The sequence below is a fragment of the Pinus tabuliformis genome, chromosome 2_2, assembly GCF_031772625.1.
Source record: "Pinus tabuliformis cultivar Carrire ecotype Pingquan chromosome 2_2, CPIR1, whole genome shotgun sequence".
Lineage (NCBI taxonomy): Eukaryota > Viridiplantae > Streptophyta > Pinopsida > Pinales > Pinaceae > Pinus > Pinus tabuliformis.
The window spans coordinates 1,094,975,216-1,095,551,931 of NC_142300.1; the positions used below are offsets into that span (position 1 = coordinate 1,094,975,216).

General features: G+C 39.5%; 1 protein-coding gene and 1 long non-coding RNA gene across 2 annotated transcripts; one reads left to right on the forward strand and one right to left on the reverse strand.

Annotated features, from left to right (window-relative positions):
* The first annotated feature begins 92,230 nt into the window (after nt 1-92,230).
* On the forward strand, nt 92,231-381,157 carry LOC149197214 (WD40 repeat-containing protein HOS15-like). The gene is made up of 12 exons (XM_089408606.1): nt 92,231-92,420; nt 92,746-92,840; nt 92,935-92,981; nt 95,224-95,359; nt 95,468-95,531; nt 199,459-199,617; nt 199,755-199,876; nt 202,284-202,358; nt 202,437-202,490; nt 202,584-202,657; nt 208,195-208,269; nt 380,599-381,157. The coding sequence occupies exons 1-12, from the start codon at nt 92,231-92,233 to the stop codon at nt 380,816-380,818; spliced, it is 1,311 nt and encodes a 436-aa protein (XP_089264732.1). The 3' UTR covers nt 380,819-381,157.
* LOC149197215 (uncharacterized) lies at nt 190,796-191,662 on the reverse strand. The gene is made up of 3 exons (XR_016254173.1): nt 191,598-191,662; nt 191,411-191,468; nt 190,796-191,305 (listed from the first exon to the last, which is right to left on the reverse strand). It is a non-coding gene; the product is annotated as an uncharacterized LOC149197215 (long non-coding RNA).
* Nucleotides 381,158-576,716: the final 195,559 nt, after the last annotated feature.

Here is a 576,716-nt window from a genome sequence, read left to right on the forward strand (position 1 = left end):
GGATATTATATAGACCAGTGGGTCGATGAGGTAGTTTTAGGATTCTTATCAGTGTTTATAGTTGGGCAGAAACCTTCAGTTCTTTTTAATTATAGTGATTTTTTGTGTGATGCCATGCATGATCAATTTATGAAGTTTAAAGATGAAGTTGTATTCAAATATCAGTTAGTTTTAATGTATCTCATGTTATTTCACTAGACAGATAGATTCAAATTTCAATTGCAAAATATGGATGAGAAGGGTAACCCATTGTCAGTTATTCATTGGACTTCTCTAGTCATAAGAAATTCATAGGAGTATACTTATACAAATTTGTTAGACCGCTTCCTTCACACATCTTTGTGTTTATTATGCAATGATATTATACTAAGAATATCTCCAGAAATCAATAAAGTTTTTCACTTCTCAGAATAGTCAAAGGTTGGAGACTAGTATTTATACTAGAACTATACAGAGATCAGAATTTATGGATGTGATCTCCCTCCTTATAGATTACTGATCTTTGTGCCAATAACGATTTTCACCTTGGAGTATGCCAGACAGATGTTGAACATGGATGAATTACACTTTGTGTCAAATAAGAAGAAAGCATAGTTCAAGCTAAAGGCACAAGTAGGCCCTTACATCATAAATACTAGAGCAACAACAAAGGAGGTGGAGGAAACTTTAAAGCAAATGAAGTTCAAACACAGTTTCACATGGTCTTACGATTCTTTAGGGATAATTTTGAAGTCGAGGGTTGAACAGAAGAGCACTCCATATGCACACACACCTAGGCCAGAGATAGAGCAGTATGCTAACCAAGATAAATTGGCAAAAAACACATTATAGGAAGCAGATGATTAGTTGGTCAGTCAATCTTCTTTACAAACCCATATTCCTAAAGACAAAGAAATCAAGAGGCCAAGGGAAAGCATGTCCCCCATAAACTTAGAAACATAGGCTGCAGATTTTGTTGTTTTCAAAAGAAGGAAGAAGGATCCACAGAACACCAAAAATACTGATAGTAAGATTGATCCTCAAGTAATCACCATTCAAGAAGAATCTTCAGAAGAAAGGGATGTACAAGAGCAGACTACTTTGGTTTTGACAAGCACTCCTACCACCTCTCTCCCATATGTAGAAGAGACAACTGAGTCTCATATCTCTTCTACTTCTTAGGTTCCACCAAAGCCAAGTATTTTTACAAGGTACATGGAGATCAAATTGAAGAATGAAGCTCTCAAAGCTTCAACATACTCAGAATTCTGGAAACAAACTGCCACCACTCAACATAGGTTGTTGTCTACTTTTGACTCAAAGAAGGGGCAGTTTCAAATGGCCTTTTTGGAACCCAAAGTGTCAGCCCCCAGAGGTGTTGAAGATTATAAGGCCTCCATATTTTTAGTTGATACTAAACAAGTTCATGCAATTGATCAGATCAATTTTCATAAGCAATCAAGTGAGATGATATACTCGACTCTAACCATCTCAGTTATGGTTACTTCTAAATTGCAGGTTTCTTTAAATAATATGCACTCACAGTTGAAGATTGAAAGAATGTCTTATTTGGCCAAAGACACTAGAATCAAGACTTTGGAAGATTTAGTCATTAAACTAGGATATGATCCTATTGATGTCAAGGCAGCAAAGGAGATAATCAAAAGCAAGAATGTAGAAACTCAAGCTCTCAGGAAACAGTTTAAACTTCCAACTACAGGACACCCTCAGGCTAAGGAAGTCACTAGTTTGGAGATGGAGAAAGAGAAGCTATTCACAATAATAGTGGAACAGAATGCTCAAATCTAGAAAATGGAACAAGACCTAGAAGCACTGCTGAAAGAAAAAGAGCAATGGGAGGCAGCAGGAACATCAACAATAGGTGTTGTAACTCAACTAACGACACAACCATCATTTTCAGATTCCTCAAAAAAACTAGCTTAAGCCTTGGGGGAATAATCATTGACAAATAAAGAAGAAGAGAAATTGACAGAAGCACTTAGCAAGATGGAAGAAGACAAGATTAAGGTAGACAATGCATATTTGGTAGAATTGCAAAAGAATTTCAAATTGGTTCAACATATTCAGAAGTATGAAGATCAATCTATCATTATTCAGATTTTGGTAGAAGCCAAATGGAGCATTTGGCACAATATCAATGTAAATGTTACTGAGTTGTGGCCATCAATTCAAATATTTTTTGAACAAGAGGAACTGGTACAGAGAGTTAAAGCAGCAGTGGAAGAAACCAAAACTGATATTGAGCATAGACCAGAAGAAGCACATAAAATCATAAGAGTGTTAAATTCCAAAAATAGAGATGAGCTTGAGGGGCTGAACATTTAGGACAGGACAAAGGTAGTGATGGAAGTCAAAAGAGTTTTGACTAAGAAAAATCTGATGGTGTAGTTGGAGAGTAAGTGTAAAGAACTGGAGCTACAGGTCAAAATATTTAATAAGAATTTTATTGTATTGCAAGAGAGAGGACTTCCAACTCTCAAAAAATATAATGGAAAATTGATTCCAATAGAAAATTACCAAGAACATTTATGCAACATAGTTGCAGATGCATCTAAGTTTGCAAAGGCAAAGGGAGCTATCAGTGGAGAAGCCTTTTTGGAAGGCCTGTAGTTTGATTTAAACATACAACATGAGATTCATCATTTGTTTTTTAATAAACTAACTTTTCAAACTTACACGGAGGTAGATGAAAGGTTTAGAAACATGGTGAATTTCTATATCCGAGGTGAAGAACGATGGAACCAATTAATGGAATTGGTAGAATAAGGATAAACAAAAGACCTACAATTTTGGCACAAAATAGGAAGAAGGAGCTAGAAAATAGCCATAATCAGCAACAGATTTCCTTTAAATTTTCAACAAACAACCAAATTTGTCCAGAACTTATATTTCCTAGTTTTGTTGCATAAATTGTAATTTTGATAGATATTATTTCGTAATCAATTCCTTTTTGGAATCCAAAGTTAGTTCAATAGCAAGTCTATAGATATTTTGTAATAAGACTTAGAAAATGTTGGAACTTGTATGAAGAAAAGAGTTGTACAATTATGTAAGTCGTGGATTGTACTCAAAGTGATCAATTTACAGAAATACAGAGAGTTTTTTTCCAGGATTCTCGAGTTAAACAATTGGTGATGTGTTTTCTTATGACTTTTTTTTTCTCTTTATCAATTTCCATATGTTTTTCCCTCTTTATTGTTGCAAGAAGATTACAAGCCCAATTTGCTTAAGTGCACTCTGCTCTAGCTTGTTAACAATATCATTATTCTAAGATTTAAGTATAGAATTCATTTATGTATGCTCTATATTTAAATTGATCCTAAATCATGTTCATCTTATTCACACCATAAGTGTCTTAAAGGATCCAAGAGTTTTCCTACCCTGCCCTGTTACAGTTCCTCTGTTATTTTTACAATTGATTACACAAAACTTTATGACTCCATGCCCAACGGATTTTTCCTGCATCTTTCAACCAAACTTTTGAAAAACCAAACTCAAAATTAAATAACTAGCCTAAGATCTTAAAAACATAAATCTAAATTAGACAAAGAGATCCCTCTATGAAGCTAGAAGGTATAGATCCCAACTTTAAAACTGGTTTTATGGTTACCTTTTTAAATTTATTCCTCAACCTAGGAAAATTACGGAGGATAGCAGTCGCATTAATTCGAATACGCTTATATGCATTTTCATGATCACAACACCTTTCTTGTTATAAAACGACACTTTTAGGTCAGAATCGCACAAAATTCACTGTTTGTACTTGGGTCATGTGCATAAAGTGGTGTTTTGATGTATACTCATTGTTGATCAAGCATGTCTAAGTTTTCTTGATAAGTGAGTAAGTGTCACCCATGGCTTTATGTCTAGAACTCATCTTGGCCACCCCTCGATCAATCATCCAAACTTCGACAAATTTCAGTTGCAAAACAACCCCATTAAGACCAAGAGCGCATAGGCACACTTTGAAGCCTTGAATGGTGACCCTTTGATGATCATAAGTGAACCTTTCACCGTCTCACATATCTGGTCATACTCCAAACGCATGAAACTCCTTCCCTATTCCAAATTGTGCCCTCAAAAGTGACAATCTTCCTTGAGCGCACTCCTTCGACTCAAAGAAGTACGCCCTCATCGCCCACACTAGTGCATCCTCGAGATATAAAGCTCAACCTTGAGCCTTCCCCGATGCGCTCTATGCCCTCATGACCTAACTTAAGCACATTGTCGCACCTTAAAGCCATGAAACCTCAACATTCAGCCTTCAATAGTGCACCATGCACCCTTCCTGAGGCCTCGTAGGCGCATATGTGCACCCTGAAGGCATCTAGGTAAAACCTCCAGTCTTCGGAATGCTCCCTGTGCCCTCTCTTTCTCCCTTGGTGTTGTAGGGAAAAGTATCCGACTCGGATGACCCTATCCCACTCTAAGGGTGATAGTTCCTTAGCAACAACTGTAAAACAAACTACTTAAGGTTTACTTCTTTATGAAAGCAAAAGAGAATGGAGAAAAGCACTAACCGTTGCCTTGCGCTTAATGTCGAATCCAAACTCTTCTCTTTGGCCGCTTGCTCCTAGCTCCTTGTTCTTTTGCTTGCCCAGCTACAATGAGATCCTGCAAAATAACAAAGAAGGAAACTACAAGAGGCATGCAATCATAACTGGTTCATGGATTAGTGTAAACCAAACATGCAATCATCACAATATATCATTGAAACAAGAGCACATAGAAGAACCTCAATAGCTTTTATTAATGAAGAAATAAAGGTTCTGAGAGTATTACAACCATTGAAGGCTCCAACCCAGCAACACCTCCCAGCAGAAAGAATTTCTCCTCTTCACCTCTCTCAAACAATCACCCAATAGTTCTATAGTGAAACCAACAGCATATCATTACTTTGCACAAAATTCCAGCCCCCTGAGCTCATAGGAGAGAGCTCAATATATAGATGAATTGAGAAAGGATGAGTCAGCTTGCAACTGATGTGTAGCTGCCTTGTGTCCTTTCTCTCTTCAGTTAATCTTTAGTTGATCTTCAGTTCTTGAGTCCACTTGGAGAACCTTGCTTCCACTTGGAGAAACAGAGCCTCTGACTCATTACAAGGCGAAATACCTGATCCAAGTGTCATTTTTGGAAGATTCCAGAGCAATGACTCAGTGTGCCACTTGTCCCATCTCGCTCAGCGCAGGTGGCCTTTGTTCTACCTGCTTTGCAACGCAGGTACACCATGGAGGAGTTGTGTTTCAGCGCAGAAGCCTAGTGGAGCACCTGCTTTGATTTCAGGATTGCTTGTTTTTGAGTATTTTCAGGTGGAGAACTGATCTGAGAGCTGTTGGTTTGTTGACCTTGTTCCTCTAGGGGTAAGAACATCATGTTTAGGGAACTTTGGATCCCTTGGATTATTGACAATTCATGCCTGTTGCTGTAAGGCACAAAATTGTCTATAACACTTGGGCAGATATCGCACTTGGAAATCCTGAAGCCTTCCCTTTCGCCCTTAGGACTTGCGACATGCGCCCTGCATTGATTTCTTTCTTCCTTGGAGCACATGAGCACATGTCAAAGCCATAAAGCCCCAAAACTCCTCTTCCTCCATCCTTCAGCCTTTCTGAGTGCGCCCTTGCGTCAAGAAGCTCTATTGACCATTTTAAGCATGTTGAAATGACATAAACAATCAAATATGCATAAAGCACAATAGAGTAGGATATTTTCAAATTGATCGTTGCTCATCATCAGTGATTGTAGAAATAGGTACCTTAGGAATTATATAGCGAGAACACACAAGGAAGATAGGGCAAAGAGAATGAACAAAGGAAACACAGGAAGAGCCAAGAACACACCTAAAACTTTATTATTAAAGCACCATGAAGACTCCAAAATTTGAAGACCCTTTGGAGGGTGGAAGAACCATGCGCAGATCATGATAAAAACATACACAGTGGCATCCATGTCACCACAGAATCATATCCATGTCATCAGTCATCGCCATGTCCTGGTCATCCAATATAGGGATGTGTCTAGTTTCATCATATGATGATATGGAAGACAAAGATGTATTATTGTAATCATTGTAAAAGACAAACAAGTAGAAGTCCAAGGGTCATGTGTGAACTCAAGAGTCATGGAAGTCCAAAGGACGTGTAATACCAAAATTCATATGTAATTCCAAAATTCATTTGGAACTTCAAAGGCTGTAGAAGTCCAAAGGTCACTAGAAGTTAGAAAGTCAAGAGTCGTGAGGATATGAAAGGCCACTCCTCAAGTTATAAATAGATCCTCATTTATCATGTAAAGGAATTTTAACATTGGCTTCTCCCATAAGTCATAAGAGATGTAAGTTAGTACTTTTGGGGAGAATGTAGTGGCTCCAACGCTCCACTATTAGGGCAAGTGATGTTCGTTGTATTCATGCATATTGGTACTTTTACTAAATAATTGAAGCCTGATGGCCAACACTTTTTCATATTTGGATTATGAATGTATGTAAGACTATTATGTGAATGTTTGTGATTCATGTTTGCTTTTACCAGTACTAAGATAATTGAACTATTTCAGTTATTTTAGTGCTTATCTAATTGAGAATGTGTCATGATGCTTGGAACGATCATTATGACTTTGTGGACTATTTCATTGGATGTAAACAATAAATTCATGTTCATGTGTGTCTTTATTAGGGTGGTAATATTACCTTTCTCTTAGAGACTCACTTTCTCTCCTCTGTGTGGTAGAAGAACCATGATGCACTTGCAACTAAAAATTTACTAGGCACACTAGCTTTCTTTTAGAAGGCACATATGTGATTCTCTCTCTTCTGCTGACAATTAAATTCAAGGAAAATATTTAAGTAAAGGGAAGCCAATTTGTATTCTAGATGGGGCTCCTATCCCAAATTGTGTGAGGTCAAGTTGGGACCGCATATCAGGTAGACCCCCTTAAATGTTGGCAGGTCCATAACAGTCAATAGGTCCCTATAAATTATTATAGAGAATTGGCAATATGGGTGATAGATTGTTGTTTTTTCTTCTTCACATGTACATCCCATCTTAAATGTTCCATGTTTAAAGAAGGTCATTTATGACAAGATCCTAGCTCAAACTATGGGAAGAATCATACTTGAAACCTAAATTCGTGATTGAAACAAGGATCAAGCAATTAAGGAATAAAATAATTACTAAATATATCACAGAGAGGAAGAACTTGCCAACATAAGATGACTTAGGAAGATGAGTTCTTCATGCATAAACATTCATAGTTGGTTACCATTAATGGAACAACTTGTTTGTGGGGAAGGGGCGTGTTAATCCCACAAGTCTTTCCCTTATCAATTATAATCATGTAGGTTTATTATTTCCTACTAAGCCTCATCTCCTCTCTTGATATACATGAAGTTCTATAGCCCATTTTTCTCGTTCTATGTCATGGACAGAAACCCTAGTCCTTTCCTCTCACTTGTTGGCTTGAGTGCATTCTTATCCCTCTTTGATTGTACATTTTTAACAACCCATTGCTCACATAGTCTTGCCAAGTTGACACACATCACTCTTGTTGAAATAAGGAATTGTTGAGGGGGGGTGAATCATTAATTATGAAACTCTTTTTCTTTTTCTATTCTGCTTACAGTCCCTTCTTATATTCTTTTACTTGTAAGAGCATGTTGGCATTGTGGCACTGATTTAGAGCTATGGCACAGGTGTTGTCCTTGATGGCAACTCACTTTGGTGACAGATCTTAGTACAGGCTCTCAGAATGAAGAAAAAAGATATATACGCAGGTTCACCTAGATTAAGGCGCGTATACACGCGGGATAGACGTTACAAAGGCGCGTATGCGTATACACGCACTTTCACGCAAGGAAAAGCGCGTATATGTTGGAGAACTTACTTTTGGTCTGTGGTATTTAGTCCTTGGTATTTGAACCTATGGTGTTGGACCATGGTATCTCGTCAGAAGTGTTGATCCCAAGTATTGGGTCCATGGTATTGTTTTATTATGGTTTTGGACCGTGGTATTGTGAAAGGCCTAAGACTATAAAAGAGGAAGGAGATCATTTGGAAAACGATCATCTGAATTAATTGAATATCTAATAAGTGCTAGATCTGAAATATTGGTGATTGGGGTTATGGTGCAGATCTGGATCTGAATGAAGGAGGAACCTTAGCGCAAAGAGAAGGATAAGTTCTATTGATGGGTCATAATCTTTAGGCTTGAATGATAGTATCTTTGTATGATTTTGATCTGTTATATGTGGCGCATGCTTGATCTATAAATCTGATAATCTGGGTTAATTAGTGTCTGAATATTTGAAAGAGTGAATTATCCTTTATAGATCTGTACGCAGGTTCAATGAAGCGAAGGTGTGTATACACGCTGGTTCAGTGAATAAAAACAGCGTATACGCAGGTTGGTCCAAACATAGAAGCGTATGCACGCAGGTTTCAGGTTATTGAAGTAGCGTATATCTTTTGAGTTGTGATCTAGCTACTTCTGTTTATTGTTGCAGTGTTCTAGGTTCAGAATTTGGTGTGTGGTTGCTGTTACTGTGTTTTGGGTACAGTTGTCAGAGAAGTATCTACTTGATTCAGTTCTAATTGGTGAAAAGGAGATTTTGATGCAGAAAATTTTTATGATTGATTGATGTTCATGGATACAGTCTGAAAATTTATGAAACATGGTCCCTGGAAGAAAGAGAAGGTTGTAGCCTTCTATAGGCCAGCACCTACGTACTAGTATCTTGGCTAGTGCAAGAGCTAAGGGGGTTGTGGCTCCCTTCCAGGAGAAGCTGGAGAATGAGAGAGGGTTGTAGCTCTCTGCAGGTTGCAACCTGCGTACTGGTAAAGGACTGCACCAGTACATTGTAAAAAGAAGTTTCTAATTAAAAGAAGATAGAGACGAATTACAGAAGGTGGTTTTCACCCACATTGGGTTTCCACCTTATATCTTGTGTTCTTGTGTGTGATTGTCTTCAGATCTGTTTTACTGTTTCTAGTTACTATTTATTTGATTCTAATACACAGATTAATGATCAACATTTGTAAGATAAATTAAATTATAAGTCTGCATTGCATACGCGGGTTTCCTTCTCTATAGTTGCGTATATACGTGGTTTTTTCTAACTGAAGTAGCGTATATGATCTGGGTTTGAAAAAGAAAATAAGTGACTTGATAATACTGATTCACCCCCCCTCAATATTATTTCCAACAATTGGTATCAGAGCAGGTCCTTCTGAAGAAGCTTGATCGCTTGAAGGAAGATCCATCATCATGAGCAACTACGAGAGAGAAGCATCAATCAAGCCACCAATTTTTGATGGGACCAACTTCGTCTATTGGAAGGTAAGAGTTACAGCTTATCTTCAATCTCTTGGTACAGAAGTCTGGGATATCATAGATACAGGGTACACTTTTCCTTCAGCAACTCCTACAGATCCGACTGGTAAGAAGCAATATGAAACAAATGCAAAGGCTGTCAATACTCTATTAGGATGTCTATCTCAATCAGAATTCGTCAAGGTCATGCACTATAAATCCTCAAAAGAAATATGGGACAAGATTGTTTTGAGCTATGAAGGAGATGAACAGGTAAAACGAGCAAAACTTCAAACCCTCAAAATTTAGTATGAAAATCTCAGAATGCACAATGATGAAAGTGTGGCTAACTATTTCCTTCGTGTAGATGAGATTTTTAATTGTATGAAAAACTTGGGTGAAGAAATAAAAGAGGTTGTTGTGGTTGAAAAGGTTCTAAGATCTTTGTCCCCTAGGTTTGAATCTAAAGTTTCTGCAATAGAAGAAAAAGAGAATCTACGAAACCTTACCATGTCACAACTGCACAGAATTCTGACTGCTTATGAAATGAGGAAAGGAGGACCATCAGACAGGAGAGAAGCTGCTTTCAAGGCTTCAGGCAAAGGAGATTACTATGAGTCAGGACATGTGTCAAAAGAAGAGGAAGAACCAAATTTTGTCAAGAACCTTCAACGGGGTGCTGGAAGATTCAGAGGTAAGTTACCTTTCAAATGCTTTGCTTGTGGAAGAGTCGGTCACTATGCTGCAAAATGTCCTCATAAGGATAAGATTGACAAGGGTAAGGAACCTGTTAGATGGAACAAGAAACAGAATGTAAATAAGAAAAGCTATTACACTCATGAAGATAGTGCTGGACTTTCAAATAGTGACGAAGATGAACAAGGTAATAAATATAAACTTTTAATGGCTTTTGAAGATGATGATTTTGTGGATGCTATAGATGAAGAAAGTCTTTATGAAGAGATTTCTAGACTCAAAATTTGTTTAGAAGGGAAGAATATGATCATAGATACTCTACAATTCCAACTTGCTGAAAAGGAAAAACATCATGAAAAGTTAGAATGTGAAATTGTGGGACTGAGAAAAGAGATTGAGAAAACAAAAGCTCTTAATCTTAGATTTGTTAAAGGATCTGACACGTTAGATGAGATTATCAAAGTGCAGTGCTCTCCACTAATCAAGACAGGTCTGGGATATAATGAAGAAACAACTCAAGCGCAGAAACCATCAACCTCCAAGAGTTATCTTGATGATGCAAGAAGAAGTGAACAAAGACCCAATTGAAATCACCAGGTAAATCGGGGGCAATCTACTTTAAGGACAAACAGAAGCTACAACTAGCCACAGGTAAAACCTTCTCAATTTGCCTCAAGAATGGATGTCAATAGGAACTACAATCATTTGGCTAGTAGATTTGATAATCACAGGAGTTTCTTCAATGTCCAATGTTTTTCTTGTCATAACTTTGGTCACAAAGCAGCTCAATGTGTTACCTATAAGACAATCATGACTAGAGAAGCTCATAAACAGAGGAGTATGACTGGGATCATGAAAAGGACTTACAACAACTTCTCTGCTCTTGAAAATGAAATAGATTGTTCTATTTGTAACAATTTCGGTCATGAAGATTCTGAATGCAGGAGCAGGTTTCTGCAGACAACTCAGAAGGAGCAAGCCTCAAGTGCCAAATCATGGAGAATAAAGGAACCCCAACCAGAAAGATGTGGTATAGCCTTATATGCGGAAGGGCAGGAAAATCAATGGTACATCGACAGTGGATGTTCGAAACATATGACAGGTGATAAAGAAAAACTTCAGTCATATAGTGCCTTAGAGAAGGAGAAGAAGGTTTCTTTTGGAAATGACACCCCTGCTCTCATAAAAGGTAAAGGTTCTGTTCAGTTGAAAGAAAGGGTCAAAGTTGGAAATGTCATGTATGTTGATGGCTTAAAGCATAATCTATTAAGTGTCAGCCAGATGTGTGATCAAGGAACTGAGGTAATATTTTGATCAAATGGATGTAGTGTTCGTGATCTTGATACAGGAAAAACAGTGATCAAAGGCGTAAGGACTCCAAATAATTTATACATATTCAAAGAAGGACAACATCAATGCTATCTGAGCAAGAATGATGAACACTGGCTATGGCACAGAAGATTGGGGCATCTTAGTTTCTCACAGATAAGGAAAGCATGCAAATACTAGGCAATTCGTGGTCTTCCAGACATCAGAATCCCAGACAATACAATATGCAAATCATGTCAGTTTGGTAAGCAAACCAGAACTAACTTCCCTGAGAAGGAAGGATCAGCCAGCAGGCCGCTTGAACTTTTCCATATTGATGTATGTGGTCCAACTAGGAAAAGGTCACCTCGAGGAGAAGAATACTTTATATTATTCATTGATGACTATTCCAGGATGTGTTGGATAGGACTTATGAAGCACAAAGACGAAGCCTTTGAAAAGTTCAAATCATTCAAAACCTTGGTGGAGAACGAATCAGATCTCAGAATCAAATGCCTCAGGTCTGATCGAGGAGGAGAATTTACCTCGAATGAATTTTTCGATTTTTGTGAAGAACATGGAATAAGAAGGGAATTCTCTACAGCTAGGACTCCTCAGCAAAATGGAGTAGTGGAAAGGATGAACAGAACGGTTCAACAAATGGCTCGTGCAATGCTTGATGAGTCTGGAACTCCCGCAACTTTCTGGGGTGAAGTCGCATTTGCTGCAGTTGTTATTCTCAACAAGACAAATGTCCAGGTGAACAGCACTCAAACTCCTCATGAGCTCTGGTATGGTGAGACTCCTTCGGTAAAATATTTCAAACTTTTTGGAAGCAAATGCTATATTCAAAATAATGATGAAAATCTTGGCAAGTTTGAACCTAGAGCAGATGAAGGCATTCTCCTTGGTTATTCTCCCCACAGCAAAGCATATAAGTGTTACAACAAAATACTTGGAAGAATTGTTGACAGCATTGATGTAGTGGTTGATGAAGAAGGAAACATTCCTAGGCAAGTGAATTCCGAAGATTTTGAAGATGATGAGGACTATCCTTCAACATAAAATCAAAACTATGATGAAGAAGAAGCTCAAGGGGCACCAGAAGAACAGATAAGGATAGAAGATAAGACTTCATCCAGTTACGTTCAGAAGAATCATCCAGAATCTCAAATTTTGGGGCAAAAAGAGGCAGGTATACAAACAAGAAGAACAATTGCAGAAACCTCAAGCTATTTGGCTTTGATTTCCTCCATTGAACCACAAAATGTAAAAGAGGCATGCAAAGATGAATGTTGGGTCAAGGCAATGGATGAAGAACTTGAGCAGATCGAAAAGAATAACACTTGGGAGTTGGTTCCTAGACCAAAAGATAAGAATGTCATAGGGACAAAATGGATCTTTAAAAACAAGTTGAATGAAAATGGGGAAGTGATTAGAAACAAGGCCAGACTTGTCTGTAAAGGGTATGCTCAACAAGAAGGAATAGACTTTGAAGAAACTTTTGCTCCCGTTGCTAGACTTAAGGCCATCAGAATGTTCCTTGCTCTCTCTAGCTTTCAGAAGTTCAAAGTATTTCAAATGGACGTGAAATCAGCCTTTCTGAATGGAGACTTAGAAGAAGAAGTGTACATTGAGCAACCAGATGGTTCCATTCTTGGGAATGATCCAAATCTTGTATGCAGACTAAAAAAGGCTCTCTATGGTCTGAAACAGGCTCCAAGGGCTTGGTACTACCGTTTGGACAAATATCTTCATCAACAAGGTTTTTCAAAAGGATCAGCAGATAGCAATCTTTATATAAAAATTGAAAATGACAAATTGCTAATACTTGTTGTGTATGTAGATGATATTATCTTTGGCAGCAATGAAGAAGCTATGAGTCAAAGCTTTGCCTTGGTGATGCAGAAAGAATTTGAAATGTCTTTGCTTGGAGAACTGACATATTTTCTTGGATTACAAATCCAACAAAATGAAGGTGGTATCTTTTTGTCTCAAACCAAGTATCTCAAGCAGATCTTGAAGAAATATGGCATGGAAGATGCAAAACCAGTATGTACCCCTATGGTTACAGGATGCAGCCTCAGTGCAAATGATGAATCAGCAGCAGTGCATCAACCAACCTATAGATCCATGATTGGAAGTCTGCTTTATCTGACAGGTACCCAACCAGACATCATGCATGCAGTGGGAATGGTTGGAAGATTTCAGGCAAATCCAAAAGAAACTCATCTTCAGGCAATGAAGAGAATTTTCAAGTATCTTCAAGGAACTCAAAACTATGGCTTATGGTATCCTAGAGATACAGATCTCACTCTTCATGCTTATACAGATGCAGATTGGGTTGGAAGCGTGGATGACAGAAAGAACACAAGTGGTGGTGCATTCTTTATGGGTTCCAGATTAGTATCTTGGTTCAGCAAGAAACAGAGTTCGATTGCTTTATCTACAGCTGAAGCGGAATATGTGGCTGCTGCATCTTGTTGCACTCAACTCCTTTGGATGATGCAAACCTTGCAGGATTTTCAAATCACTTGTACTCCACCTATCTCCATCTTATGTGATAATACAAGTGCAATCAGCATTTCAAAGAACCCAGTCATGCATTCAAAGACCAAGCACATACCTATCAAATATCATTTTCTCAGGGAAAAAGTGTTGGAACAAAAGGTCAAGCTGGAGTATGTTCCCTCTAAGGAACAAGTTGCTGATATACTCACCAGACCACTGCCCAGGGAAACTTTTGAATACCTCAGACAGAAGCTGGGAGTAGTTGATGCATCATCTTGCTGTTAAAACTTGTCTGTTTCAGAGAAAATGGGTGTACACGAGTTGCCTGAGGAGGATCCGCATACATACGTCGTTTGTGTAGAGACAGTCGTGTGTATGGAAGCTTGATGGATATCAGTAGGGACAAGATCTGGTTGAAGATAGTCTGATATGGGTCTGACAGAGACCATCTGGCACAGGTTCTGGGGGAGCAGATAAACTTCTAATGATGCATTGTTGGCATTATCTTAGAAGCTTTTGGTTCAAGTTCACAACTATTGTTGGTTTCAGGTAAAACAAATGTAGAGGGAGAACAGAAGGAAATCATGGTTGCTGATCTGAATGGTGATTGACAGATGTTGCTGATATCAGTTATTGGTGACTTTCATAAGTCTTGCTCTAGATATTTCGTCTCTATGTCATGTATCTCTTTTATGGTGTCAAGGTCATGTAACGGCCTATTTTGGTTTCCCCACTATGCCTGGGATGAAGATGTAATGTACTTGGTTGTCATATGTAAATTTTTTATGTATCCCCACTTGGTTGGGTGATTGGATGTATGTATTGAATCTTTTGGTGATAGGAAGGTCTTTTATGATGTATAAGTCATGGTCCTTCTTGAAGAACATCTTTTTACAGATCTTTCCTATAGTCAGGGGGAGCATGGTCAGCACAGCAGGGCAGAGATTTCAGCATGTACTCAGGGGGAGCACAACCCTTTGCCCTTGATGACAAAGGGGGAGAATGACTTTGAGGATCTTCGGGTTGCCATCAAGTCCAAAGGGGGAGATTGTTGGCATTGTGGCACTAATTTAGAGCTATGGCACAGGTGTTGTCCTTGATGGCAACTCACTTTGGTGACAGATCTCATTACAGGCTCTCAGAATGAAGAAAAAAGATATATACGCAGGTTCACCTAGACTAAGGCGCGTATACACGTGGGATAGACGTTACAAAGGCGCGTATGCGTATACACGCACTTTCACGCAATGAAAAGCGTGTATATGTTGGAGAACTTACTTTTGGTCTGTGGTATTTAGTCCTTGGTATTTGAACCTATGGTGTTGGACCATGGTATCTCGTCAGAAGTGTTGATCCCAAGTATTGGGTCCATGGTATTGTTTTATTATGGTTTTGGACTGTGGTATTGTGAATGGCCTAAGACTATAAAAGAGGAAGGAGATCATTTGGCAAATGATCATCTGAATTAATTGAATACCTAATAAGTGCTAGATCTGAAATATTGGTGATTGGGGTTATGGTGTAGATCTGGATCTGGATCTGGATCTGAATAAGTGCAAAGAGAAGGATAAGTTCTATTGATGGGTCATAATCTTTAGGCTTGAATGATAGTATCTTTGTATGATTTTGATATATTATATGTGGTACATGCTTGATCTATAAATCTGATAATCTGGGTTAATTAGTGTCTGAATATTTGAAAGAGTGAATTATCCTTTATAGATCTGTATGCAGGTTCAGTGAAGCTAAGGCGCGTATACACGCTGGTTCAGTGAATAAAAACAGCGTATACGCAGGTTGGTCCAAACATAGAAGCATATGCACGCAGGTTTCAGGTTATTGAAGTAGCGTATATCTTTTGAGTTGTGATCTAGCTGCTTCTATTTATTGATGCAGTGTTCTGGGTTCAGAATTTGGTGTGTGGTTACTGTTACTGTGTTTTGGGTACAGCCGTCAGAGAAGTATCTACTTGATTCAGTTCTAATTGGTGAAAAGGAGATTGTTTGATGCAAAAAAATTTGATGATTGATTGATGTTCATGGATCCAGTCTGAAAATTTATGAAACGTGGTCCCTGGAAGAAAGAGAAGGTTGTAGCATTCTGTAGGCCAGCACCTACGAACTAGTATCTTGGCTAGTGCAAGAGCTAAGGGGGTTGTAGCTCCCTTCCACGAGAAGCTGGAGAATGAGAGAGGGTTGTAGCTCTCTGCAGGTTGCAGCCTGCGTACTGGTAAAGGACTGCACCAGTACATTGTAAAAAGAAGTTTCTAATTAAAAGAAGATAGAGACGAATTGCAGCAGGTGGTTTTCACCCACATTGGGTTTCCACCTTATATCTTGTGTTCTTGTGTGTGATTGTCTTCAGATCTGTTTTACTGTTTATGGTTACTGTTTATTTGATTCTAATACACAGATTAATGATCTACATCTGTAAGATAAATTAAATTATAAGCCTGCATTGCATATGCAGGTTTCCTTCTCTGTAGTTGCGTATATACGCGGTTTTTTCTAACTGAAGTAGCGTATATGATCTGGGTTTGAAAAAGAAAATAAGTGACTTGATAATACTGATTCACCCCCCCTCTCAGTATTATTTCCAACAGAGCATTCATTCACAAAAGCAGTGAAAAAACAATTTCAAACATACATGTTCAAACAAAAATCACATGAACAATACACACATTTGACACAATGTTTTTCACATGGAAACCCAGAGGGAAAAAACAACTGAATGTGTTGTTTTTTTATGATGTAAATTAAGCACCCACTTAATTAAATTTGTTTGTTTGTGAGAACCCACTCACATGAGGCACCGACCCCCTTTGGTAAGCAAGAAGCAACTTGCCAAGAGGCACCAGCCTCTTCACAGTGCAGGCACCAACCTACCCTTGCCATTGTTCTACTAGTTCATACAATTTTCAAACTGAAAACGGAGGCATACAAAATATAAGTAAAATACCAAAATGGTTGTTTGAAGATTCAACTTCTGCACTCTATCCTTTTTGTTCTCACGCAAAGATTCTTTACTTGTTTCTCACAGCAACATCACCTCAGCACTCTGCCACCTCTATCAAGATCTCTTTGCTAACTTTTCTTTAGAACTACCCTCACTATCCTCCACACAACACTCTCACTACACTTGCTATTGTATCACTCAGTATGCTCCTTGGTGCTTCGACCTCTCTGTCTCAACAGACACTTCTCACTTCTCAACTTCAGAAATATGCACAACTCCCCTATCTCCTCAATTGTAGGCGATGGTTTTGTTCATCGAGGTACTTTGCGTAAGAAAATATCTATTTTTTGTATTCTAACTGCCCAAATGTACTTTGGCATGGCTTCCCTTGTCACGATTGCATATTCTGGTAGTTTCCTTTCATTGTACCAAAGCAAAGATGGACCTTGCATTTCTTTATCGTATGACTGCATAGAGTTCCATGCTGAGAAATTAATTCTCAGGCGACCTGCACACTTCTCTAAGAGCCCCATTCTTATTTATCGCTCCACAGAGCTTAACAATTCACCGAGATGACCACTTTGATTCTCATTTAACATAACCAGTTGCATACGCAAAGCAACTGATTGCTTTCTTCATTCACCCAAATTTGTCTCTGCCAAAAATTTCTTCCTTGATTCCTTGTCACTAGGTCTTTTGTTGGTTTATCCCAATTCAAAGATCAACTACCCTTAGCCTGCATTCAATTCTACAGCTTTCGACCCATACATCCTTTGACTTGTTGTACTGCTTCATCGGAAAAACACCATATCGTAACTTTACAAAGGCAAAACATTACGATATTGTACTCCCCGATATCCTTGGCTCCCTTTCCCTTCAACTCCTTTGGAAACTGCTTTCTCATAGGACCAAGAGCTGTGACCATGGCTTAGTATAGTATCAGAGCTCCTCATTATCGTAGCTTACATAATTGAAACATTACGATATCTCTCAGTCCCGATATCATCACCTCCTTTGCCACTTAGAGCCTTGAGCATTTTCCTTCTCATATGACCAGACATGTGATCAATGTCTTCACCCTTAGGTGCTAAGGCCTTCAGGCTCCTACCAAGGGCCAAGCTTCCTTTGTTAACTACTCTACGCCCTTGGTTCTTTGAACTCTCCTGACCAAGTTCCAACCCAACATCAAAAGCCCCTTCCATCGTAACTTTTCCAAAAACCATTTGCACTGAAGTTCGAGGTCTTCATCCTCCGATATGTTGACCTCCGATATGACGTCATTACTCCACATGGGGACTTCTTAGTGGTGACACGTGTCACTTATATTTGGGCCATCGGGCCACCCAATAATGTTGAATATGCCTACCATGTGTCATGTCATATTGCCATGTCATGCTGACGTCAATTGCCACTACAGCTTCTCGGAGCCAATCTCATGACATCATGTGTCCTACCAGAGGAGAGAGAAGAGGGGCATCAAACCTTGGTTTTGCAACAAGATCCTTCGTTAATTTTCTTCAGCATTCATCGAGGCCTTTTATCACAATCGAAACTATTAGATATCATAACTTCTAAAGGTTCCTCTCTTAAGAAGTTTCGATATTCCGATATGCCACCAACACTGATATCCTGATGTCCACTACTCCAATGTCCCGATGTTTGCTACTCCGATGTCCCGATATTCCGATGCTATGATGTGTTGATCTCTAGGGTTACAATATCGGATGCCTATGGGCTCCTACCTCTGATATTTCATCCTTTTGCAGGCTTCAATTCCCCATACTTCGGCATACCATATCTTTTGATCGAGGAGTCCATTTTTAGACTTCTTTGTACCATTAGAAAGCTCTTCCAAAGAAATTTTCAATGGAGAAGGTCTGATGTAGGATTTACACCAATATTCTACCTATGAGCTGGCTGAAAAATATCTACCACACTTTCCTCCTTGACTCTTCTTCTTATGCTTGGAATGATGACTTCCAAACTACCATAATCATCATTTTATGGCTTCTCTAGTAAGCTTTCTAATGTGATGATTCTCTACAAATCACTCCAACAACCATGGGATTCCTCTCGAACACCCAATCATCATGTTTAACCTTGTTGACATCAATGCCAATACTAACACATCCACTCATACACCATCAATTGTCCAACAATCTCCCCCTTCAGCATTGATGGAAACACCATAAGATCCCCCTCGGGCTATGCATGGTCTACTCTGATGCTAATCTTCTCCCCCTTTTACATCAATGCTAAGAATACTTCTTAAATACTCCCCTTGAGCCAATGCAGCCTACTCTCCCATGAGTTTCACATGTTGAGTAGCTACCACCACCTACCAAAATGAAGTCATTTGGAGGGAGGATTCACGAATCCTATCTGTTGCCTGAGATATTCAAATGGTTCTCTTGATAGTGGCTTGGTGAATATATCTTCCAGTTGCTCTTTAGTGGCCACATATTCAAGTTTGACAATGTTGGCTACAACCTGTTCCCTCAAGCAATGGAACTTGATAGGAATATGCTTAGTCCTTGAATGCATGACTCAATTTTTGGAGATGTTGATGGCACTTGTGTCATCACACATTATTGGAATGTGACCAGTTAGTTCTACTTGAATATCTTTCAAAGTTTTCTTCATCCATAGAATCTATGTAGAACAGGTAGCAGTAGCAATAAACTCTGCTTTAGCAGTTAACAGAGAAATGGAGGCTTGTTTCTTGTTGACCCATGACACCAAGAATTTTCCTAGGAAGAAGTTGCACCAAAAGTGCTCTTCCTGTCATCAAGGCTTCCGTCCCAATCCGCATCCATGTAGGCCGTCAACTTGAATTCTTCGCTCTGAGCATACCACATTCCATACTTTTCTGTTCCTTGAAGATATTTGAAAATCATCTTGACAGCAACAACATGACTATCACGCGGGAAATCCTGAAATTTGGCCACAAGCCCCACTGCTTGCATGATGTATGGCCTTGAAGCAGTTAGATACAATAAGCTTCCTATCATTGATGTGTATTCAGTATGGTTTATCAACTTTGTTCCATCTTCTTTGCACAACTTGCAACTTGTAGTCATAGGCATGCTTACCGATTTGCAATCTTCTAGCCCAAATTTCTTCAAAGTTTCCTTGAGATATTTGGATTGGGATATAAACACTCATTATGGAGACTGAGCAATTTGCAGACCTAGGAATAAGGACAACTCTTTGATCATAGACATTTCAAATTATGTTTGAATACATTTTGTAAATTGATGCCCCAATTGTTTCATATCGTTGCCAAATATTATATTATCCATGCACACAACTACTATCAGTGGATGGTTGCCTTTAAACTTTACCTATAATTTATTGTCAATTGTACCTTTCTTAAATACTTGTTGTTGAAGGTATTTATCCATCCTTTTGTACCAAGCTCTGGGATCCTGTTTTAGTCCATATAGGGCCTTCTTCATTTGAGGTGAGTATAAATCCTTTTGGCTACTCAATGTAAACTTCTTCTTCTAAATCTCCATTGAGAAATGCAGACTTCACATCCATATGATATACCTTGATATTCTTATGGGTGGCAAGAAAAAGAAAGATCCTAATAGCTTCCATTCATGCTACTGGTGCAAAGGTTTCTTCGAAATCTACCCCTTCTATTTGGGCATACCCTTTGCAGACCAATCGAGCTTTGTTCCTTATTACTTGACCCTGTTCATTTAGTTTGTTTTTGAAAACCCATTTGGTTCCAATAACATTTTTCTCTCTAGGCCTTCGAACAAGCTCCCAAGTGTCATTCTTTTCAATCTAATCAAGTTCTTCATTCATAGCTTTCACCTAGAACTTGTCTTCACTTACTTGATAGAGGTTCCTAGGTTGTATCTACAATAACAAAGCCAAAATCACATAACTTTTACTCCCAAAAAGTTTCCTCCAGGTTTGGACACCATGTCTTTGATATCCAATTATCTGACTCTCAGGATGTTCGTTTTGTACATACCTGGATGGTGTCTTTGACATCAAATTTATGCTTGCTTCCTCGCCTTCACTGTCTGAATTTGTTTCCTCCAAATTCACGGACCTCATATCTGAAATTTCTTCATCATGTGAGTTCATATTTCTTTTCTTTTAGAGGGCTTAGGTCATGAACCTACTTCATCTACTATCATGCCAATGCAATCCTCAATATTCTTTGTTTGGTTTTTGTAACACTCAGATCCTTTGCTTCGAGTAGAGTACCTGAGCAATATCCCCACGTCAGCACGTGAATCAAACTTTCCATGATTCTTATCATTTCTTTTGATGAAGCACTTGCTTCCAAATAGATTGAGGTGTTTAACTAATGCAGGTCTTCCCTTCCACAACTCATAGGGGGTTTTATTACTATTAGGCCTGAGTTGAGTTATGTTTGACAAATACATTGCTACCTGTGTTGCTTCTCCCCAAAAGATATGAGACACACCTGCTTCATCCAAAATTTATCTAGACATTTCTAGGATTGTTCAGTTCTTCCTCTCTACTACTACATTTTGTTGTGGAGTTCTATACATTGACTATTGCCTCCTGATGTTGTGCTCTTCACAGCATTCCTAAAATTCCTTTGAGGTGTAATCTCTTCCTTTGTCTAATCTTAAGCATTTTATCTTTAAGTCTTTCTCATTTTCTACTTGAGCTTTAAACTTCTTGAAATGCTTGAATGCTTCCAATTTTTCTTTTAAGAGAACAATCCAAGTGGCCCTAGTGAAATCATCAATGAGCGGCATGAAATACCTTTCTCTTTTTTGTTCGATTGTGTTATATTCTTTCCACAACTAGCCCACATAGTGAACAGGGGAATTAGAGCGGGGGCGGAGCTCCCCCTTCGTTGCACTGATTACGTAGCGGGGGGGTCATAGGAGGGGTGGTAGCCCCCCCTGTCCAGGGGGTTTGAGGGGGGCGGGTATCCCCCCTCTACGGGGTCCAAGGCAGCGCCCCGGGGAAAAAAAATAAAAAATAAAATAAATAAACAAAAATTGGACCCTATATTAGGTTGGGCGGACCTACCTATGGTTTAGTGCATGGTTTTCGCACATGGTTTTGAATGCGATGTTTTTTTGTCCATGGTTTTGAACGCGATGGTTTCTGTCCATCGTTTTAGACATGATGGTTTTCAGTCCATGGTATTGGATGCTTCGGCATGTATAAATATGTATTGTAACATTGAAAGGAAAATAATGAAAAATCAAGCCGGTAGTCCCGGTTTTGGGATCCAAGGGAAAATTTCTATGTATATGTGTTTTATGTGTTATGCTCTCAAATTGTTTATTTTCTATGTTTTAGAATTCGTATGCAAGTAATTTCTATACGGGGTTAAAACCTACATTTGGTATTAGAACAATTTTGGTTTCAAGGGGACGCCTTTGTTGCTGAAGGGTTTCGCTCGGGCCTGTGGTAGACCCTATTTAGTGGGAGATCTGCGGGATTGATTCTGGTGGCGAAAGAAGATGGCGAGCAGTGGAAAGATAGATATTGATAAATTCAATGGTCAAATTTTTGAGTTGTGGAAACTCAAGATGGAGGATCTATTAATGGATAAAGATCAGTGGATCGTGGTAGATCCGAGTACTAAACCAACGGGAGTGTCCGATGAAGAATGGAAGAAGTTGGATTGGAAGGCAAAGAGCACAATATGATTATGTGTCTCAGATTTAGTATAGCTGAATGTATCAGGGAAAGCTACGGCTCTAAGGCTTTGTGGGACAAGTTAGGGACTTTGTACCAATCTAAGTCTCTGGTGAATAAATTGTTCCTACGAAAAAAGTTGTATAACTTGAGGATGAAAGATGGAGACTCGATGACAGAGCATTTAAATGAATTTAATACTGTTTTAAGTCAGTTATTATCTGTTGATATTAAAATTTGAGATGAAGATAAGTGCATTAGTTTGTTGTGTTCTCTACCAGATTCGTGGGATAGTATGGTTATTGCAATAGGTAGCAATGCAACTGCCTTGCAGTTTGATGAAATAGGCTCATCCTTACTGACGAAGGAGATGAGATGGAAAAATATGGAGAGCCAGAATGGTGATGCCTTGTCTGTATGAGGACGGTCCCGGAATAGAAACAAAAATAAGTCATTGAGTGGGAGATCTAAATCTAGAGGGAGATCTAAATCTCCAGAAAAACCTGTAAAGGTGGTGTGCTGGAAATGCGGAAAGGAATGGCACTAAAAAAGGCATTGTAAATCTAAAGCTCCTAACAAAGGAAAGGGATCTGATGATGCTCCTTCTGCAAAGGAGAAAACCACCTCAGATGGTGGGGATGTGTACTTGGCTTCTTCAAGTACACATGTAGATCGTGAGGCATAGTTAATTGACTCAAGTGTGTCCTTTCACTTCACTCCCCATAGAGAGTAGTTCTACAAGTATGAGAAATACGATGGTGGTGATGTCTTCTTAGGGGATGATAGGAAGGCTAGAATCGATGGTCGCCGAAAAGTAAAGTTGAAGTTGCAAGGTGGAAGGGTTAGAGTGTTCTGCATATTCCTGCATTGGCTAGAAATATGATTTCTATAAGCAAGCTGGATGATGCAAGTGTAAAAACAGTGTTTGAGAAGGATACATGCAAGATGGTTTGGGGAGCACTCGTATTGATGCGGGGAGTTCGGATTGGAACTCTGTACAAGCTGCAAGATAGCACTGTTGTTGATGGGTGCAACAGTTCTATGGTTCCTGAAAGTGGAGCAAAAAATCTAGTGGTCTCTGGAGAGAAGACCATGTTGTGGCATCAAAGGCTTGGACATATTGGAGAGAAGGGCCTTCGAATACTTCATGATAAATTTATGGTAGAAGGTATGAGTAATAGCTCTCTGGATTTCGATTTCTATGAAAATTGTGTATATGGGAAGCAGAATCGGGTGAGTTTCCCCTCTAGTTGTAAGAGGGCGAAATAGATATTAGAGATTGTGCACAGTGATGTGCTTGGACCTATGAAGGTTCCATGATTGGGTAAGTCTGTGTAATATGTATCATTTATAGATGACTTCTCAAGGAATACATGGATATATTTCCTTAAGAATAAATCTGAAGTCTTTGACAGGTTTAAAGAATTTAAGGCTCTGGTGGAAAACCAGACAGAAAAGAAGATAAAGGTGTTGAGGACAGATAATGGTGGAGAGTTTTGCAGTAAGGAATTTGAAGAATTCTATAAGAAGTGTGGTATAGCACGACAGAAGACTACTCCATACACACCTGAGAAAAATGGATTTGCAGAAAGAATGAACAAGACGTTGATGGAAAGGGCAAGAAGCATGCTCAATGGTGCCGGGTTAGGACAGGAACTCTGGGTAGAGGCAATGGAGACAGCATGTTACGTGGTCAACAAATCACCTTCATCAGTGTTGGGGGATAAGACTCCATAAGAAGTATGGACTGGTAAGAAACCCTCTCTTTCACATCTGAGGGTATTTGGATGTGATGAATATGTACATGTTCCAAAGGAGAAAAGAACCAAGTTGGATAGTAAATCTGAAAAGTGCATCTTTATTGGGTATAAGGATGGTTTAAAGGGTTATAAGTTATGGAACAAAGTAACAAGGAAGGTTGTGTATAGCCGAGATGTGGTGTTCAGAGAGGCGAAAGATGTTATTAAACATGAATTCCAACCAAAGGAACCTGAGAAGATAGAGTTTGAGCTTAAGGAGGAAGAATCAGACTCTACAGCAGAGGAGGAATCAGAAGATGAAGAGCCACAAAATCCAGGTGTGAGAAGATCAGTTCGAGAAAGAAGGCAGCCAGAAAGGTATAGTCCATCTGCTTTCTGTTCAAATTTTGCTTTATCTATTACTGATGATGATCCTAGAACTGTGAAGGAAGCAGTAGATTCAGAGGATGGCAAACTCTGGAAAGAGGCCATGGTTGATGAAATGGCATCTTTGCACAAAAATAAGGCATGGGATCTGGTGGATTTTCTGGCTGGAAGGAAACCTATTAGCAGCAAATGGGTGTTCAAGAAGAAGACAAATGCAGAAGGAAAGGTGGACAAATACAAATCTCGGTTGGTAGCAAAAGGTTATTCCTAGGTGCCAAGAATTGATTTTGCTAATATTTTTTCTCCTGTTGCCAAGGTAGCTTCTATTAGATTACTTTTATATGTTGTTGCTGCTTTTTATTTTGAGGTAGAACAGATGGATATGAAGGCAACATTTCTTCACAGGGATCTGGAAGAGGAGATCTACATGAAGCAACTTGAAGGCTTTGCGGTGAAGGGTAATAAAGAATTGGTATGCAAGTTAAAGAAGTCTTTGTACGGGTTAAAATAGTCACCAAGAATGTGGTATCAGAAATTTGATACATTTATACGTGGACTTGGCTTTACCAAAAGCAAAGTAGATCACTATTTGTATTTTAAATTAATTAGTGATCGTGTTATTTATCTAGTCTTGTATGTGGATGATATGTTGTTGGTTGGAAATGACAAAGAGATTATCCAGGATTTGAAGACCCAATTGTCCTCCAAATTTGACATGAAAGGTCTTGGTGTTGAAAACTATGTTTTGGGCATGGAAATTAAAAGAGATCGAGCAAAGAGGAAGCTCTAGTTAAACCAGAGGAAGTATGTCGAGACAGTACTGCAGAGGTTTAATATGCAGGATAGTAAACCGGTGAAGGTTCCTATTCCTGTGCGTGTGAAGTTATATGTTGAACAGTGTCCCAAGACACAAGAAGAGGAAGAGGACATGTCTCGTGTTCCATATGCCAGTGTAGTCGGTAGCATGATGTATGCAATGGTCTATACTAGACCAGACATTGCACATGCAATGGGAGTATTAAGCAGGTTTATGTCAAAACCAGGGAAGGAGCACTAGACAGCAGTGATTATGGTTTGTGCTACCAAGGAAGACCAGGATTGGACAGAGTTTTGGATATTCGTGGCTTTGTTGACGCAGACTGGGTTGGACATCTGGATCAGAGAAGATCTACAAGTGGGTATGTGTTTAACCTATTTGGAGGTGCAGCCAGTTGGATGAGTAAGAAGCAATCTGTAGTGGCACTATCAACTACAGAGGCAAAATACATGGTAGACACTCATGCAAGCAAGGAAGCAGTTTGGTTGCAGAGATTGTATTCAAGTATGGGGTTAGTACAGGGAGCTATAAGGATAGACTATGACAGCCAAAGTGCAATTTTCTTGGCAAAGAACCCTGCTTACCATTCAAAGACAAATCACGTTGATGTTCAGTATCACTTTGTGAGGGATATGATAGAAGACAAAAGGTTGTTGTTGGTAAAGGTGGACACTTTGAAGAATACTGCAGATGCATTAACAAAATCTGTGAGCTCTAATAAGTTCTCTTGGTGTAGAGAAACAATGGGTGTTGCAGGGCTAGATAAATGACTAAGCTCTCATGTGGGCTCCTATGGAAAGAAAACAATAAGTGGGAGAATGTTGGGTTGTGTTATATTCTTTCCACGACTAGCCCACGTAGTGAACCAGGGGGTTATAGGGGGGGTGCAGCTCCCCCTTCATTGCACCAATTGCGCAGCGAGGGGGTCACAAGGGGGGCGGCAGGCCCCCTTGTCTGGGGGGTTTGAGGGGGGTCAGTATCCCCCCTCTACGAGGTCCGGGGCAGCGCCTCGGCCACATTTATGTTTTTCCAATATTTTGTTAATTCTAAGCCTTTTAAGCGAATTTGTGGTTAAAAATTAGAAAATAATGAGCATATGCTTATAACTAAAAAATGGGTTGAGATTTTTGACATGTGTAGGTTGAAAGGAAGCTTCTAGAAGACCCTTATGTGGCACTCTGTTGCGCTTTACAACACCCCCCCATTTCATATCATGGTTATTCACAAAAAACTATCATATGAAATGGGTCCCTTTTACATTTGATTGGTATCAACATTGTATTATTCAAAAAGGTCCGAAAAAAAAACGAAGACATTATAAGAAACCTTTCAGACAAACCAATTTTGGTCTTATAATATAAATAATCAATCTTTTATCATTGCGATAAAGCGATCGCAAGATCGCATATCGCAATGACATAGGAGGCATACTTTAAAGGCCCATTGGTTTTCTCCGATGCGATAAAAGTTCCTTTCGCTCCGATGCGATGCGATATCGCTATCGGCGATCGGCGATATACTATGCATGTTTTTAAAGCACCCCAGGTAATACACCCGATGCGATGCGATATCGCTATCGGCGATCGGCGATACACTATCCATGCTTTCTTAAAGTGCCCATACTCCCGATGCGATGCGATATCGCTATCGGCGATCGGGGATTTCAAAAGGTGTCAATATAAGGATTTAAGTTTTCCCCGATGCCCGATTGCGATAAAGCCAGAAGCGCAAACTTCAAAAAAGCCGTTAAAACAGAGGGATATTATGATTAATTCATATTAAAAGCCTTATCTGTCAAACAGTGATTTACCTACGCTCAACCGCCAAAACATCCAAGGCACGCTTAAACAAATCATTCGGCCGATTAATGATATGATGGGCATTTAAAGGATTGGCAGGTTTTAACAGCCATTTATGATCCGAATGGAAAATGGCATCAACCCATGGTACTCATCCACCCATATTATTCATCGACCCATGGAATTTACCCATGGTATTGTAAATGGCATCCGCCCGTGGTATTGTAAAATCCACCCATGGTACTCATCCACCCAACTTATTCATCGACTCATGGAATTTACCCATGGTATTGTAAATGGCATCCGCCCGTGGTATTGTAAAATCCACCCATGGTATTCATTCACCCATGGAATTGACCCGTGGTATTGTAACTGAAAAATACTATAAGTAACAAGTCACATTTTGTAAAAGGACAGATTGTCCACCACAATGTAGCCTTTACAGTTCAGAGGCATGTAGCGACCACATCTCTTCTCAGAGATAATCTACCATCGCCCTGGCTGGTTTATTTCCACTTCTGTTCGCAAACATATTTCAGCATTTTACAGTCATGAAATGAAGTATTATTTCCGCTGCATATCTGTCTCTATGGTTACCTCTATATTTTGTTGCATTCATGTTTAAATCCAGATCAGTCGGTTTTAAATAAAAGTTTGTTTGTGGTTTTTTTTATGGGGCATTTTTTTTTATGTAATAGTAAGTCCTAAAATCTTCTCATAGATTGTATCCGCGGCCACTTTAAAGTTAATCACTCATCATGCATTGATCAATATATCTCGCTCATATTTGGTTTTCACTACCAATTCTCTGTGTTACGCTTATTTTCACTCCTATGCAGAATTCTTCCGAAGCAGAAAACTCAAGCAGAATGGGGAAGAAGTCTAAGAAAACCACAGTCGCTTCCGCTGTACCAGCCACAAGACAAGTTGTCGCTGATCCAACAAATAAAAAGAAAGGATTGATATCTGATACTACATGTTCCGGTCTCGGCAAAACTACTTGGCAAAGTACCTATAATTTGATTGAGGCCGAAGAACCTGAAGTGACAATAGTACAAGCCACTGCAAATGCGACTCAGAAATCTGATGGTACTTTAAAGGAGTTAGCCGACTCCTTCCTTCATCGGATAGCAGCTCGGGAATAAATTCTCCCATATACGGATGTAGTGAGGTGGGCAATTGAGGAAATCCCAATCACAGACAGAACTTTCTGCACCAAAGATGGGAGAATCTTCGGTTCATTCAAGGCTGATGATTTAAGGCAAATGTATCATTTGCCTGAGCCAGAGAAGAAGTACAACAAGGCGTTTTTGGAGAAATTCCGAAAAGAGAACGAAATTGAATCCGAACCCATCCGGGATTGGAGACAAAATCCGGCAAAACACAAGCATGAATCTTCCGGTAAGTACTCTATTGATTCCCTATGTTCTCCTTATTGTTATGCTGGGATAATGATGTGTAGATTGTGGGGGTTGCACGATTCCACTAATTTCACTATAGAAATGGTTCCCTTGATGGAAGCGGCGTGTAACAGTGAAATAATGGATTGGGCAACTATATTGTCAGATAAACTAGCAACAGCTATTCTTGATTTTAGAAATAAGACCTGCGTTACTGAAAGGTTAATTCCCCCATTCTACTACAGTGCCTATATTCTAGATACCCTGTGTTTTAATTCTGAATTTCCTGTGCTCGGCTGGAGGTGGACATCACAAGACCCCATGCCTATTCACATATACCATCAGAAATTGTGGAAAGCTTCCTATAAGCACCATTTATACCAAGTCTGCAATGGCTTTATGTTACCCATTCATTACTCTATTTTTGATAAACCTACTCCCAAGATTTCCTACCAAGCCGGGATTGATTTAACATCAATAGGAAGATGGTTCAGGGAGGAAAAGTTCACTTATATAAGAGTTTTCGGTAGCCAAGCCGAACCTCATGTCCTTCCTTTGTACATACCTGATAAACTGCTGGCGAGGGAAATAGCTTATCAGATCATTGCCGACGGAGTTACACAGACTCTCAAGAAAAATAAGAAGCAGGTCTGGCCCTCTTTTCCTTTGAGATGTGGTGTCTACATGTTGCATGATTTCAAACATGTAGAGAAAGAAGCTACAAAGATAAAATCATTAACTCTAGCAACTCTCCCTAATAGGCGATTTGATCCCAACAAAGTTGCCTATAATGCACTTGAACCGGCCAAATTGACAAAGTTTGATCATAAAGAAGATATGTTCGATGACCTGTTCTCCTCAGCTGAGTCAATATTGCAGGTTAAGGCACTAGCCAAAATGAAATATTAGGATGAAGGGTTGGTTGAATTCAACAGACTTAGAGAATAGAGGTTGCAAACTCTGCCTCTAGATCTGTTAGCAACAACCCCAACAACATCATCAAGCGAGCCTGAACGGCAACATTCAAAGGAACCTCTGGTTACAACAAAAGAACAAGAGAAAGCACAAGAGGAAACTTAGACTAAAGAACAAGAGAAAGTGCGGGAGGAGACCCAGACTAAAGAGCAGAAGCAGAGCAACATAGAAGTACATGTGGATACTCATATTGATCCAAAACTGCTCCAGGAATGGCAACAATTTGATTCTATTATTAGCAGTCTAGAATGTTCAAAGGACACTGAAACTTCGAAAGCAGCAGACACACAGGAAACCACTTCACAACAGGTTCCAAGTGGAACCAGCGGCCTAGCCAGTTCAAAGGAAGTAGAAATAATACCAAAGGACCCCTCGGATCAAATCATTTTGCAGGTAGAAAAGATTCCTCCCTTGGATGTCTTCTATAGCCCAAGGCATAAAGCTGTAGTAAAACGATAGAGGAAGAGAAGAAGGACTGATCAACCTTCCCTTTTACCAGAACAGACGGTCACGGGCAATGTGGTTTGGAAGGAGGAATTTGACCCCTCTGATGACCTAACAAAACTATCACAATATGTTGGAGCCTATTCGGCAGCAACAATAGACAAAGCATCAGAGGTGAGTCTTTTATTGAAAACAAAAGACCAGGAAATCTTTTTATTGCAGGCACAGCTAACAGAAGCACAACAGAAAGCGGAGCAGGCAGAACAGCAATTGTTGACACAACAGCAAGTAAATAATCAATTAACTCAACAATTGCAGGCAGAGAAACAAAGGATTGATCACAGCGCAATCCAGAAGCAGAAAGAGTTGTCTGAAGCCTTGGCACAACCGAGGGCAGCAAATGAACAAATGCTGAAAACAAAAGATGAGCAGATTACTCAACTATCAGCACATCTTAAGAAGACAAAGGGCGTTCCAAAAATAATTGAATTCAGAGTAGAGGCACTACAGATAAATACGCCATTAATAGCCCAAATCAAGCTTTTATGTCAACAAATCGCCCAGGCGGAACCACTATGCGAATTGACGGCATCAATAAGTGAAAAAACAGAAAAGGCTATAGCGGAATTGGATCAAGTTGAATAAACGATAGTTGCATTTATTGACTGGCAAGATACTGATCAGGGACAAGCGGCAAATTTACCAAGAATTTTAGAATCACATAAAGATATATTGTTTACAGAATGGCAGTCCCAGTTAATGAAAGCAGAGAGGGCAATTTTGAAGGTGCAAATCAACTACAAGCAATTTGGTTGAATTGGTTAATAATACTCTCTACTTGTCAAACATGATTTCCCAATGCACTCCAGGAAAATTGACAGCGATGAAAACATTGGAGCAGTCATGTTATCCAGATCTAGAGGAAAAGGGGAGGTTAATTGCTGGAATTAACAGTTTAACATGGGACACCTATTGGTTCTTCTTGGTAAAACCACACACTCAAAGAGTCGCCCTCAAATGCCTTACAGATGCAATCGAGTATATTATCCCCGATATTCAGGATGCCACCTATGCTGCCCAGCTTAGCTCTCGCCTCAACAGACCGCCCGAAGTGGAGCCAATGCTTGCGATAAGTCAGCTCAGGTTTAAAGGTAAACAGCCTACTTGATGATTCATGCCGCTGACTGCCAGGTTGCTGAGAAGAATATGATCAAAATCAATTGATACCAATTAAGTAGGATTTCAGTTTCATAGATAGTTAGCTTAATTAAGTATTTATAGACCCTTTCATTGTTTTGGAAAGGGTCGTAAAGTTTTGTACTTGACTTAAAGAATGAAGTTGCACTACTGTACTTCAGCCATATTCTTTTATAAAACTGGACCAGTTATTCTAATTTTGACAAGGAAGCTTTTATGAAAATGTGCACTACTGTCTTTGTTTGAAAGTATTTCTGCGTTGGAAGAACAATCTCAAATAGCGATTGATATTGGGAGTGACTAGCAACTCATATGGTACTATTATCTATGTCTGAATTTATTCTTTTCATATGAATTGTTATTTGATTGCCTTTGCTATTATCGAATATATGTATGTGTTTTAACAGCATTTCTTTATTCCCTCCACTATTGGATGTTTATGGGATGCTTTTCTTTTGATCATATATGTATCGATGATATATAAGTGTAGCAATATTGCGCTAATCCCTTTGTTTAACGATTTAACCAAAGTAATCCTTGAATGAATAAAAGTCCATGTTTATTAAATAGAGTCATCTACATGCCTATTTATAAACATAGATCATTAAGCGCTACACTTTAAAGTACAATAGTTCCCGGGATTAGTAGTAGTTCTTTTATTTCGCTGATAAATTAAGTTATTCGCCTATCATTAGATTAGTCAACCAATCATTCATTCATCCCGTTTATCCATTACCGGGAAACTGGTCCCATTATCCCCAGTCGGAGCCACCATTCCAAACGGAAAAGGAGCTGTATTAAGGTCCGGACCAGGTGGTTATCCCCCAATGTTGATACAACGATTTTCGGGGCATCAAAATTTTTGGCGCTAGAAGGAGGGCCTCAACTGTGAATGGCAAGCAAACCCAAATCTGCAGGCCATTCTAAGAGTAATTCTCCCTCCGTATCACCTCGTACTTCCCAATTGCATGTTGGTTCTCCAGTATCCAAACAAGAAGAAGAGGAATCAACTACCACTGCTCAAACCCATCATACTCCAGAACAATTAAGTCTTGAATCCCCTGAAGTCCAATCTCTTATCCACAAACTTCAGAGCTTCTCGATTTCACCACAAAAATCTGAGGTATCGCAAAGCAGTGCGACTTCGCAGTTCAATTTACCTCACCCTCTCACCAGACTTCAGAGCGGAAAGCTTGGTATTGAACCCACTGAGTTCCCTTTACCCAAAAGGAAAAAGGCGAAGAAATATACTGAAGGATCTGACAGTGAAGAGCTTTCATCCACATCCTCCATCTCACCTTCCCCTGTGCGAAGTCAACCATCCACTCCCCCATTACATATTGTTGTTCATCAGGGATTAGGAACTTTAACATCCCAACCTGCTCACTCCGCAACATCATTTCCTTTCCAGACATTTGGAATTTCAACAGTAGTATCATCTACTACTATTGTTATAATGGCAGATCCATGGACCAGGCCTGGTGCAGTCAACATGCCTGCACCATTGCATGCATTACCTGATGCTCCTGAAAAATGGCTACCCAAGTTTAACCCAGATGATGGAACGCAAGCTGAGGAACATATTAATAACTTCATGTTGGCAGTCAACTTGAAGGGAGTAACAGAGCAAGATGTTGTTGTTAGACTTTTCCCTTATACTTTGCAAGGATCAGCAGGATCCTGGTATTTTTCTTTACCTTCTGGTTCCATTACCAGTTGGAACACTTGCCAAGAACAGTTTCTTACTAAGTATGGAGATGATAGGTCTTTGGCTACACTAATAAACGATCTCTCCAATCTTAGGATAGAGCATAGGGAACCAATTAAGGAATTTAACGCCCGATTCAATAAACTCTTGAATAAAATCCCAACGGCCTCCAAACCAAGTGAGCAAATCTGAAGCAAATGGTATATAACTGCCCTACCTGCCAATATAGCTATTTTTGTAGACAAGGCTGGGAAACCTACTTTAGCTAAAAACATGAAAGAAGCACTTGTTGTGGAGAAACGCATTAATGCTCTAGAAAAGAAAGCTGCTTTGGAAGACAGAAAAGCCAAAAAGGTTTCTTTTAAAGATGATTCAAAGAAGAAAACCCCAAAAGATCCATATGACATGGAGGGTCTGCAAAAGGTCCTCAAGACTATGTCAAACGAAATGGTTGAAATCAAAAAACAAGTAGTCGAAACCTCGACCAAAAGACCCTTTAGAAATTATAAGAAAACTGAATCAAAACCACCAAATGTTATATCAAATGCAGATTCAGATCTTGAAGAAGGAGAAGAAGAAACAGCTACACCTACTGATGAAGAAGAGGAAGTTGTTGAATGTCATGGAATGTGGGATTTCATACTGCCTAACTCCGATACAGATAATGAAGAAGAAGCGTTTCCTGTCACTACTAGGAGTAAAAGTACCTCCGAACCTGTTCAGGCAACTTCAAAGAAAAGGAGTGCAGGTGCTGCTACAACAAAGGAAAAAGGATCTACAAAGAAGCCACCTGCAGCAGTTCCTCAAAACCAACCTTCAACCTCAAATAATCCTTCAACATCTAAAACTTTGGTAGTATCTGATTCAATGGATTACAATATTGTTGATGATATGAAGAAAACTAAGGCAAAAATTACCATGTTTGAACTTAGCAAATTAAAACATCAGCAGAAATTACTTCTCAAAGAATTAAATGTTGTTCCTACTTCACCTCTTCCCAGTGCTAAAGCTGTAAACGATACAGGTCAACCACCTTCTGGTATGGTCGAAGCTACTGATGCAGTCCTAATAGGAGATAAATCAAACTCTCATACTCCACCTTTCCTTCTAACCTATGAGATCTACAATAGAAACCTGCATAACTGCTTGATTGACTTAGGGGCATCTTCTAACATAATGCCAGCTTCAGTTTGTTCCAAACTGAACATTGAACCCCAGAAGTCTGCTATTCATATTGTACAGTTGGACAGGACTAAAGTACAGGTTTTGGGAGAGATTAATTCCGTAACTATCAGGTTATCTGCTGATCCCAGAATAGTACAAAGGATTGATATCCTAATAGCCGATATACCTGAATTTTATGGTTTAATCTTGAGTAGGGATTGGTCTGAGAAACTACATGGGTATATTTCTACTGATTGGTCACATATGTGGCTTCCCTATAAGGGAAATCCAAATAAAATAAGGATCGATCGGGAAAAGCATATGACCCATACAGTTACTAAATTTGAACAAGAAAACCAACCAATAGCATTTAATAACAACATTTTGGGGAATTATTCATCAGAGTCATTCTTTGGCAACTTCGCTACCCAGCCATCCCCTTTCTCAGTAAACCATTTTACATCTCAGAGTGAAATTTTTTCACAAACAAATAGGTCAAGGTGTTTCAATGGTACTGAGAAAACTGTAAATAAAATTGTTAATACTTCTTTATTTTGGTCGTTATATTTCGATGGGTCCAAATCTAGTGAGGGCTTAGGAGCAAGATGTATTTTGATTAGCCAACAAGGGGAAAAAACAATGATGTCCTGTAGGTTAGAATTTGAATGCACAAATAACACAACAGAGTATGAAGCCTTAGTCCAAGGACTATATAAAGCTATTGGCCTTAAGGTCCAATATTTGAAAGTGTTTGGAGATTCTGAAATTATTATCAAACAGGTAAGGAATACAATTCATTGTCTTTCCACCCATCTCAAGCATTATCAATCGCTGATACAGGAACTCACCTCCCACTTTTTGGCATTCAATATTTCTTCTATTCCCAGGTCTCAAAATTCGGCAGCTGACCTGCTAGCCGATGTTGCTTCCAAGCTCCTACCTTCTTAAGACTACAGCCCAGATAGATTTTCAGTAGAATTGCTTTTTAGGCCATCAATTCCTGACAATGTCACTAATTGGAGAGTATTCAACCATGATGAAGACATTTTACAGTTCTTAACTTCCGAAAAGTCCTATGATGATCAAATCATCGAGGAAAACGAGCATGACCTTCAAATAAGAGGTAAACCTGAGGAAAATTCAATCCCTAAGCCTGTGGTGAAGCTTGAAGATCTTTATGATATTAAAGACAAGTTTAAACCTGTGACTAATGCAAAGCTCCAAAGTTCTACCCTAAGGTTTGAATTGATAAACCTTGGCACTGAGAAAACTCCTCAAAACATTAATTTAGGATTAGGACTTTCTTTGGAAGAAAAGGAAGCATTCATTAGACTGTTCAGGAAAAATAAACAGGTTTTTGCTTGGAAATATGATGATTTAAAGACATATGATACATCCATCATCCAGCATACCATTCCAATGCTTCCCGAACAGAAACCAATTCAGCAGAAGTTGAGGAAAATACATCCGAACTTAGAGAGTCAAATAAAATCTGAACTTAATAAACTCTTGAAAGCTAAGATTATTTTTCCCATTCGGCACTCAAACTGGGTCTCCAATATGGTGCCAGTCAGAAAGAAAAATGGCGACATTAGGATTTGTATTGATTTTAGAAATTTGAACAAGGCAAGCTTCAAAGATAATTTCCCATTACCTACTATGGAGTAGATACTCCAATCAGTAGCAGGCTCTGAGTTAATGTCCTTTCTAGACGGTTTCTCAGGATATAACCAAGTTTTGGTCCATCCTGATGACCAGCTCAAAACCACATTTAGAACAAAATGGGGAACATATGCGTATCAGAAAATGCCTTTCGGACTTATTAATGCAGGAGCGACATTTCAAAGAGCGATGGATATAGCTTTTAAAGGGTTGATTAATAGAACAGTAGTCGTCTACCTAGACGATATTACTGTATTTTCTAAGGAGAATTCCAATCATTTGCATGATTTAAATCAAATCTTTCAACGCTGCAAAAGATACGGTATTTCTCTTAACCCTAAAAAATCTTTCTTCGCTCTTGACCAAGGAAAGCTCTTAGGCTTTATTGTGTCTAAAGATGGCATTTATATTGATCCTGATAGGATCAAAGAAATCTCTTAAATCCCTTTCCCTCATAATAAAAAATCCATGCAGTCATTTTTAGGCCAAATCAATTTTGTCAAAAGATTTGTTCCAGACTTTTCTCAAATCATTTTGCCACTTCAAACTATGATTAAGAAAAATTCAGTCTTTAAGTGGGGATCAGCAGAAAAGGAAGCGTTTGATTTAATCAAACAATCAATAATCAATGCCCCAGCCTTAAATACTCCTAATTTTTCTAATCATTTTACATTGTATACTATTGCATCCACCTTGTCTTATGCAACAGTACTCACACACTTAATGATCACAATTTGGAAGCACCCATTTCATTCTATAGTTCAAATCTTCAGGGTGCTGAATTGAATTACTCCGAAGTAGAAAAACAAGCCTTTGTTGTATATAAAGCTGTCAAACATTACAGACCCTTCCTTTTAAAAGCCCACACAAAAGTTATAGTTCCTTTCCCAGCGGTAAGGCGACTATTGATCCAAAGGGAACTAGGTGAAAAAAGGGCAAACTGGGTTACAGCACTTCAAGAATATGACTTAGAAATTAAACCAGCAAAGATTGTTAGAGGCCAAGGTTTTTGCAGGTTATTGGCAGGAGCATCCAACATTCCAAAATCAGATGATACAGATCAAACCGAAGAAATCAACCAGATAAGTATTACTGATTCTGAATCACAATATGCTGACTTAATCTTTTATTTGAAAAATGGATATGCACCTCCTAACCTGTCTTACAAAAACAAAAGGGCCATTAGATTGAAAGCAAAAAATTTCACAATTATTGATGATGTGCTTTTTAAGCAAAATTATGATTCAATCTTATTAAGATGCCTAGAAAAACCTGAAGCACAAAAGGTTTTGCAGGAATTACATGATGGACCAGCAGGAGGACATTTTGGAGCTGACACAACAACCCACAAAATCATTCATGCTGGATATTATTGGCCCACCCTGTTTCGAGATACTCATGAATATGTAAGGAAATGCCGAAATTGTCAAACTTCTAGTGGAAGACAAAGAAAATCAGCTTTTCCTTTGCAATCGGTCAACATTGAACAGCCATTTGAGCAATGGGGATTGGACATCATTGGGGAAATTACTCCACATTCTTCCAAACAGCATAAGTATATCCTTACTGCTATTGATTATTTTACTAAATGGGTTGAAGCAATTCCTTTGAAGACAACAAATTCTGAGGCAATCATTGAATTCATAGATCAATTCATCATTACCAGGTTTGGTGTCCCAAATGCTCTTGTTTTTGATAATGCATCTTACTTTTCAGGCAATGCTATGTTTGATTTCGCTATTAAAAGAGGATTTAAATTAAAATATTCTGCTAATTACTATCCCCAGGGTAATGGTTTAGCAGAGTCTACAAATAAAAATCTGATTAAAATTATTAAGCGAACTATCGAACAGAACCATAAAACATGGCACAAATCCTTAATATTCGCACTATGGGCTGATAGGATAACACAGAAGGCTTCCATAGGATCTTCTCCGTTCAACCTTGTGTATGGAAAAGAAGCAGTGTTACCAACAAATCTTGTCCTTCCTTCCCTAGCCCTAGTTCAGTTTATTGAGGAAAGCCCTTCTTCTTCTATTCAACTTAGACATGACCAAATTCTAAAATTAGAAGAGAAAAGGGAAAAAGCCAAAGCTATTCATGCAAAACATCAGCAAATCATCAAGTCATCCTTTGATTCAGTCTCATCCGGTTCAAAACAATTTCAAGTCGGTGATTTAGTTCTGAAATGGGACAAAGCCCATGAGGACAAGGGAAAACACACCAAGTTCCAGAAGATGTGGCTTGGGCCATTTCAGATCCGTGAGAAGATAGGCCATTCGACCTTCATATTACAAGATTTATCAGGTTTGAGAGATTCTCTCCCTGTTAATGGCCTTATCTTAAAGAAATTCTTTAATTGAGGAGGTAACCCCTTCTCCTTTTTTAGTTTAATAGGGTTTTGTAGTTTGTAGGACCATTAGAAAATAAAGTTGTAAGGTGTCTTCCATTGACCTTTGCTGTACTTAAAAGTTGCTCAACAGAAGTAGTGAGGATATTTACTTTTAAAATAATAGAAGACTTACACAAGAGGGATAATTTCTAGGAAACTAGGTATAATTTCATTCCAAAACCATACTTCAATTTTTGTGAACCCTTCTCAAAGTTTAGAAGTATTGTAAGTCATTTTATGTTTTCAGATTGGTCACAAAAAGGTTATCAATATCAAAACAGAAACTAATCCAACTTCAGCATCTTTAACTCTTACCTTGTCATCCATTTACTCTTAAGGAGAAAATTGTCCATCCCATTCACCAAAGTTTATGGTTACTCAGAGTGTAATTCTAAAATATCTGATATTAAAGATAAGAGGTCTTATTACAAGCCTGCTTACCATGTTCATAGGGAAATAGTTTAACCGGCATTACCAATATTGCATACCAAAACAGGGTAATGGCTTAGAATTATAAGACAAGGGGTCTCATCACGAGCCAGCTTGTTCGGTTAGATTACTACCAGTGAATGACATTGTCAATAGCTGGTCACCAAACCAGGACAATGGCTTTTTATCTTAGCAATATGAAAAAAAAAAAAAAAAAGGAAATACAAAATATGAAAACATGTTTTGAATTCATTATGTTAATCACACTCTTAAATGGATGGGACAATGGACAATAATATGGTTTAAAGGTATCCCTGTCGAAACTATGAACGTTTGCTGGCAGCAGAGGCTCTACCTATGACAAAGGAGTCAATTCTAAAATCTGATTTGGAAAGGTTCTCTGTTTTATCATTATAAACCAATAAAGGCCAATTTAAAACTTAGAATGTATCTAATTTTAAACAAGAGAGGAAATTAACAAAGATAGATTCATTTTATTTAGAATGCATATATACCTAGTTATATTAGAATTTTCCCCTTTAATGAGAACTCTATTTTGAAAAAAATTTAAATATTTCCATACTTTTCAGAGATAACTGTTTCTTCCAGCGAATCGCCAATTGTTGTGCTCTACAACACCCCCCCATTTCATATCATGGTTATTCACAAAAAACTATCATATGAAATGGGTCCCTTTTAGTTTTGATTGGTATCAACATTGTATTATTCAAAAAGGTCTGAAAACAAAACGAAGACATTATAAAAAACCTTTTGGACAAACCAATTTTGGTCTTATAATATAAATAATCAATCTTTTATCATTGCGATAAAACGATCGCAAGATCGCATATCGCAATGACATAGGAGGCATACTTTAAAGGTCCATTGGTTTTCTCCGATGCGATAAAAGTTCCTTTTGCTCTGATGCGATGCGATATCGCTATCAGCTATCGGCGATATACTATGCATGTTTTTAAAGCACCCCAGGTAATACACCCGATGCGATGCGATATCGCTATCGGCGATCGGCGATACACTATCCATGCTTTCTTAAAGTGCCCATACTCCCGATGCGATGCGATATCACTATCGGCGATCGGGGATTTCAAAAGGTGTCAATATAAGGATTTAAGTTTTCCCCGACGCCCGATTACGATAAGGCCAGAAGCGCAAACTTAAAAAAAGCCGTTAAAATAGAGGGATATTACGATTAATTCATATTAAAAGCCTTATCTGTCGAACAGTGATTTTCCTGCGCTCAACCGCCAAAACATCCAAGGCACGCTTAAACAAATCATTCGGCCGATTAATGATATGATGGGCATTTAAAGGATTGGCAGGTTTTAATGGCCATTTAATGTAATAGTAAGTCCTAAAATCTTCTCATAGATTGTATCCGCGGCCACTTTAAAGTTAATCCCTCATCACGCATTGATCAATATATCTCGCTCATATTTGGTTTTCACTACCAATTCTTTGTGTTACGCTTATTTTCACTCCTGTGCAGAATTCTTCCGAAGCAGAAAACTCAAGCAGAATGGGGAAGAAGTCTAAGAAAACCACAGTCGCTTCCGTTGTGCCAGCCACAGGACAAGTTGTCGCTGATCCAACAAATAAAAAGAAAGGATTGATATCTGATACTACATGTTCTGGTCTCGGCAAAACTACTTGGCAAAGTACCTATAATTTGATTGAGGCCGAAGAACCTGAAGTGACAACAGTACAAGCCACTGCAGATGCGACTCGAAAATATGATGGTACTTTAAAGGACTTAGCCGACTCCTTCCTTCATCGGATAGCAGCTCGGGAACAAATTCTCCCATATACGGATGTAGTGAGGTGGGCAATTGAGGAAATCCCAATCACAGACAGAACTTTCTGCACCAGAGATGGGAGAATCTTCGGTTCATTCAAGGCTGATGATTTAAGGCAAATGTATCATTTGCCTGAGCCAGAGAAGAAGTACAACAAGGCGTTTTTGGAGAAATTCCGAAAAGAGAACGAAATTGAATCCGAACCCATCCGGGATTGGAGACAAAATCCGGCAAAACACAAGCATGAATCTTCCGGTAAGTACTCTGTTGATTCCCTATGTTCTCCTTATTGTTATGCTGGGATAATGATGTGTAGATTGTGGGGGTTGCACGATTCTGCTAATTTCACTATAGAAATGGTTCCCTTGATGGAAGCGGCGTGTAACGGTGAAATAATGTATTGGGCAACTATATTGTTAGATAAACTAGCAACAACTGTTCTTGATTTTAGAAATAAGACCCGCGTTACTGAAAGGTTAATTCCCCCATTCTACTACAGTGCCTATATTCTAGATACCCTGTGTTTTAATTCTGAATTTCCTGTGCTCGGTTGGAGGTGGACATCACAAGACCCCATGCCTATTCACATATACCATCAGAAATTGTGGAAAGCTTCCTATAAGCACCATTTATACCAAGTCTGCAATGGTTTTATATTACCCATTCATTACTTTATTTTTGATAAACCTGCTCCCAAGATTTCATACCAAGCCGGGATTGATTTAACATCAATAGGAAGATGGTTCGGGGAGGAAAAGTTCACCTATATAAGAGTTTTCGGTAGCCAAGCCGAACCTCATGTCCTTCCTTTGTACATACCTGATAAACTGCTGGCGAGGGAAATAGCTTATCAGATCATTGCCGACGGAGTTACACAGACTCTCAAGAAAAATAAGAAGCAGGTCTGGCCCTCTTTTCCTTTGAGATGTGGTGTCTACACGTTGCATGATTTCAAACATGTAGAGAAAGAAGCTACAAAGATAAAATCATTAACTCTAGCAACTCTCCCTAATAGGCGATTTGATCCCAACAAAGTCACCTATAATGCACTTGAACAGGCCAAATTGACAAAGTTTGATCATAAAGAAGATATGTTCGATGACCTGTTCTCCTCAGCTGAGTCAATATTGCAGGTTAAGGCACTAGCCAAAATGAAATATCAGGATGAAGGGTTGGTTGAATTCAACAGACTTAGAGAACAGAGGTTGCAAACTCTACCTCTAGATCTGTTAGCAACAACCCCAACAACATCATCAAGTGAGCCTGAACGGAAACATTCAAAGGAACCTCCGGTGACAACAAAAGAACAAGAGAAAGCACAAGAGGAAACTCAGACTAAAGAACAAGAGAAAGTGCGGGAGGAGACCCAGACTAAAGAGCAGAAGCAGAGCAACATAGAAGTAAATGTGGATACTCATATTGATCCAAAACTGCTCCAGGAATGGCAACAATTTGATTCTATTATCAGCAGTCTAGAATGTTCAAAGGACACCGAAACTTTGAAAGCAGCGGACACACAGGAAACCACTTCACAACAGGTTCCAAGTGGAACCAGCGGCCTAGCCAGTTCAAAGGAAGTAGAAATAATACCAAAGGACCCCTCCAATCAAATCATTTTGCAGGTAGAAGAGATTCCTCCCTTGGATGTCTTCTATAGCCCAAGGCATAAAGCTGTAGTAAAACGACAGAGGAAGAGAAGAAGGACTGATCAACCTTCCCTTTTCCCAGAACAGACGGTCACGGGCAATGTGGTTTGGAAGGAGGAATTTGACCCCTCTGATGACCTAACAAAACTATCACAATATGTTGGAGCCTATTCAGCAGCAACAATAGACAAAGCATCAGAGGTGAGTCTTTTATTGAAAACAAAAGACCAGGAAATCTTTTTATTGCAGGCACAGCTAACAGAAGCACAACAGAAAGCGGAGCAGGCAGAACAGCAATTGTTGACACAACAGCAAGTAAATAATCAATTAACTCAACAATTGCAGGCAGAGAAACAAAGGATTTATCACAGCGCAATCCCGAAGAAGAAAGAGTTGTTTGAAGCCTTGGCACAACTGAGGGCAGCAAATGAACAAATGCTGAAAACAAAAGATGAGCAGATTGCTCAATTATCAGCACAGCTTGAGAAGACAAAGGGCGTTCCACAAATAACTGAATTCAGAGTAGAGGCACTACATATAAATACGGCATTAATAGCCCAAATCAAGCTTTTATGTCAACAAATCGCCCAGGCGGAACCACTATGCGAATTGACGACATCAATAAGTGAAAAAACAGAAAAGGCTAGAGTAGAATTGGATCAAGCTAAAGAAACGATAGCTGCATTTCTTGACTGGCAAGATACTGATCAGGGACATCGGCAAATTTACCAAGAATTTTAGAATCACATAAAGATATATTGTTTACAGAATGGCAGTCCCAGTTAATGAAAGCAGAGAGGGCAATTTTGAAGGTGCAAATCAACTACAAGCAATTTGGTTGAATTGGTTAATAATACTCTCTACTTGTCAAACATGATTTCCCAATGCACTCCAGGAAAATTGACAGCGATGAAAACATTGGAGCAGTCATGTTATCCAGATCTAGAGGAAAAGGGGAGGTTAATTGCTGGAATTAACAGTTTAACATGGGACACCTATTGGTTCTTCTTGGTAAAACCACACACTCAAAGAGCCGCCCTCAAATGCCTTACAGATGCAATCGGGTATATTATCCCCGATATTCAGGATGCCACCTATGCCGCCCAGCTTAGCTCTCGCCTCAACAGACCGCCCGAAGTGGAGCCAATGCTTGTGATAAGTCAGCTCAGGTTTAAAGGCAAACAACCTACTTGATGATTCATGCCGCCGACTGCCAGGTTGCTGAGAAGAATATGATCAAAATCAATTGATACCAATTAAGTAGGATTTCAGTTTCATAGATAGTTAGCTTAATTAAGTATTTATAGACCCTTTCATTGTTTTGGAAAGGGTCGTAAAGTTTTGTACTTGACTTAAAGACTGAAGTTGCACTACTGTACTTCAGCCATATTCTTTTATAAAACTGGACCAGTTATTCTAATTTTGACAAGGAAGCTTTTATGCAAATGTGCACTACTGTCTTTGTTTGAAAGTATTTCTGCGTTGGAAGAAGAATCTCAAATAGCGATTGATATTGGGAGTGACTAGCAGCTCATATGGTACTATTATCTATGTCTGAATTCATTCTTTTCATATGAATTGTTATTTGATTGCCTTTGCTATTATCGAATATATGTATGTGTTTTAACAGCATTTCTTTATTCCCTCCACTATTGGATGTTTATGGGATGCTTTTCTTTTGATCGTATATGTATCGATGATATATAAGTGTAGCAATATATCGCTAATCCATTTGTTTAACGATTTAAGCAAAGTAATCCTTGAATGAATAAAAGTCCATGTTTATTAAATAGAGTCATCTACATGCCTGTTTATAAACATAGATCATTAAGCGCTACACTTTAAAGTACAATAGTTCCTGGGATTAGTAGTAGTTCTTTTATTTCATTAATAAATTAAGTTATTCGCCTATCATTAGATTAGTCAACCAATCATTCATTCATCCCGTTTATCCATTACCGGGAAACTGGTCCCATTATCCCCAGTCGGAGCCACCATTCCAAACGGAAAAGGAGCTGTATTAAGGTCCGGACCAGGTGGTTATCCCCCAATGTTGATACAACGATTTTCGGGGCATCAACACACTCTAAGGCCAAATTCGAATTTGAGTGGAAAGAATCATGGGATCATGAGGATATGTGTCACATCTCCTAATTAGATTGTAACTCTAATAAAACATGTGTCTTATCAGTTCCTATTTTGATTAGGACTCTAGAGGTAGAGGGAGAGATTCATAGACTCTCATTAATGAGATGGCGTATCATCTTTTTGTATAAATAGGAGATCCCTCTCCTTCATTTGTTAGTCTTTTAGCTTGTGAATTCTTAAGCCTTAGCTTGTTAGCTTGTGAGATGGCTTTGGAAAGCTTTGGAGAGCTTTGTTGTACTTTGTAATTTTGAAGAATTTGAATAAAGCTTTGATGTTCTCAACATGGAAGGAGATGTGCAGTAGATGTCATGGAGCATATTAGAATGTAAGGTAGAGTAGATTTCATTTTGTAATTTTGCTTTGATTTCATTATGTTATTTGATTGCTTTCAAGTTTGATAAATTACATTTTCCGTTCATGCAATTTTAATTCATGTAAGTGTGTTCAACCAGTTGATTGTAGATTAGTTTTTCTTTACATGTTTTTGCAGCAAATAGTGACATGAGATTTACCTCTCTTCTGACTTTGTTTTTTTAGCTTTTCAATTTCAGTTATGCTTTGATTTCAGTCTTATTCATTTGCTTTGTTAGTTAGTTTAGATATCAGATTGCTCAAGTTATTGATGATTACCTCCAAAAGCCATAGCGAGACTAACTGGCGAGGGGTCAGACTATGAATTGATGTGATTTGATTTTAAGTTTACTTTTCTACAATTAGATATCAGATTGCTCAAGTTGTTGATGATTACCTCCGAAAGCCATAGCGAGATTAACTAGCGAGGGGTCAGACTATGAATTGATGTGATTTGATTTTAAGTTTAGTTTTCTGCAATTAGATATCAGATTGCTCAAGTTGTTGATGATTACCTCCGAAAGCCATAGCGAGACTAATTGGCGAGGGGTCAGACTATGAATTGATGTAATCTTATTTTAGTTTTACTTTTCTGTAATTAGATATTAAATTGCTCGTATCATTGACGGTTACCTCCAAAAGCCATAGCGGGACTACTGGTGAGGGATCAAATTATGAATGTGTAATTTGATTTTAGTTTTACTTTCCTTGCAATTTTTTATTTCTTTGAGTGCAGTAGCTTAAATCACTTTTCTATATTTAGACAGTAGCAGAGATAATAGTTTCATGATCAGTAGTTCATTATTTACTTGTTTAAATAGTAGCACATTTTCCATTCTTGTTCAAGCATTACTGTCATCACTAGTATATTCTACGACCTTTTGAAGTGTTAAGTTCTGGAAATCATTATAGAGGACATAATTGCCTTAGAATCTATATCCATACTTTCCTTCTAGAGACTTAGGAATAGGATTTCCATTTGCATTAGACACTTTAGGAGATCAACAAGAACAAAACCCCAAAACAAAACAAAAACTATAAAACAACGAAGTAAGAAAAAGGTTAACTAAGCACATATGGTGCACCACACTTCATCAGTTTACGATACCCGGATTGATAATTTATGTAGAGCAATTTAAGACATTAAATTGACTAGACACCAGGTATGGGCATTATGATTTTGTTGCTGTTCCATTCAGTTTAACTAATGCTCCAACTACATTTATGTGTTTGTTGAAATTTCTAAGAGAGAATCAATTGTATGCTAAATTTAGCAAGTGTAGCTTCATTCAGACTGAGGTACATTATTTGGGTCATGTTGTCTCCAAGGATGGCATAACAGTGGATCCAAAAAAGATAAGGGCTATCATGGAGTGGGCAGCTCCTAAGAATCTGGATGAGGTGAGATCATTTATGGGATTGGCAGGTTACTATAAGAGGTTCATCATGAACTTCTCATGCATTGCATATCCTATCACATCAGTTGTTGGTGTCCAGGTATGAACAAATTAGTCAAACCCTTTTCCTACATTAATTCATCAATCCGGGTGTGTATTCTTCTCAAGGTAACGTGCAAGGTATATGTAGGAGCAAAGTTACAATCTTACATCAACCAAGGGTTCGTGATTAAGAAATCAAAGCATCATTGTAACAATAATGGAAATTAAACTGCAGAACTTAAAAAGGCATTCACAACAATCTATGGAAATCCGTAACAACAATAAGGAAATAAAGGCCCAACTCTCTAATCAGGGTTGCGTTCACTCACAACTGAAGATAGAATAGCAAAGCATTTATATTTTATTAATATGAAGAAAAGTTGTTACAATGCATATCTTGGTACGGATAACCCTTCGCACAGGAACGATCCATCTTTTATACAATACAGAGGTGATAACATCTTCCCCCAAAACCTGGCAACTACATGCCCAAAAATATACATCAGTTCAAAATAGCACTAGTACCGAGAGAGAGAGAACAGAAATTTCGTGAGATCAACACCTGTTCTCCGGAATCTGCAAACATAACAAGTTTTAGTGGTTCGCATAGGTAAAACCCTCATGACTTTACTTCATTAATTAAATATTCCAAGAGACAGAGAAAGGAGGGTTACCTCATAGGTTTAGCATAGTAAATACATGTTAATGAGTGCAAAAAGGATGAAAAGATGAGTGGAAATGTAGGGAAAAGGTAAGCAGATTTGGTGCCCAACATCTCCCCCCAACTAGCCTTCTGCATGCCCTCATGCAGCTCGCCACCTCCGTAGGTCTGGATTGGATAGGCTGTGGGCCTCGTGAAGCCGGGTGAGATCATATTCCTCTGCCATGTCTGTTCCTGGAACCTTATACCCTTCTGAAAGAAGAACTTCCTTCCACCAATCATTTGGTACATTATATGTTGGGGTATAGTGCTCTGCTGGCAACCAAATGACAGGGAACTGGAACCGGATTCCCATCCACCGGACCCCACATGTTTGGATGCATGCCACGTATCTTGGCACCCTGCTTAGTGCCCGTGCAAAATTTGGTGCTCCAAACGGTTCCCTATTCCGGACAGACATGGGTGACATCATCCACCTTTTTTGGCAACTGTCAAGGGCCTCATCTTGAAACGTGACTATTTGTTTGACACAAAGATCAATGCACCACTTCTGTGTCCTCAACATACGTTCTCTGTTTCCCACAATTTATAAAAAGGTGTTGTGCTTATTGTACATAGTCACTGACCACTCGTGCTCCCCTCTCATCATAAAAGGCTTCGTGGTTTGATTTGACTCAAATGTATTAGAAGCCTTCTACCAGCTTATCTGATTGAGAGTATAAGAGGTAAGAGCCCTTAAATGAATGTCCCCCACATATGGGACTAGATTAAACTCTTTGTCAACACGCAGAAGATATCCATGCATATAAAGCTCACACATCAAGTGTTGAGTTGCCAAATCATGGGCCCTCAATATCTGGAGGAACTGTACACCATCCTCAATCTCGTGACTAATTTCCTTCTTAATTCTCTCCAAACAGAAGAAAAGAAATTGCTCATGCAAGAACAAAGCATAGCTAGAAGTAGGAGGGTGACATGCCATTACCTCTTGTGCCAGGCTGAACATTTGTTCTTTGTCAGCCTTCAATTCTATCACTTGTTCCTCTAGCCGCTCCACCTTGAGTTGCTGCTTTGTGTGCCTCAATCGCAATATGTCTATGTGCTCCACATATTCGAAGATAGCCTTGGATGCTTGTTCCTGGGCTCTCTTCACTTCATTCCAATATCGAGCCATGGTGGATTTCTAGGTTTGAACTTCAACTGTCAAGGAAAACTCATGGCCTTCAAACAAAATCTCAATAGGGTCCATCTGAATGGCAACAGATGTTGTCGCCACATTATCCACCTGTGTTTCTACTTCGGCCACCATGGATTTGGGCTTCTTAGCCTGCCGCCCATATTTCTTCACATGTTTCTTTAGCTGGTGCACTTGCCTTCTTAGCCTCCTAACCTCTATTTTTAGCCGCATCGCATCCCTCAATTGTAGTTGATATTTCTATTTAACGGGAAGCCTCCTTTGCTCCTACAACTCTATCCATTCCTGCTTGACCACCGCCTCATCTGGTACTGCAGCCGATTCAGCAGGAGGTAGGTCACCTAGGGGAATGTCTACTAGACCTACTATTGGGTTTTCCTCCATTGTTTGCTCTTCCTCAATCACTTCTTGCTTCACGACCACCTCGACCGCCTTGCCGCTGGTTTAGCAGGTGGTGGATTACTCAAGGGAGTATCCACAGGTTCAATTGTCGAGGCCCCTCTGCTTGGTCCCTCTTCCTCAGGAGCAACTGCTTCCTTCTTAACTGCTACCTTGACCCGCTGTAAAGCTGTCTTGGTAGGTGGTGGATCAACTGGATGGATATCCATCGGCGTTTCAACCGGAATCTCCCCTCCTGGTTCCCCTATTTCAAAAACGCCTACCCCTTCCTCTCTTCTGGGTTCCAAGGTACCTGTTGCCCGAATAGTGTTTTCCTCACCCAATTGTTTTGCTTGTGGCTCTACGGGGTGTTCTTCCTCCCTTTGTCCCTCGGGAAGGTCTTGTTGGGAGTCTGCGGCCAACAGACCTACGGCAACTGGTCCTTTGATCAACCCATCAAATTTCAAAATAGGAGGAACCGCAACCTCCTCCTCTGCGTGTCGAGGAGAGCGAGACACCCTCGCTCCTCTCGAGATGGAGAAATAAAAAAGGGGATTTAAAGAGGCTTTCTGCCTGGTCTATCCCGGCCCCGGCTGTGACCTCGAGCTCTTTTCCTCTATCTACAACAGCTCTGCTTTGTGTTGAGACTTCCTCTTGTGTGGTCTCCTATCCTGCAGTCGACACTGGTTCTTGTGGAACAGTGTCAACCTCAAGATTTAATTACTCCACAATTTTTGGAGCAGACGGGTTGGTGGTGGTTCTTGTGTGACACCACCACCCGTATCCAACATTTCTTGAGCGGCTGATGCTGGCACTGTTTCTTCCAGCACGACATTGATGAAAGTGGACTCTTGTATCACTGTGTCGACCCCGTCCATTATGTCCATAGTTTCTCCTCTGTTGGTCCCACGGTTCCTTCAGCCTCGAGCCCCTCTTATCCTAGTCCCTCTTCCTCCATTGGCCCCACAGTCGAGGTTGGTTATTCTGGAGTAGCCTTAGTTGTGGTGCTAACGATTTCTTCAATTCCAACTCATTCCTCACTCGGTTTGTCTTCCTACATTGGCTCCATGGTCGAGGCTGGTTCTTGTGGGACAGCCTTGGCCGTAATGTTGACAATTTCTTCTACCTCAGCCTGCTGCAGTACCTCTTCTCCCATTATGGTGCTGCCGATTTTCTCCCTTGGCTCCACAGTTGAGGCTGGTTCTTGTGGGATAGCCTTGGCCATGGTGCTGACAACTTCAACTATATCAGCTCTCTCTTGTTGCAGCACTTCTTCTTCCATTGGTTCCACAGTCGAGGCTAGTTCTTGTGTAACAGCCTCGACTGTTCTCTCCACTTCAAGCTCCCTGTTTTGTTCCAACTCCTTGGTCTCCATCTCCATTTCCTTCGGTTCTTCTTGATCCATGTATTCATCCTCCGCTACCGGTTCTTCCTCCATTGCTTCTGGCTCTTCCTCTCTAGCGGCTATAATTCCTCTGTAGATTCCCAGAATGTTTCCCACGGGATTTGAAACCGGGCAATTACATGCATAACCAATAGCCGAACCAGCCCATGGTTGGTGATGACTACCGCAACTTTCCGTGAACGTCGAGCAGATTGCGCCATCAGCTGGAGGCTTTTTAACAAGAAGAAAGGCATGTTTAATGAAAAAGCTTCCAACTGTGGAAACCAGAGGTGAGCCAACACTCTGAAGTGATATTTAAATATAGTGGTATACCTCCCTTCACAGGTTATATATCTCATTACAAAACCTGCTACATCACCCCATGGGTGTGGTAATGAATTCTGGTCATACCCTCGGCCTTTTTGGACGATGTTCTCACCAGCTTGCAGAAATGCTTCGGGGAACTCCGGGAGGGAGGTTCTTCGTGAAAACTAGCTCTGTCCTTGCTGGGGTAGCCCACTGACCTCCGCGATGGCTTCCTCTATGACAGGGATTTCTACCCCTCGAACCCGAGAGCTCTCCTCACCTAAATTGAGTGCGAATTCAATTGCAACTACTTCGTTGAACCCCTGCAACCTGTCAAGATAGACGTCCCAACTTGCATTTATGAAAATCTGCCATACTTCCTGGTTGTTTTGGACCACTGTTGTATCCTCTGGCTCATGGCACACAGCCAACCCACCCATCGCTGTAGAAACGGTAACAGCATGGTGGACACAGTTAGTTGGTAGGGGAAGAGTAGCTGCAATCCACACTAACAGTGGCGATGGTAACAACATGATGGCCGCGAGGTAAAATGGTCGTGAGAGTGACAGGTAAGTTCTCGGAACACGTAGCGAATGATGGTGAGTTATGACAGTACAACTAAATGATTACAGTCATTAAATGCAGTGTATTATGGAAAAGACCGATACAGTTTTTGGCGTACGAATTCAAATCCCAATGCGTCAGAATCATAATTACGTAATCACGACTTTTTTTATTCTCGTTCACATTAGATTTGGTAATGATGTGGTATAAATACGATTAAAGTACGTTGTCATTTATTTATGACGGAACCCCCCCGAACTTAAATGCGGCTGTCTGTGGCACGTACTAGTCTCTTTAATGGAATATAATTAAATATGTAAGAGTCAACAGAGGCATCCCTGGCAGTGGAGTAACAACAAAAATAATCGGTGGAGTAACAACAATGGCGGAGTAATAGCACCAACGGAGTAATAGCAATGGCGGAGTAACAACACTGACGGAGTAACAACAACAGTGGAGTAACAGCACTGACGGAGTAACAACAACGGTGGAGTAACAACACCGATGGAGTAACAACAACGGTGGAGTAACAGCACCGACGGAGTAACAACAACTGCGGAGTAATAACAGTGGCGGAGTAACAACATCGATGGAGTAACAGCATGAAATATTCCTTGGAAAAAATTTCTTTCAGCTCCTTCTTGTCATAATTCGATCATTATCTCTGCAAAAGACAAACGAGTAAGTAGTAACAGCATATTCTTATTATCATTATATATATATATAAGGCAGAGAGAGCATTCTTTGCACCAACAACCATCAAACCATATTTATAAGATAGATGTTTGATGAAGGCATCCTTAGAAGCTAAATGGTGGTATAATTTCAGATGGTGTCCATTCACTAGGAAGGAAGTACAAGTTTCATCTATTGTAATCAATCTGACTGTTCCATTGTCAAACACAGCGTCCACTTCATAGGGTCCCATCCAACGAGTGCAAAGCTTTCCCTTAAAATCCTTGAATCGGGAGTCATAGAGCAATGCCCAATCTCCTGTATGAAACACCTTGTTCTTGATAAATTTATCATGCCACTTCATTCTCTGTTGTTGAATAGTAGTAGTTTTCTGGACAGCCACTGAATGGATCTCATCTAACTCATTGAGTTGTTCCAGCCGGTGTTTCTGGGCCTCTAATAAGTCTAATCCCACTTCCAAAGCTGTTTTGAGCGTGTTGATCTCAAATTCTACTGGAAACAAGGGGGATTTCCCATAGACTAACTCAAATGGTGAAAACCCGGTTGTATTCTGCCATGTTGTCCTATACGCCCAAAGAGCTTCTGGAAGTTTCTGAGACCAATCCCGGTGATGACTTGCTACAGTTTTTGTCAAGATATTTTCCAATACCTTGTTTGTACTTTCTACTTGTCCATTCGCCTAGGGGTGGTAAGGAGTTGTCACTCTGTGTTTAACCCGTATTTCTGCATAAGCCTTCTTATCACGTGGGATGTGAACTGTGCTCCCCCATCTAAAACGATCTCCCTTGGAGTACCATATCAAGCAAAAATATCTTCAAAAAAAAAAATATGCAACCACCTGTTCTGTTGCTTTCACAACAGCTCTGGCTTCCACCCACTTAGTCACATAATCAGTGCAGACCAAAATGTGAACCTTTTGGTGAGAAGGTGGGTTGAAGGGTCCAACGAAGTCAATGGCCCACTTCTCAAAAGGTTCAAGGACTATCTGGGGTTGTAGTGGCATCTCATCCGATTTCCCAGGTTGTCCCATCCGTTGACAACTGTCACATCTTCAGACATAATCTCGAGCATCACGAAAGATAGAAGGCTAGTAGTATCCCATTTGCAGCACCTCATGGATTGTTCTTTTATCTGCAAAATGTCCTCCACAAGGGCCATCATGGGCATCCTTCAGTATCTCATAGATGTCATCCTCTGATACACAGCGTCAAATCTGTTGATCAACCCCTGTATGAAAGAGGTACCCTGCCATCCATGAATATCGGGTACTATGATGAATAATTTTCCGCTGATCCCTGTATGACAAATGACGAGGTACCTTCCCTGTAGCAAGATAGTTAGCAATATCTGCATACCACGAAGTGTTAGCAGAAATTAAAAAAGATGCTCATCTGGAAAACTATCTTTGATGGGTGTACCTTCAGCATTATTTTCTAGCCTAGACAGAAAATTAGCAACCACATTATCCTTCCCTGGTTTATCTACTATGGTAATGTCAAACTCTTGAAGTAACAAAAGCCATCTTGTAATACGACTAGGAGTAATGGGTTTATTCATCAAATACCTGATTGTTACGTGATCAATATGTACAAAGGTGGGGTACCCGGTAATATAATGCTGGAACTTGTTGATGGCGTAGATGACAGCGAGGAATTATTTTTCAGTCACTGTGTAGTTCAACTCAACAGGAGCCAAGTTCTTACTAACATAGTAAATTGCATATGGTACCTTAACCACTTGTTGTCCCAAAACTGCCCCAACTGCTATCTGAGAAGCATCAGCATGAATATGGAATGGTAATGTCCAGTCCAGCCCTCGAAGGATCGGAGCACTACAGAAAAGTTCCTTGATCTTCACAAGGGTTGCCTCACAGTCATCTGTCCACAAAAAATCTATATCCTTTGTCAGCAATTGAAAAAGTGGATGGGCTATTTTAGTAAAGTTTTCTATAAAGCGCCTGTAATAACCAGCACAACCAATAAAGCTACGTACCTGTGTGGGTGTTTTAGGTATCGGGAAGTGAAATATTACTTTTATCTTAGCTGGATCCATTCGAATTCCAACAGTTGAAAGTAAATGTCCCAAAACTATTCCTTCCTCCATCATTATGTGGCATTTTACCATACTCAAAGGGACATGCGCCCATTTGCATCTTTCAAGTACTTTTTCTAGATTTTCCAACCCCTCCTCGAATGAATCCCCGTATGGAGTGAAATCGTCCATATAAATCTCAACACTGTCATCTACCAGATCAGAGAAAATCCCCAAAATTTCCCTTTGGAATGTTGCAGGCGCATTACAGAGACCAAATGGAAGGACCCGGTATGCGAAAGTTCCCCAAGGGCATGTGAAAGTGGTTTTATCCTGATCTTTGGGGGCTATCTGGATCTGGCTATACCCACTAAATCCATCCAAGAAGGAGAAGAACTTCTTCCTAACCAAAGTATCCAAGACTTGGTCAATGAATGGTAACGAAAAATGGTCTTTCTGCGTTGCCTTATTTAATTCTCTGTAATCCACACATATCCACCATTTATTGTTTTTCTTAGGAACCATCACTAATGGGGAAACCCATTGGCTGTCTGAAATGGGATAGATAAATCCCACATCCAGTAGCTTTTGAAGTTCTTCCTTGACAATGTTTTTCAGAGCAGGGTTCATCCTTCTCTGGGGTTGTCTCACAGGACGACAATTTTGTTTGATGTATATATGATGGGTACATAAATTGGCAAGAATCCCTTTCATGTCTGTGTAGTCCTAGGCGAACGCTTCTTTGTGTTTTCGAAGAACATCTAAGAGTTGTTTCGTCTGGGATTCTGACAGATCTGGATTAATATTCAGGGTCTTCCCTGGCTCTATTTCCACCGAAATGTTGTCATGGGATGTAGTTGTAGGTAGCTCATCGAATCCATCAGCTGTTCCAATATTTTCCTACATTTCACACCTCAAGGCGAACTCTAAGATTTGCTAATTTGAATCTGAAACAGAACAAGGATCACTAATAAAAGTAGTAATTGTGTCATCTTTTGTTTCTGTTTTCAACTGAAGGGCCTGTCCAATAGTAAGGACTGGTCTTAATTCCTCATTTTCAGATTCAGATTCTTCCTTTGGTAAAGGTTTCTTGCGGCCCGATGGTTTCGCTGATGGACTAGGTTCTGCAGGAGGATATAACACTAAATTTTTAGTAATCTGTCCATTCGAGATAACCATATGTCCAGAACGACACCCAATATAAGCATTTGCAGTTGCTAGCCACGGTCTTCCCAGAATCAGGGGATGGCCACCAGCTGGGGATTGTGTTTGTAGTACTAGGAAATCCACAGGGTAGTGCCATGAATCAACCGAGATTGTGATATCTTCTAACTTCCCTACTGGTTTAACTGTAGATCGATCTGCCAACTCTAACATAGTAGGTGTATGTTTCAGGTTTCGAAGACCCAATGCATGCATGGTTTCAGCAGCAATGACATTTATGGCAGTGCCAAATCTACCAACATGTTTGGAATTTCTACTCCATTAATTTGCACGATTAAAATTGGGTTCCGGGGATCCCCATATTTCACAGGGATGACCTTCCCCATCATAAAATCTGATAGCTTTCCCATCACATTAATGGTGAGTGGGTCCCTTGATTTATTTTTAGGCTTCTTAGCACAATATTCCCTGAGAGTTTTTTCATATATAGGTACATCCCTCATAGCTTGCAGCAGGGGATCTTAACAAACAAATTTTGTAACTCCCCTAACAAATCAAACTCAGCTTGAGGGATCTATTTACTCAAAGCCAATCTTTCTGGATAGGGCGGTTCAGCTTGGTGTTTTTGAGTAATTAGCGGCTGAGGAGGTGTCTAATTTTTACTGACTTGGTTCGATTCCTCTTCAACCATTTCTAGTTCCTTTACCTCACTACCAACTTGTTCAATGATAACAGGTGAGGGTTGAGCATCTACTACCCGCCCAAATCTTAAATTCATCTCATAAAATTCTGCAGTGGAGATGTTGTATGAAGGTAGGTTGAGGGTGTTAGCTTGCTGAGCCCCTTTATTGTTAGGATTTGGATTGGGTTGGATGGGAAGTTGAGGACGAACAGGCTAATTACCAGGAGGCATATTAGAGGGAAAATGGAGTTGTTGTTGTGGCATTGACTGGGGAAACTGCCTAGGAGGAGAAGGTCCATGCCAGTTCGAGGCCCACGAGGAACTCGAACTAGCTTGAGGAGCCCACTGCTGCCAGGGTGGAAGCTGGTATTGGGGCCACATAGGCAGATAAGGCATGGATTGGGGACCCATATTAAAATTACTAAAATATTGAGATGGATCTGGGAACATACCTTGATTTCCCATTGATGGTCGAGGTTGCCATGGCTTTTTAGGTCCCATAAAGTACAGCTGCTCCATCTCTTCGCCTGTCCCTTGAAAAACCGCTTTCAATCCTGGCAAGGAGGGGCATGAACTTGTTGCATGATTCAGCTCACAGATTGCACATTCCTCTATAGAGTTCAATGGGCATTCCCTCTGTGGATGCTTCTTTCTGCACTTTGGGCAAAATATAGCCATAGTTCTTTCCAGTTCCAGTTGTTTCTGTTTTACTTGTAGTGTGTCCATCTGTGCAGACAGGGTACTCAGGATATCAGTTCTCAAATTATCCAGTAGGTTTCCAATTTCTGCCTTTGTGACACCTCCGCCAGATACTTTTGTTGACCGAATCCCTTGTATATTCCTTGCAACTCCCCTTGAGCACTGAATGCACAACTCACAGATGGTATCAAAGTCCTCTTTTGATATATCTCCTTTTCCTACTATGTTTAACAACTTGAAAGAGTCCTCACGAAAGGTCTGGAGAAGGATAATTTTCAGAATATCCTTATCCAAGTCAGAGTGACCTGATCTCTGCAGCATGTATTTAAAATGTTCCACACAGTCTTCCATGTTCTCATCTTCTTTCTGTATAAACTTGAAAAGTTCTTCCTTGATATCCCGAGATTTGCAGTAGTCCTGATACTTCTCCAGGAAGGAGGTTTTCATGTCATCCCATGTGGAAATAGTCTTTCCTCCAAGACCCATAAACCATCGCAGGGCTATCCCCTTTAGTGTGGCAGGGAAGATTTTCAGTTTCTGAGCATCCGTTATATAGTCATACCCCTGACATACAATGTCAAATTCAAACAGGAACGTGTCAGGATCTTCCAAAGTAAGCCCATGAAAGCTAGGTAAGGCTACTAAAGGAATGGGCTTTGTGGGTGCGCCAGCCCCCAGATCTCCAATTGGGAAGTCAATAATAGAGGTTGTCAGTGCCATGAATATCCTCCAATAATCACTGGGGATTTCAGTGAGTTCTGCAGGAGATGATGGAAGGGCTCTTATCACAGGGGTTTGAGTTGCTTTAACAGTACTCCCTCTATCCCTTGGTGATATAGGTACCCCTACAAATTCTTCCTCTCTGTCACAATGTCTTGATCCTTCAAACCTCTTCTCTGCAACTTCTTCTTCCCTACTGGAATGGGCTGGTCCCTCTGATGTTCTGCTTGCAACTTCTTCTCCCTCTCCTACCAGCGACAGTGCCCCTTCATTAGGTATGTTGTTACATGCTCCTTCAGGTGTTGGAAGTGTCTGTTGTGTCAAATCAACAGGGGGTGTTACACAGTAATTTGTCACCATTTTTCACCGTCCCTCTCACCCCTCTCCCGCACTTTGGAGGACTCATTTCGGGACCTGTGAGAAGTGACATAACTTGAAAACACTTGCATTATATTCCTCTAAGTATGGACTTCATATGCCCTGAAGACATCTCCTGCAGAATATCCTTAAAAAGTTCCCTTTTTCCATTAGCGCGGATCCACAGTGCACTACTCAAGCCAATAGGGGAAATCCTCCAAAGAGGACGCGCAAGTTGGCGCTCTGTCTCAGAGATATACTCGCGCCAACCAAGTTTGGGAAAGCTTTTTAACAAACGCACGCGCGAAGGTTCTTTCCTTTCGACTCATGAAGCTTTTTAAGGATAATGCCAATCCCATGGATGTCATGATTAATCTTATCTCCCTTTCCTCTATCCATAATAGATTTTTGAGGATAAACCCAATCCCATAGATGGTGTGATTGATCTTATCTCCTTCTCCTCCATCTATAAAAGCTTGTTCCGTTGCCTTTGACAAGCTAGTTCGAGCATAGGGAGAATTATACTTTCAGAAGTCTAAGAGATTGTTGTAAGAGTCTTCTTTGCATTCATAATCAAAGAGAGAGAGGCTTGTTCCCAATCCCGACAAGCTTTGCAAGACATATGTAGCTGATCACCCAGCCAAAGGAGGATTTGACATCAGAACTATGGTTGTATTCTTCTTTGTTTTTTATCAATAATAGATGACTATCATTATCGTTCCACTCTCGTTGTTCATTGTAATGATGTTTCAGTTATATCTTTTCTGACCGATATATAATTGCATCTATTGGATTTTATGCTTGTATTTGTGTCATTCTTTGCATGTGCAGGTGTCCATTCACGGAGATCGTGAGGATCGTGACAGGCCGGAGCAAAGGAACGAGAGTGTCGACTCTTCTACAACACTAGCGTTGGAATCCAAGTAGGCTCTCATCATTTACCTTTAATTTGTAATTAGGAACCTGCGTGTTAGCATTGTTTGATTGTTGCTAGACCCATTCTGGGCTAGTGGGGATCGCCTCTGTCCGCAGAGGGGATTTACCTCTCCAACAGGGGGTGTTGTGGATAACACTGGCTGATCTATAGATTGTCCTCCAGATCTTGTTTAAACACCTGGACTTACAGCAGCACGAGAGGATGCCTCTAATTCAGCTCTTGCGATGATTTGCTAGATATAAGTATTCCTTCCCAAATCCTATCCTCCCTTCTTTGGGGCTCTTCCTTTGCCCCTTTTATTCCTTTGTTCATGCAAGCTGATGTGATGAAAATGTTGATACCAGATCACAATGCTTAGGACCTGCAGCAGGGTCTCAAAAGACCATTCCCTCCCCGGGACAAGAGATCAAGCGGAAAGGAAAAAAGCTAAAGAAAAAGGAACCTAGGGTTCAGGGCCTGGAGCAGGGTGTCAAAGGACCCTTCCCTCCCCAGTACAAGAAACCAAACAAGACAAGAATACACACAACGAAATCTAAAGCTCGGGACTTGGAGCAGGGCATCAAAGGACCATTCCCTCCCCAGGACGAGAGATTGGGTTTTTCAAAATCAAAACAAACAAAAATGCAGGAAAAATTTAAGCTCAGGACCTGGAGCAGGGTGAGAAAACTCCTTCTCTCCCAAGGACAAGAGCTTGACCCTTTGGTCAATACAGATCATGTCTTACACCTTGTTAGCCTTCCCCGGCAATGATGCCAAAATGTTGGTGTCCAGGTATGAACAAATTAGTCAAACCCTTTTCCTACATTAATTCATCAATTCAGGTGCGTACTCTTTTCAAGGTAACGCACAAGGTATATGCAGGAGCAAAGTTACAATCTTGCATCAACCAAGGGTTCATGATTAAGAAATCAAAGCATCGTTGTAACAGTAATGGAAATTAAACTGCAGAACTTAAAAAGGCATTCACAACAATCTATGGAAATCTATAACAATAATAAGGAAATAAATACAGCAAGTAAAACAACACACATAAAAGGAAACACGCAACACCTGATCAGAAGAGCAGGCCCAACTCTCTGATCAGGGCTGCATTCACTCACAACTGAAGATAGAAAAACAAAGCGTTTATATTTTATTAATCTAAAGAAAAGTTGTTACAATGCATATCCTGGTACGGCTAACCCTTCACACAAGAACGATCCATCTTTTATACAATACAGGGGTGATAACATCTTCCCCCAAAACCTGGCAACTGCATTCCCAAAAATATACATCAGTTCAAAACAACACTAGTGCTGAAAGAGCGAGAACATAAATGATCCAAAACGGATTGGGAACAACTGCAAGTTGATTATGATGTTTCAGCGTTGTTGAATGGCTGTTGTGAATCGCGAAATTGCCGCTATATGTCGTGAGATCAACACCTGTTCTCCACAATCTGCAGACATAACAAGTTTTAGTGGTTCGCATAGGTAGAACCCTCGTGACTTTACTTCATTAACTAAATATTCGAAGAGACAGAGAAAGGAGGGTTACCTCATAGTTTGAGCATAGTAAATACATGTTAATGAGTGCAAAAAGGATGAAAATATGAGTGGAAATGTAGGGAAAAGGTAAGTAGATTTGGTGCCCAACATCAGCAGTGGAAAGTTAAGAAGTTCGAATGGACAGAAGAATGTGAGGCTAGTTTTGAGCAACTTAATTAGTTGTTGACACATGCACTAGTGCTAAAGATTGTGGATCTGGACAAAGAGTTTGTAGTGTGTGCAAATGCTTGCAAGAGATGACTTAGAGGAGTTATCATGCAAGAAGGACGAGTAGTGTTCTATGAGTCATGGAAACTAAATGAGCATGAGCAGAACTATCCAACGCATGATCTTGAGCTAGCAGCGATTATACATGCATTGAAGATGTGGAGACAATATCTTCTTGGCAGGAGGTTTACATTGATGAGCGATCACAATGGGTTGAGGTATTTGTTTGACCAACCGAATCTAAATGCTAGGCAAGATAGTTGGTTGGGAAGGAGAACCGAGTTGTAGATGCTCTTAGTAGGAAGGTGCAGGTAAATCATATAGCAGCTATGAGTGCTTATGGGACAGAGCTACAAGATAGGATCTTGCAAGTAGGATAGAAGGATGACAAATGCATGGAGATTATGCATAGGTTACAACAAAGCATAGGTACAGGTACAGGTGCAGGTGTAGGTATAGGTACAGGTGATCGGGATGCAGACTATCATCTCATGGCATATGGTTTCATGAGGTTTAGAGATAGGATATATGTATTGAATTGCAGTGAGCTCAAGAAGCTTATCTTGAGTAGGTTTATTTGGGGATTTTGTGGAGATTGCAGGGATCTAGATCGATAAGGCCAAAAATTGTAAAACCCTAATCATGGTTGATGAATCTGTAAATGAACCTCGTGATCTTGTAGAGGTGAGGTTTTCGCGGTTGAAACAACAAGTAACGGATATAAACCGCAATGTAAACCTCCTCATGGCGACCCTAAGCAATAAGTTGGGGATATTTGGGGAATATGGGGGTTTGAATGCAAAGGAAAAATCATAAGGGGGATCAGGAGATCGAGAAGAAACAGAGAACTAGCTAAAGAAAGAACCCATAAAAGATCAACCCAGTTCGAGTGTCGTGAATCAATCCCTGTTTAAAGTGGAAGAAAAAGTCGATATTGTAATAGCCCTGTTGAAAATTTTCATGTAATAAAAGTTAATAAAGGTAAAATAATACCACGGTTAAGGGACACTTATTCCAACTTGAATGTTGGGCAAAGATATCCTAATGAGCTTCACTGGATGTGTGTTTTAGATAAGGAAAATTGACAAAGGCTAAGGTAAAGGCATTAAAGGGCAAAAATGTGTTTTTGGCACATTTATCCATTAAAATAAAGTAAAATAGGAGAAAAGTAAGGTGAAAGGTCACAGGTTTCATGTGAGGAGTAAATTGAAGGAAAATAATCGAAATGAAGAAAATGGAGGCCTCATTAATAAAAAGGCTTCTAAGGATCAGTTAGTAACATTTTGTTAGTTCAAGTTTGGAGCTCTCTCGTTATTCTCTCTCTCTCTCACTCTTGGTCACTTAGATTTTTCTTGGAGCACTCTAGCTTTGGATAAAGGAAGGAAAAGCAAGCAAAGGGAAAGGAAGGAGAGCAAGGATCAAGGAAGAAGAGTAGGATCAGGCACTTTAGCAGGAATAAATTAGGTAACCTTTTGCATGTGTGATTTCCTAGCTGGTTTGGACATGCATGGCTTTGCATGTTGGTGTATGGTTCTCTTGTTGTCGCTGGCATGGTTTTGTCAGGTTATGACAATGGTTTTTAGCCTAGCCTTGACTTTTTCCTGATACCATGGTGTTGGGATGTTTATTTTGGTTTTTGAGCTTTTATTTGCCGGATGGATTTCGGAATCCAGGGCAAAGGTGGTTTCAAGTTTCATTCCCAAAGGCTTAGGAATCCCTTGACCGGTTTTGGTAGGATACATGGTAAAGCCTGCGGGAGGAGTCTTGGTTTAGGGCCTAGTGATTCGAGTTTGGATTACATTAAAGTCCGAGAGACTGGTCTTGGTTTAGGGCCTAGTGATATGGGATTAGATTGTCGTAAAACCTGAGAGACAAGGAGAGAGAAATTCCTCAAGGATAGTGATGGAATTGGGATGGCATTCCAAGTTTAGTTCGGTTGTGATTAGAGCACCGGTTTTAGTGTGATCACAGTTTGATGAGGGTGGAGGTGGTTTAACCTTTGGATTCCCTTTCTTCTTCTTGGATTAGTTGTTCTATGAGATCCCACATTCATGCTTGGAATATGGCATGGGGATGAATGGCTGAAAGAGAGATTTGGTTCAACCATGTCTATGGTTGGGTGGTACGTAGAAGTCTCGAACATGGTCAGATTTGCCTATGATTAATAAAAGGCTAATTTATCTTACTTTTTCACTAGTTTATAGGTGGATTTAATGGATGTCATATCTTTGACATTTATATGGCTTTATGTTGGTTATAAGCATGGTTATATAACTAGTTCATGTCATGGTTATTTCATGAATTTACTTGTAATTGTTAAACTTATGGATGCAAGACCTAATTGATGTTATAACAGTTCAATGGAGAAGGAGGTGATCCTTCTCGTTATGTTTCATAAGTTCTTTCAGTCATTCATGCTATGTCTTGTATCCTAGACCTATAAGTTGCATTGATGCCAAGTGTTTGACAGAATGTCAATCCCTGTTGGGGATGCTTAGGCCTAGTCCTGTCGTTGAATTTTGATTTGTTTATAATGGATTATGGAGGTTGTAACAAGTTATGGGCAGAGGCTGGGATTATGAGCTAGAAAAGTGTCTCAAATCTCGGGGACATTGGCACAAGTCTCCTGAAAAGAGTTTAGGGACGCTGGCACATAGGCTTGTGAGAGTGACTTTGGCTTCTGGACATTGTCATGCCTATAACTTGAGAGCAACCAAGGGTTAAAAGGCTTAAATCATCAGTGGGACTTAGGGACAGGATGTCTGAGTGGCTGACATGTCTCCTGATGGTGTCTTTGTTGGCGTGGATGGGTTTGTTTGATATGTTCCATCGATTCCATTTCCTTAAGGTCACCAAGGAAGTTGAATCCTTTATAGTGACCTCTCTTGTCGATGTTGACCTCAGCTGGTCGGTTGCTTGGGTGGACCTGGGAGGAGGGGGTGTTACATATATCAAATCGTACCACAACGAGATTGATGCTCTGAAGTTGAACCTGTGGTTGTAGCAACTGGAAGTTTATTTCAGTGTCCATTAGATCAAGGAAGGAAAGAAGATCTCATTCACGCGGCTGAAGTTAGAGGGCCATGCACTGACTTGGTGGGAGAGCCACACGGAAACCCTGAGGTTGGAGGATGAACCTCCAGTGACTAAGTGGGAGGATTTCAAAACCCTCATTAAGTCACAGTTTTATCCCATTGGGTATGTGGAGGACCAGTGGATCCGATGGCATTACTTCAGGCAAAAGTTGGGCTAAACCGTGCAAGAGTGCACCACATAATTCAGAATGATGGATATAATGTTGGGTATCTCTGCAAAGAACCCATATGTATTCCTCATGTATTTGGGGGCTCTACACTGCAATCTGCATGAGAAAGTGATGTTGTTCAAGCCCAAATTGGTGGACGAGGCTTGCGTAAAGGCATAGTACCTGGAGAACATAGGCCTAAAATGAGTGCAATCAAGTGGATCGAAGCAGAAGGAACAACAGGAAGCTTCTAAGGAGGGGAAGAAGAAGAAAAATGAGGGAAAAGATAAAAAGTTGATAACCACAACACACTAGTGCAAAGTTCCTAGCAACCACTGCAACATTGATGTCCATACAGAGGAGAAGTGTTGGAAGTTGCATCCAGAGTTAAACTCGAAGAACAAGAAGAAAGATAATAAGAAGAATAATCTCATGGCCATTGATTCGAACAACCAAGTTGAAAGCAGCTCGAACGTGGATGACAAGATCGTCTGTATATCAGTGCAAAAGGAGGTGAATATGAGTAGTCTTCAACAACAGGAAGAGACATAAATGACCAAACTCTTCCATATAAAGATATAGGTCAAGAATACAAAGATTGATGCTCTGTTTGACTCAAGATCGCAGGCGAATCTCATGTAGCAGAGTTGGTCAAGAAGTTCATGATCATCCAAACTCGTATCCACTGGGATGGGTAAATAAGGATGCATAGCTGAAGGTAACAAAACAATGCAAAATTAGATTTGCTATCAGTGATGATTTTATTAATGAAGTAGATTTGGATGAGCTTCCCCTTGATGTATGTGGAGTCATGTTTGGGAGTCCATACATGTACATGTGTGATGTAATATTCATGAGGAGAGCTAACTAGTGCCAGCTCATCAAGGATGGAAAATCATTCATCATCAATGCACACAAAAGCAAGTTGAAAATTTCACTGGTAAGTGCCAACCAAGCCAAGAAATTGATTAGTTCCAGCAACAAGTATGTTTCATTGTTTTTAAGAGAAATTCAGTTCGAAGAGGTTTCAATAAGAGTCAAGGCATCCCTAGAGGGGTGTACTAAGAAACAAAAACAACAATTGGAGGAGGTGTTACAAGCATACAAGGATATGTTCTAAGAGCCTAAAGGGTTACCAGCTAAGAGGGAAGTCGAGCATGAGATTTAGCTATTGCCAGACTCCCCATTCCCAAGTATTGGACTGTAGAGGCAATTTGTTATAAAAGAAAGAAAAGTGAAGAAACAGTTGTAACAATTTCTAGAACGAGGTTTCATTCGACCAAGTACATCACCATGTGGGTAACTTATCATCATTGTGCCAAAGCAGGATAGGAATTGGTGGATGTGTATATATTACAGGGCATTGAATAAAATCACGCTCAAGATCAAATACTCCCTGCCTAGGATAAATGATCTGCTAGATCAGTTGCAGCAAGCAAAGTATTTCATCAAGATGGATTTGAAGTCTAGATATCACTAGGTTTGAGTCACACAAGAAGATACATGGAAGACCACCTTCAAAACTAGACAAGGTTTGTATGAGTGGTTAGTTATGCCATTTGGCCTGTGTAATGCACCAGCTACGTTTACGAGATTAATAATTGATATAATGTTCCCTTTTATAGATTCATTTATTGTTGTCTATCTATATGATATACTAGTATATAGGGTTAACTGGGAGGAGCATATTTCACATTTGACGCAGGTGTTGTGATTAGGTGCTTAGTATTTAGCTCAAAAATCAAATTTATTAGATTGGCTCAAAAACTGTATGGATGCGTCCGCTTCGTCAAGACGATCGCAACACAATTCGTTTCATCAAAAACGGAGTCTGGATGAAGGAGAAAAGGCTTATTGTTCGTTTTCCTAAACAACTAAAAAAAATTGCAGAATGGGACAGATTGATGACATGGCAGTCCAGTGAACAAAGGGAATCTTCTTCAGTTTTTGCCTAATGCGGCTGTGACAAGTGTCCCCTCTAGATTCGCCAATGTGGTTGTTTGAAATCGAAATTGCCTAGTTGGCTCCAAGGTGGAAATTATGTTTTGATATATCTATATACATATATATATATATATATATATATATATATATATATATATATATATATATATTATGATTTTTTTAATTACATATTATAATATCATTATTATATATTATATATTAATTAACAAACATTATAATAAATCCACACACACACACACACACACACACACACATATATATATATATATATATTACATAAACTCCAAACTAATTTAACGGCATCAAAATATTTCAAATGGAACATTTAATGTTTTAATTGGCAAAAATAGAACCAACAACATCCCCTGCCCCACTCCAAATCCTTGCCAATCCACCATAGGACAATACATTGAAAGGAGGGTGTGTGCACATTGTGTTAAGCCATTGCTTTATGCCGACAGCGGGGTGGTGGGAGTCAGCCCTACGGGCCAGCCCCCACCCCATATGACCTCATCGACATGACCAAGGGCCAACACTAAGCACGATTAGTGCGTAATCATGTTAGCATTTAATTAAACCATTTATGAAGTTGGCAGAATTTATGGCGGAGCCACCAAATCCGGAACCGCCATCAAACTTAGCGGATTTAACCAATTTTCGACCAAATTGAGATAAAAATGAAGTGTTCTTAGCTAATTTGGACCTTATGAACACATTAGTGTAGGTATCAAGAGCCATAGAGCTTTGTAAATTACATTTTTGCCACATTGAGCTAATACAGAGGCTTAAGCCATGGAAGCTGGACCAAGGAGATGTAGCCCAAGAGGGGTGAACTTCTTCATCAAAACATTGTGTTAATGTGTCTCTTTGATGGTTTGTTGTATTGTACATGTTTGCTATTCATTATTCATTTTGAAGCTATTTTTCTCATGAATGTCTTGTTTAACTTAAGGAAATTTACCTGCTTGTAAGCACCAACCACTAAGGAAACCTCAGCGTAGAACGTAAGAAGCAAGCACATGTTTAAAAATCTGTATTTGTTATTAGCACAAAAAAACTAATCATACAAATACAGATCAAGTTGGTAGTAGAGCTCAAGGTTGAATTTCTTGATTGCTTGAGTTTGTGCAATTAGGATTTTAATGGTTGCAAAATTGTGATGCTTACAAGGTTAAAGTCGCAGAGAGGAGAAGAGAAACTATTGGTTGAAACTCCTAAGGTAATGCCCAGAAGAAGGAGAGCCACAAGGCCACAATCTCCACTACCCATAGTTCCAATTATAGTTGCACTTGAAACTCCTCAAGTTTTGCCTTCAATTGAGATTGAAGAGGTACAATCAGTATAAATTTTTGAGCCTGAAACCATAGCCATTATGCCTGGAGAAAGAGAGCCTAAAGGTCCCCCTTCAGAAGAGTAAGAATTCAAGAAATCTTTCTATACTTTTACTGAGATGGTTAAAATCATCTATGAAGAGAGGAACACCAGAATGGTTGGAGAGAGTTCTAAACATCCACATGGAGAAGGAAGCTCGGAGGAAAAAAAAGATGAGAAGAAGGATTCCAAAGGGAATGCTGGAAATCCACCTCCATCTCAGCCATCCTCATCATCTTCACCATGTCACACAGCATCATCTTCCACTACCACCACTGAAACTACCCATACTCATTCCAAAACCCCAAAGGGAAAAACTCCATTATTGAAATTGGACATAAAATTTGAACTTCCCATGTACAATGGAGAGGTGAATCTAGAAAAGTTGGACAATTGGATTTGACAGTTGGAGGTATACTACAGAATTCAGAACCTTCAAGAAGACGACATAAAGATCCAGTTGGCTTCACTGAGGCTAGAAGGAGCTGCACTAGTTTGGTGGGAAGCAAAGACTCAAGAGGAAATGTGAATCCATGGTAAGATATCCATTTCTTGGGTTGAATTTGTTTCTGCAATTAAAATATAGTTTTATCCTTTAGCCTATATGAAAAAAGCCATTATGAGTTGGCAGAATTTTAGGCAGCTTAAAGGTCAAACAATCCAAGATTATACACAGGAGTTTAGGAAAAGGGCTTTGCTATTAGGAGTGAATTTGAATTCTCAAGATACACTGCTGAAATATATTGGGGGTTTACATTCCTATCTTAAACACACCATTCTTATGTTCAATCCAACTAATTTGGATGAAGTATTTTTGCAAGCCATGCATCTTGAATCTAGAGGAAAAAACACTTATGAAGAGGATAGTAACAAAAATCCACCTAAGGGTAAGGAGAAAGAGAAAGGGGGGAAATGGAAAGGGAAGAAGAATGCAAGTGTGAAGAAAGAAGGGGGGATAAAATCACATGCAAACATTGTTCCAAAGAAGGGCATGATGAAGCCCATTGTTGGAAATTGCATCCAAAAATGAGACCAAATAAGTTAAATAATAAAGGGAAACAGAAAACCATTATTGTCACTCAAGAAGATTTAGGTTTTGAATCTGGTGATGAAAACAAAATCACTATCATGTGATTCAAAGGAAAACAATATATTGCAAGCACTAGTTCACAAAAATGTAGCACTACTACTACTCCAGATGAAAAGAGACGAATTGAGTTATTTCATGTTAGGGTCATATCTAAACACACCAAGATTGACACACTCTTCAATAGTGGGTCACAAGTGAATCTAATCTTTGAAGACTTAGTCAACAGATTGAATCTTGAAACTGTACCTCATTATAAACCATACCCTTTGGGATGGATAACAAGAGACACAAGTTTACAGGTTACAAGAGAATGTTTGTTTAAGTTTGCAATCACTGCAAATTTTGTTGACGAAGTAGAGATGTGGTACCGATTGATATTTCAGGTGTGGTGTTAGGTAGTCCATATTTGTATGATTGGGAAGCAGTCTTTTACCACCATGAAAACAAGTATCACTTGTTCAAGAATGGTGTGGAGTACATAGTGAGAGCCCATCGCAAAAAGCTGAACATTTCTTTGGTTAATGCAGGGGAGGCAAAAATACTAGTGAATTCAAGTAAAAGTTTAGTACTTCTCATGTTCAAGCCAAATGATGATATTGTTTATGGAAATGTTGTTGCATGTAATGCAAGTTTCAATTATGATTTGGTTGGTTCAGTTCATCAGAGTGATGAAGTATTTCAGGTTGTGAAATAATTATCCTTCAAGGAGAAAGAAACTTCACATGAAATATCTTTGCAGCAAGAGGTTTCTCTTTGTGATGTTAGCATGCAAGGGTTGACAAAATTGCAAAGTGTAGAGACACCAATGCAATGCAAAAGTTTTTTGAAAAATGGGCTCATTCAATCATCCCTTATGCCATGTTGTGCACCGATGGTTATGGTGCCAAAGAGGAATGATAATTATTTCAAGAAAGAGGAAAAAATGAGTAGTTTTCGTCAAAGTGAAGTTGTAAAAAGAGGTCAGTGAAAGAATATACAGACCACCAAATAGTAATGGTTTGTATGGATTTTAATGTTGTATGTTCTTTGTAGCACTTCTATTACATACATTTATTTGAATTATTGAAAAGAAGAGTCATTTCTCGAAGAAATTTTCCACTTGGGTGACATAAACATGTTGAGAAGCTTTTCTTATGCACATGTCATCTATGAAGGAAAATTGTTTGATGTTTTGAAGATATCAAAGTACAAGTTGGCTTTCACTTCTTTGATGCATTTGGGCCATGATGTTGGAGGAGGTAAGTTGAAGGACAGCCTCTCCAAGTTGGATGCCATTGTTGATTGTTCAACGCCCAAGATCGTCATTTTGATAAGAGGTTTGTTGGGAGCAGCCTTATGTTGGAGGAGAGTTGTTGTTGACATTTCTTCTTTCGAAGCTCCTTGGCAGGCATTGTCATGTGTGTGCAAAGTCTTCTAGTGGAGAGGCAAATGACAAGAAGCATGTGTTGCTTCAAACCAAAAGATCAGTTCGATTGTTTTTCATGCTCTTTCAAACTTGAAAGGTTCATTTGAGTTTTAGGTACCATCTTATTTCATTCAGAATATTTCCATGGTGTAAAGATTAAGTTGCAGTGATCCATGCACTTTCATTGGATGGACACTTGTTAAAATTTTCACTTGGTTCAAAGGTACAAAAGACGTATAAGCAGCACGTTCGTTGTTATGCCTTTTAGGCCTATTGGTTATGTAACTGTTGTATTCAGGCGTCATTATGTTTTACATGAAAGTTATGGTCAAAAAATTTCATACTTTCAAGATGTATAATCGGGCTTGAGTCATGCAAACCAAGTAGTGAAATTTGTCATCCATTTGCATTATATTTTGTTGAGTCCTCTTGGTAAGAAGGATGTTGCTATTGATGGTGACATGGACAAAACCATGAGTTTCTAGGAACGATTGAAAATGGTGCAGCAAACAGTGCAAGATCAGCGTGAAAAGGGCAAAGAAAAGTACACATATAGAACGGGGTCCTCAACGCAAGTGAATGTTGATTTCCTTAGAGAGGAGCTCAAGGAAACAAATTTGTCAAAATCTAATTGGACCAAGCTTGGAAAGCTGAGGGGGTTGTACCCTCATCTACTTGTCAGATAATAGTATCTTTTGGGGTCCAAAAGGCTTCTAGTGGGGAGGAATGATCAGGTGCTTAATATTTAGCTCAAAAATCAAAGTTCTTATATTGGCTCGAAAACTATATGGCTGCGTCTGTCTCGTCAAGACAATCGCAACGCAATTTGTTTCATCAAAAACGGAGTCCAGATGAAGGAGAAAAGCCCTGCTGTTTGTTTTCCTAAACGATTAAAAAAATTGGAAAATGGGACAGAATGATAACATGGCAATCCAATCAGCAAGGGGAATCTTCTTCAGTTTTCGCCCAATGGGGCTATGACAAGTGTCACCTCCAAATTCGCCAATGTGGTTGTGTGAAAGGGAAATTGCCTAGTTAGATCCAAGGTGGAAATTATGTTTAGTTATATATATATATTATATAATTATTATATATTATATATTATATATTAATTAACAAACATTATAATAAATCCATACATATATATATATAAATTACATAAACTCCAAACTAATTCAACGACATCAAAATATTTCAAATGGAGCATTTAATGTTTATATATAAATAAATTACATAAACTCCAAACTAATTCAACGACATCAAAATATTTCAAATGGCGCATTTAAGGTTTATATATAAATTAAAACAACTCCAAACTAATTCAACGACATAAAAAAATTTCAAATGGCGCATTTAATGTTTATATATAAATTACATAAACTCCAAACTAATTCAACGACATCAAAATATTTCAAATGGCGCATTTAATGTTTTAATTACATAAACTCCAAACTAATTCAACGACATCAAAATATTTCAAATGGTGCATTTAATGTTTTAATTGGAAAAATTAGATGAGGAGCGGAGGAAGGGGGAATGGAAATCACAACCTCCGTTGCCCCACTCCAAAGCCTCTCCAATGCACCATAGGACAATTCGTTGAAAGGATGGGGCGCGCATATTGTGTTAAGCCATTGTTTTATGCCAACGGTGGGGTGGTGGGAGCCAACCCTGTGGGCCAACCCCCACCCCATATGACCTCATCCACATGACCAAGGGCCAACACTAAGCACGGTTAGCGCCTAATCATGATTAGCATTTAATTAAACCATTTATTAAGTTGGCAGAATTTATGGCAGAGCCACCAAATCTGGAACCGCCACCAAACTTGGTAGACTTAGCTGGAGTCTCTCTAGATTTAACAGGGAAAAACTGTTTGAGCCATAACTTACTCAATTTTCGACCAAATTGAGATACAAAAAAAAAAGTACTCTTAGCTAATTTGGACCTTCTGAACACACTGGTGCAGGTATCAAGAGCCATAGTGGTTTGTAAACAACATTTTTCCACATTGAACTAATACAGAGGCCCAAGCCATGGAAGCTGGACCAAGGAGATGTAGCCCAAGAGAGGTGAACTCCTTCATCAAAACACTTTGTTAATGTGTCTCTTTGATGGTTTGTTGTATTGTACATGTTTGTTATTCATTATTAATTTTTGAAGCTATTTTTCTCATGAATGTCTTGTTTAACTTAAGGAAATTTATCTATTTGTAAGCACCAACAGCTAAGGAAACCTCAGCACAAAAAGCAAGAAGCAAGCACATGTTTATAAATATGTAATTATTATTAGCACAACAAAACTAATCATACAAATACAGATCATGCTGGAAACATTGGAGAAGCACCAACGGCTAGCAAATATCAAGAGTGGGAGTTTGCGTAGTAGTCTTTGGTGTATATGGGGTATGTGATAGGTGGAGGAGAATATAAAATAGATCCTTCCAAGTTGGAGGCCATCATGAAATAGTTGGTGCCTATTAATGTTTCTGAGGTCAAGAATTTCATTGGGGTAGCACAGTACCTGAGGAAATTCATAGCCTCGTTTTCAGCAGTAGCAGCACCGCTTCACGCCATAACAACAAGTGGCAATAGTTTCCAGTGGGGAAAAAGTCAGCAGAAGGCTTTCGAGGAGATAAAGAAGAAGATCAGTCAAGCACCAGTTCTAGCATTACCAAACTTGCAACAACCCTTTGAAGTGGAGACAGATGTGAGTGGGTATGTTATGGGAGCTATCTTGATGCAAGGAGGAAGACTTGTTTGCTACCATTATGAAGTATTTCATGGGGCAATTCTTAACTACCCTACCTACGATAAGGATCTATATGCCATGGTGCAAGCTGTGAAGAAGTGGAAGCATTATCTGATGGGAAATGAGACAATAATCCACACAGATCACCAGTCGTTACTGTACTTGCAGACCCAGAGTAAGCTACATAAGACCAGGCATTACAAGTGGATGGAGTTTTTACAACAGTTTCATGTGGTGATCAAGTATAAGAAGGGAAGCACAAACAAGTTGGCTAATATGCTGTTAAGGCCATCCACATCAAAGCTTATAGCTTCAAGGAATCTTATGCACATGGTATCCATTCACCCATGATGCATACAAAGAGGCATATTCAAAAGATGAGGACTTCAAGGAGGTGTATCAACAATTGCAGAGTCAGAGTCATGTGCACAATGGCGACAACACCATTGACTACCATCTCCAGGATGGGTTACTCTATAGGCTAGATAAGACATGTGTTCCTAAAGGTGAGAATTTGTAGTTTATTAGAGATGGTCACACCTCCAAGGTTGGAGGGCGCTTTGGTGTAGGGAAGACCATGGATAACTTACATAGGTATGTGTATTGGCCCAAGATGCAAGAGTAGGTAGCTAGGTTCATTAGAGGATGCATGCTTTGTTGTATCAGTAAGCCTAGCAATAGGAAAAAATGGTATGTATCATCCCTTACCTATACCTACTCATCTTTGGGAAAGCATTTCCATGGACTTTGTGGGAGGTTTACTGACAACCAAGAAGGGGCATGACTACCTATTCATGGTAGTTGACAAGTTCAGCAAGAAGTGTATTCTGATGCCCTGTAAAAAGACCATTAGTGGACAAGAAGCAACAAACTTGTTCTTTGGACAAGTCTGGGTGCACTTTGGGATACCAAGGAGCATCATTTCAGAAAGGGACACAAGATCTCTCAGTGCATTTTGGACGCATTGTGGGACAACATGGACACAAAGTTGAAGAGATCTACAACATTCCATCCACAAACAAATGGGAAGACAAAAGTAGTCAACAGGACATTGGTGCAACTTCTGAGGGGATACAGCCAGAAGCATCTGAAGACTTGGGATGAAAATCTGGTATATATACAACATTCTTATAATATAGCAGTCCACGCTTCTATAGGAAAGTCCCCATTTGAGACTTGTCTTGGATATTTGTCACCTTCACCTTTGGATATTGCATATGGGCAGCAAGGAGGAGTGAGGGAAGATCTTACAAGAGATGCTTTGAGGGCTGAAAATTTTATAGAGAAGACCAGACAAATCCATCTACTGGTACAGGAAACATTGTAGAAGTTGTAGGAGAAGTATAAGGCCAGGCATGATCAACACATAATGGAGAAATCATTCAAGGTGGGAGATAGAGTATGGCTACAGTTGAACAAGGAGAGGCTGTAGGGGCCTGGTAAGAAAATAAAGACTCTAAGGTATGGTCCCTTTGAGATGTTGGAAAAGGTGGGTGATAATGCCTATCAACTCAGTTTACCACCATATATGCACATTTACTTAGTTGTGAATATAGATAATTTGAAACTCTATGAGCCTTCCATGCTAGATCAGGAAGAGGAACATGTCCTACCTTCTATAGAGGATATGGAAAAAACTCTTAGGAAAAGTTGACAGAAGATACAATTTTGCAAAAGAGGTCCAGAACTAGAAGACTAAGGTAGCATGACCTTTGGCAGATTGGGTTGAATGAACAACTTCCAGGCAAAGCTAAATGGTACACTATAGAGAAGGTTTTGGAAAAATTTCCTCACCTCATTCAGTAAAAGATTTTGGGGAAAAATAGCCTCCTAAAATGAGGAGGTGTGATCCGATTTGGATCATTATTTTGTTTTTCATCCATCTCGATGCATTTGGAGTTGAAAAAGTGGAGGAATCAGCTCATGGGACCATTTTTACTGACGGGACCCAGTTTGGCGAAACGGGGTCTGGAACCTTCCAGGGGCGTTTTGAGGCATCAAACAACGGTTTTTGGGGGTAAAACTTTGCTAACTATGAATATTTTCATGATATTCTATACAAAGATACCTTTCCAATGGCACAAGAAGCACATAAATCGGAGTTCGTATGCAAAATTTATGCCACTCAGAAGTTGACCTTCCTATTTTCACACCTATAGTTCGGGAGGATGCCGTGTCAACCCCCATTATTCATGGAAAATGGGCTAGCCACGTGTTTATGATATAAAAGACTCTAGAAGAGTCTATTTTGTAACTCTAGTTAAGAGTCGAAGTAGTCAAACTTAACCACTAGTAGGTTATCGGGTTGTGTTATAACCAGGCCACTATGAGGAAGAGACATTCCATTCTTTCGAGACAATTTTGTTCTATAGTTGAGCAAAGATAGCCAGGAGAGATAGGAGGTAGAGCACATAGAGAGCATATGTGAAATGTAGCAACCCATGGGCCACATGCATTACTTCTTTGTTCTTGCAGCCTTATTTTCAGACAGAGCAAGAGAGCGAAGCGGCCTCATCTTCCAGTTGGGTTTTCTCCAAAAGGGTTTCCAAGAGAACATATCTTATGTCTTATGTGTGTGTGAGCTTTTTTTTTTGTTCTCTACTTTTCTGCTTAATTTCCTTTTACATGCATTCATTAATTACAGTAAAATCTATATATACAGAAATTAAATAAAATTGTAATAGTGTAGAATCTCATATTTTTAATATAATATTATTAGATCTGTTGTGACGAACTGTCTAGTGGAATATCCACAACAGTTTATGGATCAAGTAGATCCAGGTTTTCCTGGAATGGTCATAAATAAATGTGATGAAATATTTGGCCCCACTAAGATCTCTAGTGGACATTGAACCACAAATGTCTGAGTGTATAAGTCCTAACACGCCATCTGCTCTGCCATCACTTCTTAGGAACGCTGCTTTAGAATATTTCCCAAGAACACACCCTTTGCACACATCATCGTGTTCTGTGTCAAGTTCTGGAATCCCTCTTACTGTCCCTGAACATATTGAGTGTTCCATGATGTAAATGTCCCATTCTCCTATGCCATGGCTCATTCATCTCCTTCCCACTGTTGTCGTCACTACCTATTAGTGCCATTGGAGAGTCGAGTTGCAACCTGTACAACCTATTACTTCAAACTCCAATCTGTCTCACCTTCTTCCAGCTAAAGTGTTTGAAAAACACTTTCTTCCCTGCGAAATAAATATCATATCCCTTATCTGGTAACTGGGATACTAAAATCAAGTTCATACCTAATCCTAGCACATGTAGTACATCTGTAGCGTTGGTACTAGCTAATGACTCCCTCTGAAAATCAATGGTACCTCTCCCTACTGGAGTACACTTCATCCTATTTCCCATCATAATCTAGAAGTCCATCTGCTCCTCCTTGTATCTAGAGAAATATTCTCTAACACTTGTTATGTGAGTTGATGCTCCACTATCTATATACTAGACACCCTGTGAAGTTGAGCCTGATAGACAAGAAAATTCATCCTCCAACCTGGAAGATAAATCTGAAGCCCCTTGAATGTCAACTTTATACATGGTCATATTGAAGAATTTACTAAATAAAATCTCGGTGTTATTCCTATTCCACCCAACGCTGATTCTGCTACTTTAAATTGCTGCAAAATCATTTGCGTCAAACCAAGGAATTGGCTTAGCGAAATCTGAATTGTTGCTCCCTCTAACTCATGGAATCACTATCCTAGGAAAATCTACTATTCTGCCAACTTTCAATTGAAAAATTGAAACCTTTCCCAACAATTCGATCTACCTGTCTAGGTACTGCGCAACGTCTGAGAATTTCATCCTGCTGCTCCCTCTGAACAACGAAATTCCCTTCTCTTCTTATGAGCTTCCTAGTTGATCACTCACGCTCTGACACCATGTGAAAATTTCAAATCTGAAATCCTATTGCAGTAACTGGAAATTATTTTTTTAATTGTTAATTAATTTAACAATTTATCTGCTACAACAAATACCAAATAATTCACACTAAAACCGTGACAAATAAACTGCAGAAGAAAATAATGCTGGAAGCTAAGAAATTCTAGCACACACATAAAAATTTACACAGTTATTTTTAGACAAATGTCCCAAGAAAAACCCAACTTGGGAAAAGCAGTGCAATAGTATGAGGGTTTATTTTATTATGCAACAACTAAAATATGAGTAGAATAATTTGGATGCTCTGCTAGTAATCCAATCTGAGAGAAATACTAGCAAAAATTTTGTCAAGATTTTTCCTCACCCCTCAGTTGATTTTTGTCCTCGAAATTGCCTCCCCAACCACACACAATCCCTTCTACATCAAATTCTATGTAGATCCCACCGCAACTAATCTCTAAAACCCTTAGCTCCATCTCTATCTGGCTTTGTAATTAACTCACTTCCTTGATCGACCAAAATCCTGGTCTCCAGCTACTGAATCACTAGCTCCTCTAGTTAGATCAAACTGATTGATGTGTGTTTATGCAATTCTTATGCAAACCCTCTGGGAATTTTGTACTTCCTCTCACTGCCTCTTCTGGAACTGGAAGAATTCCTCTGGAAATGTTGCTGATCTCATCTGCCACCTACTACTCACCCTTTGACTCAATCTTCTTTGTTCAATCTCTGCTACTGAGAAAATTGAATTGCATAGGCAACTAAGTATCTACACTGGTGTGTTCTCCATCTACGCATCGACTTCTTCTTATAATCTTTTGTTGGGCCTCCAAAGACCAATATTAAAATAGAATCGATGTTCTAGATAAATTCATTGTCGATCTGTGTGAGTTTATAGATGATTCATACCTTATCTCAATTAATACCTTTTAAGTAATCATATTCCCTAATTTAGACTTAGGATATATTTAATAAGCTAATAATCTAATTGAGACACTTCTAGGTGGAATTTCCAGAAACGATTTATGGGTTATGGAGATCTCATGTGCTTTAGACTCTCCACAAATTTTCAAGACAAGAATACCTTTTATGTTACAATAACTAATAGTGAATGTGCGAGGTTGGGGTCCAACGCCTCGCCCAAGCCTTGGTATTCCATCATATGCTCAGCTTGTTTCCCCTTGGACAAATTCCCCTCCTCAACCTTCCATGTCGGTAGTAGATAGTCCGCCTGACTGGGCCCTAAAAAACCATTACCCCAAACTTCTCCTCGCTAACCTACAACACATCACCACCAAAATACCACTCGAGCCACAACAACCAAACTGTTATAGACCCACAATGCAGACTTGCAACACAATCCCTATTTGAGCTTCTCAAACTGACCCATTGATCCAAGTGGATATTGGTGGCCACCCATCTATTCCAGTTGGACCCCCACCACTATTTCTTTTAGTTTTTCAATTTCCTTAATTATAGCACAGTTTACTATTTTTAGCAATTTTTCGGGTCCTGAACTTCCGGAGCCATATTGAGGCCCTAAATAACGTTCTTTTGGAAAATGGGCAAACAAGAGTGCTTAACTCATGTTTGCAAGCAAAATTTGTATTCCTCAGATAGATCTTTCTAACAAGGTATCGTGCATGTGAAAGGGAGATTGTAAGCCAAAGTTACGACCCCGAGAAGTTGATGTACCAATTTACCCCAATGGGGCCCATAGTTTTGGCGCTTCATATCCTAGGGTTAGGTTTTTGGATGTTTAGGGTTTCCCATTGTTTCTCAATAATAAATAGGCCTTTGAGCCTCATTGTAACATAGTTCAAAGGCATGCAACTGCCACATCTCTTCTCAAAGATAAAGCTACCATTGTCTAAGCTAGTTTATTTCCATTATGTATGTAAGCATATTTTATTTCTTTGTTATTAATGAAATGATGTCTTATTTCTACTGCACCTATGTGTTTATGTTTATACCTGTATTTTGTTGTGTTCTTGTATAAGTCTGGATCTCCCGTGGCTAGGTCGGCCACCAACAAGGCCTTCCCTATAAAACAACACAATAACCCTAGTCCTTAGGCCACACCCTTCACTATGACTAGACAACAAGCCTCGTAGAACCTCCCAAGCGGCCAAACAATAAAGTGAAGAGCTCAAAGAATATTTTTTTACCAGCCCTATATTTGCAGCAAAGCAATAAAAATTACGAGACTCCCAACCCAACCCAACCCCGGGGGGGTTACCCCTCCACCTAAACAAACACCTAACACAACTTGCAACATTGGGGGCTAGACTCAAATCCCCAAAAATCCTAACCAAACTATCGTTAATCAACCTTAAACCCTTACTCTAAATAAAATACACAAAACAAATACCAACTTCCCCAGAAGAGACATACCCATCACAATTTCTAGAAATTATACAAAAGAGCCATACTGTGGACCACATAAATCTTACCAATAACTTGGACACAGGTTTGCAGTCCCATTCCACCCAACAACCCACCATGCAGATACTCCAAAACATTAAAATTAACTTCGGCCCATGAGAGATACTATGGCTGATGCCCCTTGTCCTCGAATCCCAAATTCGTTGTCTCTGAACCTGCTTGCTAAATTTACCAGTTCGCCAATTGTTTACTGCAGCGTACATGTCCTCCACTTTAGGTTTCCATACCCAGGTTAGGTCGAATAGAATGCAAACCTATGCATCTGTAACAAAAAATACACCCCCTCACTACCGCCCATATTATAACACAAATAATTGCCTTCACAGCAATAAGACCAACTCTTATAAACTGTGCTCTCCCTCTGGATGGTTCTCCCCACGCACAACTACATGGTATTAAGTCACCACACTTCAATTTAATGCTTCAGTTGGGTTGGTGGGGTGGTGGGTCGCCCCACAGATCCCAACACTACCTCAAGCCGACACCCCATTGGGGAGGACCATTATTAAGTATTAATAATATGAACTCAATGTTACTTTCACTCCAATTAGATAATATTTCTTGTTATGTAGTTCATTATTATTATATTATATTTTATTTTTTATATATTTGTTTTAAAATATTAATATTATATTGCTAATAAGTATCAATATTAAATATCAATACTAATTATTATATATTAATATTTTTAACTCGATATTTACGTGCATAAGAGTGTTTATTTGGAATAGGGTTTCCAAATTTTTATTTAACTATTAATAATTAATAGGTGGATGATAGGGATTTAACTTTTACAGAATATCCATGAAATATTTTTAGTACTAGTTATGATAAAGGGTTGAGATTTTTTTGTAGGTAAGACCTACAGGGGATTTGAACTAGTGACCTATCGCAAGGAGTGCCTTAATAATGTACCCATTCACCGTCAATCCAAAGCGTCGATGGCCAATAGAGGGTTGAGATTTATCTCAAAGGTAGTTATGCCTTCGTTGGTTTCCAATTTAATTAAAAAATGTTATTAAATTAAATCAAAATTATATCTATATATATTGTCCTTCAGATATGACTACGTGCTTAGCCTTTAGCTCAAGAAGCCACGACCGACGGGCATCTAAGCCGTCAAAATCATTCGGGGATCAAACTTGGCCTATGCCACACCAACCCTTAACATGACTGTATTTTTTCCCATAGATTTTTGAATCAGTGACCTTCACATCACAGAGTGACTTAATAATACACCCCAACAATGTCTATTCTACGCCCTGTGGGAAAAATATATGAAAAAGATATTGTCTAAACATGTTACGTTTTGGGCTTTTTGGTCAGAATCGACATTTTTTTCTCCGTCAAGTCTTACTTTTTTGTTGTTTAAAATGAGCTTCTCACTGCATGTACGGATTTAACACCTTGAAAAGCCCCTGAGACACTTAGATTATGGAGAATTTCCAACTGAAACTTGTGATTCCTACTGAATTTTGAGCAAATTAGACTAGAAAATATACCAAAAAAACTTCCAAAACGTAGCACAGGTAGATTACGATTATAAAAAATATTTTGACTGTAAAATGGATTATGATTTTTTTTGGACATACAATATTGATAAACCATGGTATTGGCCCATCCTATTATAATAAAGTCTTACATGGTAGGAAAACCTATCATAACTCAGTTGATATTGTTATAAAGTATATAACTCATATATTAATTATTTTTATAACTAATAATAATAATAATAATTTAAAAAAACTTATAATTTAACTAATTTTAATGATTTTTTATAAACAATGTGAAATGTATCTTGAAGTAAGTGTTTTGATGTTTATCCTCTAAAACTTATCCAAATAATTCATAGAACTAGTGATTTTTAAGACCTTTGATGTTAATAAAACACAATCAAAGAAGAGGATGGCGGTTTGCGGTTTGCGGTCAGGGTCTTTGGTTGGGAGGATGACTAGGGCACTAAAGTCTCGCAATTACGCGAGGGTCTACAACTGCCTAGGCATTGTTAGGGTCTAAGGCCTCTGTTTCCTGCTGACAGAGGCAGCACACGACAGGGAAAGCAAAAATCTTATCGGGGGAGGGGAAGGACGGGGCAAATTTTTGGGTCGGTGACTCTGATGGCAGGCGACAACTCCATTTCATCGGAACTCTTTCGCAATCGTTTGCGGAAACCCCATTGAGATGGATGAGGAACTCATTGACTACTCCACATACTCAATGGATCATGTGTTGATCTGGTCTGAGGATCCACCTTAACAACTCTCTGTGCATTCACCGATGATCTCCCAAGTACTGATATGGAAGACGGCGTGACCTCCATTAATACATAGGGTTTTCTCACCCTTCCTCTTCAATCAGCATGGGTATCAACCTCATACTAACCGGACTATCAACTCCAGTCGACAATATCGATCCTGTCACCGTCAGAGCTTAAGATATGGGAGATTAAGAAACTCTCCAATTTGCCCTCAGGGCTAGGTGAGACATCTGCGGTGCCTATTGATTTTCCTAGATCCGAATCGGGAACATTACGAATTAAGAGATTGGGACTCAATATAACAGGGGATGAAAACCCTAGAAACATAACCCCACAACCGTTACATAACATAAAAACCTCGGGGTGTTTTAAAGCCGTCCCTCAACAACATACAAAACAAGAAGTTAGGGTTTTTGACTCTGATGAAGCTCACTCTGAGGAATTAGGGCAAGCATTTTCAGACCACACCAAAAATCTGGAGGGGGGGGGGCGCAATTTAAATGCACAAAGGTCAGGGAACATGGACGATTACTATTATTTGGTGAAGGCATTAGGATCACACAGGTAGCTGACACAAAGAGCTTGGTGTTGGTCAGGAGGGTCAGAGGTTGTAACTATTCCACGACAAGACTTAAGAGATGGGTGTTGGAAATATGGGGCAATACCCTTGATCAATTACCGACAGTCCTCACTATGACAAGAGGGTGGTTTTCCCTCATTTTTGCTTGACTTAAACAAGCGAATTGGATCCTCTCCAAATTCTGGAATATTGAGATGACTCTAGTTCTCCTTAAACATTGGACACCTCTATTTGACCCTAACAAAGAAAAATTGGGGGAGGGTCCTATATGGGTCAGATTTTCAGGTTTGTCTCTCCACTTATGGTTTAAGGATGTGTTCAAATGTATCGGAGACGATCTGGGGGTTTATTTAGACCATGATAAGTCCTTCATGGAAACGGGGAATGTCGCCATTGCTAGAATTCTGGTTCACCTAGACACCAGGGAAGGTCTAGTGGAAAGCTTACGCCTCCAGTACCGTGGACACATTAGATGGAAGATCCTGTATTATGAAGGGGTCCCCTTCCAATGTAGAATATGCCATGAGATGGGACATCTCTATAAGGATTTCCCGTTGAATAATATGGTGAATAGAGAATCACCAAAAAAGACAAGAGAGGACTAGAACACAAACACTAGATGACAGAGGTGCAACCACTCATACATACACAACAACCAATCCACCAAGGAGGCAGAAGAACACAGGCAAGGCTATTCAACAACCGACTGCTCAGGCTCCTTCAGCAAGGGTTAATCGATCATAATCTTCTACATCTAGTCCACTTTTAGGTACTACACTCTCTCCTTCTCCTCCTTTAACATCTCTCGAATTTATTTCTAAATGTGCCAATATAACATTTTCCTTATCCAGATCTGGTTTGTCCACTTCAACTTGAACCCGATCTCTTTTCCAGTGGCCTCGACTCCCCCATGCATCTCTGCCCCTGTCCCATATACCCTGGAATGGATTTCCATGCCGCAAACTCTTGTAGGATATGATTTATCGGACATTAGCTATGGCCATAGATATAATCTTTGATCCCATGTACGCCCTAAACCCCCCCCCCCAATGGAATTGGTGAATACTCTCCCCCAAATCCTCTTAGAACTTCCAGAGGAAGACACTCCAACATATCAAAAGCCATCCATCAGGCTAGAATTGAGATGGCATCTAGAAAACAAATCCCTATTGACCGGGTCCTTAGAGAAAAAGGTGACCCTGACATGGTTACCTCATGAAGTGCCTATCTTTCAAATGCAGGGGTCTGGCTAGCCCTAACAAAAAAATGGCACTCAAGAGGCTGTTTGAAGTTGAAAGGTTGGATGTCATATATCTACAAGAGACTCTAGGAGATGGTGATACTATCAACAACTTCCTGGAATCTATCTTTCCTGGTTGGACCTTTCATTCCCTAGATGTGAGAGGGTGGTCTAGAGGATGTGTAATTGGTTTCAACAACAAAAGAATGAAACTAGAAAATTACTGGGGGAGGGAACGAGTCCTGGGAGAAGATGTCATATTTATAGAACTCGGTATCCCCTTTCATATGATTAGTATATACAGACCTTGCCATAACCGAGAAGTTTTTTGGGAAGACCTGATGTCTACTTCCATTATGAATAATGATAACATTATCATTGGTGGAGATCTGAATTTCTCCCCGGGTCATGTTGAATCCTAGGGAAATCATGCTCAGACTAACCCCCTCATGGAATATTTTGAGAATCTACCGGATCATCACAAATTCTTGAATATAGACATGTCTAGGATTCAACCCACCTGGCGTAATCAACGGATTGGGGAAGACTCATTTGTTAGGAGACTAGATCGCTTTCTCATAAAGGCACAATTGATGGATAGTTTGGACAAAATTAGACAATGGGTTGGCTCTAGGGGTATATCAAACCACTCCCCCATCTATTTAGAAATTATGACTTCCTCTTACAAGCCCAAATCCCCTTTTAAATTCAACTCTACCTAGCTCAAGGAGGATGAATTCCACAAAATTGTTAAGGAGTCATGGATACACTACTGTCAGGATAACAACTCCCCACCTGCCATTATCATTGCAAATAATCTGTCTCGCTTTAAACACAAAACAATGGAGTGGGCCAAGGACAAGAAGAAAAAGGATGAAGCCACGTTGTTAAGGATTGAAGCTGAACTCATTGCACTGATGGAATCAGACAACTTTGGATTCTGATATGTGGAACAAAAAGATCATTTAACAAGACTGGAAACTAAGAAGATCATACTATTAAGACAAAGAGAGGAAGCATGGAGACTAAAAAGCATAGTCATTTGGCTCCAAGCAAGGGATGGAAATGCAAAGTTTTTGTCAATAATGTACGAGGGGGAGAAAGATAACCAATACAATATGGACTTTAAGAGATCAAATAGGAAGGGAGGCCTCATCCTTTAGTCAACTTGCAAACATGGGTATCATACACTTTATTCATCTATTCAGAGCCCCTAGAGAAGCAACTATATCAGAGGTTCTTCACATTGCCATAACAATGCCTTGATTTGTGGAAGATGAGGACTTGGAGAACTTGAAAAAACTTGTCACTATGGGAGAAATAGAAGTTGTGCTGAAATGTTTCAAAAAAGATAAAATCCCTGGACCGGATGGCTGGCCCATTGAATTTTTTCTCAACTTCTTTGAGTTAATTGGAAAGGACCTACTCCTGGTGATTGAAGATTGCAGACTATCTGGAAAAATGTATGAAGGCTTTAACTCCACTTTTATTGCTCTTATTCCCAAATCAGACAACCCACTGACTTTTGATGATTATCAACCTATCTCCTTATGCAAATGTATCTACAAAATCATCTCCAAAATCATTGCTAATCAAATAAAACATGTTTTATCCAATCATATCTACAAAGAACAATTTGCTTTCCTCAACCACAGACAGATACATGAAGCCATAGGTATTGCTCAAGAAGGCCTCCACTCCATCAAACTCAAAAACCTCAAAAGCATCATCCTCAAAATTGACCTCTCCAAAGCTTTTGATTGTACCAGCTAGACCTACCTACAACTTATCCTTACCCACATTGGCTTCCCCCACTCATTCATAAACTAGATCATGTGTTGTATCACATCTGCTTCCTACAACATTCTCATCAATGGAGTTGCTTCAAATTTCTTTCATGCTGAGAGGGGACTCAGACAAGGATGCCCTTTATCTCCCCTGCTCTTTCTTCTGATCATGGAAGGATTAAGTAGGCTTATTTCCTCTATTAGATCAATCGAAGATATTCACGGGGTAAAATTTACAGATGCTATCTATATATCGCATCTATTATTTGTTGACAATGTCCTCATATTTCTTGATGGATCGATCAGAGAAACCACCAAATTCATGCAAATACTAACCCTATTCTGCAAAGCTACCAGGATGACTGTGAATCATAACAAATCCTCCATTATGACATTCAATTGCTCTATCAATGAAAGAAGATATGCTCTGCATCAATTTCAATACAGACATTTGGACCTGGAGGATGGAATCAAATATCTGGGTTACTGATTGAAGCCAAATAATTATCGTATAGCTGATTGGACTTGGCTCATAGCCAAAATCGAACGTTGCATCCAATATATGACAACAATGATGGCTATCTCGAGCAGGAAAATTAGTGCTCATTAAATATGTATTAGAAGCCATACCAATTTATTGGATGGCACTGACTTGGATCCGTAAAGGTATCACTGGCAGAATACAACAAATTTATCGCAGATTATTATGGAGAGGAAATCATGATGGCAGGAATTTTGCCTAGGTCAAATGGGATTGTGTAGCAAAACCCAAAAAGTGGGGTAGCTGGGGATTAAAGGATTTAAATTGTTTCTCAAAAGCAATCACGGCAAAAATGGGTTGGCAAATACTCACCACCACCAGTTTATGGAAAGAGGTGGTATATCACAAGTACATCCATCCCCAATCGATACTTGAATGGATTCGAAGCCAGATCAAGAATAGACTTGGGGTCTCCACCATCTGGAGAGCAATCACACACTCCATATCAGTCATAAAAAAAGGATTGGCATGGCACATCGGCTTAGGTGAACAAGTTTGTATTGGCCAAGATGCTTGGTTAGGATGCGGGAATGCCCACCTTCTATCGATCGAACTCACACAATTCATGGTGCATCGGATCAGGCGAACAAGTTTGTATTGGCCAAGATGTGGGAATGCCCACCTTCTACCGATCGAACTCAAGCAATTCCTCGAATCAGCTGACATAAAATATCTATCCCAAATTGCTGATGAAGGAAATACAACTTGGCTTTCACAGGCTTGGAAATCGACACACGATCTCATGATCCCTGAAAATTGGAGAAATGATTGGAATAGATATATTGGAGCTCTAGAAGAATCCCATGTCAAAATTTCAGATCATGAGGATGAATTAATGTGGGTTGCTTCTCCTTGTGGTCGATACACCCCCAAGGAAGGCTACTCCTTCATTGTATTTGAGCATGAACCAGAGGTAGCCGAGTGGTGGTGGCGACCCCTCTAGAAATTAAAGGCTTCTCCCAAATCAAGGCTTTTCATGTAGTGCATATTAACCAATAAAGCACCTACAGATGATAACCTACACAACAAATCTTTTCATTGCCCTTCTCGTTGTAGCTTTTGCAAGGAACAATCTGAATCTATCAATCATCTCTTCCTATTGTGTCCTATGACCCAACAGGTATGGAATCAACTACACATATCCCTTGATATTACTAATATATGGCAAGGGGAAAACATTATAAATGCATGGCAATTGTGGTGACACTCTTCATAGTCACTGAAAATCCGCAACCTCCCTCTGCTAATCTTTTGGAGCATATGGCTAACTAGGAACAAAATTATTTTTCAGGACTCTATCATCCATTGGAACAACATTCGCTCCAATATATAGGCTCTTTACCATCTAATCCCTGAAGAGGAACCAAAGTCCCGAACCCGGAACATTACACCTGAAGACATTGATAAATCCTTTCCATGTGCATAATTTGATGGATCTGCACAAAAAATGGTTGTGGGGGAGGAGCTATATTATACCTCACAGACAACCATCACTTCAAACTTAATATGGGTTTTGGTCGTGGCACAAACAGCTATGCCAAACTAAACAACCTCATATTACTCCTCATTTTTGCACTTGAGAAGAACTGCAACTGGATACAGATCTTTGGAGACTAAAAAATTGTCATCGATTGGTTCAACTCACTTACTCAATGTCATGTGCACACACTCAGAGTCTTGCTAGAAGATATTACTTCATTAAAAATACATTTTGATTTAATTGTTTGCTCCCACATCTATAGGGAAAGGAACCAGATTTATGACGGTCTTTCCAAGAAAGCCGCGCAGCAGCACAGTGGCCAATGGTTAATACTGGAACAGAGGAACCAAGAAAGCTACCATTATTATCACAGGTCATTCATTGAGCATACAGGGGTAGCAAAGCTGACTGATAAATCATCTTGATCATCGACATATATATTTTTGTTGTTTATTTCTTGCATCAGACAGTCCTATATACTGCTCATATGTGTATATACTTATGTTATTTTTGTTAATTATGGATGATTATGAACTGATATACTGGGATAGATGGCTCGGTCCATCTCTGATATACGCATAATACTTTATGCAGTTGATACAACAAGTAATTTTCAATATTAATATAATGAAAATTACGATTTTTTCCTTGAGGAAAAAAAGTGTTTTGATGTTTATCAACATTTACTAATTATTATTTAGTTTATACACTTAGTTAACTAATAGAGGAAATGACCTTTTTTTCTAACAATTTTTTGCATCAATTTTTCCTAAAATTTGGTAGAGATTTTTAAGAATCTTAAATTGTTTAATCTACAAAGTTGTAGTGTCTCAAAGGTATTTTAAGGTGCTAAATTCATTCATGCATTCAAGAGTACATTTTAAATAACAAGAAAACACAATCTTACTCTAAATTGAATTATTTCATATTAAAAAAAACCATTTCATCTATTAATTAAACTATGCTTAATTTATATAGCAGTGAGCAGCATGGTCAGCAGTGAGAGCAGCGAGCAGTGAGCAGTGAGAGAGCAGGGAGTTTTTATGCAGAATAAGTATCGAGTAGCAAGTAGGGAGCAACCTGTAGCCTAAGCAGGGAGCAACGATAACTTGAACAACAGGGAGTAGTGCGAAGTAATCTTGGCATTTTACAAACCTACATCTTTCTCGAAACATGTTGGACAGAAAATGCATTCAAACATGACAACGGGACAAGAAATTTCAGAACATGTGGAGACAAATGATTTAGGACAAGTGAAAATCGCCTCATCCACCAAAGCTAGGAAGTGGGTTTGGGTCAATAGCAACAATATTGGGGCATTTTAAAATGAAGACTAGCCTGTATAAAATGGGAGCAAACAAGGAAAAATGGTCTAAAAAGGAAATTACTTGAGCCCTTCGCAAGAAGCGCTCAAACAAGTCCCCTCTACAAGCACGTGGCAATAAGAAGTCCAAAAGAAAATTCATTGATGATTCTGCCTTATATAGTCTCACATCCACACCTCTCACCTGGTCATCTGGTCTTTATGTGAAAGAATTGTTAAATGTAAAACAAAGGTTGGAGGTTTTAGAAGTTAAAGAGCAGGAAAGAGATCATAAAACTCATATAATAATAGCCGATAACAAGGCTTTAGCAGAAAGAAATAAAGTTTTAAAAGAACAACTAGCATTGCTGCAGGAAGCTCTCTTGATAGGGAAGACAGAATGGAAACAAAAGAAGGCGGATGTGCAAAACATAAATAAATATGTAGTGGAAAGTACAGAGGTGGTGAATGTGAAATCATCCCAAGATAAAGGGAAAATGATTGCCCAAATAGACAACCATGAAGAGAAAGCAAGAGAAGAAAGGAAAGGAGATTCCACCAAAGTTTCCAAAACTTGGGCTCAAGTTATTAGAAATTATGCTAATAAGGAAGGAGAAACAAACATTCAGGTTGACAACATGCAAGATAGAGAAGGCAAGGAAAGACAAAATAGAGCAACAAACATAATTATTAAAGGGGTGAAAGACTATGGGAAAAATGAATGTACTCTTGACTTTGCAAGAGACTTCTTGAAAGACAAGTTGCTATGGCAAGGACAAATATGCCAAGCATGGAGGGTGGGTAAGTTTAACAGTGAGAGAGTCAGGCCCATAAAAGTCATCATGCCTAGATTGCGTGATAAATATATCATTCTAAGCAAGAAGCATCTCTTGAGGGGTTCTCGCTTTTTCCTAGAAGAAGATTTAACTATAAAACAATAGGAGGAAAGGAGGGAGGAAATGTTTGTTAGGGTCCAACCCTAACCCCCTTATTTATGTAATAGGATCGAGTCATAGTTATAGTTAAGTAAAGAGTCAATAAAGCCCATATTAATAATTGTAAGTGGTTAACCCGCATTTAATGCAGGGACCACAGTTAGTTGCAAATGGGCCATGGTATTAGATAGATGGTATTAATAAGAACCATGGTATTGCCCCATGGTATTGCATGTATGAATCCTATATAAAGGATAGAGACTCCCCTCGAGGAGCATCGTGTCTTATTTTGTACTTGACCTCAGCTCTATTGGAGGTTTCCCCCTCGAAGAGGCAAGTGAACATTGCTTTCTGAATAATAAAATACTTGCTGTTATTTCTCATTATTCTATGTTCTGGGTCTATTTCTTTGCATATTTGGTATTCTGGTATCGTCTTGCAGGTTAAGAGCATAAAAATGTTAAAGGTTAGGGTAGCAAGAGATGAAGGCAAAAGAGCATGGATTTATAAAGGCAAAGTTGTGATAACACGATTTGGACCTCCTTCCAAGAGAAAGCAACAAGATGGTAATAAAGAAGAGGCAACAAACTCTTCAATAGGGTATCAGGAAGCAAGGTGAGCCTGCGAAAGTAGGGACAAAGACTCAAATGTGAGTCTTGCATGTCAAAATAAATAGCAATCAAGTCATACCCAGGTTTCCTTAAGATTAGTTTGTTGGAACTACAGAGGTTACCCATGGAGGCGAGGACTTGGTTTACGACTTATTACGGAAGATAGAGACATAATTTGCCTCATAGAAACACATGAGCATGAAGGGTGCAAGACACCTTTGTTTGAAGGATACTGGAAGATGGCAGCGTGGAACAAGACAGCAGAGAATGGGCAAGGGCATGGGGGTATCATGGTTTTAGTAAGGGAGAAAGAAGGTCGCCTCATTCAGTTAGAAAAAGAAGACTCAAATAAGCAATTCGTTTGGTTTAAAATATCAGAAAATGGAAACCACATCAGAATTGCAGCATGATATTTTGCTTCACAAGTTTAAAAAATTTACAAAGGTAGAGGGTTTGACTACAAAGATCCATTTGCAGCCTTAAAATTGCATATTGTAACATATTCGCAGCTAGGTGAAGTCCTTATAGTGGGTGATTTCAATGTTAGGACTACAAGTGAGAAAACTAGCATTCTCTGCTGTAAAGATGATTGCGACCCTATTTGGCTTACAAAAGAGAGTAATCATTAGTGGGAAAGAATTTCAGAGGACAAGGGATGTAATATCTTTGGTGAACAATTGCTTCATTAATAATGGCTTGACTAGATGAGCAAAGTCCGGTAATTTCACTTGCAATACTTACAATGGAGAAAGTGTAGTAGATTATGCAATTTGTTCGCATGGTTTGTGTGAGAAAAAGGAGGAAGTTTTGATTGGAGATCAACTGTGGGACTTAAAATCAGATCACAAGCCAATTTATTTATGTTTCTCTTGGACTGGAAAGAAACAATTAGAGTAAAAAATTTAGCACGTACTACAAAATCTCCCACAGGGCAGAATTCTTTTGACTCCAGAAAATTGTAATACCTTCAAAATGACGCTAGAGAGGCTCTTCGAGAAGGCGAAAATCACAATTCATGGCCTTCATAGTCATGAATTAAGACATTTAATTCAATGCACACTTGCAAAGTGTAAAAGAGAAAAAATTAAGAAGTCTGAAACAAATTGCTTTCTAGTTAATGCTTGGTTTGACAAAGAATGCGAAAAGGCAAGGAGAATGTGGAAAGAGTCAAACAAAGATAACATAAAGCTGAAAGCTTACAAGCAGTTAATAAGTATGAAAAAGGCCGATTTCATGGTTTCAAGGAGGGAAGAACTAATATTCCTTGGGAAAAATAATCCCAAATTATTTTGGAAGGAGCTCCGACTGAAAAAGATACAAACTGGAAATAGTATTACAGCTTCTAAATGGTTTGACTATGCAAGACAATTCTATGAGCAAGATCCTAAGGTTGACCCTCCCCCCTTGGTCAACACTGATACTGAACTCTTCACGGTGCAAGAGGTAGAGATGGGTATCAAGAAGTTGGGTGTTGAAAAAGCAAAATACTTAGCTGAACTCCAAGCAGAATACCTAATGTGGGGCTCAAAGATCCTTGCATCACAAAAATTTCAACAACATCATACAACAGGGGCTCCCCACAGATTGGACAACTACTCTGGCAATACCTCTTTTCAAGAGCGGTGACGTCAATAATCCCTCCAATTATAGGACCATCATGATAAACCCTTCGTTTGCAAAGCTATTTGGAAGCACGCTAGAAAATAAAATTAGCAACTGGGCAGAAGAAAGAGATAAGCATGCTAAAGGGCAAGAAGGTTTTAGACCTAAACATTCCACAGTTGATCATTGTATAACTTTAAGGCACATCATTGAAAAAGTTTAGGAGAAAAAGGAAGAAGTCTTTTGTTGCTTTGTTGATTTCAGAAAAGCGTTTGACTTGGTTCCTAGGGATAAGCTTTGACACAGAATGAAGGAACTTGGGGTTCCTAAACATTTGAGACCAATTATGCATAGGCTATATGAAGAGGTGAAAGACAAAATTAGGACTTCAATAGGCATTTCTGAAAGTTTTAGAAGCGATATTGGGGTCAAGCAAGGTTGCCCACCGTCTCCTACCCTTTTTGGTTTACATATCAACAAGCTTGAGGAGTGGTTAAATTCGCAAGGGGGTGATGGTATTTATTTGGGAAAGTTTGTTATAAGGCTTCTTTTGTATGCAAATGACCTTATTCTGATTGCTAAATCGGCTCTTGGTTTGCAAGAGCACTTACTATCCCTTGAGCATTTTTGTAGAAGTGTGGGGATGCAAGTCAATCTTAGCAAAACGAAAGTAGTGGTTTTATCTAAGAAAAGAAAACATAAGCAACATAAGTTCTACTTTAAAGGCAATATTCTGGAAGAAGTTGTGAATTACAAATACCTCGGAATTGACTTCAACAAAAATCTAAGCTGGGATGGTTGTAGAAAGTAAAGAACTTTGGGGGGTTGGAAAGCATTTTATGCTTTTCAAAATAGGTGTAGAGAGGCAAAGTTATGGGATTAGAAAACCACTCAAACTCTTTTTGGTCTTCTAGTGATTCCGGTGATTCTGTATGGTTGTGAACTATGGGCTAGCAACACATTCGACATGCAGTGGAGACAAATTGAGAAAATTCAGAAGCATTTGATTACAAACAAATTCAAGATTAAAAGTGTAGTTCCTTATGCTATCCTGTTAAGTGAAACAGGGGCTGCTCCTATTGAAGCAAATGCTGTTGTGTGAGTCATAAGGTATTTACAAAAAATTGAGCAAATGGAAGAGGGTAGATGACCTAAGGTTGTCTTTAATGACAAATTGTGCAAAAAAAAAAAAAAAAACTTGGATGCAGCAAAATAACAAATGGTTTAGTAAATGGGGTATTTGCTTGAATGCGTCCCATAAACAACAAAGAGATAAAAGCTTTTGTTATGGATAAGTTCCACAAGCATACTTGGGATAAGGAGCTAGGAAGAAAGAAAACATAATATATTGAAGTGTTTAATCCCACTCATAGTCATCAACCAAAAGCATACATAGAGGTCAATATCTCTTGGAGAGCCAAAATTCTTATTGCTCAGTTAAAGACTAATTCTCATCAACTCTGTTGTGAAACATGGCGCTGTAAAATGCCAAAAGAAGTGTGGGAGGAAAGAGTATGCATTTTTTGTTCTTCCGAAAAAGTGGAAACAGAAAAACATTTCATTTTAGAATGTGAGGCCTTCAAAGACAACATGGAAAGTTATGCAAATATGTTGACACCTAGCTCTTGGGATAATTTATTTAGCGAGGGGTTTGTCAAGAAGTTGGGAGCATTTATTGTGAAGCTTCACAGAAAAAGGGTCGAATACATCAAAAAGATGAAGAAGCAATCTGCCCCATAGACTATCTTTAGCCTCGTGAACATTAAAATAATTTCTTTTTTTTTTTTCTTCTATACCAACTCTAATTAACAAATAACAAATTATAAAACAAAAATAATCTAACTAATACATAAAATATTCTTTTCCCATACATTTTTCTAATTAATTTTACCCAAATTTCTGTACAATTTTATTATTTAATTATTGTTTTCTATTATTGAAAAACAAAGCCCTAAAGTCATATATTTTAACATTAAATATTCCCTCATGAAATTTTTGAATGAAATAGACTGCATACAACGCTTAGATCGACTTGTAGATTTTGTATGCACAATCTATGGCCAAGCTTTGCATGCAATATATTTCAGTACATTTATTTGTAAGAAGCATTGCACGCAATATTTCTGAGAAGCGCCCGTGGCGTGACTAGTGGATGAAGCAATTCGCAAGATTTTCGAAGGCTTACGTGGGTTGCCTTGTCCGCGAAGCAATTTTCCTTGAGTGGAGTAGTTATGTTTGAATACTAACTGTAAGTTGATATTCATGAAATCCCACAGCACATGGCTGAGTGTTCTAGTACTGTACTGCTGTGATATTGTTTCAAACATTACTGTTTTGTGTTATGTGCATAAGCGGTTAATTACTATCTCTCCTCTAGTGCAGTGTTGTACTGGTTGGAATTTGTTATTTCAATTCCTATACGGGCGTTATTCCAGCATCCTCAAAGTACAAGGTATAAGAAGTTTGAGCTTTGATCCCGCTGTCGCCAAAGTTGGGTGATTTCTGTTTGACTGTAAGTTCCCATTAATATTTTTCTATTTGCTGGTAGAATAAATGATCCCGCATTGGCCAAAAGTTGATTTTCTATTTTCTAATAAATAAATGATCCCACATTGGCCATAAGCTGGGTGATTTCTGTTTGACTGTAAGTTAGGTTCCATCAATACTTATCCGTTTTCTAGTAAATTGAATGATGGGCTAGATGATCTTGAATGGATGATGTATTCTTTCATCTCATTTAGTTTGAGATTCATATTCACTACCTCTGTTTCTTCCAGGCCCGGAACCCATGGGCATTACAATTGCCTCTTCTTCTACATTCTGGGAGTTTCCAAGTTCAGATGTTACCATCCTGGAAGGACACACCTCTGAGGTTTGTAATTCCACAAAAGAATGTTCAGTTATATCCTTTCATGGAAAAAGATATGTTACTTAATATATAAATGCAACTTCTGCATGCCATTTAGGTTTTCAACTGTTCTTGGAGTCCAACAGGTTCACTTCTTGCTTCAGGGTAAGTCTTTTAATACTGTTCTTTTTGTAATTTGGCCTCTCGCTGTATTTAACATAGATAGTTGATACATTTTCCATTATATATTGGTCCATCCCATTTATTCAAAGATGATTATTGTTGATGAGTATCAATGTTTTTAAAACCGGAACCGGTGACCGGACTGGTCCACCTAATGAACCGGTTTATTGACCGGAACCAGTCTAACCGGGACTGGTTTGGTCTAAACGAACCGGTTTTAAAAAAATACATTAAATAATTAATTTTTAATGAAACAAAACTATTTTTAAGATGTAAAACCATGATTCCAAGCCAATAGAGACAAAATATGCAAAGTTTGCTCATTTATATACCATGCAAAGGTGAATATATCAAAATGGCACCGAGTGCAATACATATCATCGACAAAATAGCAAAATACATAAGAAATGAGGCTCTAAATGGCCTATAAAGTCCAAAAACAATGCTGCAAGCTATGAGGCCATTGGCCTACTACAAGTCTACAGTGTACACATGATCAATCATCAAGTCCATCACCACTACTAGACACAGGATCATCATCAAGAGCTACATAGACATCATCTGGTTCAGAGTCTGAAGATGCCTCAGCCTGATCTGCAACATCAGTATCAATGCCACCAATGACAATAGAAGTGGACCTAATGGAAGCACGAGTTTGTCGACCTGCACGACCTGTGCCTTCCATTGGTTCCTTGCCTTTCCTTGATGCCGCTACTGATCCTGGTTCTGATGCCGCCACATAATCTGCCTCATCCCCCGCTAAAGCCATGTCGATATCAAAATCAGCCTCAAACACAGGATCTTCAGTCTCCTCCACCCATTCTGATGTTGGATCAATATCGTCCAACACAATGGGATCTCCCTAGCCTTATCCTCATAAAATTTTTCAAGCTTGGCAATGTATTCTGCCCTAATAGGACCTAACAGTGCATTTGGTGCATCACATGGCTTTACTTGGCCTCTTATCCCAGCCAAGTGTTGTTTCAACCTAAGAATACCTCCACCTCCAATAGATTTATGGCATAATTTGCATATCATTTTTCCATCAATTACATCACAATGAGCCCATGCACTCTCCTTTCCTTTTGGAGCCATGTTTGCTTGAAATAATAACAATTTGCAAAGAAATCTGCCATTTAAAAAAAAAATTGCAGCTAAGCAAAATGGAAAACCAAAGATAAATGTAGGAAAACAAATGCACATGCAAGGCTCAAGCTACAAAATTTGATAGCATAGAGCTAGAGAGTTTATAGCATACATGATAGATCATAGAAGTGAGAAGTTTATAAGTATAACACATTAAAAAAAAATTCATGGACAACAGACTCAAATGAGGAATTATCAAGTGCAAATCCTTACCTGGAAATGCAAACTAGCTCCCTTAGCCTCCTCTTGAAGATGGCAACTCCACTAACAGCTACACACTATCTCCAAAATAGCTCCAACTCCAACTCCAAGATGACTACTTCAGCAAAAACTCCACACTCTCCAAGCTCACAAACAAACTCACAAACACTCACAAACACTCCAAATCAGTTGTGTGAGACAAATGAGAGTGAGAGGGGTCTCTTATAGCTTGGAGAGGGTGTTTTTGGAGGGAAAATACCTTTACCTCCCCCCCAAAACCCCTAAACCACAAACCACCAACGCCTTTTTCCAAGATTCGGTGGGCATGCCATAAACCGGCCGGTTTAGGACGGAACCGGCCGGTTTGATACAAACCGGCCGATTTTCACCGATTAGGGCCAAAAATCGGGCAAATGAAGGGTCTGACCGGGTTTTTAGGCCGGTTCGGACCGGCCAGCTAGCTAACCGGCTGGTTTGACCAGTTACCGGTTTTTCTGAGCGATTTTTAAAACTATGATGAGTATTACATTCTGTAAACATAAACCCTTGAATAATACTTTATGATGAGTTGGAGTGTTGTTTGAACTTTGTATTAGCATAACTTTGGTGAACATGTGAACTGGTGTTATTTTTGGGTAATGTTGCTGGAGAGCATCTATTTGACCAATAGGGGCATATAATCTAAGTTGGGCTAATCAGGTTTCCTTAAAAGAGATGGCCCAAGGCTTCCTAGAACTCCAGGAAGGGACATAGTTTAAGATAAACTACTTATTTTCTTTGTTATATCGGCTAAAACTACCATATTTAAACTGTATGTGGACAGTGGAACCAGTAATCATTAGAAATGTATTAAATACTGTTCCTGAATGTCTCACAGATCTGGAGATTCTACAGCTCGAATTTGGACAATCCCGGATGGGCCACGCACATCTGAAACCCATAGCGGGCCTCCAAAAGCTCTTGTTTTGAAACACAATAAGCAGAGCATGGATGTGACAGTTCTTGATTGGAATGTGAGTTACACAAATCTATATCATGCGGAGGACAATTTATTTGATTGCTAGTCTTCAAAGATACCCTTTTGAATATCCTTGTTTTCCTGTACTTTTGGATTGGTTCAGGGAGAAGGGACACTACTTGCAACTGGTACTTATGATGGACAATTAAGGATTTGGAGCAAGGATGGTAAGGTTGGCTTGGATTTATTTTGTTGTTTGTATGAAAATCTTCAAATAATAAACTATGTTTTCTCAAAGGATACGTCTCAATGATATTTAGAATGCTCTTCTAGGCATGATAGCGATTCTAGTTCTTAATTCTTTGCATATGTACTTTATATTTAGCGTGATGAATCTAAAAATCGTTAGAAGAATGGAGAAAACATAAATAGTCATATATTAATCTAGTTGCTCAGAATAAATTAGAATAACCTATTGGAAAGAAATATGAGAAGAAAAGATGAATGGGAAAGTCAAGCTGGCTGATTCACAAAACTCTTTGAAAGGAGAAAACCATCTCCTGCAAAAACCCAGCAGATTGTTAATGTTGTTTAGTGTAATGAATCCTTTTGGTTTCCTATTCTGATGGAGTAGTTGAGATCCTATCTCTAACAATCTCTATTATTGTTCTTCATTTCTAGTTCTTGGATCTTGTTGGGATTTTCTCGTAATTTGTTGAGTTAGTTCTCTTGATGTAAAGCTATATATATGTTTTTTTTTCCAATGAAAAAAAGCCAGATATTATTATTATATCCAAAAGTGAGTACATCAGTGGAGCGTGTTGTAGGCACTTCCAATAAAATGCCCCAACAATCCTTTGTTTATATCCAATACTATCCATGATTGACCACTATAGCAAGTAGAATTACATATATCAATTGATAATTGTCATAAATATATAGACCATATACATCACAAAATTTCAAAAATTGCCCCAATACAGATAAGAATTATGCAATGTTATTTAGATGAATTAAGGTTCCATCATCTTCCTAGTGATGATGGATGGATTCTTTTTGAAGACTTTCCAGATTCTGTGAGCAACTAGACTGCGGAGGCCAATTCCAGACTTTGCTTTGATAGGGAGTCTACAACTTGGTTTTGATGCTTATAGACATGATCAAAAGTTATGTGAGAAAATAAAGCAACCATGTTCTGAATATTTTTGAAAAGTGGCAAAAGAGCAAAATTAGAAAGCCTATTTCAGCCAATTTATGACCAAAGTAGAGTCCCCATAAACATGTAGTTGACTGAGATTATGTTCAAGAGCAAGCTGGAGAAGGAGTATAACTGCCATCAATTCAGCCCAATTGTTTGTAGTAGGATCCAAAGTTCAAACTGATCCTGAAAGAGATCGAGTGTGTATCTAAGACATATAGTATACCTCTGCCCCACATTTTGGTGGGCTCATCTGGGCCACACCATCTAAGAAAGCCTAGCGGAAATCTGTTTGAATAGGAATATCCACAGACAAGGAGGATGGATGGGAGGCATGGACATGTGCATCATAAGACATGATTACAAGACATTGAGTTTCCACTTTGACATTTAGTGGGAGCTTGTCCTAAAAAATGGCTTGGTTGCGCTCTAGCCAGATGCTCCATGCATAAACAAGGGGGAGAGCCTTATATTTCTTTGGCATATGTCCCAAATACTAGCTTTGTAGACAAGATTCAATATTTTCTCCTTCCTGGATATGATTCAACTACAAAATCCAACTCATTTCCTAGCAAAATGACTTTGAAAAGGGATAATGCACAAAAATGTGGAGAACTGATTCTCCCTCTAGATGGCATAGAGCACATCTGCCTCGGCCCTGGAAAGAACATTTCTGAACAAGAAGAGCACATCAAGGAGTTGTTTTAGCCTAGGGTCTGCCATGATATCTTGGATGAGTAGGAAGCAGAAATCTGTTGCTCTTAGCACGATTGAGGCTAAGTATATTGCTGTAGCATGACTAGCTGTGAGGCGATATGGTTGAGGAAGCTCTTTGGAGAGTTGTTTGAGCAGGTATCGGATATGATTGTGATATACCGTAACAATAAGAGTGGGATCCGACTTTCAGAGAGTCCTGTGTTACACAACAGGTCCAAGCATATTGAGATTAGATATCACTATATCTGGGATATGGTGCAGAGAGGAGCTGTAAGATTCCATCACATTTTGATTGATGAGCAGATAGCTAACATTCTTACCAAGCCTTTGCCGAAAGGGAAGTTCTTGGTCTTCAGAGAGCAACTTGGACTAGTGGATGTGACCCTTCCGGGAAGTGGTCATGGTTGATTGAGAACACTGAGCTATGCTTTTCCCCCTTGTTTGAGCTCCCAGGGTGGGAATGGAGCTGGAGAGCTCTTGGGGTTGAGGAATCTCATGGATAATAGGATGTGTGTGATCCTTACCTCTCATGGTAAGTGGTATCTTGCCTATTGTCACTGTAGCATGTGTGTGATCCTTGCCACTTATGGCAAGTTGGGTATCCTCCCCTGCCGTAAAGTCTGAGACTTGATAGAGTATACCCTAGTATGCATCCTACCCACAAGCTGGGCTTGTAGGGATTGCCACCCATTTGGCCAACGGGTCAGCAAACTTGGGTGTGTGTGATCTTTACCACTGGTAAGTTGGGTATCCTCCCCATGTTAGTGGTTGAAGGTGTTCTACTACTTGATTCTTGAGGATCAAGATGGGAATATAAAAGGACAATATGGTAGTTGTGATCCTTACCTCTCATGGTAAGTAGTATCTTTCCCAATGTTGCACGAAGCGGGGACGAAACTAGGACGCTTTTTGGAAGCGGGGACGCGGAAGCGTCATTTTCCAAAAATCTAGGAAGCGAAGCGTCTCGGAAGCGTCTATTATCTATATATATATATATATATTTGCATTTATATTAAAAAAAACATCCAAAATACCAAATTAGTTGTAGAAGACATGAAAACATGCATATTTTTACATAAATCAAGATAGATATGGCATCCATTGTACATGAATGATTAATTATTCCAACATCAACCATCTACAATCTAGATTCCTCTTCTCTTGTCTAGCCTTTGCCTCTACTTCAATTCTATAGGGATTTTTGTCAACATTGCCTAATTTTGATCAAACAGCTTAATCCAAGCCTTATAATATGGTAGAGAAAGCTTAACATGCCCGATCAATGATTTTGACTTGAGTGAAGGGCACATAATTATTAAGGCCATGACAAAGGAGTTCAACAATCCCAACACTGGGGGGGGGTACATATAGGGCTTGTTGCTCTTGATTAAATGCCAATCACATGCCCTCATACATGATATAATCCAATGAAACGTCACAATCCCATTGATCTTGAAAATTGTTAAGTCTGCTGAATTTTGAATAGGATATGAAATTCTGTTTTCTCCATATGAAGTCCGATGAGGTTGGAACCACTCTCAAACATCCTGAGTCATTTCATGGTAATGTTAAAAATTTAAGTAAAAGGATGGAAATGAAAGATAAAGGAGAATGTCACTTTTACTTTAAGAATTTAACATTACCATTAGGGAGCGCCTTGGGAGTATTCATAAAGTGTAGTTCCTCACAGAATAGTTCGAAAGTTTCAAAAACAAAAAAAGCCCTGTGGAACCGTCCACCTTCTCTTGGATCCGCTTGCGATTCGTGGTGGATACACGCCCGAACCTCCACAGATCCGCACCTGATCCGTTCTGGATCTGCAGATCGGGAAATAGGAACCGCGGATTGGGCAGTAGGAGTCGTGGATCGGGGCCCCCACGAATCCATTTTTGCAGGAATCGCAAAAAAAAAGACGATTCACGGTTCCGCCGAAGGATCGGTGGCAGATCCGTATGGGACGCGGATCTGCCTTTGGATCCTGGGGGGGGGACGGTTCATGCAACACTGATATTTCCTATTATAATTGGATATAGGGTGACAGATTAATCTCCATTATGATGATTCTTTTTCTTTAGATCGAGAGTTTTCAACAAATGAGCTGAAATGAGCAGAGACGAGATATGATATGATACAACGATGATGATGACGAGACATCTGAGATGATGAGACCTATGATGCAGTAGGAAATTCCTCCCTAGTTGAGAGGGAGTGTTGAAAATTGTCAGCTAAGGGAGCAACTCCTTCTTTGGAGAAGCCCAACAAACCCTAAGGAGACCTCACTTGCCTTTGGAAAAATTTAATTTGTACATGGGAAAATATTATTTTTAATGTGGAACCAAGTCAACACAAAAAGTACAAGTCAACCTAAAGGAGAAATTCGACCTCCTCAACCACATATAAATACACCTCACTTGGCATTAGTTAGAGGCATCACATTACACATTCCTTTCTTCTTAATTGGTTTGATCTGGTTCGAAATTGCAGGGTGCGAGCTCACACATGCAAAGAGGAGAGAGAGAGAAATCTGTTGACGAAATTTGACTTTTGTTTTGGCACCTTTGACCAACATTGAGTTTGGGTGATTGGACTAGGTTCGACTTGGTTTTTGGATCTGTTCTTGGAGGCCAAATTCGGGAGAGAGAAGACCAAATTTTTTTGGGCACTTTGACCAGCGTTGACCGCAGATATACAACTAGGGTTTCCATAGGGTTGACTTTGACTTTGACTGATTTTTGAGGTAGATTTGTGGACTGTTTTGACTAGGTTTGACCAAGCAAGGAAGGTCGAGTTTGTTGCTGCTTTGGCCAAACTGTTTGGAGCTGATTAGACCATTGAATTTGGATTGGTTAGGGTTGTGTTGACTGTTGTTAACTTTGATTGCGACAGGGTTGGAAAATTGTAGAGTTATTATTTGACCAGATTTGACTATATTGTTCATATTTGATTAGATATTGGATTAGTTGACTTGAAAATCAAGGCCTTGACCTTTGACTAATTGTTGATGTACTTGGACTATGTATCTCTTTGTTGAGCATTTGATGAACATTTAATAGAATAAGAATCTGGTTAGGGTTTTCCCCCTTGTGGGGTTTTTCCCTGGTCTTTGACCAAAAATATCTGTCTCTATTAATCTTGGCTATCTTCTATTGTGCAAATGGTTTATTGCTCTATTTACAATCACTTACTGTCCTTGGGTGATTGAAATTAATTGGAAAAGTGATTGCTACTGAAAGAATAATTTGTACACGAGTCCCATGACTCTTAATGCTTCACCTGTAAGGTGTCATATGCTCCTCTAGTGGAATTAGGACCCAGTTAAGTTGCCCAACCCATGATGAAATCACCTTCCAATCACACATAATGTCCACTGCTGCATCTTCACCATCAGGTACAATAATTCATTAGTTCATCTAAGTGAACTAAGCTTGTTAATTAAGGGCACATTGAGACTTCATATGGGGGTCCTGGGTACATCCTTCAATTAATAGGTGGCATGTCAATGACGATGAATGGATGGGGATAAAGGGGTCTCAGGGCCAAATGCCATGGGTACAAGGATAACAATGATGAGGGAAGTCCACATATTGGGCATACAGATGTGAAGAGGAAGCAAACGTGGTTACATGAGTTACCCCAACGTTTGTTTTTCCACCCTTCTTTATGTTCCTTTCGCCTTTTCTTGATTTTTCTTTGTATTATTGCTTGGGGCTTCAGGAAATGAAAGCATGATGTGAATAATATATAACAATTATTACCCCCTTAAGGTGGGGTAGTTCATCGCCCACCAAGGGTTGGGATGTGCATGGGTTCCTTTAATGATGTGAGGGGCACTCATGGGCCCTAGGAACCAGGGTGATGGCCATAATGATAAGGGGTAGAGCTCATGTTTGGCTTTTGCCCATGTGCTATATTAAATGTCCCGACCATCTTTTGCATTTTATGATTTTCTTTTTCTTTTGTTTCTTGCTTGTGGCCATGATATGCTTTTAACTTTCTTTTAGCTGCATTAACCTACGAGGCATCATTTCTAGGCCTGACCCAGATATGCGAACAAGGGGAGGGGGTATGCCAGTGTCCTATGGACCCAGTGTTCATGTTGACCCAGAGAAGGAAAATGGTGAAATGGGTCTTGTAATATGTAGAGGGCAGTGAAGAATGTTGAATGGGAAAACGAGACCACGCTACCAAAATAGGTGGTTTCCCAGGTAGTGCCCTTCCTAAAGCCATAGCCCAATAGGGGAGATCCCATGAGACTAGGATTGAAGATTAATCCCCCATTTAAGGTAAGGGAACAAAACCATAGTCAAAGCCTTTCCTTCTTCCAAGTTGCCCAATAATCCATGCCCAAAATGCCCATATGAAAAAGCAACATAAGCACCCAATTGCACAATGAAAAACATACCTTTTGGGTCAGGTTTCCCACCTTCTAACATATGCTCTCGACAGATGGGCGATGAAACATAAAATTGATGCTAGGAGCGGAGATAAAATGACACATCACATCGGCTACGAGGTGGCTCTCAGGGGCTGCCAGCTGTCGTCTGGAAGAAGATGAATAGGAGAAAAGCTCTCCTAGGGGTACCCACTTTTGGTGGGCAACAGGGCCCTGAAGTCACACCAAACTGTGTAAATGGTGTAGAGCCTGGGAACATCTAAGATTTTTTGTTTAGAGTTCTCTCAATTTGATTTTTCTCAATATTTTCATTTTATTTCATTTGTTTCTTCAGGAATTATGCTAGAAACACTTGAAACCTTTGAAAGAGACTATTGGGTTTGTTTCTTTCACCTACTTTCAGGCTGAGGCATTCATACACTTAGGGTTTGACTTTCATATTATGGGTATGGTGGAATTTTGATAAAATAAATGATATGACAAGAATAATAACCTGGAACTCAAGAATCCAGTTATTTAACAGAGACATAAAGTAAATTTGCATTTAAAATTCAAAACCCATGTGATATTTCATAAGAAGAATAAATACTTCATAAAATCCTAATTCATATCACATAAATAAGATGAAAATCATACTGATTTAATTCCTCTCATTATATACAATATAAAATCATACATTAGACAACAAGATGTACCATTAGAAATTTCCATGAACAACTGTATTTGTATTAAATTGAAATTGCAAATTCAAGTTACATCAGAATTACATGATCACAAGAGAAGTACTATGACAACCCTTCATGTACTGTAGAATACCAACTCTAATCCTAGCTCCATATTACAAGCGCAACAGATTTCAAAAATTTTTGACACAGTTTTTGTAAAAAAAATTTCCCTCCCATTTTACATCAAAATAGGAGGCTATTAATAAGGCACAACACCCTAAGACCTAAACCCTAAACTACTAGTGGTAATGGAAAACCACTAGGCAATTTACATTTAACAACTGGAGCTTGGCAATTTATAACTGACTGTTTCTGTGGGTTTCCAGCTGTCAGGGTGGGTCCTACTCCTTCAACTCACTCTTCTTGTTGTTTTGATTTCGTAGGTGAATGGAGGAATGTGTGGATTGCTGAGGTGTGTGTTGCATCCCAGCTGTAGATGTTGATTGTGTGCGCTAGGTGGAGGTAGATGTTGTTGGTGCTGCAGGATTTTGCAACTGATTTTGATACCATTTCTCAGTTATATAATGTGAGATCAGGCTCTAGTCTTTAGTTAAGGGACATCTGTAATCTCAGGCTGCTTTGATAGCGATTGCCATATTAGTAATTGAGTCATATTCCAGAGTCTTGAAGCTTTTGAAGATCTCTTTCAATTTGAACATGATGTAGAAGGATGGTTGCAAGAAGGATGGCTGCAAATGTTTGATGATGTCTTCATGCACCATTGCATCTCCTTCCTTTTCAAACACTATAGGATCATTTCTGGTTGCTTCCAGGCCAATTTGATAGGCTTTCTTTTTTGATACGATCCAATTTGTGTCATGAACTTGGCAAAACCTCTTTTGAATAATGGCTCAAAATCTTCCATGACCTTCATTATCTTGTCAGACATTTCTCTTGCCTTCTTCATTTTCTTTATGAGCTTTATCTTTTGGAAAACCATGCTACATTGTGGAATAAGGAAAGCCCTGTCATGGAGTGATAACTCTTGCCTGGTCCTTGTTGGTATGAATTGAGTCAATAACGGACATTGTTCTGGAGTTGTCTCCAATATTGTTCTTGTGCTTCCTACCTCCTTTTTGGCTTCCACTAATAGTGCCCATTTTTCCTGCAACAGTGTAAGCTGCTCCCAATTTTCATCATTGAGCACATCCTTAGTGATCTTATCCCATATAGTGTGATACGTCACCTTAAGATTGGTTCAAGGGGAATACTTTTTCTTGATGGCATCTAGTTCCTGCTTGACCCGGTCATATGACTTCTCTCGCTCTTCAACTCCTTTGGTTAATTCTTTTACCACAGAATCTAGTAGGGGTCCTAGGAGGTCCTAAGGGACAACTACTAGACCTAATGACAACAATGGGACAAAGACCCACTGTCACCTCAGTCAATGCCCCCTGCTCTTTACGGACTTTCACTGATGGGAGGAGTCTCGGTAGTAAGGAAATCAATAGACTCATGAGGTCAATAACAATGTGATTTGCAAAGGCCATTCAAAGCAAAGACTCAAATAATGGCTTGCTTGCTTTAAAAGAAAGAGAAGGGCTCTGTAAGAAAGGGTTATTGATGGGAGGCCTAGACCTAGGTGAAAGGGTATACAACACAAGGAATGTACCTAGATCAAGGATTCCTAGAATAGGGAAAGGACCTCTCTTAGTGTTTGTGAGATAACAAGCATGCAAAGGTTTGGAACCATAAGAGAGACCTATAGGATCCAGGCAAGGCCTAGGGTTCAGGATGATCATCAACAATATGACTAGGTCAAGAAAGGATGTGTTGATTTTTGTAGCATCGGTTGTGTTCTAGCCACAAAATTTTGTCGAGAGGCTAGAATACATGCATTCTCCAAAACCCAGAAATCGTTTATGGAAATTCCACCTAGAGACGACTTAATTAAAATAATTAACTTTTTAAAATGGTTCCCTAAGTCTAAACTTAGGAATTTGATTAATTAAAGGGTATTAATTAAGTCATGGTGAGAATCTTCTAGAAGAAGACATGGATTGATCTCTAGTTAATCTTATCCATTGATTATGTTTTAATCTTGGCCGTTGGTGCTCCAACAAAAGATTATAAGGAGAAGTCGATGGGTAGATGGAGATAACACCAGAGCAGATACTCAGTTGCTCAAGCAAATCGATTGTCTCAGTGGCTGAAGTTTGGCAAGAGAAAATAGAGTCAAAGAGTGAGTTGTAGGTGGGAGAGAGAGGGCATCAACATAGTCTGACAGTGCATGACAAATTTGGAGGAGGCAACACAGAGGAGTGACACATGTTAGCGCAACAGAAAGGTTGACGTAGGGACTACGTAGTCACTGTGCAAAGAGTGACGTAGAAGGGCCAGCGAAAGAGGCAAGAGCTCCTCTTCGGGGTCAGAAAGCGTTGTGGAGTGTGAGAAATTCACCAGTAAATTTCTCTCAGTGATTCTTCCTCTATTTTGTCTTGTACATAAATTATTGTTGAAGATTAATAAAAGAAACCCTCATCTGTTGCATCGGTTTTCCCACATTGGGTTTTCTCGGGGACAATTGCTCAAAAATAACTGTGTCACTGTGGTTATATATGTGCTAGTATTTTCCTTGTATTTATTTTCCTCAAAGTTTTATTTGTGAAGGCTGCAGTGTTTTTATTTTGATATTTGTCGTAGAAAACTGCAAATAATTTGTTTAAGTAATTTAACAAATAGGAGAAATATCATCAGTTTACTGCAGTAGGAATTGGGACACCGATTTTTGGTATCAGAGCACAGATCGTGAGCCAAAGAGCTCAGTTGCAAAAGGAAGAGGGAATTCGAAATTACTGCAAAGGCAACAATTCAAAACCCCAGAGGCAGTGCAGTCCTTGGGCCAAGGAGGTCGAAGTTTTGAGGAGAAATATATTTCTCTGAGTGAGTTGACAGAGAAATTCAATTTCCAGATCGAAGTTTTTCAGTGGCAGAGGGAGTAGCGCAACAGTTTCCACACAGAGAAACAAATTTAGTGTTGGGAAGGAAATAGCATAGAAAATTATGGATAATCAAGAAGTCTTAGAATTATCTTCCAGATTGGAAGAAGAGTTTGCGTGTCTTTCAGGATTGGCTTCGGCTGGTGTCTGGTATATTGATAGCGGAGCTTCATCTCACATGACTGGAGTAAGGGAATATTTCTCGAGCTATCAAGAGGAGCAAATGGACTTCCAGATCACTATGGGCAACAAAACTAAGTGTACTCCAGTAGGGAGAGGCACCATAGATTTTCAGACGGAAGCAGGAACCAGTACTAGTGCCACGAATGTACTGCATGTGCCAAGATTGGGTATGAACCTAATTTTAGTGTCCCAGTTGCAGGACAAGGGATACGATGTATACTTTGTGGGAAAGAAAGTATATGTCAAGCATCCTACCTGGAAGAAGGTGAGACAAATTGGAGCTCGAAGCAATAGGCTATATAGATTGCAGATCAATTCTCCAATGGCACTGATAGGCAGTGATAACAACAGTAGAAAGGAACTGAATGAACTATGGCACAAGAGGATGGGACACTTGCACCATGGAGCACTCAGGATGCTCAGAGAGACTGTAACAGGAGTTCCAACTCTTAGCACCGAGCATGATGATCTATGCCGAGGATGTGTACTTGGAAAGTATGCAAAAGCAACGTTTCCCAGAAGTGATAGCAGAGCCAATGGCGTGTTGGGATTGATACACTCAGATATTTGTGGCCCTATGTCCACCAGAGCTCTTAGCGGTGGCGAATATTTCATCACCTTCATTGATGACCATTCCAGAAAAACCTGGATCTACTTCTTAAAGACCAAGGATGAGGTCTTTGATCGGTTTCGAGAGTTCAAGGCTCTCGTAGAAAACATGACAGGGAAAAAGATCAAGGTACTACGTTCAGATAATGGTGGAGAATACACAGATAAAGACTTCACAGATTTCTGCGCAAAGGAAGGTATCAAAAGAGAGTGGACAACTCCCTACAATCCGCAGCAGAATGGAGTAGCGGAATGGAAGAACAAAACTATAATTGGGGCAGCAAAGGCCATGTTGTATGATCAGGATTTGCCTAGATTCCTATGGGCAGAAGCATGCAACACAATAGTGTACATTCAGAACAGGACACCTCACAGGGCTTTGGGGAAGAAAACGCCAGAGGCAGTCTTCACCGGGAAGAAACCTGAGGTAAGTCATTCGAGGATATTTGGGAGTGTGGCCTATTGTCACATTCCAAATGAGAAGTGCAGTAAGTTGGATCAAACTGCAGAAAGGGGTATCTCGTAGGATATAGAGAGACCTTAAAGGCATACAAAATCTACGTTCCTGGCAACAAGAAGATTGTAGTGAGGCAAGATGTAAAGTTCATGGAAGACAGAGCTTTCAGAAAATCTCGAGATATGCATGCAGGAGATCAGTCATCAAATGTTCCTTTAGTCCAACAGCTGCAGGGACTGCAGGTAGAACAAGCAGGGGGGCAGTCACAGAATTCGAGTACAATGACCAACACCAGCATCTCCTTAGGAGCAGGAGATCCAGGAAGTTCTCAGCAGATAGAGTTGCAAGTACAGGTAGAGGAACTGATGGAACCTCCCACTACCAGTGGTAGGACCAGGAGGGAAGTACGTCAGACCTTGAAGGACGTAAATGAGTTTGTCGGATCTCCTAGAACCGACAAGAGGTAGTGCAAGCAACCTGGTAGATACCAGGCCTTGGTGGCTCTGGTTGCAGAACCCTCCAGTTTTCAAGAAGCCGCACAACATCAGTTGTGGGTGGATGCTATGGTAGAAGAATACAGTTCTATCATGACAAATGATGTTTGGGAGGTGGTGCCTAGACCAGAGAACAGATCAGTTGTGGGTTCCAGGTGGATCTACAAGATCAAGTATGCTGCAAATGGCAGTGTGGAAAAGTATAAGGCTATATTCGTGGCAAAGGGGTATGCACAAAAAGAAGGAATAGACTACGAGGAGACCTTCGCCCCAGTTGCCAGATATACCTCTATCAGATCCGTCATATCCCTAGCAGTGCAAATGGGATGGGAAATTCACCAAATGGACGTCAAGACAACATTCTTGAATGGGGTGATAGAAGAAGAGGTGTACATAGAGCAGCCTGAAGGCTTCGAAACTCATGAGAAACACACTCATGTATGCATATTGAAGAAAACCCTGTATGGGCTCAAGCAGGCACCCAGGGTGTGGTATGGTTGGATTGAAAGTTACTCGCAGCAGTTGGGATTCATCAAGAGTGATGCAAATCCCAATCTCTACTATCTGTGATGGTGGAGAATGAGCTTCCCATTCTGGTCTTATATGTAGATGATTTGTTTTTGACGAGATCATTGAGGCTCATAAAGGACTGCAAAAGGAACCTTGCAGTAGAATTTGACATGAAGGATATGGGGCTGATGCACTATTTTTTGGGGTTGGAAGTATGTCATAAGAATGGGGAAATATTCCTTGGGCAAGGGAGATATGCTACAGAAATTCTGAAGAGATTTATAATGTAGGATTGCAGACCCATGGCAACACCCATGATTACCAACTGGAAAAAGATAGATGCCTCAGAGGATAGGGAAGTTGACCCCACCTTGTACAGATAGCTAATTGGGTCCTTCATGTATCTGGTCAACACCAGGCCAGACATTTGTTTCGCTGTCAATACCCTTAGTCAGTTCATGGTGGAACTGAAAAGGGTACATTGGGCAACAGCTAGGCACATTCTCATATATGTGCATGGAATAATCAAGCTTGAGTTGAAATATACTCGAGGAGATGATGTCAGGTTGAGCGGATTCACAGATGCAGATTGGGCAGGTAGTTTGGTGGGACAGGAAAAGTACCTTTGGGTACTACTTTAGCATTGGATCAGGGATGATCTCTTGGTGCAGCAGGAAGCAGGAGTCAGTAGCACTGAGCTCAACAGAAGTAGAATATATGGTGGCTAGCACAGCTACATGCGAAGCCATATGGATTAGGAAATCGTTGGTGAGTTTGTTCGGAAAGAAAATGGGAGCGACTAATGTTTGCTGTGATAATCAAAGTTGCATAAAACTCTTTGAGAATCCAGTATTTCATGATAGGTCAAAGCACATTGATATCAGATGTCATTTCATCAGGGATTGTGTTCAACGTGGGGCAGTCCAACTGTAATATGTCCCCATAGGCAATTAGGTAGCAAACATACTCACTAAAGCTCTAGGGAGAGCTAAGTTCATCCAATTCAGAGAACAGATGGGTATGGTGGTGAATCCATTTCAATAGATTCTCAGCAACAACAATTGAGAGGGAGTTGTAGTGCAGATGTAGTAGTTGACAACAGTTCAACAGGGTCAGCAACAGCATAGATGCAACACATATCAGATTTACGTAGTTGTTGGTGGGCAACAACAGCCAGACATCAACAACGTGACAGGAGATGGTGCAGAGATAGAGTGATGCTTCAGTGGGTTGCAGCACTAGAACACATTCCTTGCTAAGAGGGGGCATTGATTTTTGTAGCATTGAATGTGTTCTAGCCACAAAATTTTGTGGAGAGGCTAAAATACATGCATTCTCCAAAACCCAGAAATCGTTTCTAGAAATTCCACCTAGAGACGACTTAATTAAAATAATTAACTTTTTTAAATGGTTCCCTAAGTCTAAACTTAGGAAATCTAGTTAATTAAAGGGTATTAATTAATTCACGGTGAGAATCTTCTAGAAGAAGACATGGATTTATCTCTAGTTAATCTTAGCCATCGATTATGTTTTAATCTTGGCTGTTGGTGCTCCAACAAAAGATTATTAGAAAAAGTCGATGGGTAGATGGAGATAACACCAGAGCAGATACTTAGGTGCTCAAGCAGATCGATTTTCTCAGAGGCTGAAGTTTGGCAAGAGAAAATCGAGTTAGAGAGTGAGTTGCAGGTGGGAGAGAGAGGGCATCAGCATAGTCTGAGAGCGCAGGACAATTTTGGAGGAGGCAACATAGAGGAGTGATGCAGGTCAGCACAACAGAAGGGTTGACGTAGGGCCCACGTAGTCACTGCGCAGAGAGTGACGCAGAAGGGCCAGTGAAAGAGGCAGGAGGTCCTCTTCGGGGTCAGAAAGCATTGTGGAGTGTGAGAAATTCACCAGTAAATTTCTCTCAGTGATTCTTCCTCTATTTTGTCTTGTACATAAATTATTGCTGAAGATTAATAAAAGAAACCCTCATATGCTGCACTGGTTTTCCCACATTGGGTTTTTTCGGGGACAATTGTCCAAAAATAACTGTGTCACTGTGGTTATATTTGTGCTAGTATTTTCCTTGTATTTATTTTCCACAGAATTTTATTTGTGAAGGCTGCAGTGTATGTATTTTGATATTTGCCGTAGAAAACTGCGAATAATTTGTTTAAGTAATTTAACAAATAGGAGAAATATCATCAGTTTGCTGTAGTAGGAATAGGGGCACCGACTCTTCATAGGATGAGAATAAGGGCCAATGAAAGATGAACTTCCTTTGAGTTTTAAAGTGTAAACGACCTTTGAACAACCACTAACCAAGAAACCTAGGGTAAAAGAATGATATGGGAGCTAGGGCTTGGGATATCTCCAAATCTAGCCACGAGAATTGCTTGAAAATTGGAGGAGATTTAGAGAAAACCCCAACACAGTAGCTTGCCAATTTGCACCTCAAGTGTTGATTTGGGGTAGCATCGGATGTGCTCTAGCCATGAAGATTGGTGGAGAGGATATCTCCAAGACCCAAAAATGGTTTGGGCAGATTCTAATGGTTTGGGAGATATTAAAATAAATAATATTTTTAATGGAGTTCCAAAGTCTAAGCTTAGGAAAAATAAAATATTAATGGGTATTAATATAAAACTGGGTTAGAAGGGTCCCAAAGTCATGGATCAAGCCAAATCTAATCTTAGCCGTTGATTATGTTGGAAATAATGAGAGGGGGGTGAATCAGTATTTCTTTTCAATTGTTAATTTTTTCATTTAAATCATTTATATTTAGAACACAAAAATAAATAACAAGAATAAATGCTTTTATTAATATAATCTTTGCAATAAATCAAGTACAATGTATATAGGACTTCAACCAGTTGCCAAGCACCAACTTGGACTTTTTGTGAGGCTCCAACCTCCAGAGCACCAACCCTGTCTTGTCAAGGCACCAACCTTGGATTTAGGAGCACCAACTCCCAAGACACCAATCCTTCCCGTTCTGAGGCACCAACCCCAAAGGCTCCAACCTTCTGCTGTAAATTGTTTGGATCTGTTTGGTAGTAATTCTCTGCTCCCAACCCTGCTGGACCTACAACTTACTTCTGTCCTCCTGCTTCTTCCACGTCTGCCAGACCTTCGGCTTCCTCTGTTTCTTACAGTTCACCCACCTGTAAACTTTCCTTGTTCTCTGTTATATATGCCTGATACCCTTGACCTTTGGCTTCCTTTTCACTCGCTTGATCTTCGGCTTCCTCTGCGCTCACTCTTCGGCTTCCTCTGTCTCTTCGAGTTCACCAATACTCAAAGGACACGTTCATTCAGAAGAGAGGCCAAATTACAAAAGTGTTGCATATTAAAACTATATCAGAGAGGCCCTTTTTAATATTCATACAATAGACATTAATTGTTCACGGAAATCGCATCACAAGAGAGGTTATACCCATATTGGAGATCCCACGTGCCGCGTCATTCCTTTAATCGCAATCGCAACTTCCGAAGGTCTTTTACAAGTCGTGCCCATAACATACTCTGTCCTCCGATATCAACATCATCGATCTTCACATATCAACATAGTTAAAATCCATATAATGGGTGGTCCCACCAGCCACATCATCACCTTAATCGCAATCGCAGTTTTTCGGAGGTTTGCACATAACACAGTGATTCCGCTACTGTCGATGGAGCGGATGCGATGTGATCTTAAGCAGTTGTTAATAAACCCGTCGGGTCCACAACCTTATCGCAATCGGCGGTTTACCATCGTTACATTTCTTCAAGACTTGTGATATGCGACGGATGCGATATTCCAATAAGCTTCTTTTGATAACTCAATCAGGTCCACAACTTATATCGCAATCGGCGGTCGGGTTACAAGACTTATCGCAATTGGCAGTTCGGCGGTGTCAACTCTTTTGAACTTTGCGATTCAACGGATGCGATATTTTAGTTAAACCATGCTATAATGGTGTAGCGGGTCCGCAATGCTATCACAATCGCAGTTTTTCAAGTGGCATTCCTTTAAGACTTGCGATGTGAAGGTTCCGATACACGCGGATGCGATATTACAATAGGGCGGTTTATAATGGAGCGATCGGGTCCACACCTTATATCGCAGTTGGGGGATTCAATGTGACAAGCCTTCATACCTTGCGATGCGATATTAATTAGGGCGTGTTGCCATAACATGTTTCGGGTCCGCAGTACATATCCTCGCTGAATATTGCCGATATTGATTTCTCCGATGCGTTGTGAACTTTTAAAGGGTTTACACAGTTTGTTCCTTCCTTCGATATTTCTCCTTAATTCCTTCGATATGGCTCTTGGGTTCTCGCTCCTGTGACTTCTCTTCACTCTTCTGCTCTTTCGATAGCTCTTCTTTCTATGATGTGTTCCTCTTTTTGGCTCTTTCCTCGCTGCGTGTTCCTCTTTGCTCCTTTCGATATTTCATGCGATATCTCTGATATGGCTCCTCTGATACTCTGCAATACTCCCCTGATATTTCATGTGATATCTCTGATATGGCTCCTCTGATGTTAACTCCTCTGATATTTCTCCGATATTTCATGTTAACTCCTCCGTTAACACTGTTTATGCACCTCCGCCGATGTGTTCCTCTTTGCTTCTCGTGGCTTCCAATGACCTCTTCTGATGGCTTCCCCGATGGCTTTGCTCCTTGGCTTCTTGCTCCTGTTTCTTCACGGATCTACTTTGCTTCTCCTTGGCTTCATATCATCATTTAGTATCCTAGAATATTGACATATTGACATTAATGACAATCTAGATCAACAGATTAGAGATTTAATCTCGGCCGTTGATGGACCAACGAGAAAAGTATAAGAAGAGGCTTGAGGGTCAGTTGAAAAACACACTAAGGGAGACCAGTCAGTTCGATTTCTGGAGCAGGGTTAGTTGAGAAATTCGAACTAGTGGTTTGGAGAGCAGCAGGAGGCAGCAAGTGCGGAGCAAAGAGTCGGAAACAACATCAGGAGACCAATGTAGAGGTTGGAGAGGCAGATGCAGAGCCTCTCAAGCAAACGCAGAGGCAACAACAGACTGCACAGCCATTGGAGGGCCTGCGTGGGTGACACAGAGAGGCCCAGGGCTGACGCAGAGAGGCAGGGTCTAACGCAAAGTGTCTGGGAGCTAAGTAGAGGTTAGCCAGGCTGACGCAGAGTTTGGAGAAGTGCTGGAGATTTTTCTCTCTGTTGGGTAAGCTAGTTTGGCACCCTATTGTATTGAAGAATTGTTGAATAATAAAATCCTCCCTTGCTACACCGAGTTTCCCACTTTGGGTTTTTTTGGGGACTGTTGTCCAAAATATCTATGTCGATTCTTGTGCATGTGTTTGTTTTTGTATTATGGTGTGATATCTGCAACATAATTTATTTTAATGTTTATTGAAGGAATTTCATAAATAACTTATTGGAAAATAAGTAGGTAAAGTAAATCAGTTGTTGCAGTGATAGATTTTTCACATGGTATCAGAGCAAGTAATCAGAGACAGGAAGGGAAAATCAATTATGGGTTGAGACCATGATGCAGAGGCATCTACGTCAGGAGACTCGCACCGATTTTCAGAAAATTGCACAAGAGAAAGAGATTCGATTTCTCTATGTTGGCTTCCAGGCTGGAAGAAGAAATGGCTTGTATGACTAGTTTTGCATCATCAGAGGTATGGTATATAGACAGTGGAGCCTCTTGGCATATGACGGGAATCCAGAAATGTTTCTTAGATTATCGGGAGGAGAAGATGAACTTTCAGATCACCATGGGGAACAAGGCAAAGTGTACTCCAAGAGGGAGGGGTACCATAGCTTTTCAAACAAAATCAGGAGAGCGATTCCGTGCTACCAATGTGCTACATGTACCAAGATTGGGGATGAACTTACTTTCCGTGTCGTAACTTCAAGACAAAGGCTATGACGTCTTCTTCATCAAGGAGAAAGTATATGTCAAACACCCGAGCTGGAAAAAGAAAGTATAGATCGGGATGAAAATTAATAGGTTGTATAGACTACAACTAGAATCACCAATGACATTAATAGGCAATCATGGAGACAAGGATTTGAACGAACTATGCACAAAAGAATGGGACATTTGCACCATGGGGCTCTGAGAATTCTCAGGAGCACTGTAACAGGAGTTCCGAATCATAGTACGGAACGAGATGATGTATGCAGAGGATGTGCTCTAGGAAAGTATGCCAAATCAACATTTCCTAGAAGTAAAAACAGGGCCAAGAGTGTACTAGGATTGATACACTCAGATATCTGCGGACCTATGTCCACTAAAGCTCTTAGTGGTGCTGAGTACTTCCTTACCTTCATTGATGACCACTCAAGGAAAACTTGGATTTATTTTCTGAAAATCAAGGACGAGGTTTTTTGTCGATTAAAAGAGTTCAAGGCTCTGGTGGAGAATCTGACTGGGAAGAAAATAAAATTTTTGCGCTCAGATAATGGTGGAGAGTATGTCAATAAGGACTTCACTGATTTTTGCAATAAGGAGGGCATTAGAAGAGAGTGGACAGCTCCTTATAATCCGGAGCATAATGGAGTAGCAAAAAGGAAGAACAAGACTATTGTAGAAGTAGCTAGGGCCATGATGTATGATCAGGATATGCCAAAATTCCTGTGGGCAGAAGCATGCAACACAACAGTCTATGTTCAGAATAGGACTCCTCATCGGGCATTGGGCAAGATTACTCCAGAGAAAGTTTTCACAGGGAAGACGCCTGAAGTCAGTCATTTTAGGATATTTGGGAGTTTAGCATATTGCCGCGTACCCGAGGAAAAGAGGAAAAAGCTGGATCAAACTACGGAAAAAAGATATCTAGTGGGATATAGCGAGAACACTAAGGCATACAAAATCTATCTTCTAGGGAGCAGGAAGGTAGTGGTTCGACGAGATGTAAAGTTCATGGAGGACAGGGCTTGTTGGAAATATTGGGGGGGGTGAATCAATGTTTCTTACTTTGTTGTTCTTGTTGTTACCAAAAGCACACACACACACATATATATATATATATAGAACACAGAATTAGATAGCTGGAATTAATGCTCTTATTAACACAAAACAATGCAATGAAATAAATACAATATATATACATATATATATATACATATATATATATACATATATATATATATATGTATATATATATATATATATATATATATATATATCTGGTTGCAATTAGTTGCCAAGCTCCAACTTGGACTTCAGTGAGGCTCCAACCTCCAGAGCACCAACTCTGTTTTGCAATAGTTCTGCACTCAGGAGCACAACTCCCAAGGATTTCAATCTTGTTCAGTTCTGAGGCTCTAACCTCTTGAGCTCCAACCCAAATCTGATTTAAACTATTCATTTGTAGTTCTCTGCTCCCAAGCCTGCTGAGCTTCTGCTCTTCTCCTGTTCTCTTGCTTCTCTGGCCTCGCCTGTCTCCAGCCTGTTCTTCAGCTTCCACTCTCACTGATGATTCATATATATCAACAACATATTCTCTGTTTCTGTTGTTATATCTATATATATATACTCCTGATTCCTCCGACTCTCGGTCTTCTCTTTTTTTATTTATTTTTATTTTTATTTTTTATTTTTTATTATTTGCGCTGGCTCTTTGACTTCCACAATACTCGCTTCAGCTCCTTCTGCGTTGGCTTACCCTTCAGCTTCCTGGCTACTCGGTTGCTATGGCTCCCTCTGTCTCTTCGTGCTCATAGGACACGTTCATTCATGAGAGAGGACCAAAACACACAAAGCAAAACAAACTACTGCCTGTTCAAACTGTAACAGAACCCCGTTTTTCCAATGATAACAGGCATACCTAGAGACAAATTTGTTCAACGGACGTGCCATGTCCCAATCGCAATCGCAATTGGCTTGATTCAGCCTACTGGACTATCGTCCAGTCCTCCTGAACTATCGGGAGCATTTTATAGTGCACTTTCGCCTTCAAACCGCGTGGAAGCCAAACATACGCATACACAGGAAATATGAGCAAAAACAGGCGAAACTGTTAGAGAGCGGACTTCAAATATATTTTACCTGCGTCTATTCCTGTATCGGGTCCGGTCTTTATCGCAATCAGGGCTCAAGACTTTCGGGGGTCCTTCATACAACGACCCCATGACATCGCCAATGGCCGACGGGCCGATCCTCCAGCGGATGCGATATAGCATTGAGTTGTGTTACAGTGGGACCATCGGGTCTGTGACTTACATCACAATCGGCGCTTGGGAGAGTGACATTCCTTTGTATATTGTTGCCATGGGCAGATGCGATATAACATTAAACCATAGCACAATGTTGCAGCGGGTCTGCATGTATTGCAGTTATATGATATCCACATATATATATCATAGTTGGGGGTTTCGGGGTGATGGCATGGTAGAAACCGCCGATTTCGCTGTCGCCGATATACATATATATCTACCCGCTCCGATAGTGTATTCCACTATAGCTCAGTCTTCCGCCTCCGATAGTGTAAACTGTGGTATATTTGTAGGAATTCTATGAATTCTGCCTTTTCCACTCCGATAGTGTATATGCATCTATGTATGGTTTTTTCCTTTGATAGTATGAATGCACGTATATATATGTTTTTGCTGCCGATACATGAGTTTGTGGCATATATATGTGCTCCCGATAGTGTAATATGCCCTGTCTGCTCTCGAAACCTCTGTCTGCTTCCTCCATTTCTCCGATGGCTCTGTTTGCTCCTCTTCTTTGGCATATATGTATGGTCTATAAGTATGGCTCTGATAGCTCTGTTTTGGCATGTATTACAGGCATCACTCCTGTAGGTGCTTCTTGGACATGTATTACAAGCAACGCTCCTCCGATATGGCTCTGTTTGCAGCTCCTCTTGGTTCTTCTTATATGGCCATATTCACATCAATGACAATCTATGTCAACAGGGCTTTCAGAAAATCTCGTGAAATGCCTTCCGAGGAGTAGTCAAAAGAGGAGCTGTTGGTTAAACCTCTTCAACCATCGGAAGTAAAGAATTCTTCCTCGGGTCAGGAAGATTCACAGGATGAGGAGGAGCTAACAGAAGCCGCTGCTGGCAGAGGAAGAACTAGCAGGGAACTTCGTCAGATTCTACGAGATGCAAAGGACTTCATTGGTGCGCCAAGAAACAATAAGAGGGAGCTAAAAGCCTAAAACAACCAGATAGATATTAGGCATTAGCAGCTCAGGATGGGGAGCTTGCCAGTTTCCACGAGGCAGCTCAACATTAGGTTTGGCTAGATGCGATGGTAGAGGAGTACAACTCCATAATGGTGAACGATGTCTGGGAGGTAGTGCCAAGGCCTCAAGACAGATCAGTGGTAGGTTTGAGATGGATCTACAAGATCAAATACGATGTAGACGACAGTGTTGAGAAATATAAAGCCAAGTTTGTGGCTAAGGGGTATGCTTAGAAGGAAGGAATTGACTACAAAGAGACCTTCGCCTTGGTAGCCAGGTATACATCTATTAGAACCGTGATATCTCTTGCAGCACAGATGGGGTGGGAGATTCATCAGATAGATGTCAAAACGACATTTTTGAATGGGGTGATAGAAGAAGAGGTATACATTGAACAACCAGAGGGCTTTGAGACACATGAGAACAAGTCTCATGTATGCAGGTTGAAGAAAGCCTTGTATGGGCTGAAATAGGCACTTAGAGCATGGTATGGTCGAATCGATGGCTACTTGTAGAAGATGGGATTTTTCAAGAGTGGCGCAAATCGAAATCTCTACTATCTGGTTGTAGAGAATGAGTCGCTAATCTTGGTATTGTATGTGGATGATTTCTCTCTGACAGGGTCATCGGGGACTGCAAGAAGAATCTAGCCACTGAATTCGATATGAAGGATTTGGGACGGATGCATTATTTCCTAGGGTTGGAAGTTCGGCAGCAAAAGGGAGAGATCTTCCTTGGGCAAGGGAGATATGTTACAGAAATCCTGAAGAGATTTAGGATGGAGGACTGTAGACCCATGGCTACTCCAATGATCACCAACTGGAAGAAGATTGATGCATCAGAAGACAAGGATGTTGATCCCACCTTATACAGGCAGCTTATAGGGTCCTTGATGTATCTGGTCAATACCAGGCCAGACATTTGCTACGCTGCCAACACCCTCAGTGAATTCATGGTGGAACCTAAGAGGGCGCACTGGTTAGCAGCCAAACATGTTCTCAATTATTTACAAGGAACAGTCGAGTATGGACTCTTGTACACCAGGAGTAAGGATATCAAATTGAGTGGATTTATTGACGCAGATTGGGCAGGAAGTTCAGTGAATCGGAAAAGTTCCTCTGGGTACTATTTCAACATTGGATGAGGAATGACCTCCTGGTGCAGTAGGAAACAAAAGTCCGTCACTCTGAGCTCATCTGAGGCATAATATATGGCAGCGAGCACAACTTCGTGTGAGGCCATATGGCTTAGAAAACTGCTTGTGAACCTATTCAGAAGAAAAATGGAGGCGACTAGGATCATGTGTGATAATCAGAGTTGCATTAAGCTCTCTGAGAATCCAGTGTTTCATGATTGTTCAAAGCATATTGATATCCGGTGTCACTTTGTCAGAGACTGTGTCCAACGAGGAGTTGTACTGTCGAGCTACACTCCTACACGGGAATAGGTGGCAGACATCCTCACCAAGGCCCTTGGAAGAACAAAGTTCGATTATTTCAAGGAAAAGATGGGGATGATAAAGAATCCATTTCAGTAGCAGAAATGGGGGTGATGTTGCAGTGCGATAGCAGTCAACAGTAGCACGGTGCAACGTGGCGAGAAGAGATTGCAGTGCAGATACGGTGTTGGGAAGAAGGACCAACAACAGCACGGATGCAGAGGGAGTTGCAGTGCAGATGTAGTGTTGGGAGAAAGGACCAACAACAGCACGGATGCAGAGGGAGCTGTCGTACAGATGCAGTAGTGGCCGTGGCAGGGCCATGGGCAGCAATACAGGATGCAGCAGTGCAGAGGATGTTAGGCAGGGAGGCCTAGTATCAGCACAGGGATTGATGCTGGATGATCAGGGTGATACTCAGTGAGGAGTATTACTAGAGCACAGTCCTCGCTAAGAGGGAGTGTTGATTTGGGGTAGCATCGGATGTGCTCTAGCCATGAAAATTGGTGGAGAGGCTAAAGCGCACGAGATCTCCAAGACCCATAAATGGTTTGGGCAGATTCTAACCGGTTTGGGAGATATTAAAATAATTAATATTTTAATGGAGTTCCAAAGTCTAAACTTAGGAAAAATAAAATATTAATGGGTATTAATATAAAACTGGGTTAGAAGGGTCCAAAAGTCATGGATCAAGCCAAATCTAATCTTAGCCGTTGATTAGAGGTTTAATTTCGGCCGTTGATGGACCAACAAGAAAAGTATAAGAAGAGGCTTGAGGGTCAGTTGAAAAACACACTGAGGGAGATCAGTCAGTTCGATTTCTGGAGCGGGGTTAGTTGAGAAATTCGAACTAGTGGTTTGGAGAGCAGCAGGTGGCATCAAGTACAGAGTAGAGAGTCAGAAACAGCATCAAGAGACCAACGCAGAGGTTGGAGAGGCAGACGCAGAGCCTCTCAGGCAAACACAGAAGCAGCAGCAGACTGCATAGTCACGGGAGGGCTTGCGTGGGTGATGTAGAGAGGCCCAGTGCTGACGCAGAGAGGCAGGGGCTAACGCAGAGTGTCTGGGAGCTACGCAGAGGTCAGCTAAGCTAATGCAGAGACTGGAGAAGTGCTGGAGAATTTTCTCTCTGTTGGGTAAGCCAGTTTGGCACTCTATTGTATTGAAGAATTGATGAATAATAAAATCCTCCCTTGCTGCATTGGTTTTCCCACATTGGGTTTTTCCGGGGACTGTTGTCCAAAATATCTTTGTCGATTCTTGTGCATGTGTTTGTTTCTGTATTATGGTGTGATATCTGCAGCATAATTTATTTTAATGTTTATTGATGGAATTTCATAAATAACTTATGGAAAATAAGTAGGTAAAGTAAATTAGTTGTTGCAGTGATAGATTTTTCACATCAAGATGACCACCATAATGCAATTCGCACTAGGCCCTAGAAGACCCTCTAGGGTTAGGGCTGAAGATGGGAGAGGGGAAGAAAAGAAGAAAATTGGTGTGATCAAACTAGGATTTAAGACCAGTGCATGGCTATTGGGAGGATTGGAGTCAAAATGATCTCGACTTTGTCACCTTTGCTCTTCAAGGAGGCCTAAAGCAACAACTTCACTATCTATGGATGCAGCTACACGACAACTTTAGACATTTATACTTCGATGGCAAATATTATGTATTTTCAAGGATGCAAATGATCCCCTAGGAACATTCATTCATTCATTATATTTATGAGTAAGAGATGCAAAATTTTCCAATACTATCAAGGCATAAAAAAATTTCTCATGAATTAGGGCACAATAATAACCATAAGAAAGAAATTCCATGCATTAGACAATCATTATTTCAGAAATATAGCATTGAAAAGGCACTTACAAGACAATGAAGAATATATCCATCCACAACATTGTAACAAGAAGCTCCAAGAAAAGATAGTGAAGATTTCCAAATGTCAAAATGCATTTATTCCATCTAAATCACTCTACAAATTGTAGGTCAAAATTCTCAAGAAGAGCTAGCAAAAATCCCTAGTGATGATGAGCTACAAATGAGCCTAACTTGTATTTATATGACCCTATAACAATTCGAATTGGTCAAATTTGCCTAACAAATCCATAAAAATGACTCTAAATGTGAAAATAACACCCTAATTGGTGACAAGCCCACCAAATAGCTCCAAAGATAAACAACAACCTCTCAAGAGGGCCAAAATGATAGGCAAATAGAGCAAATGGGCCATTGGAAGGCCTAGACAAGTCCTCCATGTGCCAAATCAAAGAGGAGGGCTCTCATGATGATGACCAAGGGGTTGGCCCCTTGGTTTCCAAGCCAAACACTTGCGGTGCTCCCAAGTGGCTGTGGGGGCAGAATGAATGGTCTCATGGGTCCCCAACTGGATCAACATGTTGATACTCTATCCATGAGGGATAGAATGATGATACAAACCCTCCCATGTCTCCCTAGGTGAGACAAAACCCCATCTGGGCCTTGGATCAAATGCCAAGTGTTTGGTACAAGCATGTGGCCGGCTGGGAAATGTGGTCCAAGTACATCATCATCTCTGCATGAGTGGGGCACGAGCAAGTCAAATGTGGTGCTGAAGGATCCCATGGCGTGGCAATCAATGCTCTATTGTGGAGGAGGCCCATGGCTCTCAATGCTCACCCTACAAGTGCCATCATGACCCTCTGGAGGGCTTGGATCCTGTATAGGGAGGCCAAACCCCAAGACGAAGACCCACCTGCAATCCTGTATAAGATCCAATGCGTCTCCTCACCTTCCAGTACAACAATTCATTAGTGCAATTGAGTAAATGAGCTTACAAATCAGGGAACCAAGTGGACACTTCATAGTGGCATGCCCTTCCATAATGGGCTTTAGAATGTACAGGTGTCCCCAGGCTCAAGAGGGAGGTTAATAAAGGACCCTATTAGGTGGTTTCAACCTCTAAGGGAGTGACAGGTCCATGGTACATCCGTCAAATGGCAGGTGTCATGTGAAATAATAGTGGAACAGAGTGGGGTATCAGGGAAGGTTCCAAGCCACATGCCATGGTACAAGGGTAGCCATAATGAGGGAAGCCCACACATGGGTATATAGATGTAGGAGGGAGCAATCGTGGTACATGAGTTACCCCAACCTTTGTTTTTCCACCTTTCTTCATATGCCTTTTGCCTTTTATTGATTTTTCTTTCTTTTAACTACTCGAGGCTCTAGGGGATGAGAGCATGATGTGAATGACATAGCAGTGGATACCCCCTTAGGGTAGAGCAGTTTATCGCCCACTAGGGGTTGGGACAATCATGGGTTCCTTAATTATGCAGGAGGCTCACATGAGGGGCCCTACGAACGAGGGTGATGACCATAATGATAGGGGTAGAGTTCATGTTTGGCTTTTGCTCACGTGCTAAATTTTATGTCCCGACCATCTTTTGCATTTTATGGTACATTTCCTACTGCAAGTGGCCAAATCATGCTTTTAACTTTATTTTTAGCTGAATCAACCTCCGGAGCATCGTTCTAGGCCCGACCCAAAGTGTGGATAAGGGGAGGGGGAAGCTTACTCCATTGTGGATGGGAAATATGTGAAAAGGGCCTATAATGAGTGGAGGGGAGTGATGTATGTGGTGTCGAGAAGCGAAACCACACAACCAAAATCAGGGTTTCCCATGTAGTGCCACTCCTAAAGCTAGTAGCCAATAAAGGAGATCCCACAAGACTAGGATACAGGATTAATCACCAAGTTGGACAAGGGGACAAGAGTACAAACCAAGCCCATTTATTTTGGCGAATCCCCCCACTAATCCATTTCTAGATGTGTCCATGATAAGTAAGCAAAAATACCCAATTACATAATGAAATCCATACCTTTGGGGTTGGAAGGCCCACCTCCAAATATACGATCATATAGATGGGCTAGGGCACGTAATGACTGGCTTAGGTGGCAGAGAATGGTGGCACATCGAGCTATTTGATGGCTACAAGAGGCTGCTGGCTGCAGATTGAAGACAAATCTAGGAGAAAAGTTTCTCCTATGGGTGTCACCCCCTGGTGGTGGGTAACATCTAGGTCCAACTAGGACATGAGATTTCAGTAGAGTGCACAAATGTACTCAAACGAGGAGGTCATGAGAAAACCAACAACCTCTTGGGATTGTAGACCTATTACCTGCATATCAAAGACTAAGCACATGGGGCAACATGTTTTTACAGTGTCCTATGATCGCCATGCTTTTGTTAGGCCATAAAAATGAATAGGAAAAAAATATAATTCTGAATGCAATTTTAATCTAAATGCACTCTAACTTAGCATGATAACATAATATGATGTTAGTTCTAATGAGAAAATGAATATTCATTGCATCCTACTCTATATTACAATTTGCTATCACTAAGTGTAATCATAGAGCCTGTTATCACAAAACCCAACCCTGATAGGCTGCTGATTAGGAAGACTTTGGGTAACTATTTCAAACCAACTTTTGGCTGAGGCTTAGCCTCCTCAACCTGAGAGGGCTCTCTCACTAGGTTAAAGATTTTTGGTAAAGATTAGATGGCTAACTCTATGAAACAAGTGAAGCAATGTGAATGGTTGAACACAATCAATAAACATCCATTGGGCTTATGGAGTCAAGAAATGCTTCAGTATGACAATAATTTTAACTTTGCATGGAAGTTAGGGCATCTGGAATTCAACATATCAGTAACACATCAGAAATATGTAGGAAAACACAGTCTACAAATACATGAAGGAAGTTAGAGCATTACCAATGAGTTCTAAGTAATCATGCATTCATACTACTGCAAGCAATGAAAAGAGGACAACCATAGGACAATTAAAACATTGAATTCTTTCTGAATCCTAAGAAGCAAAGCCAAATCATTGTATTATATTAAAACATAGTCTTACACAATAGCACATTATGAGTGTTCTTTGAAAAATTTCCAACCCTTAGTCCATTACATCTCTTGTCATATATAGAGTTTCATTACAAGCTTGGATTCCTTCCTCCAGCACGAGGGGAATTCGAATTTCTCTAGACCTGACACCTACTGATCTTTAAACAAACTATTAATTACAACTAGCTGTTAACTAACAGTCCTACAGACCTAATACAACTAGGAGTGTAACTCCTTATTATGATTAAAACAACCTTATCTAGGAATTAAACATTCCTTTTGACACCTATAACTCCATGAATTCGAATTTGATGATGCCCATAACCCTCCAGCTGGCCTTTAATAACTTCTCCTTCATCTGTCCTGAAAACTAGGAGATTGTTCCCTGCTCTGTTCTGGTTGAAAAATAGGTGTTGGGACAGAGCTCGTATCTCCTCATCAAAAATGTATTTTGAAAAACTGAAGGAGGCTTTTGTAGACCACTCGGTGCTGAACAAAAACCTCTCTTGGTTTTTTGCAATACCTTTCCTACTGCCCAGAAACTGTCTTTGAATATCAGGTGTAAACTGGAAAATTCTGATTTGTGAAAAACTGCTCCTACAATAGTTTCGTAGCGCAAGTTGATTCATCAATTTCTCCCAGATCATAATGAATTTGAAGAAACTGAAAGAGGTTTTTGTAGTTCAGTATGTTAGGAATAAAAACCTCTTTCACTTTTCAGAGATGAGTTTTCAATTGCTTAGGAATCCCCTTGGAAGTTGACTGCTAAAAACAAGGAGACAGAGTTCCTCCTTTTTAGAGTTTCATCCTTATGCTTGTCTTCGAATCCTTCTGCTGACCATGTTGTCTCTTTTAATCACATGACATGCATTAAATTAACCATAGACCCTGCTCCTACACATGTGTTAAGACAAAAACTCCTTTAATGCTGCCTGAAGCATCATGAACAGTTCTAGCTACGAAATAATGACCATTATCATAACATAAAGTTTGGAGTTCATAAATATCTTTCCTTTCCTTGTTTTGCCCTTGCTTGATGTTCAAACCCTGTAAGTAATCCTTTGCAGAAGCCCATCTTCAAAAAGAGTTCCTTTTTCTTCTCAAAATTGGCCCACAAAATCATGATGTGCAGCTACAGCAGTTTCGTAGCGCACTATGAAATTGCTGTGCATTAGGTATCACCTACAGTAGTTTCGTAGCACGCTACAAAACTGCTGTGTGATTTCAAAAACACAGTTTTATGCCAAAATTTGACTTCCTTGAGATTTCTTTCTTTTGAAATGGCTTTTCCATATACCATGGGGTTGTTCAAAACTGAATAAACTGATACCATTCTTCAAAGTAAACTTCAAAAAGGTGATCCACATCAAAATTTTAGGATTAGCCTTACTTGCTATGTGGTTCTTCTTAGCTGAGGATGTCCTTCAGGCTGGTTCAGCTGTATCTTCAGATCTTCAATCTGTCTTTTCATCATTCGGATTCCAGTTCTCAATTTTGCATTGACCCTTTTGATATATCTTGCCTCTTTCTGTGCCTCTTGTATCCTTCTTGAATGCCTTGTCACATGACACCTTTGAATCAATGTGGGATTAAGGATAGGTAAAACAAGATTGTTAACCTTATTTGCTAATGGGAACAAGACTCCACTCTATGTTCTAGACTCCTTAAACAAAAGAATAAAAATAACTTTGACCAGGACTAATCATAAAACTTTGGAACCAAACCAGTTGTCCAAATTTTTTTGAAATTTTTTCAGTGATAACAGAGCCAATGCAACCAAGACATCATTAGATCAATATAAAAACAATTTCTGTTAATTTTAAGTATGTTATATGCTTAGAGAAATTTATTTCAATTTTCACAGTTAGCTCCATATCTTTCCCAGATTAGCAATCACATCAACATTAAAGTAAACTGCAGATAGAACATAAACATAAAACGTAGAAGACAAGCCAAAACAAGAGGATACAAGATGTGGTGCTAGCCAGGGAAAAACCCCAATTTGGGGAAACCCTTGATCAATTCTTCTTATATGTTCTTCAATAGTTCAGCAGAGAGAGAGAGATAGTATGTTTACAACAAAAGTCAACACTTTGTCTTATCTAGATAAGAGCATAGATCATCTCTAAGAAGATGATACATGAGATCAGTTAAGACATGCTGCTTCAACTAATTCTCCAAGGTGACTCCTTCACCTATCGTTGAGCTGCATTTCGTCATCATGCCGCACCTCACCACACTGCACTATGTTGCACCCATCATCACTATGCTGCATCTCATCACGCTTCATTAATCATGACTGTACCCATCACTGTATTGCATTATGTGCCATTGCTGCACCATGTTGCCATCCTGAACTATGTGTTGGTTGCACCTTGCTTGCTTGTTGTCCCTAACATGCTTGCTGTTGCATGCTAGTTGTCCCTTGCATGCTAGCTGTAACATTGCATGCTTGGTGTATTTGTTGCTACTCTCCTTCGGAGACAGATGCTCCGGTAGTTCTAGCAGTTCTGGCTGTCCCTGGTAGTTTTGGCTGTTCCCGACAGTTCCGGCAGTTTCGGCTTTTCCGACTTTTCCGGCTTTTCCAGCTTTTCCAGTAGTTTCGGCTTTTTCTGTAGTTCCGACTTTTTTCGGCAGTTCCGGCTTTTCTGGCAGTGCCGGCTTTTCCAGCAGTTCCGGCTTTTTCGGCAGTTCCGGCTTTCTGCCCTCTGGATCAGGGCAATGTTATTCCTTAGGATCTCTCCTCCTACTAAAACCCAAAGACAAGTAGAGAGAGGAAGAGATCCCAAGTGTGTTGAAATGACTTGAAGGCCACCTCTATTTATATTAAAACATTGAGCACATGTGGGGTTTATTTGGTTGCTGGCCGACCTTGACGAATTGTCTTATAACGCAAATAAATTAATAACTCCATGAATACTTATCAGAATCGGATGATCTTTAGATCAATCCTACACCTCTCGATGAGAGGGATCCAATAAAAATATCAATTGCCATAAATAAGATGACCCACATGGAGTTTGGCCCTAGTTGCCAATTATAACACTCCCTCTCAACTAGGGAGAACTCCATCCGTTGAACCATATGTCTGACTGTACTATCTCTGCCATCAGTGCCCTGTACTGCTTTGATCTGCTGAGCTCTGCTCTGCTCTTTTCTGCTTTGATCTGTTGAGCTTTGCTCTGCTCTGCTGAACCATGAAGAAGAAGAATTGATCGAGAATGTCTCATACCATTCTCTACTGACCCGAAGTCAGTTTCATCTGAAGAGAGTGTGTCACATCACTCTTACTGACACGAAGTCAGTTTTATTGATCCCAGATCAATATCACAAGAGAGTGTCTCAAACCACTCATACTGATCCCAGATCAGTTTCATTGATCCCAAATCAATGTCACAAGAGAGTGTCTCAAACCACTCATACTGATCCCAGATCAATGTCACAAGAGAGTGTCTCAAACCACTCATACTGATCCCAGATCAATTTCATTGATCCTAGATCAATGGAGGTCATCCTAGCATAGGGAGTACGATAGATACAACAATGCGTCCATCGATAGTACTACTATGGTCCCTATCCTCATTTCCTTGTTCATTGATCAGATGAGAGGTACTTCCCATGAGTCCCAGACTGCATGGGTAGGATGCCTCGATAGGAGAACTAATCATCCTATCCACAGGAGAACGAATCATCCTGTTAATGGATGCCACAGAGAACAAATTATCCTGGCTCACAGGAGAACTAATCATCCTGTTCCATAGTCGCCACGGAGAACAAATTATCCTGGCCCACAGGAGAACTAATCATCCTGTTCCACAGTTGCCACGGGAGAACTAATCATCCCGGCCCACAGGAGAACTAATCATCCTGTTCCATAGTTGCCACGAGAGAACTAATCATCCTGGCCCACAGAAGAACTAATCATCCTATTCATAGCGCACCACTAGGGGAGGGTGAGGAGGGTGAGTCGCCCTGTGGTCGTATGTTGCTCCAGTAAGTACCCCAAGCCCCCCAGAGCTCCCAGAGATCAATGCATGCAACATGCAGGACCCTTATAAGAAGGTCTCTCAACGACTCCAAGTCATTCGGGAAAGTCACAGATTTGACCTTTCCCTGGGGCTTTGACAAAATGTCTGCGACCTGTACATCAGTCTCAATGCGATGGAGCCTCCTCGCTCATCGACTTACCATATCGCAGATAAGGCAGTGTCTGATGTCTATCTACTGGAGCAATCATTGAATACATGATTCCTCAATAATCGAATCCCCCCTCTGGTTGTCACAGAGAATCAAAATGGTATTCATCATGTGTACAAATAGCTCACTTAGGAGCTTCTGCAACCATGCAACTTCACACAAGATCATACTCGTAGCTATGTACTCGGTCTCGGCAGTGCTTATTGCAACTGACTTTTGCTTCCTGCTCATCCATGATATCGAAGCAGAATCCAAAGAGAACTAGCACCGAGAAGTTCTCTAGTGATTCTCCACATTGCCTGCCCAATCAACGTTCGAATAATCATGCAGTTTCATGTTTCCGGTTGTGTATCTCAATCCATCAGAGATTGTGCCCCGAAGATATCTCAGAAGATTCTTGGCACCAATCTAGTGAGGCTCAACCAAATATGAGCTCACCATGCTAACTGCAAAACATATGTCCGGACGGAAGTTCACTAAGAACATCAACACGAATGAGTTTATGAAACTCAGAGGCATTTCCCAAATCTGGTCTGACATCACTACCATATAACTTCCGAAAGTTAAGATTCTCGAGGTAGTCACAGGCTTGCAGTTAATCATTCCACGTCCGGAATCCAACTCCCTCTTACTTCTACAAATGAGAGGGTCTGCACCTGTCAAAAATAGGTTGTCCTCATACGGTGCTGGTATGAGAGGTCTATCATCCACAACCTTCGGGTAATGGTTTGGATCGGTTTCACTCTTAGTGAATCTCAACTTCATCAGACAGCTATCAATCCTTTCATACTACGCCCGGGGTGTTTTTCTTCAAGCCATAGAGGGCTTTCTTCCACCTGTATACATGAGATTCCCGATCATCAATCTCAAACTCCTTGGGTTGTTCCAAACCTGTGGACCTGCTGCATGAGGGGAATGGTCCCCTTATAAGATTTTCCTTCGGTACATCTCAAACATGTACCTTCATGCTCTACTTGAACTTAGACATCCCTATCACCATTTGACTCACATCAGGTAGGGCCCCATAGGTAGACCTCCGGTTTTATAGATGCGATATGTCAATTGACATGATCCCCAATGGACCATCCTGCAACTTGATACAAATTGCCAACCCTGAACCCATGAGAAAAAGCATCTTTGAAAATTATATTTTTTAACATGTACCTTTCCATTGATGAATGCCACCCTGAAACCTTTGACTTCCATTTCTGAGATGGACACCAGGTTCTTCTTGCGATTAGGTACATAAAAGAGATTTTGTAAATGAATCGAGTTACCCTTATTCAATTGAGAGTTAACATTCCCTACACCCTTTCTGGGATAGGTGGCATCGGCTCCAAGTATAATCCCACGATTGTTTCCATCGATACCAAATTAGAGAGTGCACCCATCTATCTGATGAAGTGCCTTGAAGCACTACAATCTATAACCCAGATTCCCAAAGAATCTGAAGGAGAGGGCTAATATAAGATAACGCTTCTTTATCTTATCAAAAACAACATTTGATTCTTCATACTTGGGGTTCCTTGTTTTCTATGAAGGGTCGGCCATTTCCTTGATGACTTGCATTACCTGTCATTCCTTGATCATTGAAGATGTCCTTGAAATGATTTTATCATCATCAAGTGATGTGTCCTTGCCATTTGGACACTCCTTGGCATAATGGCCGAATTGCAGGTATCGGACGAGGGAGTCGTAACGGTCGAACCGTTACGTATACTGGAACGTAGGGTTCGACAGCTGAGGAACTGCTTGGTGGACCAAGTTAAGGTCCAATGGGACAAGTATAGTCCTGGATCAACAACTTGGGAAAATACAGAGGACATATCTCAAATATACCCTAATCTATGTCAATTTTGAAGAACTTTAAACTATGTTTAGTATATATTTACTTCACTGCAATCAGAGACTCAGAAACATTTTGAATGATTATAGATAAACGTGAAATTTTGTGACATAATATATGTCTAATTTCCGCTGGTACATGGATACCAAAACGATATGTGGTTCGTTTTACTAAATTATAGTTGTCAAGGTAAAGTTAAAAACCGTTAAATGATTTTACTTCTGATAGAAATTAAGATATTATAAATCTGTTTTATTTATGCATGTCAACATGAACAATGGAATAGAAGTCAGGAAGTGAATACATTTTAGATGAAAGTCAAAAGACATGCATGGAATATGGCAAAATATGTTATGCTGTAGTGTCATATGTGAATAATACATGAGTTATTTTGAATATGCTGATGCACATTTTACAAATGCATGGGTAAGTGTATGATTGCAGATAATAAATCCAATTACCGGGATGACCACGTGATGACAGAACCTCAGAACAGTTAAAGCTCAAAGTGATTCTATGATAAGGTATTAGCCCTAATTCTACTGGGAGGGGTGGAGGTGTTACCCACCGTTTATCCTCCGAACCCTGGAGTCATGGGAGGACTGTGCGAGTCACGCTCCCCTAGACGTGTGATGATGACTGCCGGATGCCTACTGGGAATCAGGTCGGTATAGCCGACGCTGTCACCTTAGAGTTTATGAATGGTTAGGTCAGTAAAACTGACGCCATGGCATACTCCAGTAGAGGACGGATAGGATGGGAGCAGAAGAGATTAGGAAGGATAGGATGATTTTAGAATAGCTTGGGAACCTGGATAGGGAAAGTCATGCCCATTAAAACCTTAAACCTAAACTCTAACTTCGGGACGAAGTTTTCTGAAGGGGGAGTGTATGTAACGACCCATCCTTAAATACACATATTATATGCTCCTGTATAAAAAAATATATTATATATATATAATAATAATAATAAAAAATAAATATATATATAAATAATAAATAAATAAAAATGATATTTATAAAATAGAATAAAAATCAAGTATTAATATCAAATATTAATTAACCTAAAATTCTAAAGTTTATATTAAAAGAAAACAAACATAAATGAAGTGATAAGGTACATACTCAATATTATAAAGTTATAAAAAGGGTAAAAGTTATAAGGTAAAATTCTAAAGTTTATAAATCTGAATACTTCCTATAAACACCTGTACGAGAGGATGACTCACGCTTGAGGAAGCTGTCACCGCGGGAGGAAGCGGTGGAGTCGCTGGTGTACAGGGCGGCCACCGCTTAGCCCAGGCTATAAAACCGCAGAGATGGGGCTGAGAACAGGAGGAGAAAACCGAGAGTGGAGGGCAGGAGAACACCAGGAGCAGAAAATCAGGAGTACAAACCAGAGGAATAAGATTGACCATTGGAAGAGCTTTAATCGGTCTGAGGTTCTGGGCACGGGGGCAGTGAACTTCTGCGAGAAGCTTACTGGATTGAGCAGCCAGGCTCTGCTCAGTCAGGCTGGGAGGAATTGGTTTCCCGGTAATTGGATCAGAGTAACCGCGGCGTCATCAACTACATCGGAGCAGGCAGCAGTTCAGGTAGGTGTTCAAAATCCCTTACGGTTACTGTATTTCTGTTCTGGATATTACCGTATTTCAGTTTGGTTACTGTATTTCTGTTCTGGATATTACCGTATTTCAGTTTGGTTACTGTATTTCTGTTCTGGTTATTACCGTATTTAAGTTTATGGTCTTTACATTATCTGCCTTTCCTTCCACCTTGAGATCCAGTGTTCCAGTGAACTGATCTTTAGGTAGGCCATATTCTGCTGCGCCATTCTGATAATATTCTCTGCTTCGACTTCACCCTTGGTGAATTTGAAGAGGGATGAGGATTCCACTGATCCTTTTGTCCTTTCCCAACTGTCTTCGGTGATTGCTCTTTCACTCTTGCTTGGGCATTGTCTTCACCTTAGCACTGATACCATGTTAATTTTAGGTATGTTCTATGCTTAGAGCAATTTATTTCAATTTTCATAGTTAGCTCCATATCTTTTCCAGATTAGCAATTACATCAACATTAAAGTAAACTGCAGATGGAACATAAACATAAATCGTAGAAGACATGCCAAGACAAGAGGACACAAGATGTGGCGCTAGCCAGGGAAAAACCCCAATGTGGGGAAACCCTTGATCAATTCTTCTTATATTTCTTCAATAGTTTAGCAGAGAGAGAGAGAGATAGTATGTTTACAACAGAAGTCAACACTTTGACTTATCTAGATAAGAGCATAGATCATCTCTAAGAAGATGATACATGAGATCAGTTGAAGACATGCTGCTTCAACTAATTCTCCAAGGTGACTCCTTCACCTATCATTGAGCTGCATTTCGTCATCATGTTGCACCCATCATCACTATGCTGCATCTCATCACGCTTCATTAATCATCACTGTACCCATCACTGTACTGCATTATGTGCCATTGCTGCACCATGTTGCCATCCTGACCTATGCGTTGGTTGCACCTTGCTTGCTTGTTGTCCCTTGCTTGCTTGTTGTCCCTAGCATGCTTGTTGTCCTTAGCATGCTTGCTGTTGCATGCTAGTTACTAGCTGTAACATTGCATGCTTGGTGTATTTGCTGCTAAGTACCATACAACTGTTCTAACATTAGTTAGTTGTCCCTTGCATGCTGCTTTCCTTCGGAGACAGATGCTCTGGTTGTTCCAGCAGTTCCTGGCAGTTCTGGTAGTTCTGGCTGTTCTCGGCAGTTCCGGCAGTTCTGGCTGTTCCCGGCAGTTTCGGCAGTTCCCGACAGTTTCGGCAGTTTCGGCTTTTCCGGCTTTTCCAGCAATTCTGGCTTTTTTGGTAGTTCCGGCTTTTCTGGCAGTTTCGGCTTTCTGCCCTCTAGATCAGGGCAATGTTATTCCTTAGGATCTCTCCTCCTACTAAAACTCAAAGATAAGTAGAGAGAGGAAGAGATCCCAAGTGTGTTGAAATGACTTGGAGGCCACCTCTATTTATACTAAAACGTTGAGCACATGTGGGGTTTATTTGGTCACTGGCCGACCTTGACGAATTGTCTTATAACACAAATAAATTCATAACTCCATGAATACGTATCAGAATTAGATGATATTTAGATCAATCCTACACCTCTCAATGAGAGGGATCGAAGAAAAATATCAGCTGCCATAAATAAGATGTCCCACATGGAGTTTGGCCCTAGTTGCCAATTTTAACAATTTCCCTTATGAACCATTATGAGGCAAGGGACCCAGATATCACATTTCCCATTGCAAGATTTGCTTGATGAATGGTAAGGGTGGGGGGTGAGAATATTTGAGGACCATGCATCAAGGGTTACCGAGGAGGAGGGAAAAGAGGAATCCAACTCGTGCAACCTTGCTTGCAATGAGAATATGGAGAACTCGACAACCAAGCTCATAAACTTTTGATGGATAGAAAGCTACAACATAAAGAGATAGATTACTCACACACATCCACAATCACATTATCTTGATTATCGAGGAAGGAACAAGATGGACTACAGTCATCATATTTTGGGAAGAACCACAACCCCCTTTCAGGGCATTGGGGGGGCTCCTCAACTTCATGGTTCCCAAGAGATTCATTAAGAGGGGCATCAAACTCCTCTTGGCTACTAATGACATTAAGATCACTGGATTGAGGATTACCATCTTGAAACATAAAAAATATGGCTTTCCAGTGAGCCATTTATAGCCATTCAAATTTTCATAAGATTCTAGATATGGTGTCGCCAGAGTGAATTTAGAGATCCCTAGAGAGATGCTTGCTTCACCCTACAAGCATTTATCTAAAAGTACAATGAAGAACTAGGGCTTAGTTCTTCCAATGGAGTCGCCAAGAATGATATGTCAATATTGTCATATGGGAAACAAGACACGTCTCGTTTCCCGGAAAATGGCGCCAAAAATGTTACCACAAAATCTAGTAGTGGTCCTAGGAGTTCCTAAGGGACAACTACTAAACAAAATGGTAACAACAACGGGACAATGACCTACTGCCACCTCAGTGAATGTCCCACTGTCACCTCAACTAAAGCTCCTTGCTCTTTACGGACTTTCACTGATGGGAGGAGTCTTGGTATTAAGGAAATCAATAGACTGATGAGGTCAATAACAATGTACAATGTGATTTCCAAAGACCATTCAAAGGAGAGACTCAAGTAATGGTTTGCTTGTTTTAAAAGCAAGAGAAGGGCTCTCCAAGAAAGACTTATCGATGGGAGGCCTAGACCTAGGTGAAAGGGTATTCAACACAAGGAATATACCTAGATCAAGGATTCCTAGAAAAGGGAAAGGACCTCTCTTAGGGTTTGTGAGATAACAAGCATGCAAAGGTTTGGGACCACAAGAGAGACCTAGAGGATCCAAGCAAGGCCTAGGGTTCAGGATGATCATCAACAATATGACTAGGTCAAGCAAGGATGAGAAGAAGGGCCAACGAAAGATGAACTTCCTTTGAGTTTTAAAGTGTAAACGATCCTTGAAAAGCCACCAACCAAGAAACCTAGGGTAAAAAAGTGATATGGGAGCTAGGGCTTGGGATATCTCCAAATCTAGACACGGGAATTGCTTCAAAATTGGAGGGCACTTAAAGAAAACCCCAATGCAGTAGCTTGCCAATTTGCACCTCAAGATGACCACCCTAATGCAATTCGCACTAGTCCCTAGGAGACCCTCTAAGGTTAGGGCTAAAGATGTTAGAGGGGAAGAAAAGAAGAAAATTGATGTGATCAAACTAGGATGTAAGACCAGTGCCTGTCTATTTGGAGGATTGGAGTCAAAATGATCTCGACTTTGTTACCTTCGCTCTTCAAGGAGGCTTAAAGCAACAACTTCACTATCTATGGATGTAGCTACACGACAACCTGAGACATTTATACTTCGATGCCAAATATTATGGATTTTCAAGGATGCAAATGATCCCTTAGGAACATTCATTCATTCATTATCTTTATGAGTAACACATGCAAAATTTTCCTATAGTATCAAGGCCTAAAACAATTTCTCATGAATTAGGGCACAATAATAACCTTAAGAAAGAAATTCCATGCATTAGACAATCATTATTTCAGAAATATAGCATTGAAGAATATATCCATCCACAACATTGCAACAAGAAGCTCCAAGAAAAGATAGCGAAGATTTCCAAATGCCAAAATGTATTTATTCCATCCCAATAACTCCACAAATTGCATGTCAAAATTAAGAAGAGCTAACGAAAATCTCAAGTGATGATGAGTTACAAATGAGGCCTTGTTACCCACCATTTTGTGGGTGATATCCCCAGGTGAAATTTTTCTCCATGATGGTCCTCAGCCAACAACCAACAACCTCTTTATAGCCACCAACTAGCTTGTTGTACCATTCTTCCGCCACCTGAGCTAACCATGTGGTCCCTCACCCATCTGTCATGATCATATGTTTGGAGGTGTGCCTCCCAAACCTGAAGGTATGCCTTGTCATTTGGTAATTGATTATTCTAGTTTATTTATCATGGAAACATTTGGGCATGGATTGGTGGGGGGATTTGGCGGAAAGAGTGGACTAGGTCTGTGCTCTTATCCCCTAGGTCTCTTTTGGATGTTAACCTTGGACCCTTAGTCCCATGGGATCTCTTTTACTAACCTTTGGGCTTTAGGGATGGCACTACATGGAAACCCCGATTTTGGTTGCGTGGTCCTGCTCCTCGATCTGCATATATCACTCCCTTTTTGCTCGTTACTACCCTCTTCATTATTCCTGTTGGAAATACTAAGAGGGGGGTGAATCAATATTTCTTTTCAATTGTTCTTTTTACCATTTATATTCTTCACAATTATAATCAGAATGAAATGAATAATAACAATAACTTTATTAAGAGAGAGGACTGCAATCCTCTTTTCAAATAATTGAGTACAATAATAGTTGAGGGCACCGACCCTTCAATGTTCCATTCACGAACCTATAGCCAAGCACCAACTTGGACTTTTTAATGAGGCTCCGACCTCTAGGGCTTCAACCCTATTCTTCTCAAGGCTCCAACCTTGTGTTTAGGGGCACCAACCCCTAGGACACCAATCCTAATTGCTTCTTTTAATAGAGAATGTGTGATGTACTCACTTGAATGTCCTTGACAAGTTTTGCACTGTTCAATCAACTCCAAAGTTACTTGACATTCACTTAATCTTCACTGTACTTTGTTCACCATGGACTTTCTTTTGAAACTGCATCAATCTTAGTGGAGTGACACCATGATCCAGCTATATCACAAGTTATAAGCCACTGTACTGCACCTCATCATAGTTAATGAATGTTGCTGTAATCCGAGTTAGGTAGTCACTGTTTGAGTTAAGTACTTACACCACTGTCTACTCTTCTTTCCAAGTTCTGAACATGGTGATCCGAGGCACATGAAAGGGAATCCGAGGATTGTAGTCAAGGTGTTATAGTCCTGTAGCACTTGTCCGAAGATGAATCACCAAAACTGTTGCACAGTCTGAGGTCTGAAGATTACAGGAGGACTGCAGTCCGAAGTTTAAAGGTTACAGGAGTTGCTGCAACATGAAGATTACAGGAGCACAGTCATCGGTATTTTTCACCATTGTTCACTGTCCAGAATGAGAGACCAGGCCTTGAAGATATATCAAAAGTGAGTCCGAGTTTCCTGTCTTCAAGCTAGGTGTATAATTCCTGTCCGAGTTTAGAAAAATATTTGTTGTTCAAATTCCGAGCTCCTTTTCTTCAGGTTATACGTTCTCCCTTAAAGTTCACAAGCTATGAACTTATCCTTATTTATTCTGTGCTTGATCACCGATTTAATGAATGAGAAATGAACACCGAAATGTATATATATAGATTGTTTTTGCTAGGGAGATGAAGAGACACCTCTCTGGATTAGGCTGACATGAGTAGGCCAAAGTGTAGGTCGGGTAGATAATTAAATATATATTTTCAACCTAAAAAAAATCAAATTTTCACTAACTACCGGGATTTTGGAGGCAAGTAAGGGCTCGTTAGAAAGAGGGAGAAGTCCTCTTTAAGGTGGTATATGATTCATTGTGATAGGCTGCCTCCAAGGTGCCAAAATTTATTTTCCTTTTGACTGCCCTTGAATTGTTCAGTGCAGAGGATGATTATTACAATATGGCTTCTTTTGGGACAACATGGCTTCGTCATAGGATTCATAGTGTCATCATGTACTAGTGTAGCATTCACGAGGAGAGGTCATCAAGTATATATTTCATCAATGACAATTATTGACCAACAGTCTCCCCCTTTGTCATTGATGGAAATATTTGAACATCCTCTCCCCCTTTGACATCAATGGCAAATTGGGTGCCCAAGTACCCCCCCTATCAAACTGTTTTCTTAGTCATGCTGCTTCTACTCTTGTGAAGATGATTATTTAATGTGATGTAAGGGAAATAACCCTCATCTTTTGGCGAAGATGTTCAAATGCTTCTCGTGGAAGAGGCTTTGTGAAGATATCTGCAATTTGCTTTTTTGTATTGATGTATTCCAACTTGATGTTTTGTTCAGCAACCTGTTCATAGAGAAAGTGATATTTGATTGGAATATGTTTGGTCTTTGAGTGCATCACTGGATTCTTTGAGAGACTGATGGCACTAGTGTTGTCACAGTAGATAGTGATTGGTTGTTTAGTTTCTATGTTGACATCCTTCAAAGCTTCCTTCATCCATAGTATTTGTGTGCAACAATCTGCAACAACTATATATTTGGCTTCAACTGTGGAAAGAGATATAGATGATTTCTTTTTGTTGAGCCAGGATACTAGACAATCTCCCATGAAGAATGCATTTCCGTTGGTACTTTTTGGATCATCCACGCTTCCAACCCAATCGGCATCGGTGTAAGCTGCCACTGTAAGAGTTGTTCTTTTGGGATACTAAAGACCAAAGTCAGGAGTTCCTTTCAAGTATCCGAGGATTCTTTTCACAACCAACAAATGAGGTTGCTTAGGAGCTGATTGAAATCTTCCCACCATTCCTATTGCTTGCATAATGTCGGGTCTTGTAACAGTTAAGTATAGGAGAGCTCCAATTATTGACCTATAAAGCATTGCATCTACTGAGGAGGATTCATCATCTTTGCTCAATTTGCAGTCTGTGGTCACTGGTGTGCCCATAGGTGCACATTCTTCCATCCCATATCTTTTAAGCATGTCCTTAAGATATTTTGCTTGAGATATGAACATGCCTGCAGTGGTTTGAGATACTTGTAGTCCAAGGAAGTAAGATAACTCACCAACCATCGACATTTCGAACTCTTTTGAGCAAACTCATGGCTCATCTCATTATTATTGCTAGCAAAAATTAGATGATCAACATATACAACAGTGACTAGTAATTTATCCTTGTCCAATCTTGCGTACCAAGCTCTAGGAGCTTGTTTCAATCCATATAATGCCTTTTTTTAAGTTACATACAAAGTCTTTTGCCTCTGCTAGATCAAACCCTTCTGGTTGCTCCATGTAGACTTCTTCCTTGAGTTCTCCATTAAGAAATGCTGATTTTACGTTCATTCGATATACTTTGAATCCTTTTGAGCAAGCAAATGCCAAAAACATCCTTATAGCTTCCATACGAGCTACTGGTGCAAAGGTTTCTTCAAAGTCAATTCCTTCAATTTGTGAATAACCTTTGCAAACAAGCCTTGCCTTATTTCTAATGATTTGTCCATCTTCATTCATTTTGTTTTTGAACACACACTTGGTTCCAATTATATTTTTATCTTTTGGACGAGGTACCAGCTCGCATGTACATGTCTCATTCTTCTCGATTTGAGACATTTCTTCTTCCATGGCTTCCACCCAATGAGGATGTTGTCGCGTGGATTGGCACAACAACGCTCAGACCGGGGGCTGTCACTCTGATCCCCGATCCCTCCGTTTAAGCCTGTCTCCCGCGGCTAAGGGGGGTAGTCCCTATGAGATGATGAGACCAACTGGCGACCAGTTGGTTGGGAGACACGAGATACGATATAAAAAGGACTCGATGGATTTGATTAATTGAGCAGACCAGTGCCTTAAGAGATTGATGTAGAAGCGATTACTTTTTAAATGATATAGAAACATGGACCATGAACAGCAACCATCTATCATCAGCTAAATCACATGACCAAAACGATATCCAGCAATTGAAAACTTCGAGAAGATGAATGCTTAAAACCACCACGAGAATCGTAAATTATTAACCAGATATCACATTTCGTATCTCAAACTTGAAAATTTAGCATCTCAGCATAAAACATATAACATGAAAGTTCCTGAGACTGGCAAAAATAATTTCCCACAAATTTTTTTTTTTCAATTTTTTTTTTTTTTTTTTTTTTTTAATATATAAAATGAATCTAAAAATAAAAATCTAAAAAAAACTAAACTAGACTAAAAAAATTAAATTAAAATTAAAAAAATCTATCAAAAAACATTTTTTTTGATTTTTTATAACAAAATTTAAAAAAACTATTTTAAAATCTAAACAAAAATAAATCCTAATAAAAATTAAAATATAAAATAATTACAAACTATAAACTATAACTAAAGGAATTTCTAAAATCTAACCATATTAAAAATAAACTAAGCCTAAAACCCTTTTTTTTTTATAATTTTTTATTTTATTTTTTTATAAATAAAATTTAAAAAAAATTACCAAATAAATCTAAAGAAAAAATGAATTAAAATTAATCTAAATTAAACTAAAATCTAACAATTATGAAAATTAAACTAAAGTCTAAAAAAAAACAAAATAAAATCATTTAATTGTTATTTCCTTTTTTACAAATAAAAAATCTAATCTAAAAGAAACTAAATTATAAAAATCTAAACAAGAACTACAATTTAATACGTGAACCAAAATAAAAATAAAAAATGAAATTATATGTAAAACAAAAGAATTAAAATTTAATTAAACTAACAAAACCCTAAATATAACATACCTAAATTAAAACAAAAGAAACCATTAAATAACATCTAATAAAATATAAAAAAAAATCTAACGAAATACAAACGCTAACCCAAATTACCTGCTACGGACCTGAGCTCATAACATGAAACCAAGCGGCTGAAAGATTAAACCATCGCATAAATCAAAATCGAAATTGTGATATACTTGACCTGGCCCGGCGTGAGTTGTTTGAAATTTGCAGACGGAGGGGCTTTGCAGGTACGCAGGAAGGAAATCTCGATAGGCACAGGTGACAGCGGTGAAAGGAGGAAACTGCCACCGAAATAAGGAGAACGCAGGCTCAGCTACGGGAGACGAGATGTTAAAAAGGATATGCGATGAAAAACCTCACGTTAAACTCCCGATCAACAACTAAGTGCTGAGCGTGCACATGAAATTCGACTGGTATCTGCGTCCTTGACAGTGCTCAATGCAGCGAGGATCAAGAATAGCAAGGTGTGAAGTTGAATGAAGGATGCACGTTTCTGTTTGCAGTTCTTTTCTTTTGACGGCGGACATGTGCATGAAGCCACAGCGTGGAAGGACTCACGCAGATTTTGTAGGCAGCTTGATGCCCTTCACATGGATAACAGGACGAGGATACTGAAGGAAACAACTGAGTATCTTTGCAAAATACTGCTGTCACCTCATGTCAAACAGCTGATCACAAAACTTTCGGTCTTTCTTGCTCAGAAACCCCTAAAAAAAATAAATATGTTCCTGCAATTTCAAGGAAACAAAACCCTAATCCTTAATGAAAACTGAATAGATCAAAAATTTAAAACCCTAGATCAACTGATTAATTTACAGATATGGCCCCTTAACAGCCAGATTTCAGCAATAGGCACAGAAATATTTTCGAAATATCAGAAAACTCGAATTCTGCTGTGAACAGAAAGAAAATCTCTCATGCAAAACAGGAAATAAACTTTGAATGATTAACCCAGGGCCAAAATCAGCTGGGCTCTGCAAAGAAAAGCCTGTGGGAGTCGGCTGGTTCAGCCTAGAACTTCCCCAAACGCCCACCAATATTCTCTACTAAAAGGTTTTCCTGCACATCTCAAGCAACCATCAGCAAAGAGAGAGAGAATGCTGCTAGATCTCAGGAAATAATGGAGATACCTGCCATTATTTCAGAAACCCTAGCAACACTCAAACCCTAGCAAGTGAACAAGATACCTGTGCTCACAATACTCTAAAAACAAGCTATGATTAATGGCTGAAAACTGAAATATGCAGAAAATTAAAGATCTCACAGCAATTCCAGAGAGTAACACCAGCACGATTTGGACCCCAAAGTCTTCTTTTATTAACCAGAAATCAGATTACAAGAGAGCTTTTTCAGTACAGACTCACAGATCCCATTTGAAATGACCCCCTAAGACCCTATATAAAGGAAATGATCCTAACGGCTAGTTCGAGTGATCCATGTAGAAATGATCTCGACCGTTGATGAGGATCAAGACATCTCTTGATCTCATCCGTCGATTTATTCACTTAAAATATTATTATTTTATTAGTTAGGGTTTTATTATTTTTTTAATTTTTTAATTATTTTTTTATTTATTTCATTTTTAAATTTTTATTCATTTTATTATTATTTTTTAATTCATTTTAAAATGGATCATCGAACTAAGCCTTCGGAAACATCCCCTAGGACCTAGGACTTAGGACTCATGAGGGGATTTAAAACATTTTTCGACCCTCAGGACACATTACATCATGACTTTTACAATTTACATCTCAAGGGGACAAACCCACTTAATACAGACCCTCACAAATCACCCAGCTCTGCGACACAACGATAATCTAGCAGATTAACACAGTAGGATTCTCCTAAAGTTCTAATGACAAAATCCATCCCGGCTTTGGGGTCAGGTTTGAAGGAAAACTCTGCCGATCCATGGATCGGTGAGACGAAAAACCTTCCGGGACGTAGATTACCATCAGAAAGTTAGGTCCACCTAGGCAATTTTACATACATGACTCTGATCTGCTTAGATTATTTACAATTCATACATGCAGACTGGGTTTACAACTGAAATGATCAAGCTGCTGATGATGGCAGGATGGCACGGACATTCTGATCAGGTGCTGCTTCTTTCTGTCAAGAAAAACAAGGTGCATTGCATGGGTAGTTGACCAGTAGAGGTCAACAGAGGATCCTTGCTTGAGTAAAAGTTTCTGGTTCTATCATAGATAAGAGAGCAACATCATTGTTCCTTGGTGTACTTGTCATCCTTCTTTGGGTTTGTATTCCGTCATCTACATTGCCAATAATCTGCTCTTCCGGATGATGTTTTTGGAGGAATTTCACTTTTGAAGGAGTTTGAGATGGTTTTTTTTATTATTTTCTTGATCTTTTTCCTCTTTTGCTGACTCTTCTTCTTCAAATTCTTCAGGAATAGGATCTTCTTCATGGACTTGAATTTCTTTTTTTGGAACAACTTCGTCAATTTTTACATCAATGCTTTCTACTATTTTTCGTAGTCTATTATTGTAGCATTTGTAAGCTTTGCTTCTTGTAGAATATCCAAGGAGTATTCCTTCATCGACCTGAGAATCAAATTTTCTTGACGAGTCATCACTGATCTTCATAAAACATTTGCTTCCATATATTCCAAAGTACTTATCGAAGCAGGTCTCCCTTTCCATAGTTTGTATGGTGTCTTGTCGTTATTTGGTCTTAGTTGAGTTTGATTCAAGGTATAAACTGCTGTCTCGACTACTTCTTTCCAAACCTTGCGCTGCAAATCATCTGCTAGTAGAATTGTTCTTGCCATCTCTTGTACAATTTGGTTTCTTCTTTCTACTAGTCCATTTTGCTTTGGAGTTCTAGCAACAGAGAGCTCTCTCTTGATTCCATGCACTTTACAAAATTCATCAAATTCTCTTGAAGTAAATTCTCCTCCTCTATCTATTCCAAGGCATTTAATCTTTGATTCTTTCTCATTTTCTACTAGAGATTTAAGATTTTTGAAGCATTCAAAAGCTTTGGATTTGAATTTTGTAAAGTATACCCAGATCATTTTAGTATAATCATCAACAAATAAAGCAAAATACCTTTCGCCTTGTAGAGTTGGAGTTCTGGTTGGTCCACATAAATCTGCATGTATGATCTCCAAAGGTTTTGATGTAGAAAACTCCTTAGTCTTGAAACTGGTTCTTGTTTGTTTTCCATGTTGATATGGTGCACTTTACAAAATTCATCAAATTCTCTTGAAGTAAATTCTCCTCCTCTATCTATTCCAAGGCATTTAATCTTTGATTCTTTCTCATTTTCTACTAGAGCTTTAAGATTTTTGAAGCATTCAAAAGCTTTGGATTTGAATTTTGTAAAGTATACCCAGATCATTTTAGTATAATCATCAACAAATAAAGCAAAATACCTTTCGCCTTGTAGAGTTGGAGTTCTGGTTGGTCCACATAAATCTGCATGTATGATCTCCAAAGGTTTTGATGTAGAAAACTCCTTAGTCTTGAAACTAATTCTTGTTTGTTTTCCATGTTGATATGGTCCACAGACAACTTGATCCGACTTGATGATTTTTGGAATGTCCCTTACTACATTTGTTTTGCTGATATTGATCAAGTTATCAAAGCTTATATGTCCCAATCGTTTGTGCCATAGCCAACTTTCATCTACTCGACTTACATAACATTTATCTTCTTGAATTTTGTTCAAAATGTATACATTATCTGGTGTTCTTATTCCTTTAGCTATAAGTTCACCTGAGGAGGAGCTCCTTATCTCACAATCTTTCGTACTAAAGACAACCTTGTGTCCTTGATCACAAAGTTGGCTCACACTCAAAAGATTGTGTTTGAGTCCTTCCACCAACAATGCATTTTGGGCTTTTCCTTTTCCATTGATGAGAGCAACAGTTCCTTTTCCAGCTATCTTGGCAGATCCACTTCCAAAAGACACATTTCCATCTTTCTTGATTAAGGAGGTAAATTTCTTTCGGTCACCTGACATGTGTCTTGAACATCCACTGTCTACGAACCATTGATTTTCATCACTATGAGCACATAGGGCTAGGCCACATTTATCGATAGTGGGTTCATCCTTTTGTAGATCTTCCCTTTTGAATGGACAATTTTGTTCATCATGACCATAATCATTACATAATGAGCAAATTGGATCATACTTAGCCAAAGGATCAAAAGAGTTGTAAGTCTTGATTTGTCCTTGTTCTTTGAGGCCAAGTGGCTTGCTTTGTTGATTCTTATTTCTTGAAGCATTGTCCTTACGAGCCTTGCAATGCTTGGCTTGATGACCAAAGTTTTTACAATAAAAACAATAACCAAGAAAGATTGTTTGGTACCTGTTAGAATAGCCTTGACTTGAGGTAGTATTCTTCCTTGGAGTTGTCCTTCCTTCATTCCTTGGATTGATAAAGGTGAACTTTTGTTCTTGGTGAGATGACTTCTCTTCTTTTGGATGACTAGAAAGAATGTCAACATAGCTTCTTTGGATTTCCTTATTCACATTCTCCTTTGTACTTGATGATTCTCCTTTGAAACCAATCCCAAATTTGTCATATTGAGGTCTTTGAGTATTAAGGATGTTATTAAGAGTTTGAGATCTTTGCCAACTCCTTTTAACCTGATCCAATTCTTTTCTTAGCGAAACAATTTCAGTTTCACGTTTTTCACAAAGCTCTTCTTTCTCTTTTAGTTTATTGTACAAGAAATTTTCCCTCCTTTTTGCTTCCTCCTTTTCTTCTTTGAGAGAATAATCTTCTTTCGTAATTTCTCATTTTCTTCAATGGCACTCATTAGTAACTCATCCACATTTCCTTCGCCTTCTTGTTCAGAGTCATCATCATTTGTAAATGCCATGAATAATACTTCTTTGCTTCTAGCATAGTCATTTTCCTCATCTGACTCATCATCATTTATTTTGTGAAAAGTGATATTTTTAGTTGATTTCTTCTTGGTGATTACGAATTCATCTTCATTAGAATCGTCTTGTTTGGAGAAGAAGTTCTTCTTGTTAAATCCTTTCTTTTTTAACATCCCCTTTTTATATTCCTCCTCATCATCACTATCATATTTATGTGGACATTTTGCAACATAGTGACCTATCCTTCCACATTTAAAACAAATGAGAGGATACTTACCTTTTAGCTTGGATCCTTTTCTTAGCTTTCGTACAAACTGTGCAAGTTTAGATTCAATATCGGAGTCATCACTGCTGGTATTCCAATTCTTCCCCTTCTTTTTTGATTTTGAAGCTTTGAATGTTGCTTCTTTGGAATTTGGGATCCCTTTTCTCATTTCATAAGCAATGAGAATTCCATGAATTTCATCCATTTTTAAAATATCGAAATTCTTCATTTCTTCTATGGCACTTACTTTGGAGTCAAATCTATCTGGAAGAGATCTCAAGACCTTTCAAACAATTCTGCTTTCTTCAATATTTTCTTCTAAACCTTTAAGTGAGTTGACGACTTCAACTACTTGGAGAAAGAATTATGCAATGTCTTCTTCGTCATACATTTTAAGACTCAAATTGCCTTCTATGAGTTTGGAGCTTTGCCTTCTTAACTTTGGAGTCCCTGTCATATAAAGCAACAAGCTTGTCCCACATTTGTTTTGTAGAATCATCGCCCATGACTTTTGTGAATTTAGAGTCAGTGATTCCACTAGTTATGGAATTTAATGCTTTGGCATTTGAAATGTAAGCTTTCCTTCCATCTTGATTAGTCGGAAGAGTGGGAGGAGCTTTGTACTCATCCAAAACAGATTGCCATACTTTAGGTCCAAGAGACATTAAATAGTAGGACATCCTATTCTTCCAAAAACCAAAGTTTGTACCATCAAATAGGGGAATCTTTCCTGTCATTTCCAGATTCTTCATTGTGACCTTTGAATCCTTTTTCCAGCTGTTAGGTTAAATATGGAGAAGCTGGCTTTGATTCCAATTGTTGGATATACTGAGGGGGCTGAATCGATATTTCTTTTCAATTGTTCTTTTTACCAGTTAGATTCTTCACAATTATAATCAGAATGAAATGAATAATAACAATAAATTTATTAAGGGAGAGGACTTCAATCCTCTTTTCAAATAATTGAGTACAATAATAGTTGAGGGCACCAACCCTTCAATGTTCCAGGCACCAACCTGTAGCCAAGCACCAACTTGGACTTTTTAATGAGGCTCCAACCTCTAAGACTTCGACCCTATTCTTCTCAAGGCTCCAACCTTGTGTTTAGGGGCACCAACCCCTAGGACACCAATTCTAATTGCTTCTTTTAATAGAGAATGTGTGATGTACTTACTTGAATGTCCTTGACAAGTTCTGCACTGTTCAATCAGCTCCAAAGTTACTTGACTTTCACTTAATCTTCACTGTACAACTCCAAAGTTACTTGACTTTCAATGTTCACCATGGACTTCTCTTTTGAAACTGCATCAATCTTAGTGGAGTGACACCATGATCCAGCTATATCACAAGTTACAAGCCACTGTACTGCACCTCATCATAGTTAATGAATGCTGCTGTAATCTGAGTTAGGTAGTCACTGTCTGAGTTAAGTATTTACACCATTGTCTATACTTCTTTCCAAGTTCTGAACACAGTGATCTGAGGACTGTAGTCAAGGTGTTGTAGTCCTGTAGCACTTGTCCGAAGATGAATCACCAAAACTCTTGCACAGTCCGAGGTCTGAAGATTACAGGAGCACTGCAGTGTGAAGTTTAAAGGTTACAGGAGTTGCTGCAACGTGAAGATTATAGGAGCAAAGTCATTGAGATTTTTCACCACTGTTCACTGTCGAGAATGAGAGACCAGACCTTGAAGATATATCATAAGTGAGTCCGATTTTCCCGTCTTCAAGCTAGGTGTATAACTCTTGTCAGAGTTTAGAAAAATATTTGCTGTTCAAATTCTGAGCTCCTTTCCTGCAGGTTATACGTTCTCCCTTAAAGTTCACGAGCTGTGAACTTATCCTTATCTATTCTGTGCTTGATCACCGATTTAATGAATGAGAAATGAATGCCGAAATGTATATATATAGATTGTTTTCGCTAGGGAGATGAAGAGACACGTCTCTGGAATAGGCTGAAATGAGTAGGCCAAAGTGTAGGTCGGCTAGATAATTAAATATATATTTTCAACTTAAAAAATCAATTTCTCACTAACTACTGGGAGTTTGGAGGCAAGTAAGGGCTCGTTAGAAAGAGGGAGAAGTCCTCTTTAAGGTGGTATAGGATTCATTGTGATAGGCTGCCTCCAAGATGCCATTTTTTTTTTGTGACTGCCCTTGAATTGTTTAGTGCAAAGGATGATTAGGACAACATGGCTTCTTTTGGGACAACATGGCTTCGTCATAGGATTCATAGTGTCATCATGTACTAGTGTAGCATTCATTAGGAGAGCTCATCAAGTATATATGTCATCAATGACAATTATTGACCAACAACTCCTCCCACCTGGGTCCACATTCCTCAACTGGTTCGACAAAGGGTCAGCCACCCCCTCCCCTTTGCCCACACCTTGTGTTGGGCTTGGACTGATACCCGGAGATTGATGCAGCTAAAAGAAAAAAGAAAAAGCATAATTGGCCACATTCATCAAGAAATTGTACCACAAAATGCAAAAGATGGTTGAGACAAAAACATTTAGCGCGTGGGCAAAAGCCATTACATGATCTCTAACCCATTCCATGGCTATCACCCTGGTTCGTACAGGCCCTAGATGAGCCTCCTTTATCACTCAAGAACCCATGATTGTTCCAACCCTTGGTGGGCGATGTACTGCCCCACCTTAAAATGGGGTATCCACTGCTATACTTTACACATCATGTTTTCATTCCTGGAGCCTCGAGTAATTAACCAAATAAAATTATAAAAAGGCAAAAAGCATATGAAGAAGGGTGGAAAAGTCAAGGCCGAGGTAATCCATGTACCACAATTGCTCCCTCCTACACATTATTTACCCAAGTGTGGGCTTCCCTGTTATTAGCTACCCTTGTACCATGGCATGTGATCCAGGTTGCCCCCTTTCATCCCCTATTCCATTCCATCATTATGCCAATGCCACCACCATTTGAAGGATGTACCATGGACATACCACCCCCTTTAGAAGCAGAAACCACTTAATAGGATGCTTGGTTAACGCCATTTGGAGCTTGGAGACATTCGCACATGCCAAAGCCCACTATGGAAGGACATGCCATTATGAAGTGCCCACTTGTTTTCCACAGTTTATAAACTCTTTTACTTGATTTCTTTAATGACTTGGTATGCTGGAAGGCACGGGGACGCATTAGATTTTATGCAGGATTGTAGATGGTCTCCGTTTTGGGTTTGGTATCCCTATACAGGGTCTTGACCCTCCAGATGGCTACATTGGCACATGTAGGGTGTGTGTAGAGAGCCATGGGCCTCCATAGCAGCAGACAACATTCCATGGATCCCCACAGTCATTCAAAGATTGCTCGTGGTTCACCTATTGGACGAGGGGGATGCACCTGGTTCACCATGCCCAACCAACTCCATAGTTGCACCATACACTTGGCAGATGATCCAGGATCTATATGATGATGTGGCATCACTTATACCATCATCCTAACCCTCGTAGACGATCTACATGCATTGTCGATCTGTTGGAGATCCGTGAGGACACTTTTATGCCCCTGCATCCATTTGGGAGCACCACAGGTTTATTACTTGGAAAACAAGGGGCCAACTCCCTGTCCATTGCTTTTGGGAATCCTATTTCATATTAAGGTACCTATGGACTTCTTTAGGCCTCCTCTAAGGCCCAACGACATGTATTATTGATCATTCGACCTCTTGAGAGGCTTACTCTTTTGATTTTGAGCTAGTTTGGTGGGCTTGTCACCAAAAGTATTGTTATTATGCACATTATTTTATTCTAGGGGCATTTTTAGTCCAAATTAGGCCATTCGAATCCCTTAGAGGATTGTATGAATCGAAGAGAGGCATTCTCTCTCATTCATCATCACTTGGATTGATCATTAGCTCTTGTGAGAATTTCACATTTCTTTGGAGGAGGAGATTTTTGGATGAATGGATGAATTTCGATGTTTGGTTATTCTTCTTTGTCTTGGAGCTTCTATGATTGGCATATCTTGGTGATTGGATATATTCTTCTTACATGTAAGTACTATGTTAATGCTATTTTGATTCTTTATGTTGTTGCATTCATGATATTGGGATTTTCGCTATTCTAGGGTTAATTTGCTGCTTTTCTTGGAACGAAATTGTGGAAATTGAATCTCTAAATAGCGTTGTATCATGATTGGGCCATGTTTGAATGAATGAATGAATGAATGTTCCTAGAGACATCCTTGTCTTGATAAGTCACCAAATATTGTTGAATGAAGTATAAATGACCTTGAAGCTACTTCCATTAAGCCCTAATGCCCAATGAAGTTGTCTTTTAGGCCTCCTTGACAAGTAGAAATCAAGCCAAACCATAATTTATCCATGACTCCATCTCTCCCAAAGAGCAAGGCACTGGTCTTCCATTGGTGATCACTTTAAAGAATATTTTTCTTCACCTTCTCTTCTTCTTTCTAGGCCTAGCCTACATAGGTCACCTAGGTTATCACTTATCTCACAATCTAGCCATCCAATTACTTCGATTGTTCGTCCACAACTGCGTTGGAGTTTGCTCTAGAGGCCCTCTAAATTTGAAGCAAATCCGACAGTGGGATCTCGAGATATTGCAAGCCCTAGCTTGAGGACTGTTTCTTGCCCTAGGTTTTCCTTTGGCTAGTGACATCATTGGGATTATTGGATCAAATTCAAAGAAAATTCCTCCTTCAATCCCCTTCTCCCCCTCAATTAGGTCAAGCACACCCTTGGTTGATCAATTCCATTCCCTTGACCTAATTTTGGGTCCACTTGGTCTCGTGTGGCCCCATTTCCTATCGAAGCTAGTTCTTCAAAGATCATTTGGGAAACCCAGTTCCATAAGGGTTTTGAGGATTAGGAAGCTCCATTGCAAGCCATATTCCCTAAGCCTAGCCCTCAAAACCTCATCAACCCCTCCTAGAGAACCCTACACCTTGCTTACAAAGCAAGCAAGCCCTAATTTTGAGTTTCTCCTAGGAAAGGGTTATTGGAATCACTTCCTATCTATTTCATTGATCTACTCTTCATAGGTGATTCCTTACATACCGGGTCTCCTCCCATCGGTGAAAGTCCATAAAGAGTAGGGAGCCTTAGCTGAGGTGACATTGGGCTAAAGCTCCATTGTTGACTTGACCTAGCAGTGGTACCTCTAGGATACCCTTTTAGGACCCCTGCTAATGAGCCTCTAACAATTCGAATAGGTCAAATTTGCCTAACAAATCCCTAAAAATGACTCTAATGTGCAAAATAACACCCTAATTGGTGACAAGCCCACTAAATAGCTCAAATATAAATAACAAGCCTCTTGAGAGGGCCGAAATGATAGACAAGTAGTGCAAATGGGCCTTTGGAAGGCCTAGACAAGTCCTCCATGTGACAAATCAAAGAGGAGGGCTCTCATGGTCGTGATCAAGGGGTTGGCCCCTTGGTTTCCAAGCAAAACACCTATGGTACTCCCAAGTGGCTGCGGGGGTACGATGAATGGTCTCGTGACTCCCAAACTGGATCAACATGTCGATACTCCATCCATGAATGCTAGAATGATGATACAAGCCCTCCCGTGTCTTCCTAGGTGAGACAAAACCCCATTTGGGCCTTGGATCAAATGGTAAGTGTCTGGTACAAGCATGTGGCCGGCTGGGCAATGTGGTCCAAGTGCATCATCATCTCTGCATGAGTGGGGAATCAGCAAGTCAAATGTGGCGTCAAAGGATCCTATGGCATGGCAATCAATGCTTTGCTATGGAGGAGGCCCATCGCTGTCAATGCTCACCATACAAGTGCCATCATGGCCCTCTAAAAGGCTTGGATCTGTATAGGGAGGCCAAACCTCAAGATGAAGACCCACTTGCAATCCTATATAAGATCCAATGCATCTCCTTCTTTGAGTACAACAATTCATTAGTGCCATTGAGAAAATGAGCTTACAAATGAGGGAACCAAGTGGACACTTCATAGTGGCATGCCCTTCCATAATGGGTTTTAGAATGTACAGGTGTCCCCAAGCTCAAGAGGAAGGTTAATAAAGGATCCTATTAAGTGGTTTCAACCTCTAAGGGAGTGACAGGTCCATGGTATATCCATCAATTGGCAGGTGTTAAGTGAAATAATAGTGGAATGGAGTGGGGTAGCAGGGAAAGCTCGAAGCCACATGCCATGCTACAAGGGTAGCTATAATGAGGGAAGCCTAGACATGGGTATAGAGATGTAGGAGGGAGCAATCGTGGTACATGAGTTGCCTTGGCCTTTGTTTTTCCACCTTTCTTCATATGCCCTTTACCTTTTACTGATTTTTCTTTCTTTTAACTTCTCGAGGCTCTAGGGGATGAGAGCATGATGTGAATGATATAATAGTGGATAGCCTCTTAGGGTAGGGCAGTTCATCGCCCACCAGAGGTTGGGACAATCATGGGTTCCTTAATGATGCGAAAGGTTCACATAAGGGGCCCTAGGAACTAGGGTGATGACCGTAATGATGCAGTTAGAGCTCATGTTTGGATTTTTCCCACATGCTAAATTTTATGTCCTAGCCATCTTTTGTATTTTATGGTACATTTCTTGTCGTAAGTGGCCAATTTATGCTTTTAACTTTCGCTTCAGCTGCATCACCCTTCGGGGCATTGTTCCAGGCCCGACCTAAAGTGTGGATAAAGGAAGCTAACTCCATGTGGACCATATGGAAAAATGTGGACCTAGATGGGAAATATGTGAAAAGGGGCTATAATGAGTGGAGGGGAGTGATGTTTGTGGTGTCGGGAAACGGGACCATGTAGCCAAAATCAGGGTTTCCCATGTAGTGCCACTCCTGAAGCTAGTAGCCAATAAAGGAGATCCCACAAGACTAGGATACAAGACTAACCACTAAGTTGGACAAAGGGACAAGAGTACAGACCAAGCCATTCTTTCCTTCTCCACACACAAGTCTAGGGTTGCTCAACTGCTTCTCTGGCTGATCAAAGTTTGAGCTCAACAACTACCACTCTAGCAACCACGTAGGTCCATGAAGATGGTGCGTATTGGGCTCCAACTTGGGCACTATCACGCTGTCCTCCAGTAGACCATAAATGCCCAATCCGTGTCCACACTTGGTCCACTCTTACGCTGCCCTCCAACAGACCACGAGTGACCAATGCTGCTGTAGCATCTCCTCCTAGTTAGGGCATCCAACCGTCTAGGAAACCTTACCCTTGGCTGCCAACATACTTCTCAATATGTCCTCTCCTAGGACACCCATGTTGGAATTTCTAAGTTTAACCCATTAGAAATTCTTCCTGTGCTATCTGATTTATTTCTTCCTACTTATTCAATTGCTTAACAAGTTATTTACCATGTAAATACTGAAAATAAATACAAGCACTGTATCAACACATATAGATCAACAACTGAAAGTAAACAAGCACACAAGTGACATCGTTATTTTTGGACCAATGTCCCTAGAAAAACCCAATGCAGGAAAACCGGTGCAGCTATTTAGAGGGTTTTATTATTATGCAATTTCAGAATACAACCTGGGTGCCAAAAATGGCTCACCCAACAGAGAATGCCCTCGACAGTAGTACCTCTCCTCGGAGACAGATATTCCGGTTGATCAATCACTGGATGAATGATCCCATAGCAACAATTGCAGCTTCCACTGCTCTGCGTCACTCTGATAGGGACTGCGTCACCCTTCCCGGCTCACCAGCACCCAGTCTGCCCCACGAAAATCTTCCCAACGCTGCCTCTTGGCCCTGCATCAGCTTTGCTAGCCTCTGCGCAGCTACTGAAGCCTCTACGTCAGCCCTCAGACCCTGTGCGTCACCCACGCTAAGCTTTCTTGGCTCTGTACAGCTCCCAGCTGCCTCTGCGTCAACCTCTCTGGGCTCTGCGCTCTCTCTGGTACCAACTCTACTTCTCTGTTATGTATTCATTGCCCCTCGCTGCTGATCACTAATTCGGTTTCTCTTAGCAAACTCCACTCTAGAAAATCGAATGACTGATTACTCTGGTGTGTTCTCCAACTGATCCTCAAGCCTCCTCTTATACTTTTCTTGTTGGTCCATCAACGACCGAGATTAAATCTCTAATCAACGGTTAAGATTAGATTTGGCTTGATCCATGACTTTTGGACCCTTCTAACCTAGTTTTATATTAATACCCATTAATATTTTATTTTTCCTAAGTTTAGACTTAGGAACTCCATTAAAAATATTAATTATTTTAATATTTCCAAACCAGTTAGAATCTGCCCAAACCATTTCTGGGTCTTGGAGATCTCATGTGCTTTAGCCTCTCCACCAATTTTCGTGGCTAGAGCACATCTGATGCTACCCCAAATCAACACTCCCCCTTAGCGAGGACTGTGCTCTAGTAATACTCCTCATTGAGTATCGCCTTGATCATCCAGCATCGGTCCCTGTGCTGATGCTAGGCCTCCCCGCCCAACATCCTCTGCACTACTGCATCCTGTACTGCTGCCCATGGCCCTGCCACTGCCATTGCTGCATCTGCAGTGCATCCCCTCATCATGCTGCATCGTGCTGCCCATAGCACTGCCACTGCTGACCGCTGCACTGCAACTCAGTTACTGAGAAGTAAGTGACTGATCCTGCCAACTCTGACATCTCTGTCAGGTTAGAAACACTCTCGATGTTGAAGCTCCCTCTGTCGCTGACAAGTGCTCCCTCTACTAACCTCTGTGCTGCTGCAACAACTCCATGCATCTCGCATTGCTGCCTCACGCTGTCCCAGGACTCCTGCACTGTAGCACTCTGTGTTGTTCCATCCGCATCTGTCTCTACCGACATCTGCCAGTCCTGCTACTCCTCTTCGGGTCTCCCATAGGAATGTATAATCCAAGAGGTTGGGTACCTCTAGGATCTTGCCCCTCATCACCTATAGTCCGTCGACTACAACTCGATGTCTCCCCACTTCCTCTCAATTTGCGCATGAGCACTCATGGCACAGTCGTCATTTGTCTCCACTTCTTTCTCTGCCCTCGTTGGCGCTGCCTTGGTCTCAGAAGCCTCTCCCTTGCTCTTCTTCCTTGGACACTGGTTCGCATAGTGACCAAGTTCCCCATAGTGGAAGCAGTTGACCTTGGAGAGGTCCTTATTCTTCCGTTTCTCCTACTTTCTTGTATATGCTAGAGCAACATCCTCCTCTTCCTCTTTCTTGATTCTGACTCACTTACCACTACTCCCTGCCTTGGTTAGTCGTCTGATCTCTTCTTGATGAAGAGTCGCCCACAGTTCCTCCCAATCTGGAAGGTTCGACTTGCCCAATAAGCTCTGGACAAATACCTTCCAATCCTCTGAGACTACGTTCAGTGCGGTCCTCACCAATATCTCCTCATCCGGCATGGCCCTTATGGAAGTCAGTTGGTCCCGGATCTCTGTCAATCATCCGAGGAAGATGTCTGTCTGCTCTCCCCTCTACATCTGGTGTGACTGCAGTTGATTTTCTAGAAGCATCTTCTTCTAGCACGGAAGTATGCTGATACAACTTCTTCAGGGCATCCCACATCTCATTTGCTGTACCCTTCTTGGCAATATGTGGTACCACATGATCCTTGACCCCGTCAAGGATGATGCACTTAGCCCTGGCCATTCCCTCTTCGTACTTCTCATTTTCAGCCGAGTCAACTGGGATTGCTATCATTTTCAAGGCGAAGTGCTTGATGCGATACCTGTCTAGAATGGAAAAGAACCTGGCCTTCTAGACTACGAAGTTGGAAGCTCTGTCCAGTCTATCCTGATCTCTCAGCGCATTCACTGCCATTTCGCTGCTCCTCTCTTGGCTCTTTCGAGTCTCTCTACTTCCCTCCTGGAAGTCCTCTGATCGACTCCTACTAAGTCTCTCAACTTCCCTTCTAGAAGTTCTCGGTTTGACTCCCTCTGAGCCTCGATTTCCCTTCTGGAAATCCCTCTTCCAATGTCGAGATGCCCCACTCCCATCATTTGTGCAACTGCACCATTGATCCAGATTTCTTGGCTAGAAATCCTCAGCAGCAACTCCCTCCTCCTTGGTCTTGCCCTGTTAGGTATTGTTCTGACCACAGTACCCCACCAGCTTCGCTCTACAACTCACCCACAACTTCATATGCCTTAGTAATCTGAAGGTCTAAGCCTCTAGGCTCTGCGCAATCCCGACATTAGCAAAATCTGCACCTCCTGGCCACAACGTTGATCCTTCCTGACTGAGAAAGATGACCGGGCACTGCGTAGGTCAGGGCTGCTCCTCTCTGCCTCAACGCTGATCCTCCTTTTGGCTCAAACTTGATGCAGGCTCTCTGCGTCACCCCTTACTTGCTGCTTTCTGCTAGGAACAACTTTTGTCACTCGGGACAACTATTTCTCCTGCTATTGCTCTGCTCGGCTGATACCTTTAGTTATCCTGTGATTTGCAACCACTCTGTGATACCATGTTGGAATTTCTAAGTTTAACCCATTAGAAATTCTTCCTGTGCTATCTGATTTATTTCTTCCTACTTGTTCAATTACTTAACAAGTTATTTACCATGTAAATACTGAAAATAAATACAAGCACAATATCAACACGTACAGATCAACAACTGAAAGTAAACAAGCACACAAGTGACACTAATATTTTTGGACTAATGTCCTCGGAAAAACCCAACGCGGGAAAACCGGTGCAACTATTCAGAGGGTTTTATTATTATGCAATTTTAGAATACAACCTAGGTGCTAGAAATGGCTCACCCAACAGAGAATGCCCTCGACAGTAGTACCTCTTCTCGGAGATAGATATTCCAGCTGATCATTCACCGGATGAATGATCCCACAGCGACAATTGCAGCTTCCACTGCTCTGCGTCACTCTATAGGGACTGCGTCACCCTTCCCGGCTCACCAGCACCCAGTATGTCCCACGAAAATCTTCCCAGCGCCACCTCTTAGCCTTGCGTCAGCTCTGCTAGCCTCTGTGCAGCTATTGAAGCCTCTACGTCAGCCCTCAGACCCTCTGCGTCACCCACGCTGGCCTTTCCCGGCTTTGCGCAACACCCAGTTGCCTCTACGTAGCACCCAACTGCTTTTGCGTCAACACCTCCGGGCTCTGCTCTGTCTCTCTGGTACCAACTCTACCTCTCTACTATGTATTCATTGCCCCTCGCTGTTGATCACTGATTCGATTCTCTTAGCAAACCCCGCTCTAGAAAATCGAATGACTGGTCACTCTGGTGTGTTCTCCAACTGACCCTCAAGCCTTCTCTTATACTTTTCTCGTTGGTGCATCAACAACCGAGATTAAATCTCTAATCAACGACTAAAATTAGATTTGGCTTGATCCATGACTTTTGGACCCTTCTAACCTAGTTTTATATGAATACCCATTAATATTTTATTTTTCCTAAGTTTAGACTGAGGAACTCCATAAAAAATATTAATTATTTTTAATATCTCCCAAACCGGTTAGAATCTGCCCAAACCATTTATGGGTCTTGGAGATTTCATGTGCTTTAGCCTTTCCATCAATTTTCGTGGCTAGAGCACATTCGATGCTACCCCAAATCAACAACCCATCCACATAACATCCAATCATCAACAAGGTGACATTTACAACTCACTGTTGCTGCATCCTTGACCTCGATTTTTGTGCATTCTTTGAGCTCTGGTTAGGGGATCACAATAGCTCTAATTCTGCTCCAAGTCACTATACTTCCCCATCCCAATAGGCTTCCCTTGTTTGTTGCCTTCTACCCTTCTCCATGTGTTGTTGCAAGCCTCAAGGCCTATCCTTGATGAATGCTGCTAGGAGAGAGGGGATCAATTAGCCCTCTTGGCCCTTCTACAAGTCCTCCAATAGTGTTGTACCTACAACACTTCTTTGCGGCCCTAAACAGAGACAAATACCCAACAAAAACATGCACAAAACAACTCTAACTCACCTCTGTGATAACGACTCCAATTTGCAAGAAGAACGCACCTAGAACTGGTGACAAGGCACATCAAACAGGTCTCCCAAGCTTCCCCCTACGACATCCTTCACAAGGTAACTTGCACCAAATTACAAAGATATCCTTCACAACTTGTGCTCTTGTCCCTGCATCCTTGCTGCCCTAACTTGCTATCCAATTCAGAGCTATTTCTTTGATGTTGATGCACTTAGGATGTGAGGAATGAGACCTCTCCTCACTCCTTTATATAGCCTTCTCTAGGGTGACGTCCAACCTATCAAGAAGTGCTCCTTGTACTAAGGCCGACTTGAACTTGAGACAAATTCACCCACATAATACATTCAAAAATTCATTTCTCTTCAACCACAAATCGGAATCGAATGATTTTCGATGTGTCGGATTTGTCTCGACGTGCACTATCATTCTCATCCATCACATGTTGAAACGTCTTCATGGTTTTGTCCCCAACATCCATGGGTGCAAAACCCCAAGCTTGGGTGTCAAGCGCACAAGGCCACTTGTGGAACTCCTTCCACCAGACCCTCGATCCTCAAGGCTTGGAGTACTTCCCAAGTTACAAAAATCAACATTGGGACAATCATGTGTTCCTTAATGATGGCGGGGGCTCACAAAAGGGGCCCTAGGAACTAGGGTGATGGCCATAATGATAGGGGTAGTGCTCATGCTTGGCTTTTGCCCACGTGCTAAATTTGTATGTTCTGGCTATCTTTTGCATTTTATGGTGCATTTCTTGTTGTGAGTGGCCAAATTATGCTTTTAAACTTCCTTTTAGCTGCATCAACCTCTAGGGCATTGTTTTAGGCCCGGCCCAAAGTGTTGACAAGGGGAGGGGGATGCTAACTCCTTGTGGACCTGTTACCGCTCAAACTAGCAATGGGTCCTAGGAGGGGTTCCTGTAGAGCAACTACTAGGTCAAGTGGAAACAATGGATCAATAGCCCATTGTCACCTCATCTAAAGCTTTTTGCTCTTTACAGACTTTCACTGATGGGAGTAATCCCAGTAGTTTGGGAAATCACTATGAGAAATATGTCAATGGGTGAAGGTAGTGATTCCAAGAGCCTATTCAAAGGAGAGACTCTAATAATAAGGAATGCTTTCTTTAAAAGCAAGATGAATGGCTCTCCAAGAAGCGTTATAAGGAGACCTAGAGCTAGGGTTGAGGAGTATCTCTTGGTAAGGAGTGCCCTAGACCTAAGAATCCTACAGAATAGTGTTTGCAAGCAATCCTTGTGAAATTGGAGTGACAAGGTTGCGGGACCACAAAGAAGCCCTCGTGGACCTGTTAGCCACCATTTTGTGGGTGATATCCCTAGGAGAAATTTTTTCTCCAAGATGGTCCTCAGCCGACAGCCAACAACACAACTAGCTCGTTGTACCACTTCTCCGCCACTTGAGCCAGCCATGTGGTCCCTCACCCATCTGTCATGATCGTGTGTTTGAAGGTGGGCCTCCCGAACCTAAAGGTATGCTTTGTCATTTGGTAACTGAGTATTGTCGTTTATCATGGACATTTCTGGGCATAGATTAATGAGGGGATTTGGCGGAAAGAATGGGCTAGGTTTGTACTCTTGTCCCCTATATCCCTTTTTGGATATTAACCTTGGATTCTAGTCGCGTGGGATCTCTTTGACTGACCATTTGGCTTTAGGGATGGTATTTCATGGGAAAACCTGATTTTGGTTGCGTGGTCCTGCTCCTTTATCCACATATATTACCCCCTTTCCACTCATTATTACCCCATTCATCATTTCTCCCACCTAGGTCCACATTCCTCCACTAGGTACACACAGGGCTAACTCTCCCCTTCCCCTTGCCCATACCTTGGGTCAGGCCTAGAATGATGCCCCGGAGGTTGATGCAACTAAAAAGAAAAGTAAAAGCACAATTGGCCACATTAAACAGGAAAACGTACCAAAAAATGAAAAATATGGTTGGGACAAACACATTTAGGACGTGGGAAAAAGCCAATACAGGATCTCTACCCCATCATCATGGCCATCACCCTGGTTCCTATAGGTTCTATGAGCCTCCTTCATCATATAGGAACCCATGATTGTCCTAACCCTTGACGGGCAATGAATTGCCCTACCTTAAAAGGGGGTATCCACTGCTATATCTCACACATCATGCTCTTACCACTTGAGCCCCGAGAAGTTAATTGAAGAAAAATCATAAAAGGCAAAATGCATATAAAGAAGGGTGGAAAAATCAAGGCTAGGGCACCTCATGTACCACGATTTCTCCCTCTTATACATTATATACCCAAGTGTGGGCTTCCCTTTTACTAGTTACCCTTGTACCCCAGCATGTGGCCCAGGACTACCCCTTCTCATTCCCTACTGCATTCACCTCTTTATCATATGCCACTACCTTTTAAAGGATGTACCTTGGACATATTATCCTTTTTAAAAGTAGAAACCACCTAATGGGAAACTTGGTTAACCCCATTTGGAGTTTGGAGACATTAGCACATGCCAAAGCCCATTATGGAAGGGCAAGCCATTATGAAGTCCCCTCCCGTGGTCCATGGTTTGTAAGTTTTTTGACTCGATTTCCTTGATGACTTGTTGTATTGGAAGGCTAGGGGACACATTGGATCTTATGTAGAATTGCAGGTGGTCTCCATCTTGGGTTTGGTCTCCCTATACGGGGTCCTAAACCTTCAAAGGGCTACATTGGCACATGTAGAGTGTGTGTTGACTCTTGAGAGCCATGGGCCTCCATAGCAGTAGACAACACTCCATGGATCCTTGGAGATGTTCAAAGACAGCTCGAGATTCACCTATTGGACGAGGAAGATGCACCTGGTTCACCTTTTCCTAGCCAACCCCATATATGTACCATGCACTTGGCAGCTGACTCAAGACGTGTAGGATGATGTCGCATTACCTACACCATCATCTGAGCCCTTCAAGATGGTCTACAAGCATCTTCGACTTACTTGGTGACCCATGAGGTCACTTGTGTACCCTCACAACCATTGGGAGCACCACAAGTTTATTATGTGGAGAACACGGGTCCAACCCCTTGTACATTTCTTTTGGAAGTCCAAATCATCATTTTGGCACTTATGGACTTCATCAGGCCTCTTAGAGAGCCCAACGACATGCATTATTGATCATTCGACCTCTTGGGAGGCTTATTATTTTATTTGTGAGCTAGTTTGGTGGGCTTGTCATCAATAGATAGTTATTTGCACATTATTTTAGTTGATGGGCTAATGTAGGCTCAAATTAGGTAATTCAAACTCCTAATGTGTGTATAAATAGGAGAGACATGAATTCATTTGTATCATCTCTTGGATTGGATCATTCTCTCTCTTGAGAATTTTACATTTCTTTCTTGGAGGATAAAATAGAGCATGGATGAATTTTGATGTTTGCATTGGATTTTCTTATCTTGGAGTTTCTTTATTGGCAAATGTATCGAAGGTTGGATATATTCTCTTACATGTAAGCACAACTTTGATGCTATTTTCTTTTACTTTGCCACATACATTGATCATGGGATTTTCACTATGTTAGGGCTAATTGCTGCATGTCTTTACAGCTTAATTGTGGAATTATGTTGCTATATAGCATATCTCTATGTATGGGTCATGTTTGTTGAACGAATTGTCCTAGAGATCGAAGTTATCTTGATAAGCCATCTTCATCTGCAAGCGAAGTATAAATGCTTTAAGGTCACTTTCTTTTTCTGCTTTAACATTGGACGAAGTTGCCTTTAGAGCCTCCTTGAGCTAGAAACGAGATCCTTCTTCCTAATTCTTCCCGACTCCATATCCCCAAAAGGAATTAGGCACTGGTCCACCATAAGATGATCACCTTAAACCTTTTTCTTTACCTTTTTCCCTTCTTGCTAGGTCTAGCAACGTCGAGCCACCTAGGGCATCACTTTCCCAACAAAGTAACCATAGAAAAAGTTCGTCTCCTAGCGTCTACTGCATTGGTGTCCTCAAGGTTTCGTCCAAATTTGAGGAAATTCCGACTATGGGATTGTGAGATATTGCAAGTCTTAGCTCTGGGATCAAACTTTGCCCTGGTGTTCCCTAGGCTAATACCTCATAGGATCAATTTGACACCTTGAAGTGGAAATTCTTGTTTTGATCCTTTCCCCTTCCTTGTTTAGGTTAAGATCATCATCGGTTTCTAAACCCCCTCCCCTTAACCTAACCTGGGTCCACTTGGTACCTGTGGTCCGATACCTTTGAAAAGTCAATTCTTCAGGAAGCACTTGGGAAATCAAGTTCAATAAGGATTATAGGGATTGGAAAACTCCTTTACAAGGCATATTACTTAAAACTAGTTCGTAAATCCTCACTTCCTTCTCCTAGAAAGCTTTGTACCTTGCTTGAAGAGCAAGCAAGCTCCATTCTTAACATCCTTCTAGGTAAAGGATCATTAAGGTCACTTCACATCCATTCGTTGGTTCATCCTTCACAAGTGACTTGTTGAAGGAAATGTAACTAGGCTAGGTCTTCCTAAATATAATTTTGATATTTGTACTTATTCAAGAAAAGAGAAATTATTTTGATATTATTTGTCAATGAGTTTCTTGCTCATTGAAAATAGGTCAAGCACATTTTGAAGTGCTTCTAGAGAGTCAAAGTCAAAATATAATTATGATGAGATCCTTTGAGGGCATGTTACATCATGTATGTCAATGTATAAGGTCATGGGAACATCTCCAAGCAAAGTCAAATCCTCTCCTAGCCTCAACGGAGTTTCCAAGTAGCAAAATGATAAATAAAAGATGAATGATCAAGTCGGCCTAATGGACAGTCAAGATGGTCTTAAAGAGGAGGGACAAACCTCTATTTATAGTTGTCCACTCCTCATACAACGAATAATTAAGCTCTGAAATTAGCGAAGAAGGATAGCCGAGTAAAGGTGGAGAGAAGACAAGTTTGAGGAGGCTCTAGTGCAGCGAAAGAGAAGAAGTCAAAGCCGCAGTCAAAGGGACTGTTTTTAAGGTAGAAACTAGTCACATGTGCGAGGAACATAGCCATCTCAGCGGTCACAACAACAGTAATATACCAGTCACACATATATCATTGTTTGGGCTTCAAACTATGTTAGGCCCTGGTTTCATAACAAACTAGGCTTACTAGGCTTCCTATCCAAGTGTAAAGAGAAGGACCTCAAGTGAAGCTAGAAAGAGCCCTATATCTACAGCAAGTACCCTCACACGTGCGAAGATTAGGGCTGCAGTGCTGTCACACTTAGCCTACTACCATACATCAAAAGGAACTCGGATGATCTAGAGAAAGAGCGAATATCTTTAGGTAAAGGTAATCACTAAGTAAAGGGTATCTCTCCAAGAAGAGCTACTTTCTATAGAAGGAAGAACGAAGTGTCGGAAGACAGAGGTTCATGTGACGAAAGTTATAGTGCAGAAAGAGGAAGGATTTGACTTGTGCTTGGGGGATATCCTAGTCAAGGGTCTAGGGTTTGGCAGTTGTTCAAATAAGAAGCTTCAATAAGAGAAAACTTACCAAGGGTTTTCCTCTCAAGAGTGGAGAGGTTTTGGCCCTGGCAGAAAGCCAACATCTTGTGTTCTTGTTTTTATGTTTTGATAGCAATTTGATGAAGTACACACATATGCACTAATAATAATAAGAAGAAAAATAAGCTAACAAGAAAAGTAAAAAGACTCCACAAATTAATATCAAGTAACGTAGAATCACACTACACTACTTTGCCCTAGATTCTTCAACATGGCATCGGAGTTAAGGTGACACATCAAGGACAGGGAAACTCAAGAACACTCATCAAGGGGAAGCATCTACAAAGTTGAAGCATCAAACCTAGAAGTCTCAATCACTTCAAGGACAAGAAGGGTGTACAATCTAACATTCATCAAGGAGGTCTACAAAGCTAGAAGAAGAGCCTTATATAAAGGCACCTACAAAGAAGAGCAGATTGAAGCAGGACCTACATCAAGCTACAAGTCTTCAAGCAAACTTCAACACCAAGCAAGTCCACTTGGAGAAGGCAACTTGAAGAACATCAAGATATAGGGAAGACAAGCCATCAAGCCTTCAAGGAGGAAGCAAATCCATTACATCACAAAATCTATCAAGTACATGTCCCCTTTTGAATATATTTCAATGTCCTTTTGCAAGGAAAGCAATAAATTTGTAGGTACCAATAACTTTCTTGCATGGAGGAAGAGGACTGATCTACTAATCAAGGAGAATGAACTCCTACAACATGTCAAAGGGAATATCTATTATCACTATCCCTGCTAAGGAACAAACTCAAGACTTAGCCAAGTACAACGAGGATGAGACAAGATCTTAAAGGATTCTGATAGAATCAATCAAAGACTCTCTCAAGTTTGAGACATCGAAAGAAATTTATGATAAGCTAGTAGAGCTATTCTCGGTATCTACAACTGGGCAAGTTATATCTCTGAGAAATGAATTATACAAGATGAAGATAACAACAGAAGGAATAACTCCCTACTTCATGAAAATCTCTGAAATGGGAGATCAACTTCAAGAGCTTGGGGAAGTTATGTCTGACAGAGAGATGCCAACTATAGTACTCAATGCTCTACTTGAGGAGTGGGGAAACTTCACATCTAGCATATATGCCAAGAAGGAAGCAACCACTCTTAGTGAAATGTGGTCTCTATGCAGAACAGAGAGAAGAAGCTCACTTAACTCAAGAGATGAAAGAAGAAGGAAAGAAGCAAAAGAAGGAAGAGCCTCCAGATCTCTACTATGACTATGTCAAACTCTTTACTTCTAGACTTCTTTCAAAGTTTTGAGTAGGATAGGAGCATGTAGGAATAAATTAAAATTGCATGGATAGAAACATCCTTTAGAATCTAGCAGCATGATGTACATGGAGTTCTAGATACTCATGTAGATGTAGCATTTATGATAAGAACAAAAAAGCATAAGTAGAAATATCTTCTAGAATATAGGAGCATGGCAAATATAGCTCAAGATATTCATGTAGAAGAAGCTTACCTAGTATAGGACCTCATACATGATGAAAGAAAATTGATCATGATAAGAATCTTAGAAGACCTACATCATCAAAAGAAAGCAAACATTTGCAAGGCAAAGATATTTAAGATCCTATGATGGAATCTTCAAAAGAAGGTTCATGGACCAAAGCAAATGTCTCCTTGGGAATCCCATTCATGGGTTTCAAGAAAAGAATGATATGCAAGCAAGCTAAGATGAAGCAAGAATGGCCACAACAAAGGATGATCAAAGGAGAATCAAGATGAGGTATGTGTGCATCAAAGTTTAAGTCATGTTATCATTTGTATATTATTGAGTCATGGATATAGTTCTATAACATGACCAAGCATGAAAGAATCTCTTTCACCAAGAACATGCTCGAAGGCATGTACCACGATGCAATGAAAGTCAACAAAGGAATGTGCTCACATATGGAGCATAAGACTGGTGACTAAGAAGCAAGAAGAAACGCTAACAAGTCCAGAAAGCAAACGATGAAGGAATGCTCTTACAAGAAGAGCATTAGATGGTTGACCTATCTATCTAAGAAGAAGCAAATGAAGAAAGAGATCAAGCATGTGAAGAACACCATGATCACCAAGAATCACTATCTGACAAAATGCCTTGAAAGATATCTCCTGAAAGAAGGCAGGAAAACTCTGATAAAGGAATAAAGGGCCCTTGACACCTATGAAGGCCTTGGAGATATAAAGGTGCAGATAACTGATTCTACTCTATAGAGATGTCGTGATGAAGAGACCATCCAACACAAGAAAAGGCAATGTTGTAGCAATATCAGGATGAAGTCATAATGGGCTACTAGTTCAAAGCATGTAACCTAGCAAGTACTATGAAGCATCCATGAGGAGGGTATTCCGAAGCTTGGACAAGATGACAAAGGAGTAGCCAAGATGACCTAATATTCAATTTCCACGAAACAATGACATGACAAACCAAGAAGGAAAGTGATCGATGGATGGTGCCCTACCTAGAAGAAGTTCGTTTGAAGACTTCATGACATCAAGAAAGGAAGGAGATCAAGCAGCGGAAGGACCCACGAAGAAGAAGCTGCTGACGGAGGAAAGAGTCCCTAGTTAAGAGGGAGCTCTGACAAGTCCATGATCAAGAGGGAGTTTTTGAATCACCCCTGATTACAAAGGAGTGACAATTGTGTTTTCCATTTCATGGGTCATACATTAGACCAGGACTAACAACCGTAAGTCTAGATGAAGGCCGTGAATGGAAATGTAGACATAAGATAGACACAACATTCTTGTCTTCATTTGGGAAGAAAAAATGGGAGGATTAGGTAATCATCTGGCATTCAGTACTCTTTGAGGATGTGTAGGGAATCCAAGACAAGAGTAGGCACAAGGACCAATATTCTTTGAGGGTTGGGAACCCAAGATAAGAATAGTCCTAGAAGGTCACACTTGGAGAACACCCGGGTGGGTATGTGCCTTGAGAGACAATGATGAAGGTGTCTATAAATCATTGATCTCGCCAACATTGTAGCTCATGGTCTCGTAAAGAGATGGAGTTGTTAGTCAAGGCCTTGCACTATGACAATGCTGATGGATGTGATGCTATAACAGATGGATTGCTAATCTAGTTTCTCTTATGTGAATTCTTCAGAATTGAAAATTGCCAAACACCTTGTAATGTTGTATGAATACCTCCCTAGTTAAGAGGGAGTTTTGAAGGAAATGTAACTAGGCTAGGTCTTCATAAATATAATTTTGGTATGTGTACTTATTGAAGAAAAGAGAAGTTATCTTGATATTATTTGTCAATGAGTTTCTTGCTCATTGAAAATAGGTCAAGCACATTTTGAAGTGCTTCTAGAGAGTCAAAGTCAAAATATAACTATGATGAGACCCTTTGCGGGCATGTTACATCATGTATATCAATGTATAAGGTCATGGGAACATCTCCAAGCAAAGTCAAATCCTCTCCTAGCCTCAACGAAGTCTCCAAGCAGCAAAATGATAAATAAAAGATGAATTATCAAGTCAGCCTAATGGACAGTCAAGTCGGCCTAAAAGATGAGGGGAAAAACTCTATTTATAGAAGTTGTCCGCTCCTCATACAACGAATAATTAAGCTCTGAAATCAGTGAAGAAGGATAGCTGAGTAAAGGTGGAGAGAAGACAAGTTTGAGGAGCCTCTAGTGCATCGAAGGAGAAGAAGTGAAGGCCATAGTCAAAGGGATTGTTTTTAAGGTAAAAACTAGTCACATGTGCGAGGAACAGAGCCATCCCTGCGGTCACAACAACAATGATATAACAATCACACATATATCATTGTTTGGGCTTCAAACTAGGCTTACTAGGCCTCCTATCCAAGCGTAGAGAGAAGGACCTCAAGCGAAGCTAGAAGGAGCCCTATATCTACAGCAGGTACCCTCACATGTGCGAATATTAGCGCTGCAGTGCTATCACATTCAGCCTACTACCATACATCAGAAGGAACTCTGATGATCTAGAGAAAGAGTGAATATCCTTAGGTGCAGGATATCATTAAGTAAAGGGTATCTCTCCTATAAGAGTTACTTGTTATAGAAGGAAGAACGAAGTGCTGGAAGAAGTTCAAAGTGTCGGAAGACAGAGATCCATGTGTCGGAAGTTATAGTGTAGAAAGAGGAAGGATTTGACTTTTGCGTGGGGGATATCCTAGTCAAGGGTCTAGGGTTTGGCAGTTGTTCAAATAAGAAGCTTTAATAAGAGAAAAATTACCAAGGGTTTTCCACTCAAGATTGGAGAGGTTTTGGCCCTGGCAGAGATCCAAAATGTTTTGTTCTTGTTTTTATGTTTTGATAGCAGTTTGATGAAGTACACACATATGCACTAATAATAATAAGAAGAAGCATAAGCTAACAAGAAAAGTAAAAAGACTCCACAAATTGTTATCAATTAACGAAGAATCACACTACACTACTTTGCCCTAGATTCTTCAACATGGTATTGGAGCTAAGGTGACACATCAAGGAAAGGGCAACTCAAGAACACTCATCAAGGGGAAGCATCTACAAAGTTGAATCATCAAACCTAGAAGTCTCAATCACTTCAAGGACAAGAAGGGTCTATAATCCAACATTCATCAAGGAGGTCTACAAAGCCAGAAGAAGAGCCTTATATAAAGGCACCTACAAAGAAGAGCAGATTGAAGCAGGACCTACATCAAGCTACAAGTCTTCAAGCAAACCTCATCACCAAGCAAGTCCACTTGGAGAAGGCAACTTGAAGAACATCAAGATCCAGGGAAGACAAGCCATCAAGCCTTCAAGGAGGAAGCAAATCCATTACATCTCAAAATCTATCAAGTAAGTACATGTCCCCTTCTGAATATATTTCAATGTCTTTTTGCAAGGAAAGCAATAAATTGGTAGGTACCAATAACTTTCTTGCATGGAGGAAGAGGACTGATCTACTACTCAAGGAGAATGAACTCCTAGAGCATATCAAAGGTAATATCACTATCCCTGCTAAGGAACAGACTCAAGCCTTAGCCAAGTACAACAAGGACGAGACAAGAGCTCAAAGGATTTTGATAGAATCAATCAAAGACTCTCCCAAGTTTGAGACATCGAAAGAAATTTATGATAAGCTAGTAGAGCTATTCCCGGTTTCCATAACTGGAGAAGTTATATCTATGAGAAATGAATTATACAAGATGAAGATAACAACAGAAGGAATAACTCCCTACTTCATGAAAATCTCTGAAATGAAAGATCAACTTCAAGAGCATTGGGAAGTCATGTCTGACAGAGTGATGCCAACTATAGTACTCAATGCTCTACCTGAGGAGTGGGGAAACTTCACATCTAGCATATATGCCAAGAAGGAAGCAACCACTCTTAGTGAAATGTGGTCTCTATGCAGAACAGAGGGAAGAAGCTCAATTAACTCAAGAGATGAAAGAAGAAGGAAAGAAGCAAAAGAAGGAAGAGCCTCTGAATCTCTACTATGACTAGGTCAAACTCTTTACTTCTAGACTTCTTTTAAAGTTTTGAGCATGATAGGAGCATGTAGGAATAAATTAAAATTGCATGGATAGAAACATCCTCTAGAATCTAGCAGCATGATGTACAAGGAGTTCTAGATACTCATGTAGATGTAGCATTTATGATAAGAACAAAAAAGCATAAGTAGAAATATCTTCTAGAATATAGGAGCATGGCAAATATAGCTCAAGATATTCATGTAGAAGAAGCGTACCTAGTATAGGACCTCATACATGATGAAAGAAAATTGATCATGATAAGAATCTTAGAAGACCTACATCATCAAAAGAAAGGAAACATTTGCAAGGCAAGGATATTTAAGATCCTATGATGGAATCTTCAAAAGAAGGTTCATGGACCAAAGCAGACGTCTCATTGGGAATCCCATTCATGGGTTTCAAGAAAAGAATGATATGCAGGCAAGCTAAGATGAAGCAAGAAGGGCCACACCAAAGGATGATCAAAGGAGAACCAAGATGAGGTATGTATGCATCAAAGTTTAAGTCATGTTATCATTTGTATATTATTAAGTCATGGGTATAGTTCTATAACATGATCAAGCATGAAAGAATATATTTCACCAAGAACATGCTCGAAGGCATGTATCATGATGCAATGAAGGTCAACAAAGGAATGTGCTCACATAAGGAGCATAAGAGTGGTGACTAAGAAGCAAGAAGAAATGCTTACAAGTCCAGAAGGCAAGCAATGAAGGAATACTCTCACAAGAAGCATTAGATGGTTGACCAATCTATTTTAGAAGAAGCAAATGAAGAAAGAGATCAAGCATGTGAAGAACACCATGATCACCAAGAATCACTATTTGACAAAATGCCTTGAAAGATATCTCTCGAAAGAAGACAGGACAACTCTGATAAAGGAAGAAAGGACCCTTGACACCTATGAAGGCCTTGGAGATATAAAGGTGCAGATAACTTATTCTACTCTATAGAGATGTTGTGATGAAGAGACCATCCAACACAAGAAAAGGCAATGTTGAAGCAATATCAGGATGAAGTCATAATGGGCTACTAGGTCAAAGCATGTGACCTAGCAAGTACTATAAAGTATCCATGAGGGGAGTGCTCCGAAGCATGGACAAGATGACAAAGGAGTAGCCAAGATGACAAGAAAAACCTGATAGTCACTTTCCACGAGGCAATGACATGGCAAACCAAGAAGGAAAGTGATCGATGGATGGTGCCCTACTTAGAAGAAGTTCGATCGAAGACTTCATAACATCAATAAAGGAAGAAGATCAAACAGCTGAAAGACCCACGAAGAAGAAGTTGCTGACGAAGGAAAGAATCTCTAGTTAAGAGGGAGCTCTGACAAGTCCTTGATCAAGAGGGAGTCTTTGAATCACCCCTGATTACAAAGGAGTGACAATTGTGTTTTCCATTTCATGTGTCATGCACTAGACTAGGACTAACATCCGTAAGTCTAGATGAAGGCTGTGAATGGAAATGTAGACACAAGATAGACACAACATTCTTGTCTTCATTTGGGAAGAAAGAATGGGAGGATTAGGTAATCATCTGACATCCTATACTCTTTGAAGATGTGTAGGGCATCCAAGACAAGAGTAGGCACGAGGACTGATATTCTTTGAGGGCTGTGAACCCAAGATAAGAATAGTCCTAGAAGGTCATACTCGGAGAACACCCGGGTGGGTATGTACCTTGAGAGACAATAATGAAGGCGTCTATAAATCATTGGTCTTGCCAACATTGTAGCTGATGGTCCCGTAAAGAGATGGAGCTGTTAGTAAAGGCCTTGCACTATGACAATGCTGATGGATATGATGCTATAACAAATGGATTGCTAATCCAATTTCTCTTTTGTGAATTCTTCAAGATTGAAAATTGCTAAACACCTTGTAATGTTGTATGAATACCACCCTAGTTAAGAGGGAGTGTTGAAGGAAATGTAACTAGGCTAGGTCTTGATAAATATAATTTTGATATTTGTACTTAGTCAAAAAAAGAGAGATTATTTTGATATTATTTGTTAATGAGTTTCTTGCTCATTGAAAATAGGTTAAGCACATTTTGAAGTGCTTCTAGAGAGTCAAAATCAAAATATAATTACGATGAGATCCTTTGGGGGCATGTTACATCATGTATGTCAATGTATAAGGTTATGGGAATATCTCCAAGCAAAGTCAAATCCTCTCCTAGCCTCAACGAAGTCTCCAAGCAACAAAATGATAAATAAAAGATGAATTATCAAGTCAGCCTAATGGACAGTCAAGTCGGCCTAAAAGATGAGGAAAAACCCTCTATTTATAGATGTTGTCCACTCCACAGACAATGAATAATTAAGCTCTAAAATCAACAAAGAAGGATCGCCGAGTAAAGGTTGAGAGAAGACAAGTTTGAGGAGGCTCTAGTGCAGCGAAGGAGAAGAAGTCAAAGCTGCAGCCAAAGGGACTGTTTTTAAACCAAAAACCAGTCACACGTTTGAGGAATAGAGCCATCTCTGCAGTCACAACAACGGTAATATCACAGTGACACATATATCATTGTTTGGGCTTCAAATTAGGCTTACTAGGTGTTAAAATTGGCAACTAGGGCCAAACTACATGTGGGTCATCTTATTCATGGTTGATAATATGTTTATTAGATTCCTCTCGTCGAGAGGTGTAGGATTGATCTAAATATCATCCGATTCCGATAAGTATTTATGGAGATATGAATTTATTTTGATTATGGAATTATTATCAAGCCGACCAGTAACTCATGTAGGCTCAGAAGCCTAACAATCTCATCTATTCATCATCAACATTTGTATATAAATACAGGAGGTCTTTTCCTCATTTTCACTCACTCATCTCATCACATCTCTCTCTCTCTCCTGTGCAGAAAAGAGGCTCTTCCCCTACTGTGCAGAAAGGGACTCTTCTCTCACACGTGGAAGGAAGGACGCAGAATTTAGGGCTGCAACTGCAGATCGAAAGTTTGACCAGCGTTGACCATCAGACTCTCTCTTAGAACTGCGCTATAGGTGGAACTGACTCTCCTCAGAAGGCCGCATTTTTTGGTGAAGGAATCAAGCGGATTTGACGGTCGGTTTGCAAGATATTGTCTGCCCTAGTTTAGGGCTGATCTAGGGTTTGCTGCTGCTGAAGTAAATCAGATTTTTGTACTATTTCTCTCTGCTGAATTATTGAAGATAAAACAAGATTTGATCAAAGGGTTTCCCCACATTGGGGTTTGCCCCTGGCTAGCCGCCACATTTTGTGTCTCTTGTCTTAGCTTGTTTTCTATTGATCGTTTAATGTTCTATCTACACTTTACTTTATGTACATGTGATTGCTAATCTGCAGATAATAATAATAAAAGAAGTAAATTGCTTTAAGCATAGAACATACCATAACTTAACATGGTATCAGAGTTGAGGTAAAGACAAAGCCTGAGCAAGAGCAAGAGCAATCACCGAAGAGAAGATTGACAAGGCTATCCTAAAAGAACTATGGGGTCCTCAACACTCTTCCCTGCCAAAGACAAGCTCTGTGAGAAGTCTGACTATCACGGATGGAAGATGTCTCTCGATCTAACCTTAGAAGATCAAGGAGTGTTAGACCATATGAAAGGTAATATTGTTGAGCCTCCATCAAATGCACCCGCTGCTGCTAGGAACAAATGGAAAACCGGTGAAGTCAAAACAAAGAAGATCATCCGGGACTCTATCGACAAGCGCTTGGTGGCCTACATCTCTGACCTAAACACCTCCAAGGAAATCTACGATAGACTGGTGAGTTTACTTAAAGTTAATGATGCAAATCAAGTCTTGTTTCTGAGAAATAAGTTGAAGGAAATTAAGAAGGGCAAAGATGAGAGTATGCAAGCATATTTCTTAAGAATCATCGAGATCAAGAACGATCTCCTATCTATCGGGGAGATCATTACTGATAGGGAAATGACACTCACAACTCTTGGAGGATTACCATCTGAATGATACGTGTTCAGGACTACTCTTCTCAACAATAACATAATTCCTGGATTCAAGGAATTAATGGCAAGATGCATTCAAGAAGAAACAAGGATAGAAGAGCAAGAAATGCCCATGCCTAAAGGTCCTCCTGTTGCCTTTTCTTCTCATGCTAAGAAAAGGAATAATTCCGGGACTAAATCAAAAGGAAACGCTGGACCTAAAGGTGGTAGAAAAGGACGATGTTACATTTCGATAAAGCAGGTCACTATGCAAGGGAGTGCCCTGAGAGAAAGGACTCACACCAGGATGATGATCAAAATCCCTCTCAAGGCAATCAAAGAAATGGCAAATCTAATGGCCGAGGCAAAAGGAGTGCTGGAAATCAAGGAAGAGGACAATCATTCAAGAAGGCAAGAAATTCCAGGTTTGAATCTAACACTGTTGATAATAAGCAGGATGAATATTATCTACCAGCTGCTCTGTCTACCTCTGCTCCTCCAGACTCACTGGGAAATTGGCTTATTGACAGAAGGCACTTCACTGGTTACAAAGAAGTTCTCCATAATCTGATTGAGAAAGAAACCAACCTAGAAATTGTACTTGGAGATAATATGAAATATCCCATGAAAGGTGTAGGCAATGTCTCTCCTAAATTGAATCAAGGTAATACAATCCACCTATAGGATGTATTATATGTACCTGATCTCAAAAAGAACCCGGTGTCCATTTCGGCAATGGAAGACAAAGGCTACAAGGTGGCTCTTAAGATGGCAAGGTACTTGCATGGAAAAACAATATTAAAAATGCCTTCACTCTTGGGTTTCGTGTTGATTCATTATATCAGGTCGGAGGAAGTTTGCTAGGTGTCATGTCCTGTGACACATCTATTTAGTCCGAACTATGGCATCGGAGGTTTGCTCACCTTCATTATAAAGCTCTCCTTGATGTAAGAAAAATGGTGACCGGGATGCCCGAGTTCAGATTAGAGCAAGAAGGTGTATCTCCTGGGTGTGCTAAAGGAAAGCTAAAAAGGGGACCATTCCCCTCAAGCCAAAGCAAGACCTCCAATATATTGCAGTTAGTTCACTCAGACATATCTGTCATGATGCCTATGAACTCCTTGAGAGGATATTTATATTACCTCACTTTTACAGATGACTATTCTCACAAGACTTGGATATACTTCTTGAAAAAGAAGGATGAAGTGTTCTCCTGGTTTTGACACTTCAAAGCCTTGATCGAGAATCAAACCGAATAGAAGATCAAGATCTTTAGGACTGATAATGGGACTGAATATGAATCTAATGAGTTTCATGATTTTTGTAAAGAGGCTGGCATTAAGAGGGAGATTACTACATCATACACTCCTGACCAGAATGGTGTGGCGGAAAGGAAGAATCGTACGATTGTGGAAGCTGTTCGTGCTATGCTATGCTTCATGATCAAAGACTTCCAAAGTTTCTATGGGCTGAAGCAAGCACCCCGAGCATGGTATGAGAGGATCGATAGCTACTTGATGAAGCTGGGATTCACTAGGAGTGAAGCCGATCCTAACCTTTACTTCAAGGTTGAAGATGACAAACCTCTCATACTAGTGTTGTATGTTGACGACCTCTTCCTAACAGGTGCAGACCCTCTCATTCACAAATATAAAAGGGAGTTGGCTTCTGAATTTGAAATGAAGGACCTAGGACTAATGCACTATTTTCTAGGACTTGAAGTTTGGCAGAAGCCAGGGGAAATTTTCCTATCTCAGGGAAAATATGTGGTGAAGATATTGGAAAGATTTGGTATTGTGGACTGCAAGCCCGTAACTACCCCGATGGAGCTTGACATCAAAAAGTTAAGTGGTAGTGCTACTGGACCTGTTTTACGGAATGCCACCGAGTATCGTCAACTCGTCGGAGCATTAATGTTCTTAGTGAACTCCCGTCCAGACATATGTTTTGCAGTCAAAACGTTGAGTCAACATATGGTTGAACCTCACCACATACATTGGATAGGTGCCAAGAATCTGTTGAGATATCTTTGTGGCACAATTACTTATGGGTTAAGATACACTGCCGGAGATGTGAGACTACTTGGATATACTGATGCTGACTGGGCAGGCAGTGTGGTGGACCGTAAGAGCACTTCCAGGTGTTGTTTCTCCTTGGGACCTGCCTCGATATCCTGGATGAGTAGGAAGCAGAAGTCGGTGGCTCTGAGCACCGCCGAGGCAGAGTATATTGCTGCTAGCATGGCCTCCTGTGAGGCAGTCTAGTTGTGAAAGCTCTTCAGTGAGCTGTTTGGATTTACATTGGATACCACCGTGATCCTATGTGACAACCAGAGTGGGATTCGTTTATCAGAGAATCCTGTATTTCATGATCGCTCCAAGCATATCGATATCAGGTATCACTATATTCGAGATATGGTACAGTGAGGAGCAATAAGGCTCCAATATATCGGTACAGATGAACAGGTTGCTAACATTCTGACAAAGCCCCTAGGAAAGGTCAAATTCCCGACTTTCCGAGAATGACTTGGTGTCGTTCAAAGACCCTCTGATGAGGGTCCTATATGATGTATTGAGCTCTGGGAGCTCCGGGGGGGGGTGCGGGGTACTTCTTGGAGCAACATATGACCACAGGGTGACTCACCATCCCCTGGTGGTGCACCTTGTACAGGGTAAAAGGATCAAACTTTCCTTGTGACACCCCGTGGCAACTGTGGAACAGGATGATTAGTTCTCCTGTGGGCCTGGATGATGTGTTCTCCATGGCGATTGTGGACAGGATGATTCGCTCTCCTGTGGACAGGATGATTCGCTCTCCTGTGGACAAGATGATTCGCTCTCTTGTGGGACAAGATGATTCACTCTCTTGTGGGACAGGATGATTCGCTCTCCTGTGGACAGGATTGATTAGTTCTCCTGTCGAGGCATCCTACCCATGCAGTCTGGGACTCATGGGAAGTACCTCTCATCTGATCAATGAGCAGGGAAATGAGGATAGGGACCACAGTAGTACCGATGGACGCATCGCTGTATCTACCGTACTCCCTATGCTAGGATGACCTTCATTGATCTGGGATCAATGATACTGGTCTGGGACTAGTGGTAGGAGTTGTACCCACTATGACACTGACTTCGGGTCGGTTGAGGATTGGTCTGGGACCAGTGGTACACACTCTGACACTGACTTTGAGTCAGTGGAGGATGGTATGATACATCCTCGTGACCTTCATTGATCTAGGATCAATGATACTGGTCTGGGACCAGTGGTAGGAGTTGTACCCACTATGACACTGACTTCGGGTCGGTTGAGGACTGGTCTAGGACCAGTGGTACACACTTTGAGACTGACTTTGAGTCAGTGGAGGATGGTATGATACATCCTCGATCATTTCTTCTTCTTCATAATTCGGACAAAGCAGAGCAGAGCAAAGCAAAACAGAGCAGAGTAGAGCAGATCAGAAAAGGGCAGAACAAAACAGAGCAGACCAAGCAGAATAGAGCAGAGAAGAGCAGGGGTCAAGTTGCATAGGGCAGTGCATTTGATGGATGAATAGTAGCGACCAACAGACAAATTGCTGATGGAGTTCTCCCTAGTTGAGAGGGAGTGTTAAAATTGGCAACTAGGGCCAAACTCCATGTGGGTCATCTTATTCAAGGCTGATAATATGTTTATTAGATTCCTCTCGTCGAGAGGTGTAGGATTGATCTAAATATCATCCGATTCCGATAAGTATTTATGGAGATATGAATTTATTTTGATTATGGAATTATTATCAAGCCGACCAGCAACTCATGTAGGCTCAGAAGCCTAACAATCGCATCTATTCATCATCAACATTTGTATATAAATACAGGAGGTCTTTTCCTCATTTTCACTCACTCATCTCATCACATCTCTCTCCCTCTCCTACACAAAAAAGAGGCTCTTCTCCTACTGTGCAGAAAGGGACTCTTCTCTCACACATGTGGAAGGAAGGACACAAAATTTAGGGCTGCAACTGCATATCGGAAGTTTGACCAATGTTGACCATCAGACTCTCTCTCAGAACTGCGGTGTAGGTGGAACTGACTCTCCTCAGAAGGCCACATTTTTTGGTGAAGGAATCAAGCCGATTTGACGGTCGGTTTGCAAGATATTGTCTGCCCTAGTTTAGGGCTGATCTAGGGTTTGCTGCTACTGAAGTAAATCAGATTTTTGTACTATTTCTCTCTGCTGAATTATTGAATATAAAAGAAGATTTGATCAAAGGGTTTCTCCACATTGGGGTTTGTCCCTGGCTAGCCGCCACATCTTGTGTCTCTTGTCTTGGCTTGTTTTCTGTCGATCGTTTAATGTTCTATCTCCACTTTACTTTATGTACATGTGATTGCTAATCTGTGGATAATAATAATAAAAGAAGTAAACTGCTCTAAGCATAGAACATACCATAACTTAGAGAGAAGGACCTCAAGCGAAGCTAGAAGGAGCCCTATATCTACAACAAGTACCTTCACACATGGAAATATTAGGGCTGTAGTGCTGTCACACTCAGCCTACTACCATACATCAAAAGGAACTCGGATGATTTAGAGAAAAAGTGAATATCCTTAGGCGAAGGATATCACTAAGTAAAGGGTATCTCTCCTAGAAGATCTACTTGCTATAGAAGGAAGAACGAAGTGTCGAAAGACAGAGGTCCATGTGACGGAAGTTATAGTGTAGAAAGAGGAAGGATTTGACTTGTGCTTGGGGTATATCCTAGTCAAGGGTCTAGGGTTTGGCAGTTGTTCAAATAAGAAGCTTCAATAAGAGAAAACTTACCAAGGGTTTTCCTCTCAAGAGTGGAGAGGTTTTGGCCTTGGCAGAGAGCCAACATCTTGTGTTCTTGTTTTTATGTTTTGATAGTAGTTTGATGAAGTACACACATATGCACTAATAATAATAAGAAGAAGAATAAGCTAACAAGAAAAGTAAAAAGACTCCACAAATTGTTATCAAGTAACGAAGAATCGCACTACAATACTTTGCCCTAGATTCTTCAACATGACTTTCTAAATGCCGAGTGTCCCCCCATCAGTGAAAGTCCATAAAGAGTAGGTAGTCTTATTTGAGGTGACAGTGGGCTAAGTCTCCATTGTTTCCCTTGACCTAACAGTTGTCCTTTTAGGAGTCCCTTTTAGGCCCCCTGCTAGTTTGAGCGGTAACAGTCTGGTGCCGTTGCCGGGGCATGAAACGTGTGTTTTGTTTTCCATACGACATATTGACATATCATTATTGGTGACTCCATTGGAAGAACAAAGCCCTAGTTCTTCATTGATCTCTAAAGTCAATCCTTGTAGGGTGAAGCAAGTATTTGTCAAGGCAATTTCGTTCACCCTTACGACTCCCATGTCATGAAGGACCTAACAACATGTTGCAAAGATATATTCCCGCCATAAAAGTGATAGGGATCCCACGATATCCTCATCGGAATTCATGAAGAATATGCCAATGTTCGATGGGGATCCACATTCCGCAGCCAATCACATTGTAAGGTTCATAAGGTATCTTTGAAAGCAAAATATAACTCAACCTTGTGACCAAATGAAATTATTTGTCCTAACCTTTGCCCCAAATACTGATTGGCTCGAGTCATGTGAACCTAAAAGCATTCTCTCTTCCAATGTTGACTACGCACTTCTTGTTACATGAAGGGTCGGATTTCCAATCTCATGAAGATATATGCCAAATGTTGCATGTGGCCCTTCGAGAGGAGGAAATTATTGAATATGTTTTTATGCTTGAGGAAGAGTCTCTTATTGATGCATACTTTAAGGATGATGCCAAAGGAGAGCCTCATGAATTGAAAAGCATGTCCTCTAAGGATAATGAGGAAGATCTCAACCCCGAGAGCCCTCAGATATTGTAAGAATGGATGATGGAATATGAAAAGTCTTGCAGGAAACTGATAGCCACATATAACTCCCAAGAGATTTTCTCCCACTTTTGTGAGCAATCGGAAAGGCTTTGTAACACGAAGAGTGAATATAAAGAGTCCTACCGATGACCTTTTTCTTGAGGCATTTTATCAAAATCATGTAGTAAATACCTTGGAGATCATTCTTTGGGAACGAATGAAGGAGGAAAAGTATTCTCTATCTAAAGAAGAAAATGAATGGCATCCTAACCAACACCAAATATATAGTGAAGAATTTGAGGATTCTGAGGAAGATCATGATAGTCAAATAAACAAAGAATCTATGAGTGACTTTTGGGCTGTTGATTGGGAAATTGGGTATGATTAGAGAAACTATGTTAATTTTAGATAACAATAGTATGTTCTATGCTTTAGCACAATTTACTTCAATGTTCCTTATCAGCCCAATGACAATTTCCAATTATTTCTAGTAGCAATCACATTAACTTAAACACATTGACAGTAAATGCAGATAGAACATAAAAACATGTGCAGACCACAAGCCAAGACAAGAGGACACATGATTTGGCGGATGCCAGGGAAAAACCCTTTGATCAAATCTTCTTATTATTATTCAATAGTTTAGCAGAGAGAGAGAGAGTACATAGATAAAATTAACTTGCCCAATACATAGTCAAACAACCCTGTCAAAATCAATAGTCAACAATAGTCAACTGCAACCCTAACTAGAAAGTCAACGCTGGTCAAATAAACACCAAAATGTCCTCCAAGAAGCTTGGGCAACATGAGTCCAATTTGGCCTTCAAAGAGAGTCAAAGTCAACCTAAAACAGTTCGGTCAAAAATAGTCAAAGGAGAGAAACACTGCTGTAATTTTTGCGGCCAAATCTGAAGTCAACGCAGAAGTCAACATTAGTGAAACTGCCCAAAACATCTCGATTTCTGTGCCCAGCAATTTGGCTGAGGAAAATCGAAATTTTGCCCTAAAAACTGAAGTCAAACTTGGTCAAATGAGCCCTGGTCAACGCTGGTTTGATACTCTGAAATTTCTGCCTGTTCTTGTCTTGAAATTTTCACAAAGAAGAGAGAGAGAGGCTTCCCAAGCTGTACGTACCAATCAAGAGAGGAGAGAGAGATGAATGATGTGTTGAGTGATGTCCAAATAAGGAGAGAGGTCACTCCTATTTATGCAATTTGTTGAGGGTGAGGAGACACATCCATTGGGCTTCTTGAGCCTACATTTGACTGAGGCCGACCATGACAATTTGTGCATGAGAGAGAATAAATTCAAAATTCCACTTTTTCTTGTCATAATGAGATGATATTTATACCAAAATTGGACCTCTCGAAAAGAGGAATCCAATGAAATAATCATCTCCATCATAAGAGCTGCCCTAAGGTGGAATTTGGCCTAGTTGCCAATTTTAACACTCTCTCTCAACTAGAGAGAATTCCACCTGCCAATCCATCTGTCATCATGTACCATCTTTGTCATCACAACTATGCCCTGCAGTGCTCTGCTCTGCTCTGCTAAACCATGAAGTAATAATGAAGAAGTGATCGAGAGTGAATCAAAAGATCATACCACTCTCCACTAACAAAAGTTAGTCCTTGCTCCCAGATCAAGTTGTTGAACACCAAGCATCTTAGTCATAGAGAGTACGGCAGTACACGATGCATCCATCGATAGTGCTATGGTCCCTAACCATCTTTTTCCAACTCATTGGCCAGATGAGAGGTACTTCCCATGAGTCCCATACTCCATGAGTAGGATGTGTGTTGGGGCATCAACAAGAGAAGGTGAATCACGCATCTTGTTCATATGCCACAGGAGAAGGTGAACCACTCATCCTATGCATATGTCAATTGTAGGGGAAGGTGAACCACTCACCCTATGGTTACTTATAGCTCTAAGAAGTATGCCAAGCCCCCAGGAGCTCCTAGAGCTCATTGTCCAACTCATACGGGACCCTCATAGGAGGGTTGTTCCACGACTCCAAGTTTCTTTCAGAAGGTTAAGAATTTGACCTTCCCTAAAGGCTTCGTGAGAATGTCTGCGACCTGCTCATCCATCCTAATGTGTTGGAGCTTTATTGCTCCCCGTTGTACCATATCTTGGATAAAGTGGTACATGATATGAATGTGCTTGGAGCAGTCGTGGAACACAAGATTCTCTGATAGGCGAATCCCACTCTGGTTGTCATAGAAGATCACAGTGGTATTTAGCATGTGCTCAAATAGCTCACTGAAGAGCTTCCTCAACCAAACAACTTCGCAAGATGCCATACTCATAGCAATGTATTCGGCCTCAGTGGTGCTTAAAGCAATCGATTTCTGCTTCCTGCTCATCCAAGATATTGAAGTAGACCCCAAAGAGAAGCAACACCCAGACGTGCTCTTACAATCCACCACACTGCCAACCCAGTCAGCATCTGGATATCCATGTAGCCTCAAGTTCCTGACAATGTATTTCAGTCCATAGTGAATTGTGCCCCGGAGATATCTCAAGAGATTCTTAGCAACAATCCAATGAATGTGATGAGGCTCGACCATAAATTGACTCAATGTGTTCACAGCGAAGCATATGTCAGGACGAGAGTTTACCAAGAACATTAGGGTCCCCAAAAGTTGACGATACTCGGAAGGGTTCGCTAATTTGGGCCCAGTAGCAATTCCACAGAACTTCTTGAAGTTGAGTTCCATCGGAGTAGACACAGACTTGCAATCCAACATCCCACATCTCTTAAGCAACTTCACAATGTATTTTCCTTAAGAAAGGAAATTCTCACCTGGTTTTTGCCAGACCTCCAGCCGTAGAGAGTAGTGCATCAGACCTAGGTCCTTCATCTCGAATTCGGAAGCCAAATCCCTCTTGCATTGATGAATGAGAGGGTCATCACCTATCAGAAAAAGATCATCCACATAAAGGACCAAAATGAGAGGCTTGTCCTTTTCCACCTTGAAGTATAGGTTCGGGTCATCATCGCTTCTTGTAAATCCAAACTTCATAAGATGACTATCAAGCCTATCATACCAAGCCCTGGGGGCTTGTTTCAAACCATATAGGGCTTTCTTTAACTTGCATACATGTGTCTTACGATCTTGAACTTCGAACCCCTTGGATTGTTCTACAAAGACTTCCTCTTTAAGTGAGCCATGCAAGAAAGCAATTTTGACATCCATCCTTGCGAGGCAACAAGGGCTATGATCGAACGGATGGTGGTATATTGGGCAACTGGTGCGAATATCTCGTCATAGTCTACTCCTTCCTTTTGAGAGAAGCCTCGAGTAATGAATCTGGCCTTGAACTTTTTAGCACTTCCATCAACTCCATGTTTGATCTTGTAGAGCCATTTTGAAGTGACCACTGACTTGTCCTTGGGTCTAGGAACCACATTGCATACATCGTTTTTCATGATCGATTCATATTCCTCCTTCATTGCATCCTTCCAAACTTGGTGTTTCATGGCTTCTTCAAATGTACAAGCCTCAGATTGTACAATGGTACTCATGGCAGCTATAAGTACACTTGGTACCGGTTCGGACTCTTGCGTTCACGAAATGTCCCCCTCAGTGAATTATGTTTCTCAACATCTTCAAGAGTATCTTTGGGCCACAAAGGTCTTTTTCTTGAAGTAGAGGGCTCATTAGGAGGTGGATCAATGGGATCCATCAGACCTTCAACATCGGGCATCAGGTCATCAGTCGGAGGTTCATCCTGCTTTCCTGCATCATCATCATTGTCCTTCCTAGGGATAGGAAGATCTCAGACTTTCCTAAGGGAAAAATCTTCATCGAAAGTGACATCATGACTTATTTCCACTTCATTTTAACCAGACACATAGATTCTATATGCCTTCAAAGTTTCACTGTAGCCTACAAATGTTCCTTTCTTCCCAGATACATCTAGCTTGTTTTTTTTCTCTTTCGACACTTGAAAATATACGGGACAGCCAAAAATTCTAAAATGAGAAACATCAGGTTTCTTACCAGAGAATACTTCTTCGGGTGTCTTGAAGTCCAATGCTTGATGTGGGCATCTGTTTTGAACATACACAATGGTGTTGGCAGCTTTTCCCCATAAGAACTTCGGTAGGCCTTGGTCATGAAGCATGGCATGGGTGGCTTCTATGGTAGTTCGATTCTTCCTTTCAGCAACACCATTTTGTTTAGGAGTATATGCAGTGGTGGTCTCCCTCTTAATGCCAGCTTATCTACAATAATCATTGAATTCATTTGATTCATTCGGTCCCATTATCGATCCTCAATATTTTGATCTTCTTCCTTGTTTGATTCTCGACCAAGGCTTTGAAAGAGCGGAACCATTTGAACACTTCGTCCTTCTTCTTTAAGAAATAGATCCATGTTTTGCGAGAGAAGTCATTCACAAAAATTGCATAGTACAAATATCCACCCAAAGGTGTCACGGGTAACATACTTGATAGATCAGAATGGACCAATTGGAGAATATCAGTGGTTTGACTTTGACTTGAGATGAATGGTCCCCTTGTATGTTTTCCAGCTGCGCAACCCTGACACACCTTCATGATCTAAGTTGAATTCGGCATGCCTGTGACCATCTTCCTTACATCAGGTAAGGCTTTGTAATGAAGGTGAGCAAATCTTTGGTGCCATTATTCAGATTGAAGAGAATTATCGCAAATCATTGCTTCCAACGAACTTCCTCCAACCTGATAGAGACCTTGAACCCTGAATCCAAGAGTGAATGCATCTCTTAGGTTCCTTTGCCAAACACGAACCTTCCCATCAATGAATGTCACCTTCAAACCGTTATCTTCCACCGCAGAAATAGAGAGCAGGTTCTTTTTCAGATCAGGTACATACAACACTTCTTGTAAATGAAGGGTTTGACCTTTATTTAAGTGAAGTGTAACAATCCCAATTCCTTTCACCATTTCCAGGACATCTCGTCCAAAATGAGCATCATGGACACTTTGATTCGCCCCACAATGCTTTACGGCTTAGAGATTTGGGGTCCTTCTCTCCTAGAGTTAGATTGGGCTTCAGCAGAGTGGGTCTAAACCCTCCTTTTGTGCTGTTTCATTAGGTGCAAGCAAACAGTTCCTCAGCACTTCATTCTAGCAGAGTTCGGGGCTCAACCTTTCCGCCTAGAGGTGATTTTCAGGTTAGTGTCGCTCCTGCACAGGCTCTGAGGCCTGGCAGACGCGAGGAAGGGTCGTGACAGATACCCATATTTAGCATATTGCTCCTTGGAGAATATCGCTCGCATGCAGATAGGCCGATCCAAATGTTGGTACACCGGTGTGACAGAGCTTCTGGAGGCTTCAGGAATCCAGATTGACCATCTCCCTCCTTTTCAGTACTCTTTGAATGCTCCAGGCCACCTCCTTCCCAATCAGCAAGAGCTGAATAAAATCATTAAGGAGGATATTTACAGACGATACATTCAGATTACATGGACCAATCCTCCCAATGGGTTGCATCCAAAAATGGCCTTCTACGTGGAGCATTGCCTGGAGATCAGGGATGGGCTCATCATCAAACCCCAGTACACGTTCCAGCATTGGATGCATGCCCTTAGAATCCCCCTCAGGCAGCTCAGAGTTGGGTCTCACAGACTCCGGGTGGAGACAGATCACCACATCGATAGGGCAGATAGGATTTGCTAGCTCTGTCACTTACAGGAGATAGAGACAGAGACACACTTCATCTTTGGATGCCCTGCTTACTACGAGATTCGAGGTCGTTTCCATTGTCTCTTCAGGTCTTCTCAGACTTTAACCAGCTTCCTTAGATATGTTGATCTGAGATGCCTTGCACTTTATCTCCATGAGGCCTTCAGATTTTGGGCCCGTTTTCTTCAGCCCCCCACCAGATCAGACACCATGCAGAAGATCATGGACTTCTTTAGGGCGCTACCATCAGTGCGGGGCACCAAAAGAACCATTGACCGACCCACAGACACTGAGACCAAATCAGTGTGGTCCCGAGGGGGTCGACCCACCAGACTGCACCAGCGCTCCAGGATTGGATCCACCCCTGGGAGGCGCCCTAGAACCTCCAGGCGACAGCAGTGACAACGCAGTATGCCCACAGGACAACAAACTTTGACAAGCTTCTCTCAGTTTTCTTCTTTCGACCTCGGATGTTAGGAGTAGGAACAGGACAAGAGACTCCTTCCCCCCTTTTTTCTTCTTCTCCTTCTCTGCTTCATCGCAGTGCTTTGTTTCGAAGCCGAGAGCTTCTAGCTTCTACATTTACATTTACTTAGATTATAGATGTATTTTCTGCCTTTTAAAAGAAATGTTAAAGGGGACTGCTTGGTCCACCGGCTTGGCATGATGTAATCATTGTAACCGACAGTGCCGTTGACCTATTATGGTCATTTGTTGGACATTAATAAAATTATCTTATCTTATCTTTCACGGGATAAGTAGCATTATCCCCAAGTATAATTTCCATATTTGTCTTCTTTTCAATCAAGTTTGAGAGAGCCTCTTTGTACCCAGTGAAGTGCCTTGAGGCACCACTATCAATCAACCAATGATCCAATGTATCTGGAGGAGAGGCAGTGGTGAGGGAAGAAATAAGATAAAATTTCTTTTGTTTAAAACATTAACTTCTTCATACCTAGAGTTTCTCGACTTCTTGGGAGGATGACCATTTCCATTTCGAGTAGCGAGAGCATTCCTATTTCCTTTGTTGTTGAACTTGTTGCTCCTTTGATTGCCATTGCCCTTGTAGTTGTTGTTATGGTTGTCATCATCTCTTGGAGTATCCTTCTTGAGAGGACACTCTCTAGAAAAATGTCCAAACATGTTGCAATTGAAGCATCTCCCTTTTCTTCCTTCTTTGAATCCTGGCTTGAACCCTTGTCCTTGTCTTCTTGGACCAACATTGTTCGTCCTCTTAGCATGAGCGAAGAAGGCAGTAGGATTGTTTCCATTTGAGGGCTTGTCTCTTTCCATCATCATTATTTCTTCTTGAGTGCATGTAGCCAATAATTCATCAAATCCCAGAATCCTGTCATTGTTGAGGATGGTGGTGTTAAACACATCCCATTCTCTTGTAAGGCCTCCAAATGCAAAAAGAGTGAGCTCCCTGTCACCAATGACTTCTCCAATAGATAGGAGATCATTCTTGATTTCGGTAATCCTCATGAAGTAGGATTGAATGGATTCTCCTCTATCCATGTTGATGTCTTTCAACTTGTCCTTGAGAAAGAGAAATTGATTTGCATTATTTAGTTTGAACATCCCAACCAGCTAGTCATACATCTCCTTAGATGTTTCCAAATCAGAAATATAGGCAACCAAAGGCTTGTGAATAGAACCAACAATAATTTTCTTAGCTTTAACCTCACCTTTCATGTGCTTTGTTTGTGTAGCTACGGATGCATTTGAAGGAGGCTCCACTACTCTTCCTTTGACATAATCCATGGCATCATTTTCTTCCAAAGTCAAATCTAGAGACATCTTCCATGCATGATAGTCGGATTCGTCATTAAGCTTGTCCTCGGATTTGAAGTAAGATGTAGTCGTCATTGGGACTAGTTCCAAGTTCTTGTCCAACAACTTCCTTTAGTGATTGCTTTTCCTCACTCTTGCTTGGGCTTTATCTTCACCTAAGCTCTGATTCCATGTTAATTTTAGATAACAATGGTATGTTATGATTTAGCACAATTTACTTCAATTTTCCTTATTAGCCCAATGACAATTTCCAATTATTTCCTGTAGCAACCACATTACCTTAAACATATTGACAGTAAATGCAGATAGAACATAAAAACATGTGCATAAGACAAGCCAAGACAAGAGGACACAAGATTTGGCGGATGCCAGAGAAAAACCCCAATGTGGGAAAACTCTTTGATCAAATCATCTTATTATTATTCAATAGTTTAGCAGAGAGAGAGTACATAGATCAAATTCACTTGCCCAATACATAGTCAAAACAATCTTGTCAAAATCAACAATCAACAACAGTTAACTGCAGCCCTAACCAGAAAGTCAACGTTGGTCAAATCAACGCCAAAACATTCGGGAGTTGGTTGGTTCAGCTGAGAACTTCCCCGAATGCCCGCTAATCTCAAAATCAAGGATATCTTGCACAGCTTAATTCAGCCATTAACAAAGAGGGAGAAAACGATACTAAAATCCAGATCTAATGGAGATACCTGCCATCATATTCAGAAATTTAACTACCATTCAAACCCTAGCCACTAAACAAGATACCTGTGTTTAAATCACTCTTCATAAGGCTATCATCAATGGCTGAAATTAAAATCATGCACAAAAATAAAACATCTTACAGCATTTCCGGAAGAGTAACACCAGTAAGATTCCAACCCCAAAGTCTTTCTTTATTGCACATGAAAAATGACTACAAGAGAGTTTTCTTTAGCACACGACTCTAAGATCGAATGATCTCAAATGCCCCCTGACACTCTATTTAAAGAAAAAAAATCCCAACGGCTAGTTCGAGTGATCCATGTCAAAATGATCTCGACCGTCGATGAGGATCAAAATCTCTTTTAATCTCATCCGTCAAAATTTTAAATGCATTTTAATATTTAAAAAATTAAAATCTTGCATTTATTTCCTCAAAACATTGACTTATTATTATTTTAAAATTATTTTATTTGATTTTTTAATTTTAATTTATTTTTTAATTTTTATTTTTTACTGAACCCTCAAACTTAGCCTTTGGAAAAAACACCTAGGACCTAGGACTTATGAGGGGATAAAACATTTTCTAATCCTCAAGACACTTTACATCATGAATTTTACAATTTTACATCTCAAGGGGGAAAACTCATTTGACAAAGACCCTCATGGACTACCCAGTTCTGCGACACAAACATAATCTAGCAGATCAAGCAATTTGCAATAACCTAACCAAATAGTTAGAATTATCTCCAAATTACTTTTACATAAACTCAACCCAACACACTAGGATTCCCCTAAGATTCTAATGACAAAATGCATTCCGGCTTTGGGGTTAGGCTAAAGGAAAACTTTGCAGATCATGGATCGGTGAGACAAAAAACCTTCTAGAACGTAGATTATCATTAGAAAATTAGGTTTGCCTAGGCAATTTACATACATGACTCATATCTACTAAGATTATTTACAATTTACACATGCAGACTGGGTTTACAACATAACACGATCAGGTTGATGATGGAAGTCGAATGGCACGGATACGATGATCAAGCGCTACCCTTTTGCGAAAAAAGGGAGTGTACTGCTATGGGTAGTTGACACGTAGTGGTCAACAAGGCCTTAGCCTCCTTCCCCTGGACTTCTCTCTACAACTTGCATTCGAGACTAGCTTCAAAAGAATTGAAGAGAAGGAATCACTTAGATTAGGCATCTAATTAAAAGTAACCAAGAGATTGCATCTCGCATAGATTTAGGTCTTGCACTTCATATAGGATAGAATTTGCATATTGTAGAAACTGTTCATCTGGTTACTTGGTAAGCTAATTCAAATTGTGCAAGTAATTAATCTCATAGGCACTAGTCTCTAACTAGTCTCCATTTAATCTAATCAAGTAGTGCTTAATAATCATACTTGCCTGTTAATCTCTACCAAGTTGTTAGGCCATTCAGTTGTGTGTCCTTTACTTGTTGGTTCCCAACGAGTAGTTCATTTCCCCATCCATAGGAACTATCCAACAAGTAGTCATTTCCTCATCAATAGGGACTCTCCCCCTTGTCTGCATTGCTGCAATTAGGAGACAACTTAAACGGAGAGGGTAGGGATCAAGTGACAGACCCTACCCTGAACGTTGTCGCATTCCTTGTACAATTTGAGCGACAACAATGTCGAACCAAACTTTTATGCCACAAATACTAGCACAATCCTCGACCTTTCATGACTAATAGTCCTCCTTTGATGACCACAAGGTTAGAATGGAGTTTGGATCAAGTTTATCACTTTGAACTTTTACTAACAGACCTGGGTCCCTACTATAAGGCTTGGTTTTGAAGTTCCAAGAGTGATGACCTAATCCGCAGGTCTAGAAATGTTTGGGTTGCTGCTTAGGGTGATCACAAGCCTTTTATCATCAATGCGTTCACCTCAGATGGAGAGCCGAGACTCAAGGATTCCATTCGTAGAAACAACTACGTCATTGGTAGAGATAACCCTTGTATTCAGAATTGATGCCCTTAAAAAAGGCCAAAACCACAGAAGGATAGCCACAAAACTTCAGTCTTCCACATGCAATGAAGTTTCTCAACTAATCCCAAAAGAAAAACTTCCAAAAAGCCTCTCCCCCGATTTGGTGATACACCATAGGAGCTGAATTTGATTTCAGAGCTTCACAATAGAAGATGTGCATTCAAATTTCTTGCTTAGGAGGTGGATGAATGTGTCCTTAAATAACTTTTGGAGGCCATGAATTAGGGGAGCCGAACAGATAAATGGAGGGAAAGGAAATTCATAATCAATGAATGTATTGAATTGATTTACATGAGCAAATGAAGCTCAATAAGTAATACAGAGATATTTACAGAAATAGAAACATCAAGTTTCTATTAGGAAATAGAAACAACCAGTTTCTTCTAAGAAACTGCTAAAAAATAAAAATAGAAACAACTAATAAGAATGAGCATTAAACACTAAATAGCATTATTCTAATACCCTCCCTTAATGCTCAATCTATTTACAACATCGATAGACCCTCTGAATTTTACAAACTTATTAGGACCCAGGGGCTTAGTGAAGATGTTAGTGGGCTGCTCCATTGTGGGAACATATCGCAACTGAACGGATCCGTCTTCAACAAGCTGGCGAATGTAGTGACAATGGGTTTCTACATGCTTTGTTCGTTCATGAAAGACTGGATTCTTGGCAAGTTTGAGCACTTCCTGATTATCACAGAATAAGGGAGTAGGACCTGTCTGGAAAACATGCATATCCGCAAGTATACGTCGAAGCCAAACTGCCTCACAAGATGCCTTAACTGATCCCCGATACTCTGCTTCTGTTGAGGAGAGAGACACTGCCTGCTGCTTCTTACTAGTCCAGGTGACAGCACCGAATCCTAGACTAAACACATACCCTGCTGTAGGTTTTCGGTCATCAACTGAACCGGCCCAGTCAGAATCTGTGTAACCACTGAGTATAGGATCGGAACTTCGAGTGTACAGAAGTCCATAATCAGGAGTGCCACGCACATAACGTAGCACATGCTTTGCTGCTATCCAATGATCAACCTTAGGAACTGACATGAAGCGGGAAATGTAGCTTACTGCAAAACTGATGTCAGGTCTAGTGGCAGTAAGGTAGATGAGGCTGCCCATTAATTGCCTGAATAACGTTTCATCCACAAGTGGTGAGGATGACTGAGCTGAAAGATTGAGCCCTGGTTCCATAGGAGTCATGGCAGGTTTGCAATCCTGCATTCTGAATTTGTCCACAAGATTTCTGGCACACTTGGACTGAGAGAGAAAGATGTTGTTCTCAGTTTGCCAGACTTCAACCCCCAAATAGTAATGAAGAAGTCCTAAATCTTTCATATCAAAAGTGCTGCACAAATCCTGTTTGATCCCATGGATCAAATGTGTTGAGCTGTCAGTAATGACAAGTTCATCCACATAGACAACCACAAACAGAATTTCATCACCAGTATGCTTGATATATAGGTTTGCATAAGATGGACTTCGCTGAAAACCATGATATGTGAGGTACTGATTAAATTTCATGTACCAAGCTCGAGGAGCTTGTTTCAGACCATAGAGTGCTTTGACCAATCTACAAACTTTCTGCTCTTGATCGGCAACCTTGAATCCCGGAGGCTGCGTCATGTAGACTTCTTCCTGTAAGTCACCATTCAGAAAAGCACTCTTTACATCCATCTGATGGACTTTCCAATTGCACTGAGCTGCTAAGGCAAGGACAAGCCGTATGGTACTCATCTTGGCTGTAGGAGCAAAGGTCTCCTCGTAGTCAATGCCTTCCTTCTGTGAGAACCCTCGAGCTACAAGGCGAGCTTTATACTTGACTAGGGTTCCGTCTGCTTTGTATTTCACTTTATACATCCATTTGCAACTAATGGGCTTTTTCCCTGCAGGATGATAAAAAGGGTCCAAGTGTGATTCTTTTGAAGACTCTGGAATTCAGCTTCCATAGCCTGTTCCCACTCAGGTGTACCCTGAGCCTCTGAATAGGTTTGAGGCTCAAAAATACTGTGCAGGTTAGCCATAAGAGCAAAATTTAGTGTAGACTGCTGTTATTCTTATGTCTAGAAGTTCTACCTTCAAGGAGCTCATTATCCCGGAGATCACCAATGGTTTTAGCCCACCATTTAGGCCGGAGAGTAGAGGAACCAATATCAGGAGGAGATGAAGAAGGCTCAGGAACAATAGGAGCAACAAGAGGAGGGTTATTTTCCGGAGGAAGCTCAGGTAGTGCATCATCAAATATTGATGCTGCATCATCCCTCCCATCAGGTGGACCTACCAGAAGAAGAACACTGTGAGGCTGATCCTCAGAACACTGCTCAGAAGGAGGAGACTGAAAGAATCCTCTATCTTCATCAAATACTACATCACGACTGAAGCTAAGAAGACCAGAGGCTATATCTATCAACTTATAGGCCTTGTGATGATCACTGTACCCTATCATCATGAGTTTCTGGCTTTTGGAATCCAACTTAGAGCGCTTAGCAGCTGGAATCCAAACGTATGCAACTGAGCCAAATACTTTTAGATGACTGATCTTAGGCTTATGACCAGACCAAACCTCTTCGGGAGTGTTCCCCTTAACAGCCTGAGTAGGTGATCGGTTAAGAAGATAGACAACAGTAAATACTGCTTCAACCTAGAATTTGTTCGGAATATTCCTGTGTTGTAACATTGAACGAGCCATTTCAACAACCGTACGGTTGCGGCATTCGACAACACTGTTCTGCTAAGGAGTGTAGGGTGTAGTTAACTGACGTTTGATGCCATGAGTATCACAGAAGTTGGAGAAAGCAGAAGAACAAAATTCCCCCCCGTTATCTGTCCTAAGAGTTACGATATTACAACCAGACTCTTTTTCAACTAAGGATTTAAACTTCTAAAAGATACTAAATACATCAAATTTATATTTTAGAAAATACACCCACATCTTTCTACTGAAATCATCTACAATAAGCAAAAAAATTTGCAACTAGTAATAGAAGATGTATGCATAGGACCACAAATATCAGCACGAATTAACTGGAGTACCTTAGATGCGCGCCAAGATTCTCCATCCTTGAATGAAGACCGATGTTGCTTGCTAGCTTGACAGGCGCTGCATACTCCCAACCAATGTTCCACCAAGGTTCCGGGATGAGGGGGTGAGGGAGCAAGGGGGTGCGGGAGCGGCCTATGCAAAAGCTCCCTACCATTTTTTAGGAAACGTGGGGGAGCGTCAAGGTCTTAAAAATTTATAAATATAAAATATAATTTATTAATTGAGTCCACTATGACAATTTGGTTTGAATTGAAAAGCTGCAAAGCATGATCATTGATATGAATATCATTTGACATTATCCAAATTTATAAAAGATTAAAGTCAAGTCTGATACATCAAGAGTCATCATTGGCAAAAAATGCCAAATGCTAAAGGCTCCCATATGCTCTAAATTTTTATAGAAAACAATTTTATATTATTAGGCACAGCTGAAATTACCCTGAAAAAGCCACATTTTGCAGCTGTAGAAACTTTCTTTAATTTGAAATGAACATTACACTGAGCTTCCAATAGGTATAAGTGTATCTAACTGCAATGATATGTTTCATGCAATATAAACTTCAATCTTTAACAGCATCACAAGACAAATAGTTAGTAGTAGATAAAGATGGACATGATTAAAACTAAAAGCGTAAAACATATAAATCTCCAATTTATTATAATTATCTTGTTCGAATATAGCCTGACTGCACCATAAAACCTTCTAGGGAGCCTAAGATGTTCTGAACTGTAACATAGCTTTTTTAGTATTTACAATACTTGTACAGTGCTTCTCCCATTGTGGATCCCTGGTTTGTCCACTCTGACCATTGTCGATGTGAAATGATTCACTCAGAATAAGCATATGATTTTTATTTCTGGCAAGAAATGAAAAGTAACATGATATATTATCGATATCTTTTCATGAAGCCAACCTAATATGGGCCCTCACTTCACCTGGAGAGAGAAATAAGCATATGATTTTATTTCCAGCACGAAATGAAAAGTAACATGATATACTATGGATCTCTTTTCATGAAGCCAACCAAATAAGGACCCTCGCTTCACCTGGAGAGAGAGAAATAAGCATATGATTTTTATTTCCAGCAAGAAATGAAACGCAACATGATATATTATGGATCTCTTTTCATGAAGGCAACCTAATAATGGGCCCTCACTTCACCTGGAGAGAGAGAGATAGACTGCACAAACAGAATATGGTCAGCTTTTATGCAGAATTATATTATATCTCTAAAACACCCGCAAATTTGCAAATCTGAAAATATGAAAGTTGGGCTTTACTCCACCTTGCAAATCTTCTGTTCAGAAAGAGCCTCGATAAACATCAACCAGTACAGACGAGACCTTAACTTGGAGAAGTTAGATATTTGCACCAAGTTCAACACAGAAAAACAGAATAAAGTGATCATATGTGCAAATATATATTTTAGATAAATTGAACTGAATTTAAAATTCTTATGTATATATGAATACCTGGCCTTACTCAAGTATGCCAGTTGGCTGTTAGATATTCACATGAGATGAAATCAGCTCCCTCTGGAATGATGAATCCGAACAATGAAATCCAACGCTGTGAGTGGAGCGCTCAGCGAACTTGCAAAGGCTGTGCTGCTGTGACTCTGTGAGTGTGTTGTTCATGGTTCAGGGTGCCGGTTTTATAACATGAAACAACGATTTTCCAAAACCCTAAACGTTAATTAACTCTTAATTAAAGATTAAGTTCAACGTTTAGTTAATTAAAAATTAAAAATGGTTTTTAATGCATTAAAAGTGTGCCACGTCCCCCCACGTCCCCTCTCGCCCCCCCTCGTCCCCTCTCGTCTCCCCACGCCCCCCCACGTCCCCCCACGTCCCCCTTTTCGGAAACGCCCCCTCAGGGAAGGGAAACGTTTCCCTAGCACGTCCCCCTGAGTTTCCTCCATTTTGGGAGCGTGGGGAAACGTCCCCTACTCGTCCCCAAGTCCCCGGAGTGCGGGGGAGCGAGGAAACTAGACCCCTAGGGGGGGGCGAGTCCCCGTGGAACACTGCTCCCAACTGCTGAGTCTGAATATCAGGTAACCCTAACACAAGTCCCTCCGGAGAGAGCTGAGAGAGATATTGCATGTTTAGATGCCCATATCGCTGATGCCATAGAGTGCTGATAGGAGAAACACAAGCTGCTAGAGCTACTTCTGGAGAATCTCCAGTGTCAAGAAGCCTGTATAGACGATGATCCTCTACGCCAACAACAACCGTAAGACTAGTGTCCCTGTCGATAGTGGAACACTTGTGCGCATTGAACACTACATGAAGCTGAGGAGAGTTCCTCATAATCTGGTTGACAGACAACAAATTAATTTCCATACCAGAAACATAGTACACATTCAGGAAGATAAGTGTGCGACCACCAGACTGGATCTGAACTGTACCTTTGCCAACCACTGTGTACTCTTCACCTCTGCCAAATACCACGTAATCATTGAAAGATGAGAAGTCAATAAACCAGTCACGCTTGTGAGAAAAATGGCGCGATGCACCAGAGTCAATGTACCAGGCAGAAGACGGGACATGATCTGAAGACCTTTTAGCCATAAAGGCGTAAAAGGCAGATTCTGTCTGCTTGGAATGTTCTGCAGCATTCACTGTCTGATGGGGCCCTTCTTGTTTCTTCTGTTTAGAAGCAATCCTCTGTCGGCAATCTTTCTTCATGTGGCCGAACTTGTGACAGTAATTACCCTGCACATTTTTCTTCCTAGCAGGATCAAAAGACTGAGAAGAACCTTGCTGCTAAAAGGACTGAGAGGACTGATATTTGGCAGCAAAAGCATTTTCTAAGGAGACTGATGAAGCACCACTACCAAATTGTTGTTTCCAACGATCCCGTTGCATGAGTTTGGTGCATAACTCTGGAAACTTCAGATCAACATTAGTGGAGGTAATGTTGAGTGTTTCTATGAAGTGCTCATAAGATTTTGGTAGACTTTTCAGAGTGATGACTACCATATCTTCTTCCTCCATGGTCTGACCAATGGCTTCGAGCTGATCTCGAATGTCTTTAATCTTGTTAAGATGTTCCTGTAAAGACATATGTTCGTCCATCATGATGGCGAACAACTGATTCTTGAGAAAGAAAGCTCTGCTCTTGTTGGATGTCTCGTGCAGTTCCTTCAAATGTTGCCAGATTTCGGCAGCTGTCTTGCCAGAAGGAATCTGTGGTAACTGATCATCAGTCACAGAGAGTTTGAGAAGCATAACAGCCTCTCGATTTCGATCATCAAATTTATCTTGATCGGTACCAGCTGTACCAGGACGGAGCTCTTTGCTCAAAACGCGCTGGTTAAGACGCCTATATTAAAAAATGGTCAACATTCTCTGTTTCCAGATGTTATAATTTGTGCCATTAAAGTGTTGACTGCCTTCCAACATCAGATTGGTTAGTGAGGCCATTTGCATGTTTCCCAAGAAAGCAATAAAGGAGATCCGGCTGATCCGACAGAATCTGACAGATGCTAGAAAAAAAAATATAACCAGAAATCGTTCTGAGAAGCTTAGGCAGGAAGAAATGCCAAATGCTGATGTTGGCATTATGACACAGGTTTGGCACAGGTTTGGCTCGATGACATAAGTGTTGTCCTTGATGGCAACTCACTCAAATAGCAGATCACAAGTTCAAGCTCTCAAAATAGTAGAAAATGAGATACCCACAGGTTCTTGTTCACAAAGCCGCGGACATACGCAGGTGCGCCGAACAAAAGGTGCGGACATATATGCAGGTGCACCGAACAAAAAGTGTGTACGTAAAGTACACGCACTTTCATGCAGAGAAAAACGCGCGCACGTGGGAAATCTTATGGTTGGTCCATGGTATTTAGTCCAACATTTTTGATCCTATGGTTTTGGTCCGTGGTTTTGCATCTAAAGTATTGAACCCGGGTTTTGGGTCCCTAGTATTGGATCTTTATGGTTTTGGACCATGGTTTGAGTAAGGCCTAGACTATAAAAAGGAAAGGAGATCATTTGGCTGGGTGACTGATGGGTTGAATATCTTGAGAAGAGCAAGATCTGAAATACTGGTGATTGGTTGGTGAGTTATAGCTGGACTTGAATCAAGGAGAAACCTGAGCATTACAAGACGGATCTACTAATCTGATAATCTGGGGTATAATTGAAGTTTGATAAATTATCTATACCCGTAGTTTTGACACAGCGCAGGCGCGGATACCCGTAGTCTCGACACAGCGCAGGCGCGGATTCCCGTAGGTTTGACACAGCGCAGGCGCGGATACCTGCAGGCTCGACACAGCGCAGGCGCGGATACTCGCAGGCTCGACACAGCGCAGGCGCGGATACTCGCAGGCTCGACACATACTCGCAGGCTCGACACAGCGCAGGCGCGGATACCCGCAGGTTAAGGAAGTGAATACTACGTATGTACGCAGGTTTCTAGTGGTGAAGTTGCGGACTTTTCTTGAAATATGTTTTAGCTGCTTTTGTCTATTACTGCAGTGTTCAGGGTTCTGAATTGGTGTCTGGTTACTGGTACTGTGTTCTAAGAAGTTATTGATTCAGTATTTGTACAAGGAAGTTGGTTGATTGCAGATCTATTTGATGTTTGATTGATATTCATGGATCTAGTCTGAAAATTTATGAAACGTGGTCCCTGGAAGAAAAGAGAAGTCTTTTGTAGGTCAGCATCGACGTACTAGTACCTCAGCTAGTACAAGAGCTAAGGGGGTTGTAGCTCCCTTCCAGAAGAGTCTAGAGAACGAGAGAAGGTTGTAGCCTTCTGCAGGTTGAAGCCTGCGTACTGGTATAAGACTGCACCAGTACAAAATCATTGTAAAAAGAAGTTTCTAATTGAAAGAAGATAGAGACATATTGCAGCAGGTGGTTTTCACCCACATTGGGTTTCCACCTTATATCTTGTGTTCTTTTGTGTGACTATCTGCTCTACTTTTCTGTTCCTGCTTACTGTTATATGATTCTGACACACAGATTAATGATCAACATCTGAAGAATAAATTAAATTATAAGTCTGGGAGGTATACGCAAGTTTCATTAGTCAGATCTGCAAATCTTTGTATAAATTGAAAAAGAATTTGATAATACTGATTCACCCCCCCCTCTCAGTATTATTTTCAACTGCTGATTCTTTCACGCAGGATCGAACATCGAGAAGCACAATTTACGTAACTAATCACTGGTTTAGGAACTGTTTTAATTTGAAATACAACAACAAAATTGAGCTACTTGCAATAAACGCAGAACAACAACGTGCAATTTATCCCTTGAACCCACGATATAAAAACTTTCTACGTGAAAGATGACCGTGGATTTCACAATCGTTGACTGTAGAAAAGACTGCTACGGACTTACGCTGGGACTCGTATGGCAACTTGTGAATGGCAGGACACCCAATCCACGGGCACGGAAAAAGATTTTGACGTTTGAAACTTGCAGGAGATAGCGTCGAAATAAATCCGCAGGTGAATGCTAAATACACTTTATTACCGTCGCAGTCACTCCCAACTATATGTTCGTCTGCGGAAATGCTAAATTAATGGCGCAGTCGGTGATGGCATAGCGTGCTGCCCTCTAGTCGCTACGCTGTCGTAGAACACACAGATTAATACTGGAAGAACACATTCCTCTGAAATACTATGCGATGGCCTTGGCTCAGAAATTTTGACGCCACGCGGAGAGAGAAACTGTGCCACACAGGAAACCATCAAGAAGTTGCAGGAAATCGCGAAGAAGTCCGCCAAGCGGTCGCAGGAATATTATGGTCTTTGCAATGTCTGCCACAGGAGGTTTAGCTTGTGCTGATATCTCTTCGGCTAATAAGTTCGGCGGGGACTGGTTTTCAAACTGCGACTTGAGTCCAAATACGACAAAGGAACGAGCAGGGTAACAATGAAACCCCAAGCAGAGCCCGTCCTCGAATCAAACAGGCGCCTAGTTAAAACAAAGAATCACTCTAAGGTCATCTCCGTATCAACAAAAAAATATTTTCAGCGAGAGCAATTTCGAAATGAAACACAAAATTTTTCACACAATAAAAAATTATTTCGACAAAATTAACTTGGCTCTGATACCATAAACAATGAATGCATTGAATTGATTTACATGAGCAAATGAAGCTCAATAAGTAATATAGAGATATTTACAGAAATAGAAACATCAAGTTTCTATTAGGAAATAGAAACAACCAGTTTCTTCTAAGAAACTGCTAAAAAATAAAAATGGAAACAGCTAATAAGAATGAGCATTAAACACTAAATAGCATTATTTTAATAATTCATTTGAAATTTGAATTTCAAATTTTATTTGGAGCCAAATATCCCTTACATTTTGGACCCTTAAATTCAAAAATCTTGATCCAATATAATTTTGATAATGGCCCATGGAGAGTCCTTCAATAATATAAATGTTCTAATAATAATTTTGCCTCTTCTAATAATTTTCTAATAATAATTTTACCTATATTGCCACATCATCACTTCAATAAGATAATATTCTTTGCCACATCATTCAAACTTTGGGCCTTTGGACCACTAGCTGGGTGCACAATCTTTGACTGAGCATATCTCTCAAACCATGAAGGTCCACGAGACACGCCACATATCAACAGAATCAGCATGATGAGTAGAATCCACTAGTGAGGGTCTCCAAGACAAATTCAGTGATCTGCATCATCAAAAACCTCAACAAGTGCAGGGTATGCCCATCGGCTAGGGAATCCCAACCAATGTTGCATTAATCGTTATCGGGATAATATCGGCGCGAGGAAAAAATCAGAAAAAATCGTAATTATCGGGAAATAATCAGGAAAAAATCGTTTGGTACAAAAATATTCATTTTTTTTCAATTTTTTTAATATCTAAACCATCTACAACATAAAATAAATACATTGACACATAAATATGATAAAAGAACTAATATATAAGATGTTTAATATCATTTCTAGTGCTAAAATCACACTTAACATTGAATCATGTCCTGAATAGTAAGTCCTAACTCCTGAGTCCCAACTCAGCCTCAAAATATCTATAATAATGTATCTCATCATGTCATAATGTCATATACAATAAAATGAAGAAAATAACTAAAGTCTAATCCTATTGATTTCCTCTGCCCCTCTTGCGAGAAAATGCCACAGCTTTCCCTTTTCCTCTAGATGTAAATGCTGGTGCTGGTGGAGTTGGCAGTGGAGTCTGCTATGCTCTAGAAGCTGAAGAACTAGAAGTAGGAGCTATAGGAGGTAGATCACGTCCTCTACTGGTGGCAGGGGTAGCCCGGGCAGGTGGTGTCACCTGGAAACATTACAATCTCCCAATCCTGAAATCCTGAAAAACTGATAAGTCTATTGGATTTTGAAGGAAATCTAAAATTCTACTTTCTCCATATGAAATCCAATGAGGCCGCAACCACTCTCAAACATCCTGAGTCATTTCATGGTAATGTTAAAAATTTAAGTAAAATGATGGTAAAAGTGACATTCTCCTTAATCTTCAGTGACATTCTCCGTCATCTTCATTTTCAGGAGAATGTCACTGAAGATTAAGGAGAATGTCACTTTTACCATCCTTTTACTTTAAGAATTTAACATTACCATGAATAGCATATCAATACTAGGGCCTAGACTTGATCATTAAGCTGCCCCACTCAAAAAGTATTTGTTTCTTTCAAAAAACACTGCATTTCGAACATTTAGCATCCCTTATAAAATCTCGCTGCCCCGACTACCCGCGAAATTTCCGATTTTATCGCATTGCATTTCGAACATTTAGCATCCCTTATAAAACCTCGCTGCCCCGACTGCCCGCAATAATTTCCAAAAAATTGGGCAAAAAAAAATACCGGCAATAATTTCGAATAAAACTCGTGATATTTTTGTTCTGCTGAAAATCTCGCGATAAAACGGTAAAATTGCGATAATATCGCGATTTTTACAACACTGGATTCCCAACCCTAGAGCTAAGACATCAATGACAACATCCTGCACCTTCTCGACATCCTGCACCTGCTCTCGCTTTGACATCAATGAAAACATACTTGGAAAAACAAGATTTACTGCTGTAAATGTGCAGTAATTACAGTGATTTCAGATTTGGTCCATGCTTGGAAAAGTGTGCCCTAAAAGGCGGAAACTTGTTGGCATATGATTGGTATCCTTACTCTTGAATTTTCTAGTTGATTGGGGTTGAATTCATTTGAAATATTGTCAGTTGTTTGCTGTTGTAATTTTTATTTCAGATCAGGGCTAAGGTTTAATATTTGTAGGGTTTTGATCTGGGAAACCTTCACTGTGAGGTGAAATTTCAAAATTGCATTAAAAGACAGAACTCTGAAATTTGCACAGAAAATTGAGGCCACGAGGGTTTGCAAAATATAAACAAAGGGTTATAGGAAGTAGTAAGGAAGAAGCATCAAGAAACAGGTTACAATTATAAAGACACTGAGAGCAGTTCAAGGTTGTAGCATAATCTATGAAATGGGGACAAGTGTTGCTAGAATACTGGTGGGGTTTTGAGCCTCAATTTGCATAGAAAAAACAAAGTATTCAGTCCTCATCTTTAGTGGAAATTTTCTCTACTTCCATGAGGCAATTCCAAGTCCTAATAAATAAATAATTTTTTGGAACTTGATTTTTTTGCCACAATGGAGTATTCTCGAACAAGGCTCTACAACCTCTTGTAAGTAATGTAACTGGATGCACATACATAACTGGATTTAGCAATATAACCCAAATTCAAGATTTTATAGACAAATATTTATGAAAGAGATATTCAAATAATAAGATGAGAGATGATGATGATGGGGATATAAAAAGAGTACCACACGTGTTTAGAAATACATGTTTAATGTGGCTCATGCCAAATGACCTACATATGGTCTGTCCTACAGTTATCCATAATTTTACTACTCTAGCCTACTTATGCAATGAACTTTATGTCATTATAGTGTATGTGTGTGGAGGATGACATATGGGCTGACACCCCATATATATATATATATATTTGTGTATGTGCCTCGATTCTTCTATCCCTGGTGCACATACCAAACCTGTGATTTGTTCCTACCGTAGAATGGGGATTACTCCCTGGTGCAATCATGTTAACTATTTTTCCAAGAATATAAATGTCCTAGTGTACATGTTATTCTACCATTGGCTATAACTTGCGTGAATGTTCAAAAATTTCTTTATGTGTTAGCTGTATACTCACTGAACTTGATTTTGTTTTGACATGCCATTCTATTCTTTAAACCATGTTTTTTGCCTCTGTTTGTAATGGATTTGGTTTTACAATTCATAGTCATAACTTTGTTTTGCCTTGCTTTGTGCCTTCACTAGGGGAATTGAGGAACACATTTTACAAGCATAGAGGACCCATTTTCTCTCTCAAATGGAACAAGAAAGGAGACTGCCTTCTTACTGGATGCGCAGATAAAACTGCGAATATATGGGATGCCAAGATAGGGGTATCAAAGCAACAGTTTGAGTTTCATTCAGGTACATAAGAATCTTTATTTGTCGTTGATCTAAGATGAAGTCTTCCATTTCATTCTTCTTGGGATTTTTGTTAATTTACACTAGCTAATACTTTCAAGTGGACATTTTGTTGCTAAATGAGTATATCTTTGGTGCAGGACCCATTATTGATGTTGATTGGTGCAATGATGTCTCTTTTGCCACATGCTCCATAGACAAGATGATATATGTTTGTAAATTCAGGGAAAATCACCCTATCAAAACCATAGTTTTAAAAACCGTTTTGAAAAACCGGTAACCGGTCAAACCGGCCGGTTAGCTAGCTGGCCGGTCGGAACCGGCCTAAAAACCCGGTTTAACCCATCACTTGCCCGATTTTTTGACCTAACCGGTAAAAACCGGCCGGTTTTGTCCTAAACCGGCCGGTTTTAGGCACAGACTCTGTGACTCTTCATGTTGCTCTTCTAAAGCCGGAGACAAGTTTGATTGTTGCTCAGCACTTGTGCTTTGTGTCCTTTCTGCATTTTCCCCATTATTCCTTCCATGTTCTGAGCCTTTAGTCTCTCTTGCTATATTAATGAGTAAAGGATCTTCCTCTGTTTCCACATTCGCATCTGGAGAACTACTGGATTCTTTGTTCTTTTCATCTGTTGTTATTGTCAGCTCTGTTGTCTGCATGCTAACTGTTGGAAGCATCCCATCAATGCTTCTGCTCTCTGGCTCTTTTAGCTCTTGAACACCACTGCTTTCAAGTTCAACAACTTTTGCATCCCCTCTTTCTTCATTAGTAGCCTCCGCTGTTGCATCAATGACAGAAGTCCTATTGAATTCTTTATGAAGTTCTTCCTGTAGTCTTATTTGTTTTAATTCCACTGTATCATCCTTTGCATTAAAAGTCTTAATGACTGCTAGTGCTAAAATAGTAGGTTGAGCTATGTCGGATTCCTCATATTTCTCTTTCAATGATGGAGATGACACATTTAGTTGCTCATCAACATCTATATTTTTATTATTCTGGTCAACTTTAATATCCTTGCATTCAATTTCCACATCTAGTACAGCCTCTGCTGCAACATTGTCAGCCTGAATGTCTTTTTTTATTGTTGTAGTTGTACATGATAGTTTGTGATGTTCTCCTGTTTGGAGTGTGGCATTTGTTCTATCCATCATTGGAATATTAGCGTTTGATGTTACTGCACTGGCAGGTGGTGCTGGATATGGGTCTTTACCCTTGTCTTCTAGAGGGTCCTGCTTTTTTTCATCATATATACTTGCTGTCTCTTCTGCTTTCCTGATCTTAATACTTTGAATATCCATGCATTGCCCCTGTGCTGCTGTATTTAATGCTGTAACATCTACCTCTTTTGTTGCATCAGTTGCTATTGGATCCAGGACTTTGTGCAGTTCACCTGAAGTAATTGTTGGGTCTGCTTCCCAGGCATTGTTCCTTGTATGAAGCATCTCTCCATCTTTTACTTCATTGATAAATGGAGCTGACTGCATTTTTTTATGTTGCTCTTCCAAAGCAGGAGACAAGGTCAACTGTTGCTTATCATCAACTGTGCTTTCTGTTTTTTCCACATTTCTCTTGTTACTGTTTTCATATCCCATACCTTTATCCTCTGTTGCTGCATCAATTTGTAGAACAGTTCCCTCTGTAGTCACATCACTAGCTAGAGCTCTACTGGTTTCTTTTTGCTGTTTATTTATTGGTTCTGCCAGGTATGCTATCTGTTCATTTTCTTTGGTCGGAAGTATCCCAACAACTTTTGTTGTTGTAATATTTGCTGGATTACTTTGTGATTTTGTCTGTTGATCTTCCATAGCTGGAGACAGAACTGTTTCTTGTTGGTGATGGACTTGTCGATGATATGTATTGCACTCGGTGCCATTTTGATATAATCACCTTTGCATGGTATATAAATGAGCAAACTTTGCATATTTTGTCTCTATTGGCTTGGAATCATGGTTTTACATCTTAAAAATAGTTTTGTTTCATTAAAAATTAATTATTTAATGTATTTTTTTAAAACCGGTTCGTTTAGACCAAACCAGTCCCGGTTAGACCGGTTTCGGTCGGTAAACCGGTTCATTAGGTGGACCAGTCCGGTCATCGGTTCCGGTTTTAAAAACACTGATCAAAACATTTTCCGGGCATCAGGTTTGTTTCTTTTATTTGCAATTCAATCTCTGAGGGGTTGTCTTCTTGATAGTTTGTCTTTTTGTTATTGGTGATAACTTTCTTGTTATGAGTTTGCTTTTCTTGGATGAGGAATATGGACCACATTACTGAAGTTCCTTCTGAATAACTCTTTCTTCTTTTTCTATTTATAGTTTATTTGCATTTAGTATGTAAAATGTGGGACTGTTATTTGTAGATTCTAGCATTATGAAACCTCCGTATGATTGTTGTTTAGGCGTTTATGTGTTGGCTTCCTTTGAGGCAAATTTCCTCTTTTATTTCTTAATGTAGCATAGATAGTTTTTGTTGACTAGGTGTATGCAAGTAACTGAAAGACACAAATGTATAAGGTGATGAAATGTTGGCACACTAGTTGGGAATTCATTTATTTATATTTATTTCTAGAAACATTTATAGTTGGTGAGTCTACAATGCTATTACATTTTTCTTGTTTCCTTTGTTAGTAAATAAGCTGATGTTTCATTGCTTTTATAATTTTCCTTAGGATGAAGTCAATGCTATTATATGGGACCCTACTGGGACACTTCTTGCTTCTTGCTTTGATGACTTGACAACAAAGGTAGTTGGAACTTCCTTTTGCGTAAGTAATTTTTAGTTGTATGGTGATTTCATAACATGTTCTTGGATGTCAATGTAGATATGGAGTATGAAGCAACATACATGTCTACATGATCTCAAGGAGCACACTAAGGTACTTGTTATTGCAAATAATTATCCTAAAAGGTTGATTCAAGTAATGCTTTTTTCTCTTGGAATGTATTTTAAAATTTCAACTTGTTTATAGGAAATCTATGCCGTCAAGTGGAGCCCCACTGGTCCATGTACAAACAATCCTAATGAACAATTAATCTTGGCCAGGTAAACTTTTTTGCTCCTCGACGATAAATGCTCATATGGTAGTTGTGACGATTAATAAGAATCTACTCTAATAACCTAAGTAACCTGACACGGGGATTCAGGATTCGTCGGATATGGGGATTCGAGTGTCGGATTCGGACACGTTGACCCCCCAAAGCAGGACACGTTCGAATATGTTATATATTATTTTATTATCTATATATATATATATATTAAAAATTAGATTTTTCTTACACAAATTCTCATTAATGATACAAATTCATTGATTTCAAACATAGATCTTCGTCTAGATGTAAGTTTTATTGTTTAATATTTACAAAGTAAGTTAGTAACATTATAGCATGCATAGTACATACAAAATTCAAATACATGTCACATAAATGATAAATCAATGAATCATAAATTCTAAATTCATAAATGGTAAATCAATGAATCATAAATTCTAAATTCATAAATCATAAATCATAATACATATTCAATTTATCAATGATCCAATAGGAGAAAGACAAGATAGTAAGATAAAGACACTGACCGCTGTAGTTTTCTCATTAAGTCATCAAAATCAAATTGTGTTACATAGGTAGAGCAATGCTAATGGCAAATAGAAATAGAAAACACAAAACAACTACAGGTATACAAGCCCCAAGGCAGTAGGTAGCCCATGACTCATGAGTCATCAATTCTCATAGTCATCATCAGAATCAGCATCATTGTCCTCATCATCTTGGTCACCACTGCTCTCCTCTGCATCCTCCTCCTCCCCTGTATCCATAGTCGTCTCTGCATCTGCTGGTGTGGAGGATGACCCCTCTACAGTATCACCATCATCAAATCTAACAGGCTCTAGCATTGGATCATTGAGATCCATGTTGGCCAATGCCAACTCAACACTGCTGTCCAGACCCATATCATCAGGAAAGACATCCCACATCTTTGTCTTTCCCTTCAACCACTCTTCCCTCTGCCTGTAAATAAGACGAAGGTTGGTGTGCACATACACCATTGTCTTTGCCTTGGACTGCTCAAGCCTTCTCTTCTTAACACTATACAAACTCCCATATGTGCTTCAATTCCTCTTGCAACAAGAGGATGAAGTCACCTGAGAGAGGAGCCTCATGGCTAACTGCTGTAGAAGAGGGCTTGTTGCCCCATGATTTGACCACCAAGAATAGGGCTTCTTAGCCCCCTCTGTCTCTAATCACATCATACCTTGCAAATCGACTAGTGCCAGTTGAAAACTCTGCAAAGGAATCCTCCACCTCATCAAGCAATGCTCTATCCTGAAAAACCCGCCTGAATGCATCTTTCCTCCCCTGTGAGATTTCACCATCCATGCAAGGAGGGAATCTGTGGGAAGGTCAACCATTCAGCCACACATGGCTGTAGTATTTTGGGTTCAATGAGTGAGCCAAACAATGTAAAGGTGTGCAATTATTGTCCCATATGCTGACAAGAATATCCTGTATAGTACCACAGAAGGCCTTTGGTGATGTCTCATACTCGGGGCACTCACTCTGTAGAATAATGCTCCTCACAGACTCAATCATGGAATCCCATCCCTCATAAACCTCTCCTAGAATGGGTTTGTCTGTATTTGCAAATTGAAACAAAGAAATGATAGGGTCCATGATCTGAATAATTAGATCTACCCTCTCCCACCAAGCATCATCTAGCACTGTGTCCTTCACTCTTTTATAGGCTACTTGATCTGTCTTTCTCCAAAAAGACCAAAACTCTGAAATAACCATGGCCCCAAGAGTGGTCTTGACCTCCCTCAATCTCTTCAACATGATGAATGAAGAGGCAAACCGTGTGTCAACAATCTTCAACAATGATAGATTGCTGTACTCCTTGTAGATAGTGGGGGCATTTGTATGATTTTGTACAAAGTTACGGATATGCCGTGCATCCCCAATAATGTTACCAATCCAAAGCACATCATAAGCAATGGATTTCAGTGCTAAGTTCAATGAATGGACAATGCAAGGTGTCCAAAACACTTGTGGATATTTAGCTTCCACAATCATGCCAACAACCTTGCAAACAGGTGCATTATTTCTAATGATTTGCACACAAGAATCAATACCTACATCTTCTATAACTTTAATAAACAACTCACCCATATATTGTGCATCATTGTATTCTCCAAGTGTATCCACTGCTTTCAAGAAAACTGGACCATTCAAGGAAGACACCATGAAGTTGATGGGTGGGTGTCGTGCTGGATTTGTCCATTCATCATAAACAATGCTAACCCCAGATGTTGGCAATGATGCTTTAATAGGCTCAAGCATTTTTTGCACCTCTTTTTTTGCCTTCGTCAACAATGTGGTGCTAAGCTTCTCTGAACCAGGAGGTACATACCATGATGGAGACCCGTGAGTTAGAGCTCAACACATCTCAATAAATAGAGGTGAGCGTGCAACATTAAAGGATATGAAGTTTTGATAGAAAAAAAAGGCAATGGTGAGATCAAGCTCTTCCCGTTTCTCTTTTTGAAAAATCTTTTCCATTGGACCAAGTGAAATTGCCTTTCTTTTTGTTGCTTGTCCCCCACTAGAACTCTCAAATGGAAATTTGGTGGTGCCTTTCCTAAAAAATGGAAGGAGGTCATCATTCTTGGTTTTTTTTTTGATTTTGCAGCCACATTGGCCATACCAACAATGAACTCTTTTTCCATTTCTTTCCTCTTTTGTAAAGGAACCTGTGTACCAGCTCCAACTCCAGAACTTGGTAAAGCCAAAAAATGGCTTTTCACACGAAAATATGTGCTTGTGAAAGTACTGTGGCAAAAGTTGCATCTCCAATTCACATTGCCTCCTCCCTTCCCCTTGCTGCTTGGCCCATCCTCTCTTGTGACATATTTCCACAAGGGATATTTCTCAATGTTACCTTTAGGAGGAAGTCTTCCCTCAACATTACTTGCACTAGACTCTAATGATATTGGGGGAGGAGGGGCATCTCCAATGGGGACATTCTTCCCTTCCTTTACCCCCTACTTGTTGCCCTTGATTGAGCCATGAATACTGTCAAAAGAAATGCATATACAAACTGTTGTAATACAAATGCAAAAAATAGAGAGTAAATGCACTTACCTGTTGCTTGAATCTTCTTGAAAATGCTCCAAACCCTTGGCTCCTTGCTCCAAAATCCCAACAACAAATCCACAACTCACTTCTTAAAAAAGGAATGACACAAAATGATAAAAAACATAAGCTATTTTGCCCTTCTATGGCCGCGCAGGTTCCGATTTGCCGGATTTGTGTCTGGATTTTGTGACATGATGTGTCCGAATAGGACACGATCCGGATTCGATTGTGTCCCATTCGGACACGACATGTCATGAAATAAGGACACGATTTAGGGTGAATAGAGTCTGATTCGTCGGATTCGGACACGTGGCCAAAAAATAACGAATCCAGTTTCAGAGCTAATAACTCATACTATAGTTGAAATTTCTCTATTTTTTCTATGTGAGAATCTACCTTTTGGAATCCATGTGAAATTGTGAGAAATATATATTTCATATCCATTACATTTTTTCTTTTATGACGGTGGAACTCCCGCTTCTTGAGGAGAATATTATGATACCACTCACTCCTTGGGTAGGTAGACTATAGAATTGGTTTATCCAAAGATAATGTTGCAGCCAACTAACAAACAGCTGCCCAAGTAGTCGAAGTGACGACCTAACACTAGATAGTAGTTAGGGTAGATGGATTGGTTGAGCTACCTATAGTAGCTATATTCATCACATTTTATGTTGCATCTAGTTTGGGGAGGGTGGATGGCTTTTGAGGATGGATGGAAGGTACTTCCCAATTGCCATAAATAGCCATCGGGCCTTAGGGCACTTGCATTTTCCATTTCATCTACATTTAAGTTATGAACTCTTTTCACTTGGAGGAAGTCAACCTTTTGAAAGCTTAATGGTACCATTCTTTGCATTATTAGATCTACATGAGGCGAGAAGAGAGTCTTTCATGAATCAATGCTAAAATGATAATAATGGAATGACCAATGATGATTCTTCTTTCTTGAGTTTTCTCTTTTAGGAGGGCGATTCCTTGGCAGGTCAACCAGAGCATGAACTTCATTGTTTGTGGAACTTCATAACCTTTAGGCATATGCAAGCTCTAGGTTTCATTTAAGACTTGTTATCTCCCAAATTTGCACTTCAAATGTTACAAAGTCCCTTAACAAAGTGTGACCCTAGGGGCACTCAAGAAGATTTCCCAATGTCACCATAACAATTGCTTCCTCTCACTTTAGATTGGTTTTTTCCTAGCACAAGGGGGTAAAGCCTAGAAAAGATTGTTTTGAGGTTTTCTCTTAGAATAAAATGGATGATTGAATTTACTAAGACCAGTGCCTAACCAATTGGGTCATGGAGTTGAGATCAAAGAATAAGAGGGTTTGAATATGATAGAGAAATTGTAATTATGCCAGCATAAATGTGCCATAATTAGTCCAAAATGGTTTTTTAAATTATGCAACAATAAAGTGAGAGCCCTTTGGAATGCCCCATACTGCTACTACTACTACTAATAATAATAATAATTAATGAATGAAATAATATTAATATATAAATAAAATAACAAATAATGAAGAAAGAAAATAATAAATTAACAAAGCAACAAATAACAAAGAAAAGATACTAATAAATTAATATAACAACCAAAAAGAAAGAAAAGATGATACTAAAGAAATAAAATAACAAATAACGAAGAAAAAAATAATAATAAATAAATAAAATAAAAAGAAATAAAAGTTGGCATGATGACACATGGATTGTGCACATGCGGACCCCTTTCCAATCCCCTTGCCATTTTTAAAATAGTTGGTTCTATTTAATGGCGGAAAAAGGGAGGTGAGAGGCATTCATTCATTTGCTCATTCTTTGATCCCCGCTTCACTAAAAATTATGCATCAGACATCTCTTGTGGTAGGGTCTTTATCTTCTAAGGCTGTCACATTAACCCATCCGTGTGGTCCTGGGCCATAGTTTCATGTTGTGAATAGGGTGCTCCATCGATGCTGCTGTAAGTGGTAATGTAGGCTATGTAACCATGCCTCCATATATGTGTCAAGTGTGCCCAGATGAACCTCAAGCTGAAGTATATCTTTGAGAAATCCTCCATCATGCCAACAATACTCCACACCTTTGTTCTTGCCTTTGGATGATAGTGGTGCTTGAACAAAGATAGAAAAAGGTTTGTGGCCTCCAAATCTACCCGCAACCATATTGCCATTGAAAGACAAAGATTTGCTGTGCTAGTGAGAGAAGAAAACCCATGACAATGCGAAATGACCCCTGCATTTTTGGGGGTTAAGAAGATCCAAGATGGTAAAGTTTGTTGATACTATAATTTATTTTTCTGCATTGATTATTGCATACTATGATGTTTAATTCTGCACTACAGTTTGCAGTGACTGTAGAACATGATTACCTGAGTTTGTATCAATATACTTTCAACACTACTATTATTTATTTCAGATATATATACTTTCTATTTCTAATGAAACCTTTATTTCAGTGCATCATTTGACTCAACAATCAAATTATGGGATGTCGAGCAAGGAAGACAATTGTTCAGCTTGACTACTCACAGGTATGTAAACCGAATTTGTACTTCTTTTTGTCTATTAACGAGCATTTTGAATCTTATGTTGAAATCTAATTGGAAGCTTGAGAATTTTGATTGATTTTGAGAGTGTCATTGCTAATAAAATGAACCACAATCCTAATTTCATGATACTTCTGCTGCACCTCAAAATATGAAGGCATAAGGAATGTGTTATGAATATATGCATCTTATGAAATATATTCAATGATAGGCAGAACAGGTCTGTGTGGGCATGTGTGTTCATGCATTGTAATGACCCACTTACAACTACAAACAAAATACGAATATTAGCATACATACGGGACATCCATATGATAGCTACGTGTCATGGGCCTGCATGTATCGCACTATATATATACTGGTTAATGGAGGGAAATGTCTAAATTAAGGTAATGAATTGATTATCAAAATAAATCCCTATCTCACCGGGATATAATGAGTATATCAAATTAGATATTTAATACGTATACCACCTTATATACATATATATGATAAATCTTTAATTAAAAGATTATGCTAATTTTAAACTTACAAATTATATTTATATTGAAATTAATAAAATAATAATATAATTTAATTAAAATTATAAATTAAATAAATTTATTAAATAATATAAATCTTAAATAAAACTAAATCCTATGTACTCAATAAAATCTTTAAAAATCAAATGAGATTTGATTTCATGAAAAGTTCCACGTAACAGAAATAAAGACACGGAGATGGGAGGAAGGCAGTGGGAGAGAAATAAAAGGAGGAAGGGAATCTTGGGAGGAGGAGAGTGCAGGGAGGAGAAAATTACGGAGAAAGTCATAGATTGAGTAGAGCCTCAAATTTTCTTAGGTTTTTGGGCATGGGGGACTGGATTGCATCAATTGAGAAGCATTCTGGAACTAAGTACCTAGGTTGTACCTAGTTTGGCTGGGAGGCTTTGGTCTTTTGGTAGCAAGAGCGAGAGCAGGAGCAATTCTGAAGCATCTTCAACCACAGAAACAGGTAGGTGCTCAATAGAAAATTAATGAATTCTGATGTTATGAATTCTGGTTAAACTTTAAAGCAGTGTTCATATTTTGTTTAGTGTAGATATCTGATTAAATTGTTTGGAGCCCTACATGCATGCATCCATGAGTGTGTGGGTGTGAGAGAGCGAATATGACCTGCTGCATTTAACCTTCGTGTATGATTTGAACTCATTTCCACTGCTGTTCTTGGAAATTGTTCTTGTTCTGAGCATTTTCTTTAATTTCCCAACAATTTGAACAACAACCTTGTGTTTAAACTTTTTGTCCAAAGCAACTGTATATAACCCTGCAGTTACATTGTATCATATGTGTATTATACTATTACATATTCTGCTAAGCAAGCCACTTGTATAATGAGTGGGTCTTGTCTTCCTTTTAAACTCTAAAGATTTTGAAATGCTATGTTGACGTCTTTGACGATTATACGTAACTCTGTTAAGGAAATGTCAGAAACTTATTACTTTGGAAGGCGTTTTCCACCCTTCATCTTCAGTCTATATCTTAGGGCAAATATCTTTAGATGTATAATTGGAACATTTCTTATCCTGAGGGTTTCCTAGGAAAATCTTGATGAACATTTGGCTCTAATGGATGTGGAGGATTTGGATTATAATCCTTGTGTACAGAAGCTGGAATACATAATAGATTAAAAGGCAGTGGCTTATATGCAAAATCAGTCTCTCCTCTATTGTGTATGATTATCACTGTGGCAAAAAATGTGTATAATGTACATGAACTATCCTGCATGCTTTGCTTAGTCGTTTGCATGTATGCTTGGTCATGCTTTATAATCTATACTATCCATACCATACACAGGCACTAGTTTGAATAAGTATCAAATTATTGACAACCTGATACAATACTATATGTAAAAGTTAATATGTATTTGAGTTGTTTCAGATAATGGGAATCGAGACTGATCTTTGTGCCCAGTGGGCCTGTATTAGTAATATGCAGTTTATGCTCTATGGGATGTGCAGACCCCAAAGACAAATTGTGCATGCATACCATTTTTATAAATGCAGTCGGATAGTGTGGTTGGGCTAGATGTATGGACTGGGATGGATCTATCCATGTATATTGTTTGCCAAGGAAAACCTCATGGGGAAATTTGACCGATGCTTCCCCACATTCTTCGATGACATCCCGAGTAAATCCATCAGCATAAACTAGTGCACCTTACCCAAGGGGATTACTGGGCAGTGACCCAATGTTACATTTATTGTTTTGGAAAATTTATTGCCAAGGGTCCAGAATATAACTTATTAGCAATGTTGGGGAAAACATCAGAAAATATTGCAAAACTTTAAAATATACAAAATTAATTATTTTTTGTTTTCAAAATTTTAAACATCTAAAACAAAAACATCATCAAACAAAGACATTGCTACATAAATTTGAAAATAAAACTGATGTATACGATGTTAAGTGGTACATTACACATCAATATTAATATCTGATAACTGTCCCAAATTATATGTCCTGACTCCTGACAGGATGAGACAAAATCACATCAAAACAGAAATAACTGTATCTCGTGAAATGAATCATGACAATGAAACCAATGGATTTCCCCTTGTTTGCTTGATGGAAAATGGTCACAGTATCCTCAAAGGCTCAATCCCTTGAGTTGCTTCTGCAAAATGAGGGTTAAAAGAATATGGTTATAAGGAAAGATCGACGTGGACAGGGCAATATTTTCTGTTGACTCAGGAGATTTACTGAAGTTATCGCAATAATTCGAAAGATGAAATTATCGTGATAATTATCACTGATATGATTGACTTGGGTAATGATTCATGATATGTATATTACTGATAAATGTAACTGTACCAGGCACCTATGTCCACACATATGTTTGTATCCATGTATCCATATATTCCTTGCCTACCAATAGCTTCTTTCCTCCTGACGTCTCCTAGAAGTAGAAAGCCTGATATGCACATTGCATACATCCACCCTGAAATGCATACATCCTTTATTTCCTTGTAGTGTACATAGATGACATATGCTACCACTAACATGGGGATCATGTTAGTCAATGGAGAGGTGTGTTATGGCAATATTTTGTTATGGGTAAACCATGCATATATCTTTCCTTTTCAAATATCCTTTTGCTTTTAACCTTATGAATATTAACCAAATTCCTTCATAAATTTATTTGATGTGTTAATTTCTTTAAACCCAATTACAAATTTACTATCTCAACAAATAATCACAGATCTGAAATAATAAAAGTTTTCTAATCTGATTTGTAACAATAAATATTTTGGGTTTTTAACCAAATAAACAGCAAAGCAAAAATACTTGAAACCAATCACATGCAACAAAAAATAACGTAGATATACCCTAGAAACCCCTGTGTGGGGAAAACCAGCAAAAAATTGGGCTTCTTATTCGGCTTGAGGAGAGATATTTTCTTACATTAGTTACACAAGAATTTGCTCTAGCAAATACCCAAGAATCTCAGCCCTCTCTCTCACTTGATGCTTGTATGACCTGTTGTTGCTCAAATTGTATAGTCACGATGTGACAATGACTCAAGGTGGGAGCTGTCACTTTGATCCCATCCCTCTCCGTTCTAGCTGGTCTCCCAATAGCAGGCTATGGGGGGTAGTCCCTATGGAATGTGAGAATGCAAGATTTGTTGGCAACCAACAAATCTAGGAGACACAACTGAATGGCCTAGCCACTTGATTGATTTAGCAAGTTTTAGAGATAAGATTAGATTATTGCGTGAGACCAGTGCCTTATGGAGTCAACTACTTTCTTTATATCAAATATACACCAAATGACCGGATGAACAATTGCTGTTTGGAGATGCTTTACTATCTGTATATTGTGCAAGTCCTATAATCTAGGTGAGATGCAAAATCTTGGTTTAATTTAGTTAAATTCCTAACTAGGTGAATCCCTTAATCCTTAGTTGTTTTGAGGCTAGTCTTTAAAGTAAGTTGTAGAGAGAAGTCAAGGCGAAGCAAGCAATGGCTTGGTTAACGATACCTCCCCTTGAAATCTAACTACCTGGTGCCTCTGACATTGCAGACACTGTGGCTTTGATGATTGCAAGGTCATTGTGTTAGCCACTAGAGAGGGTCTATCCTCCGCAAGCTACAAGATGAAGGGTGGCCCTATCTTTCTATCAACCAAGCTTAGGCTTGGAGGTAAGTTTATTAGTGCAAGACTATGCCTAAAATGCAAATGCAAGGTAATTGAATGCTCTTAAGGTGAGACTGCCTATGATCTTAAGTACTTAGTTACAATTGATCTTAAGCTATGACAATGGAGTACTTAACAGTGAATGAATGATAATCTCAACCACAAGAGAAAGTGCTTAAATTCGACAAGTGGCCAAAAGATATATCCAATGTAACCAATAGATAATTGCTTAAGTACTAAAGACAAGATTAATGCTCTTTATGACAATTCACCAATATGTCAAAGATAACTTGTTATCCACAATAGAAATTTAAATCATGAACAATAATCACAATAATGGCTATAAGAAAGGTTAGAGCACTTATCCATGATATAACTTAGAACAATTAGCCCAGGTCTTTAGAGACAATACAAGAATGAAAAGGGTACTAATAAACAATTGCTCAAGAGATGGACAACTTAGATGATTAAATGACCACAATGTCATTTAGATGTTATGTGGAACAATTAGATCAATTAGATCACCAAAAGGAACAAGCGATCAAACATTAAGATGCCCAAGTCCAATATTCCTTTTAGTTGCCAACTTAATCTATATCAACCATTCAAAAAAAAATTCAACTTTTGAGATTGATTTGTCAAGTGCTTTTATGAGTGAGTTATTTAGTGCAAAATTATGACCACTTAGATTATGAAACTCACAAGAAGCAATGTGTTAGTATTTGTAACGACCCATCTATAAATACAAAGAACGCATGCATAATAGTAGGTATACGGTACGTGCATATGATAGCTACATATGCATGTGTCGCATACACCGCACTAGTATTTTATACTAAATTGATTATAAGTGCTAAATACCATGACCCTTCTGAGAAAATAAGTTCTACTCATTCATCAATATTGCGTAATGTATGGTTAGATCAAAGAGGACTATATATATATTATATGCTCCAGAATATTGATAAAAATCATATTAATAAATTAATAAAATAAAGGTTAAGTATTAATATAAATAATTAATTACAAAAGATCCAAGTATAAAGTTCTAAATGTTATATTAAAACAAATATAAATAAAATTTATATTAAAACAAATATAAATAAACCTTATATTAAAACAAATATAAATAAAACTATGTAATATGATCAAAATATATATAAACGTAAGAAAGTTTGATGGTACGTGCATGTCCAAATGTAATGACATATTAAAAGAACGATTTATAAATATCTTATGGATTCAAAAAGGCGTATTTCATTTCACAACCTGAATCGAGACCAAGATACGTAGGCGGAGGCGTGGCATTAGCAGGGTGAGTGGTGGTTGCATGTGGGAGGGCGGCCACCGCCAAACCCGAGGATATAAACCGCAGGTCATGGGTTGAGCAGGGGGGAAAAACGACGGAGAAAAAAACCAGGAGGAAGAATTCGGAAGGCAGGGGAATCAGCCATTGGAAGAGCTTGAGCGTTCTGAGGTTCTGGGCACGGGGGACAGTCAGCTTCTGTTGAGAAGCTTACTGGATTGAGCAGCCAGGCTCTGCTCAGTCTGGCTGGGTGGAATCAGTCTCTCAGTAATTGGAGCAGCGTAGATGAAGCCATCTTCAATTGCAGGAGGGCAGGTAGGTACCTCAAATCGATTTTGTCAGGTTTCTGTTAAAAAATGTCACAAGTTCATGCTTTAAAATTCATTACTGTTTTCTGTACATCTGTTTATCGGTTCTTACAGTATTCTCAAGCAATATAACCGATTTATCAACCTCTTTAACAATCCAATATTACCAACGTAAACAATCCTTTTCACAATGTGTTACGCTTAACAATAGAGCATTAACCAATGTTAGGAACCTTTACGTAACTTATGCTCAAATTTTATGACAACAGTAAGCTAGATAAGCCAAATTAAATCCAGTGAGAGCACTTAGAATGCAAAACATGAAATGCTTATGAGTGCAAGAAGAAAAATGCAAATGAGGCAGCCAAAGAAGAACTAGAGAGCAGCCCAACTAAACCACTTTGCCAACACAAAATTGTAAATAATGATGCAAGGGAAATAAGAGATGAATGCTTGATGAGCTTAGGATCTTTTTTCAATGTCACTGTTATGTATGATCAGACCTTGTCATGCTTCTCTAAACCACGTGACAGTCATCAAAATTCATGAATAAACAACGGTTACCCAATTGATGCAATGACTTGTTAATGTATTTAGATGACTTGTTAGTTAAATTTGTGCCACTTAGATGAGTTTTATACTACTGTAAACAAAATGATTAGAAGCTGCTAGTAAAATAGAGGTGAAAATGAGGGTTTGAGGAGGCAAATCAATAGGCCTTTAGGCCTTGAAGATGGGTAGTTTGCTTGCCCAAAACTCTTCCAATGAGTCGACCTATTGCAACCACAATTGCTAGCTAAAAATATCTTGAAAATCCCTGCAACCACAAAGTATTAGAGGCAAAAACTCAAATGATAATCCAAGTGACGAATGAAATGAGGTGGATAAGGCTAGAATAGGGCAGCGATGAGGGTTAGAGGCCAAGTAAAGGGCATCGGTTTGGTTTCAAGGCCTTGTAGGCCTACGACAACAAGGAAGAAGGTCAATAGGCTTTGCCGTCATGGGTTGGAAGGGGCTGTGGCCCCTAGGGCTGGCCTCCAAGAGGCTGCCGCTAGGGAAAATGTTGCGAATAAATATATGTAAATAATATAAATATAAATAATGAGGATAATTGTAATAACGATTAGTTAAGTAGTAATTAATATTGAAGAGGCATGTCTAACGAGACATGACTCTTCATGAAGAGGCACCTGCCTAGTATATAAGCAGCCCTCTCACCCTCATTTGTATCATCATTCTTATTCATACATTTAATATATATTCTTGTATCTCAATGGAGATATTTATATTGCAAGTCTTCTAGAGTATTTAATGTGAAGAACAAACTTTGTTCGCTTCATTTGGTATCAGAGCGATATGGATTTGTAGATTGATTGAGGTGTCTGTTCTTGTGATTCGAGTCTAGATAAGGAGTTCTTTTCTTCACATTAAATACTCCAGAAGACTTGGAATATAAATATTTCCATTGAGATACACGAATATATATCAAATGTATGAATATGAGTGATGATACAAATGAGAGTGAGAGGTCTGCTTATATACTAGGCAGGTGCCTTTTCATGGAGAGTCATGTCTCATTAGACATGCCTCTTCAGTGTTAATTACTACTTAACTAATCATTATTACAATTATCCTCATTATTTATATTTATATTATTTATATATATTTATTTGTAACATTGCCTTCCTCATCAAAAAAGCTTTGCCCTCAAAGCTTGTTGATGCAAAAGGCTTGATCTCTTTTGCAGTTTCGAATATCTTCTTGTCTTGGCATTGTCATCTTCGTTGATACTAGTTGATATGATCTTCTAAGTGAAAAACAAAACTGTCACACTGAAAAGGGATCATACCATCCTAGATTAATCTTCTGTGGAGTATTCTGATCACTGAAATTTTGTAACGAATCTTCATCATAGGACTGGATTGAGGTTACATCAATATTCTTTGGGAACATCAGTTTATTGTTTTTGTTCTGAATGGTCCCAATACGTAGCATGGTTGAGTTGTCTACTCTCATGATTCGGATGTCGATAGGGAACTTTTTTGGTTTGACTTTCCCTTATTAAGTGTGTGGAAATTTTTTTATATACTTTAGGTGATGATGTTGTTGAATTGGTTACAGAACTTTCACTTGGGATATTTATCATCTGAACTGAAACATCTAGTGTGTCTTTTCTTCAACTGACTTTTCTTCTTCTTGAGTTGTCATATTCACTAGATCGATGTTCGTTTTTTCTTCAACTTGAATTTCTACATTTGAAGATTTCAACATTTCCTTTTCAATAGGTTGTTGCCCCTTGTTTTCCAACAACTTCTTATCCTTCTTAAGCTTCTTAATTTGCGTTAGTAATTTTTCACTATGGTCTTCTTGACCACTACGTGTCAACTACCCATAGCAGTACACCCCCTTTTTTCGCAAAAGGGATAGCGCTTGAGCGACGTGTCCGTGCCTGTCATCATCAGCCCGATCATATTGTTTTGTAAACCCAGTCTGCATGTGTAAATTGTAAATAATCTTAGCAGATCTGAGTCATGTATGTAAATTGCCTAGGTGGACCTAATTTTCTAGTGATAATCTACGTTCCGGAAGGTTTTTTGTCTCACCGATCCATGATCAGCAGAGTTTTCCTTCAGCCTAACCCCAAAGTCGGAATGAATTTTGTCATTAGAATCTTAGGGGAATCCTAGTGCGTTGATCTGCTAGATTATATTTGGTTGCAGAACTGGGTGGTCTATGAGGGTCTATGTCAAATGGGTTTTCCCCTTGAGATGTAAAATTGTAAAAGTCATGATGTGAAGTGTCTTGAGGGTTAGAAAATGTTTTAATCCCCTCATAAGTCCTAAGTCCTAGGTCCCAGGTGATTTTTCCAAAGGCTAAGTTCGAAGATCCATTTAAAAAAAATAAAAATAAAAAAACAAAAGATATAAATATAAAAAATTAAAAATAAATAAATAAATAAAATAAAATTAAAAATAATAATAATAACAAAAACTTAAAAAATAATAAAATAATAATAGGTCAAATTTTTGAGTAAATAAATGCAGAATTTCAATTTTTTAATGCATCTAAAAATTCGATGGATGAGATTAAAAGATGTTTTGATCCTCATCGACGGTCGAGATCATTTTGACGTGGATCACTCGAACTAGCCGTTGGGAATTTTTCCTTTAAATAGGGTGCTAGGGGTCATTTGAGATCATTCGATCTGTGAGTCTTGTGCTGAAGAAAGCTCTCTTGTAAACTTTTTCTGGTGCAAATAAAGAAAGACTTTGGGGTTGAAATCTTGCTGGTGTTACTCTCTTGAAGTGCTGTGAGCTGTTTTATTTTCTGCATAATTTTATTTTCAGCCATTAGTAATAGCTTGATGTAGAGTATTGTTGAACACATGTATCTTGGTCACTTACTAGGGTTTGAATGGTATTAGAATTTCTGAAAAAATGGCAGGTATCTCCATTGCATTTGGGATCTAGTACTGTTTTTCTCTTTTTATTGATGGTTGAAGTGAGCTGTGCAGGAAACCCTTATTGAGAAAATCAATGGGCGTTTGGGGAAGTTCTCGGCTGAACCAGCCAACTCCTGTAAAACACTCTCTTGCAAAGCCCAGCTAGTTTTGATTCTGGGTTTATCATTTAGAGTTTATTTTTGAGTTGCATGAGAGTTTTTTCTAAAGCATCTCATAGTAAATATGATATTCTGAAAATATTACTGTGATTATTGACAAATCTGGCTGTTTAAGAGTCGAAAAGTTGTAAATATTGTAATTATTTAGTTAGGGTTTCCAGTTTCGTTTCTTGCACATATTATTTTTGGGTTTTCTTTTCTTTTGTAGGTTGTAGGTACAGGGTTTGAGAAATATTCTAGGGCTTCATTCAAACAATCTTGAACAACTGATTCAAAATTTTATTGAGATTCCTGGAAAATATTTAGAGGTTCTGGTGGAAGTTCTACAGTTGACTACCTTGTTTCTTCTAAGCAGGAAGATTTCGATTTTGTTTCGAAATTTTCTTTTGTGATGTGGGTTCGAATTTTAAAATCTGAAAAATTTCTGGGTTACTTCCTGCGGCTCCATACCCCTTCCATTCCATCGATCTGCGTCTTTTTCTCACCCTCGCGTAGCAAACTTGTTTTCTGCCTCCATTCCTGCCCCACGTCTTCTTATCCCACCTACGCTGCAGCATCCCTCTCAATCCACATTCTTACGCTGCCTCTTCTTGTTCTGCTGCTGCCGTCCATCTCATCTACGCAATCATCTTCATGCCATCTCTATATTCATGCAGTTACTCCTAGCTCCACGCATTGTTACCATTCATCTACATGCTGCTCCCATTCCAAGCAGCCATCCTTGCGTAGCTGCTCTTCAAATCCCGCAGCCTTTCCGTTCAAGCAGTTGTTGCTTCACGTTGCCTCATCCCATCCGCCGTCAAGCAAACCTCCTTTCCGTCGAGCTCACCTGCACGCAGTAAACAAGCGGCAGATTTTTCATTTTTACATGCATATATTAGGAGGGTTAGCGTAGATATTTTTCATTTATTTTCTTTGTTCACGTTATTTCTTCTAGATAGATTTAAGTTTAGATTTGGTTAGCTTTTCATTTTCTTTATTAAGGCTAGGTTTCTCTCATGCGTTTGATTTCATTTTTATTCATATGTTAGGATTGATAGTTTCATTTCTTTTTTTTTATTTGAAATTAAAAAAAAAGAATCGTTTTTCTTTTGATTTGGATTTAGATTTTATAAATTGTCATTTAGATTTAAATTACTGAAAAATAATAAAAACAATTTTTTTTTTTTCATAAAATTTAAAAAAAGGGCCAAAAGTTTAATAAAAAATTAAAAAAAAGTAAAAAAACTCAAAGAATTTTCGATTTTTGAGATGAGTAGGTATTCTTGTTATGATATATGCGTTAGGTCAGTCTTAGTTTTATTTCATACATAGAGATAGAGATTAGGGTTAGAATTTTTTTGTTTATGTTAAGTTTCGTTTTTTTTTCACTGAGATTTACTTTTGTTTAAATTTTAATATTAAAAATAATATCAAAAAAATTTGAAAACAAAAAATCGATTTTCATTAGCTGTTCGCTTAAGTTTTAGTTTTATTTTTTTAAGATATATTTAAGCTTAGATTTTGTTTTATTAATTTAGCCCATAGTTTAGTTTAGAACTTTTTTTTTTTAGAATTAGATTTCTTAATTTTAGATTCATTTTTGTATATATTTTAAGTTTCATCTAGTTTTGACATTTAGAAATTTTAGTTTTTTTGACAAAAAAAAATCTGATAAAAAATAAAATAATAGAAAAGGGGCATAAAGAATTTTTTTAGAGTTAGATTATTTTAATATTTGATTTTTTTTTTTAAAGTTGGGTGTTAGTTTAGTTTTAGATTGGATTCTATTTAGATTTTAGTTTTATTTCATTTTAAGTTTTAAAAATAACATAAAAAATAAAAAATCATATAAAAGAGAAAAAAAAATAGATTTTAATGGGTTGATATTTTGTTTTTTTTAGGATTTAATTTTAATAATTTTAAGTTTCATTTAGTTTAAGTTTAGTTTAATTTTGTTTTATTTATATAAAAATATTAAAAAAAAATTATTAAAAAATATTTTGAAAAAGCTTAAAAAAAAGAGATTGAAAATTTCATATTTGATGTCTCTATGTTCCATTTCTCTATAGTTAAACGTACTTAATGTTTATTTTGAAGTTAGCTATGTGAAAGTGGTAACTGGTCAGCATTTAAATTTTATGATCATTTAAAGCATTTAATTTTTCTTGAAGTTTAATTGCTGGATCATCGTTAAGGTGTTGTATATCTTACATCGTTTGGGTTATTTAATGATAAATGATTGTTTTACATGGTTTATAATTCTGCAACATTTAAATAATCATTTAATCACTAAATCCATAAGGCACTGGTACATTAATTTCTAAATCAATCAAGTGCTAAATCGCCTTGTTTTGTCTCCCAACCCAACTGTTCCACAATTGGTCTTCATTCATCTCATAGGGTCTACCCCCCTTAGCCATGGGAGACGGCTTAAACGGAGAGATCGGAGATCAGGGTGACAGCCCTCGGTCTGAGTGTTGTCGTGACAATCTATGCGACAACATTTTTTGGCGCCGTTGCCGGGGATAGAGTTTTTCTGTCCTTGGCGTTTCATTGACATTCATCTTCTCATTTCTCATCATTCTTTCATCTTTCTCATCTCCCATTTGAGTTGACAGAGTCAACATTTTTTGGCATCATTTGGATCTTTTAATCGCCTTATCTTTCGTCATATCAGCAACTACTCTTCGGTCCATTTCTTGTCTAAGTGGCGACTCCATTTCTTTTCATTTTCCCTAGACAAAGAAGCCTCTCTCATATTAGCTTGTTTGTTGCTTTTTGGATCCTAGAATTAGATTCATTGTTCAAGTGGCGACTCCACTTCTTTCATCTCTTGATTTTCTTGAGCAGAGATCTCTTTCTATCATCCATTTGGTCCCCCATTATTCATCATGGATTATTCATTTAAACCATGTCATTTTATTGATGATCTCCATGATATTCCGGAAGTGGCCATTTCTAAATTACCTTTGTTCTCAAGTGGTGATTCAGTGGTTGTTAAAAGACATCTAGGCTTGTTTACTCGTATAATGATCATATATTGTAGACCCCCTCAGTGTAATCATGAAGATGTCAAAATGCGTTTTTTTGTCTTTTCTTTAGAGGGTGATGCTTTGAATTGGTTTAACGATTATCCTAAGGATTCTTTCACTTCTTTACAAGACATTGTCAATGCTTTTAAAGATAGATATGGTGATCCAGATAGCTCGTCTTGTGCCCCTAAAATTGTGCAACAGAATGAAAGTAATCTTATGAAAGGTTCAACTATCAGTGAAAGATTCCAAGACAATTCTTCATATCAGAATGTGTCATCCACTTGTACCATTGCAGATCAAATCCATGATAGTGGAAAAGCAGGGACAAATGACAATGAAAAGGAAGATCAGAAGCAAATTATACAAGAACTAATGCAGCTGGTAAAAAATATGGCGATCAATCAAACTAATTACGCCAATGATGTGAGAACTTTATGCACCCACCTGGAAAAACGTAATAGAGAGATGGAGATCATGCAAAATCAACATGCTAAGGAAATTTAGGCCATAAAGATTAATCATGACACAAAAATTAGTTTTATGCAAAGCAAGTTATCAGGCTTAGAGGAAAATATGACGACCATGAAAGCTAATCATGATAGGGAAATTAATTCTATGCAAAACAAGTTATTAACTATGGATGAAGAAATGACTATCATGACATTCGATCATAATAATCAGTTGGCTACCATGCAAGCAAATCATAAGGAAGAGATAAACTCTATGCAGCATTGCTTGATGAACATAAAGGAAAAGAACGATAAAGTAATAAAAGATATGGAAGAAGACCATGCCAGGCAAATAAATGCTATGAAGGTTGAACACTCTAGTCAGATAGATGCCATCAAAATACAGGTTCAGAAATTTCAACAATGGTCAGAAGATGAAAGAAACCAGGGAACGCCAATAGATCAGGAGCCCCCTTATCTGTTACAGCAAACTCCATCATATTATGAGGTCCTTTGTTCCATTGAAAAGTGGATAATTGAAGGTGACATGGTCAATCCACCAGTCACAGAAGATCAAGTTATAACTCATGGCACCTGTGAGATTGATCCATCATCCTTGGCAGGGTAGATGCAGAATGAAGAAAGACATGTCACGCATATCTTACATACTTCATCTGAGAGCTTTGAAGCAGAAAGTTCCACGTCATCGGTAATACAGCCTGCCAGGAAGAAAAAGCGCAAGAGGAAGAAAATGAGAAAAAGATTTGATGCATCAGACGGACGCGAGAAACTTGACTTTCGGATAGGAAAAAGTCGTAGCGTATGCAGAATTGGACATGGCACATCTGACAAGCAGCCGACAGATTTGCCTGAAAGCAGGCAAATGCTCAGTAGACACTATATTGAACACATCTGATGCCATGGGGCATCCTCTGTATTTCTAACCTTACTCCTTGTTTTCTCAGCATTTTATTTCTGTTTTAGGATTAGATTTATTTTTCATGTTACTAGATAGTTAATAAATGAAGAGCTTATATCTTTCTTGTGCTTAATGTTATATGATGATTTTTTGTATGGACGCTACTTATTTTCGGTTGTGTGTTGCGTGGGTGCAGATTCTGGATTCTCACATTCCTGCAGTGCAACAGCATGTCCCCAAGTGGAGCCAGATGTTGACCACTACGTGTCAACTACCCATAGCAGTACACCCCCTTTTTTCGCAAAAGGGATAGCGCTTGAGCGACGTGTCTGTGCCTATCATCATCAGCCCGATCATATCGTTTTGTAAACCCAGTCTGCATGTGTAAATTGTAAATAATCTTTAGCAGATCTGAGTCATGTATGTAAATTGCCTAGGTGGACCTAAATTTCTAGTGATAATCTACGTTTCGGAAGGTTTTTTGTCTCATCGATCCATGATCGGCAGAGTTTTCCTTCAGCCTAACCCCAAAGCCGGAATGAATTTTGTCATTAGAATCTTAGGGGAATCCTAGTGCGTTGATCTACTAGATTATATCTGGTCGCAGAACTGAGTGGTCTATGAGGGTCTATGTCAAATGGGTTTCCCCCTTGAGATGTAAAATTGTAAAAGTCATGATGTAAAGTGTCTTGAGGGTTAGAAAATGTTTTAATCCCCTCATAAGTCCTAAGTCTTAGGTCCTAGGTGATTTTTTCAAAGGCTAAGTTCGAGGATCCATTTAAAAAATAAAAATTATAAAAAAATAAAAAAATAAAAAATAAAAATAAAAAATAAAAGATATAAATATAAAAAATAAAAAATAAAAAATAAATAAAATAAAATTAATAATAATAATAATAATAATAATAATAATAATAATAATAATAATAATAATTATAATAAAAACTTAAAAAATAATAAAATAATAATAGGTCAAATTTTTGAGTAAATAAATGCAGAATTTCAATTTTTTAATGCATCTAAAAATTCGACGGATGAGATTAAAAGATCTTTTGATCCTCATCGACGGTCGAGATCATTTTGACGTAGATCACTCGAACTAGCCATTGGGAATTTTTCCTTTAAATAGGGTGCTAGGGGTCATTTGAGATCATTCGATCTGTGAGTCTTGTGCTGAAGAAAGCTCTCTTGTAAACTTTTTCTGGTGCAAATAAAGAAAGACTTTGGGGTTGAAATCTTGCTGGTGTTACTCTCCTGAAGTGCTGTGAGCTATTTTATTTTCTGCATAATTTTATTTTCAGCCACTAGTAATAGCTTGATGTAGAGTATTGTTGAACACAGGTATCTTGTTCACTTACTAGGGTTTGAATGGTATTAGAATTTCTGAAAAAATGGCAGGTATCTCCATTGCATCTGGGATCTAGTACTGATTTTCTCTCTTTATTGATGGTTGAAGTGAGCTGTGCAGGAAACCCTTATTGAGAAAATCACTGGGCATTTGGGGAAGTTCTCGGTTGAACCAGCTAACTCCCGCAAAGCACTCTCTTGCAGAGCCTAGTCAGTTTTGATTTTGGGTTTATCATTTAGAGTTTATTTTTGAGTTGCATGAGAGTTTTTTCTAAAGCATCTCATAGTAAATCTGATATTCTGAAAATATTACTGTGATTATTGACAAATTTGGCTACTTAAGAGTCGAAAAGTTGTAAATATTGTAATTATTTAGCTAGGGTTTCTAGTTTCGTTTCTTGCACATTATTTTTGGGTTTTCTTTTCTTTTGCAGGTACAAGGTTTGAGAAATATTTCAGGGCTTCATTCAAACAACCTTGAACAGCTGATTCAAAATTTTATTGAGATTCCTGGAAAATATTTAGAGGTTCTTGTGGAAGTTCTGCAGATTGATTGCCTGGTTTCTTCTAAGTAGGAAGATTTCGATTTTGTTTCGAAATTTTCTTTTGTGATGTGGGTTCGAATTTTAAAATCTGAAAAATTTCTGGGTTACTTCCTGCGGCTCCATACCCCTTCCATTCCATCGATCTGCGTCTTTTTCTCACCCTCGCGCAACAAACTTGTTTTCTGCCTCCATTCCTGCCCCACGTCTTCTTATCCCACCAATGCTGTAGCGTCCCTCTCAATCCACATTCTTACGCTGCCTCTTCTTGTTCTGCTACTGTCGTCCATCTCATCTACGTAGTCATCTTCACGCCATCTCTATATTCATGCAGTTACTCCTAGCTCCATGCATTGCTGCCATTCATCTACACGTTGCTCCCATTCCACGCAGCCATCCTTGCGTAGCTGCTCTTCAAATCCTGCAGCCTTTCCGTTCAAGCAGTTGTTGCTTCACGCTGCCTCATCCCATCCGCCTTCAAGCAAACCTCCTTTCCGTCGAGCTCACCTGCACGCAGTAAACAAGTGGCAGATTTTTCATTTTTACATGCATATATTAGGAGGGTTAGCATAGATATTTTTCGTTTATTTTCTTTGTTCACGTTATTTCTTCTAGATAGATTTAAGTTCAGATTTGGTTAGCTTTTCATTTTCTTTATTAAGGCTAGGTTTCTCTCATGTGTTTGATTTCATTTTTATTCATATGTTAGGTTTGATAGTTTCATTTCTTTTTTTTATTTGAAATTAAAAAAAAAAATCGTTTTTCTTTTGATTTGGATTTAGATTTTATAAATTTTCATTTAGATTTAAATTACTGAAAAATAATAAAAACAAAAAAAAAATTCATAAAATTAAAAAAAAGGGCCAAAAGTTTAATAAAAAATAAAAAAACTCAAAGAATTTTCGATTTTTGAGATGAGTAAGTATTCTTGTTATGATCTATGCGTTAGATCAGTCTTAGTTTTACTTCATACATAGAGATAGAGATTAGGGTTAGAATTTTTTTGTTTATGTTAAGTTTCGTTTCTTTTTCACTTAGATTTACTTTTGTTTAAATTTTAATATTAAAAATAATATCAAAAAAGTTTGAAAACAAAAAATCGATTTTCATTAGCCGTTAGCTTAAGTTTTAGTTTTATTTTTTTTAGATATATTTAAGCTTAGATTTTGTTTTATTAATTTAGCCCATAGTTTAGTTTAGAACTTGTTTTTTTTAGAATTAGATTTTTTAATTTAGATTTCATTTTTGTATATATTTTAAGTTTCATCTAGTTTTGACATTTAGAAATTTTAGGTTTTTTTTTTGACAAAAAAAAAAATCTGATAAAAAATAAAATAATAAAAAAGGGGCATAAAGAATTTTTTTAGAGTTAGATTATTTTAATATTTGATTTTTTTTTTTTTAAAGTTGGGTGTTAATTTAGTTTTAGATTAGATTCTATTTAGATTTTAATTTTATTTCATTTTAAGTTTTAAAAATAACATAAAAAATAAAAAATCATATAAAAAAGAAAAAAAAAGAAGATTTTAATGGGTTGATATTTTGTTTTTTTTAGGATTTAATTTTAATAATTTTAAGTTTCATTTAGTTTAATTTTGTTTTATTTATATAAAAATATTAAAAAAAAATTATTAAAAAATATTTTGAAAAAGCTTAAAAAAAAGAGATTGAAAATTTCATATTTGATGTCTCTATGTTCCATTTCTCTATAGTTAAACGCACTTAATGTTTATTTTGAAGTTAGCTATGTGAAAGTGGTAACTGGTCAGCATTTAAATTTTATAATCATTTAAAGCATTTAATTTTTCCTGAAGTTTAATTGTTGGATCATCGTTAAGGTGTTGCATATCTTACATCGTTTGGGTTATTTAATGATAAATGATTATTTTACATGGTTTATACTTCTGCAACATTTAATAAATAATCATTTAATCACTAAATCCATAAGGCACTGGTACATTAATTTCTAAATCAATCAAGTGCTAAATCGCCTTGTTTTGTCTCCCAACCCAACTGGTCCACAATTGGTCTTCATTCATCTCATAGGGTCTACCCCCCTTAGCCGCGGGAGACGGCTTAAACGGAGAGATCGGGGATCAGGGTGACAGCCCCCGGTCTGAGCGTTGTTGTGACAATCTATGCGACAACATTTTTTGGCGCCATTGCCGGGGATAGAGTTTTTCTGTCCCTACCGTTTCATCGACATTCATCTTCTCATTTCTCATCATTCTTTCATCTTTTTCATCTCTCGTTTGAGCTGGCAGAGTCAACATTTTTTGGCATCATTTGGATCTTTTCATCGCCTTATCTTTCGTCATATCAGCAACTACTCTTCGGTTCATTTCTTGTCTAAGTGGCAACTCCATTTCTTTTCATTTTTCCCAGACAAAGAAGCCTCTCTCATATCAGCTTGTTTGTTGCTTTTTGGATCCTAGAATTAGATTCATTGTTCAAGTGGCGACTCCACTTCTTTCATCTCTTGATTTTCTTGAGCAGAGATCTCTTTCTATCATCCATTTGGTCCCCCGTTATTCATCATGGATTATTCGTTTAAACCATGTCATTTTATTAATGATCTCCTTGATATTCCGTAAGTGGCCATTTCTAAATTACCTTTGTTCTCAAGTGGTGATTCAGTCGTTGTTAAAAGACATCTAGGCTTGTTTACTCGTATAATGATCATATATTGTAGACCCCCTCAGTATAATCATGAAGATGTCAAAATGCGTCTTTTTGTCTTTTCTTTAGAGGGTGATGCTTTGAATTGGTTTAACGATTATCCTAAGGATTCTTTCACTTCTTTACAAGACATTGTCAATGCTTTTAAAGATAGATATGGTGATCCAGATAGCTCATCTTGTGCCCCTTAAATTGTGCAACAGAATGAAAGTAATCTTATGAAAGGTTCAGCTATCAGTGAAAGATTCCAAGACAATTCTTCATATCAAAATGTGCCATCCACCTGTACCATTGCAGATCAAATCCATGATAGTGGAAAAGCAGGGACAAATGACAATGAAAAGGAAGATCAGAAGCAAATTATACAAGAACTAATGCTGTTGGTAAAAAATATGGAGATCAATCAAACTAATTATGCCAATGATGTGAGAACTTTATGCACCCACCTGGAAAAACGTAATAGGGAGATGGAGATCATGCAAAATCAACATGCTAAGGAAATTGAGGCCATGAAGATTAATCATGACACAAAAATTAGTTTTATGCAAAGCAAGTTATCAGGCTTAGAGGAAAATATGACGACCATGAAAGCTAATCATGATAGGGAAATTAATTCTATGCAAAACAAGTTATTAACTATGGATGAAGAAATGACTATCATGACGTTCGATCATAATAATCAGTTGGCTACCATGCAAGCAAATCATAAGGAAGAGATAAACTCTATGCAACATTGCTTGATGAACATAAAGGAAAAGAACGATAAAGTAATAAAAAATATGGAAGAAGACCATGCCAGGCAAATCAGTGCTATGAAGGTTGAACACTCTAGTCAGATAGATGCCATCAAAATACAGGTTCAGAAATTTCGACAATGGTCAGAAGATGAAAGAAACCAGGGAACGTCAATAGATCAGGAGCCTCCTTATCTGTTACAGCAAGCTCCATCATATTATGAGGTCCTTTGTTCCATTGAAAAGTGGATAATTGAAGGTGACATGGTCAATCCACCAGTCACAGAAGATCAAGTTATAACTCATGGCACCTGTGAGATTGATCCATCATTCTTGGCAGGGCATATGCAGAATGAAGAAAGACATGTCACACATATCTTACATACTTCATCTGAGAGCTTTGAAGCAGAAAGTTCCACGTCATCAGTTATACAATCTGCTAGGAAGAAAAAGCGCAAGAGGAAGAAAATGAGAAAAAGATTTGATGCATCAGACAGACGCGAGCAGCTTGACTTTCGGATAGGAAAAAGTCGTAGCGTATGCAGAATTGGACATGGCACATCTGCCAAGCAGCCGACAGATTTGCCTGAAAGTAGGCAAATGCTCAGTATACACTATATTGAACACATCTGATGCCATGGGGCATCCTCTGTATTTTTAACCTTACTCCTTGTTTTTTCAGCATTTTATTTCTGTTTTAGGATTAGATTTACTTTTCATGTTACTAGATAGTTAATAAATGAAGAGCTTATATCTTTCTTGTGCTTAATGTTATATGATGATTTTTTGTATGGACGCTACTTATTTTTGGTTGTGTGTTGCGTGGGTGCAGATTCTGGATTCTCACATTCTTGCAGTGCAACAACATGTCCCCAAGTGGAGCCAGATGTTGACCACTACGTGTCAACTACCCATAGCAGTACACCTCATTTTTTCGCAAAAGGGATAGCGCTTGAGCGACGTGTCTGTGCCTATCATCATCAGCCCGATCATATCGTTTTGTAAACCCAGTCTGCATGTGTAAATTGTAAATAATCTTAGCAGATCTGAGTCATGTATGTAAATTGCCTAGGTGGACCTAATTTTCTAGTGATAATCTACGTTCCGGAAGGTTTTTTGTCTCATCGATCCATGATCGGCAGAGTTTTCCTTCAGCCTAACCCCAAAGCCGGAATGAATTTTGTCATTAGAATCTTAGGGGAATCCTAGTGCGTTGCTCTGCTAGATTATATTTGGTCGCAGAACTGAGTGGTCTATGAGGGTCTATGTCAAATGGGTTTTCCTCCTTGAGATGTAACATTGTAGAAGTCATGATGTAAAGTGTCTTGAGGGTTAGAAAATGTTTTAATCCTCTCATAAGTCCTAAGTCCTAGGTCCTAGGTGATTTTTCCAAAGGCTAAGTTCGAGGATCCATAAAAAAAATACAAATTATAAAAAAAAATAAAAATAAAAAAAATAAAAAATAAAAAATAAAAATAAAAAATAAAAGATATAAATATAAAAAATTAAAAATAAATAAATAAATAAAATAAATTAAAAATAATAATAATAATAAAAACTTAAAAATTAATAAAATAATAATAGGTCGAATTTTTGAGTAAATAAATACAGAATTTCAATTTTTTAATGCATCTAAAAATTCGACGAATGAGATTAAAAGATCTTTTGATCCTCATCGACGGTTGAGATCATTTTGACGTGGATCACTCGAACTAGCCATTGGGAATTTTTCCTTTAAATAGGGTGCTAGGGGTCATTTGAGATCATTCGATTTGTTAGTCTTGTGCTGAAGAAAGCTCTCTTGTAAACTTTTTCTGGTGCAAATAAAGAAAGACTTTGGGGTTGAAATCTTGCTGGTGTTACTCTCTTGAAGTGCTGTGAGCTGTTTTATTTTCTGCATAATTTTATTTTCAGCCATTAGTAATAGCTTGATGTAGAGTATTGTTGAACACAGGTATCTTGTTAACTTACTAGGGTTTGAATGGTATTAGAATTTCTGAAAAAATGGTAGGTATCTCCATTGCATCTGGGATCTAGTACTATTTTTCTCTCTTTATTGATGGTTGAAGTGAGCTGTGCAGGAAACCCTTATTGAGAAAATCAGTGGGCGTTTGGGGAAGTTCTTGGCTGAACCAGCCAACTCCCGCAAAGCACTCTCTTGCAGAGCCCAGCCAGTTTTGATTCTGGGTTTATCATTTAGAGTTTATTTTTGAGTTGCATGAGAGTTTTTTCTAAAGCATCTCATAGTAAATATGATATTCTGAAAATATTACTGTGATTATTGACAAATCTGGCTGCTTAAGAGTCGAAAAGTTGTAAATATTGTAATTATTTAGTTAGGGTTTCCAGTTTCGTTTCTTGCACATATTATTTTTGGGTTTTCTTTTCTTTTGCAGGTTGCAGGTACAGGGTTTGAGAAATATTTTAGGGCTTCATTCAAATAATCTGGAACAACTGATTCAAAATTTTATTGAGATTCCTGGAAAATATTTAGAGGTTCTGGTGGAAGTTCTACAGATTGATTGCCTGTGTTGGGTCCCTATAATGCTAGTAATTACCCCATTACTATTGTAGTTATACCCCTTATTTATATTGTTGTGCCCCTATTACCCCCATATTGTTATTTCTGTGCCCCATAGAATCCCTCTATTGTTATTTTTGTGGCTTTATATTATTATTGTTAGGTCGGCTGGATTATATTGTGACTCCTTAGACTCCTATATATAGAAAGGAGGTTTTGTCATTTGTATCATCCAAGAATTGTTCATTTATGTAATGTAAAGGAGGTTTCCCCCTCGAAGAGGCTGAATTCTAAGGCGTTGATCTCTCTTTTCTATCTTTTCTTGAGCTGGTTTCATAACATTTGGTATCAGAGCTTTGGATTCTAGGGTTTCGCTGCTCCAAACAGGTCATCGTGGCATTTTCGCTATAACTTTTTTTCTGTGACGTTTCAGAAGTCGCAAAAAAAAACCCATTTGAGAAGAAATCGCGCTGAACCTTGGGTCCGAATTTCAGAGCTTTTCGCGCGATATTTTCGGAGATATGATCTGAGGAAGTTGGTCTTTTTGCAGACTCCTGAATTACATTCAAAACAGGTGACCTGGGGAAAATCGTCATAACTTTCTTTCTGAGCATCGGATTGAAATTTCGTAAGAAGGTACAGAAAGAGGACGGACTGTAGTTTTCTTTTATATATTTTTCAGAGTCAAAGGTTGAAACAGTGACACGTGGCACTTCATACAAGTTCGCTCTACTGAACTAGTCTATAATCAAGTCACTGTGGGAGATTTCGCATAACTCTTTCTTGGAGAATCCAATTTGGATCAGACTTGTGGCATTGGAAAGAGGACATAGAAGGCTACTACAGGTCACAATTTCAGAACTGGATGATTCGAAATTACAGAGATACATCAGATTCAATATCAGGCTTCTACAAAGTGAAAAAAGGTGTGTAGTTTTTTTTTTTTTTAATTTTTGCATAAGCTTGGTTTGAAGGAATTCAAAGGGCATAGTAAAGCATTATTATCGGTAACTGATGCCCGAGGAAAGAAAATGCAAACACCTAGTAAGGAACCTGAAAGCTCTAGCATGACTCATGAAGAAGAGGAAGAAATGCTACATGATATATCAAAATTACAAGAACAAGTGCAACAAATGTCACGCTCACAAAAGCTAACAGATGCTAAGATAAATGGCGTGGAATCTAAGATAAAGGGCATGGAAGCTAAGGTGAATGGCATGGACGCTAAAATTGATGGCATGGATGATAAGATGGAAGAATTGAAGATAAATATGAATAAGTTGCTACAAGAAATGGTCACTAATGGTGAAAGGTAGTAAAGGAAACTCATGATGAGAACAAAAGAAATGTTAATCATGATTCCATAGACTCTAATGTTGGATCGAAGACTCACCATGTTCCAAAAATCGATATGAGGAAGTTTGATGGCAAGGATCCCGCCACATGGATATTACAGATGGAGCAATTCTTCGATCTCAATAATGTGCAAAACACACAAAAGGTACGTATGGCAACTTTATATTTGGAACCAAATCAGTTTGTATGGTATCAATGGCTTTGTTCTCGTAAACAATTTATCACTTGGGCAATTTTTACGGAAGAATTGATAGCACATTATGAGGATACAAAAAGCAACACTTTTTTTAGCCAATTGATAAGTCTCAAACAAAAGGGTTCAATAATGGAGCACATTGAGGAGTTCCAAAAATTGAACATAAGGGTAAAAGATATTCCAGAGGAGCATAGGATTGATGTGTTCATAGGGTCTTTAAAGGATAATATCCAACATGATGTGCGCCTTTGGGAACCTGATTCATTAGAGAAGGCATTCAGGTTAGCAAGAAAAATGGAAAGCAAAATTATGGCAACTAGGAAGCATACCATTCACAACTATAAAGACGGAAGTGTTGTTGCCCATAGTCTTCCACAACCTACAAGGTTGACACCACAACAATTGGAAGAAAAAAGAGCAAAAGGGCTTTGTTACAATTGTGATAGCAAATACACAAAGGTCATAAGTGTGCTGAGAAGAAATTATTCTACATAGATTGTGAAGAGGAAGAAGAAAAGGAGCAAGAAAGGTCAAAAGAAGAGGATATATTCCAGGAACAAAGCCTAGATGAAGAACAAATAAATCCGACCATATCTTGTAATGCATTGGCGGGAATTACCACTCCTCAAACCATCAAGATAGAAGGACAAATCAAGAAGAAAAAGGTAATAGTGTTGATTGATTCAGGAAGCACCCACAATTTTATTCATTGTAGGGTAGCAAAAGAATTGAATTGCTTCCTATATCCAGCACCAGAGTGTCAAGTGATGATTGCAAATGGAGGAACAATAAATTGTTCTGGAAAGTGCCATAATATCAAGCTATCCATGGGAGAATATGTATTGACTAGCCCAATGCTTTCCATTCCAATGGGAGGTGCTGATGTTGTACTAGGAGTCCAATGGCTACAATCCTTGGGTACAATAGCTTTTAATTTTCAAGAACTTTTCATGAAATTTTCTGTGGAAGGAAAGGAAGTTGAATTAAGGGGTATTGCAGGGAAACCAGGAAAGATAATCAGCTCTAATGTATGACAAAGCTTCTAAAAAAGGAGCAAAGAGGTGTAATTGCACAATTATGTTCGCTAGATGTTTCCACATTGGAATCATCTATTTCTCCAGATCTCCAAAAAGTCCTGGACAATCATTCCAAGGTATTTGAGACTCCCAAAGGTCTCCCACCTATGCGTGATCATGATCATGCTATTCATCTGATTCCAGGAAGTGTTCCTCCAAACATCAGGCCGTACAGATATCCCTATGTCCAAAAAAGTGAAATTGAACGTATGGTTGCAGAAATGCTAGAGGCTGGTATAATTCAACCGAGTCAAAGTTCTTTCTCAGCTCCAGTAGTATTGGTGCACAAGAAGGATGGATCATGGCGCATGTGTCCAGATTATAGGGAGCTCAACAAGCTCACTATTAAAGATAAGTTCCCCATTCCTGTCATTGATGAATTACTGGATGAATTGCATGGATCAATTTACTTCACCAAGTTGGATCTTCGTTCGGGATATCATCAAATCAGAATGAAGATTGAAGACATTCCGAAAACGGCATTTAGAACTCATGAGGGTCATTATGAATTTTTGGTCATGCCTTTTGGCCTTACCAATGCACCTTCAACATTTCAAGGTTTGATGAATTCAATTTTCAAACCATTCCTTAGAAAATTTGTGTTAGTATTTTTTGATGATATACTAATCTACAGCAAGTCTTGGAAGGATCATGTTGAACATGTTGACAGGTGCTACAACTATTGGAGGAGAAACAATTATATGCAAAAAGATCCAAATGTTTCTTTGGAGTCCAGGAGGTGGAATATTTGGGTCATATTGTATCTCATGAAGGAGTTAAGGTAGACCCTAGCAAAATTAAAGCCATTAAGGAATGGAAAATCCCCACATCCATAAAGCATCTGCGAGGATTTCTTGGGTTGACAGGGTATTATCGCAAGTTTGTTAAGAATTATGGGAGAATAGCAGCACCTCTAACAACATTATTGAAGAAAGATTCATTTTCATGGACTCCGGAAGCAACAAAGGCCTTTGAACATCTTAAAGAGGCAATGTGCCAAGCACCGGTCTTAGCTACACCGGACTTCACAAAAACCTTTATTGTGGAATGTGATGCTTCAGGAAATGGAATTGGTGCTGTTCTAATGCAAGATGAAAGACCCATTGCTTTTGAAAGTCGTCCAATCAAGGGAAAGTTTTTAAGCAAAGCTATTTATGAGAAGGAAATGTTGGCAATACTCCATGCACTTAAGAAATGGCGACCCTACCTAATGGGAAGACACTTCAAGGTAAAAACGGATCATGATAGCCTTAAATACTTTTTAGAACAAAGATTATCCTCTGAAGAGCAACAAAAGTGGGTCACAAAGATGTTGGGTTATGACTTTGAAATCATCTACAAAAAAGGGAAGCAAAATGTGGTGGCAGATGCACTCTCAAGAAAGGATGAGGATGTGGAAGCATTGTTGTGTGCCATTTCTATTATCCAACCAGATTGGATAAACGAAGCAAGGGAGGAATGGAAGAATGACGAAGAAGTGTGGGCACTTATTCGAAAGCTACAACAAGATTCCAGTACTTCTGATACATTTAGCTGGAAAAATGATTCGTTATGGTACAAAGATCGCTTATACCTCTGTAAGAATTCCCAGCTAAAACAAAAGATTCTTATGGAATTGCACACTTCTCCCTTAGGAGGGCACTCAGGATTTTTAAAAACTTACCACAGGGTTAAGAAGGAATTTTTTTGGGATGGCCTTAAATCAGATATTCAAAAGTTTGTGGCGGAATGTTTGGTTTGCCAACAAAATAAAGTTGAAACAATTAAGACACCGGGTCTATTACAACCTTTATCCATTCCAAGCCAACGTTGGGAGGAGGTTTCAATGGATTTTATCACAGGTTTACCCAAGTCTGAGGGAAAGAGTGTCATCATGGTGGTAGTTGACAGACTTACCAAGTATGCACACTTTTGTGCATTATCACATCCATTTAAAGCCAGTACAGTTTCTACTGCATTTATGGAAACAATTCAAAAGCTACATGGAAACCCAAAGATTATTGTAAGTGACAGAGATCCCATTTTCACTGGAAATTTTTGGACAGAATTATTTTCTTGTCTTGGTACTCAGTTAGCTCATAGCTCATCTTATCATCCTCAATCTGATGGGCAAACTGAGATAGTAAACAAATGTTTGGAAGGATATCTTCGTTGCTTTGTATCTGATAAACAGACACAATGGGTCAAATGGTTGCCTCTGGCTGAATGGTGGTATAACACTTCCTTCCATACAGCAACAAAAATGACCCCATTTATGGCACTTTATGGGTATCAACCACCATCCATCACATCATATTTAAGAGAAAATTCTAAGGTTCAGGCAGTGGAACATCACATCGAACATCAACAACAAGTCCTCCAACTCTTAAAGGATAACCTCGTGTTGGCACAAAATAGAATGAAACAACAGGCAGATCAACATCGCAGTGAAAGAAGTTTTGATGTAGGTGATTGGGTATTCCTACGGCTACAACCATATAAGCAAATGTCCCTAAAGCAAGCTAAGAAGGATAATAAATTATCACCAAAGTATTATGGTCCGTACAAGGTGTTGCAAAAGATTGGTACTATGGCATACAAATTGGAGCTTCCTGCAGCTTCTCGATTGCACCCAGTTTTCCATGTTTCATGTTTAAAGAAGGTTATAGGCGACAAGCTCCCAGTTCAAACAATATTGCCAGAACTTGACGAGGAAGGAAAAATTATATTGGAACCGGAAGCAGTCACAGAAACAAGAACTCGACAGCTACGAAATCGATCAATTTCAGAGTATCTTATCAAGTGGAAGAACTTATCCGCTGAAGATTCCACATGGGAGGATGAGAATTTTATGCAGAAGTATCCAGAACTACTCAAGCGTTGAGGACAACACTTTTTTGAAGGAGAGGGGCATGTTGGGTCCCTATAATACTAGTGATTACCCCATTACTATTGTAGTTATACCCCTTATTTATATTGTTGTGCCCCTATTACCCCCATATTGTTATTTCTGTGCCCCATAGAATCCCTCTATTGTTATTTTTGTGGCTTTATATTATTATTGTTAGGTCGGCTGGATTATATTGTGACTCCTTAGACTCCTATATATAGAAAGGAGGTTTTGTCATTTGTATCATCCAAGAATTGTTCATTTATGTAATGTAAAGGAGGTTGCCCCCTCGAAGAGGCTGAATTCTAAGGCGTTGATCTCTCTTTTCTATCTTTTCTTGAGCTGGTTTCATAACAGCCTGGTTTCTTCTAAGCAAGAAGATTTCGATTTTGTTTCGAAATTTTCTTTTGTGATCTGGGTTCGAATTTTAAAATCTGAAAACTTTCTGGGTTACTTCCTGCTGCTCCATACCCCTTCCATTCCATCGATCTGCGTCTTTTTCTCACCCTCACACAGGAAACTTGTTTTCTGCCTCCATTCCTGCCCCACGTCTTCTTATCCCACCTACGCTGCAGCGTCCCTCTCAATCCACATTCTTACGCTGCCTCTTCTTGTTCTGCTGCTGCCGCCCATCTCATCTACGCAGTCATCTTCATGCCATCTCTATATTCATGCAGTTACTCGTAGCTCCAAGCATTGCTGCCATTCATCTACACGCTGCTCCCATTCCACGCAACCATCCTTGCGTAGCTGCTCTTCAAATCCCGCAGCCTTTCCGTTCAAGCAGTTGTTGCTTCACGCTGCCTCATCCCATCCGCCATCAAGCAAACCTCCTTTCCGTCGAGCTCACCTGCATGCAGTAAACAAGCGGCAGATTTTTCATTTTTACATGCATATATTAGGAGGGTTGGCGTAGATATTTTTCGTTTATTTTCTTTGTTGTTATTTCTTCTAGATAGATTTAAGTTTAGATTTGGTTAGCTTTTCATTTTCTTTATTAAGGCTAGGTTTCTCTCATGTGTTTGATTTCATTTTTATTCATATGTTAGGTTTGATAGTTTCATTTCTTTTTTTTATTTGAAATTAAAAAAAAAAAAAAAATCGTTTTTCTTTTGATTTGGATTTAGATTTTATAAATTTTCATTTAGATTTAAATTCCTGAAAAATAATAAAAACAGAAAAAAAATTCATAAAATTAAAAAAAAAGGGCCAAAAGTTTAATAAAAAATTAAAAAAAATAAAAAAACTCAAAGAATTTTCGATTTTTGAGATGAGTAGGTATTCTTGTTATGATCTATGTGTTAGGTCAGTTTTAGTTTTATTTCATACATAGAGATAGAGATTAGGGTTAGAATTTTTTTGTTTATCTTAAGTTTCGTTTCTTTTCCACTGAGATTTACTTTTGTTTAAATTTTAATATTAAAAATAATATCAAAAATGTTTGAAAACAAAAAATCGATTTTCATTAGCCGTTAGTTTAAGTTTTAGTTTTATTTATTTTTAGATATATTTAAGCTTAGATTTTGTTTTATTAATTTAGCCCATAGTTTAGTTTAGAACTTGTTTTTTTTAGAATTAGATTTTTTAATTTTAGATTTCATTTTTGTATATATTTTAAGTTTCATCTAGTTTTGACTTTTAGAAATTTTAGTTTTTTTTGACAAAAAAAAAAAAATCTGATAAAAAATAAAATAATAAAAAAGGGGCATAAAGAATTTTTTTAGAGTTAAATTATTTTAATATTTGATTTTTTTTTTTTAAAGTTGGGTGTTAGTTTAGTTTTAGATTAGATTCTATTTAGATTTTAGTTTTATTTCATTTTAAGTTTTAAAAATAACATAAAAAAATAAAAAATCATATAAAAAAGAAAAAAAACATAGATTTTAATGGGTTGATATTTTGTTTTTTTGTAGGATTTAATTTTAATAATTTTAAGTTTCATTTAGTCTAATTTTGTTTTATTTATATAAAAATATTAAAAAAAAATTATTAAAAAATATTTTGAAAAATCTTAAAAAAAAAAGAGATTGAAAATTTCATATTTGATGTCTCTATGTTCCATTTCTCTATAGTTAAACGCACTTAATGTTTATTTTGAAGTTAGCTATGTGAAAGTGGTAACTGGTCAGCATTTAAATTTTATGATCATTTAAAGCATTTAATTTTTCCTGAAATTTAATTGCCGGATCATCGTTAAGGTGTTGTATATCTTACATCGTTTGGGTTATTTAATGATAAATGATTGTTTTACATGGTTTATACTTCTGCAACATTTAATAAATAATCATTTAATCACTAAATCCATAAGGCACTGGTACATTAATTTCTAAATCAATCAAGTGCTAAATTGCCTTGTTTTGTCTCCCAACCCAACTGGTCCACAATTGGTCTTCATTCATCTCATAGGGTCTACCCCCCTAAGCCACGGGAGACGACTTAAACAGAGAGATCGGGGATCAGGGTGACGGCCCCCAGTCTGAGCGTTGTCGTGACAATTTGTGCGACAACAGGTCTCTAAGTCGAGAAACTTACTCATTGTTGTCGGCAATGATTTTGTCAACTTCCTTTTGCATATTTTGTATCGCCTTTTTACTTTCTTGAAGAATCACTTTTGAGATTTCTTGTATGTCTTCTGGTGTCATTGAATCTGGCTTCAAAGTAACATCTTGTAGCGTTATTTTTTTCTTTTTGTGGGGAAATGTCAAAAACTTATTTTTTGTATTTAGAATAAAGGACCCTAGAGTTTCCATTCAGGGTGAGCCCAAAACAATGTCACTATTGTCAAAAAATAAGGTTTTCACGGTGAATTGCGAAGTAAAAGTATAATCTCCAATACTTAAGTGTAGATTGCTTATGTCGTATTGTTTGTCACCTGTGTCAACAAAATTCGTTTCAACTATATTTGATTCAGGAATCACTAATTGGTTAGCACATTTAGGACTAACATAATTACTTCTTTCAGTAGGATTGATAGAGATTATGATATCTCTTCCTGCGAGTGATCCTTTGATTTTAAATAATATATCAACACATTTACTAAAGGTTTTAGGAAACCTTTCATTACTAGTCTCCATTTTACTTTCTTGGGACAAGCCCTAGGGTATAAGCGTAACCTCTTTAACTTTTATTAATTCTTCAACCCCTTTAAAAATCTATACTGACAGTGGGAACTTTTAATTGTGGATTTTTTTTAACACTTCTTCTTTTATTCAAATTCTGTAAATGTAATTTGAATATATGTTGACAACCTTATAAGGGGCATTAGTATATCACTCCTCTTTGTTTTGCACCTTTATTGTCTTTTACCCCTTTATTTTGCAATTTCAAGTCAATAATTTTTTATTCAATAAAAAAAATATGTATACTTTTAATCTATCTTGAATTTCACTTAAAAATTTAATTAAAATGGCTGGATTTAATATGTCTTTTGCACTAGTGTAAAATGGATAAATTTAATTAACTGAAAATTGCACCAAACGGTACAGACGTGACCGTACGTTAAATTAACTTGAGCCCATTGTACGATTGCTAGTGAGCAATTGTAGTTTGATGACACTAAGGGTGGGCGATTGTTGTGAGGTGCGGCTTAAATGGGGTGGTTCAAGGTGAAGCGCAGGTTGGACAACGACGTAGGGTGTCGACAATTTCCGCCTATCGGTATGGTTTGTGGTGATGGAAATAGCAATGGAAGTGAGACGATGGTGGCAGCAGGCTTTGGAAGGCTGCGGAGGAGCTAACGATTGAATGACGATTGGACGGGAAAGAAAATGTAGAGGAAGTGTGTCTGGGTAGGCTAATGGCGTGGTGGTTCGGGTCAGAAGTATGTTGTTTCTGCAATAGCAATCCGTAGTGGAGAACGATCGGTCGGTCTTTGCTTTCTCCATGGTGGCTGGCTATGCTGTGTCCGTGGTGACTCATCGACTATGTGGAGCAGTGGTCCTATGGGTGGCGGCTTGCAGCAGTGGCGTTTTTTTGCGGCTGCGGCTATGGAAAATAGTGAGTTTGAGCTACGCAGTCATTGGTCAATGGATGGGGAGAGAGCGTCGATGGGAGGTGAGTTGTTTTTTTTTTAATATATAATGATTTGTTTTTTTTAATATATATTCTTTTATTTATTTATTTTTTAATATTATATATATATATATATATATATATATATATATATATATAATGGCCAAAGGCGAACTGGCAAATTGGAGACCTTCCAAAAGCTTGTAGCAAAACACTTTAATGGCAACAAAGTTGACGAATTTCGATGGCCAAAGACCTGGATTAGAGAATGAGCTCTGTGCAACGGTGAAGCGACCAAAGGATCGAACTACTCTGATACCAAATGAAGCGAACAAAATTCGTTCTTCACATTAAATACTCCAGAAGGCTTGGAATATAAATATTTCCATTGAGATACAAGAATATATATTAAATGTATGAATAAGAATGATGATACAAATGAGAGTGAGAGGCCTGCTTATATACTAGGTAGGTGCCTCTTCATGGAGAGTCATGTCTCATTAGACATGCCTCTTTAGTATTAATTACTAAACTAATCGTTATTACAATTATCCTCATTATTTATATATATTTATTTGTAATAGAAAAAGAGGCCTTTTGGTCTGCGACAGGCATGAGGAAGGCTGCCAAGAGGTAATGGAGGAGAGAGGAGGTCCTGGAGTGCAGAAAAGGGGTCATGGAGGGAGAAAAGGGCCTGTGACCCTAAAGGGTTGATGACAAGGATTTGGAGGCCCAAATAGGCCAACGACTCACCAAGGGAGGAAGAAAAGGCCATGACTAGGGAAAATGAGGGTTACGCTAGGACTAGGAGGCCTAAAAAAATTTGGAACCCCTGCAAAAAATCAAATTTTGATTAAGCTCTTCAAAAATCACCACAAAATACCACGATATCTCCTCTAAGGGCTAACGACTTCTTTTTTTGCTTGAACGTTGAGCTTGGAGGGTAACTGGAGGCTAGATCTTGCCTTCCTAGGCCTAGATCTGTCTAAAAACCCCAACGATTTCTTCAAAAGGGCTAGACGTCTCACTTGGGTGAGAAAATCCCTCGCAAAATTTTGAGATGGATTGAGAATTCACTTGCACAAATAAAAATAAAATTTCTCAAAACCCCAATATATACAAAAATTGAAAATAAACCCAAAATCCCAATTGTTGCAAACAAGGGTTGGAAATAATTAACAAAATTATTTTACAAAAAATTATTTACAAAATATTTACAAATATACAATGTTTGTAAATTAATTTTTTGAGAAATAAATTCTGAATAATGGCAATGGATAAATGTACTTTTAGTGAATTAGAATATTGGCCATAAACTCTTCTGCACAGTTAGAACACCATATAAAAATTCGTAGAGCCCAAATAAGGTCGGCTCTTGTTAAAAATCTGTGAATTTGGAGCCCAAGGGCTAGTGTACCTGCAGATCTCTATAAATTTTCTCAAATCAAATCATTAGATCATATGGTGAATTAGATCACCTAAGATAAAAATTAATTTTTACCAATAGAATGTTTTATCACCGAAAAATGAAATAACAACTCACATAACAATGAAGCACAATATAGGATCGCATAACTAGCACGTACTATAGATCAATGGAATAAGAACACCATGAACTGAACCCCAAAGTTTCTTTTATTATGATATTAAAACGTTCCCAGCAAAGCAATGGCTCAATACTAGCGTTACAAATTTTACATCATTCAACGATAACCCAATATCGGAATTGACTTGAGAAGCAAAATGGCTTCTATTTATAGAGAAATCCTCCGAGTGAAAAATAATGGCTCGTTGTGTTGATCCTTGTCAAAATAATCTCGACCATTGATAATAATTTGGTCATTTTTTAATCTTTGCTGTTGAAAATATTTATTTCAAGGAAAATTTCGAATTTCACTTAAAATCCACTTTTAACTAATCCAAAAATTAATATTTTGGATCAATTTTCTAAAAAATTTGACTTTGACTCAACCACAAAGGTCCAAGGGCTCAAATTTGCTTAAAATATCCATTTTTTCTTTGGTGGGGGACCTCCAAATTTTGACTTTTCCTTGACCCACAAATTTTTTGATTATTTTCCATTTGGAGAAAATTTAATTTTTCTATAATTATTTTTGATTCTAAATTAATTAATTTTTTGGCTTAGGATTTAATTTTAATTTAGCCAGAAAAATTAATTAATTGACACAAAAGGGGATTAATATCTTTTTCACCTTCAAATATTTTAGCCATGGTGTTTAAGTATGAGAGACCCTGCACTAAAATATTTTTTTACATCAAATATTACAAATAATTCAACCCTCAAAGGGGGAATACACTTTCATTATACAACCTCAAAATAATTAGCCAATTCTGCGACACAATATTATTTAGTATAGACCAAGTGATCTGTAATAAAATAATTTAGCGAAATAGCTTAGAATATTTCCAAACCACTTTTACAAAGACTTGATATAACACTAAGACTCACCTAAGACCTTGTCAATGAATTCCACCCTAGCTTTGGAGTTTAAGCTGGAGGAAAAACTATGTCGATTATCCGTGTTTAGAAACACAGATAATTTGGTGAGGTTAAAAAACATCATAGGATGAAATTCTTTGTCAAAATCAAAGGCTTACGTAGGTGTTGTTACAAAATTAAACGGTTATATTAGCATCATTTACATTACAACTTGAAGAAATTGGGTTTATAATGATACAATGTCCTGGGTGATGATTTGAACTTCAAAAAAAATTTCTTCAAGTCTTTTGATCCTGCTTCCTTGGACTATTGACAAAAATATGGTCAACATGACCCACATGCACGACCCAACAAAAAAAATTTGCGTACAAAGAAACTTGGCTTCTCAGCCAAAGGGAAAACTCAACCACTGATCTCACTTGTCTTGATCTTGCTCTAGCTAGTTTGATCTAGCATTTTCTCGTTCTTGCTACCAAATACTGTGCTCCACTGGATCCCAACTCGTGTCAAAACGAATGTGTATCTCCTTTGGCTCGAACCTCCTATTAAAAAAGATCAAACCCTAATCTCAAGTGAAATCCCTAATCTCAATGGTTGAGATTAGATCTCACTTTATTGAGATAAACGACTATGACTTAATCTGTTGTTGATTTATTTTCCCTTTTTATAAAATGGTACTCAACAATTTAATTAAAGTGCCGTCTAAAGTCCTGACTTAGGAAATTCACTAACTATCGTAGAAGATAATTAAGGTGACTCGATGCATGTCATGGCACCTAATACATGCAAAATCAACTTCCAAGCTACAATCTCAACACTCACTCTTAGCAAGGAAGGTGTTCTACAAAACACCCAACTTATCCTTGAAGAATACAAATTTGCCCATCATCAAGCTTTTCATCAAGATGTCTGCTACTTGCTCATCTATGGGAATGTGTTGCAGCTTTATAGTGCCTTTCTACACACAATCTTTGATGAAGTGATAATTGATCTCAATATGCTTCGACTTGTCATGGAATATTGGATTCTCAGAGAGTTTAATACAACTCTGGTTATCACAATGAATGACAGCCAGATCCAACTCTTGATAAAAAATCCCAACAGGAGTTTACGAAGATAAATAGCCTTGCATGCCACCTTATTGGTAACCATGTACTCGACCTCTGTAAAATTTAGTGCAACTAACCTTTGTTTCTTGCTGTAGCAAGAGACTGCTTATGATCCCAAACTAAAACTACACCCATAAGTGCTCTTCCAGTTAGCCGTACTACCTTCCCAATTTGCATCGGTTTGCCCCTCCAATTTCACTCCATCCTGCTGAGTGTACCTTACCCATACACAACTGTGCCTCAATGTTATCTCAAAGCATGCTTTGCAGCTACCTAGTGTGCTCGCTTAGGATCTACCATAAACTGATTGAGTGTGTTCACTGCAAAACAAATGTTTGGCCTAGTGTTGACTAGATACATCAGAGGGCCAATCAACTGTGTGAATTGCAACAGCTAGAAATTATTCTTCTAATTGTAGATTAATTAACAGTTTATTTGCCCACACAAAAAATGAATAATTCACAACTGAAATTCTCACCAAATTAAATTCCGCAGAAGATAAACTGGAAACCGAGAAAATACTGATGCCCACATACAATAAATTTGATAGTTATTTTTGGACAAATGCCCCTGGAAAAACCCAACTTGGGAAAACTGGTGCAACAACTGAGGGTTTTTAGTATTAAGCAGCAGTGAGAAATTCTGAGTATAATAAATATTGCCAAACTGGCGACTCTATCCAAGAGGAATATTGGAAAAAAGTTATTTGAGGGATTTTACCCTCTCTCCACAATCCCGACACTTGACTGTCTCTGAAAAGCTAGTCGTACAACCAGCTTTGTGCAGGCCCTGCATCACCCTAATGCAGTCTCTCAAACACTCTTCCTGAATTAGCTACCAATCTAGTTGTCCTGCCTGCTGCTGGCTGGGAAATTGTCTCTCGGCCCTCTAGAAAACTTTCTCGACCTTTGGAACTGAAAAGAGCTCCTTTTCAATTGGATCGAATTTCCTTTTTGAGGATTTTGTGTTGCCTTTGTGCAACCTCCTAGAGAAAAATCTCGGCCTCCTGGAGAAAAATCTCAGCCTCCTCTTTCTGACTCTCTGGGACTGGAAAACTTCCCTTGGATTCACTGTCTCTGCCCCTCTCTGTTTCTGCTTCCCCTTCTCTAGCTTGAAATCTTCCAACAACTGTTGCTGCTCTTTGGAAAATCGAACTGCCCAAGGAAATCAATCTCAAGTGTGTGTCAAGTGTATGTTTTCCATCTACTCATTGACCTCCTCTTATAATTTTTAGTTAGGACTCCAACGACCAAGATTAAAACATAATCGATGGTTGAGATTATTTCTGGATGGATTCGTGTGAGTTTCTAGATTATTCACACATTTCTCAATTAATACTGATTAATTAACCCCTTTTCCTAAGTTTAAACTTAGGAAATATTTAAAAATAGGCTAATAATCTAATTGAGACACTTCTAGGTGGAATTTCTAGAAACAATTTATGGGTTATGGAGAACTCTTGTGTTTTAGCCTATCCCCAAAGTTTCAAGACTAGAACACCTATGATGCTACAAAAAATCTAACAAACTGGCTATACATGGTAGGGTCCATTGCCTCTGATATGGAATTATCGATCTTCTTCTAGTTGGTCACAAGTGGCATAGCCAGGGGTTTGCACTCCATCCCGAAATGCTTCAAGAGATCAATTGCTTATTTCCCTTGTTCAAGGAAAATCTCTGCCTCTCTCTGCCACACCTCCAACCCTAGAAAGTAGTGCATCAACCTCAAAATCCTTCATCTCAAACTCTTTTACAATATCTCACTTACAGTGCATTATGAGCTCCTCAGATCCTGTGAGAAACAAGTCATCAACATACAACACCAATATGAGAGGTTCGCCCTTCACTTGAATGTAGTACATGTTTGGGTCTGCCTCACTCTTGGTGAAGCCCAAGCTTTGCAAGTAACTATCAATCCATGCATACCACACTTGAGAAGTCTGTTAGAGCCCATACAGTGCTCTCTTCAACCCGCACACATGGGAATCCCTCCCATGCACCTCAAAACCCTTTGGTTGCTCTATGTAGATTTCTTCCTCAATAATATCGTTGAGGAAGGTCGTCTTCACGTCCATCTAGTGAATCCTCCAACTCATCTGCATTGCTATAGAAATGATAGCCTTGATGGATGAGTGTTTAGTTACTAAAGCAAAGGTCTTGTCATAATCAATCGCTTCCTTTTGCGAAAATTAGCCACGAAATAGGCTTTGAACTTCTCCATGCTGCCATCTGTAGCATGCTTCATCTTGTACACCCATCTCGAGCCAACCACTAACTTTCCCACTGGTCGTGGCACAACCTCCCATATGTTGTTCTTCATGATGGAAGAATATTCTTCCACCATGGCATCCATCCACACCTGATGCTTTGATGCCTCTTGAAAGCTGGTAGGTTCAACCTCAATCAGTTCACTCATGAATTCCATGTACCTAGAATAGCCCTAAAGAGCCTTGCTTTGTTTGGATAAATATCTTGGAGCACCAATATATTCTTGGGCCTCTCTCAATGTCTACTCTACCCACTTGGTCTACTTCTTCCTTGTGCCTGGAGTCTGAGGTTGAGTACGAGGAATCTATTCCTCATTTTGATCTCTTTGCTTGGCCTGCTCGCCTTGCTCACCACCCTGCGTGGCTGTAGTTAGAGGAATCCACGCTGACTCAACCTTTGGTGCCTGCTCCTTCTGAACCTCAATTGTAGAAAACTCATGTTGCTAGACTTTTGAAGAGCCTTCTATTCTTCAAACTTCACATCCCTACGCACTACTGTCTTCCAGAGAGTAGGAATGTAAACACGATAGGCTTTTGAAGTCTCGTTGTACCCCACAAGGATACCTTTCTTTGCAGTAGCCTCCATCTTGGTCCTTTTCTCCTCGAGAACATGGCAATACACAAAGCACCCAAAGATGTGAATGTGTCCAAAAGATGGTTTCTTCCATGTAAATGCCTCCTCTGGTGTCAATCTTCCCAACACTTTGTGTGGGTTTCTATTCTGCAAGTATACAATAGTGTTGTTGTTGAGATGTGTAGCTTGGGAGGTACTCCCACAACCCCTGGGTATTGGGTTTGTGTGGAGTTGACCCACAAAAATGATATTTTATGGGCAATGTACCCAAGTGGTGGGCTTTGGACACATGGTGGCGGGCTAAGGACCCAAAATATATTATTGTTAATTCTAATTATTGATGTGGAGGCATCTTAATGACGTAGGAGCCCTTAAGACAATGATTAGAGTGTGTATAAAGAGAAGTGACCTAAGTGGAGGTCAATCACAACAAGTACAATCTCATCTTGTGAAGACATTTTCCAAGAATAGCTGCAGATCTAAAGTGGAGAGCAAGTGGAGGTCTAATTTTGTGTTTGGGAGTATTTCTGCCCTAGTATAAAAGGATCAAATGTTTCTCTCCTAAGCCGAGTTGCTAGACATTTTTGTTTTGGCATGGTTTTGTGTTTAAGTTCTCTGCTTATGGGTGAATTCTAGGATGAGTTGTGTTGTAGTCTTGGAGAGGGTCGTAGCACTAATTCCTATGCAAAGAAGGGGTTGAAAGGTCTATTGTAAGGCTAGAATTGGGACAAAAATACCTTAGATCCAATCGTGGAAGTATAGAACAGGACTAAGGCAGAGAAAAGGTGTTCACTGACTTGGGTATGGTATAAACTTGAGGTCGCTGCAGTGTCTTGGTTCATGGCTGAGAAGTACATGGCAAGTGTGCACAGGACCGAGTTTCCTGATGTCTGAGTAGAGGCCAACAAGAGAGGTATAGAGGTTGTGTCTTGTGAAGAGAATTGTAGAGGTTGAAGCCTGGTGATCTGTCCTCTAAGTTGTGCTTGGACAAAGGTTGGAAAGGCCGATATACAGTGGTTTGAGGGCAGTTAAACACTGTGAGAAGTCAAGGTGATTAGGGATGCGTTGGATGTTGAATTCAATGGTGAATTCAAGTTGTTTGCAGACCTTGTTTTGTGCCCTGAGTATAGTGAATTGATGGGGCAAATACGAGAGGACAAACTTATTAGGTCTATGAAAAATGATCTTGGAGGAGCATTATCACTATGTGAAGGAAGACTTGTGAAGCTAACATGTGCAGAGGTTTTGGAGTAGGTTGAGGCAAATGTATTGGAGCATCAATATTCTTTGCATGTATAGGTGGCAAAGGACCTGCCAGGTGTTCAAGACAAGTGGACTGAAAGGGCTGGTGTAAGTGCTTCTTCAACAAGTAAAGTTTGTTTTTGTTCTTGGGTAGATATCAAGTCAAGCGTTATTGACATCAAACCCTAGTTTTCCTTGTATCAGGGCTAATTGTAACGGCCATGATCGCTTGTACAGGAGCCCTATGTTTGATTTGTTAAAGTTGTAATAAATCAAGTTTTGGGTTTGCAAATTCTTGTGTACTATGTTAATTCACTGTTGTTAACACTTCCGCTGTGAAAAGTGCTTGGAGTTGTGGTATTTAAGTGTGTTTGTGATCATCTTTGAAACCAAATTCGTTATTTTTTGGCCACATGTCCGAATCCGACGAATCGAATTCACTTCACCCTAAATTGTGTTCGAATTTCGTGACATGTCGTGTCCGAATGGGACACGATTGAATCCGGATTGTGTCCCGTTCGGACACATCATGTCACGAAATCCGGACATGAATCCGACAAACCGGAACCCACGCGGCCATAAAAGGGTGAATAGCTTATGTTTTTTTATCATTTTGTGTCATTCCTTTTGCAAGAAGTGAGCTGTGGGTTTGCTGTTGGGAGTTTGGAGCAAGGAGCCAAGGGTTTGGAGCATTTTCAAGGAGATTCAAGCAACAGGTAAGTGCATTTCCTCTCTATTTTTTGTATTTGTATTACAGCAGTTTGTATATGCATTTCTTTTGCAAATTTGTGCATGTTTTTTTTTTTTTTAACAATATTCATGGCTCAATTAAGGGCAGCAGGTAGGGGGCAAAGGAAGGGAAAGAATGTCCCCATTGGAGATGGCCCTCCTCCCCCAATATCATCAGAGTCTGCTGCAAGTAATGTTGAGGGAAAACTTCCTCCTAAAGGTAACATTGAGAAATATCCCTTGTGGAAATATGTCACAAGAGAGGATGGGCCAAGTAGCAAGGGGAAGGGAGGAGGCAATGTGAATTGGAGATGCAACTTTTTCCACAGTACTTTCACAAGCACATATTTTCGTGTGAAAGGCCATTTGTTGGCTTTATTAGGTTGTGGAGTTGGAGCTTGTACACAATTTCCTTTACAAAAGAGGAAAGAAATGGAAAAAGAGTTCAGTGTTGGTATGGAAAATGTGGCTGCAAAATAAAAAAAAAAAAAAACCAAGAATGATGACCACCTTCCATTTTTGAGGAAAGGCACCACCAATTTCCATTTGAGAGTTCTAGTGGGGGATAAGCAGCAAAAAGAAAGGCAATTTCACTTGGTCCAATGGACAAGATTTTTCAAAAAGAGAAACGAGAAGAGCAGTTAACCATGAGGCTCCTCTCTCAGGTGACTTCATCCTCTTGTTGCAAGAGGAATTGGAGCACATATGGGAATTTGTATAGTGTGAAGAAGAGTAGGCTTGAGCAGTCCAGGGCAGAGACAATGGTGTATGTGCACACCAACCTTCGTCTTATTTACAGGCAGAGGGAAGAGTGGTTGAGGGGAAAGACAAAGATGTGGGATGTCTTTCCTGATGATATGGGTCTGGACAACAGTGTTGAGTTGGCATTGGCCAACATGGATCTTAATGATCCAGTGCTAGAGCCTGTTAGATTTGATGACGGTGATATTTTAGAGGGGTCATCCTCCACACCAGCAGATGCAGAGGCGACTATGGATACAGGGGAGGAGGAGGATGTAGAGGAGAGCAGTGGTGACCATGATGATGAGGACATTGATGCTGATTCTGATGATGACTATGAGGATTGATGACTCATGAGTGATGGGCTACCTACTGCCGTGAGGTTTGTATATCTGTAGTTGTTTTATATTTTCTATTTCTATTTGCCATTGGCATTGCACTACCTATGTAACACATTTTGATTTGATGACTTAATGAGAAAACTACAGCTGTCAGTGTCTTTATCTTACTATCTTGTCTTTCATTTATGAATCATGATTTATGTGACATGTATTTGAGTTTTGTATGTACTATGCATGCTATAATGTTACTAACTTACTTTGTAAACAATAAAACTAATATCTAGATGAAGATCTATGTTTGAAATCAAATGAATTTATATCATTAATGAGAATTTGTGTAAGAAATATCTAATTTTTATATATATATATTTTTTTAATAAAATAATATATAACGATTCCTATGTGTCCTGTTCTGGGGGGTCAATGTGTCCGAATCCAACGCTCGAATCCCCATATCCTCGTGTCAGGTTACTTAGCCAGAGGCCTTCTGTGGTACTATACAGGATATTCTTGTTAGCAAATGGGACGAGAATTGCACACCTTTACATTGTTTGACTCACTTAATGAACCCAAAATACTACAACCATGAGTGGTTGAATGGTGGACCTTCCCGTAGATTCCCTCCTCACATTGATGGTGAAATCTCATAGGGGAGGAAAGATGCATTCAGGCGGGTTTTTTAGGATAGAGCATTTCTTGATGAGGTGGAGGATGCCTTTGCAGAGTTTTCCACTAGCACTGGTCGATTTGCAGGGTATGATGTGTGTTGTCGCACAGACTGTCTGGGCAGCACGACAACGCTCAGACCAGGGGCTGTCACTCTTATCCCCGATCTCTTTGTTTAAGTCGTCTCCCGAGGCTAAGGGGGGTAGACCCTATGGGATGAAGGAAGACCAACTGTGGACCAGTTGGGTTGGGAGACACAGCAAGGCAATACCAGTACTTGATTGATTTTAGGAATTAATGTACGAGTGCCTTATGGAGTTAATGATTAAATGATTATTTATTAAATGTTGCAGAAATATGAACCTTGTAAAACAATCATTTATCATCGAATATCCCAAGTGATACAAGCTATTCAATAAACTCAACGTGCTTTAATGATGATCCAGCGATTAAATTTCAAGAAAAATCAGATGCTTTAAATGATCATAAAATTTAAATGCTGACCAGTTACCACTTTTATATAGCTAACTTTAAATAAACATTTAAGTGCGTTTAACTATAGAGAAGTGGAACATAGATACCGCAAAAGTCACCAAAAATGAATTTTCAATTTTTAATTAAGCTTTTTCAAATTTTTAATTTTTATATAAATAAAACAAAATTAAACTAAACTAAACTAAATGAAACTCAAAATTATTAAAATTTAATCCTAAAATCAAATTAATCTAAAAAAATCAAAATATGAACACATTAAAATCTAAAATTTAAAACTTTTTATGATTTTTTAATTTAAAATGAAACAAAACTTAAAATATAAATAAAGTTAAAATCTATTCTAAACTAAGTCTCTAAAAAGAATAAACAAGAACTTTTTAACCTTTTATGATTTTTTTATTTTTTTTAATTTATTTATAAAATAAAACTAAATTAAACTATAACATATTTGATTCTAAGACCAAAAAAGAAACCTAAACTACATGAAACTTAAAATATATACAAAACTGAAATCTAAAATTAAAAAAATCTAATTCTAAAAAAACTAAGTCCTAAACTAAACTATGGGCTAAACTAATAAAGCAAAATCAAGGTTAAATATATCTTAAAAAAAAAGAAAACTAAAACTTAAGCTAACAGCGAATGAAAATCGATTTTTTGTTTTCAAACTTTTTTTGATATTATTTTTAATATTAAAATTTAAAGAAAAGTAAATCTAAGTGAAAATGAAATTTAACTTAATATAAACAATAAAAAAATTCTAACCCTAATCTCTATCTCTATGCATGTACATATGAAATAAAATGAAGACTGAACTGACGCATATATCATAACAAGAATACCTACGCTAAATCATGAAACGCATCTCAAAAAACGAAAATACTTTGAGTTTTTTGATGGCTGCGTATATAGGTCCTGGACGACAAAATGAAAACGCGAGGATGAAGAGGAGACCACGTTGGCCAGCGAAAGGTGAGAGGAGATGCAGTTTGCCTGCAAGTATGCGTGGAAGAGATAGTGGAAAGGAAGGAAAAACGAGTAGCCACACCGCTAAGAATGCAGGAATGGCTGCGGGATGACAACTGCGTAAGGAGAGGAACGAAGTTCGGAGAAGAGCTGCGAGAGGGGATGCAGGGAATGTGTGTGGATAGGGATGAGAAACCGCTGGAATGATGAAGTCGTCGTTTGCAGATGGAGAATGAACAGCGGGAGAAATGTGGAAACTTGAGGGTGTTTGGAAGTCGAGGAGCGATCCTGCAGATTTTTGATGGGTACGTGCAGGTTAATGGCAGCTGAAGGAAGGAGGTAGCAGCGTTTGAAGAAAAGCAGAGAAAGCGTAGCAGCGTGAAAGCAAGTGGAGTTGCATATATGCGTGAATTTGAATGGCCAGCAGTTTGATGGACGCAAATCTGGAGATCTGAACAGTGCATACCCTAAAAAAAATTCGAAATTTTCCTGTGAAAATGAAGCCCCAGCAGACAAATGGCTTGGAAACCTCGAATTTCTTCAAAAAAACCCTGCAAATTCTCCAATAAATTTTAAATTGCCTTGCATTCAGATTTGTCTAATGAAAACCTCGAAAAATTTTCAAGATCTGTATCTGCAACCTGCAATGGCAAAAACAGAACACCCAGAAGTAAAATGTGCAAGAAACTAAACTTAAATAACCCTAAAACCAGCTAAATAATTACAGTAATTACAACTCAAAGGCTCTAAATAGCCAGATTTGTCAATATGCTACAGAAATATTTTTAGAATTTTGAATTTAATGTGAGGTGCTTCAGAAAACCCCTTCATGCATCTGTAACAAAAATTCTAATGATAAGCCCGGGATTAAAACTGGTTGGGCTCTTTCAGAAAATGCAATCTGGGAGTTGGCTGGTTTAGCCGAGAACTTCCCCTAACGCCCGGTAAACTCAAAACTAAAGATATCCTGCACAACTTAAATCAACCATTAACATACAGGGAGAAAAGAACAGTGAAATTCAGATCAAATGGAGATACTTGCCATTATATTTCAGAAATTAAATTATCATTCAAACCCCAGAGATTAGACAAGATACCTGTGCCTAGATCAATCTTCATCAAGCTATTATCACTAGCTAAAAAATAAAGTTACGCAGAAAAATAAAACGTCTTACAGCATTTCCAGAAGAGTAACACCAGCAAGATTTTCAACCCCAAAGTCTTTCTTTATTGCACAAAAAAATGACTACAAGAGAGTTTTCTTTAGCATCAGAGTCTAAGGTCGAATGATCTCAAATGACTCCTGACACCCTATTTAAAGGAAAAATTCCCGACGGCTAGTTCGAGTGATCCATGTCAAAGTAATCTTGACCGTCGATGAGGATCAAAATCCCTTTTAATCTCATCCGTCGAAATTTTAAATGCATTTTAATATATTAAAAAATTAAAACCTTGCATTTATTTTCTCAAAACTTTGACTTTTTATTATTTTATTTTCTAATTTTTTAATTTATTTTTAAAATTTTATTATTTTTTTAGTTATTTTCAATTTCTTAATTTTTTAATTTTTTATTATTTATATCTTTTATTTTTTATTGTTTTTTATTTTGTTATTTTTGGATCCTCGAACTTAGCCTTTGGAAAAATCACCTAGGACCTAGGATTTAGGACTTATGAGGGGATAAAATATTTTCTAACCCTCATGACATTTTACATCATGACTTTTACAATTTTACATCTCAAGGGGGAAAACCCATTTGACATAGACGCTCATAGACCACCCAGTTTTGCGACACAAATATATTCTAGCAGATCAAACAATTTGTAATAACCTAACCACATAGTTAGAATTATTTCCAAATTACTTTTACATAGACTGGAAGCACACTAGGATTCTCCCAAGATTCTAATGACAAATCCATTCCGGCTTTGGGGTTAGGCCGAAGGAAAACTCTGCCGACCATAGGTCGGTGAGACAAAAAAACCTTCCGGAATGTAGATTATCGCTAGAAAATTAGGTTTGCCTGGGCAATTTACATACATGACTCAGATCTGCTAAGATTATTTACATTTTACACATGCAGACTGGGTTTACAACATAACATGATCTGTCTGATGATGACAGTCGAATGGTAGACACGTCGATCAAGCGCTATCCGTTTTGCGAAAAAAAGGGGGTGTACTGCTATGGGTAGTTGACATGTAGTGGTCAACTTCTGGCTCTACTTGGGGACACGTTGCTGCATTGTAGGAATGTGAGAATCCAGAATCTGCATCCACGCAACACACAATAAAACATAAGTAGTGTCCATCCAAAAATCATCATATAACATTAAGCACAGGAAAGATATAAGCTCTTCATTTATTAACTATCTAGTAACATGAAAAGTAAATCTAATCCTAAAACAGAAATGAAAATGCTGAAAAAACAAGGAGTAGGGTTAGAAATATAGAGGATGCCCCATGGCATCAGATGTGTTCAATATAGTGTATACTGAGCATTTGCCTGCTTTCAGGAAATCTGTCGGCTGCTTGTCGGATGTGCCATGTCCAATTCTGCATACGGTAGGACTTTCTCCTATCTGAAAATCAAGTTGCTCGCGGCCATCTGATGCATCAAATCTTCTTCTCGTTCTCTTTCTTTTGCGTTTCTTCTTCGTGGCAGGTTGTATCACTGATGATGTGGAACATTCTGCTTCAAAGCTCTCAGATGAAGTATGTAAGATATGCGTGACATGTCTTTCTTCATCTTGCATCTGATCTTTATCGTTTTTAATTTTATTTGGATCACCTTCAATTAACCACCTTTCAATCGAACCAATGACCTCCTCATAATAAGATGGAGCTTGTTGCAGCAAATAAGGAGGCTCCTGATCTATTGACATTCCCTGGTTTCTTTCATCCTCTGACCATTGTTGAAATTTCTGAACTTGTATTTTAATGGCATCTATTTGACTAGAGTGTTCAACCTTCATAGCACTGATTTCCCTGGCATGGTCTTCTTCCATATCTTTTATTACTTTATCGTTCTTTTCCTTTATGGTCATCAAGCAATGCTGCATAGAGTTTATCTCTTCCTTATGATTTGGTTGCATGGTAGCCCACTGATTATTATGATCAAATGTCATGATAGTCATTTCTTCATCCATAGTTAATAACTTGTTTTGCATAGAATTAATTTCCCTATCATGATTAACTTTCATGGTCATCATATTTTCCTCTAAGCCTGATAACTTGCTTTGCACAAAACTAATTTTTGTGTCATGATTAGTTTTCATGGTCTCAATTTCTTTAGCATGCTGACTTTGCATGTCGGTTATGTGATTAGAGTGTTTAATTTTCATGATTTCGATCTCCTTATCACATTTTTCCAGGTGGGTGCATAAAGTTCTCATATCATTGGTGTAATTAGTTACAAATTTTTTTTGATTGATCCCCATATTTTTTACCAGCTGCATTAGTTCTTCTATAACTTGCTTCTGATTTTCCCTTTCATTGTCGACACTGATTTTATAATTTGTCCTTGCTTTTCCACTATCATGGATTTGATCTGCAATGGTACAGGTGGATGGCACATCCTGATATGAAGAATTGTCTTGAAATCTTTCATTGACAGCTGGACCTTTTATAAGATTACTTTCATTCTGTTGCACAATTTTAGGGGCACAAGGCGAGCTATCTGGATCACCATATCTATCTTTAAAAGCATTGAAAATGTCTTGTAAAGAAGTGAAAGAGTCTTCAGGACAATTATTAAACCAATTCAAAGCATCACCCTCTAAAGAAAGGACAAATAGACACATTTTGACATCTTCATGATCATATTGAGGAAGTCTACAATACATGAACGTTATACAATAAAAACTCCATAAATGCCTTCTAACAACGACTGAACCACCACCCGAGAACATAGGTAATTTAGAAATGGCCACTTTCGGTAAATCATGGAGATCATCCATAAAATGACATGGTTTAAACGAATAATCCATGATGGATAATGAGGGACCAAATGGATGATAGAAAGAGATCTTTGCTCAAGAAAATCAAGAGATGAGAGAAGAGAAGTCGCCACTTGAACAATGAATCTAATTCTCGGATCCAAAAAGCAACAAACAAGCTGATATGAGGGAGGCTTCTTGTTTGGGAAAAATAAATGAAAAGAAATGGAGTCGCCACCCAAACAAGAAACGAACCGAAGAGTAGTCGCTGATATGACGAAAAATAAGGCAATGAAAAGACTCAAATGATACCAAAAAATGTTGACTCTGCCAGCTCAAATGAGAGATGAGAAAGATGAAAGAACGTTGAATGTCGAATAAACCAAGGACAAAAAAAACTCTATCTCCAGCAGCGGCGCCAAAAAATGTTGTTGTTGCCGACTGAAATGAACAGATGAGAAATGAGAAGGATGAATGTCATTGAAACGTCGAGAATAAAATGTCCCTGACAACGGCGCCAAAAAATGTTGTCACACAGTGTCTGGGCGGTGCGACAAAGCTTAGACCGGGGGCTGTCACCCTTATCCCCGATCTCTCCGTTTAAGTCGTCTCCTGAGGCTAAGGGGGGTAGACCCTATGGGATGAAGGAAGACCAACTGTGGACCAGTTGGGTTGGGAGACACAGCAAGGCAATACCAGTACTTCATTGATTTTAGGAATTAATGTACCAGTGCCTTATGGAGTTAATGATTAAATGATTATTTATTAAATGTCGCAGAAATATGAACCTTGTAAAACAATCATTTATCATCGAATATCCCAAGTGATACAATTTATTCAATAAACTCAACGCGCTTTAATGATGATCCAGCAATTAAATTTCAAGAAAAATCAGATGCTTTAAATGATCATAAAATTTAAATGCTGACCAGTTACCACTTTTATATAGCTAACTTTAAATAAACATTTAAGTGCGTTTAACTATAGAGAAGTGGAACATAGATACCGCAAAAGTCACCAAAAATGAATTTTCAATTTTTAATTAAGCTTTTTCAAATTTTTAATTTTTATATATTTTTATATAAATAAAACAAAATTAAACTAAACTAAACTAAATGAAACTCAAAATTATTAAAATTTAATCCTAAAATCAAATAAATCTAAAAAAATCAAAATATGAACCCATTAAAATCTAAAATTTAAAACTTTTTATGATTTTTTTAATTTAAAATGAAACAAAACTTAAAATCTAAATAAAGTTAAAATCTATTCTAAAATAAGACTCTAAAAAAAATAAACAAGAACTTTTTAACCTTTTATGAATTTTTTTTTTTTAATTTTATTTTATTTTATTTTTTTATTGATTTTTTTATTTATAAAATAAAACTAAATTAAACTATAACATATCTGATTCTAAGACCAAAAAAGAAACCTAACTACATGAAACTTAAAATATATTCAAAAATGAAATCTAAAATTAAAAATATCTAATTCTAAAAAAACGAAGTCTTAAACTAAACTATGGGCTAAACTAATAAAGCAAAATCTAAGCTTAAATATATGTGAAAAAAAAAAAAAAATCGATTTTTTGTTTTCAAACTTTTTTGGTGTTATTTTTAATATTAAAATTTAAACAAAAGTAAATCTAAGTGAAAATGAAACTTAACTTAATATAAACAATAAAAAATTCTAACCCTAATCTCTATCTCTATGCATGTACATATGAAATAAAACTAAGACTGAACTAATGCATATATCATAACAAGAATACCTACGCTAAATCATGAGACGCATCTCAAAAATTGAAAATACTTTGAGTTTTTTGTTGGCTGCGTATACAGGTCCTGGACGGTAGAAGGAAAATGCGAGGATGAAGAGGAGACCACGCTGGCCAGCGAAAGTTGAGAGGAGATGCAGTTTGCCTGCAAGTATGCGTGGAAGAGATAGCGGAAAGGAATGAAAAACGAGCAGCCACGCAGCTGAGAATGCAGGAATGGCTGTGGGATGACAACTGCGTAAGGAGAGGAACGAAGTTCAGAGAAGAACTGCGAGAGGGGATGCAGGGAATGCGTGTGGATAGGGATGAGAAACCGCTGGAATGATGAAGCCGTTGTTTGCAGATGGAGAATGAACAGTGGGAGAAATGTGGAAATTCGAGGAGCGATCCTGCAGATTTTTGATGGGTACGTGCAAGTTAATGGTAGCTAAAGGAAGGAGGTACCAGCGTTTGAAGAAAAGCAGAGAAAGCGTAGCAATGTGAAAGCAAATGGAGTTGCAGATATGCGTGAATTTGAATGGCCAGCAGTTTGATGGACGCAAATCCTGGAGATCTGAACAGTGCATACCCTAAAAAAAATTCGAAATTTTCCCGTGAAAATGAAGCCTCAACAGACAAATGGCTTGGAAACCTCAAATTTCTTTAGAAAAACCCTATAAATTCTCCAGTAAATTTTAAATTGCCCTGCATTCAGATTTGTCTAATGAAAACCCCAAAAAAATTTCAAGATCTGTACCTGCAACCTGCAAAGGCAAAAACAGAACATCTAGAAGTAAAATGTGCAAGAAACTAAACTTAAAAAACCCTAAAACCAGCTAAATAATTACAGTGATTACAGCTCATAGGCTCTAAATAGCCAAATTTGTCAATATGCTACAGAAATATTTTTAGAATTTTGAATTTAATGTGAGGTGCTTCAAAAAACCCCTTCATGCATCTGTAACAAAAATTCTAATGATAAGCCCGGGATTAAAACTGGCTGGGTTCTTTCAGAAAACGCAATCCAGGAGTTGGCTAGTTCAGCTGAGAACTTCCCCTAACGCCTCGTAAACTCAAAACTAAAGATATCCTGCACAACTTAAATCAACCATTAACATAGAGGGAGAAAACAACAGTGAAATTCAGATCAAACGGAGATAACTGCCATTGTATTTCAGAAATTAAACTATCATTCAAACCCTAGAGATCAGACAAGATACCTGTGCCTAGATCAATCTTCATCAAGCTATTATCACTGGCTGAAAAATAAAATTATGCAGAAAAATAAAATGTCTTACAACATTTATAGAAGAGTAACACCAGCAAGATTTTCAACCCCAATGTCTTTCTTTATTGCACAAAAAAATGACTACAAGAGAGCTTTCTTTAGCACCAGTCTCTAAGATCGAATGAGCTCAAATGACCCCTGACACCCTATTTAAAGGAAAAATTCCCAACGGCTAGTTTGAGTAATCCATGTCAAAGTAATCTCGACTGTCGGTGAGGATCAAAATCCCTTTTAATCTCATCCGTCGAAATTTTAAATGCATTTTAATATATTAAAAAATTAAAACTTTGCATTTATTTTCACAAAACTTTGACTTTTTATTATTTTATTTTTAATTTTTTAATTTTTTTTTTTAATTTTATTATTTTATTAGTTATTTTTAATTTTTTACTATTTATATCTTTTAATTTTTTATTGTTTTTTATTTTTTTATTTTTGGATCCTCGAACTTAGCCTTTGGAAAAATCACCTAGAACCTAAGACTTAGGACTTATGAGGGGATAAAACATTTTCTAACCCTCAAGACACTTTACATCATAACTTTTACAATTTTACATCTCAAGGGGGAAAACCCATTTGACATAGACCCTCATAGACCACTCAGTTCTGCGACACAAATATAATCTAGCAGATCAAACAATTTGTAATAACCTAACCACATAGTTAGAATTATTTCCAAATTACTTTTACATAGACTAAGCACACTAGGATTCCCCCAAGATTCGAATGAAAAAATCCATTTCGGCTTTGGGGTTAGGCTGAAGGAAAACTCTGCCGACCATAGGTTGGTGAGACAAAAAACCTTCCGGAACGTAGATTATCACTAGAAAATTAGGTTTGCCTAGGCAATTTACATACATGACTCAAATCTGCTAAGATTATTTACATTTTACACATGTAGACTGGGTTTACAACATAACATGATCGGGCTGATGATAACAGTCGAATGGCACAGACACATCGATCAAGCGCTATCCCTTTTGCGAAAAAAAGGGGGTGTACTGCTATGGGTAGTTGACACGTAGTGGTCAACAATGTGATTAGAGACATGGGGCTAAGAAGCCCTATTCTTGGTGGGAAAATAATGGGGCAACAAGCCCTCCTCTACAATAGTTAGCCATGAGGCTCCTCTCTCAGGTGACTTCATCCTCTTGTTGCGAGAGGAATTGGAGCACATATGGGAATTTGTATAGTGTTAAGAAGAATAGGCTTGAGCAGTCTAGGGCAGAGACTGTGAAGTTTCGAAGTCTAACAGTTAGAAACCCTCCATGCACTTTACTGATTTATTCCTACCTACTTGTTCTGTTAATTAACAAGTTATTTACCATGTAAACACTGAAAAATAAATATAAGTGCATGCTCAACACATTACAAATCATCAACTGAAGGAAACAAAAAAAAGCACACAAATGACACCGTTATTTTTGGACTAATGTCCTCGCAAAAACCCAATGCGGAAAAACTGGTGCAACTATCTGAGGGTTTTATTATTAAGCAGTTCTTTTCTGAGTACACTGGGTGCCAAACTGGCTAACCCGATAGAGATAAAAACTCTGGCAGCAATACCTCTCTTTGGAAACAGGTTTTCAGAAAGCCTGCTCCATGAAATCCATCTCCAGCACAATCTGAAGCTCAGCGTCAGCCCTACTAGCCTCTACTTCAGCCTGAAACCCTCTACGTCAGCCTCTGAGGCTCTGCACTGCCTCTCTGGCTCTCTGCGTCACTCTTGCAGCCTCTGCGTGGATGACGCAAGCCCTTCTGCTTCTGCGCAGTCTCTGCTGCCTTTGCGTGGCTCCCTCTGGCTCTGCGTCTGCCTCTCTCTGCTTCTGCACTGGTCTCTTGGCACTGTCCCTGCCTCTCTTCTTCATACTCACTGCCCCTCACTACAACTGATCATTGATTCTATCTCTCTTAGCAAACCCTGCTCTAGAGAATAGAATGACTGATCACTCTGGTGTGTTCTCCAAATGAACCTCAAGCCTCCTCTTATACTTTTCTCGTTGACAAATCAATGACCGAGATTAAGTCCCTAATCGACGGCTAAGATTAGATCTGGCTTGATCCATGTCTTTTGGACCATTCTAACACAGTTTTATATTAATTCACATTAATATTTTAATTTCCCTAAGTTTAGACTCAGGGACTCCATTAAAAATTTTAATCATTTTAATATCTCCCAAACTGTTTAGAATCTGCAGAAGCCCTTTCTCGGTGTTGGAGATCTCATGTGCCCTAACCTGTCCACCAAATTTCGTGGCTAGAGCACATTCGATGCTACCCCAAATCAACACTCCCTCTTAGCGAGGACTGTGCTCTAGCAATACTCCTTACTGAGTATCACCCTGATCATTTTGCATCGGTCCTTGTGCTGATGCTAGGCCTTCTGCCCATCATCCTCTGCACTGCTGCATCCAGTACTACTGCCCATAGCTTTTCCACTACCATTGCTGCATCTGTATGAAAGCTCCCTCTGCAGCTGTGCTGATTCCCATGGTCCTGCCATTGCCACTGCTGCGTCTGCACTGCATCTCTTCTCTTCATGTTGCATCGTGTTGCCCATAGCACTACCACTGCTAACTGTTGCACTGCAACTCAGTTACTGAGAAGCAATGTTCCACCAAGACTCCGGGATGGGGAGACGTGGGTGCGGGGAGATGCACAAGGGGGACGTGTGGGAGTACCCTCAAATTTTATTGAAATTTAGGGGGGACGGGGGAACGTCGGGGTATATAATTTTTTTTCCTTATATATATATATATATTTCAAATTCATATTCAATATTGAAAGCATAAATAGAACGATACATACATAATTGAATTAAATAATGAAATACATTGATCCATACTCATCATTCTTACTAATACATACATGATTCATCCATAAACCACAAGATTCAATAATGAAATACTCTGATCCATATTCATTATTCATTATTCACCATTCTAGAATCTACATTGATTTAAAAATTAAATTGATCATTCTAGATTCTAAATTGATTTAAAATTAAAATTCATCATTTATCAATCTAAAATTTAATCAGTACTAAGCAAAACAGACTATAATAGATACTGAAATATTAAATTGATATAACTAAAACTCAAAAACAATGGAGTGAGTCAGTGACGAGTCTAAAGGTCACTCTAAAGTACACAGAGGGCTTGGTGCTCTTGATTAAAGACTAATTCCATACCCTTGTACATGAAAAAATCATAGTTTTAAAAAATGGCCGTTTCGAAACGGAAACGGCCGAGTTGGTCTGTTCCATTGCCCTCCGGAGTGACTCAGTACAAAAAACGGCTCGGTTGGCCGAGTCAGCCATGACTCGGCCAACTCGGCCGTTTCTCGTACTGACTCGGCCGAGTCACAAACATCGGCCTGTAACCCACTAAAACAACGATTTAACATTATTTTAATGAAATTTTAAGGGGTTTGCTGATTGGTTTGGACTTCATGGTGTTTTATGAATTAGCTAAATGTTATTTGGGGTCCATTTCCCCATCTCAAACCCTATTTAACACACTCAAATGCTCTCTACTATTGATATGCTATTCAAATTTCGTGGTAATGTTAAATTCTTAAAATAAAAGTAACATTCTCTTTAATCTTCATTTTCATCCTTTTACTTAAATTTTTAACATTACCATGAAATGATTCAGGATGTTTGAGAGTGGTTTCGTTCTCATTGGATTTCATATGGAGAAAGTAGAATTTTAGATTTCATTCAAAATCCAGCAGACTTATCAGTTTTTCAGGATTTCAGGATTGGAGGATTGCAATGTTTCCATTGAATTTTGTCATGTATTAGGGTATGGAACTCGTATTTAATCAAGAGCATCAATCCCTCTATGTAGCTTGATGTTAGTGACATTGGTTGTCGAACTCCTTTGGGATTCGCTCCAAACTAGGAGCTTCTGAAAATGTCGCTGCCGCTCCCGTTTTCGCTCCTGCTCCTAAGTAACACAAAGAAGAGAAACCGTTTGGATCAAAAACGGTTAAATGATCTAGTTTATGTCCAATACAACCTCCGGCTCAGACGAAACCATTTGCTGAACAAAAGACCTGATTCAGATCCCACTGTGTTGGAAGACATTGATACAACATCAGATTGGGTAGTGGAGAGTCGTCCAACAGAGTTTGATCCTGATGAGGATCTTGATTTAGATATAGATATCGAGACATCAGTTGAACTTGAACATGCTATTCAGTTGAATGCAGATCCCAATCCACCAGCCTCAGTCTCACAGCCAACAAGGACTCCAGTTGTAGGTGCTTCCTCTGCTCAGCCACGACAGAAGCACAGCCGCATATCTACTCTATCTCAGCTTGCATCTGCTGCAGCTGCACAGCCTGCTAGTGGTACCACTTCTACAGCTGCAGTTGGAGATGATGATGATGAGGAGGAGCCATGGGGCCCCCTGTCTGACTCTGATGATGATCCAGAGATTGATCGACATGATCTTGGCTCCACTGGCAGTAGCTACTAGCCAGTAGCTATAGTACTAGTACTGGAGTCTGGTCACAATTTACTTTTGTTGTAGAGGCCATTTCTAGCCTCCTTGGTTATGTTTTTTTTGTTTTGAGTCTTTGATCATGTATGACAGTTGACTATGTATTGCCATTGGGTACCATTTTGATATAATGGATTGGTTCATTAGCCTACTTTGATCATATGTTGTCTTCCATCTATATTATAATGCTGTGTGTTTGGAAATATGAATGAAAATCTTTAAAATTATGTTTAAAATCTTTAAAATTATGTTTTTTTATAAAAAAAATAAATATTTAATGTATTTCTTACAACGACCGAGTCATTGAAATCGAGCCGGCCGAGTCATTACCATTTCAGAGTCGGAGTCAGAGTCGATCCTCGACCGAGTCGGAGTCGGAGTCAGAGTTTTAAAACTATGGAAAAAATGCAATGGAAGCATTGCAATCCATCAAATCTTGAATTCCTGAAAAACTGTTAAGTCTATTGGATTTTGAGTGAGATCTAAAACTCTACTTTCTCCATATGAAATCCAATGAGGTCGGAACCACTCTCAAACATCATGAGTCATTTCATGGTAATGTTAAAAATTTAATTAAAAGGATGAAAATTGAAGATAAAGGAGAATGTCGCTTTTACTTCAAGAATTTAATATTACCATGAATTGCATGGCATTAGTAGGGAAATATGGTCAAATACTAGGTTTTCCCTGTCATAAATCATTGTTTACAAGCAAATTTAAGGGGGGACGCATAGACCATTTTGAGGGGGGGCATCCAAGCGTCCCCCTTTTGGGGAGTCGCATCCCCCACACTAGGGAAATGTCCCCCCTGCGTCTCCCCGTGTCTCCTGAAAAGGAGGACATGGGGAAACATTTCCCCAGACGTCCCCCCGTCTTGGGTGCGTGGGGTGTGAGGGGTGTGCGCACCCGACCTTGGGGGACGCATCCCCGTGGAACACTACTGAGAAGTAAGTAACTGATCTCCCAAATCTGACCTCTTTGTCAGGCTCGAGTACTCCTGATGCTGAAGCTCCCTCTGCCGCTGACAAGTGCTCCCTCTCTGACCTCTTCGCTGCTACAACGACTCCCTGCATCTCGCACCGTTGCACACCTCTCTGTGCCATCCTGCACTAGTGCAACACTCCTGTGCCTCTTGCACTGTTGCAGCTTGTTAGCCTCGCACTGTCTTGGGAATTCTGCACTGTAGCTTTCTCTGCCGCTTCATCCGCATCCGTCTCTGCCCACATCCGCCAGTATTGCTACTCCTCTTTGGGGCTCCTGTAGCAAGGTCTAATCCAAGAGGCTGGGTACCTTGAGGATCTTGCCCCTCATTGCTTGTAGTCCGTCTGACTACAGCTTGATGTCTCCCCACTTCTTCTGAAGTGGCGTGTGTGTACTCATGGCACAGTCATCATCAGTCTCCGCTTCCTTCTTTGCCCTTGCTGGCGCTGCCTTGGTCTCGGAGGTCTCTACCTTGTTCTTCTTCCTTGGACATTGGGTAACATAATGACCCAGCTCCCCACAGTGGAAGCAATTGATCTTGGAGAGGTCCTTCTTCTTTTGTTTCTACTGCTTTCCCTCAGATGCTAGGGCAACATCCTCCTCCTCTTCCTCCTTGACTCTGATCCCCTTGCCGCTGCTTCCCACCTTGCTTAGCCTTATGATCTCTTCTTGGCAAAGAGCCGCCCACACTCCCTCCCAATGTGGAAGGGTCGCTCTGCCCAACATACTCTGGACAAATACCTCCCAGTTTTTTGAGACTGCGTTCAGGGCTGTTCTCACCATCAATTCTTGATTCGGCTTGCCCCTATGGAAGTCAGCTGATCCCAGATCTCATTCAATCGACTGAGGAAGGTGTCGATCTGTTCTCCCTTCTTCATCTGGTATGAATGCAATTGATATTCTAGTAACATCCTTCTTTGCATAGAAGTATGCTGGTACAATTTCTTTAGGGCCTCCCACATCTCATTTACCGTTTCCTTCTCGACAACGTGTGGTACTACATGGTCCTTGACCACGTCAAGGATGATGCTCTTGGCCCTCGCCATTGCCTCCTCGTACTTGTCGTTATTAGTTGGGTCAACTTGGATCGCTATTGTCCTTAAGGTGAAGTGCTTAACACGATTTCTGTCAAGTACGGATAAGATTATGGCCTTCCAGACTGCGAAGTTTGAGGCTCCGTCCAGTCTGTCCTGGTCTCTTACTTTGTGTAGTGCCATGCTACTCTTCTAATTCCCTTGTGGAAGTTCTTGATGTTACTCCCTCTAAGCCTTGATTTCCCTCCTGGAAACCCTTCTGCTAATGTCGAGATGCCCTCTACTCTGATCATCTGTGCAATTGCACCACTGATTTGGATTTCTCGGCTAGAAACCCTCGGTAGCAACTCCCTCCTCCTTGGCCTTGCCCTGTTAGGTACTGTTCTGACTATAGTACCCCACCAACTCCACTCTGCAACTTACCCACAACCTCCTAAACCCCATCAACCTAAAAGTGAGAGCTCTTAGGCTCTGTGCAGTCCTGACACCGGCAAACTAGATCCCTCAGCTAACTGCGTCAGCCCTACTGGCCTATGCTTAAGCCTGTATTTGCCTCCTTCAGCCTCTACTCAACCTCTTCTTGGCTCAAACTTGATGACGCAGGCTCTGCATCACCCCTTCCTTGCTGCTTTATTGCTAGGAACAACTTCTGTCACTCGGGGCAGCTGTTTTCTGCTGTTGCCATTCTGTTATGCTAATGTCCTCAGTTCTCTTGTGATCTACAACCACGCTCTAATACCATGTTGAAGTTTCTAAATCTAATAGTTAGAAACCCTCCATTCACTTTACTAATTTATTCTTACGTACTTGTTCTGTTAATTAACAAGTTATTTACCATGTAAATACTGAAAAATAAATACAAGTGCATGCTCAACACATTATAGATCATCAACTGAAGAAAATAGAAACAAGCACACAAATGACACCATTATTTTTGGACTAATGTCCCCGAAAAAAACCAATGCGGGAAAACTGATGCAGCTATCTGAGGGTTTTATTATTAAGCAATTCTTTTCTGAGTACACTGGGTGCCAAACTGGCTCACTCGACAGAGATAAAAAAATCTGGTAGCAATACCTCTGTTCGGAAACAGGTATTCAGAAAGCCTGCTCCACGAAATCCCTCTCCAGCACAATCTGAATCTTAGCGTCAACCTTGTTGGCCTCTGCGTCAACCTAAAACCCTCTGCGTCAGCCTACTGAGGCTCTGTGCCGCCTCTCTGGCTCTCTGCGTCACTCCTGTAGCCTCTGCGTGGATGACGCAGGCCCTTCTGGCTCTACGCAGTCTCTGCTGCCCATGCGTGGCTTCCTCTAGCTCTGTGTCTGCCTCTCTCTGTTTCTGTGCTGGTCTCTCTGCACTGCCCCTGCCCTTTTGCCTCGTACTCATTGCCCTTCGCTGCAACTGATCACTGATTCTATCTCTCTTAGCAAACCCCTCTCTAGAGAATAGAATGACTGATCACTCTAGTATGTTTTCCAAGTGACCCTCAAGCCTCCTCTTATACTTTTCTTGTTGAGAAATCAACGACCGAGATTAAGTCCCTAATCGACGGCTAAGATTAGATCTGGCTTGATCCATGTCTTTTGGACCATTCTAACACAGTTTTATATTAATTCACATTAATATTTTAATTTCCCTAAGTTTAGACTTAGGGACTCCATTAAAAATATTAATTAGTTTAATATCTCCCAAACTGTTTAGAATCTGCGGAAACCCTTTCTTGGTATTGGAGATCTCATGTGCCCTAACCTCTCCACCAAATTTCGTGGCTAGAGCACATCCGATGCTACCCCAAATCAACGCTCCCTCTTAGCGAGGATTGTGCTCTAGCAATACTCCTTACTGAGTATCACTTTGATCATTTGGCATCGGTCCCTGTGCTGATGCTAGGCCTACTGCCCATCATCCTCTATACTGCTGCATCCTGTACTGCTGCCCATAGCTTTTCCACTGCCATTGCTGCATCTGTATGACAACTCCCTCTACATCTGTGCTGATTCCCCTGGCCTTGCCACTGCCACTGTTGCATTTGCACTGCATCTCCTCTCATCATGCTGCCCATAGCACTACCACTGCTAACTGCTGCACTGTAACTCAGTTACTGAGAAGTAAGTAACTGATCTCCCAGCTCTGACCTCTCTGTTAGGCTAGAGTACTCCTGATGCTGAAGCTCCCTCTGCCGCTGAGAAGTGCTCCCTTTCTGACCTCTGCGCTGCTGCAACGACTCCCTGCATCTCGCACCGTTGCACACCTCTCTGTGCCATCCTGCACTAGTGCAACACTCTCATGCCTCTCGCACGGTTGCAGCCTACTAGCCTCACATTGTCCTGGGAATTCTGCATTGTAGCTCTGTCTGCCACTTCATCCGCATCCGTCTCTGCCCACATCTACCAGTACTGCTACTCCTCTTTGGGGCTCCCGTAGCAAAGGTCTAATCCAAGAGGCTGGGTACCTTGAGGATCTTGCCCCTCATCACCTGTAGTTTGTCTGACTACAACTTGATGTCTCCCCACTTCTTCTTTTGAAGTGGCATGTGCGCGCTCATGGCACAGTCATCATCAATGTCCGCTTCCTTCTTTGCCCTTGCTGGCGCTGCCTTGGTCTCGGAGGCCTCTCCCTTGTTCTTCTTCCTTGGACACTGGGTCACATAATGACCCAGCTCCCCACAATAAAAGCATTTGATCTTGGAGAGGTCCTTCTTCCGTTTCTCCTGCTTTCCCTCAGATGCTAGGGTAACATCCTCCTCCTCCTCCTTTTTAACTCTAATCCCCTTGCTACTGCTTCCTGCCTTGCTTAGCCTTCTGATCTCTTCTTGGCGAAGAGTCGCCCACATTTCCTCCCAATGTGGAAGGGTCGCTCTGCCCAATATACTCTGGACAAATACCTCCCAGTCTTCTGAGACTGCGTTCAGGGCTGTTCTCACCATCAATTCCTGATCCGACATTGCCCCTATGGAAGTCAGTTGATCCCAGATCTCATTCAGTCAACCGAGGAAGGTGTCGATCTGTTCTCCCTTCTTCATCTGGTATGATGGCAACTAATTTTCTAGTAACATCCTTCTCTGCATAGAAGTATGCTGGTACAATTTCTTTAGGGCCTCCCACATCTCATTTTCCGTTTTCTTCTCGACAATGTGTGGTACTACATGGTCTTGACCTTGTTAAGGATGATGCTCTTGGCCCTCGCCATTGCCTCCTCGTACTTGTCGTTATCAGTTGGGTCAACTGGGATCACTATTGTCCTCAAAGCGAAGTGCTTGACACGATTTCTGTCAAGTACGGATAAGATTTTGGCCTTCTAGACTACGAAGTTTGAGGCTCCGTCCAGTCTATCCTGGTCTCTTACTCCGTGTAGTGCCATGCTACTCTTCTACTTCCCTCGCGGAAGTTCTTGATGTGACTCCCTTTGAGCCTTGATTTCCCTTCTGGAAACCCTTCAACTGATGTCGAGATGCCCCCTACTCTGATCATCTGTGCAACTACACCATTGATCCGGATTTCTCGGTTAGAAACCCTCAGTAGCAACTCCCTCCTCCTTGGCCTTGCCCTGTTAGGTACTGTTTTGACTACAGTACCCCACCAGCTCCACTTTGCAACTTACGCACAACCTCCTAAACCCCAACAACCCGAAGGTGAGAGCTCTTAGGCTCTGCGCAGTCCCGGCACCGAAAAACCAACTCCCTCAGCCAATTGCGTCAGCACTTTTGGCCTCTGCATGGCTCTATGTCTTTGCATCCTTCAGCCTCTGCGTAGCCTCTTCTTGGCTCGAACTTGATGACGCAGGCACCATAGTTTTAAAAACCGTTTTGAAAAACCGGTAACCGGTCAAACCGGCCGGTTAGCTAGCTGGCCGGTCGGAACCGGCCTAAAAACCCGGTTTAACCCATCACTTGCTCGATTTTTTGACCTAACCGGTAAAAACTGGCCGGTTTAGGACAAAACCGGCCGGTTTGTAACAAACCGGCCGGTTTTGTCCTAAACCGGCCGGTTTTAGGCACAGACTCTGTGACTCTTCATGTTGCTCTTCTAAAGCCGGAGACAAGTTTGATTGTTGCTCAGCACTTGTGCTTTGTGTCCTTTCTGCATTTTCCCCATTATTCCTTCCATGTTCTGAGCCTTTAGTCTCTCTTGCTATATTAATGAGTAAAGGATCTTCCTCTGTTTCCACATTCGCATCTGGAGAACTACTGGATTCTTTGTTCTTTTCATCTGTTGTTATTGTCAGCGCTGTTGTCTGCATGCTAACTGTTGGAAGCATCCCATCAATGCTTCTGATCTCTGGCTCTTTTAGCTCTTGAACACCACTGCTTTCAAGTTCAACAACTTTTGCATCCCCTCTTTCTTCATTAGTAGCCTCCGCTGTTGCATCAATGACAGAAGTCCTATTGAATTCTTTATGAAGTTCTTCCTGTAGTCTTATTTGTTTTAATTCCACTGTATCATCCTTTGCATTGAAAGTCTTAATGACTGCTAGTGCTAAAATAGTAGGTTGAGCTATGTCGGATTCCTCATATTTCTCTTTCAATGATGGAGATGACACATTTAGTTGCTCATCAACATCTATATTTTTATTATTCTGGTCAACTTTAATATCCTTGCATTCAATTTCCACATCTAGTACAGCCTCTGCTGCAACATTGTCAGCCTGAATGTCTTTTTTTATTGTTGTAGTTGTACATGATAGTTTGTGATGTTCTCCTGTTTGGAGTGTGGCATTTGTTCTATCCATCATTGGAATATTAGCGTTTGATGTTACTGCACTGGCAGGTGGTGCTGGATATGGGTCTTTACCCTTGTCTTCTAGAGGGTCCTGCTTTTTTTCATCATATATACTTGCTGTCTCTTCTGCTTTCCTGATCTTAATACTTTGAATATCCATGCATTGCCCCTGTGCTGCTGTATTTAATGCTGTAACATCTACCTCTTTTGTTGCATCAGTTGCTATTGGATCCAGGACTTTGTGCAGTTCACCTGAAGTAATTGTTGGGTCTGCTTCCCAGGCATTGTTCCTTGTATGAAGCATCTCTCCATCTTTTACTTCATTGATAAATGGAGCTGACTGCATTTTTTTATGTTGCTCTTCCAAAGCAGGAGACAAGGTCAACTGTTGCTTATCATCAACTGTGCTTTCTGTTTTTTCCACATTTCTCTTGTTACTGTTTTCATATCCCATACCTTTATCCTCTGTTGCTGCATCAATTTGTAGAACAGTTCCCTCTGTAGTCACATCACTAGCTAGAGCTCTACTGGTTTCTTTTTGCTGTTTATTTATTTGTTCTGCCAGGTATGCTATCTGTTCATTTTCTTTGGTCGGAAGTATCCCAACAACTTTTGTTGTTGTAATATTTGCTGGATTACTTTGTGATTTTGTCTGTTGATCTTCCATAGCTGGAGACAGAACTGTTTCTTGTTGGTGATGGACTTGTCGATGATATGTATTGCACTCGGTGCCATTTTGATATAATCACCTTTGCATGGTATATAAATGAGCAAACTTTGCATATTTTGTCTCTATTGGCTTGGAATCATGGTTTTACATCTTAAAAATAGTTTTGTTTCATTAAAAATTAATTATTTAATGTATTTTTTTAAAACCGGTTCGTTTAGACCAAACCAGTCCCGGTTAGACCGGTTCCGGTCGGTAAACCGGTTCATTAGGTGGACCGGTCCGGTCATCGGTTCCGGTTTTAAAAACACTGGCAGGCACTGCATCAGCCCTTCCTTGCTGCTTTGCTGCTAGGAACAACTTCTGTCACTCGGGATAGCTGTTTTCTGTTGCTGCTGCTTTGCTCTGCCCATGTCCTCAGTTCTCTTGTGATTTGCAACCACACTCTAATACGATGTTGAAGTTTCTAAGTGTAACAGTTAGAAACCCTCGATGCACTTTATTGATTTATTCCTACCTACTTGTTTTGTTAATTAACAAGTTATTTACCATGTAAATACTGAAAAATAAATTCAAGTGCATGCTCAACACATTACATATCATCAACTGAAGGAAATAGAAACAAGCACACAAATGACACTGTTATTTTTGGACTAATGTCCCTAGAAAAACCCAGTGCGGGAAAACCGGTGCAGCGATCTAAGGTTTTTATTATTAAGCAGTTCTTTTCTGAGTACACTGGGTGCCAAACTGGCTAACCCGACAAAGATAAAAAATATGGCAGCAATACCTCTCTTCGGAAACAGGTATTCAGAAAGCCTGCTCCACGAAATCCCTCTCCAGCACAATCTGAAGCTCAACGTCAGCCCTGCTGGCCTCTGCGTCAGCCTGAAACCCTCTGCATCAACCTACTGAGGCTCTGCGCAGCCTCTCTGGCTCTCTGCGTCACTCCTGCAGCCTCTGTGTGGATGACGCAGGCCCTTCTGGCTCTACGCAGTCTCTGTTGCCTCTACGTGGCTCCCTCTGGCTCTGCATCTGCCTCTCTTTGCTTCTGTGCTGGTCTCTTGGCACTGTCCCTGCCTCTCTGCCTCGTACTCACTGCCCCTCACTGCAACTGATCACTGATTCTATCTCTCTTAGCAAACCCCGCTCTAGAGAATAGAATGACTGATCACTCTGGTGTGTTCTCCAAGTGACCTTCAAGCCTCCTCTTATACTTTTCTCGTTGACATATCAACGGCCGAGATTAAGTCCCTAATCGACGACTAAGATTAGACTTGGCTTGATCCATGTCTTTTGGGCCATTCTAATACAATTTTATATTAATTCACATTAATATTTTAGTTTCCCTAAGTTTAGACTTAGGGACTCCATTAAAAATATTAATTATTTTAATATCTCTCAAACTGTTTAGAATCTGCCCAAACCCTTTCTGGGTATTGGAAATCTCATGTGCCTTAACCTTTCCACCAAATTTCGTGGCTAGAGCACATTTGATGCTACCCCAAATCAACAGAGCCAATGGTGTGTGTGCACGCCAACCTTCGTCTTATTTACAGGGAGAGGGAAGAATGGTTGAAGGGAAAGACAAAGATGTGGGATGTCTTTCCTGATGATATGGGTCTAGACAACAGTGTTGAATTGGCATTGGCCAACATGGTTCTCAATGATCTAGTGCTAGAGCCTGTTAGATTTGATGATGGTGATACTGTAGAGGGGTCATCCTCCACACCAGCAGATGCAGAGACGACTATGGATATAGGGGAGGAGGAGGATGCAGAGGAGAGCAGTGGTGACCATGATGATGAGGACAGTGATGCTGATTCTGATGATGACTATGAGGATTGATGACTCATGAGTCATGGGCTACCTACTGCCTTGAGGCTTGTATACCTCTTGTTGTTTTGTATTTTATATTTCTATTTGCCATTGGCATTGCACTACCTATGTAACACATTTTAATTTTGATGACTTAATGAGAAAACTACAGCTGCCAGTGTCTTTATCTTACTATCTTGTGTTTCTCCTATTGGATAATTGATGAACTGAATATGCATTATGATTTATCATTTATGAATTTAGAATTTATGATTCATTGATTTATCATTTATGTGACATGTATTTGAATTTTGTATGTACTATGCATGCTATAATCTTGCTAACTTACTTTGTAAATACTAAACAATAAAACTTACATCAAGATGAAGATTATGTTTGAAATCAATGAATTTGTATCATTAATGAAAATTTGTGTAAGAAATATCTATTTTTTAATATATATATATTTTAATAAAATAATATATAACGTGTCTGAATGTGTCTTGTTTCGGGGGGTCAACATGTCCGAATCCGACACTCGAATCCCTGTATCTAACGAATCCTGAATCCCCGTGTCAGGTTATTAGGAGTTCATGTTTTAGACATAGACTTGATTCTGAAGTGCCAAGGAAAAATCAATAGTTGCAAGCCTCTTCCCATAGAAACACCAGAAGATTCTGGTCATGGAACATGGCCTTGGTGTGAAAATTCTATCACTCCAACAATTGATTTATTTTAACTACTTATTCCCCGATAAGTTATTTATGAAAATCCTTCAGTAAACATTAAAATAAATTATGCTGCAGATATCACATCATAATACAGAAACAAACACATGCACAAGATTTAACACATCGACATAAATATTTTTGGACAATCAGTCCCCAGAAAAACCCAATGTGGGAAAACCGGTGTAGCAAGGGAGGATTTTATTATTCAACAATTCTTCAGTACAACTGGGTGCCAAACTGGCTCACCCAACAGAGAGAAAATTCTTCAGCACTTCCCCCAGTCTCAACGTTAGCCTGGTTGACCTCTGCGTAGCTCGCATACCCTCTGCGTCATCACTGGGCCTCTCTGCATCACCCATGCAGGCCGTCCAGTGACTGCGCAGTCTGCAGCCTCTGTGTTTGCCTCTCCAACCTCTGTGCTGTTCCCTTGGTGCTGTTCTCGACTCTCTGTTCCGTACTTGTTGCCTCCTGCTGCTCTCCAGACCACTAGTTTGAATTTCTCAGCTAACCCTGTTCTAGAAATTGAACTGACTGGTCTCCCTCATTTTGTTCTCCAACTGACCCTTAAGCCTTTTCTTATACTTTTTTTGTTGGTCCTTCAATGACCGTGATTAAATCTCCAATCAACGGCTAAGATTAGATTTGACTTGATCCATGACTTTTGAAACCTTGTAACCAACCTTATATTAATACCCATTAATATTTTATTTTTCCTAAGTTTAGACTTAGGAACTCCATTAAAAATATTAATTATTTTAATATCTTCCAAACCCGTTAGAATCTGCGCAAACCATTTCTGGGTCTTGGAGATCTCATGTGCTTTAGCCTCTCCACCAATTTTTGTGGCTAGAGCATGTCCGATGCTATCCCAAATCAACACTTGGCTACTCCAACTGTAACCCTTTTTTTCCTTCTCTTCAAACCCATTTTTCTCATGGTTGTACATAACAATCAACACCTTCTTGATACCTTTATGAGCACAAAAGTCCTTGAATGAATTCAATGTGTACTCGCCTCCATTATCTGACCTCAGTATCTTGATCTTCCTCCCTGTTTGATTCTCAACTAGAGCCTTGAACTCCTTGAATTCGTTGAAGACCTCGTCCTTATTTTTCATGAAATAGGTCTAGGTTTTCCTAGGGAAGTCATCAGTTAAGGTCACATAATACTGGTACCCACTCAAGGATACTGTTGTCATGGGCCCACACACATCTGAGTCTACTAGATCCAAAATCCTTTTGGACTCGGTGTTGTTACTCGTAAAACTGGTCTTGGCATATTCACCCTGTGCACAACCCTTGCACACCTCATGTTGCTTGACCTTCAGTTTTGGCAATCCCGTCACTATCTCCTTGAGCACATTAACTGCTCCATGATGAAGATGAGCCATCCTCCTATGCCATGATTCTCCCAGCCCTTTGCTACAACTTACGAATGCATGCACTGGCTCAAAGTGCAATTGAAACAAGTTTCCCTTCCTGATCCCTATTACTTTCACTACCTTGGGGTTCTTGGACCGAATATACACTTTTACCTCCTCAAAGGTCACAATGTAACCCTTGTCCTTCAAGGTAGCAATTAAGATCATGTTCTTTGTCATACTTGGAGCATACAACATGTCCTACAACAACAAGGGTTTGTTGGGTTCCCTTTGAAACTTAACTATGCCAGTACTAGCTAGATGGTACTTGGGATTGCCTCCAAGCTCTATGTAGAAATTCCCATGTGGCAAGAAGCCCCACTGTCAATGTGGCATTGTCTTCGGGCTCTATGTAGAAATCGTCATGTTGCAAGCAGTCCCATTGTCACTATACCACACATTGGTGGCAACTAAACTTGAGAGACATTCAATGAGCGAAAACTCATTCTCGAATCATGTTGCAAACTCATCCATCTACGCGATAGCAACAACCTACTTCTTTTTCTTTCCCTTAGTCTTATTAGGGCATTGGTCGACATAGTAACCCATTGGATGGCATGCAAAGCATTTAACCTTGCTTGGATCCCTCTTCTTCTCACCCTTGGAAGAGGACCCCTCGCTTGGCCCTTTCTTGGCCTTCTACTTACCCTTGCTTGCCAGAGCAAGGTTCTCCTCTTCTTCGAATTTCTTCCTTTAATCTCCCCGTTGACCACTTTGTTAGATCTCCTCTTGGACGAAATCATCCCAAAGCCTCTCCCAATGGGATAGGTGATCCCGACCCATAACATACTTGACAAAGACCTCCCAGTGCTTCAAAAAACCATTCAAGGTTATTATCTTAGGATTCAAATAACTATTATATTGACATCACATCAAGAAAGGGTGGAAGGTTGGTTATATATATATAACAGATAATTAAAAATTCAAAAGTGTAAAAGTGATTTAAGAAAGAAAAAAGGGACTATTTAAATAATAAAACAAAGGAGAAAAAATAATAATAATTACTCGCAAAGGTGATGATAATTATATGTGCGGAGTCAAGATTTTTTTTTTGAATTCATCAAAAAGTTCTAAAACATTATTTGGAAAAATAAAGGAGATTAAAAAGGTAATTTAAGAGACTTCAACATATTCTTTTGAAAAAGTCAAAGGGAATATTTAATTATTTCCAAAGTTTTGTCAAGGAGACTTTGCATAAAAATTAATTAAAAAAAATCATAAAAGTGATTTGAGAAAGGAATTCAAGAAAAATAAAGTATGAGTAATTAAATATCAAAGGAAAAAATATTTAGAGCTATTATTTTTGAAGACAATCACCAAATACAAGAAATTGAAAATGACGAAGAAAGGAAGATTTTCCTATAAAGATCTTTCAATCCCAAATTACAAAGTAATCGCATCAAAAGGGAACATCCAAGGGAAAAATGTTAATATTGTTATCAGTACAAGCAACGACGAAAATGATATAAATATTAATTTGGTGAATCAACTATTAATTTCAGATGCCAATGTAGATGAAACAATAAATATTTTTGGAAAAAAATATAAAATTAATGATTTACAAGTGACAGTAGGTCATTATGAATACATATCTCAATTTTTTGTTGTAACTATATATGACAAAGGTTGACATAATTCTTGGTCGACCTTGGTTTAAAGAATTGAGTACGTTCATGTTAAACATAGAGAATTTTTTTTTGTTGTTTTTTCATAAGGGAAAGACGATCACATTTCGAGACATGACAATGAAGTAAGAACCAATAATGGCCTCATCAACAGACTTTAAAGATGTTCCGAAAGTGATGCCTCAAAAAAATCAAAACACAATATCAGAAAAGCAAAAAGAGCTTGAGGAGGTGATATCCAATAAGAAAGAAGAAAATTCTTGTTTAAAAGATCATATCCAAAAACTATTTGCACAAGTCAAACAGTGTAAAACTAAGAAGCACAAGTTAGAACAAGAAAATGAAAGTTCTGATAAGAAGCTCAATAAAAGTCTATCAGAAAAAGAAGAAAATTTACGTTTAAAGAACCTTAATCAAATTTTTTTAGAACAAATCAAGTGTGTAAGAGAAGAGAAGCTTGAATGCTAAAATAAAGTTGACTGAGAAAATGAGGAACTCTTATGTCTCAAAGATCCTAACTAGAGTCTACTCACTCAAATTAAGGAACTTAAAAATGATAAGAAATCTTTGAACAACAAATTAGAAGAATTTATTATGAAAGAAGTGTCGAGGTCTTCAGTCCAAGTTGAAGAAAAAGATACGAACACCGCTCCAATAAATATCACAACTCAAGAAAATGACAAACCGGTTGAAGGAAAAACATATTCAAATGTCTCAGTGCAGACAATGGAAATTCCAAGTGAAGATTTTGTAATCAATTCAACAACATCAGTACCAAAAGTAAATTAGGAAATTGCCACACCCATTATAAGGGAAAGTCAAAACAGAATAACTCTTTATCGTCCTCTGAATCACAAAAGTAGACTTTTCAATCAATCTATGTATCAGTATCACTTAGAACATAAACAACAAACTTATGTTCCAAGGAATACTGAAGTTTATGCACTCCAGTCCTACGGTAACAATTCATCACAAGTTTCCAGTAACTGCAAGGTTCCATAGAAGATTAATTTAGGATGGTTAGATCCTTTCTCCGTGCGACAATTTTATATATCACTCCAAGGATCTTATCAACTTGTATCAACGAAGATGACAGATCGAATAATTTCAAAAGATGCAAATAAGATTACAAAGACAAAAAATAGATGATATGCCTTTTCATCAGTAAGCTTTGAGGAAAAAGATTTTTTGAAGAGGAAGACAATGTTATGAATAAATGTCATGTTCCTTTCTTTGGTTTCCCTTACGGCGTGGTCAGAATGGACTTCCATGGTTGGAGGCAGTTAGGTCACAAGTGCTGGTTTACTCTATCAGCGGGCCCAAGGGCTTCTAGAGGAGTTTTATGAGGTTCGATGGCATTCGCTTGGTATATTCTATCATCCACACAGTTTGCGTTTCGTTTTGTTGCATTCCGACAACTTTTAAAAAACAAAGTTATTAATGGCACTGACTCAATTAATTACGCTTAAGGTGGCATTCTGGGAGGAATAATTGATAGAACACCTTGGTATAATAGCTCGTTGGAACCAGAATGAGAATATCTATAGGATGGGATGGTTAGAAGTGAGTTTTAGTGGCCTGAGGAGACATGGTGGCCAATTTACCATTTACATTAAAATATATTTTAATTGAAATAAAAAGAGGGAAATGTGCTCAATGATTAAAATAATAATAAAATAAGTGGTTCTAGAGGGGTCCATCAGATTTATAAAAAGAGGAGGAGGCCATTAGAGGACATCTTGGATTTGATCTTTCTTCTTACTTGAGAGGTTTGAGAACTCAGTTCTCTACTTCATTGTAGCCCTAGGACAAGAACCCTCGGGTGATTTAGTGAGATTGGGCAAGTACCCATCTCCCCTTGGTGAATTCATCCAAAATTTAGAGGAGAGCTTAGTAGTGGCAGTTCAATTTAGTTTTGGTGGAGGGCCAGTGTGGCTTTGGAGCAAATTATTGAGGCCAGTTTTATCTCAGCTATAACTATTGTTTCAACAAGTAAAACTCCCAGTTTATATATATTATAAATAAACTTGAGATTGTTTCTGCTCATTATGTTGTTATTTCGTTGTTCTATGTTGCTAAATTTTACATGGCAATTTTATGTTAAAACTTTGTTTAAGAGGAATTCTGGAAAAATACCCATAATTTCCCATTCGGGATATTACAGTGGTTTCAGAGTTAGTCTTCCTGCCAGCCTGAGGCTTTTAGTCGCAGATTGTTTATATTGGAGGTGCCGAAAGAAATGCCTGTTATTGCTCAAATGAGCAGGGGTCCTTGGAGGGGGTCTTATAGGGCAACTACTAGGTCAAGGGCAACAATGAAGCAATAGCTCACTGTCACCTCAACTAAGGCTCCTTGCACTTTACAGACTTCCACTGATGGGAGGAGACCTAGTGTATTGAGGATCACGAAGATGAATGGATCAATGATAGGATGATAGGTGATCCTAGACAATGTTGCACGACGTGTACTCGTATAAGACTCGTCTGGCTATTGACTCGATGACCTGTATAAGACTCGGGAACGACCCGTATAAGACTCGGTAAAATACAGAAGAAAAAAAATTTAAAATACGGTAAATTTTAAGCACAGAAAAGAGAAAAATAAAAATAAAAAAACGAATTTTGAGGGTCTCCATGGGTCTTATGTGGGTCATATGCGGTTCTTCACAGGTACAACGTGGGTAGCTGAGTTTTATGCGGGTTTTCACGGGTACGAGTAGAAACCACAGGTTCTGTGAGAGTGACCCGTCTTGCTATAAAACCCTTCAAGACCTGCGGGTACTCGCGGGTCTTATAAGAGTCGTGCTACAATGATCCTAGAAGCCTATTCACAGGAGAGACTCAAATATATGACTTGCTTGCTTGGAAGGCAAGATGAAAGGCTCTCTAGAAAGGGCTTAAGAGAATTCCAAGGGTTAGGGTTTGAGAGTAAGACTTGTAGAGGAGATACCTAGACCCTAAAATCCTTGTGAAAACTTGGTTTCCTAATGGTCTTTGTAGAATTGTCTTCCAAAAGTTATGGGACCACATGGGACCAAGTGGACTCAAAGTCAGGTTAGGGAAGTTGAATTGATCAATCAAGGGTACGCTTGACCTAACTAAAGGTGAGAAGAGGATCAAAGGAGGAATTTTCAACAATCTCAATACAATGACCCTGATGAGGTCACTAGCCAAGGGAAACAAAGGGTAAGAATCAATCTCAGAGCTAGGTCTTGAAATATCTCAAAATCCCACTGTTAGAATGGCTTCAAATTTGAAGGGATCTTAGGAAACACACGAACATAGTAGAGGCTAGGAGATCGAAATTTTTTGATGGGCAAATTATGAGAAATGTGATGCCTTGGGTCCCCTATGGAGTCTAGGCCTAGAAGAAAGGAGGAGAGGTGATAAGGAATATGATTTATGGTGATCACCTATGGAAGACCAGTGCCTATTACTTTGGGATAAATGGAGTTAAGAAGATTCCAATGATTGGGATGATTTCGCTTATAGTCAAGGAGGCCTCTAGAACAATTTTGCGTAGCATTAGGGCATGAGAAAACTGCTTCAAGGTCTTTATACTTCAATATGCAATATATGATAACTTGTCAAGATAAAATTTCAAAGAAATATCTCTAGGAACATTCACTTATTCAAACATGGCCCATGACATGATGCAACGCTAATAAAAGACAAATTTCCACCCTTCCACATAAGAAAAGAAGCAAAATTTCAGCCTAGTATGGTGAAAATCCCAACATCATTCATGTGACATAATAAGATGAAAAAATAGCATTGAAAGAGCACTTACATGTGAGAACAAGTATATCCAATCATCATTATATGCCAATATAGAAGCTCAAGACAAAAATGGAGAGATCCAAACATCAAAATTCATCCAGCCATCGAATTTCGTCCTTTAGGAAGAATAATGAAAATCTCACAAGAGAGAATGATCCAATCCAAGTGATGATGATCAAATGATTCCATCACACTAATATTTATACACTTCTTAATGAGTTGGATTTAGATAATTAGGCCTAATTTAGCCCCTAGAATAAAATAATGTGCATAATGACAAAACTTTTGGTGACAAGCCCACCAAATAGCTCAATATTACATGAATAAGCCTTTCAAGAGGGTCGAATGATGAGCAAAGTGAGTCGTTGGGCCTTTGAGGAGGCCTAATGAAGTCCAAAGGGTGCTGTGATGTAGAAATGGACTCCCGTCATAGTGGACAAGGGGTTGGCCTCTTGTTCTCCAAGCAAGGATCTGTGGTGCTCCCAAGTGGGTGTGGGGGCACAAGGTCATTCTCATGCATTTCCAAATGGATCGGAAGTGCATGTAGACCATCTGTAAGGGCTAAAATGATGACATGAGTCGTGCCTTTGCAGTGGGGAACAATCCTCTGGATCCTGGAACATCTACCAAGTGTATGGTCATTTGTGGAGCTAGTTGTGCATGATGAACCAGGTGCATCATCCTCATCCAAAAGGTGGAATATGAGCAATCAACGAATGTTGTTGGGGATCCATGAGGTAATCTCGGCTATGGTGGAAGCCCATGGACCTCAATGGTCACTCTACAAGTGCCAATGTGGCCCTCTGGAGAGATAGGACCCTGTATAGGGAGACCAAGCCCTTAATGGAAATCTACTTGCAATCCTGCATAAGATCCAATGCGTCCTCTTGCCCTCCAATACAACAAATCATTAGAATAATCAAGTAAAAGAGCTTATTAGTCATGGAATCAGTGGGGCACTTCATGGTGGCATGCCCTTCCATAGTGTGCTTTGGTATGTACAAGTGTCTCCAAGTTCAATAGGGGATGACATATCCGTGGTACATTCTTCAAATGGTAGGTGGCAAATGATATAGTGATGAAATAGAGTGGGGATTAGGGAAAACATCCAAACCACATGTTAAGGAGCCAGGGTAGGTAAAATAAGGGGAAGCCCATACCTGGGTATATGAGTGTAGGAGGGAGAAAATCGTGGTACATGAGTTACCGTGACCTTTGTTTTTCCACCTTTCTTCATATGCCTTTTGCCTTTTATTGATTTTTCTTCCTAACTGCTTGGGGCTCTAGGGGATGAGAGCATGATGTGTAATATGCAGTGTTGTGAACATCACGATCAGGTTTAAATTAGAGAGGGTCCGAAATCGGAAAAAATCGGGAAAAATCGGCAAATACAAAAATATTCTTTTTTTTTTTCAATTTTTTTAATATCTAAAGCATCCACAACATAAAATAAATGCATTGACACATAAATATGAAAAAATAACTAATATATAAAATGTGTAATATGATTTCTAGTGCTGCATCACACATAACAGTGAATCATGTCTTGAATATTAAGTCCTGAGTCCCAAATCAGCCTCAAAATATTAACAAAAAATATAACATTGTATCTCATATCGTGAGTCATAATGTCATATACAATGAAATGAACCAAATAACTAATACTATGTTGAAGTTTCTAAGTTTACTTAGTTAGAAACCCTCCATGCACTTTATTTGATATATTCCTACCTACTTGTTATTTTTCTTAACAAGTTATTTACAATGTAAATACTGAAAATAAATACTAGTGCATGCTCAACATATTACATATCAACAACTAAAGGAAACAGAAACAATCACACCATATGACACCATTAGTTTTGGACCACTGTCTCCAGAAAAACCCAATGTGGGAAAACTGGTGCAACTATTTGAGGGTTTTCTTATTAAGCAATATTAGAGTACAGTCTGGGCGCTGAAACTGGCCTACCCAACAGAGAATTTTCTTGGCAGTAATACCTCTCAGTTTCTGACAAATCTCCTGGCTGAAACCCTTGATAATCCTTCCGGCAGCTAGTCAGCACCAATCTGTCCCAGAAACCCCAGCGCTGGCACTGCGTCACCTCGGATGGGCCTGCGTCAGCCTTAGGAAACCTTGTGTCAGCCCTCTGGCCCTCTACGTCAGCAACGCTGGCCTCTTTGAGGCTCTGCGCAACTCTCGACTGCCTTTGCGTGGCCCTGCGTGAGCCCTGGCTGGCTCTGCGTCACTCTCCCCGGCTACTGCGCTGCTCTCCCGACACTATCTATACCTCTCTGTCTCTCTGTACTCAGTGCCCCTCAATTGCAACTCCCGATCACTAATTCTATCTCTCTTAACAAACCTCGCTCTAGAGAATAGAATGACTGATCACTCTAGTGTCCTTTCCAAGTGACCCTTAAGCCTCCTCTTATACTTTTCCTGTTGACATATCAACGACTGAGATTAAGTCCCTAATCAACAGCTAAGATTAGATCTGGCTTGATCCATGTCTTTTGGACCATTCTAACACAGTTTCATATTGATTCCCATTAATATTTTATTTTCCCTAAGTTTAGACTTAGGGACTCCATTAAAAATATTAATTATTTTAATATCTTTTGAACTGTTTCGAATTTACCCAAATCCTTTCTGGGTATTGGAGATCTCATGTGCCCCAACCTCTCCACCAAATTTCATGGCTAGAGCACATCCGATGCTACCCCAAATCAACACTCCCTCTTAGCGAGGACTGTGCTCTAGCAATACTCCTCACTGAGTATTACTCTGATCATCCGGCATCGGTACCTGTGCTGATGCTAGGCCTTCCTGCCCAACATCCTCTACACTGCTGCATCCTGTACTGCTGCCCATGGTTCTGCCACTGCCACTGCTGCATCTGTACGACAACTCCCTCTGCATCCGTGCTGCTGCTAGTCCTTTCTCCTAGCATTGCATCCGCACTGCACCTCCTCTCATCATGTTGCATCGTGTTGCCCACTACTGCACTGCAACTCAGTTTCTGAGAAGTAAGTAACTGATCTCCCAATTTGACCACCCTATTGGGCTAGAGACACCCCTGATGCTGAAGCTCCCTCTGTAGTTGACAAGTGCTCCCTCTTTGACCTCTGCGCTGCTGCAACAACTCCCTGCATCTTGCACCGTTGCACTGCTGCAGCCATCCTGCACTGGTGCAACACCCATGTGCCTCTTGCACTGCTGCAACCTGTTAGCTTCGCACTGTCTCGAGACTCTTGCACTGTAGCTCTCTCTGTCACTCTATCCGGATCCATCTCTACCCGACTCATCCAGTCCTGCTACTCCTCTTAGGGGCTCCTGTAGCAAGGTCTAATCCAAGAGGCTGGGTACTTCGAAGATCCTACCCCTCATCGCTTGTAGTCTGCGTGACTACAGCTCGATGTCTCCCCATTTCCACTCAAGTGGTGCATGTGCACTCATGGCACAATCATCATCTATCAAAACTTCCTTCTCTGCCTGTGCTGGTGCTACCTTAGTCTCGGAAGACCCTCCCTTACTCTTCTTCCTTGGACACTGGGTCGCATAATGACCCAACTCTCCACAGTGGAAGCACTTGATCTTGGAGTGATCCTTCTTCTTCCCTTTTTCTTGCTTTCCCATCTTCCTCCTCCTGCTTGACTTTGATCCCCTTGCTGCTGCTACTCGTCTTCAACTGCCATCTGATCTCTTCCTGACGAAGAGCTGCTCACATCTCATCCCAAGGTGGAATTGTCCCTCGCCCAGTATAGTTTGGACAAGTACCTCCTAGTCTTCTGAGACTGCATTTAGGACCGTCCTCACCGTCAACTCCTGATCCGATGTGGCTTTTATAATAGTCCACTAATGTCGGATCTCGTTCAATCCTCTGAGGAAGGTGTTGATCGGTTCTCCCTTCTTCATCTGATATGACCATAACTAATTCTCAAGTAACATTCTTCTCTACACAGAAGTATGCTGGTACAATTTCTTGAGGGCCTCCCACATCTCATATGCCATTTCCTTTTCGGTAATGTGTGGTATTACATGATCTTTCACCCCATCAAGGATGATGCTCTTGGCCCTCGCCATTGCCGCCTCGTACTTATCGTTATCATTGGGGTCGACTGGGATAGCTATAACCTTCAAGGCGAAGTTCTTGACACGATTTCTGTCAAGTACGGATAAGATTCTGATCTTCCAGACTGCGAAGTTCGACACTCCGTCCAGTCTATCCTGGTCTCTTACTCCGTGTAGTGCCATGATGCTCCTCTACTTCCCTACTGGAAGTTCTTTGTTCGACTCCTCTGAGTCTCTACTTCCTGTTTGGATGTTCTCTTCTGAACTCCCTCTCAGTCCTGATTTCCCTCCTGGAAATCCTTCTGCCACTATCGAGATGCCCCCCACTCTGATCGTCTTGTGTAACCACACCACTGATCCAGATTCCTTGGCTAGAAACCCTCGGTAGCAACTCCTCTTGGCCTTGCTCTGTCAGGTATTGTTCTGACTACAGTACGTCACCAGCTCCACTCTGCAATATTCCCATAGCCTTTTAAACCCTAGCAATCAGAAGGTGAGAACTCCTAGGCTCTGCGCAATCTCGGCACTAGCAACCCAGCCTCCTCAGCCAACTGCGTCAGCCCTGCGTGGCTCTGCGTGAGGCTCCCTTTGCCTTCCTTAGCCTCTGCACTGCCTCTTCTTGGCTCACCCTTGATGACACAAGCACTGCGTCACCCTTCCTTTGTTGCTGCTCTGCTAGAAACAATTTCTGTCACCTCAGGACAACTGTTTTCTGTTGCTATTTCTCTACTCGGCTGATGTCCTTAGTCCTCCTGTGATCTGCAATCACGCTCTGGTACCATGTTGAAGTTTCTAAGTTTACTTAGTTAGAAACCCTCCATGCACTTTATCTGATTTATTCCTACCTACCTATTATTTTGCTTAACAAGTTATTTATAATGTAAATACTGAAAATAAACACTAGTGCATGCTCAACATATTACAGATCAACAACTAAAGGAAACATAAACAATCACACCATATGACACCATTATTTTTGGACCAATGTCCCTGAAAAATTCTGATGTGGGAAAACCGGTGCAGCTATCTGAGGGTTTTCTTATTAAGCAATATCAGAGTACAATGTGAGTGCCGAAATTGGCCTACCCAACAGAGAATTTCCTTGGCAGAAATACCTCTCAGTTTCTGACAAATCTCCTGGCTGAAACCTCGGATAATCCTTCCGACAGTTACTCAGCACCAATTTGCCCCAGAAACCCTAGCGCTGGCCTTGTGTCAGCCCGGATGGGTTTGCGTCAGCGTTAGGAGGCCCTGTGTTAGCCCTCTGGCCCTCTGCGTCAGCAATGCTGACCTCTCTAAGGCTCTGTGCAGCCCCGACTGCCTCTGCGTGAACCCTGGCTGGCTCTGCGTCACTCTCCCAGGCTACTGCGCTGCTCTCGCGGCACTATATCTGCCTCTCTGTCTCTCTTTACTCGATGCCCCTCAGTTGCAACTCCCGATCACTAATTCTATCTCTCTTAGCAAACTCCACTCTAGAGAATAGAATGACTGATCACTTTGGTGTCCTCTCCAAGTGACCGCCAAGCCTCTTCCTATACTTTTCTTGTTGACATATCAACGGCTGAGATTAAGTCCCTAATCAACGACTAAGATTAGATCTCGCTTGATCCATGTCTTTTGGACCATTCTAACATAGTTTCATATTAATTCCCATTAATATTTTATTTTCCCTAAGTTTAGACTTAGGGACTCCAGTAAAAATATTAATTATTTTAATATCTCCTGAACTGTTTAGAATATGCCCAAACCCTTTCTGGGTATTGGAGATCTCATGTGCCCCAACCTCTCCACCAAATTTCGTGGCTAGAGCACATCCGATGCTACCCAAAATCATCAACATACTATTGATTTCCTCTGCCCATTTTGCCAGAAAATGCAACAACTTTCCCTCTAGATGTAGATGGCGATGGAGCTGGCAATGGAATTTGCTGTGCTCTAGAAACTGAAGAACTAGGAGCTATAGCAGGTAGACCACGTCCTCTACTAGTGATAGGGGTAGGTGGTGTCACCTCTTCCTCCTTCTCCTCTACCCCCTCCACTACCTCTTGCTTTAACCAATCAGCGGCCGACTCCATGATAGGCCTCTCGACCTCAACGCTCCATGCAGTATTGGTGTCAATCCCATCCAATGATATGGCCTCCACATCAGGTGTTCTCTCAAGTTGTCTCATTCACAATCGAAGATTGTAGTAGACGTAGACCATGTCATTAAGTCGCTGGGACTCCAACCTATACAAGGGTCATAAATTAATAACTTATAAATAATAAAATAATAATTATAAAAAAATATTATTTAATGAATTCAAAAAATTAATTGGAATTTTGGAATGTTTTAACCTGTTGCGCTTCTTGGTGTGTATTTTTTCAAATACACTCCAGTTGCACTTGCATCCCGAGGAGCTACATGTTTGGCTGAGCCTTCGAAGATTTGGTACTTTGCCACCATAGTTTCTCCAACATGCATCTACAACAAATAAGATAAACACAAGAAAAAAATGAAATTTAAAAGTTGAAGCAAAGTATGAACTTGAAGAGATAATGAAATTTGAAACAAACTAAAGCTTACCTAACATTTTTGTCTTCCTATCCACAATAGCCATGTCAAAGTTAAATGTGCCACCTGCCATCCTGTATATCTCCATTTCTTTGGAGATTTCTGCACATTCTGCTGGAGATGACACCATTCTCTGAACACTAGTGATGAATCCATCCATGACCTCAACATGAAATAAGAAACCACATGAGTAATCCAATGCGGGGTTCAGGTAGATCCCTACAACATGAATGGAACGATGGAGTGTATTGTTCCATCGCTCATTAATCATTTCCCGTAGGAGTTGTTGTTTTTCAAACCTGTCATCCCCCTTATCATCATAGTAGGTCCGAATGGATTCTTTGGCCCTATCCATGGCCTCATACAAGTAGCCCATTGCGCGCTTGTCTCCATCAAATAATTGAAAAACCTTTACCAAAGGTTCAGTAATGTTACACACCTCCTGCACTCCCGCCCATAAGCTTTCCTGTTATGAAACTAACTTGCATATGGCCTCTCCCTCTGGTTTGCGGCTAAATGCCATAGCATGCTACTCCCCTGAAAGAAACATTCTCTTCACATCCCACATAGAATTCAAGAGGGATTGAAGAGATATGAAACTGGTGGCAAACCGTGTAATGGCAGGGCGCACCAACTCCTTGTTGTTGGTGAATGTTCTCATCAAATGAAGCACAGATGCATGATTATATATAAATTTTGTAATGCTTTTTGATGACTCAACAATATCCTTGACAAAAGGAATTTTTCCTATGTCCTCCAACATCAAATCAATGCAGTGTGCAACACAAGGTGTCCAAAATAAGGTAGGATGCCTCTCCATAAGCATCTTGCCAGCAGCAACATAATTTGCAGCATTGTCCATTATGACTTGGACAACATGTTGTGGACCCACCTCCTGAATGAACACATCCAACAAATCACATAATAACCGTGCATCTTTGATATGTGCAGATGCATCAACAAATTTCATAAACATTGTCCCCTTGGGACAATTAACCAAGAAGTTAATAAGGCTTCTACCCTTTTGATCAGTCCAACCATCTGACATCACAATGCATCTAGTGTGTGCCCATGATGCCCTAAACTCCTTCAATCTCTTAGTGTAGTCAACCTTTTCATTTTGAAGAATGCGCCCTTTAAAGTCATCATAAGAAGGGACTTTGTATCCTGGGCCAACAATAGCAATATCATCAACCATGGGCTGAAAAAATGGATTGTTCCTTGCAATACTAAAAGGAAGATCACTCCAAAGAAGAAACTTGCCCAACAACTTGTTAGCTTCTTATTTCTCCCTTTTTTTAATAATTGAAGACATAGATGGTTGTGAAATGGGTGTGGTTCTAGGAACAAAAAATGATGAGGTAGTTACAAGGTTGGCTGTAGATGCTGATGGTGAAGTAGAACCAGTACCACTCTCATGTTCACCTCCCAATCCTGATGCTCTACTCCCTGCTAGTTGACTCTTTAGAAATGACTTGGACAATTTGGTTTGCTCTGTTTCTTCTAATAATCTGAGGGTTCTTCGGATGATTTCTGGATTTTTATTTGTGCAAGGCCCTACCTCATGTCCAGGAACTTGTGCAAGGTGATACTTCAATCTGTATACCCCCCCCTCATATGATGTCCACATAACTTGCAAGTCAAATTTGATCTGTCAAACCCTCTATTAGGTTCACTAAATTCCCACAGAGGGTCCAATTTCCTTGGCATGTTTGTAACTTTGTTGTACTCTTGCTTTTTGATGTAAGATGAAGTTTGAAGTTGGAACCTAGGGCACAAGAATAATTGCAAGTTTAAAAAATAAAAATAAACTTTACATACAACATTTTGAATTTTTGACAAAAAAAACCCTCAACTCAATGCAACAATAATGGAAAAAAATACACATTCAAACCCAAGCAAAAATGATGGAAAAAAAACTAGGGCACAAGAAGAAATTAAACAAATAAATCTAACAATCAAGTTTTTGCATTTTTGACCAAAATAAATCCTCTCCACTAAATGCAACAAAAATGAAAAAAAAACACGACCAAATCCAAACAAAAATCATGGAAAATAAATGGGTGATAGAAACCCAAAGAAAAACAAGAAAAAAAATGGCCAAATTTGATGCCCATACCTGAAAACCACGCTTTGTCGAAGAAACTTGGTCCAAACTTGATTTTTTTTTTCTTGGGATGCTAAATTCCTTCACTTTTCTCCTCTCTTGCCCTTGTAGATGAGTTCTCCTCCTCCTTAGCTCTCACTCTCGCCCTTGTCTGAAAAATGAGCCAAAAAAACCAAAAAATCGCTTTTAGAACTCGTTGTTCCGCATTTTTAAAAAATAAAAAATTTGCCAAAAAAATCGGCAATTTAATTGTTTTTGTGAAAAAATCGCAATTTAATCAAGATGTTAGCATCACTGGTAATATGTAGCAGTGAATAGCCTCTTAAGGTGGGGCGGTTCATTGCCCACCAAGGGTTGGGACAATCATGGGTTCCTTAATGATAAAGGGGGCTCATCTAAGGCCCATAGGAACCAGGGTGATGGCCATGGATAAGGGGTAGAGCTCATGTTTGGCTTTTTCCCACATGCTAAATTTGTATGTCCCAGCTATCTTTTGCATTTTGTGGTACATTTCCTGTTGAGAGTGGCCAAATTATGCTTTTTCTTTTCTTTTCAACTACATCAACCTCCGGGGCATTGTTCTAGGCTCGACCAATGGTGTGGACAAGGGTAGGGCGAGGCTAACCCTATGTGGAACCAGTGGACACATGTGTACCTGGATGGGAAAAGAGATGAATGGGGCTACAATAAATGGAAATGGAGTAATGTGGGTGGTACTAGGAAGCAGGACCACGCAACCAAAATCGAGATTTCCCATGTAGTGCCAACCCTAAAGCCAAATGGTCACTAAAGGAGATCCCACGGGACTAGGATAGAAGCGTAACCACGAAATCGGACACTAGAGAAAGAATACAAGCCTAACCCACTCTTTTTGCCGAATCCCCCCACCAATCCATGCCCAAAAGTGCCCATGGCAAGTAAAGAAAATTACTCAACTATAACAATGAAAAGCCATACCTTTGGGGTCGGGAGACCCACCTTAAAACATACATTCGTGACAAATGGGCGAGGGACCACATGGCTGGCTCAGGTGGTGGAGAAAATGGCACATCGAGCTATCTGGTAGCTACAAGAGGCTGTTGGTTGCCGACTAAGGAGCATCTAGGAGAATTTTTTTCTCCTATTCATACTACCCATAGGTGGTGGGTAACATCTTTTTCCAACTGGGACATGAGCTCTAGGGAAAGTGCATGAAGCTACTCGGACGGGAGGTCATGCGAACACCAACAATCTCTTGATAATGCAGACCTGTTACTTGCACATACAAAGACTAAGCACATGGGGCAACATGTTTTTATGTGTCTTATGATCACCCATGCTTAATGTTAGGCTGTAAAAACAACAAAAAAGTAAAAATATGCAAGTTTAATCTAAATGAAACTAATCTACCATGAAAAAAATCATATGATGTTAGTTCTAATGAGAAAATCAGCATGCAATGCATCCTACTCCAACATGCATATGGTACAATGTTGAGTGTTAAGGAAAGGGGTGATACGACTTGACTGGTTGGGGCAAAAATTCATCATTGAGTTTAGCAATGTATTACTAATCCTCCCCGACTTTCCCATGAATCTTGACATGCATTGGGTTTTTATCAGCGTTGCGAACATCTCCATAACATCCCGGTTTTATCTCGAAATCACGATTTTTTAGCTTAGCTGATGTTTGCTAATATTTAAAGATATCTTTGTGTTATCTTAATTTTGCCGATGTTTGCCGATTTTAACCGATATTTTCCCCATTTTTACATTTTTTTGGTTTTCTGGACCCTTGCCGATTTTATCCTGATGCCAATGTTCGCAACATTGGTTTTTATCAACCAAGACCACATCCCCAAACTTATATTCCTTTTTGGGCTTCCATTTTTTGTTTGCTTTGTGATTTGTTCGCTTAAGAATACGAATTTCCTGCGAAGGGAGGATGGGAGAGGGCTTCTCAATCTCATGTGTTTATAGTATGGGATTGGTCCTGGCTTGACCACATGAGAAGGGTAAGTAGGCTCTCTGTAAAGTATGAAGGAGCTACCATTAGATTGAGGGATAGTGGCATATGACGAGTCCATTTGAACATGAACCCCAACAATGGCTTCCCATTTCCTAGATAGGAGCATCCCCCATAGATCATGGATATCTATGATCACAACATCCATAAGCAAATATATATCAATGTTCATAGCCAAAGAAACCTTAATGTTTTTGATGAAGCCTTCCACTTCCACAATTTTGGAGTTAAAACCACATACCTTCTTATATGGCCGAGTGATTTTAAGAACCAATTGCTTCATGACTTTTAGAGGAATGATGTTTGCGGAAGCCCTCGAGTCCAACATACAATTGTGCAGCCGAAGGTCATTGATGGCTAAGGTAAGCATGAATGGCTCATGTTCGAGGTTTAGATCAGGGAGGTGAATGTTTTGCAAGTCTTCAGGTAATTCCTCCTCTTCCAAACCCAGGGATTTCTTGATTTTCCATTGTTGCTTGGGAAGCTTTGCAATCTCCTTTAGCGGAATTGGCACAGTTATTCTCCCTGTAGTAGTCTCTAGATCAATGTCAAGCCCAACCTCTTCCTTTTTCCGTCCTTTGATGGTTTGCTTCTTTTGAGGATCATTTTTGGGATTGGCCTTCTTTGGGGGATCCTTTTTATGAGGGTCTTTAAGGAGAGGTTCTTTAGGAGAGACCTGCTTGGGAATTGAGTTGTCTTTGTTGGGTCTTCACTGTTTTTCTTTCTTGAATATTGAATCTCTTTGAATTTTCCACTATCATCAATGTTGAGAATTGGCTCTTTCTTTTCTTATTTAATGACAACCTCACTAATGGGGGGATGACTGTATAAACCACCTAGTAAAATATTGAAGACATTAGATTCCACAAGGTTTTTTTGGTCATCGACTTCCTCATCTTCACTTTCATCCCCATCTTCATCTTCATCACTTTGTTCTCCCTCAAAAGACTAATCTTTCTCCACAACATTTGTCCAGGCCAAAGTGTTGGGGACTTGGGATGAGCTAGGCTTGTCCTCGTCATTTTGTTTTCTAGGGAAAGGCTGTCCTTTTGGGATATAACTTGATTTTTGTGCCTTCTCCAAGGAAATGAGTTTGTTCATGTAAGGCCTATCTCGTGCATTCGTTTCTTCGCTCATCTTCTCCATTCTTTTGAGGATCACTAAAAGGGTCTCTTCATGTTGATCTTTGGATTTTTCCTTTTTAGCCTTAGCTTTGGCCTTTGGACGTTCATAAACATCCATTCTAGAGATTCTTAAGTTTTCTTCAACTTCCATTGCTATTTCTTTGGCCTTAGCTAATGTGTATGGTTTCTTGTCCCTTAATGCATAGGTCAGGTGGCCACCCACAACTTTAATGAATCTATTTAGAATATTGGCATCGATAGGCCTCAACTAGTTGGGGATATCCTTGACTACCCTATCAAATTTTTGGATGAATTCACGGATTTCTTCCCTTCCCCTAGCTATTTGATCAAACTTGTCAATGTCGAAGGTTCCTTGTGCATTACATGACCATCTTTTCATGAACATATCTTCAAATTGATCAGAGTCATCTATGCACGATAGGGGAAGGCTAAGGTACCATTCCCTTGCTTGTCCTTCAAGAGACAAAGCAAAGAGCATCATAAGTCTATCCTCATCAAAAATCATCCTAGGTGACATGTGCCAATGGAAATATTCGACAAAGTCATGGGCACTTTTAGTAGCAATGCCATTGAATTTGGGCAACCATCTATTGTATTTCTCAGGTAGTGGTTTGTGATCATCACTTAATCTCAAGGAGGCAAAGACACTAACCAAACGTCTTTCACTTTTGATCATCTTAGGTTGATCTTGTTTTGGGTTAGTGCTAGAGGTTGTTTCATTTTTGGGGTAGGCTTACTAACCTTTTTAAATTGAGAGAGAAGAGCGGTTCTAATAGGTGATGGATTTCGTTCTCCCCTTCTTGAAGCGACCCTAGTTAAAGAAGGAATATTGTTACGCTCAAGTAAACTAGGGGTTTTGAAAATTAATGGAGTTGCTAGAGGAATATTTGAATTGTCGTCAATGAATCAATTCCTCAATGATTCACTAGGGAGGTAGACTTGCTTCATCCCCGACAACAACGCCAAAATGTTACTGCTCAAACTAGCAGGGGTCTTAGGAGGGGGCCCTATAGGGCTGCTACTAGGTATTAGAGCGGTTCGATCCTCTTGATGCCCAACTGCTGCACATAGCTCGTTCTTCGATTGAGGTCCTTGGCCGTTGAAAGGCGTCAACCTTGTTGTCGTTCGAGCGTTTTGCCACAAGCTTTTGGAGAGTCCATTTTCGCTATCAGGCTTTTGGCCATTTAAAGAAAAAATAATATAAATATTAAAAGAAAACTAAAAGAAAAGTTCTTTAAAAAAAAGAGAGAAAAAAGAAAGAGATTATATAAAGGAAAAGAAAAATCAAAATATAGGGAAAATAGTTTATATAATAGAAATATATATATAGATATATATATATTAAAAAAAAATATTTGGAAAAAAAACAAAAACAAAAAAATAACAACAACGTACCTGTGGTCGAATGCCCGACTTACCACTGCCTTTTGAAACACGATATTCGTCGGAACCCAACCACAACCACTATATATTTTTCATCCCATAGCTGTGATTACTACTATCTGCCCTTTGTCAACCACAACTACTATTGCTAGCCATTCTACGTATTAAGCCGCCCTGACATTCACTGCAGCCGCCTATCCCTCTCCACAGACAACCACTTCATTTTGCACAACTGCACCAGATAATTCAATCCGCCGTGTGTCACTGAAGGTGGAGTGCCGATTAAGTGAAAAATGTGACGGGGAGAAAAGGGCACGACGATCCATAGAAAGATACTAATTTATATGATTTGGGTTGAAGTTATAAAATCAAAGTTATTTTAAAAGAGGTTGAAGAGGAAGCGTTATAAACAAATAATTCAAAGAAGGATAAGGTTCAGTAAAAAATATTAAAAAAATAAATAAAAAAATCAGGAGTATTTAAATATTTGAGAGCAAAATGGAATCTATTAATGACAAAAAAACGCAAATGGAATCTAATTCGGAATTGAAGGAAGGAAGATTTCTGAAAACTTCACATAATTATGCTTCAGTGCTATTTAGAATTAAAGGGTCCATTGCGGGAAAAGATGTCACTATTGCTATCTCACCTGCCGAAGATAAAAATTATATAACGCTTAAAATCGCAAACCAATTAGTGATCCCAGAGTCAAATATAATTGAAAAATTAGACTGTTTTGGCAACAAAAAATATGACCTAACCAATTTATAGTTAAACATTGGGGATTATATATGCACTTTTCAGTTCAAACATTATGGAGCGATCAAGGTGACCTGGTTGGAAACCCTTGGTTCCTTCATCTTGAATACGAAAAATAAGTTTTTGACATTTTCTTACAAAAAGAAAAAAATAACACTACAGGATGTCACTGTGAAGCCAAATTTAGTAACACCAGAAGACATCCAAGATATTTCAAAAGTAATTTTTCAAGAAGGTAAAAAAGTACTACAAAATATGCAAAATAAAATTGACAAAATCACTGCTGATAGAGATGAAGAAGTTTTGCGAATTAAGGATCATAGTGAAAAATTACTAACACAAATTAAAAAGCTTAAGTGTTGGAAATACTGAGAGGGGGGTGAATCAGTATTTCTTTTTCCCACTATTGTTTTACTAGGTAAAACATATATATTCAGAACACAAGATGAACAACAAGAATAAATGCTTTTATTAATATAAACTGTGCAGTAGAATAGATACAATATATAGATGGTTACAATCAGTTGCCAAGTTCCAACTTGGACTTTGGTGAGGCTCCAACCTCCAGAGCACCAACTCTATTTCGCCAAGACACCAATCTTGGACTTAGGAGCACAAACTCCCAAGGACTTCAATCCTTCCTACTTCTGAGGCATCAACTCCAAGGACTCCAATCCTACTTACTTCTGAGGCACCAGCCCTAAAGACTCCTATCCTTCTTGCTTTTGAGGCACCAGTCCCAAGGACTCCTATTCTTCTTGCTTTTGAGGCACCAGCTCCAAGGACTCCAATCCTGTCAAGGCACTTTTGATAATAATGTTCTACTCTCAAAACTCTTCTTTGCTGAGTTCTGTCTGGTTATAGTTTCTCTGTAGTCTCCAAGCTACAGCATCAATGACAACCATTCTTCTCTTGAAGGAGTCTTTACAACTCTTCCTACCATTCACACAGAGTCTCCAATAGTTGACCTCTGATCATATCTCCACACTGCTTTAGTGAGTCCACTACAACTGCACTAAAACTCTGCATAAGAACCTGCTTTCAGTTCAAGCATATGTTCTAATGTCACGGTGAATGTTTCAGCAAGACTGCTTCTCTGCTAGCAACTTCTACCCTTCGAATTCCTCCTGTCATGTTGGTCCTTCGGCCCTCTTTTTGTTCTGCTGGACCCTCTTTCTGTTCTGCTGTTTTCTCCAACTTTTCAACAGTGTTCAACAGCTGCAGCAACCTTCACCAGTGTTCACCAGCAACTTCATACAATGCTTAACCATCTCTGCTGCTTCTGCTACCTCACACTCTGGTTCTTCGCAACACCAACAACCATCACAGTCCTCTGTTTTTACTGTTTTATGCATTCCTATGCCTCTGTCCATTCGTTTCCTCTTACACCGTCTCTTAGACTTCCTCAATGCTCGCTGTCATTTCCTCTGTGCTTGCTTGCTTCTTCGGCTTCCCGAATTTCGGTTTCCTCTATCTATTCGAGCGTTCCAATATTCATAGGACACGTTTAGGAGGAAGAGAGGCCGCATACACAAAGAATACTTATTACATGTTAAAACCTGTAACAACGCTCCTTTCATCCATAATTATTTGACATACACAGGGCTTTACAGTGTAATGGACATGCCACGTCCTATCGCAATCGTTATCAGCGTGATTCTAGTCTTCTGAGCTATCGGGAGCATTCCTTAATGTATCTCTGTCTCCAAACCCCGCGCAAGAAATATATACAAATACACAGGAATTACAATTGAACATAGGCAAAAAACTAAAGGGCGGACTTCAAAAAATATTACACCTGCACCTATAATGACATCAGGTCCGCTCCTCCACAACATTATCGCAATCGGCAATTGCGGCTTCTGGAAGTCTTTTATAAGTTGAGCTCATGACATTGCTGATGGTCGATGGCTAATTCTCCTGCGGATGTGATATGATATTAAGCAGCAGTTGATAACCCCTTCGGGTCCGTGTGTAATCGCAATCGCAGTTTATAGCGCCACCCCTTTATAACTTGCAATGGATCACTTCCGACATGGCAGACGCGATATAGCATTAAGTCAAACTGTAATGTAGCAGCGGGTTTGCATACGTTCATCGCAATCGGGGGTTGCCCTTGGCGGAGGTCCGATGCGATATCGCTATCGGCGATCGCAAGTCGCTCAGGGTCAGGGCTTGGCGTTAACATAGTATTACCTCCGCTCCGAATTCCCGATGTGATAGTCGCTATCGGCGATCGCAATGGTCCACTTGACACACTGTAACGCCGCTCCCGAAGTGCCGATTCAATATAATATTATGTACCGGACCCGATACAACTCAACACTCCCGTTCATAAAAATTCAAGTCCGCTTTCCGCCTCTGATAGAGTATTCTTTGTACACATATATAAACTTTGCCTTTCTGCTCCGATAGTGTATTTGCCATATATGCACAGTTTTTGGCCACCGATAGTGTTAATGCCTCCTTTGCTCCTCTGATAGCTCCCGATAGCACTGTTGATAATATCGGCGATATTCGAAAATATCGCGATATTTTCGGCAAAACGATATATCGCCGAGAAAATATCGCGATATTTTCTGTTTTGAAAATATCGCGATATTTTCAAAATATCGGCAAATATCGGAAAATATCGGCAAAATATCGCGATATTTTGAAAATATCGGCAAAATATCGGCTATATTTAAATATTTGAAAAAAATATTTTTTATGCTTGCCGATATTTGCCGATATTTTGCCGATATTTTTGCCGATATTGCCGATAAGATATTTTCTGGACCCTTGCCGATATTTTGCCGATACCGATATTTTCAACACTGCCCGATAGTATTATCTGTGGATATATGGCTCCCGATAGCTCCCGATAGCTGTGTCTGCTTCCTCTGTGGCTCCGACAGCTGTGTTTGCTGCGTCCCATGGCTCTGTTTGCTCTATCGCTGTGTCCTCTGCTCTTCCTCTATGCTCCTTTGATCGGTCTTCCTTTGGATTGTTGCTCTGATAGCTGTTAATGCATATATAGATGGGTTTTGCCTCCGATAGCTCCCGATTGCATAATCTGCTTCCTCTGATGCTCTGTCTACTCCTCTGTTGCTCCGATGGCTATCTGCGTCCTCTGTTTGCCATGTATGCTCCTCTTCTTTGGCATATATATGGCATATATATATATATGGCTCCTCCTGTAGCTCCTCTTGCTCCAATGTGGCTCCTCTGGCTTGGCAGTGTCTTTCAAAGACCTCCTTGATACCTTCATACTCTGCCTTTTCCGATATGCCTCTCTTGCTCTGATATTCTACAATATGCTTTGATGTGACTCTGTTGTTAACTCCTCCATTAACAGACTCTTGCTTATGGCTTGGCTATCCTGATGGCCTTGCTCCTGTCTCTTCACGGATCTGTTCTGCTTCCCCTTGGCTTCATGTCATCCTTTAGTATTTAGAATATTGCCATATTGACATTAATGACAACCTAGGTTAACAATCTCCCCCTTTGTTATTGATGGCAATATTCTTCTTCTCTCCCCCTTTGACATCAATGGCAAAGGAGTGCTCTGGGACTCCCCTACCATAGTGCTCTTCTCCTTTTTACTCAAGATAGAAGGATTGATGCTTTATCATCACTTAACACATTATTCCCTCTTCATGTCTCAGAACTACTTTATCTTGGCTTCAACAATGCTTAAAGATGCTCTACTTTAATGCTTTCATTCAGATTGCAAACGGCCATACACCAAGTGTCCAGGTCCAAGCTTTTATGCTTCAATCCATATTGCTGTCTTCATAAGTAGAATTGAGAGACCTTCATAGTCCGAATCAAGGGAAACTGCCACTGAGATTGTCTTTCTTGCTGTCTTTCTTCAGATTTGAGTTAATTTGTGTCTCTGTGCTTCTTCTTAACTCACTGCTATCCTTTCCTTGTGTTCTTTTACATATCTCAGCTAGTTATTTCCTCTTAGAAGATTTAGATATCCAATCTGTGACTGTCTTTTAAATACAATTGCTGATCTGCATCTTCATGCAGTGCTTCAGTTTTGATGTAGGCTGCCAGTTTCTCTTACTTCAAACTCTATTCCAGATGTATCTGTTTGTTTGAAGACTGCCTCTATTAGTTTTCGGAGTTTATCTGTTCTCACATTAATCCCTGAGTTAAGACATAAACTTCTGTGATAATGGCACCATGGTTGTTTGCCCTATTTTCTCTAGCATTAGATGACTTTCTCTGTTGCTTCAGTTACTACTTAGTGATTAAGTGGAAAGCATCTTTAACAACAGTCCAAAGAATGGTTACAGGATCATATTTTTCAATGGAGTGCTCAGGCTACCCCTAACTGTATGCATCACCTCCTTTTGGCAGAGTCTTCTTAAAAAATGCTTAGATTGTCAAAATTTAGGCCAATGACATATGCTGTTGGCTGGAGAGCTCAAGGGACTTTCGGATTGTATTTCTTTCCTTCTCCATACTTGTGTAACTTTCTTCTTTTGCATGGTTCTAGCTTGTGTAAGAGCCCATGTTAAGTTACAATCACGTGCCATATGACCAATGTTATGACACTTGAAGCATTCTACATTGTTCATGAATAAGAATTCATGATTTCTTCCTGCAAAATTGTTTCTTGGAGGTTGTCGGAGACTATAACATCTATCTTTATGATATGCTTTATAGTCTTTTGCCATGTGACCAAAGTTTGAACAAGAATAACAATAACCAAAAAATGAACTTTGGTACCTGGGAGATGGAGATTTCCTTGATGTACTTCTGAAGCCTTTCTGCCTTGAGATCCTTTGATGATAATCATTGCCTCTCACCTCTTTGACATCATCTACATTTCTTCTTGGAGCTTGGTTTCTTCTTGGAGTAGGATTTCTTCTATTGTATCCTTGATTTTTCTCCTTGCATTTGCTAGAACTGGGAGCATCACCATTTCTTTCTGGCTTCTTCACTTCTCTTTTGTTTAAAGCATTTTCATTCTTGTTTGAGGGTTCACCTGCATACCCAAGACCTGATTTATCAAATGGACATCTGTGATAGCTGAGCATGTCATCCAAGGCTTGAGAGCTCTTCAAGATTTTGTTCATCCCTTCAACCTTTGTTCTGAGGAAGACAATCTCTTTTTCCAATCTTTCACACTCATTATTCTTCTTGGCAAGTTGTTTCTCAGTTTCTTCCTTGCTACGAGTAGCTTCATCTGCTACTATTTTAAGGGAGATTGTATTTGACTTCATTTTGAAGATTTCTTCATCCTTTGCTTTCAATTCACAGATCATGGTGTTTCTTTCCTTTCTTGCTTCATCAACCTGTCCTTCTATGACTTCCAATGCTTCCACAATCTCTTTAGCTCCTTGTGCTTGTTTCCTTGCTTCTTGTAGTTGAGACTTGAGAGAGGAGACCTCTACCTTGTATTCACCAATCTCTTCTTCAAGTTTGTTCAAGCTCTTGTGCCTTTGTTCAAGTTGACTTGACAAGGTATCTTCCTGCGTCTTTGCTTTATTCAGTTGATTTGTCATGGATATGACTTCTTCATGATGCTTTCTTTTACTTTGATGAAATTCCTTCTTAAGCTTGGCAAGCTCTTCATCCCTTTCTTGTACTTGAAGCTTGATGAGGTCAACTTTCTTCCTTGTTTGATCTTGGTCACCATTTAGAGCTATCTTCTTAAGTTTCTCATTTTCCTTTTTCAAATTGTTAATCTCTTCCATGGCAGTCATAAGTTGAGCGAGGAGTTCTTCCACAAAATCTTTTTCATTCTCTTCATCTTCTAGGTCTGTTTTAGCCTTGATGTCATCATTCTCATGTTCAGCTTCTATGATGGGTTATGGATTTCCTTCTAGATTTCCATCATCTTCTTGACTGATGGTCATGGTCAATGCTCCTTTTGAGTGAAGATCATGAAGTTTGTCCCATATGCCCTTTGTTGATGAATCTTTTCTTATATTGTTCTTTACAGAATTAGGGGGCCCATTCAAGATTGCCTTCATTGCTTTTGCATTGTACTCCTTGGATTCCCTATCCATCCTGCTATCATCAATCACTGATTTCTAGATTTCAATGCCTTAAGTCTATAAGAAATTCCTCATTCTTGCTTCCCATATATTAAAGTTCCCATTGAGCCTTGGAGCCTCCTCAAATTGATTGTCTTCTATTTTAGTAGTAGAGGGAGACACATCCTTAGGAGGATTGGAGACTTTCTTCCTTGAATTCGCCATTTGTGTTCTAAGGTTCAACCTTCAAGCTGTTAGGCTTTGAATGAAGGTACTGGCTCTGATACCAATTGTTGGAAATACTGAGAGGGGGGGTGAATCAGTGTTTTTTTTTCCCACTAATGTTTTACCAGTTAAAACATATATATTCAGAACACAAGATGAACAGCAAGAATAAATGCTTTTATTAATATAAACTGTGCAGTAAAATAGATACAATATATAGATGGTTACAATCAGTTGCCAAGCTCCAACTTGGACTTTGGTGAGGCTCCAACCTCCAGAGCACCAACTCCATTTCGCCAAGACACCAATCTTGGACTTAGGAGCACAAACTCCCAAGGACTTCAATCCTTCCTACTTCTGAGGCATCAACCCCAAGGACTCCAATCCTACTTACTTCTGAGGCACCAGCCCCAAGGACTCCTATCCTTCTTGCTTTTGAGGCACCAGCCCCAAGGACTCCTATCCTTCTTGCTTCTGAGGCACCAGCCCCAAGGACTCCAATCCTGTCAAGGCACTTTTGATAATAATGTTCTACTCTCAAAACTCTTCTCTGCTGAGTTCTGTCTGGTTATAGTTTCTTTGTAGTCTCCAAGCTACAACATCAATGACAACCAGTCTTCTCTTGAAGGAGTCTTTACAACTCTTCCTACCATTCACACAGAGTCTCCAATAGTTGACCTCTGATCATATCTCCACACTGCTTTAGTGAGTCCACTACAACTGCACTAAAACTCTGCATAAGAACCTGCTTTCAGTTCAAGCATATGTTCTAATGTCACGGTGAATGTTTCAGCAAGACTGCTTCTCTGCTGGCAACTTCTACCCTCCAAATTCCTCCTGTCCTGTTGGTCCTTCGACCCTCTTTTTGTTCTGCTGGACCCTCTTTCTATTCCACTGTTTTCTCCAACTTTTCAACAATGTTCAACAACGGCAACAGCCTTCACTAGCGTTCACTAGCAACTTCATACAATGCTTAACCATCTTTGCTGCTTCTGCTACCTCACACTCTGGTTCTTCGCAACACCAATAGCCACCACAGTCCTCTGTTTTTACTGTTTTATGCATTCCCATGCCTCTGTCCATTTGTTTCCTCTTACACTGCCTCTTAGACTTCCTCAACGCTCGCTATCATTTCCTCTACGCTTGCTTGCTTCTTCGGCTTCCCGAATTTCAATTTCCTCTGTCTATCCGAGCGTTCCAATATTCATAGGACACGTTCAGGAGGAAGAGAGGCCGCATACACAGAGAATACTATTACAAGTTCAAACCTGTAACAACGCTCCTTTTATCCATAATTATTTGACATACACAGGGCTTTACAGTGTAATGGACATGCCACATCCTATCGCAATCGCTATCAGCTTGATTCTAGTCTTCTGAGCTATCGGGAGCATTCCTTAACATATCTTTGTCTCCAAACCCTGCGCAAGCAATATATACAAATACACAGGAATTACGATTGAACACAGGCAAAAAACTAAAGGGCGGACTTCAAAAAATATTACACCTGGACCTATAACGACAACGGGTCCGCTCCTCCACAACATTATCGCAATCGGCAATCGCGGCTTCTGGAAGTCTTTTATAAGTCGAGCTCATGACATTGCCGATGGCCGATGGTCGATTCTCCTGCGGATGCGATATGATATTAAGCAGCAGTTGATAACCCCTTCGGGTCCGTGTGTAATCGCAATCGCAATTTATAGCGCCATCCCTTTATAACTTGCAATGGATCACTTCCGACATGGTGGACGCGATATAGCATTAAGTCAAACTGTAATGTAGCGGCGGTTCCGCATACGTTCATCTCAATCGGGGGTTGCCCTTGGCGGAGGTCCGATGCGATATCGCTATCGGCGATCGCAAGTCGCTCAGGGTCAGGGCTTGGCGTTAACACAGTATTACCTCTGCTCCGAATTCCCGATGCGATAATCACTATCGGTGATCGCAATGGTCCACTTGACACACTGTAACGCCGCTCTCGAAGTGCCGATGCGATATAATATTATGTACCGGACCCGATACAACTCAACGCTCCCGTTCTTAAAAATTCAAGTCCGCTTTCCACCTCCGATAGAGTATTCTTTGAACACATATATAAACTTTGCCTTTCTGCTCTGATAATGTATTTGCCATATATGCACAGTTTTTGGCTGCCGATAGTGTTAATGCCTCCTTTGCTCCTCCGATATCTCCCGATAGTGTTATTTGTGGATATATGGCTCCCGATAGCTCCGATCGCTGTGTCTGCTTCCTCTGTGGCTTCGACAGCTGTGTTTGCTGCGTCCCATGGCTCTGTTTGTTCCTCTGTTTGCTCTATCGTTGTGTCCTCTGCTCTTCCTCTATGCTCCTTTGATCGGTCTTCCTTTGGATTGTTGCTTTGATCGCTGTGATTGCATATATAGATGGGTTTTGCCTCCGATAGCTCCTGATTGCGTAATATGCTTCCTTTGATGCTCTGTCTACTCCTCTGTTGCTCCGATGGCTGTCTGCGTCCTCTGTTTGCCATGTATGCTCCCCTTCTTTGGCATATATATGGCATATATATATATATATATATGGCTCCTCCTGTAGCTCCTCTTGCTCCAATGTGGCTCCTTTGGCTTGGCAGTGTCTTTCAAAGACCTCCTTGATACCTTCATACTCTGCCTTTTCCGATATGCCTCTCTTGCTCTGATATTCTACAATATGCTTTGATGTGACTCTGTTGTTAACTCCTCCATTAACCGACGCTTACTTATGGCTTGGCTATTCTGATGGCCTTGCTCCTGTCTCTTCATGGATCTGTTCTGCTTCCCCTTGGCTTCATGTCATCCTTTAGTATCCAGAATATTGCCATATTGACATCAATGACAACCTAGGTCAACATTAAGAAGGACAAGAAATTGTTAAAAGACAAGTTAAAACATTGTATTCAAGAGGAAGTATCAAAGTCATCAGTCGTAACATCCCCAGTTGAAGATAAGGAAACAAACACTAAACTAGTCAATAGCAGAACTCAAGAAGTGGATCAATCAGTTGAAGTAAAACCACACTCACATGATATAATTCAAATGATGAAAATTCCAAACGAAGATTGTGTACCTAACTCAACAACCATAGTACCAGAAGGAATTCAAAAAATTTCCACACACCTAATAAGGGAAAGTCAAACCAAAAAAGTTCCCTATTGACATCCGAATCATGAGAGTAGACAACGCAACTAAGTTACGTATCAGGACCATTCAGAACAGAAAAAACAAACTAATGTTCCAAAGAATATTGATGTAACCTCAATTCAGTCCTATGATGACAATTCATTACGAAATTCCAGTGATCAGAATATTCCACAGAAGATTAATCTAGGATGGTTTGATCCCTTCTCAGTGCGACAGTTTTGTTTGTCACTTAAAAGATCATATCAACTTTTATCAACAAAGATGATAGTGCCGAGACGACAAGACATTCGAATCCGAAAAAAGAGATCAAGCCTTTTGCATCAACAGGCTTTGAGGACAAAGCTTTTTTGAAGAGGAAGACAATGTTACGAATAAAATATATAAATAATATAAATATAAGTAATGAGGATAATTGTAATAATGATTAGTTAATTAGTAATTAGGTTGAAGAGGCATGTCTAAATGGGACATGACTCTCTATGAAGAGGACCCTGCCTAATATATAAGTAGGCCCCTCACTCTCATTGTAACATCAATCTTATTCAATACATTTTATATATATTATTGTATCTCAATGGAGATCTTTATATTCCAAATTTTCTGGAGTAGTTAACAGGAAGTACGAACTTTGTTCGCTTCAGAATTTATGGAAATTGTAACTGGATGTGTACTGTTGTTATTATTGAAGATCATCTACTTGTTTACTTTGTTGTGTAATCACTGTCATCTTTGATCTTTGTTAAATTGGAAAGGAACGCTGTGATATTGGTACTATATTGTCTCATGCCCTAATAACCCTAAGGGAAAAGTTTTCCCTGAGTATATTACAGTGGTATCAGCGCTGTGCATCTTGCCAGCCTGAGGGGTTAACAATGAAATCCAGATTGTTTGGGTGAGTGACCAACACTCTTTCAAAGTAGAGCAATAGCATGATGGTGGGAAGAATGACGGAAGAAGATATTTTTAGAGCAAGAGATCAACTTGGATAGTTGTCTCCATCCAAAGATGTCCTTCAGAGCTCGCTGGAGGAGGTGACAAGTCAATCACAAATGGTGGAACAACCACCTTCTCAGCTGACTCTAGTAGCTACGGTTCCAACAGTGACTAACTTGGTGAATACAAGCTATTGCGGCATAAAGATGGAAAGGTAAGGCTTGCTATTGCATGTTGTCTGAATGAAGTTTTAAGAGTTACAACTCCTGAAATCCCTTATTTGGAGAATATAACATGAGAAATTAGGGAGCTCCAAAATTCTTTAGAAGAAATGCAACTTGAATTAGATGTAGCAAAAACACTTGCATTAAAACAAAGAGGCAAATTTGGGTCTTCGAAATAAACTTGAGCTTGCTGCCAATCGATGCTCAGCACAAGCTCTAGTGCCACTCCTGCTGATGCCAGAAAACAATCATATTTTATGGAAACTGGTGTATGTGGTATCAAGCCATCCAATATGACAAAAAATATTATATTTGCAGTCACAATGTTCATGTAACTATCTGTGCAAATGAACAGGACAAAGGGAGGGAAAAAATGTGGAAATGAATGGAAAAGATGCATCGAGTAGCGACTAAAAGAAGAATCAACTCCTGATCCAAAGAATGGTGCCAAGAGCATGAGTAGCCCTAGAGATCAGAGCAAGCAAAACTCTGAAACCAAAGTTGATGACCCAGTGTTACTTGGGAGCAGGAGTGAAAGCGGGCAGCGGGAGCAACATTTTCATAAGCTCCCAGTTTGGGAGCGAATCCCAGAGCATTTTTTGTATAATATATATATTTTTTATATTTTGATACATATATGTCAACAAAAACATGTAGAATAATGAATTAGATATAAAAAACATAAAAAAACATAGATTGAACCATATAACAACAATCATCTAGAAGTTCTAATCTTCATCAACCATGTCCACAAGTTAGTAACATAGTAACATACAACATATTGATTCTCATGATTCATCAATCTTAAAGTTTCAAGCTTTTAAAATTCAATATATAACATTTATCATCATTGATCACCAAAGTTGTACTTGTAAGCTAAGTGTAACCATTACAACAAATAATATCTAACATGAAATGAAATGTTATAAAATGAAATCAAATGAAACAACTTTCAACTTTCAACTTTCACGAAGCATCATATTCATAATTCATTACTAATGAGTTATAATTGCCAACTTCAAACTTCAAACTTAAATTGTCATATATTGTTTACAAAAAATATCATAATAAATATGAAAGAGTCAATAGTTATAAAAACTACTAGAAACTAGAAAAGACAGGTAAATATATTATCTATTGCTAATGCTCGGGCCTCTTGCTGCCATGAGAAATATCTAATTTTTTAGTCTTGTTGGAAAATCAGGATCTTTGTCATTAATATCACCCTCTAAGCATTAATATTCAGAGGTATCTTTGTCTTTACCTTTGGATTTGTATAGGGATTTTTGTCATTAATATCACCCTCTAAGCATTAACATAAGATAAAAAAAGCATAGCATGTCAAGTCAAGATTTTGTTTGAATGATGCGTAAATTTTTAAGAGGGTCATGATAGAGGAGTTCGACAACCAATGTCACTAACATCAAGGTACATAGAGGGATTGGTGCTCTTGATTAAATACGAGTTCCATATCCTAATACATGACAAAATCCACTGGAAACATTGCAATCCCCCCAATCTTGAAATTCTGAAAAATTGATAAGTCTGCTGGATTTTGAATGAGATCTAAAATTCCACTTTTTCCATATGAAATCCAATGAGTTTGGAACCACTCTCAAACATCCCAAGTCATTTCATGGTAATGTTACAAATTTAAGTAAAAGGATGGAAAATGAAGATTAAGGAGAATGTCAATTTTACTTTAAGAATTTAACATTACCATGAACCGCATATCAATACTAGGGCCATAGGCTTGATCATTGGGCTGCGCCACTCAAAAATTATTTGTTTCTTTGAAAAAAATTGCATTTGGAATGTTACTGCAATTGTTTTTTGCAAAAAAGACTAAACGCTCCCGAAAAAGTAGGGAGTGGTTTTTTTTTGTAGGGAACGTGCTCCCGACTAGCTCTCGAAGCACTCCTGACCGAAGCGCGAATTCAGAGTGGGGACGTAGGGGGAGGTGCTCCCCCGCAACCCTGCTTCGATATGCAATATATGATGACTTGTCAAGATAAAATTTCAAAGAAATATCTCTAGGAAGATTCACTTATTCAAACGTGGCCCATGAAATGATGCAATGCTAATAAAAGACAAATTTCCACCCTTTCACACAAGAAAAACAACAAAATTTCAGCCTAGTATAGTGAAAATCCCAGCATCTATCATGTGACATAATAAAATGACAAAATAGCATTGAAAGAGTACTTACATGTGAGAACAATTATATCCAGTCATCATTATATGCCAATATAGAAGCTCCAAGACAAAATGGAGAGATCCAAAGATCAAAATTCATCCATTCATCCATCCAATTTCGTCCTCCAGAAAGAATAGGGAAAATTTCACAAGAGAAAATGATCCAATCCAAGTGATGATGATCAAATGATTCCATGACACTTCTATTTATACACTTCCTAATGAGCTGGATTTAGCTAATTAGGCCTAATTTAGCCCATAGAATAAAATAGTGTGCATAATAACAAAAATTTTGGTGACAAGCCCACCAAATATCTCAATAATACATGAATAAGCCTCTTAAGAGGGTCAAATGATGAACAAAGTGAGTCGTTGGGCCTTTGAGGAGGTCTAATGAAGTCCAAAGGGTGCGATGATGTAGAAATGGACTCACGTCATAGTGGACAAGGGGTTGACCCCTTGTTCTCCAAGCAAGAACCTGTGGTGCTCCCAGTGGGTGTGGGGGTAGAAGGTCATCCTCATGGGTCTCCAAATGGATCGGAAGTGTCTGTAAACCATCTGTAAGGGCTAGAATGATGACATGAGCCCTGCCTCTACAATGGGGAACAATTCTCTAGATCTTGGAACATCTGCCAAGTGTATGGTGCATTTGTGGAGCCGGCTGGGCATGGTGAACTAGGTGCATCATCCTCATCCAAAAGGTGGAATAGGAGCAATCAATGGACGCTGTTGGGGATCCATGAAGTAATCTCGGCTATGGTGGAGGTCTATGGCTCTCAATGATCACCCTACAAGTGCCAATGTGGCCCTCTGGAGGGCTAGGACCCCGTATAGGGAGACCAAGCCCCAAATGGGAATCCACCTGCAATCTTGCATAAGATCCAATGCGTCCCCTTGCCCTCCAATACAACAAATCATTAGAATAATCAAGTAAAAAAGCTTACAAGTCATGGAACCAGTGGGGCACTTCATGGTGGCATGCCTTTCCATAGTGGGCTTTGGCATGTACAAGTGTCTCCAAGCTCAATAGGGGATTAGCCAAGGACTCTATTAGGTGGTTTCAATCTCTAGAGGGGGTGACATGTCTGTGGCACATCCCTTAAATGGTAGGTGGAAAATGATATAATGATGGAATAGAGTGGGGATGAGGGAAAACATCTAGATGACATGTTAAGGAGTCAGGGTATAGCTATAATAAGGGGAAGCCCACACCTGGGTATATGAGTTTAGGAGGGAGAAGATCGTGGTACATGAGTTACCTCGACTTTTGTTTTTCCACCCTTCTTGATCTGAAAATGGGGTGCTAAAGGCTTCTTGTTTAGCTTACAAGAACCTCTTCCACTTCCAAAGCTTAAATGTTCCAAAGACCCTATGATTAACCAAATGCGGAATTAATAATGTGCTTAAAAATAGGTGTATGCTTGTGTTTATTTTTTTTAACTGGTTATATGCTTTAAGTTCACTTGCTTATGCTGATATAAAATGCATGTAACAGTAAAACAGTGCAGTAAATATCAAACACACATGGCAACGAGTTTAATATGGAGTTTACCCAAAACTCTTGGGCTACATCTCCTTGAGCTCTAGTCAACTCGACTAGGCTCTCTGGGATTATGGCAACAGTTCTTTTACAAGCTCCACGCTCAATTCCATCGGTTTACACAGAACATGATGGGCTTAGAACACCATCTTATCCCTGGCTCTGAAGCTCTCGGCTTTCTGGCTCTGGTTCTAGCTTTAGCTCTGGCTCTCGGCTCTGGCTCTGGCTCTGGCTCTTGGCTCTCGGCTCTGGCTTCTCTGAGTTCTCTCTCGGCCTCTACGTGCCTCTGTAATTCGCTTGACCTCCAAGCGATTCTTCAGCAACCTTCCAGTGGCCTTTCTCAGTCTTCCAGGTCTGTCGGCAACCTTCAGCTCTCACCATTCGCTCTATCAATTGGGCCTTCTGGCTCCTTTGAGGCATTTTCCCGGCTCTGCGGCTTCCCCAACCGTTTCTCTGTGTGTCATTACTCCCTTGTGACTTTGTGGCTTCTCTACGCGTTGTTTGTTCGACTGGCCATCTGGCTCTGCGGCTCTGTGGCTTCAAACACATCATTGTCTACTAAAAACGCCCTCTTGCAGCGTGGAACAGTGATCAGGGGCCGTTATAGAGGGATCGAGGCCATCTTCTAGGGAAAAGCTTGAAAATGGACAAAATTTCCAATACACAGAGATTCCCCGAAAATTACACTATTGGGCGTGAATTCCGGACCTCAAATTCCCTGAAATCGCCCCTATAAACCCTATCGGGTCCACCATTAGTTAGCATATCGCATCGCATAAGCGGGAGGTCTAAAATCCTTAATACACGGGAATACATTGAAAAATCCGAATTCTCGGATTTCAAAATTTATGAAATCGGCTCCATAATCCCTATCGGGTCCGGTCCTTATCGGCGTATCGCATATCACATAGGCTCAGGGGTCTTTCCTTTGTACCAAGGAATACGCCGACGCCAATAATCGGCAATCGCAATGTCGCATCGGCCTGGGGGTCCTTCCCTTTGAATATGTCGATCCGCTGACGCTGATATTGCAATCGCTCCATCGCATAGCCTGGGGTCTGATATCAGGAGAAGGCCTACCTCCGATGCGATAAGTCAGAGGTCGCAGTCGGGGGTTCCTTCTGCCCTTGCCTTAAGTCTGCCCATGGAACCTTTCCGATGCGATTTCCTTTATAAGGCGTTTAGCCCATTTTTCAAAGAATTTGCCTCCTTTTCTAAGGATAAGGGGCAATCTTCTTTTTGCCTTAACTTCTGCATCCGAAGTCCATTTTTGCCCATTCAAATTGCAGTAAATTCAGAATGAGAAGATCTATGCAATGAGACTTGTTGTCGCGCAGATTGACACGACAACGCTCAGACCGGGGGCTGTCACTCTGATCCCCGATCCCTCCGTTTAAGCCTGTCTCCCGCGGCTAAGGGGGGTAGACCCTATGAGATGATGAAGACCAACTGCCAAACAGTTGGTTGGGAGACATGATATGATAAGCACTAGATGGATTTAGAAATGAAAAGACCAGTGCCTTATGGAGTAAATTTTTGATCGTTTTAATTACCAGATGCTGCAGAAATATGATCTCATTAGGAGCAATCATTTATCATCAAAGCCTGAGCGAAAATTAACTTTTATCAAATGCGAGAAAAATGCTTAACGACTTAGTGATATTCCAGCAAATTAAGATTTTGAGAGATAAAGTGCTTTGAATAATAATAACAAGAGACCACATTCATGCAATTAACCATCAGATGAAAATTTGAATCAGATTAAACACCAATTCCCACGTTAAAATTTTCAACCTCAGCATAAAAGATGAAACATAGGTAATTCCCGAGCCAAGACTGAAACTGGCAAAAATATCCCACAATATTTTTTATGATTTTCAGGCAAAAAATTAAAACAAAAATTCCTAAATAAAATTAATCTAAAACTTAACTGCATAAAAATTAAACTAAGCCTAAAAAATTTTTATAAATCTTTTTTTATTTATTTTTTATTTTTTATATTATAAGCAAAAACTAAAATAAAATCCAAATAAAATAGAACCTAAACTAAACTAAAATATAATTTAAAATCTAACAGATCCTAAGTCAAAAATAAAAAAAGGAGATTTAATATGTATGATAAAAAAGACAAAATCGCATTTTTTATTTTCATATATATTTTTAAAAGAAACAAAAACAAAATTATAAGACAAAACTAAATTTTAAAATGAAATAAAAAAAAACCTAACTCTAAACTATGCTACTGATCCTTTTATATACATATATATTTTTTGATTTTTTATGAAAAGTAAAAAATAAAACTTTAAACTAACAAAAATCTAAAATGCAAATACGTATATATCATAAAACCTAAAATAAAAAAAAACGCTGAACGATACATGACCCAGCCCAAAAAAATTAACGCAGAAACCACAAACCCTCGTCCAAGAAAAAGCTAATGGCGGCGTTCAAGAAACGATTTAAAGAATACCTGGACGCAGACGCAGTGATTTGAGAAAACTTGAATCGATTTTACCTGTTCGGCTTTCTGAAATTTGATTCTCTGTGAGTGATGGAAATTCCGACGACTTCAGAGAAATTGAAACGCAGAATGAACATTCGATAGCACAGTTCGACGGCGGCAGGAGGAAAAATAGATCAGCTGGAGCGGAATGATTTTTCCAGTGAACTGATTGAAAACCGATGCTGCCTGAGGTGTGAACTGTCTGCCGGATTTGCGGTGATGCGAATAGAGGGAGCAACGAAACTGGTAGCTTACGCCCTTAATGCGTTCACAGAAGTTACTGGAGTATGCAGATTCGATTTTGAGATCTGATCTTGTGACTGTCGGCGGCTGGAAACCTCTTATACGTTCGGTACAATGATTGATCCGCAAATGATTCTCAAGCCGTCAACTGATATGGCTTCGATACCTCACACACACGCTGACATTGATCCGCATATATTTTGCAGTGCTTAAATGGAACGCATGGATATTTTGGAGCTGCTATCCAAGTCGTGGCGATCGTGGATCGATTTTGAACCAACTGAGAATACGCTGATGGATGCACACGTGTTTATCTTTGCCAGTTAATGTATTGTTGTGTGAAGTGATGGCTCAGAAAAAAAACTGGACAGCGTATGTCAAAAATATTTTTCTTCTCTGATGCCTGCAACCTGAAATGATGAAATCGCCCAAAAAAAATAATATGCACATAAAACCAAAATCAAAACCCTAGATCAATTGATTAATTTACAGATTTTGGCCCCTACACAGCCAGATTCAGCAATAAGCACAAAAATATTTTAAAGAATAAAAACTTCAGGTTTTCACTGTGAAGAACTTCAGAAAATCTCTCATGCAAATTAGAAAAATAAACTGAATGATAGACCCAGGATCAAATCCAACTGGGCTCAGCAAAAAATGCTTGCGGGAGTTGGCTGGTTCAGCCGAGAACTTCCCCTAACGCCCGGCAATCTTTTTCAGTAAGAGTTTTCCTGCACAGCTCACTTCAACTGTCAGTAAAGAGGGCAAAAATGCTGCTAGATCTCACAAAGTAATGGAGATACCTGCCATTACTTCAGAAACCGTAACACCACTCAAACCTTAGCAAGTGAACAAGATACCTGTGCTCACAATACTCTACAATAAGCTATTATTAATGGCTGAAAAAATAAAATATGCAGAAAATTAAACAATCTCACAACATTTCCAGAGAGTAACACCAGCAAGATTTGGACCCCAAAGTCTTCTTTTATTAACCAGAAAACAGATTACAAGAGAGCTTCTTCAGTACCAGACTCACAGATCCCATTGATCTGAACTGACCCCTAGCACCCTACTTAAAGGAAATGACTCCAACGGCTAGTTCGAGTGATCCATGTCGAAATGATCTCGACCGTCGATGAAGATCAAGACATCTCTTAATCTCATCCGTCGAATTATTAAAAAATAATATTTTGCATGTATTCACTTAAAATACTATTATTTTATTAGTTAGGGTTTTTGCTTTATTTTATAATTTTTTATTTATTTTTAATTTTATAATTTTATAATTTTATTTATTTCATTTTATTTTATTATTTTTATTTATTTTCTTAAATGGATCATCGAACTAAGCCTTTGGAAACATCACCTAGGACCTAGGACTTAGGACTCATGAGGGGATTAAAACATTTTCTAACCCTCAAGACACATTACATCATGACTTTTACAATTTACATCTCAAGGGGACAAACCCACTTAATACAGACCCTCATAAATCACCCAGTTTCTGCGACACAACTATAATCTAGCAGATTAACACACTAGGATTCTCCTAAAATTCTAATGACAAAATGCATCCCGGCTTTGGGGTCAGGCTGAAGGAAAACTCTGCCGATCATGGATCGGTGAGACGAAAAACCTTCCGGGACGTAGATTATCATTAGAAAGTTAGGTCCACCTAGGCAATTTACATACACGACTCATATCTGCTAAGATTATTTACAATTCATACATGCAGACTGGGTTTACAATCAAAATGATCAAGCTGCTGATGACCGCAGGATGGCACGGACATGTCGATCAGGTGCTACCCCTTTTTGCCAAGAAAAGGGGGTGTACTGCATGGGTAGTTGACCGGTAGTGGTCAACATCTGGCTCTACTTGGGGACACGTTGCTGCTTGCAGGAATGTGAGAATCCAGAATCTGCATCCATACAACACAAAAATAAGTAGCGTCCATCCAAAAAATCATCATATACATTAAGCACATGAAAGATAAAAGCTCTTCATTTATTAACTATCTAAAGCAGAAATAAAAATGCGGAAAAAGCAAGGAGTAGGGTTAGAAATACGATACAAAGGATGCCCCATGGCATCAGATGTGTTCAATAAAGTGCATACTGAGCATTTGCCTGCTTTCAGGCAAATCTGTCGGCTGCTTGTCGGATGTGCCATGTCCAATTTTGCATATGGTAGGACTTTTTCCTATCTGAAAATCAAGCTGCTCACGGCCGTTTGATGCATCAAATCTTCGTCTCACTCTTTCTCTTACGCTTTTTTTTGTGGCAGGTTGAATTACTGATGACCTGGAACTTTCTATTTCAAAACTATCAGATGAAGTATGCGTGATATTTCTTTCTTTATCCTGCATCTGATCTTTATCATTTTTAAGTCTATCTGGATCACCTTCAATTAACCACCTTTCAATCGAATCAATGACCTCCTCATAATATGATGGAACTTGTTGCAACAAATGAGAAGGCTTCTGCTCTGTTGATGTCCCCTGGTTTCTCTTATCCTTTGACCATTGTTGAAACTTTTGAGCTTGTATTTTAATGGCATCCATCTGACTAGCGTGTTCAACCTTTATAGCACTGATTTGTCTGGCATGATGTTCTTCCATGTCTTTTATTACTTTATCGTTCTTTTCCTTCATGTTCATCAAGCAATGCTGCATGGAGTTTATTTCTTCTTTATGATTTGCTTGCATGGTGGCCAACTGATTATTATGATTGAATGTCTTGATAGTCATTTCTTCATCCATAGTTAATAACTTGTTTTGCATAGAATCAATTTCCCTATCATGATCAGCTTTCATGGTCATCATATTTTCTTCTAATCCTGACATCTTGCTTTGCATGATTCTAATTTCTGTTTCATATTTAGTTTTCATGGCCTCAATTTCTTTAGCATGCTGATTTTGCACAATCTCCATCTCCCTATTACGTTTTTCCAGGTGGGTGCATAAAGTTTTGACATCATTGACATAATTAGTTTGATTGCTTTCCATATTTTTCACCAGCATCATTAGATCTTGCATAATTTGCTTTTGCTCTTCCTTTTCATTGTCATTTGTCCCTGATTTTCCACTATCATGAACTTGGTCTGCGATATTTCCGGTGGATGACACATTCTGATCTTGAAAACTTTCTTCAACAGCTGGATCTTTTATAAGATTATTTTCTTTCTTTTGCACAATTTTAGGGGCAGAAGGCACGCTGTTTGGATAACCATATCTATCTTTAAAAGCATTGGCAATGTCTTGTAAAGAAGTGAAATAATCCTTAGGAAAATTGTTAAACCAATTCAATGCATCATCTTCTAAAGAAAGGACAAATAGACGCATTTTGATATCTTCATGATTAAACTGAGAGGGTCTACAATATATGATCATTATGCGGGTAAACAAGCCTAGATGCCTTCTAACAGCGATTGAATCACCACCCGAGAAAATAGGTAATTTAGAAATGGCCTCTTCCGGAAAATCATGGAGACGTTCAGTAAAACGACATGGCTTAAATGAATAATCCATGATGAATGATAAGGGATTAAAAGGATGATAGAACTAGATATCTGCTCAAGAAAATCAATAGATGAAAACAGTGGAGTCGCCACTTGAACAATGAATCTGATTCTAAGATCCAAAAAGGAATCACAAGCAGATATGAGGAAGGCTTCTTGTCTGCGAAAAATGAGAAAATGGAGTCGCCACCCAAACTTGTTTGGATCACGCCTTCCCACTAAAAGAACTTTTGGTCTCCAAAAGACTGACATACTAATCTGAATAGTAAATGAGAGTAACAACGCCCTCTTCTTTCAACCTCCACACACTTGCCTTGCATAGTTCCTCTGAACCAAAGCTTTTGACCACTTTCCTTCCTAGATGTGCTGGTCCTCCTGGGGAAGAACTGTTTTCCTCCTTGACTTCATGCAGAACTCCTGCTGAGAAGATCACAGAAGGTAGTTTGAACTTCTTTGCCTTGATCATTGATCCAAGGTGGCTCAAACAAATGTGAAGTACATCTGCCCCACAAAATTTTCATTTGTAGCTGTTTGAAAAGCTGTCAACAACAACTGTTAACAACAGAAATACAAACAACAACTGGATGGCATAAACTCCTACTTCAACAAAAGAAACAGATTTCACATCTTGTGAACACCTCCATGTCTTACATTTGCATACAAATGATGGACTAGATAACAAGCCCACAAAACATGCCTTTAAAACAAATGACCCTTCAAGTCAAGCATGTAGAAAAAGACCATTAGGACTCTTTTTCAAAAGATGAAACACTTCATCATTATCTCAATCTTGGAGACCAAGTTAACTTCTCCCAAGTCAACATTACATCACATGCATGTCAAAGCAATCGACCCTGCAAGTCAATTACACATACATGTACAAATACAAAGAAATTATCAACATCCTTGTGTTCATGCATCTCAAGCTTATGCATGCATTTCATCCTTCAACTTTCGCTTAAGCACACTGTACTTTCGAAGCTGAAATGAAATATAATGTTGCAGCAATAAAGTGAGTCTCCTATTCAACTTCTCCATTCACCTTCTTGGTAAAATCCTGCAACTTGCATTTCATTAACAAAGAAATGAAAATAGATGCATCAATAGACATGCAATCTTAATTGGATAAGAACTCTAACCATTTCTTACCAACCCATTTCAAATGTCTTTCCCTTGTCTACACATCAGCATCAATATGTGAATCATCCTGAAACACATCATCCATGGAAACTTCCTTTCCATTTCTGCCATCTTCTCTTTCCACCTTCTTCTTCAGCTTTTGTGGAAGCATTGCTGGATTCAGAGTCCAACATCTTTCAGCAAGATGCCCTTGCTTATGGAAATAAATGCAACACATGTGCATCCTCTTGACAACATGATTTACCTTGTCCAATGGACCTTTGGCTTCTTGCTACTTTTCCTTCAAAAGTTTCCTGTATGTGGCCATTCTCTTCCAACATCTAGAAACATTATGGTTATTCAAACCACAAAAGGAACATGCAACTCTTTTCCCATATCTATGTGGAAATTTATCATGCTTTGCAAAATCAAGAGGAAGATGATTAGAACCAGATTTATACCTTTTTCTTTCACCTTTATTGCCTTCATGAGGAGGTGAAGCAAATGAAGAAGTGACTCCCTTTGGAACACCATCAATCTCTTCAAGGCTCTCAGAGTTTCCACAATTGTCTGGTTCAAGTGTGTGCTTCTGAACACCTGCATCCTGCAAATGATGTTTCAAGCTATTGCATTCCTCCTGAATACAATCTTCACACTTCTGAGGTAGAGGACCTGCAATGAAACTTTTTTTTGGAACTGTTTCAATGGCCTACATGGCAGCTTTGGAACTCTTTCCATAGGACTATCCATAGCCAAGACCCAAATACTTAGGCTTTTCCTCAACCATTATTGGCTCAACAATACCTTGTGCATATGCTTACCCAAGCCTTTTCCTTCATAACCCATCTTGGACATTAGCTTGGAACCTATGCCTCTGGTATGCTTTTCAAAAGAACCAATATAAGCATTCTTAGAAGAATTTGAAGACAAACTAGAATGGTTTACCTCTTCTTCAAGCTGATACTTGACTAAGGCTTTTTTGGCAACAAAGAGCTATGACTCCAACTCATGCATCCTTTCTAGGTTCATATTTGCAATATGAAGTTGCCTCTCCATTTCCTGCAATTTGTCAGAAAGCAACTACTTCTCTTCCTCCACAGAATTCAACTGCTCTCTAAGTATGCTGCTCTTCCTCCCATCCTCATACATTTCCCTCACCATGTCCATCATGATGAACAAGTCTTGCTTCATGTCTCCATCAAAGAATCTTGTGATGAAGGAGGAATTTGAAGACTCACTTGTAGAAGTTGTCATTATCAAAATGCACAAAAGAACTTCAAACAAGACTAACAAAGAGCTTATCTAAGCAACCTTTTGCAACAAACCTCTTGTCCTTCAAGGATTGCTTTGAGGTCCTTCGAGATAAGAAGAATGCCTTCAGCCCTTCTTCCTTCTTGTCTTTTCTGGACTGGGCTATCAATAGCTTTCCCTTCACCTCTGCAAATTCAAACGATAGTCAGCCTGCAAACAAGCATACAATCAATCAGACAATCAATCCTTGACTGCCCAAACACCTTTCAGACAAGCAATCTTTGCTTTGTCAATCAAGCATTCTGAGCTGATACTAGTTGCTCTGGTATAACCAGCTTTGATATCACCTTCTTGAAGGTGGGGTTAATCAATCTCAAGCTCTGTTACCACCTGATCTGAAAATGGGGTGCTAAAGGCTTCTTGTCTAGCTTACAAGAACCTCTCCCACTTCCAAAGCTTAAATGTTCCCAAGACCCTATGATTAACCAAATGCGGAATTAATAATGTGCTTGAAAATAGGTTTATGCTTGTGTTTATTTTTTTTAATTGGTTATGTGCTTTAAGTTCACTTGCTTATGCTGATATAAAATGTATGTAGCAGTAAAACAATGCAGCAAATATCAAACACACATAACAAGTTTAATATGGAGTTCACCCAAAACTCTAGGGCTACGTCTCCTTGAGCTCTAGTTAACTCAACTAGGCTCTTTGGGATTATGGCATCAATTCTTTTACAAGTTACATGCTCAACTCCATCGGTTTACACAGAACATGATGGGCTTAGAACACCATCTTATCCCTAGCTCTGAAGCTCTCGGCTTTCTGGCTCTGGCTCTAGCTCTAGCTCTGGCTCTGGCTCTTGGCTCTCGACTCTAGCTTCTCTGAGCTCTCTCTCGGCCTCTGCGTGCCTCTGTAATTTGCTTGACCTCTAAACGATTCTTCAGCAACCTTCCAGTGACCTCTTTCAGTCCTCCAACTCCCTCGCCATCCTTCAGCTCTCGCCAACCACTCTGTCAATTGGGCCTTATGGCTCCTTTGAGGCATTTTCCTGGCTTTGCGGCTTCCCCAACGATTTCTCTACGTGTCATTACTCCCCTGCGGCTCTGTGGCTTCTCTGCGTGTTCTCTGTTCGACTGGCCGTCTGGCTCTGCGGCTCTGTGGCTTCAAACGCATCATTGTCTGCCAAAAACTCCCGCTTGCAGCGTGGCATAGTGATCAAGGGCCGTCACAGAGGGATCAGGGCCTTCTTCCAGGCAAAAACCCGAAAATGGACAAAATTTCCAATACACAGAGTTTTCCTGAAAGTTACACTATCGGGCGTGAATTCCGGACCTCAAATTCCCTGGAATCGCCCCTGTAAACCCTATTGGGTCCGCCATTAGGCAGGAGGTCTAAAAACCTTAATACATTGAAAATTCCGAATTCCCGGATTTCAAAATTTATGAAATCGGGTCCATAATCCCTATCGGGTTTGGCCCTTATCGGCGTATCGCATATCGCATAGGCCAGGGGGTCTTTCCTTTGTACCAAGGCATACGCCGACACCGATCGTCGATGCCAATTGCTGATGCCGATAATCGGCAATTGCAATGTTGTGTCGACTAGGGGGTCCTTCCCTTTGAATAAGCCGATCCGTCGACGTCGATATCGCAATTGCTCCATCGCATAGCTTGGGGTTTGATATCGGGCGAAGGCCTACCTCTGATGCGATAATTCGAAGGTCGCAGTGGGGGGTTCCTTCCGCCCTTGCCTTAAGTCCACCCATGGAACCTTTCCGATGTGATTTCCTTTATAAGGCCTTTAGTCCATTTTTTCAAAGAATTTGCCTCCTTTTCTAAGGATAAAGGGGAATATTCTTTTTGCCATAACTTCTGCATCCAAAGTCCATTTTAGCCCATTCAAATTGCAATAGATTCAAAATGAGAAGATCTATGCAATGGGACTATTTCCAAGAGCAACCCTTGACTTTCATTTTCCTCTGTGTGGAACACTTTAGACTTAGAAATCTAAGTCAGATCCATTTTTGGATCACTTCTTCATATGCCCTTTGTCTTTTATTGATTTTTCTTCCTAACTGCTTGGGGCTCTGCGGGATGAGAGCATGATGTGTAATATGTAGCAATGAATATCCCTTTAAGGTGGGGTGTTTCATCGCCCACGAGGGGTTGGGACAATCATAGGTTCCTTAATGATATAGGGGGATCGTCTAGGGTCCATAGGAACTGTTAGCGCTTGAAATTTCACCTCAGGCTGAGAAAGGTAAACCTCAAGGCTACATCAAACCATTCAGCCCCGTAGCTAGCCCTACGGGGTAGGAGAAGGCTCTCTCCGGTCAATCTCGACAGATTTTCAATGGGATGAGATGACCAACAAGGTAACACTGATATTAGGCTAGTAAACTGATCAAAGGGGGTTTTTAATTAAATGACGGGGTTTTTTGGGCTGCATGGGCAAAATCACAGCTTGAAACAGGGAAATATAATGAACAACACACGTTAACGACTGAGGCAAGGTAGGCAAGAAATTTAGCATCAAATCTAGATTTAAATGGGATGGCAAGACTGGTGAGGAGCTAAGGAGGGCAAACAATAACTTTGAATCCTCCTTAAACAGTAGAAAACATTGAATTGAACAAACTTAAAAGCGGAGCATGGCAGGCATGAATTCTCACTTTAACACTTCATTTTTTCAATTAGATATGATCATGTAGTGAAATGGAACATAACAGATTACATATGAAACAGAGGAACAACCTATGCTAAATTAACATACCACATGAATCTCAGAAGTCAGAGCTGTGAAATTTTCATTAAAAATCCCTCTGTCAAAGACTGTACAATGGAGCTCAGTTCTCCCCCAGCACCCAGAATTTTCTTCCCCTCTCTAACACTCTACCCTGTCCTTTTACAAAAAATTATTTTTTATACATTGAATAAACTATTCTAAAAACAAAACAACAAATCGACCCCACAATCAGGGCGCTGTTTTACAATAATAGAAAAGAGCGTTTTTCCTAAAATTCCTCTCATGACTAATAAACATGGAACGTAGATCTTTTTGATTTCTGAGGTCTTGAAATAGGAAATTGTTTCATATTTTCCTGTTGCGGTTGATGTCTTTGTTTAAATATAGGCGTTTACTCTATGACTGTTCGCTCTTCCCGTTGAATGAAACCGATTTTTTCAATACAGCTGATCCTTGAAGCGCATTTTGATAGGAGAAAATCACTACAGGTCAATGCCCAACTATATGCCCTTCAAACACCATCTCACCATTTCGCCACGCTCTAAGTCTTGCACAATCTGCAAATTATATTCTCACACATCCGGATATAGAGTAACCTTCAGGCTGGCTCAAATTAATAGAAATAAGATGCCGAGAGATGTGACAAGATTTGTTCAACAAACAGATCTCTGTCATGCAAAAGAGAAATGGTGAACCCCGGAATGCAACAAGTCACTCTGATCAGCATACCACAACTGATTTATACCACCTTAATATGAATGTTTCGGTAATAGCGATCACTTTGTACGCCTGTAGGTTGATTCTGAAAGTATTGATGTCGAAACCCCAAGGTCATTCACCGTGCTCAACATAGGATAGGCTTCTCCATCATTCACTAAGTTGAAATTATCAACTGGTTCATCCACTCCAATTAATTGTCCATTTCCTTGCAAGAAAAACCATATTTTCGTTCAAAACATAAAAAGACAAAGTCAAAGTGATTTATGCACTTAAGTATTTTCACTGAGGTTATAGAACACCTAATGTTGATTCTCTGTGATGATAGAATCTGGCATAAAAAGATGCAGCAGATTTAGCGTACTTGCAGCAGTTAATCCATCTTCAAAAGACGGGAATCTGCTGAAACTCATTACTGATTTTGAGTCAATATGTGAACGAAAAGCCACTGCTGATACATGCTGCTTGGAAAGATCTTCAGTTAATCATTCCACGGATTTTGATATGAGCCTGTATGTCTGGAAATCATAGGCTTTTTGCTACTCATGATCAATTGCTGGGTGTAATTTAATGGCTCAAACATTCATAGCTAACGAAAGTAACTCTGGACAACCAATGCCAGAAACACACAATACAACCATATTGTGCACTACGTTCAAAGGAATCACTGAAGCTTCGCACTGTAATCTGAAGAAATGGCACGGGACCATTTTGCTACCAAAAATAGGGATTTCCTCCTCAAGTAAACACTCCAACATAGCCATGATATATTGATATTTTTCTTTTGATATCAAATCTGTATGATGCAAAACTATTATATCTGCCCGTCTCAATGCAATCAAATGTTCCCTCAATGGCCCACGTGGTATCAACCTTCTATTGCCCCAAAGGGTTATACAATTTACCATTACAATCTCCATGTCCCTGAACAAGCTCCAATGGTAATAAAGAGACTAGCAGTCATCATGTTGTGCTATTCAGTCAGCTTATTCATTGCTCCATTATGTTTGCTGCAGTCTAAACACGTCATTTTTTAAAGTTGAACAGTAGACTATTTCTCTTCTGTCGATTCTGAGAGCGATTAGACCTGCATGCCATCATCTAGAATTACAACTCCAATTCCATCCCCAATTTTGTTAGTAGTCACCTTGGACTCCTTAAACTGGAAATTATGTTCTGCCCAGTCTCCTCTGCTACGAAATTCCATCACACCATATCTCTGAAAAAACAATGCAGCAATACTCGACCTGTTGGGACAAAGGTATATGAGGCTATGGCAACATCAACTTTCCAGCATCAATTTTCCAGAAGAATTCTCTTTCCCACGCGACCCCTCTCTAACTTCATCCAACACACTTGGAGATTTTTGGTTGCTCATTCAAGGCAGCCTCTGCTACATGAAGATTCAAAGCTTGTCGTGTACGAGAAATGGATGAAGGAGCGGAAGGCATTGTTGATTTGATTATTAAATTGCCAGACTTTGATTGCTGATGATGCTTTGTTTTCTTTGTGCTTTTGCAGAGATAGGAGCTGAGGAAGCTGCTCCCTTTTGAAGAGCTGGAGATAAATTACATAATCTAAAACAACACATTAATGATTTCTTCTTCAAAACAGGGTTTTGAAGAAGAATCAATCTCTGACATGAGACGGAGTCTAACATCGGCTCCACTTGGGATGGCAGCTGCCGCTCCGTGGAGGTGCCAAGAACCGCAGAACTTTGGGAGAGCAGACAGTGCCTCCACCCATTGGGCAATGGAGTCATCATCGACACAACTCTTGACTTATTTTCAAACTGAAACTAAACTCAAACAATCTTCAAGCAAACTAAAACAAGATGCTGCCCCTATGGCTGCTTATTTATGTACAACATCTACTCTAATCTGCTGTATAAACAAGAGATCAGGTAATGCTAAAATGCCATATTAACCATTCAAGTAAACCTGAGAATGATGTAGGTTGAGAAAACTTCCACCAGGCCACAGATGCTGTTGCTGGCAGCCCTTCATGCAAGTAATGACCCTGGTCACGGAAAAGACAGCCTGATCTGTCAATCAAACTGAAAAATATGTCCATATATGCCGCAATAGGATCACAGAAGCCGGAATTTGGTGGCTGCCCCAACTCTGCAATGCATATTTCCAGCTGCACATTGTCAATGTGTACATCTATAGGCAAGTCTGTTATTTCTTGTTTCGATGGAGGAAGGATTTCCAAGAACCTTTTAGGGTCTTGGAAATCATATGACTGAATCTGCTCATCGAGACACTGAATCTCGTTTTCGATTCTTTTAACAACTAACTCACAAGCAACAGTTTTAGCTTCAGAAGAAAACTCTAGCAATTTCAAACCTTGAAAGAAGGTACTGAAAAATTCTTCGTTAATTTCAATATCCACGAACCACTCTCTAATTTTGTTTAGAGCTTCACACAGGGCAGGGTTTGCCACATACCCCACCATTGCATGAACAGATCAGCATGCACTGGACTGTCTGGACCAAGTTGGAGTCACCAGGTGAATGGTTCAGCCTGCATATGTATCTGACTGCTGTCCACCATCAACAATCAGATCTGAACTTGATACATGTACTGGGGTAAAATGCAAATGTAGTGTTGTATTCACAAGCTCACGGAGATTGACTGAAGCAGCGTTTATCTACTAACGCTGATGTAAAACAAGAGCGTTTTCGAAGGCTACCTGGCGTAACTTCAGGCTCCGTCTAAGACTTATGAAACAAACACATCAACCCACAAACAAGTTTGTTCTCCCCAGTATGGTTGCCAGTATGTTAGCGCTTGAAATTTCACCTCAGGCTGAGAAAGGTAAACCTCAAGGCTACATCAAACCATTCAGCCCCGTAGCTAGCCCTACGGGGCAGGAGAAGGCTCTCTGCGGTCAATCTCGACAGATTTTCAATGGGATGAGATGACCAACAAGGTAACACTGATATTAGGCTAGTAAACTGATCAAAGGGGGTTTTTAATTAAATGACGGGGTTTTTTGGGCTGCATGGGCAAAATCACAACTTGAAACAGGGAAATATAATGAACAACACACGTTAACGACTGAGGCAAGGTAGGCAAGAAATTTAGCATCAAATCTAGATTTAAATGGGATGGCAAGACTGGTGAGGAGCTAAGGAGGGCAAACAATAACTTTGAATCCTCCTTAAACAGTAGAAAACATTGAATTGAACAAACTTAAAAGCGGAGCATGGCAGGCATGAATTCTCACTTTAACACTTCATTTGTTCAATTAGATATGATCATGTAGTGAAATGGAACATAACAGATTACATATGAAACAGAGGAACAACCTATGCTAAATTAACATACCACATGAATCTCAGAAGTCAGAGCTGTGAAATTTTCATTAAAAATCCCTCTGTCAAAGACTGTACAATGGAGCTCAGTTCTCCTCCAGCACTCAGAATTTTCTTCCCCTCTCTAACACTCTACCCTGTCCTTTTACAAAAAATTATTTTTTATACATTGAATAAACTATTCTAAAAACAAAACAACAAATCGACCCCACAATCAGGGCGCTGTTTTACAATAATAGAAAAGAGCGTTTTTTCTAAAAATCCTCTGATGACTAATAAACATGGAGCGCAGATCTTTTTGATTTCTGAGGTCTTGAAATAGGAAATTGTTTCCTATTTTTCTGTTGCGGTTGATGTCTTTGTTTAAATATAGGCGTTTACTCTATGACTGTTCGCTCTTCCCGTTGAATGAAACCGATTTTTTCAATACAGCTGATCCTTGAAGCGCATTTTGATAGGAGAAAATCACTACAGGTCAATGCCCAGCTATATGCCCTTCAAACACCATCTCACCATTTCGCCACGCTCTAAGCCTTGCACAATCTGCAAATTATATTCTCACACATCCGGATATAGAGTAACCTTCAGGCTGGCTCAAATTAATAGAAATAAGATGCCGAGAGATGTGACAAGATTTGTTCAACAAACAGATCTCTGTCATGCAAAAGAGAAATGGTGAACCCCGGAATGCAACAAGTCACTCTGATCAGCATACCACAACTGATTTATACCACCTTAATATGAATGTTTCGGTAATAGCGATCACTTTGTACGCCTGTAGGTTGATTCTGAAAGTATTGATGTCGAAACCCCAAGGTCATTCACCGTGCTCAACATAGGATAGGCTTCTCCATCATTCACTAAGTTGAAATTATCAACTGGTTCATCCACTCCAATTAATTGTCCATTTCCTTGCAAGAAAAACCATATTTTCGTTCAAAACATAAAAAGACAAAGTCAAAGTGATTTATGCACTTAAGTATTTTCACTGAGGTTATAGAACACCTAATGTTGATTCTCTGTGATGATAGAATCTGGCATAAAAAGATGCAGCAGATTTAGCGTACTTGCAGCAGTTAATCCATCTTCAAAAGACGGGAATCTGCTGAAACTCATTACTGATTTTGAGTCAATATGTGAACGAAAAGCCACTGCTGATACATGCTGCTTGGAAAGATCTTCAGTTGATCATTCCACGGATTTTGATATGCGCCTGTATGTCTGGAAATCATAGGCTTTTTGCTACTCATGATCAATTGCTGGGTGTAATTTAATGGCTCAAACATTCATAGCTAACGAAAGTAACTCTGGACAACCAATGCCAGAAACACACAATACAACCATATTGTGCACTACGTTCAAAGGAATCACTGAAGCTTCGCACTGTAATCTGAAGAAATGGCACGGGACCATTTTGCTACCAAAAATAGGGATTTCCTCCTCAAGTAAACACTCCAACATAGCCATGATATATTGATATTTTTCTTTTGATATCAAATCTATATGATGCAAAACTATTATATCTGCCCGTCTCAATGCAATCAAATGTTCCCTCAATGGCCCACGTGGTATCAACCTTCTATTGCCCCAAAGGGTTATACAATTTACCATTACAATCTCCATGTCCCTGAACAAGCTCCAATGGTAATAAAGAGACTAGCAGTCATCATGTTGTGCTATTCAGTCAGCTTATTCATTGCTCCATTATGTTTGCTGCAGTCTAAACACGTCATTTTTTAAAGTTGAACAGTAGACTATTTCTCTTCTGTCGATTCTGAGAGCGATTAGACCTGCATGCCATCATCTAGAATTACAACTCCAATTCCATCCCCAATTTTGTTAGTAGTCACCTTGGACTCCTTAAACTGGAAATTATGTTCTGCCCAGTCTCCTCTTCTACGAAATTCCATCACACCATATCTCTGAGAAAACAATGCAGCAATACTCGACCTGTTGGGACAAAGGTATATGAGGCTATGGCAACATCAACTTTCCAGCATCAATTTTCCAGAAGAATTCTCTTTCCCACGCGACCCCTCTCTAACTTCATCCAACACACTTGGAGATTTTTGGTTGCTCATCCAAGGCAGCCTCTGCTACATGAAGATTCAAAGCTTGTCGTGTACGAGAAATGGATGAAGGAGCGGAAGGCATTGTTGATTTGATTATTAAATTGCCAGACTTTGATTGCTGATGATGCTTTGTTTTCTTTGTTCTTTTGCAGAGATAGGAGCTGAGGAAGCTGCTCCCTTTTGAAGAGCTGGAGATAAATTACATAATCTAAAACAACACATTAATGATTTCTTCTTCAAAACAGGGTTTTGAAGAAGAATCAATCTCTGACATGAGACGGAGTCTAACAGGAACCATGGTGATGGCCATGGATAAGGGGTAGAGCTCATGTTTGGCTTTTGCCCACGTGCTAAATTTGTATGTCCCCACCATCTTTTGCATTTTGTGGTACATTTTTTGTTGAGAGGCCAAATTATTCTTTTTCTTTTCTTTTCAGCTGCATCAACCTCCAGAGCATCGTTCTAGTGATATTTATGATTGAGAATTACTTGGTTGGGGGGGGATCAATAATTCAAAATTCTTTATTTTTGCTCAACTTAATTTTCTTCTTATGCAGCAAATGGTTTATGTTTGTGCTCAATCATTATTGAATTCTTTTTGTAGGTGTTAAAGAGAGAAATTTGCAGATTTACTATCAAGAATTAAAAACATTCACACAACATTCAAGAATAAACACATGAAGGCACCAGATATAAGTGGAAACCCCAAAAGGAGAACACCACAAATGTTAGGCTGAAAGTGATGTGAAGGCAAGCTGCTACTCCTTATTACATCAAATTTTTGTAGGCCCCAACCTACAAGAGGCTCCTACTTCAAAGGAAGCTCCAACTCCCACAAGTGTTTTGCAAGCTACAACCCACAAGAGGTTCCTACCTCAACAAGCTACAACCTGTTCTTTTTCAAGCTGCAACATAGAAAAGAACATAAATTTCTCAGTCAAAACATCAAGTTACAAATGCTGGTTACCTCATACACAATTTTGCTATCAAGTTTACTACTGAACTGCTTTTTCTTTTCATTTTTTTCTCTTCTGCTACTACTCATCAACTCTCTGATGCAGACTCTTTCCCCTCGCAAAAAAAGGTGCTTTTTTCATTCCAATTTGTATATTTTATAAGCAAGCCATCTTAGCTATTTGTATTCTTTGCAGGAATATGAGATGAAGCATAGTCTCTTGGACTTCCAAAAATTGCTCACAAGCTTGTCTCTTCACTTTCAGTTCTGAAAATTATTTGTAATATAAAATAGAGCTGAACCAACAACTCATTCAATAATAATTATAAGAGACAAATCTGATTTGTATTATCTACTTTTTCTGTTCAAAGAAATATATGTATTTCAGCGTTTGTCTCAATATTTTATGCCCCAGTTGACAATGTTTAACCTTCACATCGATTAGCATAGCCTTCGCACTTCAAATCACTTTCAGCCTTTTACATTCAACATTCTACATTCATGTACACTTTTAACCTTTTACATCTAATCATTCAACATTCATGTACACTTTCCATTCAACATAAATTATCACCAATGTGTTCAATGACATCAATAACATTCATCGACATTAATCAATTGGCTTAATTTGACATCAATGCCAATATTGCCAACATCTAGGCCCAACTTAAGATGTGGACAAGGGGAGGGGGAGGCTAACCCTATGTGTACCTAGTGGACACATGTAGACCTGGATGGGAAAAGAGATAAATGGGGCTACAATGAGTGGAAAGGGAGTAATGTGGGTGGTACAGGGAAGCGGGACCACACAACCAAATTTGAGATTTCTCATGTAGTGCCAACCCTAAAGCCAAATGGTCACTAATGGAGATCCCACGAGACTAGGTGATGAGCCCCGAATTGGGTAACTTATTGGGCTCATTTTGCCTAATTGTCCTTGTTCAATCCTCCATTTTTCATAGATTATGCATGTTTTTTTAGTATGTTTATGTTATTTGAACGAATAAGGGTGGTCACTCTACCAAGGAGGCTAATACATGGTTATTTCAAGTTTTTTGGACAAATTTTGGAGCAAAACCAAGCAATTATGGGATAGGTGACAGCCAAGCTTGAGGTGAGGATTCGTAGGGAGGTTGTCTCTTGCATTAAATGGCCCTTCCTCGAAATCTCCACCCTCAACTCCGAGCTCAACAGGCCACCAAAACGAATCCTAGAGGCAGCCGAGCAGCTTTGGGAAGAGTGATTGTTTACTAGCAGTTGGAACAGCTGAGTCCCTTGAATTTAGGAGGGCTGCTAGGCCCCTCGTAGTGTATAAATAGGAAGGCCTCAGCCTTCGTAGTTTACTTTTGGAACTGTTGGTATTTGCACTATAGTGTTGTCCTTTTCTCAGCTTGTTTTCTTGTAGCTACTGCTGTATAACTTTCTTGTGATGATTATTTTTGAGTAATGAGAAGCAGCTTTACTTGGCATCAGATCTGAGTCCTTTATAGGAGCCTGCAGCTCTTGGGGTTGGGCCCAACCCGAGTGCCAAGGCCTCCTTTATGTATTGTTATTTGTTCTTTATGTATTTGCAAAATCATTTCTGTTAAGTAGATTAAATCTTGCTGATTAACTAGGTCACTGTTGATGATTAGAAAGACTTTTGATGTTCAGATTGAGTTGATAGGTTATTGACAGGGAAAAGCTCTAGAAAAAGGCCATCAAGCACCTCTGATTTCACCTCTCCCTCAGTGGGATCAGGAGCTGGGATCAAGGTGACCTTGCTGCCCACAAAAACACTGACTTTGCTTTGCCATGCAATCATTAGTGTTTGATTTTCATTTGCAGAAGTTGGTTACATGTTCAGATTCTTGATTGCTTAGTTGCATAGTTAGTATACATGGTTTCCTTGCGATTAAAACTTCTGTTCATTCTCTTTACTATCAGCTAGATCAAATTAGGTCAACGTAACTAGGTCTCTGATTTTACAAGTCTTCGTTGGTTCAGTTGGAAAAACAACTTGCAGAGTACCTGTACCACTTCTCTATCTGCCCATACTTCATCAAACCCATTTGCTCCATCCCCTAACTCGGATTCTTGCCTCACGTTTGCCATTTGCTCACATAACCCTAATTTTTGTGCAACATTGCTTCAGTCCTTGAACAAATCTAGCCATCTATATCTTTCTTCAACTCCATCCACCAAGTCCTGGACCACCTCAAACCCTTATCCTACCTCCATACTCACTCCTTCACCTTTCCCTCTCCATCCATCCTCCAAAATCCCATTGCTGAACAACCTGTAGAAAATTACAGACATCCTGTAGAACCCCTGTAGACTTCCTGTAGAGGCTCACGAATGAGGTTTCTTGATAGCCAAACTCTGTGAGATTCTCTGGAAGGGTGTTAGGGACCCCTTAGGCCCTCTCTGAACCTTCCTGACCTCCTCCAAGCATTTCCTCTCGCCAATCCACCTCTGCACAGTCAAAAACAGTGAAATCGCATGCATGATAATTCTGGCAACTGATTCAAAAATACAAAAAGATGTTTTTTCAGATGTTACAGTAGAAATAGCTTAGATACATGTATTTACCTTCCTAGAAGTCAATGACATCTCTTCTAGTAGCTTGCATCCTCTTTCTTGCATCAGTAAGGCTAGCTAGTAAAATTAGGGTTTGCTAGGGTTTATGTTTCCTTTCAGTGTTCCAGTTTCTTTCTGCATGTAGAACAGCCTTCTTTGAGTTAGTTTTCGTCCCTCAGTTAAAAAGCTTATTCTCAGAGCTCATAGAAGTTGGCTTAAGCTCCTAGCGGACTTGTGCCAGCTGACCAAGTGACAGCGGCGGCAAGAGCTAGTACTTGTGCATACAGCACCGTCGCTTCCAAGTTTGTTACGAACTACCGGGTTGATAAAAGTAAAGAAGGGAGTCCCAGGAGTTGCAACATTATTGCTGCAATACTGGAGCTCACCACTCTTTTTGGCGCCGTTGCCAGGGAAGCGTCAAAGTATTTGTGATTGCTGTTTTTTCTTCTATTTTTCTACTCTAACCTTCTGCTAAGTAGTTTATTTCAGTTCCATCTTGCAATATCGTTTCTGCAAAAGTAAGTTAGACATTTCCTGTTTTCATAGATTAGCCTTTCAATTCCGCAATTTCAATTTTGCAAACGTAGAATAGAATTTCAATTCTGCAAGTGTAGTCTAGCATTTCATTCTCGCAATTTGATTTCAGCAAAATAGATTAGTCCTTTCTTGCTTTCATTTCAATTCTGCAAGGTATATTTTAGTTAGTTGCAATCCCATCTATTTCAGTTTTGCAGGTACAAGCAGAGAAAAAAAGCAAAAGCAACCAAAAATCTTTTCATGCCTCGTAGGAACAGAAATAATTCCGGAAAATTCCTACCCAACACCTCCACCACTTCACTGAGTCACCCTTCTCTCTTCTTTGGTCGCAGTGACCCAGAAGAACCTATAGGTGAACCTCCTGAGATATACGAAGATCCTATAACAGAAGAAGAGCAAGAAAACATTCCTTTTGAGACCATGGCTGAAAACAGAAATGGTAGAGACGATGACGAGAGGATAGAAGGTACCTTCCCCATCCGAGAGACCAACGGGGACATGAAGATGAAGAACATAAGTCCCTCAGCCTTACTTCATTTCCATGGATTGACCACTGAAGACCCTGATACCTTCCTGTTTGAGTTTGCTGTCCTTTGTCGAACTTATGACTATGCAGAAGACGAGCAAAAGTTGAAACTCTTTCCCTCTACCCTCAAGGATGCAGCATTACGCTGGTTCATGGGGTTACCTGGAAACAGTATCACCACTTGGGCTCAGATGCAGCAAGCCTTTAACAACAAATACCGGGATTACTGTAGGTCAAAGGAAACAAAGGGAGAAATCTTTCGGATGACCATGGGAAATGATGAGTCTTTAGAAGACTACGAGGAAAGGTTCCAACTTAGCTATAAACAGGCCAGGTGCACACTTGACCTTGAATCTCTAAAGTTGGTTCTGCTTCGAGGAGTCCCTGAAGACCTTCTAGATACCCTTCACACGCTAGCTGGAGGAGACATCTACCAACTACCTTATGAAGACATAAAGACTGTGTTTAGAAACCACTCTAGGGTAGCCCGAAAAAGAGGTAGGGGGAATCCACTTTCAGCTAGTACTACCTTCTCCAAGCATGAGTTTGCTAATCAGATGGAAGACCTCAAAAGTGAGATGAGATAGACCATTGCCATGCAACTTGATACTTTCCGAATCCAACAAAAGAAAGAGGAAGCTGAGAGGGCTTTGGCCATTTTTTGTCCTAGATGTACGAGGAAACACCGTAAGAACGAGTGTCCATTGCACTCAGTAGAGGTATGTTTCATTTGTGAGGAAGACCACCCCACGAACCAATGCCCAACCTTGTCTGGATTTAAAGCCATGTACCAAGGGACTGAGGCAACCACTGAACCGCTCTACTTCCTCAACCAAAGGAGGTTGCATGGGCCCAGACCTTACCAGCAGGGGATGCAAGGGACATCCCAGGCTTATTATAGCCCCAACCAATTTGCTCACATGCCTTCTTGGGGGCCCCCTGCTCACCCTTCCTAGTCCGCACCTCCTCCGTGGTCTTATCCACCTCAATACCATACTCAACCCACTGCTCATTCGTTTCACTCACATGTCCAGCCGCAACCTCAGTGGAATGCACCTCAACCGGGGTGGAGGCCCCAATACAACTCTCCTCCCGCCATTCTGCCTCCACCACCGGCTCAGCCACAACCATTACCTCCTGCTCCTCCAAGACAACCCCAGATGCCTGCTCAACCGAACCCGAACCCCAACAACCGACAGGCCCAGCAGGTATACACTGGGGAGACAACATGCCCTACCTATGCTGTGGAGATCTAGGAGATCAACCTGCGATCTGGGAAGACCCTTCCAGATCGCCAACCTCCTCCCCTAGAGGACGAGGAAGAGAAACATGAAAGTGAACCCAAAGCCATTCCACCCTTTCCTGAGCGACTAACAGTAACCACGCAACCAAACCTAGAGGAGACTGAACTTCTGGGAGAACTTAAACAGTTGTGTGTGAAAATACCACTTCTCCAGGCCATAAAAGATGTATCGATATACAACAAATTGATTAAGGAGAAGTGTTTCAGGCACCCAGGCAGGCGAAAGAGAGATGCCTCGACTATCAATGTCATAGGACAACTGTCCGATCTAATGTTGGGGCAAGTGATCTGTCCAAATTATTTGGACCCCGGGAGTCGTGTAGTTGATGTCCACATCAATGGCACCATTATCCCCCGTACCTTGATTGATCTAGGGGCTGCCATTAAGGTGATGACCAGGGACACCCTGCTTAAACTCAACCTTCAGAGTTCCTTAAGGAAGACCTCGACAGTCCTGCAGTTGGCAGATCGCTCCACCGTGACTCCTGAAGGGATTGTGGAAGATGTCTTGGTCTCTATTGACTCTTGGGAGTACCCTGCGGACTTCTTGGTCCTTCAGCCAAAGGCAAAGCTCACTGGATACCCCCTCATTTTGGGAAGGCCTTGGTTAGCCACTGCGGATGCTTACATCAGTTGCCGAGCTGGAAGCATGACCATCAAGAATGGGCCTATGTCCAAGCAGCTAGTCCTATACCCTCCTGCCCAACCTCTGCTAGAACATGACTTACCACTCTGGTTGGAAGAAGGAGATGAGGATGAGGTCTACTCTGCACCATTGTGCACAGTCAAAACCACTAGGGGAGGCCCTCAAACCGAGGATGATCTGATTGAGACATTGATTCAAAATCCACTTCCCAGTGCACCGTCCTTAGAGGAATTGGTGGAAGATACCCAAGCCAGCACCTTAGTGGACCTATGTGTGACTGATCCGACCTCTCCCAGAGTTAAGAATGTGGAGTTTGGTCCCGAAAGAACTTTAAAGATCAGCTCCTCCCTATCTCCTTCCCAGGAGAAGGAGCTGTGTAGCTTACTGAACAATCATTTAGATGCTTTCGCTTGGAGCTATAAGGAAATGAAAGGAGTCCATCCTTCGGTCTGTACCCATCCCATTTACATTAAAGAAGATTGTAAACCAGTTAGGCAGCCTCAGAGGAGAATGAATCCAACCCTTAAAGACATTGTCAAAGAAGAATTGCAAAAATTGTTGGATGCAGGATTCATCTACCCTATCTCCGATAGTGAGTGGGTCTCAGCTTTAGTGCTTGTGCCCAAGAAGAACGGGAAGTGGAGAATCTTGTAGATTACCGAGAACTTAACAAAGCCACCAAGAAAGACCATTTCCCTTTGCCTTTCATAGATCAAGTGTTGGATGGACTGGCAGGGAAAACGTTCTTCTCTTTCCTAGATGGGTTCAACGAGTATAACCAGATCCAAATAAGCTCGGAGGACCAAGATAAAACCACCTTCACTTGTCCATGGGGTACCTTTGTCTACTGAGTCTTTCCCTTTGGGCTATGCAACGCTCCTGCCACTTTCCAGAGAGCAGTATTGAGCATATTTTCTAAGTTGGTCCATGATTTGGTAGAAATCTATATGGATGACTTTACTCCTTATGGGTCCAACTTCCAAGAGGCATTGACTAATCTGGGAAAATAACTAACCAAGTGCATTGAGATGAACCTGTTCCTCAGTCTCGAAAAATGTGAATTTCTTATGACTGAAGGGACCGTGCTAGGTCATACCATTTCTTGGCAAGGATTACAGGGGGATCCTAATAAGATTGCTATCATCCAAAAGGTCCCACCTCCTCAAAAGGTAAGAGATGTTCGGAGTTTCCTAGGCTTAGCAGGATATTATCGAAGATTCATTAAAGATTTCAGTAAGCTAGCCTTGCCATTGTTTGGCCTCTTAGGGAAAGATGTTGAGTTTAAATGGACTGACGACTGTCAAGGGGCTCTGGATGAGTTGAAAGATAAGCTGGTGTCCGCCCCAATCTTGAGAGGTCCAAACTGGGCCCTACCTTTCCACATCCACACTGATGCCTCGAACAAAGCCATAGGGGCAGCCTTAGGACAAGTTGAGGAGAAACTGCCATATGCCATATACTTCGTCAGCAAAAACCTGTCCAAGGCAGAAATGAACTATACTGTAACCGAGAAAGAGTTCCTGGCTGTAGTCCATTCCCTAAACAAGTTCAGACACTACATCACTGGTTATCAAACATTTGTACACACTGATCATGTTGCGATTAGATATTTAATGAATAAGCCTGATGTCAATGCTCGTATCATTAGATGGTTACTTTTGTTGCAGCAATTTGATTTGACTATTGTCGACAAGCCAGGTAAGGAAAATGTTGTTGCTGACTTCTTGTCTAGATTGGATTTGCCTGCAGGTGAAGAAGGAACAGTGGATGACCAGATGCCAGATGAACATCTGTTTGCTATCTTAGTACTCTCTCCATGGTTTGCTGATATAGCAAATTACTTGGTCTCAGCACAGTTCCCTCCGCATCTATCCTCAAAGGAGGAGCATAATTGTAAGGAAGAGTGCCCCGTTCACTTGGATTGGGGGCAACCTATTTAAACTTGGCCCAGATCAAATCTTGAGGCGTTGTGTTAGGGAGGAGGAAGTCTTTGACATCCTCCTAACCTGTCATGACGGATCTTGTGGAGGCCACTTTGCAGCAAAAAGGACTGCCTTCAAAATTCTACAGGCAGGCTACTATTGGCCTACTCTTCATCAAGATGTCAGAAGATACATCAACCAATGTGACCGATGTCAGAGGATGGGGAAACCGACTCCAAGGGATGAAATGCCTCTCCAACCTCAAGTGACCTTCGAGCCATTTGAGAAGTGGGGCATGGATTTTGTGGGTCCTCTCAACCCTCCTTCAAAGCAAAGGTCTTACATCATTGTGTGCACCGACTATCTGACCAAGTGGGCAGAAACGAAGGCAATCAAAGCAGCAACAGAAGAAAAGGTGGCTGAGTTTTTAAGGGAAAATATCTTCTACAAGTTTGGCTACCCAAAAGAGTTAGTCACCGATCAAGGAAGCCAGTTCACCTCCAACCTGATTACAGATTTGCTCGCTCATCACAAGATCAAGCACAGGACTTCCACCCCATATCATCCCCAAGCAAATGGGCAGGTGGAAGTCACTAATAGAGCATTGGAACGGATTTTGACTAAGGTGGTGAGCAGCAGCAGAAAGGATTGGGCAGATCGCCTGGTTGAGGCCACCTGGACCTACAACACCACTTGGAAGACTACAACAGGTTTCACACCTTATGAGCTGGTCTACGAGAAGAAAGCTTTGTTGTCCATAGAGTTCGAGTACAACACATTGAGGGTGGCAGCTCAGTTGGATCTAGATCTCAGCCATGCTCAACGTGAAAGATTATTGCAGTTGAATGGATTAGATGAACACTGAATGCAGGCCCTCCTCCACTCAGAAGTAGTTCAACTCCAGAGGAAGATATGGCATGACCGACACCTTAATGAAAAGCAATTCCAGCCAGGAGATTGTGCGCTGTTGTATGACTCAAGATACAAGGATTTCAAAGGAAAGTTGAGAACAAGATGGTTAGGACCATATACAGTGGAGAAATGCAATGACAATGATTCAGTCCTTATCAGGATCATTGATGAAGAAGCCATCCCCATGCTTGTCAATGGGCATCGATTGAAAATATACAAGAAACCCTTTTCGAGGCAGGAGTTCACTGAAACTATGGAAAAATCAGTGCTGGTAGTAGAGCAGGGTTCTGCCTCTATTCCGGCCACACCTTGATCATAAAAAAAAAAAAGAAGTGGGGGGAATAAAAAGATCCCTGGGTGAAAACCTCTCTAAGGCGCCCAGGGTAGACAGTGAGGGTGAAAACCTCATGGAGGCGCCCTAGCTGTCTCTTAGGAAATAAAGAAATGGAATAAAAAAAGATCCTTGGGTGAAAAACTCTATGAGGCGCCCAGGGTAGGTAGTGGGGGTGAAACCCTCATGGAGGCGCCCCTGTTGTCTCTCTCTCTCAAAAAAAAAAGAAAAAAAGAAAAAAAGAGAGAAAAAGAAAAAGAAACAGGTCTGATCTCTAGAATTATTGCAGGTTGCAGGGAATACAGTGCAGATAAAGAAGGTCGCGCAAAACGAGGACAGGGGTCCATACCAAGCTACCAGACATCCTCACAGACACTCCCTCCATGGCCACTCACTTTTTCCAGGATTTGAACACATTCGGGTCGAGATTCAACCTCCTACAGGAAGTTCTAAGCTTTCTACAGGAAGTTTTGGGGCTTTCTACAAGAAGTTCTGCATTTCTACAGGAAACATCCTGTAGAGCCTTCGGGCAGGCCAAAATCGATTCTGGAAAGGGATTTAAAGCTTGAAGTCTGTTGATTAGGCCTGCAGCCACCCCTCTCTTCCATCCATCACCGGTTTCATCTCTTTCCACCGCCATTGCAACAATCTGGTTATGTATTCCTGCACAGTCATACAAAGAGTCCTGTTTTCCTCAGATTGAATTTTTTTTTTCCCAAGTGACAAATCAAGCACACAAAGGCTCGCACACTCTACCTGTCAAAGCTCCATTAGGACCCTTCATCCGCGAATACAACCTTGCTCGTTTCAGCATGCATCCCAGGAGGAGAAGCAGCTACAGGATGTCCTACAGGAATCCTGTAGCAGCTGATCCGTCTGGAGCACATACTATGGAGTCAATAGCAGCTGAAATCGACACAGGGGACATGTAACAAGCTCCACTTGGACGTGAACACCTCCTCGACAGCTGAGAAAAGACAGAGCTGTGTATGTAGCGTTCACAACCAGAGGATCGGGTCTCGAAGCCTTGCATACAACATCAGCCAATGAAAGAAGGAATTCCAGCGCCTGTGCACGAAGCAGCAGTGAGCAAAGCCATTCGTCAAATTGCATAGACTATACTCTGAAAACTGCATGTCTGTGAAATGGTGCGGATTGAACGAATTCGGTGGCCAGTCAACTGGCCACCCATAGTCAGTCGAATGGCCTCATGGGATCCGAACGAGCTCGGTTACGCTCGAATCCGCCAAAGGGACGAAGAGCCGACACGTGGGAAGTGTCCAGTCAGGGAGAATCGGCGGATTGGCAGTGATGGCGGCGGTTAATGGCAGAGAAAGGAAATGGCGGTCAGAGACACGCCAAAGAATGATGGCCGTGACGTTGGCTAACGGATCGGCCTGGACACCTCACCCCCTCGCCATGAATTGCGCTGTAATTCAAATTGCTCGGCCGAAGAACTCACGATGAACCGCTGTCATTTACACTTGCAACCATTTTTCAGCAAAATACGCGTCCTCCTCTGCAGTTTGTTAGCCTGAGCTTCTCGGCCCGTTTTAAAATCCTCCCGCGTCCCAGGCTTGTTCAGAAGCGTCGTGACGTCCTCCAGAAGCCGGCAAAGCTTTCTACAGGAAGGAGCTCTACAGGAAACACGACATAGCCTCCCGGAGCAGAGAAACCTGAACTTTCTGCGTCGAAATTGGAGTTTCGAAGAGAGGTAGGCTCGAAAACACCATTCCCATGCATGATATTTCGAAAGGTGGTGAATTAAACTGTCTGGAGTAGGAGAATTAGAAGCAAGTCTGCCTGTGGGTCAAGAATAGTAGTTTGCCTGTGTGATACACAGAATTTTTCAGTTGGTTCTGTGTCAAATTCTCCTCCACGGTTCCTGTTAATAAATTCCTCCTATATAAACGATAAACCACTGTAAGGGCTAACCTGTGCATAAAGAATGTGACTTTTATGTGGTTGGGGATGAAAATTAAGCTCTGCACTCTGTCTATGGGAGCCTAATTCCCTTTTGATAGTCGAGTTGTGGGCAGCAACAACATTATAACCAAGGAATTGGTGCAAAGTGACATATAAACACCTGAGGGATACTGTCTTCAAAGTTTTGGGGAGGAAACCATACACAGAATTCCCCCTTCTGATCAGAGCACAAGCCAAAACAGAGCATTCTCACCATGCCAGGAGGGTTTATCAGAAAGGAACCCTCGGATTCCAGGAAATTGCGAGAAACTCCCGAGGTGGTAGACCTATTTACCCGTGCCAATTGGATGACCTTCTGTGACAGAATTCAAGGTCATGACGATGAGGTAACAGAAGAGTTCCTAATGTCCCTGCAGCCTAAATCCAAGACATTGGCCACTGTAAATTTCAGAGGGTTGACCTTAAAACTTACGCCACAACTCATTAGTCGAGTCACTGATCTGCCATTGGGGATACCCTGGAACAAAGAGGAGAGGGCATTGGGCCAAAAAGCCAAAAAGGAATTCTTCCTACTAGAGGAATAGTTTTCAGAGGATAAGAATGGGGTCCGGAGAGCCAGCCTACATCCATTTTGGAGTGAGGTTAGCCTTCAGATCATGAAATACATTACCTGTGAGGGGCGGTTCAATATTGTATACGGTTATCACTTCCGGTTGCTAACTGAATTCAGACATAAGATGGATTTACCCACAGAACAAAAGTTGAGCATCCCCTATTTCCTCCTACAATCATTAATTGAGTGTGGCACAAAACTGAAGGAAGGGACACCGGACCAGCTAGCCCATCATGGGCTTATCAAGCTTCTAGTGGAAGATGCCCTCCATACCTATACTGTCCCTCTCTCCTGGGAGATTTTCCGCAATATGTCCAAGGATGATGATATCTGAATTCTGGCCGAGGAACTCACTTCATCCAACAGTGAGGAAAGGGAGCACATTGAGGCAGAAGAGAAAGCCAAGGGTAAGGAAACCCAGGACAGACCCCCACAGAAAAAACAAGAAGAGAAACAAGAGAAAGGCCGAGCTGCTGAGCCCAAAACTGTGGGTAGAATAAAGGCACAAACGCCAAGAGAGAAACGATTGCAAATCAGGGCAGAGAGGACTGAAAAAGTTCAAGCAAGTGAGGGCACACCCAAGGCAACCACAACAAAATTAAAAGAGAAGGCACCCCAGCCAAGCAGGCCAAAATAGTGAAAACTGTTTCTACAGGAAGCCAGAACACCGTTTCTACAGGAAGCCAGAAAACCGTTTCTACAGGAAACCAGAAAACAGTCAGCACAGGACTTTCTACAGAAAGTCTGGAAAAAGGGCAACAGAAGGAAAAATCGCTTGAGATTTTGGCTAGGGAGGCAGCAGCTGTGCTGGCCACCCTAAGCACATCTCCAAAGCAGAAGGGGAAGCGAAAGAGGGAGCCTTCCATTATTTTAAGGCAAGAAGGAGTGCGAGGATAAAGACTGGCAGACCCCAGCTACCGTCAAAAGAACCAATCACGATTGTGGACACCCCAACTACACAAAAGGAGAGGTCTCCCTCCAAGGCATCCATCACTTATGAACGGGGAAGCCCGAAGACATCCACCTGGAGAGAAAGAATGAAAATGTTGGACACAAAGGCCTCTCTACAGGATGCTGAGACTATTCTACAGGAAACACTGGCTAGGCTAAAGGAGACCGAAGAAATGGAAGGTGAGGCAGCTAAATCACCACAGGAGGAAGAAAAGGTGGAGAACATTATGGAACCTAGCCCCCAGCCCAGCTTGGGCTCCTACTATAACTTCTTAGAGGCCGGAAAGATCATTCCTCAAAAATTCACAGTGCCACTTTTCCTTGCACTAGAAGAAGAGAGAGTGAGGACCCACACTTGGATGAAGATCGCTAAGTCCAAGGGTGTGGCAGATATAGGTCCTCTGGAGGAACAACTCAAAGAGGCAAGAAGGGAATTGGCTATGGTACGACATGTGGAGAGCAGCCAGCGGGTCAAGCTACAGGAAGAAAATGAGCTGCTTAGACAGCAGCTACAGTTATAGGGACAGAGGAAGGAAGACAGGCCCCACATCTTGGGAGAACAACAACAACAGGAGGAGCCCACAACAACCAAAGATACCACTGATGAACAACAGAGAAGGGAAGGGATGCAGGTTGAAATTGAGACACTGAATCAACAGCTACAGGAAAAAGAATTGCAAGCAGGCCTGGAGATACAATCTCTAAAACAGCAGGTACAAGAAAAGGAGGCCCAACTGGCCTGCATGGCCAGCTGGGCAATGGAAGCTCTGCAGTGTAGGAAGCCTGCCAAATCCTATGCCCTATACCTCAAGGATCAGTGGTTACAGTTTCAGATCAACACCTTAGCCCAAAGGGGCATCACCCCATTCCAAAATTATCATCAGTTTGCAGCTCTATGTGGCAGTAGTTCATCAGAGGATAGGGCCAAATTATCAGAGTTCAACTTGCACAAATTCGCCCTTCCGAACATGAATGCATGGGATCCCAACACTGTGATAGGAGATGTCCAACTTATGGCCATGGCCTCTTGGATGAGTCATGAGGAGAAGAGAGTAGCAGAGGTCCGCAGCATCATAGGCAGAGAACTCAGTGAGCCACTAATGATCAGAGCAGAGCCGGATGACCCCTCAGCAGTGATAAGCGCCCACCAGCACTTGGCCAACAGCCCACAGGATCTACCGGAATACATTGAGCAACAGGCTCAAGCTATTGCCCACTTTGAGGACATGGAGAGACTGTTGGAAGAAAACTGCCTGCATGCCTGCACAAGGCGGTGGAACACATTGCTTCACAGCGTGAAGATAAAGGAATACCACTCTCCCACCAGGATGAGGGAAGCCTTGGCAAGGGTACCTCTCTACAAACAGTGGATGTAGAATCTGCAGGCTAATTGGATTGGCCTGAAATTCAGTCCTCCTTTGCTTTTGGGATTGTTAGAAGAAGTTAAGGAAGAGGAGGAAGGTAGACAATGGGAGGAAGTGGAAAGGAAAGCAGGATTCCACGACCGGGAAGAAGATATCACCGTAGAGGCCTGGGACGTGAGGGAGGCGATCAAAGCCATAAAGGATGATGAGCTGGACTAGTTGCTCAGAGGATGAGCAACCCATTTAGCAGGGGGGTGATGATGAGCCCTGAATTGGGTAACTTATTGGGCTCATTTTGCCTAATTGTCCTTGTTCAATCCTCCATTTTTCATAGATTATGCATGTTTTTTTAGTATGTTTATGTTATTTGAACGAATAAGGGTGGTCACTCTACCAAGGAGGCTAATACGTGGTTATTTCAGGTTTTTTGGACAAATTTTGGAGCAAAACCAAGCAATTATGGGACAGGTGACAGCCAAGATTGAGGTGAGGATTCGTAGGGAGGTTGTCTCTTGCATTAAATGGCCCTTCCTCGAAATCTCCACCCTCAACTCCGAGCTCAACAGGCCACCAAAATGAATCCTAGAGGCAGCTGAGCAGCTTTAGGAAGAGTGACTATTTACTAGCAGTTGGAAGAGCCGAGTCCCTTGAATTTAGGAGGGCTGCTAGGCCCCTCGTAGTGTATAAATAGGAGGGCCTCAGCCTTCGTAGTTTACTTTTGGAACTGTTGGTATTTGCACTATAGTGGTGTCCTTTTCTCAACTTGTTTTCTTGTAGCTACCACTGTATAACTTTCTTGTGATGATTATTTTTGAGTAATGAGAAGCAACTTTACTTGGCATCAGATCTGAGTCCTTTATAGGACCCTGCAGCGCTTGGGGTTGGGCCCAACCCGAGTGCCAAGGCCTCCCTTATGCATTGTTATTTGTTCTTTATGTATTTGCAAAATCATTTCTGTTAAGTAGATTAAATCTTGCTGATTAACTAGGTCACTGTTGATGATTAGAAAGACTTTTGATATTCAGATTGAGTTGATAGGTTATTGACAAGGAAAAGCTCTAGAAAAAGGCCATCAAGCACCTTTGATTTCACCTCTCCCTCAGTGGGATCAGGAGCTGGGATCAAGGTGACCTTGCTGCCCACAAAACACTGACTTTTCTTTGCCATGCAATCATTAGTGTTTGATTTTCATTTGCAGAAGTTGGTTACATGTTCAGATTCTTGATTGCTTAGTTGCATAGTTAGTATACATGGTTTCCTTGCGATTAAAACTTCTGTTCATTCTCTTTACTGTCAGCTAGATCAAATTAGATCAACGTAACTAGGTCTCTGATTTTACAAGTCTTCGTTGGTTCAGTTGGAAAAACAACTTGCAGAGTACCTGTATCACTTCTCTATCTGCCCATACTCCATCAAATCCATCTGCTCCATCCCCTAACTCAGATTCTTGCCTCACGTTTGCCATTTGCTCACATAACCCTAATTTTTGTGCAACATTGCTTTAGTTCTCCTTGAACAAATCTAGCCATCTACATCTTTCCTCAACTCCATCCACAAAGTCCTGGACCACCTCAAACCCTTATCCTACCTCCATACTCACTCCTTCACCTTTCCCTCTCCATCCAGCCTCCAAAATCCCATTTCTGAACAACCTGTAGAAAATTACAGACATCCTGTAGAACCCCTGCAGACTTCCTGTAGAGGCTCACGAATGAGGTTTCTTGATATCCAAACTCTGTGAGACTCTCTGGAAGGGTGTTAGGGACCCATTAGGCCCTCTCTGAACCTTCCCGACCTCCTCCAAGCATTTCCTCTCGCCAATCCACCTCTGCACAGTCAAAAACAGTCAAATCACATGCATGATAATTCTGGCAACTGATTCAAAAATACAAAAAGATGTTTTTTTCATATGTTACTGTAGAAGTAGCTTAGATACATGTATTTACCTTCCTAGAAGTCAATGGCATCTCTTCCAGTAGCTTGCATCCTCTTTCTTGCATCAGTAAGGCTAGTTGGTAAAATTAGGGTTTGCTAGGGTTTATGTTTCCTTTCAGCGTTCCAGTTTCTTTCTGCAAGTAGAACAACCTTTTTTGAGTTAGCTTTCGTCCATCAGTTAAAAAGCTTCTTCTTAGAGCTCATAGAAGTTGGCTTAAGCTCCTAGCGGACTTGTGCCAGCTGACCAAGTGACAGTTGCGGCAAGAGCTAGTACTTGTGCATACAGCACCGTCGCTTCCAAGTTTGTTATGAACTACCGGGTTGATAAATGTAAAGAAGGGAGTCCCAGGAGTTGCAACATTATTGCTGCACTACTGGAGCTCACCACTAGGATAGAAGGGTAACCACGGAATCGGGAAGTAGAGACAAGAATACAAGCCTAACCTACTCTTTCTGCCGAATGCCCCCACCAATCCATGCCCAAAATTGCCCATGATAAGTAAGGAAAATTACTCAACTATACCAATGAAAAACCATATTTTGGGGTTGAGAGGCCCACCTTTAAACATACATTCATGACAAGTGGTTGAGTGACCACATGGTTGGCTCTGGTGGCGGAGAAAATGGCACATCTAGCGATTTGGTGGCTACAAGGGGTTGCTGGCTACTCGCTGAAGACCATCTAAGAGAAAATTATTCTCCTATATATTCTACCCACAGGTGGTGGGTAACAATGCCGAATGTGAAAATTCTATCACTGTAGCAACTGATTTACTCTTCCTACTTATTTCATCATAAGTTATTCAGGAAAGTACTTCAACAAACATTAAAATAAATACTGTTGCAGATATCACATCGTAATACAAAAACAAAAATATGCACTCATTGATACAGTTATTTTGGACTAATGTCCCTGGAAAAACCCAATGTGGGAAAACCGGTGTAGCAAGGGAGGATTTTATTATTCAGTAATTTTCTTGTACAACAAGGTGCCAAACTGGCTTACCCACAGATAGACAAACTTCCAGCACTTTCCTAAACCTAGCGTAGGCCCTATTGACCTCTGCTTCAGCCTAAAACCCTCTGCGTCAGCCTACTGAGGCTCTGCGCAAGCTCTTTGGGCTTCTGCGTCACTCTTGCAGCCTCTGCGTGGATGACGCAGGTCCTTCTGGCTCTGCGCTGTCTCTGCTGCCTCTACGTGGCTTCCTCTGGTTCTACGTCTGCCTCTTCTGCCCTGATCTCCCGTCTCTTTGTTCTGTACTTGATGCCTCCTGACTGCTCTCCAGATCACTGGTTCAATTTCTCAGCAAAGCCCACTCCAGAAATTGAACTCACTGGTTTCCCTCAGTGTGTTCTCCAAGTGCCCCTGAAGCCTCCTCTTATACTTTTTCTGTTGACATTTCAACGGTCGAAATTAAGTACCTAATCAACGACTAAGATTAGATGTGGCTTGATCCATGTCTTTTGGACCATTCTAACACAGATTCATATTAATACACATCAATATCTTATTTTCCCTAAATTTAGACTTAGAGACTCCATTAAAAATATTAATTATTTTAATATCTCCTGATCTGTTTAGAATCTGCCCAAACCTTTTCTAGGTATTGGAGCTCTCATGTGCCCCAACCTCTCCACCAAATTTCGTGGCTAGAGCACATTTGATGCTACCCCAAATCAACATCGAAGCCTAGTTTTGCAACAAAATGAGAATTTATTTAAAAGGGTTTGACAAATTTTTTTATTAAAATGTGCAACGAAACTTTTGGCGAATCGTCATAGGCATAATAAAATTCAACAAATGAGGCTAATATTGCCCACGCATATTAAAAGGCGTGTGATTTTATTTGTTTTCAAAAAGGGGCCATCACATCATTATTTCTAAGGGCCAAGGTTTGGCGTCAATTCTATTTGAGTCATAAGAATTTTAAAAGGGGCCGAGGATTATTATAAAGGCTGATGATTAAAATATTTCAAAGGGGCCAGATGTTGCATTAATTTTAAAAAGGGCCGATGCTTATTTTGTGAAGGCTGCATTTAATTATTTAAAAGTGGGACAAGTCCAAAGTTTAATTTCAAGCCAAGTTTCGTAAAAAAATTTAAATTGTCATGGAATGTTTTTTTTCAAGGGAGTTGGGCATGTGTGTATTGAAGGACCAACTTTTGAGCTGCCATGTATTGAAGGAAGAATTCAATTGAAACCGAGCATAGTTTCCTCAAGTTTGAGTAGTCGTCTGTCTAAGAATTTTATTACAGAGATAATGTTATTCTCTCCTAGAGAGAGAAAGTTTGTCAGTGTACAATCGGCAGAATTTCATCCCCAAGAGAGCTGAGAGATACCTTAAGCGTGGGTAGAATCAATGTGGGTTTTCAATATTCTGGGCGTGTTGACCACTACGTGTCAATGACCCATAGCAGTACACCTCCTTTTTTTTATAAATGGGATATAACACTTGATCGCTATGTCTGTGCCGTCCAGCGATCATCATCAACTTGACTTCCAAGATGTTATGTAAACCCTTTCTGCATGTGTATAATGTAAATAATCTTAGCAGATCCATGTCATGTATGTAACAACCTAGGTAAACCTACTTTTCTAGTGATGATCTCCATTCTGGGAGGTTTTTTTCTCACTGATCCATTCTTGGATGGTTGGCAGAGTTTTCCTCCAGTCTTACCCCAAAGTTGGAATGGATTTTGTCACTAGGATCTTAGGCGAGTCCTAGTGTTCAAGATCAAGTCCATGTAAAAGTAATTTGAGAATAATTCTAACTATTTGGTTAGGTTATTTTATTACAAACTGCTTGGTTTGCTGGATTATATTTGTGTCGGAGAAATGGGTAGTCTGTGAGGGTCCATTACAAATGGGTTTTCCCCCTTATGATGTAAAAAATATGAAAATCATGATGTAAAGTGCCTTGAGGGTTGGAAAAATAATTTATCTCCTCATAGGTTAATTAATTAAATTTTCCGGCCAAAAATTAATTTAAATCTTAAGCCATAAATTTAATTAATTCTAGGTCCTACGTAAATTTAAATTCTTCAAAGGCAAAATTCGTTGGTCCTTAAAAATTACATTTTAAAAGGTCCCGGGACTAAGGTAAATTAATTATTTTGATAAATTTTAAACCTTTGATCCCTTGGGTTAAGTCAAAGTCAATTTTTTGGGGAAATTAACTCAAAAATTTAATTTTGAGTTAATTAAATGCATTTAATTTTGAGTTAATTAAATGCATTTAATTGAAAAATTCGAATTTCCTCAAGAATTAAATATTTCAACGGATGAGATTAAAATAAATTTTAATCTTCATCAATGGTCGAGATTGCTTTGACGAGGATCACTCGAACTAGCCGTTGGAGGATTTATCTTTAAATAGGAAGTCATTTGTCAGTTGATCTATCCGACCTTTGAGTCGTGTGCTTAGCAAGAAGCTCTTGTGTAATCTTTTTCTGGATAATAAAGAAAGACTTTGGGGTTAAGTTCTGTTGGTGTTACTCTTCATGGAAATATTGTAAGATGTGTTGTTTTCATGCATAATTTTTTCTAAAGCCATTGATGATAGCTTCTGAAGAGTGATTTGAGTACAGGTATCTTTATCAGTTGTTGGGGTTTGAATAATAATCTAAATTTTGAACGTAATAGCAAGTATCTCTATTGTCTGAGTTTTATTATTATTTTTTCGCTCTATTTTTAATGGCTAGATCAAGTTTTGCAAGGAAATTTTGATTTTAGATCCTCGGGCATTAGGGGAGTTTTCAATTGGACCAGCCAACTCCTGATCTGTGTTTTTTGAAGAGCCTAGCTAAATTAGCTCCGGGGTTATCATAAGATTTTATTGGTGATACATAGAGGGTTTTGAGTTAGCACCTTCTTTTAAAATTTAAAAAATCTATTTTTTTGTGAAAATTTGATAGATTTGGCTATTAAGAGTCTTAGATTATCAGATCTGGGAGTGGAGTTAGACTCATACTCTTCATATTTGATAGATCTATAGATTATTTGTATAGATCTGTAATTTATTTGCGTAGATATGAGATTTGTGTAACATAATTTTGAATTCTAACATTTGGGTTTTTGGGATTTTCTCTATTTTTGTATATATTGGGTCTTGGGCATTTCAATTTTTGCTTGTGCAAGTATAGATTTAAAAATCAGCCAAGGAAATCTTCAGATCTGAGCCAGGTCTAGACCTTGGAGGGCATCTGGGCTCAAAGATTGTTTGCAGGAATAGATCTGAAAAATTAGCCAAGGAAATCTTCAAATCTGAGATTTTTTTCAAGGAGATTTGAGGGTTTTGAGACAGATCTAGGCTCTGGAGGGCAAGATCTTTTCGCAAATATTGTTTGCAGGGCCAAAAATTCGAGATTATTCAGTGAAAGAGAAAGATCTGAAGTCAGCCATTTTTTTGTGACATTGGGCAAATTTCTGAGCCTTTGGGGGCTTGGGGCCTAACTCTGTTTTTCAAAGCCCTTGTCGTGGCCTTATTTACCCCTGTGGCATCCCTGTTGTGGCATTCCAACAGCTCCTTTTTTTTTCCCTTGCGGCAGCCCCTCCAAAGCCTTACCTTACATCCCTTAACCTTGCCGCAGCTCCTTCTCCTCTACTCCTCATCTTTCCTCTGTAGCTCCTCTCCTAAGCCTGTCTTCCTCATCCGCTGCCCTAGTATTACAAGAAATAATATCTAACATGAAATGAAATGTTATAAAATGAATTATGAAATGAAATGAAACAACTTTCACGAAGCATCATATTCATAATTTAGAATCATTACCAATGAGTTATAATTGCCAACTTCAAAGTTCAAACTGTTTGAACTTAAATTGTCACAGTGATATATTGTTTACAAAAATATCATTATGATATGAAAGAGTCAAGACTCAACAGTTATGAAAACTAATAGAAACTAGAAAAGACAAGTAAACTGTAAATCTATTATTTACTACTACATGTGGCCCTTGCCACGAGAAGTGTCTAATGTATGAGCAGGTCGTGGTGGTCTTTTAGGAGTCTCTCGCACAGACCGACGACCAGAACCAGAAGGCGCATGCCCTCCACGTGAGGGTGTAGATGGAGGTGGCGACAACAAAGGAACAAGATTCGGAACTCGAGCACTGCTACTGGATAGTGGAGGTGGCATGGTTGTTGCTTCATCTTCCTCTCTTATAAGTTCTACTTCCAGTTCTTCAAGATGTATAGTGCCATCCTCCAAATTATCATCCTCTGGGTGGTTGTCCCAAATTTTATATGTTAGATCCTCATAAACCCGATCACAGTAATGACTCAACAACCTCAAGTTGTAGTGCACTAAACCAAGCTTTCTGCCCGGTTTTCATTGAGTCCGTTTCTTTTCACATTATGTATGAAGTTGTAGGTGCTCCAACACCTCTCTGCAAAAGAAGTATTTACAACCTGTGAGAGAATTTTTTTTGCCAATCTTGGCAAAAGTCCATGGCCGCCATATGATTCCCACCATGTGAGAGCATCAAATTTGTCTCTATCTTCCATTGCATGAAAGGTACCAAACAAACCAATGCAACTAAAGTATTTGCCTAATTCAAGACGCACACTAGCACATTCCTCCCTGTCAGGGATAAACTTTTCCAATGCTTGCAAATATCCTGTAGATACCTCTTCATCTATATGGGGTTTGACCCTAACCCCACCCCCTGGTGTAGGTTGGCCCAACCAAGATGTAGAGTAGTATTTTGGTGTAAGGATATATGCCAAGCAATGTAGTGAAACATTAAGTTTATCCCACCACACACACACACAATCGTGAATCAGTTTGTACAAGTTGGGGTTATTGTTATGAATAATATCTTTTATTTGCTCCAACATGGTATCCATCTGCTCATACACCTCGCCAATCACTGGTTTATCAGTATCTGCAAACCGAATCATGTGATAAATGGGCTTGGTGAAATCCAATACTTGCCTCACACGTGCCCAAAACATACCATCAAGAGCGGCCTCCTCCACTTGTTCAAAACCTTGCCTGTCAGCTGCATTTGTAGCCCTTTCCTTTAATACCTGCCAGTGTAGACTTGATACAATGCTAGCCAATGATTCTCTTACCTTCAAAAGGCGCCTGAAGGTGAGGTAGTAGCTACCAAATCTAGTCCTTGCAATCTTCAACAACTCCAATCTTGAGTGGCTGCGGAAAAGGCCATGGGTATTGCTATGATTTGTAATAAATTTTATCATTTGTTTGCCTTTCTTGTTCAAATCACCAATCCATTTTTATTGTTCGTTTTTGTTCTTAACAATATCATGCATGAAAAGATTCATTGTGTGAACAAAACACCCAGACCAAAATATGTTGGGGTATTTATCCTCAATAAGTGCTCCCGCTGCCTTACAATTAGGAGCATTATCAGTGATGACTTGGATGACATTGTATGGCCCAATACGGCCAATTGTTTCAAGTAATGGTTCTGTAATGTTGATGCCGGTCTTGAACTTGTCTGAATAATCATATGCTGAAAGAAAGATGGCACCACTAATAGACACGACAAGAACATTTATCAATGGCTTGCCTTTTACATTTGTCCATCCATCAGATACAATGGACACCCCATGGTCAGTCCAAGAACTTGTCATTCTATTCAAAGAATGTGATATTTTTGCTTTTTCATGATCAGGTCCAACGGTTCTTGCCTTGTCATACCCAGGGCTCTTGTATCCATTAGGGGCATCATTTACGGTAGAAACCATTTCATGCCAATAAGGTGAGCGAAGAACATCGAATGGTATCTCACATGCATAGAGAAACTTGTAAACTTTTAAATCCACATCATTCCTACACCCTTCATCAAGGAAATTTGATATGGTTCTATGCCTTAAACCTGGTGACCCCGTGCCTCCATATCCAATGCCTTGGGAGGACCCTGAAGGAGTTCTTTGTGCATGTGATTGTGAGCTTGGTTCAAAGAAATCCTTTGATTTTTTAGATTTGTATTGGGCTTCCTCCTCTTCCCTTGTGTATTTGGCTCTATCTGCTGCTGACACACCTGTACAAGTTTTGATTCCTATTTGTTTATCTCCATCCCATGGCATTTTCCCGCAGAGGTGTTTTCTGGCATGGGTGTATGAACCTGTGTAATTATTGTTGCAATGGGGGCAATGAAATTTAGTGGTTCCACCCCCTTTCCTTGCTTCAGGCCTGTTAACATATTTCCACAATGGGGTTTGGTCTTATTTAGTTTTTGGAGTTGACTCATGTTCACTCTCTTTCAGCTCCTCCTCACTGGGGTTTTCATCAAATCCACTATGTCCCCTTTCTTCATCCCCTTCTTCATTTTCAATTTCAACCCTCCTTTTTCTACTCTCCAGCACCATAATAACCAAAAAAGGAACCAAGAAGAAGAAAATGCCAAGAAATATAACGATGATGTTTGAAATTTGAAGTTGTGAATCTAAAAAATTTTAAAAAATGGAATGGGAATGGGAATGGGAAATAGAGAAAAAATTATTTATTTATTTAGGAATAATTTAATAAACATTAAAAAAAAAAAATTGCTACACTTTATTCAATATTGTAGAGCCTACCTCTTTGGCGTCCAATCTCCCCTTGCAAGCTCTTCAATCTCCCCTTGCTCCTTGCTTTCTCTTGCTCTCTCACTCTCTTGCTCCTTGCTCCTAGCTCTCTCTTGCTCTCTCCTTGCTACTCACTCTCTCCTTGCTCCTCACACCCACTCTCTCTCAATCTCAATCTCACTCTCACTCTCACTCTCACAATGATGAAATGAAACCCTCCCTTCCTCCCTTCCTCCCTCCCTCCTTTTATTTCCAAAAAAACTGATTTCCTTTTCCGTCCATTTTTTTTTTCCGCGGGGTCCGCTCCCAGCGGTCGTTTTTGTCGTTCTGGGAGCAATCGCTCCCTGACTGCTCCCGGGTTATAAAAATCGCTCCCTGACTTGCTTCGGAAATAAGCAAGGAGCGCAATTTTTTTTACGGGAGCGATTTCGGGAGTGCGTTCCCGAGTCGCTACCGCCCGGAGCGCGGATTGGGAGCGGGATCAAGGAGGGGAGCGGGGGGGGGGGGGGGGGGTAGGGGGGGCACTCCCCCGCAACACTGCGCTGCCCTATTTCCCCTTTCTGCTGCCTGTAGCAGCCTCTATCTGGCTTAGCGCAGTCCCTCTTCGAGCTGCGTTGCCCTCAAATCCCCCTCACCTCCTTAACACAAGCCTTTGAGGCTTTACTCAGATCTGCCATCCTCATTCCTGTGGCTACTAAGCCCTTAACGCTGCTTTAAAAAAATTCATCTCTGCCTTAAAAGCTCACAGTGTTGCCTCTACTGTGGCATAACATTTTTTTGAGATTGGATTATTATTATATGCAGAAAATTCCAGAATAATTTGTTTGCAGGTGGACCATCTATTGGAGGGTTTCATTGCAAGTGTCTCCAAGGCCAAAGGGCTCACTGGTTTGCACCCTCAAACCCTTTGTTTCTTCATTGTTCACCTACAACGAAGAAATTATCTCCTGACAGTGATGAAAGCGCCCTAAAAACAAATCACAAATTGTTTAATAATCCAAGGAATTATTTGCATTAGTGGAGCATTCTCTGTTTGGCATAGAACTGCAAAATCCATTTCTGTTTTGAGTGCTTACTAAAGTCTGCTAGAAATAGTGACATCCGCTTCATCTAGTTAACACAGAAATTGCTCATGCATTGCTAAATACATTGGCAAGCCACTTTGGTAAATTTCGCATTGTTCATCTGGTAAAGATCTGGTGATGACTATTGTTGACCACTACGTGTCAACTACCCATAGCAGTACACCCCTTTTTCGCAAAAGGGATAGCGCTTAATCGACGTGTCCGTGCCTGTCATCATCAGCCCAATCATATTGTTTTGTAAACCCAGTGTGCATGTGGAAATTGTAAATAATCTTAGCAGATCTGAGTCATGTATGTAAATTGCCTAGGTGGACCTCATTTTTTAGTGATAATCTACGTTCCGGAAGGTTTTTTGTCTCACCGATCCATGATCGGCAGAGTTTTCCTTCAGCCTAACCCCAAAGCCGGAATGGATATTGTCATTAGAATTTTAAAGGAATCCTAGTGTGTTAATTTGCTAGATTATATTTGGTTGCAGAGCTGGGTGGTCTATGCGGGTCTATGTCAAATGGGTTTTCCCTTTTGAGATGTAAAATTGTAAAAGTTGTGATGTAAAGTGTCTTGAGGGTTAGGAAATGTTTTAATCCCTTCATAGGTCCTAAGTCCTAAGTCCTAGGTGATTTTTCCAAAGGCTAAGTTCGAGGATCCATTTAAAAATAAAAATTAAAAATTGAAAAAATAAAAAAACATTAAAAAATATATATAATATATATATATAATAAATTAAAAAAATAAATAAAAATAATAATAAAATTAAAAAATTAAAAAAAAAATTAAAATAATAATAAGTCAAATTTTTGAGTAAATAAATGCAGAATTTTAATTTTTAAATGCATTTAAAAATTCGACGGATGAGATTAAAAGAAATCTTGATCCTCATCGACGGTCGAGATTAGTTTGACATGGATCACTCGAACTAGCTGTTAGGAAATTTTCCTTTAAATAGGGTGCTAGGGGTCATTTGAGATCAGATTAGATTTGAGAGTCTGGGACTAAAGAGAGCTCTCTTGTAGTCATTTTTTGTGCAATAAAGAAAGACTTTGGGGTTAAAATTCTTGCTGGTGTTACTCTTCTTAAAGTGCTGTAAGATGATTCATGTTTCTATATAATTTTATTTTCAGCCATTGATTTTAGCTTGATGAAGATTGATTTAGGCACAGGTATCTTGTCTGATCTCTAGGGTTTGAATGATAGTGTAGATTCTGAAATATAGTGGCAGGTATCTCCATTTGATCTGGATTTCACTATTGTTTTCTCCCTCTATGTTAATGGTCGATTTTAAGCTGTGCAGGAAATTCTTTTTTTTAGATTACCGAGCGTTAGGGGAAGTTCTCGGCTGAAGCAGCCAACTCCCGGGTTGTGTTTTCTAAAGAGCCCAGCCAGTTCTTGATCCCGGGCTTATCATTTGAAAAGTTTTATGAATGCATGCAGGGTTTTCTGAAGTATCTCACATTAAACTTATATTCTAAAAATATTATTGTGGATTATTGACAAATCTTGTTGATAAAGAGTCGAAAATCTGTAAATACTGTAAATTTTTAGTTGGGTTTTAGGGTTTTCAGTTTTCTTTCTTGTACATTTCACTTCCCGGTGTTCTATTTTTTCCATTGCAGGTTGCAGGTACAGATCTTAAAAAAATTCCGGGGTTTTCATTAGACAAATCTGAATGCAGGGCAATTTAAAATTTACTGGAGAATTTGCAGGTTTTTTTTTTTTTTGAAGAAATTCGAGCGTTTTTTCAAGCTATCTGTTTGCTGCCTGGGATTTCAGTTTGACAGAAATTTTCGAAATTTTTTTTATGCTGTGGCATCCTGGGGTTTCTGGGCCACCAGTTTCAGTTTCTCTGCTACTCGGGGCTTCATTTTTATTGCAGGAAAAAATTTTCGAAATTTTTTTAAGCAGGCTGCAAAACACTTCAAAATCTCCCGGTATCCATTATTTCTGCATATGCTGGACATCTGACTCTCCCCTCACCGCATTTCTCTTAACCCACAGCCTCTTCATCAATCCGTCCTCTCTGCCATTGCAGCCTTATCAACTGCTGCCATTCACTGCTCCTTCACCCTTCACTGCCCACGCATTTGTCCAAAAACCCTCACGTTTTTTTTTATCACCCAATCCCTGTCTATCAATCATGCCTGCGTAGCAAGAAACCTTCTTCATCACTTCCCTTTTCTTCAACGCAGTCATCTCCACACTGCTGCCATCCTCAGCTCCATTACTTCCTTGCACTCCAGAGCTGCGTTTTTTTGATCTATTCCTTGCTATCTGCACCACGCAGTTTTCTCGCTGCGCATACGCTGCCCCTTTCCACGTATCCCTGCAACAATATCATCCCATGCAACTCTCTCATCCCTGTTCACGCTTTTGCTTGCGTGCCACCACCAAAACGCTGTAGATCCGTTCCCTCTACCTTGCTCGATTTTCCTGCCTCCACGCATTCGCTGCCAAACCTGCGTGCTTCCCGCGCCTTCACTTCCAAATCGTTGTTCAGCCTCCTCCATACGTTGTTGCTCCTTGTTGCCGCCGTCCAACCTGCAATCAAACTCTCGCAGACATCCATTCTCTCTTCCTCCGTCAGCGTATACTTGCAAATGCATAATGAAAACAAGCATTCAATTTTCTTTTTATTATTGTGTATACATGCTCTACGATTAGAGCTGGATTTTTTAGTTTGATTTCATTTTATTTCAATATATATTCATGTAATGCTAGGTTTTGTAATCTTTAGTTTGTATGCAGGTAGATTTAGTTAAACTTTTCGATTTTAATGCGTAGGTTAGATTTTTATGCTCTTTATTTATTTTTTTAGAATTAGATTTTTTTTTTTAATAATTTCTTCCTTTTTTTTAGTTTTAGATTCCATTTTAATTGTATATATTTATTTTTATTTTAAGTTTCATTTAGTTTAGTTTTATTTTATTTTAGAATAAAAAAAAAAATCAATAAAAAATAAAAAAGGTTCTTATAATTTAGGTTCTGGTTTAGGTTTTTAGGATTTAGACTTTTCTAAATTTAGTTTTAATTTTGTTTAAAGTTAGAATTATAAAAAATAAAAATCATTAAAAAATAAAAATAATAAAAAAGAAATTTGAATTTTTTTTGTTTTGTTCAACGCTATTAGGCGTTAGCTCTTTTCAGTCTTAGACTTCTTTAAGTTTAGATTTAATTTTGATTTAAAGTTAGATTTTAATAATAATAAAAAAAAAATTCATAAAAAAAAATAATAAAATAATAAAAGGTTTCTTTTAATTTAGTTTAGATTTTAATATTATTTAGATTTTTTGATTTAAAAGTTTCATTTAGTTTTAAATTTTGTTTTATCTGAAAAATGTAAAAATATTTTAAAAATTAAAAAATATTTTGAAAAGGCTTTACAAAAAAATTGAAAATTTCATCTTTGGTGTCTCTATGTTCCATTTCTCTATAGTTAAACGCACTTAATGTTTATTTTGAAGTTAGCTATGTGAAAGTGGTCACTGATTAGCATCTAAAGCATTTAAAGCATTTAATTTTTCTTTAAGTTTAATTGTTGGATCACCGTTAAGGCATTGTGCATTTGTTGAAAATCTTACATCGCTTGGGTTATTTGATGATAAATGATTGTTCTACATGGTTTATATTTCTGCAATATTCAATAAATAATCATTTAATCATCAGCTCCTTAAGGCACTGGTCTATTAACTTAATAAAATCAATTAAGTGCTTGTTTCCCTTCGTGTCTCCCAGCCCAACTGGCTCACAGTTGGTCATCCATTGTCTCATAGGGTCTACCCCCCTTAGCCGCGGGAGACAGGCTTAAACGGAGAGATCGGGGATCAGGGTGACAGCGCCCGGTCTGAGCGTTGTCGTGACAATCTGTGCGACAACATTTTTTGGCGCCGTTGCCGGGGATAGAGTTTTTCTATCCCTGGCGTTTCAACGACATTTCTCATCTGTTCATTTCAGCCGACAACGACAACATTTTTTGGCTCCGTTGCCGGGGATAGAGTTTTTCTGGCCCTAGCGTTTCAACGACATTTATCATTCTTTCATATTTCGCATATTTCATTTGAGCTGGCAGAGTCAACATTTTTTGGCATCATTTGGATCTTTTCATCACCTTATCTTTCGTCATATCAGCAACTTCTCTTCAGTTCATTTCTTGTTTGGGTGGCGACTCCATTTTCTTATTTTTCCCAGACAAGAAGCCTCCCTCATATCTGCTTATTGGTTGCTTTTTGGATCCTAGAATTAGATTCATTGTTCAAGTGGCGACTCCACTTCTTTCATCTATTGATTTTCTTGAGCAGAGATCTCGTTCTATCATCCATTTGGTCCCTCGTTATTCATCATGGATTATTCGTTTAAACCATGTCATTTTACTGATGACCTCCATGATATTCCGGAAGTGGCCATTTCTAAATTACCTTTGTTCTCAAGTGGTGATTCAGTCGCTGTTAAAAGACATCTAGGCTTGTTTACTTGTATAATGATCATATATTGTATACCCCCTCAGTGTAATCATGAAGTTGTCAAAATGCGTCTTTTTGTCTTTTCTTTAGAAGGTGATGCTTTGAATTGGTTTAACCATTATCCTAAGGATTCTTTCACTTCTTTACAAGACATTGTCAATGCTTTTAAAGATCGATATGGTGATCCAGATAGCTCGTCTTGTGCCCCTAAAATTGTGCAACAGAATGAAAGTAATCTTATGAAAGGTTCAGCTGTCGGTGAAAGATTCCAAGACAATTCTTCATATTAGAATGTGCCATCCACCTGTACTATTGTAGATCAAATCCATGATAGTGGAAAAGCAGGGACAAATGACAACGAAAAGGAAGATCAAAAGCAAATTATACAAGAACTAATGCTGCTGGTAAAAAATATGGAGATTAATCAAACTAATTACGCCAATGATGTGAGAACTTTATGCACCCACCTAGAAAAACGTAATAGGGAGATGGAGATCATGCAAAATCAGCATACTAAGGAAATTGAGGCCATGAAGATTAATCATGACACAGAAATTAGTTTTATGCAAAGCAAGTTATCAGGCTTAGAGGAAAATATGACGACCATGAAAGCTAATCATGATAGGGAAATTAATTCTATGCAAAACAAGTTATTAACTATGGATGAAGAAATGACTATCATGACATTTGATCATAATAAATAGTTAGCTACCATGCAAGCAAATCATAAGGAAGAGATAAACTCTATGCAGCATTGCTTGATGACCATAAAGGAAAAAGACGATAAAGTAATAAAAGATATGGAAGCTAATCAGATATGTCTTCAGAAAAAGTTATTGACCATGGAAGAAGATCATGCCAGGGAAATCAGTGCTATGAAAGTTGAACACTCTAGCCAGATAAATGCCATTACAATACAGGTACATAAATTTCAACAGCGGATTAAGGATGTGTTGTCGCGCGGTTTGGCATGACAACGCTCAGACCGGGGGCTGTCACTCTGATCCCCGGTCTCTCCGTTTGAGCCTGTCTCCCGCGGCTAAGGGGGGTAGACCCTGTGAGGTGATGGAGGCCAACTGCCAAACAGTTGGGCTGGGAGACGAGATGCACGATTGAGATAAGCACTAAGATGATTTGATGAATTGAGTAGACCAGTGCCTTGAAAGATCTAAATGATTACTGGCTAGATGATATAAGAACACGAACCACGGACAACAATCATTTATTATCAGATAAAGAGAGCAGTGCTTTAAATATCTCGTAAAACCACAAAGCTCTTCAAATAACGATATCCAGCAAACCAAGAGAAATAAATTGCTTTAAACGACAGTGAAACCAGATATCTATTTTGTGCTCAGATCTCAGTGTGAAAGATATGCAGTGACAAGCAACTGAATGTGGTAAAAGTAATTCTCCACAAAAAAAGAAACTTTTTATGCTTTTCATTTTTATTTTTTTTAAATAAAATCTAGAAATAAAAATAAAAAAAATCTAAAGGTTAATCTAAAACTAAACTATAAACAAAAATTTAAACTAAACCCAAAATCTTTTTTTTTTATTATTTTTTTTTATATTAAACAAAATCTAAAAATAAAAAGAAAGTCTAAGAGAATTAATCAGAACCTAACTATATAAAAAGAAAACTAAGCATAAACAAATCCTTTTTTATTTTTTATTTTTATATATATATATTTAAAAAAAAAAAAAAGAAAACCTAAAAAAATCTAAAATTTACAAAACTTTTAAAAATCTATTCAAACTGAAACTAACTATAACAAAAAAAGCTTTTTACTATTTTTTAATTTTTTATTTATTTTAAAACCAAAATAGAACAAAAATTGAAATCTAATTAAAATCTATAAACCTAAACTATAATCTGACCTACGCTTGACTCTTTTTAATAAAAAAAGTCTAAAGGAAATATAAAAAAAAAAAACAAAACGACTAAACTATGGCTATAAATAAAAAAGAGAACACGGCAGCCGCTATCCAAAACGACAAACAACGCAGGAGAGAAGGAGAACGGGGCTGGGACTGAGACGACGGACGGGTTTGACCAACAATCGACGCGGCTACAGTCTCAACGCGCAAGGCTCAGCAAATGAAATGCGTCCGGTGCACAGTCAACAGCAAAAATAAAAAAAATCAATTTGAAATTCGTTAAAAGCTCAGAAATTGCCTGGAGACAGTCGATGCAGCGATTTGAGAGACGCTCGAATTAAATTTACTTGAGCTGACACTTTCTGGTCTGATGCATTCGATTTCACGCATATACAAAAACTATGAAAGCGTTTGAAAGCACCGAAGCTGGCTTTCGTGACAGGGTTTTCGAAGGTGCGAATGCTGAAAGAGAAAAAAAATACGTGACCACACCAAACTTCAATAAGACAATGATAACCGTGAAGAAACTCCGGCGACTGTAAACACAAAAGGGGGTCGTGATTCTGAAGAACTCGAAGACTAAAATATGAACCAGCTTTGAAACTTAATCGAAAGACTGCTCAGATGTTGCACAACTTGGCGTGATTAGGGACAGAGAAATGAGAAAACTAAATCGATGCACGCTAATGATCATAAGAGAAAAAGAACTGAATCGGAGTTTTGAAAACGCAGAGGAAGATGCCCAGCAATGAAATCATACATAAAAAATTAGCGTGGAGGGCTCAAATTCGAGGGAATCGCAGACATGAAAGAAACCCTACACAGGTTATGCGTTTGACAATCCTGAGGAATAGCTTTGGACGTATAATGACACGATGATCTGCATTGCCAGCAGAAAACTAAAAAAAATTTGTAAAACGTTTAGGAACTTACCTGAGCAAAAGAGTATTGTTGCCAGACTTTGATTTGAATCTGATGATTTTTCTTTTTACTCAGTGACGAGACAATTCACCCTTATGCCAATTCCCCAGAGACGCTTTTATTCTCAGGACAGCAGTACGATAACCCTGAAAAAACCGACAACAAGATTTTGGCAGATATATGCAGAATTTTGGAGTAAAACCCTTCAAAATTACCTAAAATCAAAATTTTACAGCTCTAGAACAGCCAGATTTAACCATGATTGCAGTAACATTTTCAATATATCAGAAATTTAAACTTTGCTGTGAATAGAAAGAAAATCTCTCAGGTAATGCAGGAAATAAACTTAAAATGATTAACCCAGGGCACAATCAGCTGGGCTCTGCACAGAAGAGCCTGTGGGAGTCGGCTGGTTCAGCCCAGAACTTCCCCAAACGCCCACCAGTATTTTTACTAAAAGGTTTTCCTGCACATCTCAAGCAACCATCAGCAAAGAGAGAGAGAAATGCTGCTAGATTTCAGGAAATAATGGAGATACCTGCCATTATTTCAGAAACCCTAGCAACACTCAACCCTAGCAAGTGAACAAGATACCTGTGCTCACAATACTCTAAAAAAAGCAAGCTATGATTGATGACTGAAAACTGAAATATGCAGAAAATTAAAGATCTCACAGCAATTCCAGAGAGTAACACCAGCACAATTTGGACCCCAAAGTCTTTTTATTAATCAGAAAATCAGATTACAAGAGAGCTTTCTCAGTACAGACTCACAGATCCGATAAAAAATGTAAAATGACCCCCTAAGACCCTATATAAAGGAAATGATCCCAACGGCTAGTTTTGAGTGATCCATGTTGAAGCGATCTCGACCGTCGATGAGGGTTAAGACATCTCTTAATCTCATCCGTCGATTTTATTAAAAAGGATATTTGCATGCATTCACAAAAATATTATTATTTTATTGTTTAGGGTTTTTGCTTTATGTTTTTTTTAAATTTTTTATTATTATTATTATTATTTTTTTTTTCATTTTTTAATTTTTTTTTATTTTATTATTTTATTATTTTTATTCATTTTTTAATTTTTTAATTCATTTTAAGATGTATCATCGAACTAAGCCGTTGGAAACATGACCTAGGACCTAGGACTTAGGACTCATGAGGGGATTTACAACATTTTTCAACCCTCAAGACACATTTCATCATGATTTTTACAATTTACACCTCAAAGGGATGAAGCCACTTAATACAGACCCTCATAGAACACCCAGTTCTGCGACACAACTATAATCTAGCAGATTAACATACTAAGATTCTCCTAAAGTTCTAATGACGAAATCCGTCCCGGCTTTGGGGTCAGGTTTGAAGGAAAACTCTGCAGATCGTAGATCGGTGAGACGAAAAACCTCCCGGGACGCAGATCATCATTAGAAAGTTAGGTCCACCTAGGCAACTTTACATACATGACTCTGATCTGCTTAGATTATTTACAATTTATATATGCAGACTGGGTTTACAACAAAAATGATCAAGCTGTTGATGACTGTAGGCTGGCACGGACATGTCGCTCAGGAGCTACCCCTCTCTGCCAACAGAAAGGAGGTGTACTGCATGGGCAGTTGACCGGTAGTGGTCAACATCTGGCTCTACTTGGGGACACGTTGCTGCACTGGTAGGAATGTGAGAATCCAGAATCTGCATCCATACAACACACAAATAAAAATAAGTAGCGTCCATTCCAAAATCATCATATACATTAAGTACAGGAAAGATAAAAGCTCTTCATTTATTGACTAACTAATAACATGAAAAGTAAATCTAATCCTAAAAACAGAAATGAAATGCTGAAAAGACAAAGAATAGGGATAGAAATACAATACAAAAGATGCCCCATGGCATCAGATATCATCTCTGAAGAACAGCTTGAGCATTTGGCCGTTCACTGGTAGATCAAGTGGTTCGCCATCCAATCTGCTCAAGTAGAATGAGTTTGGCCCAGCTATATCTCTAATGATGTATGGTCCCAGCCACAAGCTGTCAAACTTCTTATGCTTTCCCGGTTTTTCATTTTTGCGATCCCAAAGTAAAACCATATCTCCAACCTGCAAAGATCTAGATCGAGAGCATTTATCAAAGCTTTTCTTAATATTAGATTGATTTTTACATATAGTTTCAAAAGCTGTCCGACGAGTCTCATCTAATTCCACAATCTGATCTATCCTATTCTGAACAGCATCTTTACTAGTGGAAAAATTTTGGAGAAGCTGATAAGTTGGCAATTTTAGGTGCACAGGTAAGGTAACATCCAAGCCATAAACCAATTCAAAGGGAGATTTACCAGTAGATTTCTTCTTAGTAATTCTGTCTGCCCACAAAGCATACTTGATTTTGCTGTCCCAAGACTTCTTGTTATCTCCTACTATCTTCTTGATAATGGTTATGAGATTTTTATTACTTGATTCAGCCAAACCATTACCTTGAGGATAGTAATTCGATGAATGGGATAAGACAATGCCATACTTGAAACAAAAAGATGTAAACTCTGCAGAACTAAAAGCCTTGGCATTGTCCGTAGTGATCTTAGCGGGGACGCCAAATCTAGTAATGATGTTGTTCTCAATGAAATCCATAATCACCTTTTCAGTGGCATTCTTAGCAGGAATGGCTTCAACCCATTTAGTGAAATAATCAGTAGTAGTCAAAATCCAAGAGTAGCCATTGCTAGAATTTTCATGGAACTTCCCTATGAAGTTCAGACCCCAATGCTGAAAAGGTGCCTCTACAATAACAGGTTGTAGAGGAAGGGCAGCAAGCTTCTGCTTCCCAGTGAACAGTTGACAGGCTTGACACGTTCTAACAAACTTGTGCACATCAGAGAAAATCGAAGGCCAATAATAGCCAGCTCTCAGGATTTTGTGGGCGGTAGTTCTAGCGGCATAATGACCACCACAAAATCCTGAATGAAATTTAGAGATTAATCTTTTGGACTCAACATCGTCAACACACCTAAGCACTATGCCCTCAGGATTTCTCCACCCAAGGCCATCCTTCATAAGGCAGTACTTAGTGGCTTTTAGTCTAAGAGCCCTTCTCTTATGAGCGACTAAGTGGTTAGGACATGCAAGATTTGTTAAGTAGTAAACTATGTCCTTATACCATTCATGCTCAGCTAACCTTCTTAATTCTGGTGAAGAAAGATCGTCAAGGCAAAACAAACCAAGAGTCTTTTCATTACTTTCAGTTAACATTTGAGCTAAACCTTGGCCTTTGATCAGCTTGGTGGGTCTAATTTCTAAATCATACTCCTGTATCTTAGTAACCCACCTAGCACGAGTCCCTAAGCAATCAGTTTGAGTTAATATGTCCTTAACAGCAGAATGTGGGACGAAAGCAATGATCTTAGAATAACCCACATAAGTTTTAAAATGCTTAAGAGACTTGACCAGGGCATAAGCCTGCTTTTCCATGGTATTGTACTTCAATTCGGAGTTTTGAAGTGCTCTACTCATGAAAGCGATAGGCTGCTCCTGACCATCTTTATTCTTTTGAAGCAAGACACCGGCAATGGTATCTTCAGAAGCGAAAGAAAAAATCATGAAATCCTTGGAGTAATCAGGACTAACAAGGACAGGAGCTTTCGCGATAGCAGACTTGATTTCTTGGAAAGCCCTTTTGCCCTCTTCTTGCCAGACAAATTTCACATCTTTCTTCAGAAGACTTTGAATGGGCTTAGCTATTTCCGCATAATTTGGGATGATTCTTCTAATAAAATTTATCTTTCCCAGGGAAGACTGAAGGGACTTGAGGTTATGCGGGAGAGGAATTTTTTGAATTGCTTCGACTCGTTCGGGATCGACCTTGACTCCTTCCTTAGAAATGATATGACCCAGTAATTTCCCTTCTGTTACCCCAAAGACAGATTTAGCCGGATTCAAAGAAATTCCATATTCTCTGCATCTATCGAAAACTTTCCTAAGATGATCTATATGACTGATACCATCTTTAGAGAAAACAGTAAGATCGTCTTGGTAAATTTCGATAATTTTCCCGATTAATCCTTTGAAGGCATAATCCATGGCCCTCTGGAAAGTAGCTCCAGCATTTGTTAACCCAAATGGCATTCTGATGTATTCAAAAGTACCCCATGGTGTTGTGAATGTAGTCTTGTGCCGATCCTCCTTTTTAACCCAAACTTGATTATACCCAGAAAAACCGTCTAGCAATGATTCCAGACCCAGTTACTCTTTGCAACAAAGTTTCCATTTTTGGCAAAGGGTAATTATCCTTTTTGCAAGCTAGATTAAGGTTTCTAAAATCGACACAAAGTCTTATTGTACCATTCTTTTTCCTGACAATCACTAAATTCAAACACCATGTCGAATGCCTAGTTTGAGCGATGATCCCTACTGCCAACATTTTCGCAAGCTCTTTCTGGACCAGGGGGGCTAGCTTAGGATTAATCTGCCTAAGTTTCTGCCGGAAGGGTCTAGCATTTTCGTCCTTTAACGGAATAGTATGCTCCATAATATCCTCCCTATAGCCCTTTAACTCATCATAGGAAAAAGCTAAGACATCTCGATATTCGCGAAGTAAATCGGTTAACCTTTTCCTTTCTTCCAAACTAGTACCTTTACCGATTTTAACTATTTTCGGATTTTCAGAAGTACCAATGTTAGCTTCAAGATACTCTCCTGGGTCCAACTTGTTCTCTTCTCTCAACTTCGTGGCATCATGCCGATCAAAATGTTGCTCTAAGGCAACCACATTTCTGGGAGTGGGATTTATGATATGTCCTTGATCTAGAGACCCATCCTCGCTAGAAACTAACCGGAAATCCTCAAACTCGTCTAAACTATTGAGAAAACGAACGACTTGTTTTTCATCATTAAAAACTTGCCAATGCTCCGAGTTGTCTGGAACAGATGGTCTGAATATTACTTCCATTTTAATTTTATCGTTAATTAACTCATCAGACAACTGGAAAGTGGTAGCAGCTACGGCAAGTTCATCTGCCGAACTATTTAACTCTCTAGGAATTGCTTCAAGGTTAAGGGCATCGAAGTGCTCCATAGTATCCCACACAGCATTTCGATAGTTTCTTAATCTCTGATTTCTACATGTGAATTTGTTTTTAAGCTGCATGATAACCAGATCGGAATCCCCCTTGATGCTAAGCAATTTAATCTTCAAAGCTTTGGCCAATTCAAGGCCCAACAATATGGCTTCATACTCAGCGACATTGTTGGTTGCTTCAAATTCTAGACGATAGGCAAACTTGAATGTGTGACCAAGGGGAGACTTAAGCACAATTCCAGCACCCTTACCATGACTGGAGAACGCACCATCGAAATACATATACCAGACTTCATCTTTAAGACTTTTGACCTTTTCGTCGGGAGGAGTTATGAAGTTAGACAGGATAGCATAGTTCCCGATGTCAGATTGCTCTCTAATTATTTCGTTATGAGGCTTTTTAGGATTTTCAACATGAAATTTCCTCTCAGGCTCTCTATTTAGTCTAATGAAACCGTCACTGCCAGGAGAAGGAATCATAGCATATGACCAATTCATCTGAATGCTTCCCCCTAGATCAGAGGCCCACTTTCTAGATAACAGCATACCCCAAGCATCAGGTACATCAACGACAACAATATCCATAACAACCATGATGTCTGGGTAAACCGAAAGATGAACTTGCAAATCCTTGATTAAACCATGTACTTCGATTTTCTTAGAATCCATGGCACATATATTATAGTAGGGTCTGGAAACTCTTAAGTTAAGCTGTTCCATAACCCTTTTAGTCATAACACAAGCAGATGCACCTGAATCCAACATGCAGTTATTCAATTTATACCCATTGACTAACAAGGTGATAAAGAAGGGTTGATGATCCTTGTTATCAGCATCTACGCTTTGCAGGTAAATAGGAGCATCCTGATAGTCAACCTCACGAATCTTCTGTTGAGAAGCATTGACTTGAGGACCCTGAATTGCTTTTAGTAACTTGTCTCTTTGGGAAGGGATCTTAGCGATCTCAGATACGGGAACCCAGATTTTAGCATTATTAAACCAACTCCCCAAATCGACATCTATTCCAGAGTTTATACCAGGGTTTAAAGTTCGAGGAGGAATTTGATTCCCGCTCTGATCTCTATCCCTTCTCTGGTATGTTAAACCCTTATCTCTAGCAATTTCCAGAATTTTCTCAGGAGAAGGTTTCTCACCATATAACCTAGCCAAAATGTCATCTTCGTCTTCAAGGTTATTTATACTAAAAGCAGATTGAGGATTCACAACATCATAGCTCCTTTCCTTAACATCTATCCAATCATTCATAGGCAAAGGAAACTTGCTCCCTACTACGTTTATTTGCTCACCTGTCCCAAACATTCCATTGTCTAGGAGTCTTCTGATGATGGGACAAGAGGACTCTTCGTGAAAAGCATCGCAAGCACGACAGTAAGGAGGAGCATTATCAACCAGATTAGTAAGCGGATTAGGAGGCCTCTGCTCACTGGATTGACCCTTTCTTTGCCAGTTACTATTTCTGTTATTATTATTTCGAGGTTGAAAATTTTGCGATTGCGCTCTTTCCATTTGAATCAACCTATTCTGCAAAGTGTTTATCTCCTTGTTATGATTAATTTCCATGGTTTCAATTTTCTGAAGCAATTTGAGAACAAGTTCATTTTCAGGCTCTTGGACTGCTTTTCCCTCAGGTTCCTTTAGTTTTGTAGCAGCCCTATCAAAACCTGGGATTTCAGACTTCCCAGAAGCTGCCTTGTCCTTTTCAAGTTCTATAGCTAAGGCTTGGCAATCTCGATAATCACCAAGTTTAGCACGCCTTAACTCATAAGAAGGTTCAGGACCAAAGGCATCGATGTAAAAATCTTGGAGAGTTTTATCTGTAGGTTTATAGTCTTGAGGTAATTCCCTAATGATACCATTAAACCTTCTATTAAATTCTTCAACAGTTTCATCCTCTCTCTTTTTCATTAGAGTAAGAGCTCTTACAAGATGTCTTCCCTCTCTCTTATCTCCATATTTTTCTTTAAATGAATTAATGATTGATTGTAAAGAGTCAAATGAATTTGGAGGTTTTTCTGTAAACCAGTCATAAGCATCACCTCCTAGAGTCAAGATAAAAAGAGTCATCCTGACATCCTCATGATCAAAGTCAGGAGATCTAGCATACTTAGCCAACCATATGTTGAAATCTCGCAAATGGGAATTAGCAGTAATAGCATTGTCTCCTTGAAAGTTAGGTAATTTGTCTATCCCAACAGATGGAATATCATTAGGGTACCCTGGGATGTTAGAAAAATCACAAGGGGCATACATACCCATGGTGCCACGCCTGACTCGACCCCTAAAGAGCAAATGAATGTCAGAAAGGGCTTCTTGTCCAAGATTTGTAAGGAGTGTACGAGAAGCGAGTTTGTGTGATCGCACCCTGTAAACCTTTTCAGGATCAGGAGTGGGGTTGCACAGACTGCCTGGATGTCTCCTAGTGTACACTCTTGCAGATAATATGGGAAGTGGAGTTGCCACTTGAACAAGAGGTTAAGCACAGACAAGCTTGAAATGAAAGAACCAAGGACAGAAAAACTTTGTCCCTGGCAACGGCGCCAAAAAATGTTGTCGCGCGGTTTGGCACGACAACGCTCAGACCGGGGGCTGTCACTCTGATCCCCGGTCTCTCCGTTTGAGCCTGTCTCCCGCGGCTAAGGGGGGTAGACCCTGTGAAGTGATAGAGGCCAACTGCCAAACAGTTGGGCTGGGAGACGAGATGCACGATTGAGATAAGCACTAAGATGATTTGATGAATTGAGTAGACCAGTGCCTTGAAAGATCTAAATGATTACTAGCTAGATGATATAAGAACACGAACCACGGACAGCAATCATTTATTATCAGATAAAGAGAGCAGTGCTTTAAATATCTCGTAAAACCACAAAGCTCTTCAAATAATGATATCCAACAAACCAAGAGAAATAAATTGCTTTAAACGACAGTGAAACCAGATATCTATTTTGTGCTCAGAGCGTGAAAGATATGCAGTGACAAGCAACTGAAGGTGGTAAAAGTAATTCTCCACAAAAAAAGAAACTTTTTATGCTTTTCAATTTTTTTATTTTTTTATTTTTTAAATAAAATCTAGAAATAAAAATAAAAAAAAATCTAAAGGTTAATCTAAAACTAAACTATAAACAAAAATTTAAACTAAACCCAAAATCTTTTTTTTTTATTATTTTTTTTTATATTAAACAAAATCTAAAAATAAAAAGAAAGTCTAAGAGAATTAATCAGAACCTAACTATATAAAAAGAAAACTAAGCATAAACAAATCCTTTTTTATTTTTTATTTTTATATATATATATTTAAAAAAAAAAAAAAAAAAACCTAAAAAAATCTAAAATTTACAAAACTTTTAAAAATCTATTCAAACTGAAACTAACTATAACAAAAAAAGCTTTTTACTATTTTTTAATTTTTTATTTATTTTAAAACCAAAATAGAACAAAAATTGAAATCTAATTAAAATCTATAAACCTAAACTATAATCTGACCTACGCTTGACTCTTTTTAATAAAAAAAGTCTAAAGGAAATATAAAAAAAAAAAACAAAACGACTAAACTATGGCTATAAATCAAAAAGAGAACACGGCAGCCGCTATCCAAAACGACAAACAACGCAGGAGAGAAGGAGAACGGGGCTGGGACTGAGACGACGGACGGGTTTGACCAACAATCGACGCGGCTACAGTCTCAACGCGCAAGGCTCAGCAAATGAAATGCGTCCGGTGCACAGTCAACAGCAAAAATAAAAAAAATCGATTTGAAATTCGTTGAAAGCTCAGAAATTGCCTGGAGACAGTCGATGCAGCGATTTGAGAGACGCTCGAATTAAATTTACTTGAGCTGACACTTTCTGGTCTGATGCATTCGATTCCACGCATATACAAGAAACTATGAAAGCGTTTGAAAGCACTGAAGCGTGAGATGGCTTTCGTGACAGGGTTTTCGAAGGTGCGAATGCTGAAAGAGAACAAAAATACGTGACCACACCAAACTTCAATAAGACAATGATAACCGTGAAGAAACTCTGGCGACTGTAAACAAAAAAGGGGGTCGTGATTCTGAAAGACTCGAAGACTAAAATATGAACCAGCTTTGAAGCTTAACCGAAAGACTGCTCAGATGTTGCACAGCTTGGCGTGATTAGGGACAGAAAAATGAGAAAACTAAATCGATGCACACTAATGATCATAAGAGAAAAAGAACTGAATCGGAGTTTGGAAAACGCAGAGGAAGATGCCCAGCAATGAAATCATACATAAAAAATTAGCGTGGAGGGCTCAAATTCAAGGGAATCGCAGACATGAAAGAAACCCTACACAGGTTAAGCGTTTGACAATCCTGAGGAAATAGCTTTGGACGTATAATGACACGATGATCTGCATTGCCAGCAGAAAACTAAAAAAATTTTGTAAAACGTTTAGGAACTTACCTGAGCAAAAGAGTATTGTTGCCAGACTTTGATTTGACTCTAATGATTTTTCTTTTTACTCAGTGACGAAACAATTCACCCTTATGCCAATTCCCCAGAAACGCTTTTATTCTCAGGACAGCAGTACGATAACCCTGAAAAAACAGACAACAAGATCTTGGCAGATATATGCAGAAATTTGGAGTAAAACCCTTCAAAATTACCTAAAATCAAAATTTTACAGCTCTAGAACAGCCAAATTTAACCATGATTGCAGTAACATTTTCAATATATCAGAAATTTAAACTTTGCTGTGAACAGAAAGAAAATCTCTCAGGTAATGCAGGAAATAAACTTAAAATGATTAACCCAGGGCATAATCAGCTGGGCTTTGCACAGAAGACCCTGTGGGAGTCGGCTGGTTCAGCCCAGAACTTCCCCAAACGCCCACCAGAATTTTTACTAAAAGGTTTTCCTGCACATCTCAAGCAACCATCAGCAAAGAGAGAGAGAAATGCTGCTAGATTTCAGGAAATAATGGAGCTACCTGCCATTATTTCAGAAACCCTAGCAACACTCAACCCTAGCAAGTGAACAAGATACCTGTGCTTACAATACTCTAAAAAAAGCAAGCTATGATTGATGACTGAAAACTGAAATATGCAGAAAATTAAAGATCTCACAGCAATTCCAGAGAGTAACACCAGCACAATTTGGACCCCAAAGTCTTTTTATTAATCAGAAAATCAGATTACAAGAGAGCTTTCTCAGTACAGACTCACAGATCCGATAAAAAATGTAAAATGATCCCCTAAGACCCTATATAAAGGAAATGATCCCAACGGCTAGTTTTGAGTGATCCATGTTGAAGCAATCTCGACCGTCGATGAGGGTTAAGACATCTCTTAATCTCATCCGTCGATTTTATTAAAAAGGATATTTGTATGCATTCACAAAAATATTATTATTTTATTGTTTAGGGTTTTTGCTTTATGTTTTTTTTTAATTTTTTATTATTATTATTTTTTTTTAATTTTTTAATTTTTTTTTTTATTTTTTAATTTTATTATTTTTATTCATTTTTTAATTTTTTAATTCATTTTAAGATGTATCATCGAACTAAGCCGTTGGAAACATGACCTAGGACCTAGGACTTAGGACTCATGAGGGGATTTACAACATTTTTCAACCCTCAAGACACATTTCATCATGATTTTTACAATTTACACCTCAAAGGGATGAACCCACTTAATACAGACCCTCATAGAACACCCAGTTCTGCGACACAACTATAATCTAGCAGATTAACATACGAAGATTCTCCTAAAGTTCTAATGACGAAATCCGTCCCGGCTTTGGGGTCAGGTTTGAAGGAAAACTCTGCCGATCGTAGATCGGTGAGACGAAAAACCTCCCGGGACGCAGATCATCATTAGAAAGTTAGGTCCACCTAGGCAACTTTACATACATGACTCTGATCTGCTTAGATTATTTACAATTTATATATGCAGACTGGGTTTACAACAAAAATGATCAAGCTGTTGATGACTGTAGGCTGGCACGGACACGTCGCTCAGGAGCTACCCCTCTCTGCCAACAGAAAGGAGGTGTACTGCATGGGCAGTTGACCGGTAGTGGTCAACAGGATGAAAGAAACCAGGAAACATCAATAGATCAAGAGCCTTCTCATTTGCTGCAACAAGCTCCATCTTATTATGAGGAGGTCATTGGTTCGATTGAAAGTGGTTAATTGAAGGTGATCCAGATAAAATTAAAAACGATAAAGATCAGATGCAAGATGAAGAAAGACATGTCACACATATCTTACATACTTCATCTAATAGCTTTGAAGCAGAAAGTTCCACGTCATCAGTGATATAGCCTGCCACTAAGAAAAAACGCAAGAGAAAAAGAACGAGAAGAAGATTTGATGCATCAGACGGCCGCGAGCAGCTTAATTTTCGGATAGGAAAGAGTCCTACCATATGCAGAATTGGACATGGCACATCTGACAAGCAGCCGACATATTTGCCTGAAAGCAGGCAAATGCTTAGTATACACTATATTGAACACATCTGATGCCATGGGGCATCCTCTGTATTTTTAACCCTACTCCTTGTTTCTTCAGCATTTTCATTTCTGTTTTAGGATTAGATTTACTTTTTATGTTACTAGATAGTTAATAAATGAAGAGCTTATATATTTCCTGTGCTTAATGTTATATGATGCTTTTTGGATGGACGCTACTTATGTTTTGTTGTGTGTTGCGTGGATGCAGATTCTGGATTCTCACATTCCTACAGTGCAACAACGTGTCCCCAAGTAGAGCCAGATGTTGACCTCTACGTGTCAACTACCCATAGTAGTACACCCCTTTTTTCGCAAAAGGGATAACGCTTAATCGACGTGTCCGTGCCTGTCATCATCAGCCCAATCATATTGTTTTGTAAACCTAGTCTGCATGTGTAAATTGTAAATAATCTTAGCAGATCTGAGTCATGTATGTAAATTGCCTGGGTGGACCTAATTTTCTAGTGATAATCTACGTTCCGGAAGGTTTTTTGTCTCACCGATCCATGATCGGCAGAGTTTTCCTTCAGCCTAACCCCAAAGCCGGAATAGATTTTGTCATTAGAATCTTAAAGGAATCCTAGTGTGTTAATCTGCTAGATTATATTTGGTCGCAGAGCTAGGTGGTCTATGAGGGTCTATGTCAAATGGGTTTTCCCCTTTGAGATGTAAAATTGTAAAAGTCGTGATGTAAAGTGTCTTGAGGGTTATGAATGTTTTAATCCCCTCATAGGTCCTAAGTCCTAAGTCCTAAGTCCTAAGTTCTAGGTCCTAGGTGATTTTTCCAAAGGCTAAGTTCGAGGATCCATTTAAAAATAAAAATTAAAAATTGAAAAAATAAAAAAACATTAAAATATATATATATATATATAATTAAAAAAATAAATAAAAATAATAATAAAAAAAAAAAAAAAAAAAAAAAAAAAATTAAAATAATAAAATAATAATAAGTCAAATTTTTTAGTAAATAAATGCAGAATTTTAATTTTTAAATGCATTTAAAAATTCGACGGATGAGATTAAAAGAAATCTTGATCCTCATCGACGGTCAAGATTAATTTGACATGGATCACTCGAACTAGCTGTTGGGAAATTTTCCTTTAAATAGGGTGCTAGGGGTCATTTGAGATCAGATTAGATCTGAGAGTCTGGGATTAAAAAAAGCTCTCTTGTAGTCATTTTTTGTGCAATAAAAAAATACTTTGGGGTTAAAAATCTTGCTGGTGTTACTCTTCTTAAAGTGCTGTAAGATGATTCATGTTTCTGTATAATTTTGTTTTCAGCCATTGATTTTAGCTTGATGAAGATTGATTTAGGCACAGGTATCTTGTCTGATCTCTGGGGTTTGAATGATAGTGTAGATTCTGAAATATAGTGGCAGGTATCTCCATTTGATCTGGATTTCACTATTGTTTTCTCCCTCTATGTTAATAGTTGATTTTAAGCTGTGCAGGAAATTCTTTTTTTTAGATTATCGGGCGTTAGGGGAAGTTCTCGGCTGAACCAGCCAACTCCCGGGTTGTGTTTTCTGAAAGAGCCCAGCCAGTTCTTGATCCCGGGCTTATCATTTGAAAAGTTTTATGAATGCATGCAGGGTTTTCTGAAGTATCTCACATTAAACTTATATTCTGAAAATATTATTGTGGATTATTGACAAATCTGGCTGATAAAGAGTCGAAAATCTGTAAATATTGTAAATTTTTAGCTGGGTTTTAGGGTTTTCAGTTTTCTTTCTTGCACATTTCACTTCCCGGTGTTCTGTTTTTTCCATTGCAGGTTGCAGGTACAGATCTTAAAAAATTTCCGGGGTTTTCATTAGACAAATCTGAATGCAGGGAAATTTAAAATTTACTGGAGAATTTGCAGGTTTTTTTTTTGAAGAAATTCGAGGGTTTTTTTAGGCTATCTGTTTGCTGCCTGGGATTTCAGTTTGACAGAAATTTTCGAAATTTTTTTTATGCTGTGGCATCCTGGGGTTTCTGGGCCACCAGTTTCAGTTTCTATGCTACTTGGGGCTTCATTTTTATTGCAGGAAAAAATTTTCGAAATTTTTTTAAGCAAGCTGCAAAACACTTCAAAATCTCCCGGTATCCATTATTTCTGCATATGCTGGATATCTGAATCTCCCCTCACCACATTTCTCTTAACCCACAACCTCTTCATCAATCCGTCCTCTCTGCCATTGCAGCCTTATCAATTGCTGCCATTCACTGCTCCTTCACCCTTCACTGCCCACGCATTTGTCCAAAAACCCTCACATTATTTTTATCACCCAATCTCTGTCTATCAATCATGCCTGCGTAGCAAGAAACCCTCTTCATCACTTCCCTTTTCTTCAACGCAGTCATCTCCACACTGCTGCCATCCTCAGCTCCGCTACTTCCTTGCACTCCAGAGCTGCTTTTTTTTTTTATCTATTCCTTGCTATCTGCACCACGCAGTTTTCTACCTACGCATACGCTGCCCCTTTCCACGTATCCCTGCAACAATATCATCCCACGCAACTCTCTCATCCCTGTTCACGCTTTTGCCTGCGTGCCACCACCAAAATGCTGCAGATCCGTTCCCTCTACCTTGCTCGATTTTCCTGCCTCCACGCATTTGCTGCCAAACCTGCGTTCTGCCCACGCCTTCACTTCCAAATCGCTATTCAGCCTCCTCCATACGCTGTTGCTCCTTGCTGCCGCCGTCCAACCTGCAATCAAACTCTTGCAGACATCCATTCTCTCTTCCTTCGTCAGCGTATACCTGCAAACGCATAATGAAAACAAGCCTTTGATTTTCTTTTTATTATTGTGTATACATGCTATACGATTAGAGCTAGATTTTTTAGTTCGATTTCATTTTATTTCAATATATATTCATGTAATGCTAGGTTTTATAATCTTTAGTTTGTATGCAGGTAGATTTAGTTAAAATTTTCGATTTTAATGCGTAGGTTAGATTTTTATGCTCTTTATTTATTTTTTTAGAATTAGATTTTTTTTTTTTTTAATAATTTCTTCCTTTTTTTTTTAGTTTTAGATTCCATTTTAATTGTATATATTTATTTTTATTTTAAGTTTCATTTAGTTTAGTTTAGTTTAGTTTTATTTTATTTTAGAATAAAAAAAAAATCAATAAAAAATAAAAAAAGGTTCTTATAATTTAGGTTCTGGTTTAGGTTTTTAGGATTTAGACTTTTCTAAATTTAGTTTTGATTTTGTTTAAAGTTAGAATTATAAAAAATAAAAATCATTAAAAAATAAAAATAATAAAAAAGAAATTTGATTTTTTTTTGTTTTGTTCAATGCTATTAGGCGTTAGCTCTTTTCAGTCTTAAACTTCTTTAAGTTTAGATTTAATTTTGGTTTAAAGTTAGATTTTAATAATAAAAAAATTCATAAAAAAAAATATTAAAATAATAAAAGGTTTCTTTTAATTTAGTTTAGATTTTAATATTATTTAGATTTTTTGATTTAAAAGTTTCATTTAGTTTTAAATTCTGTTTTATCTGAAAAATATAAAAATATTTTAAAAATTAAAAAATATTTTGAAAAAGCTTTACAAAAAAATTGAAAATTTCATTTTTGGTGTCTCTATGTTCCATTTCTCTATAGTTAAACGCACTTAATGTTTATCTTGAAGTTAGCTATGTGAAAGTGGTAACTGATCAGCATCTAAATTTTATGATCATTTAAAGCATTTAATTTTTCTTTAAGTTTAATTGCTGGATCACCGTTAAGGCGTTGTGCATTTGTTGAAAATCTTACATCACTTGGGTTATTTGATGATAAATGATTGTTCTACATGGTTTATATTTCTGCAATATTCAATAAATAATCATTTAATCATCAGCTCCTTAAGGCACTGGTCTATTAACTTAATAAAATCAATTAAGTGCTTGTTTCCCTTCGTGTTTCCTAGCCCAACTGGCTCACAGTTGGTCATCCATTGTCTCATAGGGTCTACCCCCCTTAGTTGCGGGAGACGGGCTTAAACGGAGAGATCGGGAATTAGAGTGACAGCCCCCGGTCTGAGCGTTGTCGTGACAATCTGTGCAACAACAACTATCACATCTGCATGATAAGCATAATCAAGTTTGACATGTCAGTGATAATTGCATATTTTGTCACTGTTTGTTCTCTTATCTTAAGTGCTTTAGTCTAGGTCAAGAAGAAGTGAAAGTTTTATGACTATTTGACACACTTGGCATAAGGAAAATTCACAAGTAGCTATTTCTCTCTGTTATCTTATTCGTTGCTGTCAGAAGTTTACTTGGTAATCACTGAATATCATTTTCATGTTCTAATAAGCTTGATTAAGAAATAAATCTAAATTGCTCACTGTGTCATAAACTCATTTTGTTGCTCCTTTGTCATTGGAAAATAAGTGGCTTACTGCTGTCCTAAGCAAGCAATCTAATTAGTTACAGTTTATGGTTCAGCTTGAATATCTATTTGTGAATGATAACATTCAGAACTCTCTTGACTTGAATGAATATCTTTTACTTGGCATCAATTTCATTGATATATCTTGAGGATTTCCAGTTTTGTAAGAGTACTACTAAATTTGCTGTCCCTTTGAATAATCATTGTTAATATCTTGAAATCTGAAATATAAATGTGATAGCATCATTGGTGAAAGATTGTGTTAGGCAGCCCTTGGTTCCCTCCCTCTTACATGTTTGCATTCATTTTCACATATAAAGAGCTATAATTAAGACTGTTCTGGGCACATTTTTCATTGGGAAACTTACTAATTTTTCTTTGCTGTCCTAAGGACTGATTTATGATAGCATAAAGAAATTTCATTGTGCCTTGCCCTATAACCATTGCTCACTGCTATCTTATTTGTTGATCATACCTTAGAAATATCTAGCTAAGCATTGGTGGTTTGCTGAAGTAGACTAAGAGCAAGTACTACTTTTATTGCAGCTTTGGATCATTATCATTATCATATCATATTAGATGAGCTGATTTCTTTGGGACTGACTTGTTTTTTCTGGGATTGCTTTTCATACTGTGTCATTATTAGTAATCTCATCTTGCTGGTGCGTCATAGTAGATTTGTAATTTGCATTTGCTCTGTCTGCAAGTTCTATTATTTGTGCTTCTAACTGATCTATCTTAAGTAAAAATCGTTCTAAAAAGCATATAACCAAGGGCAGCATTGATTTATTGATTCTGACTGTAAGTGGTTCCATTTCACTGCCTTTCCGTGCTTTGTTTAGCATGCTTAAAAAATCTTTAAGATTTTTCTGACTAGTTTCACAAGATAGCTCTCATTGCTAATATTGCTTCATTGATACAATCTTAAATCGCTTTATGAGTTGGCAATTTTTTGTGAGTCATTCTGATTGCAAGATTGGATAACTGATTTGTTATGGAGCAGTGAAGTATAATCGGCACTCATCTTGTTTTAAGTTTCCTTCAGCAACATTTATTATCCTATGTTCTACAAGTTTATTTCTCTGAGCATTGTAATTGAAAGGCACTGCTCTTATAACGTTAAATCTAAATTGTCTAATCTAATTGAATATCCTAAAAGCATTGGTCAATCAACCTCGCTTGCATCTAATTTAAGTGAAGTTAATAACATAATTCTCAATACATCTCGTAGAACTTGTTATCTCCCAACAAGTTTTCTTTCATCATCCATGTTTCAGCCCCTAGGGACTACCGCCCTTAACTTGCCCTAGGAGATGGCTAGAACGGAGTGGGCAAGGATTAGAGTGACAACCCTTGCCCTGAGCATTGTGGCCCTTGGTGTACACTTTGGGCGACAACAGGGTGTATTCGTTGTTTAGCAGAAGTGTGGGCTGGTTGATTGTTTGATAGAGTCGTAATCTAACCGAGCGTCCATACCAAATTGGGTAAAGTTAAAATTATTGTTGAACTTCTCTTGTTCCGTAAGCTAAAGGCCGACAATTTAATTGCCGACCAGAGGCCAAGTTCCAAGAAAATTTTGCTACCACAGCATCAGAGGATTAATGGAAACCGAGATTATTGTTATGCCTAGGAGTAAAGAAATTCTTTGGTGATTGAGTTTATTTGAGCTGTCAAAAGGGAGAAATTATGCTTGCTATCCTCAGATTTCATTATGAGAGGAGTCTTTAGACTGATAGTGGAGACCTTTCAGGATTTGGATAACAGTGAGGGCCCTACCTTTGGGAAGAGGCTAGAGATTTTAGAAGTCATGGAATTGGTTAGGTCTTATGACCTCATTTTTGGGCTAGAGTGTGATGACTTGATCCTGCAGATGTTCCAATGCATCTTCTGCATTAGGAAACATCATCTTGACACAGTCATAACACACATGTAGTCCATTTTGTCCTCATGTATGGGAGGCTATGATGCCATTTGCAAGAGGTTGCAGTCTAGATTGTTGGCCATTTGGAGGAGAGAACAATTGGTCTCACTTGCTGCTTATGAACTAGTCGAAAGGTTGGTTAAGAAGAACATTGGTCTGTTTAGGAGACGATTGACCTAGGAGGAGTTGCGGAGGATTGGTGGTGACCAACCATGCAACAAGAATGAGCTGAGGAGGAAGGGTCTTTGCTTCATTTGCAAGGAACCTTGGGGACCTAACCACTCATGCTTGAGTGACACTGAGGAGATGGCAAAGGTAGATCAAGAGGAGGGTCCTTCTGACTTTTCGGATGAGTATTCTCCTTCTCTAGTTGAGTCCATGGGTTCTTATGAGGATACCTCTGAGGAGCATGAGTAGTCACGTGGATTTGTTGGTAACAATCTAGATATGCATCCATGTGAGATGGAGGAGTGTGCTGAGTAGCAAGTTGTCTAGGGAGTAGACTTGCGAGATTAGCGGCTAGTGATTCAGCGCGGAGAGCACATAGAAGAGTGTGTGTCCTAGGAGGATGATGTGCCTAGTGTGCATGAGGCCCATTTTTGGAGGGTCTTGTAGTGGCTTATGCTGAGTCCATGTTGGGGGAGGATGAGTAGCAATCCTTTGGGCCACCGATTGGTGAGGAGTGGGCAGATGTATAGACAACTAACAGGGTGGTAGTATTTGCAGAGATTTGTCGTCAGGAGGCACTGGAGCTTGATAGAGTAGTCTTCTAGGAGGCCAGTAGAGGGGAGGAGCATTGAGTTTTTGATCAAAGGATGGAGGAGATGGTGGTGCATCCATCTTTGGGCCTATCCATTGATGACATGCCGATAGGTGCAGTGGCAGCCAGTCGAGCTATAGTATTTCTAGGCTGCAACCCTCTCTAGGAGTACATAGACAAGGTTTGCAGCGCATCTTGCCCACTTTTGCCTATTATAGACAAAGGGATAGGTTTCCTTAGACATATCTTGTTGATTGAACAGGTAGAGCATCATGAGTTGAGTAGGGACCAATATCAACTTAGTAGACTTGTTCCTTACACGGGTATCCATGCATTGGATTGGTGAGAGATCATGACTTGGTATCCTATTGATGGTAAAATATTTTTAGTTAGGGGCATAGTAGAGCGGGGATCCTTAGACATGACAGATACTACATGCTCCAGTTGGTAGTGGGATACAGGTCGACAACTCTTCAGTGTTACATGCCAACATCAGGTAGGAAAGTGGGATTGGCATTGGATTAAGTCAGGGCTTAGATTGGAGAGAGGTGATGAGTTGGTATTCAGTTGAGGGAGCAACAACTATAGCTGGAGACAGAGCACAGCTAGAGCCATGGGATAGGGGCATTGATGATTGGCCATGGTGGCATTAGGGTCTAGGAGGATCTGTTGATGGTGGAATGAGTCAGAGTTTAGTTTGGGATCCGAGCATTAAGGGATCCGTTCTTGGTTGGGTGGCATGGAGGTATGGTATCACCCAATGGTTTGTATGGGATACATGTATTGATTCTCAGTTGCACTGGACTGCCAGATTGGTCGACAAATATGGATTGCTTGAGGGCAAACAATCTTGGGGAGGGAGGATATGTTATGTTCCTTTTTCTGGTTTCCATTATGTTGTTGTTAGGATGGACTTCCAGGGTTGGAGGCAGCTAGGTCACAAGAGCTGGTTTATCATCGAGCCCAAGGGCTTCTGGAGGGGCTTTGAGGAGTTTTATGAGGTCCGATGGCATTTGCTTGGTATATTCCATCATTCGCATAGTTTGCCTTTTGTTCCGTTGCATTCCAACAACTTTCAAAAAACAAAGTTATTAATGGGTCTGACTCAATTAATTACGCTTAAGGTGGCATTTTGGGAGGAATACTTGATAGAACACCTTAGTGTAATAGCTCGTTGGAACCGAAACGAGAATATCTACAGGATGGGATGGTTAGAAGTGAGTTTCAGTGGCCTGAGGAGGCATGGTGGCCAATTTACCATTTTCCCACATTAAAAGATATTTTAATTGAAATAAAAAGAGGGAAATGTGCTCAATGATTAAAATAATAATAAAATAGGAGGTTCTAGAGGGGTCCATTAGATTTATAAAAAGAGGAGGAGGAGGCCATTAGAGGACACCTTGGATTTGATCTTTCTTCTTACATGAGAGGTTTGAAAACTCAGTTCTCTACTTCATTGTAACCCCAGGACAGGGACCCTAGGGTGATTTAGTGAGATTGGGCGAGTACCCATCTCCCCTTGGTGACTTTATCCAAAATTCACAGGAGAGCTTCGCAGTGGAAGTTAAGTTAAGTTTTGGTGGAGGGCCAGTGTGACATTGGAGCAAATTCTTGAGGCCAATTCTATTTCAACTATAGTAGTTTTTTCAGCATGTAAAACCCCTGTTTATATCTATTATAAATAGGGCTGAGATTATTTATGCTCATTATGTTGTTATTTTGTTGTTCTATGTTGTTGAATTTTACACAACAATGTTCTGTTAATGAATGAAAATTTTATATGGAGCATTTGTTGAGTTAAATTTTGAGACGTTGCAAATATTTGAGTTTGGGATATTACAATAAAATATGTACAAAATAATACAAATAACATAAATAACAATTATAATGATTAATGATTAATTAACTAATAATTAGTAGTGAAGAGGCATGTCTCGAAGGACATGACCATTTATGAAGAGGTACCTACCTAGGTATATATACAAGACCCTCAGTTCTAATCATATCTTATATCTCACTTTTATTCAAATAATATTATATATAATTACTTGTCCTACAATGGATGTCTTTGTCTTCGAAGTATTCTGAAGATTCTTGCAGGTTACAAACTTTGTTTGTTACAATGCACTAGCTCCTCCTCAACAACCGTCTTTTCAACAATAGCCAATTCGTCTCTGACCTATGTAAGCCTTTGGACAAATAAGATGTCATGCTCTCGCCCTTGGACATTCTTGTGCCATGCAACTTGTCCTTGAGTATCATCTCAGGACTCTAATAGTCACTTTGATATAGCTTCGTGAGTGCATCCCAAATCTTCTTCGCAGTATTCTTCTCTGACATATGGGGCATGAGATGATCTTTGACCCCATCAAGAATAATCCTTTGCAACTTGGCCTCCTTGACCTCATGTTGATAAAAAACAATTGGATTATTTGCTGGTGGAACCACAATGGTATTAATGAAGTTCCTCAACTTGTTCTCCTTGAGAACAACTGAGATTTGAACCTTCCACTGCAGATAGTTCAAAGAACCCTCAAGCCTGTCCTCATATCAAACACAAGCAGCCATTGTAGAATAAAACCTTCGAAGAGATTGAAATCTGAAATCTGATTTTTTTTAGGTAAGCGGTTAAATAATCTATAACCTTTGTCAAATATCCTTGGATTCGTATTCAAAGTTTAGAGCTCTAATACCATTTTAATTTCTTTAAACCCTGTTACAAATTTACTTTCTCAACAAATAATCATAGATTTGTAAGAAATAAAGTTTTCTAATCTGATTTGTAACAATAAATATTTTGGGTTTTTAGCCAAATAAACAACAGAAGCAAAAATACTCTAAACCAATCACATGCAATCACAGACAACAAAAAATAACACAGATATACCCTAGAAATCTCAGTGTGGGGAAAACCAACAAACATTGGGCTTCTTATTCAGCTTAAGGAGAAATGTTTTCTTATAGCTGTTACACAAGAATTTGCTTTGGAAAATACCCAGCAAAAGATCTCAGCCCTCTTTCTCTCACTCAGCACTTGTATGACCCACATGTGCGACCCAACAGAAAACTTCTGCGTACGAAGAAACTTGGCCTCTTGGCCAAAGAGAAAACTCAGCCTCTTTGTTGATCTCACTTGCCCCTGATCTCCCTCTAGCTAGCTCAATGTAGCCTTTTTCTTGTTTTCGCTGTCTAATATTGTGCTCCACTGAATCCCAACTCATGCCAAATCAGATGTGTATCTCCTTTGGCTCGAACCTTTTATTAAAAAAGATCAAACCCTAATCTCAAGTGAAATCCCTAATCTCAACAGTTGAGATTAGATCCCACTTCACTGAGATCAACGACTACGACTTAATCTGTCGTTGACTTATTTTCCCTTTTTATAAAAATGTACCCAACAATTAAATTAAATTGCCGTATAAAGTCCTGACTTTGGAAATTCACTAATTAACTGCCTTAGGAGATAATTAAGGTGACCGGCTGCATGTCATGGCACCTTATCCATGCAGAATCACCTTCCAAGCTACAATCTCAACATGATGTGTACCTTAACATGCTCGGAATGCAGGAGATGGATGCTAATCCTGTGCTGTTATTTAAATAGGATCTTAAGATTGTTTTCCTTGCATGATTTCGAGGTGTGGTTTTTTAAACATTAGAAAACAAGATGTTTGATCAAGGTCCTTGCCTAGCGTGATTTTGAGTAGAATTTTACCAATATAAAGTAAGATTGATTCATCTGGATAATAGGAACAAAGCATGGGTTGAAGCACCAGAGTTTAGGAATCTATTCGTGCTTCTGATCTCGTTGCTGGATAAAGTAGACAGCCCTTTAGGGTGCTTTGTCTTGAACACATATTTTAAATATGTTACAATCCGCCTCTTCTGTAATTGTTTTGATTATTAAGTGTACATACCTAGGTAGCATATACTGTAATCTGCGGTATTTTTCCATGCTATCATCTTTCATATTTCCATGCTGAAAATCTGTCTCTGAAATAATGCCGACTAATTGAATCTTCCTGGTATTTTAGATATTCCCATCTATTGGTAACTGATCAGTTGGACATTGGGATGTTCTGAATTTTTGCACTACTTGCAATTTTATAGAACTTGGTAGAAGATTTCATAGTTTTCACTTCAATTAAGGGATACTATAACAATCCCAGTCACCCAGTCTCAAATTCTCATTTACATTAGTATGGACATATGTTAGTAATAAGTATTATGGCATATATCTTTGTATTTGCCCCGATCTGGGTACTGTATGGCTATTAGTTAGCTTTGAATATTGCAATATACACTTACGATTCCTTGTCAGTGATTGCATATACCTCTGTATTTGCCCCGATCTGGGTACTGTATGGCTATTAGTTAGCTTTGAATATTGCAATATACACTTGCAATTCCTTGTCAGTGATTGCATATACCTCTGTATTTGCCCCGATCTGGGTACTGTATGGCTATTAGTTAGTTTTGAATATTGCAATATGCATTTGTGAATCTGTGATTCCTTGTCAGTAATCTGTTTAAATATTTCACTTGAGAGATAGCCATACTGACTTTGAGTATCTTGATGCTTGTTGATTCAGTGAACCTATATATTCAATTGCTTTCAGCCCAAATGGAGAGTACATCGCAAGTGGGTTGTGCGACGGGTGTCTGCATATATGGTCTGTGAAGGAAGGAGGCCTTGTCAAGACATACAGAGGAAGCGGTGGAATTTACGATGTCTGCTGGAATAGAGAAGGTGATAAAGTTGCAGGTTGTTTTACGAACAACAGAGTCTGTGTATTAGATTTTAGAATGTAACTTGAGGAATAGCAATGATTCTTCCCAACAGGGATGTTTCTGGCGAGTTATAAAATAGACTTCATTTTGTTTATTCTATAGCATTTCTTTAATGGTTTGGTGCTGTTTGGCCTTTTCTAATTAATAGTTAAGGAGTTCAGATCCTATATTATTTGTATGTTGTATCAAGCCGTATCAAAGTAACATCATGAAAGTAGTCATTAATGCGATAACAGGACCATACGAAGTAATTTTTTTTCAAGTTTTCCAAACTTCTTGTAAGCAGTGTACAAGCTGTATCACAGTAACATCATGAGAGTAGTCATTAATGCGATAACAGGACCATACGAAGTAATTTTTTTTCAATTTAAAATGGTTAATAACTATTTTCCATTTTTGGTGCTTTGGAATCTACTCATCACTTAGATAGAATGAGCATAAAAGGAACATTTTTTAAATCAAATTTTGTTCTGAATGCCTTTTTTTCTTCTGAATGCCGTTGTGTTAGATTGATACACCAAATAAATGGTACTTGAAATTGTTTTTATGACGAAAATTTTCCTATTTGATATTGGCTACGAGGATAGGTCTGCAGTGACATATAAGTTCCAAATATATCATGATCCTTATATATCATGATCCTTATGCCAATAAGGTTGTTCAAAAAGGTAGTAATTCTCCCACTAACATAACCCTTTCCTTTTCCTTTGTGCAGTAAAAGAAAAACTTCAACTAGCTTGGTCCTTGGAAACATTTAAGTTCTAATATACCATTATCTTTTCTTGATATTAGTACCAAGGGTTATCTTGATCAGTAAGGCTCACTTGTGCTAAGTCCACATAGGTATTGGAACCCATTTATGTTGGACCCTTTGGGGTTACCTGTGGCCTTTGTGGCTTGTGGTTGTTTTGCGATCCATTTGGAGATTTCGGAGAAGATAGGTGAGGTTCTTTGCAACACTATTTATAAAAAATTTGTCTTGATATCGTTTGGATGACTACAAAAACTTCCTATCTCACATTGGTTGTGACTATTGGTCCATAATAACATATAAACCCTAATACATCATTATTTTTATGCCAATGGGAATGTCCATAGAGGTGGTGATCTTCCTATTAACATAATATTTGGTTGATCGCAGAGTGAGTATGCTTGCTTATTCGAGATTTACATTTCAAACTCCTATACTAAAAAAGAGTCATATTCCATATTCAGTTCTGCTTTTAGACGAGTAAGCACTTTCAAATTGACCTTGAGAATGGGTGCAAGGTGTAGAATTAGAACTTTTTCCTGCTTGTTAAAAATCCTAGACTCTTTCTTTCATGACTCCTCGTATTTTAGAAAAGAGTTGGAAAAGCGTTATCGAGGTTGCTTCCACCTTAGCTTTTTCCCTTTTTCCCATAACGTGAGAGATGAAGAATTCATTTGAGTAAAAATGTGTGAAAAGGTGAGGCTTGGCAATGCTATTTCTTTGTATATTGTTGCTCACCGCAACATGGGTTTTTAATTTACTTTAGTTTACATTCACTTGCAATTATCATCAAATAATCAACAATTATCACCCACTAATCAACAATTTATCTAAGACTTGAACGTGGATGGCAAATGGTTTGGCATTGAGATCCAGTGTTCCTTTTTTTAAACCGTCCTAGATTATTATCAGCCTTATCTCACATGAAAGGTTTAATTTTTTTGCCTCGTAAGGTAAAAAGATTAAAATGAGGATATTTTCCCCATATTTTCCCCATATTCCATAAGCAGAAGAAATGAAAATATAAATTAACTATAATTAATATGATTATTAAATAATTATATGTTTTTCGGTGACTAGAAAATTGGTAATAAAGGGTGTTTGATCAATATATTCTTAATTTTGTTCATATTTTAAAATCAAATAATCAGAATTTTGTACTTGATTGGGATTAAAAAAAACATTTTTGTTGATCTTTAAGCTATGTTTGAAGGTAAATGTGAGTGCTCCGTTAAAATCATATTATTTAGTTTGTAGTTTATCATTCCAAACAGAGATGTTGCTTAAGCAATGTTAGTAGGGATGGTTGTCTGTGATGTTATTGAAGCAATGTGTTAATTTAGTATAGGCACATTCTTGTTCTTAATTTTAACATGGTGCACATCGCAATAAATGTCACAACTGTAATGAATAGTTTAAAATTTCAACAATTAATTGACCATTGTTGTTAAAGGAGTGGTAAATGAACGTTATGGTGCACATTGCAATAAATGTCACAATTGCAATGTATAGTTTAAAATTTCAACAATTAATTGACCATTGTTTTTAAAGGAGTGGTAAATGAACTTTCTAAATGACAATCAAGTTATTTGGGAAGATCAAAACAATTATAGCCAAGTGGGCAATTATAGTGAATTGAACAATTGGACTAATTAGGAAGGTCAAGGTAATTGTGGTTAATTGTGCTTGTTACCCACCATGTGGGTAACCCCCATAAGAGATATTTTCTCCTATTGTTTCAATTATCTAGGAAGTAGTCCTATGACGATCCACAAATAGCTAGTCTCAAGGACCTCCTATCCATGTTTTGGTCATTGCTTGGGTGGGTAACCCCTATGATAGATTTTTTCTCCTACTGTTTCAGTTTGCCAAGAAGTAGCCCTTTGACGATCTAAAAATAGCTAGTCTTAGAGGCCTCTCATCCATGTTTTGGTTAGTGCTTTATTTCATCTAACATGTTCATCCAATGTAGATGGGTCATCTATTATGATACATTAATATTTTTTTTATATAAGTTCTTCAATTAATGTTTAAGGGCATTCTTGTATGAATCACAAACTAAATTAGATGCTAGACCCCTTTTGGTTGTACTATTGTTCCCATACCTCAACTTAGTGGTTGTCTATTGCCCCTAGTACAATGTGATCTTCCTTGATGCTTGTCTTTCACTATTCAAGAGAGGCACAAATAAGAGGTTTTGATTGATGTTGTGTCGATGGTAATCCATACATAACACTTTCCATCTTTCCCTTATATCCATGTCCCATTTCAGGTTAATTTCTATTTGTCATCAATATTGGTTCCTTATTTTATTCATCTTTGAGTAGGGGATTGAAAATTTTACCCCAAGAAGTTGATGCAATATAAAGAAAAGAAAAGGCATGTGTCGTAAAGTTAAATGCAAAAGTTTAGTATGGATAAATGAAAGTGCATGTGATGAACCTCATAAATGGGTAATTATATGGGCTCATTTTACCTCCTAACCTAGTCAAATTAACCATTCTCTTAGCTTATTGTATGATTTTCTGATTATATTTATGCTTATAGAGTGAGTTGAGTTAGTTATTATGCCACGTGGTCTAACATGTATATAATGCAGATTATTGATGGATTTCGAGGTTAAAGTCAAGGATCTGATGGTTAAACTACAACAATAACTCGAAGTAGACAGAGGAGATGACTTATAGGAGGGAATCCCCCTAATTTATTGCTCTTCACTTCGAATTCCCTTTCATTCAGCTCGGAGTACAAGCAGTCGAATCATGCATTAGAAGGCAACCGAGCAAGTGGAAGATGATTAATAATTATCTCGAGTTTTGGGATCCAAGCCTCCCTATTTTTAAGGACGCTGTTGGTAGCTTCAGATGTATAAGTACAGAGGCCTAGGGTCTCACCAGGGTCAGATTTTTTTGGCTTGTGTAAACTCTGCTCAAATTTCGAGCTTATTATTTTATGACAGTTTTATGTAATCTTGCTATTTTTTAATAATGAAGATGGAATTTTTTTGAGCTAGCACTGAGTTACCTCAGAGGGCTGAAGCTCTTGGGTTAGGGCTCAATCTAAGCAGCCAAGCTCCTCTCTACTTGTATTTGTATGCTTTACTTCAGTTTGTAGATTAGTTTGCTGTTAGATGTATTTCTCTTATGGTTAAGAATAGGTTGCTTTTGATGATTTAGTAGTTTGCTTCCATTTGTGCTTTCTGTAGCAGGTAAAGTAGAGATTAGAGAAGATTCAAAAGGTTAGCAACAGTGTCTTGACCTCTCTTCCTCCCTTTGGGACCATGATTTGAGGCAAAGACTCTTTTGCTGCCTCAAAAACACAGATTTTCCTCATTCCTAAGACTTCTAGTGTTTGCAGCTCTCTAGTAGGTTGATAGTTCAGTTTTGTTTCATTTTAGATCTTCTTTATCATGTTCACTTCCTAATTTGCAATAGTCATTTGCATGCTTTTCTTTCTTACAGCATTTCCTAGCATTTCCTTTTATACATCATAGTTTAGACCTCTTTAATGCAAAACTCTGTTTTTTGTAGGATGCACTCATTTCATTTGTTGCTTGATTTTTGTGGTTGACTGTCAGTTTCTATGCAGCAGATCTCTTCCAGTAGTAGGCCAGCTTACCAGCAATCACACCCTCCATTTGATCCATGCCCTATAGGTCTCCCAAACCTCACCTCAATTTTGCCCTAGTTTCCTTCATTTTTCATAGAAGTTCTTCCTCTCTCTTTGAGCAAACCCAATCATCTTTCTCTTTCCTGGTGATTCATGGTAGACATTAGGCGCCCTAACACCTCATTCCGACCTTCATCCACCTTTTCCACCCACTCTCACACCCTCAAAATAACGAAAATTGTTCTCAGCCTCCTCCTGTAGGCCTCCTGTAGTTTCCCTGTTTTTCTCCTGTAGTTTTCCTGTGTTCTCATGTAGTTTTTCTTGTAGGCTTTCTTTTGAAGGCCGAGTGTGGGAAAAGCCTCCAAAAGGCCACCTAAGGCCTCCTAGGACCCATCCACACCATCCTACATCCTCCCAAGCTCCAAAACCGCCCTCTAAAGCCACCCGTTTGTTGCCACACTCACACACAATAAATTAGATGCATGTTAAATTCACATAAAAATCCAAAAATATGTTTTTTGCCTATTTACTTCTAGAAATAGCATGGTTAGATGTTGTTTACTTCCTTGAGTAGGTAATGACATTTCTTTCATGGTTTTCATAGTGTTTTTGGCAAGAATAGAATTAGCTTGTTAATTAGGTTTTACTAGGTTTTGCTTTACATTCCAGTCTTTTTCCTTTCTGCAGTTAGAATAGCATTTGTAGAATAATCTTTCTTTCCTCTCATCACACATAGATCTTCTTCTGAAATCTATAGAAGTTGGCTTGAGCTCCTATTGATCTCGCGCTCACTGACCAAGTGACAACCTGCAGTGAGAACTAGTACTTGTGCATATAGCACTGACGCTTCCAAGTTTGTTATGAACTACTGGGTTGATAAAAGTAAAGTTGGATGCCTAGGAGTTGCAACATTTTTGCTGCAATACTAGCGCTCACCACTTTTTGGCACCGTTGCTGGGGAAGCGTCAGAGTATTCTGTGATTACTGCTTTCTTCTATTTCCTATTACAACATTATGCTAATAGTTTATTTCGGATAAAGTAGACTAATCATTTATTTTCTTTCCGTTCTGCATTTCTTTGCTTTCCTTTTTAATTCTGCAAATTTCCATTCAACAAGTTCATTTCAGCTAGTTACAATTTGTTCTGTTCAATCACAATTTCAATTTATGCAGGTACTTTCAATGTGGGGAAAAAAACCAACCAAAAATATTTCCTTTCATGCCTCGTAGGAGTAGAGATAACTTAGGAAAATTTTTGCCCAACCACCCCACTGCTTCACACAGCCAACCTTCTCTATTTTTCTGTGGCTGCAATTAAAAAGAACCCTTAGGTGAACAATGAGACATATTTGAGGAATCTATAGGGAAAGAAGAAGAAGAAAACATTCCTCTGGAGCCAATGGTTGAAAACAAAAATGCTAGGGGAAATGGAGAGAGAATACAGGGTACTTTCCCCATTCAGGAGACTAATGGGGACACCAAAATGAAGAATATAAGCCCTTCAGCTCTACCTCACTTCCATGGTCTAGCTACAGAAGATCTTGACACCTTCTTGTTCGAGTTTGCTGTCATCTGTCGAACTTATGACTATGCAGAAGACGAGCAAAAGTTGAAACTATTCCCTTCTACTCTCAAGGACGCAGCACTGCGTTGGTTCATGGGATTACCTGGCAATAGCATCACAACTTGGGCTCAGATGCAACAAGCCTTTAACAACAAGTATCGAGACTATTGTAGGTCAAAAGATACTAAAGAAGAAATCTTCTGAATGACCATAGGAAGTGATGAGTCCCTGGAAGACTATGAAGAGAGGTTCCAACTCAGTTACAAAAGGGCCAGGTGTACACTTGACCCTGAGTCTCTGAAGTTGGTCCTGCTCAGGGGAATTCGGGAAGACCTTTTAGACACCCTCCATCTACTGGTCAGGGGAGACATCTACCAACTATCCTATGAGGACATAAAGACTGTTTTTAGAAACCATTCTAGAGCAGCCAGAAAGAAAGGTAGGGGGAGTCAACCCATAGCTAGTACCTCTTCTTCTAATTCATCCATTAAAGGTGAAATTAGAAACATGCTGGAAGACTTCATGAGTGAGATGCTGCAGAATCTTGCCATGCAAATGATACTTTACATATCAAAAGAAAACAAGAGGAAGCAGAGAGGGCTCTAGCCATTTTTTGCCCTAGATGCACCAGGAGGCATCCTAGGAATGAATGCCCATTGAACTCTATAGAGGTTTGTTCAGTCTGTGAAGAAGATCATTCTACAGATAAGTGCCCTTCCTTGCCTAGACTTAAAGTTGTATACCAAGGGGCCGAAGGAGTCACTGAACAGATCTATTACATAAACCAAAGGAGGTCGCATGGACTTAAACAATACTAGTAGGGGATGCAAGGGACATCTTAGGCATACTACAACCCCAACCAAGTCACCTCCATACCTTTTTGAGCCCCCCTTGCTTATCCTTCCTGGTCCATGCCTCCTCCTTGGTCCTTCACATTTCAATATCATGCCCAACTAGCCACCCCTTCATTTCAATCCTATGCTTAGCCACAACCTCAGTGGAATGCATCTCATCAGGGGTGGAGGCCCCAATACAACTCTCTTCCCGCTCTTCTACCTCCACCACCTGCCCAACCACAACCGTTACCTTATGCTCCACCAAAGTAACCCCAAATGCCTGCCCAGCCAAATCCAAACTCGAACAACAGACAAGCTCAACAAGTGTATAGTGGGGAACCATCATGACCAACTTATGCTGTGGAGATTCAAGAAATTAACTTGCAATCCGGGAAAGTTCTCCTAGATAGTCAGCCTCCACCTAGGGAGGTTGAGGAAGATAAAGAGGAAAGCGAACCTAAAGCAAATCCACCCTTTCCTAAGAGGCTAGCCATGACAATCCAACCTACCCCAGAAGAGATTGAACTCTTAGGAGAATTGAAACATTTATGTGTGAAGATACCACTTCTCCAAGCCATAAAAGATGTGCCTATCTACAATAAGTTGATCAAAGAGAAGTGCTTTAGGCATCTAGGAAGGCGCAAGAGAGATGCCACAACCATCAATGTTATAGGACAACTGTCCGACCTGATGTTGGGGTAGATAATCTGTCCAAAATATCTGGACCCTGGAATCCCAGTAGTTGATGTCCACATCAATGGCACAATGGTTCCACATACCTTGATTGATCTGGGAGCTGCCATTAATGTGATGACAAAGGACACAATGGTCACACTTAACCTCCAAGGCTCCTTGAGGAAGACCACGACAGTGCTGCAGCTAGTAGACCACTTCACAGTGACCCCTGAGGGGATTGTGGAAGATGTGATGGTTTCCATTGATTCTTAGGAGTACCCTGCTGATTTCTTAGTTCTCCAGCGAAAGGCAAAGCTCACTACGTATCCTCTCATTCTGAGAAGACCCTGGTTGGCTACAGACTATGCCTACATCAGCTGCCGAGCTGGGAACATGACCATAAAGAACGGGCAAGCAATTAATCCTATATCCTCCTGCTTAACCCTTGCTAGAACATGATCTACCTGTCTGGTTGGAGGAGGATGAGGATGAAGTTTATTTTGCACTACTTTGTACATTAGAAATCGCCATAGGGGGAAAACCGCAAGATGAGGATGATATGATTGAAAATTTGATTCAGAATCCGCCTCCCAGTGTATCACCATCATAAGACATAGTAAGAGAAACCCAAATCAACCCCTCAACTGATCTCTGTGTGGCCGACTCCACTTCTATCCATGTAAAAAATATAGAGTTCGGCCCAGGAAGAACATTGAAAACCAATCCACCCCTATCTACTTCCTAGGAGAAGGATCTATGCAGCATACTGAGAAAACATCTAGATGCCTTCGCCTGGAGTTATAAGGAGATGAAGGGAGTGCACCCTTTAGTATGTACTCATCATATATACATCAAGGAAGATTGCAAGCCAGTCAGGCAACCTCAAAGGAGGATGAACCCAACACTTAAAGATATTGTTAAGGAAGAACTGCAGAACTTGCTTGATGCAGGATTCATCTATCCCATCTCTGACACTAAATGGGTCACTCCTTTGGTGCTAGTGCCAAAGAAAAATGGTAAGTGGAGAATCTGTGTCGACTATCGGGAATTGAACAAAGCCACTAAAAATGACCATTTTCCTTTACCTTTCATAGATCAAGTGTTAGACTGTCTAGTAGGGAAAAAAATTTCTCCTTCCTAGATGAGTTTAGCGGGTACAATCAGATTCAAATCAGCTCGGAAGACCAAGATAAGACCACTTTCACTTGTCCCTAGGGTACCTTTGCATACTGGGTCTTTCCTTTTGGTTTGTGCAATGCTCCAGCCACTTTCCAAAGAGCGGTATTGAGTATATTTTCTGAACTGGTTCATGATGCAGTATAAATATACATGGATGATTTTACTCCTTATGGTTCTGACTTTCAGGAAGTTTTATCTAACTTAGGAAAAGTTTTAAATAAGTGTATTGAGATGAACCTATCCCTCAGTCCGGAAAAATGTGAATTTTTGATGACTGAAGGGATCGTGCTAGGTCATGCAATATCTCAACAAGGACTACAAGTGGACCCCAACAAAATTGCCATCATCCAAAGGGTCCCACCTCCTCAAAGGGTGAGAGATGTCAGAAGTTTCCGAGGCTTAACTGGATATTATAGAAGATTCATTAAAGACTTCAGCGAGTTAGCCTCTCCTTTGTTTGGCCTCCTAGGCAAAGATGTTGAGTTCATATGGTCGGATACTGTCAACAAGCCTTAGATACCTTGAAGAGCAAGCTAGTCACTGCCCCAATTCTCAGAGGCCCAAACTAGGCCCTACCCTTTCACATTTACATAGATGCCTCGAACAAAGCAATAGGAGTAGCCTTAGGACAAATTGATGAAAAGTTACCTTATGCCATATACTTTATAAGCAAGAACTTGTCAAAGGCAGAGTTAAACTATATAGTGAGCGAGAAGGAACTCTTAGCTGTCGTGCATTCCTTAAACAAATTCAGATATTATATCACAGGCTATCAAACCTTTGTGCACACTGATCATGTTGTAATTAGATATTTAATGAACAAACCAGATCTAAATGCTCACGTTATTAGATGGTTGCTTTTACTGCAGTAGTTTGATCTGACCATTATTGATAAGCTTGGTAAAGAGAATGTTGTTGCTGACTTTTTGTTTAGAGTAAATTTGCCTGCATGTGAAGAAGGAATGGTGGATGACCAAATGCCAGATGAACACCTGTTTTCTATATCAACACTCTCTCCATAGTTTGTTGATATAGCAAACTACATGGTTTCAACATAGTTCCCACCACACCTATCCTCAAAAGAGAAGAGCAAGATAGTAAGGAAAAGCGCCCCTTTCACTTGGATTGGAGGAAATCTCTTCAAACTTGGCCTAGATCAAATCTTGAGAAGATGTGTCAGGGAGGAGGAAGTCTTTGACATCCTCTTGACCTGTCATGATGGGCCTTGTGGAGGTCATTTTGCAGCAAAAAGAACCGCCTTCAAGATATTTCAAGCAGGCTACTACTGGTCCACTCTTCATCAGGATGTGAGGAAATAAACGAGCCAGTGTGATCGGTGTCAGAGGATGGGGAAACCCACTCCAAAGGATGAAATGCCCATGCAGCCTCAAGTGATTTTTGAGCATTTGAGAAGTGGGACATGGACTTTGTGGGGCCTACCAACCCTTCTTCAAAGCAGAAGCATTACATCATTGTGTGCATCGACTACCTGACAAAGTGGGCAGAGAGAAAAGAAATCAAAACAGCGACAGAGGAAAAAGTAGCTGAGTTTTTGAGGGAAAACATATTCTACAAGTTCGGGTAGCCGAGAGAGTTGGTCATAGGCCAAGGCAGTTAGTTCACTTCCAACCTGATTGAAGACCTGCTCACACATCATAAGATCAAGCACATGACTTCCACCCTTTACCATCCACAAGCTAATGGGCAAGTGGAGGTCGCTAACAGAGCATTTGAAGGGATCCTAACCAAGGTAGTGAGCAACAGTAAAAAACATTGGGCGGACAGATTAGTTGAGGCCACTTGGGCCTACAACACAACATGGAAGACCACCACCGGGTTCACACCCTATGAACTGGTCTATGGGAAGAAGGCTTTGCTGTTAATAGAATTTGAATTCAATACCTTAAGGATGGCATCTCAGCTGGACCTAGACCTCAACGATGCACAAAAGGAGAGATTACTTCAGCTCAATGGATTGGATGAATACAAATTGCAAGCCCTTCTCCATACAGAGGTAGTTTAGCTTCAGAGAAAGATATGGCATGACAGAAATATCAGGGAGAAACAATTCCAAGAGGGAGATTGAGCACTACTCTATGATTTAAGATACAAGGATTTCAAAGGCAAGATGAAGACAAGATGGCTGGGACCCTACACTGTGGAGAAATTCAATGACGATGGCTCAGTTCTGATCAGAACCATTGATGATGAAGCCATCCCCATGCTTATCAATGGACATCAGTTGAAAGTCTACAAGAAAATCCTCTCCAAGCAAGAGTTTATTGAAGATTTGAATAAAACAGTGATGGTAGTGGAGCATGTCTTAGCTTCCACTTCACCCACTCACTTAAGAAAAAAAAGAAAAATAAGGACTCAAGTGAAAACCTCCATGAGGCGCTTGAGTCCCATCATTGGGTTGAATACCTCTTCTGAGTCGGCCTAGTGATGTTAAAAAAAAAGGGGAAAAGAATAAGATCCCTGGGTGAAAACCTCCCTTAGAGGTGCCTAGGGCAAGAAATTAAGGTGAAAACCTCTCTGAGGCCCCCTAGTTGTTTTCAAAAAAAAAAGGAAGAGAAAGAGAAAATGAATTTTTATTGCATTGCAGGTTTGCAGGAGGACTACAGGGAGCAGAAGAAGGTGCCAAGAGGACCCTGACATTCATACTAGCACCCATCTCATCTTCTCCACACTTTCCTCCATCATTTTTGACATCTATTTCACCCCACTGTACCTCTTCTTCCAAAACTGTGTTTTCTACAGGAGGCTCCTGTAGGAATTACAGAGAGCCAAGTGTCTACAGAAGGCAGATTGAGGGAAAAGAACAGCTTCATGAGGAACCTATAATCCCTATTACCATCTTCAAACCTTCTTGCCATCATTTCCAGGCCTGCATCACACTCCAAGCATCATTATTATTTTTTTTCCAAGAAAAAACACAGAAAAATAGTTGTTGTTGTTGTTATTATTATTGTTGTTTTTTTGTTTTTGTTTTTGTTTTTTGTTTTTTTTTGTTTTTGTTTTTGTTTTAGTTTGAGTTTTTGTTTTTTGTTTTTTTTTTTTTTTTTTGTTTTGTTTTGTTTTGTTTTTGTTTTTTGTTTCTTGTTTTTTGTTTTTTGTTTTTGTTTTGTTTTGTTTTGTTTTTTTTTTTTTTGAAAAAAAAAACAAAAATAAAAAGAGGAAAAAGACACCATTAACTTTACCTAAAGCTTACCTACTATTGCTCCATCATTCATCTCCACCTCTAACATCATTCTCCAGCTCCAAGCATAGGGAAATAGCTGAAGTTTCAAGGGGAGAAGCAGCTATAGGAGCTCCTGTAGTAGCTAATCCCATAGAAGTCCAGCACCAACAGCAAGGGACAACACATATAGCTCAGCTCCAACAAAAGAAGAACCTGCAAGAACACACAACAACACATCAGCAAGCAGAGACAACATGCATGAAGGAAAAGGAAGGCATGCATCAGAGAAAGCCACAACACCTCACAGTCGATGGCAGCAAATACACTTGGATCATAGGTAAGTAGCTAAGTCTCTCCTCTATCTGCATTTGTGTAATTAGGAATCATACAAAGGCAATGAGATGGTTGAAATTGAAAGAGGGAAAGGTGGCCAGTTAACTTGGCCACCTTCATTTAGTTGACTCCACTAAACCAAGATATCACCCACACGTGCGCACAGTCAACTCAAGAAAAATATGCGAAGGACAGGTAGTGGGAAGAAGATTTAACTCCAATGCATTAATGAGGGGATGATTACGAGGGAGGGTCATGATGACCAAGTAGGTGGGGACCAACGGTCCTAATCTGAGCAACATACACCTTGCCATCTCAGCACTCCTAACTGAAAACACCCTTAAAAGGTAATGAACACTCCTCCCCACACATTCTCACCACCTTTTCTTTAGCTTCTCCTTGTAACTCAACCACACAATAGTCTTCTTACGCTCCCATAGCCTCGTATCCACCATCCTCCATCGATTTCCTCCATATTTTTTCTCTCCACGTTTTCTACTAGAGCACCTATAGGAAATTTATAGGAGGGATAGCGGGTTTCTACGGGAGGGGCAGTGAGTCATTTTGAAGGGAGGAAATGTGGTTTTTGGCATGAATTTCAATCTGAAGAGGTAAGATTCATGAATGCCCTCTGTTGAATATCAAAATGTGAAAGAGTTTGTCTTAAATTGAAGATAAAATGAGTCTTTAAGAGGGTAGAAAGACAAAAAAAAATTCTTTAAAAAAAAACACAGTCCCCTCTGTTTTTCAATTTACACTCAAATTCCTTGTCTCCACCTCCATATCTGGTTTTTCAATAGAAGTACAGGCAGTATAATAGGGGTGTATATGAGAAAAGAGCCCACTAACTCCACTAGACTCCATGCACATCCTCAAGTGGTGGAAATATTTACAAGGGAAAATTGGATGGGTTTCATTGAGAAATTTAGAGGGTTTGATTATGAAATTTCCCATGAATATTCTCTCTCTCTGGTCCCTTACACAAGAACCCATGCTACTATAACCATTAGAGGCCTCTCCATTGAAATAACCCCTGAATTCATCAGTAGGGTCACTACCCTTCCTCTTGGACTGCCTTGAGTAAAGATGAGAAACCAATTGCCCAGGCTGCCAAGAAGAAATTTTTCCAAGATAATGAAACTCCTGTTGAAGACGAAAATGGAATTAGGAGGGCTAGTATACCATATCCCTGGGACGAGTTTAGCTACCAAGTTATCAAATACATTTCTTGTGAGGGGAGGTACAACATTGTTTATGGATATCATTTCATAATCCTCCAAGAATTGAGATATGGCATGGATACCCTAGCACATCAAAAGCTCAGTATCCCTTACTTTCTCCTTCAGTCCCTCATTGACTCCAACACCAAAGTACAAGAAGGAAATTCATAGCAACTAGCTCACCATGGCCTAATCAAGATCTTAGTAGAAGAAGCCCTCTATACCCTTACACTCCCTATAGCATGAGAAGTTTTCAGAAATATGACAGCTGAGGATGACATCAAGGCATTAACCTATGATGTCAGTCCTGCTGTCAGTGAGGAGGGAGAACAACAAGGGGGAGAATATGAAGCCAGTGGTGACATAGCAGAACAAGAGAGGAAGGAGGAAAGAAATGAAATAGAGGAGGGGAGAGTCAAAGAGACAGAGCAGGAGGAGGAAAAAGAAACAGAAGAGGGATAAAAGGAGGCAGAGAGGGCAGAGCAAGGAGAAGAGTCCCTTGAAACCTTGGAAAGAGAAGCAGCAGCTGCCCTCATTGCCCTCAGTACACCAGTCAAGCAGAAACAAAAGAGGAAAAGAAAAACCTCCATGTATTTCAGGGCAAGGAAGAGTACCAGAATTAAAATAGGCAAACCTCAGCCCTCATCAAAGACACTCATTAACATTGAAGATTCACCATCTGCCAAGGTGAAAGAATCTCCTTCCAAGACACCCATAACCTATGAAAGGGGGACTACAAGATCTACTACATGGAAGGGAAAGGCAATTCTACATAACCCCAAACCAGACCTACAAGAGGCTAAAACAGTCTTACAGGAGACATTGTCCAAACTACATGAGACACAAAAACTTGAGGAAAAGATAGGAGGACAGCCAGAGGTGAAAGAGGAAGCACAAGAGCTACAAGAACATGACTCCCAACCTAATCTTGACTCCTATTACAGACTACTTGAGGGAGGCAAGATAATCCAACAGAAATTTGCAATTCCACTGTTTTTCGAATCGGAAAAAGAGAGTGAGAATGCATAGGTGGATGAAAATAGCCAAGTCCAAAGGAGTTGAGGATATTGGCCACATGGAAGACAAACTCAGGGAAATGGGCAGGGAATTGAGTGCTCTCAGAGACAAAGAAGCCATTACAAGAAGCCACCTTGAGAATGAGAATGAAATACTAAGGAGGCAGCTGCAAGAGAAAGAGACTCATTTGGCATACATGGCCAGCTTATCCATAGAAGCATTACAATGCAGAACACCAGCCAAATCTTATGGCCTCTATCTGAAGGATCAATGGCTTCAATTCCAAATAAAAACTTTGGCACAAAGAGGCATAATGCCTTTCCAAGACTACAGGCAGTTCATGGATTTGTGTGACCAAAGCACCTCCGAGGACAAAGCAAAGATGGCAGAGTTCTATCTACACAACATGGCCCTCACAGACCTGAATGTGTGGGACCCCAATGCCAAGCTAGGGGATCTGCAATTAATGGCCATGGCATCATGGATGAACCATGAAGAATTGAGGGAAGCATAAATGAAAAGATTGTTAATAAAAGAGCAGAATGAACCATTGGTGATAAGAGCCGAGCCATCAGATCCTTTGGCACTCATCAACACACACAACTTGCTTGCCAATAACCCTCAGATTGCCCCCAAATATATAGCCAATCAGGAACAAGCCCTTGCACACTTTGAAGATATGCATAGGCTACTTGGGGATGACTGTGTGCATGCATGCATGAGAAGATGGAACACCCTACCCCACAGTTTGCAGATCAGAGAATAACATTCCTCCATGAGGCTAAAGGAGGCATTGACAAGAGTGCCAATGTACAAGCACTCCATGCAAAGGCTAAAGGTCAATTGGATTGGCCTCAAACTGAGTCCTCCACTCATATTAGGCATGTCGAAAGGTAGAAGAGAAGAAGAAGAGAAGTAGCAGTGGAAGGACATAGACAGAAAGGCAGGATTCTATGGAGAACATGAGCAGACCATATCAGAAGCCTGGAATGCTAAGGAGGCCACCAGGGCCATGAAAGATGAAGAGATTGACTAGGTTGCTCAGAGGATGAGCAACACTTTCAATAGGGGGTCATGATGAGCCTCATAAATGGGTAATTATATGGGCTCATTTTACCTCCTAACATAGTCAAATCAACCATTCTCTTAGCTTATTATATGATTTTCTGATTATATTTATGCTTATAGGGTGAGTTGAGTTAGTTGTTATGCAATGTGGTCTAACATGTATTTAATGCAAATTATTGATGGATTTCGAGGTCAAAGTCAAGGATCTAGTAGTCAAACTATAGCAATAACTTAAAGTAGACAGAGGAGAGGACTTATAGGAAGGAATTCCCCTCATTTATGGCTCCTCACTTCGAATTCCCCTTCATTTAGCTCGGAGTACAGGCATCCGAATCATGCACTAGAAGGAAGCCGAGCAAGTGGAAGATGATTAATAGTTATATCGAGTTTTGGGAGCCAAGCCTCCCTGATTTTAAGGAAGCTGTTGGTAGCTTGAGATGTATAAGTAGAGAGGCCTAAGGCCTCACTAGGGTCGGATTTTTTTGGCTTGTGTAAACTCTGCTCAAATTTCGAGCTTATTATTTTATGACAGTTTTATGTAATCTTGCTATTTTTTGATAATGAAGATGGAATATTTTTTGAGCTAGCATTGAGTTACCTCAGAGGGCTGAAACTCTTGGGTTAGGGCCCAATCCAAGCAGCCAAGCTCCTCTCTACTTGTATTTTATGTTTTACTTCAGTTTGTAGATTAGTTTGTTGTTAGATGTATTTCTCTAATGGTTAAGAATAGGTTTCTTTTGATGATTTAGTATTTTGCTTTCATTTGTGCTTTCTGCAGCAGGTTAAGCAGTGATTAGAGAAGATTCCAAAGGCTAGCAACAATGCCTTAGCCTATCTTCCTCCCTCTGGGACTATGATTTGAGGCAATGACTCTCTTGCTGCCCCAAAAACACAGATTTTCCTCATTCCTAGGACTTCTAGTGTTTACAGCTCTCTAGTAGGTTGATAGTCTAGTTTTGCTTCACTTTAGATATTCTTTATCATGTTCACTTCCTGATTTTCAATAGTCCTTTACATGCTTTCCTTTCTTACGTCATTTCCCAACATTTCCTTCTATACATCATACTTCAGGCCACTTTAATGCAAAACTCTGTGTTTCCTAGGATGCACTCATTTCATTTGTTGCTTGATTTTCTTGGTTGACTGTTAGTTTCTATGCAGCAGATCTCTTCCATCAGCAGGCCAACTTACCAGCAATCACACCCTCCATCTAATCCATGCCCTATAGGTCTCCCAAACCTCACCTCAATTTTGCCCTAATTTCCTTCGTTTTTCATAGAACTTCTTCCTCTCTCCTTGAGGAAACCCAATCATCTTTTTCTCTCCTGGTGATTCATGGTAGACCTTAGGCGCCCTAACACCTCATTCCAACCTTCATCCACCTTTTCCACCCCACTCTCACACCCTAAAAACAACGAAAATTGTTCTTGGCCTCCTCCTGTAGGCCTCCTGGAGTTTCTCTGTTTTCTTCCTATAGTTTTCTTGTGTCCTCCTGTAGTTTTTCCTGTAGGCTTTTTTTTGAAGGCCGAGTGTGGGAAAATCCTCTAGAAGGCCACCTAAGACCTCCTAGGTCCCATAAAAACCATCCTACATCCTCCCAAGCTCCAAACCGCCCTCTAACGCCACCTGTTCGCTGCCACTCACACATAATAAATTAGATGCATGTTAAATTCACATAAAAACACATAAAAATCCAAAAATATGTTTTTTGCTTATTTACTTCCAGAAATATCATGGTTAGATGTTGTTTACTTCCTTGAGTAGGTAATGACATTTCTTTCATGGTTTTCATAGTGCTTTTGGCAAGAGTAGAATTAGCTTGTTAATTAGGGTTTACTAGGTTTTGCTTTACATTCCAGTGTTTCTCCTTTCTACAGTTAGAATAGCATTTGTATAGTAATCTTTATTTCTTTCATCGCACATAGATCTTCTTATGAAATCTATAGAAGTTGGCTTGAGCTCTTAGTGATCTTGCGTCGGCTGACCAAGTGACAACCAGCAGTGAGAACTAGTACTGATGCATATAGCACCGACGCTTCCAAGTTTGTTACGAACTACCAAGTTGATAAAAGTAAAGTTGGACGCCCAGGAGTTGTAGCATTCTTGCTACAATACTGGCGCTCACCATCATGGACAAAAGCCTAGCTTGAGCTCATTAGTCCTCACTCAGTCCTTGGTTAATCCATGAGCTATATAAATACAATGAACTTTGCTTACCCTAACCTTGATGAACAATGAACAATTCATCTTTAAGGGGTCAATGTAAATAAATGAAAGCTTGTAACCTGTTGTAGCTAAATCTTGCCATGGAAGATAACAGTTTCATTGAGGCTCATGATTGCACATGACATAATTTTATGATTTTATTTATAAAAAATTAACTTGGGGTAGATTTGGCTCTTTATGAGCAATTTTTAGCTCTCGAGGAGCAAGTCACTCAAAAGATGGAGGATAAAGCACCAAGATCTAATCCAAATTATTGTGATGCAATAAATGTACATACACACATAATATTAGGTCGATTTACATGTTACATTCTTTCATTGAGGATTTGCTGGAAGATTTTAAAATTTTGGCTAAAAAACTAAGTTTCTAGCAGCAATTCTCATGCTTTTGGGCTTCATGCAAAAAAGTACATTTAAAAAGGGATTCATGCTATGTTAATTTACATGCTGCATACTTTCATTGAGGATTTTGTTGGAATATTTTAAAATTTTGGCTAAAAAACTAAGTTTCCAGCAACAATTCTCGTGCTCTCGGGCTTCATGCAAAAAAGTTCATTTAAAAAGGGCTTCATGCTAAAAAAAATTCATTTAAAAAGTTTAGGCTTGATGCCAGTCCACAGGTCAGCTTTGCCAATTCAGAATTGAAGCATCAGAAGTCTCAAGGCCAAGCTCGACATACAACATAGTAAGAGAGGAGACCACGTGCATTGTCTTTGCACTGTGCCTCAATGTATGCTATGTGGCCCCAATAATATAAACATTTAAATAATCTTTTTAAAAACGATGTGGGACAGGGGAGAGACACCATTACTTGAATGCCTCCACCTCGGATCACAACCATGCCACGCAACCTTGCCTTATTATCATACGACCCCTGTACTTTGCATGCGTCCACCTGTCCACAGTACTTGGTGACAGGTTTAGCCGGTTTAGGCAGCGTTAGGGTTAGTTTAGGGTATAGTATTAGAGGCTTCTCTTTTACGTTGTGCATTTCTATTCGGGTCTGGGTGTTGTTTGTTTATGTTGTCAGGTGCTTGCATGATGCTGCTGCAATGGTGGTCACAACCATAACCGTCCTCGACACTATGGATAGTGAGTTATGGGGCAATTCTGATGCTTGTTTGAAAGGTTGTTTGGTTGTTATCATCTGTTTTGTCTGGTTTATTGCGCTGGTTTTCTTCCCTGTCTAGTGTATTGGGATCGATATTCATTTACGTTCATACCTGTGGAAAATTTAACTCGGCTCGGTGTTGGATATGGTCGTTTCATGCTTCGAAGGGTTTTTCAGGTATATGCGTAATTTTCTGAGCTTTTTGGTTGAATTTCACTTGTTTCTGCAGGTTTAGGGATGTCTAACCCCACGACAATGTGTGATGCCTGTCTTGCAGGTCATTGTGCGATTTGCAGTTGGAGCTACGTTTTTGGAGCATATGGGGTTCCTATGGCGTGCTGGCATGGAGGAAGCCAATGAAACAATGATTGGAAGGTAGGACACTATCCTACCAGCCTATCTACCTATGTTTTTAAACACATTTAGCTGGATGGATTATTGTGCCTTTGTTCAACTTATTTGCATGTCTTTTTAAACACCTTCAGGGGAATTTTTAGGTCTAAAATGGGCCTCCTAAGGAAATTATACAAAAATAGTGGAAATAATAAAATAAGTTTAGATTACATCATCAAATTTTAGAGGGAAAAAAGAAAAACTATTTTTTCAACTCGTGTTTTCAACTTATCTCCCTATGGGTTTACTCAAATTTCGAGAAGAAACATTCGTTGGATGAAGAATTTGATTCCTCATCCAAGGAGTACCCATGTTACATGCTTTCTATGAACCGTGCTACATGAAAAATCTGAGTGCAATCACGTTGTGTCATGTATTTCTAATTTTTCACATAACAAGATCCATCAAAAGTATGCAACATGAGTACTCCTTGGATGAGGAATCAATTTTTTAATCCAACGAGTACTTTTGCTCGAAATTTGAGTAAAACCTCAGGGAGACAAGTTGAAAATACGAGTTGAAAAGTAGTTTTATTATTTTTTAAACTTTTTACCTTTTTACTCCAAAAATGGTGAATCATCGCCCATGGTCGACATCATCATCTTGAACTCTATTGGTTCTTATACAGTTTATTTTGGTTGTACATTTTTCTTAGGAGGCTCATTTTAGACCTCAAAGTTCCCCTAATGGTGGGTTTTCAGTTTTGTGTAATTTTGTGTATATTGTTGTGGCCCTTATGGATATGTTGTTAGGGTTACATGTTGATATGTGTTTGTTGATATGCTGTTAGGGTTACATGTTGACACTGTAATTTTTAATTAACAGTTTGGAGAGTGTTTGTTGATATGCTGTTAGGGTTTGGGTTTTTTTGTTTAAAGGACACTGTGGTTTTTTGGGTGCCAGTGTTGTTAAAGATTTGTGGGTTTTTTTGGTGCCAATGTTGTTAAATATGCCTTGAAAAATCTATGAGGTAAGTGTGTATGTAGGAAAAATCTACATTAGGAATTTGAATTTGAAACCAATTAAGTTCAAATACTATTAAGGTTTGGTGTTCAAATATTTTCTATGCTATTTTTATATTTGACTACAACGAGACTATCATATTAGCATCTATTTTGGTTACTTCTGTCACTGGGAACCAACTCTATCAAAGAATTACAACTATCTGTGATCCATGGGGGCTTGAAACTCACCGACCATAGGGCTCTCTTAGCTAGACATTCTATCCTTCTTGTTACCGGTCAATTGATTGAATAGGACTGACTGTAACTCGACAGAAGCTAGGCTTGAAGGGCCAATGGTTTCCTTTCTTTCCTTGAGGTAAGAAAATTGAATCCTTAGCAAATAGGCAATGAGCCTTTCATAAAATGGAATTGTACAGATCCTTGTTTCATAAAATGGAATTTTACAGATCCTTGTTTCATACAGAGCCTTTCTTTAGGAGAGCTACAAAAGTTTTTCTCATAAAATGAAGTTGTACAAATCTTCCACTGAAAATAAGAAGTTTTTCTCATAAAATGGAATTGTATAGATTTTTGACTGAAAATATTTAGGAAAGATACAGATCCTTATTTCATACTTTCATAGCCATAACAACTGGCTAATAGGCAGTGAACCCATACCTCAAGAGGCAGTGAACCATAGGAACTCTCCTTTGAGTGATTAATTGTTTTGATTGAATGTTAGAACTTTGTTTATTGATAAACAATACTATTTCTTAAGCTGTAGAGTTCAAGCCCTAGAGAAGTGGTGCCTTAAGCCTTCCATGTAACCTTCCATGTCAATTAGCCTATAGTCTATTCCAACAAACAAACATGGATTCAATTGGTTGGTTTTTCTTTAGGGAATGGGTGCTAAAGGTAAGGGGATCACCTCTTGAAATGGAAAAGGTAAACATAGAGATGCTATATCGTATAATATTTAACAGTTTGGAGAGCATTTGTTGATATGCTGTTAGGGTTTAAATTTTTTTGTTGAACGAGCACTGCAGGTTTTTTTGGTGATAGTGTTGTTAAATATGCCTTGAACAACTGACAAGACACAATTTTGTATATTTTTGTGGCCCTTATGATGACAGGACATAGTATTGTATATAGTTGTGGCCCTTATGGTGACAGGACATAGTTTTGTATATAGTTGTGGCCCTTATGGATATGTTGTTAGGGTTACATGTTGATATGCGTTTGTTGATATGTTGTTAGGGTTACATGTTGACATTATAATTGTTAAGTAATAGTTTGGAGAGTGTTTGTTGATATGTTGTTAGGGTTTGGGTTTTTTTGTTTAAAGAGCACTGTGGGTTTTTTTGGTGCTAGTGTTGTTTAAGATGCCTTGAACAACTAACATGACACAATTTTGTATATTGTTGTGGCCCTTATGGTGACAGGACACAGTTTTGTATATTGTTGTGGCCCTTATGGATTGCCATGACTTATCATGATCTGATGTATGTATTTAGGCTGTCACTGGGATTAATATTGAATGGGTCAATCTCCTTGAATACATTTTGACACTGTAATTGTTAAGTAACAATTTGGAGAGAATTTGTTGATATTGTTGGGAATCACAATTGCCGTTAGACCAAAAATTGCAGGTGTTAGTCAACGATCGCATCGCCAAAGATAAGGATCCACAAGAGGCCGTTAGTCCATGTCGCGAAACATGCGAGGAGCATTGGTTTATCCAATGTCCAACAAACTCCCCCCAATGCGAGTCAAGTGTGTATCGAACTCGTGACCTACGCTCTGATACCATTTGTTGGGAATCACGATTGTTGTTAAACCAAAACCCAGAAGTGTTAGTCAACAACCGCATTGCCAAAGATAAGGATCCATGAGAGGCGGTTAGTCCATGTCGCGAAACACATGGGGAGTGTTGGTTTATCCAATGTCCAACAATTAAATGTAGGTTTTAACCCTGTATAGAAATTACTTGCATATGAATTCTAAAAACAGAAAATAAACAATGGTGAGAATGTAATACATAAAACATATATATACAAATATTTTCCCTTGGATCCCAAAACCGGGACTACCAGATTGATTTTTCATTATGTTCCTTTCAATGTTACAATACATATATATACGTGCTGAAGCATCCATAAACCCCAATCCATTAACCCTGTATTAGAACATAACCGTAGTTCCTTTGACTGGATCTATAAAATACCATGGATAGAAAACCGTCATGCCCAAAACCATGTGCAAAATCCATGCACAAAACCATGGGTAGGTCCACCCACCTAATATAGGGTCAAATTTTTTTTCCTAAGGCTTTTCCCCGAACCTCGTGCAGGGGGGCTATTGCCCCACTGCATACTCCCCAACAAGGGGGGTAGCCGCCCTTCACAACGTACAAGGGGGACTATCATCCCCCCTGTGACCCCCTCACACGTGGGGTAGTCGTGGAAAGAATATAACACGACCCAACATTCTCCCACTTGTTTTCTTTCCACAGGGGGCTAGAGGAGAGCTTAGTCATTGATCCACCCTTGCAACACCCATTGTGTCTCTACACCAAGAGAAATTTTCAGTGCTCACAGACTTTGTCAATCCATCTGCAATATTGTTCAAAGTGTCCACCTTTACCAACAACATCTTTTTGTCATCAACCATATCCATCACAAAGTAACACTGAATATCAATGTGCTTTGTATTTGAATGATAAGAAAGGTGCTTTGCCAAGAAAATTTCACTTTGGCTGTCACAGTCTATCCTTATAGCTCACTGTACTAACCCCACACTATAGAAAATATGTGATAGGTTAACACGATAATGCAATATAAATCAAAGCAGAATACTATAACCTACTTCTACTATCAATTTGCAGAAGCTTAAAGATCGAGATGAACAATATAACCTGAAGAAGAAGAATCAATGGCATAATAAATATGAAAATACTTTGGGGAAAGTCTCAGAAAAACCCCACACTATTGTATTATCATACATGGTGGAAATACATAAGAATTATACAAAGCCTTAGCTCTCACAGCTAGCCAACTCTCAGTACAATCCTCACAGATGCTCACATGCAATTTTGGCTTCTCTCTAGCTTTCCTCTCTGCCCTCCAAGCCCCTATTTCCTTGCGTTGTTCCTTGTGGATGATTAGCCTATTACCTAGTGGAAAACCAAGCCTTCAAAACTGTGAAATCCTCAAGGATGAATCCTTGACTGCATTCATGAGTTTTCTCCATGAGAAAACACATGAAATTGATCGCACACTATCCTTGAACATTAATCTCAACTCGGTCTTTCTCAGAATAGACATGCATGAGTTTCTGATGAGGGAATCTTTAGTTAACTAGAGTAGCACTAGTTGAGTGCATTAATGCAGCAACTGACTGCTAACTCACTATTAGTACCTCAAATGGTTTGGAACTAATTTAACTCGACTTAACTCAATAAAATGAGTTAACTAATTACGACTCAAATATAACTCAATCTTATCTCCTTAATTTAAGGGATAACTCTTGCATGACTTCAAAGACTTCTAACTTGAATTTCTCCAACTAATTAATTTAGAATAAATTAATTAATTATTTCCAAGTAGCTGTTAAGACTAAATTCGATTTTTATTCACAATTTAATTCAAGGACAAATTAAATTGGAATATTCTTGTTTCCATACTTTAACACTTACTCTCAACAAGAAAGGGATTATCTGCCACCCCAATCCTGTCTCTATGGAACTCAAATTTACACTTTGACAATGCCTTTGTCAAAATGTTAGCATCTTGCTCCTCTGTCGAAATATACTGCAACAACATGATCCTCCGACTAGTGCAAAGCCACGAGCAACAAATCTTGCCTTATGCTTCTCCACACTACCATTAACAGCTTGTTTTACCTTGTAAAGACAACAAGAACTCACAACTGACTTGTTTTCCGGTCTCAGAACCACGTCCCAAACACTGTTACGAACCATGGAGTCATACTCATCCACCATAACGTCAACCAAAATCAGCTGCTGCACTGCTTCCTCAAAGGAAGATGGCTCGGTCTCTACACATTCCCTAACAAGGGCCATGTATCCAGTGTACCTCTCAGGTGACCTCCTCTATTTGCGCTGAGAATATGGTTCTCCCACATTCTCTCTCGCATCCTCCAACAGTCTGTCCGCTTCTCTTGTGCACTTCCATCCATCTCTAGAAGACTCTGCTTGAGTGGATGTCTCCACTCCTGGAACCTATGCATGTGGTTGCTCTGCATCAGTCTGAGGCTCCTCCTTCTTAGGAACTAACAGTTACTCCACAGCTTGTAGTTGGAGCTCCCTCTCAAGGGAAACTCGCATGGCCTTTTGCTCATCAAACTTGAGATCTCTGCGAACCACTGTCCTCCGACGGGTAGGTAAGTACATTCGATAGTTGTGAGGTGTGTCAGTGTACCCCACAAATATCCCCAACTTTGCTGTCGGCTCAAGCATCTTCCATGCATACTTTATCACATGGAAATATGTCGATGAGCCAAAGATCCTAAAGTGAACCACATCTGGTCTCTTACTGGATAAAGCTTCCTCTGGTGTCTTTATCCCAAGTATGTGATGCGGGCTTTTATTCTGCAAATAGACTGTTGTGTTGCATGCCTCAGCCCACAAGTGAAGTGGTAGGCCTTGGTCATGTAGCATTTCTCGTGCTGCCCCTACAATAGTTCTATTCTTCCTCTCGGCCACCCCATTCTACTATGGGTTATGAGGTGCCATCAACTCTCGTTTAATTCCTTCCACTGCACAAAAGGACTTAAACTCTTGAGAGACATATTCTCCCCTATTGTCGTTTCTCAAGGCCTTTATCTTCTTCTCTGACTCTTTCTCGACCAAAGCTTTGAACTCACGGAACTTTGTGAAAGTTTGGTCCTTATTCTGCATGAAATAAATCCAGCATTGATGAGAATAGTCATCAATGAAAATCACATAATACCTTTGCTTCACTGTGGATGCTGTCGAGAATGGTCCACACAAATTAGTATGAACTCGCTCTAAGATAACCTCTGCTCGACTATCTCGATCATGAAAGGAAGACTTGGTGTACTTTCCCATGGTACAACCTTTTCATGTGTCAACTTGCTCAAGTTTACCTTTGGGAAGTCCTGTAGATATCTGTTGCATTATCTTCAAAGCCCCATCAAGCAATTGGTCCAACTGCCTGTGCCACAACTCGCCAATGTTTTGGCTTTGCACCAATTTTTCTTTCGTACTCAATGCTGCACAATCATCTACCTCTAGTTTATAGAGATTCTTCACCTGAACCCCTATCCTCTTGGTCTGACTCGTGGCTATGTGTCTTAGGAATGCCTTTCCTTTACTGAAAACAACATCGTAGCCTTTGTCCTTGCGAACGATACCAAGTTCTTCTTCTGTCCAGGCACAGGCACATACATCACATCTGTCAAAGTGAGAGGAGCTCCATGCTCCCTCTAAAAAGCAACCGTGCCTACTCCTGAAACATTATATCTTCCGTCGTCACCCATCTCTATGCGAATATTGAGGTCTTTCTCCTCCAAGGCACTGAATAAATTTTTATCATCGGTCATGTGGAATGAGGCTCCACTGTCAAGATACCAGACACAACCCATCATCGATGACACCATGCATGTGATGAGGGTAAAGTCCATTTCGAACTGAAAGGCTAATGCCTCACCTTCCAATCCTTCCGAGGATCCCTTCTTGGACTTCTTCGACGGGCAATTAGTCGCATAATATCCCATCTTGTGACAATTAAAGCATCTTACTTTAGACATCTCACCCTTCTTCCCTCCATGAGAAGAATTCGATTTGAAATGGGAAGCCTTCCCCTTCCCTTTCCTTTCCTTACTTTCTAAGGCCAGTTTTTCTTCATCGTCATTCTTGGATGAAGAACCATCTCGTGTGGTCCTCCTGATCTCCTCTTGCATAAGATCTAACCACAATCGTTCCTAATATGATAGTTTCTCCCTTCCATTCACAGAGTCCTGGTAGCTATTCCAACACTTTGGAAGGCCAAGGAGAGCGAGGCTCACCATATCATCATCAACAGTAGTTATTCCCACACTGCCAAGCTCATCTCTGCAGGTGGTGAGCTTGTTTAGATATGTGGAAATAGTATCGCCCTTCTCCATCTTGATTCTTCGAAGCTTATCCTTGACATCAATTTCCTCTAGTCGCTATTGTTCTGGTAGATGTCCTTTAATGTCGTCCACATTGAAAATGGAGTATCCTTCCCATGGAGACTCGAGACAATATGGTCTCGAACTTCCTCAAGGATGATCCGCCTCGCCTTTGCCACACACTTCTTCCACTCAGCCAACTCTTGTGCATTAGTTGAAGCTGGGTTTGGGATTTTTTAATCAATGAATTCCTTCAAGCCATTGTCTTCTAATACAACCTCCATTTTATCTTTCCATCCTTCCAAGGCATACTCGAGTCTCAAGCCATAGAACTCCATTGGCCAACCTTGAAGTATGATATGAATTCGATTTGCACCTGCAACCTCGAGATTCAAACTTCGAATTCTCTTCTCAGTATACTGTTCACAACTTTGATACCATGTAGAAAATCTGTGATAGGTTAACCCGATAATGCAATATAAATCAAAGCAGAATACTATAACCTACTTCTACTATCAATTTGCGGAAGCTTAAAGATCGAGCTGAAAAATATAACCTGGAAAAGAAGAAGCAATGGCACAATATACATGAAAATACTTTGGGGAAAGTCTTAGACAAAACCCCACACTATTGTATTATCATACATGGTGGAAACACATATGAATTATACAAATCCTTAGCTCTCACAGCTAACCATCTCTCATTACAATCCTTGCAGATGCTCATAGGCAATCTTGGCTTCTCTCCAACCTTCCTCTCCACCCTCCAAGCTCCTATTTCCTTGCGTTGTTCCTTGTGGATGATTAGCCTATTACCAAGTGGAAAACCAAGCCTTCAAAACTGTGTAATCCTCAAGGATGAATCCTTGACTGCATGCACAAGTTTTCTCCATGAGAAAACACATGCAACTGATAGTACACTGTCCTTGAAAATTAATCTCAACTAGGTCTTTCTCAGAATAGACATGCATGAGTTTCTGAGGAGGGAATTTTTAGTTAATTAGAGTAACACTAGTTGAGTGCATTAATGCATCAACTGACTGTTAACTTACTATTAGTTCTTCAAACAGTTTGGAACTAATTTAACTAGACTTAGTAAACTGAGTTAACTAATTACAACTCAAATATAACTCAATCTTATCTCCTTAATTTAAGGGATAACTCTTGCATGACTTCAGAAAGACTTCTAACTTGAATTTCTCTAACTAATTAATTTAAAATATATTAATTAATTATTTCCAAGTCGCTGCTAAGACTAAATTCGATTTTAATTCACAATTTAATTCAAGGACAAATAAAATTGGAATATTCTTGTTGCCATATTTCAACACATACTTGAGCACAATATTTGCAATCAAACTGCTTCCTTGCTTGCATGAGTGGCTGCCATGTATTCTTCCTCTGTAGTTGAAAGTGCCACTACAGACTATCTCTTGCTCATCCAACTGACTGCACCTGCAAATAGGTTAAACACATACCCACTTGTAGATCTTCCCTGATCCAGATCTCCATCCCAGTTTGTATCAACAAAGCCACGGATGTCCAAAACTCTGTGACCAATCTTGGTCTTCCATGGTAACGCAAAGCATAATCACTAGTGCCACACAAATACTTGAAAACTTGCTTCACTACTGTCCAATGCTCCTTCCCTAGTTTTGACATAAACCTACCTAATACTCCCATTGCATGTGCAATGTCTGATCTAGTATAGACCATTGCATACATCAGGCTACCGAATGCACTTGCATATGGAACATGGGACATTTCCTCTTCCTCTTCTTGTGTCTTGGGACATTGTTCAATGGATAAATTTACACCTACAGGAATAGGAACCTTCACCGGTTTACTCTTCTGCATGTTAAACCTCTACAATATTGTCTCGACATACTTCCTCTGGTTTAACTAGAGCTTCCTCTTTACCTGATCTTGTTTAATTTCCATGCCCAAAATATAGTTTGCAGCACCAAGATCTTTCATGTCGAATTTGGACGACAGTTGGGTCTTCAATTCTTGGATAATTTCTTTGTCATTTTCAACCAGCAACATATCATCTACAAACAAGACCAGATAAATAACACGGTCACCAATTAATTTAAAATACACACAGTGATATGCTTTGCTTCTGGTGAAGCCAAGACACCATATCAATGTATCAAATTTCTGATACCACATCCTTGGTGACCGTTTTAACCCATACAGAGACTTTTTTAACTTGCATACCAGTTCTTTCTTACCCTTCACTGCAAAGCCTTCAGGTTGCTTCATGTAGGTCTCTTCTTCTAGATCCTCATGAAGAAATGGTGTCTTCACATCCACATGTTCTACCTCAAAATCAAAAGAAACAACAACAAATAAAAGTAATCTAATAGAAGCTACGTTGGAAACAAGAGAAAAAATATCACCAAAATCAATTCCTTACCTAGGAATAACCTTTTTCTACCAACTGAGCTTTGTATTTCTCCACCTTTCCTTCTGCATTCATCTTCTTCTTAAACACCCATTTTCTTCCAAAGGGTTTCCTTCCAGTCGACAACTCCACCAGATCCCAAGCCTCATTTTTGTGCAAAGACGCCATTTCATCAACCATGGCCTCTTTCCAGAGTTTTCCATCCTCTGATTCTACTGCTTCCCTCACAGTTCTGGGATCATCATTAGTAATAGATAAAGAAAAATTTGAACAGAAATCAGATGGACTATACTTTTTGGCTGCCTTCTTTCTCGAACTGATCTTCTCACAGTCGGAGTTTGTGGCTCTTTATCTTCTGATTCCTCTTCTGTTGTAGAGTCTGATTCTTCCTCCTTTAGCTCAAACTCTATCTTCTCAGGTTCCTTTGGTAGGAATTCATGTTTAATAAAATATTTCACCTCTCTAAACACCACATCTTAGCTGTATACAACCTTCCTTGTTTCTGGGTTCCAAAGCTTATAACCTTTTAAAGCATCTTTATACCCAATAAATATGCACTTTTCAGATTTACTATCCAACTTTGTTCTTTTCTCCTTTGGAACATGTACATGTGCATCACATCCAAATACCCTCATATGTGAAAGAGAAGGTTTCTTACTAGTCCATACCTCTTGTGGAGTCTTATCATCCAACACTGATGGAGGTGATCTGTTGACTAGGTAATGTGCAGTCTCCACTACCTTTGCCCATAATTCATTTCCTAACCCCGCACCACTAAGCATGTTTCTTTCCTTTTCCATCTACGTCTTGTTCATTCTTTTTGCAACTTCAATTTTTTGAGGTGTGTATGGAGTAGTATTCTGTCGTGCTATACCACACTTCTTACAGAGCTCTTCAAATTCCTTCTTGCAAAACTCTCCACCGTTATCTATCCTCAACACCTTTATCTTATTCTTTGTTTAGTTTTCCACCAGAGCCTTAAATTCTTTGAACCTGTCAAAGACTTCATATTTCTTCCCGAGGAAATATATCGATGTATTCCTTGAGAAGTATTCTATAAATGATACATAGAACACAAACTTACCCAGTGATGGAATTGACACCGGTCCAACCACATCACTGTGCACAAGCTCTAATATCTGTTTCTCCCTCTTAGCACCAGAGGGGAAACTCACCCAATTCTACTTCCCATACACATGATTTTCATAGAAATCAAAATCCAGAGAGCAATTAAACATACCTTCTATCATACCATTACCATGAAGTATTCGAAGGCCCTTCTCTCCAATATGTCCAAGCCTTTGATGCTATAGCATGGTTTTTTCTCCATAGACCACTAGATTTTCTGCTCCACTTTTAGGAACCAAAGAATTGTTGCACCCATCAATAATAGTGCTACCTTGGAGCTTGTACAGAGTTCCAATCCAAACTCCCCGCATCAATACCAGTGCTCTCCGAATGATATGATAATCACCCTATGAGTGACCTCAGTTAAAGATTTATTAAATGAAGGTATTACATACTCATATGTTGGTGTGTGTGTCTATGTTATTTAAGCGACGGATCGATCAGATTTCCAATACATAGACAATTGAATGGAAAGACAACATAGAAATACAGTAAGCAAATACAAGAACACAAGAATTTAATAAGGAGTTCACCCTATTCTCCAGGGCTACATCCCCAGTCCAACTTTAGTGGTGGCCTTATTTTATTGTGTTTCAAGTAGAGAATTACAATACAGGGACTCAATGTGAGTTCTCCTGAAGCAGGTTTTGCTTGGAAGGGTGGTTCTCAAATTCCCCAAGCCATTGGAGTACACAGACTCTTCTTCTTCCTACCAGCTCTATGACCTTCTGGTCTACATTGGAAAGAGCCAAATGTGGTGCTCAGTCCAGACAGATTCCTCTATGGGATGGCTTGAATCTCTCAAGCTCTTTGGGGTTTGATGCTGCCGCTGGTCAGCTCGGCCCTCTGTCTCTTTCTGCTTTTGCTTAACTGCCTTCTTCTCTGGTTTCTATCTCTCCTCTGGGGGTTCACTTTGACTGACTCCAACTACTACGTATTCTTTCTCTGTTCATGGCTTTTAGCCATTCATTCCAATGCTTGTTCGGTTCCTCTTCCGCCTCTGTCGATTCACCTTCTGCAGTTGCGCTTGGAGTTCCCTGTTCGACGTCATCATGAACGCTCAGGGAGTGGCCACATGTCCTCCTCTAAACGGCACCAGCCTGCTTCATCGGTTCGTTTCTTTAGTTATGTCGTGGATGCGTTCTTCCTCCATTGTGGCGGTCAAATGGATTCCAAATCCTTCTAAAACACAGCGTATTCCTTCGTTGATTCCGCTTCCTCCATCAGGTATGATCTCAACCGTCTGATCTAGGTCCCCCAGATCCAACGGCATACACACATTTCGCACGGTTGACTTGCTCGACCGATAACGCACGATCAATGGCAGTTTTCTCTCACCTCCGCTTGCCACGTGTCGATCGATGTATGGAGTCACCCCGCTCTCGTCCAAAACCTCTTATCGTTTGTGGGCACCCCAATCAATACTGCTGGTTTTCCAGAGCGTGGGTCTTGCCTTTGTACATTAGCGCTTTTTGCTTTTCTGCACGCGGTTCTCTGGTTCCCCCACACGACGACTGCTCGGGCGTTTCCTTCACGGCCATGTTCGCCCAATAATTGCGCATCAAAAACCTCCTCTGTTTCTCGATTCGGGCCTCCCAGGGGTTAAATTCGCCTCCCGCACAGTCTCCATGGGCCTCAATCAGCGCGCTTTGACCGAGGTCCTCGTTGTTCCCCGCTGGCTGCCATTGCTACTGGTTCAGGGTGTTTTTGATCGCTGTTTTGGAATTTTTAGAAGTTTGTCCCGACCTGATACAGTCATGGTTCTCTTTGACAGTTCTTTTATGGATCCAATTCGGATCATAACCTTCCCACTAAAAAGATTTTGGACCACCAAAAGTTGGTTTTCTTTCAAGCATCAACTAAGTGAGGGTACTGTTGTCTCACTTGCCCAATCTCAATCCACTTTGCACTACTTGGCTTCAAACCTTGGAGTCCAATTTTGAGGTACTCAACATCTCCTTGGCGCGTCTTCCTCACCTTCCTGTCCAAGACTGTGTCTTCCTGCAATTCATTAAGATATTTAGGTAGCATGTCATCAATAGAAGGCAATTGAATTTGCTCTTCAGGATCCTCAATCATTGAAGGTTCAAACAATCTCAAGTAATTTGCATTTATGACTGAGTAGATGTGCATGTAAGCTGGTAGATCAAGGTGAAAAGCATTTTCACCAATCTTCTCAAGTATCCTAAAAGGTCCATACCTAATAGGCTTTAGCTTTTTACTTTCACCTTGCATCCCGTCCTTGCTGATATACAGTCGGACCTGGTCTCCAACTTGAAAAATATGCTCCATCTGATGCTTGTCATGCCTAGCATTGTATTTGTCTTGGCTCTTTTCCAGCTGTTCCTATACTGCCTGGTGGATCTCCTGGATCTGTTCAATGAACCTAGTTGCCTTGTCCACATCATTGTGTCCATCAACTATGGTATCTTTACCAAAGACAAAATCCGAAGGAGACCTTGGTATGAAACCAAAACAGGTCTCAAAAGGAGATCTCTATGTAGAAGAGTGTTTGTCTTTGTTGTAAGCATGCTGCACATAACACAAATGTTCATCCCAAAGCTTAGGATGTTTGCTGCAATATCCCCTGAGTAACTGGATCACTGTCCTATTAACTACTTCTGTCTAGCCATCGGTTTATGGATGAAAAGATGTGCTTTTCTTTAGTTGGGTGTCCATCAGCTCCCACAGACTTGGCAAAAACTTCCCCACAAATTGGGTGTCTCGATCAGATACAATAGAAGTGGGTAATCCAAAATGAATTCATACATGTTCAAAGAATAATTTTTCAATTTGTTCAGCTATAATCTGTTTATTACAAGGTATCAAAATACACATTTTACTGAACCTTTCCACAACCACATACAGATAATCAAGGCCTTTCCTAGATTTAGGCAGTCCTCCAACAAAATCCGTGGAAACACTTTCCCAAGGGTGAGAAGGAACTGGCAATGGAGTGTACAAGCCTAGTTTTCTGTTGCTGGGCTTGCTTTTAGCACACATAGTACACCCTTTTACATATCTAAAAACTGTCTCATTCATTTTTGGCCAATAGAAGAACCTTTGCAGGTGTGCAACTGTTTTACTTACCCCAAAGTGACCTGATATCAGAGAAGTGTGTGCTTCCCTAATTATCTTTACTCTCTTACTTTGTGGAATGCAGAGTTTACCACAATGATATAAGAGTCAGTCCTTCATATGATAGTCCAATTCTTCTACTCTTTTTGCCTTGACTCAAAGTTTCATATACATCCTTAAAGTCCATATCCTGAGCATATTGTTCTATGTAGCTTTCATGTAGCACAAAATTATGCTTAAGTATGGTAGATGCATTTATAATGAGTCTAGATAACATGTCTGCACCCTTGTTATGTATGCCCTTTTTATATCTGATGACTAAGTGAAACTGTTGTAGAAAACCCATCCATCTGTAATGTCTTGACTGCTGCAACTTAGTTTGGGAGTGTAGATATTGAAATGGTTGATGATCAGTATGTATTACTGTCTCTTTGCCCATTAAGTAATGTTTCCACTTTTTCACACTCTGAACTAATGCATACAATTCTTTATCATATGTAGGATACTTAACTACTGCATGATTAAAAGTCTCATAATGATAACATACGGGTCTACCGTAATGTGTCAATACTGCTCCCATGGCATAGTCACTGGCATCTGTTTGGATCTCAAATGGTCTTTGTAGATCAGGCAATGCTAGTATAAGTGTTGTACTAATCTTTTCTTTCAAGGTGTCGAAGGCTTTTTGATGTTTGCCTCCCCACTGAAACACCTTGTTCAATCCTGTCAAAGCATGTAAGGGTGCTGCAATTGAGGAAAAGTTAGAGATGAACTTCCTCCAATATTGTGTTGCTCCTAAGAAGCTTCTCACTTCTGTAGTAGACTTGGGTTCAGGCCAGTTTACAATGACTGCCACTTTAGAGGGATCTATTTTCAATTCACCACCCCCTACTATATGACCCAAATAATTTAGATATGTTTTGCCAAATTCACATTTTGAGAGTTTAACATAAAGTTTTTCTCTTTTCAAAACATATAATGTCTGATTAACATGCTTTAAGTGTTCTTCCCATGTTTTACTAAAAATCAGAATGTCATCCAGATACACAATAACAAAATCATCAAGAAAAGGTCTGAGTACATCATTCATTAATCTCATGAAAGTAGCAGGGGCATTGTTCAAGCCAAAAGGCATAACCAACCACTTATACAATCCATGCTTTGTTTTGAAAGTAGTCTTCCATGCATATTGCTTTGCAACTCTGACCTGATGGTATCCACTGTGCAAATCCATCTTGGTGAAATAAACAACTTCCTTCAATTGATCTAAAAGATCATCTATGCAAGGAAGGGGATAACGATTTTTTATTGTTATCTTATTTAGTGCTCGGTAGTCAATGCACATTCTCCATGAACCATCTTTATTTCTCACCAAAACAATTTTTGACCCACATGGGAATGTGCTAGGCCTAATGAACCCTTTCTCGAGCGACTCCTGCACCTGCTTCTTGATTTCAGCATTCTCTAAAGCGGACAACTTGTACATTCCAATGTTAGGCAATGGAACATCTTGCTGCAAAATAATATCATGTACTATTTCCTTTTTGGGTGGCAAACCTTAGGTTCCTGAAATAAGACATCATACTCTGAAACAATATTTTCTGTATCAACTTGCTGTTTAGCATTACAACCCTCAAATACATTGGTTTTATCAGGTTTCTTTTCCTTTACAACCATTAGTAAGAATTGTTTGTATGAATTTATCATTCTTTTCATCTGCAATGAATTTATGAGAGTATAATTATTATTGAGCTTATAAGCTCTTACAAAGTATTCGATTCCATCTTTAACAAGTAGATACTTGTTCTCAGCTCTATAGAAAATAGCTTTTCTATCATACAAGTAAGGAATTTCTAAAACAATTCCACATATATCCAAAGGAATTATGTCTAACTCAACCTCATCTACAAATGCTGACCCAAAAGAAAACTTGAGTTTGCATTGTCTAGTCACTTGTAGTTGTGCTTTATCAGTCAACCATCCTAATGGGTATGGTTTCTTGTGAGGCGTAGTTGCTAATCCCAATTTCTTTATAATTGCTTCAGAAATCAAATTTACTTGTGAGCCAATATCAAACAAAGTATCAATCTTTTGATATTTGGAAACAACTCGAATATGGAAAAGCTCATGTCTTTTTCTCTCATGTTCTTCATCAATAACAGATTGAGCAGAATTACTAGTAGATGCTTCAGAATTCTTACCTTTTATACCTGTGGCTGCAATGATTGTTTCATCTCCCGAGTCCGACCCCAAATCTTTCTGAATAGCTGCAACAGTCTTCTTCTTCTTGCCCTCGGACTTCTTAGGTCTCAGCTCTGGATGCAAAATCCAACAATGCTCATCATCATGCCCATCCTTTTTACAGTGAGTGCATAAAGCTTTGCTTTTCTGTGCAGTGTTTGCCTTCCTTGCCTTCCACTTCTGCTTTCTTTTCTCCTTGCTCTTGCTTGCAATGGGTTGGGATGGCCCCCCAACTTCTAGATTTCCATTCTTTCCTCTAGCCTCTAGATGAGTAGCTTGTATAGATACCTCATCTATACTAGTGGGATTAAAGATGAGGATGGTATGCCTCATGTAGCTGTGGAGACCACCAATGTACTTCAAAAGAGCCTCTGGTGAGTCTAATAAGATCCCTAGAATCAATGCTCTCTTTCTAAATTCTTGAGTGTACCCTTGCACACTTTGCCCTTTCAACTGTAAAAGAGTTTGTCAGCTCATCATGGCTTGTTGCATGTAAGCCAATCAATAGAACTGCTTCTTAATTGCAGAAACAAAGTCACTCTAGACAGAGATGGTTTTACCATGTCTTTTCATGTCAGCTTGGGTTCTGCCTTCCCACAAAACCAAGGCAGTGCCTCCTAGGCGTAGGCTTGCCAGCTGAATTTTTCTCTTGTCCGAGTTGATGTTCTGCACTCTGCAATACACATCGATTTGTCTAATCCAATTGTCCAACTTTTTAGCATTTAGCTCTCCATCATATATAGGCAAATCAAATTTAACATCTAGCTTAATCAAAGATGCTTTCTTATTATGCACAGGGCTATTAGGAGGTGTGAGAAAGTTTTCCTCTTTCCCTTTTCCTTTTGAGTGGTCATGGGAATGAGACTCATTTTATTCTTTATCTTGTTTAGAACCTGATGAATCTTCATCCTTATGCTTTCTAAAGTCCCTATACATTTCTTCTACCATAGACTTTATAGCTAGGAAACTTTCTATGAATTGAGGGTCTGGCCCCACAGAACCTTCCTCTAACATTGTCTTCCGAGGATAGACTTTCCCAATTTTAGGATTAGTTTCGACCAACTCTCCTTCTCCTAATTTGAGCTTTGATCTAGTGAGCATTCAACAACTAAACCAACATATGCTTGTCTAACCTTATAGCCTAGAGCTCTGATACCACTTGATCTGATAATCACCCTATGAGTGATCTCAGTTAAAGATTTATTAAATGAAGGTATTACAGACTCATATGCTGGAGTGTGTGTCTATGTTATTTAAGCAACGGATCGATTAGATTGCCAATACACATACAATTGAATGGAAAGACAACAGAGAAATACAATAAGAAAATACAAGAACACAAGAATTTAATAAGGAGTTCACCCTATTCTCCAGGGTTACATCTCCGGTCCAGCTTCAGTGGTGGCCTTATTTGATTGTGTTTCAAGCAGAGAATTACAATACAGGAACTCAATGTGAGTTCTCCTAAAACAGGTTTTGCTTGGCAGGGTGGTTCTTGGATTCCCCAAGGCACTGGAGTACACAGACTCTTCTTCTTCCTACCAGCTCTGTGACCTTCTGGTCTACAATGGAAAGAGCCAAATGTGGTACTCAGTCCGGACAGATTCCTCTATGGGATGGCTTGAATCTCTCAAGCTCTTTGGTGCTCGATGCTTCCACTGGTCAACTCGGCCCTCTGTCTCTTTCTGCTTTTGCTTAACTGACTTCTTCTCTCATTTCTGTCTCTCCTCTTGGGGTTCTCTCTGACTGACTCCAACTACTCCCTTTTCTGTCTATGTTCATGGCTTTTAGCCATTCGTTCCAATTCCTGTTCTGTTCCTCTTCTGCCTCTGTCAATTCACCTTCTACAGTTGCGCTTGGAGTTCCCTGTTCGACGTCATCATGAACGCTTAGGGAGTGGCCACATGTCCTCCTCTAAATGGCGCCAGCCTGCTTCGTTGGTTCGTTTCTTCAGTTATGTCGTGGATGCGTTCTTCCTCCACCATGGCAGTCAAACGAATTCAAAATATTTATAAAACACAGCGTATTCCTTCGTCGATTCCGCTTCCTCCATCGGGCGTGATCTTAGCCGTCCGATGACATACACACGTTTCGCGTGGTTGACTTGCTCGACCGATAGTGCGTGATCAACGGCGGTTTTCTCTCACCTCCGCTTGCCACGTGTCAATCAATGTATGGAGTCGCCTCGCTCTCATCCAAATCCTCTTATCGTTTGTGGGCACCCCGATCAATACTGTCGGTTTTCCAGAGCACGGGTCCCGCCTTTTTACGTTAGTGCTTTTCAGTTTTCCGCCTGTGGTTCTCTGGTTCCCCCACGTGAACGAGTGCTCAGCCTTTTCCTTCATGGCCTTGTTCACCCAGTAATCGCACATCAAAAACCTACTTTGTTTCCCGATCCGGGCCTCCCAGGGGCTAAATTCGCCTCCCGCGCAGTCTCCATGGGCCTCGGTCAACGTGCTTTGACCAAGGTCCTCGTTGTTCCACACTGGCTGCCATTGCCACTGGTTCAGGGTGTTTTTGATCGCTATTTTGGAATTTTTAGAAGTTTTTCCCAACTTGATACAGTCATGGTTCTCTTTGACAGTTCTTTTATGGATCCAATTCGGATCACCGAAACATCTTGCAGGTATATTTCTCAAACACTGTTTTTACACCTACATCATCTACCTTGCTTATAGAAATTAGATTTCTGGCCAATGCAGGGATATGGAGAACAACCAGAAGTGTCCTAATCCTTACACCTGGCAAATCCAACTTGACTTTTCTGTGACCAACGATTCTAGCCTTCCTATCATCCCCTAAGAAGACATCACCACCATCATATTTCTCATACTCGCATAACCGCTCTCTATGGGGAGTGAAGTGAAATGATGTCCCCGAGTCAATCAACCATGCCTCATGATCTACACGTGTACTTGAAGAAGAAGCCAAGTACACATCCTCACCTTCATCTGAGGTGGTTTTTGCCTCTGTAGAAGGAGCATCATCAGATCCCTTTCCTTTCTCAGGAGATTTAGATTTACAGTCCCTTTTGAAGTGCCCTTCCTTTTCGCATTTCCAGCACACCTTTACAGGTTTTCCTGGAGATTTAGATCTCCCACTCGAGGACTTATTTTTTTTTTATTCTGGGACCGTCCTTGTACATACAAGCCATTACCATTTTGGCCCTCCATATTTTTCCATCTCATCTCCTCCGACAGCAAGGATGAGACTATTTCATCAAACTGCACGACAGTTGCATTGCTACCTATTGCAACAACCAGATTATCCCACAATTCTGGTAGAGAACACAACAAACTGATGCACTTATCTTCATTTGAAAATTTAATATCAACAGATAATAACTGGCTTACCACAATATTAAATGTGTTCAGATGCTCTGTCATCGAGTCTCCATCTTTCATCCTCAGGTTATATAGATTTTTCCGTAGGAACAATTTATTCACCAGAGACTTAGATTGGTACAAAGTCCCTAACTTGTCCCACAAAGCCTTCGCCAAAGCTTCCCCTGATACATTCAGCAATACTGAATCTGAGACACAAAATTGTATTGTGCTCTTTTCCTTCTGATCCAACTTCGCCCAGTCTTCAGCTGACATTACTGTTGGTTTAGTACCCGGATCTACCGGGATCCAATGATCAATATCCACCATCATATCCTCCATCCTGAGTTTCCACAACTCAAAACTCTAACCATTAAATCTCTCGATCTCTATCTTTCCACTGCTCGCCATCTTCTTTCTCCACAAGAATCAATCCCGCAAATCTCCCAATGAACAGGGTCTACCACAGGCTCAAGAAAAAACCCCTCATCAACAAAGGTGTCCCCTTGAAGTCAAAATAACTCTGAAACCAAATGTAGGTTTTAACCCTGTCAGAAATTACTTGCATACGAATTCTAAAAATAGAAAATAAACAATGGCGAGAAAATAAAACATAAAAAAATATACATAGATATTCCCCTGGATCCCAAAAATGGGACTACCAGATTGATTTTTCATTATGTTCCTTACAATGTTACAATACATATATATGCATGCCGAAACATCCATAAAACTCAATCCATTAACCCTGGATTAAAACAAAACCGTAGTTCACTTGACTGGATCTAAAAAATAGTACCATGGACAAAAAACAACCATGCCCAAAACCATGTGCGAAATCCATGCACAAAACCATGGTCCATAGGTAGGTCTCCCCACCTAATATCGGGTCCAATTTTTTTTCCCAGGGAACTGCCTCGAACCTCGTGCAGGACAGCTACCGCCCCCTTGCATATCCCAACAGGGGAAGTAGCCGCCTGACGCATCGTACAAGGGGGGTTATCGGCCCCCCTGTGACCACCCTGCGCAAATATAGGGGGGCTATTGTCCCCCCTGTGACCCCCCTGCGCGTGGGGTAGTCGTGGAAAGTATATAACACAACTGAACAAGTATGTTGTTAAGGTTTGTCAAAGTTGAGGGCATAATTGTTGCTAATATGCTAGGGTTTCATCACTTTGTTGATTAGAGATATGATGCCTTCAATATACGTTGTCTATGATGCTGGACTAATGAGCTAGGGTTTCACGTTGTGATACAATGCTGCTAGAACTTAATGTTATTAATGAGTAGAGATTTACTATTACTGATGTCATTGATACAATGAAAATATTTGATTGTTTGACCAGGGTTTACATTGTGATCTATGTTGTCCTTGATCTTCTGCCTGACCTAAAGATACTAGTTTTTATGATTCAGGCAGGATGCCATATATATATATATATATATATATATATATATATATATATATATATCGATGTTAAATTATTAGATAGTTGGGGAAGTTGGATTCTTTATTTATTATTAATGACGTAATTATTTGCAATGGTCACTATGTAAGCTAGTTTCTTTACCAATGGTATATTGTTTCCATTGTTTTATTTACTGTTAATGGCACTCATATTTGCGTAATTATCCTAAAAATAAATCAATCCAAGAATAATGGTGTCCCTCCCCTAATTTGTTAACTTAGAATTCTTTGATTAATTTATTTTTAGGTTTCTCATAAAGGCAATGGTCACTGTGTAAGATAGTTTCTTTACCAATGGTATATTGTTGCCATTGCTAAGTGTTTAGACCAGTGCATGATTATCCTGGTCATACTTGTTGTAGTTGGATCTTCACATCGAAATAAAAATAATTTTCAGATCAAAATTCCAATTCAAATTCAACAGAGTTCAGATTCTTGAATTCAGTTGATCTAACTTTGATTAAATTATCCCAACATAGTTCAATTATCTACAGATCATATTATCCCAACAGAGTTCAAATTCTTGAATTCAGTTGATCTACCTTTGTTCCTTGACCATCACAATGACCATTAACAAGCATTCTCAAATCAAGTAAAATTGGATGTAACTGTGTAGAAGAGAATGGTATTTTTATCATTTGCAATCCTCAATCTGATGAATTGGATAATCCTTAATTATATAGAAGTTTAGCTTCTACTATGAAACCAATCAAGATATTGCATCCCTACAAAATTCACATTGCAATGTGGTTACAAAAATTAAGTCATGTCACCCCTATGCTTGATGGCCTCCATTTCCTGCATTGCCCAAAATTGTTGAGTTGCCTGCTTGACCCAAATATGGTGGACTACCCAAGATTGGATGATTAGGATGTGCCTGAATGTTGCCATATGCTTGACTCCAATTTTATCCTTGTAGCCATGGAGGGACTGAGTAGCCCACGTTTCCACTTCTGTTACTAACCCGAACACTGAGTTTAGGTGTCATATAAACATAGTTAGGATTTAAACCTGCATTGGTAGGGGTATATGAGGTGGGCACAACCCCTGGCTAATCGCAGGAGACTTGGATGTTAATCAGGTATTGGTATGATGGTGTGTGCTTTGCAATGTGGTCCAACATGTTGGACATCATCCTATTTGCCTCAAACTGGCTTGGACCATAGTCTTCCCTGCTAGTCACCCCTCCTCCTTTTTCCAACACTTGTTGAACCTTTCTTGCCTCCCTCTCTTTCCTTGATTTTTATTTTTATTTTTATTTATTTATTATTATTTATTTTATTTATTTTTATTTTTTATTTTTTTATGTTCCTTATATTCTCTTGCTTTTTGTCTTTCCAACCTTTCCTTTGCTTGAGCTTCTGCTGCTGCAATCCTTGCAACTCTCTTTTCCTTGGCGAAATCCTTCTTTCTCTTTTTAGATTCATGAATAATTTTTATTTTTATTTATTCATTTATTTATTTTTCTTTTTCTAATGTTCAGACTCAAACAATAAATTCATAAACTCTTCAGATGTGAGAAACTGTTAACTCCTCCCCTAAGAAAGACAATCTGATGTTGAGTGCCTTGATGAGGCCTTCACTCTCTCTACTGGTAGCTTTAGGAATGCACCAAGTATTCTTTGATTTGTTGTCCCATGCTCCCCAAGACCTAACACTTGGCTTTCAACCTCTGGTACAACTGATTGGCCCCCATTGTTGTCTTCTTCAGGTACTTCATGTTGAATAGGCTCCTCTTCTAGTGATCCATTGTCCACAAAATAATGAACAAGTTCAGTGTTCAACTCTGATGGTTGTGAAGGCATGTCCATGCTTTCCTCATTGGTGGTAGACACATTATGTGTGTTGATATTCATCATGGCCTCTGCCAACCATGATGGTGGGCTTACTTGGGTTGGCATGCTCAATTGCTCATTGTTTAATCCTGTTGCATTATCATTTGAAATCAAGTTTGCATTTTCATTCGCTTCATCAACTGCCTCATATGGAATATCACATGCAAAATTGGTAAGTGGTTTAGTGGGTGTGACAACCTCCATGATATTGATAGTTGGTTCATGAATGAATCGTGTCTCACTCACATGTTCATCATCATCACTATAAAAGTTCTCTTTAGAAAGGGACATTATACCTTCAGCAATAGCAACATCTTCTTGGGCATCAACATGGTCTTGTAAGTTCTCTGCTTCTTGACCTTCCACATCAAATGCTTGGCTACAACTAGTATCATGCATAAGAGCATCAACATTAAGTGGCCATATACCAGTCCTCCTAAATCCAACCTTGATATTAGAAGGTGTGAGAGCCCTTTTAAATGCTTTACTTGCAATCTCAGCTAGCTCAAACCTTTTTACTTCCAACCCTGGATTTTTTTCCATCCACGAAGCTCGCTCGACCTTGAAATAGTTCTTGAAAGGACCAAACCCGCTGACATCAAGGGGTTGCAATTTGTGAGTGTTATGAGTTGGAAATGTTAACAGGTCAATGCCCAAATTGTTGGCCTCCTCAATTGTCTGCACAACCATGTGGCTTCCATGACCATCTAAAATCAATAGGTGTATGTTTTTGAGGCAAAATACTACCTAGTACATATGCAACAAAGTGACAAAGCCAATTCAAGAATAGTTCCCATGTCATCCATGCATGGGTATGTTCAACCATGCATGCACCTGGTTCACAATTATGTATATAGTTTTTTAGTTGAATTTTACCTTGGAATAGATAAAATCCTAGGATTGAAGAACTAATTGCATTGACACAACAAATAATAGTGATCCACTCCCTGCTCTTATGAAAAATCTTAGGCACATTTCTACTCCCTCTCTTGGAAATTACCCACATACCACAATTCCTTCCTGCTTGTAAGCTTGTTTCATCACAGTTCCATATATGGTCTGGGGAATATGAGTGTTTCTCATATGCAGTAGAAAGAGTGTTATAGAAATTGGACACAATTGCAGGGCGAAAAATTTAAATCCCTGTCTCCGTCAAGGACCTCCGCTGTACATAGCACAAGGCCTGGATGCCCTTTTTTAAATCCACTCCACCATGATTTACCAGGAAAACCATCTTTGAAGGGGTTTGGCCTCCCCTGACAAATTTGAGTTACTGTGTATTTAAGTTGTATAAGCTCTAAACCATGTCCCAATCGGGCCATCTCCTTACACCTCTCAACCACCTTTCCCTCCTCCTCTTTAGCCATAACTATAACAGACCCTCTATGATTTGTATTAGTCAACCCATTTATCTAATAATGTATGTTAGAGGCAACAATACCATGTTTTTTTGTAGAGACACGGATCAAATATCCCTTAAACTCGATGTCATTAATTGTAACTAGAACATCTTGCTTTGTCCAGCCTATGATGGCACTAATTTTCTTTGTTGACCTTGCACCTTGCACTGTGGTTGATGGTGGGATAGCATGATCTACCACCACAATTTCCTTTTCAACGACATTGCTAGGAACATTGGCAGCATTCACATCACCCCCTTATCCTCATCTGGTGAACTGGATCGTAGCTGGTCCCCCGTCACCCCTCACCTCCTCATGTTCCTTGTACGATATGCAATAGAAACTATTGGCATGGCTGCAACAACATGCATATTTACCACAAAATTTCGATTTAAAAAACTTGTATTAGAAAATGAGGTAATTCATTGGCCTTTGCAATCAATGAGCAACATCAATCAGTGCTTTATATATATATATTGTAACTTCAATCTTACATTTCCTTAATGTGAGCCTTACGGGTGATTGAATACATCTATGATTTGAAACTCATAATTGGAAGGGTTTTCACACATAAAATTTCATATTACAAGAGGCTTGGAATAATTAAATTCACACAAAGAAACAAGAAATCTAGAAAGAAACAATGAGGATTCACAAATAAAATTCACACATAAAATTTCACACATAAAATTTCTTTCTAGCTTTCTCTTCCATGGTTGTGGGCTTCATTTGATTGATTTGTCTAGGATGTGAGGATCTTCTAAGGTCCGCTGCTTGTTATTGATGAATGGAGTGTATTTTTTCAATCACTTGTAAGCTTACTTCTCCTCAACAGTGACCTATTGCAGACTGTCGAAAAATATCAGGTCTGAAGCATTGCTATTATAGTAGTATGATATTAAATTGTAGGGGTCAGATTTGAGGTTACAATGGCATTGAAATTGGTTACTAAACTGGATTCACACATAAAATTTCACACACAAAATTTGTTTCTAACTTTCTCTTGCATGGTTGCAGGCTTTATTTGTTTGATTTGTCTACGTTGTGAGGATCTTCTAAGGTCTGCTGCATGTTATTGATGAGTGGAGTGTATTTTTTCAATCACTTGTAATCTTACTTATCCTCAACAATGAGCTATTGCAGATTGTCGAAAAATATCAAGTCTAAAACATTGCTATTATAGTAGTATGATATTAAATTGTAGGGGTCAGATTTGAGGTTACAGTGGCATTGAAATTGGTTACTAAACTGGAAGGTATGGTTATTTTCATCTTGAGAATGATTTAAGGGTTGATCTCATCATTTAATTGACTGATATATACTTTCCAGTAAGCTACAATAGTCCATGTTTCATTGACAATGGTACATTGAAGGACTAGTACTTTCTTGAGTTAGCATATTGACATTGTTGTTGGATTTTCTCCCTAGCCTAGTCAAGGATAGGATAGCCTTCTTGGATACTAACTACCTCATTTCATCTCTCATATGCGTCTTACTACTCAGTGGTCCTCTAGAGTCTCTAGATGCTATCTTTTATAGATTTGTAATCACAAAGGTTACTAAGTGTTCTATCCTCGAATCTTGCTCAACCAATCTTGTTGACAATGGACTGATATCATTGTTATAGTAGTCTGATATTAAATTGTAGGGGTCAGATTTGAGGTTACAGTGGCATTGAAATTGGTTACTAAACTGGAAGGTATGGTTATTTTCATCTTGAGAATGATTTAAGGGTTGATCTCATCATTTAATTGATTGATATATACTTTCCAGTAAGCTACAATAGTCCATGTTTCATTGACAGTGGTACATTGAAGGACTAGTACTTTCTTGAGTTAGCATATTGGCATTGTTGTTGGATTTTCTCCCTAGCCTAGTCAAGGATAGGATAGCCTTCTTGGATACTAACTACCTCATTGCATCTCTCATCGACGTCTTACTGCTCAGTGATCCTCTAGAGTCTCTGGATGCTACCTTTTATATATCTGTAATCTAGCCTTAAAGCAAGTTCATATCTAATAGATAGAGACTAACACAAGGTTATTAGACTTTGAATGGATTGGGGTTCGAACAAACTCATTGTATTGAGTAACGATTTTAGGTTACAGTGGCATTGAAATTGGTTAATAAACTGGAAGGTATGATTATTTGCATCTTGAGAATGATTTAAGTGGTACTCTAGAGTCTCTGGATGCTATCTTTTATATATCTATAATCTAGCCTAAAAGCCAGTTCATATCTAATCGATAGAGACTGACACAAGGTTATTAGAATCTGAATGGATTGGGGTTTGAACATACTCATTGTATTGAGTAATGGGCCTGAGCGAATGGTAGTTACAACTGGCCTCTATCGTTGAGGAAGGAATAGATCGCTTGACATAAGGAGAGCGAGGTGGGTTCAAATACAATATCCAAAGCCTTAAAACACATTCTGAGGCTTGTCTAATTCCTCGTAGTTCTGCTCTTGCACTCTTAATATTGTAGTTATCTCGTCTTAATTTGATAATCTAATAATTAAAAGAGAATTTCTAATAAGCATATACAAGTGATAAATAAACATTGGTATCATTATTCATTTAGAAATGCTTCTCTAATTGGATCCTCTGATTTTTTTAACAACTGATATTGGCTATAATGGCTTAAATTTACACTTGTTTCTCAACAAAAATAATGATAAAATAATGAATATGATAACATTATGAGTGATTGGAGACTTCCACAGTTAATCAGGATCAACCATATTACACAGTGAAATTTCGGAAATATCTGACTATATGATTAATTGTGGAAGTCTCAAATCACTCATATTGAGCCTCTATAGAGAGGCATATCTCAAAGAGATAAGATGTTTTGAGAAGCTGCACACCCAAGATTCAAAAACGAATTGTTGATTTAGCTTTCTCAAGAGTTGTAGAGATGTTGGAATCTTACTGTCTTTCACTTGTCTCCAAGTTCCTTAAAAAAGAGCAGATGTGACAAAAATCTCAAATAAAACCAACATGGCCATCCTCTATGCAGAAATTTGATATGTCAGGTATGATCTCAATTATCTTTCTTCAAAAATTTTCCATACTCATATTAAATTAGCATCTCATATTCAACCCGATATCTGGAATATTATTGATCGTTGTTCTTTTTCTTCTGCTCTCCTAGCCTTTCAATCAGCCTCTTTAACTCAAATCCAAAAAGTCAATCGTCTTCTTTTATCCTATCACAATTTTGATATGCACTCCTTCCTCCATTCATTATTTGTTGGTGATGACCTACAGATTACGGTCCTTGGTAGCTCGTGCCCCCGATCAAGCTCGAGCTTCCGTCCAAATCCTACATAGGTCCTCATTAACCTATCATTGTCCTCACAGTGATCGTCCGCTCTCTCTGCTACCCCCTGCGTAGGTGTCATCCGATGGGTTCCCCCTCCCCCTGTGCGCTCCCCATCGTCAATATGTCTCTCCAGCCTTCCTAAGCCTCTTGTGTATGCATTGATCAACATGCCTCACCTTGCCTCCGAACCCTCATGCCCACCAATGCATCACGAAGCCGTTGTACTTAATAACATTAATTCTAAAACAACGATGATATGTGGATCTGGCTCTGCTGACCATGGAAATCAACTTCTGATTATGCCCATCCATCCCTTGATGCCTCCCTTTGCACCTTTGATCGAAAAATCGAATGGTGGATCAACCCCTAGTGATGATTCTGGCTCCAGCCCCACTGTCTGCCCTCTCTCCCCCAGTTCCGTTGCCCCTATAACCTTTTATGAAATGAAATGAAATGATATTTTAAGGTCCACGAGACTAAAAGTAGTCTATGAGACCATTAGCTCCATGTTTTTCGCTCTTTGTAATTCAATGCTTTTCCGATTCAAATTGATGATGAGCTGACCCAACCTTCCAACAATCTCGTTGCTAAAACGATAATGCCAAGAAACTGATGCTAACATATTCTCATAACTTTCTTTGATGTCTTTGAATGCATCACATTCCAAAATGAAATGTTTTCCCGATTCTACAGCCCCAGACGTGAAAAATGTGCACACCTTTCTTCTGAAGCTTCTTTAGGCCTTTCCACTGTCCTGTTTCACACTAAAGTTGATGTGAGTTGGTCCTTAATTGAGTAATAAGAACCTTTTCCCTCCACGGAATGCTAGCTCCCAATGAACTCTTTTTGTTGTAAATCACATGTAGGGTTGAATTCTTCAATGTAATATTTCTTCTTTCTACCCAACTCTTTTCCCCATACCTTTTTACGAAACTTCTCCATAACAAAATCCTTTAACTCCTTGCTATTTGTGGGACATTCATTGAGGTAGATATCCCATTTTTGCATCCATGTGTAGTTTTGTTTCATCCATGTTTTCTTTCTTTCACTGATGCCTTCATTGAAGATAACATTAGGCCGTCTATCTACTCTCATTTGTTAAATTCTTTTTAGGTATCTTATGAGCCACACCATAGAAATTGCTTCAATGGAAGTTGCTCCTGTTTCACTCAACATTATCTCATAAGGTATAAAACTTTTTATTTTGAACTTGCTCATGATCAAACTTTTTTGGATTTTCTCAATTTGTTTCCATTTTGAGACGGGAGTGCTACTAGCCCATAATTCACACACATATAGCATCACTAAACAAACTAGGAGTCCAAAAAGCACTTTAATCATTTTCCAATCCCATAACTCTGCCTCTCTACATCTTTTTTGAAGAGCATATAATGCTTTCCACCCTCCTAAAATCCTCTTCTTTCTGCAATCCTCCCAATTGAGTTTGTTGTTGAAATCAATCCCAAGGTACTTGTACTCCTTTACTTCTTCAAGAATGTTGTCTTCAAAGAAGAAAGTATGCTGGCTCTGCTTCCTTTTATTAGAAAATATCATTATTTTTGTCTTTCTAGTATTGACTTGCATCCCCACTGCTCTACAAAAATGATCAAGGGCATATAAGTGCATTTGCAATCCATGGGCTGATTTAGAAATCAATACAATATAAAAAAAAACTTTATCACAAACTCCCCCAACCGAATACCATCTCCACCTTGCAGATTTAGCCACTCTTCCAATTTATCAATATATAGACCAAAAAGAGTGGGGGATAGAGGGAAATCTTGCTTGACTCCAATGTCACTTCTAAAGCTTTCTGAAATACCTGCTGAGGTTCTAATTTTGACTTCACTTCATCATAAAGTCTATGGACAATGACTTTATAATGCATAGGAATTTCAAGTTCTTCCATTCTACACCACAACTTATCCCTAGGGACTGTGTTAAATGCTTTTTTGAAGTCAACAAAGCAGCAAAATACTTCTTTGTCTACCCAAACCTTTTCAACAATGTGTCTAAATGTGATGCCATGATCCACTGTAGAATGTTTCGGCCTAAAACCCCCTTGTCCTCTTGCCCTCTTTTCTTTTACTTCTGCCCACTTTCTAATTTTGTCTTCTACCATGCTGCCAAAAAGCTTTGCAAACAAAGGATTGATCATAATTGTTCTATAGTTGGATGGATTATCCCTCTCATCAGTCAACCCTTCATTGTGTATTACCTTGCTCATCGACCCCTCTCCTCCATGCACTGATCCAACCATACCATTGTCCAATTCCCCCTGTTCATCAATTACTGGCCAACATCTTCCCGTGGAAACTGCCCTCCATCAACCTCTTTCTTTTTCGAATCTTCCAAGTTCAAATATTTCTTAAGCATTTGATTCCCCTATTACTCCTTTAATTCTTTCAGCTCTGAATTCACATTCTTCCTCACATGCCAATTCAAGGGATCTCATTACCCCCAATAATCCCTCTAATGATTTGGTAAATTCAAAATCTAATTCTACCTTAAGTCATTCTAATCCTAATCCAAATCACGCTAAATCTAACATCAATAATTTACCCAACTTAATTTCTAAGAATAATAATTCATCCCCTATTCATTTAAATCTCTTGAATTCGATTAACATGCTTGCTAACCCTTCTAATGATCTTTTATTAGAGGCTAATTCCTCTTCTTTACCCTCTTCCTCCACCTCCCCCTTTCCTAGACCCCCTTATGTGGTGAACCTCTCCTCGCTCATCCTTGACCTCCCTACCCTCCATCTCCTGAAAAAAGGCTTCAACTTTGCTCTTGCTCCTTGCAAGATTCCCATTGAAGAGATCCTTTTCTCCATGGAGCTCATTTCCCAAAACCTCCCTTCTCATATTGCTGAAGAAATTCGGCAAGATTGTGGAAGAATTTTACGTCATGCTAAACCTCCTATCCCTAACTTATCTAAAGATGAGTTCCGGGCCATCAAGCGCCTCAATGATAACCCCCATGTCCTTGTCCTCAAGGCGGATAAAGGTAATGCTATGGTTATCATGAACACTACTGATTATGATGCTAAGATGACAGAGCTCTTGTCTTCTTCCTCTTATAAAATCCTACCCAAGAACCCCCTGAACACCATTTCTCAACTAGTCACCAAGATCATAAAATCCTCTTCTATTCCTGAGTCCATTCAGCACAAACTCATTCCCCATGCCCCCAAACTCCTAAAATTTATGGTCAACCGAAAATCCATAAGCAGGATATTCCCCTTCATCCCATTGTTAGCGCCATTAGAGCTCCCACCCACGCGCTGAGTCATTATCTAGCCACCAACCTGCAGAAATTTGTAGGCTCCTCTCCCTCTTACATCAAGGATTCTGTTGATTTCATAGAGAAGTCTAAAATCATCCCGATTGATGAGAATGACTTGTTGGTTAGTTTTGACGTTGTCTCCCTCTTCACCAAGATCCTTGTCCCTGAAGCTCTGCATTTGATCTCCCAGTTAGTTGACACCGACACCCTAAACCTGATCCAATTATGCCTCAACTCCACCTTCTTCTCCTTTAAGGGAACCATCTATGAGCAAACTAAAGGCACAACAATGGGTTCCCCCCTGTCTCTGGTAGTGGCTAACATCTTTATGGAGAAATTTGAAACCAGAGCTCTCAATTCTTGGCATCTCAAACCCAAATTTCGGTTCCAGTTTTTCGATGATACCTTTGTCATTTGGCAACATGGACACTCTACGCTTGATTCCTTTCATTCCCATCTTAATAGCATTTCCCCTCATATCCAGTTCACTATGGAAATTGAATCCAACCGATCCCTTCCCTTCTTAGATGTCCTTGTTACCCACCTTCCCAATGGCTCCCTCTCTCATCAAGTCTATAGGAAAAAGACCCATACTGACTGCTATCTCCACGCCCAGTCTCATCACCACCCATCCCAAAAGACAGGCATCCTCAAAACCCTCTTCTCCAGAGCTTTAAAACTCTCTGCTCCCCATAGTCTTTTTGAGGAAAAATCCCATCTAGTCAAGGCTTTCAAAGCCAATGGCTATTCCTCTGCTCAAATCTCTAAAGCTCTCAAATTTGTTGCTCACCCTAAGCCCAGAAAGTCGGACCCCTCCCCCTCTTGTGGCCAAGTCACCCTCCCTTACATAAAAGGGACCACCGATCTTATTGCTAAGATGTTGGCTAAGAAGAGCATAAATACCATATTTAAGCCCCACAAAACCCTTAAGCAATTGTTCCATTCAACCAAAGACTTATCAGATCCCATGCAAGGATTAGGGGTTTATAAAATTCCTTGTTCTTGTGGGAAATCTTACATTGGTCAAATAGGTTTCCCTTTCAAAGCCTGCCTCAAGGAACATATAGCTGACACCAATCATAATCGGTTGGGTAAATCTTCCATAGCAGAACACTCTTATAAGTCTAAGCACTTAATATGCTTCAATCAATCTAAAATCATAGCTTTTGCACCATTCTACAACTCTCACATTATTTGAGAAGCCCTCGAAATCGAGAAAAACCCTAATAACTTTAATAGGGAGGACGGTTACAAGCTTAGTCAATCCTGGAAGCCCGTCATCCACCATCTCATCCAATGACCCTTGTCCACCCCCCCCCCTTTTTGTCGTGTCCTCCTTCCAAGTTCCTCTTTATTCTTTCCTCTCTTATCTCTTGTTTCAATTATTGTATTAATAGTTTACCCCTGGTTTCAAAAATTGTGTTCATAGAATTCCTATTCATTTCTTTTCATCAATAATTTTGATATCATTCTAGACCTCAAAGTTTTTATTCCTCGTTATACTTTATTATTAAAATATTTTTTATTCAATTTAGAATCTATGGTTGTTATGATTTTCTTTTCTCATATAATTATTAATATAATTAGTTTATTTCTAATCTATTCTTTTGTCTATTATTTAATCCCTTTTTATCAATAGGATTTTATTTTATTATATTTAAAATTTGAAATAACAACTTTCTCACCTAATTCTTAAACTCATTTATGATTCAACTTTTGTTTAAGAAATCCACTATCGTATTCATTTTTCATATCCCATTCTAATCAATTTCCGGTTGGTCAACAAAATATACTTGGTCAAATATATTCGTTATTCAATTTACAAGTGACCGTTATTTTATTCTCAATTAACCATTATACCAATTGACTTACATTTCAATATTTGTTCCTATAAAAGGCTCTCCAACACTCGTTTACTGACAAGACTCTCATTGGTCCCTGATGATGGATGGTGTCACCATCCGAAACGTTGGACTGATCAACCATATTACACAGTGAAATTCCATAAATATATGACAAAATGATAACATTATTCAACAAAAACAAACTTGTATGTCTCCAACAACTGATGAATAGAATGAATGTAACACTGTGCACACACTTCGTTTGTATGTCTTGAGTAGTTTATGAATAGAATGGATGTAACAGTGTCTGAACACTCTGATTGTATGTCTCCAATAGTTGATGAGTAGAATGATTATTTCAAATGAAAATTAGTAAGGGTTGATGCTTTATAGTTTTGATCTAGAATTTAATTGGTAGGGAAGATTGGCATGGATTGTCATCTCCCAAATTCAAATGTGTGTTTTGGATTGATTTGTACATGATCAAATGGATGATAATATTTCATGGTTGATCTGCGTGCTTTCTTGTGTTTAATTCCTAAATTGAAAAGGCCGGTGTGTTTAATACTTGAATTGAAAGGGTTGGTGTCATTTATTGCATCCTCTAAACTAATTGCTCAATTGAATGGTGCCATTTATTATCTTCAATGGGTTGAATGGTTTAACACCCATGTAGATATGGCTGACACACATTTCACCTATTCTTGTGTAGGTATTACTAAGCAATGGGATGCATTGATCCAGTGGAAATAAATGGGTAACTATTTGATGGGATAGGTGTTCTCATGGATAGAATTCAATGGAATGTTTTTTAGTTGTTAAAATTGGAAACTAGGGTCAAAATCCATGTGGGTCACCTTATTCATGGCTGATAATATTTTTCCTAGATTCCTCTTGTCGAGAGGTGTAGGATTGATCTAAAGATCATCCGATTCCGATAAGTATTTTATTTTGATTATGGAATAATTATCAAGCCGACTAGAAACTCATGTAGGCTCAAAAGCCCAACAGACGCATCTATTCATCATCAACATTTGTATATAGATACAGGAGGTATTTTCCTCATTTGGACACAAACTGATCACCACATCTCTCTGTCTCTTTGGTGCATGGCAAAATCTTGCGCTGGTGTGCGATGAAATCTTGCACTGGTGTGCGGCGAAATTTTATACTGGTGCGTGACGAAATCTTGCACTGGTGCATGGTGAAATATTGCACTGGTGTGTAGCGAAACCTTGCACTGGTGCATGGTGAAATCTTGCACTGGTGTGTGGTGAAATCTTGCACTTGTGCGCGGCGAAATCTTGCACTGGTGCGTGGTGAAATCTTGCACTTGTGCGCGGCGAAATCTTGCACTGGTGCGTGGTGAAATCTTGAACTGGTGCGCAGTGAAATCTTGGACTAGTGCGTGGCAAATCTTGGACTGGTGCACAACGAAGTATTGGATTGGTGCACGGTGAATGATTCACCAGTGGAAACTTGACAAGTTTGATTTCGGGTTTGCTGCCCTAGTTTAGGGCTGAACTGGGGTTTGCTACTGCTGATATAAATCAAATCTTTGTACTATTTCTCTCTGCTGAATTATTGAAGATAAAAGAAGATTTGATCAAAGGGTTCCCCATATTGGGGTTTGTCCTTGGCTAGCCACCACATCTTGTGTCTCTTGTCTTGGCTTGTTTTCTGTCGATTGTTTAATGTTCTATTTGCACTTTACTTAATGTACATGTGATTGCTAATCTGTGGATAATAATAAGAAAAAGAAGTAAATTGTTCTAAGCATAGAACATACCATATCTTATCATGGTATCAAAGCTAAGGTGAAGACAAAGCCCGAGCAAGAGCAAGAGACATCACCGAAGAGAAGATTGGCAGGCTATCCAAAAAGAATTTATGGGGTCCTCAACACTCTTCCCTGCTGAAGACAAGCTTTGTGAGAAAGCTGACTATCACGGATGGAAGATGTCTATCGATCTAACCTTAGAAGATCAAGTGTTGGACCATGTGAGAGGCAATATTGTTGAGCCTCCATCAAATGCACCCGTTGCTGCCAAGAAAAAATGGAAAATCGACGAAGTCAAAACAAAGAAGATCATCCGGGACTCTATCGACAAGCGCTTGGTGACCTACATCTCCGACCTGAACACCTTCAAGGAAATCTACGATAGACTGGTGAGTTTATTTAAATTTAATGATGCAAATCAGATATTGTTTCTTAGAAATAAGCTGAAGGAAATTAAGAAGGGCAAAGATGAGAGTATGCAAGCATACCTCTTAAGATCACCAAGATTAGGAACGATCTCCTATCTATTGGGGAGACTATTACTGATAGGGAAATGGCACTCATGACTTTTGGAGGATTACATCCGAATGGTACGTGTTTAGAACTACTCCCCTGAACAATAATGTAATTCCTGGTTTCGAGGAATTAATGGCTAGATGCATTTAAGAAGAAGAGGACAATCATTCAAGAAGGCTAGAAATTCCAAGATGTATTATATGTACCTGACCTCAAAAAGAACCTGGTGTCCATTTCGGCTATGGAACACAAAGGCTACAAGGTGGCTTTCAGCGATGGCAAGGTACATGCATGGAAAAACAATATTAAAGATGCCTTCACTCTTGGGTTTCGAGTTGATTTATTATATCAGGTCAGAGGAAGTCTTGTAGGTGTCATGTCATGTGACACATCTCAAGCCTTGATCAAGAATAAAACCAAAAAGAATATTAAAATCTTAAGGACTGATAATGGGACTGAATATGAATCTAACGAGTTTCATGACTTCTGTAAAGGGGCTGGCATTAAGAGGGAGATTACTACACCATATACTCCTAAACAAAATGGTGTGGTGGAAAGGAAGAACCATACGATTGTGGAAGATGTCCATGCCATGCTCCATGATCAAAGACTTCCAAAGTTTCTATGGGCCAAAGCTGCAAACACCGCCATATATGTACAAAACTGAAGCCCTCATCAAGCATTGGGTTCCAAGACTCCCAAAGAAATGTTCACTGATAAGAAACCTGACGTATCTCATTTTATAATTTTTAGAAGCCCTGTATATTTTCATGTGCTGAAAGAAAAAAGGAATAAATTGGGTGTATCTTGAAAGAAAGGAATCTCCGTGGGTTATGGTGAAAATACTAAGGGCTATAGAATCTATGTAGCCAGTCAAAGGGAAGTCGTGATTAGTCATGATGTCACCTTTGACGAAGATATGGCCCTCATCAAGGTGGACAATCTTTCGACTTTGAGGAGCTCTCAAGAAGCCGACACCAGGGAACCTAAAGAAAAGGGTGACGAAACAATGCCTGATGTGGAAGAACCCATGGATCCTATTGATCCACCTGAGCCTTCCTCTTCTAGGAAGAGGCCCTCTTGGCTTAGGGGGCTACTCGATGATGTTGAAGGACACACTGCACCCCGAGGAACCTTTCGTGAAAGTAAGAAACCCAACAGGTATCAAGGATACCTGATCATCATAAGCATGATCATACAAAATGAGCCTTCATCATTCTTAGATGCCGTCAAGCATCAAGTATGGAAGGATGCTATTACCCAAGAATATGAGTGTATTATGAAGAATGATGTCTGGGAAGTAGTTCCTAAACCCCAGGACAAGACAGTTGTCACTTCTAAGTGGCTTTACAAGATAAAGCATGCAACAGATGGAAGTACGGAAAAATATAAGGCTCGTTTTGTCGCTTGTGGCTTCTCTGAGAAGGAAGGTATAGACTATGCTGAGATATTTGCACTTGTTTCCAGATATACCACCATTCGCTCGATCATAGCCCTTGCGGCTTCACAAGGATGGAACCTACATCAGATGGATGTCAAGACCGCGTTCTTGCATGGTTTGATCAAAGAAGATGATCCAAAATGGATTTTGGATAGACTTTTAAGTCTAAGTGCTCCTCATAGAGGAAAATGGAAGTCCAAGGATGTTCTTGGAAATAACCCCATTGCAGAGATCTTTTCCCTCTGAATCTACTGCAACTTGAATGGGCTAAAATGGACTTCGAAGGCAGAAGTTATCGCAGAAAGAAGTTGCCCTTTTGTTCTTTGGAAAAAGAGGCAAAATATTCAAAAATGGCAAAAAAAAACCCTTATAAAGGGAAATCACATCCTTAAACATTTCTCATGACTGTTTCAAAATTATGTCAGATCAAATCTTATGAATAACAAGTATTAGAAATGACCTCTAGACAATGGCAACTGTGGCCTGCACGGAACAACAAGGACCCTCGGTCAAAGCACGCTGACCATTGGACCATGGAGACCGCGCATGGACGTAAATTGGCAATTGGAAGCCCAGATCCAGAGTCGCTAATCGCTTATCGTAGGACAAAACCCTCAGAGAAGGAAATCCCTGAGCGCTTGGTCATGAGGGAAAACAGGAAACCATGCGGAAAATGTCTGAAGGCAGGTCCAGTGCCTAAAACCAGCAAGATATCGTGTGCACTTCGAGTGGTAAGCGGGTTTGGCTGAGTTCAGCGCGATGCTGTACACCGGGCGACGCGTGTCCAGTGGATGAGAGAGAAAATTGCTTACATCGCGTAACGGTCGAGCAACTTACCCACGCGATATAAATGGAGACCGTAGGATCTGGAGGCTCCAGATCAACGACGAAGAATTAACCCGATGGATGACCATATTCGATGGGAAAATAGACTGAGGCATGTAAAGATTTGAGGTCCGGCATGACCGATGAGCTGGCAGAAGGATCATTTTCGCGGGCAAATCCTGGAGTAACGAAAATAACGACCGTTCAAAAGAAAACTCACACGCAATCTGTAAGGCGACAAGTGGCCACCTCTCTGTGCAATGTTACACATCGATGACAACGTAGAGCAGGAGAATTCCAGTAGACAGAGGCAGGTGATCCAGAGAGCCGGGAAGAGGAAACGAACAGTCGGGGAGCAGATTGGCTTTAAGCCACAAACAGACAAAGGAAAAAAACCACATAAGGAAAGCAAGGCTAACGAGAGCTAATGCGTAGAGCAACTGAGGGAGTCGCTTGGAGGTCAAGTGGACTACCAAGGCACGCAGAGGCCGAGAGAGAGAGAGCTCAGAGAATCCACAGTCGAGAGCCAAAAGCTAGAGCCGAGAGCCAAAGCCAGAGCCACAGCTAAAGCCAGAGCCAGAGCTATAGCCGAGAGCGAGAGCCAGAGCCAGAGCCAGAGCTAGAGCCGAGAGCCAGAGGGCCGAGAGCTTCAAGATCCAAGGATAAGTTGGTGTTCTAAGTCCACTGAGTTCTGTGTAAACCAATGGAGTTGAGCGTGTAGCTTGTAAAATAACTATTGCCATAATTCCAGAGAGCCTATTTGAGTTGACTAGAGCTCAAGGAGATGTAGCCCAAGAGTTTTGGGTGAACTCCATATTAAACTTTCTATCTTATGTGTGATGTTCATTTGCTGGATTGTTCCACTGTTATATGTTTTATATCAGTACATATACAGTTTTAAAACAAACATAAGCATACACCTTATTGTCAAGCACATTATTAATTCCGCATTAGTTAATCATAGTTGTCTTGGGAATAATTAAGCTTTGGAAGTGGGAGAGGTCCTTGTAATTTCACAAGAAGCCTTTAGAGCCCCATTTTCAGATCAGGTGGTATCGGAGTTTGAAATTGCTTAACCCCACCTTCGAAGAAGGTTATATCAGAATGCTTGATTGACAGAGCAAAGATTGCTTGTCTGAAAGGTGTTTGGGTAGTCAAGGATTGATTGTATGCTTGTTTGCAGACTGACTATTGTTTGAGTCGTAGAGGTGAAGGGAAAGCTATTAATAGCTCAGTCTAGGAAGGACAAGAAAGAAGAAGAGCTGAAGGCATTCTTCTATCCGAAAGGACCTCAAAGCAATCCTTGAAGCACAAGAGGTTTGTTCCAAAAGGTTTCTAAATAAGCTCTTTATTAATCTTGTTTGAAGTTCTTTTGTTCATTGGCATAATGACAACTTCTACAAGTGAGTGCTCAAATTCCTCCTTCATCACAAGACTCTTTGATGGATACATGAAGCAAGACTTGTTCATCATGATGGACAAGGTAAGAGAAATGTATGAGGATGGAAGGAAGAGCAACATACTTAGAGAGCAGTTGAATTCCATGAAGGAAGAGAAGCAGATGCTTTCTGAAAAATTGCAAGAAATTGAGAGGCAACTTCATATTGCAAATATGAACCTGAAAAGGATGCATGAGTTGGAGTCATAGCTCCTTGTTGCCAGAGAAGTCTTGGTCAAGTATCAACTTGAAGAAGAGGTAAACCATTCTAGTTTGTCTTCAAATTCTTCTAATAATGCTTATATTGGTTCTTTTGAAAAACATACTAGAGGCATAGGTTTCAAGCTAATGTCCAAGATGGGCTATGAAGGAAAGGGCTTGGGTAAACATGCACAAGGTATTGTTGAGCCAATAATAGTTGAGGAAAGGCCTAAGTATTTGGGTCTTGGCTATGAACAGTCTTACGGAGGAAGTTCCGAAGCTGCCATGAAGGCTATTGAAGCAGTCCCAAGAAGGAGCTTCATTTCATGTCCTCTACCTCAGAAGTGTGAATATTGTATTAAGGAGGAATGCAATAACTTGAAACATCATTTGCAGGATGCAGGTGTTCAGAAGCACACACTTGAACCAGAGAGTTGTGGAAACTTTGAAATCCTTGAAGAGGTTGATGCTGTTCCAAATGGAGCCACTTCTTCATTTGCTTCACCTCCTCATGAAGGCAATAAAGGTGAAAGAGAAAGGTATACATCTGGTTCAAAGCATCTTTCCTTTGATTTTGTAAAGCATGGGAAATTTCCATAGAAGCATGGGAAGAGAATTGCATGTACCTTTTGTGGTTTGGATAACCATCATGTTTCTAGATGTTGGAAGAGAATGGCCACATACAGGAAAATTTTGAAGGAAAAGAAGCAAGAAGCCAAAGGTCCATTGGATAAGGCAGATCATGTTGTCAAGAGGATGCACATGTGTTGCACTTACTGCCATAAGCAAGGGCATCTTGCTGAAAGGTGTTGGACTCTAAATCTAGCAATGCTTCCACAAAATCTGAAGAAGGTGGAAAGAGAAGATGGTAGAAATGGAAAGGAAGATTCCATGAATGATGTGTCTTAGGATGATTCACATGTTGATGTTAATGTGCAGACAAAGGAAGGACCTTTGAAATGGATTGGTAAGAAATGGTTAGAGTTCTTATCCAATTAAGATTGCATGTCTATTGATGCATATATTTGCATTTCTTTGTTAATGGAACGTGAGTTGCAAGATTTTACCAAGAAGGTGAATGGAAAGGTTGAGTAAGAGACTCACTTTATTGCTGCAACATCATTTTCATTTCATCTTCAAAGGTATAGTGTGCTTAAGCAAAAGATGAAGGATGAAATGCATGCAAGAGCATGAGATGCATGAACACAGGGATGTTGATGTTTTCCTTGTATTTGAACATGTATGTGTAGTTAACTTGAAGGGCTGATTGCTTTAAACATGCATGTAATGTTGACTTGGGAGAAATTAACTTGGTCTCTAAGATAGAGATAATAATGAAGTGTTTCATCTTTTGAAAAAGAGTCCTAATGGTCTTTTTCTACATGCTTGACTTGAAGGGTCATTTGTTTTAAACACATGTCTTGTGGGTTTGTTATCTAGTCCATTTGTATGCAGATGTAAGACATGGAGGTATTCACAAGATGTGAAATCTGTTTCTTTTGTGAAGCAGGAGTTTAGTCCATCCATTTGCTGTCTATGTTTCTATTGTTGTTAACAGTTGTTGTTGACAACTTTTCAAACAGGTACAAATGAATTCTTTTGTGAAGCATATGTACTTCACATTTATTTGAGCCACCTTGGATCAATGATCAAGGTAGAGAAGTTCAAACTACCTTCTGTGACCATCTCAGTAGGATTTTTGCAGGAAGGCAAGGAGGAAGACAATTCTTCCCAGGAGGACCAGCACATCTAGGAATGAAAGTGGTCAAAGGCTTTGGTTCACAGGCACTATGCAAGGCAAGTGTATGGAGGCTGAAAGAAGAGGGTGTTGTTACTCTCACTTACTATTCAGATCAGTATATCAATCTTTTGGAGACCAAAAGTTCTTTTAGTGGGAAGGCATGATCCAAAATGGATTTTGGATAGACTTCTAAGTGTTCCTCATAGAGGAAAATGGAAGTCCAAGGATGTTCCTGGAAATAGCCCCATTGCAGAGATCTTTTCCTTCTGAATCTACTGCAACTTGAATGGACTAAAATGGACTTCGGAGGCAGAAGTTATCACAGAAAGAGGTTGCCCTTTTGTTCTTTGGAAAAAGAGGCAAAATCTTCAAAAATGGCAAAAAAAACCCCTTATAAAGGGAAATCACATCCTTAAACATTTCTCATGACTGTTTCAAAATTATGTCAGATAAAATATTATGAATAACAAGTATTAGAAATGACCTCTGAACAATGGCAATTGTGGCTTGCACGGAACAACGAGGACCCTCGGTCAAAGCGCGCTGATCGTTGGCCCATGGAGACCATGCATGGATGCAAATTGGCAATCAGAAGCCCATATCCAGAGTCGCTAATCACGTATCGTAGGACAAAACCCTCAGAGAAGGAAAGCCCCAAGCACTCGGTCACAAGGGAAAACAGGAAACCGTGCAGAAAACTTTAGAAGGTGGGTCCCGCACCCAAAACCGACAAGATATTGTGTGCACTTAAAGCGTTAAGTGGGTTTGGCCGAGTTCAGTGCGATGCCATACACTGGGTGATGCGTGTCCAACAGATGAGAGAGAAAACCACTTACATCGCGTGAGTAATGGTCGAGCAACTTACCTGCGCAATATAAACGGAGACTGCTGGAGGCACCAGATCAATGACGGAGAATTAACCTGATGGATGACTGGATTCGACGAGAAAATAGACTAAGGCACGTAAATATTTGAGGTCTAGCATGACCGATGAGCTGGCAGAAGGATCAGTTTCATGGGCAAATCCTGGAGTAATAGAAATAATGACCGTTCAAAAGAAAACTGACACGTAGTCCATAAGGTGACAAGTGGCCACCTCTCTGTACAGTGTTACACAATGATGACGACGCATAGCAGGGAAATTCCAGTGGACAGAGGCAAGCGATCTAGAGAACCGGGAAGAGGAAATGAACAGTTAGGGAGTAGATTGGCTTTAAGCCACGAACGAACAAAGAAAAAAAAACCACAGAAGGAGAGCAAGGCTAATGAGAGCTAATGCGCAGAGAAACTGAGGGAGTTGCTTGGAGGTCAAGCGGATTACCGAGGCATGCAGAGGCTGAGAGAGAGAGAGATATCAGAGAAGCTAGAGCCAAGAGCCAAGAGCTAGAGTCGAGAGCCAAATCCAGAGCCAGAGCCAGAGCTAGAGCCGAGAGCCAGAGCCAGAGCCAGAGCTTGAGCCGAGAGCCAGAGGGTCGAGAGCTTCAAGAGCCAGGGATAAGTTGGTGTTCTAAGTCCACTGAGTTCTGTGTAAACCAGTGGAGTTGAGCATGGAGCTTGTAAAAGAACTATTGCCATAATCCTAGAGAGACTAGTTGAGTTGACTAGAGCTCAAGGAGACGTAGCTCAAGAGTTTTGGGTGAACTCCATATTAAACTTGTTGTCTTATGTGTGATGATCATTTGCTGCATTGTTCCAGTGTTATATGTTTTATATTAGCACATAGACAATTTAAAAAAAAACATAAGCATGCACCTTATTGTCAAGCACATTTTAATTCCGTATTGGCTAATCATATTTGTCTTGGGAATAATTAAGCTTTGGAAATGGGAGAGGTTCTTGTAATTTCACAAGAAGCCTTTAGAGCCCCATTTTCAGATCAGAAGAGGTCTACGTGGAACAACCCGAAGGATTTGAGATTTAGGATTGAAAATCTCATGTATGTAGGTTGAAGAAAGCTCTCTATGGACTGAAGCAAGCACCCCGAGCATGGTATGAGAGGATTGACAACTACTTGATGAAGCTGGGATTCATTAAGAGTGAAGCCAACCCTAACCTCTACTTTAAGGTTGAAGATGACAAACCTCTCATATTGGTGATGTATGTGGATGACCTCTTCCTAACAGGTGAAGACCCTCTCATTCACAAATGTAAGAGGGAGTTGGCTTCTGAATTTGAAATGAAGGACCTAGGACTGATGCACTATTTCCTAAGACTTGAAGTCTGGTAGAAGCCAAGGGAAATTTTTCTATCTCAAGGAAAATATGTGGTGAAGATATTGGAAAGATTCGGTATGGTAGACTGCAAGCCTGTAACTACCTCGATGGAGCTTGAATTCAAGAAGTTAAGTGGTAGTGTTGCTGGACCTATTTTACGAAATGCTACTGAGTATCGACAACTCATCGGAGCAATAATGTTCTTAGTGAACTCCCATCCAGATATATGCTTTGCAGTCAACACATTAAGTTAACATATGGTTGAACCTCATCACATACATTGGATTGGTGCCAAGAATTTGTTAATATATCTTCATGGCATAATTACATATGGGTTAAGATACATTGCCGGAGATGTGAGACTATTTGGATACACTGATGCTGATTGGGCAGGCAGTGTGGTGGATCGTAAGAGCACTTCCAGGTGCTGTTTCTCCTTGGGATCTGCTTCGATATCCTGGATGAGCAGGAAGCAGAAGTCGGTGGCTTTGAGCACCACCGAAGCAGAGTATATTGCTGCTAGCATGGCCTCTTGTGAGGCAGTCTAGTTGTGAAAGCTCTTTAGTGAGCTGTTTGGATTTACATTGGATACCACTGTGATCCTATGTGACAACCAGAGTGGGATTCGTTTGTCAGAGAATCCCGTATTTCATGATCGCTCCAAGCATATCAATATCAGGTACCACTATATTCGAGATATGGTGCAGCGGGGAGCTATAAGGCTCCAACATATCGGTACAGATGAACAGGTCGCTGACATTCTGACAAAGCCCGTAGGAAAGGTCAAATTTTTTACTTTTCGAGAACGACTTGGTGCCATTCAGAAACCCTCTGATGAGGGTCCTGTATGATGTATGAAGCTCCTGTAGCTCCGGGGGGCGGGGGGTGGGCGTGCGGGGTACTTCTTGCAGCAACATATGATCACAGGGTAAAAGAATCAAAACTTTCCCTGTAACACCTCATGGCGACTATGTAGCAGGATGATTAGTTCTCCTGTGAGGTCTAGATGATGTGTTCTCCATGACGATTATGTAGCAGGATGATTAGTTCTCCTGTGATATTTGTTCTCCATGACAATTATGTAGCAGGATGATTAGTTCTCTTGTGAGGTCTAGGTGATGTGTTCTCCATGATGATTATGTAGCAAGATGATTAGTTCTCTTGTGAGGTTTGGATGATGTGTTCTCCATGACGATTGTGTAGTAGGATGATTAGTTCTCCTGTGAGGACAGGATTGATTAGTTCTCCTGTCGAGGCATCCTACCCATGCAGTCTGGGACTCATGGGAAGTACCTCTCATCTGATCAATGAGCAGGGAAATGAGGATAGGGACCATAGTAGTACCATTGGACGCATCGCTATATCTATCGTACTCCCTATGCTAGGATGACCTTCATTGAGCTGGGATCAATGATACTGGTCTAGGACCAATGGTAGGAGTTGTACCCACTATGACGTTGACTTTGGGTCGGTTGACATTGGTTTGGGACCAGTGGTACATACTCTGAGACTGACTTTGAGTCAGTGGAGGATGATACTGGTCTGGGACCAGTGGTAGGAGTTGTACCCACTATGATGCTGACTTCAGGCGGTTGAGACTAGTCTAGGACCAATGGTACATACTCTGAGACTGACTTCAGGTCAGTGAAGGATTGGTTTGGAACTAGTAGTAGGAGTGGTACCTACTATGACCTGACTTCGAGTTGGTTGAGACTTGTTTGGGACTAGTGGTACACACTCTGAGACTGACTTTGAGTCAGTGGAGGATGATATTGGTCTGGGACCAGTGGTAGGAGTTGTACCCACTATGACACTAACTTCGGGTCAGTTGAGGACTAGTCTAGGACCAGTGGTACACACTCTGAGACTGACTTTGAGTCAGTATGATACATCCTCGATCATTTCTTCTTCTTCATAATTTGAACAAAGCAGAGAAGAGCAGAATAAAGCAAAGCAGAGAAGATCATAACAGGACAGAACAGAACAAAGCAGTGCAGCAAGAATAGAGTAGAACAGAGCAAGGGTCAAGCTGTACAGGGTAGTGCATTTGATGGATGAATAGTAGCAACAGACAGACGAATTGCTGATGGAGTTCTCTCTAGTTGAGAGGGAGTGTTAAAATTTGCAACTAGGGACAAACTCCATGTGGGTCACCTTATTCATGGTTGATAATATTTTTCTTAGATTCCTCTCATTGAGATATGTAGGATTGATCTAAAGATCATCCGATTCTGATAAGTATTTTATTTTGATTATGGAATTATTATCAAGCCGACCAACAACTCATGTAGGCTCAGAAGCCCAACATACGCATCTATTCATCATAAACATTTGTATATAAATATAAGGATGATTCTCAAGGTTCTTCTACCTGTTAACTTTCACTTGGGATATTGTAAGACACAAAGGATTGGAAACCAAATTCAACTAAATTAAACATTGATCTCATGAATGATGTACATAATTTACATATAAATTCATATAAGAAACCATTGAATTAGTTTCCGGTTCTTCTTGGACTCTAATAAACACTCACCACAACACAAAATTAATCATGAGGATTAGTTGTCTCTTATTCCCCCCTTAATCCGAAGGGATGTATCAAAGTCCAAGAATGAGAACTCAAAATGCAAAATTAAATCTTAGCCAAGAGTTGAATGTCTTTCATAAATGGTTTTCAAGGATAACCACAAACCAAAGATGGTGGTTTTTAAGAGAAAACCACAAACGCTACCCACGTCTGAAACCTTCATAACAATTCTCAGACCAATAAAAAATGTGCCGGTTTTAAGGTGACCATTAACTCTGGAACTATCAAGGTGACCATTAACAATGGAACTATCAATGTAGTTCCTCGAACAATTTTGAATCTAGGAGTGCTCATTCACAAACCACTCATTCAACAAAAACTAAAGTCTCTTTGGCTACAACTATGGCTCTAATTGGTAGAGGTTGTGGCTTAGGCTCACTTGTGGATCTTTGACTCAGGTTTGCTTGACATCTCAAACTTGTAGCAAACCATAAAAAATTCTTCTAGTGTCGGATACATGGTGAGAAGATGAAGTATTCTTCATCACTACAAGGCTAGTCAACACTCTTGAACATATCTGTGGTATGCCCTGTAAATATTTTTAGTTGTTTTTGACCAATCCTACGAAGAAATCCATCCAAAATTTAGTTTGTCTCTTGCAATAGTCATATTTCTAGAACATTTGTTTGAATGATGATTGCACTTTCCACAATGTTCACACAATTTAAGATCAAAACACTGATTTTTCACATGTCCAACTCTATTACATTGTTGACATCGATAAATTTGTTCTGGAACAACACCATCTAGAAATCCAACACTTCAAAATTGTATAGGTTTAGAAAAATAAGGAATATGAAAGGATACATCCAAGACATCCTTATTATAACTTAAACCATTTTTGTGTTTGTTATGCATAATTTCTTCCCATGATCTTATAATAGTTTTGGGAATGAAAAACTTCTCATGAAGACTTTTGGTTGCATCCAAATTTTCTCTTGAAATAGTTTGATCCATCCCTGATTGTAGATTAGAACCATACTCAAACAAAGTTTTGTTTTGAACAAACACTAGTTCAAAATCTCAATTTTTCTTTTGAAGTTCGTCTCGCTATCTAGCTCCAAGAATTCAATTTTTCTTTGAGCATTTTTCAAATATATTTGGATGTCAGAGAGCGTGTCCTTGCTGACTTGGAAACTGTTATGAACAATAGATAGCATTAGATTGCTTGATAAATGTAGAAAATCATTGAGTCTGAGCCAGCTTCCTATCAAAGAGCTTCTTATCAAAGAAAAAATTGTAATCAATTTTGAAAAGGGTGTCGACTACCACCGAGAATGCACCCAATACAAACAAATTTACAATGATTTAATCAAATGTTGGGTTCAACCAATCATGCACCCACTAACAATACAAATTCAAGTAAAAGATGAATAACATCTAGTACAATTTCTTCCAAAATTATCATGACAAATATTTGAACTTGTAACCTTCAATATTCCATGTAACCATATGAGCTTTGCTAACTATAATGCTTTGCTTTTCTTTCTTTTATATTCATAAATTTTGTTAACAAAATTAAATTCAAAGCTCAATCAAAAACCAAAAATATGATGATATCAACTTTGTAGGCTTCAGTATCACTCCTCGACAACGTAGTATTCAAACAAAAAATTTCTCAATTTCCAGATTTTGTAATGTTTCTTCCTTTCTTCAACAATTCTTCAGGATCTTCAGATTCAACAATACATACAATAAACTCTTGAAAACGCCTTAGGGATCAATTCTGGTTTATTTGCAAATAATCATTCAAATACCAATGAATTTCGTCTTGAATCATGCTTCCGCTATTAGACAAACAATATTGGAACCACAATATCGGAACATGGGCCTGCCTTTATAAACTTCTCGCTATCAACCCAGCACCGGAGTCCAACTGACACTATTATTTTTACAGAAATATTCCTGCTTTGTTCAAGGTTGTTCCGTGTAAGTCACAATTCAACATCAGAGGATTCGAGCAGTTAATGGACAAAACATCAAATAATAACCCTTATGGTAGGAAAAGTCAAAACACATGACATCTACTCATTAAAGCTGGACTGTGACACCTTCACTTTGCATGCAAATTCTCCTGCGAATCTGGTCCTAAGCACCCTTCTCCAATCGATCTGAAGAGAACCATTCCAACAATTTATGACTTCCAAGCTTTGCAAACTTCTGAAGCGCTTCTCCAATTTGGATAACTGTAAGTCCTTCGTAAAAACACGCCCCATTTTCTTGAACACAAAAAAAAAACCGATCAAACCATGCACTTTTAATTAGAGACAACCTACAAAAGACTTAATCTTCTTGAAAATTCAAAATGTAGAGTCGATCAATCCTTATATCTGTAATTCACAACTATAAAAATTGGACCGTGTATATTTATTTCAAACCCTTCACCAGGAGCCAGTGATCTAACATTATCCCAAACAATGATAGGGTTACTGGGAGTTCATCGTTCCCCAAGGTTTCGTCTTTCTTTATGGAATTTGTTGTTAGAAATATGCAGTTTCTAAATCTAAATGTGACCCGATTAATTAAGATAGATCATTCTATAATTAAAGCATTAAAGCGTTAAAAGCGTTAAAGCATTAATCTTAAGCGTTGAATTGGTATATGATGGACGTACCAGATTAAGAGTAAAATATATATAAAGGATTGGGTCCTCTCTCTCCCACACAAGAGTTGCATTCTTCTCCATCAAGAAGCACATAAAGAAAGTGAGGGCAAGAGGAGAGAAACCGAATTCTGAAGAAGAGGAACAGTCAGGAGTCAGATCAGAGAGATGGCAGCCATTACATCTTCCGCTATTAATCAAGGTATGTCATCTATCATATTAAGTTCTGTTTGTGAAATATTCGGTATTGATGATCTTTGGGCTTTTAAATGGAAATTTTACACTTGGTATCAGAGCAAATCAATAACTGAATATTTCCTATGATTGCAATTGAGCTTTACTCATGATGTTAATAAAATCCGTAAGCGCCCTTACTCGCTCAACATCGTTTCGATTTTCAAGCTCAATTCTTGCCTTCAAAATCCGAGCCATTGCGCTGTCGGTGTCAAAACGCCATCCTTTAGGCTTTCGCCTGTAATGGGATCCTTCAATCCGCCTTTGGCAAACTCGAACTTGTTTCTCCCATTATGCACGTGATGTCATATTTATGCATTAATTTTCAAGTATTTGCAAGTAGTAAGTATAATTGATGGCGCGGAGATGTATTAAAGCAAGATTTTTACGCTGGTCAAGGTGAACTGATTTGGTTTAACGCCTGCTCTTTGCATTTCATAAAACAACTGCAAAGCCAATGGATTCGATCCTCTGACCTCTGAAATCCAACTAAAAAATAAACCGACCAAGAAATTAAAATTTCCATCTGCTTCACATCTCCACTTGCGTTAGTTGTTCCTCTCATTAAATGTGTGATGCTGAACTCCCACCAACTTAAAGTTTATTATATATGTAATGTGTATATATTTCTTGGCTCGCTATAATGGAAGAAACCTGTACTTTGCTGGCCAATAAATAGTAAGATGAGGTGGGGTTTCCCGATGGGCCATTGGATCTGGAGATTTTATTGAAAACATTACGTGCGGTAGACCATTGGGCCTTGAGATTTTATTGAATGCGCGGCATTGAGTGTTTGGGGGCTTGGTCACATGAGACCAGATTGAGGCCGGCAATATTGGGTGTTTAGAAATGCATGATCTGAATATTTGAAGTATGAAATAAAGGGGTTTCAATTGGGTCTTTTCATGCATCATTTACTGTTTTGGTAAAGTTTACTGGTGCAAAATAATTATTTGAAATTTGGGCATAAAAGTAATTGCTCTATGACTGACTGTTTTGCATAAGGTATGTGTTATAAATTATTTATGCACATCAGATTTATGATTTTGTTAATCACCAAAGTGGTCAAAATCAGAATAATCATTTAGTGCATAAGTGACATAATGATTATTGATAGGAATTGCCAGTTATAATAATACCAATTAAAAACTGGCGTCACTAATGATAGAACCTGAGAACTTACCCAAAGGAAAGTCTTGTTCTATAACTAGTTGACATGATGAGGTTTGATAGATATTTTGATTAAATAAATATTGATCATCCAAAGATGTCAGTTCTATTTAATTGAATATATTTATTACCTACTTATGTTTTGGTATTTAATTATGTTAAGTATAAGATAGTATCTACCCAAAGGAGTGCTATATTATACTATTATGTCTACATCTGAATCGCGTAAGTTATGAGCTTATAGTTATTTCATTTTTGATTTGCAGATTATCTATCTTTCGTATGTTTTGAATCAAATTTAGTTGAAGTTCCTATTAATACATGGTGGCTTGATACTGGTGCTACAACTCATGTTTCCAACAATATGCAGGGATTTCTTACGATCCGAACCATAAATCCAAATGAAGATCGTTTTCTCTTTATGGGAAACGGAATGAAATCTTCAATTGAAGGCATTGGGACTTATTGTCTAATTCTAGAAAGTGGATATGTATTAGACTTATACAGTACCCTTTATGTACCTTCATTATCTAGAAACCTTATTTCCGCAAGTAAATTGGATATTTCTGGTTTTAGATGTGTGATTGGATCTGGTTGTTTTGATTTATATAAGAATACTGATAATGTTGGTTCTGGTATTCTAATTGATGGTTTATATAAATTGAAACTGAATGACACTTATGCGAATTCCTTGTTGAATGTAGTAAATAATGTTGGATGTAAACGTAGCAGGATGAATGAAAATTCTGCTTTCTTGTGGCATAAACGACTAGGTCATATATCCAAAGAAAGAATGATGAGATTAGTAAGTAATGAAATTTTGTCAAATTTGGACTTTAGTGATCTAGAATTATGTGTGGATTGTATTAAAGGTAAACAAACCAAACATAATAAGAAAGGAGCCACTAGAAGCAGCCAGCTTCTTGAAATAATACACACTGATATTTGCGGACCTATGGACACTCCAGCCTTTAATGGAGAAAAGTATTTCATCACTTTCATTGACGATTTTTCCCGTTATGGTTATGTCTATTTTCTTCATGAAAAATCTCAATCTGTGAATGTCCTTGAGATGTTTGTAAAGGAAGTTGAGAGGCAATTAGATAAAAAGGTGAAAATCATAAGGTCTGATAGAGGTGGTGAATATTATGGTAAATATAATGAGTCAGGTCAGTGTCCAGGTCCATTTGCAAAATTCCTCGAAAGTCATGGCATATGTGCGCAATACACAATGCCAGGTACACCACAGCAAAATGGTGTAGCAGAAAGGCGCAATAGGACGTTAATGGATATGATTAGGAGTATGATGTCAGATTCTACACTACCTAAGAATTTGTGGTCGTATGCTCTCAAAACCGCTAATTATTTGTTGAATAGGGTTCCTAGTAAAGTTGTTCAAAAGACTCCTTTTGAGTTATGGACTAACAGGAAACCTAGCTTAAGACACCTGCATGTTTGGGGTTGTCCAGCAGAAGCGAGAATTTATAATCCACATGAAAAGAAATTAGATTCTCGAACGATCAGTGGGTATTTTTTAGGTTACCCTGAGAAATCTAAAGGGTATGTGTTTTACTGTCCTAATCATAGTCCAAGAATTGTAGAAACTGGTAATGCAAGATTCATTGAGAATGGTGAAGTCAGTGGGAGTACAAGAAGAGAAATAGTAGAAATAAAGGAAACAAGGGTAAATGTTACATTGCCTAGAATAGTTCCTCCATCTACTATTACTCCAAATGTTGTTCCAGCTGTTGTAGAACAGCATGATGATAATGAACAACATATAAATGAAGAAGTACTTCCTGAAGGAAATGACTTACATAATGCTGATATGCATGAACCACAACAAGTAGCATTAAGAAGACCTCAAAGAAATCGTAGGTCAGCTATTTCTGATGATTATGTGGTTTATATGCAAGAATCAGATTATGATATTGGAATCAATAAGGATCCAGTTTCGTTTTCACATGCTGTAGAAAGTAAAGAGTCAAAGGAATGGATTAATGCCATGAAAGAAGAAATGAAATCCATGCAACAGAATGAAGTTTGGGATCTCGTTGAGTTACCACATGGATGTAAAAGAGTCGGATGCAAATGGGTTTTTAAAACGAAACACGACTCTAGTGGTAATATCGAACGGTATAAAGCTAGACTTGTTGCTAAGGGTTACACTCAGATAGATGGTGTTGATTACAAGGAGACATTTTCTCCTGTTTCGAAAAAGGACTCACTAAGAATAATAATGGCATTAGTAGCTCATTATGATTTAGAGTTGCATCAAATGGATGTGAAAACAGCCTTTCTGAATGGAGATCTTGATGAGGATGTTTATATGGATCAACCTGAGGGTTTTTCTGTAGAAGGTAAAGAACAATTGGTGTGTAAACTTAAGAAGTCAATATATGGGCTTAAACAAGCATCCCGACAATGGTATATTAAGTTCAATACCATTATTACATCTTTTGGTTTTAAGGAAAATACGGTTGATCACTGTATATACCTAAAGATCAGTGGGAGCAAGTTTATTTTTCTGGTCCTTTATGTTGATGACATCTTGCTTGCTGCAAATAATTTAAGTATATTGCGTGAGACTAAATAATTTCTCTCAACGACCTTTGAAATGAAAGACATGGGAGAGGCATCCTATGTGATTGGAATAGAAATATTCCGTGATCGATCACAAGGAATATTGGGATTGTCTCAGAAAGGATATGTCGAAAAGATTCTAGAGAGATTTGGAATGAGTAAGTGTTCACCTGGGATAGAACCTGTACAGAAAGGTGATAAATTTAGTCTCATGCAATGTCCTAAGAATGATGTTGAACGAAAGGAAATGGAATCAATTCCATATGCATCTGTTGTTGGTAGCCTGATGTATGCTCAAACCTGTACTAGACCGGATATCAGCTTTGCGGTCGGTATGTTAGGGAGGTATCAATGTAATCCAGGAAGGGAACATTGGCAAGCTGCAAAGAAAGTTTTGAGGTACTTACAAGGCACGAAAGATTACATGCTCATGTATAGAAGATCCAATGAATCAGAGGTGATTGGATATAGCGATTCAGATTTTGCTGGATGTATCGATACTAGAAAATCGACTTTTGGTTACCTTTTTATGTTTGCTCAAGGTGCCATATCATGGAAAAGTGCGAAACAGACTATCGTTGCTTCATCCACTATGGAGGCAGAATTTGTGGCATGTTTTGAAGCCACAATTCATGCATTATGGTTGCGGAACTTTATTTCAAGACTTGCGGTTGTCGACACCATTAGCAAGCCGCTGAAAATTTATTGTGATAACTCTGCAGCAATATTTTTCTCAAAGAACGACAAGTACTCTAAAGGTGCCAAACACATAGATCTGAAGTATCTTGTTGTGAAAGATGAGGTTCAGAAACAAAGAGTGTCAATCATACACATCAGGACAGAACTTATGATTGCAGACCCTTTGACGAAAGGGTTACAACCAAAACAATTTAAGGAACATGTTCAAAGAATGGGTCTTGGTTGTATTAATGATAATTGATGTGTGACATTCTGAGCTCTTTTATGTGTTTCTGATATACAATTATGTGTCTCTTGTTTTAATGTAGTAGTACATATTTTATGTAATTTTAAACAAGAAAGAGTCTTATAAAGATATTATGTTTAATCATTATGATATAAGACATTATGTGGACCATTATGCTATTTTATATAAATTATGAGTATGAATTGATGGATTATTGGTATTGTAGTATATGGAAGGGAATGCATTGAATTAATAGTGCACAACCGCCATAACTCTCAGCAATTTATCATAGTATGATGTTCAACACTTAATATTATGAATAGTCGGGTCAAGTGGGAGAATGTTAGAAATCTGCAGTTTCTAAATCTAAATGTGACCCGATTAATTAAGATAGATCATTCTATAATTAAAGCATTAAAGCGTTAAAAGCATTAAAGCATTAAAGCATTAAAGCATTAATCTTAAGCGTTGAATTGGTATATGATGGACGTACCAAATTAAGAGTAAAATATATATAAAGGATTGGGTCCTCTCTCTCCCACACAAGAGTTGCATTCTTCTCCATCAAGAAGCACATAAAGAAAGTGAGGGCAAGAGGAGAGAAACCGAATTCTGAAGAAGAGGAACAGTCAGGAGTCAGATCAGAGAGATGGCAGCCATTACATCTTCCGCTGTTAATCAAGGTATGTCATCTATCATATTAAGTTCTGTTTGTGAAATATTCGGTATTGATGATCTTTGGGCTTTTAAATGGAAATTTTACATTTGTTTGCTATTCGAGTGCTACTGACAACAATAACAATAATTGCTTGCTACCTTTCCAATAGTTGTATCTTTGAGACGAAGAGTAACAGATGCGTCCAATGGCATAAGCAGAGACAAACATAGAGATCACGACGGCGAAGATGAAAGCAACGAAGAAAACACAGACAACGAACAAGTTCATAATCACTTTAAAATCATCAACAGTGAAAATTATAGTGCCATACAAACTAAAAATCGTTTTTGTGTCGAAGGTTCGAACATTAATCAATCAACCTCTGCAATCAACCTCATCCTTCAACCCGCTGCGTTTCTTTCTAGGCGCTCTCTGTACTTAATTTTGTTCCATAAAATATGTACGCAGTGATGTTAAAACTACTAAATATGTTTTTTTTTTCTTTTGCGTTCTCTTGGATGTGTATATTCTTAATATATCAAAATACAGTACAAGATAATTCCATTCTCTGATTGTAGTCCTCCATAAACTCATTCAAACAATGATGAATTAAGGCCACGCGTTCAAATCGAGTTTGAAACAACTTACTAGACGTAAACTCTGCATCAAATCTTTGTCAGTTGTTTTTTTTTTTAAGTCTTTGTTTTACCATAAAGTTTTCTTTCAAAAAAAATTAGTTTTATAGTTTATTCATGATAGTTAGATTAGGAGAAGGAATAAAAGTTCAAAGGAGTGATTTGGTAGGGGCTAGAGATCGGAAAATTTTGGACAGAAAATGTAATGTGAAATCTTCCTCGGAGATTAATGGAAGAAGATCAGTGTGATTCGATCTCTGTGATGCATTATAATATGTATTGTTTATTTTTATGTGTTCTTTTCATGGTTGTTCTTTTTTATGTGAGGTTGATGTATGATGCAAAGGGTTTTTCTTGAAACCATACAAATTTATTTGTGTTATGATACATAGCAGAAAATACTTGTCTTCATTCAAAGAAAGCCTTAAAGGGCATTCCATGGCCTCAACACTCTTATTTTCTCTATTTTCACTGTTCCACTCGCCATTGTCTTCTTAGGGTGTAAATATTAGATTCCTTTTGGCCCAATGTAATAAACCATGTTCTAAACTATTTTTTCTTCCATTCATAAATTTTAGAATCTATAGTCATTAAAGTAAAGGCCCTTCTGGTCCATTGAGTTTGTCTCCAAGATTAAGCTGACATTACACTCAAGGGTGTTCTATCTCCGAGCAAATATTTATAAAAATCTTTATCGATTTTGTGGATGTCTTGGGCACTAACCTCTTGCAACCAAAGGTTGTCTCCAAGGTTACAACGTAACCCAAGCTTTGTATCTAAAAGAGAAATCAATGAATAAAATTGTGCGTAAGAGTGGTGGTAAAAACGGGCAAAGAAAAGGGATAGCTTAAGTTCCATGATTAGGGAAAATTTTAGGGGCTAATATTTGCAGGTGGGCTAATTTTCCATGCTTTTTCCAAAAAAATATATTTTCCAATTTCGATTTTATTCTAAAACGATTCACCCAAATTTTATAGTACACCATTATTTTACTTTAAGAAATGCCAAAATATTATATTAACTAATATAAAATCATTGAAAATCTAAATATTTCTACAAAAATATCACCATTTTTTCACAATTTGCATACTAGGGGCTCGTAAGATTCGTCAAGGTTTCTAAACTTTAAGATAAACTTCCATCCTTCAAAGTTTCCCTGTCCATGATTGCTCCCTCTTTACATCATAACACTCAAGGATGATGGAATTTCATAGTTGGTAGAAAGATTGTGGCATCCTCCTTGAAATAAACCCCTATCATATTATTGACTACTCACACCTACTGATTGATGGGTTTACCTAGGAGTTGTTCCTCCCCTTATGGTTAGAAGTACCTAATAAGCCCTTTTAATAATCCTCCCATATCTAAGCATGACAACCTTTTTTGCAAACCATACGTTGGGAAGACATTTGAAGATGATGATTGTCTAAAGTGCTTTGATGCCTTTTGCATTAGATATGGCCCACTTTGATACTCTTATGGGTTTTGCACCTATGATATTGTTCTCACTTGATTATATGAATATGTTTCAGATGATTTCTCCCAAGTACACGTGCCATCATTTGATGGATGGTATTGATGTTTCTTTAGCACTTCATAGAGGATATCCAACCCCATTTAATGCCTACATGAGGCACCGGAGCCAGGACGTTGACCACCTTTTGAAGAACATTAACCTTGGGATGTGTTCAACACTATTGATGCCACTCTTCTCTCCCTCTAGGACATGAAACAATGCACATCTAAGCCAAGACATTGCCTAGAAAACTGATGTACCCTAGAGATGATAGAATGCTCCCAGGCTGACATTGCACCTTCTTGATGTATGTTACCTTATTTCTTAGTTTATTTGATGGTGATGATTACTTGCAATACTTCTATAGGGGATGATGCACTTCTTAAGGTGATGACATCATGTCCTAGCCTTATGATGACCCCTTTATGTGGCTTCGATTTATGACATAAGCTTAGTTGATGATGATGTCATGTTGAAGGAACATTTTCTTGATAATTGGATACCTTTTGATGAGATGTGTCTTTAGGAGTGAGGAGCACTTTTTGAGTTATCCATGATACTTTTTGATGAGAAAGACACCTTTATCATTGAGACATTTTATTTTTTAGGTGGTTTCTGACCTATTTAATTTGTAATTACATTTATTTATTACTATTAATTTATTTATTTTTTAAATCTTTGAATCATTGTTTAGGCTAAATCAACTTGGTTTCCCTCCTATAAATAGAGGGAAGTCAATCTAGCCTTGGATCTTTGTCTCACAAGGTGGTATCGGAGCTTGAGATTGATTAACCCCACCTTCAAAGAAAGTTATATTAGAATGCTTGATTGACAGAGAAAAGATTGCTTATCTGAAAGGTGTTTGGGTAGTCAAGGATTGATTGTCTGATTGATTTTATGCTTGTTTGTAGACTGACTATTGTTTGAGTTGTAGAGGTGAAGGGAAAGCTATTGATAGCTCAGTCTAGAAAGGACAATAAGGAAGAAGGGTTGAAGGAATTTTTCTATCCCAAAGGACCTCAAAGCAATCCTTGAAGCACAAGAGGTTTGTTGCAAAAGGTTGCTAAATAAGATCTTTATTAATCTTGTTTGAAGTTCTTTTGTTCATTGGCATAATGACAACTTCTACAAGTGAGTGCTCAAATTCCTCCGTCATCACAAGACTCTTTAATGGAGACATGAAGCAAGACTTGTTCATCATGATGGACAAGGTAAGAGAAATGTATGAGGATGGAAGGAAGAGCAACATACTTAGAGAGCAGTTGAATTCCATGAAGGAAGAGAAGTAGATGCTTTCTGACAAATTGCAAGAAATGGAGAGGCAACTTCATATTGCAAATATGAACCTGAAAAGGATGCATGAGTTGGAGTCACAACTCCTTGTTGCCAGAGAAGCCTTGGTCAAGTATCAACTTGAAGAAGAGGTAAACCATTCTAGTTTGTCTTCAAATTCTTCTAAGAATGCTTATATTGGTTCTTTTGAAAAACATACTAGAGGTGTAGGTTCCAAGCTAATGTCCAAGATGGGCTATGAAGGAAAGGGCTTGGGTAAACATGCACAAGGTATTGTTGAGCCAAGAATAGTTGAGGAAAGGCCTAAGTATTTGGGTCTTGGCTATGGACAGTATTACAGAGGAAGTTCTAAAGCTGCCATGAAGGCCATTGAAACAGTCCCAAGAAGGAGCTTCATTTCATGTCCTCTACCTTAGAAGTGTGATGATTGTATTCAGGAGGAATGCAATAGCTTGAAATATCATTTGCAGGAAGCAGGTGTTCAGAAGCAAACACTTGAACCAGAGAGTTGTGGAAACTCTGAAAGTCTTGAAGAGGTTGATGGTGTTCCAAATGGAGCCACTTCTTCATTTGCTTCACCTCCTCATGAAGGCAATAAAGGTGAAAGAGAAAGGTATGAATCTATTTATAAGCATCTTCCTTTTGATTTTGTAAAGCATGGGAAGAGAATTGCATGTTCCTTTTGTGGTTTGGATAACCATCATGTTTCTAGATGTTGGAAGAGAATGGCCACATACAGGAAACTTTTGAAGGAAAAGAAGCAAGAAGCCAAAGGTCCATTGGACAAGGCAGATCATGCTGTCAAGAGGATGCACATGTGTTGCACTTACTGCCATAAGAAAGGGCATCTTGCTGAAAGGTGTTGGACTCTGAATCTAGCAATGCTTCCACAAAAGCTGAAGAAGGTGGAAAGAGAAGATGGCAGAAATGGAAAGGAAGATTCCATGAATGATGTGTCTTAGGATGATTCACATGTTGATGCTAATGTGCAGACAAAGGAAGGACCTTTGAAATGGATTGGTAAGAAATGGTTAGAGTTCTTATATAATTAAGATTGCATGTCTATTGATGTATCTATTTGCATTTCTTTGTTAATGGAATGTGAGTTGCAGGATTTTACCAAGAAGGTGAATGGAAAGGTTGAGTAAGAGACTCACTTTATTGCTGCAACATCATATTTCATTTCAGCTTCAAAGGTACAGTGTGCTTAAGCGAAAGATGAAGGATGAAATGGATGCATGAGCATGAGATGCATGAACACAGGGATGTTGATGTTTTCCTTGTATTTGAACATGTATGTGTAATTAACTTGAAGGGCTGATTACTTTAAACATGCGTGTAATGTTGACTTGGGAGAAGTTAACTTGGTCTCTAAGATAGAGATAATAATGAAGTATTTCATCTTTTGAAAAAGAGTCCTAATGGTCTTTTTCTACATGCTTGACTTGAAGGGTCATTTGTTTTAAAGGCATGTTTTGTGGGCTTGTTATCTAGTCCATCATTTGTATGCAGATGTAAGACATGGAGGTATTCACAAGATGTGAAATCTGTTTCTTTTGTGAAGCAGGAGTTTAGTCCATCCAGTTGTTGTCTGTGTTTCTGTTGTTGTTGACAACTTTTCAAACAGGTACAAATGAAAGTTTTTGTGAAGCATATGTACTTCACATTTGTTTGAGCCACCTTGGATCAATGATCAAGGCAGATAAGTTCAAACTACCTTATGTGACCATCTCGACAGGAGTTCTACAGGAAGGCAAGGAGGAAGACAGTTCTTCCCAGGAGGACCAGCACATCCAGGAAGGAAAGTGGTCAAAGGCTTTGGTTTAGAGGCACTATGCAAGGCAAGTGTGTGGAGGCTGAAAGAAGAGGGTGTTATTACTCTCATTTACTGTTCAGATCAGTATATCAGTCTTTTGGAGACCAAAAGTTCTTTTAGTGGGAAGGCATGATCCAAAATGTATTTTGGATAGAATTCTAAGTGTTCCTCATAGAGGAAAATGGAAGTCCAAGGATGTTCCTGGAAATAGCCCCATTGCAGAGATCTTTTCCTTCTGAATCTACTACAACTTGAATGGGCTAAAATGGACTTTGGAGGCAGAATTTATCACATAAAGAAGTTTCCCTTTTGTTCTTTGGAAAAAGAGGCAAAATCTTCAAAAATGGCAAAAAAAAAACCCTTATAAAGGGAAATCGCATCCTTAAACATTTCTCATGATTGTTTCAAAATTATGTCAAATCAAATCTTATGAATAAAAAGTATCAAAAATGACCTTTGGACAATGGCAATTGTGGCCTGCATGGAACAACGAGGACTCTCGGTCAAAGCGCGCTGACCGTTGGCCCCTAGAGACTGCGCATGGATGCAAATTGGCAAATGGAAGCCCAGGTCTAGAGCCGCTAATCGCGTATCGTAGGACAAAACCCTTAGAGAAGGAAAGCCCCGAGTGCTCTGTCATGAGGGAAAACAGGAAACCGTGCGGAAAACATCAGAAGGCGGGTCCCACACCCAAAAATGGCAGGATATTGCGTGCACTTCGAGCGGTAAGTGGGTCTGGCTGAGTTCAGTGCGATGCCATACACCAGGCGACGCGTGTCCAGCGGATGAGAGAGAAAATGCTTACATCGCGTGAGTAACGGTCGAGCAACTTACCCGCGCGATATAAACGAAGACTATAGGATCTGGAGGCTCCAGATCAATGGCGGAGAATTAACCTGATGGATGACCGGATTTGACAAGAAAATAGACTGAGGCACATAAAGATTTGAGGTCCGACATGACCGATGAGCTGGCATAAGGATCAGTTTCGTGGGAAAATCCTAGAGTAACGGAAATAACGACTGTTCAAAAGAAAACTGACACACAATCCATAAGGTGACAAGTGGCCACCTCTATGTGCAGCGTTACACAACGATGACGATGCAGAGCAGGGGAATTCTAGCGGACAGAGGCAAGCGATCCAAAGAGCTGGGAAGATGAAACAAACAGTTAGGGAGCAGATTGGCTTTAAGCCATGAACAAACAAAGAAAAAAAATCACAGAAGGAGAGCAAGGCTAACGAGAGCTAATGTGCAGAGCAGCTGAGGGAGTCGCTTGGAGGTCAAGAAGATTATCGAGGCATGCAGAGGCCGAGAGAGAGAGAGTTCAGAGAAACTAGAGCCGAGAACCAAGAGCTAGAGTCGAGAGCTAGAGCCAGAGCCAGAGCCAGAGCTAGAGCCAAGAGCCAAAGCCAGAGCCAGAGCTAGAGCCGAGAGCTAGAGGGGCGAAAGCTTCAAGAGCCATGGATAAGTTGGTATTCTAAGTCCACTGAATTTTGTGTAAACCAGTGGAGTTGAGCGTGGAGCTTGTAAAAGAACTATTTCCATAATCCGAGAGAGCCTAGTTGAGTTGACTAGAGCTCAAGAAGACGTAGCCCAAGAGTTTTGGGTGAACTCCATATTAAACTTGTTGTCTTATGTGTGATGTTCATTCGCTGCATTGTTCCACTGTTATATGTTTTATATTAGCACATAGACAGTTTTAAAACAAACATAAGCATACACCTTATTGTCAAGCACATTATTAATTCTGCATTGGTTAATCATAGTTGTCTTGGGAATAATTAAGCTTTGGAAGTGGGAGAGGTTCTTGTAATTTCACAAGAAGCCTTTGGAGCCCCATTTTTAGATCAGTTGGTATCGGAGCTTGAGATTGATTAACCCCACCTTCAAAGAAGGTTATATCGGAATGCTTGATTGATAGAGCAAATATTGCTTGTCTGAAAGGTGTTTGGGCAGTCAAGGATTGATTTTCTGATTGATTGTATGCTTGTTTGCAGACTAACAATTGTTTGAGTTGCAGAGGTGAAGGGAAATCTATTGATAGCTCAGTACAAGAAGGACAAGAAGGAAGAAGGGCTGAAGGCATTCTTCTATCCCAAAGGAACTCAAAGCAATCCTTGAAGCACAAGAGGTTTGTTGCAAAATGTTGCTAAATAAGCTCTTTATTAATCTTGTTTGAAGTTCTTTTGTTCATTGGCATAATGACAACTTCTACAAGTGAGTCCTCAAATTCCTCCTTCATCACAAGACTCTTTGACGGAGACATGAAGCAAGACTTGTTCATCATGATGGACAAGGTAAGAGAAATGTATGAGGATGGAAGGAAGAGCAGCACTTAGAGAGCAGTTGAATTCCATGAAGGAAGAGAAGTATATGCTTTTTGACAAATTGCAAGAAATGGAGAGGTAACTTCATATTGCAAATATGAACTTGAAAAGGATACATGAGTTGGAGTCACAACTCCTTATTGCCAAAGAAACCTTGGTCAAGTATCAGCTTGAAGAAGACGTAAACCATTCCAATTTGTCTTCAAATTCTTCTAAGAATGCTTATATTGATTCTTTTGAAAAACATACTAGAGGCATAGGTTCCAAGATAATGTCCAAGATGGGCTATGAAGGAAAGGGCTTGGGTAAACATGCACAAGGTATTGTTGAGCCAAGAATAGTTGAGGAAAGGCCTAAGTATTTGGGTCTTGGCTATGGACAGTCTTACGGAGGAAGTTCCAAATCTGCCATGAAGGCCATTGAAACAGTCCCAAGAAGGAGCTTCATTTCATGTCCTCTACCTCAGAAGTGTGATGATTGTATTTAGGAGGAATGCAATAGCTTGAAACATCATTTGCAAGATGCAGGTGTTTAGAAGCACACACTTGAACTAGAGAGTTGTGGAAACTCTGAAAGTCTTGAAGAGGTTGATGGTGTTCCAAATGGAGCCACTTCTTCATTTGCTTCACCTACATCATAATAAGCACTACATAGATGCTTATTATGATTTAGAAAAGTCTACAAATTCCTTTCTATGGGATTTTCGAAATTGGGAAACTGCATGGGAAGTTGATTCTCTTTATACAATTGTATATGAAATGTGGACACTTGCAAAAATGGCAGATAGAGAAATGGAAGTAAATGGGAAAAACCTTGACAAATTCAAAGGAGTTGGGTCTTTCATGATGGAAGTTTTTGGATCACTGGTGGGAAAAGGCCTCAAAAGACTTGGAGCATTGTAGGTAACTTTTCAACTATTTAAGATGTACTTTAAGCTCGGAACCATCCATATTTGCAAAAGTGTTATAAGGAGCATCGAGACAACACATGTTTTTGACTTTGAGGATTTTTTCACTAGGGATAAGGTTACCTACATACTACACCACTCGTACTACATAGGGCGCTTAGATGTGTTCAATGACAACTTTCTTGTAGCAGATCAGAAACTCATTTATGCGTTAAAGCATTGCAGTCCTAGAAAAGTGGCAAACATAAGGATGATTCTCAAGGTTCTTCTACCTGTTAACTTTCACTTGGGATATTGTAAGACACAAAGGATTGGAAACCAAACTCAACTATATTAAACATTGATCTCATGAATGATGTACATAATGTACATATAAATACATATAAGAAACCATTGAATTAGTTTCTGGTTCTTCTTGGACTCTAATAAACACTCACCACAACACAAACTTAATCCTAAGGATTAGTTGTCTATTATTCCCCCCTTAATCCGAAGGGATGTATCAAATTCCAAGAATGAGAACTCAAAATGCAAAACTAAATCTTAGCCAAGAGTTGAATGTCTCTCATAAATGGTTTTCAAGGATAATTGCAAACGAAGATGGTGGTTTTTAAGAGAAAACCACAAACGATACCCATGTCTAAAACCTTCATAACAGTTCTCAGACCAATAAAAAAATGTGGTTTTAAGGTGACCATTAACTCTGGAACTATCAATGTAGTTCCTCGAACAATTCCAAATCTAGAAGTGCTCATTCACAAACAACTCATTCAACAAAAACTAAAGTCTCTTTGGCTACAACTCTGGCTCTAATTGGTACAGGTTGTGGCTCAGGCTCACTTGTGGATCTCTGACTCAGGCTTGCTTGACATCTCGAACTTGTAGCAAACCATAAAAAATTCCTCTTGTCAGATACATGGTGAGAAGATGAAGTATTCTTCATCACTGCAAGGCTAGTCAACACTCTTGAACATATCTGTGGTATGCCCTGTAAATATTTTTAGTTGTTTTCGACCAATCCCAAGAAGAAATCCATCCAAAATTTAGTTTCTCTCTTGCAATAGTCATCTTTCTAGAACATTTGTTTGAATGATGATTGCACTTTCCACAATGTTCATGCGAGTGAATATCAAAACACCGATTTTTCACATGTCCAACTCTATTACACTGTTGACATCGATCAATTTGTTCTGGAACAACACCATCTAGAAATCCAGCACTTCGAAACTGTATAGGTTTAGAAAAATAAGAAATATGAAAAGATACATCCATGACATCCTTATTACAACCCAAACCAGTTCTATGTTTGTTATGCATAATTTCTTCCCACGATCTTATAATAGTTTTGGGAATGAAAACTTCCCCTGAGGATTTTTGGCTGCATCCAAATTTTCTCTTGAAATAGTCTGATCCATCCTTGATTGTAGATTAGAAACTCAAACAAAGTTTTGTTTTGAACAAACACTAGTTCAAAATCTCAATTTTTCTTTGAAGTTCGTCTCGCTGTCTACCTCCAAGAATTCAACTTTTATTTGAGCATTTTTCAAATATATTTGGATGTCAGAGAGTGTGTCCTTCATGACTTGGAAATTGTTATGAACAATAGATAACATTAGATTGCTTGATAACTGTAGAAAATCATCGAGTCTAACCATTTTCTTCAGCTTCCTATCAAAGAGCTTCTTATCAGAGAAAAATTTGTAATCAACTTTGAAAAGGGTGTCAACTACCACCGAAAATGCACCAAATACAAACAAATTTACAATGATTTAATTAGGTGTTGGGTTCAACCGATCATGCACCCACTAACAATACAAATTCAAGTAAAAGATGAATAAAATCTAATACAATTTCTTCCAAAATTATCATGACAAATATTTGAACTTGTAACTTTCAATATTCCATGTAACTATATGAGCTTTGCTAACTATAATGCTTTTCTTTTCTTTCTTTTATATTCATAAATTTTGTTAACAAAATTAAATTCAAAGCTCAATCAAAAACCAAAAATATGATGATGTCAACTTTGTAGGCTTCAGTATCACTCCTCAACAACGTAATATTCAAACAAAAAAGTTTCTCAATTTCCAGATTTTGTAATGTTTCTTCCTTTCTTCAACAATTCTTCGGGATCTTCAGATTCAACAATACATACAATAAACTCATGAAAACGCATTAGGGATCAATTCTGGTTTATTTTCAAATAATCATTCAAATACCAATGAATTTTGTCTTGAATCATGCTTCCGCTATTAGACAAACAATATTGGAACCACAATATCGGAACATGGGCCTGCCTTTGTAAACTTCTCGCTATCAACCCAGCACCGCAGTCCAACTGACACTATTATTTTTACAGAAATATTCCTGCTTTGTTCAAGGTTGTGCCGTGTAAGTCACAATTCAACATCAGAGGATTCGAGCAGTTAATGGACAAAACATCTTTACCATTTTATATTAAATAATAACCCTTATGGTAGGAGAAGTCAAAACACATGACATCTACTCATTAAAGTTGGACTGTGACACCTTCACTTTGCATGCCAATTCTCCTAAGCACCCTTCAATCGATCTGAAGAGAACCGTTCCAACAATTTCTGACTTCCAAGCTTTGCAAACTTCTGAAGCACCTCTCCAATTCGGATAACTGCAAATCCTTCATAAAAACACACCCCATTTTCTTGAACACAAAAAAAAAAAACCGATCAAACCATGCACTTTTAATTAGAGACAACCTACAAAAGACTTAATCTTCTCGGAAATTCAAAATGTAGAGTCGATCAATCCTTATATCTGTAATTCACACCTATAAAAATTGGACCCTGTATATTTATTTCAAACCCTTCACCAGGAGCCAGTGATCTAACATTATCCCAAACAATGATAGGGTTACTGGGAGTTCATCGTTCCCTAAGGTTTCGTCTTTATTTATGGAATTTGTTTGCTTTTCGAGTGCTACTGACAACAATAACAATAATTGCTTGCCGCCTTTCCAATATTTGTATCTTTGAGACGAAGAGTAACAGATGCGTCCAATGGCATAAGCAGAGACAAACATAGAGATCACGACGGCGAAGATGAAAGCAACGAAGAAAACACAGACAATGAACAAGTACATAATCACTTTAAAATCCACACAAACTAAAAATCGTTTTTGTGTCGACGGTTCGAACATTAATCAATCAACCTCTGCAATCAACCTCATCCTTCGGCCCGCTGCGTTTCTTTCTAGGCGCTCTCTGTACTTAATTTTGTTCCATAAAATATGTACGCAGTGATGTTAAAACTACTAAATATGTTTTTTTTTTTATTTTGCGTTCTCTTGGATGTGTATATTCTTAATATATCAAAATACAGTACAGATAATTCCATTCTCTGATTGTAGTCCTCCATAAACTCATTCAAACAATGATGAATTAAGGCCACGCGTTCAAATCGAGTTTGAAACAACTTACTAGACGTAAACTCTGCATCAAATCTTTGTCAGTTGTTTTTCTTTTAAAGTCTTTGTTTTACCATAAAGTTTTCTTTAAAAAAAAATTAGTTTTATAGTTTATTCATGATAGTTAGATTAGGAGAAGGAATAAAAGTTCAAAGGAGTGATTTGGTAGGGGCTAGAGATCGGAAAATTTTGGACAGAAAATGTAATGTGAAATCTTCCTCGGAGATTAATGGAAGAAGATCAGTGTGATTCAATCTCTTTGATGCATTTTAATATGTATTGTTTATTTTTATGTGTTCTTTTCATGGTTGTTCTTCTTTATGTGAGGTTGATGTATGATGCAAAGGGTTTTTCTTGAAACCATACAAATTTATTTGTGTTATGATACATAGCAGAAAATACTTGTCTTCATTCAAAGAAAGCCTTAAATGGCATTCCATGGCCTCAACACTCTTATTTTCTCTATTTTCACTGTTCCACTCGCCATTGTCTTCTTAGGGTGTAAATATTAGATTCCTTTTGGCCCAATGTAATAAACCTTGTTCTAAACTACTTTTTTTTTTCCATTCATAAAGTTTTAGAATCCATAGTTATTAAAGTAAAGGCCCTTCTAGTCCATTGAATTTGTCTCCAAGATTAAGCTAACATTACACTCAAGGGTGTTTTATCTCTAAGAAAATATTTATAAAAATCTTTATCGATTTTGTGGATGTCTTGGGCACTAACCTCTTGCAACCAAAGGTTGTCTCCAAGGTTACAATGTAACCCAAGCTATGTATCTAAAATAGAAATCAATGAATAAAATTGTGCATAAGAGTGGTGGTAAAAATGGGCAAAGAAAAGGGATAACTTAAGTTCCATGATTAGAGAAAATATTAACGGCTAATATTCGTAGGTGGGCTAATTTTCCATGCTTTTTCCAAAAAATATATTTTCCAATTTCCATTTTATTCTAAAACGATTCACCCAAATTTTATAGTACACCATTATTTTACTTTAAGAAATGCCAAAATATTATATTAACTAATATAAAATCATTCGAAATCTAAATATTTCTACAAAAATATCACCATTTTTTTACAATTTGCATATTAGGGGCTTGTAAGATTCGTCAAGGTTTCTAAACTTTAAGATAAACTTCCATCCTTAAAAGTTTCCATGTCCATGATTGCTCCCTCTTTACATCATAACACTCAAGGATGATGGAATTTCATAGTTGGTAGAAAGATTGTGGCATCCTCCTTGAAATAAACCCCTATCATATTATTGACTACTCACACCTACTGATTGATGGGTTTACCTAGGAGTTGTTCCTCCCCTTATGGTTAGAAGTACCTAATAAGCCCTTTTAATAATCCTCCCATATCTAAGCATGACAACTTTTTTTGCAAACCATACACTGGGAAGACATTTGAAGATGATGATTGTCTAAAGTGCTTTGATGCCTTTTGCATTAGATATGGCCCACTTTGATACTCTTATGGGTTTTGCACCTATGATATTATTCTCACTTGATTATATGAATATGTTTCAGATGCTTTCTCCCAAGTACATGTGCCATCGTTTGATGGATGGTATTGATGTTTCTTTAGCACTTCATAGAGGATATCCAACCCCATTTAATGCCTACATGAGGCACCAGAGCCAGTACGTTGACCACCTTTTAAAGAACATTAACCTTGGGATGTGTTCAACACTATTGATGCCACTCTTCTCTCCCTCCAGGACTTGAAACAATGCACATCTAAGCCAAGACATTGCCTAGAAAACTGATGTACCCTAGAGATGATAGAATGCTCCCAGGCTGACATTGTACCTTCTTGATGTATGTTACCTTATTTCTTAGTTTATTTGATGGTGATGATTACTTGCAATACTTCTATAGGGGATGATGCACTTCTTAAGGTGATGACATCATGTCCTAGCCTTATGATGACCCCTTTATGTGGCTTCGATTTATGACATAAGCTTAGTTGATGATGATGTCATGTTGAAGGAACATTTTCTTGATAATTGGATACCTTTTGATGAGATGTGTCTTTAGGAGTGAGGAGCACTTTTTGAGTTATCCATGATACTTTTTGATGAGAAAGACACCTTTTGAAGGATCATGTCAACTTTGAAGGCATTTTTTCTCACATGTGTGGGTTAAATGAGGTTTGTTTTGTGTTTTATCATTGAGACATTTTATTTTTTAGGTGGTTTTTGACCTACTTAATTTGTAATTACATTTATTTATTACTATTAATTTATTTATTTTTTAAATCTTTGAATTATTGTTTAGGCTAAATCAACTTGGTTTCCCTCCTATAAATAGAGGGAAGTCAATCTAGCCTTGGATCTTTGTCTCACAGACACTCACAAATTTGAGAGAGTGCACACTAATTGTCTATTTTATCTTCATCATTATGGAGCATTGAATGGATAAATTTCCTTGGGGAGGATATTGTGACTATGGATTTTTCTTTTGGATGATAAATTGTGATTCTATGGTGATTGTTAACACATAATCATGGGGATTGGGTGAGCAGTTGTAAATAGTGTAAATAATAAACAGTGGAAAAGGAAGAGTCATCGGGAGATGAAAACCAAGAGTCACTCCCTCATGTATATAACTAAATCTAAGTGAATAAACAGATTTCATTTTGAGGAGTTACTCCTGGCCTGACATGGTATCAGAGCTAACACCATTTTTGGCTTTCCTCTCTACCCTCGTAACTCCCTTTTGCCATTTCTGCAGTCTACCATATTCTTCAATCCTATGCTCTCTGCCCTTTGTGTGATAATTTGGTGTAGCCTCAGTGGGTCCCAATCGCTCCTAATATCAAATTGCACACTGCGCACTGTCCAAACACTGTGTAATTCTCCCATACGTATACGATGATTTTCCTTACTCGTTGGGCTAACTCACTACAATTCTTCGCTGCCAAGGTTGAATGCAGTGTGAGGAGGGGCTGAGGTTGAACCATGTAGTCGAAGGAATGTTGAGGACTATGTAACATGGAGGACTATGTCTGAGCATTGCCACAATGCATAGGAGGAAGAAAGGTTGAGACTCGGGCGACCTTGGTGTGGCTCTTGCCGCAGGTGAAGGAATGCAAAGTACATTTTAAAAAATAAACTCATTAATATCTATTGTGGGTGTGGTTCTCAATGGGAAGGATAACTATCCAGAATGGCTGCGGAAAATCATACACACTCATTTTTAATGAGTTGTGGAAAGGAGTGTGTGTTGGTGAAGGAGACAAGGAATTTTCGATTTGGGAAAGTAAGAACAACAAGGCTTATGCCTTGATTGCAACATTGGTAAATGAAGAGGCAAGTCACCATATTTTTCCATTTTCAAATGCTTTCGAAGCCTTACAAAAACTGAAGGAACTCTATGACTCACATTGTGCACTTGAAGTTGTTCAACTCATGATTAAATTGTTCAGCCTTGAATTACAAAATGATGATCCTCTTTCTTTGGCATTAGAAGTAAAATCTATTATGCATGATATCAAAGTCACTAATGTTGAACTGGACATTCCTCTGATAGATTTTGACAAGGCACTTTATTCCATTTACGCAAATTATCTTGAGTCATTGCAAGCAAATGGAAACCTCAAAGAAATTACCTTTGATTCCCTTGTGAATAAATTTGCTGAGAGAGAGAAAGATTTTGGGAAGAATACAACTCCTCAGTATTTTGAAGAGGCTATGTGTCTTGCACATAGTGAGAATAATCTTTCTCAATATTCTTCTAGAGGAAGAGGTGGTCAAAGATGAAGAGAAAGAAGAAATTTTAGAGGCAGGGGGGGAAGACACTCTCAAGGAGAAAAGTCAGCTTTACATTGCATACGTTGCAATAGAGATGGATCACATGATGCATCCACATGCAAGTTGCCTTGGGACAAAATTGAGTAGGAGAGAAATCAACCCAAAGGTAAAACTAATGATAAAGAGAAAGGTAAAGCACCTAAATCCACTCACTATGTTGTGGCACATTGTAATATTGGAGTAAATGAAGACTTATTTAGTGCTTCACTTTCTTCTTGGAAAAATGATTGGTTTCTTGATTCAGGAGAAACTTGCCACATGACTTTTAGAAGAGATTTTTTTGAAGAATTTACTGACAATGTTGATGGAGTAGTATACTTGGTAGGCAAATCAAAACTCAAGCCATAAGAGCTTGGCACAATCAGACTTAAATTGCTTGGTCTTCCAGAATTACTTCTGCATGATGTTCTATATCTCCCACATCTGAGGAGAAAATTTTTGTCCTTTGTCCACATCCACTAGCAAGGACACTCCATTCATATGTTTGATGGCAAGGTTGAGGTGAGAAAAGCATCAGATCACTCACTTGTCATGACAGGGATACAAGAAGAAGGGCTTCTCAAGCTGCAAGGTACCTGTGCTCATGCACAAAATTTCTCATACAATTCTTGTTATGATGAAGTTACATTTCCATCAAGTTTATTATGGCATGCTAGATTTGGACACTTGAACTTTGACGGCCTCCTCTTTTCGAAGAAAAATGGTGTTACCGGTTTGCCTACAATTCCTAGGAAACTTAAGCAAGGTGATGCTTGCATTCTAGGAAATCATAACAAATAGTCTTTTCATGATTCACATTCTAGAGCACATAAAAAACTTGAACTCATTCATTCAGATTTATGTGATCCAATGCTTGTTCCTTCTGCGAATGGAAATAAATATATGATGACATTTATTGATGACTACACTAGAATGGGTTGGGTTTATTTAGTGAAGAACAAATATGATGCTTTTCAAACATTCAAGAACTTTCATACATGGATTGAAAATGATGCACAATCTGATATTGGCTCTATTCGCACTGATAATGGAAAATAATACACTTCAAATGAATTTGAAAACTATCTTCGCCAACTTGGAATCAAACATCAAACAACTGTGCCTTATAATCTCCAACAGAACAGAGTAGCTGAAAGAATGAATAGGACAATCTTAAATATGGTGCGCTCCATGATGTTTTTCAAGAATGTAAAATTGATGTTTTGGGATGATGCGGTTCTATGTGTTGTATATGTTAAGAATAGATGTCCATCTAATGCTATTAGAAACAAGAATCCTTATGAAATGTGGTATGGGCACATTCCTTCGGTAAAGTATCTCAGGGTCTTTGGTTCCACCTATTATGCCTTGATACCAAAGGTACATAGAAAAAAAATTGGTGCAAGGAGTCGTAAGTGTATCTTCCTGGGGTATTCAAACACCTCCAAAGCATACTATCTCTATGATGAAGTTAATAAAAAGTTTGTTGTATCTAGAGATGTAATCTTTCTTGAATCATCCAAAGCTGACAATTGTTTTGAGTGGCAAATTGATTGCTTGGATAGATTCGCAAATGAAAAATCATTTCAAGAATTTGATAATCAAATTCCACATCTTGAAGGGGGGATTCCTATACTGGATCAATCTGTGGAATCTTCTTCTAAATCACTTTCTCCCCCACATGAAACTCCAACCACTGATGATAATTTGAGTGATGTGATTGATAGAATTGGGAGACTCAATCTTGATTCAACCCTAACACAATCAACTGAGCAACCTAGACCATCATCCTGATGAGGTTGGAAAGACAGGAATAAGAAATTCAACCCAACAAAATGGAGGTGATGTAGATGACTCTGATTCACCTATTGATATGGATGTTTCTTATGATTGTGAATTGGATTTGTCTGCAGATTTTGAACCAACTTCCTTCAAAGAAGCCACTTCTCATGATGAATGGAAAGAATCAATGCAAAAGGAGTATGATTCCTTGATAAAGAATGGCACTTGGAAGCTGGTTGATCCTCCATTGGGAACAAAATAAATTGGTTGCAAGTGGGTCTACAAGAACAAGTACAAAGCACAAAGCACAAAGCACAAATCTAGGCTTGTGGCAAAAGGTTTTGCATAGAAGGAAGGGGTCAATTATGAGGAGGACTTTTCCCCCACAATAAAATGGGCTACCATTCGGACACTGTTTGCCCTAGCAACTCAGAACAGTTGGAAAGTCCATCAAATGGATGTAAAAACTTCTTTCTTGAATGAAGATATAAAAGAGAATGTTTTTATGTCCCATCCTGAAGGATTTGCTGTGAAAGGACATGAACATAAAGTATGCAAATTTGTGAAATCCTTGTATGGCCTCAAGCAAGCACCGCAAACTTAGTATGAAAAATTAACTGAGCATCTTTTGAAACTCAATTTCAAACATTTTGATCTTGATGATGCAACTTTGTTTGTCAAGAAAGTTGGCAAAATAGTTGTATATCTTGTGGTATATCTAGATGATATTTTGATGATAGGGAACAATGAGAGCTACATTTCATCCATAAATAAGGAATTGAGGAAATGTTTTGAAATGACTGATTTGGGCTATGTTCATTACTATCTTGGTATTGAAGTAACTCAACATCCAAAGTCTATATTCCTTTCTCAAAAGAAGTATATTGGATATCTGTTGAATAGGTTTGGCATGAATGAATGCAATCCTATAACTAATCTAATGGAACAAAACTTAAAGCTCACATCCATTGAAGGAAAAGAATTTTAGGATGCAACATCTCAACTACCTGACTACTACCAGACTAGACATTTTGTTTGTTGTTGGAATCCTCTCCAGTTTTATGCCAAAGCCTTATGAGGGACATTGGTCTGCTACAAAAATAATTCTAAAGTACTTGAAGGGAACTCAAGACTTTGGACTCAAGTATACATAAGTGGGCGACTTCAGCTTGATTGGATACTGTGATTTAGACTTTGATGGAGACAAAGAAACCGGGGTATCTACTTCTGATTATGCTAGGAGTCTTGGATCAGGAGATGTCTCCTGGAGATCACAGAAACAATCAGTTCCAACATATTCCATAACAGAGGTATAATATGTGGCAGCAACTGAGGCAACAAAAGAAATTATGTGGCTCAGGAAAATCTTGGAAGATTTGTAGGTAAAAAAAGTACATTCGTCTCCACTCATGATTGACAACACCTCTGCAATAAACTTGGCCAAAAGCCCAAAGTTCCATGATCAAACGAAGAAAATCAATACAAAATACCATCTGATTCGACATTATGTTGAGGCCAAGACAATTCATCTACGCCATTGTTCCACTAATGAGCATATTGCAGTCATCTTCACCAAAACACTTGGAAGATAAAAGCTTGAAAGATTCATAACAGTGCTTGGACTCACCAACATCCCTTCAGATTAAGGGGGGAATGTTGACACCTAATCATGGGGATTGGGTGAGCAGTTGTAAATAGTTTAAATAATAAATAATGGAAAAGGAAGAGTCATCAGGAGATGTAACCCAAGAGTCACTCCCTCATGTATATAACTATAAGAAATCTAAGTGAATAAGAATATTTCATTTTGAGGAGTTACTCCTGGCCCAACAATGATTTTGTGCATGTTTATTATAAGTATATTATTCCATCTTGTATTTGTTGTAGAATTAATGTTTCACTAAAAATTTCACCAATATGTGTTGAATATTTTATAGATTTAACATCTTCTACAAGATTATTATCAAGTTTTCATTGAATTGTTGCATAGGGACTTCAATTAATGTGATTTTTATGTCGTTGGAAAGGTATCTACAATTTTTTTTGTTGTTGTGACAAAGTGGAAAAGTTTTACCACCAAAAATGTTGTTTGATGCCTCAAAACGCTCCTGGAAGGTTTCAGACCCCGTTTTGCCAAATTGGGTCCCACTAATAAAAATAGTCTTGTGAGATTATTCCTCCACTTTTTCGACTATGAAAGCATCGAGATAGATAAAAGACAATATAATTATCCAATCTAATCATTGAAGTTCTTCTCTCACAATCCATTAGTGACAGAATAATGAAAAAGGACATTGAAAGTTGCCTCTCACTTGAATAAGTACAAAGTCAAGAGGATTAGTCAAATGAGGGTTCATGTTGATCGTGTACTTTCATCCAAACACTTCAATGATAGCCTAATCTTCCCCCTTTGAACCAAGAAAATTGCTTTGCCTCAGATTTATATAAGTCCTCCATGTTATGGGAAAGTTTTACTAGAGAAAGTTGATTACTTTTTGTAGAATTTCCTTGTGCATTCTCTACAAATCTACCTCTGAGATCTATGTAGAAAATCTATCTGTAGATTAACTCGATAATGAAATATACCAAAGCAAAATACTATAATCTACTTCTACTATAAAACTTGTGGAATCTTAAAATATTTGAGTAAGATCAAGTTGAACACATATAACCAGAAGAAGAATCAATGCACATGAAACACATAAAATACTCAGGGGAAAACCTCAGCTACAAAACCCACTATTTGTATTATCATACAAGGTGGAAATACATCAAGAATTACACAAATATTTAGCTCTGACAGCTAGCCAGCTCTTAGTACAATCCTCCTAGATGCTCACAGGAAAACAAGGCTTCTCACAAACCTTCTCCTCAGCCCTCGAAGCCTCCTATTTCCTTGCGCAGTTTCTCTGGGTGATCCTCCTATTACCAAGTGTAACACTGATCACTCACATTGATCTCACACCCTGTAAAAATACGCAATCGTCAAGGAACCTTGTTCGTTCTGCATGGATGAGTTTCCTTTATAGAAAAATTCCTCCAACTGATAGTACACTGTCCCTGTCTTTAATCTCAACTGGGTCTTTGTCTGAACTGACATGCATGAGTAATTTATGAGAGAATCTTCAATTATCTGGAGTACACTAGTTGGATGCATTCATGAATTAATTGACTGAACTCACAATTAGTTCCTCAAACTGTTTGGAACTAATTTAACTGGACTTAACTCAGTTAACTAAGCTAACTAATTACAACTCAAATACAACTCATCCTTATCTCCTTAATTAAGGGATAATATCCTTAATTTAAGGGATAACTGTTGCATGACTTCACAAAGACTTCTATCTTGAATTTCTCCAACTAATTAACTCAAGATGAATTAATTAATTATTTTTCAAGCAGCTCGAGATACTAAATTTGAATTTTAATTCTCAATTTTAATTCAAGGATAAATTAAAATTGGAATATTCTTGTTGCCACATTTCAACACTCCCTCTCAACAAGAAAGGGATTATCTTCCACCCCGATCTTGTCTCTATGGAACTCGAATTTACACTTTGACAATGCCTTAGTCAAAATGTCAGCATCTTGCTCCTCGGTCGAAATATATTGCAACAACATGATCCTCCTCGCCACACAGTCCCTGAGATGATGATACCGAATGTCGATATGCTTGGACCTGTCATGAAATACTAGATTCTCAGAGAGTTTGATACAACTCTGATTATCACAATAGATCACAATTGGATCCATCCTCTTATCAAACAAACCAACTAGAATTTTCCGGATCAAGATGGCTTCACATGCAACCTAACTTGCAACCATGTATTCCCTTTGCTGAACTGAGTGCAACAGACCTCTATTTCCTGTTGTACTAAGAAACTGCTGCTAACCCAATGATGAAAATTCCTCTTGATCTTCTCTTATGATCTGATGGACTCCCTGCCCAATCCGCATCAGTGAAGCCCTATAGCTTCACTCCCTCTATCCGTTTGTACCTTAATCCATATTAAGATGTGCCTCTGAGTTATCTCAAAACATGCTTATCTACCTTCCAAAATAGCTTGGTAGGCTGAACCATAGCTTGACTCAGCTAGTTCATCGCATAGCACAAATCTAGTCATGTGTTCACTAAGTACATTAGTGAACCCATAAGTTGCCTGTACACAGTAGCTTCTACTACTTCTCCTGAAGTAGCATCCTCCTTCCTCTAGTTACTTGCTAGAGGAGTATGCATGGGCTTGCACTTCTCCATGTGGAATCTCTTGAGTATCTCATTGGCATACTTGCCCTGAGACACAAACGACTCCCCATCCTTCTGCCACACTTCCATGTCAAGGAAGTAGTGCATGAGACCCATGTCTTTCGTCTCGAATTCTCTTGCAAGGTCCTCCTTGCAAGACATGATCAACTGATCATCACTTGTCAATATGAGATCATCAACATAAGAACAATGGTCAACTTCTTACCTTCCACCATGATGTGGTACAGGTTCGCATCCGCTTCACTCTTTGTGAAGCCCAACCTAGTGAAGTAGTTGTCAATCCTAGTGTACCAAGCCCGAGGTGTTTTCTTCAGCCCATACAAAGCTCTCTTGAGTCGGCATACATGCGACTCATGATCGAAGGTATCAAAACCTTTTGGCTACTCTATGTACACCTACTCCTCAATCTTGCCATTGAGAAATGCAGTCTTCACATCCATTTGATGGATCTTCCAACCCATCTGTGCTAATAGTGCCAACATCGATATGATATATGAGTACCTTGCTACAGGAGAAAAAGTCTCATCATAGTTGATCCCCTCAACCTGTGAGAAACCACGGGAAACAAATCTTGCCTTATGTTTCTCCACACTACCATCAACAACGTGATTTACCTTGTAAAGCCAACGGGAACTCACAATTGACTTGTTCTCCAGTCTTGGAACCACATCCCAAACATTGTTCATAACTATGGAGTCATACTCCTCCACCATAGCATCAACCCAAATCAACTGTTGCACTGCTTCCTCAAAGGAAGATGGCCCAGTCTTAATACATTCCCCAATAAGGGCCATGTATCCAGTGTACCTATTAGGTGACCTCCTCTGTCTACGCTGAGAAGGTGGTTCTCCCACATTCTCTCTCGCATCCGACAACAATCTGTCAGCTTCTCTTGAGCGCTTCCACCCATCTCTAGAAGACTTTGCTTGAGTGGATGCCTCCACTCTTGGAACCTCTGCATGCAGCTGCTCCACATCAGTCTGAGGCTCCTCCTCCTTAGGAACCAAAAGTTCCTCCATAGCCTGTAGTTGGAACTCCCTCTCAGCATCTCCAATTGTGGCTCCTCCATAATTGTCTGAGACTTCTTTTGGGTCTACATGTTGAGAGGTAATTTAATCTTACTGTCAACCACCAAGTTTCTTACATTTGCCTTGCTCCTCAAGGCTTTGCATGCATCTTGAATCTCAAGAGCATATAGGTTCTTGACTTGTGAACTTATTTGCTTCACCTGTCCCGTGGTGATGTGTCTAAGGAAAACCTTTCCCTTACTGAAGACAACATTGTAGCCTTTGTCCTCCAACTTCGTGATCGATACCAAATTCTTCTTCAGTCTAGGCACATACTTCACATCTGCCAAGGTAATAAGAGCTCCATTCTCCCTCTGAAAAGAAATTGTGCCCACTCCTGAAACACTATGCCTTTCATCATCACCCATCTCTATGCGCACCTTGAGGTCTTTCTCCTCCAAGGTACTGAATAAAATTTTATCTCCAGACATGTGGAATGAGGCTCCACTGTCAAGAAACTAACCACTACCCATCATCTATGACAGCATGCATGTGATGAGAGTAAAGTCCATTTCGAACTGAGAGGCTAATGCCTCACCTTCCGATCCTTCCAAGGATCCCTTCTTGGACTTCTTCGATGGGCAATTAGTTGCATAATGACCCATCTCATGACAATTAAAGCATCTCACTTTAGACTTGTCAACCTTCTTCCCTCCATGAGAAGAATTCAATTTGGAGAATCCTTCTCCTTCCCTTTCCTTGCCTTACTTGCTATGGCCATATTTTCTTCATCATCTTTGGATGAAGAACCATCTTGCATGCTCCTCCTGATCTCCTCTTGCATGAGATCCAACCACAGTCATTCCCAATTCGGCAGTGTCTCCCTTCCATTCAGAGAGTCCTGGTAGCTATTCCATCTCTTTGGAAGGCCGAGGAGAGCGAGGCTCACCATATCTTCATCAGAAGTAGTTATTCCCACACTTGCAAGCTCATCTCTACAGGTGGTGAGCTTGTTCAGATATTTGGAAATAGTATTGATGTTTTCCATCTTGATTCTTCGAAGCTTATCCTTGAGCACCAATTTCCTCTGGTCGCTACTGTTCTGGTGGAGGTCCTTCAATGTCTTCCACATTGAATATGGAGTATCCTTCCCCTGGAGACTCGAGACAATATGGTCTCGAACTCCCTCAAGGATGATCTATCTTGCCCTCGCCACACACTTCTTCCACTGTTGTCAATCCTTCTCTGCGCCCTTTAGTATTAGATTGCTCTAGCCTCTGTCACTTTGATCTCTGACTGCATCAATCCCATTGATTCTTCCTGCTACTATGTACTTTGGGCTCCCGTAGCAATGTACGATCCATGAGATAAAAACTTTAAATTGGACCCTACTCTGATACCATGTAGAAATTTCTCTATAGATCAGCTCGCTCTGATACCATGAAGAATTTCCTTTCACTTTCTCTAAAAATCTACCTCTGAGATCTATGTAGAAAATCCGACTGTAGATTAACTCGATAATGCAATATACCAAAGAAAAATACTATAATCTACTTCTACTATCAAACTTGCGGAAGCTTAAAATATTTGAGCAAGATCAAGCTGAACACTTATAATCAGAAGAAGAATCAATCCATATGAAACACATAAAATACTCGGGGGAAAGCCTGAGCTAAAAACCCCACTATCTGTATTATCATACAAGATGGAAATACATCAAGAAATACACAAAGCTTTAGCTCTCACAGCCAGCCAACTCTCAGTACAATCCTCTTGGATTCTCATAGGCAAACAAGGCTTCTCACAAACCTTCTCCTCAGCCCTCCAGGCCTCCTATTTCCTTGCACAGTTTCTCTGTGTGATCCTCTTATTACCAAGTGTAACACTGATCACTCACACTGATCTCACACCCTGTAAAACTGCGCAATCCTCAAGGAACCTTGTTCCTTTTGCATGGATGAGTTTCCTTTATAGGAAGATTCCTCCAACTGATAGTACACTGTCCATGTCTTTAATCTCAACTGGGTCTTTGTTTGAACTGACATGCATGAGTTATTTATGAGAAAATATTCAAGTATCTGGAGTACCTAGTTGGATGGATACATGCATTAACTGACCGAACTCAAAATTAGTTCCTCAAACTGTTTAGAACTAATTTAACGGACTTAACTCAGTTAATTGAGCTATCTAATTACAACTCAAATAAAACTCATCCTTATCCCCTTAATTAAGGGATAGTCTCCTTAATTTAAGGGATAACTATTGCATGACTTCACAATACTTCTAGCTTGAATTTCTCCAACTAATTAACTCAAGATGAATTAATTAATTATTTTTCAAGCAGTCGGTGAGACTAAATTCAAATTTTGATTCTCTTTTTTATTTTTATTTTTATTACAGTGGAATTGGAAATAGGGGCAGCCTCGCGACTCGCATTACACGGGGTCTATTCTGACTGCTACCTCTATAACCATTGGGAGCTATGCTCACCCCTCTATACAGCTCTAGGGTAAGTCTGGGGGATTTGAACTCGTGACCTTCAGTACGGAGCCCACCTTTCTAAAGAACTTCACCGCATTGTGATTACCAACTCGCCTACCCCCGTGGGGCTAATTCGAATTTTAATTCTCAAGTTTAATTTAAGGACAAATTAAAATTGGAATATTCTTGTTTCCACATTTCAACACTTTTAACCTAGTATATCAAAGAGTTATCTACCAAGATGTTAAAAATGTAGGAAAAAAATATTGGTTTGACTTTACCTTGGTCAAACTAGAGAAAATTTGAATTTCCATTTCAACAGAACTCTTGGAGGTACTTAACTGAGGTGACATGGCACTTGTCACTCGATTAACTCAGTTAATTTGAGTTGTAGAAGCTTGATTTTAGTTCAGTATGATTGATGGCTAATTTCTATCAATCTATTTTAGTTAAATTGAGTTATTGTTAGTTAAACTATTTCCAACCATTAGAGGAATTAGTGGAAGGTCAAGTAGTGGTGTGTGGCTTTAGTCATAATCAATGATCATTCAGTTAACTGATCAATTGGCCTAAAATAATTGATGCATGCAAGGAAATCAAGTTACCAATTTGAGATAGATGTTCAAGGGAAGTGTACTATTGTTTGTATACTATTCCAAATTGTACATGTGGTGCATGTATTTAGTGGAGGAGCCTGAGCCTAAAGAATTACGCAATTCCAATTGAATAATTTCCTAATTAATAGGGGCCTAATTAGTTAAGGAATAGTGCAAGGAAATAGGAGCTTGGAAGGCTTTAAAATTGGCTAATTATTGGCCATAGTCAGTGAGTTGGGCAAAGAGATAGACTATACAATTGTAGGTTGCGCTCAGGCTTGAGCAAGCATTTTATTACATCTCTATTCTTTAATTAATGCAATACAAATAGGAAGGGATTTTGAGCAGTTGATTTCTCCTAGATAAATCTCTATGTATGTGTGATAAATTTTCATGCATGTTTATGATTTGTGATCTCTACCATGAATTAAATTCCACAGTTGAGTAGAGTAGATTTTATTCTTGTGTTTTAGTAAATTACATGAGAAATTTTAGATCGACACATAATTTATACATGGTGTCAGATCAAGATTCACAGTAGAGAAGCTATTTTGAAGTTGTTATTGCAGAAGGATCGAATTTGTAGGATCAAATATTCAGAGCTAGCAATATGTCTTTATATGTACTAAGACTTGAGTATGCCCTTGAGGGAAGCTCAAATTATTTTTATTGTAAGGACTGCATGGAGGCAATGTGGAAGATAATGGGTTGAAGGAATTTATTGATACTGATATCTCGAAACCGATAACAATTGATACTCAGAATCTAGAAGAATGGAAGAAGCGTGTATCAAAGGTGAGGAGGATCATATCAGAGGGAGTATGAGACCCTATTGTCTCAAATATCCATGGGAAAGAGACTCCATATGCAATGTGGCAAGAATTGACAGATTTTTTCCAGAACAATAGCGACCACAGGAAGCTAGCACTCAAGGACAAGCTTCAAAATATCAAGATGTAGAAGAGGGACACCGTCCCACAGTACTAGAGTAGGTTCACACAATGTCGTGATGAACTTGGTAGTGTTGGGGCTACTGTTGTAGAAGATGATATGGTAATCCTAACCCTTCTAGGCCTTCCCATGAGTTGGCATAGCTACCACAATTTGATGAATGGGAGGGAGAAGCTACCAAATTTGGAACACCTATGGTCTGAATTGGTACAGGGGGAATAAGGCTAAATACTAGAGATAATACTTCATAAGGGTGAGGATGATGGAAAATTTTCCTTGGATGGAAAGAAAAAGAAGGGGAAAGGAAAGAAATCCCAATCCAAAGGAGATTCTAGTCAAGGGGAGCAAGAATAAATACTTGTCTGAAATCAAGTGATTTCACCATCATGAACTCAGGCACTGTGCAATGAAGTGTCCACACAAGAAGGCAAGAAAGAAGATCTCAGGTGAAGCTTTGGCTTCACAGTTCGATCTTGACATCACTCTCATCGCATGCATGACAAGAATAGTGATGGGGAGTGTGTGGTATCTGGATAGTGGTGCCTCATTCCACATGACAAGGAACAAAGAATGTTTCAATGAATTGGAGGAGAAATATCTCCAGATGCACATTGAGATGGGAGATGATGGAAGCTATAGTGCGAACTATTAGGTTCCTATACCAATAGGTGTCATTTCTCATGATTGACTATGGAAGTTCCAAATATGATCATCCTTTCCATGCTGCAAAGGTTCCATATTTTGTAAACAAATAAAGAAAATTAAAAATGTAAAGAGGGTATGCCCTAAAAGAAAAATCAAAGGGAAAGATGAATGAATTGGTCAACAAAAGATAAAGAAAATGAACCCCAAAGAAAGACCAGGAAAGTGGCTAGTTAAAATGCCACTACTGTCCTATTTGTTCAAAGCAAGTTCACAATGTGCAAACGCTGTTTCTTATCACACTTGATGGATGGCCCAACAGCTCAATCTGGGCCAGTCCATATTTAAATTTCCTATTGTAGAATAGAGAATGAAGGTCTGTCCAAACAGTTAAAGCTTGGCAGATCACTAGATAGATAGAGAAATAAAGGGCCCAACTGCTTAATCTGAGCCTTTGGAAGAAATAAGGATAGATTTAGATAGGAGGGTAGCCAAAAGAAAAGAGGAAAATCAAGGTTTGCTAGTTCAAGTGCACCCAATCAAAATGAAGAAAAATGTTAGGAATTGTAGAATGGGTAAGTAGATTGAAGTTGCAGAAACAGGTCTATCAGCAGTGTCATCTTTTTGAATATGATCTATTTCATGGATATCTCAAGTGCCATGGCAAAGGTGTGATGACAGATCAGATGTTGCATGTCTAACTCCCCCTCTCTCCCCTCACAATAATCATTCACTAACATTCCTCAAAGAGATTGGGATCTGCTCAAACTCTTAACTTCACTCCATTTCCATAAAAACTTAAGTGAAACTTCAGGTTTACTTAAAAGCTCAAAGCCACATTTTTTGTGTAAAGTTTTATTTCTCCCCACACACCCAAGTCTAGGTGATTCAATTTCATGCACCTAACACTTCCCCTCATATTCATATTAACTGTTAACTCTACATATAACTCCCACTTATATTTCCCCTCCCCTATTATACATAAGAATACATAAAAAGCCTAAAACATTATAAATATCCCGCCCTGCCCTAATATGGCTATGTTTTAATTTTCTCGGGAGTCATTGGTTCACCTGGGGCCAATAACAACCCACTACGTGTTCCGCTGGGATTTGTTTGACCTTTGGTTAAACAAACAACCATAGTTCGCCACGCAATAGTAGTGGGATTTAATTAACATTCGGTTAATTAAATAACCATATCCATTAAACCCATAATCAAAGGTTTTAAACCCCGAAAAATATTATTTAATGCCGAAATATTAACGCGGGTCCCATAGCATAAACCTCCGCCATCTATGCCTCCCGTCAACCGTTGGATCGCGCCCTTCAGATCCAATGGCTCTCGTCGATATCAGAGCCGCTCCCACGTCCTTTTGTTAGCTCCAGACAGAAAGCGGTTTTCCTGCCGTACCACGGGACGCGTGTCACCTTTCTATTGCATCGGGCCCGTTCTGACGCAAACCGCCCCCTGTACAAAAGGCGGTTCGATGGAAACCAAAAACTACCTCCTGTTCCCGCTGCTCACGTCATTCACCACGTCTGCACCCACGTCAGCACCCGCGTTACTATTTCGTCCGCCGTGTATGCCATGTCATCCGTCCATGTCAGCGACCACGTCACCTTCTGTACCTCGCTACAGGAAAAAGTTACGTCATGATGACGTCATCCCAAAAAAGTTCCAAAAATCCCGAAAAAACCCAAAATTTTGTTAAAAAGTCGCGAAAGCGATAGTTTTGTTTATTTCTTCTTGTTGATTTACGAAGACTGTGCATGAAAAACACTACCAATTCACCACCATAGCTCCAGTCCACCACCCAGAGGAGTTCAATCCGCAAACTCGGCCCCTCAGCTCGCTCCTCAACCCGCGTTTAGCACATGGTACCCATAGAACAGGTATTTACCAAAAAACTCACTGATAAGCCCTGTTTTTTCGACTTTCTCTGCTAAAATCGCCCGAACAGTTAGAATTCCAGTTGAATTACGCTGTGGCCTGTGCATCTTTATATTGCAAATCACTCTGTTTGCCCATTTTTCAAAGAAGTCTTGTGAATTCTGCTCCTCTGCAAATTAACCATTAAAACTGAAACTCAAACCCATTTCCGCTTGTAAATCACCGAAAGAGCCCAAATACTGAGCGAATTCTGCCCAAAGACACCTGTAAAAGGAGCGCCCTTTCCCCTGCTTTTATCTAGCCTCCCGATCGAATTCCGCAAACTCTGTTTTTACTGTGAATTTCACCCAAAGCAGCAATTTCTAGAAACATAACTCAGTCTGTGATTTCCTGAGGATAACTAAAACCGGTGTTCTATTGTCTGTTACTCCAAATCTCTAACGTCAAGTTAAAAGGTCACTTAACAAACTGAAAATGGAGGCTCTAGTGGCCCTGAATATTGCACCCTTTAATGCACCACATAAGGAGTTGGAGTGGCTACCTCTTGCTGATAGAGATTTCCAGATTGATGACATGGAGGGTGACAAACCTCACCTTCAAGCTTTTTGTGAAATAAGGAATAGCTACATATTTAGAATCTGGGAGTCTAATATGCCTATATACTACCTGCCTTCAGTGAATGTCTTCCCTGACCTCATCCATCAATGTTGTGCTAATTATGAGCCTTCTCAAAGGGCAGTGATGGACCCTTCTGGAAATGTCCTCTTTCGTATCACCCCTCAGTCTATAAATGAGATGCTACACTTCAAGCCAACTCAGCCTTTGGTCCCTCTCTCCATGAAACATTTGCTGGATCAAGCCTCCAAGTTGTCGTCTGCAGAAGTTGACCGAATTGCCAAGATGCCACCAGATTTCTACTCCAGATACACACTTCCCTATCACCATGCCTGGTTTGATGAGCCTGGAAGAATGGTCATAGACATGATTTCCTACATCCTGGGATTCAGAACAAGTGAAATTGTGGATGAGACTCTCTTAGCTTTGATGTCCATGTTTGCTCCAGGACAACCCCCTGTTGTCAAGTATGATTATGCTACCTTCATAGCTAACAAAATTCACGAGCAATTCATGAATTTAGACAGAGAGAGAGTGTTCAGGTACACTTCATATATATATCATTTGTTGTTGTACTATCAACCTGATAGTTTCCCAGTTTCCCTCAACAATTTGGATGCTAAGGGGGAGCGAAGGTCTGTAGTATTTTGGGCCTCAGTATTCCATCAAGTTCATAGCTCCCCATATACATATTGTGAGTTTATTGACCTTTTCATATATCCAACCACTTGTTTGTTGTCAACAACTCCTCCTGCCAGGATCTCTGCTGAAATGCAGAAAATCCTACATATCTCAAAGGAATACAGTATTGGTGACTGGTATTTTTACAAAAACCACATAGTGATCAGGATTTATGGCTGTGAATTAGCCCCCTACAGACTGCCAAAATATGTCCCTATGAGACTCTTTGCCCTGGAATACTACCGGCAATTCAATAGTTTAGATTTGACTCATTTCTATGGTGCTAGGAAAAAAGCACAGCTCAAGATAAGGCATCAATTGGGCCCTTTTATCTTTAATAAAAGGGAAGAAGCATGGAAGGAAGTTGACAATATTCTGAGGGAGAAACTTAAACTGAAACAAAGTTTTCATTGGTCACCATGACCCTGAACATTTCATAAGTTTTAGGAGAGTAAAAAACAAGATTACAGGATATGTGCACCACAAAATCCCTGAAATTGAAAAATATGCTAATCAACAAGAATGGATAGAGGGCACACTAGTTGAAGAGCTTACTGAAGAAGAGAAAACAGAAAAATCAGTCAAAGACCTTCAAAAAACACTTGACCTGGATTCTTTTGGACAGGTTCCTTTCACATTGCCTCAACAACTTGGAGCGGGCACATCATCTACCACAACTTCACAACAACCTACCCGAGAGAGTGCTCCACCTGCAGGGAAAGGCAAGGAAGTGCATCATTCATAGCAGCAAGATACAATGGCAGACCGGCCAGATATAGTAAAATATCAAAGTCAAGGGCAAGGTCCTTCAACACAAGCAAAGGTAACTGAAATCCCTGTGTTACAAACTCCTCTAAATGATGAAAGAGCCAAAAAAAGGGACAGGCAGGAACAGACACCTACTGGTGGATCGACAGAACAACAAGGGGAAAGAGGTAAAGGTTAAACCCTTACTCTGAGGAAGAATTGACAGAGGAGACAACAGGCAACCTAAGGGGTGAGGAAACAACCGAATAGCGGATTCCTCCAATTCTGGAAACATCAACTAGCTCCTTTCAGCAAGAGAAAGAGAGGCAACATGGTGTAGAGGTTACATCCACCAGGAAATAGAGCAAACAAGGCTCTGACATCAAGAAGGCATTCACTAAAATCAAGGCCAGAAATGAGCTAGTAAGGTTCCAGCTCTATAACCAATTGCTAATAATGGCTCCCACCAATCAACAAAGGCTAATGGCAGCCTATGATATCCAAGAAGGGAAAATGACCCTTAGTCACTTCAGGCCTACAGTATAGCAGCCCCAGTCAGCTACTGATTATATCAGAACCAATTTGGAAGTCCTTTCTAAAGACATCCACCCAATGGACCAAATTGAACTACATAAGAAAACCGGAGAAATGGTGTACTCCACCTTGGCAGATAAAGCAATATTGGCCCACAGATTGCAAAATTCACTTCATAATACTTCTGCCCAATTGGAATTGGAGAAAGCCTCCTCATTAGCCAAGGACAACAGAATTAAATCTTTGGAGGAGATTATCATGGAACTGGGACATGATCCCAAGGATCCCAAGGGCATACAGGCCTTGATAAAAAAGAAAGAGGAAGACATAGCAGCCCTCAGAAAACAACTAAGGTTGCCAATTACAATGCACCCTCAGACCACAGAAGTTGCACAGCAAAAAGAAGAGGAGGATGTGGTAAGTTTGCTAATGAGGATGAATGAAAGGCTAGCAGAAACAGAGAAAGCCTTGGAGGCTTCACTGCAAGGAAAACAGGGAGAGTTGGCCTCTCAGTCAGCTCAAACAACTCTAATTCTTACAATTGCTATTCCTACGGTCACCACAGCAGTCCCTCCCATTGTCACAGAATCAACAGCAGGTACCTCAACTTCAGCAACAGTTACGGCAACAACTATAGTAGTACCAGAGGCCAACCTGAGTATGGAAGAGATGATGAAGGAAATAAAAGCTCTGGAACTCCAAATGGCAGAATTATAAGAAGCCAAAGAAAAACTGGCCAAGATTGAGGTGAATTATGACAAATCAAAAATGGTTGTGGCTGAGAAGACAAGAGAAATAAAGGCCCTGGAAAATAAGATAAAAGCCTTGGAGAAGGACCTTACTCTTCACAAAACTCTCGCAGAAATCAAAAAAAAATTGTGGACTAAAATTGGCCAGTCTATCACTAATCAATGGACATCAATCCAGACTATTCATGACCTGATTGAATTGATAGCGATAGCTCAATTTGAGACTCAAAAAGCCAGAGCATTACTGGCAAACAAGCCCGAACAGGCGAACCAGCTAATTCATTTTTTGAATACTCATACCAAAGAACAACTAGCAGCTCTAGATATCAGGAAAAAACAGACACCTTTTTGATAGTGAAAAAGGTGCTGACCATGAGGAATTTTGTGCATACTTTAGAAAGAAAGTGCCAAGAAATGCAAACAGAAATAAATGCCTTCAGACAAAAGTTTGCAGTGTTGCAGAGCAAGGGGTTACCCAGTTTATTGACCAGCAATGGAAGACTGTTAACACATGAACAGTATGCTCACAGGGTAAATACCTATGTTACCAATCAAATCACAACATCATCAAGTAGCTCAGAAGAGATAGTACCTCCCTCTGGACAGAGTTTATATGACAAATTAGAAAATTTGTTCTATATTGAACATGAAATAAATCATCTTTTTGAAGTCCAGCCAAATTACTACACATATACTGAAGTTGATGAAACATTAATTAAACTACAGAGACACCAGCTACCAACAGATCAATGGTGGGAGGGCATGATTGAAGTTTTTCCAAGGTAATTTTAATGCTCTTTTTGATCAACTTCATAGAATCAAATTTCAAATATATGGGCCACGTACCAGAAAATCAAAATGACAAAGGAGGGAATTCGCGCTAGAATGTGTAAAAGCAGACTCAAGCTCAGGTGGCAGGACCGTGACAGCAACTCAGGAACGCAAATCAAAGAGACAACTATTAGCTGACTAATTGGGTCTAAAATTCAAGCATACCAGGATATCTAAGGTAGCTAGTACAACGTAGTTACTCCTTCATTCACTACGCGTTGTTTCCAACATCATTTATTGCCTTTAAAGAAGTATATGGATGAATTTATTGCCTGATATTTTCCCTATGGGATATTTTGTAATTCTCTTTGTATAAATACCTCCTCAAGATATGTATTATTGTTGGCTGGTGAATATCATTCTGAACTTGCGCTGTATGTTTTGAGAACTTTTCTGAAATAAAGATTGCTGGAATGCTTTGCTGGTGAATTTGTTGGTTATGGAATCAATGGCAGAAGGATATATTGCAGAATTCTCGTGTTAATACATGGACCAATAAGTCTTCTTTACTCTTGTGTTACTGTATCTGTGTTTTATTTACTATCTAAATATCATGCTCTAAGTTACAGGAAAAAAGGATAACCCAGAATTTACTTTGTTGTACTCTGTGTTCAATTCCTGTAATTTTTTATGTTTTCTATATGACTAGCATAGGTAAGAATTCTTGACTGCTCTTGTCTCCCTGGTTTTTTCAATCTAAATATCATCAAGGAATTCTTAACTGCTCCTTGATAATTTTTATACAATTTCCCTTTGTTAGCATAATGAGAGATTCTTGATTTCCTTTCATTCCCTAACTTCATTTCATCTTATTCCAGCTTGAAAATTGTTCTGTGTTTAATTATCTTGCTCTGTAGTTTTCCTATTGCCAAAGAAACCATACACAGAGGTTTATTTCCATTAGACTCCATCAACCCAATGGTCTGAACTTCTCTCGCATTACAGCCTTGCTCTACTGAATGTCATCTTCCAAACACCAAACAAAACTTGTGCTTCATAACTAGCCTAACATATAACAAAACAAATCTAAATGATAAAGAGAGAGCCCTCTCTGGTTGCAGATTGGCTAGAATTTGCAGCTAAAATACTGGTTAGTGGTTACCTCGGTCGTATTCCCTTCTGGAGGCAGGGAACAACCTGAGTGATAACACGAACGATATTGGTACAGACACCTTTGAGAGGTATTCAAGCTCCCCTCTCAGGCTCAAGGATGTGATGTTTGTACTAGGTCTAAAGAAGAACCTAATCTTCGTTGCAGTATTGGAAGACTATGGATATGATGTAATCTTCAACAAAGGAAATTCATTTCTAAGAAAAATAGGCATGGGACAAGTGAATTAGATTGGGGTTCATGTGAATAAACTTTACAAGATAGATGGGGAAGACTATGCTACATTGAGAAAAAAGGTGGAGAAGGTGCAGAGCCGAGATTTCAGTGAACTATGGCATAGAAGAATTGGCCATTTAGATCATGGAGCTTTGAAGATCATGCAACATATTTCTGTAATCCTCCCCAGAGGAGCACTAGAGCACTAGGATACATGCAAAGGGTGTACCTTAGGGAAGTACACAAAATCCACCTTCCATGATCGGGACAACAAGGTGCATTGAATCCTTGAAAGTATCCACTATGAGGTTTGTGGACGTTTCTTAGAAGCCTCCACTTCAAAGAACAAGTATTATGTTATCTTTGTAGATGATTTCTCATGGAAGTGCTAGATCTACTTCATGCAGAAGAAATACTACACATTCTCCAAGTTTGTTGAATTCAAAGCACTTGTTGAGGAAGAAACTAGCAAGAAGGTGAAGGCTCTCAGGAGCTATAATGGAGGTGAGTACGTGTCGAATGAGTGTAAATTTTTTTGTGCAAAGGAAGGCATACGAAGGGAGTTGACAACACCCCACAACCCATAGTAGAACTAGGTGGCTGAGAGGAAGAACAAAAGGATTGTGAGAGTAGCAAGGGTGATGTTGCATGACCAAAGACTACCACTGCGCTTGTGGGTTGAAGCATGCAACACAACATAAAATTATATTACGAGTCCTCATTAGATTCTTGGCATGAGTACACCAGAGGAATATTTTTTTGGGGAAGAATCCAAATGTGTCGTACTTCAAGAATTTTGGATCATCAGTTTATTGCCATGTCTCCAAAGAATCAAGGAAGAATTTAGAGATGAAAACAGAGTTGGGGATATTTGCGGGGTACACAAAAAATCCTCACAAATTTCATGTGTACTTATCATCCCTCATAATGATAGTTGTATGGAGGGATGTGAAGTTTGATGAGGAGAAGGAAATGAGATGTTCTCTTGAGAGGGAGCTTTAGTTGCAGCCAAATTAGGAGCTTTTGGCTCCAAATAAATAACCTTGGGAAGTTGTGGAGAAATGACAATTAGAGGAGCAGAGAGTGGAGACAACCACTTATTCAGAGACATCTAGAGAAGGAAGCAAATAGACCAGGGAAGATGACATATTATTTCATGATTCTGGAGATAATATAGGAGAACCCACTTCACAATGCAAGAAGATGAGGTCACCGAATCGGTACAATGGCTACATGGCTCTGATGACTGAGATGGTAGAGACTGAGCCATCCTCATTCAAGGAAGACATAGAGAAACTTGTATGGGTTTATGCTACGGTAGAGGAATATGATTCCATTGTCAGAAACCATGTTTGGGAAGTGGTCCCAAGACCAACAGATAAATCAATGTGAGGTTCGAGATGGATTTACAAGGTAAATCATGAAGGAGATGGAATCATAGAGAAACACAAGGCCATATTTGTGGCCAAGTTTTTCTCTCAAGTTGAGGGAATTGACTATGAGGATACCTTTTCTCTAGTAGCACTGGTTGCGCAAATGGGGTGGAATATCCACCAGATGGGTGTGAAGACAACATTCATCAATGGAGTTCTTGAGGAGGAGGTGTAAACTGAGCAACCGAAAGGTTTTGATACCTTTGACAGAGATTCGCATGTGTGCAAACTCAAGTGATCATTGTATGGGCTCAAGAAAGCACCCTGTGCTTGGTACACCAGGATCAACAACTATCTCACCAGGTTGGGCTTCACCAAATGTGATTATTGTGTTATATTTCAATGACTTAATTTTAACTGGTGATGAGAAGTTGATTAGATATTGCAAGAAGAACCTTGCAAGAGAATTTGAAATGAAGGACATGGAACTCATGCACTACTTTCTTGGTTTGGAAGTATGGCAAGGATATGGGAAAATGTTTGTCTCTCAAGGAAAGTGTTATCACTCAGGTTGTCCCTTAGCTCCTTGAGGGATACGACCGAGGTAACCACAAACTAATCTTTGGACTGCAGGCGCTAGCCCACCAACAGTCAGAGAGGGCTCTCTCTTTAAGATTTAGCTTTTGTTGATGATGATTTTAGGCTAGTTATTGAGTACAAGGGGTTTTTTTTTAGTTTTGGTGGGATGGATGATGCTTTCAAGTAAAGAGGCAGGGATAGCATGAAAGTTTTAGAACCATTGGGCGTGGAGTCAAGGAGTAGGACTGCTGGTGCATTTTCTTGGTCACAAGAGGGAATGTGGAGCAAGCTAGCTGCACATGAAACAATCATTCAAGCTAAAGGATGGAGTGAAGGCTAGGAATGAGAGGCAGTTAAGAATCTCTCGTTCAGCTTAGCAGAGGGAAGGTGAATGAGCTCTATCTAGGAGCAGTAAAGAATCCCTAGATAACTGTCAAACATGAGTGAATTAAGGGAAATATGAGCCACAGGGAATTCATATTCATTTCTAATTCAGATGAAAACATATAGAAACAACAGAAATTGAGCATAGAGGGAAATTAAACCAATTCTAAACTATTCATTCTTTCTACTATTTTGGATGGTATATCAATGGAAAACAAAGGTAAGAAACACTTATTGAGTCATGTTGCAGCACAAGAATTCCACATTCAATTCTTCAAAACATTCATACACAGCACACAGTCATTCCTCCAAGCTTTTCAGCAGTCTTTGATTAAGTAAAACATCAGGTATATAGAGCGAGTCTCTCTTGGAGCTATACAACCAACCAACCCTTTAAACAGTGAATTAGGGTGGTTTTTATAAGTAAAATATCTATAAAGATCAAATCTCAGACAGATCTGCTGTAATAAGTGTCTTTAACCTAATACATGTCTGAAATAAATGCGGAAAAATATCCTCGAGCTGCGCTGGGGCAGCTGTACCAAAAGGAGTTTAATGTGTTGTCTTTATGGCTCTGTGCTGATCACTTAGCCATAACTGTGCTTTGGGTTTTGATCCATGCTCTTGAGTGGTTCTGAGGAGCATTAACTGTGATGGGAGAGCCTTGATTGGCCTTTACTGCTTTCTTTGACTTTGTTGGAGGTCATTCAATGTCCACCTGCATTGGGAATAAAGGTTTTCATTTAAAACATTCGACTGATACTCTTTGCCGCTTCTTTGATAGGATTTGGCACTGAACGTGCGCCTTTCTCACTTCTTATACTCTTTAAACTATTGCATCGACTTTTCATGGCTACTGTTCGGCCCTCTGTTTGCTTTTAAAACTGTGTTTGCCCCTTTCTGAATGCGGCGTAAAGAAATTCATGTCATTCTGCACCTTTCGGGCCTGTTGAAGCTGAGCCACGAAAGGGATTTCCATTTTGGCCTATTTCCCGTAGCCATGCGCGGCGCTAATCGCGCATGAAAAACTGCCTCAGATTTTGATTTCGGGCTTCCTAGGCTGCGATTTGTGCCTTTCGCACTTTTTGACGGTGACGTCAGCGGTGGGTCCCAGTACGGCGGTGACGTGGCAGGGTGACGTCAGCAGTACGGCGGGTGACGTGGCAGTATGGTGGAGGAGGTGACGTGGCAGTGATATGGCAAGGACACGGCGGCAGGAGGCCGACGCAGCATGGTGACATCAGCATGACGTGGCGCTGACGCAGGAGGGGGGGAAGGCGGTATCCGGTTTCAGGCGCACTGCTTTTGTGCGCAAGTGGTTTCGGAGGAGGGGGCTCCGCCACAGCTGAGAGGGTGATGTGTGGCGGGAGTACGATGGGAAAACCGCCCATCTCCTGGGTGTTAACCCTCGGCACATCGGCGTATGGGAAGACCCGCCCACCGTTGATCTGTGGCGTGCCAGATCTGACGACCGACGGGAGAGACAAGGCGGCGGAGGGTTAAAAACGGGGCCCGTGCATATTTTATTATGTGTTTTATTCATACGACAGGGGGAAAACTTTAGGAGAGTGGGTTTTTGGGTTAATGCGGCATGGGTGTGATTTGAACCAACTTTATCACAAAATATGAACACGGATGGGTTAAATATTTCCCCAGACTTGATAAATGTGGCTAAAAAATGCCAAGGGGTGGGAATATGTATGTAGGGGAGTTATTAACACATTTTTAGTAGGGGAAGGGGAGATAGATAGGGAGCTACATAGTAAAATTAGTAGTTAATATGACAAGTGATCAGAAAGCGCTAAGTATGTGAATATTAGGCTATTTATGGGGAAAAATGATTCATAGAGGAAGTATGAACATGCCTTGAGCAAAGCAGATCTTTACCAAGGCAAATGATATGGAAAATGATGAAAGTAAGAGGTATCAAGCAGATCTTGACCCCTTCAGGGAAGTTAGTGAGTGATTTGGGAAATGAGAAGAAGGGGGAGTTAGACATGCCTCACTTGAGCTCCTCCGAATGGAAAACTGCATCATAACTGTGATCTGTGAAGATATAACACCTGAAAACATGAAATGGATTACAGAGCATGATTCTGCAACCACAAAACTACCTACCCAGCCTACTTACCTAGCATTTTTTCTTCTTTTTGCATAGGTGCACTTGGACTTGCAGACCCAGATTATCCTTTTCTCTTTTTGCTGTCCCTCTATCTAAGTCTACACTTATTTCTTCCAAGGGCCCAGATTAAGCAGTTGGGCTTCTTTGTTTCTCTACCTAATTATAAATCTGCCAAGATTGAACTGTTTGGACATATAATGACTCTCTATATTCTAAAACAAGAAATTGAAACCTAGGGAAGCCAAGATTAGGCTGTTTGGACTTCCCTTAACAGAAACTTCTTCAAAAATAGTTAACTCATCAAAATTGGGATACAACAGTGGCATTTAGACTAGCACACTTTCATGGCCTCTTCTTTGGCCTCTTTTCAGGAAATATGGAGCATTGCAACATGCAAAGTATGACATATTTGGCATGTAAAAATGTCAATCATGAAAGATGAACACCTGTTGCAATAGGAGGCTAACAGAAAGTATTCCAATGAGATACTGAAGAAGTTCCACATGGAGAGTAGAAAAACCATGGAGACTCCTCTAGTAGGCAATTGGAGGAAAGAGGATGCCACTTCAAGTGAGGAAGTGGAAGCTACCATTTATTAGACTCTTGTGGGTTCACTAATCTATTTGGTGAAAATAGGACTAGATATGTGTTATGCAGTCAACCAACTTAGTCAAGTTATGGTTAGTCCAACCAAAATATATTGGAAGGAATCTAAGCATGTTCTTTGGTACCTCAGAGGCACCACCCAGTTTGGACAATGGCACAGATGGATAGAGGGAGTGAAGCTTCAAGGCTTCACATATGCAGATTGGGCAGGAAGTCCATAAGACTGGAAGAGTACATAAGAAATATTTTTTTAGTGTTGGGTCTGCAACAACTTCCTATTATAGTAGGAAGCAAAGATTTGTGGCACCTAGCTCAACAGAAGCATAATAAATGGCTTCTAGTCAAGCAACATGTGAGGCGATCTGGATGAGAAAGATTTTTGTTGGGTTATTTGGTCAAATGATGGATCCTACTGTGATTTACTGTGATAATTAGAGTTGTATCAAACTCTCTGAACATCCTGTATTTCATGATTGATCCAAGCATATAGATATCTGGTATGACCATCTACGGGATTGTGTGCAGAGGTGGATCATGTTGTTGGAATACATTCCTATTGAGGAACAAGATGCAGAAATTTTGAAAAAGGCTTTGTCAAGAGGCAAATTCAATTTCCATAGACGTAGGATCGGGGTAACCGATAATCCCTTTCTTGCTGAGGGGGAGTGTTGAAAATGCAACAAGAAAATGTCAGTTTGACTTTGCATTGGTCAAACTAGAGAAAATTTGAATTTCTATTTCAGTAGAAATATTGGAGGTAGTTAACTGAGCTGACATGGAACTTGTTACTCATTTAACTCAGCTAATTCGATTTGGAGAAGATTAAGTTCAATTCAATATGATTAATTACTAATTTCTAGCAATTTATTTGAGTTAAATTGAGTTATTGTCAGTTAAACTAGTTCCAACTGTTAGAGGAAGTAGTGGAAGATCATGTAGTTGGGTGTGACTTCAGTCACAATTAGTGATCATTCAGTTAAATAATCAGTTAGCCTAAAATAATTGATGCATACATAGAACTGGAGTTACCCAGTTGTGATAGATGTTCAAGGGTAGTGTACTATCAATTGTAGACTATTCCAATTTATACAGGTGGTGCATGAAGTCATAGGATGAGCCTAAAGGATTGCACAATTTCAATTGAGGAATTTCCCCATTAATAGGGGCCAAATTCCTCAAGGAACAATGAAAATAAATATGAACTCGAAAGGCTTGAAAATTGGCTAAGTGTTGGCCAAAGTTTGTCAATAAGGTAGAGGGATCTATACAGTTGTTGGTTGTGCTGAGGCTTTGAGAAAGCATTGTATTTCATCTCTATTCCTTAATTAATGCAATACAAATATGAAGGGTTTTTGAGAAGTTTCTTTCCTCTAAACAGATATTTGTGTATGTGTGATAAATCTTCGTGCGTGTTTATGATTTTTTTTTCTCGATAGTGAATTTACTTCCGAAATTGGGTAGAGTAGATTTGAATCTTGTGTTTTAGTAAATTACATGAAAATTTTCATATCTACACATAATTTATACACCATATTTGTTTTTGATCATGAAAAATATCAAAGCTTCAAACCCTAATCATTTGTTATACAAAAAAATACATTCAACACTCTCACATGATAAGATGGAGATCAAAAGCCAAAACCTGGTATCCTCATAGATCATTGAAGTCTCTTGAGTATGATGCAGAGGAAGTGAACTTACACTTGAAGATCTCGTTCCACCAACAATAGAAGAAGACCCTACACACAACACCACAAAACAAGCAAACAATAGCATTTCTGCAGAGGTTCTGTTAGCTTAAAACCAACATATGAAAAAATGAAACATATTCAAAACAAGGATATAGAAAAGGAACATGTATCTATTAATCTCCAATGAAAGTACAACAAATGTATGCCTTCTAGAAAAGGAGATCATATCCTCAATCTTGTAGTATGATCTCTTCTCCCAATACAACAGAGACCTCAAACTATAGTGTGGATCCTTGATCTAACCCCATTTCCTCTTGGTGAGATAATATAGGTTCATTCTATCCTCTGGGAGAATGTATCTAGACACCTAGGGGCTTGATAAGTTAAGAAACTTCTACTATAATGGACCCCTAGCAAACTCATACACAAGTGGTTCAAGTTGATCTCCTTGGGAATTAAAAACTCTAGAAATCTTTTTCACAATTATGAGCTTTTTCTCAATTAAATCAATTATCTCAATTATGAAATAATTATTATCTCATAATTATAATTTTTTGGAAAAATAATTATGAGAAATTGCTAAATTATGTAATTTCTCCATTTTATCATGGGATAAATATCTCATAAGTAAAATAAAAGGTGAAAAGGGATACATTTTACCCAAACAATTAAGGTTTCTCTCACTATAATGGAGTAGAAAATAGGGTTATGTTGTCGCGGTTACAACCACCCTCCAAAATTTTTCCTTAGCTTCGTTTTGGAGCCTTCCTACCAACCACCTTTAGTAGCATGTCTTTCACTATCACGTACATCGGCTTCAGCTGAGTTTCAGTGGCTCAAGAGCTAGTGCATGCCAACGTGTTTGTCTCCCACCCATAGGTGTCATTCCAGACTTAGTCAATTTTCTGGCTGACATGCTCCCCTTGAAAATTGCTAATTTTTGGAGGGAAACCAACCTTCCTTCCAAGAATTGTGCAATCCTGCTTAGCTGCCTACTGGGCTCCAGAAATGTGCAGTTCATCCAGGCAACCTTCCCTTGGAAAATTGCATTGTGTAGCTCAACACCGGACTTCAGCTCAGGAATTGGGCAGTTTTTACTGATAGCCAGGGCTTCAGTCTAGAAATTGCATAGTGCACGAGGGATAGCCAGTCTTGCTCAGCCCAGAAATTGTGTAAATTTCATCCCCATGCTTGCAGACTACTGCATGTGCTGTCAGGTTGATCGGTTCCTTTCAGGACTGAGCAATCTTGATTTGCATGCATGTGTTTCTTTTCACAAAAAAGAAAAAGGCAAAATATCCCTAGATTTTAAGGATCTATTTTTAGCAACTGAAGGTTACATGCAAAGATCGTTTAGAAACCTCTTGCCAAGTGTCGCTTTCTCCTAGATTTGTGGCATGCGCGTCATAACCTCGATCTTATCAAAACTCATTTACCGAACACTGCAGATATCATTCCTCACATTGATCTTGCAACTCTCATGTCCCACATCGCATCTAGGAGTCTTTGACACACTCATCTCAACTTTTTTAGGGTAATTCTACTTTCCATGTCTTGTATCGCATTTCTGTCGCTTTTTGTATTTCTCTTTGTGTAAGTGTTTTCTTCTTGATTTCAGTGAGTTCTTGCTATAATTTTGATGTATGTTAGCTTGTAGAAGCACTGTTTCAATTTACCTTTGCATCTCATTGATGTCACATGCATGACACTGTTTCTGCATTGACGGTCGCCATGGTGATGACTCGCTTCACACTGATTCTCGCTTCCCCGTTTTCCTAATATTTCACTCACTATTTGCATGCATGATCACTCACTCTTTCTTACACTCAGTCTCACCATGCATCCAAACCTTTTCATGTTTTCAGTCGCCCGTCGGTGGGTCTGGGCTGCCTTGACCGAGACCTTGCCTTGACTGGAAAACAATGCACATTTCTGGAAGTGAAGGCTTAGTCTTCCCTCCAAAAACTACGCAAACCTGGCCAACACTGACCTCCAGGCTTGCTCTATGCAATTCTGGGAGGTAGTGCCTTGTTGGCCCCAGAAATTGTGCAATGGAGTCCCTGGGCTTACATGTCACTGCTGACTGAAATTGCACATTGCACAGTTTTAGTTCTTAGTAGGCTAGACTAGTCTGTGCATTTTGCAGCTCCAACAGTCATTCAACTTGCTAATAGCCCAAACTATGCCTTGCGCAGTTTTGGTAGTCAGTCTCCCAGCCTCTTGCTAAAAAATTACGCAATCTTCACAATCAGTCACATAAGTATGTTACATGACAACCCTCCAATTTGTTTTGGTTTTCGACTGACAGATTTCCCGCCATGAGTGTTGCTATTTCTCTAGGTATCATAGGTGTTTGCCTGCCTCTCAGAAGTACGAGTACAATGTCCTCCAGGAGAGCAGAGTTAAAGGATACCTTTGAGAGCACAACTGGAGATACAATTGAGAAAGTGTCTATGAGATTGCCTATCTATGAAGACACCAAGTCGTTCATAGACAAGGATATCAAGATGAAATGGTAGCAACATCGCAGTGATAATCACCATCAGCAGCAGCAGAGGGTAGCAGACCTGCGCGACACAAATGCAAGAGGAAGGTTGTTGATAGCACAGAGGTTGGATGTAGTTCCATCATTATAGGTAGTTATATATGCCCAAATATCAGTTGGTATGCGCATATCCAATCATTCCTATTTTCCTTACAAATCTTCATCAAAGCACTTTCTAGGATTTTATTAAAGGCTTCCACTGTACCTCTTGCTTGAGGATGATACGACATGCTTCTATGATGATACATTTAGAATTCTTCAAGCAGAGAAGCAATTGTTTCATTCAGGAAGTGCGAACCATTGTCGCTCATCAAAATCTTAGGACAACCAAACCGAGACAAAATGTATTCAAATATGAACTTTGCAGCTATAGCCACACTGTAATCCTTCACGGGCTACACCTTAGCCCACCTGGTCAAGTATTTTGTCTCCGTAATGATGTATCGTGCTCCTATCTTCTTTCTTGGTGGCTGAATTGGCCCCAAAAAGTCTATGGCCTGTTTTTCAAATGCCTGTAGTGATACTTGTGGGTTCAATGGTAATTCATACCTTCACAATGACCTCCCTATTCTCTGACAAATATCACATGACCTACAATATTCCTTGGAATCCTTGTGCATAGTTGGCCACCATAGCTTAGCTTGTAGGATCTTCTGCGCAGTCGCTCTTCCAACATAATGTCCTCTAGAAATGCCTCCATATGCTTCAGCGAGGATACTTTCTCTTTCATAATATAGTACGCATCTGCACATAACTTCATCCGATCACATTTTATACAAATGCCCTGCAATGACAGAAAAATCTGTAGCCCCGACCACCAGTTCCTTCTTATACTGTGTCGTATACCCTTCAAGAGTTATACTCGTAGAAAAAAAATGGATTATGTCTACTAAATGTTCATCTACAACGTGCACAACAAAGATTTGTACATCAGGTAATCCTTTATCAATACTTTTAGGTTATTTTCCATTCTCAATTCGTAAAAGGTGATCTAGTCTAGTATTCAATCTTCCTAGCTTCACAACTACCTCAAAGTTGTACTCCTAAAACAACAATAGCCACCTATAAATCCACCCCCCAACACAGGCTTTCTGACTAGGTACCTCAAAGTGGAAAAGTGAGCTCCCAACAAATAATGCCTGAACTTCTGGAGTGCATACACCATTGCCAATCCTTCACGCTCTGTGGTTGAATAATTGTTTTCTGCCTTAGACAAATTATTTCTCGCAAATGAAATTGGATGGTCAATATTACCTATGCTTGGTTGGATTAACATTGCTCCTAATGCTTTGTAGGATGCATCTACATGTACATGGAATTCTTTCTTCCAATTAGGGAACACCAGAATAGGTTATGTAACCATATTTCCCTTTAGTACATCTAAGATTTTCTGGAAATCATCATATTAGAAAAATGTCACGTCCTTCTTCAATAATTTTTCCATGGGCGCGGTAATCTGCGCATATGCCTTGATGAATTTCCTATAGTATCCTGTATCGCCCAACGCTGCGCGCAATTGTTTTACATTCATTGGAGGCTTCAGATTGATAATGATTGCAATTTTCGTAGGGTCCACCATCAACCCCTGCTTACAAACAATGTGGCCCAAGAGTATCCCATATGATACGCAAAAGATGTAGTTCTTCAGATTAAGGGATATCTGATACTTCCTACAAGTATGCAACATTAGGCGAAGACTGGAAACATGCTTCTTCACTAACCTAAAAATTGTCCAATCATCAAAGTAAACCTCCAAAAACATATGAATAAATTATTTAAAGGCTGCAACTACCACCCTAGAAAAGATCGCAGGGGAATTCTTAAGTCCAAAGGTCATAATTGTATATTGAAAACATCCTCATTTTGTGGTGAAGGTAGTCTTGCTTCAATCTTCTGGCACAATCTTGATCTAGTGATACCCTGAGAACCCATTTGTAAACGATTATGCTTCTTGACCACCTACATTCTCCAATATTTCATTTGTGAACGACGTAGAAAATGGATCATGGACATAAGCATCATTAAGCTTCCTTAGATATACGCATATTCGGATTTCGCCCTTCGTCTTCTTCTCCTAAACCACCATATGACTAACCCGTTCCAATTCTTATACAAGCTCAATAATCCCTACTGCAATCATATTATCAGTTCTTCATGCACTTTTTCTTTGTACTTAGGATTCAACCGGTATGGGTGTTGCTTTACTGGCTTCACATATGGATTCAAATTGATTGTCATAACACCCAGATCACCTACTATCCCCTTCAAATTAGAGAACTTCATTGGAAATAAGTCCTGATATTACCGTAATAACTCTATGACTTTGTCAAATGTGTCCTCATCCCAATAATCATCTATATTTGCAAACTTCAACTGCGCTTCCAACCCAATGTTCACTTGCTTGGTTTTCAATGGTTTTTAGATGTTGGGAACTTCTGCCTTAGGCCCCGCCACTTTGCGCTGACCCTCTGACTCAGGGATACTGATATTTTTGGGGTCTTCCTCACCTTCTTCTATGGTCACATTGTAACATTCTAGAGCATGGCGGAGCTGCGTACTCCATTCTCGTTGTACCCATGTGACAGGTTCTTCTAACATCCTGAATATTGCAACCTTGATTTCCTATAATGCTTCATCAATACATTCGAATCCATCCTCAAATATGAAATTTAATAGAAATATTTCCTTCAAAACATCCCACTCCATGGTTCTGTGTCGCAACTCTGTTTCTAGATACTAGTTCATCGGAATAGTATCCAAAGTCTGGAAAAATATGTGGACCAATTCAAGTTGTGGTTCCTCTCCCTGTGCTTTCGTCCAGTGAGCCAGATGCTCGCATGGATCATCCTTCCCTGTATATTTTTCAGTCATGTGGGTATTGGCATATCCAAATCATAACTTCATCATCCTACGGTATTCCTTCTAGTATGAAAAGTTGTTCTTATGTGTACCCCACCATCTGGCAGGCATAGCTCTTAGCATGATGTCTAGTGATTGGAACCGATGTTCCTCCGGTACATCCCTTTCAAATTTATCCAGAAATAAATTTACATCATCTAAGCCATCATAATGTGGTAAATTGTGTACCTCAGTATATATACTCTAGAGTGACTTGGTAAGCCTATTGCATTGCAACGTTGACACTTCATATGATCTATTCTTCTAATTCTCGAGCTCCTCATCCACATCCGAGTTGCATGAGCTATCCTTTTCCCAAGTAATTCACGAATCCATTGTAGGGTTGATCCAGTCCTCATCCCACGCAGTAATATTATAGATTTATTCAATATCATCCTCCTCATAGTAATCTCAGACTAGTTCAGTATACCATGCACCGTCGGCTGGATCCAATGGAACAATGACCCTCAGTTCCTTCTTCTCAAACATCATGCTGTGCTTCTTTAGGTTGATGACCATGTTCATATCAAATGCATAATTAATTCCAAGAAACATTGGGTAGGGATTACTGTCATCCACTATTTCGATTAATTCAAAATTAGTTATAGAGAACACTCCTTCAATGTCTACAGTTACTCCATGTAAGCGTCCCATCAAAATAATATTTTGTTGGTTCATCATTCACAGTTGAATTGGGGACCACTATAGTGCCAAATTTCCCATTCTTTCCCAAGTTTGTTTAGGAAAAACATTCACATTGAATCCTAAATCTACGATCACCTGATCCATTTCAAATTCTCTAATATGTGCAGTCAATCTCATCTCTGAACTAGTCCTTTCCTTACCCTTGTCCACTGTGTGCACTGCACAGTTGTCTATCAACTCTTGTAGTCCCTCTACTGCTTTTTGGTCCCTTAGGAGCTTAATGTAGGTCTATAAGAAAGATGTTAACAATGAAGTATCTATTTTCTGTGCACCAATGACTTCTTCAGGCTTCTTCATCCATGTACCCTGAGTTTTTGATATGGAAGCTCCTGAATCTGCAAAGCTTTTTTTCACCTCCATAAAAGTCTCCTTTTCCTTATGAAAATCAAATCTAGCATCTTTGTCAACAGCCTTGCACACCCATATACTTTCTTCTGGTTGTTTCCCTTTATCCTCCTCGGTAGCTATACCGCTTCGTGCAACGATATTAACACTGGGCCCATCTTTGCACGATTTTGATCTCATCATCTGGATGTTCTGAGTAGGCTACTAGTTCTTCTTCTCTTGCATCTTTTCAATGAGAATGGGACAATTTTCTATAACATGGTAAAACTGTCAATAATATTGACAAGAGGGGTGTGTTAGGTTCTGAAAATCTCACACAAAGTGGCTTGGTTCTGCACAATTGTAATAAATGGTCTGTCCAAGACCTCTTCCAACTCCTCCTCGTCCTTGGAATCCTCCATGAGCTACAGGTGCACCTTGATCCTGCTGAGGATGTGTCTTAGCCTGTACCCTATATGTCAGAGTTCTGGCCATCATTAAATCGTAGCTTCAGCAATTGCACTCATCATGGCCTACAGACTTACGCAAGTTGTAGAAAAGTTCTTGGGGAGTCTGCAAAAACTTCTATAACAAGTGGAAATTGTATGTCGTATGTTTTCCTATTATTTGGCAGATAGCGCACCATGGCACTACACTGGTGCTCATCCCAATGGTGTTTTCTAGCTTAAGGGGGACATGACCTTTGCCAATTAGATAGTTTTGATACACCGGGAAATGATCCTTGTCATGGCCATGGCATTTGCACATTAAGCACCATACTTCCATGCGGGTCTCACTTTGGAACTCTTTTCGCTTTTGAAGATCCTACAACTCCATATGCATGCTAGCCAACTGTGACTAAATCTGTTTCATTCCTAGATTCATATACTGAATAGGTGAAGCCTCCAACTTCATAGCAATTTCCAGTGCTTCTTCCTACGCTCCAAGCTTCTGCTATGACAATGGAAATCTCAAGTGAGGTAACAGTGAAGAAATATACCAATCCTTATGTTACTCATCCAAGATCTGCAGATTAGCCTATTGTAGCAGACATTTCAACCTTTGATCAAAATCCCATGCAGACTCATTTACCCTCTACTTGATTTCTTTGACCTAAGTTATAAAATAGGCTTGTGACTTAGGATTCTTGAATTCATTATTCAGCGCATCTTTCATGTCTTTCAACATCACAACTGGGTGAGCCATACTGTACTTAATATACTAGCTCAGTGCCCTATCTTGCAATGTTGTGACCAGTTATCTTTCTTCAGATCATCATCTGTTATTTGTTTTGACTTCCACACAGCATCTTCTACGAACCAAAATTGTTCAGGATCTTCTGTCCCCAGACCCTTGAATATAGGCATCTTCATAGTGCTCGCCATGATGAATAGAGGAGGTGGAGGTGGAGGTGGTGGAGGAGGTGGAGTGGATGGATGTGCTATTACTACAATACCTAGATTTACCATCTGTGGTGCACCTTGAGGCGTCTTCAGATTATTACTTTCATTGTCGCTATGAGAGGCTTCCAACAAAGGACTGTACTCAGCACTTGACTATATATATCTTTTGAATAGTTTCCCACTTCGCGTAGCTCCCGTCAATTCTCGTCTAAGCACCAATTCAATGGAATAACTTGTTTCTCACACAATAGAATCTTAATCCAAGTTTTTGGAAACTTCATATACTTACCTCTTGGTCCTTTAAAAAAACGTCGTTCAACTTTGTTATAATTGACAAATGTGTCAATCGCGAAGTCAGTAATGAATCCACTCAAAATACTATCGATGCAATAATCGACAGCCTTCACGATCTTGTTTTCTGATCCTTCCAGGTGCCTTACTAAACCTAGGGTCCACACAATAGGGTTATCCAACTTCCAAGTCCCTTGACCATTTGCCAATTTAGCCAACCATTCATATAACTCACTCGGAAAGGAGCAGAAGAAAATTTCGTGTTCTTTGGTATATAGGTATCTATTCAACCATTCTTCTTTTGACAGGTGCATATTCCTGTTTTGTTGGGTTGCAAACTCATGTAGTTTCCGATATATCCACTCTTCAATATCCTTTTTAGTTGGTATCCACTTATGCCACATCATACATTCCTTAGATAGATCATGGTCTTGGTAACAGAGCCATTTGTTGGCTTGAGGAGGCTTGGACCCAGTTTCAGAGTTAGTTGTGCTAACCAACAAAACCCTACAATACCGACCCTTTTGGAAACAACCCGTGTAGCGTAGGCTGCAGTCTCACCCAAGGCAATGTTAGGGGATTCTAGAACCAAGTTTCTACATCCAAAGGACTATGTGATGTGTTTCTATTAGATTTAGGGCTTTATCCCGACCTTTTCTAACTCTAACCCTTAAAACCTGGAAATTATAGTAACTAACAGTTAGCAGATCTAAACCCTTCACTGATTGTGCTAAAAATTCATAACATCATACAATTAAGTAGATATACTTCTTTGCACATCTATTAAGTACTTTTTCATATTAGTTGCATTCAATTAGATCAGAAATAACTTTAGAGATAAAAAAATACACAAATATGTGAATAACTCTTCAAAAAAACCTTTATTATGCTTAAATATTCAATTATAGACTCTTCCAACCATACACCCATAGCTATAGGGGCCCATGCACTCAGCTACGGACTTACCAAGGTCTTCACACACACAATTGCAGGAGCTTTCCCCTTCGCCTAAGTACAGAAAATAGACCCAAACATTGTATTTCTTACTTAGATCATATACTTACTATTATAACTCTTCTATGAATCCTTTATATATCTTTCTTCATTACAACACCATGGTCCACAAATGATCTGAAAATGGGGCACTTAGGCTTCTTGTCCAATTTACAAGAACCTCTCCCATTTCCAAAGCTTTAAATTTTCCCAAGTCTTATTGATTAGCCAATGTGGAATTAAAATGTGCTTGAAATAGGTGTATCCCTGTTTATTTTTTACTGTTAAGTGCTGTAATTACTGTTGCTTATGCTGATATTTTAAATACAAAGAATAGTAAATAATGTAGCAAGTAAAAACAAACACATAAGACAACAAATTAATTAGGAGTTCACCCACAACTCTTGGGCTACATCTCTGTGAGCTCTAGTCAACTCAACTAGGCTCTCTGGGATTATGGCAGTAGTTCTTTTACAAGTCTTTGACTCAACTCTATCAATTTATATAGAACACAATGGGCTTACTTTACCATCTCATCCTTGGCTCTGAAGCTCTCGATTTTCTGGTTCTGGCTCTGGCTCTAGCTCTCGCTCTGACTCTGGCTCTGACTCTTTATCTCTGGCTCTAGTTCTAGCTCTCGGCTCTCGCTCTGGCTCTTCAGCTCTGGCTACAGCTCATGGCTCTCTACTTTGACTTCTCTGAGCTCTTTCTCTTAGCCTCTGCGTGCGTCTTTGAGTCGCTCGACCTCCAAGAAACCCCAGCAGCCTTCAAGAACAATACGTTGCTGTCAATTAAGCTCTCTGGCTTTTCACTCAACCTCCGAGTGACTCCACAGACTCTCTACGTGCTCAGCTCTTGCTCACTGTTTTCTTAGCCTGCTCTCCCCCTGCCCATCAATTAATCTCTCTCTACCTCCTTTGAGGTGAGCTTTCGGCTCTGCGGCTTCCACAACTGTTTTCTCTACGCATAATCATTCTCTTTTACCTATGTGGCTCTTTGAGCTTCATAATGCATAGGTGTGATGGTGGTTTACAATGGAAAGGGATCGGTGCATGGGAAAACTAGTCGTTTTGTCTTCCTGTGCAGAAATGGACACATAATGCAATACACAAAGAAACACGTGAAAAACAAATCTTTGGTCATTTAGCCGGACTTCAAATGTTATGAAATCGCATCCATAATCTTATCAAGTCCGCACATCCCCATCGCATATAACAATTTCTTTGCACATTTGATACGAGTCGTGGCCATCTCCCATGGCACACTATGATGCGATAACATATCGCTGATCGCAATCACATATCGCATATCGCCCACATTGCATGTCGCATATGTAAATGGCCCGAGGTCCATTCAATGTTCAATGGAACGTTGCGATGCGATATCATGGTGATCGCATATCGCAATCGCTTGAGGCCTAATGGTCCAGTCCACTCCGCTGGCTTTTCTCCGATGCGATAAAGCGGAGATTGCAATCACATGTCACTTGTGCTTCAGGCTTGTTGTCCGCCCTTTATATTATTGCGATGCGATATATATATATATATATATATATATATATATATATATATATATATATATATATATATATATATATATATATATATATATAACAAGCCTCTGTTCTGCACTGTCAATTGGTCCGCTGCCTTATTAAGGTTTGCTTGTAAAAGCATTTATCTCCATGATCCTCCACCTTTGCCCTATGCAATGCGATTTCCTCAAATAGCCTTTTAGTCCATTTTTAATGGAATTTTCCCCTTTTTCAAAGGATAAAGGGAAACTTCTTCCTGCGATAACTTCTTCGTCTGAAGTCTATTTTCGCCCATTCAAGTTGCGTTGGATTCAGAATGAAGGGGTCAGACTATTTCTGAGAGTAGTCTACGACTTTCATTTTCCTCTGATTTACAAAGGATGTGTGCCATTTGGCACCTTTCAACTCTTATGTGAACTCTTTTAGACGTAGGGGTTTATCCAGGATCCATTTTTGGATCACGCCTTCCCACTAAGAGAACTTTTGGTCTCCAAAAGACTGATATACTAATCTGAACAATAAATGAGAGTGACTCACCCTCTTCATTCAACCTCCCTACACTTGCCTTTGCATAGTGCCTCTGATCCAATAGTTTCTGACCACTTCCCTGCTCTGGATGGGCTAGTCTTCCCGGGAAGAACTGTCTTCTCTTCCTCGTTGCCTTCCTACAGAACTTCTGCTGAAATGGTCATAGAAGGTAGTTTGAACTCTTATTCCTTGATCATTGATCCAAGGTGGCTCAACAAATGTGAAGTAAATCTGCTCCACAAGACTTTCATTTGTACCTGTTTGAAAGGATGCCAATGACAACTATTACAGACAACAAGCATACAGACAACAACTGGATGGACTAACTCCTAATTCAACAAAAGAAACAGATTTCACATCTTGTGAACACCTCCATGTATTACATCTGCATACAAATGATGGACTAGACAACAAGCCCACAAAACATGGCTTTAAACAAATGACTCTTCAGGTCAAGCATGTAGAAAAATACCATTAGGAATCTTTTTCCAAAAGATGAAACACTTCATCATCATCTCCATTTGGAGACCAAGTTAACTTCTCACATGTCAACATGGCATCACATGCATGTTTAAAGCAATCAACCCTTCAAGTTAATTACACATACATGTTCAAATGCAAGGAAATATCAACATCCCTGTGTTCATGCACATCACGCTTATGCATGCATTTCATCCTTCAACTTTCACTTAAGCACAATGTACTTTCGAAGTTGAAATGAAATATAATGTAGATGCATCAATAGGCATGAAATCTTAATTGGATAAGAACTCTAACTATTCCTTACCAATCCCTTTCAAAGGTACTACCTTTGTTTGCACATCAGCATCATCATGTGAATCATTCAGAGACACATCATTCATGGAATCTTCATTTCCATTTCTGCCATATTCTCTTTCCACTTTCTTCAGCTTTTTTGGAAGCATTGTTGGATTTAGAGTCCAACATTTTGTAGCAAGATGCCCTTGATTATGGCAGCAAGCACACTGCATGTGCATCCTCTTGACAACATGATTTGCCTTGTCCAATGGACCTTTGGCTTCTTGCTTCTTTTCCCTCAAAAGTTTCCTATATGTGGCCATTCTCTTCCAACATCTAGAAACATCATGGTTATCTAACCCACAAAAGGAACAAGCAATTCTTTTCCCATACATGTGTGGAAATTTATCATGCTTTGCACAACCAAAAGGAAAATGTTTAGAACCAGATTTATACCTTTCTCTTTCACCTTTATCGTCTTCATGAGGAGGTGAAGCAAATGAAGAAGTGTCTCCCTTTGGAACATCATCAATCTCTTCAAGGTTGTTGGAGTCTCCCCAACACTCTAGTTCAAGTGTGTGCTTCTGAACACCTGCATCCTGCAAATGATGTTTCAAGCTATTGCATTCCTCCCAAATATAATCTCCACACTCTGTAATGCAACCCCTTCTTGGAGCTGTTTCAATGGCCTTCATGGCAGCTTTGAAACTTTCTCCATAAGCTTTTCCATAGCCAAGACCCAAATACTTAGGCCTTTCCTCAACCATTATTGGTTCAACAATACCTTGTGCATGCTTTCCCAAGCCCTTTCCTTCATAGCCCATCTTGGACATTAGCTTGGAACTATGCCTCTAGTATGTTTTTCAAAAGAACCAATACAAGCATTCTCAGAAGAATTTGAAGACAAATTAGAATGGTTTACCTCTTCTTCAAGATGATACTTGACTAAGGCTTCTTTGGAAATAAAGAGCTGTGTTTCCAACTCATGCATCCTCTTCAGGTTCATATTTGCAATATGAAGTTGCCTCTCTATTTCCTGTAGTCTATCAGCAAGCAACTGCTTCTCTTCCTTCATGGAATTCAGCTGCTTTCTAAGCATGCTGCTCTTCCTTCCATCCTCATACATTTCTCTCACCATATCCATCATGGTGGACAATTCCTGCTTCAAGTCTCCATCAAAGAGTCTTGTGATGCAGAAGGAAGAATTCGAGGATACACTTGAAGAAGTTGTCATTATGCCAATGAACACAAAAAAAATTCAACAAGATAAATAAAGAGCTTATTTAAGCAACCTCTTGCAACAAACCTCTTGTGCTTTAAGGACTGCCTTTAGGCCCTTCTTTCTTCTTGTCCTTCCTGGATTGAGATATCAGTAGCTTTCCCTTTACCTATGCAAACTCAAACAATAGTCAATCTGCAAAGCAAGCATACAATCAACCTCTTGTTGTTCAAACACCTTTCAAATAAGCAGTCTTTTCTTTGTCAATCGAGAATTCTGATATAACCTTCTTAAAGGTGTGGTTAACCAAACTTAGGCTCCGATACCACCTGATCTGAAAATGGGGCACTTAGGTTTCTTGTCCAATTTACAAGAACCTCTCCCACCTCCAAAGCTTTAAATTTTCCCAAGTCTTATTGATTAATCAATGTGGAATTAAAATGTGCTTGAAATAGGTGTATGCTTGTTTATTTTTTACTGTTAAGTGCTATAATTACTGTTGCTTATGCTTATATTTTAAATACAAAGAACAGTAAATAATGCAGCAAGTAAAAACAAACACATAAGGCAACAAATTAATTAGGAGTTCACCCACAACTCTTTGGCTACATCTCCATGAGCTCTAGTCAACTCAGCTAGGCTCTCTGGGATTATGGCAATAGTTATTTTACAATTCTTTGACTCAACTCCATCAGTTTATACAGAATACGATGGGCTTACTTTACCATCTCATCCTTGGCTCTCAAGCTCTCAGTTTTCTGGCTCTGGCTCTGGCTCTGGCTCTGGATCTCGGCTTTGACTCTGGCTCTGTCTCTTTGGCTCTGGCTCTGGTTCTGGCTCTCGACTCTCACTTTGGCTCTTGCTCTGGCTCTTCGGCTCTAGATGTGGCTCGTGGCTCTCTATTATGGCTTATATGAGCTCTTTCTCTCAATTTTTTCGTGCCTTTGTGAATCACTCGACCTCCAAGCAACTTCAGCAGCCTTCAACAACAATACGCTACTGTCAATTGAGCTCTCTGGCTTTTCACTCGACCTCAAAGTGACTCCATAGACTCTTTACTTGCTCAGCTCTTGCTCGCTGTTTGCTCAGCCTACTCTCTCCCTGCCCATCAATTGAGCTCTCTCTGCCTCTTTTGAAGTGAGCTTCTGGCTCTACGGCTTCCACAACCATTTTCTCTGTGCATAATCATTCTCTTTCGCCTGTGTGGCTCTTTGAGCTTCATAACGCACAGGTGTGATGGTGGTTTCCAATGGAAAGGGATCGGCGCACGGGAAAACTGGTCGTTTTGTCTTTCTGTGAAGAAATGGACACATAATGTAATACACAAAGAAATGCGCGAAAAACACATCTTTGGCCATTTAGCCAGAATTCAAATGTTATGAAATCGCGTCCATAATATTATTGAGTCTGCGCATCCCCATCACATATTGTAATTTCTTTGCGCATTGGATACGAGTCATGGCCATCTCCCATGGCACACTGCAATGTGATAACATATCGCTGATTGCAATCGCATATCACATATTGCCCATGTCGCATATGTAAACAGCCTGGGGTCCATTCAATGTTCAATGGAATGTTGCGATGCGATATTGTGACGATTGCATATTGTAATCACTTGAGGCCTAACGGTCTAGTCCACTCCACTGGATTTTCTCCGATGCAATAAAGCAGAGATCACAATCGCATGTCGCTTGTGCTTCAGGCTTGCTGTCCGCCCTTTATATTATTGTAATGCGATATATATATATATATATATATATATATATATATATATATATATATATATATATATATATATATATATATATATATATATATATATATATATATATAAAACAAGCCCCTATTCGCACTGTCGATTGGTATGCTGCCTCATTTAAGGTTTGCTTGTAAAAGCGTTTATCTCCATGATCCTCCACCTTTGCCCTATGCGATGGGATTTCCTCAAATAGCCTTTTAGGCCATTTTAATGTAATTTGCCCCTTTGTCAAAGGATAAATGGAAACTTCTTCCTGCGATAACTTCTTCGTATGTAGTCCATTTTTTCCCATTCAAGTTGCGTTGGATTCATAATGAAGGGGTCTCTGCAATGAGACTATTTATGAGAGTAGCCTGTGACTTTCATTTTCCTCTGTTTTACAAAGGATGTGGGCCATTTTGCATCTTTCACCTCTTATGTGAAGTCTTTTAGACTTAGAGGTTTATCCAGGATCCATTTTTGGATCAACAAACCATGGGCAGGTAGAAAAAAAAAACTTGACTCTTAACAAACTAAGGGGCTTTGACCTTCCTAAATTCCCTTTGACTCCTATCGACCGCGCTACTCGTGCTCCACTCCTCAAAACTTAGACACTTTACAATATTAACAAAACTTTTACAAAGTTTGACCCCAGTGGGCCCTGTCCCAACAACAACTTGCGAGGGAAAATAGATCTAATCATATTCAATAGACATGTTAATACAATGAATATTTGACATAACCATCAGTGAGTGTGTAAGTACCTCAATTCCTTGAAAAGTACCCAAACAGTGAAACCTTAAACCATAAAGATCAAAGGATGTAAAACAATTGTTAGTAAATGTTCTGATAGGAAAATAATAAGTTGGATGACAGTTGTCAGAGAAATAATCATGATCAGATGTGTCGATTAAAGCATTAGATTCCCAGTTTGTAATTAACAAGAGTAATCCAATTTGAACATTTTCGCAAGTACTTTTCATAATAGAATCATCTTCCCTATGTGATAAGTGTAACAAATCATTTTCTTGTAACTTTTTACATACTACACTAGCATCGTAATCGTCGAAAGAAGTAAAAAGGAATGTCAGTACAACAAACTTATGAGACCAGTTAGGGTTAAATGAGTGAAGAACAATTTGATTTGTTAAATAGCCTATGCATTCACTGAAGCTCAAGGCAATTTTAGGTGCGATGAAGAAAACAATTAGCATCAAATATTCACAAGAAGGATCAGGAGCTGAAATTTTCAAAATGATCTGGCAGGCATCTCCTTTGGCAAAAGATAATATTTAGAAAAATAAACTTCATAGTTCCATGATTCTCTAATAGATACAAATTCCAAACTTGATTTTGATACCAAGGATTTATATGAAGATGAAAAAACTGAAGAAGATTCATGAATCTGATCTGAACTAAAATCTTGAAAGTTATCAAGACTACATCCGAAATACCAAACATATTTCAAGAAGGAATTTACATCTTGTGAAACTATGCAAAAGAGAAAGATTTTGCAAGAGAAACCAGATCCGACTTAGTTCGAGGGGCTTACTAGAGTCGTGAGATCTTGACATAACCATCAATAGAAATTGAAGTGCCTCGACTTCCCAACAAGTCCCGAAACTTTCAAGGATTGTAAAATCGCATCCTGAAGATTGAACCATATCATGCATGGTGTGAGGACAAATTCTACCACTAGTTTCAATAAGACTACTGTGCACTGGATAACATCCATCTTTGTCATGGAATTGACTATTTTTTTCAACTTCAACAACCAGATTACTCAAGTTGAAATATTCATCTATTTGGAAATTTGAAGATGTATGAATCGAAGAAATTTCATGAGTAATCTAGTTTGGAGAGTTGTCTTCATGCAAGAGAAGGGATAATGAAGGATGGAAAGGGTACTCAATGATTTTATTGTTTTCACTTTCATCATGGATAATATCACCAGTACGTTGTGTCAATTGAGAAGTTAACTCATCGGATGAAGAACTTGAAGAGCTTGGAGTATCTTTGTCGTAATTAGATGCATCACAAACAATAGAGCACTAGGGATAGTGAGATGAAAAGGAAGTTTCGATAAGGAAATATTCTTTGACTGAATCAGATTCTAGACCTAAGGTAAAGTCTTCATGAGAAAGTTAAATATTAGATGATGCACCTGGTCATTCGTGATCGCTTAAATAAACAGAGTCATAACCATCAGAATGATTGTTTCCCAAAGCTATGAATTGATTGAAAGAATTGACTGCATTCGATTCAATGTCAAGATTAGCATATTGAAAATAATCCAAGAATGGAAGCACATCATCTTCACATGGAGGATTTTGAAAAAGAGAATAAAGTTGGAAATCATCTTCACCTACTTTGAACCTGATCACAATTTGGACCAACAGCTTGAAAATCAAGAGAATGTGAAAAAATAGTTGGTGGAATGGATTGATTAAGTAGATCATGGTACAAAGAGTCATGTCATGTAGATGATAGAGGATAACAAAATACAAATCAGAATCAAGACTAGAGTTATGAACAATAACATCATCTTGTGGAATGGAGAAGTTAGTCTTCACCCTAGTCTTCATAAGCCATTTCAGGATTTCCTCCATTGAATCTTAATCATGAAAATCAGGAGGAGGATGACAAGATGGATTAGGAATTTGATGCGAAGATTTCACAACTTCACTATCATCGCACGAAGGCACCCTCATCAGAATTGGAAAAGGAGGAGCACAAGGAACAAAAGGAGTAGTAAATTTATCCTCTAAAATTAGGAGTGTCTCTTGGTTTACACGAGTTGGGAAGAAGAGACATCAGGTGGTTTGAATTCACCATGAAAAGAGATATGAACCAAACACTAAACTTTCATTTCAAGAAATCAAAATTCATATCTTCTTCAAGAAATTCATAACAAAGGTGAAGGAATTGATTAGAGAAATCCTCAACTGATTCATCAGGTTTCATTCTAAGTTGATTGATTCTTTTATAAACATCTTGGTAATCATACCTATCAAAATATTAATGAAGTTCCTTGAGGAAATGATGAAAATAATGGATGGAAGAAGGTGGTAAGGTATGGCACCATAGATTAACAAGAAGTTCAAGGGTGAGGGAGAAAATCACACAAGAAAACTCTTCATCATCGATTTCGTAAGATTCACAAAATGTAAGAGAATCATAAATGTGCTTAGTTATGGATGTTCCATCCTCACCATAAAACTTTAACTGAGACAAGTGATAGAGAGGCTCATCAAGGATTAAAAATTGACAAATGGATAAATTAGAGAAACACCCCAGTAGTAATATTTGAGGATGAGCCATTCTAGATAAGAGGTTCAAAACATACTCAACGGGCATAGCTTATCATTTGGCCCTCCTTCTGTTTCCAGTTTTTGAAGGTACTGGAAATCCATCAACCAAGGGAGTCTCCCCTATGTGAAGTCCCAATTAAACCTCACACTATTTGGAATAGGATCCCCATCTGGAGTATCGACCCGATTGCGATATTTCCTTATAGATTTTTCTTGGCTACAAAGTTTGACACAAGAAAAAAATACACATGTATCTTTTGATCAACAAGTGAGTATGCCTGGTGTGTGTTCAATTGTAGGTGTGTCAAGGATCTTCTACTGCAAAGGGAGAGAAAGAAGTGAACCCCTAAGGGAGAGGTAATAGTACCACCCTAATAGAGACACATGCAAACAAGAGATATATGTCTAACATCCAACATAATAGTCGATAAAGATGCGATGGTCATTACAACCAATATACAAGAAATTTGTGTCTAACATCCATGGGAATAGTCCACAAAGATGCGACATCCATAGTAACCATTACAATACATTCTAAATATGGTAAGTACTAAAATACCCAAAATAGTTCAACTAATTAGCACAAATGAAAGTAAACATGAATTACAATCATCCAAAGAATAGTCTTACAAATATTCATAATCCATGCATGAAGAACATGTTGGTCATGAGGCTTTTATTATTATGTAAAATTTCCAAGACACATGTATACAGTTAACACCAATAGCTCCAATAGTGGAGCATTGGAGCCACTCCTTGCTCCTCAAAAGAACTAGTTTGTATCTCTAATGCCTTGTGGGAGGAGCCAAGGTGAAAAATTCCCTTTCTCATACAATGGGGGTGTATATATAACCAATGGGGAGGTGATGCTTCATCTTCCTAGTGACTCTTTGACTACCCTCATGACTTTTTGAATTCCCATGACTTTTCGACTTTACATGACTCTTCATATTAGATACATGTACTTTGGACTTACACTTTGCAATACATTTCTCCAATATTGAATTACATATTCCACAAAATTTTGTGGTACATGATGACTCATGACATAACATGACATGAAACTGATGGCATGGACGACATGATGACATGGAAATTTCAAGCCATTCTTTGTTATTGCTTTCTTTATGTCTTCTAAAAAATATGGTGCATGTTCTACTTTTTCCTCCTTCTTATGACTTGAATATGAGGAGTCTTCCATGTGTTCTTTATATTTCATATTCTTTTATAGTTCGGTGTTCCTTTTCCTTCTCGACTAATCATCATCTTATCTCTTCAGCTCCATATGTGTCTTCTAGCATTCCTCCTTATCCATATCCTTATTCATTATCTTTCCATAGCATGATAGAGTACCTACATATGAAATCCACTCATGACAGGAGGACATAAGTCTGATAAAACCCTAGTCTAAGATGGTGCATATTGATCCATTGACTGAGCCAGAATCAGGTGATAGGATGGGAAAGAGGCTCAGTAACTCTACAATTGCACAGGTCAGATGGTCAGGGGTGAAGCTTGAGCCTTGAGACTATGCAATGCATTGTTCATGCTAGACGAAGGAAGAAAACTGCACAATTTCAAACCTAAGTGTGATAGGATGAGGGGATGGGCATTGGATAAGCCAACTGCATAGTTCTGGAGGATAGAGACGCCCAATTGATTGCATAATTGCATAGTTCAAGAGATCAGGGCTAAGGCTTGAGCCTTGAGACTACACAATGTTCAATATTGACTAGGAATGAAAGAGAAATTGTGTAGTTTTGGGAGTGAGTGAGCCAGGCTGAGGGATTTTACACTGCTTCAGCCAAATGCATAGTTATTGAAAGTATAGCAGGCCTAGTGATTGTGTAGTTACACATTTCAAGATCTAAGGGTTTGATCTTGAGCTTAGAGACTATGAAATGCAGTTGGGGCCAGGTTGGAGGGATGAATTGCGCAATTTTGGAGGCTAAGGTTCAAGCTTGAGCATTGAACCTATGTAGTGCATAGTCTGGGAGGCAGGAAATGCACCTTGGAAAGTTTCAAGAGGCAATGTTGTAGCTTGAGGGCTAGGACTATGCAATGTACAATTCATGAAGGTTAGAGGAGGAAAAGTTGTTGGGACTTTTCAGAAATTTGGCTAAGTGTGGGATCAGTGATATTGATGTGAACAGTGATAGGACTTGACTATGATCACACACTTACACATTTGACGAAACAACATATATCATCTAGAACATATGAGCACATACTTCCCTTAGTGCGACAACCTTTGTGACAATTTATGACAAGTGTGACACTAAAGATACACTTTGCGACGACAATGAAGACACTTGTGCAACATTGCTTAAAACTTCAAAAATGAGTGTGATAGATGTCTACATGGTAAGATCAACTCATTTTCACAAAGATAACCTCTTGAAACCACCAAAACAAGATTATGTACATTGCGTGACACATAACATGCAAAAATACTCGACAATTGCTACAGTGTGAACGAAACTTGCAATATGTGAACGACAGTGAAAGGAGCGAATGTTAGAGCAAAGGTAACATGAAAATGACACTAATTAGAGTGAAATAAAGTGAAAGTGATAGCTAAAAACATGAAATTGACACTCGCGAAAACAAAGGTGCACGAAAGCGATATTTTTGCAAAACTCATGAATAAGAAATACAAATGCAACTAGAAGTGAGAAATTATCGATGTGAGTGCACACTTATTGTCGAAATGAATTGGACATTGCATAGGCATGGTCTTGATGGACTGTGCTATGCTCGTTCAAGATTGCATAAAATAATGCACTCATGCACTATTTATGGACTGAGCATGTGTGAGCAAGTGACTTCGACACTTCCAATCCAAGAAGGGAGCCAAAAAGCATCACTAGCCAAGAAGTGACAATAGAATGACTGCTCGCAAGATCCATAGTAGCCTCCAAAATTAGAGTGTAGGCAAATTTTGGAGGGTGTTTGTCACATCGACCACGCACCCCCTAGACTATTGATATGGTGATGTAACATATGTCTCGAGTACCATGGGAACTTCCCAATCAAGAGAAATGTTATATCACCACTCGTAGTCACCTATGTAAGTTCCCTAAAGAATGGAAACTAAGGTACCACTTCATAATGTAATGAATGGGGAGGATAATCATTGGTTAGAAACATATAAGTGGATAGGTAAACTAACCTTTGAAACCTTTATGGGGGATTTTTTATAGTGAAGTGAGTGCCCCTAAGAGATCCCCAGATGCATATATAAAATAATGAAAATGGAAAAATACATGAAGAGGGGATATTTGTCCACATGCCCCTAATATGGCATCATGATTTAATCATGTTTTATAGGAGCTTCCCAACAAGAGATCTATGTGACAGTGGTTTTTGTCTCTCTCTAGTGACATCTAGTTCCAGTTTTGGTGGCCTTGGAGAATTGACTCTCTAGTCATATTCCAAGGCCCTACACATTATTCTATGTTGGTTTTATATAAATGAAAAAGTGTCTAGAAAGATGTTTTTAGAACTTATTTGTAAATGGTTGTTTTTACCCAAAAAGTATGGAGTGAAACTTTAATGTTGTTTTTAGATGACTCTTGACCAATCCCAAAAATAAAAACCATATGCTAGATGCACATATTTCAATTCAATGAATACTATTTAAGAAAGTGAAAGTGATATATTTTTCATCTTCCAAATAATAAAATAAGACTGACACTCCTTCAATGGTAACTTAAAAAATCCAAGTATTGTAAGAAAATATGATCTAAAACACCCATTTAATCCAATATCAACAATGAAAATGAAAACACACAAACACTCAAAAGCATGAAATTATGCTTTGGTAGAAAGACCTAAGATGTTCAACCTATTTAACAAGGAAAATAAAAGCACACTAGTACTTAGAAAATAAATTTCAGGTTTTCAAAACAGTGGGGGAAACTAATAAGTCAATCCCTTAATGCTTCAATAAGGAAAGAAACCTAACCTAAAAAAAGACAATATTTAGCAAACAAGCTTGATTTTCCTTAATTTTGTTAAAAGAGTAAGAAATAGTTATTTATGAATAGATAGAGTTTTAGAAACTTGTTACTTATTCATATCACCTATCATTAATCAAATTACTCAAGCCCTCACACCAAAAAGGTAATTCAAATGAGGTGAGACAAGTGTAAACCCTCCCAAATTAGTTAGATTTGATGACAGAGAGGATGTCTAATTTTGATATAATAGGTATGCATCCCTTTATGCCTTTAGGAATTAATATATGAACTCAAAGGATCAATCAAGCACTCAATTCTCATCCAAAAATGCTTCCTAGAGACATCATCGCTTTGTCTGAGTGAATAGTAGGCAATAACAACACCAAACTTTCTCCTCAATTATGTGCAAGGAGTGATGACTATAGAAAAAATCGCTCTGTTAGTAAAGAGACAGAGGGATGAGATTCCTAAGTGAGGTTTTTCAAAATTTTAAGTTTAGACTTGAATGATTAAGCATGGATATAACCCAACAAAGACATGAAAAGGATAACAATGAGAAAAGAACAATCAAAAATTTGAAAGAACTAATAAATTTTAAAGGAAAGAGGAGAAATCATTGATATCTCCCTAGTGGACTTATTGGTTCTTGTTATGCAACTAAATCACAAAAACAAAAGAAAATATAGATCAACAACTTAAAAATAACTCTCTTTGAGGGGGGGACCTCCTTTTACATCACATAAATTAACAATTCTTTGATGATTCAAATGACAAGGCCTCCTTAGTATATACAAGAGTCTAAGGGGTCAAAATATAATTAGGTCCTGCATAATAATAGTAATTCAACGGCACAACAATAACAATATTCGGCTTCTATGGGGCACAACAATAACAAGATGGGGAATACACTAGTATTATAGGGACCTAACATGCCCCTCTCCTTCAAAAGTGTTTTGTCCTCAACACTTGATTAATTTTGGATGCTTCTGAATAAAATGCTCATCTTCCCATGTGGAGTCTTTAACAAGTAAATTATTCACTTGATGAGATACACTGAATTGATTTGTTCCGTAGCTACTAGAATCTTGTTTTGTGATTACTTCAGGTGTTGACAAATCTAAGGGAAACTTAACTAGGTGATTTATCTTACTTTCGATAACAAATTGTGATTCATATTGATTAAATTTGATTACACTTATTCTTTCACTTGATTTTTATTAGTATTCTCTATCATCAAACATCTACCAACAATAAAAATCAATGAGACAAGAAGACATATAATGTAGGCTATAAGCCAGGGCCAAAACCTCTCCTCTTGAGAGGAAAACCCACAAGAAATATTCTCTTATTATAGAACTTCAAATGATGAATTCTAAGACCTACAAAACTTGAAAAATACCCCTCCAATACTAAGTCAAACCTCTCCTTTAAGAACTTTCTCCTTGTAAAGTAACCCAAGTCAAAGTTTCCTTGAAGCAACTGCAACTTGTCCTTTGACCAATATTTTCGACATGCAACTTATGATTGCAACTTTATACCTGCAATTTTTGGCTACTGCAAACCCTAGTTCACACGTGTTGGTGGAATATGGTCAATTATGTCTACTATATGACTCTATCAAATTGAGATTGTTTATGAGGCGAATCTATGGACTACCATTTGCTGAAGGCCACCACGATTCATGATCCTCACCCAGATACTCTTGAACAAACACATGAATCTATAGACTCCTATCTACTAGAAGGCACCACAACCAATGAGCCTCACCCAGTTTTTGCTAAACTATCCAATCACCAATGGATTTGAGAAATCTACTCACTTATATTTATTTCACATGAGTCCTCCAACTCTTCTCCTCTATGTGGTTCTTGTTTCAATATGTTTCATACTAGAACCGAGAATTGTTCAACATGAGCACTGCAACAATATAACATAAACACACATAATGAAAAAGAAAAGATCTAACCTCCAATCACACTACAATCTCCATAATCTATCCAAGGCACTACACCAACCCACACTTCAACACTTCACTCATTACATGAATATGTGGCTGAAATAAGCTTTTGCTTATTGCTACTACAACGGCAATTGGATTCATAAATTCTACACTAGAGAACACATGCAGCTTGCAGGATCTTCTCCACACACACATTCTAACAACATCACTAGATAAGAAATCATATCACAATGATATTCCTCCAATATGTATACGAACTCAAGCACTCAACTCAATAATTACTCAAAATTACTAGCCATCACAACTCTATTCATATCCTTGAATGGATCTGGATTCATCTCAATGACTCAATCAACCACTAAATCCATTATCCTTCTTTATATTTTCAACTTTAATGATATTTTGGAGGCCCCAAGAACTTTTTTGACCATAAACCAAAAAATTTTGATCAAGGATGTCACCACAACAGAAAAATTAGCTCAACAACGCAAGGAATGCAGAGGAATTTTAGTTAAAAATCCATAGTCGCTCACTTAGCATTATCATCCATGCAAATTTAACATCTTGGGGCTATAACAATTCCATTAAGCTTGTCGTGCCAGTGGCTAGAGCCTGAAAGCACTCCCTTGCCCCATCATGCATGCGACTAGGGCTAAAACTCAGTAAAATCATCAGTTCTTTAATCCCAAAACTATGCCACCTACTGGACCATCTTCTCCAGCTCCTCAACACTCCTCCAAGCTTCTGCAACAGGTCTCTGACTGATGAAATAGGCTAAGAATAAGTCAGTGACATGCTATACCTATTCTATCAACTTTAACACCAATACCAACACCTCCAACTCCTCAAGTAGGAACCACACCATCTCTAACACCTCCAACATTTGTAGTAACATCTATGACACCTGCAACAACAACCTCAACACCTACATTGGCAACATCAAGGCATCCAAATACCCCAAATACTGATAGAGACACCTCCAACATAAGTATCAAAAACTCAACACATGTAGAAACAAACCAATGTCTCCAAGACATGTAGAGACATATGGAACATCTAGAGAAGCTCTCCAACTTCCTACACTGGCAACATCTCCAACCAACACAACATGTCAACCTCAAGGGTCTAAACCAATCATCATGTGTGGAATCCATATCTACTTAGCCTCCACTAGGTCTAGTCATAAGTGTGTTGACATCAATACCAACTAATAAGACCATCAACCTCAAACATTCATCGCCAAGAAATCATCACACATCACACATGTATGTGACTAGCAATAGCTCCAACCTATTGACATCAATGCCAACACTACAATTCCAACAAAATCCCCCTTTGTGCCAACCTCAATCCAACAAGTGAGGCTGAAGCATAACCACTCAAATCTATCTCTCTTTGACATCAATGGAAAAGAGCCATATCAACATTGAAGAACAATTCCAATAATGTGCTAGAAGAGAAGAGCTCTCCCCTTGTCATACACAACACCATAATGATGCAACCCATAAAAATGTCTCATGCAAGATAAGCATGTAGAACAAGCAAACCGACTACCAACACCCCTAGTCAAAACCATACCAACTCTGAAGACTGAACATGCTCCCCCTAAACTTGTAATGGATCTAGAAATACATACTCTGTGCCTGCTGAAGCAACACATTTTATTGCTGCAAGAAGCCTCCTTGCTAAGTGCAAGAGACTACATCCCATGTCGATGACTCTAATTGACTTTCGACAAGACATACAATGAAGTACAATGCATATAATGCTTCATGGAGAAAATACATAGTTGTGACAAGTACATAGGAATGACATATGACTCAAATACACCTATCACCAACCATGACCCTATGGACCCAAGTTTATGTCATGCACCCAATATATGAAATAGCATGAGTACATGGTAACAATGAGCATAAATATGATCCAATATGGCAACAACAATAAAATTCAATACATGGCATCCATGAGCTATGACATGAGCTCTCCAAATGTAGCAATATAATCTCCATGTGTAGCAGCAACAAATAGAAAAAATAACCACATCATATGCTAGTATATGGCCACTCAACACTTTGACCATCACCATCATACTCCACATGTGCATTAACAAACAATATCAACTAATAGCAGCAATATTATACATTCTCATAATCACAAATCATCCATGAGGCTCATCAATATAATATCATCAACAAGTAAATATCCTCATCATGAGAAGAAATAATCTCTCCATACTTAATTAGCCATATAATCAACAACGCTCAACAAAATGAATGTTTAACACATCATAAGTAACATCATATTCAACCATCTAAAATATGCCAACAGGATGCAAGATTCATCTTGTTACACAACATTTTGTCACTGTCCTTGTACTCCCTGTCCACAATCCTGGAGGACCTCTACAATGTACCCGACATGCTTTCCTATCATGAAGAAACTCCCATTGTATCCCTCTTCATGAGAAGAAAAAATCCCTTTTGCATCATTTCCAAAAAATCTTCTGTTTATCCCGGTTTACAAGACCAATACTAATGGCGTTGTGCCCTCCTTGTGCCAGTATGTAGGGTTTAAAACTATCCCTAGTGTTGATCAGATTGACTGAGCCCTTTCTCAGTCACGACAATCCCCTTTTGGAAAGTTTTTTAAATATGGAGCTGAAGCTTCCAGCTCTAGAAACTTCGTAACAGAAGTCTGGTAAATGGTTAGGCCGGATGGAGTCGAAGAGATCAGTTTGGGCTCCTTTCCCCTATTAGGATGGAACTAATCCAAGAGATAAGACCTTCTCCCATGAGAAGAGGAACCATCTCCCCTCCATCCTAGATATATAAACCTCTCTTTCTCCCAAGAAAAAGCTACTTGATAGCTTTTAGTCCTAATTAAGTTCTGGTTGAGGTTTTGGTTTTGGAGTAGTTAGCAAGCTACCCAGAGTTTGTAACTTTCTAGTTTGTGTTTAAGAGAGAATTGTGAGTTTGGTTTGGTGTGAAGACTAGAGGGAGGAGCCTTGAGACTACCATTGTTGAGGCTTTCCATGAGGTGCTAATAGAAGTGTGGGAACCCAGATATGTCGGAGGATAACAACAATGTCAAGACATCGGTTATAATCTCTTCTTGAACTAATATAGATGCAACTATTGATTGATTTCCTACATGAAATGGTATCTCACATATTTATGGCTTAATGTTTCTTGACCTATTAAGTAGGCTGAATACAATGTTGTATGCTATTACGTTTTTTGTTTGCTATTGTTTGCTTGTTTGAGGTGTGCGAAGGAAGGAAACAAAAGATAGCTAGAGCGAGGAAGCAAAATCATCACCAAGCGGAATAGCGTTATCAGAGGTAGGCCCTATTAATTGATTATATCCTAAGAAAATCTTCGATAGATTGTCTGTTTGTGACTAGACCCGCTCTCTCGGGCTAGAGGAATTGTTTGTGTCCGCACTTAGAATTTACCTGCATCACAAATTGGAAACTCCACTGGGGACCCAATCCTTCTGTTTGATTGATTGTGATTTCATGGTTTTGTGTGAAATTTTCTAGTATCACCATTTCCCTCTAGTGTTTTTTGCTTTGCCTAGTTTACTGCTCTGAGTCTGAAATTTACAGTAGCAAGTCTAGTTTTTACCTGAAGAAATTTTCATTTTTTCTTTTGAATCCTCGGCCAACGTGGTTTTTTCTAAAACAGTTGCGTTGATCGGATCGAGTTTCACCAAAACAGTTATGTCGACCCCCCTCTGGTGCTTGTTGTTAGTTAGGCAGTCATGCCGATGCCTGTAGGTGGATATTAGGGTTTGCCCCAGATCTCAACCAGTGTGTCTTTCTCTCTTGATTTCTGCCTCTTAGCTTGTTTTAGGCTATTTCTCCCTGACTGGAAAGCTTGATTTGGCTTGGTTTATGTGCTTGTTGGTTTTTCTTCTTTTGCTTGATTTCTTGAGTCTTTGGATGGTTAGTGGCTCTAGGACCTCTAGCTTGTCATCCATCGTGCTAATTGTGAACTCAGTGAAGCAATTTGTTGGTAAATTTGCTCACATTTCATTTGTAGTCCTCTTATTTCTTTGATCTCCATCATTCGAGTTTGAAGAGTTTTGTTTGATCATTCAAATGTCTCTTTTCCGGCATAGATCATGTTGCTTGTCTTGTTTTTGGTAGAGTCATTGCGTCATCGGTTTGGAAGAAGTTATTTTTGTGTCTTTTCATCTTCTTTGGGATTGATTGTCTTGAAAACTTTTTCATTGAAGTGTTTTACAAAAATTCATTTTTGTCATTTCATGAAAGGTACACGATTCTAGTTTGTTGCATCAATATGTTACATTAGTTAGCATCATTGAAGACCAGATTTGCATTTTCATTTGAAAATCAAAATAATTCTCTTTTCCTTTGAAAGGACTACTTGAAGTGCACTTGTTAGGAAAATAGGAACTGGGAAGGATTTTTCATTATTTTTTTTTCAAAAAGTGAAGTAGTGAAAAATCATTTTGTTTTCAATTGCTTGGTTGTTTGCATTTTATTTTGTTTTCTACCCTCTCTAGTGTAAACAATTCATTGAATTGAAAGAGTCTTGTCTCATTTAGCTGCATATAGGATTTTTCACATCGCTAAGGTCCGAAAACTGAGACATAATTCAAGATAAACTTTAAAATGAACTCAATTAACTTAAGGCGCATTTGAAACCTAACGACATCTAGAATTATAGGCTAGAGATGTGTTCCAACGTCTTTAAACCTAGCAACTGTCATTCACTTCGGCATTAGACAATGCCAGTACAGATTTGTGCTCCTTGTACCGTCAAGTATATAAAGGGAGACCCCACTAGGCTGTAATCATTTATCCATAGGAAGACGAGTCTACTACCTTGTAAATGTGATACACCAAACACAACATTTAGATAGATTGTCTGCCCGTACTTCTCGGTTTGCCGAGAGGTATTTTGCAGTTCACAGTTGCCTGGTAATCCTTTTTACCTAGATCATCCTGAGTAGTCATTTGATCTTTTTGACTCTTTAATCTTAAACGATCATTCGAGTACTTGTCCTTTCGAGCTCACTTCAAATCGAAAGTGATAGTCTCCTCTGCTTCTTTCTCGACTCTTAAAACATGAAAGAGCACCAGTTTGTTTATGCGTCTTAAAATTTTTTTGCCCATGATCTCATAACATCCTTGTTAGTCTTTTCCAGACCAAATGGTGAGTATTCCATTTAAAGCACATTTAAATCCTTGGAATTTATTTCTCTGTTCCGGTTATTTGAGGCAAAGCTATTGTGGTTGAACCATCTGGTTCACCTAGTTCCTCTTCCTCTCCTCCGTCTAAAAGATTGTCCAAGGAGCCATTTCCTTAATTACCACAATCACTTGAGCACCAAGGTGTTGAACTTGGAATCGTTCTGAGCATTCAACCTTTGTCATCTCGTCCTCCACCTCCCTTAGATACTGGGTCACTTTCTGATATTAGTTAGGAATCTCTGAATAATCCTATCTAGACTCCTGAGAGTTAGCCGACCCCTGACGGTCAGCTTGGACTGGTTGTTTATCCTCCGAATCCTTTTTTCAACCCCATTTTGATATCACTGCAACATCCGTATAGTCTGTATGATCAGCCAGGTATTCCTTTGGAATTATCCCCTTAAACATCTTCGATCGTTCGTCGTCGCTTGTTTCCACCCATGGAACCCGAAGGTGAATTTCTAGTCTCCTTTCCTAGTCACTCAGAGGTTTCCACTCTACACACTGTTGAAGAGGAAGAAGATCAGTTTCCTCTGGAAGGTTTCCCCTAAATTGGAAGCATTCCCATTAGTGTTTATTGGAACTTACCCCCTAATTATGTGACTTTAGCACAGCTGGCCTCAAGACCACCTAGTGCCTCTTCGCTTTATCATAATCCTATTTGGGCATCTAGCACCATGCCCACCACGAGTCTGTTCATTTCGAATCTACCCCCCAACAGACACTGATTTATGTAGTTACTTCAGTCCCGGTGTAGCCCATCATTTTGAACCCTCTTGTCTCATTAGTCTAAGTCACCTATCTGGTGCAACTGATGGTCTTGATTCCTGCCTCTGTTAGTCCTTCAGCCCCTCCAGTAAGTGCACAAGTTGTGCCACCACCTGGGGGGAAGAATCTGAATGTATCTATAGTGTCAGACGCAACTAATGTGAGTAGCTCTCATGCTCACACGGTTGGGGTGAACCAGCCTTCTTCTGGTGTTATTCAAAACCCTACTGGTCCTGTCGGATCAAGCAATGTCCAGTACTAACAGGTCCAAAATCCCATTGGTCTGTCTGGGTCAAGAAATTTCTAATATCAGTAGCCTTATGAGGCTTAGGTTCAGTACCACACTCCTTATGTTCCATATGGTTCCTAGGGGATGGTAAACCCACCTTATGTCCTTCAGTCTGGGCAGTACGTTTAGCCTAGTTTGACCACCATTCCCGGTGGCTATGGCCAGATATAGTTCATAAATTTTCATGGTTTCAATCTAGGAACTGGCCAAGTACCCTTGCAGCCACAAGGACAACCTCTGCAGTATCAACGATAACCTTCATTGCAGCAAGGGCCATCCATGTAGCAACAGGGTCTGATGATGCGGCAGCAAGGACCACTGCAACAGCCGCAGGGGCAACCCTCACAGTAGTTGCAACAAACCATGCAGTTGCAAATGCAATATGGTCAACAAACCTCCAAACCTATGTCTTCTTCATGCCAACCTCTGTAGCCATAGGGACATTTCTTGCAGCTGCAAGGCCAACCCTCATAGCAGCAAGGTCAACCTAGGCAGTAGCAACCATTGTATACATATCAACAAGGTCAACTTTTGCAAGGACAAGATCAGAGTCAAGTCCTGCAGCAGCAAGCCCCAAATCCTCATGTCCAAGGGCAACAGGTTCAAAATCCTCTTGCCCAAGGATAGCAGGTCCAAAATCCTTATGTCCAAGGCCAACAGGTTCAAAACTTGTTTGCCCATGGACAATAGGTGCATAACCCATATGTCTAGGGTCAATAGGCTCAACAAATTTTTAACCCGTATGTTGCTCATCAAAAACCTATTATTGGAAAATTTCAAGGTTTTCAAGGTCAAAAGCCTCCCTATGGGAAAGGTAACCTACAGTGGGGGGAAAATCAAATTCCCTATGGACAAAGCCATCCACTATGGGGACAAAATCCTTACCAGTAGGGCTGGGCTCCTCCAGTTGGATCCGCTTATCGACCTCCAATGCCTTTCAATACACAATTTCCATTCTTGGTTACACTAGAGTCGCCAGATGTGTATCGACTCACGAATGATCCAGTTCTTCATTCACCCTACTGGCCTCTGGTCCCATCCAAGATCCTAAGCGATTGTCCAAAGTTTGATGGGAAAGCAAAGGAAGATCCTTAAGCCCATGTGATGACATATCACCTCTGGTGCTCTTCAAATTATTACGTTGACGATTCTATTCGTCTCCGTCTTTTCCAACAAACTCTCACAGGCACTGCAACCAAGTGGTACATCGAGCTCCCTTGAAGTACTTATTATGACTTCAACTCTTTAGCCATGGCTTTCCTCACACATTTTCAATTACCGGTTCGCTATGAAACCGACACCTATGTGCTTACATTGCTCAAGCAAAATACTGCGACCCACATCTCCGATCACATCCATGAAAGGAGACGTAGGTGTCACCTGATCAAATTCGAGATTGTTGATCAGTTATTGACCGAATGGTTTACCAAATCTTTTGTCGCTCCAATTTCTCCCGATATCACTATGGGTGGGTGCGTAACGGAGGAGCAAGCCATTGCTCATGCCTAGTTCTTAGGTCTTGTTTACCCTTAGTCTGGCACTTTGTATGAGTTATTACTCGATGCTCCAAGGCCATCATTTGATCCAACGACATCGAAGTCATAGGCTACACCTCCTATTGATGGAGTAATTGGTTCAGTGTCTCAGGCCCCTGCCAAATCTTCTTCCAATTAGATGTTGGCCTAAAATAATACTTCCAACAGTCCCTCTCGGAATCCACATGTCCCTAGTAAAACCTCAGAGGTCCACACTATTTAGTCTACCATAGCAGACAAATCCTCGGAAGGTAAGAAGAAAGGTAAAGGAAAAGCTAAATCTGATGCCCCAAAATAGGGTCCTCCTAAGTTGTCCACTGGTGCTGCTTCCCGACAGAAGCCTAAGTATCCATGCCTCATTTGTGAGGAGGATCACTATACTAAGGATTGTCCCAGATGATCCGAAGTTATTCATTTGCTCAAAGGGACCCTAGCCATCCTAAAAGAGCAATTTATGTCCCAGCAAACCCAAATGGTAGACCAACCTCAATCATCTGCTTCGTCAGGTTCACAAGTGTTTATGATGAGTACGCCCCTTAATGTGGCTACTAGATAAAAAGGTTATCAAATTGCCCCGATAGTAGGGAAAGAAAAATAAGCTGATCCTTCTTCCTTTTCCCCATCAAGTTCTGGTCCTCTTCATATAGATCGACCTAACCCTGATTCTGCCATTCGAGCACCTTCTCGAGGTGTGCTATGAAAGTCCTCGTATAATCCCAATGCTCGCGCCGCTTAACACTATAATATTGTTAAGGATTTGGCTTAGGCACCATTGGCTATGTCTTCCCTCAAGGTACTTCAAAGCTGTCTGTCTCAATGGAAATCATTACTGTCAGCTATTGGCAGTATTGATCTTGTTGATTCCAGTATTATATGTTTTGATCTAGAAAAACACATTTCACATATTCCTCATCAGATTTGCTTTCTCATTCAGGTCATCATTAATGATAAAACCATTCTCCAAACTATCATTGATGAAGTTGCTTACAACTGCATCATGTCTGTTGCTCGTTGGAAGGAAATTGGTTCTCCTACTTTGAACTTGTCCCCTAACATTTTGGAAGCTTTTGACAGGCACGATTCACGACCATTTGGTGTCTTACCCAACCTTGCCATTACTTTGGAGGGCAAGACAATGCACATCTAGGTAGATATTGTTGACGCTAATCTCAATTATAATCTTCTACTTGGACGGATTTGGACCCATGACATGCATGTTGTAGCCTCCTCCTCATTCCACGTGATTCATTTTCCCCATCAAGGGAAAATAGTCACAGTTGATCAACTGTCCTTCTTTGCCTCTTCCTCCTCGGATGGCAATGTTACCTATGTCAAGCACATTGGTGCTCCTTATGAGAGTGTGGGGGAAGGACTCTTTAAAGATCCTTCTCTGATGGGTATATTTCCACTCCCACCTCCTCATGTTTCCTCTGTTAACATGATTTCGATCAAGTCTGATCCTTGGGTCATTCCATCCCCGGATCTCGTTGACACATGGGGCAAGGTAATTCCGTTAAGTCTTGCGAAAATTAATTACATGGAAATTGTTTTGGGTTCACCTTCGGTATCCTTTTCTCCTCCTGTTTCAAGTTCATCTCTCGACGTGTTGTCTCAATCCCTGTAGCTTCGTTCTAGCTCTACAGTCATGTCTATGTGTCTTGAGATGTTCTCTTCTCCGCTACCTATTGACATGTTAGTTCTATCTGCCATTGTCAAGATATTTCAACTAAGGGCACCCTTTATCCCTTCATGGATTCAGGTTTTTTCTCCCTCCCCGAGTTTTTCCGAATTACCTATTCTTGCAATGGGGTTGCCATCTAACTCGTAACCCTCCCTCGCCTAGGGGGCATGGGGGAAAAGCCTTATATAAGTTCTACTTTATTATTTGGCCGAGTCGATTCTTACTCATCATGTCAATGGTAAAACTCTGGTGTTCATCTATGTTGATTGATTACCTGAGTCCGAGCATGGACTCTCTCATAAATTACTATGCTTATATGGTACTCACATCACCTTTAAGTTCTTTTCTAACTCGTAAAAGATGAAAAGATCGCCGAGTATTTTCCCTTTTGACTCGTTAAAGCAAATAAAATGGGAGGTCTTCTTTCAGCTCTGTTCCAACCTTTTAAACATGAAAATATTGCTGAGCTCTTGTCATTTTGAACTCGTTGTCGGATGCGAAACGTCATTTACCTAATATACGTTTACCCCTTTTTCAGGCTAGGATAAAATATTTATGAAAAATGTACTCCTTGACTGAAATGGTTACGCAGTTCTCTCAAGTATCATTTTCTACCTTTTCAGGCTTGAGAGACACAACTGTACGAAAAGGTACCATGTGGAGTTTTATTTTCTGTGTCTTTATCAAACTCTCTAAACATGAAAAAGATACTAGGTTACACCTTTGTCAGACTCGTTAAAACATCAAACAACATCGGATTCATCACCATGACAAACATTAGCTTCTCCTTCCTAGGGCTCAAAAAAATTAATAGGTCAGATTCGTCTAAAGGATGAAATCACAGTGCAAGCATATGATATTCCCTTAAAGCTTGTGATAAAAATTAATTGGGGTACCTGCCAGAAATGGTGGGAGAAATTTGGAAAATTCAATCAGTTGTGTCAGCAACTCACTCTTGAACACGACACTATCTGTTTTGTGTCAGGTTGAGATATCCTCCTTTTCATCATTGACCTTCCTAGGTTGGGCCGCTCATTTTTTTCCTTCCATTTGATCTTTTCCATGTCATCATGACCATCGATCCTATGGATCCCAAAGCTACCAAAATCCGAAATCGTATCACCGATATGTTCAAGAGTTAGTCCCTCTACAGTTACACTTACTCCTGATTCTCTGCATCATCTAAAATCATTTGCATCCCTTTGTCTCGTGTCGATGATGTGGGATACATCATGGCCCTCCTTTGACACAGTCACTTCCTGTCAACTTCAACTAATTATCCAGGAAGCTGGCTGAGAGACTCCCTTCCAGTACCTTAGAGATTGCATGCCCTAATGGAAAGTTCTTTGCACTCGACGACAAGTTCACATCATTGGCTTTCGATCAGGTGATTTCACGAGTGTTCGACATTAGTTCATTTATTCACATTCCATGAACTGTGCTCCCAGTACCTTGAGAGCCATTGTCATTATTTTTGGTTTTTCTCACGTTTGTTAATGGTTCACATCATTGACCGGTAATCAAGCGGCTTCTTAGCGTGTTCGACTTCAACACATTCATTTGCATGTTAGGATTTTTACTTTGATCGGGTTGTTTGGAGCACAAGACCCTGGGCTAAGATTACATTAAGTCCAGGTTACGAGGCAATATGACATGATCATGTTGATATACATGTCTCTTTCAGATGGATGGTTGCGACCATGCCACAAGTTTTTATATGTGATCCTTCTCATTATTGGATGGTTACGACCATACCTTGGTTTCGTCATGATCCTTTTTGCTGGATGGTTGCGCCCATGCCTTGGATCCATTTACATGATAATTATCTAGAAGGTTGCGTCCATAACACGATTCATGTATTATTCAGAGGTTTTAGTGATGTATATGTATCTCTGCTTTCTTACAGGTTCTCTGACGATGGACTCTAGTTCCCCACATGCACTTGTAAAACATTTCACTCATCACTCTGGTTCGGCCTTCATGCTTTAGGGGGAATCTGTGTTAATTTTATGTATGTTCTATGCTAGAGCAATTGATTTCAATTTTCACAGTTAGCTCAATATCTTTTCCAGATTAGCAATCACATCAGCATTAAAGTAAACTGCAGATAGAACATAAATATAAATCGCAGAAGACAAGCCAAGACAAGAGGACACAAGATGTGGCACTAGCCAGGGACAAACCCCAATGTGGGGAACCCTTGATCAATTCTTCTTATATGTTCTTCAATAGTTCAGCAAAGAGAGAGAGAGATATAACACGTTTACAATAGAAGTCAACACTTTGAATTATCTAGATAAGAGCATAGATCATCTCTAAGAATATGATACATGAGATGAGTTGAAGACATGCTGCTTCAACTAATTCTCCAAGGTGACTCCTTCGCCTATCGTTGTGTTGCATTTCGTCATCATGCTGCACCTCACCACGTTGCACCATGCTGCACCCATCATCACTATGCTACATCTCATCATGCTTCATTAATCATGATTGTACCCATCACTGTACTGCATTATGTGCCATTGCTGCACCATGTTGCCATCCTAACCTATGTGTTGGTTGTACCTTGCTTGCTTGTTGTCCTTAGCATGCTTGTTGTTGCATGCTAGCTATAACATTGCATGCTTGATGTATTTGCTACTAAGTACCATACAGCTGTCCCAATGTTAGTTAGCTATCCCTTGCATACTGCCCTCCTTTGGAGACAGATGCTCCAGCTGTTTCGGTAGTTCTGGAAGTTCCGGCTTTTCCGGCGGTTTTGGCTTTTTCAACAGTTCTGGCTTTCCCGGATTTTTTGGCTTTTCCAGAAGTTCCAGAAGTTTTGGCTTTTCTGGCATTTCCGACATTTTCAGCTTTTCCGTCTTTTTCAGCATTTCTCGCTTTTTCGGTATTTCCAGCTTTTCCGACATTTTCAGCTTTTCTGGCATTTCCAGCTTTTTTGGCTTTTCCGGTAGCTCTAGCTTTTTCGACAGTTCTGGATTTTCCAGATTTTCCGGTAGTTTCAGCTTTTCCAGTAGTTCCGACATTTTCAGCTTTCCTGGCTTTTTCAGCTTTTCTGACATTTTGGCTTTTCCAGCTTTCCCGACTTTTCTGGCAGTTCCGGCTTTTTCGGAAGTTCCGGCTTTTTTAGATTTTCTGACTTTTTTGGCAGTTCCGGATTTTCCAGCTTTTTGAGCAACGTAGAGCTTATTCTCCCATGACTGCATTTAGATCTAGGGCATGTTATCTAGGGTAGCATATACCCTAGGGCACTCCCTCTAGCTCTCATCTTCATCAAACCCAAAACATGATGAAGTGAGATCACAAGAGTGAGTGTGTGTGTGACAAATGACTTCAAGTCCTCTTCTATTTATACTAAAACATAGAGGTTGAATAGAGATGACTGTTGGGCTTCTGAGCCTACATAAGTTGTTGGTCGACTTGACAATTTGTCCATAGTCAAAATAAATTCATATCTTCATAAATACTTATCGGAATCGAATGATCTTTAGATCAATCCTATACCTCTCGATGAGAGGGATCCAAGAAAAATATTAGTTGCCATAAATAAGATGACCCACATAGAGTTGGCCCTAGTTGCCAATTTTAACACTCCCTCTCAACTGGGGAGAACTCCATCCGTTAATCCATATGTCTGATTGTACTATCTCTGCCATCAGTGCCATGCACTACTCTACTCTGCTCAGCTCATCTCAGCTCAGCTTAGCTCTTCTCTACTAAGCTCTACTAAGCTCTACTCTGCTTTGCTCAACTTTGCTCAACTTTGCTCTACTCAGCTCTATTGAACCATGAAGAAGAAGAATTATCGAGAATGTCTCATACCATTCTCTATTGACCTGAAGTCAGTTTCATCTAAAGAGAGTGTCACATCACTCTTACTGACTCGAAGTCAGTTTTATTGATCCCAGGTCAACATGACAAGAGTGTCTCAAACCACTCATACTAATCCCAGATCAATTTCATTGATCCCATATCAATGTCACAAGAGAGTTTCTCAAACCACTCATATTGATCCCAGATCAGTTTCATTGATCCCATATCAATGTCACAAGAGAGTGTCTCAAACCACTCATACTGATCCCAGATCAATAGAGGTCATCCTAGCATAGGGAGTACGGTAGATACAACGATGCATCCATCGATAGAACTACTATGGTCCCTATCCTCATTTCCCTGCTCATCGATCAGATGAGAGGTACTTCCCATGAGTCCTAGACTGCATGGGTAGGATGCCTCGACAGGAGAACTAATCATCTTGTCCACAGGAGAATTAATCATCTTGTCAAACAAAACTGCTATAGGAAAAGGAGTCACAAGCAGCAAAGGAAATACACTTTTTAAAGTAACAGGTGCAAGAGAAAGAAGCCCAACTGGCCTGCATGGCTAGCTGGGTAGTAGAAGCCTTATAATGTAGGCAACCTGCTAAGTCATATAACTTATATCTTAAAGATCAATGGTTGCAATTTCGAATTAACACCTTGGCCCAAAGGGGCACCCTTCCATTTCAGAATTTCCATCAATTCATGGCTTTGTGTGATAGTAGCTCAACAGAAGATAAGGCCAAGTTATCGGAATTCTATTTACACAACTTGGCCCTTCCAAACATGAATCTGTGGGACCCCAATGCTGCATTGGGAGATGTGCAACTTATGGCCATGGCCTCTTGGTTAAATCATGAGGAAAAGAGGGCAACAGAGATTCGAAATATTATGAACAGGGAGCTAAGTGAACCACTCATGATCAGGGTAGAACCAGAGGATACCTCAGCTTTAATATATGCCCATCAACACCTGGCCAACAACCCTCAGGTTCTACCAAATTACATTGAAAGACAAGCTCAGGCCATTGCTCACTTTGAGGACATGGAAAGACTATTGGGGGATAACTGCATTCATGCTTGCACAAGGAGGTGGAACACACTGTCCCACAGTCTTAAAATAAGAGAATACCACTCCCAAACAAGGATGAGGGAGGCCTTGGCAATAGTACCACTCTACAAACAGTCAATGCAAAATCTGCAGGCCAACTAGATCGACCTAAAGTTCAATCCTCCCTTGCTTTTAGGACTACTGGAAGGGGTCAAAGAAGAAGAGGAGCATAGGCAGTGAGAGGAAGTAGAGAGAAAAGCAGGGTTTCATGACCGAGAAGAGGACATCACCTCGAAAGCTTGGGATGTTAGAGAGGTAGTCAAGGCAATCAAAGATGATGAGCTGGATTAGTTGCTTAGAGGATGAGCAACCCATTTAGCACGGGGGTGATGATGAGCCCCAAAAATGGGTAACTTATTGGGCTCATTTTTCCTATTATTCTCGATTAATCCACCATTCTTCATAGTTTATGCATGATTTTGAGTATATTTATGTTAATTGAATGAATGAGAATAGTCACTTGACCATGAAGTCTAATACATGCTTATTGCAGATTTTTGGACAACTTTTGGACCAAGGTCAAGCATTTATGAGCCAGTTGACAGCCAAATACGAGGGAACAAGGCTGAGGATTTGTAGGAAGGGTGTCTCCTACACTAAATGGCCCCTTCCTCGAGTTCTCCACCATCAGCTCGGAGTTCAGCAGCCCACCAAAGATGATTCCCAAGGGCAGCCGAGCAGCTTTTGTGAAGTGGCTGATTACTTGTAGTTTGAGCAGCCAAGCCCCTTGAGTTAAGGAGGGTTGTTGGAGGTCCTCATAGTGCATAAGTAGGAAGGCTTCTAACCTTCGTATTTTAGTTCTTGAACATTTGTATTTTCGCACTTTAGTGTTGCTCTGCCTTTCAGCTCATTTTCGAGCTTTTGCTGTAAACATTTTTGTGACATGGTTATTTTTTGAGTAATGGAGATCAGTTTCACTTTGCATTAGCTCTGAGCTTCTTCTTAGGAGGTTGTAGCTCTTGGGGTTGGGCCCAACCCAAGTGCCAGTACCTCCTCTATGTACTTTTATATGTTTTTGCTGCATTCATAGAATAATTTCTGCTAGTAGATTAAAATCTTGCTTGGTTACTTAGGTCATTTTTGATGATTGAAATAGCTTTTCATGTTTCAAGTTGATTTGATAGTTTGGTAAAGGAAAATACCTACAAAAAGGCCACCAAGAAATCCTTGATCTCACCTCTCCCTCCTTGGGACCATGAGCTGAGACCAAGGCATACTTGCTGCCACAAAAAACATTGTTTTTGCCTCTTCATGCAATTGCTAGTGTTAGATTCTTAGTTGCAAAAGTTGATACCAGTTGTGATTACATGCTTAGATCTATTCTTGCTTAGTTTTCATAGTTATCTTACATGATTTTCTGCCAATAAACTTCTGTTCATCATGGTTTCTGGTTTTTAGGTCAAATTAGGTCAAAATAGCTAGATCTTTGGTTTTCATAGTCGTTGTTTGATCAGTCCTGGAAAATAGCGTGCAGAACACCTGTGATACCTCCCTACCTACCCTTCCTCCATCAATACAACCTGTTGCACCCCCTAGCTCGGATTCTTTTCCTTCATTTGCCACATTTTCTCACTTCTCCCTAATTTCTACACTCTTGTGCAACATTGCTTCCTCCATCCGTGAACAACTCCAATCACTTTAATCACTCCTCAGCTTCATTCACCAAGCCTTAGACCCCTTCACATCCTCATCCAACCTCCATTTCCACTTTTCCACCTTTCTTCCACCATCAACCCTCCAAAATCCCCTTTCAGAACATCCTGTAGAACCCCTGCAGACTTCCTGTAGAAGTTCACGAGAGCGGTTTTTCGAGGTCTGAACACTGTGAAACTCTCTGGAAGGGTTCTAGCGACCCCTTAGGCCCTCTTTTCACCTCCCCAACCTCCTACAAGCACCTACCCCATTTCCTTTTGCCAATCAACCTCTACACAGTCAAAAACAGTTAAAGCACATGCATGATAATTTTACAAGATTACTCAAAAATACAAAAAGATGTTCCTTTTCAGATTTCACTTCAAAAGTAGCTTAGACACATGCACTTTACCTTTCCAAGAGTCAATGGCATCCATTTCTATAGCTTTCATCCTTTTTTTACACCAGTAGGGTTAGTCGGTAAAACTAGGGTTTGCTAGGGTTTTGTTGAAGCCCCAAAAATCGGGTCGACAACAAGGGGGATACCCACCCGGTCCGGACCTTGGTTGGCAGCTCCTTATCCGTTTGGTATAGCGGGTCCGACTGGGGATAATGGGACCAGTTTCCCAATCTAAGGGTGTGTGTGTGTGTGCAGAGTTGGATGATGTTGATCTAAGAGTTCTAATCTAAGCTACTTTAATCTAATTCTATGCTATTGTAATCTAATGAAAACAACACATCTAATCTATGCTAACCTGGGATGTATTTCTTCTATTATGTGATCTAAATAGATTTCAAATAATAACTGGTAATAAAGATCATTCAGCTATCATAAGAATGGAAATCAATGAAGATGAACTACTTTGCATAAAAATTTAGGCAAAACAGTTGTGAACAGCATATCGCATAATAAGTTATTCATATATCAAACATAAATAAATGACTCCACCGTACAAAAGTTCCAAATGGTAACTCAAACATTCATGCAATAACATATAAACAACTAAAAACTATATATCACTTTAAGAATATAAGCAGAAATGGCCAAGAGATAAAAGTACCATTTATGATTGGTCCTACTCATAAGCTTCAAGCAACAATGATTTATCTCTCCTTGTTCTAATATCTACCAAGAGTACAGAAGTGCAACATCAGTAGCAGATATCAAATGCAAACATTAATAAACCTTGATCCATTCATTCATCAAAACCTCCTCTGAGGGTGCAAAAGTGCATGTTTTGAGGACAAGTTTTTGACAAATTTCTGGACCCTTCTCTAAATGCATGAGAAGGGTTTAAATACTGCTAACTAAATCACTTAATTACATAAATTTAGGATACGGTTTAAATGACCGCCCTTTACCTAAACAAACTTATTTCTAAAAATTGAATCTAATTCCTAACTATTTCTGCATTTACTCCTTAATGTTGCGAGCATGCAAAATTTGCCTGGGAAGAGTCGGCTGGTTGTTTTCTGCTTTTGCTTGAGCCACGCAAATAGAAATGGCAAGCGCTGGCACCACTTTCTAGTAAAATAGAAGATATTTTTGGGAATCATCCTTTGGCTGGGTGAATTTACTGCGTATATACTTGGTAACAACCCAAATTTCTCTCAAATTGCTTCTGCTTTTGCTATCTTGGTTTCTGGACTCGTGGATGACTAAGCAAATTAGGGACTTTTCTTTCTGAAAAATTTTCTTAGCGATGCGCGATTAGCGCCTAGCGCTAATCGCGCATCGAAAACTGCCTCCGTTCTTTGATCCGGGCCTTTCTGGTGCGTTTTCCGCCTTTAGCGCTTTTCCCTTTACTGGGCATAAGCTTTCAGAATTTTGTAAACATGCTGCTTTTGTGAGCTTTTGACCTTGAGTGTCGAATTTCCTATTGATATCAGCATCTGTTCAGTAATACTCTGAAATCTGTGTTTCTGTTGCATGCGGTATCCGTTTATGAGGACATCTCTTCTCTGTTCTCCGAGCATTGATGCTTTCCCTTTTTCCTTAGATATTTCCTGCACATTGCTTCATGTTGTTTCCTGTTTTTTATTCCTGCAGTTCACGCAAAGGAAAAGAGTAATGATAATAAATTTTGACACGAAAGCTCTAAGCTCTACGAATGTATAAAATCATGACACCCATAGTGAACTGACTCTTCGAAAAACACAAAACTGTCCTTCATGAATACTTTGGCGTACATTCATTAATTTCTTTTAAGGCGTGCGCCCGATTTTTTTGGTTTAGGGACAACTTTTCTTGAATGCTGAGCTGAGGAAAATTTGCGATGGGTGATTTCTGCGACTTGCATCGCGGATCGCATTATCAAGATGTGTCATTGCAGAGTTTCCTGATCAGTTTATCACAGAATCGCAGCATCGCGCTTATCGCAAGATCGCAGATCGCAGATCGTTGCAATTTGTTAAGTTATTGTGTGCTATTTATGCGATGTTGCGATATGCGATGTCGCATATCGGCCATCGGAGATTTGTTTCATTTATGGGCGCTTCTTAATGTATGCGATGCGATGAATTTCGCGTCGCTTCTTCGCAGTTTTTTATTGTGCTCATAAAGAAATGTTTTACTCTTCTCCGTGCGATATATTTTAAGGAGTATAATACAAAAAAAATTATAAATTTTTTTGAATTTTTTACTAAGGGTCCCCACTTCTTTAGTGTTATTGCTAATACTTAAAGAAGGAGGGGGGTTGTTGGTGGCCACAACAATGGCGATTCACTTGGAAGAACCAGTTATCTCTGCTTTTCTATTGAATTTTTTAAACTTCCAAAACGGAAAAATTTTCATAAATCTAAACTTTGTTATGGACAGATAGAGTACATTATGCCTTATTCTATCAATGATATTTTGTTTCAACCTCTTTCTATTCTAATTGTTTGCTTCCTCAGGCTTGTCCTTGTATTTATATCAGCCATTACTTGGTCTTGTAAAGAAAAAATAAAGTCTTCTCTGTGTGCTAGCTTTAAAATATGCTCGTTTGCCGTAGGTAGAGCCTCTGCTGCCAGCAGGCGTCCATAGCCTCAACAGGGTTACCTGTTACCCAGCAATGATCCTTTATCCTGTTTAAGGTTATCTACAACCTTCAAAGAAAAATCCATATTGACACTTTTTCCTTTTTTATTCTTAAAGAACAATGTCTTGGTTTGGTAGCCAAATTATGACACAGTCATTCACTTGATTTACACTTTTGCTGAACAAGCTGGCTCGTGATAAGACCCCTTGTCTTTTGATTTCAACAATCTTGAGTCATTGCCCTGTTTTGATGGACAGTGTTTGGAAAAGTCAGCAAAGTTATAATATCTATGATCATGATAAGCTGACTTGTGATGAGACCTCTTATTCTTTGAGATATAGTGTTCCTTGGATTGTCCCTCTGAATGCTGTGATTTTCTTTAACAGGGAGGAAATCATTGTTTTCCTTAAGAAAGCTCTGGATGACAATAATAGAGTTTGAAAACATCAGTTTTACAGAGAACCTTTATTTTGTTATTGATACCTTTCATTGTGCTGATATAAAATAATTCCTTCGCTAAAGGTTGCTTTCATCAAATTTTTTGAAGTTGAAACTAGTATCATATTTGGGCTAAAGTTTTTAACTGTATCTGTCAATAATAAAGGTCAAATTTTCAAAAAATTTCTATTTATACAAGTGAAAAGCTCAAAGTCTGAAAGAGAATTGGTGTCTTTTCGTGAATACCGGTAGTAACCATTTACAACTGGTTTTATTATGAAAAAGAAAAGAAAAAACAAAACTATTCTACAAAATAGAAGAATAATCTTCTATGGAAAATATATTTTAAGGATTTGACCATTAACAGGCAAAGAATCCCTTCTACCTGCTAGATCCTGTAAGACAAACGTTGATGGACCTATGATTTCAACAATATGAAAAGGACCAAGCCACATCTTTTGAAATTTTGTATGTTTTCCCTTTTCTTCGTGAGCCTTATCCCATTTTAAAACTAAATCTCCCATCTGAAAAAAAAATCTGGTCATTATGTTTGAATCAAAAGAGGATTTTATTAGCGCTTGATGATGAGCATGGGTTTTCTTAGCTTGTTCTCGTTGCTCTTCTAATTTAATTATTTCCATTTGTCTTAGTTGTATGGAGGAAGTAGGTACTTCATCAATGTATTGTATTAAAGACAAAGAGGGAATGACTAAGTGAGTTGGAAGAACCACTTCTTTCCCATAAACTAAATTAAAGGGGGAAGTGCCGATCGAAACTTTTTTCGTTATTCTATCTATCCATAAAGCATTTACCAAAGCTTTATGCCAATTCTTTTGGTTCTGGTCAACTGTTATTTTAATAATCCTGATTAGGTTTTCATTTGATGACTCAGCTAACCCATTACCTTGCAGATAATAATTGGCCGAATATTTTAGTTTGAACCCTCTTTTAAGTACAAACTCAGTCATTGCATTTCCAGAAAAGTATGATGCATTATCAAACATTAAGGTCGTTGGCAATCCAAACCTAGTGATTATAAATTGATCTATGAATTCGATAATATTTTCAGAATTAGCCGTCTTGAGAGGAACTGCTTCTACCCATTTAGTAAAATAATTTGTTGCCGTGAGGATGTATCTATGCTGCTTAGAAGAGTGAGGAACGATCTCACCTATTATGTCCAAGCCCCACTGACTGAATGGTTGCTCGATGTTTACCGGTTGTAGTGGCAGGGACGGCTTCTTTTGTCTTCCAGCAGTAGTTTGGAAGACTTGACATTTCCTCACGTAACTGTGTGAATCTTTGAACATCGTAGGCCAGTAATATCCTGCACGTAAAATTTTATGTGCAGTAGCATCTCCAGCATAATGTCCGCCTGCTGGTCCATCGTGGAGTTCCTGCAAAACTTTTTCAGCTTCAGTTTTTTCAAGACATCTAAGAAGAACAGAATCATAATTCTTTCTAAAAAGAATATCATTTATGAGCTGATATTGTTTAGCTTTCAATCTCAGATCTCTTTTCTTAGTGTGATCCAGGTGTGATGGAGCATACCCGTTCTTAAGATAATAAATGCTATCAGCATACAATGATTCTGCATCGTTTAGGCTTACCTCATACATTTATATCTCTTCAGATCAAATTTCAGAGATTTGTGATGCTCCAACCAACATTTTGAAGAAGCCTTGACCTCTTACAATGTTTGTTGGTTTGATTTCAAGGTCGTATTCTTGTAAAGCAGTGATCCAATTTGCTCTTTTCTCGTCCATATCCTTCTGTATTAGAAGATTTCTTACCGCTGGAAACGGTACTATGATCTTAGTATGGGTTTTAAGAAAGGTCTGAAATATTTGACCGCTTTGAAAACAGCATAGGCCTGTTTTTCCACATCTTAATAATTGAGTTCAGCACCTTGTAAATTTGAGCTAAAAAACGCAATTGGAGCTTCTGTTTTTTCTTGATTTGCTTGAGTTATAATTGCAGCATATGATTTCTCTGAGGTAAATGTGTATAAAACAAAAGATTCTGAAAAATTCGGGGTTGCTAAAGATGGAGCAATAATAGCTTGTTTGATCAGGTTGAATGCTTCATGTTCATCTTGACCCCATTTGAAATTTGAATTCTTTTTAATCATGGTTTGCAAAGGAGACACAATTCGTGAAAAATCTGGGACAAATATCTTTACAAAATTGATTTGACCAAGGAAAGATTGCATGGTTTTTTTATTATGAGGTAGAGATATTTCAGATATTTCTTTGATTCTGTCAGGATCAATGTGAATACCGGATTTTGACATTATGAATCCTAGAAGTTTTCCTTCACTTAATGCGAAAAAAGATTTCTTTGGGTTAAGTGAAATCCCATTCCTTAAACATCGTTGAATTTTTTTTTTTAAATCTTTGAGATGGTCGCTTCGCTTCTTGGAGTACACTGTTATATCATCCAAATAAATTACTACAGATTTATTGACTAAACCCTTAAATGCGATGTCCATGGCTCTTTGAAATGTAGCGTCGGCATTAATCAAACCAAATGGCATCTTCTGATATGCATATGTGCCCCATTTAGTTCTGAATGTGGTTTTCAACTGATCATTGGGATGCACCAGCACTTGATTATATCCTGAAAATCCGTCCAAGAAAGACATCAGTTCTAAGCCTGCTACTGCATGTAATATCTGTTCCATAGGTGGAAGAGGAAAATTGTCTTTTTGACAGGCTTTGTTAAGATTCCGAAAATCGATACAGATTCTAATATCTCTGTTTTTCTTTCTAACGGGTACCATATTGGAGACCCATTTGGAATGTCTGACGGGGAAAATTATTCTGGCTCTTAATAACTTATTTAGCTCAGTTTTTATCTGATTTTCTAAATTGGGATGGATCTTTCTCAATTTCTGTTGGACAGGTTTTTCGTTGTCAATTATAGGAATAGTATGCTGAATGATAGAAGTGTCATACGTCTTCAGCTCATCGTAATTCCAGGTAAAAACATTTTTATATTGTCTCAAAAGACGAATATACGCTAGTTTTTCTTCAGGGGCTAGGCCTATGCCTAGATTAACGTTTTGTGGTTTATCCTCGGTTCCTAGGTTTACTAATTCGCAATTTAGAGTTGAACTGTAGAGCTTTGAATTGGTAGACCTTTTAAACCGATTTTTCAAATCGTATAAGTCTTCTAACTTAACCACCGATTTAGGTATAGCATTATCAGTGCTATTTTGTTGTATTGTCGATCGTGATGGTCTTCGTCAATTATCTGATTGGAGTAGAATCCTTCAGAAGTGAGGAAATTTACAATATCAGGATCGTTATTGAATAATCTCCAATTTTTAATGTTGTCAAGCATGGACGGTCTAAAGATTAATTCTATTGAGAATCTATCTGGACTAAAGTATTCGGAGGGAATAAGCCTAGAGGCTATGTTATCCAAAAGGTCTGCGCTTGCGTTTTGGAGTCTCCGTATTGAAGAAATATTAAATGCTATGAAATGCTCAGTTAGATCTTGTACTAAAGATTGATAGTGTTTTAAATGACCTGATAGGCAATGTATAGTGTTACGTACCTGTTTGACGATAATCTCAGAGTCTCCAAAGACTTGAAGATACTTGAAGTTTAACCCGATTGCATTGTGTAGGCCTTGCACCAAGGCCTTATACTCTGTTGTATTGTTTGTGCAATTGAATTCGAGCCTGCACGTAAGCATGGTCTTGTTTCCTTCTGGACTAATCAGAATGCATCTTGCTCCTGCTCCTTCGTTAGATTTAGAGCCATCGAAATATAATTTCCAAAACAAAGATGTATTTACAGGTTCATCTACAAAATTAACACACTTTGAACTATCAGTTTGGGAAAAAAATTTGACTTGGGACAAAACTGAATTTTCTAAGTAAGGTGATGGGTGAGCATTGAAATTACCGAGAAAAGGATCTACCGAGTAATTGCCTATGATACCGCTGTTATATGATACCGCTTCATTTTCTCCCTCTAATTCCGTTACTATGTACTTCTGGTGTAACTCTCGTTCAACCTTTATTTGATTCAGTTTACCGTTGTAGGGTAACCACATGTGCGACCAGTCAGTTGCAAAGTATCCATGGAGTTTCTCGGACCAATCCCTGCTAAGAATTAAGCCATAGAATTCTGGGATATCAGCCACTCGAATGTCAATAACCTGACATACCTTCGGGTTAGATGACAATCTTATGGTTACTTGATTAATTTCACCAATCACTTCGACTTGAGATTGATCAAGCTGAACTATGCGTACTGCGGATTTTTGTGGTTGAACATTTAACTTAGCACATATTGATCTAGGTAAAATATTCGATGAAGCACCGGAATCTACCAAACAATTGTGCACATTTTTATTGAAAATTTCATAAGTGAGAAGAAATGGGGGAGTGTGAGATCTTGATCTTCCTCCAATCAAGGCGATATCATTTGCATCAATCTTATTGATCGCGTTAGTTGGAGGTCTTCCCATGTTGTGGGAAGCTTGAGAGAGTACAACGGTAGGCAAAAGTACAATAGGCACGGCGTGTAATTCTTTCATCATTATCTTCTGTTGATGCTTCAATTTGCTCAATTCATAAAGGGTAATATTAGCCCTAGTCTTTTTCATGTCGTCAATAATATTGTACTCCATTTCATCCGACACTATCAGTGTTTTTGATGGAGTTGTTTGATCTTCTTGGGCTGGGCTAGATTGAGTCGCTCTAGTGGTTGTCTTCTTTGTTGCGACTTTATCTTTTGTTGTAGGGTTTGTGCTCTTCTTCTTAGGGGTAGTTTGGGGAGGATCAAGTTGATTTCTGCTTCGTGTGCTAACTGGAAATACTTCTTGATCTTCTTCTTGTGGGAGGATGAAATCCCACATTCCTTGTAATTCCACAACTTCTTCGTCATCGGTCTGCCCTTCAGTGGCATTTTATTCTTCTTCCTCTTCCTCAGTTTCAGCATTGGAGATGGCATTGGGTGGTCTTGCATCCGTTGAAGGACCTCTTTTAAAAGCTCTGTAGGGCTTTTTTAAAGAAGTTTCTGCTACTTGTTTTTTTATGTCAATCATCTCATTAGACATGGTCTTTAATACTTTCTGCAATCCTTCCAAATCGAAAGGGTCTTTTGTTTGTTTCTTCTTGGATTCTTCCTTGAAGGTGACTTTTTTAGACTTGCGTTCCTCTATCGCGGATCTCTTTTCCAGGGCTATTACGTGTTTCTCTACTGCTATCGCCTCTGTCATGTTTTCAACTAAGGTTGTTTTATTTGCTCTATCCACGAAGATTGCTACGTTTGATGGTAAAGCAGTAATATACCATTCACTTCGTACTTCTTCGTTGGGTTGGGAAGCAGTGGGAATTTTGTTGAGAATTTTATTGAACCGTAAATTGAAATCTTTGATAGGTTCTTTAGCTTGGGCCTTAAGATTGGATAGGTCATTGATTAATGTTGCCGTTGATTTTTCATCACCAAACTTGATAAGGAATTGATTGTGGAAGATATCCCAACTTGTGATAGACCCTGAGGGTAATGAAAAATACCATGACCCGGCTGTCCCTTGCAGTGTATAGGGAAAAAGCCGAACAACAGCATCTTCGTTAGTAACTCCGTTGAGATTGATAGAAAGCATGAAATTGTTTATGTTCTCTTCCGCTAGCATGCCTGCTTCTGGATTGAATTTGGGCAGCCATTTCTCAGGATGGGCCGGTATTTGACTCAAGGGCGCGGGCATTAAAACTGCCCCAGGGTTGTTCCATGGAGACTGGGCCATCGTTGAGCTGCTAGTAGAGAAAAGTGTAGAAGATGATCTCTGTGGCTGGGAAGATGAGGATACTATGATCGTAGATGATTGAAGGGGGGTTGTAGGAGTCCCGGTAGATGGATGGATGATGGTTTGGAATGGAGGTGTGGGTGGTTGACTTCGCGGTGAGGTAGTTGAAATGGGCGATGTAGACGAAAGAGTCTCACTGTCAGACTCTTGTGGTGATTTCCTAGCTCTTTTCTTGGTGGGAAGAGGCAACTCAGTTGGCTGGATGCCAAATTTTTCACTCTTTAACCTGGTTAGGGGATGAGCATGATTGTAATGCGAAGTCACACTGCTTTGAGATTTATCAGACCTCTAAGGAGAAATGGAAAATCCCTGAAGTTTGTGAATCAGGGATTCAACTCCAGGGGGTTTAATGATAGATTGGTCTGAAATATCAGGGTGTGTAGTAGCGATTGATACTCGAGCGACTTCTAACTCTGGACTTAAATATACTGGAGAAGTCGAGGGAGATGATGAGGGCATTTTACTCTCAGAATGGTATTTAGATTTTGATTTAAGTTCCATTCATAGTTCAGGCCCTCCTTCTAGCGCCAAATATGTTGAAGCCCCGAAAATCGGGTCGACAACAAGGGGGATACCCGCTTGGTCCAGACCTTGGTTGGCAGCTCCTTATCCGTTTGGTATAGCGGGTCTGACTGGGGATAATGGGACCAGTTTCCCAATCTAAGGGTGGGTGTGTGTGTGCAGAGTTGGATGATGTTGATCTAAGAGTTCTAATCTAAGCTACTTTAATCTAATTCTATGCTATTGTAATCTAATGAAAACAACACATCTAATCTATGCTAACCCGGGATGTATTTCTTATATTATGCGATCTAAATAGATTTCAAATAATAACTGGTAATAAAGATCATTCAGCTATCATAAGAATGGAAATCAATGAAGATGAACTACTTTGCATAAAAAGTTAGGTAAAACAGTTGTGAACAGCATATCGCATAATAAGTTATTCATATATCAAACATAAATAAATGACTCCACCGTACAAAAGTGCCAAATGGTAACTCAAACATTCATGCAATAACATATAAACAACTAAAAACTGTAAATCACTTTAAGAATATAAGCAGAAATGGCCAAGAGATAAAAGTACCATTTATGACTGGTCCTACTCATAAGCTTCAAGCAACAATGATTTATCTCTCCCTGTTCTAATATCTACCAATAGTACAGAAGTGCAACATCAGTAGCAGATATCAAATGCAAACATTAATAAACCTTGATCCATTCATTCATCAAAACCTCCTCTGAGGGTGCAAAGTGCATGTTCTGAGGACAAGTTTTTGACAAATTTCTGGACCCTTCTCTAAATGCATCAGAAGGGTTTAAATACTGCTAACTAAATAACTTAATTACATAAATTTAGGATACGGTTTAAATGACTGCCCTTTACCTTAACAAACTTATTTCTAAAAATTGAATCTAATTCCTAACTATTTCTGCATTTGCTCCTTAATGTTGCGATCATGCAACATTTGCCTGGGAAGAGTCGACTGGTTGTTTTCTGCTTTTGCTTGAGCTACGCAAATAGAAATGGCAAGCACTGGCACCACTTTCTAGTAAACTAGAAGATATTTTTGGGAATCATCCTTTGGCTGGGCAAATTTACTGCGTATATACTTGGTAACAACCCAAATTTCTCTCAAATTGCTTATGCTTTTGCTATCTTGGTTTCTGGACTCGTGGATGACTAAGCAAATTAGGGACTTGTTATAGACATTTTTGTGCCTTACAGCATGAAGCATGAAATGTCAATAATCTAAGGGATCCAAAGTCCCTAAACATGTTGTTCCTACCCCTAGAGGAACAAGGTCAGCAAACCACAGCACTAAATATCAGTTCTCCACCTGAAAACACTCAAAAACAAGCTAATTCTGGATCATGTCAGCTGCTCCACTGAGCATCTGCGCTGAATGTCAACTGCTCCACTCTGTACCTGCGCTGAATGTCAACTGCAATGAAGGCTACCTGCGTTGGGCGGGTTTGGCCAAGTGGCACAGTCATTCCTCAAGGTGTCAATGCCCAGGAAGCTTCCAAAATGACACTTGGAGCAAGGAATTCGCCTAGTGATGAGTAAGAGGGTCTAGATCTCCAAGTGGAAGCAAAAACCTCCAAGTGGACTCAAGAACTGAAGAATAACTGAAGTGGGAGAGGACACTAGTCAGCTCCATGCCAAGCTCAAGATGACTCATCCTCTCTCCAAATATCCTATATATAGATCTCTCTCATGAGGTCTAGGGAGGCTGGAATCTGGTGAATGTAAGGAAGTGTTGTTGGTTTGAGTATAGAACTATTGGGTGATTTGCTTGAAGGAGGTGAAGACAAGATTTCTTTTTGCTGGGAGGTGATGCTGGATTGGGCCTTTTATGGTTATATTACCTCCTGAACTTTACTTCTTCCATTAATAAAGCATTTGAGGTTTTTCTATATGCATGTGTCTCAATGGCGTATTGATACTTGTATATTTGATTTATTCTAATCCTTGAATCAAGTATGAATGTATGCTTCTTGTAGTTTCCCTTTCTTGTGATTTTGCAGGATCTTGGTGTAGCTGGGCCAGTGAAAGAGCAAGGAGCTGGGAGCAAGCAGCAAAGAGAGAAGATTGGATCAATCATTAGCGAAAGACATCGGTTAGTGGATCTCTTTCTCCCCTCTCTTACATCTCATAAAGAAGTAATCTCGAATAGCTTTGCTTTGATTGTTGCTGAGGTACTATCACCCTTAGAGTGGGATAGGGTCATTCCGTATTGGATACTTTTCCCAACAACAAATTGGCGACTCCGCTGGGGATCGTATCTTGTTGGTTGTTTGTGTTTTTTCTATTCATTTCATAAACACAGAGAGTACCGAATCGAACTGCATTTGGATCTTTCAAATGCAAAGTAGAGGGCAGCTACTCTAGCTCAGTTTCTGGGCATGTTTATGATTTGAAGAGCTGATCCACAAGGACTCTAAAAAGCTCTTAGTGATAGCTTTTCATCTTCCTTTTCATCCCTTAGTGTGTACTTGACTGATAGCTTCTGATTTGGCCAAAAACTGTGAATTTTTTAGCAATCTGTGACCCGGAAACTGAGAAAAACGCAAGTTTATCTCTTCAATGCAGGCAATGTGAAGGCAGTCTGCATTTCAGCGCAGTTCCCGAAGGGGCTACCTGCACTGAAGGTCAAACTATCAATGTTCTACCTGCGCTGAACCAGTTTTTCCTAGTGCTACTGGGGTTCCCTCCTGTTTATTGCCCTGTTTTCACCCTTGTTTCTGCAGCCTGTTACCAGTCAATGTACCTATCTGAAACCAACTTTCCTTGCCACTATTCCGCCTCGGTTGTATAAAGAAACTGTATTTGTTCTTTGTGTATTTCTTATATCATTTGCAGTTTCCCATAACGAAAGTGAACTAGTCTTGCTGTGGCCTCTTAGATCTAGACCTGTGATAAAGTGTCGTTTTGATCTTAAGAGTTAGTTTGTTTGCTGTTCATAGCTGATTGAGCATTTTCTTTCGTCATATGGTTTGAATTTATATATTTCTAGTGTCGAAACAAGTAAATCTTAAGGTGTCTTTTGATTTTGGACAAGCTTGTTTGCTTTCACTTGAAATTGAATTCAAAATTCTACAACAGCTTTCTTTTTGTATCGCACCAACATTAAGAAAGAGAAAAGAAATACCTGCATTTTGCATTTTGCATTTGATAAGTTTGCATGTTGATTTAAGAAAAAGTGCATTAGTGAGTGCTCTTTGATCTGTGTGAAAAGATGTTGTCTTTCTTTTCCCTCAATAGTTAAGATTTTCATAAGTCGAAAAGATTGAAAAAGCTTGCTTCTCATCTTAGACTGCATTTAGGAATTTGTATCAAAACATCTCGTGGTGAACCTTGAAAGGCAAACTTTAAAAAGATCAACTTTAATTTACTGAATGAACCTAACAACGCTTTGAAACATAATGCAAACACATAGAGGTCTAAGCTAGAGACGTGTTCCGGCGTCGTTAAACGTAGTGACTGTCGATCTCGACGAAGGTGGGTGATTCCTCCTGAGAGTCGGTGGCACTAATACGGACTTGTGCTCCCACGTACCGTCACGTATATATTGGGAGACCCCTATAGGCATATATCTTTTATCCATAGGAAGCCATGTCGGCCGCCCTACTGATCGCAATGCAGTGAACACAGCATTCACGAAGATCGACCACCCGTACCGTAAAACGTATTCTGTGGTTTTGCGAAAGGTTTGGCACACCCTCTGCCTAGATCTCCAGAGAAGTTTCTTTTGGCCTTTTTCAAACTCTATAACTGAAAAAGTCCATCCGAGCATTTGTCACTTCGGGCTCGTTAATACATCGAAGGAGACTAGAGTCATCTTTAGCTTTTTCTCGACTCTTAAAAAGTGAAAAAGCAAGTTGTGTCTAAAAGCGTCTAATAAAATTCATTCAATTCGGAAACACAAATTTCCCCTTTTAATATTTTAGTTGATCGAGTAATCCGCAATCGTGGAAGAAAGTCAATTGAAACCCCGTCGTTCGCGGAGGCTTACGAGTCAACCGTCTTTGTCTCCGGAATCGAAAACAGTACGGACAAAGCGAACTCGTTTAACCGGTTCAAAATCTCCTATAAAAGTTAGAACAAGTGTTCCAACTGCATCTGAGGTTCCTGTTACTCCTAACATTTCTGGAAACCCTGCCTCTATAGAAGAAGTTCAATAGCCACAGAAGGATAGTAATACTGATCCTAGTCTGGGGGAAAATACTTGTGTAACTGAACCAGTTCCATCTGTAACCGGTCCAGAGAGTTTTGTTCCTCAAACAACTGTCGCTGTCGAAGCAACCACTTCTTCGGCACCAGAAATATTTTACAGACCTGACGGTCTTCCTCTTCCACCGGGTTTGATTGCGATAGAGGAAATCGCAGAGGATCCGCAAGCAAGTACTCCAACTCATTTTGGAGTCGGGGTCACTCTATTTCCTTCATCAGAAGTTAATCCACCACAAGTGGAAGTCCCTGTAGAATCGCTAGGCAATCTATTAGATAGACTTAAGATTTCTGAACAACCGTCATCATCTAGGACTGTGTCAAATGACACAGCGACAGCAGAAGCCCCTGTCGTCACTCCGACAATGTTTGCCGGCATACCAGCTGTCCCAACTAGCTCACAACCGCTAGAAGGAGTCCACCAAGGGACTATTTCGACAGTATGGTCTGTTCCAGTTTGTTCATCCGGAGTAATATCCGACAACTCTTATGTTGAAACTCGCCAAATTGATCCATTTGGAGGTCAATCTGGGCAATCAATCCCCTTGAGTTCTGGATTGATACCGTATGGGGGGCAGTATGCCCTTTCATTACCTCCTCCGGGAGGATATCCATATGGCAGTTCTCAACAGTATTCAGGTTATACTAGAATTGCATCAAGTAGTTGGGTACCTATGCTACCTCAACAACCAAGGGTTGTATATTCTATGCAACAGTGTGTACCTGTGATGAACATCCCAACCACACCGGCTATTGTAACCGTGTCACAAGTTCAAGCGATACCTGTTACATGTCAACCTCAGATTTCTCAGGTTGTAATGCAACAGCCGCTTGACCATGGGTCACAACCACAATCGCCAACTGGTGGGGCGACACAGGTCCAAACGGGTACAATTACCCCACACCTCGGTCCAACGGTTAGCATAGCACAACAGAACATGGCGTCACAACCATGGCTAGTGCAATACCAACAACCACAATTCCAACAAGTGTACCAAGGTTCTGAGCAGCAGATCTTTGCGAACAGTGGACAACCGTATATCCAAAACGGTCAAAACCAACCACTTTACAGTGGTCAAGTCTACCAACCGTATCAGTCATACCAACATCAATATCATTATGCTGGTATGCAAAGGCCCACTGCTCAAGCGATTCCATCGTACCCTGGTTACGCTTCGCCTAACCTGAATCAACAGTTACCATTCGTGGCAACTTTAGAGTTACCCGATCTACACCGGTTAACCAACGATCCGATTGCTTATACCTCTTGGTGGCTAGCGATTCCTCATAAACTTCCATCTGACATTCCTAAATTCAATGGAAATCCAGGTGAAGACCCATCGAATCGCGTGATGACTTTTCATCTGTGGTGTTCGTCGAACACCCTAAACGACGATTCGATAAGGCTTCGCCTTTTTCAGAGGACATTGACAGGTCCAGCGGCTAAATGGTATATTGAATTGCCAAGAGCCTCTTTCGACAATTTTAGTTCCCTAGCCACGACTTTCTTAACCCACTTTCAATTACCGATAAGGTACGAAACGGGAACAGAAATATTAACCAACTTCAAAAAGACAACTGCTACCCATATATCTGATCATATACATGAGTGGCGTCGTCGTCGTAGGATGGTGAAAACATATGTTCCTAATCAGCTATTAGCTGAATGGTTTATAAAGTCGTTACTTCCGGCTATTACGGAAGATGTGCCCAAGGGGGGAGTCGTAACAGAGGAGCAAGTGATTGCTCGTGCACAATATTTGGACTTAGTTTATACTCAGTCCGGCACACTCTATGACAAAATACCTGACGCCCCTAGACCAGAGTTTTCAATTCCTCCCCCTCCTAAATCAAATAGTGACTCTCATGCCGGTGATGGCGTGATTGGCACAGCAAACGCGAAATCGATAAAGGCTTCGTCAAAGAAAGCCCGTAAGAATTCGGATCAAAATGCAAAAGAAGAAATTCTTGCTTCGGAAGTAAATGCCGTATCAGAAGATAAGGGCAAAGAAACCAATCAACCAGGAAGCAAGAAGAAGCAAAACAAAGGGAAGAAGAAAAAACAAGGTGAATCATCTCCTCGGAAAAATTCTTCAAACCCTCCTGGGAAAGGGAAACAAAATTATCCATGTCAAATATGTGATGATGAGGATCATTACACAAAGAATTGCCCATTCAAAGCTGAGTTAAAGAGATTCTTTAAAAGTTCCCAAACCTCAGCTGTGTTAACTGATCCATTTCCCAACCCAGGTCAAAATTTGGTTGATAGTGGAAATGCTTCCCCGTCACAAGTACTTATGTTGTCGGTTTCGAAACAGCAGAATGATGCTTTGATTTCGACAAGGAACAAAGATTATGGGAATCCTCAGTTGTCGAACGAAAAAGGTAAAGATCAACCAAGTAGTTCAACAACAACTTCGTCAGAAGTGATAACGCCCATCATCCCTGAATTAACAATAAAACCGCCAAAGGGTGTAATACACAAGTCGTCATTTAATCCTCGCGCCAGAGCGGCGCAACATTATAACATAGTGGAAGATTTGGCGCAATCGCCATCCGCCATGTCGACTCTTGAGGTATTACAAAATTGTCCAACCCAAAGGCAGGCGTTGTTATCAGCAATTGGCGGGGTTGATCCTAAGGATTCCAATCTTGTATCCGTTGATCACAAAGGATACGATCCTCAGTTACCAGCTCAATTAGCTTTCCTTATTCAAGTGAAAGACCTCAACAAAACTGTTCACAGAACGATTATTGATGAGGGAGCATCGACATGTATTATGTCGATGAGTTGCTGGAAAACTTTAGGATCTCCAACCTTGTCGCGATCTTCGACGACATTAAAAGCATTCGATGGAAGGACTTATACCCCATACGGTATCCTTAATAACTTGAAAGTTGAACTAGGAGGAAAAACAGTGGAAATTGATGTCGAGGTCATTGATGGAAATCTTGACTATAACATCCTACTGGGTAGACCATGGATTTATGCCATGGCAGTTGTCGTGTCGACTTATTTTAGGAAGATCGCATTCCCATTTGAAGGAGGGATTACGATCGTCGACCAACAGAATTTCCTCCCTAATGATTCACAAGTTACAGGAAGCATTCCCATGATCCATGAGAGCAACCATTCAATTCAAGATATCGGAGTAGGATTATTGAAAGACCCCACATTGATGGGAACTTTCGCACTACCACCTCCTATTTATATAGGAAATGTACCATTTGTAGCAACTTGCAACATGATATCATCTACGAAGGTCGACATGGATCGTGCAATGGTTTTTCCCCCAAGCCCTTTAGAAATATTGTAGCAATCAATGTTTCAAGCATGGGAGGCGAACCCAAATCAACGCTCGTCAAGCGTTTGGGTAGATAGGTCTAGAGAATATGGCACCTCATTAGATCATTGGTCGAAAGTACATGGGACTGACGAAGGAATCTTACAATCAATGATGATTGAGGGGGCACCATGGAACGATCACCACCATCGTTCCCTTCTTCCGGAATATGAAGAAGATACTCAAATTGATCTTTATCACCCTTCAGTATTTGAATTCCTAACAAATACTGTAAATACGGTGGATTCCGAGCGAAACCTATCCAATATTGAAGAGACTGTAGCCATAAATATCTCGACTAAAACAGATGTTGTAGAGAATATTTATGTCGGCAAAGGTTGTTCCCCTTCAGAACTGGAAATATATAACGCTCTTTTTTGTGAATTTAGAGATGTCTTTGCTTGGTCATATGTTGAAATGCCAGGCATTGACTCGAGTATCGTTGAACATGAAATTTAAATGTATCCTGATGTCAAACCAGTAAGACAACGACTTCGGCAAGTGCACCCGAAGAAAGCCGCTGCCATTAAGGCAGAAGTTGAAAAACTTCTCCATGCTGGATTCATCTACCCGGTTCCTCTAACCGATTGGGTATCGAATATTGTCCCTGTTATGAAAAAACAAGGGACGATTAGAGTGTGTGTTGATTATAGGGATGTAAACCAAGCTTGTCCGAAGGACAACTACCCTACACCCTTTATCGACCAGATAATTGATGAATGCGCCGGATGTGAAATCTTTTCATTTATGGATGGATTTTCCGGGTATAATCAAATAAATATCCGCCCACAGGACAAGTCAAAGACTGCATTTATTTGTCCGTGGGGCACATTCGCTTATCGAAAATTACCCTTTGGTTTAAAGAACGCAGGGGCGACGTTTCAGAGGGCAATGAATTATGCCTTTCATGACATCAAGAACATTGTTCAACCTTATCTCGACGATCTTCCGGCTCATTCACGAAAGCGGACTGATCATCCGCAGCATTTAAGAGCGATATTTCTACGTTGCCGACACTACAAGATAAGACTCAATCCACACAAATGTGTGTTTTGCGTCGGTTCTGGTCATTTACTTGGCTTTGTAGTCTCTAAGGATGGGATTCGTCTCGACCCCTGTAAGGTTCAGGCAATAATTAATTTGCCTCCACCTTCAAATTTGCTTCAGATTCAGAAACTCCAAGGGAAAGCAAACTTTCTGAGGAGGTTCATTCTGAATTACGCAGAAATTGCTAAGGGTTATACTCGTCTTTTGAAAAAGGATGTACCTTTTGTCTGGGACCAGGTGGCGCAAGCTTCCTTTGATGCTCTAAAAGATTGTCTAGTAAAAGCATCATTAATGTACGCCCCGGACTATCAAAGATATTTTAACCTGTATCTGGCTGCAGCGGATACGACCATTGCGATGGTTTTAGTTCAATAAGTCGATGGAATTGAACATCCTATCTATTATTTAAGTAAAAACTTAAATGATACAGAAAGTAAATATTCTTATGTTGAAAAACTAGCGCTTGCAGCTGTTCAAGCGATTCAAAGGTTTCGACATTATGTCCTCTTTCGGAAAACTACCATCTTGTCAGATTGCAACCCCATGACTTATATACTGTCGCGACAGTTGCTGGGGGGCAAATATTCAAAATGGATAGCGATCCTTCAAGAGTTTGATCTGGAATTTGTAAAATCCAAGTCAAAGAAAGCTCTAGTTTTCGCAGAATTATTGTGCGATCTCCCATCATTGTCCAACGATGAAACATCGAAAGAGTCAATCGTGGACGAAAGTTTGTTTCTCATATCTGCAAGCGATGAGTGGTATGGAGATATCATAGTTTATCTCCAAACCCAAAGATTCAGGTCTAACACCTCTCGCTCCGAACAAAAACGTATACGATACCAAGCAAAAGACTACATGATCGTCGGCGATACACTTTACCGTCGTGGTATCGATACAGTTCTGAGGAGGTGCCTTACCCATGAGGAGGCCGTAAAAGCATTGAATGAGTGTCATTCAGGCGCGTGTGGGGGGCATCAGTCTGGATATGCAACAGCACAAAAAATCTTACGAGCAAGATACTTCTGGCCAACTATGTTCAAAGATTGCATAACCGCAGTCAGAAGTTGCCATGCTTGTCAAATTTTTGATAGAAAAACCAGACGACCACCCGCACCTTTACAGCCAATAGTTGTTGTTGGGCCCTTTGCCAAGTGGGGCACCGATTTCATGCAATGTAACCCCACCTCAACCGGGGGGCATGGGTATATTATAGTCGTTGTTGACTATTTTACCAAATGGGCCGAGGCGATGCCTACATTGGATAACACTGGTGAAACAGCTGCCCTTTTCTTTTTTAATCATGTAGTCGCCAGGTTCGGCGTACCACAAGCTATAGTTACAGATCATGGGTCGCATTTTTGAAATCACATGATGGTCGAATTAGCTGCCAAGCTAGGGCTATCTCATGACAGCTCTACCCCATATTATCCGCAAGCCAACGGACAAGTTGAGGCAATCAACAAGGTCCTGAAGCGTATGTTGCAAAGGATGATCGGGGTTCATAAAAGAAGGTGGCACCTAATCCTGTACTCAGCCTTGTGGGCTTACCGAACATCGGTAAAGAACGCAACCGGGTTCACACCTTTTCAACTGGTGTATGGCCTGGAAGCAGTCTTGCCGATCCAGTGCGAAATTTCGTCGCTTAAACTCACAGTCGATCTTCTCCCCGGAACTTCAGAAGAAGAGGCTTGTTTCTTGGAATTAATCCAATTGGATGAAACCCGTCGTGATGCCGCTTTGGCTAACAAAGCCCATAAGAAACGAGTCAAGGCTCAGTTTGACAAAAGTGTCAAACCCCGTGTCTTCTCAGAAGGTGATTTGGTCTTGCTTTATGACCAAGAGTCTGATAAATTGGGAGCAGGAAAATTCAAGTCCTTATGGATGGGCCCCTATATTGTTAAGAGGGTGTTAGCAAAAGGAGCCTACGAGTTAATGGATTATGACGGAATTCCACTGGCGCAGCCCCGTAACGGGCTGTACCTCAAGCGTTACTATGCTTAAATAGTAACCTGCATGCTTTTGTTGTATTTTGTTTTCGCTAAAGTATTTGTTCTGGTCGAGTGATCCACCTTTTTCATTTATTGCAGATGTCGAACCTTCTGGAGACATGTGTTGGATATGCCGACGGAGCGAGTCGTAGTTCGCGGAACCTATCCTCCGCAGCCCGGGCCATTTTTGATCCAAGCGGCGAGTTAGTAAGTTTCAGAGGTGTATGTATTGGGCAATCAATGAATAACATCGCTGAGTATAGCGCGTTGATAGAACTACTCTCTGATGCCATCACACGTGGCATACGCCGACTAATTGTCAGGCTAGACTCACAGCTCGTAATACTACAACTCAATGGTATATATTCAGTTCGCAATCCAGCTATTTATCGCATGTTCCTAAGGGTTAAGATCTTGGAAAGACGATTTGATTCAATTCAATATAAACATATTTCAAGAAACTTAAACACATTAACTGACTCATTAGCGAACTATGTGTTAGATAGACATTTGCAACATTTATAAAAGGGACACATCATCAAAGATTGTACATATGGATCACATAAATCAACCAGAATAAAACTCGAAAATCAAAATATATATAAGCTGTTCATATAGTTTATACATAATGTTCTGTAACCAAGACAAAATTGGTCCTATGACCTAAAAACTCAAAAAGATGCTAGGGGGCACCCTAGCCTAGTGGTGCTCATGATAGTACGTCACGGCCTGTGCAATCATGCGCAAGAGACAAGTCCATCGTCTAGGCACGCCGATAGTATGTCGCTGCAACTGTAAAGGTAACTCGTCAATCTGTACATCTGGAAGACCGCGAGTAAGGCTCTCAACCTGCTCCTGCACAGCTGTAAGAGTCTCAATATCGTCAAGATCACGAAGAATAGCTCTCCCAGCAGGCTCCACTGCTGGGACAGCAACTGGCGGTCTCAGACGAACTGTTGGACGAACAGGACCAACATCTGCATGCACCCAAGAGTATGATTAAAAGTCTTGATAGAATAAAGCACAGCAACATTATAAATAAGAACAGTAAACAGTAATATGGTCAAAGAGCTTACCAATAGCGCCCCACTGTTCGCCATCCGGTAACACCAAATCCGGATCACCTCAGAAATCCATACCCACATATGGATACTTGGAGAAGACCATCTCCTGGCGCTCGAACCACCTGAAGAAGGCCTCAGTAAAAGTAATCTGAGGTTTACCAGCATGTCTAGACATGTGATCAACCCACCTCTGCATGCGTGGCTCGGTCGGAGAAGGCAAGTCGAGTATGATGTACTGAGGCTGCATCAGTGGGATTTTCTCCAAGGCGAAGGCAGTCAGAATAGAACCAAATCCAAAGTTCTTCAGCTTCCCGTCCTTTACCTTGGTCAATTGACTTTTCATCTGAACAAGTACTGCATCACACCAATTGAATACTTTCGGTTGGAGACACTCCAAGGCGTGCTACATATAAGATCTGTTGGCAACATGTAAAGCTGCGCTACCGGCCATCCTACCAATGGTATACAGAATGGACCTAAGAGACCTGTCAGTAATCTCGCGGATAACAATATTGCCGTCTCTGCTCGGCTGAGAACCTTCCCTGCAATACTGGCGGACATAATCTCTGGTGGAATCGGTCCCCCGGGCCGTACCTGACAAGGAAACGGGGGCACCTCGCCTTGACAACCCAGTCAAGAAGTACATGTCCTCTATGGTCAAGGGGATGAACTTTCCCCTAATCTGGAATACTTGGTTAACAAGATCCCAAGCATCAAGCATATACTGCAGCAAAGTAATATGTGCTCTCATGCTAGAGATACGGAAAAACTTCAGCAGGCCACAGTTCCGCAACGCGTTCACCGTGACAGGGTCATGGAGGGAAATCATGTCCTCCTCTTCATGTTCTCGTTCTCGCCATGTAAGGGACATTTTGTTCAAAGTTCCCTGCAAAGCAAACAAAGAGAAGGAGTAAGTTCCTGATTTTGATGAGAAACTGGCGAAAAATCATCAAAAAAATGACCTGAAAACTCAGTTTTTTTGGGCCCAGCGCAGGCAGAGAGTACCCCTCCTGCGCTGAAGGTCAGGCTGCCTTAAGGCAGCTTGACATTCAGCGCAGGTTTCGAAAGGGGAACCTCCGCTGAAGTTAGGGCGATTTTGCAAAACCCCTGAGGCCCAGAAAGACTGAAAAACAGACATGAAACTGGAAAATGAAACCATGAAAAGAAAGAGCTAGGGTTTAGCTCCTACCTGGTCCAGACGGCGTCAAAAATCGTCCGCAGAATCTCCCGGAATCAGCTGATGAAAATCAAGGGGGAAGAGGCACCTCCAGAGCTCCAACAAACCAAATGCAAATGAAATGGTAAATGAGAGGTAAAAACACCTTTTAATGGCTTTTTACGTAGTTGAAAGTGAAATATTAGGGTTATAATCTCATTTTCAAGCAAATATTATTTCTAACAAAGTTTGTTGCAGCAATTGAAAATGTAGTACTATACTTGAAAAGAGAAAAGCTAGTAATGGTAAAAAATCAAAATTTGACCATATAATCGAGCAGTTTTAGCACATAGTTCATGCTCGTTAAAAAATAAACATAAGATTCAAGCAGTTTTACCGCAGAATTTATGCTCGTTAAAAAATAGAAAAGCGAGATCCGAGTAGTTTTAGCACATAGTTCATGCTCGTTAAAAAATAAACATAAGATTGAGCATTCAAGCTCATTAAAAAATGAACATACCCCGGTAAATAATCTCTGTGATCGTAAATTTATTAGCCATAAAAAGCCTTGGTCGTGTTTGCACCCACCACCTCCATTCCATTTGGACAATTGTTCACCTCCATATGATTGTTTACCTATTTTGAGGAACAACTGCGAAGAGTGATTTTGCCTAGCCATCCTTGTGACACTGCCGTGATTGGAAAATTCCAACCTGTACCTGGAATCTGCTGCTATCCCTGTTTATCACTCGTTCCTCAAAAGACGAGTCTTCTTTGAGCTCTTTTCTCCTGACTCGTAAAATATGAAAAGTTTGCCGAGTTTTGGCCTTCCAGCTCGTTAAAGTGACCGGAAGAGCTATCCCTCCTCTAGATTTTAATCTTTTTGGACCTGAGGGATTATTACACAAAAAGGTCGAGCGCTTGTTTTATTCGGCTCGTTAAAGTTATCGAAAACTCATCCCTTCTGTATTTTTTTATACTTTTTTGGACTTAAGGGATTAGATGATGAAAAAGGAATTTTGGAGTTAACTTTCTGTACCTTTTCAGACTCTCTAAAAATGAAAAGGACTAAGTTTTCCTTGTCGTTAGACTCGTTAAAATGATTAAATAGCGACAAACTTGTCTTTAGACGAGAACGAGTTTCCCTATCGCTAGGCTCGTTAAAACATAGCGATGGGCTTGCCCGAAGGGCAGGTTATAGAACAAGCATATGTTATCCTCCTCAAGCTTGACAAAAATAAAGAGGTACTGGTCAAAAAAGACTGGGGAAAAATTGGGAGAACCTCAAAGCTTTAATGGTAGCAAGTCGCTCTTGAACATGACACTTTTCCTCCGTATCACATCGGGTTGGGTTGTTTCATTCACCGGTCTCATCAGCATGGTCCTCGCCAAACCATCCACATTTGGGGTAATGCTACCGATCCATCGCATCAGTGTCGTTATATGTTCAAGAGATGTTGTTCAGAAAGAGTCAACTGTGTCCCATCCACTGCCATACATTATCCTTCATCCACCCATGATCGCCACCCTGAATCATATTTCACAGATTGTTTTCACCTCCACTAAAATCATTAGCTCCGTTCCGTGTCACTGATGTGGGATTCATTACGGCCCTCCTTTGACGGATCGCTTCTTGTCGACTTCAACTCATTATCCGAGAAGTTGATCTAGGAACACCCCCCCCAGTACTTTGAAGCTTGCATGCCTCAATGGCAAGTTTCTCACTTCCGGCGACAGGTATACATCAATGACCTTCGACCAGAAGATTTTGCGTGGTGTTCGACGCCAAGTCCTTTATTCACACCACGTGAACTGTACTGCAGTACCTTGAGGGTCATTATCATTATCGGTGATTCCTCTCGCGCTTGTTAACGGTTTACATCATTGACCGGTAATCAAGCGATGTCTTTCCATGTTCGACTTCAGCGCAATTCTCACATGGATCGACTTGTACTTAGAGTGAAGATCGAACGATTTTGAAGACCCCGGATCTAGTTTCATCCATCCAGGCTGCGATATATATTCAAAATATAAAGACATTTGACATGTACATCATTGCAACAGATGATCATCCTACTCAAAGGATGATAATTTCAGCAGAGAATTATCAATCTACCATCAGACGATCGTCTGTTCTATGTACCAAAATGAATTTATAAAGCTGAGCATGGGGATGCCCGCCTCAGCTAGATCATGAAAGCAGAATGAAAAATAATGTATTGTATTGTATTTTATTACAGGTCACCTCTCAGCGATTGAATGAACGTCGGATCCTCCTGATAAAGCATTTCACCCGATAAACGACCTCATACTTTAGGGGGCAGCTGTTATAGACATTTTTGTGCCTTACAGCATGAAGCATGAAATGTCAATAATCTAAGGGATCCAAAGTCCCTAAACATGTTGTTCCTACCCCTAGAGGAACAAGGTCAGCAAACCACAGCACTAAATATCAGTTCTCCACCTGAAAACACTCAAAAACAAGCTAATTCTGGATCATGTCAGTTGCTCCACTGAGCATCTGCGCTGAATGTCAACTGCTCCACTCTGTACCTGCGCTGAATGTCAACTGCAATGAAGGCTACCCGCGTTGGGCGAGTTTGGCCAAGTGGCACAGTCATTCCTCAAGGTGTCAATGCCCAGGAAGCTTCCAAAATGACACTTGGAGCAAGGAATTCGCCTAGTGATGAGTAAGAGGGTCTAGATCTCCAAGTGGAAGCAAGAACCTCCAAGTGGACTCAAGAACTGAAGAATAACTGAAGTGGGAGAGGACACTAGTCAGCTCCATGCCAAGCTCAAGCTGACTCATCATCTCTCCAAATATCCTATATATAGATCTCTCTCATGAGGTCTAGGGAGGCTGGAATCTGGTGAATGTAAGGAAGTGCTGTTGGTTTGAGTATAGAACTATTGGGTGATTTGCTTGAAGGAGGTGAAGAGGAGATTTCTTTCTGCTTGAAGGTGATGCTGGATTGGGCCTTTTATGGTTGTATTACCTCCTGAACTTTACTTCTTCCATTAATAAATCATTTGAGGTTTTTCTATATGCATGTGTCTCATTGGCGTATTGATACTTGTATATTTGATTTCTTGTGATTTTGCAGGATCTTGGTGTAGCTGGGCCAGTGAAAGAGCAAGGAGTTGGGAGCAAGCAGCAAAGAGAGAAGATTGGATCAATCATTAGCGGAAGACATCGGTTAGTGGATCTCTTTCTCCCCTCTCTTACATCTCATAAAGAAGTAATCTTGAATAGCTTTGCTTTGATTGTTGTTGAGGTACTATCACCCTTAGAGTGGGATAGGGTCATTCCGTATTGGATACTTTTCCCAACAACAGGACTTTTCTTTCTGAACAATTTTCTTAGCGATGCATGATTAGCGCTAGGCGCTAATCGCACATCGAAAAATGCCTCTGTTCTTTGATCTGGGCCTTTCTGGTGCGTTTTCCGCCTTTAGCGCTTTTCCCTTTACTGGGTATAAGCTTTCAGAATTTTGTAAACATGCTGCTTTTGTGAGCTTTTGACCTTGAGTGTCGAATTGCCTATTGATATCAGCATCTATTCAGTAATACTCTGAAATCTGCGTTTCTGTTGCATGCGATATCCATTTATGACGACATCTCTTCTCTGTTCTCCGAGCATTGACGATTTCCCTTTTTCCTTAGATATTTCCTGCACATTGCTTCATGTTTTTTCCTGTTTTTTTATTCCTGCAGTTCACGCAAAGGAAAAGAGTAATGATAATAAATTTTGACACGAAAGCTCTAAGCTCTACGAATGTATAAAATCATGACACCCATAGTGAACTGAATCTTTGAAAAACACAAAACTGTCCTTCATGAATACTTTGGCGTACATTCATTAATTTCTTTTAAGGCGTGCGCCCAATTTTTTTGGTTTAGGGACAAATTTTCTTGAATGCTGAGCCGAGGAAAATTTGCGATGGGTGATTTCTGCGACTCGCATCGCAGCATCGCGGATCGCATTATCAAGATGTGTCATTGCAGAGTTTCCTGATCAGTTTATCACAGAATCGCAGCATCGCGCTTATCGCAAGATCGCAGATCGTTGCAATTTGTTAAGTTATTGTGTGTTGTTTATGCGATGTTGCAATATGCGATGTTGCGATATGCGATGTCGCATATCGGCCATCGGAGATTTGTTTCATTTATGGGCGCTTCTTAATGTATGCGATGCGATGAATTTCGCGTCGCTTCTTCGCAGTTTTTTATTGTGCTCATAAAGAAATGTTTTACTCTTCTCTGTGTGATATATTTTAAGGAGTATAATACAAAAAAAAATTATAATTTTTTTTTAATTTTTTACTAAGGGTCCCCACTTCTTTAGTGTTATTGCTAATACTTAAAGAAGGAGGGAGTTGTTGGTGGCCACAACAGGTTTGCATTTCCTTTCAGCATTCAGCTTCTTTCTGCAAGTAGATTAGCCTCCTTTGAGTTAGGTTTCTTCCATCATAGTTAAAAGCTTCTTCTAAGATCTCATAGAAGTTGGCTTAATCTCCTAGTAGACTTGTGCTAGCTGATCAAGTGACAGCTTGCGGCAAGAGCTAGTACTTGTGCATATAGCACCGTCACTTCCAAGTTTGTTACGAACTATCGAGTTGATAAAAGTAAAGAAGGGAGTCCCAAGAGTTGCAGCATTATTGCTGCAATACTGGAGCCCACCAGAAGACTCAATGCATAATCTAATGTTCTGAAGAATGTGAAAGGGTAGCATGACAAGAGCAGCAATCAAAGTGCAGAACAGCAACAGGAAGTTCACCACATGAAGTCTTCAAGTGGGCAACACTGCATACATACATTGTAAACGTATGATTGTATAGAGTCATTGTAAACACATCTTTGTGAATGTTGTACAAGTGTCTCTCTTCCAAGAGTTGAGGAGGCAGTGTCGGGAGGTCTAGGATCATCATTAGGTGGTTGTGTCATAGTTGGGGTTATGGTCTAGTGTGTCTTCTTCTTCTACATCATTCTATATCATTGTAAAGTGGGCCATTTTCCCTGGTACGGGAGTCCATTCTTCTTTCATTCTTTTATACGGTCATAGGATGGTGCTACATTGGTGCATGAAGTCACCAACAGGTTCAAGCCTATGAAAATTTCAGGGTGGTAGGGTGGTGCTAGGGTGATTTATAGTTCATTGGGTGTTGGGGCATCCATTTTTTTTAATACTGGAGAATCTCGAGCATTGGAGCCTCCATCAAGTGGGAACTAGAGAAGAATTCTTTTATAGATTCTAGGAAGTTGGAGCTTTCTTTTCAATTGGAATTGAAGATCAAAAAATTATTAGGAAAGCGTTTGGTGGTTTTTGACCCGGAAGGGGCTTTCCACCTAAAATTTTTGTGCCTCCTGTGTTCTTTTATTCACCTCATAAACATTAATGATAATTGAATATTAACTAATGCTCTAAAAATATTTAAAACTGCTAATTGCTAAGGAATACTGATTCATCCCCCCTCTTAGTATTTTCCAACAAACATTACAATGCACATGTACACATGTGAAAAATGGCTTGAACAAGCCAAACGATACACCACTCTGACTTAGACAACTTTAGAAGTCCAACTGCTCGACATCCTCATGTTGATCAAAAGTAACATATTGATGCCAAGATTGGTAGTGTTTGATAGTGTTCGTGTGTTCCACAATGACATATGTCTGGAACCTAAACCTTGCCTCCATAGCATCTGGGTACACTGCTCGGGTTCCTCTGTCCAACTCATCTGAACGCATGTGCATCATTGTCCTCAATGTGGATGGACCAGCAACATACTTGCACATGATGTCTGCATTGATAGGCAAGTCTGGGATGGTGGCGATACGCATCAACTCTTCAAAGTACGAGTCAAACTCCTGTTGGACCTGTTTCTTGGTCTTCGCTTGGGTGAGAGTCCCAAGTGATGGGATTGCAGGTTTGTGCACCACAACCTCCATACTATTGAATACTCATGCATGGGAAGCCTATATTCTAGTGATGAGGTGCGTAGGTCCTCATAGTTCCAGATCTGACTCCAGATACGTGCTTGCAGCTAGACCACATTGGCCCTCATCATCTTTGATAAGTGAAGCGGGGCTCCCTTGTACTTCATCATCCATGCTTCCATGTTATCAATGGTAGCATGTATGTTCTTCAAGATGAGTGCTCTTCTCACACATCGATGTTGCCATCCATGGAGATGAACCACTGCTTCGTGCACAGTACCAAACTTGGAGTACAATGCTTGCAAAACTGTGTCCAAGGACGATACTTCATCTAGTATTACCTTCTTCAATTCAGCTCGGGCATACATTGTCACCAAGTATCCTCCATACTTGGCCACCTGTATTTCCTTCACCATTCACTCATTATCATCTATGAGGAAATGTACAATTGAACTAGTGGATTCGGCATACACTCTAGTTGCATCAACCAAAGCAGTTGGATGCTTATGCACATCAGTCATGATCACTTGTTCTTCAACTTGCGCAGGGGATGTTTGGTCCTTCAGAGTCATTACTCTGTGATACTACACAACTTTGTGGTGAGATTCATCAAAGGATATATTGTGCACCTTTGTCTTCGGTTGACCACCAAGTATCTCAGTGCCTCCTTGGTCATTCTAGACTTGCTCATCATCTGCATGCATTGAAGCGGGTGAGTCGACCTCTCTATGGTGAGGCATGAGGTCAGTATCCTGTTCCAATTCCTGCTACTCCATGTTTGCATCCAGCTGTTCAAGAGCCTATTCTATCTCATGAGAAAAGTCTTTCCCATGTGAGGGTTCACCCTATTCGCTTGATGCCAGCTATTCGGAAGAATCAACTACTTGTACAGGCGTTGCTTTGTCTATTTACACATGATGCACCCCCTGTTGTGACTATTGTTGCTGCACTTCATTCTCCTGTTGGTAGAGCTCTTTTTCTCTCCGGAGTTGCTCCCTTAGCTCATGCAACTCCTTCTCTACTTCTTCCATTCTCTCCTTATCCCTCTTCCTTTGCACGATGCGCTTGTCGTGTTGTTTCCTCTTTGCTTGAATAGCCTTAGCTGCTTGTTCTACAAGTGGATCTGCTCAAAACTTGCAGCTTTGATCCTCCTCCATGTGGTTGAAAATCTTCCTCTTCCCTTTGTCGCACACAGGTATTCTTGGATCTACTGCCTCTGTTGTTGTTTCTACTGCTACTACTGCTAGTGTTCTTTGTGATGTTGCTTCATGCTGTTGTGCTAACCACCCCATGGTGAAACCGACCTGTTCATTGGTTGTGGAGGAATTGTAGTAATACCTCCATGAGTGTTCCTTGGCCCAATGAAATTCCCCATGGATCCAGTTGAACTAAACTCTCAATCAGTGATCCTTCCCTTTATTGCGCATAGGTATTCTTGGATCTACTACATCTGTTGTTGTTTCTACTGCTGCTACAGCTAGTGTTCTCTGTGTTGCTGCTCCATGCTATTGTGCTAACCACCCTATGGTGAAACTAACCTGTTCATCGGGTATGGAGGAATTGTAGCAATACCTCCATGACTGTTCCTTGGCCCAATGAAATTCCCCATGGATCCAGTTGAACTAAATTCTCAAGCAGTGATCCTTCACAATGCAATGTGGGTCATATGGGTTGAAACTTCGGAGGTTGAATGGGTACTTCTTCATTTGTTATGCTTTGACATCTGTGTTAGCCCCCTATACCAATAGGTTTTCATCTCTCATGATTGACAGTGGAAGTGCCAAAAATGCTCACCTTCCATGCTACTAAGGTTCCAGTTTTGTGAAGAAAGCAAACAGTTAAAAAATGTAAAGAGGGTATGCCTTAAAAGAAAAATCAAAGGGCAAGAAAATGAATTGGTCAAAGAAAAAATTAAAGAAATGAACCCCAAACAAAGACCATGAGAGTGGCTAGTCCAAATTGCCACTACTACTTTGATAGGTGGTCCAACAGCTCAAGCTGGGCCTCACCATGTTTTAAATTGCATGTTGTAGATTAGAGAGGAAGTACCTGTTCAAACAGTTCAAGCTTGACAGATGACCAGGTGGATAGAGAAAGAAAGGAGCCCAACTTCTTAATCTGGGCCCTTGGAAGTCATAAGAGTAGACTTAGATAGGAGGGCAGCAAAAAGAAAAGAGAATTATCAGGGTTTGCAAGGCTAAGTGCACCCATCCAAAGGAAGAAAGAATGTTAGGCATAATAGGCAGGGTAGGCAGTGAAAGGTTGCAGAAAGCATGATCAAAGTATATCAATTGGCAAAATCACAATGATGTCACCAGTAGGAGAAAGGCAAGAGAAATGGCCTATTTGGCAAAGTACCAAACCATCACTAACTTCCCTCATCCCCTTCAAAAGTTTTTACTAACCTCACCATGAGCACTGCAGGATCTGCCTGATCAGTCCTCCTTATACTCCTCATTTGTAACAAATTCATATCAAAAGTGACTTCTTTCTTTGAAAAGAAGCCACATTTCTTGTGTAAAAATTCTTTTCATTTTGATCTACTCCCTAACTAAGTTTGATTCATAAAAAGCTTAGTAGCTAGCACTTCCCATTCTCATTCCCCTCCTAGTACTAACTACTAACTCTATCTACACTAAATCCCCTATGTTCCCCTTTCCCTATTTACTATAACACCATGGTGTATAAAACCCGAAACAATGTATAAATATCCCCCCCTTTAGCATTATAGCTGAATAGTATGTCTATGGGAGACATTAGTCCACCACGGACTATAGTCAACCCTTGTTTTGGGAATTACTCTAACCCCTGGTTAGACTAATAGCCCACCCTTAACCCTCATATATACCCCTTTTTTTCCGAAAAAATCATAAAAACCCCCTCTCCCCCTCTCAAACCCAATATCCATATGTTTTCATAAAACCCACAGAAAACCCCATAACCTAAAGTCCCGACCCCGAAATATTAAAATGAATATTTTAATCGACCGGCGGGTCCCCCCAACATGCACGAGGGGTCGGGGCGCCCGCCAGCCGTCCATCTTCTGCCCCCCTTCATCCAACGGTGGGCGGGCGTTTTGAGATTTGAATCCGCCTCCCTTTAACGTCCGGGGAACGGGCGGTTTTGGCCCTCGTACACTGGATGCGTGGCGGCCTCCGGGGTTGTTCGGCACCCCCCTCCCCTATACCACTTTCCTCCAAAAGCGGTGCGGGGAGACCGCTTACCATCCTCCCGCTTACCACCTACGTTGTCATGTCAACCCACGTCATCCTGACGTCATACCTCCGGCCCCCGACCCCGCACCTCGTGGCCCTCCATGTCACCTTGCCACCCCGCACCGCCTGCCACCGTGTCCTGCCACGCTGGCCTCCAGCTCAGCGCCCACGTCACCCTCCGTACCCCGGGCCCGCCATGACGTCATCGGCGGAAAAGCGCCAATGACCCATATTTTCCAAATTTTTCGTTAAAAACGCGCTTTTAGGCCGTTTTATGTCATTTTCATTAGAAACAAAGAAGAGTCGTTGTGAGCTGTTTTTCTCGTTCACTCCAAAATTGCCTTTGCACCGCGAATTCAAACTTTGGGACGCAACCTTTCATCAATTCAACTACGCCTTTCATCTATTGTTCAGCCCGGCGACTCGCGGCGGCGTTCATCCAGGTATTTTCCCGAAATTCACCTGTTTCACCCGTGTTTGTACCATTTCTCTGCAAGTTGTCCAATAAACACCGGCTAAATCCAACATTAAGGACTGTCAGTTAATCATTTCTGCATCTAAGCAACCTACATTGCCCCCTGCTCTGAAAATTTGATATTAAAACGATAGATTCGCGGTCTTAATTGACAAATTTGTCCTCAAGCTGCCCGGCATTGTTCCCTTTTGCCGTGTGCAAGCTTGAAGAGCTGCATTTCACCAATTTAAATCCTGCCCACCCTCTGCATTTCATCTACAGTATTCACAATTCCTGTGAATTTACCAAAGTACAACAGAGGCAAGCCTGCCTAGCCTGCCTATTCCATTTTGAAGAAAATATCTACCACCATCTACATTCAAACTGTCACTTGAGCTTTGAGGAACCTTGCAAACCATTGCACTTAACTTGTTCCATTCACAAACTACATAATGGCTGCTCCTGCACCTATAGCTCTCAGTGTGTCCCCCATAAATCCACCAAATAAAGACCTGGAGTCCCTGCCTCTTGCTGACAGGGACTACCTCATCCAAGACTTTGTGGGAGATAGGAACCATTTGCAGACCTTCAGAGAATTGAGAGATGACTACTTGAATGGCAAGGATACATATGGGATATGGGAATCAAATCTGTCATATTACTTTCTCCCATCTGTTAACATTTTTCCAGAGATTATTCGCCTATGTGCTGAGAATTATAATGCAAATCACAGAGCTGTCAAGTCTCCATCTGGGAGCATCCTCTTTCACATTAATGCTGAGTCCATCAACCAGATGCTCAACTTCAAACAAACTCAGCTGTTGTTTCCTTTCTCCGTGAACTATCTGCTGGATACAGGTGCTAAGATGTCCACTGCAGACATTCAGAAGATCACCCAGACATTTATGAGGCCTGAACGCCAGCCCACAGGGCCACCTCCCTACTTATATGTCTATTTAACTGATGTAGGCAAACTTCTGCTGGACATGATTGCCTGTGTATTGGGCTACAAAACCAGTGAGCATGTTGATGAGGCAATGCTGGTGTTTTTAGCTGCTTATAGCCCAGGCCAACCTCTTGCCTAAAAATACAATTTTGCTAAATTCATAGCCAATAAGATACATGAGCAGCTTTTCAAAGTAGATAGGGAGGGCATCTTCAAGTATTCATCTTATATCTACCACATGTTCATGTACTACCAATCCGAGGCTTTTCCATGCCACATTAAAAAGCTGGATTCTAAAGGAGAAAGAAGATCTGTCATCTTCTAGACATCTGTCTTCCACCAAGTGCAAAATTCACCATATTCATATTGTGAATTCATTGATCAATTTGTTTACCCAGTCTCTTGCTTATTGATGAGGTCCCCTCCTCCCAGGGTGTCAATTGAAATACAGAAAACCCTGCAGCTCTCTAAAAATTACAAAATAGGTGATTGGTACCTATACTAGGATCATACATTCATCAGAATCTATGGCTGTGAGCTCTGTCCATACAGGCTTCCAAAATATGTGCCCATGAGACTGTTTGCCTTGGAATACTATAGGCAGCTCATTCACTCTGACCTCACTCACTTTCATAGTTCCAAGAAGAAAGCCCACCTCAAATTCAAGCACCACCTGGGCCCCTTCATCATGAACAAAAAAGAGGGATGGAAAGATGTTGAGAAAATCCTCAAAGAAAAATACAAGCTATCACAAAGCTTCCGGTGGGTCCCTTATGACCCTGAAGGCTTCATCACTGCTAGAAGAGTCAAGTACAGGTTTCTAGGCTATGAGCATTGCAAATATCCACACATTGAACAGTATGCCAATGAGCAAGAATGGAAACAAGATACATTAATTGAGAAATTAACTGAAGAAGAGATAATGCAAAAGAATGTCAAGGATTTGGAAAAGGCTCTTGATTTAGATTCTGTGCAGCAGGTAATCTTCAAGCAACCACATCTAGTGGGAGAAGGAACCTCAGCCACAACAACTGCACCAGCCACCCAGGCGCCTTCTACAGCAGCATCAAGTATAGACAAGGGTAAAGGAATAATGGGTGCTGAAAAAGAAACAGTAAAAGAACAGCCTGCCTCCTCAATTGGGCAGCAACAAGAGCAGACCCCTCCACCACAAACAGAACCACCAGCAGTACCTATTTTGCAGACTCCAGCACATGAGGAGAGGGGTAAGAAAAGAGACAGAAAAGAGTCCACTCCTGCAAGTGGATCCTCCCAACAACCTGAGGACAAGAGGCAAAGGGTTGACTCCCCAGAGATAAAAGAAATCAGTGAGGAAATCCTTGACAGTCCAAGGAAATATGGGGAAGACAACCAGCAGACAGGTGTTTAGTCAATTTAATGTCTTAAATTGCTCTACATAAATTATCAATCCGGGTATCGTAAACTGATGAAGTGTGGTGCACTATATGTGCTTAGTTAACCTTTCTTACTTCGTTGTTTTATAGTTTATGTTCAACTCTTCCTAAAACTCTGCTTCAAACACATGTGCTGTGTAAAGCACGATTAGGAAGTAGTTAGAAATAAGTCTAGAAAGTAATCAAACTTTAAACTTGCAAAGAAAGAGCTTGAAAGAAATAACTTGAAATGAAACTGAAAGCAAAGAACTTGAAATGACTTGAAAGTAAATGACCACTTCCAATGGCACTAGACACCATTCATGCTGCTGCAAATAAAAGAAAAGAAAGTCACTTTTAAAACCAAAGATAATGATTATCTCTCTCTAACTCGCTGCTTCAAACACATGTACTGTGTAAAGCACGGAAAGAAAGTAGCTTAAGTTGAATTAGAAAAGTGATTAAAAATGAGAAAATCTACTTTAAAGACTAGTGATAACGTTTTGCTCTTTCTAACTCTCTACTTCAGCCATATGTACTATGCAAAGTATGATTAGAAAGTAGTGAAAGATTAGTCTAAAAAGCACTCAAAGCCAACTGCAAGTTAGTGGTATTCTGATCCTTAAAAGATAACAGTTTATGATAAAAGATCATTCATGTGTTAGCAGAACTTTGAGAAATAAGACTAAAAATCAGCTATAAAAACAAAGGCAGCAGCTTGAACCTGTCAACTTCAAATACCATTAGTTTGTAAAGCAAATACATAAACATAAAAACAAATCCCGGGAGAAAATAAAATGCAATAATTCAAACTGTACAAGGCAGGGGCCCCCTTCTACCTATGAAATCAAAGCATACTTAAAATTGCATGAATGAAAATCTAATCTACCTTACATCCTACAAAGCAATATTTACAAAATGAAATCTAATCTACTTACATCCTAATATGCTCCATGACATCTACTTCACATCTCCTTCCATGTTGAGAACATCAAAGCTTTATTCAATTTCTTCAAAAGTGCAAAGTACAACAAAGCTCTCCAAAGAGAGACTAAAAAGAGACTAACTAATGAAGGAGAGAGATCTCCTATTTATACAAAAAGATGAGAGCCATCTCATTAATGATAATCCATGAATATCTCCCTCTACCTCTAGAGTCCTAATCAAAATAGGAACTGATAAGACACATGTCTTTTAGAGTTACAATACAATTAGGAGATGTGACACATATCCTCATGATCCCATGATTCTTTTCAACCAAATTCGAATTTGGCCTTAGAGTGCCACATAAGGGTCTTCTAGAAGCCTCCTTTCAACCTACACATGTCAACAAACTCAACCCATTTGTTAGGTATAAGCATATGCACATTATTTTCTAATGTTTAACCACAAATTCCCTTAAAAGGCTTAGAAATAATAAATATTGGAAAAACATAAAGGTAGCCCAATGATAATGAAAGTGGGATGAATGTGGTGACATAGTAGTGAAATGGAGGTGAAATGGAGGTGATATAATGGACATAATAGCGAAAGTGTAATGCAAATGAATGACATTTTCAAGACTCAACAACAAGTACAAGCTCCTTTCAGCAGGAGCAGGGATTACAGCTTGGTTTGGAGGTGTCCTCCTCCACTCAGCAGAGCAAGAAGCCTACAAGTACTAAGGCTTCTTTCAATCAAATAAAGGCACAAAATGACTTGCTGAGAATTGAAGTGTACAAATAGTTCCTCAAGGCAACACCAGCCAAGCAAGAAAGGTTGATGTCTGTATATGACATTCAAGAGGAGAAAATGATCCTTAGCCACTTCAAACCTAAGGTGCCGCAGCCTAAATCAGCTGCAGATTTTGTAAGGACAAGGGTGGAGGTCATGGCAAAGGACATTCACCCCATGGACCAAATAGAACTCCACAAGCAGACTGGAGAAATGGTCTATGCCACCTTGGTGGACAAGGCAACAATGGCCCATGAATTAAAAGAATCATTGAAGAATACCAACATTCAGTTGGATTTTGAGAGAATGTCCTCCATGGCCAAGGACAACAGAATTAAATCACTGGAGGACATCATCATCGACCTAGGACATGATCATAAGGATCCAAAGGGCGTGAGGGCCCTCATCAAGAAAAAAGAAGATGATCTTAATGCACTGAAGAAAAGGTTGAAACTGCTGCCCACCGAGCATCCCTAAACAGCAGAATTACAGAAGGAAAAGGAGGTCGATGAGCAACTGGATCTGATAATGCAGCTCAACCAGAAGGTCCTTGATTTGGAGAAGGAACTTGAAGGGGCACTACAAGATAAGCAGGCAGAATCCACATCCCAAGCTCCTCCAACTACTTCAACCACTGGAACAACTACAGAGGCAGCAGTAGCCCCTGTGACAACTACAGCCACAACAGAAGCAGCAGCAACAACAACATCCCCAGAGTCCAATTTGAACATGGAAGATTTGACTAAGGCTATCAAAGAAATGGAGCTCCAGGCTACTGAGATTAAGCAGGCCAAGGAAAACTTGGCAGAGCTAGAGGCCAAATATGATAAGTCAAATATGACTGTAGCAGAACAAGGTAGAGAAATAAAGGCCCTCAAAGAGAAGATAAAGGCCTTGGAGAAAGAGCTCAAGCTAGAAAGTGCTATGGCAGAAATAAAAAGGATTCTGTGGGCCAGAATTGACCAATCCATCACTAGACAATGGAAGTCAATTAAGACTGTGCATGAACAAATGGATTTAATTGGCCAAGCACAGATAGAGATTCAGAAGGCCAAAACAGTGCTGGGAAACAGGCCTGAGCAGGCCACTAGAATGATAGACTTTTTGAACAATCAGACTAAGGAGGAACTAGCGGCCATCAACATTGTTAATAGAACAGAGGCTGTCCTTACAGCTAAAAAGGTGCTGACTCTCAGGAATTTTGTACAAACTGTGGAGAGGAAATGCTATGAAATACAGGCTGAGGTGGATGAGTACAAGCTCAAAATGGGAGCACTGCAACAAAAGGGACTGCCCAGCCTACTAAACAGCACAGGAAGACTGCTCCCCCGTGAGCAATATGCCACCAGAATGTCAAATTTTATTGAAAATCAAATCACTGCATCTGGCAGTACTTCTGAGGAAACAGGGCCTCCAACAGGGCAGAGCCTATATAATAAACTTGAAGGTCTATTTTTCATTGAAAATGAGGTAAATCACCTTTTTGAGGTTCCTCCAAATTTTTATAGATATACAGAGGCAGATGAAACTTTGGTGAAGATTCGAAGACACCAAATGCCCAAAGAGGATTGGTGGCAGGCAATGCTTCAAATTTTGCCACAATAGCCTCAGTTGCTCGGTCCTTGTCAGCTCCAACTCAGCAAAAGGCAAACAGCAGAATAAAGACAGCATTTAAGGCAGCCGAAAAGGTGACTCAACATATGGACAGCGACAGCAAGCCAAAAGGATAAAACTGCGCAAATTTTGAACAGCATATCCTCAGCCGACTCCAACGGCCACAAAGTCAACATTTTCTGACCATTTTGGACAGCTGAGGCACTAAAGAGTTACTACAGCATTTACTTTCTCAGCTACAATGCTCCAGGAGTTGGCACGACATTAATGAAACATTTACTCATCAGATAGATATTTTCTTATGTAAATTATGTATATATACCTCCCCTGGAAACGTATAAGGGGTTGGTGAGTTTCATTCTGAGGCAAATGTATTGTATATTTTCAGATTATCTAATGCAAAAGGCTGGAAAAGCTCAGTGATTTCCTGAAAGTTTGATGTCTTGGTGATGCTATGCGTGCTGTTGCAGAATTCCTGTGATGTCTGATGGAACAATAAGTTTTCTCAATCTATGTTTTGTCTTCTTATGTTTATTTAAATCATATACATGTTTCACTAATCTAGCAGTAGAGAAAAGGAATAGTACAGGAAATGTTTGGTTACACCTTGTACTCAATCTCTATTGCTGAAAATGTTTTCTTCAGAATTGACCATGAACATGAATTCTTAATTGCTCATGTTTTCGTTAATTCTATAAATATGAATGTTATGTAGAAATTCTTCACTGCTTCTAAATAATATTCTCACTATTTCTCCATACCAGTTTGTTGAAAGATTCTTAATTTCCTTTCATACCCAGTTACATCACACTTAATCACAGATTTAAAAAATTGTTTCTCAGACACTTATCTGGCTCTGCAGCATCACTATTGTAACATCACAGACATATCAAACAGATTAAGCATCACTGACTCCATGCCCAATGGCCTAGAACACCCTGGTAAGCACATATATATCTTGACTGAAGTCATCATCCAGCAATTTCCAAAAACAAAACCTTAAGCATCATAACTAGCCTAAAATATTATTCAAACAAAGATAAATCACAAAGAGAGAGCCCTCTCTGGGCATAGGTAGGCTAGAACCTGTGACCCAAAGATTGGTTAGTGGTTACCTCGGTCGTATTCCCTTGGGAGTCAAAGGGAACAACCTGAGTGATAACATAACTGGCGACTCCACTGGGGATCAGAGCGTATTTTTCAGTTGTTGTCTGTTTCAGACAGTGGTTCCAAAAGCTTAAGCAGTCCCTTGAAATAGTTCTAAAAATATCCTCAAAAAATACCAAAAACAAGTTCAGAAGCTGGCTCCTAAGAAGAGGACTAGGCACACCAGGTCAAACCCTGACCCAAATCCCTCACCTATTTTAGATAATCCAAATCTGATCCCTAAAACTCTTAGGAACCAGAAGGAACCACAACAATCTGCTGAAACTAGCCCTGAGGCAGTTCAACAAAGTTTTGTTCCAACCCCTGCTAAGCCATCTGTTCACCTTCATGCAAGCCATTCTTCCCCTTCTTCATCATCCACTTCTCAAAACATATTGTCCACACCCAACACACAGACTGTTGTTGTTATCCCTGTTGTCCCAGTTGTTCCATTTCTACCAGTTGTCCCACTTATTCCCCCAAATATGGCTAACCGTTATGCACCACTCCAGTTGCCTGGCAACCCTGGGGCCATGCCTCAGGATTACCAAGGCAAATATTTTGATGGAACCAGTACGTACACTGCCTTACAGCATACTAAGAAAATGCAAGACTACTTTGAGAACTATGAGATAGATGATGATGATGTAAGGATGAAAATCTTTGTCCAAAGTTTAACAAGTGAAGTAAGAACCTAGTTCAAGGCACTGGCTGCACATTCTATAGCTGATTCAGGTGCCCTTTATCAGTCCTTCCTCAACAGATGGGAAAAGAAAAAGGACCCTCTACACATTCTATCTGAATATGACACCATAAGAAGAGGCCCACAAGAAACTGTCCTGGACTATTGCACTAGATTCAACACTATTTATAATGCCATTCCTCAAAACCTTAGACCTCCTCCTGATTTAGCATTGATTAAGTTCCCTGATGGATTTGATGCTGATATGGCATATCAACTAAGAGAAAGAGCCCCTGCAACTCTAGCAGACATGCAAAACATAGCTGTTAGTGTAGAGGCAAATCTAATTGCCAAAAGAAATCGGGCGAGAACTGAAAGGAGAACTACTTTCAAAGAAGAACTCTCATCATTTGAGCAAAAGCTAGATGCAATCATCAAAGGAATGGATAGACTTGGAGACAGGGTGGAAACCATAGAAAGAAAATCATCATGGGAAGGCCAAACAAGCAATATTAGAAACCCAAACTTCATAAAGAATCAAAATCTGAATGCTGGTAGGACTGATCCTGACCAGCATGTCAGACCTCCTTTTCAAGAAAATTATGCTGAGGCTTCAACATCTAGTGAACCTAGTGAAGACCCTCACATCAATCTAATGGGTTTAGACAGTGAAAATCAAGTCTTTTTGACACAAGAAGACCAAGAGGTTTACAATGACAATCAATTCCACACTAAATCAGGAGAATCTTTCGACTTTAAAGAAGGATATGATGCAGCTGTGTATGAGGTGCACAAACAGTACAAACTAAGAAGTAGAACGATAGATGTACCTACACTCCTCAAACCAAAGGATAATAAACAACCAAAGAAGATCAATGAAAATACTACTCTCCCCAAATCAGCTGACAGCTCAAACTCACCTGCCACAGAAGTAACTGTGGAGGACATTTCAGAGCAACAGTCCTCCCAAATTCACCCAGGTCTGCCCCATCCATCAAAGACAAAGGCAGATACTCCCCTAGGAAACAAACATGGCACCAGTTTCACTCAAAATGGACCTAATTATGAGCAGAAGACACTTGATAACTCAGCTGAAAAGGAAAAATCTGTTGCACTAAATGCCAAAATTCAAATGGAAAAACCTTTCAACTTGGAAACAGAAATAAGTAAGCTAAAAATATCAGTGCCTCTTTCAGAATTAGCCAAACATGACATATACATACAACAGATCAATAAATCACTCAAAATTTCAGACAACAAAGATGCTGTAAATGTCCTAGATGACCAACCAGAGTTGTTGTTCGGACCTGAGGTTAATGGAAAAACATAAAATGGAGGAGTGCCACCCTTTTATGTCAGTCCAAACATCCATGATAAGGTCCTACATAATGCAATGTTCGATTCCGGGGCCTCACACAACTTAATGCCCAAATCTGTAATGGAAAAACTTGACTTGGACATCACAAGACCTTACAAGGATCTATTCTCATTTTATTCAAGCCAAGTCAGGTGTTTAGGCCTAATTAAAGACTTATGTGTCTCCCTAGTTCAATACCCAACCAAAACTATCTTGATGGATGTAGTGGTAGCTGACATACCCCCTAAGTATGGCATGCTCTTGTCCAGATCTTGGGGGGCCAAACTTCAAGGATCTCTACAATTAGATATGTCCTATGCAACTATCTCAGTCTTTGGGCAGCCAAAGAGATTATACCGGGAGACTTTGATGAAATATGTGGTAAGCAGTCAAGACAAGCCTCAAAACTTCCCAATCTACTCAATACACTCTGACATGGATTCGTTTATTCTCTACAATGCTGACATCTGTCGCAAAGCTTATTCTGAACTATTAATGACAGTAGAGACTGGGGAGTTAGATGA

What these genes read in the sequence shown, in the direction of transcription:
- LOC149197214 (XM_089408606.1), top strand. Translation starts at nt 92,231, where the DNA reads ATGAAATCCCACAGCACATGGCTGAGTGTTCTAGTACTGTACTGCTGT. An exon ending in TGGAAGGACACACCTCTGAG is followed by an intron (nt 92,841 to 92,934) that starts GTTTGTAATTCC and finishes CATGCCATTTAG; the next exon opens with GTTTTCAACTGTTCTTGGAG. An exon ending in GGTTCACTTCTTGCTTCAGG is followed by an intron (nt 92,982 to 95,223) that starts GTAAGTCTTTTA and finishes AATGTCTCACAG; the next exon opens with ATCTGGAGATTCTACAGCTC.